The 576,716-nt window shown below is 41.2% G+C and overlaps 2 protein-coding genes, 1 non-coding gene and 1 pseudogene across 8 annotated transcripts; 3 read left to right on the top strand and 1 right to left on the bottom strand.

The window, feature by feature from the left end:
* Nucleotides 1-121,719: 121,719 nt before the first annotated feature.
* On the top strand, nt 121,720-121,850 carry LOC119624962 (small nucleolar RNA SNORA20). The gene has a single exon (XR_005241122.1). It is a non-coding gene; the product is annotated as a small nucleolar RNA SNORA20 (small nucleolar RNA).
* A 16,205-nt stretch (nt 121,851-138,055) lies between these two features.
* On the bottom strand, nt 138,056-138,695 carry LOC103237018 (small ribosomal subunit protein uS7-like). Its single transcript, XM_038000355.2, has one exon. It carries the CDS (start codon nt 138,693-138,695, stop codon nt 138,084-138,086), a length of 612 nt encoding a protein of 203 aa, XP_037856283.1. The 3' UTR covers nt 138,056-138,083.
* Nucleotides 138,696-172,367: 33,672 nt separating this feature from the next.
* LOC103237017 (large ribosomal subunit protein uL13 pseudogene) lies at nt 172,368-172,971 on the top strand (annotated as a pseudogene).
* An 88,950-nt stretch (nt 172,972-261,921) lies between these two features.
* On the top strand, nt 261,922-502,137 carry TPD52 (tumor protein D52). 6 transcript variants are annotated; one of them, XM_038000357.2, is made up of 9 exons: nt 313,249-313,273; nt 366,728-366,843; nt 377,979-378,127; nt 379,795-379,896; nt 380,973-380,999; nt 387,172-387,213; nt 388,726-388,774; nt 422,447-422,628; nt 501,710-502,137. In XM_038000357.2, exons 1-9 carry the CDS (start codon nt 313,264-313,266, stop codon nt 501,876-501,878), a joined length of 846 nt encoding a protein of 281 aa, XP_037856285.1. In that variant the 5' UTR covers nt 313,249-313,263; the 3' UTR covers nt 501,879-502,137. The 6 variants fall into 6 exon arrangements, with proteins under 6 accessions (XP_007999142.2, XP_007999144.2, XP_037856288.1 ...); XM_008000951.3 differs by lacking the exons at nt 313,249-313,273; nt 422,447-422,628; nt 501,710-502,137 and adding exons at nt 261,922-262,242; nt 393,090-394,714; XM_038000360.2 differs by lacking the exons at nt 313,249-313,273; nt 380,973-380,999; nt 387,172-387,213 and adding an exon at nt 262,082-262,242.
* The last annotated feature ends 74,579 nt before the right edge of the window (nt 502,138-576,716 follow it).

The following is a 576,716-nucleotide window of genomic DNA, read 5'->3' as shown; positions in this document are numbered from 1 at the left end:
GCAACATTGGCCTCCCGAGTTCAAGTGATTCTTCTGCCTCAGCCTCCTGAGTAGCTGGGACTACAGGCACACACCACCACGCCCAGCTGATTTTTGTATTTTTAGTAGAGATAGGGTTTCACCATATTGGCCAGGATGGTCTCGATCTCTTTCGTGATCTGCCTGCCTCGGCCTCCCAAATTATTGAGATTACAGGCGTGAGCCACCACACCCAGCCTGGCTTTTTCTTAACTAGGCCTTTGCACATGCTGATCCTTCTCTTTAGAATGCTACTCCCCCACCTCTTTCTGTGCTAGCTGCTTCTTAGACCGTAGATCTTAGTCTAAAACTTACTTTTCTGGAAGGGCCTCATTTGAATACCTGTTTCTTTTTCTCCTATTTTATTCTAACATTTTCCAGATTTTTTTTTATTCACAAGAGTCACCCCATTTGTTATTACCTGTTTGATTATTGTCTGTCTCTCCTATTAGACTATTCATACCTTGAGGACAGGAACTACCTCTAGCTTGTTCACTACTGAGTTCCCAGTACCTGCACAGGACCTGGCACATACTGGGTTCTCAATAGATATTTGTTGAATGAATGTATTAGTATGCAGATTGTAATATTATATAATGACATCAGTTCTGTGGATTAAGTATTGTTTTAAATATATTTATGTTTTATTAATCTCAAATATCTATATACATTTAAAAAATATACAGCATCTTTTTTTTTGTTGTTTTTTGAGACAGAGTCTTGCTCTATTGCCCAGGCTGGAATGCAGTGGTGTGATCTTGGCTCACTGCAACCTTTGCCTCCCAGGTTCAAGAGATTCTCCTGCCTCAGCCTCCCAAGTAGCTGGGACTACAGGTATGCACCACCACACCTGGATAATTTTTATGTTTTTTAGTAGAGACAGGATTTCACCGTGTTGGCCAGGCTGGCCTTGAACTCCTGGCCTCAACTGATCCTCCTGCCTTGACCTCCCAAAGTGCTGGGATTACAGGTGTGAGCCACCACACCCAGCCCAAGGATCTCTTTAAAATTAATGAGAGAATGAGTGAGGCCAGGCACAGTGGCTCATGGGCTCTCAGCACTTTGGGAGCCCAAGGTGGGCAGATCACTTGAGGTCAGGAGTTCGAGACCAGCCTGGCCAACATGGTGACACCCAGTTTTTACTAAAAATACAAAAATTAGCCAGACGTGGTAGTGCATGCCTGTAATCCCAGCTACTTGGGAGGCTGAGGCAGGAGAATTACTTGAACCCAGGGGGGCAGAGGTTGCAGTGAGCTAAGATTGCACCACTGCACTGCAGCCTGGGTAACAGAGCAAAACTCTGTCTCAACAACAGAAGAGATCCTTGGTAAAAGCAAAAAAGAAATACTGAGACTGTTTTTAAAAACATCAAGGAAAACAACAACAACAACATAAAGTATAGGCTGGGCGTGGTGGCTCACACCTATAATCCCAGCGCTTTGGGAGGCCAAGGTGGGCAGATCACCTGAGTTTGAGACCTCCCTGACCAACATGAGAAACCCCATCTCTACTGAAAGTACAAAATTAGCTGGGCGTGGTGGCGCATGCCTGTAATCCCAGCTACTTGGGAGGCTGAGGCAGGAGAATTGTTTGAACCCAGGAAGCGGAGGTTGTGGTGAGCTGAGATCAAGCCATTGCACTCCAGAACTGGGCAACAAGAGCAAAACTCGGTCTCGGAACAAACACAAAAACAAAAAACATGAAGTGTAAATCTTCTTCTTTCAAAATTTCAGCAAAGTTACTGGGTTCTAGTTAACTGAGGTTTTTCAAACACTTAGTAATCACTGAAGTCCAGCCTTTGCTTTTTGCTGATTTAATTTTATTATGCAAATTCCAATTTAATTTTTGTTCTTGAGGAAGGGTGGATCTTGCTCTGTTGCCCAGGCTAGAGGGTAGTGGCACAATTATAGCTCACTGTAACCTTAATCTCCTGGGTTCAAATGACCCTCCCACCTCAGCTTCCAGAGTAGCTGGGACTACAGGCACACCAATACCTGACTCATTGAACTTTTATTTAACTCCTACTAGATGCTATGGAGGCAAAGATGAGCTCCCTTTAGTAGTCCATGGCCCACTGGGAAATATCCATAAACAGTTATAATTCATTGTAACTCAGGGAGGAAGTTAAACTCTAAGTCTACCTCACCCAACTTGAGGACATCAGAGACAGTTTCTTACAGGAAGTGGCCTATGAACTGAAACTTGTAGATTGCATAGGACTAAGCTGAGAGAAGTGGAAAAGGCACAGTATGCAGAAAGACATGGAAACAAGGAACATTCCATTGTGTTCCAGGAATTACAAGCAACTCAGTGCTCCTGGAGCGTAAACTTTGGGAAGGGAGTGGCAGCTGTTGACGCTTTGAGGTAGGCAGGACCAGATGCAGGAAAGGGAGCTTGTACCTTATTAGGGCACTTGGACTTTGCACCTCCAGCCATGGGGATCCACCAGAGTGTTTTGTGGAAATTGTTAATAGTTAAGCTCTAAGAACATGTGAATTGAAAAATTTTATGCAAATTACATTCCATTTTTACACTACTAGCAGTTGGAAGAGATAGATCATAAACAAAAACTTCAAAGGATTTACAATCCGGCACTCTTTTAATTGTATTTATGCCAAACACTTTCCACATCAAAATGGATGTTTAAAATGAATAAATTTGATACTGTGAAGTAGCCCATCTTTAGTCCTGATGTTTATTAAATAGAAAGACTCAAAATCATCCAATTATTCTTGGAAAATGTACATGAATGTGTGGTATTTGGAACTCTATTTTAGAACCCAAATGTCATAGACATCTGGACACAAAAATTATGCAAGAGAGACCTTTAGAAATGTGTTACTAATTATTGACTCTCTCCTGCAACAGCATAACTGAGCCTTTGTTACAGGCACTGTGTAGACTGGCTTTTTTCACATGTGATGGTTGATTTTCATAAGATAGTTTTCATAACCAGAATCACAAAGCACTTCATAGAGTTAAGAAGGCTAATAAGACTCACAAATAAATGAATTATATTAGCTGTGATGAATGGACAAAACAACAGCTTAAAATTATCTAGGGAAAGAAGAGAAATATGATCAAGCTAGCTAAAGAATTAGGGAAAGAATTCAGAGCAACTAGCTAACTAGCTGTAATGGAGTGGCTGTGTGAAGTTATAGAATTAGAACTGGCTTATAGTACTTGTCTTTTCACTTGCCAAATATGTCATTTAACCTCTCTGTGCTCTCATTTTTATTATCTATAACACAAAGGTCAGACTTAATAGTCTTTGAGGCCTTCTTTAAATTCTAAAATTTAGGTTATAGGAGTTTAAAATATCAAGAAATCAACTCCTATTTAGTAACTGCTATATGTACCAGGAAAAATTCCAAGCGATAGTGTCTAAGAACAAGGGAAGATCCCTTTTCTCATTGAGCTGAAATTCTAGTGGGAATGGAGGACAGAGAGATAGCTATAAATAGATAAAATAATTGTAGTTAGAAATACATGCTACAAAGGAAATAAGACAGGATAGTATTCTAGAGAAGGACTGGGTGGTCTAGGGGATGACATGACATAGGTAGGTAGAGAACTCTGAGACCTGAAGAGCAGGGTCCAGATTTGGGAAAGATGGGAGTCAGGCACTCCTGTTGAAGATTTCAAGTGCCAAAGAACTGGGCGGGGGACAAATTGGACTTCCTTGAGGAACACAGAGAAGCCAGTGATGCTGAAATACAGAAATGAGGGGGAAGAACAACCAGAAAAGAGGTAAGCTAAGTTATGCAGAGCCTCATAGGCTGTGGTAAAAAGTTTGAATTTTATTTTAAGTGCAGTAGTCAGCACTTAATGGAATTTAAGCTGAAAAGTGACACCATCTGATTTATTTTAAAATATCTCTTTGGCTCTGTGTTAAGATTTGATTGCAGATGGCAGACTGGAAATAGAGACCAGTTTCAGAAGCTATTGTAAAATGTCAATTAAGAGATTATAGTAGGCGGGGCGCAGTGGTTCACGCATGTAATCCCAGCACTTTGGGAGGCTGAGGCAGGCGGATAACCTGGGGTCAGGAGTTCAAGACCAGCCTGGCCAACATGGCAAAACCTGTCTCTACTAAAAATACAAACATTAGCCCAGCATGGTGGTGGGCGTCTGTAATCTCAGCTACTTGGGAGGAGGCAGGAGAATAACTTGAGCTCGGGAAGCAGAGGTTGCAGTGAGCTGAGATGGTGCCACTGCACTCCAGCCTGGGTGACAGAGTAAGACTCTCTTTCAAAAAAAGAAAAAAGATAATAGTAACTAGCACCAAGATGGTGTAAGTGAAGAGAAAAAGCCTAAAACAAGGTATTACTTATTGTTCTGAATCCTTGTATTTAAATATCTCCTGTGTTAATGTGGTATTTTAGAAACTGACTCAACTCACAAATCTGGTAACCGTGATAGAAATTTAATGAGAAATTAAGGAGGTCAGTTAGGAAAAGAGTAATGCCAAATAAATGCAACTTGCTCTGATAAGTTTTGTGCTGAATTGGGTGCCCTGCATATTTGAAGATTTTCATTTGAAGTTTCAAATAATTTCAGGAGAAATAGTATATTTGGAAAGATAAATCAAGCAACTTTAGAATAGGTTGATAACTAGCAAGGATTCTCCATAGACATTGCTGTCCAGTTCTATTTTCAAAATATGTGAATTTATTCAACAATGTATTTTGTGAAGATTAGATATTTTCAGTAGATAGACTCTGTACTTGGAACAAGTCCTCTAAACCAATTTTGGGCAATTAAACAACTGAAACTATCCTTAGAAAATATAAAATATATCTATTTCTACTGCTTTTGTATTAAATATTTACAGTGATACAAAAAATATACTGGCCAATAACAGTAGAAAATCAAGACATGCACCCAATTTGGAGAGAGCTAAGGAATAAAGGATATTATTATAACTAATGTAAAGATATTAGCATGTGATGTCAATATATTTAATAGAGACATGAGCACTTCCTAAGTTTAAATAATTTCACTTGTATACTATTTATTTAAAATTCAAGCATCATAAACCCAGCACATTGGGAGGTGGATCATGTGAGCCCAGGAGTTCGAGACCAGCCTGGGCAACATTGTGAAATCATGTCTTTACAAAAAATACAAAAATTAGCTGGGCATGGTGGCACACACCTGTAGTCCCAGCTACTCAGGAGGATGAGGTGGGAGGATCACCTGAGCCCAGGAAGGTAGAAGCTGCAGTGAGCCAGGATCATGCCACTACACCCCAGCCTTGGCTACAGAGAAAGACCCTGTCTCAAAAATTGGCCTTTGAGCCCCTATGCTCAGGCCCATTCCCACACTGTGGAGTGTACTCTCATTTTCAATATCACTTCGTCCCTTCCCTGGTTCATTTGCGCGTTTTGTCCAGTTCTTTGTTCAAGATGCCAAGAACCTGGACACCCTCCACCGTTAACATATTTTTGAGAGCCAACCAGGAGGAAGAGCAGGGTCACCAGGGCTGCTCAAGGAGAGAGAACCCAGAAACTTGGCATGCCAGCACAAGGAGACCATCAAGCTTCAGATGATCGTGCAACAAAGGTTCCACCCAGTTCCAGGTGAAGACACCACCACTGGCCATCAGGAAGCTACCCTGCCTCCACTAGTTGGAGTAGGACGAGAGTTCCATGATTCCCAATAGTTAGGGACTACACCCGGAGCCAGCATGAAGCAGTTACAGAAAAAAGACCATCGGTCCTTCTGCCTCCCATAAAGATTTATGGGGATCACATCTCTCAGAGGGGAGATGAGGCAGTAAAATAGGGTGTGGAGGCAGGGAACATAAGGCCAATTCATACTTTAGCTATGACAGGAAATATCCTCTCCACAGGGCATGTACGGGGTAAATGACTTTGTAACTTTACTTCATCCTCTTCATTTACATAGGGCGTACCCCAAGTAGCAGGTATATAAACTCACAAAAACTCTGTAACAGGGCCTTTGAGCCCCTATGCTCAGGCCTGTTCCCACATTGTGGAGTATATGTTCATTTTTGATAAATCCCTTCATCCTTTCAAAAAAAAGAAAAAGAAAGAAAAAGCCAAAACATGAACTTATGTTGGAGGCATGGTAAATTAGAAAAAAAAAAAAAAACAACTTCAAGAACAATTTCCCCATAAAACTAATATAACCACTCAGGCCAGCCCACAAGTATCTGTTTAACCATTACATAGTCAAATAACAGTGAGTGATACCATTAGTTATAAGTTTACAGGAAGACTAAGGGTCCCCCTTATGTAAGAAGGTGAAGAAGAAAAATATTTCCACACTTTCTGTGTATACAGGCATAATCCTGGAAAATTATTTTGCAATATAATAATTGTAGGACTCTGCCATCTCCCTTTCTGCAACTCATTGCCCTGAAAGTCCTGTGTTCTCCCAGGTTACTTAGGCTCCTACCGGTTGACTGAACCCAATTTAGTCTACTTCTCCAATTGCTCTTTACCCTCAGATTACCTGCCTCTTCTCCCTGTGAAAAAGTATTGTTTTCTTCAGTGTCATTAAAAAGTTAGGAAAGCAATCTGATTAAACAACACATTAATCTATTAATGGCTAGCAGATAAGTAAACTTTTGAATTATGTACATCTTTAAAAATCCACAACTGCCTATTAACCTAAATGAATCCTAATTAGTGTAAATTTAGGCAATGTAATAAAAATGAAAGATAATGGAGCTGTATTATTTTTCTTATTTTCTTTACTTCCAGATCCCCAGATTCTATCATGTACACATCCTTTATGGATTTTACCCCAGTTAATCTTTGTCACAGTTCTGCAGCTAAATAGTACTCTCGGTTTCAGAAGAAATTGAAATATATCTCCTCTTCTCAGGCAGTTTTGATTAAAATCCCTTACTTCTGGTGAGCTTGTTCTCCAAGCAGGGCTAGGAACCAATCCTTCACCTCATGTGAAAGTCACCTTCTCTCTGCCACTCAAAGAGCCCTTGACATCTTTCATGTTGTCTATAAAGTTTTCTCAAGCCATTAAGAAAACAGCATTTTTTTTTTCTATTCCATGAACACTGTACCACAGAAAGAGAGAAGTAATTGTTGACATGATGTCACTCTGTCTGAACCTGGAATGCCTGTGTGTGTCCTTCCTACTCAGTGAGACAGGAGGGAGAAAGACCAGAGTTATTGACCCTTTTTATACCAACTCTATCACTAACTTGAACAACTCTTGAACTTTCTGTGTCTCTGTCCAGAACCGGAAGGGGTGGGGTGTGTGTGTGTGTGTGTGTGTATGTGTAGAGGTACAAGAGGTGTATAATACCTGCCTCCTCATCTTTACAGAATTGAGGCCCAGGTCAATAAGATGATATATCTGAAAATGCTTTGACTAAATACAAAGTGCTGTAATTGTAAAACACAACCTTTTGTTGAGCTCTCACTATGTGTGGGCACTGTGCTCAATGCTTTACAGGATTTGCATCATTTAATCACCTCAATAAGCACTAGAGTGAGGATTATTAACCCACTTGTACAGATGAGGAAACGGAGGCTTAGATCATAAATGCCCAAGGTCCATAGGGCATGGTCCCCTAACTAATGGCACGGGGAGCCAACCACAGAGCTGGAAGATGAGCCCAGGCCTATCTGGCCCCCTTGCCACTTTCTTCACCATTGGAGTATACTGCTCCCTGTTCTGCACATGGAAGTCAGTGCAATCTGCCTCATCTATTTTTATTAACCCTCAAACTACTTATCCCTAATATAAACATCCCAAATCTAATTTACTAATTTTATAGTGATATTCTACTTATTTATTTATTATTTTTGAGATGGAATCTCGCTCTGTTACCCAGGCTGGAGTGCAGTGGCACAATCTTGGCTCACTGCAACCTCCGCCTCCCCGGTTCAAGCGATTCTCCTGCCTCAGCCTCTCCAGTAGCTGGGACTACAGGCGCCCGCCACCACACCCAACTAATTTTTGTATTTTTAGTAGAGACAGGGTTTCACCATGTTGGTCAGGCTGGTATCGAACTCCTGACCTCGGGCGATCCACCTACCTCGGCCTCCCAAAGTGCTAGGATTACAGGCGTCGGCCCCTGTGCCCCTCCTATTCTACTTATTTTGCTGTTCATATGTTACATATCAGTGTACTTTGTAAAATTGTAAACTTTTTGACAATAAGGCCTACTTCCTTACTATGTCGTCTGTATGGTCCCCTGCACAGAAGTACAGTCTTCCTGAGTATTTTATGACAAGGAGAAAGAATCAGGAATCCAGGCGTCGGGGTTGAGTAAATCTATTGAGGTGCCCACAAGGCCAGGTGCAGTGGCTCACACCTGTAATCCCAGCACTTTGGGAGGCTGAGGCAGGTGGATCATTTGAGGTCAGGAGTGCAAAACCAGCCTGGCCAACATGGTGAAACCCCTTCTTTATTAAAAATACAAAAACTAGCCGGGCATGGTGCCGGGCACCTGTAGTCCCAGCTACTCAGGAGGCAGAGGCAGGAAAATCGCTTGAACCCAGGAGGCAGAGGTTGCAGTGAGCCGAGATCACGCCACTGCACTCCAGCCTGGGCGACAGAGTGAGACTGTCTAAAAAAAAAAAGAAATAAATAAAAGAGTTCACAAAACAAATGATCCTCACAGGAGCAACTGAGAGTTTTATTTAATTCTTCTAAGTGGCCAGCTATAATATAGTTAAGCACCAGAATATGCTGATATTATGTAAAGATGATTTTAAAAGTTGTATGTGGGTAGAAAAAAGTTGTGAGTCATACACTGAAAGAGGCTTAGCATTTTTTTTTTGTATTATATAAATAATTAGAATCACATTTGAAATGTGCCCCAAACTCAGCAGCCAGAATTTTAAAACTTTAAAAAATACATGGAATAATTTCTTTCTTTTGGGGAGCTGAAATTGGTTTATATGTGTATAGTAGGTCAAGACCAAGTTTTTTTTTTTACTATTCCGGTATACAGTTGTGAGAGATAATACACAAGTTATGCTCTTCAAGGTCATGAATAATTATAGTCAACCTTGGCAAAAAAACCAGGCATCTTGTGAGTAGAAAAAAAAAAAAAAGACCAGGCGTGGTGGCTCACGCCTATAATCCCAGGACTTTGGGAGGCTGAGGTGGGTGGATCACGAGGTCAAGAGATTGAGACCATCCTGGCCAACATGGTGAAACCCTGTCTCTACTAAAAATACCAAAAAAAAATTAGCCAGGCATGGTGGCAGGCGCCTGTAATCCCAGCTACTTGGGAGGCTGAGGCAGGAGAATCCCTTGAACCCGGGAGGCGGAGGTCGCAGGGAGCCGAGATCGCACCATTGCACTTCAGCCTGGGCAAAACTAGCGAAACTCTGTCTCAAAAAAACAAAAACGAAAACAAAAAACAACAAAAAGGAAGTCACCTCTTGAACAACACAGACAATGCCTGTATATACATTCTCTCCTGAGCCTCTGCAACCATGGAAAATCGTTGCAGGAAATTGCAGGAAGATGATTTGAACAGAGCTCTTTTTCTAGCCTCTGGCAAGGAGTAATTCTTCTATTCCGTATAACCTTATGAGGGTCACCTCCCATCTTCAGCTTTTTTTTTTCTTTTTGAGACAGAGTCTTGCTCAGGCTGGAGTGTAGCAGCCTGATCTCAGCTCAATGCAGCCTCTGCCTCCTGGGTTCAAGTGATCCTTCTACTTCAGCCTCCCGAGTAGCTGGGATTACAGGTGCCCACCACCATGCCTGGCTAATTTTGTATTTTTAGTAGAGATGGGGTTTTGCCATGTTGGCCAGGCTGGTCTTGGACTCCTGGCCTCAAATGATCCACTCCTCTCGGCCTCCCAGGGTGCTGGAATTACAGTCGTGAGCCACCGCACCCAGCCCCATCTTCAGTTTTTGAGTGGAGGCAGAAGTGTTTTGAAGAGTCAGTATGAGAAAGATTCAGTTCATCATGTCTAATTTTTCCTCTTCCTTTAAAAAAAATATCTTGGGACAGCAGTAGTTGTCAAGACCGTCATGTTAAGTATAGTCAGTATCTAGGGAACTACTGTTAGGTACTCCCAGAATGTTATTCTCTAAGAAGAAAGCCAGAAAGGATAAAAATATTGAAGATGGGACCTGTCTTCTGCAGATGAGACAGACCATAATTGAATGCTGAGAAAACTGCAACCATCCGAATTTTATCACTATGACTGCCTTATTGCCTGGTCTACCGGTAAGGTGATGGAGAAGAAGTGAAAATCATAACTAGGATACCAAGGACAGGACAGGACAAAAAGGCCAAGTTGCAAAAGTGGTTAGGAAAGTCAAGAGTGAAAGGGGGTGAGTTCTGAGGTCACTGTTTATTATGCACTGTCTGAATTTAAAAAAAAAAAAGAAAAAGTTAGCAGAAGGCCAGAACCTAGGCAATGGAAATGACAAAATCCATCTCTCCTAGAAATAAATTTAGTAATGCTCCTGCATTGTCCAGGAGAAAGAGTCATTCACTCTACCAGACAAAGTGCATCCAGGCCCTGGAGAATCAGTGTGCTCTGTTACAGTGAGGACAGGAATAGTTCACCTTGCTTTTCTCTGGATTGGAAAAAATGTCTCATAAGACTAGTATTTTCTCTCTTTTTTTTTTGAGATGGAGTCTCGCTCTGTCACCCAGGCTGGAGTGCAGTGGCAAGACTTCAGCTCACTGCAAGCTCCACCTCCCGGGTTCACGCCATTCTCCTGCCTCAGCCTCCCAAGTAGCTGGGACTACAGGCACCTGCCACCACGACCAGCTAATTTTTTGTATTTTCAGTAGAGACAGGATTTCACGGTGTTAGCCAGGATGACTTCGATCTCCTGACCTTGTGATCCATCTGCCTCAGCCTCCCAAAGTGCTGGGATTACAGGTGTGAGCCACTGCACTGGGCCAAGACTTGTAGTTTCTATAGAAGAAGCAGGCAGGATTGAAATAAAATAAAATTAAATGTAAAAAGACTAGTAATTTCCCTTTGCTCCAAGTCCACACTCAGCACGTAACCCTCTGATTTCTTTATTTTTTATTTATTTATTTATTTATTTTGAGATGGAGTCTCGCTCTTTTGCCCAGGCTGGAGTGCAGTGGCGTGATCTCGGCTCACTGCAAACTCAGCCTCCTGGGTTCACACCATTCTCCTGCCCCAGCCTCCCGAGTAGCTGGGACTACAGGCGCCCACCACCACGCCTGGCTAATTTTTTTGTATTTTTAGTACAGATGGGGGTTTCACGTGTTAGCCAGGATGGTCTCGATCTCCTGACCTCATGATCCACCTGCCTCAGCCTCCCAGAGTGCTGGGATTACAGGCATGAGCCACTGCACGCGGCCAACCCTCTGATTTCTGACTTACCTCTTGCTTAGGCATGAGTGGACAGGAATAGAAAGATCTTTGCATGGGTCTTTATCTTTTATTGTTAGTTAATATACTGGCATTTTGTTTTATACCTTGAACTTTTATACTTTGAATTTTGATTTTTGTTTGTTTGAGTTTTGTTTGTTTTTTGAGACAGAGTCTCACTCTGTCGCCCAGACTGGAGTGCAGTGACACAATCTCGGCTCACTGCAACCTCTCAGGTTCAAGCAATTCTCATGCCTCAGCCTCCCGAGTAGCTGGGATTACAGGCATGCACCACCATGGACTGGCTAATTTTTGTGTTTTTAGAAGAGAGAGGGTTTCGCCATGTTGGCCAGGCTGGTCTCAAACTCCTGGCCTCAAGTGATCTACCCATCTCATCCTCCCAGAGTGCTGGGATTACAGGCATGAGCCACTGCACCTGGCCTGTTTGTTTGTTTGTTTGTTTGTTTGTTTGTTTTGATACAGGGTCTCACCCTGTTACCCAGACTGGAGTGCAGTGGTGCAATCATGGTTCACTGCAGCCTCTACCTTTTGGACACAAGAAATCCTCCCACCTCAGCTTCATAAGTAGCTGGGACTATAGGCATGCGCCACCACATTGGCTAATTTTTCTTTTAGTTTTTTGAAGAGAGAGAGTCTCACCCTGGCTGATCTCAAACTCCTGATCTCTAGCAATACCCTCGTCTTGGCCTTCCAAAGTGCTGGGATTACAGGCGTGAGTCACTGTGCCCACGCTATACTTTGACTTTTGAGGTTAGTGGTTATGCCTAATAATGTAGTCAGTTCAAGTGTATCTTCAAAATCAAAATTCTTAGATGCAACTAGACATACCAGGGTTAGACACCCTAAAACATGTAATTAGAACAGAATACGGCAAAATTAGGTGCTCAGCTGGCTTTTCTTTATGATTCCTTTATGTCGTACAGATATAATTTCAGGAATAGGAAGATTTTTGTGGTAGTTAAAACAATTTTTTCTCTTACTCTGTAACTAAAGACAAGAATGAGCAACTGCTACAGGTGACAGGTGGTAAAGCTGTGTCATTCAACTTCAAGTATCTGGCTCTTCAGAACATTTGCATGAGAGGCAAAACTTTTCCAGTTGTATCAGGTCTGATATCATTTAACATACTATGTGGTATTGATGAATGCAATTATTTCTTAAATTATGTGTACCTATTTCACTTCAGGCTTTGTGTGGAACTGTCTGGAAATTCACACTAAACAAGACATATAAATAAATAGCTAAAATAATTATGTGATGGGCGGGGCGTGGTGGCTCACGTCTATAATCCCAGCCCTTAGGCTAAGGTGGGCGGATCACTTGAGGTCAGAAGTGCAAAACCAGCCTGGCCAACATGGTGAAACCCTGTCTCTACTAAAAATACAAAAATTAGCCGGGTGTGGTGGCTGAGGTAGGAGAATCACTTGAACCCAAGAGGCGGAGTTTGCAGTGAGCCAAGATTGCGCCACTGCACTCCAGCCCGGGGGAAAGAGCAAGACTCCATCTCAAGAAAAAAAAATTGTTAAAATAATAATAATTATGTGATGGATTATGAGATTACGTACAAGGCACAGGGATGGCAAGGGATGGAGAAATTCCTGGTCATGGAACCAGGAAGACTCCCTAGAGGAGGTGGCCTTTGAGCTCGATGTTGAGGAAAATATAATGTATTTCCCTCTTGGCATAGGAGGAGAAAGGGAATTCCAGGCAGAGGAAATGGCTGGAAAGCAAAGCCTAGAAGGTATGAAACAGATTGGCTTGTACAGCAAATTGCTAGAATATTGATTGAGCAACAAGACGAGGTAGGAGGTATGCCTGCTAATGACTTAATCGGGTGGGTGTTGGAGACATTTAAAATAGGGAAGCGATATGATATTAAGAAAAGTTTTTGTAGTTGGCATGACAATGAAGCAAAAGGGAGCAAGAGAAAGGAAGTCCAATTAAAAGTCTAGGTCCTAAATTCAGGCAGTTGTAATGAGAATGGAAAGGATAAAACAGGTTTGAGAATGGTTTGGCAGCTAGAATCAGTAGGGCTTGGTGACAGATTGTGTTTGGGGGCGAGAGAGGGAGGAACTAGCATAACTCCCAAATTACTTGCTTTGGAACATAGGGATCTTTTATTAAATCTTTCTGTAAACCATTATACATTATTCATTATGAGATTAAAGATGTGCCTGCGTTGTGAATCATCATTAGCTTCCGACTAAGGGAATCCCTAGATTAGAAATCAACTCCTACCCACTTCCAACCCTGCTCTTCCTGACCATTTTGTGCCTTTCACCGGAAGCTGTGAGATCTGACTTCAGGCGAAAAAAAATGTAACTAAAACAGACCTATTGTCCTAGAAAAAAGAAATATGAAAGCCAAAAGATACAATTAAACACATTTGGAATGCTCGGAACGAGGTGTCCATGGCTTTATGACAGACTGTAGCTGCACTGTATGTGTGCAGCTTTGCCTGGTTTTCATTAAGCAAAGAAACTGGCTTTCAATAAGCCAAAATGTGAAAAGTTATTTAGTTACAGGGTAACGAGGAACTTGTGCTTGAAAATTTAGATGTGTATTAGTAAAATTACATCTTGGCCTTTTCAACTGGATAAAAATAATGAAGCAAATATATATTATCATAAATAGATACTGCATTATCGGATTACGGGTGTTTGAGGGTTAAAAGTTTATGCAACTAGTTGTTCCTTGAATTTTGCCCAGGGTTTCATTATTGCTTCTGGGCAGCCTTTAGGAGAGCATTCTAGCGTAGCAGTTAGAAATCTTTGCTCTGGAGTTCAAACACTTATGTCTTTGGGCATGCCATCAATTGTCCCTGTTATTTTGTCACTCACACACACATGAAATTAATATCAGCATGCTCTTTGAGTGGAATGCAATTCCAACACAGAAATACTAGATAGATAGGACTTGACTTCAAGAAATAGATAATTAAGTGGTTTTCAAACATTATAGTGCATTCTAGTCATCTGGAGGGCTTGTTAAGCCACAGATTGCTGGGCCCAAAGGCAGAATTTCTCATTTAGTAGAAGATCTGCAGTGAAGCCTAAGAATTTGCATTTCCGACAAATCCCAGATGATTGTCTGGGGCCTGTGCTTTGAGGAAGACAAATCTAATTGGAAAGGAATTAATTTAAGTGAAGAAGGTGGAGGGTGGGGTGGGTGGAGAAGCACTTAGAAAACAGGTGTACATGGTTTGCTGTTGATTGTTTTAATGAGAGGGAGTCTTGCTATGTTGCCCAGGCTGGTTTTGAACACCTGAGCTCAATAAATCCTCCTGCCTGAGCCTCTTGGTAGCTGGGACTACAGGTGCTCTCTGCCATGCCCTATTACTGATTTTGTTTAGGAACCTGAACCACACACAATAAGAACTCCAGTGATTGATGAGCCATTCACTTAACTGAGAATAAACTTTATTACTAGGATGACGTTAAGTTTCTACCATCTTAGGAATATATCTCCATAATTCCAGTGTGCATTTGTCCCACTCAGGGAAACAAATATATTCCAACTGACTTTTTCCACAATGTCAGGGTTTCATGCTTAACCTGAACCAAACCAAACCATGAACCATTTAATTGGGATACACCAGGCTGATTGGTTATGCTCCAAAACTAAACTGCATCTAAAATATCCTTTCCCTGAAGTGTGAACCAAATGAAAGATTTTTTTATTTGTTTATTTAAAAAAAAAATAGTGAACTCGTTAAAGTTAGAAACATTTTGGTTTCTTGAACTATTGAAAAGCAAAATTATATTCCCTGACATACTGATTCATTAAAAAATAAATGACTCTCAAGTTACCATTATACTAAGTAACAAGTGGTTGACTGAAATACTAAAATATGCAGTCCCTAAAAGAGTCAGAGTTCCAGCAAGAAAGAGTATTCCCCTCATAGGGCTCAAACTAAGATACTTTAATGAAGGAACTACTTACCCAGCTATGGTAAGGGACTTAAGGGAACTAGAGAGGGGTGTTTAGGTACCAAGAAACTAGCAACAGCAGGAAGTGTTTACCACCCTGGGCATAAAGAGGCAAAAGAAGGATGTAGTGTTTACTGAGTCCAATTAGAAGAGGACCTATGTTTCCAGGCTGTCTGACAAGAGGTCTAGTCTTAGGGATCTCTCTCTCCCTCCTCAAACACACACATTAGAATAGAGTTGCTAGCTCAGGGAGCAAAGGGAGAGACATAGCTCTGCCTCTCTACCCTGCTAACTTCTAATCTCCTGTTGGTGCCTTCCTCTGTCTGAATCCAGCTGAAAGTCAGGTGTCAAGGAAGCCCAAGTGATCCATTTGCAGGAGTCAGCTTCCTGGCAGAGAACGGCCAGTGGTGGAAGGCAAATGGAGACTGACAGCTCAATCCTCTTTTACTAAATTAATGCTAGGCATTATGGGAAGTATTAGCAAGTGAGTTAATGTATATAAAATTCTTGGAAAATTCCCTGGCACATAGGAAGCATTATATCCTAACCATTAGCTATTATTATTGCTACTATAATTAGCCCTATTTTACAGATAAGAAAACTAAGTTTCATAGACTTGAAGCAACTTCTCCTTGGTTAACAATTAGTAACAGAACCCACACTCAAATCCAGATTTTTAGATGCCAATTTTGTACAACTTATATTAATGTTTACTATAGCACCATATAAGATTAGGCATTGCATACATATTTAATTTTATGATTTATGGTAGAATAAAACATCTTTACTCTTGATTTAACTAAAGAAATCTGTAACCAAATTGACACTTTTTGAAATACATAGAAATAAAATAAGTGAAACTATTATTTCAAAGGCCAGTAATATTAATAGTCATGGTAATGCTGGTGTTAGTAGTGGTAGTAGTAATAACAGCTGTTGCAATTCTTGAATGTTTATTATATGTCCATCACTGTGCTATTTTTTTTTTTTTTTTTTTTTTTTTTTTTTTTTTTTTGAGACAGAGTCTCGCTCTGTCGCCCGGGCTAGAGTGCAGTGGCCGGATCTCAGCTCACTGCAAGCTCCGCCTCCCGGGTTTACGCCATTCTCCTGCCTCAGCCTCCCGAATAGCTGGGACTACAGGCGCCCGCCACCTCGCCCGGCTAGTTTTTTGTATTTTTTTTAGTAGAGACGGGGTTTCACTGTGTTAGCCAGGATGGTCTCGATCTCCTGACCTCGTGATCCACCCGCCTCGGCCTCCCAGAGTGCTGGGATTACAGGTTTGAGCCACCGCGCCCGGCCCACTGTGCTATTTTTTTTTTTTTTTTTTTTTGAGACGGAGTCTCGCTGTATCGCCCAGGCTGGAGTGCAGTGGCCGGATCTCAGCTCACTGCAAGCTCCGCCTCCCGGGTTTTTACGCCATTCTCCTGCCTCAGCCTCCCGAGTAGCCGGGACCACAGGCGCCCGCCACCTCGCCCGGCTAGTTTTTTGTATTTTTTAGTAGAGACGGGGTTTCACCGTGTTAGCCAGGATGGTCTCGAACTCCTGACCTCGTGATCCGCCCGTCTCGGCCTCCCAAAGTGCTGGGATTACAGGCTTGAGCCACCGCGCCCGGCCCACTGTGCTATTTTTTTTTTTTTTTTTTTTTTTTTTTGAGACGGAGTCTTGCTCTGTCGCCCGGGCTGGAGTGCAGTGGCCGGATCTCAGCTCACTGCAAGCTCCGCCTCCCGGGTTTACGCCATTCTCCTGCCTCAGCCTCCCGAGTAGCGGGGACTACAGGCGCCCGCCACCTCGCCCGGCTAGTTTTTTGTGTTTTTAGTAGAGACGGGGTTTCACTGTGTTAGCCAGGATGGTCTCGATCTCCTGACCTCGTGATCCGCCCGTCTCGGCCTCCCAAAGTGCTGGGATTACAGGCTTGAGCCACCGCGCCCGGCCACTGTGCTATTTTTAAGGCATTGTAATAACATAACCACTGATCCATGGCACCCTTTTTTTTTTTTTTTTTTTTTTTTTTTTGAGGCGGAGTCTTGCTCTGTCGCCCAGGCTGGAGTGCAGTGGCACTATCTCAGCTCACTGCAAGCTCCGCCTCCTGGGTTCACGCCATTCTCCTGCCTCAGCCTCCCGAGTAGCTGGGACTACAGGCGCCTGCCACCACGCCCGGCTAATTTTTTTTATATTTTTAGTAGAGATGGGGTTTCACCGTGTTAGCCAGGATGGTCTCGATGTCCTGACCTCGTGATTCACCCACCTCGGCCTCCCAAAGTGCTGGGATTACAGGCTTGAGCCACCGCGCCCGGCCGGCACCCATTTTTTATTTCCTGTTCATTCTTTTAATTTTTTTAAACTTAGAAATAATTCACTTGGATGATTTTCCTGGCCCTTGTTTGACTACTTAAGGTTTTATAAAATAATTTAAAATGTGAGGTATATATTATCTTCTTTAAAAACTCCCAGATAACATTATTTTTTCCCTATAATTATTGGATAATTTATTCTTCCCATTATATTGTCATGATACAAAATTAGCCCTAAGGCAAGAGGCATGAATTAGCCATGCATTCCAAATTTGATTACATGAAATAAGACATTTTGAATATAAACATAGTTTGCTTCTTATTTGTGTCAGGTCAGCTTTTTTTGGCAATAGATTTTAAACAGTGAGATAGCCTTTTACCCTTAGGTCTTTGCATTTTAGGTTTTTAGAGTTTCAGTACAAAGAGGCTGTCATCAGTAAGCGAGACATCATATGTACATTTCCAGTCAGCTAAAGAAACAAACAAGAAATGCTTTTCCTGTGGGGCTGATTTCCATCCTGTCACACTATCTGTCAACTCTTTTCTGATGATTGGAGCAATTATCAGACAAGGGCACTGGAACCAATGGCTCATCACAATTGAGTTTCTTTCTTGGCAGTCAAGTTACAGAGTTGTCATTAAGAAAGTCAGTGAAGCAATAGCATTATAGAGGCAGTGCTACACTGAAAACCAACCACATGAAAGAAAAAAATCCTACACGTACACCATTTGCTTTGCTTTCTACTTTATTGTCTAGTTATTGCATAGGGTGACCCATAAGAAACCACTAATTACAGTAGAGGTTGAACCATATAAAATTGCCAGTATTTGACCAATAATTGACCAGTTTGACCTATGAAAATGGGAGTTTCATGTGGTTCATCCTAATAATTCTGATTCTGATTTAAGCAGTCCATGGAGCAGGAACATTTTATTTACAGATCATTTTACAACCACTCCCCCACCCACCATTGGTAAACATATTGCTTTTGCACATTCTAAGATGACAGTCACTTCTGAATTTTTTCCTCTTGTTGAGGATTTCGATTACATTTTAACATCCAGAAATGTGTGTTGGCCGGGTGTGGTGGCTCACGCCTGTAATCCCAGCACTTTGGGAGGCCAAGGCAGGCAGATCACTTGAGGTCAGGAGTTTGAGACCAGCCTGGCCAAGATGGTGAAACCCCATCTCTACTAAAAATACAAAAATTAACTGGGTGTGGTGGTGCATGCCTGTAGTCCCACCTCCTCGAGAGGCTGAGGCATGAGAATTGCTTTAACCTGGGAGGCAGAGGTTGCACTGAGTGAGTATAGTACAGTGTGTACTATAGTATAGTATCTGTATATATCTGATTTTAAAGAAGGAACAAACAGAAAAGGAAGGGATTGTTTATGCATTTGTATAAACCACATATTAGAAAATGTCATAGTTATGATTTTTTTCTTTGTGAGACTGGGAAATGATTTCTCACACATAGATATCTGTTTTGTGGTGAGTTTGAGGAACAGACTTATGCAATTAAGATGAAAACATCATATTTAAAACATGAAGAGTTTTCAGAATAAGATATTCATTTTATAATTATGCTAGTCTACCCAAATTCTCACTTATTATTTAATATCTATATGTAAATTCTTAAAATTTGACATGTTCTTTAAAACTTCTATAAGTAATTTTCTCTTTGATGTTATTATAGCTGCTCTTAAATACAGAGAAAATGTGTGAAATACAGAGCAGTTGAGTGCTGCATCAGGCAGATGAGTCAGCAGCTATGGCCCAGCTGTATACGTGGTCCACAGGTGTCCTTTGCCTTGGGTAGACTTCACAGGCAGAATTTTTTTTTTTTTCCTGAGATGGAGTCTTGCTCTGTTGCCCAGGCTGGAGCGCAGTGGCACAATCTTGGCTCACTGTAACCTCTGCCTCCCCGGTTCAAGCGATTCTCCTGGCTCAGCCTCCTAAGTAGCTGGGATTATAGGTGCCTGCCATCACCTACCGGCTAATTTTTGTATTTTTAGTAGAGATGGGGTTTCACCATGTTTGCCAGGTTGGTCTTGAACTCCTGACCTCAGGTGATCCGCCTGCCTTGGCCTCCCAAAGTGCTGGTATTATAGGCATGAGCCACTGCGCCCGGTCTACAGGCAGAATTTTTTAAAGGGGCTCATGCAAACTTTACAAATCTGTTTCTTCTGCAGCTCCTTTGCAGTAACCACATCTACAAAACACACCCTAAATACTAGAAGCTGGCTGGGCGCAGTGGCTCATGCCTGTAATCCCAGCACTTTGGGAAGCTGAGGCTGGTGGGGTGGATCGCTTGAGCCAAGGAGTTCAAGACCAGCCTGGGCAACATAGCAAGACCCCCGTCTCTACAAAAGTGCAAAAAATTAACCGAGTCTTAGCAACTCGGGAGGCTGAAGTGAGAGGATCTCTTGAGCCTGAGAAGTTGAGGCTGCAGTGAGCTGAGATTGTGCCACTGCACTCCAGCCTGAGTGATGGAGTAAGACTCTGTCTCAAAAAAAAAAAAAAAAAAAAAAAAAAAAAATCCTAGAAGCTTTAATGACCAGAGTATAGGAAGTTTGGTGATTTCCTCAGCAGTATGACGCTAAGTCAGAGACCAAGGTTTAACAGGTGCAGGTTTATGACGCAGATTTGATTCATCAGGCCAGCCGTCTCGAGCAGCACATTTTTAACACGCTCCTGGGGGATCACATGCTGCTGCTCTGCGGACCACACTTTAGCAAGGAACTCGATAGTTCCACTTTCATGACCTACTAGCATCTTACAGACAACAAAACCCAATCCAGTCTTACCATCTTCCTTCCCAAACCAGTCTTCCTCTTGACTTCTCATTAATTTTTGCCACTATTCCTTCTCCACCTAACCACAAAGCAACGAGAGGCTCCTAATCTCTCCCACACTCACATCCAAATCACCGATGAAGTTCTGCTGACTGTCCCCCATGTTTCACATCACTGTTTTTTGTTTGTTTGTTTTTGAGACAGGGTCTCTCTCTCTTGCTGCCCACGCTGGAGTGTATTAGCATGATTACAGCTTACTGCAGCCTTGACTTTAGGGGCTCAAATGGTCCTCCCACCTCAGCCTGCTGAATGGCTGGGACTACAGGCAGGTATTACCACTCCTGGCTAATTTTTTTAAATTAAATTTTTATTTTTTAATTTTTTTTTTAGAGACAGAGTCTCCTATGTTGCCCAGGCTGGTCTTGAATTCCTGGGATCACAAGATCCTCCTGCCTTGACCTCCCAAAGTACTGGGAGCACCTGGCCTGAGACACGGTGCCTGCTCAATTTTTTTTTTTTTTTCTGTAGAGACAGGGGTCTCACTATGTTGCCCAGGCTGTCAAATCATTTTCATTCCATTGATGCTAACAGGACCTAGGCCTCAATGACCTCTTATTACTGACTGTCCTTCCAGCTCTCCCAGTCTCTGCTCTGCCTACTCCAAATCTATGCACTATTGCCATTCTAGAGCAGTGCTTATTTATGTGGATAGTCCACTGAAACAGCACATGGAATAGAGTCTAGAGTCCTTGACCTGGAACTCCAGGTCCCATGCTCCCACCCTGGTTTTCCATTCTTTTCTCTTAACGTTCTCATGTGTAAACCTTGTGGATTACTTGCCATGACCTGAGTACCTTTTTTTTTTTTTTTCAGACAGAGTCTTGTTCTGTTGCCCAGGCTGGAGTGCAGTGGCACAGTCTCAGCTCACTGCGACCTCCACCTCCCAGGCCTCAACCTCCCAAATCACTGGGACTTACAGGCGCGCATCACCACGCCCAACTAATTTTTGTATTTTTAGTAGAGATGGGGCTTCACCATGCTGACCAGACTGGTCTCAAACCCCTGACCTCAAGTGATTCGCCTGCCTCCCAAAGTATTGGGATTTCAGGCATGAGCCACCGAACCCAGCTGCTGAATACCTTTGATGCTTTCAATTGTCCTCAAAGATCCCAAGTTCCTATGTCACTTAAAGTGTCATATGAGCGCTACAAAGTGTCATAAACATCCAAAAGAGCCTGGGATGAACAGCTTCATGACATAAGTGGCATTTCTCTGGACCTGTAGGGTAATAAGGATTTCTTTTTTTTTTTTTTTTTTTTTGAGATGGAGTCTCGCTCTGTCGCCCAGGCTGGAGTGCAGTGGCCGGATCTCAGCTCACTGCAAGCTCCGCCTCCCGGGTTTTCGCCATTCTCCTGCCTCAGCCTCCCGAGTAGCTGGGACTACAGGCGCCGTCCACCTCGCCCAGCTATTTTTTTTGTATTTTTTAGTAAAGACGGATTTTCACTGTGTTAGCCAGGATGGTCTCGATCTCCTCACCTCGTGATCCGCCCGTCTCGGCCTCCCAAAGTGCTGGGATTACAGGCTTGAGCCACTGCGCCCGGCCGGGTAATAAGGATTTCTACAGAGATTATTAATTATTTCTACATCTCTGTATCATTGAACTTGTTTAAAGGCATTCATCATTTAGTAAAAAAAAAAAATTCCAATAAATTAAACATATTAATAAATACATTAACAACAACAAGAAAAGACAATCTTTTGGGCCTCTGTTTTCATTGCACAATCCACAACCAAACAAATGCCAATACCATTGTAATTTTTTATTTTTATTTTTTTTTTTTTTGAGACAGAGCCTCACTCTGTTGCCCATGCTGGAGTGCAGTGACCTGATTTCAGCTCACTGTAATCTCCTGGATTCAAGAGATTCTTGTGCTTCAGCCTCCTGAGTATCTGGGATTACAGGCATCTACCACCATGCCCAGCTAATTTTTGTATGTTTTGTAGAGACAGGATTTTGCTATATTGTCCAGGCTGGTCTCGAACTCCTGAGCTCAAGGGATCCACCTGCCTTGGCCTCCTAAAGTGCTGGGATTACAGGTGTAAGCTACCACACCCAGCCTGTAATTGTTTTTTCTTATGTCTCTTCTACACTAAGCTCATCGCCAAGAGGGAATATGTGTTGTTCAACTTGCATGTCCAGCATTTAATGTAATTAGTGGTACAAGGAAGGCTTTCAACCAAGGGAATCTAGGGAGTTTGGAGTCCATGAATCCTGCTTTCTCACTTCCTTCCTTTCTTGCTTGCTCACTTGCTTTGTTTTTTGCTTAGAAACGGGGTCTCACTCTGTCTCCCAGGCTGGAGTGCAGTGCTACAATCATAGCCCCTTGCAACCTCAAACTTCTGGGCTCAAGCGATCCTCTCACTTCAGCCTCCGGAACTACAGGAGCTTGCCACATCACCTGGCTCATTTAAAAAAAAATTTTTTTTGTAGAGATTGAGGGGGTCTCACTATGTTGCCCAGGCTGATCTGGAATTCCTGGTCAAGCGATCTTTCTGCCCAGGCCTCCCAAAGTGCTGGGACTATAGGCCACCACGCCCAGCCAATCCTGCTTTCAATAAATTTTTTTCCTGTTGTTACATTTTTATTATTTTAGTAAGAGAAAAAAATAAGGAAGTCCTGTTGACTCACTCATGAGTTTAATAACTATGACCTTTCACGTTGTGCTCTCTGAGTATGGGGATGCCCAGTATCACACATCTGATAGATCTGCTTTTGGGAAGATAATTTCTTTCAGGCCACATGCTGTAGGGGCACCTGACTTTTCTGGAGTTTGTAGAAATTTCAGATACCCCGGGATCATTCTTTGACAACACAACCTCCACTAACAATTATTCTAGTGAAGCCAGCAGTTTTCAAACTCTGTGTCCGTATTTTTTATTTGTTTGTTTGACACGTAGTCTCACTCTGTCACCCAGGCTGGAGTGCAGTGGCAAGATCTCAGCTTACTGCAAGCTCCGCCTCCCAGGTTCATGCCATTCTCCTGCCTCAGCCTCCCGAGTAGCTGGGACTACAGGCGCCCATCACCACACCCGGCTAATTTTTTGTATTTTTAGTAGAGATGGGGTTTCACCGTGTTAGCCAGGATGGTCTTGATCTCTTGACCTCATGATCCACCCGCCTCAGCCTCCCAAAGTGCTGGGATTACAGGCGTGAGCCACAGTGCCTGGCCCTGTGTGTCTGTATTTTGAAATAAAAACATTGCCTTAGCTAGGTATAGTGGCTCACACCTGTAATCTCACCACTTTGGGAGGCAGAGGCGGGAGGATCACTTGAATCCAGGAATTCGAGGCCAGCCTGGTCAACATGGCAAGACATTGTCTCTACAAAAAGTAAAAGAAATTAGCCAGGCATGGTGGTGTACGCCTCCAGCTACTTGGGAGGCTGAGGTGGAAGAATTGTCGAGCCTAAGAGGTCAAGGCTGCAGTGAGCCATGATCACGTCACTGCACTCTATCCTGGGTGACAGAGGACAAAATGAGACCCTGTCTCAAAAAAAAAAAAAAAAAAAAAAAAAAAAGACGAACCAAAAAAGAAAACATTGCCTTATAAAACTATGATTCTCTATATCTCTCAAAATGCATTCAAGATGGGCATGGTGGCTCACACCTGTAATCCTAGCACTTTGGAAGGCCAAGGTGGGAAGATTGTATGAGGCCAGTAGTTCGAGAGCAGCCTGGGCAACATAGCAAGACCCTTATCTCTATATTTTTTTAAATAAAAATGTAGACTTGGCGCAGTGGCTCACATCTGTAATCCCAGCACTTTGGGAGGCTGAGGTGGGTGGATCACCTGAGGTCAGGAGTTCGAGACCAGCCTGGCCAATATGGTGAAACCCTGTATCTACTAAAAATACAAAAAATTAGCTGGGTGTCATGGCATGCACCTGTAGTCCTAGCTACTCAGGAGGCTGAGGCATGAGAATCACTTGAACCTGGGAGGCGGAGGTTGCAGTGAGCTGAGATCATGCCATTGCACTCCAGCCTGGGTGGCAGAGTGAGACTCTGTCTCAAAAAAAAAAAAAAAAAAAAAAAAAAGGAAAAAAAGAAAAATTGTAAAAATCTGTTTCAAATAATATTTTCTTCCAACTACAAACTTCCCTACAAAAATCACAGACTTTGAATTAAGTTTATATACTTTTTTATGTTCTTCAAGGGTACATTCCTTATAGTTTTACAAAAGGAAACATGGTATTAGACATGTTTTATAGTTTCATGTAATTTTGAAATATATACATACATACTTTGAAATGTATACATAGTACACCATGAATTGCTATTTTAGTGTGACTAGGAGTGGCTGAAAAGGGCATTGTTGGACCACTATTCCAGTCTATACAACTCCCTATCTGAACTTGGTTCCCCCACCCCAGTTACTCTGTTGCCACCCTGTTTGTTGCACTCATAGCCCTTATACCAAACTTTACTATCTTGCTTTTATCTTTGTTTATTGTTTGTCTAGGCAGCCTCCCAGATGATGGGTTTTCATCTGTGTAGACTCTTGTAAATGCTAATACTAATTGTAAAGACCATTCCATTTCCCACTAGGTCTTCAGATTCTAGGTCTGCAAAAAGTCATATGACAAGGTAACTACTCCACATGGTAGCTTCCAACAAGCTTATCACACCAGCTCCAGAGAACTAAGCTTACTGGGACACCCAGCCCGCTCCTCCTCTCAGCTGCCAGTTTACCCCACCTCTTTCCTTTCTACTGCCCTCGAGCTAAGTCAGCCTTGTCATTCCTGAGTGCCTTCGTTCACTTCATTCCCTCTAGATTGTTTTCCCTCAAATCCGTGCCCAGGCTGGGTGGAGTAATGGTTTAAATCCTAACGCTCTGTATCTTGGTTACAACCGCTTAAAACCTCAATTTCTTTTTTTTTTTCAAACATCAATTTCTTCATCTGTAAAATGTAGATACTAAATAAAAGTACCACTCTAGTGAGCATCTCATAGTAGGTCTTCAGTAAATGGCAGTCATCATTGTTGGTTTTGTTATTATTTTCCTTCTTTCACGCTTCACCTTTTTGGCTTGTCTCCAATAATTGTTTATTAACAATTTTTTAAAATAACTGTTCAAAATTATGTTGCATTTGTAAGTTTTGCATCTTGAGCTAGGTTTAACCTCTTTGAAGGCAAATGTTCTACTGTTACTATTTCCGTACTCCACTAAATGTGCCTTGTGTCTAAAGCAGTGATTTTTTTTTTTTTTTTTTTTTTTTTTTTGAGGCGGAGTCTTCACTCTGTCGCCCAGGCTGGAGTGCAGTGGCACCATCTCGGCTCACTGCAAGCTCCGCCTCCCGGGTTCGCGCCATTCTCCTGCCTCAGCCTCCGGAGTAGCTGGGACTACAGGCGCCTGCCACCGCACCCGGCTAATTTTTTGTATTTTAGTAGAGACGGGGTTTCACCATGTTAGCCAGGATGGTCTCGATCTCCTGACCTCGTGATCCGCCCGTCTCGGCCTCCCAAAGTGCAGGGATTACAGGTGTGAGCCACCGCGCCCGGCCAAGCAGTGAGTGTTAACACTACGATTAATCCATATCACTTGAAGTGGTTCCTTGAGGAAGGATAAAATATTTCTCTTGCTCTCTGTGTCTGTGGTTATTCTGCTTTTGCTGTCTGTATAATGAAACATAAAGTGCTTCATCTGGATTTGAGACCTTCTAGTTTTCTGCAGTAAATATAGGAAAGCGAGAAGACTTTTACATAGCTGTTCTCTGTAAGACTTTTTTCCAATTTTTAATTGTATAACTATTATTAACTTCAAATTGTGCTTAGAGTTTCCAGACGTTAATGACATGTTGCCACTAAGTATGCTGTTAATGCATGCAGATGACAGTGAGGTGACCCTGAGACTGGAAACAAGATGACTTTCAGACAACTAAACTAGGAACAGTGAATCTGTAGGGTTGTGTGATAGGATTAACCCACCCTAAAAGATGATCTGTGAATATGAAGTTGAGGGGATTAGGGAATAGTCAGATTTCGTTGAAGGGCAATTAAGGTGGAGTCTTGAAAGCTGTTGCTTAATCTATTATATTATACTCTAACAAAGAAAGAATTATGTTAACTAAGAACTGGCAGATGGTAAGTAATGGAATCTTAAAGAAAGAAAAAGCCAGTAAGTAAGATTTTGGGCAGAGTTGGTCACACACGGGAACTATAGACACACTTTGAAGCTGGGTGTGAACAACTCTGAAATTTACATGTTCTGCCTGAGCTAACCAAGACCATCTCATCTCTCTTGGCTCTCTGAGCAACCCAAGAAACATGTTGAAGATTAATGCAACCTCCTAGCACTTCAATACCCACAGAGAACTACTCTCTAGAAAATTACCACCTCCACTGGAAGTCTGCACTTTTATTTAATCTTCAGTGCTTTGCAGGGGCATATCCAGGGTCTCTACAGCCTGAAAATTTTTTTACAATTAGGGAGATTGTCTTTAAGGAAAGAACACAAGCTAGGGGGGGTGGCTCACGCCTATAATCCTAGCACTTTGGGAGACCAAGGTGGGTGGATCGCTTGAGCCCAGGAGTTCCAGACCAGCTTGGACAACATGGCGATACCCTGTCTTTACAAAAAAATTTAAGAAGTTAGCCGGGTGTGTTGGCATAGGCCTATAGTCCCAGCTACTGGGGAGGCTGAGATGGAAGAATTGCTTGAGCCCCAGGAGATAGAGGCTACAGTAAGCCATGATGGCACCACTGCACTCCAACCTGGACGACAGTGCGAGACCCTGTCTCAAAAAAAAAAAAGAAAAGAAAAGAAAAGAAAAGAAAATACAAACTGGCAAATATAAATTGCTCCCAGGGCATTGGAAAGGACCAGCGCAAGTGAATGGGTTTGAAGCGTAAGCTCTGCTGGCATCATGGTGAAGGCTTTGAAGTTGGGGTTGGTGTCAATTGCCTGTCAGCCCCAGGTGCCCCGCCCTACAGGGCCCAGGGCCACAACCAGGGAGACTTCAGCAGAGGCTTTGTCACACTTCCCCACAGCACTCACATCTTCACAATACAAATGCAACAAAACAGTCAAATTCCAAACTGCTCCTTAAGATAGTTTTGGCACTTTAACTTTTATGACCCTTTCTACCTATATTACCATCATCCTGTTAAAAAATACAGAAACTCTCTCCCATTTGTTAGCACTTCGCAGATTCAGTCTAGCTTTCTGAACTCCAAATACACTGCACCATTAGTTAAAGCACAGAAAGAAAAAGCTGTAAAGTTATGGCTGTGCCCAAAACAAAATGTAAAATGACTATGGGTCAGAAAGAGGAGAAGACTTAGAGCAATGGACACAATGAAGATGCAGCCTGACATACTTCAGGTCTGGGAGAAGGCAGGCTCTGGCCAGAGCGTGATTTTTGTGGGATAACGAGGAAGGAAGATGCCCCATCTGATGCAGTGGAAGACCCACAGCTTAAAGCTAGAGCCTGGGATAGGGATCCACTGTTCCTGAGAGAAGGCTCCCAAAATCTGTAACCTGGGGCCATGGTTTGTATTAAAATGTATTCCTAGAAAGAGCTCACACATACCCCAGAGACTAGGAATTGAGCCATGCTCTGCCCTCATCCAATGACAAGATCTAGAATATCCCTTCCTCCAGCTGCCTATAGAAGTTCTGGTTTTGGGTTAGGGAGCCCAGTCAGGCAATTACTAAAATATTACCTACACTGACCAGCACAGTAGCCACTAGCCTTATGTGGCTACATACATTCAAATTTACATTCATTAAAATTAAAATTTAAAATTAAGTTTCTCAGTCTCACTAGCTATCTTCCAGGTACTCCATAGCCACATGTGGCTAGTGCTACTGTACTGGATAGTGCAGATACAAAATATTTCCATCACTGCAGAAAGTTCTGTTGGAAAGAGCTGACCTAAACAGAAAAAGCAGAGTATAGGGAGAGAGAGAAGGAGGAAAGGAGGAGACAAAGAAATGTTCCACTCCAGATTTGCCTGCAAATAAAAATTCTAAATACTAGCACAGTGGCTGTCACCTGTAATTGCAGCAACTCGGGAGACTGAAATGACAGGATTGCCTGAGGTCAGGAGTTTAAGACTAGTCTGGGCAACATAGCAAGACCTTGTCTCTCAAAACTTTCTTAAAATTAGGTGGGCATGGTGGCTCACCCTTGTAGGCAAAGCTACTCATACGTGGGAGGCGGAGGCAGGAGGATGACTTGAGCAAGGAATTTGGAGGCTGCAGTGAGCTATGATCACACCACTTTAATCCAAACTGAGCAACAGAGAGGAGACCCCGTCTCTAAAAATAAAAAAAAAATTCTGAACACAAAGAAAATACTGGCCAGGCGCGGTGGCTCATGCCTGTAATCCCAGCACTTTGGGAGGCCCAGACAGGTGGATCGCGAGGTCAGGAGATCGAGACCATCCTGGCTAATACGGTGAAACCCTGTCTCTACTAAAAATACAAAAAAATTAGCCGGGCGTGGTGGCGGGTGCCTGTAGTCCCAGCTGAGGCAGGAGAATGGCGTGAACCCGAGAGGTGGAGCTTGCAGTGAGCCGAGATCTTGCCACTGCACTCCAGCCTGGGTGACAGAGCGAGACTCCATCCCAAAAAATAAATAAATAAATAAATAGAACATTCAGATATAGTAAGTGCTCAATAAATATTTTTTAGATAAATTGACAAAGCCAACTATATGAACAGCCCAAATGCACTTCTAATGAAATAAAAGTAATTAGAACAGTCTAAGAAATATTTCTAAATGTGAATGCTAAGAATTCTCAATGATAACATCCATAAAAAGAGCAAGAACTGAGAAAGTGAAACCAACTAGAATAGAAGCAAAAACATGTTGATCTGATAAAGACCCAAACAGAAAACCTAACAATGAAAAATAAAATCAACAACTTACAAAACTCAACAGATGAGCTGTGGTGCTCAGACCCACTACGGAGAACATAACTGACAGGCCAGCCGCTGCCCCTCGAGATCCCAATTGTGTTCCCATCTCACATGGCACTAACACAGGCCAGTCCTGGAAGACTTGAGATGCCTTTAATGAAAGACTTTGGCTTGAGGATTCTCCACCAGTCTGGCCAAAACTTTCTTGTAACTGAGCTGTGGTCAGAGACTTAGATCATCATCCTGAGGCTGGGCACTAGCTAAAGAAGACTCCACAGTATTTTATAGAAATGGGTATAGGAATAATGATAAAACCATGAGTGAGATCAGTGTTGCCTTCTGGAACTCCATCACAGGCCTTGCAAATCATGTGATCAGAAGAGTTAATGATCGTGATGACTTAACTTCAAACCTACTGAGTACTTTTTTGTTTGTCTTATTTTTATTCAACCTATTTTCTTGAGCTAGGGCTATTGAGTAAGCTGTGTGACAGGCCCTGTAGTAACCTTCAAAATACAAAGATGAAGGCCCTCATGGTTCTCAGCTGGAACATGGAAGGGGTCACATGAGGAGCAAATCTCTTCTGTCTAATGGAGAAGTGGGGCAGAGAGTATGACGCAGACTGTCTCTTAGGAAGACTTCACAAAGAAAAGGTGTGTGCATTTGGAGTGAAATAAGGCTACTTAAGATTCTACCAAATGTTTAGAAAGATGTGATATTTATTGTCATCCCTTAGGATCCACAGGGGATTGGTACCAGGATCCCTTGCAGACACCAAAATCCAAGGGTGATCAGGTGCCTTAATCAGCCCGATGGGATGTGAAAAGTCAGTCCTCCATATCTGCAAGTTTCACGTCCTACAAATAGTATATTTTCTTTTTGTTTTCGTTTTTGAGACGTAGTCTCACTCTCGCTGTCACCCAGGCTGGAGTACAGTGGCACAATCTCGGCTTACTGCAACCTCCACCTCCCAGGTTCAAGTGATTGTCCTGCCTCAGCCTCCTGAGTAGCTGGGACTACAGGCATGTGCCACCATGCCTGGCTAATTTTTGTGTTTTTAATAGAAACGGGGTTTCACCATGTTGGCCAGGCTGGTCTCGAACTTCTGACCTCAGGTGATCCACCTGCTTTGGCCTCCCAAAGTGCTGGGATTACAGGCATGTAATCCCAGCCACCGCACCCAGCCTTCTTTTTGTTGTTGTTGTTGTTGTTGCTTTAAAGAGACGGGGTCTCACTGTGTTGCCATGCCCAGCCTTCTTTTTCTTTTTGTTATTTTTTTTTTTTAAGAGATGGGGTCTCACTGTGTTGCCCAGACTGGTCTGAAACTCCTAGACTCAAGCAATCCTCCTGCCTCAGCCTCCCAAAGTGCTGAGTTTACAGGGGTGAGCCACTGCTCCCAGCCAAATACTGTATTCCCCATCTGCGATTGGTGGAACCTGAGGATACGGAGGGCTAAATGATTTTGTTTATGTGGACAAAGAGACCAAAGAAGAAGAGGAAAGTGAGGAAGAGGAGGCAGGGAGGGGAAGAGCAGGAGGAAGAGGCGGCAGCCCTCAGTAAGGTACCTAAATGGTAAAAAGGTTTCATCCACATATATGCTACAAAGTAAATCTTTTTAAAAGTACATTTATCAATAGATAAAGAAGTAGACAAAATGGTGAGTTATCATGAAACAAATAGAAGGGTCTCTTTTTTTTTTTTTTTTTTTTTTTCAGAGCTTTATCTTGCATTTTCAGGTGCCCAGTATGATTTCGTGTTTTATTTTTATTTTCATTTTTAGTTCTAGTCATTCTCCCCCAGGATTCTCATTCCTGGTAGTTCCATCACCTCCCACACCATCCCGAATGTGATATTCCATCCCACTCTGAATCTGGATACTTGACTCATTTCTGAACTTTCATTTTAGTTGCAAATCTCCCAAAACTATAAGTTAGCTGTCAGCTGTTGGAGGTTGATTTGGGGGCACCTGTGAAACTTGCCTCCTGATTTCATAAGGACTTGGTTATCTTGTAGCTGGTGTCTTCTGTGCCTGATCACTTGGGAATACGGGAGAGGTAACTGGGAAAGGGCCACTTGGATCCTCCGGTAGTTGAACCATCCTTCGCATTTCACCAGGCACTTCTGGACCTCCTCATCTCCCTCCTCTGGCCTGGTAAAGGAAAGCCACAATGTCAGTTACAAAGGGCCAGATGTCTAGTACTTCCCTGGAAATTCAAGTCACTGTGAACCGGTGACATGAAAACAGTCACAATCTATAATATTTTACAGCTACACAGCATGGTTCTCTTCATTCTTAGTGCCTTTCTTTCTTTTTTTGAGACAGGGTCTCACGCTGTTGTCCAGGTTGGAGTGCAGTGGTGTGGTTATGGCTTACTGGAACCTCTTTCTCTGGGCTCAAGAGATCCTCCCACCTCAGCCTCCCAAGTAGCTGCGACCACAGGCATGTGCCACCACACCCAGCTAATTTTTGTATTTTTTTGGTAGAGACAAGGTTTCACCATGTTGCCCAGGCTGGTCTTGAACTCCTGGACTCAAGCAATCAGTCCGCCTCAGCCTACCAAAATGCTAGGCTTACAGGCATGAGCCACCAAGCCTAGCCCATCCTTAGTGATTTTAATATAATAAATGTAGGTAGATGTTGTATCTTCTGTATGTTATCATTTATCTATTTTTCACATTTGTGTTAGAATTATTCTTTACTTTCTTTGAATTGTCTCCTATCTTTTAGGGTAGGACTTTGTTTAGTTCTTAAATCATTGTTTGTGATTCTGAAGGCCTTTCTAGGGAGAAGTCATTTGATCTCACCTAGAGAAAAACACTGTCCCAATCACATGGAAACAACAGTCGAGGAGGCCCTTGATACTGAGAGATTTAACATCTCTACCAAGAGTGCCTCCAAGGTCTGTGTAGAAAGTGCATCATGCGGAAAGAATGAGATTTAATCTCAGACATGGGTGGAAAGGAGAAGCATGGATGTGAAGAGGGTGTGGCATGCATGCGATGGTGCATTTCCAGGGTTCCTGGGGAAGTGGGAAGCAAACCCGCCCAACCGTCTTCCTTATCCCCCTTGTCATTCAAGGTAACAATGAAGGGCAGGGTCCAGGTCGTTGCCTTGACCTGGAATGGAATCTGCCGCCAGATTCCATTTACAAGAACCAGATTCCATTTACAAGAAGTAGGAAGAGAGAGGAAGGGCAGTGAAGGTGAGACCCCACAAGACTTTGGAGCCCAGAATCCACTCGTACTTTGACTTTGTTCTTGTGTTTTTTTTGTTTTGTTGTGTTGTTTTGTTTTTTGGTTTTTGTTTTTGTGTTTTTTTAAGACAGAGTCTCGCTCTATCGCCCAGGCTGGAGTGCAGTGGCGCGATCTCGGCTCACTGCAAGCTCTGCCTCCTGGATTCACACCATTCTCCTGCCTCAGCCTCCGGAGTAGCTGGGACTACAGGCGCCCGCCACCACGCTCTGCTAATTTTTTTTTTTTTTTTTTTTTGTATTTTTAGTAGAGACGGGGATTCATCTGTTAGCTAGGATGGTCTCGATCTCCTGACCTCGTGAGCCACCCTTCTGGGCCTCCCAAAGTGCTGGGATTACAGGCGTGAGCCACCGCGGCCAGCTTGTTCTTGTTTTTGTATCACTGTGGCTAAAGGAAGAGGAATGTTGATGAATGTTTCATTATATGGCATTGATGCTGATATTTTTATTATATATTATCATGGTTCTTGCAAATTTGGGCTTTTGGGAAGCTCTCTGGGAAAATTCTTTTCAAGTGTCAAAGGTCTAGACTCTAGAGCTCGAATCAACCCCATTTCTCTTCCTCTCCATCGTGATTCTCCCCTCAGCCCCCATGGTCTCAGTCATCATTTGGTATCTCCATGGCAGCCGCCTCTTCGCTGGTATCCCGGCTTTCAGTCTAACTTCCCCCACGCTCGACTCCCATTCTCTTCAGAGATTTTTTTTCTTCTTTTTTTCTTTTTGTTCATTTTTCTTGTGTTTCTTTTATATATTTTTTAGCATACTTGTTAATACCATTTCCTCAAATCCCTTTTTACCAGTTTTTTTAATTTAAAATTTGAAAATTTGAGATATAGATTTACATGCAGTTGTAAGAAATAATAAAGAGCCTATTCACAATTTTATCCAGTTTCGCCCAATAATAACATCTTGTGAAATTGTGGTATGTTATCACAATCAGGATATCAACCTTGGGGTGGGTGTGGTGGTCAGTCCTGTAATCCCACCACTTTGTTGGGCCAAGAAGGGAGGATCGCTTGAGCCTAGGAGTTTGAGACCACCCTGGGCAACATAGCAAGATCCTGTCTCTACAGATTTTTTTTTTTTATATCATTAAAAACATATATATATGGGTTGGGCACAGTGACTCACGCCTGTAATCCCAACACTTTGGGAGGCCAAGGTGGGTGGATCACATGAGGTCAGGAGTTCAAGACCAGCCTGGCCAACATGGTGAAATCCCGTCTCTACTAAAAATACAAAAACTGGCCGGGTGCAGTGGCTCACGCCTGTAATCTCAGCACTTTGGGAGGCCGAGATGGGCGGATTGCCTGAGCTCAGGAGTTCGTGACCAGACTGGGCCACACAGTGATTGCAGCATGTGCCTGTAGTCCCAATTACTCAGAGGCCGAGGCAGGAAAATCACTTGAACCCAGGAGGCAGAGGTTGCAGTGAGCCGAGATCACACCACTGCACTCCAGCCTGGGTGACAGAGAGAGACTCTGTCTCCAAAACAAAACAAAACAAAAAATAACAATAACAACAACAACAAATATATATGGAATGCTTCATGAATGTACGTGTCATTCTTGCACAAGGCCACGTATGGTTCCAATTTTAGTATATGTGCTGCCAAAGTGAACACCAATTTTTTTTTTTTTTTTTTTTTAAGTAGCCCAGTTAGGTGACATGTGCCTGCGGTTTCAGCTACTCTGGAGGCTGAGGTGGGAGCATCACTTGAGCCCAGGAGTTTGAGGCTGCAGTGAGCTGTGATTGTGCCACTGCACTCTAGCCTGAATGGCAGAGTGAAATCCCGTCTCTCTCTCTTTCTCTCTCACTCTGTCTCTCTATGTATGATCTCTACATTGATATACTCTACTGACCTTTTTCAAATTTCCCCAGTTTTACTTATATTTATTTGTGTGCATGTGTATGTATGCTATAAATTTTATGCGTGTTCACCACCACAGTCAAGGTGCAGAGAGTTACATTACAGGGTTTTCTTTTAATGCCTTTGTATAACCACACCCATTCCCACCCTAACTATGGGTAACCACTAATCTGCTCTTTCCTTCTAAATTTTTTTTCATTTCAAGATTATATAGCTGGGCGTGGTGGCTCATGCCATAATCCCAGCACTTTGGGAGGCTGAGGCAGGCGGATCGCCTGAGGTCAGGAGTTCAAGACCAACCTGGCCAACATGGCGAAACCCTGTCTCTACTAAAAACAGAGAAATCAGCCGGGCGTGGTGGCAGGCTCCTCTAATCCCAGCTACTCGGGCATGGTGGCAGGCTCCTCTAATACCAGCTTCTTGGAAGGCTGAGGCAGGAGAGTTACTTAAACCCAGGTGGTGAAGGTTGAAGTGAGCCAAGATCGAGCTACTGCACTCCAGCCTGGGAGCAAGACTCCCGTCTCTCTCTCTCTCTCTCTCTCTCTCTATATATATATATACACACACACATATATATATATGGAATCATATAGTATGTAACCTTTGGGAATTGGCTCTCCACCTCCCAGATTCATTCAAGGTTTTGTATGAACTATCAATAGTTATTCCTTTCATGGTTGAGTAGTATTCCGTACTATATACCGTGTTAAATACTCATCAATGTATGAGTGATCCAGTTTCTCTGCATCCTTCTTGACAGCACTTGGCATTGTCATTATTTTTTACTTTACATATCCTAATAGATGTGTAGTGATATCTCACTCTGGTTTAAATTGCATCTCACTCTGGTTTAAATTGCATTTCCCTGATGGTTAATGATTTTGAACATCTTTTCACGTGTGTTTATTTGTCATCTGTATACCCTCTTCAGCACAATGTCTTTTCATGTCTTTTGTTCACTTTCTGCTTTGTTTGTTTGTTTGTTTTTCCTGAGATGGAGTTTCGCTCTTGTTGCCCAGGCTGGAGTGCAGTGGTGTGATCTCAGCTCACCAAAACCTCTGCCTCCCGGGTTCAAGCAATTCTCCTGCCCCGGCCTCCCCAGTAGCTGGGATTACAGGTGCCTGCAACCTCGCCCAGGCTAATTTTTTGTGTTTTTAGTAACGACGGGGTTTCACCATGTTGGTAGGCTGGTCTCGAACTCCTGACCTTAGGTGATCTGCCTACCTCAGCCTCCCAAAGTGCTGGGATTACAGGTGTGAGCCACCACATCCGGCTTTTGTTCATTTTTCTTTTTTCTTTTTTTTTCTTTTATTTTCTCTTCTTTTCTTTTCTTCTCTTTTTTCTTTTCTTTTCTTTTGAGATGGAGTTTTGCTCTTGTTGCCCAGGCTGGAGTGCAGTGGTGCAATCTCAGCTCACCACAACCTCCGCCTCCCGGGTTCAAGTGATTCTCCCACCTCAGCCTCCCGAGCAGCTGGGACCACAGGCGTACCCCACCATGCTGAGATAACATTAGGGATTATTATTATTGTTATTTTTTGAGACGGAGTTTTGCTCTCGTTGCCCAGGCTGGAGTGCAATGGCGCAATCTCGGCTCACCACAACCTCCGCCTCCCGGATTCAAGTGATTCTCCCACCTCAGCCTCCTGAGTAGCTGGGATTACAGTCATGTGCCACCATGCCTAGCTAATTTTGTATTTTTAGTAGAGATGGGGGTTTCTCCATGTTGTTCAGGCTGGTCTTGAACTCCCTACCTCAGGTGATCCGCCCACCTCAGCCTCCCAAAGTGCTGGGATTACAGGCGTGAGCCTCAGATATGTATGTCTTTATAGCAATGTGAGAACAGACTAATACACCATCTCAGACTACCCCATCTACATAGGCTCTACTGTTATTGTCTACATCAGCACCCAGCCTTTACCAATTAACTGCTGATTCATATTCCAGCCTTTTTGTTTTTTACTGTTTAGTATTTAATTCCCCACCAGATTCTAAATTCTGCAAGGACAAGGACTTGGCCTCATCCCTTCATGCCATCACCCAATGCTTATTTCAGGGCTTAGCAGATAGTATGCCCTCAGTAAATATTTGCTGAGAAAACTAACTAATGAGGACATTTTAAGAAAACTTTCTCCCTGCATACAGTATTTTCTGAGGAATTTCAAGAAGATAAAAGTTTCATTTGGGATCACTGCTTTGGACAAAATTCTTTTTGGGTAAACTTTTCCTATCCAGACCATCTTTAGTTTATTTATTTTCTCTCCATAATGTAAACCAGAAAGGAGATTTCAATAAAATTGTGCTATAGAAGAAAAGTATAGGCAGCAAACTTGTGCTTATGTAGTCTGCTCTCACGGAATTCCTCCAACTTCCCCGGCATCAAAGATACCGTTCCTCTACTTGAGAACCTTTCGGTCCAGTAAGGGGGCGTGTGGGCGAACAGGCACCTAAATCCACCGTGGTAAAACATCGTGGGAAGGACCCCTGATGGTTCCTTTCTTAAAAGGAGGCAACACTTTGGCTGAGTCTCAAAGGATACAGTGAAGTCAGCCAGGCAGAAACATGAAGGAATGGGACTGAAGCCCTGGGTACCCCATGGAAGAAGAGCAGGACCTGCGGCTGCAAGGCAGTAGGCTCTGGATTCTGTGGGCCTTGAGTGTCACACCACAGAGGGAGCTCTGAAGGGTCAGGGAAGCTTTGTGACCAGATCGTATTCTGGAATGATTGCACCAGCCTCACTGTAGACCATGGACAGGAGAACTGAGAGAGAAAGCAGAGGCAGTTACAGAGAAAGGCCTGGATCCAGGCAGTATCGGGGGGCAGTTTTGTTTTTTTTGTTTTTTGAGACGGAGTCTCACTCTGTCACCCAGGCTGGAGTGCGATGGCGTGATCTTGGCTCACTGCAACCTCTGCCTCCCAGGTTCAAGCGATTCTCCTGCCTCAGCCTTCTGAATAGCTGGGATTACAGGTGCCCGCCACCACGCCCGGCTAAGGAGGGGGCAGTTTTGACTGATATAAGGTAACTTGTATCAACGGCATTTGTTGACCAAATGGTCAGTGGGATGGACAAGGGGGCTGGAGCCCAGGAAAAGAGAGGGAAGACATTTGGTTTAGCTCTCTTGATTCTTGGGTGGTGTTGCCCACCTATAAAGAAAATTCAGGAAGAGGAGCCACTTTGTGTGAAAGATGTTTAATATCAGGTACCTATGGGTCAGGAATTCCAATAAAAATATATCTACATCTGGAATTCAGATTGCGTATCATTTTAGAAATCATTTTCCCACTGGCCAGGCACAGTGGCTCACGCCTGTAATCCCAGCACTTTGGAAGCTGAGGCAGGTGAATCATGAGGTCAGGAGTTCAAAACCAGCCTGGCCAACATGGTGAAATCGTGTCTCTATTCAAAATACAAAAAAATTATCTGGGCCTGGTGGCGAGCACCTGTAATCTCAGCTACTGGGGAGGCTGAGGCAGAGAATTGCTTGAACCCGGGAGGCGGAGGTTGCAGTGAGCCGAGATCCTGCCACTGCACTCTAGCCTGGGTAACAGAGTGAGACTCCATCTCAAAAAAAAAAAAATTATTTTCCCTATGCAAATAACTTTTAGATGAGGTAATTTTACCCCCAGAAAATTGAAGACATTGAGATGCCCAAGATAATTTTCGCTGCAGGCTCATGTTGGAAATCATGATCATCAGGAGACCCTTTGCATCCTTGATCCAGTGCTATGGACTGTGGAACATACCTAAACTATGAACTATGAGATCCTGACACAAGACTACTTTTCAGTGGAAACAGAGAACTGGAATAAACTACAGAATTCTGCTTCTTGGGCAACTGGAGGTGACCTCAGTGCAACTCCCTCATTTTACTCTTGCCAGAAAAGTTCATTCACTTGTCCAAGATAACACATTTAGATAGTTTTTTTTTTTTTTTTTTTTTGAGACAGAGTTTCACTCTTGTTGCCTGTACTGGAGTATAATGGTGCGATCTTGGCTCACTGCAACCTCTGCCTCCAGGGTTCAAGTGATTCTCCTGCCTTAGCCTCCTGAGTAGCTGGGATTACAGGTGCCCACCACCATGTCTAGCTAATTCTTGTATTTTTAGTAGAGATGGGGTTTCACCATGTTGACCAGGCTGGTCTTGAACTCCTGACCTCAGGTAATCCACTTGCCTCAGCCTCCCAAAGTGCTGGGATTACGGGTGCGAGTCACCTTGCTTGGCCTAGACAGAAATTTAAACCTCTAAGCATTTTTGTCTTTCCAACAAAGAGAAAGTGAGCATGCGTTTTGAAAGTCTGAGTGTAATGGAGTGTAATGCTGGGGTCTGTGTGGGGTGAGGGTAAATGTTCTGTGTATCCTCTTGAGCAATTCCATCACCTTCTCCCGTGAGCCTGGTGCATAGAACCTGGTAGCTGGTATTGTAACCTGGAGCATGATAATTCACTGGCATTAACATAACTCACAGTTTTACTGGGCAAACCACTTGTGAAGAGTGCCCCACCACAGGATACAGGTCAGCTGCTGTTTGACATTCACAAGAAAGAGGAATACCCGAGGGTTCACTGAATCCTGGAGCAGCATGGCAAGCCTACAGCTCACTAGGAACGTGCAGCTGCTCCCAGGCCAGCCGCACATGGAACTGTGAGGAGGGAGGCTGTTCTTTCTGGCAAAGAATATGCTATGTCTTGCAAAGGCTAAGAGGCAGGGATGCAAACAGCAACTGGACTTTTCAATAGTTCCACGCAGCTGAGAAGGATAATGAACACATAGAATCCAAAATTATCTCTGTAGGCTGCATTTAATATGTTAGAATAAAACAAGGATAATCCAGGCAAGGTGGTGTGCACCTATAGTCCCAGCTACTCAGGAGGCTGAGGCGGGAGGATCACTCCAGCCCACGAGCTCAAGGATGTAGTGTGTTATGATTATGCCTGTTAATAGCCTCTGCACTACAGCCTGGGCAACAAAACAAGACTCCATCTCAAATAAAAAAAGAAAGAAAAAAAAAGAATCGAATAAGGATAAATAATTAATAAAAACCCACCACAGTTGTGCATGGTGGCTCACGCCTGTGATCCGAGCACTTTGGGAGGCTAAGGCAGGAGGATCACTTGAGCCCAGGAGTTCAAGACCGGCCTGGGCAATACAATACAACAAGACCCTGTCTCCAAAAAAAGAAAAAAAAAAACCCACCATAACAATAACAACAGCAAAAGAAACTCACAAACAAACTGCGCAAGTACAGATGAGAATATGTGGTAACTAGAAGCATATGTAAAACAGCCCTAGGAGTTCTGATTATCTCGGTATGAGTCAGCCATGTATGATGAGGGTGCTGAGAAAGCTAATAGGGATTTAAGCTTCATTGAAAATACTCTGCTGATCAGTATTAGGGAGGTGGCAGTTCCTTATTGCTTTGTGTTGATAAAAGTATAAAAGTAAGATTCTATGTTTCAATTACATGTGTGGCTAACATTTACTAAATGTTTAATATATGTCAGGTGATGGCCTATACACTTCACATGCTCCCACTTAATCCATACAACAAGCCTCGGGTCGTGTCCTGTTAGTGCCTCACTTTTATACCCAAGGACACTGTCACTCAATGGAGCAGTACATGCCAGTCCAGGGGCCGACTTGGGTCTGTCTGACCAAACTCTTAGCTGGGAATGGGATTCTCAAAAGATAACTATTGAAAAACTGGTGACCTGGCCAGGTGCAGTGGCGCATGCCTGTAATGCCATCACTTTGGGAGGCCAAGGCAGGAAGATCACCTGAGGTCAGGAGTTCGAGACCAGCCTGATCAACATGGAGAAACCCCATCTCTGCTAAAAATACAAAAATAGCCAGATGTGGTGGTGGGCACCTGTAATCCCAGCTACTCGGGAGGCTGAGGCAGGAGAATTGTTTGAACCCGGGAGGCAGAGGTTGTGGTGAGCAGAAATCGTGCCATGGCACTCCAGCCTGGGCAATAAGAGCAAAACTCCGTCTCAAAAACAAAAAAAAAGAAAGAAAAACTGATGACCTGAATAATTCAGGAGGCTGGGTTAGGAGGATCTAGAAAACCTAACATACAAGGAATACTGGAAGAACAAAAACTGTTCAATAAAGAAAAGAGAAAAATACTTGAGTCCCCTGAAGTCACAGAGAAAAGGAATGAGACTATGCAGCATGGCTGCGGAGGGTTGAACAGAACCAGCTGATTAAAGGAACAGGGAGGTAGAGATGAGAATACTTAAGGACGAATTTGCTGTATAAAACAATAATGGAAGGCCAGGTGTGATGACTCATGCCTGTAATTCCAGTACTTTGGGAGGCCCAGGTGGGCAGATCACCTGAGGTCAGGAGCTAGCGACCAGCCTGGCCAGCATAGTGAAACCCTGTCTCTACTAAAAATACAAAAAAAAAAAAAAAAAAAGATTATCCAGGCATGGTGGTGCATGCCTATAATCCCAGCTACTTGGGAGGCTGAGGCAGGAGAATTGCTTCAAACTGGGAGGTGAAGGTTGCAGTGAGCCAAGATCGCACCACTGCACTCCAGTCTGGGTGACAGAGCAAGACTCCCTCTCAAAATAAATAAATAAATAAATAAATAAATAAATAAATAAATAAATAAGAAATAAATAAATAAATAAAATAATAATGAGGCTAGGCACAGTAGCTCACACCTGTAACCCAAGCAATTTGGGAGTCTAAGGCAGGAGGACCACTTGAGCCCAGGTGTTCAAGACCAGCCTGGGCAACATGAAAAGACTCCATTTCTACAAAACAATTTAAAATTAGCTAGGATTGAGGTTGGGCCAGTACATGCCAATCCAGGGGCAGAGCTTGGTCTGTTAGCCAGGCATGATGGTGTGTACCTTGGGAGGCTGAGGCAGGAAGATTGCTTGAGCCTAGGAGTTCAAGGCTGCAATGAGTTATGATTGCATCACTGAACTCCGGCCTGGATGACAGAGCGAGACCTTGTCTCTAAAACAAAAACAAACAAACAAACTAACGATAATTGAAGCCCAAAAATGGAACTGGCTGCCTTTGGAGGCACGGGGTTCCCACCTCAGCAAGGATTTCAGCTGAGAAGAAATGAGGCCCATGGACCCTCAGTGCAGAAGCAGATGTGGGTCTGGAATTATTCTTATTTTCTGCCCTCACAGAGCATCATTTTTTAAACAACAAAAATATATATACAGGACAATATTCCGTAATTTAGCACTTTTTGTAGTGAAGAGAAAGCTCAGGTTGGGTCTTAAACAGCTGGAAGTACTGAGAGTAGTTCTCTGCAGTGATGGCAGAGAAAATGTGGAGAAACAAGAACAGTAATTTCTTTTCTTCTTTTTTTTTTTTTTTGAGATGGACTTTCACTCTTTCGCCCAGGCTGGAATGCAGTGGCGGGATCTCGGCTCACTGCAACCTCTGCCTTCTGTTTTCAAGTGATTCTCCTGCCTCAGCCTCCCGAGTAGGTGGGATTACAGGCACGTGCAACCATGCCCAGCTAATTTTTGTAGAGACGCGAGGTTTCACTATATTGGCCAAGCTGGCCTACAAACTCCTAACCTCATGATCCACCTGCCTTGGCCTCCCAAAGTGCTGGCATTACAGGCGTGAGCCACCATGCCTGGTCTGAGAAACAAAAATGTAGTATCTTTACAGAGGAAATCAGGAAGTTAGCAGCATCTGAGATTTATAGCATTTAATGAAGATCTTGTACCTCTATTGTTGCCTTGATAAAAAATATAATAAATTGGCTGGGCACAGATCACAAGGTCAGGAGTTCGAGATCAGCCTGACCAACATGGCGAAACCCCATCTCTACTAAAAATACAAAAATTAGCCGGGCGTGGTGGCACGTGCCTGTAATCCCAGCTACTTGGGAGGCTGAGGCAGGAGAATCACTTGAACCCGGGAGGCGGAGGTTGCAGTGAGCTGAGATTGCGCCACTGCACTCCAGCCTGGGAGAATGAGTGAGACTCCATCTCAAAAAATATATATATATAATTTATTTATGACATTGTAAAATAGTGTTTAAAAGCAAAGTTAAACAAGAGACTTCGGCATCTTTTAAAAAGATTTAGCAGAGCCTTCATCTAATGATATATTAGGATAATATATAATATTACACAGATTCTACAACCTGCCTTTGGTTCTCTTTACCTTACTAATCCCAGAGCAAACAAAAGCCTCATGGCTAATAGTATTTCCACCTTTCAGCAAACCTTCCTGAAAGAACCGATATTGATAAGAGTAGCAATTAGCCATTTTACTGCCTAGTATATATTAACAAAAGTAAATTAGCAATTTTTTTTTTTTTTTGAGATGGAGTTTCGCTCTTGTTGTCCAGGCCAGAGTGTAATGGCGCCATCTTGGCTCACCACAACCTCGGCATCCAGAGTTCAAGTGATTCTCCTGCCTCAGCCTTCCGAGTAGCTGGGATTACAGGCATGCGCCCCCATGCCTAGATAATTTTGTAATTTTAGTTGGTCAGGCTGGTCTTGAACTCCCTACCTCAGGTGATCCGCCTGCCTTGGCCTCCCATAAGTGTTGGGATTACAGGCATGAGCCACCGCGCCCGGCCTAAATTAGCAATTAAAACCTCAAATTATTCATTGTTAGATTGGCAAGTATTCTTTTTTGGTAGTTTTTTTTTTTTCTCTCCCTCTCCTAGAAGTCTAGAGGCAGAAAGATTGTGTATTATGACTATCAATTTAAACTGATAACTAAATTAAGCAATAATGAATGCTCTTTCATATATGTTTATTTGGAAGTAAGAACAATTCTGTTCGTCATAAAGTTTTTGGTAATTCCAAGTTTGGTCTCAAAATAAAGATAACTCCATAGTCAAATTTGAGAAGAGTATGAGTGTGGTTCATAACAAATCATATTAAAATTTTTCTAAGAACAGCTGGGTGCGGAGACCCACGCCTGTAATCCCAGCACTCTGGGAGGCCAAGGTGGGTGGATTGCTTCAGTCCAGGAGTTTGAGACCAGCCTGAGTAACATAGTGAAACCCCATCTCTTCTAAAGATACAAAAAAATAGCTGGGCATGGTGGTGTGTGCCTGTAATCCCACCTACTCGGGAGGCTGAGGTGGGAAAATCACCTGAGCCTGGGGGGGTCAAAGCTGCAATGAGCCATGATTGTGCCATGGTGTTGTTTTGTTGTTGTTGTTGTTGTTGTTGTTGTTTTGTTTTGTTTTGTTTTTTGAGATGGAGTCTCACCCTGTCACCCTGTCACACAGGCTGGAGTGCAGTGGCGTGATCTCGGCTCACCTCTGCTACCTGGGCTCAAGCGATTCTCCTGCCTCAGGCTCCCAAGTAGCTGCAATTACAGGTGTGTGCCACCACACCCAGCTAATTTTTGTATTTTTAGTAGAGATGGGGTTTCACCATGTTGGCCAGGGTGGTCTCAAACTCCTGACCTCAAGTGATTCACCCACCTTGGCCTCCCAAAGTGCTGGGATTACAGGCATGAGCCACCATGCCTGGCATCAAAAAAACAAAACAAAACAAAACAAAACATTTTTTTTCTAAGAGAATGAAATGTCGTATTTGACTTCATGAAGAGTTGTTTTTATAAACTATACCCCTTCCCCATCTATTTAGTCAACTATGATGATTTTAAAGACAGATCCACAAATTCCTCAAAACTCCTCTCTTCAAGATGTGGAGCTAATTCCTCTCCCCTTGAGTGTGGGCTGTATTTAGGGAGTTTTTCATAGAGTATAGAATTTGATGGCCGGGCGCGGTGGCTCAAGCCTGTAATCCCAGCACTTTGGGAGGCCGAGACGGGCGGATCACGAGGTCAGAAGATCGAGACCATCCTGGCTAACACAGTGAAACCCCGTCTCTACTAAAAAATACAAAAAACTAGCCGGGCGAGGTGGCGGGCGCCTGTAGTCTCAGCTACTCGGGAGGCTGAGGCAGGAGAATGGCGTAAACCCGGGAGGTGGAGCTTGCAGTGAGCTGAGATCCGGCCACTGCACTCCAGCCTGGGGGACAGAGCGAGACTCTGTCTCAAAAAAAAAAAAAAAAAGAGAATAGAATTTGACAGAAGTGATGGATTGTCACTCCTGTGATCAGGTTTTTACAAGACTGTGGCATGCCTCATTGTTCTCTCTCTCTCTTTCTCTCTGGGGGAAACTGTGTCATTAGCAGCCCTATTGAGAGACCCACATGGTAAGAGGCTAAAGCCTTCTGCCAGCAGCCTGTGCTTAGAAGGGAAAGTTCCAGCCCCAGGCAAGTTTTCCCAATACTGTAGCCTCAGCCAATAACTTCACATGTCCTTAAAACATGTGAATTAAAACAAACAATTAAAACATGTGAATTAAAACAAACAAAACAAACAAATGTGGTGTGGTGGCTCATGTTTGTAATCCCAGCACTTTGGGAGGCCGGGGTGGGTGGATCACCTGAGGTCACGAGCTTGAGACCCACCTGGCCAACATAGTGAAACCCCATCCCTACTAAAATACAAAAATTAGCCAGGTGCGGTGGTGGGCGCCTGTAATCCCAGTTACTCTGTCGTCTAGGCTGGAGTGCAGAGGCTGAGGCAGGAGAATTGCTTGAGTCCAGGAGGCAGAGGTTGCAGTGAGCCAAGATCGTGCTATTGCACTCCAGCCTGGGTGAAAAGAGCGAGAGACTCCATCTCAAAAAACAAACAAACAAACAAACACAAAACTCTGCAAATATTGACTACGCTATACTGTGTGGTAACAACAGGAAGTCTTGTAATGAATCACAGTCATCCCCCCTTGTCTGAGGTACTGCTTTCAGCAATCAATTGCTGCCCCAAAATATTAAATGGAAAATCCCAGAAATGAGCAATTGGTAAGTTTTCAATTGCACACCATTGTGAGTACTGTGATAAGATCTCGTGCTGTCCTGCTTCATCCCACCTGGAACGTGAACCCTCTGCTTGTCTAGCGTATTCACGCTGTCTACACTCCCTGCCTGTGAGCCACTTAGTAGCCCCCCAGGTTATCAGATGGACCGTCACAGTATCACAGTGCTTGTGTTCAAGTAACCCTTATTTTATTTTATAATGGCCCCAATGTGCAGAAGTAGTGAGGCTTGCATATTGTTGTAATTATTCTATTTTATTATTAGTTTTAGTTGTTAATCTCATACTGTGCTTAATTTATAAATTAAACTTTATCATAGGAATATAAATATAGGAAAAAACATAGTATATATAGGATTCATTTCTATTCATTGTCTCAGGCATCCACTGGGTGTCTCAGGACATATCCCCCGTAGACAAGGGGGACTGTAGTACTAGAATGACAGAAATTTCAGAACTAGAAGAAACCTGAGTTCATGCCTTTCATTTTACAGAAAGGGGAGCCCAGAGCTTGACCTGCCTGAGACTGCACAGCTTGTTGACAGAGCCAACACTAGAATTTTACTCACTGGATTCTCAGGTCACTACTTTTTAATAAAAATATCACAGAAAACCTGTCAGCCAAACTAGTTGAGAATGACAGTTGGGTAATAGGCTGACAGCTAAGAAATGTTCCAACTTAAAGAGAACTCGGCTGCGCATCATGGCTCACAGCTTTAATCCCAGCACTTTGGGAGGCGTAGGTGGGAGGATTGCTTGAGACCAGGGGTTCGAGACCAGCCTGGGCAACATAACAAGACCCTGTCTCTATTCAATATAAAAATAGTTTTATTTTATTTCATTTTATTTTTGAGACAGAGTCTCACTCTGTCACCCAGGGTGGAGTGCAGTGGTGCGATCTCAGCTCACTGCAACCTCTGCCACCCAGGTTCCAGCGATTCTTCTGCCTCGGGAGGCAGGCAGAATTACAGGGACCTGCCACCGCGCCCAGCTAATTTTTTGTGTTTTTAGAAGAGGCGGGTTTCACCATATTGGTCAGGCTGGTCTTGAACTCCTGACTCCATGATCCACCCGCCTCAGCTTCCCAAAGTGCTGGGCTTACAGGGGTGAGCCACCATGCCCAACTCAATATAAAAAATACTTTTAAAAAAGAGAACTTGGACCAGGCGCAGTGGCTCACGCCTGTAATCCCAGTACTTTGGGAGGCCGAGGCAGGCGGATCACTTGATTTCAGGAGTTCAAGACCAGCCTGGGCAACATGGCAAAACCCCACCTCTACAGAAAATACAAAAATTAGCCAGGCACGGTGGTGTGCGCCTGTGGCCCCAGCTACTCAGGAGGCTGAGGTGGGAGGATCGCCTGAGCCTGTGAGGCGGAAGTTGCAGTGAGCTGAGTTCTCACCACTGAACTCCAACCTGGGTGACAGTGAGACCCCATCTCAGAAAAAAAGAAAACAAAAGAACTCAACTCTCTTCTCCAAAGATAGGTGACATCAGGAAAGTTGTGAGGCACAAAAGAGTTTCAGTTGCCAATTTCTCAATTTATAAAGTAGAAAAAAGTTTAATTTTGTAAAATATGTGTTTGCCATTCCACCCCATGGGCTGACCTCCTTTGGAGTCAGGACCCCTGCCTGCCCTTCCAGCGTGAGTCCCTCACAAACTCCTACTCATGGGTGGCATGTAGCCTGGACACCACAGAGACAGCCTATAAAGGACCTGTTCTGGGCACCTGCTGGAGAGTATCTAATCAAAGTACTTCTTGGGCTTGTGCACCCCAAGGCGAGTGCACAGAACACAATGCGAATTGGATAAAGTTTATCTTTGGGTGCCCACTTTCTTTTTAGGTGGACAGCATTCACGGGGTCAGATTAAGTGTACAGCGGTGATTAGAGACCATCACTGGCCTCATGGAGCTAGTCCACCGTTCCGTGGAGGACACAGACTAGCTACGGGACAGTCTTGGCACAGCGATGGAGGAAGCACAGGGTGCAGTGCTAAACGCAGGGAATTCTAAACCAGACTGGGGTTAGAGGAAGCTTCCCGGAGGTGCTTACATGCCCCATCCTTGTGTAGACAAATTCCCACTCTTAATGTCTCTTTTTTTTTTTTTCTTTTGAGACAGGGTCTCATTCCCGTTGCCCATTCTGGAGTGCTGTGGTCTGATCTTGGCTCACTGCATCCTGGACAGCTGGGTTCAAGTGATCCTCCCACCTCAGCCTTCCAAGTAGCTGGGACTACAGGCATGCACCGCCATGCCCGGCTAATTTTTGTATTTTTTGTAGAGACAGGGTTTCGCTATGTTGCCCAGGCTGGTCTCCAACTCCTGGGCTCAAGCAACCTTCCCACCTCAGCCTCCCAAAGTGCTGGGATTATAGGGGTAAGCCATCGTGCCCCGCCCCCACTCTTAATTTCTGACCCAGGCTTATCCTTTAATTCCAAATCCCAAACCAATTGCCTTCCTGGAGATGTCACTCTCATGTCTCACAAGCATATCAATATTAACACGTCCAAAAAGGGTCTTTTGGTTTTAAGCCTACGCTTCTTCCAGGTTTTCCTTCTCAAGAAATAGCCTGTTTGGGATTTTCGGCCAGAAACTGAAAGTCAGCCTTTATTCCTCCCTTTCCAGAACACCCACACTCGAATCATCAAGGAGTCACACCAGTTCCACCCCTAAAGTGCACCCAGATCATTTCAGCAACATTCCCTTCACCGCCGCTACTCTTGTCTGTGCCGCCTCTTGTGGTTAGACCCCTGCAGTCTCCTCCTAACTGGTTTCCTTGCTTCTGTTCTCAGTTCCCCCATTCCCCTCAAACCCAGAGCAGCCAGGGATATCAGTTTAAATGACAGTGGAGTCCCATTTCTTTTAGGATAGAATCCAAATTTCATCCCAAGGGCTAGGGCTGCAAACCTCAGCCGGTGCCACTTTTCCTCTCTGTTCATCTCCCCTCAGCCACACAGACTTTTCTCAGGTTCTTGATTGTGCCCCAGTTAGGGCCTTTAGAATGGTTTTTCACCCAATTTCCCTTTACCTAAAGGAGCCCAGTGGTCACAGCCTCCAGCCACAGCTTCTCTCTGTCTCAGTTCCCTGCTTATTTCCTTCAGACCATTTAGAGCAACTTGTAAACAACTGTATTTGTTGACTCGTTTTTCCTTCTGTCTCCCCTACTAGAGAGGTAAGCAGGATGCGCAAAGGCCATCCATGTTGAAGAGAAGGGGCTGGACCCCAAGAGAAATGCACAGCTAGTGAAATGTTTTAAGCAAAGGAAAAAAGGGGGAAGGAAATTATACATGCACTGTCTCTGTGGCAGAACAGTTTCAAGTGCAAAGAATTTGGGGAGCTATGAGAGAAGAGCCCCATCAGGAGGCTGTTGCAGTAGCATCAGCTGTGAATGGCAGTGGTGTGAAGGATGGTGGGGTGTTGGCAAGAGAGAGAGGTGGATGGATTTGAGAGATATTTAGTACATTTCATCAGCAGACTTCGTGATTTTATGTGAGGAGAGAGGAAAAAGGAGAAATCTGGATGATAACCCAGGTTTCTGGCTTGGCCAACTGATTGGATGGATGATGTTGCATTTGCTGCCCTAAGGACACAGGACAACGAGCACACTTGAGGCCAGGTGCAAAGTGTGCTTAGGACATATTATGTTTGCTGATTGCATGTGTGAAGATGGCCATTTGAGAGTTGGAATCCTCCCAGATAGGTTCAGCCTGCAGATATAGATACTTTTTCTATACATATCCCAAAAATAATATAAACTAATAATATTTTAAAATGTATTTTATTTTATTTTTTGAGATGGAGTTTTGCTCTTCTTGCCCAGGCTGGAGTGTAATGGCGCAATCTCGGTTCACTGCAACCTCCGCCACCACACCCAGCTGATTTTTGTATTTTTAGTAGAGATAGGGTTTCACCATGTTGGCCAGGCTGGTCTCGAACTCCTGACCTCAGGTTATCCGCCCGCCTCGGCCTCCCAAAGTGCTGGAATTATAGGCATGAGCCACTGCGCCCGGCCTTATTTATTTATTTTTGAAGCTTGAGTTTAATTGCCATGCCACTTGGGAGGAGATGGAGTTATTACTCAAATAAATCTCCACCTTTCACCTTGTAAAACATCATCCTGTATTTTACATGAAAAACTACAAGCCTACCTCATTATCTAATGATTATTAATTGCTTTTAAAGTTGATTTCAGCTCATATAAAATTATGTCCGGTGAGGACTGATTTAATTCAATTATATTTTTCCGATAATTTTTTAAACTTAATCCCCAATGTGATAGTACTGATACTTTTTTTTTATATATAAAACTTTACTTGAGATTAGAACTATAAGCATTGTAACTACATTTACACAGACTTCCACATAAGGCTAAATCACCAAGTCACCCCTAAGTAAAGGGATATTCGGATGAGCTGCCGTTGCTGCACATGCAAACTTTGTAACAGCTGAGAAACAATACAGGGCAAAAACTGCACTATTAAAAAGATTAGACACCTGTTTAACTGCAAAGCGTTCAGAGGCTTCTTTCTAATGGGTTTGTGGTACTAAATGATTGGGGGAAGATGACAGGCACTAGCGGTTCCTACAATGTCCCCAAACAGAATATTCTGCACCAAAGCAAATAAACTGTACAAACATTTGTGGAGGCAACAGATGCCATTTATTCTAAGGAAAGCTTCCCATTTTGAAGCTTTATGCTATTGAAACACTCTGTGAGTTATTATGTAATGTTCTTCTCAGTCCCTTCCTCACTCCTTGTGATATTCTGCCCCTTATCCCTGTTTTCTGTTTTAGATGTTCTTGTTCTGGATATAGACTATCCTTTCCTTTTCCTGGGCATAAAATAAAAATAAAATAAATAGCAGAAGGGAGTTTATGTTTTACTGAGAAAATGTAACAGATTTGGGAAGTAATTTTGATGTTAACTTTGTCTCTAGTATTTTTCTAATATTTGTAAAAATGTGAAAGTTTATGTATATGACTGCCACAAAGCAGTGAAATTCTTCTCCATTTGTTCAGGCAAGAAGAGTGGTTATCCAGTAAGTGGCAGCAAACAACTTATAGATTCATCTTTTCTGATTTTCTAACTCTCAGATTCTTGTGAATGAAGCAGAATCATTGATTGAGCAACTGGAAATGAATGCAAAAGTAGAAGATGCACATTGTGAATCTCCTAAGAAGCAAATATGAATCCATTCCTTCCTCCTCTCCAAGAAATTTCTCAGGGCAATGGAGTCTACTGATGCATGAGCACTCAAAAGACACCATAAGGCATTTTCTGCATGACTTAATTCTTTTTTGGACACACAGCAGATTTTGATGACTTACTATGATCATTTTAAATTCAGAACACTGCATCGCCAGCATTTAGGAATTGCACTAAAGGAAAGTGAGAAGTGAAAAATGCGAAATGATTGTCATGGTCACCACACATCCAAGATTTTCTGGGACAGTCCCAATTTCAAAGATTTTACCTTGTTATTCCTTTAATTGTACTCTTTCTTATTAGACCAACTAGTCAGGTTTGGAAAAATTGTTTTTAAAGGGCCACTGTTAGGTGTGTGTTAATATTTTACAAAACCAAAGAAAGTCTTTTTAGAATATTACACGAATATTCTATTCATTCTTTTCTTTTCTTTTTTAGAGATGAGGTCTTGCTCTGTCACCCGGGCTGAAGTACAGTGGTCCCATCATAGCTCACTGTAGCCTCAAACTACTGGGCTCAAGCTTACCTCCCACCTTGGCCTCCCAAAGTGCTGGGATTATAGGAGTGAGGCACCATGCCTGGCCCACATGAATGTTTTCTAAATTATCCTAGGAAAAGTAAATTCCTTTATTACAAATTATGGGAAAATACCTGAACAGTGTAGTTCTTGGCATGATATTGATGATTGTAATTTTCATATTATTGTAATTTTAATTTTATTCATTTTCATATTATTGTAATGGTACTTGTTTGCTGGAATTTTATAATTGCCAATTACGTGATCACAACATGCAGATACACCAAAATATTTTTGTTTCTTCTTCTTGAGTAGCTGGGATTATAGGTGCATGCCACCAGCCAGGCTAATTTTTTTTGTATATTTAGTGGAGACGGGGTTTCACTACGTTGGCCAGGCTGGTCTCGAACTCCTGACCTCAGATGATCCACTTGCTTCGGCCTCCCAAAGTGCTGAGATTACAGACATGAGCCACTGCGCCCGGCCACCCTTAAACATTTTTATGACAATTGTCATGTGAAGTTCTTACATTGCTGAAAATTGCTTTGGGTTAAAAGTGAACCTTCAGGCCAGGTGCGGTGGCTCACACCTGTAATTCCAGCACATTGGGAGGTCGAGGCAGGGGGATCACTCGAGGTCAGGAGTTTGAGACCAGCCTGGCCAACATGGGGAAACCCTGTCTCTACTAAAAATACAAAAATTAGCCAGGCGTGGTGACTCACACCTGTAATCCCAGCTACTTGGGAGGCTGAGGCAGGAGAATTGCTTGACCCTGGAGGTGACCATTGCAGTGAGCCAAGATAGAGCCACTACCCTCCAGCCTGGGTGAGAGAATGGGACTTCATCTCAAAAAAAAAAAAAAACCCTTTAGATGGCCTCTCTAGAAGTGGAAATCATGGAAAATTTTGAAAAATTCCAAAATGCTTTTAAATTAATTTTGAAAATAAGCAGTTTAACATTGGGAAATGCTACTTCTTTCTGTATATTAAACTTGCTAAAGAATTTAGAGCTTGTTAAGCATATTCTGCATTGACAAGCAATATTTTTAATGTTTTGCCTGTCAATGCAGAATGTTTTTGTTTATATCATTCTGAGGATCATCCATGTGGTGTTTTTCATTTACCGTTCAACACTAATTAATATTTATTTGTCATTAAGCACTTTACATCATTGTTTGTCTAGTACCTGGCAATTTAACTCACTTTCCTATTTGTTCTGTGCAAAATGATTTGCACAAAACTTCTCAATTCCATTCTTCCTTTCCCTGCCCTAAGGGCTAAGGGCTTATTACTATGCAGTAAGTTGAAGAGGTCAAAGCTGTCAGCTGATGGATTGAAGTGTTTTCCCCTTATCAAAACCTTTCCTGCCCTTCCAACGCAGGGGCAAGATTCAGAGACATTTGGGGTAGATTATCTGAAGTTTTGTCCTCATTTAGCTGGACCAAAATATAGTAGAAAGACCAGGGGCTTCATAATCACACAAACAAAGGTTTGAATTCTCATCCTGTTGTATATGGACCTTATTCCAAACCACTCTAAGACTCAATTTCAACATCTCTAATAAGGGGACAATACTAACTAAGCTCATACCATTTTTTGAAGATTAATATATCTAAAGCACCCAGATTTAGTACCTTGCTCATACTAGGCTCTGAATAAAGTTACCTAATTTGGGTAAATAGTAAATTAAGTATAGGAAGAGCAACACAAAAGAGAATTTAGAAGTAAATTAACAAGGCATCTTTTGTGTTTAGGTAGTATGGTGCAGTGGAAAAAGGATGAGGGCCAATCTGCCTTCATCAGGCTTCCCAACCAACTGAACGTTTCCCTAATCTGTGAAAATGAGCATAATCCTGCCACTTCATGGAGTGATCATGATATAGTTAGGCTCATCATGTGAGATCTTACTTTCCCTTTTCTTACTTCCCCTTTAATACTCTTTCAAAGGACATTCTCTGCCCACTCCTTTTTGGACAGAGACTGACCAACAATTATTTTATTTTATTTATTTATTTATTTATTGAGATGGAATCTCACACTGTCGCCCAGGTGGAGTGCGGTGGCGCGATCTCAGCTCACTGCAAGCTCTGCCTCCCGGGTTCGCGCCATTCGCCTGCCTCAGCCTCTCAAGTAGCTGGGATTACAGGCACCCGCCACCATGCCCAGCTACTTTTTTTGTATTTTTAGTAGAGACGGGATTTCACTGTGTTAGCCAGGATGGTCTCGATCTCCTGACCTCATGATTCACCCGCCTCGGCCTCCCAAAATGCTGGGATTACAAGCGTGAGCCACCGTGCCCGACCAAAAATTTAATATCCACTCTCATAATGTTTGAAGAATAAGAGGGGAAACATGAGGTGATTTTGGTTCTTGTTTGCATTTCTGATGGAAGATGGATGAATCTATTGATGATAACATGTCTCTATTATCTGTGGGTCTAAGCTTCTAGGCAAGTAAACTGAGGACTGCCCACACCAACTCAATACAAAAATCCAGCTGCTCTGATTTGCTGATTGTAGCTCATTCATTTATTTACATTGATTAACTGCCTACTGGTATAGACATTGGACTGGATGCTGGTCATGCAACTGTGAATAGAACAGTCCTTGTTATAGAAAGTTATAGAAGACAAATTATTACAGAGTTGTGATAGTATAATCCATTTATTTATTTGAGAAATATTTGTTCACTATTTATTGGGTGCCAGGCACTGTGATAATGTGTTAGATACAGCAGGGAAAAAGAGCTAGTCTCCAACCACAAAGAGTTTATAGTCTCTTGGGAGAGACAGACAATTACCTAAGTAGTAACAATACAGGGTTGTAATAGGGGAAGTATGGAGATCTATGAGTTTTTAAAGAAAGGGGACTTTAGCACACGATCAAGAACCTTTTGTAAAGGAAGTGATGTGTAAGCTAAGATCTGAAGGACAGGTAGCAGTTAACCAGTGAGACAAAAAAGGATGGGGGAAGGAAAATTTCAAGTAGAGGCAATAGTGTGTGGAGAGGCCCAGGAACAATGCAGAGTTTAGCACATCTGAGGAACTGACAAAATTCTGTTGTGGCTGTACAGAGAATGTGAAAAGGGTGTTGATATACAGGTACTAGGAGAGCACAAAAGATGCACTTAACTGTGCCCATGGATGTCAGGGAAGGATGCCTAGAAGGGAAGAAATTAGAATTGAGGCTAAGCATGAATTCACCAGGTGAACAAAGGGAGGTGAAGGTATTTCTGACAAAGGGAAGGAATGCATAAAATCCTAGGGAGAGAATGAGACCGGCACATTCTGGAAATGAAGCTCACAGCTGTAGTTTGCATGAAGGGATGAATAGTAGGACAGTGATGGGAAAAAACAGACAGGGTCACATCATTAGGGGCTTTGTTAGAATGAATTGCGACATTACGCTGTTAACTAGGATAGGGATCTAGAGGAGAATTTTAAGGAGAGAGACTCATGGGAAGTAACTGAGCATCTAGGTGTAAGGAGGATGGATAGCAGGGTGGGCCCGACAGGATGCAAGAAGACACCCTGGGAGAACATTGCCCTCATCCAGGTAAAATATAATGATGGTGTGAGGAGATGGGGAAAGCATTCATGAATAGTGATGTAATTGACAGGTCTAGATCATCAATTCCATGAAGAAGTGATGAGCAGGCAGGATCAAGGATGACTCTTCATTCTTTTGGCTCTGATTGTGACTCCACTAAAGAAATAATTATGGAAGAAAGAATCAATTTTGGAGAAAAGATAGAAGCTGCAATAAAGGAGATGGTGAATTGAGGTTATCTATAGGACACCCACATGGGACAGTCTGCAGTCAGGGGGCTGGCTGTTAGTCTGGAACTCAGGAGAGCAGTCTAGGGTGAAGATGTAGATTTAAGAGGCAAGTGTACAGCTGGGCGTGGTGCCTCACGCCTGTAATCCCAGCACTTTGGGAGGCCAAGGTGGGTGGGTCACCTGAGGTCAGGAGTTCGAGACTAGCCTAACCAATATGGTGAAACCCAGTCTCTGCCAAAAGTACCAAAATTAGCTGGTGTGGTGGCATGTGCCTGTAGTTACAGCTACTCAGGAGGCTGAGACAGGAGAATTGCTTGAACCCGGGAGGTGGAGGCTGCAGCGAGCCAAGACCACATCACTGCACTCTGGCCTGTGCGACAGAGCAAGACTCCGTCTCAAAAAAAAGAGGGAAGAGTAGTAAGTGATAATAAGTGAAAGGATAAGATTGATTGAATCCCAGTAGAGTAAGAAAATTAAAGTCATTTCTTGGCTGGGCACGGTGGCTCACACCTATAATCCCAACACTTTGGGAGGCTGAGGCAGGAGGATCACTTGAAGCCAGGAGTTGAGACCAGCATGGCCAACATAGCAAGACCTCATTTTTATTTTTTTAAAGTCATTTCTCACTTACCTATACTGTCTGATTTTCTTCTTTTCCTACGAGTGTGTAAGATTACTGTGTAAATATTTAAGGACATTATTTCCAAAGCTTGTACACAGTAGGAGGAATATCTGTTGATCTGACAACAAAGAGAAGGATAGTGGGGCTGTAGGTAAGTTTGTAGGCAAGAAGATGAAAAGCAGACAAAAGGTTTTTCAAATGTTCATGTTTAATTAATGCTCTCAATTTCTTTTTTCAGCAAAATGGTTGAGGATAGCTGCTGATCCAAAGGGGGCAGGGATTGAAGAATGTGACAGAAATGTAGAATAGCTTACTGAAAGAGGCAACAGAGAGGGAGTTGTCTAAAGATAAGTTTTAAAAGATTGAAATGAAGCTTATATTCCTTTTTGTAAAATGGTGCTATATGCAGGAGTGTTCCTAAGCGGTCAATGGAACAAAGTGTTTGAAATCTGGGCTGTGTGTAATATTTCTGGACAATATAATCATATTATGATGATAACATGTTTTTAATGCTCAGTATAATGCATGTGCCTTTTTTTTTTTTTTTTTTTTTAAATGAGACAGAGTCTTACTACGTAGCTCAGGCTGGTCTCCAACTCCTGGGCTCAGATGATCCTCCCACCTCTGTCTCCCAAGTAGCTGGCATTATAGGCACATGCATTTGGCATATGTGCCTTATTTATTTATTTATTTATTTATTTATTTATTTATTTATTTAGAGATGGAGTTTTGCTCTTGTTGCTCAGGCTGGAGGGCAATGGCGTGATCTCAGCTCACTGCAACCTCCGCCTCCCGGGTGCAAGTGATTCTCCTGAATCACCCTCCCAAGTAACTGGGATTACAGACATGCACCACGACGCCCAGCTAATTTTGTATTTTTAGTAGAGACAGGGTTTCAGTATGTTGGTCAGGCTGGTCTCAAATTCCTGACTTCAGGTGATCCACCCACCTTGGCCTCCCAAAGTACTGAGATTACAGGCATGAGCCACTGCGCCCGGCTTATATGTGCCTTTTAAATCTCAGGCACAGCATTTATAAAAGTACCATGCAACACGCCCTGCAAGTTAACATTTGTTATATCACCAAAGAGGACCACTTGTCTGTAACTAGACAATAATTATGTGACCTCCAGTGTCAAGATGTGCTTAGAGCTCTAAGAGACCCACAAGTTTGCAAATTTAATAATGTGAGACTCCTCCAGATGGCCATCACAAACTTGTAAGGGCACATGTATTTGCAAAATTAATTTTTAGGTCAGAGGGAGAGAAGATAGGCCTAAAGTGTTGACATGGCAAGAATTTACTGTATCTGTTTTGAGGGCAGCATCTAACCCAGTTAGTGGCTCCTCTAATAATTAGTTGTATTCCTGGGAGAATCTGAAAATCCCGATGAGTGTGTATGGCTGCTTCCAATCCAGAGAAGTTGGTTTGCTAGTGAGGGGATTTATTGGATTTAAAATGTTTTTCTTTCTGTGATTTTTCTGACCCAGAAATATGCTTTTTATTTCAGCAGCTCTCTTAAAAGAACTGAATAAATGACCGTTCCCAAACAATCACTATTAACTATAAATCAAAATGTTATGTTTCCTCAGTTATGCTATGATTCTTCAGTTTGTTTTCCTTCTGTCACAAATGAAGTATAATCCACCACCAGAATGATGATTAAAGGCATTCTACCAAAAATATTTACTCCATTCTGCGGCAAACACTTGTCTTCTCTAACTTAAGTTGAACAGCCCTTATTTAACTCAATGTTACTATGCCCTACCTGAAAGAGAGGCATCTGGAATTTATTCTCTTATTTTCTTTCTAATTATAGCTTAATTTATCAACCACACATTTTAAGATGGTTATTCCTGGTAGGTTTCTCTATTACAAAACATACTAGAGTTATTTATTTCAAAATAATGTTCTTATTCTTTTGAGGGGTGGATATCACAGTGGTCTCTCTGTGCTTTTTTCTGTGTGTATTCAATTGAATAATCTCAAAAGTTCTCTGTTATCTAAAATCATCTCCCTATCCCCAACATCCACTGACCTCAATCAAAAACCTCATCTTCTCAGTGACACTCTCTCTCCTACATGACAGACCACTGGTCATGACCTTTGGAACTGGAAAGAACCTTGGAGATTGTCTAGTCATGGTTGTCAACTTTACAGCAACGTAAGACTCTCCTTGAATGCCCGTTTTAAAAGCAGATTCAGGGACTTCAGCCTGAGCGATTCTGATTTAATAGTTCAGGAGTAGAGGCTAGATACATACATATTTTAAAAGTACCCACAAGTAATTCTTAGCAGCCAGATGGCACATGGGAAACCCCTGAATTACTCTAAAGTCTTCCTTCTATAGGTAAGGAGACAGAGGGGAGAAGGTGTTACTTGCTCATGGTCATTGGAGATCTAGTTAATGTAATTGTCATCAGCACATTTCCACAGCTGTTCTTGGCATCCCTCCACTTATATTCTAAAAGAAGAGGAGTCAGCACATGGCTGCCTTCTTATGAAAAGCTGCTGCCCTTGCCCTAGGGGTGGGAGTGAGGCTTGGAAATTTGTGAAACAATGCTTGTGAAAAAAAATGCTGGGTGTGGTGGTTCACGCCTGTAATCCCAGAACTTTGGGAGGTTGAGGCGGGCGGATCATGAGGTCAGCAGTTCAAGACCATACTGGCCAACATGGTGAAACCCTATCTCTCCTAAAAATACAAAAAATATATATTATGTATTATATATATTATATATGTATTTATATATTATATAATATATTATATTTATTTATATATTATATTATATATATTTATATATATTATATATATATATTAGCCAGCATGGTGGTAGGCACCTGGAATTCCAGCTACTCTGGAGGCTGAAGCAGGAGAATTGCTTGAACCCAGAAGGTAGAGGTTGCAGTGAGCCAAGATCACACCACTGCCCTCCAGCCTGGGCAACAGAGTGAGACTCTATCTTAAAAAAAAAAAAAGGCCGGGCGCGGTGGCTCAAGCCTGTAATCCCAGCACTTTGGGAGGCCGAGACGGGCAGATCACGAGGTCAGGAGATCGAGACCATCCTGGCTAACACGGTGAAACCCCGTCTCTACTAAAAAAAAATACAAAAAACTGGCCGGGCGAGGTGGCGGGCGCCTGTAGTCCCAGCTACACGGGAGGCTGAGGCAGGAGAATGGCGTGAACCCGGGAGGCAGAGCTTGCAGTGAGCCGAGATCTGGCCACTGCACTCCAGGCTGGGCGACAGAGCCAGACTCCGTCACAAAAAAAAAAAAAAAAAGGCTCTACAAGCCATTGCTCTACAAAGTTGAGTAATCAAGTGTTGGCATCATCAAAAGCAACAACCTTAGAAGTATATATAATGTTTTCATATGGTCCTCTATCAATATTGGCGGACAGAAAGTAGACAATGAATGAATAAATGAGTATATGGTAAATAAATGAATGAGTCAGTAAGTCCTGCCCAAATCAGGAGAGAAGAGGCCGAGACAGTGTCGTGACTGTCTCAGGGCAGGCACCTGAGAAAGTCCCCATGTGGGTGGTCTCTAATGGCCAAGGCCTTCTTCAGGCAGCAGGAGGAGGAAGAATTCACCTTTAGAAGAAGAAAAACTTCCATGGTGAGTGAGTACAGTTTTAGTGGTTTCTTCTCACACCATGTAATTAGGTGAAAAGTGCTTGCAGCTTTTAGTAGTTTAGGCTCAATACTGGGTTATAATTTGCTTGTTCAGAAAAGAGTTTCTCTTCCTTTTCTTTGTCTTTTTGTTTTGTTTTGTTTTTCTTACCCTCATTTGAATTTGAGAGGTACCAGCGTGGGAGGTTTTCACTCTGCCTTTAACTGCTTGATTTCTGCTGATGAAGAGGTTACTTCAGTTTGTTTGGCTTCTTGATCTATGATATTATTCATCTGTAGTTTTGCTTCTAGTCAAAATGGAAAGCAACTGTAGCTTGTCATCCTTTAATGCCGGGAGCTGACAGGAAGCTGGGTTTTATTTGTTTTCCTCTTTGAAGTGATACAGCTGAGTGAGCAGACGTAAGAGTTTCATTTTAACCAGAAATTTTGCTTAACCTCCTAGAAACAGCTACTTCATTGAGGACCTGTGGCCCAGTGGACTTGTCTTCTGCAGAATTATCAGAGGAAAAGATGGAACGGTAATGAGGGATTCCAGAAAATTTTGGAAGAAACACAACATAACTCCAGAAATTCAACTTGGTCCCATACATACAAAACACAGCAGGCCTAACCAAAACATGCCCTGTGAGACATATGGGGCCTGTGGGCTCCCTCATATTTTTCATTCTAATTTAGATTCTCTACAACTATCAATGAAAGAGCGAACACCGGCAAAAATAAAGTACCCTCTCGGAGACTTTGTGAAGACTTTTGCAGGTGACATCACGTCCATCAAACGCCAGAAACTCAACATCTATGAGAACCACGTGGGAGACAGTGACCAAGCAGGACAGAGGGGGCTGCCACAAAATGAAAAGGGTAGGCCATAGCTTACCGCAATCTGTGTTTTTTATATAAAATCTTCATTTTTAATGCTGATTCCATTTTTTTTCTAAGACTCGCAGATTATAACTGAAACTACATCTCTGAAGCCAAAGCCTTTTCATTCTGAAGTCTGGAGTCTAATCCACTCCATAAATAAATGAAATTCTGGGTTTCCTGGTTGATTTTCACATCCTACAGGATACATGTATGAAAACACTTTTGATATAGGGATTCTAATCTTTTATTCAGATTTCTGTAAAGCCAGGTTATAAGAAATAAAAGAGATCTCTTGGGATAAAATGGGGAAAGAGGAAAAGTGCAAGTTGTCATTTGTGTGCTATACTAAGCTTAAAGAAGGACGGCAAAATTTCTATTGATGATGTTGACATAAAAAAAAATGAATGCTAGGAAGGGTGACTTCTTCCTTCGTATTAAGCATCTCAAGAGGCTTTCTAAAATGCACACCTATAGCACCATCCCACTTCTTGCCCTTCAATAGCTCCCTAATGCTTTTAGAACTAAGTTCAGCCTCTTTAGCATGGTGTACCAGGCCCTTTGTGTACTAGCACTGCTGTCCCCACTCACCTTTCCAGCCTCATCTGTGGTGCTCTTATTTTCTCTTATCTAATTGAGTTAATACTCACATATAATAAAATGCACAAATCTTCAGTATATAATTCAATGAGCTTTTTAAATGTGTGACCAACCTTCCAGTGGAGATACAGAACCTCGCATCAGCCACAGTTTCCCATGAGTCCCCTTCTAGTTGAGGCCCACTCCACATGCTCTAACTTCCATTTCCATAGATTAGTTTTGCCTGTTCTTGAACTTCATATAGATGAAATCATATACTGTGCACCCCTTTGTACCTGGCTTTCATGTTATCCTGTGTATCAATAGTTCAGTTTTTTAATTGCTGAATAGTATCATGTTGTGTATATGTCACCATTTGTTTAAAGATTTAAGCTTGTTTTCATGTTTGGCTATTACAAATAAAGCTGCTGGCTGCTGGGTGTGGTGGCTCACACCTGAATAATCCCAGCACTCTGGGAGGCTGAGGATCACCTGAAGTTGGGAGTTCGAGACCAGCCTGACCAACATGGAGAAACCCTGTCTCTACTAAAAAATACAAAACTAGCCAGGCGTGGTGGCATGTGCCTGTAATCCCAGCTACTCGGGAGGCTGAGCCAGGAGAATTGCTTGAACCCAGGAGGCAGAGGTTGTGGTGAGCCGAGATCATGCCAGTACACTCCAGCTTGGGCAACAAGAGCAAAACTCCATCTCAAAAAAAATAAAATAAAATAAATTAAGCTGCTGACATTCTTATACAAGTCTTTTAGTCCATATTTGTTTCTATTTCCCTTGGGTAAATACCTAGGAACTGAATTTCTAGTGTAAAAAAATTTGCCAAATAGTTTACTTTGCCAAGTATTTGTACCATTTTACACCCATGAGCAATGTCTTTCTAAGAGTTCCAGTTATTCTACAACTTCGTCAGCATTTAGTGTTGTCACTTTAGTTATTCTTTTTTTTTTTTTTTTTTTTTTTTTTGAGACAGAGTCTTGCTCTGTCACCCAGGCTGGAGTGCAATGGCATAATCTCGGCTCACTGCAAACTCCGCCTCCCGGGTTCAAGTGATTCTCCTGCCTCAGCCTCCCCAGTGGCTGGGACTACAGGCATGCACCACCACACCTGGGTAATTTTTGTATTTTTAGTAGAGACAGGGTTTCACCATGTTGACCAAGCTGGTCTTGAACTCCTGACCTCAGGTGATCCACCCGCCTCGGCCTCCCAAACTACTGGGATTACAGGCATGAACCACAGTGCCCAGCTGTCAGCTTAGTTATTCCAATAGGTGAGAAATGAAATCTCATTGTTTTTTCATTTTTCATCTCCCTGATGACTAATGATGTTTGTTGACCATGTTTTCATGTGCTTATTGACCATTTGTGTCTTCTTTTGTGAAGTTCTTATTCAAATCTTGCTCATTTATGTATTGGGTTGCTGATCTTTTGATTATCTGTAATTCTTTATCATGTTCCGGATACAAGATTGGACAGTTTTTAATTGGTTGCCTTTTCATTTACTTAATGGTTTATTCCAATGAAAAATGTTTTAAAGTTTTAAATTTTGATAATGTTGGGAGGCCAAGGCAGGAGAATTGCTTGAGGCCAGGAGTTTGAGACCAGCTTGGGCAACATAGTGAGACCCCATCTCTACCAAAAGAAAATTAAAATGCCTGTAATCCTAGCACTTTAGGATGCTCAGATGGGTGAATTGCTTGAGCCCAGGAGTTTGAGACCAACCTGGGCAACATGACGAAACCCTGTCTCTTCAGAAAATACAAAAATTAGCCAGTCATGGTGGTACACACCTGTAGTCCCAGCTACTCGGGAGGCTGAGGTGGGAGGACCACCTGAACCTGGGGAGGTCGAGACTATAGTGAGCTGTGATCACACCACTGCACTCCAGCCTGGGGGACAGTGAGACTCTGTCTCAATAAATAAATAAATAAATAAATAAATAAATATAAATAAAAATGAATTTTCATAATATTAATCAATTTTTCTTTGATATTTAGTACTTCTTTTGTACCTGTCTAAGAAATTTGCCCACCCAAGTTTGTAAAAATATTCTCCTATATTTTCTTCTGCAAACTTTAAAATTTTAGCTTTTATATTTAGGTCTAGGATCCATCTTGAATTATTTTTAGTGCATGGTGTGACATAAGAACCAGGGTCCAATTTTTCCACACATATATTCAGTCACTCCAGCACCATTTGTTGAAAAGATTTTTCTTTTCCCATTCAATAGCTTTGGCACATCTATAAAAATCAATTGACTATGTATGTTTGGGTCTATTTCTAGACTCCATTCTGTTCCATTGATCTGCATATCTATCCTTGCCTATGCCAGTGTCACACTGTCTTAACTACTGTAGCCTTGTATTAAATCTTGAAATACAATTGTGCAAGCCCTCTAACTTAGCATTTCATTTTCAAGTTTTGGTCACTTTACTTCTTTTGCATTTCTACTTAAATTTTAGAGCAAATTTGTCAATTTATTCACTAAATCCTATTGGGATTATGATTGAGATTACATAGATTCTGTGGATCAGTTTGGGGATAATTGACATTTTTAACCATATTGAGTCATTCAATTCAAAAACAAAGTTTATTTTTTCATTTATTTAGATCTTTATCATCTCTCATTAATGTTTTGTAGTTTTCAGTATACAGGTCTTGTCCATAGTTTATTACGTTTCTCTTTAAATATGTAATATACTTTAATACCATTTTATAATTTAATGCTTTTATACATTTGATGTTGTTATAAATTACATTAAAAAATTTTTCAATTTCCAGTTGTCCAAACTAGTGTATAGAAACACAATTTATTTTTGCATATTGGTCTTATTTCCTGCAAACTCGCTAAAATTATTCCTTAGTTTTAATAGCTTTTGGTAAATTCCTTAGGCTAATCAGTGTGTGTGATCATATTATCTATGAATTAATAGCTTTTGGTAAATTCCTTAGGATAATCTGTGTATGTGTGATCATATTATCTGAACAAAGAGAGTTTTATTCCTTCCTTTTCAATATGTATTTATTTTATTTCTTTTTCTTGTATTATTGCACTTGCTAGGACATAATATTGAATAGAAGTGGTGAAACTGAACACCCTTGCCTTATTCCTAATCTTAGGGGGAAATAATTCAGTTTTTTAAAATATTAAATATGATAAGAGTTAAGGATGTCCTTTATCAGATTAAGAAAATTCCCTTCTGTTCGTAGTTTGCTGAGAATTTTTACCTTAAATAGATGCTGAATTTTGTATCATTTTTCTTTTTCTTTTTCTTTTTCTTTTTTTTTTTTGTTGAGACAGAGTTGCCTAGTCTGGAGTGCAGTGGCTGGATCTCTGCTCACTGCAACCTCCACCTCCCAGGTTCAAGCAATTCTCCTGCCTCAGCCTCCCAAGTAACTGCGATTACAGGCGCACGCCACCATGCCTGGCTAATTTTTGTATTTTCAGTAGAGATGGAGTTTCACCATGTTGGCCAAGCTGGTCAGAAACTCCTGGCCTTAACTGAGCCACCTACCTCGGCTTCCCAAAGTGCTGGAATTACAGATGTGAGCCACCACGCCCAGCTAGTTTTTCTTTTTTATTCTGTTAATATAGTAGACTATATTGACTTTCAAATGCAATTTTAATCTTAAATTTCTGTAGCAAACCCTACTTGGTCATAATGTCTTATCTTTTTTTATATATTTCAAAATTAGATTTACTATTATTTTGTTAAGAATTTTTACATCTAGGTTCACAGGGACTATAGGTTTATCGTTTTCTTTTCTTGTAAATTCCATGGCTTTGCAGAGTAATGTTGACCTCATAAATTGAGTTGGTAAATGATTCCTCACCCACTATTTTTCTGAGAGTTCATGTGAACGGAGATAATTTTTCCCAAAATGATTGATAAAATTAACCAGAAACCACTGGGGCCTTGAGTTTGTTTTGCTTATTTAAATTTTTATTGCAATAAAATTCATGTGGGGAGGTTTTTAATAATAAATTACATTTCTTTGATAAATATGTGTGTGTGTGTGTGTGTGTGTGTGTGTATATATTTTTTGAGACAGAATCTTGCTCTGTTGCCCAGGCTGGAGTGCCCTGGCACAATCTCTGCTCAATGCAGCTCTGCCTCCCGGGTTCACGCCATCCTCCTGCCTCAGCCTCCCGAGTAGCTGGGACTACAGGCATCTGCCACCACGCCCGGCTAATTTTTTGTATTTTTAATAGAGACGGGGTTTCACCATGTTAGCCAGGATGGTCTTGATCTCCTGACCTCGTGATCCGCCCGCCTCAGCCTCCCAAAGAACTGGGATTACAGGCATGAACCACTGTGCCCTGCCAAATATAGAGATATTATTATTTTTTTCATTTTTTCTGTGTCAGACTTCCTAAATTGTGTCTTTCAATGAATGTGTCCTTTCATCTAAACTGTTGATTTATTGGAACTGCAGTGATATTTCTTCCTGTATATCTGACATTGGCAATTTGTATTCTCTCTTTTTTTTCTCACTCAATCTTTCTAGGTATTTATGAATTTTATTAATCTTTTCAAAGAACAAACTTTTGGGTTCTTTTAATTTTTAAAATTTTTGCTTACTATTTATTTGGTTTCTGCTTTTATATTATTTCCTTTTTTCTACCTATCTTTCTTTTGTTTTCCTTGTTTCTTAAGGTGGAAACTCAGATCTATTACTTAAAGATTTTCTTCAAATACAAGCATTTCAAGCTACGCTTTTTTTTTTTTTTTTTTTCCTCCTAAGCAGAGTTTTACTCTCACCCAGGCTGGAGTACAGTGGTGCAATCTTGACTCACTGCAATCTCTACCTCTCAGGTTCGAGTGATTTTCTTGCCTCAGCTTCTGGAGTAGCTGGGATTACAGACACTCATCACCATGCCCAGCTAATTTTTTTGTATTTTTAGTAGAGACAGGGTTTCACCATGTTGGCCAGGCTGGTCTCAAACTCCCAACCTCAAGCGATCCGCTTGCCTCAGCCTCCCAAAGTGCTGAGATTAAAAGCCTATGAGCATCACGCCCGGCTCAAGCTACACATTTGGTTTTAAACACTACTTTAACTATGTAACACCAACTTTGTTATCTTGTGTTTTTATTATCATCCCACTCAGAATAGTTTCTAATATTCTTTGTGATTTTTTTTTTTTTTTTTTTTTTTGGTCAAGCGCTGTGACTTATGCCTGTAATCCCAGCACTTTGGGAGGCCAAGGTGGCAGATCAATAGAGATCAGGAGTTCAAGATCAGCCTGGCCAACATGGTGAAACCCCGTCTCTACTAAAAAATACAAAAATTAGCCAGGTGTGCTGGTGGGCGTCTGTAATCCCAGCTACTTGGGAGGCTGAGGCAGGATAATCACCTGAACCTGAGAGGCAGAGGTGGTAGTAAGCCAAAATCCACCATGGCACTCCAGCCTGTGTGACAGAGTCAAAAAGAAAGTGTGCTAGGGACCGGGTGCGGTGGCTCACGCCTGTAATCCTAACACTCCTGGAGGCCATGGTGGGCAGATCACCTGAGGTCAGGAGTTTGAGACAAGCCTGGCCAACATGGTGGAACCCTGTCTCTACAAAAATATAAAAATTAGCCACATGTGGTGGCACATGCCTGTAATCCCAGCTACTTGGGAGGCTGAGGCAAGAGAATCACTTGAGCCCGGGAGGCAGAGGTTGCAGTGAGTTGAGATGACACCACTGCACTCCAGCCAGGGCAACAGAGCAAGACTCTGTTTCAAAAAAAAAAAAAAAAACAGAAAGCATGCTGTTTAATTTCTCCATATTTGGAACTTTCCTGGATTTCTCATTGTTATTGATTTTTAATTAAACTTTTTTTATTAGAAAACATATCACGATGTATTGTAATTTTTTAAAATTAATTGAGACTTTTTCATGGCCCAGCATGTGACCTATTTTGGTTCGTTCTCTACCTACCCTTGGAGAAAAATGTATTCTATAGCTATTGTATGTGTTGGCCTGTTCTTGTTAATTTGATTAAGAAGATTAATAGTATTGTTAAGATTTTCTATATCTTTACTAATTTTCACCCAGCCAGTAGTGCAGTGGCACGATATCGGCTCACTGCAATCTTCGCCTCCTGGATTCAAGCAATTCTCAAGTCTCAGCTTCCCAAGTAACTGGGATTACAGGTGCAAGCCACCATGCCCAGCTAATTTTTATATTTTTAGTAGAGATAGAGTTTCACCATGTTGGCCAGGCTGGTCTTGAACTCCTGGCCTCAAATGATCCTCCTGCCTCAGCCTCCCACAGTGGTGGAATTACAGACGTAAGCCACTGCACTCGGGCTCTTTACTAATATATTTGTTTATTGTTCTATCAATTGTGAGAGGGTGGTGGTAAAATCTCCAACTATCGCTGTTTAACTGTATCTTCCTTTATGTATACTAAAAGTGTGTTATTAGGTGATACATAATTATTATTGTTAAAATGTGTTATTAGGTGATACATTTTATTGTTATGTCTTTCTCATAAATTGACTTTTTTTCATTTTGATATGACCTTTTTAATTTCTAGTGTTACTCTTTGTTTTTCAGTCTACTATATTGATAATCTTGTGGTTATAAAGATAACCACACCAACTTTCTTATGCTTACAGTTTGATGGAATACTTATTTTCATCCTTTTACTTTCAACCTATCTATGTCTTTAAAGTGCATCTTTCTTTTTTTTTTTTTTTTTTGAGATGGAGTCTGGCTCTGTTGCCCAGGCTGGACTGCAGTGGCACGATCTCGGCTCACTGCAAGCTCTGCCTCCTGGGTTCACACCATTCTCCTGCCTCAGCCTCCCGAGTAGCTGGGACTCCAGGCGCCCGCCACCACACCCTGCTAATTTTTTTTATTATTTTTTATTTTTTTAATTTTTAGTAGAGACGGGGTTTCACCGGGTTAGCCAGGATGGTCTTGATCTCCTGACCTCGTGATCTTCCTGCCTCAGCCTCCCAAAGTGCTGGGATTGCAAGCATGAGCCACTGCGCCTGGCCCCTAAAGTGCATCTTTTATAAACAGCATATGGTTGGCTCTTTGGTTTTTAATACAGTCTATATATATCTTTCTATTATTAGACTATTCCATCCGTTTACAAAAATGTTATTGTTGATAAGGTTGAGTTTAGGTTTACAGTTTTGCCATTTAGTTTCTATTTATTCCATTTGATTTTGTTTCCCTGTTTCTCCTTTTCTGTCTTCTTGTGTGTTAATTGGTTAATTTTTAGCATTTCATTTCTCTATTGGCTTAATTATGTCTGTTCATTTTTTAGTTGTTGGATTACACGGTGCATCCTTACTTTATTAGAGTCTACGTTGAGTTAAAATTGTACTACTTCATGTAAAATATACGTTCCTTGAAACAGTATAGTAAGCTTTCAAGCTCATCTTTGCACTAATTTGCATCTCTATATGTTATTAATCTATATATGTTATGAACACGAAATAGCATTATAACTTTTGCTTTAAGCAATCATGTCTTGAAGAAATTGAGAGAGGAAAAAAAATGACCTTTTAATTCACCCACATAATTACCATTTTTAGTGCTCCTAATTTCTTTCTGAGATCCAAATTTCCTTCTGATAACATTTTTCTCCAGCTTGAAGAGCTTCCTTAAGCATTCTTTTGTAACACTAGTCTGAATTTGAGTGGTATTTATACATAGATTGGGGGGAACTCCTTCCTCTGTGTCTCCCTCATTTCTGAGATAAAATTGATAATTTCCAGCCACTCTAGCAGCTCTGAACCCTGTCCTCTGACACCTCAAGCCAATTAAGCTGGCCTTTTGGTTGAATTGCTGTCATGCAGACTGGGAAGTGTCAGTGAAAAAGCCACATAAACATGAGTCTCACATAGTATGATTCCATCTTTCAGTGGTCTAACTCCTTTCAGTGTCAGCCCACTTTTAGTTGCTGTCCAGTGCCTTCAAATAGTTGGCTTTTATATTTTGTTGAGAGTTTATAAATGTTATTTGTGGTAGGGCTAGTTTAATGCAAGCTGCTCTGCCATTAGAGGAACCAGAATTTACCTTCCACTTCTTACTCTCATAAAGGTTGGCAAACTTTTCCTGTAAAGGACCAGATAGTAAATATTTTAGGCTTTGCAGGCCAAAAGGCAAAATTGAAAATATTATGTGGATATTTATATAAGGAGAGAGAAAACACATTTACACACAATTTTTATTGATCATTGGGTTTTTGTCTTATTGATTTCTGACAAGATCCTTATATATTATGGAGATTAGCTCTTTGTATGTGATACAAGTTGCGAATATTTTTTCCACCTTGTCATTTATCTTTTGACTTTGTGTATGTCTTTTTTGTGCCATGCAGACCTTTAAAATTTTTGTTATGAAGTCAAATGGTCTGGTTTTTTTCTCTTATGACTTGTAGAGATTGAGTTATATGTAGCAAAATGATAGGGATATTCTTAGGCATTTATATATATTATTTGATGGTTTTATTTGTATAATTTCAGCTAGGAATAATTTAACAAGATAAAATTATTACCATCCCATCAAGTGTTTTAAATGTATACAGTTAGCCTGAGTCAATCTATGCCTATCTAAGAAAAGAAATTTATCCATGTTTATTAGTTTTATGGGTTCTTTAAAAAAAAAAATTAAAATCTTTGCTTTTGTGTTTTCACAAACCCCGTGGATGATTCTTGCATACATCAAAATTAAAAACCACTTATTGACCAGGCGGGGTGGCTCACGCCCGTAATCCCAACACTTTGGGAGGCCGAGGCTTACAGATCGTTTGAGAGAGGAGTTCGAGACCAGCCTCACCAACATGGTCAAGCCCCATCTCTACTAAAAATACAAAAATTAGCCAGCCGTGGTGGTTCATGGCTGTAATCTCAGCTACTTGGGAGGCTGAGGCAAGAGAATCACTTGAACCCAGGAGACAGAGGTTGCAGTGAGCAGAGATCACATCACTGCACTCCAGCCTGGGCGATGGAGCAAGACTCTGTCTCAAAACAAAACAAAACAAAAAAAGAAAACCACTTATTCACCAGATCATCTCTTATCTCTCTCCCCATCTCATGACAGAAAGTCCCATTAAGCCTCAAAGATCCACTATTAGCACCTCTGTGGTCTTTGTATTTTCCTGTAAGAAGACCTGGTGCAGCATTAGGAAAAGTCCCATTCTTAGGGTTTTTACTGGCAATGTCACTTAGACAAGGGATGTCATTTGTCTGGGGAACTGGATTAAGACAGTATAACTGGATATGTTTGAAACGCATCTTCATACTTACGATCTTGTGAGGTTATCTGACATATAAGAACTTTAGTTCCTCTTCTGTACAATGATATTATGATACAAAGTGCATAGTAGAGTGCCCGACACACGTGAGCAGGCAATAAATGGCTGTTGGTGTGAGCAATGTGGGCCAGCAGTCGTGAAGCTGTCTTCCATCCCACACTGTAGCAGGAGAGGAGATAAACGCAGTTGGAAATAACAGGTGGCATCAGTGGAAAGGAAACAGGCTGGCCAATCCCTAGGGCTCAGAGAAGAAAGGAAAGAGGCTTTTGGGAGCTGGCTGAAGCCCCGGAATGTCCTCCGGGTTTTGTACTGGCAAGAGGCCCAGGCCTCCCGCCGTTGCTCACCTACCAACTCCCTGGAATTTTAGAATTCAGGCACAAGATGATTTATATGGTTGCTTGAGAGAGGTGAATAATGAAGGGAGAAAGTGCCCATAAAAGGACCAATTTAGTACAACTTCTGGTTTTTCTTTCTTTGCTGGCAGGACTCTGCCAAGACCTCCATCCAAACTTGGCTGGCGGTTCCTTTGCACTGTGAACCAGAGCTGTCCGGCGGGCGAGGTCACAGCCGGTTATTATCCCCTCCCACACTGCTTATCAAGCTTGGCCATTTTCTCCTCCAGTGTGAATGCTTGGGGCTCTTCGCTATGCAATGAAAATAAACAGCAATGTAAATGGTCTCCTGGCTATGTGATCCACACCAATACGGAAAACCTGCTTTACAAGCTTCCACTGAAACTTCTGGTAGAATAAGCAACTGATAATTCTACACCAAATGTCTGGCATTTAGCCAGAACCAACAACTGTTCCCTTTTTTGCAAGCCACATTCTGGTGACCATGGAGAGCCACAATAGATATTTTGATTCTAGAGTATTTTCTAAAGGAAGGTGAAATCACAGTGCCATTATGCAAACGAACCATAGGTTTAGGATGAGGGGAAAATTAGCTTAAAGACTTTATCTCACTTCTAAAATCTTAGATTAAAATTTTTTTTTAACTTGAAAGAAATTGGTCGACTGCCAACAAAAAATTCTTTAAAAAAAAAAAAGAGCTCACCAAATTATTACTGTTTTTTCAAATTGCTGGTACACATTGCTGTTTGATTAGGGTTGCCAGATTTAGCAACTAAAAATACAGGATAGTCAGTTAAATTTGAATTTCCAATAAACAGTGAATAAATTTTTAGTATAATTATGTCCCAAATCTTGCATGTCCAAAATATTACAAGGTGGTATATTTATAATAAAAAAAATTCATTGTTTGTTGGAAATTCAAATTTAAGTAGGTGTTGTGTATTTTATCTGGCTGCCTTAATTTAGATGCGTTTCACTATGATGCCAGGAAATATGAGAAGGGCAGATTAACATTTTGACATTTTGATGAGATAGTTAAACCTCTTTGCTGGATGAAAAGAGAATCTACAACCTTTTCTTTTTGCCATTTGCCCTCTAGTAAAATTAATTTTATATTTTCTACCCAGCTTCGGAGTTACAGTCTTCATTATTCTTTGAAAATATATGTGAGTGAAAGAATTAGTGAATACTACATGTCAAGGATTTTTCCAGCCACTTTAAATTTAATTTTATTTTTTGAGGCCCAGTCTTACTCTGTCGCCCAGGCTGGAGTGCAGTGGCACGATCATTGTAACCTCCACCTCCTGGTTCATGCCATTCTCCTGCCTCAGCTTCCGGAGTAGTGGGGACTACAGGTGAGCACCACCAAGCCCAACTGATTTTTATAAAAGGTATTTTAGATATTATATTTCTTAATAATCATTTTCCTGTATAATTTTAGTTTGAAAGTGCTCAGATGATAAAATTATTATTATCTCAATAGATCTTGGAAATATATAAAAAGTGACTAAGTCAATTTATATTAATAAAAAGTTACTGAACCCAAGATGAGTCAGATACTGTATTAAACCACAGCGCTAAGGAAGGATAATATTTATTCATTTGTTTTAGGAAAAAATAATCTTCATCTCAAGCAATAATGCCCTTATTAGCAGTGAAACATATTAATTAAAGCTTAAGGAGAAAAGAATAAATGGATATTAACAAATTTGCTATTCTTTCTTGTGTATATAATTGTTTATTAAACAAATATTTTAAAATTATTTTTTGTTGACAAAAGTGTTTACATATTTATCATGTACACATGATGTTTCGAAATATGTATACATGGCAGAATGACTAAACCAAGCTAAATAACATATGCATAATTCCACACACTTATCATGTTTTGTGGTGAGAATACTAAAAATCTACTCCGTTAGATTTTCACTCAACAAACATTCATTGAATGGATACAGGTACTAGGCAAAGAGGCTGAGGCTACAGCCTGAACTCATGTTATTTTTGTTTTTCTTTGGGTTTTTTTGAGACAGAGTCTCACTCTGTTGCCCAGGCTAGAGTGCAATGGCATGATCTCGGCTCACTGCAACTTCTGCCTCCAGGGTTCAAGCAATTCTCCTGCCTCAGCCTTCCCAGTAGCTGGGATTACAGGCATGCACCACTATATCCAGCTAATTTTTGTATTTTAGTAGAGATGGGGTTTCACCAGGTTGGCCAGGCTGGTCTCGAACTCCTGACCTCAAGTGATCTGCCTCCCTCAGCCTCCCAAAGTGCTGCGATTACAGGCGTGAGCCACTGTGCCCGGCCATGAACTCATGTTGAGTAGGGTCCAGTGGGAGAGACACTTGCTATCACAGAGGATGAGTATGATCTTGATTGCAAATGTTCTCTTAGGGCACGAGCCCAATTATGCAGTCCAAAAAGAATCCCCACAGGCACTCAACAGCATGAGAATGCCTCAAAGTCTCTGTACACTCTGCATATGGATTCAGAGGACTCTACCTGGACAATCTGGAAATCCGAAAGGATTATAATGGGAAGCAAGTAAATGGAATTCTGTATCAGTTGGAGTAAACATAATTTAGAGGAATTGCCTTAGTGAGTGGTGCCGGACTGCAATGTAGGGCCATATTGTACCAATTGGCCTGACAATATCATTGGTAGTTGGTAGGTGAGGTCTACTTGAGTATAATTTCAATTCTATTTTGCGAGTAGTCTATCATAGGCAGACAGGATACTCTATGGTGATAGGTATAATGTGATTGGTTTTCTCCATGAATAAATTTTATGAACATTCTTGTGAAAACTGCATTAGTTTGATATAGCATGCTTGACAAGAAACCACATTTTCGAAAGATGCAAATCTCAAATGTTTATTTGTGGTGAATACACACACACAAGCACACCCTTGCAGATAACCACAAATCTTTTCAAAGGTTCAATGCAGCTGGGACTAGCTCACACCTGCAATTGCTTAATACAATGCAGTGGGGTCTTAAACTCAGCATTGACCTAATAACAGTGACTGGCATTCATCTTCTTAAGGTCAGCATTCTGTGGGTGCTGGAGATACTGAGTAAGACTGAAACCAGGCATGCGGCAGAAGAGAAATCATTGACACTATCCTCCATGTCATTTAAATTTTAAAAATCTTTTAAACTTTAGATAATTGAGTTAAAGTGTTTGGAGGCATCGTTTATTCAGATCTCACAATTACTTGATTTTTCCTCTTTTCACACTTTCTCTTTAAAGACAAAATCTAAGAGTATGAGAATTTTATTATGGAGGACATTTCACATTTTAATCAGCCAGGGTGTCCACATGGTTAACTCTCCAATGAATTTACACATAATATTCAGTACCAATTCCCTCAGTTTTCTTCCATTTCAACTGGAGAGAGGGACACCTGGGACAAATTCCATGGAATATCTGGGTTGTCTCATGCGCACCCCCAATATATTTAGAAAGAGGAAGCATGGTTAAGTGAACAGTCTTGAAGACAAGAAGTCACCAAAGGCCAGCATATAGAGCAGGCAATTCACATGCGGGAGGAAGAATTCCTACTAGTTCTGCTTTGATGATCAAGGAGGGTGAGATGAATTATAAACTTGGGGGCCAGTCCTTTGTATCCACCAGGGACCTTCCATCTTTCTTAAACGTCTACAATGAATTCTACCCTAATTTGCTATACTTTTTTTTCTTTTCTTTTCTTTTTTTTTTTTTTTTTTTTTTTTGTGAGACAGAGTTTCTCTCTTGTTGCCCAGCCTGGAGTGCAATGGCGCGATCTCGGCTCACTGCAACGTCTGCCTCCCAGGTTCAAGTGATTCTCCTACCTCAGCCTCTCAAGTAGCTGGGATTACAGGCATGTACCACCACACCTGACTAATTTTGTGTTTTTAGTAGAGATGGGGTTTCTCTGTGTTGGTCAGGCTGGTCTCGAACCCCAGACTTCAGGTGATCTGCCTGCCTCGGCCTCCCAAAGTACTGGGACTACAGGCATGAGCCACTGTGCCCAGCCTAATTTACTATACTTTAACTCAGTTGTCCAGTTCGTGTAGAATGAGCTCAAACCTTAATATTTATTTCATCAATCTGGTTTTATTATAATTGAAGCCAAATATAACATAATAGATTTTATTACCATTCAATATTTTCACAGTCATCAACTTAAGGATAATTAGGAGCAAAATAATTACCAGACGTCCTACCACAGAGGAATTTGCTCTTTTCAGTCATCTATACAGAGCTTCAATTTAATTTTTTTACAAAGTAATTAATCTAGTTTGCAATTTTTTCTGTCCCTTTTTAATTTAACTCAACAAACATTTATGGAGAGCCTGCTTTGTGCTAGGCACTGTGTGGCAGCAGTGTTCAAATACGTAAATTAGACTTACAGCCTGAGAATTCTGTGGCTTGCACCTGGCCCGTGTTCCTCATCTTACAGATGATGAAACTTCTTGATAAATTAGAAATTTCATACATAGAGAGGGAGTTACGATCAGGTTACCTATCCCAAATTACAACTTATCATTTACTCTCTTTCCTCTGTTTCAAAGTGCTATGCGTACTTATTTAATTATTTATTTATTAGAATTGGTCTCACTCTATTGCCCGGGCTGGACTGCAGTGGTGCAATGTCGGCTCACTACAGCCTCAGCCTCTCCAGCTCAAGTAGTCCTCCCACTTCAGCCTCTCCAGTAACTGAAACTACAAGTGTGCACCACCATGTCCAGGTAATTTTTTTAATGATTTGCATGTTATATTAATGGTTTTAAATTTTTAAATGTAATTTTATTTATATTTTGTAGAGTCAGGGTTTCACCATGTTGCCCAGACTGGTCTCAAACTCCTGGGCTCAAGAAATCCATTTCAACCTCCTAAAGTGCTAGGATTACAGATGTGAGTTATCACAGCTAGCCTTATTTACTTTTTAATAATAAAGATGAGATCTCACTATGTTGTCCAGGCTAGTTGCAAACTCCTGGCCTCCAACAATCCTTTTGCCTCAGCCTCGCAACGTGCTGGGACTACAGGCATGAGCCACTGTGCTGGGAGCCACTGTGCTGGGGGCCACTGTGTGGCCTTTGAATGGCAGTCTGACTTCATTCCAAAAGGAATGGGAAAGGCTATCAAAGGGCTTTTCTTTAAAGGTATTTGCAGATGAGTTTCTCCTGCCACTCAGTCGTCTCTAGGTCAGTCATCTCTGGGCTGCCCTATCCTCCTACCTCTTTTTTTTTTTTTTTTTTTTTTGAGATAAGGTCTCACTCTGTAGCCCAGGCCAGAGTGCAGTGGCGTGATCATGGTTCACCCCAGCCTTAACCTCCCAGGCTCAGGTGATCCTCATACCTCAGCCTCCCATGTAGCTGGGAGCACAGGTGTGTGCCACCACACCCAGCTAATTTTTGTATTTTTAGTAGAAATGGGATTTTGACACGTTACCCAGGCTGGTCTCAAACTCTAGGGCTCACGAGACCCACCTACCTCAGCCTTCCAAAATGCTGGGATTATAGGCATGAGCCACCATGTCTGCCACCCCCAACCTCCTTTTTTACCAACCCCTTGTGGCTCAGCCTACAGGATTGCAGGTGTTTTTACTGTTGAAAAATAGTTGAACTCCAGTGGTTTTAAAGCGACAAGTAAAGCAACATTCACAATTGCTAAGACATTCAATTCTAGGTATATATTCCACAGCCAATTTCTTTTTCCCCATGAGAGTTCGTAATTGCATCATGGGATACAATGAGAGCCAGGGAATTTTTGTCAATTTGAGCCTACTGAGAAACAGGTGAATATACAGTTGTGCTTTTAAATCATGTAGATAGAAGTTTGGAAGGACAGAGATCTTCACATTGTAAGCAATTGGCTGATTTTTGAGCTTATTGGCAAGTTTAATTTTTTTTCTTTGAGCTTTTGCTTATTTCGCTTTCTTCTTTCTCTTTCTTTCTTTCTTTCTTTCTTTCTTTCTTTCTTTCTTTCTTTCTTTCTTTTCTGTCTCTCTCTCTCTTTCTTTCTGTCTCTCTCTTTCTTTTGTCTTTTTTTTCTTCTTTCTCTTTTTTTTTTTTTTTTTTTTTTGAGACAGAGTTTCACTCTTGTTGCCCAGGCTGGAATGCAATGGCATGATCTTGGCTCACTGCAACCTCCACCCCCCGAGTTCAAGCGATTCTCCTGCTTCAGCCTCCTGAGTAGCTGGGATTACAGGCATATGCCACCACACCCGGCTAATTTTTTGTAGTTTTAGTAGAGGCGGGGTTTCACCATATTGACCAGGCTGGTCTCAAACTCCTGACCTCAGGTGATCTGCCCACCTCGGCCTCCCAAAAGTGCTGGGATTACGGGCGTTAGCCACCATGCCTGGCCAAGCTTTTGCTTATTTCTATGATTATTTTCAATTTTTCAATGAATACATTAATCAGAAGCAAATGTTTAAGTCTTTTTTTGTTTTTTTTAAATTCTGTTGCCCAGGTTGAAGTGCAGTGACACAATCTTGGTTCACTGTAGCTCAAGCAATCCACCCACCTCAGCCTCCCAAGTTGCTGGGACTACAGGCCTGTGCCACCATGCCTGGCTAATTTTTGTATTTTTTGTAGGGGTTGGATTTCACCATGTTGCCTTGGCTGGTCTCGAGATCCTGGGCTCAACCATCCATCCACCACAGCCTTCCAAAGTGCTGGGACTACAGGCATGAGCCACTCACAGCACCTAGCCCTTAAATCATGTTTCTTAATCTCTTAAGTGCACACAGATGTGGGTACAATAATAAATATGTCCTTTGTGCAGTGTTTAGCACAAAGACAAAAACAACCTAAATGGCTACCAAAAAAGTCAGTGGAATACTGACTATGTCTCAAACTTATGGCTGTTGATAAGGATTGGTTCAATCTATTAGAAGACTATGAGCCTGTAACAACAGATGTGGTGTGTCTGCACACATTTCATGGGGAAATGTCCATGATGAGTGTTTACAAACTTGATGTATACTATGAACCTATCTGCATTAGAAAGCACTTAATGTATATATGTATTAAAATAACATATATACTCTTGTATATGCTCTTAAAACAGTTTTGTTTTATCCTGAAGGTGGGATTATAAGTGCAATAGGCCAGGCGCAGTGGCTCACGCCTGTAATCCCAGCACTTTGGGAGGCTGAGGTGGAAGGATCATGAGTCAGGATGTTGAGACCAGCCTGACCAACATGGTGAAACCCCGTCTCTACTAAAAATACAAAAATTAGCCGGGTGTGGTGGCAGGCACCTGTAGTCCCAGCTACTCAGGAGGCTGAGGCAGGAGAATCACTTGAGCCCGGGGAACAGATGTTGCGGTGAGCCAAGATCGCGCCACTGCACTCCAGCCTGGGCAACAGAGCGAGACTCCATCTCAAAAAAAAAAAAAAAAAAAAAGTGCAATATAGCTTTCCTACTTATGTACTCTATAGTTTGTTAGGGCTTCATTAGCAAAACACCACTGACTGGTTAGGTAGCTTAAACAACATACATTTATTTCTCACAATTCTGGAGTCTAGAAATCCAAGATTAAGACATCAGCAGATTTGGATTTTTCAAAGTCCTTTCTCCTTGGCTTGCCAATTCTCCCTCTGTGTCCTCGCAAGGTCATCCCTCTTTCTCTGTGTTATCTGTGTCCTAATCTCCTCTTGTTGTAAGGACACCATTCAGATTGGATTAGGGTCCCCCCATGTGACCTCATTTTAATTTAATCACCTCTTTGAAGACCTTATCTCTAAGACAGTCACATTCTGAGGTCCTGGGTTTAGGATTTCAACTAGCAAATTTGAAGGACACAATTTCTCTCATGACATAGAGCTTGGTATTTTCTTAATTTTTTTTTGTGAACATTTATTAGTTTTATAACCAGCAAACAACAATACTTACTCAACTGGAGAATCATTCTTCAAATAAGTAAATATTGTATGTCTGTCTTCCAGGAGGAAATGGTACCTGGATGATGGCTTTTTTTTTTTTTTTTTTTTTTTTTTTGAGACAGAGTCTCACTCTGTCACCCTGGCTGGAGTGCAATGGCACTATTTCGGCTCACTCCAACCTCTGCCTCCCAGGTTCAAGCGATTCTCCTGCCTCAGCCTTCCAAGTAGCTGGGATTACAGGCTCCCGCCACCATACCTAGCTAATATTTTGTATTTTTAGTAGAGACGGCATTCCAACATGTTGGCCAGGCTGGTCTCAACTCCTGACCTCAGGTGATCCACCCGCCTCAGCCTCCCAAAGTGCTGGGATTATAAGCGTGATCAACCAGGCGATGGCTCTTATCTGTGCTAGTATTTGCCTATGGTTCAGCTTATGATTTTATTTATTTAATTTTATAATTATTACTATTATACATGTTCTTTACATATAGATTCTTAAAGATTCATTTTTCCTAAATATTACATTCCAACATGACTATTGAAAGTGAATACAGATGAAATGGCATTGGCTAAATGGCCTTAGGAAAAGGGTATGACTTTCTTACCCTTGAGCTCATGACATCGTTAGGAGGGTGATAAACTCACACCTATGATAAATTAAATTTGACTAAATCTGTTTTGTTTTGTTTTTGTTCTAGTAAAGACAGGGTTTTGCCGTGTTGCCCAGACTGGTCTCGAACACATGAGCTCAAACTATCCTCCTGCCTTGGCTTCCCAGGGCTGGGATTACAGGACTCAGTCACCACAATTGGCCTGAATCTATTTTAATGCCATTGATGAATATGAAAAAGTAGGTAAAATATTTGATTGTTAGACCTATAAACTGTAATCTTTCCTGAGTTTTATTATTGATGCAACCTATATCCATTGGATAAATAGGAAAACTATTTCAGTGAACAGAGAAAGAAAAGCATATTTTCTTTTAAAATATTGGACAAATCTACTGTAATAGATTTTGAATACTAAATTTTTCAGCATATAATCTCAATCTTTTATCCCATAATATTTATGGATATGTTTATACAAATTCAGCCCGATATAGTGAATGGGAAAAGAACAAGTTACAGATATCATTCTCAACAAACTTGGAATCTAGTTGAGGACGAATAGTTAACAAAAATAAAACTAACACAAGGCGTAAAGAACTAATTGCAAATTATGACTGGTGTAGTAGGTCTGAGGAAACATAAATCAATGTGGATTGAAATAACCTGGGTTCATATTGGGAGGGAGGTGTGACTACATCCAGGCTTGAGAAGAGGCAATAAACTGACAGAGGGATGAAGGTAGAACATCCCAGAAAAGATGAGAACATGGGGACGAGGGAAGGACAAGGAAAATGCCATGATGCACTTTGAGAACAACTAGTGAATCCACCTGATGGGACTGAAAGCATCTGAGAGTAAAATGTGGAAAACAAAGCTAAAGAAATGGTTAGTGCTACTAGATTATAGAGAATCATGACAGCCTGGGAGATAAGGTTGCAACTGATCCAACTGCAATTGGTAATTGGAGGTAATTGGAGCCATTTTTTATTTAGAAGTAGGGGAAAGATAATGCTATAGTTGGATGCCAGGCGGTGGTGCATGCCTGTAATTCCAGCACTTTGGGAGGCCAAGGCAGGTGCATCACTTCAGCTCAGGAGTTCGAGACCAGCATGGGCAACATGTTGGCCAGGCATCGTGGTGCTCGCCTATAATTCCAGCTACTCCAGAGGCTGAGGTGGAAGAATGGCTTGAGCTTGGGAGGTTGAGGCTGGAGTGAGTCTTGATCATGCCACTGCACTCTAAGCCTGGGAGACGGAGTGAGGCCCTATCTCAAAAAAACAAAACAAAACAAAAACCAGACAGGCAGGCAGGGGGGCTCAGGCCTGTAATCCCAGCACTTTGGGAGGCCAAGGCAGATGGATCACCTGAGGTCAGGAGTTTGAGACCAGCCTGACCAACATGGTGAAACCCCATCTCTACTAAAAATACAAAAACTTAGTTGAGTGTGGTGGTGGGTGCCTGTAATCCTAGCTACTCAGGAGGCTGAGGCAGGAGAATTGCTTGAACCTGGGAGGTGAAGGTTGCAGTAACCTGAGATCTTGCCACTGCACTCCAGCCTGGGCAACAGAGTGACACTCCATCTCAAAACAAACAAACAAACAAAAAACCAAAAAACCCTAAAACCTCACCTAAAAATAATTTCTTGCTCTGACTTCAGAGGATGTCCAGGTCCCTAATGGTAAGAGCTCTGATTACATAAGGAGTCTCCGCTACTTATGTATGAGTTATGAGAACTCTAGCTACTCATTCAGGGAGTCAATTTTATGAGAGGACGTGGATACCACCTTAGTCCCCATCCCAAACGACCCTTCACCCTCCTAGAGAGCATGGCACCTCTGTCAGCACCATGGGTAGTAATGTGGGTAACTCCTAGTATAGGAAGACAATTCCTCATGCCAGAGAAGAGCTCCAGTCAGCGAGAGCTTCTCTTCATCTAACTCGGCCATTCTCAACCCTAGTCACACCTTAGAATCACTTGAGGAACATGTAAAAATATACCACTGACTAGGCTCCACCCTATTTAACTCAAAGGATAAATGCTTGAGGGGATGGATACCCTATTCTCCAAGATGTGCTTATTTCACATTGCATGCCTGTATCAAAATATCTCATGTACCCCCATGAATATATACCCTTACTATGTACCCACAAAAACGTTTTACATTTTTAAAATAAAATAAATTTTAAAATTTTAAAAATCAGGATCTCTGGGAGTTTGGCCCAAGAGTCTAAGCAATCAAGGTCTTTCATGCCTATATTTCTACCTAGGAAAAGAAAACAGAACCAACGTAGTAACTTTGAGCTGATACGGAATCAAAAAGACCCCAGTGTTCAGAACACTGGCACAGTAACTACTGCCTGGAAGCTTTCTTTGGTACCCCATCAGAGTTGCCTGTACTGGCACCATGACTCTTATTGATTATTATATCCATGAATGACACTAGCCTATGTGACCTTGAGTTCTACAACTATAATTTTTGCTAATTTGCTTGCCACTGCTAATGGCTAGACAACCACACACGTGCGCGTGTGTGCGCGCGCGCACACACACACATTTTCACTCTCTTTCTCTCTTTCAACTGAGTTTTAAAGGAAACTATTGAATTAAACACTATTGGGTTTGTTTTTCCCTAATATGAACGTTTCTTTTGGATCTTATGTGTTTTGCGTATAATTATATTTTGTCATGTCTGTTTCAGCCCAGAATCATTGCTCCATGGAGACCATTGTTCTATTCTACTGGCTCCAAAATGAGTTTAACCAGTCTGGACACTTAGATGTTGTCATCACTTTCTCACCTTTAACATCATCAATATTAGTAACACTGTCACAGGATACTGGGAAAGTAGAAAATAAAACATCCAGGCCCAGTGGTGTACGCCTGTAATCCCAACAGTTTGGGAGGCTGAGGCAGGTTGATTTCTTGAGCCCAGGAGTTCAAGACCAGTCTGGACAACATGGCAAAACCCTGTCTCTACAAAAAAATAAAAAATAAATAGTCTGGTGTAGTGGCATGCACCTGTACTCTCAAATACTCAAGAAGCTGAGGTGGGAAGATCGTTTGAGCCCAGAAGAACAAGGCTTCAGTGAGCCATGTTCACACCACTGCACTCCAGCCTGGGTAACACAATGAGACCCTGTCTCATAAAAATAAATAAATAAAATTAAATACATCTTTATAGAACTCATTTAAATTCTCAACCCTTTTAAAACAAGTTCTTAATTATTTTACCCATTGGAATCTTAATGTCAACTAATTCTCCTTATGAAATTACAGACTGTGAATACAGGTTTTTCTATGCAAAAAAAGCCCAAAAAACAAAAAAACAATGCTGGGCACGGTGGCTCATGCCTGTAATCACAGCACTTTGGGAGGCCAAGGCGGGTGGATCACCTGAGGTCAGGAGTTTGAGACCAGCCTGGCCAACACGGTGAAAACTCGTCTCTACAAAAAATACAAAAATTAGCTGGGTGGGTGACAGGTGCCTGTAATCCCAGCTACTAGCAGGGGCTGAGGCAGGAGAATCGCTTGAACTCTGGAGGTGGAGGTTGCAGTGAGATGAGAGCACACTACTGCACTCCAGCCTGGGCAACAGAGCGAGACTCTGTTTCAAAAAAATAAAAAGTCTCTTATTCTCTATAGACCTCAATTTCCTCAACTTTGCAATGAAGGGGTTGGACAAGACAATCAAGCCTCTCTAGTTATTTTAATTTTTATGACTCATTCTTTTTTTTTTTTTTTTTTTTGAGACAGAGTTTTGCTCTTGTTGCACAGGCTGGAATGCAATGGCATCATCTTTGTTCACCGCAAACTCTGTCTCCTGGGTTCAAGCAATTCTTCTGCCTCAACCTCCCAAGTAGCTGGGACTATAGGCATGCACCACCACACCCGGCTAATTTTGTATTCTTAGTAGAGACAGGGTTTGTCCATGTTGGTCAGGCTGGTCTCGAACTCCTGACCTCAAGTGATCTGTCCTCCTCGGCTCCCAAAGTGCTGGGATTACAGGCATGAGCCACTGTGCCTGGCCATTTTTTGACTCATTCTTACAACTTGTTTATTCCCTAATCCTAAAAAACCAACCCTAAATAATACATATTTGGTAATTTTTTTTAGCAAAACATTTACCCATGAGACATGATTTTTTTTAAATGAATGTTAAAGAAGTGTTGCCTATTTCTAATAAAGTCTAAAAAGCTTGTTTCAAGTCCAAATTCACTTATGAAAAAGTTATGTAACCTTGTGCAGGGTGCCAAGGGTCTCAGCCTCTATATTTGCTATTGTTGAAACTACTACCATTTATCTCAAAACATGTTTTAAAATTGAATTACTTATGAATAAAATGATAAAATGTCTGGAATGTGTTTCAAAATAGCCTGGGGGTTAGAGAGGGTGAGAATAACTTGAATAGAAGAAACAAGACAGTCTATTGCTGAAAATTGCTGAAGTTGGGGTTTTATTATACTATTAAGTGGATGTAAGGATAAAGTAAGATGAAATGGGCCAGGCACTGTGGCTCATGCCCGTAACCTCAAAACTTTTGGAGGTTGCAGTGAGCCGAGATGGTGCCACTGTCCTCCAGCCTGGGCACAAGAGTGAAACTTCATCTCAAAAAAGAAAGATGAAATGATCAAAACCTTCAAAAAGTTTTTAGTTTTTATTTTTAAATATATATTAGTAAATACATATTATTAATAAATATATATATTAAAATACATATATATGTTTGAGACAGGGTCTCACTCTGTTGCCTAGGCTGGAGTGCAGTGGTGCGATCACAGCTCACTGTAGCCTCAACCTCCCAGGCTTAAGGAATTCTCCTATCTCAGCCTCCTTAGTAGCTGGGACCACAGGCAAACGCCACCACACCTGGATAATTTTTAAAATTTTTTGTAGAGAAGGGGTCTCCCAGTGTTGCCCAGGTTGGTCTCCAACTCATGGGTTCAAGCAATCCTCCCACCTCGGTCTCCCAAATTGCTGGGATTACAGGCATGAACCACCATGCCTGGCCTGAAAATTTTCTTTAAAAAACTAAAAAGTATCTAAGAAAGTAAGGTCTTTTTAGCAAATCTTGATTGACATGTGGGTGAGCTAATATACACATTTTCATTTTCCATGACTTCCTGAAATTAAGAACTAGATAAATAAGGTGATTTGTTTTGATGCAAATTCTAAATTGAACTACCATTTAACCCAGCAGTCTCATCACTGGCTGTATACCCAAAGGAACATAAGTCATTCTGACAAAAAGATACACGCATTCATATGCTCATTGCCTTGCTATGTGTAATAGCAAAAACATGGAATCAATCCAGTTGCCCATTAATGGTAGAATGGATAAAGAAAATGTAGTACATATACCCCATGGAATACTACACAGCCATAAAAAAGAATGAAATCATATCCTTTGCAGCAACATGGATGCAGTTGGAGGCCATAATCCAAGGTAAATTAATTCAGGAACAGAAAACCAAATACCATATGTTATCACTTGTAAGTGGGAGCTAAACAGGCCAGGTGTGGTGGCTCATGCCTGTAATCCCAGTACTTTGGGATGTCGAGGCAGCTGGATCATCTGAGGTCAGGAATTCGAGACCTGACCAACATGGTGAAACCCCATCTCTACTAAAAATACAAAAATTAGCTGGGTGTGGTGGCGCATGTTTGCTAATTCCAGCTACTCAGGAGGCTGAGGAAGGAGAATTACTGGAACCCGGGAGGTGGAGGTTGCAGTGAGCTGAGATCTTGCCATTGCACTCCAGCCCTGGGCGACAGAGCAAAACTCCGTCTCAAAATAAATGAAAAATAAATAAATACACTTCCTGTTAATTATATGAATATTGAAAACTAAATATTCTGATTTAAAAGTAGCTTTTATAAAATTTCAGAGTAGTAGACATTATTTGCTTTCCTACATGTGTAAATAAGAAATCTTTCACAATTAAATGGAAATATTAGTATATTGGCCGGGTGCGGTGGCTCACGCCTGTAATCCCAGCACTTTGGGAGGCTGAGGCGGGTGGATCACGAGGTCAAGAGATCGAGACCATCCTGGCCAACATAGTGAAACCCCGTCTCTACTAGAAATACAAAAATTAGCTGAGTGTGGTGTTGCGTGCCTGTGGTCCCAGCTACTCAGTAGGCTGAGGCAGGAGAATCGCTCGAACCCGGCAGACAGATGCTGCAGTGAACCGAGATCTCCGCACTGCACTCCAGCCTGTCAATAGAGCAAGATTCTGCCTCAAAAAAAAAAAAAGAAAGAAATATCAGTGTATCATAGCAAAAAAAAGGTAGTACATACATGGAAAGGCAAAGGCATTGTTCTGTATTCAAGTTTTCCAGTTTGATTTCCATTACAATGTTTTCTACAACTTGTAAGAACTACACACAAAAGTAAAAAGATGAAGTAAGCCTCTTATACATTGAGGAAAGTATTTAAAACTTAATACTCAGATATCCCCATGTCTAGATTCTGCTTTAGAAGCTCTTCCATGATTATGATGAAGATGACATATATCTGAACCATATAACGAACAGCAGTTTTCTTGGTCTTCTGAGTAGGCAATGATGTTCGTTCCTGTTATTACAAAACAATCATGACTAAGTTTTGCCAACAATATTTCTTCAGTGTGGATTTACATGAGGCACCACTCTACAGTAAGAGCAGCTATGATGCCATTCAAAATGGCCATGCTATGGCCCATATGGAAAGAATGTCCAGTCAGTTTCTTGAACCTGGCAGGTGAACAACGAGCAGGAGGAAACATTCCTGGTTCAAAAGAATCGAAGTAAGTCACTGTCCAAGAAAAGCTGCAACTGGAGAATCCAGCAGTTAGGGGTATTAGAAGCAAAGTCTAGACCAGTCATAATAGCCCAGTGTCTGCATCATTTTCATTTTTCAAATTCTCAGCATGCAACTCTGTAAATGCAAAGAGGGCTACAACTTCCCACCATACCTCCTTTCCCTTAATTTACAGTTTCTAACATGTACTCACCTGAGTCATCTAATTTAATCTTCATAAACAGATCTTTAACAGAAAAGGCGGATATTTGCAATCCTGTTTTTCAGATGAGAAAACTGAAACTGATGTTTCACTACGCCAGAATAATTTCTGAATTCCTCCATGTTTATCATGTTTACCAAGATCTTGAAAGAGATAAGAGTTGGTTTTTTTGTTTGTTTGTTTGTTTGTTTTTTTGAGACAGAGCCCTGCTCTGTCACCCAGGCTGGAGTGCAGTGGCATGATCTCGGCTCACTGCAACCTCCATCTCCTGGGTTCAAGCGATTCTCCTGCCTGCTTCAGCCTCCCAAAGTAGCTGGGATTACAGGCACGTGCCACCAGGCCCGGCTAATTTTTTGTATTTTTAGTAGAGACGGCGTTTCACCATGTTGGTCAGGCTGGTCTCGAACTCCTGACCTCGTGATCCGCCCACCTCAGCCTCCCAAAGTGCTGGGATTACAGGCATGAGTCACTGCACCCGGCCTGAGATAAGAGGGTTTTTTTTGTTTTTGTTTTTCAGTTTTAATCTAGAAGTTTGGAATCATTAATCTGATTTTAAAGTGGATTATTACATATTTTGTCCACACCTATGGCAGTTGTAAATTACATTATGATTATGTTTAAGAAATGTTCCATAAAACCCCATAGGCTTTCCTTACTACTGGGGAAGTAGGTCTGAATCCAAGCCAAACCGGAAAATCATGTTACGACCATACCAACTTGTCTGAAATCTAACTTGAGAAACGGTTAATTGTAAGTATCTCCAATGGAATTTTGTCCTGAAAAAAAAATGAAAGAATGGGCATAAACATCAGGCCACACCTTTTTAGGAAGGCATTCTGTAGCCAGTAAAGAGAACAGGGAGAGTCCTGAGGGCCAGGGAGTTTCCAGGGTGATGACCGACCCACATCCTCTTCCTCTTCCCACAAAATAAAAGTGGGGATTTCTTCCATTGCTGAACAGTCCTTAGGATTTCCCCAGGTTCCATAAGAAAGATACCAAAGTGGGGATCCCCACTCTTGGGGACTCCTAAAGCTTCTTTTAAGGGGGGGGTTCTCAACCCTGACTACCTTTGAGAAACACTGGGAGATTTTACAAAAATACTGATCCCTGGGCTCCACCCCAGATCAATTAAATCTGCCTGGCTGGAGATAACCAGTGGGGCCTAGGCTTCGGTAGTTTGAGAATCTTCTGGGTGATGCTAATGTACAGTAGAGGCTGAGGACCACTGCTTTAGGCTATCTGGTAATAATCACAAAGGCCTCTGCATTCCACTTCCATGATCACTTAGAAAACCTGGGGAGGGCCAGGCGCGGTGGCTTATGTCTGTAATCCCGACACTTCGGGAGGCCGAGGTGGGCAGATCACTTGAGCTCAGGAGTTGGAGACCAGCCTGGCCAACAAAACCCCATCTCTATAAAAAATGCAAAAATTACCTGGGCGTGGTGGCACGTGCCTGTAGACCCAGCTACTCTACTCAGGAGGCTGAGGTAGGAGAATTGCTTGACTCTGGGAGGCGGAGGTTGCAGTGAGCTAAGATTGCGCCACTGCACTCCAGCCTGGGTGACAGAACCAGACCGTGTCTAAAAAACAAACAAACAAACAACTGGGGAGTGTGAAGATTTGCAGTTTGGCACCCTTCCGCCTTTCCTGCCTTTCCACATGGCCCTCCCCACTCCCTCCTTGCCCACTTCACATACTCAGTGCTCTTCTCTTCCATTTGGTTCTGCCTCCCTCCTGTATCTCCTCTCTTGTAAATATCAGTGCACAGGAAACAGGAACCTATTCACATTAAAGTATATAAAACTCTCAGGGCACAGTGGCCCACGCCTGTAATCCTAGCACAAGAGGATTGCTTGAGGCCAGGAGCAGCCTGGGTAACACAGCAAGACCCCATGGTTGCAAAAAATACAAAAATTAGCCAGGCATGGTGGCGCATACCTGCAATTCCATCTATTCAGGAGCTGAGGTGAGATGACCACTTGAGCCCAGGAGGTTGAGGCTACGGGGAGCCATGATTGCACCACTGCACTCCAGCCTGGGCAATAGAGTAAGACTATGTCTTAAAATATATGTATAAACTGATAACCTAAAGTGACCACCCTCACAAGATCATGAACTCATCTTTATTGTAGAATAAAACCATGCTTTAATTCACCAAGGGCAACATGCTTCAGCAGAACCCCGTATCCACCACCAGCACCATGCCCATGCTTAGGAAATGTAGCACATGTTTGGGCCAGAAGAAGCTTCCTCTGCCCCACTGGTCATAACTCTGAGAGCTTCACTAGACACACCTGTGCCCCGGTCCAGTGTCCCCAGGAACAGCCTCTTGCAAATCCCAAAAGAAGCAGAGAAACAGAAGGAAGCACACGTTGACACCAATAGGCATTCTGTGCAATTGGAAGTATGTTCAGAAAGCAGAATAGTTCTGTTATGTCAAGAACCAGCTTTCCTATCTCTGAAGAAGGAATAGTATGCCCTAAGGAAAGATGGAGAGAGAGAGCATATAATTCAGGGGTAAGGAAGCAAATAAACATTTGCTAAATTCTACTTAACTATATGACAAATCATCAAAACCAAACTGTATGTATCTTGTGTGGTTTGAATAGAAGCCAATAGATCAGTGAGAGTGCAAAGGGTGAGTCATTTCATGCTTTCAGGATGTTTCACTGGAGAATGAGCTCTGCTGCCCCAGCAGTGCAGGTTTCAAATCATTCAAACAGCAGAAGCCCCTAAGTCACCACAACCTAGTTGCATCTAACTCGGGTTATACTGTGTTTACATCCTCCAGGAAAGTCACCACAGAATACATCATGAGACTTTTGTGCATACAGCTTAGTGATTATCGGAAGGAACCAAAAGCCGCCCTTTTTGAGTGGCTGGTTTAACATATGTATACTAAAGGCCACTGATGTTTGAGCTCAGATTGCTTATTACATATTTAGTCTGGCAAATTCTAAACGTGACAAGCTAACTCAGTTATAAACCAACGTACAAATAACATGGGAGGAATAGTTATCCTACGAACTTGCCTGAAAGCTCTCTGAGCCAGAAATTACAAAATTTATATTAATATAGATGTTACCAGAGAAGGTGAGTGGAGAAGAAAGACGGCAGGTAAATCTCAATTCTGTCCCAAGACATAGCACATGACCGATGAGTGGCTGTCATGGTCAAGGATGAGAAGAAAACAAACAAGCAATTGTTACAAATACATTAAACTTACAAAACCTCTTCCAGACCTGACTTTGTGAAACAGAAGCAGCATCAGCCAAGAAACATTTTTCGATGGTCTTTTGTGGTCAAAATAATTTGAGGTTATTCTATTCTTACAAGTTTGGAAGAAATCTGCTGACATATGGCTGTCACAAATGACCAACACCCCCACATTTTTGTTAGGAAAACATACTGCCAACTGTGAAATGTGTGGCTCATTACTATTTGGGAGATGCTCCTGTAATAATTTAATAATAATCATAGCAATAGTTCTAACTTCTGACTATTTTATAAATACTATTCACCATATCCTGTTGGCTAACTTGGCACTGGCAGCTTCGAATTTATGATAATAATAATAATTGCATCTAAAATTCATTAAACCCTATCCATTCGCTCAGGATTGGGACACAGGCTTTGTGTCATAAACTCATCATTGTTTCCATTTTGCCTAAGAAGAAAGAGGCTCAGAGAGGTTAAGGGACTTTCCCAATCAAGGCTGCTATGCAAAGGCTGCAGATTTCGGTCCCAGGTCTGTCTGTTTTGCATGTCTTTACCACTATGCTATATTGTCTTTCTACAGAAACACATCAGCAAATGAAGAAAATATAGATTATTTAAGCTGTAAGTTGGAAAATGTGGACATAACCAGTTGGGTTCTATTCATTTCCTCTAGCATTTTGTTGCATTTTTCATTTTGTGGGAGACAAAATAATATAAATGAAATATATGTTATGTTATAAGAGAAAATCTTCACAACGTTGAGGTAAGCAAAGATATTTTAGGACACAGAAAGTTAAAGTTCTAATAATAAAAGAAAAAATTGATAAGTTGGACTTCCTCGAAAATTTTTAAATGTATGTTTTTCAAAAGATGCCATTAAGCAAATGAAAAGCAACCTATATACCGGGGGGACATATATGTAATACAAATATCTGATGAAGGACTTATGTCCAGAATATACAAAGAACTCTTACAACTCAACAGAAAAACAATAATGCAGTTAAAGATTAATGGAGAGATTTGAACTGATATTTTATGAACAAAGATATATAAATGACTTGTAAGCACATGAAAAGACTGTTAATATCTTTCGTCATTGGAAAAGGCAAATTAAAACCACAATGAGATACCACCACACACCCACTAGAATGGCTAAAAACCCTAAAGACTCATCCAAAAAGCTCCTGGAACTGGTAAATGAATTCAGCCAAGTTTTAGGATACAAAATTAATGTACACAAATCAGTAGCCCTGCCACACACCAACAACAACCAAGCTAAGAATCAAGTCAATAATTTAACCCCTGCTACAATAGCTACAAATAATTAGGAACATACTTAGCCAAGGAGGTGAAAGACCTCTACAAGTAAAACTACAAAACACTGCTGAAAGGAATCATAGATGACATAAACAAAGGAAACACATCCCATGCTCATGGATGGGTAGAATCAATATTGTGAAAATGACCATACTGCCAAAAGTGGTCTACAAATTCAATGCAATTCTCATCAAAATAGTACCATCATTCTTCACAGAACTAGAAAAAACAATCCTAAAATTCACATGGAACCAAAAAAGAGCCTGCATAGCCAAAGCAGGACTAAGCAGAAAGAACAAATCTGGGGGCATTACATTAACCAACTTCAAACTCTACTATAAGGCCATAGTCACTCAAAAAGCATGGTACTGGTATAAAAACAAGCATACAGACCAATGGACCAGAATAGAGAAGCCAGAAATAAAGTCAAATACTTACAGTCAACTGATTTTGGACAAAGCAAACAAAAACATAAAGTGGGGAAAGGATACCCTATTCAACAAATGGTGCTGGGATAATTGGTTAGCCACACATAGGAGAATGAAACTGGATCCTCATCTCTCACCTTCTACAAAAATCAACTCAAGATGGATCAAAGACTTAAATCTAAGACCTGAAACCATAAAAATTCTAGGAGTTAACATGGGAAAAACCCTTCTAGACATTGGCTTAGGCAAAGACTTCATGACCAAGAACCCAAAGCAAACACAACAAAAACAAAGATAAATAGATGGGACTTAATTAAACTAAAAAGCTTCTGCACAGCAAAAGAAGTAATCAGCAGAGTAAACAGACAACCCACAGAGTGGGAGAAAATCTTCACAATCTATACATCCGACAAAGGACTAATATCCAGAATCTACAAGGAACTCAAACAATCAGCAAGAAAAAAAAAACTCATCAAAAAGCGGGCTAAGGACATGAATAGAATATTCTCAGAAGAAGATATGCAAAAGGCCAACAAACATATGAAAAAATGCTCAACATCACTAATTATCAGGGAAATGCAAATCAAAGCCACAATGTGATACCACCTAATTCCTGCAAATACAGCCATAATCAAAAAAATAAAAAAATATATATGTTGCCATGGATGTGGTGAAAAGGGAGCACTTTTACACTGCTGGTAGGAATGTAAACTGCTGGTAGGAATGTAAACTAGTACAACCACTGTGGAAAACAGCCTGGAGATGCCTTAAAGAGCTTAAAAGTAGAACTACCATTTGATCCAGCAATCCCACTTCTGGGTGTCTACCCAGAGGAAAAGAAGTCATTATACAAAAAGATACTTGCACACACATGTTTATTGCAGCACAATTGGCAATTGCAAAAATATGAACCCGGCACAAATGCTCATCAATCAACATGTGGATAAAGAAAATATGGTAAATAAATACCACGGAATACTACTCAGCCATAAAAAAGGAACGAAATAATGGCATTTGCAGCAATATAAATGGAATTGGAGACCATTATTCTAAGTGAAGTAACTCAGGAATGGAAAACCAAACATTGTATGTTCTCACTCATAAGTGGGAGTTAAGCTATGAGGATGCAAAGGCATAAGAATGATACAATGGGGCCGGGCACAGTGGCTCATGCCTGTAATCCCAGCACTTTGGGAGGAATAGGCGGGTGGATCACTTGAGGTCAGGAGTTCGAGACCAGCCTGGCCAACGTGGTGAAACCCCATCTCTACTAAAAATATAAAAATTAGCTGGGCATGGTGGCAGATGCCTGTAATCCCAGCTACTCAGGAGGCTGAGGCAGGAGAATCACATGAACCAGGGAGATGGAGGTTGCAGTGGGCCAAGATCATGCCACTGCACTCCAGCCTGGACCACAGAGTGAGACTTGGTCTCAAAAAAAAAAAAAAAAAAAAAGTGATACAATGGACTTTGGGGACGCAGGGGAAATAGTGGGAGCGGGGTGAGGGATAAAAGACTACATACTGGGTACAGTGTACACTGCTTGGGTGATGGGTGCACCAAAGTCACAGAAATCATCACTAAATAACTTATCTATGTAACCAAATACCACCTGTTTCCCAAAACCTATTAAAAAAAAAAAACTAAACTAAAAATGTCAGTGATATGGAAGTTGTAGAGCAACTAGAAACCGCACACATTGCTACAGGGAATGTAAAATGGTACAACCACTATGGAAAACAGTTGGCAGTTTCTTATGAAATGAAATGCTACCCTGTGGCCCAGCAATTCTAGGTATTTACCCAAGACAAATGAAAAAATATCCATATCCACGCAATTATTTGTACACAAATGTTTTATTCATATTTATTCAGCTTTATTCATGAGTCCCAACTTGGAAACTACCCAAATGGCCATTGACTGGTGAATTAATAAACAAGTTTTATACATCCTTAAAATGGAATACTACTCAGAAAGTTAAAAGGAGTGAAATACAACATCAAGGATGAATCACAAACATTATGCTGAATGAGACACCAGATACAAAAGAGTACATATGTAATAATTCCATTTATATGAAATTCTAGGAAAGGAAAGTTCATTGTGATCTGCATCATCTATTTTTCTTTTCTGCTAGATCATTCCCATTAACAGAAAACATGTCCTTTCTCTCACTCCCACTCCCATTGTTAAAAATCAGATCAGTTGTTGCCTGGAGCCAGGAATGGGGAGATAATTTATTGCAAAGAAAGGGACAAGAGGAAACTTTTTGACAGAATGGGAAATGTTCTATGCTTTGATTGTGGTAGCAGTTACATGTGTATACATTTGTCAAACTCATCAAAATGCACACTTAAAGTGGGTATATTGAGTTATATATAAACTACACCTCAACAAAGGTGATAAAATGTATATTTTATGTACGTATTAAGAGGTAGTAAATGGCTTAGAGAAAAGCAAAGCAAGGAAGAAGGATAGGGAGTGCATGGGAATGAGTTGTTGGTGTCATTTTTAAACAGGTAGAAGCAAGGAGCCCAATTAAAAGGTTACTACAATAACCCAGAAGAGAGATGACGATGAGTTAGACACACCATAATAACGGCAGAGGAAATAAGTGAACAGTGGTCAGACTGCAACATAGCAAGACCCCATCTCAAATTAAAAAACATAAAAAAGTGGTAGTGGGGAGTAAAGCATGAGTCCAAGGCTCATTAAGTAAGCCTGTACCACTGGGAGGATAGCATTGAAATGGGGGGTAGACTTCAGGGAGAGGTGAGGTTTAGAGAATAAAATCAGAAATTCGTTTGGGGACATGCTAAGTTTGAGATGTATGTTAGACATCCAAGTAGAAATGTCGTGTAGACAGAAATCTACATCTGAGGGAAGAGTCCTGGACTGAAAATTGAAGTTTGGAAGTCATTAGGATATAAATGATTTTTAAAGCCATAAGACTGGATGAATTCACCAAAAGAGTAGAGAGAGGCCGGGCGCGGTGGCTCAAGCCTGTAATCCCAGCACTTTGGGAGGCCGAGACGGGCAGATCACGAGGTCAGGAGATCGAGACCATCCTGGCTAACACGGTGAAACCCCGTCTCTACTAAAAAATACAAAAAACTAGCTGGGCGAGGTGGCGGGCGCCTGTAGTCCCAGCTACTCGGGAGGCTGAGGTAGGAGAATGGTGTAAACCCGGGAGGCGGAGCTTGCAGTGAGCTGAGATCCGGCCACTGCACTCCATCCTGGGCGACAGAGCAAGACTCCGTCTCAAAAAAAAAAAAAAAAAAAAAGAGTAGAGAGAATAAAGAAAAGCATTCCAGGGACTGAGGCCCTAGTATTCCAATGTCAAAAAGCCAGAAAGACGAAGAACCAGCACAGGGACTCAGAAGAAGGGAGCAGTTAGCTAGGAGGAAAGCCAGAGTGTGCAATTTCCTAGAAGCCATGTTGCGGAGGTCGGGTGGCAGGGGGAGCATTTTTAAGGAGGGAGTGAAGAGCTGTACTAAATGCTGCTGATGGATCGATCAAGTAAATTGAGGACTGAGGACTGACCCTTGGATTTGGCAACCTGATGGTCAATGGTAACCCTCACAAGAGCAATTTTGACAACCAATGGGACAAAAGCCTGACTAGTTAAACTGAGAATGTGAGGACAGTAATTGGAGAGAGCAGCATAGAAAACTTCTAAAAGGAGTTCTAAAAGGAGAGGTGAAATGGTACGAGAGCCATAGGGAGAAGGGGAGATAGAGAAAGGATTCGGGAGTCACAGAAAAAATCAAAAGGGTTGATGCCGATGGCAATGATCCAGTGGTAGGAAAAAATGGACAATTCTGGGAGAGAAGGGATGACTTCTGGAACACTGTTTTTGGCAATGCAAGAGAGGACAGGAGTGAGTAGCAGGTAGACCATCCTATGAGAAACAAGACAGAAAAGGACCTTCAATTTGGGCAAGGTGGCTCATGCCTGTAATCCCAACACTTTGGGAGGCTGAGGCAGGAGGATCGCTTGAGGCCAGGAGTTCAAGACAAGCCCGGGTGACTAAGTGAGATCATGTTTCTACAAAAAGTATTTTTAAAAAGTAGCCGGGTGTAGTGGCACATGCCTATAGTCCCAGCTAGTCTGAGATGGGAGGATTGCTTGAGCTAGGAGTTTGAGGCTGCAGTGAGCTGTGATTGCACCACTGCACTCCAGCCTGGGCAACAGAGTGAGACCCTGTCTCTAAAACAAAAAGAGCAGGGACCTCTAATCAAACTTCCCAATGACATATATGTTGTGATTCTCTGAGTGCTCCCAATGCAGCTCTGACTCGATATCTTCCATACGTGAACCATTTGTAGATAAAGAAAAACCTTTCCTTGCACAGCTGAATGTGAGAGGACTGTTTGCTCTGACCTCCCACCTCATTGTGACCCCAGATCTTCATGCCACAAACCCTATTGCCAACATTCTTCTCCAGTTTATGGGATGTAAATTTTCCTTACAAGTAGCAAATACATTTCTTTTTCTCCTAATTTTGACATTTTCACATTTGATGGATGCCGAATTATTCTCCCAGATAGTTTCTGGCAGGATGAAACCAAGCGAGCTTATTTTAGCTCCCTCTCTTGTTTTTCCTGTGGCATTTTCACTTATGCCAACCCAGCTAAGGAATGAGGCATGGTGGTGAGTAGCTGCTGTGGAACCAGTAGCTGTGCTCCTAATCCAGGGGGAGGGTCAGGGAGCAGTCCTGTGGAGTCCACAAAAACCACAAAGTTAAAAAAAATTGTAAACAAAGCCACTAAAAAAACAACAAGGGTTACATAAAGGGTTGCCAGCCAGTTAGATCATCTGAGTTGGACGAAAAAAATGTTTGAGCCAAAAAGCCCAAGGACTCATATTTTAGGATGAAGCCCCAATTCCTATGCCTTATCAGTTTAATCACTATAGTTATGCCTTGACTGCTAGGAACATAAATATTTTGAAAGTCTTTGTCATTTTTATTATTTTAAGAATGTGTTTCTAGCTTCCCAGTGATAGAATTGAGTTTCATACTGCTATAATTACCTTCACATCTCGGTTACTCTGCATGAAAAAAAATGGTTATGTGAAGTCATTCAAAAACCTTTGATAACAGAATGTGCTAGGCATTGTGCTAGCTAGTGAGAGCTTTAAAATGATGAAGACATGGTATTTGCTTTTAAGGATCTCACTGTTGGGTTGGGGAGACAAACAAAAAGAGAATTGCGCCAGGCACGGTGGCTCACGCCTATAATCCCAGCACTTTGGGAGGCCGAGGTGGGTGGATCACCTGAGGTCAGGAGTTCCAGACCAGCCTGGCCAACATGGTGAAACTCCATCTCTACTGAAAATACAAAATTAGTCGGGCATGGTGGCACATGCCTGTAATCCCAGCCACTTGGGAGGCCGAGGAAGGAGAATCACTTGAACTTGGGAGGTGGAGGTTGCAGTGAGCCGAGATTGCACCATTGCACTCCAGTCTGGGCAACAAGAGTAAAACTCTGCCTCAAAAAACAAAAAACAAACAAACAAAAACAAAACAACAACAAAAGAAGAATTGCAATGTAATGTGGTAAACGCAATGGAAGTGAGTGGACAGGTTGTCAGAAGAGGACAAAAGAGGAACCTTGCCCCATCTGGGGAAGCTGTGAAGGCTGAGGAGCTGCTAAAAATGTCACAGATAATGGGAACACCAGAAACCAAGCAGATGACAAAGAGGTGAATGGGGAACCATAGCTGCTTGACATTACTGCACCATAGAGTGGGAACCCAGGATTGGTAAGCCTTGAGACTGGAGAGAGAGACAAACACCAGCGAACACCAATAATGAGCAGCCTCAAATGCCTTAAGAAAGCAGCAATGAGCTTTGGCAGGGAGTCAAATCTTTAGATTTATTTCTGGTGAAGGAACCTGAAGGGCATGTGTAAGTTAGGTCCTCTCAGGAGCAGACCCTGAACCAAGGATTTGTGTCAGTCATTTTTAAAGGAAATGATCCTGGAAGAAACTAGTAAGAAAGTGGGAGAAACAGACCAGGGAAAGGGGAAAGGGAAGAAGTCAAGCAAGGGAGCAGTTTCGAGAGAAGTCCTAGACTCATTCTGATTCTGTGAGAAACTCTGGAGTGAAAATTACACCTCAAAGTTTGTCCACCTAAGGCAAGTGGCTGGGCTTTTGTATCTGCACACCAGTCAGTTGTCACCATCCGGCCATCCTGGAGTTGACTCTTGGCAGGTTTTCTTGTCCCTATGGGCTAGGCAGTTCCATTGCAAAGGACAATCCTCTTTCAATGACAGGTAACAGCAAAGATGCAAGAGCTGGGGGCGGACAGACAGACAGCTGGTGACAGAAATGGAAAGAATTTGGGCAAGGTACCAACAGTATTCACAGGGGAGACTAAATTAGAGTAAAGTGGGACTTTTTAATACTATTTTAAAAATAAGGAATATGGCTGGACGTAGTGGCTCATGCCTGTAATCCCAGCACTTTGGAAGACAAAGGCGGGTGCTTCACCTGAGGTTAGGAGTTCAAGACCAGCCTGGCCAAGATGATGAAACCCTGTCTCTACTAAAAATACAAAAATTAGCCAGGCATGATGGCAGGCACCTGTAATCCCAGCTACTTGGGAGGCTGAGGTAGGAGAATCGCTTGAACCCGGGAGGTGGAGGTTACAGTAAACTGAGACAGAGGGAGACTCCATCTTGATAAATAAATAAATAAATAAAATAAGGAATATGTGCAACAGACAGCTGTAACCTCTACCCTACCCCCAGATCTTTTCCCTTCTCTGACTGCCATTTCCCTTCTGAATGAGTAGTGACAGAGTTCCTGTCTTTGGGCTCACCTGATAAATAAAGGACAAGGTAGTCATCATGAAAAAGGTGAGGATAACTAGAATACACATTTACTGGTCATGAAAAACAAAGATTATTTTATTTTTCTTTAATAGAACCATAGCTTACAAAAAGATTCCTTTAAAACTGAGAAAAGCTTATTTCCACTACCAATATTTCCAAGTAAAAGAGTACATATAAAAATGTCACTTACGTGGATTGAGATGGGAAACTAGTTAGGAGGATATTGAGTATCCAGGTGAGGTAGGCTGATGAACTGAACTAGGAAAGAGGTGGTAGGAATGAAGAGTGCAAAGGATTCAAGAAATATCTAGCATCTTGGCCAGGCGCAGTGGCTCACACCTGTAATCCCAGCACTTTGGGAGGCTGAGGCGGGCGGATCACCTGAGGTCAGGAGTTGGAGATGAGCCTGGCCAACACGACGAAACCCTGTCTCTACTAAAAATACAAAAATTAGCTGGGTATGGTGGTGGCTGCCTGTAATCCCAGCTACTTGGGAGGCTAAGGCAGGAGAATCGCTTGAACCCGGGAGGTGGAGGTTGCAGTGAGCAGAGATCGCGCCATTGCACTCCAGCCTAGGCAACGGAAGGAGACTCTGTCTGAAAAAAAAAAAAAAAAGAAAAAGAAAAAAGAAAAAGATATCTACCATCTTAAAGAGGCAGGACTGATTACTGATTAAATGTTAGGGGTGAGTCAAGGAAGATACTCTTGTTTCTAGCCTGGGTGTCAGAGTAGATGGAAATATTAAATGAGACAGGAAAATATAAGAAAAAGAATGAGTTTGGGGGTGGGGAGAGGATGATGATCTCATAGTATCTTATTCTCATACATTTTGGTATTTTCAGATTGAGACTCAAAACCATCTATATCCACACAATTGGCTGTGAACCTTAATATGGCTTCACTCTTCAACTGCCTACATTAATATAATTTGGCTCTTCCAAGAAAGTTGCCCATGAAAATGTGGCAGATAGCTTTATTGTTACAAGAACTCCAAAATCTATCCGAACTGCAGGCTACTCAACTAACCCTCAGTAAATATCCCCTTCAGATAGATATTTTATAAATGACTATTTACTCTTCACGATTGACTTTGAAGCTCCTTCCTTGCTGTGTTCCCCAATCCTAAACTATTTTTTAAAATCCTAAACTATTACGTCATAAGTTTTTGCCTAATCCCAATTAGACCTCCACATTGAACAACCCACCTATTACCAGTCCCCCCAAAAACCATAAATATGCCACCTTTGTCCTCTACCCTCTCAGACGCTGTTAAGACACTGTTAGGGTCATGATCAGTTTTACTGCAATAAGCAAGAGTCATTCTGCTTTCATTAGAATAGTGTTACATAAAATTCTGCTTTATCAACAGGCCATTTTTGTGGTATTCTGAGGGAGGAAGGATTTGACAGGATCCAAGATCATTTACGATTACTTTCTACTGAGCAGAAGTTTAAGCTGATTGTACTTTTTACACATTTTCTCTTTTCTTTCCTTCCTTTTTTTCCTCTTTCTTTTGCCAACTATTATTGATTTTTCCTAATTGTATTTATTTTTTAAATTGACAATAATTATACATATTTATGAGGTACATAGTGGTGTTTTGATACATATAACGTACAGTGGTCAGATCCAATTCAAACTTTTTTTTTTTTTTTGGACACAGGGTTTGTGGCTCTGTCGCCCAGGCTGGAGGGCAGTGGCATGATTTCAGCTCACTGTAACCTCCATCTCCTGGGCTCAAGCCATCCTCCCACTTCAGACATGCAAGTAGTTGGGACTAAGGCGTGTGCTACCAAACCTGCTTATTTCTTGTATTTTTTGTAGAGATGGGGTTTTGCCATGTTGTGCAGTCTGGACTCAAGCTTCTGAGCTCACACAATCCACCCACTTCGACCTCCTTAAAGTGCTGGTATTACAGACGTGAGCCACCGCGCCCGGCCCACATTTTCTATTAATGAGTTTTCTTAGCTCTTCATGTACATGCAACTGGAAACAAATATTACTTTTCTGGGCCACTCTCCTTTCTCACACAAGTAGACTCTAAAAGGCTTTATTTTCAACTATTTGACCTTTTAAAGATTTAGAAACATAATTGTAAAAGACTCGATAATATTTCCAAAGGTTTCTCCCTGAAGAGTAAACCTGGGCTATTTTGGACATAGTGTGTACTATCATTTAAGTTTAAAGAATAAAATATTCTGTGAAAACTCTCAAAGTGTGGAGAGATATGTGTGAAGGTCTTGCTATCATACAGGATCATCAGATATGCCTTTAGGAAAGACAGTTGGGAAAGCACTGCCTTTGGGTGGAGTATAGAACCTTATGACTTTTATTTTACAGATAATGTCCATATCTCCAGAATAAGGATGCTCTGGACTAGCTGACTTGCCACAGATAATAATTACATGTCTTCAGAGCTTCTGTCCCTTAAATCTTGGATGGTGTAGACAATATCTAAAGAAATAAGTCTCCTTCAGCAAGGATTTATAGCTCTGTCAATCCACAGAGATGCCTGATTCAGCTTTTAGCTTCATGTTGGTTTCAAGTCATTATCAGAGATAAAAATTAAAATTGATTCTAGATCAATGGTTCTCAATGGAGGCAGGCAATTTTGTCCCTTTAGGGGTGTTTGACAATACTTCCAGAACTTTGGGTTGTCACAACTGGGGGGTTGGAACACAGTGTACTACTAGTATCTAGTGATAGAGATGTGAGATGCTGCTAAGCATTGGATAATGCACCAGAGTGTTAGTCTCAACAAACAATTATTGGTCCAAAATGTCAAATGTAACAAGGTTATAAAACACTGATTTTGATAGTTTTGTTGCAGCTGGAAAATAGTGCAGGCATCTCAAAGTACTCAAGTGACATATATTTATTTTTATGTATTTTTAGTAGAGACAGGATTTCGCCATGTTGGCCAGGCTGGTCTCGAACTCCTGACCTCAGGTGATCAGCCTGCCTCGGCCTCCCAAAGTGCTAGGATTACAGGCGTGAGCCACTGCGCTCGGCCCTGGTCTGCCATTTTCAATCTTCTCCCTGGAGTGTTTCAGTGAACTTAGGGGAACTGGATGATCCCTGTCCATTTCCTGTTTTTCAACTGCCAATACAAGGTGGCCCCCACTGTGGAAATCTTTGGAAAACAAGTCCAGAACTCTAGTGAGTAGACAATCAGGATAAATACTGAAAAAGAGAATATGCCAAACTTTATAATATTTAGATGAGTAAGATGGCGTGGTGGGCAGAATAATGAGCTAACAATAATGTCCACATTCTAATTCCTGGAACCTGTGAATATGCTACATTACATGGCAAAGGGAATCAGGGTAACAGATGGAATTTAGGTTGCTAATTAGCTGATCTTGTGTTGGGGAGATTAGCCTGGATTATCCAGGTGGGCCCAATGTAATCACAAGTGTGATTACACGGTACTTAAATGTGGAAGAGGGAGTCAGAAGAATCAGTGAGTGATGGGCGAAAGACTAGAGCAGCCATTGCTGACTTTCAAGATGGTGGAAGAGACTGTGAGTCAAGCAATGCCAGCCGTCTCTACAGGTTGGAAAATAAAATGGATACTGTCCTAGAGGCTCCAGATGGAATGTAGCCCTGCCAAAATTTTTATCTTAGCTCACTGAGCCCCATTTCGGAGCTCTGACCTCCACAACTGTAAGAAAATAAATGTATGTTGTTTTAAGCCACTAAGTTTGTGGTAATTTGTTACAGCAGCACTAAGAAATGAATAAAGATGGAGACTTCTCTGTTGCCGAGACAAATCAAGTGACACTTTTATGTAGCAACTTAGTAAAATTGCTACTTGCTGTATAATTTTTTATAAAGTTCCTTCCTGATCAGAGTCTTCTCACAAGTAGTTCTGAGGACAAGGAGGAAGAAAATTGGAAACACTTTTAAGATAACTAAACATAGGCAGGGATCCCATCAAGCCTTTAATGACAGAAGAAAAACTAGGTAAGATGGCCTTATTTGCCAGGTGTTGTCTCTTGAGATTCTCAAATACCTTACAATTGGAAAAGGAACAGGAATAAAAAAACCTCTAAAACACTTGTGCTTCCCCAGCAGGCAAACTACTTCATTTGAACAAGGCCATAAGAACCAGGGAGAGGTGTATGAGGACAGGAATAAGATGAAGAGGTGGGGCCGAGTGTGGTGGCTCACACTCATAATCTCAGCACTTTGGGAGGCTGAGGCAGGAGACCTGCTTGAGTCTAGGAGTTCTAGACCAGCCTAGGCAATATAGTGAGACTCTGTCTCTTAAAAAAAAAAAAAAAAAAAAAAACCCTAAAACTTAGCCAAGCATGGTGGTGAATGCCTATAGTCCCAGCTACTCTGGAGACTGAGGTGGGAAGATCCTGGGAGGCAGTGAGCCGTGATCGTGCCACTGCACTCCAGCCTGGGCCACAGAGGGAGACCCTATTTCAAAAAAAGAAAAAAAAAATTAAAAGGTGAACCAGCTGGCAATTATTTAGATATAACAAAAATGTTACTGAGCATTAAAACATCACTGGAAGTGTGAAGAGAAAAAATTGTATTTACCAGACACGAGCCACTGTGTCCGGGTCACTGACTTCTCCCTCATAGAAGATATGGTTAGAGAACTATTCTGCTGAGCAACTTGAGGTAGGGACCTTTTTTCTTTTTTTTTTTGAGACGGAGTCTCGCTCTGTCGCCCAGGCTGGAGTGCAGTGGCCGGATCTCAGCTCACTGCAAGCTCCGCCTCCCGGGTTTACGCCATTCTCCTGCCTCAGCCTCCCGAGTAGCTGAGACTACAGGCGCCCGCCACCTCGCGCGGCTAGTTTTTTGTATTTTTTAGTAGAGACGGGGTTTCACCGGGTTAGCCAGGCTGGTCTCGATCTCTTGACCTCGTGATCCACCCATCTCGGCCTCCCAAAGTGCTGGGATTACAGGGTTGAGCCACCGCGCCCGGCCGAGGTAGGGACCTTTTAAGAAAAATCGGTATCACTGAATCCAGGGTAATGTTTTCATGGATATGCAAGCTTGGGGCCATAGCCGGACTACCTAAACAATAAGGGTGAGATTCAGTATACCGTCTAGTGGTCCACCTTTCTACCATTTTCTTACTTACTATTCCCCAAAGCAAATAGTAAGTAGATATTTGTAGAGTATGCCTTTCAAAGGGTTCTAACCTGTTATCCTATCTCAGCTTGGTCATAGTGTTTGTGGTGTGTGTGTAATGAGATTCATCTACAGCAGGGGTATCCAATCTTTTGGCTTCCCTGGGCCACATTAGAAGAAAAAGAATTGTTTCGGGCCACACATAAAATACAATAACACTAACAATAGCTGATGAGCTTAAAAAATGCAAAAAAAAAAAAAGATCTCATTCTGTTTTAAGAAAGTTTACAAATTTGTGTTGGGCCACATTCAAAGCTGTCCTTGGCCACATGCGGCCTATGGGCTGTGGGTTGGACAAGTGTGATCTACAGTGATGTCCAAGGTCATGTTTCTACACTATCCCGATGTTTTGAAGTAATCTCTGACTTTTGGGAGCCTAAGGATATTATCTCCTTAGTTTTATTGTAACCAAGTTCTCAGAAGTGACAAGTTGGTTGACATGGCCAGAATTGTGGCCAGATTTCTGGCACTTTAAGTTGCCAGATATGGTTCTGAATCTCTTATCACTCTAGTGTTTACATAGTATAGTAAAACAACTTATGGAAAATATAAACAGAGTAGCTCAAACAAACAAAAAAAAATCTACACTAATTTTGGTGGGGCTTTATTATAATGTGTATATTTTATGAGTTTGGTGTAGAGACATTGAAATTAGAACATAGTATTTTAGATTTAAATATGGCACACACCTGTGGTTTTAGCTACTCAGGAGGCTAAGGTAGGAGAATTGCCTGAGCCCAAGAGTTCGAGGTTCCAATAAGCTATGATTGCCCACTGCACTCCAGCCTGGGTGACAGAGCAAAACTCTGTCTTTAAAAATAAATGTATAGCTGGATGAGGTGGCTCACACCTGTAATCCCAGAACTTTGGGAGGCCGAGCCAGGTGGATCACCTGAGGTCAGGAGTTCGAGAGCAGCCTGGCCAAAATGATGAAATCCCATCTCTACTAAAAATACAAAATATTAGCCAGGTGTGGTGACGCACACCTGTAATCCCAGCTACTCGGGAGGCTGAGACAGGAGAACCGCTTGAACCCAGGAGGCGGGGGTTGCAGTGAGCCAAGATCGTGTCACTGCACTCCAGCCTGGGAAACAAGAGAGAAACGCCATCCCAATAAATAAATAAATTAATTAATTAACAAAAAATTTAAAAATAAAAAGTAAAATGAGAAGACATTGAATTAGTAAAATGTATGCTATTCAGTTTTTTTTGGTGCTTGAATGGGATTTCGAAAGATAATATACATGAGATTACATCCCAAGAGACCATTTTAACCCCTTTAAAGTACTGAAAATAATAGAGAAACAAAGCTAAGCTTTAATTATTCAACTTATCTTAATTATTCAAGTTTATCTTAAAAGATAATGCTTTTCAGTTATATAACATAAATCAACAGAGTTCGAAATGCAGGTGTTTACATTTAGATAAGGCTAACTGGTATAAATTCAAATTCTCCTTCCGGTTTCTCTAAGAAAAATGTATTACACAAGGTAGGTGAAGATCAATAAGGAATAAAATTTTTCAAAGATTCAGTTTCCTTCCCACCAATGGCAGCTCCAGGGGGTTGTTTGGTGGGACTTTAGTTCCTTACAGTTGCCCCTTCCCCAAAGCCATGTACCAAAACCAAACAAACCTGCAGGTCAAAGATGTGCTTGCTTGGCCAACGCAGCTACAAGACAAGCTCTCTAGTCCAGTTAACTCCATTGCTGTCCCTAATCCCTAACTTTATAGAAATTCAGGAGTCCACACTGCTTCTTCCTCAAGGACACAGCAAGGGGGATTTCAAAGGCAGAGCCTATTCTTGCAACACCTCATTAACACCTTGTTATGAAGAATCATCTCTTTGACCTTGATATTTTTTTCCAGAAGAGTAAATTATTTATTTCCACCTATATCCACATATGCTGCCCAGAAGCCACCCATTTATCTGACATGTTTTATTAAGGATACCAGATGTTCCTGCATAAGTTTTAGGTATCACACTTTCTGACAACAGAGTGTCTAGAGGAAAAACAGACCTTCAAGTAAATGTACACAGAGACTTTGTATGCCTCCCTGAATTAAATTTATTTTCAGAGCTATTAGCATACAGAGGCTGACAATTGCCCAGATCTACCTCCTAAAATCTAATTACCATTAATTTATTGACATACCTTCCTCGCCACCTCCCCACCTCCCCACTCCCCTCCTCCCTGCAAACCCTGGCATTACTGAAAGAAAAAACCTGGGGTTTTACTGTCTCTGTATCTGATAAGTCAGGCTTTTGGATGATAGGTTACTTTGGTTACCGGATGTCTACACAGGCCAAGGTAATTAGTCATTAGCATTTATGTGCTGCTAATTACCACTAGTGAGAAGTGCCTGGGAAACGCCAACACAGAGTGTTACAGCAATTTGTTTTGTGGGTTGGAGAGGTGGTTTGATTCCATGTCCTATTATATCCTCAGTATATACTAGGCTAAGTGGCGTTGTAGATTTGAAGTGGCATTTAACTTTCAGCAGAGGATATCCTTCCTCTCACTTGGACATTTTCGTGCTAAAACAGCCCACTCGTCAAAACTCTTAGCTATTGTGGTGACAGATGTTAACATGATACACAGCTAGGTAGAAAGCTGGCATCTGACGACTTTGAGCTGCACGGGCACACATGTCGATGTGCCGTAAAATGCAGACACTCCCCCTCACAATCTGGATAAACACTTCTTGCTGAGCCTTTACTGTATCAATTTGGAACAGATGGGTTGCTGCTTTTCTGATGTATTATGACAAGCAGCAGCAACTACTAATCATAGCGCCAAGAACTGTTGGTGTCTAATGCTGTTCTTTTTCTATGTCACCTATTAAGTCATTGTTCTGCTCCTCAACAGAGATTTAAAAAGAAGAAGAAAAAAGATTAGTTGACCATCCTTAGGGAGAGTAGAGAGTCTTTGGACCCAAGAGTTTTTCTCCTTTTGAGAGCTGGGTCTGCATCTTGCCGTCTGTACTGAATTCTGTAAATTTTCCTAGGCCTCAAACTCTGAAACCAGGTATCTGGGCAGTGTCTTAAGGAGGCAGGCATGGGGAGAAGAGCTGGTTTAACGGGTGCCCAATAGGATATGAAGCCCCCATCAGTACAATCAGCCTTATAATATCCTTCACTCTTTTTTTTTTTTTTTTTTGAGACAGAGTCTCACTCTGTCTCCCAGGCTGGAGTGCAGTGGCCCGATCTCAGCTCACTACAACAACCTCCGCCTCCCAGGTTCAAGTGATTCTCCTGCCTCAGCCTCCCGAATAGCTGGGACTACTGGTGTCCACCACCACTCCCGGCTAATTTTTGTATTTTTTTTACTAGAGAAGGGGTTTCACCATATTGGCCAGGCTGGTCTTGAACTCCTGACCTTGTGATCTGCCCGCCTCGGCCTCCCAAAGTGCTGGGATTACAGGCGTGAGCCACGGCGCCCGGCCAATATCCTTCAGTCTTATCACATGGAACTATGGTTGGTCTCCTCTCTGCCCACGCTGCCACCCCAAGGCTCTGCAGATCCAATTTAGCCTGATTTTATTTACACAAAAACTTCAGGGGGTAAATGAGGGAAGATCTCTCTTGTGAATTCCCCTTTGCCCAACCCCGTGTGACTGTCCTGGGTCATGCATGCCATGCGGACATCCCTGGCACCTTGAATCAAGCATATCAAATGGCTGGAGAGTTTCATCATCTGACTGGGCAGCAGATGGTGGTTTCAGGAACCAGGGTGCCAGAAAAAGGGATCAAAGTGAGCTTAAAATGTCCCAGTGAACTTCCAAAAGAAACGCTGCCTTTCCTTTTCACAAAGTCCACTTTCATAGCTGGGGGCCTGCCTTCGCCCCCAGGCTCACTGTGGCGGCTCATGGCGCTGTCCAGATTTGTTTACTTTAGAAAGAGAGTGTAAAATTACTTCATTCCTTTAGTGACAGTTACACTCCTTACAAGCTGGCTGATATATACTGAATTCACTGAATGTGAAACGGGCCTCTGTGGGTCAGTGGGGCAAAGGAAAACCGCAGAGTGATTTATTGCCCTGAACACTCTATTCACAGATAACAGAAAGGAGGGTGCTTGTTCCAGACCCAGGAGGGGTGGCCTTCTGTCTCACGACTAGGTAGTGCAAAACCAAGATGACTTAACCACTCCTTCTATGACATTTATATTTCTTGTTAATACCTATGAAGCAAATTTCCATCTGGAATTTAAAAATTGTGTCCTGTCAAAAGATGCAAAATATGAGTGTAGTGGTCAGTGATGTGGAATTTGGAGTCAAACATTCATACCCTGGCCGACTCTGTCATTTGCTTTCTGTGTGACCACGGAAAAATGACTTAGATGTGGCTTCCTCCTCCATAAAGTTAGCATAACAATAGTATCCATTTCGCAGGGTTATTGTCAGGATCAAATGAAATATTGCTTGCAGCTCATACACACAATCTATCTGTAAGTTTGCTAGCTTGCTGGCCTCATTAACTTTGCGGAGAAAAATAACACAAAACAGGAAGGGGAAACTATGAACGATAAGTCTCACTTCTTGAGTTCCTACTCTGTCCAACACTTTACATTTAATCTTAGAAGAGCCTTGTGAAGTAGCATCGCTCACCACCCCATTTTACAAAGGAAGTAACAGAAGATTTCGAGAGGTGAGAAGTAACTTACTCCTGTCACATAGTTACTGAGTGGCAGGTAAGGATTTTAAACCTAGTTTTGAATCCAGTGTCTTCACCACTGTTTGTTGTACTGTCTAAAAACATAATATGGGGCCAGGCCCAGTGGCTCACTCCTGTAATCTCAGCACTTTGGGAAGCTGAGGGAGGTGGATCACCTGAGGTCAGCAGTTCAAGACCAGCCTGGCCAACATGGTGAAACCCCGACTCTACTAAAAATACAAAAATTAGGCTGGGTGTAGTGGCTCACGCCTGTAATCCCAACACTTTGGGAGGCCGAGGCAGGTGGATCACCTGAGGTCAGCAGTTCAAGATCAGCCTGACCATGGAGAAACCCTGTCTGTACTAAAAATACAAAATTAGCTGGGCATGGTGGTGCATGCCTGTAATCCCAGCTACTTGAGAGGCTAAGGCAGGAGAATCGCTTGAATCTGGGAGGTGGAGGTTGCGGTGAGCCGAGATTGCACAATTGCACTGCAGCCTGGGCAACTAGAGTGAAACTCTGTCTCAAAAAAAAAAAATACAAAACTTAGCCGGCACCTGTAATCCCAGCTTAAAAAGAAAGAGAAACGAAGGAAGGAAGGAAGGAAGGAAGGAAGGAAGGAAGGAAGGAAGGAAGGAAGGAAGGAAGGAAGGAAGGAAGGAGGGAGGGAGGGAGGGAGGGAGGGAGGGAGGGAGGGAGGGAGGGAAGGAAGGAAGGAAGGAAGGAAGGAGGGAGGTAAGGAAGGAGGGAGGGGAAGGAGAAAAGGAAGGAAGGAAGGAAGGAAGGAGGGAGGGAAGGAGAGAAGGAAGGAAGGAAAGAAGGAAGGAAGGAAGGAAGGAAGGAAGGAAGGAAGGAAGGAAGGAAGGATAATATGGTTCAAAATTGCCCAGCGTGACACTATGAAGGCCCCGTCTCTGATTGCCGAAAGAAAGCGAACAGTAGTGTGATGTGGAGTCCAAGCCCTCCTGGTAGATGCTGCTTTTATTTATTTATTTTTAAGCTATCTCCCACAGGAAGGAAGGATAGATGCTGCTTTTTTTTTTTTTTTTGAGACGGAGTCTTGCTCTGTCGCCCAGGCTGGAGTGCAGTGGCCGGATCTCAGCTCACTGCAAGCTCCACCTCCCGGGTTTACGCCATTCTCCTGCCTCAGCCTCCCGAGTAGCTGGGACTACAGGCGCCCGCCACCTCGCCCGGCTAGTTTTTTGTATTTTTTAGTAGAGACGGGGTTTCACCCTGTTAGCCAGGATGGTCTTGATCTCCTGACCTCATGATCCGCCCGTCTCGGCCTCCCAAAGTGCTGGGATTACAGGCTTGAGCCACCGCGCCCGGCCTAGATGCTTCTTAATACATGGTGCTTGGCCTGTTCTGTTGTGGGGCTCTTAATGAGCTAAGAAATGAAAAGGGGGAAAGGAGAATTTCCTGAAATTACTTGGGAATTTATACCTAAAGCATGGATATGCCTCAAGCCATAAGGAAATCCAAATAAAGAAAATTATTTTATGCCAAATGCTGAGATCAGTGTCTAACATGGACTAAATGCTGCACAAACGACAAATATTGTTATGATTTATATTAATAGAGCACAGGGTATGGGGAAGAGCCAGTGAAAGCAGAAAGGCGTTATGCACACTTTCCTTTGAAGATTTTTCCCTAAAGTCAATATATTATCTTGAGAATTTAATAAATTCAACCTAACCCAAAAGGGGACTTAGAATTCCTTTGCATTTCTACCTATAGGGTGAAATCTGACATTTACTACCACTTTATTAATTTCAGTTTGCAGGGACTTTTATCTGTGGATTTTACCTAGAAGCAGGCCACACTGTCCCCAGATAATGCCTTGGGATGGCCTGCTGGAACAAAGAATTACATAGTAAGGATTATACCAGAGAAATTAGTCTTTTTCCCTCAGTCAGTTACCTTTTTTTTTAATCCTTCAATAAATGATGTAACTATTAATATTTATCACCCAGGTTAGAGGGCAGTGGCACCATCATGGCTCGCTGCAACCTCAACCCACCAACCTCAAGCGACTCTCCCAACTCAGCCTCCCAAGTAGCTGGGACTACAGACACATGCCATCACGCCCAGCTAATTTTCTTGTATTTTTGTAGAGACAGGAAAATCAGAGCCATGTTGCCCAGGCTGGTCTCTAACTCCTGGACTCAAGCCACCCGCCCACCACAGCCTCCCACAGTGTTAGGATGATAGGTGTGAGCCACCATGCCTGGCTAGTGTAACTATCTAGTAAAGCAAACAGGTATAACTATTAAATAATATTAGTAAGGCCATTGTTTAAACAAATATAGAACTCTATTCTCAATTTCTCATATAATAAGAATTCAGATTAATTTAAACTTGGTTTCTTTTCCAGGCTTAAATCAAACACTTCTTTTTCCTCACCATAAATTTTTGCTTTTTTTGTTTAAGTATAATCGCTAGCTCAGGGCTATGTTGTTGGTTTTTTTCTTTTAGAGATGGAGTCTTGCTTTGTTCCTTAGGCTGGAGTATAGTGGTATGGTCATAGCTCACTGTAGCCTCGACTCCTGGGCTCAAAAGATCCTCCCGCCTTAGCCTCCCGAGTAGCTGGGACTAGGGGCACACATCACCATGACCAGCTAATTTTTACCTTTAAATATTAACAAGTCAGCAATTTTATTCTGATAAATAGCCAGTACGACTAAGTAGCCCAGAAAATAGTCCTACAACAGCTTCCTTAAAGGAGGAAAAGGAAATGTTTGATAGTCAGACAATAATTGTTTTATGGTCAAAGATTCACGTTTTACTCTGAGTACAAACTTTTTCAATTTCACAAATAAAAAGTCTTCCAAGAAAATCCATAAACTTCAGAGGCAACATAGTTAAAAATCCTTGACTTTGCTTCCCCCACTTCACCCCCTCAAGACAGAGTCTTGCTCTGTCGCCCAGGCTGGAGTACAGTGGTATGATTTCGGTTCACTGCAACCTCCACCTCCCAGGTTCATGCAATTCTCCTGTCTCAGCCTCTCAAGTAGCTGGGATTACAGGTGCGTGCCACCACACCTGGCTAATTTTTTTTTTTTTTTTTTTTGGTATTTTTAGTAGAGATGGTGTTTCACTATGTTAGCCAGGCTGGTCTCGAACTCCTGACCTCATGATCCGCCTGCCTCGGCCTCCCAAAGTGCTGGGATTATAGGTGTGCGCCACTGCACCCGGCCTTACTAGTCTTTTAAGACAGCCACCTGTTCACACTTAAGCAAAAGACACGAAGTAGCTTTGTAAGTGCTCTCTGTTCTTAGAATACCTGAGAGCAGGCCAGGCGCGGTGGCTCACGCCTATAATCCCAGCACTTGGGGAAGGCCGAGGCCGGTGGATCATGAGGTCAGGAGATGGAGACCATCCTGGCCAACATAGTGAAACCTCATCTGTACTAAAAATACAAAAATTAGCCAGACACGGTGGTGCATGCCTGTAATCCCAGCTACTCAGGAGGCGGAGGCAGGATAATCCCTTGAACCAGGGAGCTAGAGGTTGCAGTGAACCGAGATGGCGCCACAGCACTCTAGCCTGGCGACAGAGCAAGACTCCTTCTCAAAAAAACAAACAAACAAAAGAATACCCAAGAGCAGTTTTGTCTTTCCCAAGGTCACCTCTGGTCTTCTAGTTTTCCTGACTCCTCATTCCATTTAGAAAGAGGAGAAAGGGAAAGCAGTTTAAAAACAAAAACTAGGCCGGGCGCGGTGGCTTAAGCCTATAATCCCAGCACTTTGGGAGGCCGAGACGGGTGGATCACAAGGTCAGGAGATCAAGACCATCCTGGCTAACATGGTGAAACCCCGTCTCTACTAAAAAATACAAAAAAACTAGCCGGGTAAGGTGGCGGGCGCCTATAGTCCCAGCTACTCGGGAGGCTGAGGCAGGAGAATGGCGTAAACCCAAGAGGCAGAGCTTGCAGTAAGCCAAGATCCGACCACTGCACTCCAGCCTGGGGGACAGAGCGAGACTCCGTCTCAAAAACAAAATAAAAATAAAAATAAAAAAATAAAAATAAATACACAAGTAGCTTCTCTATGATGAAAGCAGGTCATATATTTTCTTTCTTTCTTTCTTTCTTTCTTTCTTTCTTTCTTTCTTTCTTTCTTTCTTTCGAGCCAGGGTCTTGCTCTGTGGCCCAGGCTGGAGTGCAGTGGCACAATCACTGCTCATTGCAGCTTCAACCTCCAGGGCTCAAGCAATCCTCCCACTTCAGCCTCCTGAGTAGCTGGAACTACAGGCATGCACCACCACTCTTGGCTAATTTTTAAATGTTTTTGTACAGGCGGGGTCTCACTATGTTTCCCATGCTGGTCTTGAATTCCTGGGCTCAAGCTGTATACTCCCAAAGTGCTGGGATTACAGGTATAAGCCACCATGCCATCTTTTTATTATTTATTTATTTATTTATTTATTTATTTATTTATTTTTCAGACAGAGTTTCACTCTTGTTGCTCAGGCTGGAGTGCAATGGCACAATCTTGGCTCACTGCAATCACCACCTCCCGGGTTCAAGCGATTCTCCTGCCTCAGCCTCCCAAGTAACTGAGACTACAGGTATGCACCACACCCAGCTAATTTTGTACTTTTAGTAGAGATGAGGTTTCACCATGTTGGTCAGGCTGTTCTCAAACTCCTGACCTCAGATGATCCACCCACTTCGGCCTCCCAAACTGCTGAAAATACAGGCGTGAGCCACTGTGCCTGGTCCCCATGTTTTATTTTCTAATGAAATGTCTTTCCACCTCACTGTAGGTAGCCTTCTACTTTTATATACAATATATTTCTGTAAATGTGTTTGAAGATCAAATGTGTAAAAATGGAAAATTAGATTAACATGTTATAGTAGGCTGAGTAATAAATTGCCCCCCAAAAAAGATGTCCACATCTTAATGCTCAGAATCTGAATATGTTATCTTACACTGCCTGGGAAATTTTGCAGGTGTGATTCAATTAAGGCTTTGGAGGTTGGGAGATTATTCTGGATTATCCAGATGTGCCCAGTGTAATCACAAAGGTCCCTATAAGGAAAGAGTAGAGTCCCAGAGAAAACGCAAGGACGGAAGCAGAGGTCTGAGAGGAGAAAACATGGTACACTGCTGACTTCGAAGACTGAGAAAGGGGCCATAAGACAAGAAAAGTTGGTGGCCACTAGAAGCCAGAAAAGGCAAGAAAACAGATTCTTCCTTGAGCCTCCGGAAGGAACGCAGCCCAACAGACCTATTTCAGACTTCTGACCTCCAGAGCTATAAGCTAATACATCTGTCATATTTTAGCCATTCAGTTCATGGTAACTTGTTGTGGCAGCAATAGGCAACTAATACTTATGTTTATGGGGGCCTAGGATCCCAGAGGAATAGTATATGTTATAACATTTCTTTTTTTTTTTTTTCTGAGATGGAGTCTCGCTCTGGAGTCACCCAGGCTGGAGTGCAGTGCCTAGATCTCAGCTCACTGCAAGCTCTGCCTCCCGGGTTTACGCCATTCTCCTGCCTCAGCCTCCCGAGTAGCTGGGACTACAGGCGCCCACCACCTCGCCCGGCTAGTTTTTTATATTTTTTAATAGAGACGAGGTTTCACCGTGTTAGCCAGGATGGGCTCGATCTCCTGACCTTGTGATCCGCCTGTCTCGGGCTCCCAAAGTGCTGGGATTATAGGCTTGAGCCACCGCGCCCGGCCTATAACATTTCTTAATCAAAATTTTCTCTGTTGCTGCTTTTTTTGGGAGCTGAAAGGTCCTGAACAGGTAAGAATCTTCACAGGTACCCAGATCCCAGGAAGCAGGAAGGCTGGGAGTGTGTCATTAAAGGAACCGAGTTAGGCTGCCTGCCTGTCACCCCAGGGCTTCAGGAAGTTAAGCTAGGTATTGCCAAACCCACCCCCAGTTCTGCTTCTCTCACGCCCACTGCCTTTCACCTACCCTGTTTAGACCACAGGCAATTCTGATTGTCAACCTGCCTCGTGCGGGTACCCTGGAGTGTGGACGTCAAAGGAGTTTGTCTTTCTCTGTCCCCACGCCAAGGGGTGCTCTGGCCTGAGATCCCCCATTGCACATAGCTGCCAGCAGAGCTACACCTGGTTAATTGCCCAGCAAACTGCCTTTGCTCCACGCCCACCTTTGAGGACTCTAAGGAGGGGACAGAAGGGAAGGCAGGACTATGGGGTGATACCAGCCCTGCATGTGTTCCTTGTATGAGTCAGCAAGCTTGAGGGCCCCAGCACACCAGAGGCTTGGAGACCGGGGCAGCACGCAAAATGCTGGTGGGCACAGGAGGCACAGGTAGGAACAGAGCACTGCCCTTCAAAGGTTTATAAACAAAGATACATACTTGTTTCCATCCAGGTGCGGTGGCCCACAACTGTAATCCCAGCACTTTGGGAGGCCAAGGTGGGCAGATCACCTGAGGTCAGGAGTTCGAGACCAGCTAGGCCAACATGGTGAAACCCCATCTCTAATAAAAATACAAAACTTATTCTGATGTGGTGGTGGGCGCCTGTAGTCCCAGCAACTCGGGAGGCTGAGGCAGGAGAATTGCTTGAGCCGAGGTCACTCCGCTGCACTGCAGCCTGGGTGATGGAGTGAGACTCTGTCTCAAAAAAACAAAACAAAACAAAAAACAGATACATACTTGTTTCCATGCTCACCCTGAATTTCTGCTCAAAAAGTAATAAAAAGTGATCTAAACAACCAGCCCAGAATGCCTGGAGAACAAAGGCAGAATTCAGTTGATGGGGTTTGGAGTTGCCCCAGTCGGCTTCATAGCTAACCAATTTACTAAGTATGGCCTGAACACTTTAAATATAAAGATAAATTTGACAGCATTTTGTAAAGATGTGGTGTCGGGGCGTAGGCTGAATGATCTCTACCGTGAACTGGCTCAAACCCTAATCAAACCCTTTTTTCCCTAAATTTAATAATCCAGAAAGTCAGTTTCCTAATTAAAGTCGTACTCTATTGGCATAAAGTTTTCATTTATTTTGTGGTTGCTGACACTGGTATTAAATAGTTAATCCCTTTGTACTGAGCAGAGTGCTTTTGTTACATATTTTAGGCTCCTTATATTTTATTCTAAGAAACTCGGGTTTTTTTCCCAGTTGAGAAAAATGAGAATTTCAAATATTGAGAAAAAACCTGGTTTTAGGAAAGGCAGAAGATAATAGGAAGAGCCCTGATTTTCTCATGGGAAGACCCCAGTTCTTCTCCCAGCTCTGCAGCTTCTTACACAGACACTGCTCAAACCAGTTAATCTTTCTTTTTTTTTTTTTTTTTTTTTTTTTTTTTTTTTGAGACGGAGTCTGGCTCTGTCGCCCAGGCTAGAGTGCAGTGGCCGGATCTCAGCTCACTGCAAGCTCCGCCTCCCGAGTTCATGCCATTCTCCTGCCTCAGCCTCCCGAGTAGCTGGGACTACAGGCGCCCGCCACCTCGCCCGGCTAGTTTTTTTGTAGTTTTAGTAGAGACGGGGTTTCACCGTGTTAGCCAGGATGGTCTCGATCTTCTGACCTCGTGATCCGCCCGTCTCGGCCTCCCAAAGTGCTGGGATTACAGGCTTGAGCCACCGCGCCCGGCCTAATCTTTCTAAGATCCTGTTTCCCCATCTATAAAGTGAAATAATCAGAGCCCTACCTTTTTTGGAATAAGTAAGGAGTACATGAAATATTCCGTATGACATGCTCAGCATAATGCCTGCCACACAAAAGTGTTCAATTAGTACTTAATTATTGTTATTATATTTTTATCACTATTTGTATTTAACTATCTTACTGAGTTATTTGGAAACCAAATGAGGTCATTGCCTCCAAACATTTATTAGAGTTATTGCTATGTGCTAAGCGTTACAATAGGTGCAGGAGAATACAAACGTGAACGCCTGCAAGGAACTTACACAGAACTTACAAGGAAGTTACACAGAAAGGCACTAATTTGATAAAAATACAACTCTATAGCTCTAAATACAGGTATAAATGTAAAATACAATTCCATAGCTCTACAGCAATAAGGAACTAATATCAACCTACCAGCAGTTCATCAAGCATAATTTGATTAACTACAGTAGGCGTCTTCCTAGGCTGCCTCATGGAGGAGATCTTATGAAAAATTGGAAGGCCGTGCTAATATAGTTTGTGTGAATATGGTCTTTAAGAGTTATTACGGCCAGGCTGGGCACTGTGGCTCAAGCCTGTAATCCTAGCACTTTGGGAGGCCGAGGCAGGCAGATCACTTAAGGCCAGGAGTTCGAGACCAGCCTGGCCAACATAGTGAAGCCTCATCTCTATTAAAAATACAAAAAATTAGCCAGGTGTGGTGGCAGTTGTCTGTAATTCCAGCTATATGAGAGGCTGAGGCAGGAGAATCGCTTGAATATGGGAGGCAGAGGTTGCAGTGAGCCGAAATCTTGCAACTGCACTGCAGCCTGGGCAACAGCACAACACTCTGTCTCCAAAAAAACCAAAAATAAGTTTTTTATGGCCAGCCTGGGCACCATGGCTCACGCCTGTAATCCCAACACTTTGTGAGGCCGAGGCTGGGAGATCACTTGAGGCCAGGAGTTTGAGACCAGCCTGGTCAACATGGCGAGACCCCTGTCTTTACTAAAAAATACAAAAATTAGCTGAGTGTGGTGGCGGGTACCTGTAGTCCCAGCTACTCGGGACTGTAGCTGTAGTCCCCGCTACTCAGCTGAGGCAGGAGAATTGCCTGAACCTGGGAGGCAGAGGTTGCAGATCATGCCACTGCCCTCCAGCCTGGGCAACAGAGTGAGACCCTGTCTCAATAAATAAATAAACATAAAACCACATAGATAATTAGCTAATTATTAGGAATCACAGGAAAAATCAACAGAAATACAAACCATGACATGTTTATACACACATTTATAACCTAGTTAGCAAAATAATATTTCAGCACATGGGCAGTCCATGAGGAAATTTTTTAAAATATTTAAGCACATGAAACAACTAGACAACATTTCAAGAGAGTGTATAATTGGTGTGGTTTGTGTGTGGCATCAGAAGAGGGAGGTTATCAATGGGAAGAGATCCACTGATCACCCTGGGTGCTTGGTTCTAAAATGACAGCAAAGCATATAAAGTGAGAATCATGATGCATAACTATGACTGATGATGAGTCATTTACTGTGGCCCTCCTAAAAATCCCCAAGCAAGCAAACTTGAAAACCTTCATTTAACCCTGCCTTCCATTCAAGCATTCATCCTACTTCTCTCCTTTAAAAAAAATAATAATAATAATAATAACATTGGGAGGTCACAGTGGCTCATGCTGTAATCCCAGCACTTTGGGAGGCCGAGGTGGGCAGATCACCTGAGGTCAGGAGTTCGAGACGAGGCTGGCCAGCCTGGTGAAACCCTGTCTTTACTAGAAATACAAAAATTAGCCAGGCATGGTTTTGGGCGCCTGTAATCCCAGCTACTCAGGAGGCTGAGGCAGGAGAATCACTTGAACCCAGGAGGTGGAGGTTGCAATGAGCTGAGACTTCACCATTGCATTCTAGCCTGGGTGACAAGAGCAAAACTCTGCCTCAAAAAATAATAATAATAATAATTTTTTACTATAGGTGAGCGCCACTATGCCCAGCTTTACCTACTTATCTTTTTTAACTAAGAGACTTTTCTTATAAAATAATGCATGCCCATTATATAAAATTCAGAAAACTCAGAAAAGTATCAAGAATAAAATATTGATAATTTAATATTATAGACATAAGTGCTACTAATATTTTGTCTTTTTTCTAGAGTTTTTTTTTTTTTTTTTTTGAGATGGAGTCTCGCTCTGTCACCCAGGCTTCTCTGCCTCCCGGGTTCACGCCGTTCTCCTCCCAAGTAGTTGGGACAACAGGTGCCTGCCACAACGCCCGGCTAATTTTTTTTTTTTTTGTGTGTGTGTGTGTTTTTAGTAGAGACGGGGTTTCACCATATTAGCCAGGATGGTCTGGATCTCCTGACCTTGTGATCCGCCCACCTTGGCCTCCCAAAGTGCTGGGATTACAGTCGTGAGCCACCGCGCCTGGCCTTTTCTAGAGATTTCTAAAAAATTTACAACTTCCACATAGGTAACTGATAATGCCAACTGATATTTTACCCTGAACTTTAAGATTTAGAAAAGGTTGGCTTGAGCTTCCCCATATTTCACTGGGGTTGCAATTCATTCTCTAAGATTTCTTCAAATCCCCAGGGGTTTACAATCTCCTGGTCATTTCTGACCCTCGGTTCTGATTCCACTGAATTTAACTGTGTCTCATCTTTGCAAGTTGCTTTTTTCTCAACCAATCCAAAGGCAGAAGACCATTCTTTTTGCTTGGTGTTCCTCCCTTGAAACTGCTACAGAAGACATTTCTGTATTTAGCAGATCTTACTGAATGTCTGGGAAAATGGGGGTGGTTTTTATATTGAATATATGAGGCGTGAATATTAATATTCCTTTCCTAAAATATTTTGATTACTTCACCAAAAAGAGTTTCTTACCACTGCTCTCTACAGGATCCAGCCTTCTAACTTTACTGTTATTTAGAATTGGTCTGTCAAGTCACCACAAGAGTGAACTGGGATTTTGATTAGTTGTAGTAAACATTTAAATTAATTTGAGTCATTTTTTTGTTTTAATAGTTTTTTTTTAAAACTTACATCTTTGGGGTACTTTGTTGGTAGAGGATAATATGGTTTACAAAGAGTCAATGTTTTGCTTATTTGTTGTGTTTATTTTCAATAATTATACCTTTCTCTTGTACTTAGGCATTGAATTACAAGTTTCAAATCAATGTAAAATAATAGCAGTGATAATGGGCATCTTTGTCTTACATCCAAAATTTTTGTATAACAGCCGTCTCCATATCCTAATGCTACTTTTGGACTATCTTTAATTGGATGTCTTCCTCTGCCTTCCAACTAGAAATATATATCTTAAATTGCTATTGGATGCAATTGACAGCTCTTCCTTTCTTTGAACTGTCTCCTCCCTGGGCTTCCATGATGCCACATGGCCACAATTTTATCCTTTTCTCTCTCCATTCACACATCCAACTGTTTTCTTTTCTTTTCTCTCTCTCCTCCTTTCCTTCTTTCTTCCTTCCATTTCTTCCTTCTTTTATTCTGTTTATTGAACACATCTTCAACAAACATGCTTCCTCTTTTCTTTTCTCTAAGCCTTTACATTAAGGTACAGCTCTTTCTCATATCTACTGTATATACCTTTCCAGCTCTTGCCTTCTTGCCTATATTTAAATATTGTCTGCAACTCTGACTACTCTGTGAACAGCTCTGCTTGGACATTCCATAGGAAATGCTAATTCATGAGTCCAAAATTAAACTCTCCATTGTTCCTCAAGTCAACTCATCTTCCAATTTCTCATTTCCCGCCCCCAAAAAATATTGCATCTTAGCATCACTATTGACTTATTTTGTCTTCTTCTATGCTCATTCCTAACTCTACGCCTTGGTGCATGCTGCTGTGCCCGGCCTAGAATACCTTTTTGCTCCCTTCTATTTGTCCGAATTTTACTCATCCTAAAAGGTAAGTTCAGGCTGGGCGCAGTGGCTCACCCCTGTAATCCCAGCACTTTGGGAAGCCAAGGCGGGCGGATTACGAGGTCAGGAGCTCGAGACCAGCCTGACCAACATGGTGAAACACCGTCTCTACTAAATATACAAAAATTAGCCAGACATGGCAGTGCGTGCCTGTAGTCCCAGCTACTCAGGAGGCTGAGGCAGGAAAATTGCTTGAACTTGGGAGGCGGAGCTTGCAGTGAGCCGAGATCGCACCACTGCACTCCAGCCTGGGTGACAGGGCAAGACTCCATCTCAAAAAAAACACAAAAAAACTAGGTAGGTTCTTCCCTCCTCTGTGTGGCTGTTCATGACCCCTCCAGCCTGCATGCTTCTCCTCCTTTCTGCATTACCCCAGCACTGGCCTGTGTCAATTGCCATGACCAGGGACACACCTAGGAAGAGATGCAGGCTGAATTTGAAGCTAACTCTGTTTGGCTCCAGAACCTGTGCCCTCAGCTTCCAGGCCTTGTCCAGCTCCCCTGACATATTCACTGCTTCCCATCCTTATGCCCAAAGAGGACTCAGGATAGGAGCCAAGTGCAGGTCCCTTGCAGTATTCTCCTTTCTGAACACCTTTAGAAGAACCACCACATTCAAAGAAATCATAGGGACTGGCTACGGTGACATCAAGGGCAATGCATGACCAGATAAATTCCTCTGGCAGTCATGAAAAAAGATGGAGCCAAAACCACCGGAGAAGAAGCTGTGATACAAGAGGCAGCACATGACGGAAGACAATCCTCTGGCAGCGAGGCCTGAGAGCTGTCTGCGTGAGCCAGGAAAAAGTTCCTGTCATGGTCAGAATCTAGTGTAACTAACTGTAAAATATGACCCAATGAAGAGGTGTGTCAGCAACAGACAGAGGCCTCCTTCATGCTGCCCTTGGAGCAATGAACAAAGCGATAAAATTACACTCCAGTGCAAGGGTGAAAATAATAACTACTTCATAACCTTGTTTTATTTATTTATTTAGACGGAGTCTTGCTCTGTCGCCCAGGCTGGAGTGCAATAGAGATTAGCAGCTGGAAAGTTGAAGAGTTATACAAATATAACTTATAAAGCTGAGAAGGAGTACAAACTGTGGGTGAGAGTTCACAGAAGTTCTTTAACTAAGTGATGTTTAAGATAAAACCTAAAAAATAATTTATCTGGCCAGGTACGGTGGCTCATTCCTGTAATCTCAGCACTTTGGGAGGCTGAGGCAGGTGAATCACTTGAGGTCAGGAGTTCAAGACCACCCTGGCCAACATGGTGAAACCCCATCCCTACTAAAAATACAAAAATTAGGCCAGGCGCGGTGGCTCAAACCTGTAATCCCAACACTTTGGGAGGCTGAGGCGGGTGGACCACCTGAGGCTGGGAGATCGAGTCCAGCCTGGCCAACATGATGAAACGCTGTCTCTACTAATAATACAAAAATTAGTTGGGCATGGTGGTGCATGCTTGTAATCCCAGCTACTCGGGAGACTGAGGCACAAGAATCGCTTGCACCCAGGAGGTGGAGGTTGTGGTGAGCCGAGATTGCACTCCAGCCTGGGCAACAAGAACGAAACTCTGTCTCAAAAAAAAAAAAAAAAATTAACTGGACACAGTGGTGTGTGCTTGTAGTCCCAGCTACTTAGACAGCTGAGGCAGAAGACTCGCTTAAACCCAGGAGGCGGAGGTTGCAGTGAACCAAGACTGTACCACTGCACTCCAGCCTGAGTGACGGAATGAGACTCTGTCTCAAAAAAATAAAAGAATAACTTATCTATGTTCAAGCTGGTTAGGTTAAGCTAATATATTCCAGGTAAAATTCCAAGATAGAAGAAGAGTGGCTTCTTATTGGAAAGAACGGAGAGGACAATTTCTGGAACAGAAAGAATGGGATATGGAATGAGATATGTTAAACCTCAACAACTAGGCAGAGGGAGGATCACAAAGCATCTCATCAGTCTTAGGGATTTGGGCTTTTATCGTAGAGGCAACAAGAAACCTTTCAAGAGTATAAGGAGAGATCGGGGGTGGTGGCTCACGCCTGTAACCCCAGCACTTCTGGAGGCCAAGACAAGTGGATCACTGAGGTCAGGAGTTCTAGACTAGCCTGGCCAACATGGTAAAACCCCGTCTCTACCAAAAATACAAAAATTAGCTGGGTGTGGTAGTGAGCAACTGTAATCCCAGCTACTTGGGAGGCTGAGGCATGAGAATCACTTGAACCCAGGAGGTAGAGGTTGCAGTGAGCCGAGATCATGCCACTGCACTCCAGCCTGGGCCACAAGAGCAAAACTCCATCTCAAAAAAAAAAAAAGAGTGTAAGGAGAGAATCAATGCAATCAAATGTGCTTTAATGGGAGGGTAAGAAGTTTTCACAGCAGTCTGCTTGACAGATGATGGTAACTTGCACTTGGTGTGGTGACGATGATACAGGGAGGCAAATGGGTTGAAGATGTATTTAGAAGATAGAATAGAAAAGACTTGGTGATTAATTAATGGGGAGGGGGCACCGTAAGGAAAAGGAAGTCATCAAGTAGTCAAGGAAAGGTCAACAATGACTCCTAGGTTTCTGGCTTGAGCAGCTGAGGGGATGGTGATGCCCTTTACTACAATGGAGGACAGGCTGGGCGCGGTGGCTCACGCCTGTAATCCCAGCACTTTGGGAGGCCAAGACGGGCAGATCACATGAGGTCGGGAGTTCGAGGCCAGCCTGGCCAACATGGTGAAACCCCGGCTCTACTAAAAATACAAAAATTAGCCTGGCGTGGTGGCGGGCACTTGTAATCCCAGCTACTCGGGAGTCTGAGGCAGGAGAATCACTTGAGCCCAAGAGGCAGAGGTTGCAGTGAGCCGAGATTGCGCCACTACACTCCAGCCTGGGCAACAGAGTAAGACTCCGTCTCAAAAAATAAATAAATAAAACAAAATAAAATGGAGGACACTGAAGAAAATAAGAATTTGGGGATAGGAAGTCACTGAAGAAAGTAAGAATTTCCATTTTAGACAATATCGCGCTTCTTCCCATTTATTTGCTGCCATAGCCTCATAATGATACAAGCAGTTACATGCATGGGATAAAATAATATTGGGACATTGTAAATTGAAATGAAGTCACCCTTTTCATCTTTTCTGCATGGACAAGACACTGTTTTTGGTTAAAAAAAAAGAAAAGAAAAAAGAAAAAAAGAAAAGAAACAAACAAACAAAAAGAAAATTCTGAGCTTTGCATGCCTATTATGACACATGACGTGAACATGTCCGGTTGACCACCGGACAGACAGTGATGAAGTTCTAAGAAAAGTCTTTGCTGGAGTAATCAATTTAAGAATCACCAGCATGAAGATGGTAATGGGAGTCTCAAGAGTAAATGGGATCGCCTGAGAAGAATTTGCAGAGTGACAAGAACAGAGGAACTCAAGATGCAGCCCTTAGGAATCCCAGCATGTAATAAACAGTACGAGAGGAGACTGAGGAGATAAACCACAGTAGACAGGTCACCAGGAGGACCCACCACAAAACCAGGGACAGAAGAGAGGTCATGAAGGGATGATCGGTTGTGTCAAACATTACTAAGACATCGAGATTTAAATCTGGATTGAAGTGTACGTTAGATTTACTAGCATGGAAATCTTTTTAAATCTTAATATGAATATAGTACTCAAATAACTAAGGCAAAGTTCTCTCAGGTAGCCTCTTGATCCCAGTCCACTTGTTTTGGGAACCAGGCTATGCTTGCTTCCTGGAGTGGAATTAAAAGTCAGTATGGGTAGCACTTTGGGAAGCCGAGGCAGGCGGATCACCTGAAGTTGGGAGTTCAAGACCAGCCTGACCAGCATGGAGAAACCCCGTTTATACTAAAAATACAAAATTGGGCGGGTGTGGTGGTGCAAGCCTGTAATCCCAGCTACTTGGGAGCCTGAGGCAGGAGAATTGCTTGAACCTGGGAGGCGGAGGTTGTGGTGAGCCGAGATCATGCCATTACGCTCCAGCCTGGGCAACAATAGTGAACTCCATCTAAAAAAAAAAAAAAAAAAAAAAAATCAGTATGGGTGCTATGACCACAAAAAATCTACCCACAGGAAAAAGGCATGTGAGGGGAAATGGAGCATGTGAACAATTTGTATAGAGGCATTACAGGCAGATTTTATATATTATTTTCTTTTATTATATATTTTTTATACTTTTTAAATTTTGAGGATTTGGAAACTCTTTTCTTCTTTTTTTGAGATAGCATCTTGCACTGTTGCCCAGGCTGTAGTACAGTGGCACAATGACTGTTCACTACAGCCTCAATCTTACAGGCACAACTGATCCTTCCACCACAGCCTCCCAAGTAGCTAGGACCACAGGTGTGCACCACCATGCCCGACTAATTTTTTTTTTCTTTTTTCTTTTGTAGAGATAACATTTTCCTGTGTTGCCCAGGCTAGTCTCAAACTCCTGGGCTCAAGTGATCCTCCCATCTCAGCCTCCCAAAGTGCTGACATTACAGACATAAGCCACTGCACATAGCCAGAGTTTCTTTAAAAGTATGTAAAAATGTTTATGGATTATACTTTGGTGGGGGAAAACAATATTCTCAGGAAACAGAAATATGGAGGCTGAATTGGAAAGTGAAGGATGCAAAGGTTGACAAAATACGACATTAGGAATAGAGTTCTTTGGACAGGACACATTTGGCCACAAGGGATAGAAAGAGTCAAGGCTGTGCTAGACGGTGACCAGGGGAAGTTGCGAAAGTGTTTAATGTTGATGCAAAAAGCTGGCAGAGACGGCAAGACTGGAGTCACACAGAGTGCAGAAGACACAGTGAGCACAAAGTTCAGAACCCAGAATGGAGACACGCCCCCTTCATCGGTCCAGGGCGAAGGGAAGGCAGTTCAGGTGCAGCAATTTGGGGGCCGGAAGTTGACAGTGGCTCAGACAATCACTAGTTTATGAAGTTGAAGGCAAGATCCCTAGCAAGAATAAGAGGGCATAGCAGGTAGTCAAGGAATAAAGAGGGTGGAGAAGTGTAGGAATATGTTTCTTCTTTTTTTTTTTTTTTTTGAGGCAGCTTCTCATTGTGTCACCCAGGCTGGAATGCAATGGCACAATCTCGACTCACTGCAACCTCTGCCTCCCAGGTTCAAGTCATCCTCCCACCTCAACTTCTTGAGTACCTGGGACTACAGGCACATGCCGCCATGCCAGGCTAATTTTTGTATTTTTTTGTAGGGAGAGGGTCTCACTGTCCTATCCAGGATGGTCTCAAACTCCTGGACTCAAGCTATCCACCCAACTCAGCCTCCCTAAGTGTTGGGATTACAGGCGTGAGCCACTGCACGCGGCCTGGAATATGTTTCAAATAACTTTTTATTAATAAACATGGTTGGATTCTGAGGAGCTGTAGTTTTTACTATTCATACACTTTGCAATTAAGTAACACATATTCAGGAGCCTTAACATGGTTTACGTTAGACACTAGAGATCAATTAAGAAATTGTCCCAAAGGATTATAAATCATGCTGCTATAAAGACACATGCACACGTATGTTTATTGCGGCACTATTCACAATAGCAAAGACTTGGAATCAACCCAAATGTCCATCAGTGACAGACTGGATTAAGAAAATGTGGCACATATACACCATGGAATACTATGCAGCCATAAAAAAGGATGAGTTTGTGTCCTTTGTAGGGACATGGATGCAGCTGGAAACCATCATTCTCAGGAAACTATTGCAAGAACAGAAAACCAAACACCGCATGTTCTCACTCATAGATGGGAACTGAACAATGAGATCACTTGGACTCGGGAAGGGGAACATCACACACCGGGGCCTATCATGGGGAGGGGGGAAGGGGGAGGGATTGCATTGGGAGTTATACCTGATGTAAATGACGAGTTGATGGGTGCTGACGAATTGATGGGTGCAGCACACCAACATGGCACAAGTATACATATGTAACAAACCTGCACGTTATGCACATGTACCCTAGAACTTAAAGTATAATTTAAAAAAAAAAGAAATTGTATCAGTATTAGGAGAGAATTAATGATTGTAATGAAATACATAAAACATTAATTACTGTTATGATAACTTTTGATTCATATATAATTAAGTTTTTAATACTTAAAATTATATTTTTTAAACTTCACATAAAACTGTCACAATTTTATGTTGGACCTATACTAAAAATGCTCTTTTTATCAAGAAAATTTCGGTGGGTTTTGCTTCCTGTCTTTTTGCAGTATTTGATTAACTTTTCTTCCATTTTCTGATCCACCTAATACAATAAACATTTTTGTGTATCCATTCCTTAAAATATAGACATTTTCTACACCTTCTATCCTTCTGAATAAACTACTATTAAAACAATAGTACTTTCTCCTCCCAACACACTAATTTTCTCTTTGTTTAACAATAACAACTAATAATGTGCATTGTCTTCACTTTTTCAAAGTGCATTCACAGACATGATCCTATTTATCACCATAACAACACTATAACTTATGTATTATGGTCATAATTTCATACGTAAAGAAACCAAGATTACTTCCTTAAAATCACCTGACTAGGAAAAAGCAAAGCTTGAAACCATAAAAAAGAACAAGATCATGTCCTTTGTAGGGACATGGATGGAGCTGAAGGCCATTATCCTTAGCAAACTAACACAGGAACAGAGAACCAAATACAGTATGTTCTCACTTATAAGTGGGAGCTAAATGATGAGAACACGTGGACACATAGAGGGGAACAACACACACGGGGGCCTTTTGGAGGATGAAGTGGGAAAGGAGGGAGAGGCTCAGGAAAAATAACTAATGGGTACTAGGTTTAACACTTGGGTGATGAAATAATCTGTGCAACAAACCCCCATGACACAAGTTTACCTATGCAACAAGCCTGCACTTGTACCCCTGACCTTAAAATAAAAGTTAAAAAAAAAAAAAGCTATGATTTAAATCCAAATCTTCTGATTCTTCAACTCAAATGCATTTATTTCCACTATCCCAGTGTTTCCTAGGTGGCCTATGAAGAAATATATTTTATTTAAATTGTTACAGATTTTAGTGTAACTTTACATAAATCATTTAAATAATATGGTGATCAGTTTAACTACAGTCATATATCCCGTAATTATGGGGATATGTTCTGAGAAATGTGCCTTTAAGCAATTTTGCCATTGTGTGAGCATCATAGAATGTACTTACACAAACCTAGATAGTATAGGCTATTACACACCTCGGCTGTATGGTATAGCCCAGGGGTCCCCAACCCCTGTATCGCAGACAGGTACTGGCCCATGGCCTGTTAGGAACTGGACCACACAGCAGGGAGTGAGCAGTGAGTGAGCACGTGAGGCTTCATCTGTCTTTGCGGCCTCTCCCCATTGCTTGCATTACCTCCTGAGCTCCAGCTCCTGTCAGATCAGCAGCAGCATTGGATTCTCATAGGTGTGCAAACCCTCTTGTGAACTGTGCATGCGAGGGATCTAGGTTGTGCACTCCTTAAGAGCCTGATGATCTGAGGTGGAACAGTTTCATCCCAAAACCATCCCCTTACCCCACCCCATCTGTGGAAAAATTGTCTCCTGTGAAACTGGTCCCTGGTGCCAAAAATGTTAGGGCTGCTGGTATACCATACAGCTTCTAAACTACAAACCTATACAGCATGTTACTGTACTGACTGTAGGCAATTGTCACATGATGGTAAGTACTTGTGTATCTAAACTTATCTAAACATGAAAAAGGTACAATAAAAATACAGTATGGGCTGGGCGCAGTGGCTCACACCTGTAATCTCAGCACTTTGGGAAGCTGAGGCAGGTGGATCACCTGAAGTCAGGAGTTCAAGACTGACCTGGCCAACATGGTCAGGTCATCTCTACTAAAAATACAAAAATCAGCAGGGCCTGGTGGTGCACGCCTGTGATCCCAGCCATTCAGGAGGCTGAAGCAGAAGAACTGCTTGAACCCGGGAGGTGAAGGTTGCAGTGAGCCGAGATTGTGCCACTGCACTCCAGCCTGAGTGACAGAGCAAGATTCCATCTCAAAAAACAAAAACAAACAAACAAACAAACAAAAAACACAGTATAAAAGATAAAAAATGGTAGACTTGTATAGGGCACTTACTATGAATGGAGCTTGAAGGACTGGAAGTTTCTCTGGGTGAGTCAGTGAGTGAATGGTGAGTGACTGTGAAGGCCTAGGACATTACTGTACACTCTTGTGGACTGTATAAACACTGTACATTTAGGCTACACTAAATTTATAAAAATATATTTTCTTTCTTCAGTAAAAAGTTAACCTTAGCTTACTGAAGCTTTTTACTTTATACACTTTTTAATTTTTTAACTTTTTTATTCTTTTATAATAACTCTTAGCTTCAAACACATCGTACAGCTATACAAAAATATTTTCTTTATATTCTTATTCTATAAGCTTCTTTCTATTTTTAAAGTGTTTTTACTTTGTAAATTTTTTGTTAAAAATGAAGGCACAAACATACCTACTGGCCTAGGCCTACACAGGGTCAGGATCATCAATATCACTGTCTTCCACCTCCACATCCTGTCCCACTGGAAAATGTTCAGGGGCAGTATCATGCATGGAGCTGTCATCTCCTAGGATAACAATGCTTTATTCAGGAATACCTCTGAAGACCTGCCTGAGGCCCTTTTACAATTAACTTTCTAAAGATATATGTAGGAGAACTACCTCTAAAACAATTATTTAAAGTATAGGCCAGGCATGGTGGCTCATGACTGTAATCCCAGCAATTTAGAAGGCCAAGGTGGGAGGACTGCTTGAGACCAGGACTTCGAGATCAGTCTGGGCAACATAACAAGACCCCATCTCTAAAAAAAATTTTTTTTTAATTAGCTATAGTCCCAGCTGCTTGGGCGGCTGAGGTGGGAAGCTTGCTTGAACCTTTAAGCAGTGAGTTCAAGGTTGCAGTGAGCATGCTTGTGACACTGCACTCCAGCCTGAGTAACAGGACAAGACCGTGTCTCTTAAAAATAAAAAAAATTATATACATATACATATATATATGTGTGTGTGTGTGTATATATATATAATTTAACACTGAAGCTAAAAAAATAAAAAATAAATTTAAAGAAAATTTAGGCCAGGTGTGGTGGCTCATGCCTGTAATCCCAGCACTTGGGAGGTCAAGGCAGGTGGATCTCCTAAGGTCAGAAGTTTGAGACCAGCCTGGCTAACAGGGTGAAACCCCATCTCTACTAAAAATACAAAAATTAGCTGGGTATGGTGGTGTGCACCTGTAGTCCCAGCTATTCTGGAGGCTGAGGCAGGAGAATAGCTTGAACCCAGGAGTCGGAGGTTGCAGTGAGCCAAGATCACGCCATTGCACTCCAGCCTTGGCAACAAGAGCGAAACTCCATCTCAAAAAAACAAAAAAAGCTCTATTATCTTATGGGACCACCATCATATATGTGATCCATCATTGATGAAAACATCATTATGTGTCATGTGGCTATAAAAGTAATAAGTAAATAATAATAGAGATGATACGTAGATTTGGCAAAATTCATGAATTTAGATATGTATGAATGACATTTTCATACCCTTCATAATCAAATCTTCATATTCACTGAAAGATGGGCAAAAACCAGGGGCAATTGTCCCATTTTAAGATAAAGAACAAGGCAATGGATGGCTGTGACATTAGCTAGGCTAAGTCTTCCTTTAACAAAATTTGATATTTAAATCCAACTCCCTCCCTCCCTAAAAGAAAAAGGTGGGGGGAGGAATTATATTACTATATGAAATAAACTTTCAGTGGCTGGGAACGGTGGCTCACACCGGTAATCCCAGAACTTTGGGAGACTGAGATGGGAGGATTGCTTGAGCCCAGAAGTTCAAGACCAGCCTGGGCAACATGGCAAAACCCATGTCTCTACCAAAAATACAAAAACTAGCCAGTCTCATAACTCGGTCAACACATTTTAAAATGACCCAAAAGATCATTTCTTTAATTTCACTTGTTAATTTTTATCTATTTAAAATGTTATCGATTTTTAAATTTTATTTGCTCTCAGACAAATCTTAAACTCTAGAAATTGATTTTCTAAATCTATAAAGTAAAGGCCAGGTGCAGTGGCTCACACCTGTAATCCAGCTACTTGGGAGGCTGAGGCACGAGAATCACTTGAACCTGGGAGGTCGAGGCAGCAGTGAGCCAAGATTGCACCACTGCACTCCAGCCTGGGTGACACAGCAAGACTCTGTCCAAAAAGAAAAAAGAAAAAAAAGGAAATCTATAAAATAAAAAGTTTGAACTTTGTCATCCCCAATGTCCTCTTCATTTCTAAAAACAGATACTTTTATTCTTCAAGATGCTAATAATATTTATATGTATGTCAGTGATATATAGATTGCATAAATTAGATATATTGTTAAGGACCTAATGCTAAGATCAAGAATTGTTTCCAATTGTTCTTTTTTTTCTTTTGAGACAGGGTCTCATTCCATCACCCAGGCTGGAGTGCAGTGGCACGATCACAGCTCACTGCAGCCTCGACTTCCCAGGTTTAGGTGATCCTCCCAATTCAGCCTCCCAAGTAGCGGGACCATCGGTGTTCACCACCACACCCAGCTAATTTTTTTGTATTATTTTGTAGACATGGGATTTTGCCATGTTGCCCAAGCTGGTCTTGAACTCCTAGACTCAAGTAATCTGCCTGCCTCAGCCTCCCAAATGTTCCCAATTGTTCTAATTCAGCACAAGCATTTCAATTTGTAGTCTTTGTTCTAAAAGAAACTGGCTTAATCGACATATTTCAAATAATAGGAAGGGAGCAATTATTAATGTATAGCACTTTAAATGATAACCGAGAAAATCAACATACATTTCTGGAGCAACTATTCTAGCAGGATATTCTTGGGGGGATACAAAGAGATAGTCTTGTGTTTAATAAACTCAAGGACAATTGGAGAAACAAGACCAAACCCATGAAAATGTAAATTGCTGATCTAAGTGTAGAGTTGGAAAGGAAGGCCCTTTGATCTCATCTAGTCACAGATTGACAGAATGTTAGATCTGAAAAGGACCTAGGGGAGGGATCTATCCCATCCCTTCGCAGTACCACTCCTAATTTGTGGGTGAGCAGACCAAGAGCCAGAAGGAAGAGATCGTTTGTCAGACAGTGAGTTAATGACAGAGCAGGGATTAGAACTCTGTTCGAGAGGCCAGGCGTGGTGGCTCAAGCCTGTAATCTCAGCACTTTGGGAGGCCCAGACGGGCGAATCACGAGGTCAGGAAATCGAGGCTATCCTGGCGAACACGGTGAAACCCCGTCTCTACTAAAAAATACAAAAAACTAGCCGGGCGAGGTGGCGGGCGCCTGTAGTCCCAGCTATTGGGGAGGCTGAGGCAAGAGAATGGCGTAGACCCGGGAGGCGGAGCTTGCAGTAAACTGAGTCCGGCCACTGCACTCCAGCCTGGGCGACAGAGCGAGACTACATCTCAAAAAAACAAAACAAAACAAAAAAAAAACTCTGTTCGAGAGCCCCAGTAGGTGAGTTAATTGGAGTGGAGAATTCAGGTTAAAGAATAGCAGCAGATGTGGGACATGGTTATGGAGACCTTTCTGCATCATACCTGAGCACTGGGAAGCTACAGAAGGTCTTTACGGTACTGCAGGTACACAATTAAGATTAAATAAGGCCAGGCGTGATGACTCCTGCTCATGCCTGTAATCCCAGGACTTTGGGAGGCTGAAGTGGGCAGATCACCTGAGGTCAGGAGTTTGAGACCAACCTGACCAACATGGAGAAACCCCGTCTCTACTAAAAATACAAAAATTAGTCGGGCATGGCAGCGCTGCCTGTAGTTTCAGCTACGCGGGAGGCTGAGGTAGGAGAATCACTTGAACCCAGGAGGCAGAGGCTGCAGTGAGCCGAGGTCGCACCACTGCACTCCAGCCTGGGCCACAAAGCCAGACTCTGTCTTAAATAAATAAATAAATAAAAATTAAATTATTTGTTTATAAGGTTTTATTAAAAATTGAGTTTAACATTAAAAGTACACTAATACAAAGGAAAATTTTTTGTTTTCTATTTTGAACAAGACTGTCATGCAATATTGAGAGATAGTGAAAGATTTTTGTTTGCCTTTTGAGTAAATGGAAAGAAAAAAGGGAAAAGCGGGGAGAAAGAAGAGACAGATTCAGCTGGCCTCATGGTGTCTTTCTTGGGTTTTGTTTGAAAAGCTGGGTCCCCTCTCTATCAGAGTAAAGGTTTTTCCCTTTTGAAATGTTTTGAGTTATCATTTTGGCTAAATGAATGACCTGTGATCCCATTTTGGGAAAAGTGCGTGAAATCTTTGATATTTGACAAACTTTCCAAAAATCAAAATTTCAAATTCTAAATTCAGCCCTATTGTACTCATTAAGCTTTTAGATACTAAGTCCCCTGAAGTCCAAAGAGACATTTGGCTTATTTGGTGTGTTAAAATTATATAAAGGAAGGATCGAAGATGGCAGAGTGAGGCATGCCGCTGTAAACCAGCCTCCAGGCTGGAGGCAGGCCAGCCCCCCGCGAGGCCTCGTGCATCTGTTGGACCATGCCCAGAGAAGAAAAAAAGAGATGGGCCAGGGGAAAGGAATTAAAGCAACATTCTTTCTCCCTCCCTTTCAGAGGGGAGTGATCATCTACACTTATAAAGCAAAGGTCTTAAGTTCCTTAATCACAGGAAGAATATTTTCCTTGACCTTTAGGTGCTTTTATATTCATCTCAAAAACAAAATTCTGATCTCAGGACTTGGCGAACCACTGCTGAAACTTCACTTCTACACAGAGGCTTCCCTTACCGGAACCCCAGACCAGCTGAGCGATTATAAGGTGTTTGCAAAGCAGACAGCTCTATGGCAAGATGACGATGTTCATTCCCAGCACAAAGGAGAGTACAGGAATGCAGCAGGTGAGCAGCATCCCCTTTCTTCCCAAACTACACCTTCCAGTATGGCTTTAGTATTTCGCTTTTTGTTACAATTTCGATAAGGAAGGTCAAACTAAGTATAAAGGACTATTGAACATCACACCAGTTCATCACCCCTAGTTCATTGGTACAAATTATCAAGAGTTGTCTATATTTAAAAAACCATACAACCATCAAAAAAATTATATACGAAGCACTGTCAAGTAGAAAATGGTGTTTGACTTTCTTTTTTTTCTTTTTTTTTTAGACCAAGACTCACTCTGTCTGTTGCCCAGGCTGGAGTGAAGAGGCACGATTTCAGCTCACTGAAACCTCCACCTCCCGGGTTCAAGCAATTTTTCTGCCTCAATCACCCAAGTAGCTGGGATGACAGGCACCCACCACCAAGCCCAGCTAATTTTTGTATTTTTAGTAGCGACAGGGTTTCACCTTGTTGACCACAGGCTGGTCTTGAACTCCGGAGCTCAGGTGATCCTCCCACCTTGGCCTCCCAAAGTGCTGGGATTACAGGCATGAGCCACTGTGTCCAGCCTGTTTGGTTTTCTTTAGGCTGTATTTGTATGAACACGTTATTGGTGTGTGTTCCAGAATTGGGCAAAACTCCTTTAATTCCGATATGACTTAGTGTATGTCATCAGTAATAATTATAATTGTAATGGTAAATGTCATATGTCACAAAAATAATCAAACTTCCTTGTCAATTGTGTTCTTAACCATGGCCATTCTGAGACTTACGTTATCACCAATTATTTTACTTTGATACAGTGAGCACGATTTCGGCTCACTGAAACCTCAACTTCCCGGGTTCGAGTGATTCTTGTGCCTCAGCCCCCCGAGTAGTTGGGATTACAGTTGTGTGCCACCATGCCCAGCAAATTTTTGTACTTTTAGTAGAGACGAGGTTTCACCATGTTGGCCAGGCTAGTCTCGAACTCCTGACCTCAGGTGATCCACCTGCCTTGGCCTCCCAAACTGCTGGGATTACAGGCGTGAGCCACCGTGCCCAGCCTGATACTTTTTAAAAACGTGGTTTTATAATCAGCTATAGGACTTTGACAGGCGCTTTTGAATGCAAATTTTTGGCCTTGTTTTTGTTTTTGTTTGAGACAGGGTCTCACTCTGTCGCCCAGCATGGAGTGCAGTGGTGCGATCTTGACTCGCTGCAGCCTCAACCCCCCAGGCTCAAGCAATCCTCCCACCAGTCCCCTGAGTAACTGGAACTACAGGCACATGCCACCATGCCTGGCTAATTTTTTGTGGGTTTTTGGTTTTTTTGTAGAGAAAGGATTTTGCCCTGCTGCCCAGGCTGGTCTTAAACTCCTGAGCTCAAGTAATCCTCCAGTCTCAGCCTCCCAAACTGCTGGGATTGCAGGCATGTGCCATTGTGCCCAGACACAGGTTCTTGAAAACTTTGGAAATTGTGTTATTGGAATAGAAAAACAAAAACAAAAACAAAATTTCCAGGAATCTCATGGAAAGTTGATATGTTCATGAGTATCAAGCAGAACAGAAGTTAATTGCATGGACTGAACTAATAGGAGACTGAAATAATTGATTTTTTTTTTTTTTTTTTTTTTTTTTTGGAGACAAAGTCTAGCTCTGTCGCCCAGGCTGGAGTGCAGTGGTGCAATCTCGGCTCACTGGAACCTCCATCTCCCAGGTTCAAGCAATTCTCCTGCTTCAGCCTCCCGAGTAGCTGGGATTATAGGCGCCTGCCGCCAGGCCCAGCTAATTTTTGTATTTTTAGTAGAAACAGGGTTTCACTGTGTTGGACAAGCTAGTCTTGAACTCTTGACTTGGTGATCCGCCTGTCTTGGCCTCCTAAAGTGCTAGGATTATAAGCATGAGCCACCATGCCTGGCAGTAATCTACTTTTATACCTGTTCCTCGATACTCAGTTAGTTAATACCTGTTATTAGATACCCAACCCACCGATTATTTGTGTTTCATTTTTCAAAGTCACAAAAACTTTCATTTTGTGCTATTTACAGCTTTTAATAATTTTTTTCTTTCACTTTGATGCACAGGCTAGAGCGCCAAATAGCCTGGACTGCAGGTGCCCACCACCGCACCAGCTAATTCTTGTGTTTTTAGTAAAGACAGGGTTTCACCATGTTGGCCAGGCTGGTTTCAAACTCCTGACCTCAGGTGATCCACCCAGCTCAGCCTCCCAAAGTACTGGGATTACAGGCATGAGGCACCGTGCCTGGCCAGCTGTTAACTATTGAGTAAAATTTACTCCTGTGAGCAAAATTTAGAGTGTATTTCTCTCCACGGAATCTCTCCAGAATTTGGAAACTGAGTATTCTTAACTTATAGCAACACAGTTATTTGCATAAGTTCAGTAAGAATCAGTTTTCCTTATTGAGCAGAGTCCCATGAGGGGAAAAAAAGAATCAATTTTCTTTTGTAACAGGACACAATTGGAGACTATGGCTATTTCACCAAGGTGTTGACTAGAAAAACATGTTTTCGGACTGTTTTGAGGAACTGAAGTTGACCTATAGAGATGGTAAAAGCCTTTTTGGAAAACTGGCCTTGTACTATGTTTTGTACTGGATTTCTGACCTGTGATAAATAAAAAATGTCACTTTCTGACAGGCCCAGGAAGCCCAAGCTATTCTGAGACCTTGAGGAGAGGAATACACTCAATTCATACAGGTATCTGCAGGCAGAAATAAATCCTTAGCTGGCTCAAGAGGTTTTTAAAAAGTCTAATTTGGGATTTCTTATTAAAGAGTTCCTGCAAAGCCAATTTTTTAAAAAAGTGCCTATATGGCAAATAATTATTCCTTTTGTACTTTATACAAATAATTAGGCCAAGTATAGTAAGACTGAAATTTGTTTTGCAAATAAATTGGTCCTATTATGATTTGTCTTTAATTAAACATGGAGAACTAGGAGAGAAAAAATATGTTTTAGGAAAAACTACACTTTGTTACTAGATTTCAGCCTTGTTCATTGATTTTGAGTGTCTGCTGATGACTCCACATCTAATTAGTTATCAGGATCATTCACCCGGATCCCTTAAGACTTCAGGTCAAGCTGGGCACAGTGGCTCACTCCTGTAGTCTCAGCATTTTGGGAAGCCAAGGCAGGAGGATTGCTTGGGCCTAGGAGTTCAAGACAAGCCTAGGCAACATAGTGAGACCCCTGTCTCTACAAAAAAACTGAAGATTTAGCCAGGCTTGGCGTGCATCTGTAGTCCCAGCTATTCAGGAGGCTGAAGATCCCTTGAGCCCAGGAAGCCAAGGCTGCAGTGAGCCATGATTGTGCCAGTGCGTTCCCACCTGAGCAACAGAGTGAGCCTTAGCTCAAAAAAAACAAAGAAGAAGAAAAAGACTTCTAGCTAGTTCTACAGGGACTCCTGAAGCTAGGACTTTCACTCCTTATGTTAGGGCTCATTATTTGTCTTACAGTCACTAAAGCTGTGGATAACAGCACTAATGTTTTTGTTATGCGTACCTTGGGACCCAAACCAGGCAGGTACCCATGAATACATATAGACAACTGCAAGATGGTTTCACACCTCCTACCCTGGGGCAACTCCTACCCCAACTAAACCCACTGCGCACTGTCATACAGGAAGAAGTTAGAGCAGTCATCAGCATTTTCCCATCTCTGCAGCTCACACCTCAGGACTGAGGTGTGCTGTAGCCCAATGGGTGATTTGAAATCACCTTTGCAAAATTACGTCAGTAATAGAAATCTGACATAGTTGTCTCCATCTTGCTTCTGACCTCCACGCTGTCTTTGGTCATTCCTGGGCAAAGGCCAAGCTGACTTTGGAAGGAATTTAGTTTATAGTTTACTTGAAAGCAAGGATAATAATAGTCCCTCCCTAAAACTAACCCACTCTTTCTTTGCTCAGGGACTGAAGACTGCCTTTCTAAGACTAATGAAAGGTCATAAGGATAAGGTTATGGGAGGAACCTGATCTCTGCTAAGATGTGGGCATAGTTTCCTTTTCTCTTCTTCTCTTCTTTTTTTTTTTTTTTTTAAATAAAGATGAGGTCTCACTATATTGCCCAGACTGGTCTCAAACTACTGGGCTCAAGCAATCTTCCTGCCTTGGCCTCCCAAAGTGCTGGGATTTCAACTATGAGACCCAAACCCAGCCAAGGCATGATTTCTATACTTCCTTACTGCTCAGGGGTCATGTGGCCAGAGGTCACAAGATTTGTGACTTTCCCAATTGTTCCTATAGATAACATCACTATTGTAGAACCTAAGATCGGTTTTTTTTTTTGAGATGTTTTTCAGAATGACCCCACCTGGACTCATGACTCATGACTCATGACTCAACTGGTCCTGTGGCCCCTCCCAAAGGTAGACTCATTGCGTGAGGATAGGTTTCCACATCCCTGTGATTTTATCCTCAACCAATTAGCAGCACCTATTCCTTAGCCCCCTACTCACCAAGTTGTCCATAAAAACCCTAACCTCTGAGCCTTCAGGGAGACTGATATAAATGATCACTCCAGTTCTCCCGCATGAGCTAGCCTCACATCGAACTCTTTCTCTACAGCAGAAGAAAGAAAGAAATTATTTCATGAAATACAGCTATTAACAATTAAATTAGGCCCCTCTCTATGCACTAATGTGGAACAGCAGCATATCTTATTTAAAATGCACACACAAAAGCCAACATTATGTAAGATATGCTACCAGGTGGGTTTTGAAAAAGGATGTGTGTTTATATGTAAATGCATAGAATGTCTCTGGACAGATAAACAAAAAATTGGTCACTGTGTTTGCCTCCAGGGAAGAGAATTGGATGACTGAGGTCATGAGGGTAGGAGTTAGGCATATTTTTCATTATATATTCTCTTGAACATCTTATGTTTGGGACTTTTCGCATACATTACTTATACAAAACCTTTTTTTTTTTTTTTTTTTTTTTTTTTTTTGTAGAGACAAGGTTTTGATATGTTACCCAGGCTAGTCTTGAACTCCTGGGCTCAAGTGATCCTCTTGCCTTGGCCACCCAAAGTGCTGAGATTACAGGCATGAGCCACCATGCACAGATGATAATCATTATTTTAAGATTTTTTCTAGTCATATTTTTAAGATTTTTTCTAGTTTGGAAAGCTGTTTTTTAAAAAAATATATAAACGTGTGTTACAGATAGAGCTTCTTGATAAAGCAATCATCTGACTATAAAGTGATAAGTTCAAGGTTAATTATACAATTACTGCCTCACTGATATCCAAAAAAACATTAGAAAGGGTGTGACATCCTGACATTAAAAGTTGATTTATTTCCTCCTGTGCTTTGCTCTCCAAGTAATGTTGGGAATTATGACTACAGTTATTGAAAATATGCCAGATACTGTCACACACAACTTGGAGGGAATCTAAACTAGCCATACCCTCCCACAGCTGGCTGAGGACTCAGTATTTGCTATAAGCAACAGCGGCAAATAAAATCAATCCTTTTTTTTTTTTTCTTAGATGGAATCTCACTCTGTCGCCCAGGCTGGAGGGCAGTGGCACAATCTCAGCTCACTGCAACCTCCCGCTCCCAGATTCAAGCAATTGTCTGCCTCAGCCTCCCGAGTAGCTGGAATTACAGGCACCTGCCACCGTGCCTGGCTAATTTTTAAATTTTTTTTAGTAGAGACGGGGTTTCACTATCTTGGCCAGGCTGGTCTTGAACTCCTGACTTTATGATCCACCTGCCTCGGCCTCCCAAAGTGTTGGGATTACAGGTGTGAGCCACCGCTCTGGTCAATCAATCCCATTTTAAAAATGCAATTCATGAGATATTTGCAGAAAAGGAAATTTGACAGTATGTTGGAATCTTTCTATAATGGAATTGGAAGAGAAGAGCAATAAATACCATTTGATCAGGCTTAGCCTTTCCTAGTTGTCAGTTTCTAGAACAGGATTCAACCCGTAGCTCATCTGAGTCCGTTTAACAAACTCTGTTGCAACATCATTACACAGAATCTACAAACACGAACTTCTATTCCTCTAGAGAAAGAGGAATTTTCAGCTGATTTTTTGATTATGAAGGAACCATCTGCTTCATCTGTAATATTCCAGAGCTTTTGTGAATGCATCCTCAGCCTCATGGTTGCTTCTTTTAGCTACGTTTATATTTTTTAGAAAGTAACAAGGTATTTACCCAGCGGTTGATCTGTAATTCACTCTTCAAGCCCTTTTGGGATAGCAGAAGGAACAGCAGTGAACTGCTCTGCAAAGCCTGCCCCATGACTTGCCAGTTTGAAATTTTTCCTGGCCTGCTTTTTAAACCTAAGTCAAACTCTGATGCTATCATAAGAGCCTGGGATGCAAATTTCAACTTGGCTCCATCTTCAGTCTAGCTACCTTTTCTTTCTTTCTTTCTTTTTTTTTTTTTTTTTTTTTTTGTGAGGCCGTCCCAAAAGGCAGAAGGCAGACAGGTTTATTGGGCAGCAACAGGGAAAATCAGCGGTTGGACTTGGCCACACACTCCAGCTCGTCCTTCTTCTTGATGGCATAGGAGTTGGAGGAGCCCTTGGCAGCATTGATGAGCTCATCTGCCAGGCACTCGGCAATGGTCTTGATGTTCCGGAAGGCAGCCTCAAGAGCGCCTTTGCACCGCGGCCAGATGACCTGATTCACACGGCGTAATGGGGACACGTCCACAGCCTGTCGTCTCACGGTCCTGGCTCGCCCAATGCATGTGCAGTCCTCCCGGGGACCACTGTTGATGATGGCGTTCACCAGGACCTGCAGAGGGTTGTCGCCTGTGAGCAGCTGGATGATCTCGAAGGCGTGCTTGACGATGCGCACGATCACGACCTTCTTGCGTTTGTTGCGGCCGTGCATCATCATGGAGTAAGTGAGGCGCTCTATGGGGCACTGAGCTTTGCGGAAGCGTTTGGTGGCATACTGCTCTGCACTGTGAGGCAGGTACTTGGCATACTTCTCCTTCACTGCAGTGTAATCCTGCAAGGAAGTGTCATAGATCTGCGCATCATTGGAGCTCCACTTCCCAAAGAGCTTGATGCCAGGGCTCTCTGCTACCACTGATGCTGCTGTCTTCCACTCGGTCATCCTGAGGGCACAGCCTGAGCATCTCTGTGGCTCGGCATGCACCACATGCCGCCCTGGCACAGACAGGAAGAGCCTGTCTAGCTATTAATACGTTCAATCATAGTAGTGGTTCAGAACCACCTAAGGAACTTCGGGGAAAATTCAGGTACGTGGGTCTTCCCTAATTTCGTGAGATATGAGGAGCCATGAGCAGATCAATGACGTGGAGAAAGTGGAAGAATAGTGATGTGAAGTACAGGTTGAGACTGACCAGTTGGAGAGAGGCCAGTTCATTCATGGCCCCTGGGCAGGTGCAGATATTGATCTTCCATCTGAGAGCAAGGGGAAGCCACTGGAGTCTGGGAGGGAGAGGAAAGACCACTCAGATCTGTGCTCGCTTTTAAATCAACCTGGTCACTGTGTGGGGACTTGATTGGAGGGGGATAAAAGTGGATGGGGGTAGCCCAGTTGGAAAGATTTTGTAATAATCCAGGCAGTTTGGTCTAGGAAAGCAGTGGTAGAGTAAAAGAGGAGTGGACAGATTGGAGGGCCATTTAGGAAGTGAAACCAGTTGAGAGATGTTGTTAATTGATTGGATAAAGATGTGAGGGGAAAAGGAGGTATCGAAAATAATTCTGAGGATTCTGACAAAGGCAGAAATTTAAACATCTGACTAGCCCTTCCTGGGTGATTTCTGGCGCTGGCTGAACTTGCCCTGCGACTTGGATGACAGCCATTCCTGGCAGTGTGTCATGAATCAGTGGTTTACCAGCATGATGTGTCCCAAAGGGGTGGCTGCTCACATCACCACAGCCTGAATCCCCAAGAATAATACAGTCATGGAACACTTCATGCCTCTTATTAGTGAGCAAATACAGTTTATAATTGTTAGCAGGGCATCTTATTTAGAAGCTCAATTACCACATGAAGTTTTATAGAAATAAAATTGACAAGGGCAAGTATTTATTTATAGAAATATTTTGCCAATGCTTAAAAAAATAAAAGCTACTGGCTGGGCACAGTGACTCACGTTCATAATCCCAGCACTTTGGGAGGCCGAGGCGGATCACGAGGTCAGGAGATCGAGACCATCCTGGCTAACACGGTGAAACCCTGTCTCTACTAAAAATACAAAAAATTAGCCAGGCATTGTGGCGGGCACCTGTATTCCCAGCCACTCAGGAGACTGAGGCAGGAGAATGGCATGAACCCGGGAGGCGGAGCTTGCAGTGAGCCCAGATCACGCCACTGCACTCCAGCCTGGGCGATGGAGACTCCATCTCAAAAAAATGAAAAAATAAGTAAATAAATAAATAACAGCTGCTTAGAAGTGCATCCTGGCTGGGTGCGGTCGCTCACGCTTGTAATCCCAGCATTTTGGGAGGCCAAGGCAGATGGATCACGAGGTCAGGAGTTCAAGACCAGCCTGGTCAAGATGGTGAAACCCCATCTCTACTAAAAAAAATACAAAAATTAGCTGGGTGTGGTGGCGGATATCTGTAATCCCAACTACTTGGGAGGCTGAGACAGAGAACTGCTTGAACCCAGGAGGCTGAGGTTGCAGTGAGCCGAGATCACACCACTACATTCCAGCCTGGATGACAGGGCATGACTCTATCTCAAAAAAAAAAAGTTTAGTTCAGTTATTTTACCATATACAGTGCAAATATATATATACAGTGAGTGTAGGTTTATGTGCTTGGGTAAAGGGTGTGTGCACCACAGACTTTTTAAATTTCTTTAAATAGAGACAGAGTCTTGCTATATTGCCTAGGCTGGTCTTGCTATGTTGCCCAGGTTGGTCTTGAACTCCTGACCCCAAGCAATCCTCCCACCTCAGCCTCCCAAAGTGCTGAGATTACAGGCATGAGCCATGGCACCCAGGCAGGTGCAGGCAATTTTGAGAATCTAATTGCTTTTTCCATGTTTTTCCTTCTTAATCCCTTAAAAGCAACACAATATCACTAGGATGTATACAGTTAAGAAAATGGTTCCGACCCAGTGTGGAGGCTCATGCCTGCAATCCCAGCACTTTGGGAGACTGAGGTGGGCGGATCATCTGGGGTCGGAAGTTTGAAACCAGCCTAACCAACATGGTGAAACCCCGTCTCTACTAAATATACAAAAATTAGCCGGGCGTGGTGGTGCATGCCTGTAATCCCAGCTACTTGGGAGGCTGAGGCAAGAGAATCACTTGAACCTGGGAGGCAGAGGTTGCAGTGAGCTGAGATTGCGCCACTGTACTCCAGCCTGGGCAACAAGAAACTCTGTCTCAAAAAAAAAAAAAAAAAGAAAATGGTTCTATCTTTACAAAATAAGTATTGTCATTTTTTTCTTTTTTCTTTTTTTTTGAAACTATGAATATAAGTGTGACTTTTAATGTGCAAATCTACACTCAATGCTCAGTTGATCCTATGTAGACTGGTACAGGATCTTCACTCTCTTGTTTACATGACTGATAAAAAAATTTCTGAGAAAGTCAAGCAGTTCGGTTGGTGATCTCTCAGTAGCAATCAATTGACAGGTCCAAACTCCAGAGGCTCTCCTCTGAACCAGCACCTTGGTCTCAGCAGGTGTTGGATAAATGTACATATGCCCTCTCTTCCAAGCCAGCACTCCTGAAACGAATGTTCCTTTTCAGAGGAGGCCATTGGAAAGAACTTGACAAAGAATTTGAGTCTTCCATCTTTCCTCCTCTTCTTCTCTTCTTGTTGAAATGGCCTTACCAGCAAACTGCTGCTAACGAGGTGGTTTATCTGGTTTTATTGCCCTTAATTTTATTACCTGCCCAATATAATCTTGGCAGGAACTCCCCTGCTTAGAGGCATGGTAAAGCTTTATGTCTAGGAAAGCCCCACCTAAGGAGTGTTTTTGCTTTCTTGGGTGTAGGCTCTAGGCCAGGCCTGCAGGCTGAGGTGCTGGCCCCGCTAACAACCTAATTTAGAAGCTCTAAACCATTCTATAATATTTTCTGGCCCAGGCAGAGGTATACACAATCCAAAGAACCAAGATTAAATGAATAACCAGAGGAAAGAGGCAAAGATCAAAGATCTGTTTCTCCACCTCCCAAGGTCATGAGAATCTCTACCCCAGGTTTTACTTGCCTTAGCGTCCACCCACTAAGAAGCCTGTGTGTGGGGAGAGACGTCAGTCATCTGGAGCCTTAGCTGAGGACTGAGCTCCAGCTAGAGCCCCTCACAAAAGTGAAGTCCAGCAATCGGGCTGAGAGTGGTGAGGTGGGAGGAGAAACAAGCAGGTGGGAAATGGAGGAAGTGGGGTTTAGTTTTCAGTGAGGAAGGGCAGAGCATTCCTTTGTCCTTCATCTGGTACTGGGCCCAATCTTGCTATTTCAGTTCTCTGAGGAAATCTCTCTCTTTTCCCCTCGCCCCTCCCCTGCAACCCTAGCTCACTGCATTTCTAGGAAGCAGGTTTGTCCCTTGCGACCCCAAGCCCTTTCTCACTGCCCACATCCACCAATCATGATCTCAGATACAGATGTCACTACCAGTTCAAAAGCCTGACGTTCCCACACCCACTGCCTTCTAAAACATTCTTCCTGATACCTTTTGTGTAAATGCCTGTAATAAAACACTTTTGGTGCTATGCCTTCTATGTTGGGGCCTGACTCGTGCAGCTCTTTCTCAACTACTCTTGGAAGATGTGCTTTCTCTTCCTTCTTTCCTCCCCCACCCTCACTTTCTGCTGCTGGTTTGACCACAGCTGGTTGCAGGCCAAGAAAATGTGGGTGGGCAGGTGCCAGGCCCCGGCTGCTGGAAGCCGCGGGAGGCCAGGGTGCGGAGTGTGGGGGCTGCAAGGGAAGGAGGGTGTAGCCCATAAACCTTCTCCAAGAGTTTGAGAGTATTTTGGTGGTGGTGGTGGTGGTGGTGTTTAATTGTGTGTTGAGAAAATGTAAAAATACTCATTCTGAGTAAGAACAAGATATGTTCCTTTTGGACTGCTCTCCAATATACATTATGAAGTGAAAATGCTCTGTGATAACGATTGGCAGTGTCTAATTCTTTGTGCTGTTTGTTTTCTTTTTTCTTTTTTTTTTGAGTTCTGGGATACATGTGCTGAACATGCAGGTTTATTACACAGGTATACGTGTGCGATGATAGTTTGCTGTACCTATCAACCTGTCATCTAGGTTTTAAGCCCCGCATGCATTAGGTATTTGTCCTAATGCTCTCCCTCCCCTTTCCCCCAATCCCTCGACAGGCCCCCGTGTGTGATGTTCCCCTCCCTGTGTCCACGTGTTCTCATTGTTCAATTCCCACTTATGAGTGAGAACATGCGGTGTTTGGCTTTCGGTTCCTGTGTTAGTTTGCTGAGAATGATAGTTTCCAGCTTCATCCATGTCCCTGCAAAGGACATGAAAGTGCTGTTTGTTTTCTAAGGATATGCGTGTATATATATATATACACACACACACACACACACACACTTTTATATGCATAAGACTTTTCTAGGAGGAGAAACAGAATTTTTTACAGTGATTGCCCCTAAGAATGAGTTGGGTGTGTGCTGTGGGTGGGGGAATTTGTGCTTTTTATGGTATATGCTTCTGTACTGTTTATTTTTTACTCTATCACATGTAGTGCCTTTATAATAAACAAGTCTAAAGATTTTAAAAAGAAATATTAATTCCCTGTCTTTCAGTGATTTACTCAGAATCATTAATAAGGTACTAAGAGGGAGGTGAGGCTGAATAATACAGTATAATTCCATCTTACCTTGTAGGTTAAACAACGTATAACAATACCATCCTGAATATTTATTACGCAAAATAGTAGTTGCCCTTGCTTTGTGTACTTTATTTAATACTTGTCAAAATCAAATAAGGTAGCTACTTTACAATCTTCATCTTACAAATCAGAAAACAGGCTTAGAGGAAGTCACATACCATTCACAAGGTCACACAGCTAGTTAATGAGGGGTTTGGGAACTGAGCACTTCATAAGGGCAGAGAACACATTGACCTCCTCCACCACTAAATCTCCAAGTCTTAGCAAAACCTCTAACACTTGGCAAGGGACACAAACATACTTGTTGAATAAATGAATAATAAGTATATTATTAAACATATACATATGCCCCTAACTACTATATTAAATTCAAAAACTGTACTTGGGCTGGTGCAGTGGCACACACCTGTAGTCCCTGCTACTCAAGAGGCTGAGGCAGGAGAATCACTTAAGCCCAGGATTTCAAGGCTGCAGTGAGCTATCATTGCATCAGCGCACTCCAGCCTGGGCAACAAATGATACCCCATCAAAAAAAAAAAAAAAAAAATTAGGCTGGGCGCGATGGCTCACGCCTGTAATCCCAGCACTTTGGGAGGCCATGGCAGGTGGATCACCTGAGGTCAGGAGTTCGAGACAAGCCTCCTAACATGGTGAAACCCCATCTCTACTAAAAATACAGACACTAGCCAGGCGTGGTGGCAGGTGCCTGTAATCCCAGCTACCTGGGGAGCCGAGACAGAAGAATCACTTGAACCCAGGAGGCGGAAGTTACAGTGAGCCGAGATGGTGCCATCACACTTCAGCCTGGGGGACAAGAGTGAGACTTCGTCTCAAAACAAAAAACAACAAAAAAAAAAATTAAAAATTTTAAAAAATGAAAAAAAGAAAGATAAAATAGTAAGTTATACTTAGGGCAGCCAAAAAGCACTTTCTCAGCAAGAGGTCCTGAATCTCAGTGGCACGAAAAAAGACCCAAAACCCAAGGTAAGCTTCACCTATTGGTTTCTGCTCTAAAACCTCAGCTTCATACTCCCCACTCACCTACAGGAGTGACTTTGTTCTACCAACCGACTTACTACCCTAGCACTTTATTCATTCATCAGATATACAGTGAGCATCTCCTAGGTACCTGACATTGAGGGTACTGCAGTGGTAAACATAGACAAGGTTACATTTTTTTTTTTTTTTTTAAGACAGAGTCTCGCTGTGTCACCCAGGCTGGAATGCAGTGGCGCGATCTCAGCTCACTGCAAGCTCCGCCCCTGGGTTCACGCCATTCTCCTGCCTCAGCCTCCCGAGTAGCTGGGGCTATAGGCACCCGCCACCACGCCCGGCTAATTTGTTTGTATTTTTAGTAGAGACGGGGTGTCACCGTGGTCTCGATCTCCTGACCTCGTAATCCACTCGCCTCGGCCTCCCAAAGAGCTGGGATTACAGGCGACAAGGTTACATTTTTTAACATTTTTCCTCTAGTTTTTGTCCAAATGGGAAAGACAATAAATAAATAAATAAATAAATAAATAAATAAATAAATAAGAAAACTATCAGGTTGTATTAGTACTTTAAAAAAACTAGGCTGGGTGCAGTGGCTCACACCTGTAATCCCAGCACTTTGGGATGCCAAGGCAGGCGGATCACCTGTGGTCAGGAGTTCAAGACCAGCCTAGCCAAATGGTGAAACTCCATCTCTACTGAAAAAACTACAAAAAAATTAGACGTGGTGGTGGGTCCCTATAATCCCAGCTACTCGGGAGGTTGAGGCAGGGGAATCGCTTGAACCCGAGAGGCGGAGGTTGCAGTGAGCTGAGAATGTACCATTGCACTACAGCCTGGGCAACAAGAGTGAAGCTCCATCTCAAAAAAAAAAAAACAACTATTTAAAATAGATGTCTTGTAGGGCATTGGTAAGGGGTTGTAGCCCCAGATGCTGGTATTAGTACTTCAAAACAAAACAAAAAAAAACAAGAACAAAAAAAAAAAATGGTGCCACAAATACCAATTATTTTTATGAAAAAAAGTAATTTTTTTTTTTTTTTTTTTTTTTTTTTTGAGGCAAAGTCTCACTTTCTTGCCCAGGCTGGAGTGCAGTGGTGCAATCTCAGCTTACTGCAGGTTCAAGTGATTCTCCTGCCTCAACCTCCCAAGTAGCTGGGATTACAGGTGCCCACCACCACACTTGGCCAGTTTTTGTGTTTTTAGTAGAGATGGGGTTTCACCGTGTTGGTCAGGCTGGTCTGGCACTTCTGACCTCAGGTGATCCACCAGCCTCGACCTCCCAAAGTACTGGGATTACAGGCATGACCCACCACTTGAACCCAGGAAGCAGAGGTTGCAGTGAGCCAAGATCACACCATTGCACTCCAGCCTGGGCAACAAGAGTGAAACTCTGTCTCAAAAAAAAAAAAAAAATTTCCTTTTAAATAAGTTATTGGATGCAAAAAGACTGATTCAGACCTTTACCTCACATCATAACCAAAAAGTTAACTCAAAATAAATCAGAGGCCTAAATGTAAGAGCTAAAAATAAACAACTTTTAGAAGAAAATATAGGAGAAAAATCTTTGTGAACTTGTGTTGGGCAGAAATTTTTGAGATACAACACCAAAAGCATAACCCTTAAAGAAAATAAAAAAACTGATAAATTGGACTTCATCAAAATTTCAAACTTGTGCTATAAAAGACATCATTAAGAAAGGGAAAAAAGGCCAAGTACAGTGGCTCACACCTGTAATCCCAGCACTTTGGGAGGCTAAGGCAGAAGAATCAGTTGAGCTCAGGAGTTTAAACCAGCCTGGACAACAAGGTGAGACCCTGTCTCTACAAAAAAATCAAAACGATAAAGATGAACTTTTTAGAAGGTAAAAAGACAAGCCATAGGCTGTGAGAGAATATTTTCAAATCATATATATGATCAAGAACCTGTATCCATAGTATATATAGAACTCTTACAGTTCAATAAGAGAAACATCCAATTAAAACGGACAAAATCCTTCTCCACTCCCACTGTTCCATTTGACTAGCCTAAAAAAAATAGGCAAAAGATTTGCATATACATTTTGCTGAATTACATAAATAGCTAATAAGCACATTAAAAAGATGCTTAACATTATTAATCTTTAGGGAAATTCACATTAAAACCATGTAAGATACTATTCACAACCACTAGAATGGCTATAATTTCAAAGTCATGCAGTAACATAAATTGACAAGAATATGGAGAAAGACACATACATTGTTGTGCCTTCATATATTTTAAGTGGTAAGATAAAATGATGCAGCCACTTTGGAAAACAAGGCAGTTTCTTAAAATGTTAAACATAAGTTTACTGCATTATCTGGCAATTCCATTCCCAGGTATCTAATGAAGGAAAATGGAAACATGATCACACAAAGACTTGAATGAACACCAATGTTCACAGCGGCATTATTCATAAGAACTGAAAAAGTGGGAACAATCCCATCAGCTGATAAATAAACAAAAAGCATATATCCACACATCAAAATACTGTTTCACAATAAAAGAATGAAATAGTGATACTTGCAACAATATAAATTAACCTCAACACCATTTATAATTGAAAGAAGCCAGTCACAAAAGACCACATAATGATGTGAGTTCATTTATATGAAATGCCCAGAATAGTCAAAATTATGGAGACAGAAAGGAAGTCAGTGGTCTCCTGGGGTTTGGAATAGGAACAAGGATTAACTGCAAATGATTAAGAGAGATCTTCTTGGGGTGAAGGCAAAGTTCTAAAACTGGATTATGGACACAGAGGAAAGACCAGTGAAGATACAGGGAGAAGACAGCCACGAGCCAACGAGAGAGGCCTCGGAAGAAACCAACCCTTCTGACACCTTGGTCTCAGACTTTCTGGCCTCCAGAATGTGAAGAAATAAATTTCAGTTGTTTAAGCCAAAAATTAAAAATAAAATTTAAAACCGGATTATGGTGATGGTTGTACAACTGGGTAAATTATTGAATTGTGTATTTAAAACTGGTGAAAGTTACAGTATGTTATTGTACCTCACTAAAGTCATTAAGAAAAAAGGAGGCTGGGCACAATGGCTCATACCTGTAATCCCAGCGCTTTGGGAGGCTGAGGTGGGAGGACAGCTTGAGCCCAGGAGTTCAAAACCAGCCTGGGCAGCATGGTGAAACCCCGTTTCTACAAAAATTAGCCAGGTGTGGTGGCTAGAACCTGTAGTCCCAGCTACTTGGGAGGTTGAGGAGGGAGGATCACTTGAGCCCAGGAAGCTGAGGCTGCAGTGAGCTGTGTTTGCACCACTGTACTCCAGCCTGGGTGACAGAGTGACCCTGTCTCAAAATAAGAAAAGAAACAAGAGAAAAAAGAAAAGAGAAAAAAGAAAGGAAAGAAAAAGAAAAGACGTTTGGGGGCTTTTGGCTTGATGTCTGATCTGCTTTTTCTATCGTCCTCCCCAGTGTATTTGGGTCAGCTTCCCCCCTGGTTTGAGTTTCTCCATCCCTGCCTCTGCCTCATCCTTCCACACACAGACCAGCTCTCTCCCCATGGTTTACTTTGTCCTTTGTTTTCCAGGCCCACCACCTTTTCTAGTCTGCCTCCTGGACTCTTCATTTCTTCCTGGACCTTCTTCCTAAGAGCAGAAATAGAGATAAAGATTCTCATTAGTTCCCTTTGGAGCCTGTGCAGCTGCCCAGGCCAGTGGAAGGTGTTGGAATCTGACTTCAGCACATTCCAGTCAACCCGAACCCTGTTAGGGAAGAATGAGCCCTTGCTCAATTAGGGGGAGTGTTTTATGGCCTGTTATTGTTACTCTTACATTGTCAGACTTTTGGAGGAAACAGAGGATCAATTATTTACAAAGTTGTGATGAAACTTCCACTAAAATACTTTCACACCTAAGGGGAAAGACCTATATATAAGCAAAGCTTTCACGGAATTTTTTAAAAATCATCTTCTATTTTAATTGTCATTTCTCTCAAACATTCTAATATTGGAGGGAAGAAAAGCTGTGTGAGAGGGAATTATTGGAACTTTTTAAAGAGTACTTAAATGGTATTTGATTATTTTTATCATTTTTTCTAGCTACAAATAGAAACATAAATGAAGAATACATTTATTTTAGTCTGATTTTTTTTAGCAGCCTATGGAAGGACTTTCATGAACAATCATAAATTTCCTTCAGTTTCAGAGCCCCTGCGTGAAAAGAACATTCCAGTCAGAGAGATTATAAGTGTTGGTAGTAATTACTTGAAACCCTGAGTCATTAGGCGCTATTAATTGTCTGAAATATAACCAGAAGAAAAATAAACATCAGAGAGGAAATCTAGCATGACTACAATTAACTTCAATTACAATCCTTCCATTCTATAGGAAAATCTCAGTGTTTCAAAATTGATTTCATTAACTTTTAAGTAACTTTTTAGTCATCTTTTGAGTAACTTTTTAGTTTAACCAGCTAGCAATCTTTGTTCTTTATTTAACTGGATGTGAGTCCAAAACTCCTTTTACCAGTGTTTTCAGATACCTTTTTTTTTAAAGTCAATGGTGTTTATGCAGTTAACCTTTAATGGGAAGCCACTCACGCAGAACACCTGCACAGGAACCAGCAACTCCAAATATCACTCCCAGGCAGAGCGCTGCGAAATGAGAGCCCACCACCAGGACCTCCCGTCTCATCTCAAAAACTTCTGAGTTTTCATCTGCTTGATGAACCTCTTCATCTCTTCGGATCACCTTGAACTCCACACACCCATACCCCAGGTCCTCAGTTCTTCCTGCACAAGGTAAACACACACATCCCTTTGTTTTGGATTCTGTCCAAATTTGAGACAATGGTAGTGATCACATTCCTCCTCTCCTCCATGCCACCACCCCACATCAACTAGAGTCCTGTGGGTCCCATCTCTGACACATCTCTCATCCCTGCTCTTTGTTTCTTCCTCTCTGCCGCTGCCCTATTTCCGGCAGTTGCTTCTTAAGCAGTCGTTGGCTTTACTTCCATCCACTGGACACGCTGCAAGATGGGGTCACCTTCACTGCACTGCTCAGACCATTTCACTCCCTGCCTTAAAATCTTCATGGAAGTTCTTTTGCCACTTGGTAAACAGGGTAAACCCCTGACATCCAAGATCTTCTTCAGAAGGGCGATGGACACAACCTGTTATGTTCTAGGGTTACCTTACATTAATCTACAGTATCTTTATAGTCCAATCAAGGTAGACCACATTCCATTTCCCAAGCAAGCCCCTGTGCATTTCTACATCCTGACTCTGCCTCTCCTACTCTGTCAACCACGTATATCTGCCAGCATTTACCTGCTTTGAATACCCTCCCCCAGGAAGCATTCCAGAGGAGTCTTTCTTGAGCAGGAAGTATATTCTAACCTCTCCTTTGTTCTTTTAGCAATGCGCAATGGACTTAAAACTCCCTTAGGCAATAGCATAATTTTCTATCTTTAAAGTTGTACCTTTTCTTCCTACAGAGACTGAAACCTCAAGAAGGGCAAACAACATGTTTTCTTCCTCTTTTGACATTACAGGCAATAACATATGGTGAAATGTGTGTTTTAGTGCCAGCAGGTTTGAATCCTCACTCTGCTACTTACTTGCTGAGTTACCTTGAGGAAACGACTTAACCTCTCTGAGCCTGTTTTTCTCATCTGTAAAATGGGAATACTATTAGCATTAGCCTTTAGAGGGAATTAAATTATTTAAGCTCCTTGAATAATATACATTAAAGGTATGCCCTTCAAAAGGCACTTGTGGCCAAGAGCAGTGGCTCACATCTATAATTCCAGTACCCTGGGCTCAAGTGAGGAGGAGGGCTCAAGAGACCCTCACACTTCAGCCTCCCAAGTAGCTGAGACTACAGCTGCACACCACCACACCTGGTTTTTTTTTTTTTTTTTTTGAGATGGGGTCTCACTCTGTCACCCAGACTGGAGTGCAGTGGCGTGATCTTGGCTCACTGCAACCCCTGCCTCCCAGGCTCAAGAGATTCTCCGACCTCAGTCTCCTGAGTAGCTGAGACTGCAGGCATGTGCCACCATGCCTGGCTAATTTTTGTATTTGTAGTAGAGACAGGGTTTGCCATGTTGCTCAGGCTGGCCTCGAACTCCTGAGATCAAGTGATCCGTCTGCCTCGGCATCCCAAAGTGTTAGGATTACATATGTGAGCCACCTTGCCTGGCCAAAAAAAAATTTTTTTTTTTTGTAGAGATGGGGCCTCACTATGTAGCCCAGGCTTATCTTAAACTCCTATCCTCAAGCAGTCTTCCTGCCTCGGCTTCCCAAATGCTGGGATCACAAGTGTGAGCCACCAAAGCTTGCTTTGTTTCATATTTTTAATAAGTGGGCCTCATGGTCATTGACTTGCAGCCATTGAAGTAACACCTGCCACAAAATTGACTGCAGTAGATGACATATATAGATATATGTGTCCTTTTTCCTGTACTCACTCAGTTTTCCTTTTGAAACAGTCAGGATTTGACCAGAACGAAGGGGAGAAATGAGACCAAAAAGGAAGTGTGGGTTAAGCTGCTCTTCAACTTTACAACACAGAAGAATCACCTCCAACCCTTTTCACCATGCCGAAGACCCAACAATGAGCATTAGAAATATTTGAGAAGTTCAGGGGTATGAAGCTGAAAAAAAAAAAAATAAGTTGGCCGGGCGCGGTGGCTCACGCCTGTAATCCCAGCACTTTGGAAGGCTGAGGCAGGCAGATCACGAGGTCAGGAGATCGAGACCAACCTGGCTAACATGGTGAAACCCCATTTCTACTAAAAATACAAAAAATTAGCCATGCATGGTGGCGGGCTCCTGCAGTCCCAGCTACGCAGGAGGCTGAGGCAGGAGAATGGCGTGAACTCGGGAGGCAGAGCTTGCAGTGAGCTGAGATCGCCACCGCACTCCAGCCTGGGCGACAGAGTGAGACTCCGTCTCAAAAAAAATAAACAAACAAACAAACAAACAAACAGTTCAGTAGAGTAGTGGGAATAACAGCCTATATGTGATAGCTGAAATTATGGTACCTCTCCAAAATGATTAAGGAAAAAGAAGCCCATAAACAATAGAGAATAGAAGGGATCTATCACCAAATTAGTAGAAGTAATAAAGAATTTCCAAAGCCAGGAGCAGTGGCTCACATCTCTAATCCCAGCACTTTGGGAAGCCGAGGCGGGCGGACTATGAGGTCGGGAGTTCGAGACCAGCCTGACCAACATGGTGAAACTGTCTCTACTAGAGATACAAAAAATTACCCAGACACTGGCGTGGTGGCATGCACCTGTAATCCCAACTACTCAGGAGGCTGAGGCAGGAGAATCGCTTGAGCCCGGGAGGCGGAGGTTGCAGTGAACTGAGATCACGCCATTGCACTCCAGCCTGGGTGACAGGGCGAGACTCCATCTCAAAAAAAAAAAAAAAAAAAAGAATTTCCAGATAATAATGCTAAAAATGCAGATCCAGAAATTCAGATTCAGAAAATGTGACATGCAGCCCAGAAATCCACACTTTTCACAATGTGCCTGAACATGATGTAGATCCATTTTAAGAAATAATAGTACATCTTTGTCTTGTTGTTTTGTTTGAGATGGAGTCTCGCTCTGTTGCCCAGGCTGGAGTGCAGTGGTGCAATCTCGGCTCACTGCAGCCTCCGTCTCCCAGGTTCAAGCAATTCTTCTGCCTCAGCCTCCCGAGTAGCTGGGACAATAGGCGTGCGCTGCCACACCCGGCTAACTTTTGTATTTTTAGTAGAGATGGGGTTTCACCATGTTGGCCAGGATGGTCTTGACCTCTTGACCTCATGATCCGCCTGCCTCGGCCTCCCAAAGTGCTGGGATTACAGGTGTGAGCCACCACATCCAGCCCCTGTATATCTTGTTTTATAAGCAAGCAAAACCCCAAAGAATGAAATGCTCAACTGAAGGTCTTTTGATATTCAGTTTCTCTTTTATGTTTCTAATAATGACCTTATTACATGAGAGGCAAGAAATTATCCTCTATTCCCTATTGTCTAACGACGGAGCTAACGCTAGAAGAAAGTCATGTTAATTAAATTAAACATCAGGATAATTTTAACTTATCCTTCCTTCATCACATCTGCACAATTCAAAACACAGCTCCAGGACAGGTGCAATGGCTCACGCCTATAATCCCAGCACTTTGGGAGGCCAAGGCGGGTGGATCACTTGAGGTCAGGAGTTGGAGACCAGCCTGGCCAACATGGTGAAACCCCATCTCTACTAAAAATACAAAAATTAACCAGGCTGGTGGTGTGCACCTACAATCCCAACTACTTGGGAGGCTGAGGCAGGAGAATTGTTTGAGCCTAGGAGACTGAGGTTGCAGTGAGCCAAGATCATGCCACTACAGTCCAGCCTGGCCAGCAGAGCAAGACTCCATCTCAAAAAAAGAAGTGTACCCTAATTCAGTTATTTTACCATACACAGTGTAAACATACATATACAGTGAGTGTAGGTTTATGTGCTTGGGTAAATCACAGACTTTTTTTTTTTTTTTTTAATAGAGACAGGTCTTGCTATGCTACCCAGGCTAATCTTGAACTGTTGACCCCAATCAATCCTCCCACTTCAGCCTCCCAAAATGCTGAGATTGCAGGCATGAGCCATGGCACCCAGGCAGGTGCAGGCAAGATTGTGCCACTGCAGTCTAGCCTGGCCAGCAGAGCCAGACTCCATCTCTAAAAAAACAAAACCAAAAACAAAACCAAGGCCAGGTGCGGCGGCTCACGCCTATAATCCCAGAACTTTGGGAGGCCTAGGCAGTCAGATCACCTGAGGTCGGGAGTTCGAGACCAGCCTGACGAACATGGAGAAACCCAGTCAACAACAACAAAAAAAATTAGCCAGTCATGGTAGCTAATGGGGCTGAGGCAGGAGAATCGCTTGCACCCAGGAGGCGGAGGTTGTGGTGAACTGACATTGCGCCACTGCACTCCAGCCTCAGCAACAACTCCTTTGAGAAGGAGTTTCACTCCTTCTCAAAACAAAGAAACAAACAAAAAACATAGGTCTTTGAGTGAAAGAGTTACAGGACAAGGCTTGTGTTTTAGAAAATTACCCGCAGACAGGTAAGTCAATTAAGAAGCAATTATAATAGTCCAAGACATGGATAATGAAGGTCGGAGCTAGGATTGATTGTGACACTGACAATGAAGTAAGGGGTTAAATTCAAGACTTTCAGAGGGAGAGATTACAAGATATCTAAGAGAAAGGACACAGGAGGAGAGGTGGAGGGAATGGAAATTTACAAGACTTAGTTTGGGTGGTTGTGTATGTGGGGATCTTATTAGCCATGCTAGCAAACAGGAGAGGAGAGCTCAGTTTGAGGTATGGGAATGAGGGTAGTAGAAATAATGACCTATTCTACTTGGAGAACTGTGAAATATCCAGCTGGAGTGTTTGCGAGCAGTTGAGGATACAGACCAGGAGGTCAGAAGCAAAGCTGAAGCTGCATGTGGAGATAACAGTCAATAAGAGTTGAAATTATCGGGGAAAAATAGATGTCCAAGGGGTGGCTAGGGTAAAAGAAATCAGTGAAAGAGATCAAAAGCGTCTATCACCAAAGTAGCAGAAGAGGTAAAAGAGGATGGTACACTTGGAATCATGGAGATGCAGTCATCCCTTCATATCTGTGACAGTTGGTTCCAGGACCCCTGCAGATAGCAACATCCACAGGTGCTCAAATGGTGTTAGGGACAGGCACAGTGGCTCACGCCTGTAATCCCAGCACTTTGGGAGGCTGAGGCGGGAGTGTCACTTGAGCCTAGGAGTTTGAGACCAGCTTGGGCAAAATAGCAAGACCTTGGCTCTACTAAAAAGCAAAAAAATTAGCTGGGCACTAGGGAGGCTGAGGTGAGAGGATTAGCTTGAGTCCAGGAGGTCAAGGCTGCAGTGAGTTATGATTGCGCCACTGCACTCCAGCCCAGGCAACAGAGGGAGACTCTGTCTCAAAAAAGAATAAAAAATAATTTTTAAAATAATGTAGTATTTATATATAACTGGCCCGTAGTCTCTTGTATACTTTAAATCTTCTCTAGATTACTTATCATACCTAATGAAATGTAAATGCTACGTAAGTAGTTACACTAGATTGGTTTTTAAATTTGTGTAATTTTTATTGTTGTACTGGTATTTTTTTATTGTTTGTTTCTTAATACTTTTGTTCCAGGATTGGTTAAATTCCTGGATGCAGAATGCTCAGATAAGGAGAATTGACTGGACTGCAGTTTACAAAAAACGTAAGTCTCAAAAAGTGAAAGGGGTGGCTCCCCTTAGTGCCAGCCCTGAGAGCAGTCCCGGCCTTTGGTGATGGCCTCCTTCTGACATCTGCACAGACAGTGAGAAGTAGAGCTGCAGGCTGAAGCTTCAAAGTAATGGATGAAGCCCTAAAATTAATTAAAGGTGCTAGCTGTGGGCTTTGAAAAAAGTTATGTGAAAACCTGTCATCTTAAGATAGGGGGTGTAAAGATCTTCATGATAAAATGTCTGTAAATGGTTATCTCTCAGTGATGCCAAATGGGACCAGGATAGCCCTGCCTCTGCTGCTCACTGTTAAGGCCTATAAAATAATCTTGGCCGGGCGTGGTGGCTCACGCCTGTAATCCCAGCACTTCAGGAGGCCAAGGCGGGCAGATCACTGGCGGTCAGGAGTTCGAGACCAGCCTGATCAACATGCCGAAACTCCGTCTCTACCAAAAATACAAGAATTAGCCGGGCACGATGGCAGGCGCCTGTAATCCCAGCTACTCGGGAGGCTGAGGCAAGAGAACTGCTTGAACCTGGGAGGTGGAGGTTGCAGTGAGTAGAGATCGTTCCACTGCACTCCAGCCTGGGCGACAGAGCAAGACTCTGTCTTAAAAAAAAAAAAAAAACAAAAAAAAAACTCCTCAAAAGAGGGGGAAAAAGACGAGAGGTCGTGTGTGAAGCCTCATTGATCTCATCTGTCTCCTATTTAAACACCATCCAGATGTAGATGGCTTCCTAGTCTGTATCTGTCATCCAGATCCTTCCTCCAAATTTGACTCAGTCACTCATCAATCTCAACAGAACGTGTAGACAGCCCTTCTACGTGCAGACACTGTGCTGAGAAGACAACACTCCCCAAGATCAGCGGCCTGAACTCCAGGAGCTCCAACACAGAGCTGTACAGACACATACCAGAAAGTTCTACGGGAGATGATACACGGGAGAGGCTCCTCACCCACCCCCAGGCTTGGGGGGTAAAGGAAAGCTTCCTAGAGTAGTGACATCTTAGCGAGACATGAATGAGGAAGAAGGTTAAACAGAAAACAGGGGGAAGGTAGATGTTTTCAAGCCTGGAGGTGAGAGAAGGCCATGTGTTCAGTGAACTGAGGGGTTAGTGCAAGTGAGAGGAATGACGATGGGTGAGTCTAGGATGTGGGCAGAAGGTAGATGATAGCAGGCTTTGAAAGTCATATTAAAAATAAAAACTGAAAAATGAAAAAAGAATGGTATTATTTATACAATCATAAGTATAATAGCAAACACACACATGGCAATTACTATGTTCACTTGGTATGTTTTAAGTTTTCAATCTGCATTAACTGTTACAAGAATCCTATGAGGTAAGTACTGTTAGAATCCTATTTATCTGATAGTTATAGAGATATATTGACAGGTTTCGAACTGGTAATTGGCCGCTACAACCTCCTCCTCTCTGGCTCCTGGCCTCCTCCAGGCTTGTTTCTCTCCTTTAAATCTACCTCTCCCCAAAATGCAAACACACAGCAGCTTATCTCAGTTGATTGTTCACAGAAAACAATAAAATAAAAAAATTTTAAAGTTAATAAAGGAAAAAATATTTTAAAAAATAATTATCATAAAATGCAAACACAGCACATAAGGCCTCAGCTTTAAACATGGCAAGGCCTCTTGTAGCTAGTGAGCGTGTTTTGGGTCAAGTCACTCTCCTCATTACCCATGGCTCGCTTTCATGGCAAGGACACACGTCCAGGAGAGGGGTCTGCAGTGACAAGTGTGGCCAGGCTCTGCCCTCAGCCCTTTGCATGAACTGACTCAATTCCTGCAATAATCATACATTACACAGTTTCAGAAACTGAGGAACGAGGATGTTAGGTAACCTATCAAAAGACACAAAGTTGTGAACAGATGGACACCCTGGCTCCCGATGTGCATCCCTAGCCTGGGGAGGGAACAGAAAGGCATGTCCACTGAGGTTTGGGAGAAAATAAAATGAAACCAAACTTCACTGAAGCTTTGAGATGATTCTGCTGAGAAGTACCACCATCTCCCCTCACACAGTGGAATCGTCACAAATGTGCAAACCTAGATCCTCCACGTGGCTCTTGCCTGCCCCTCCAGGACTGCTCCACACTCTCCCTGACACATGGTAGTGGTGGCCCCGCAGTTTTGCTACCCTGTCTTCTGCTGTCAGCTTCTGCCTGCCCGCACGTTGTGATGTGGCCTTCCCTTTTTCAGTTTCTCCTCTAGGTTTCTGAGGGCAGAAGTCATGTTCCTTCCTCATCCACCCACTGCCTTGCCCAGTATCTAGGTCAAGGTGGCACCAGCCCCTGCAATCCCACATAGATAATGCTGAATATAGGCCATCAGGTTGGGCCTGCTGTTTCTAACTTACCTTGAATTTTCCCCCGGTCTATTCAATTTTACATTGTCATATAATATTGTGACTCTGGGTGTTTTGGTTTGGTTTGGTTTTGAGATGGAGTCTCACTGTGTCACCTAGGCTGGAGTGCAGTGGCATAATCTCAGCTCACTGAAACTTTCACCTCCCGGGTTCAAACGATTCTTCTGCCTCAGCCTCCTGAGTAGCTGGAATTACAGGTGTGTGCCACCACACCCGGCTAATTTTTTGTATTTTTAGTAGAGACGGGGTTTCACCATATTGGCCAGGCTGGTCTCAAACTCCTGACCTCAAGTGATTTGCACGCCTCGGCCTCCCAAAGTGCTGGGATTACAGGCATGAGCCACCATGCCTGGCTTTGCTTTTTCTTGAAACTCACAGAGAAAAGGTCTAAATCAGTTCCATTCGCTCATTCAACAAGTATTTATTCAACTCCTTCTATACAGTAGACATGGTGCTAGGTGCTGGAACAAATTTGTAGTATATCCCAGAAAAAGAGGCAGTGTAAATTTTAAAAACATATATGGGCTGGGCACAGTGACTCACGTCTGTAACCTCAGCAGTTTGGGAGGCCAAGGCAGGTGGATCGCTTGAGCCCAGGAGTTCCAGACCAGCCTGGCCAACATGGCGAAACCCTGTCTCTACTAAAAATGCAAAAATTATCCAGGTGTGATAGCACGTGCCTGTAGTCCCAACTCATGCCCAAGCTGAGGCATGAGAATTGCTTGAACCCAGGAAACAGAGGTTGCAGTGAGTTGAGATAATGCCACTGTACTCCATCCTGGGCAACAGAACTAGACTTGGCCTCAAAAAATAAACAAACAAACAAATGAAAATTAAATAAATTAAATAAACAAACAAACATAAGTTTTAAAAGGACATATATATCATATATGTATATGATGTCTTATATGTATAATATGATATCATATATGTATATGATGTCTTATATGTGTAGTATATGATATCCTATATGTATATGATGTCTTATATGTGTAATATATGATATCCTATATGTATATGATGTCATATGTGTGTAATATATATCTTATATGTATAATATATGATATCATATATGTATGATATGTATTTTTAAACTTGTTTTTATTTTATAATATATATTATATATTATAGATATATATTTATAATATATAATATATGTATAGTTATATATGTATAATATATGTATATATGATATATATGTATAAATGTATATATATGATATATATAGATTGCATAGACTACCTTAAAAGATGGCCCCTAGCCAGACATGGTGGCTCACGTCTGTAATCCCAACACTCTGGGAGGCTCAGGCGGGCAGATCACCTGAGGTCGGGAGTTCAAGACCAGCCTGACCAACATGAAGAAACTCCGTCTCTACTAAAAATACAAAATTAGCCGGGCGTGGTGGCACATACCTGTAATCCCAGCTACTAGGGAGGCTGAGGCAGGAGAAGTGCTTGAACCCAGGAGGCAGAGGTTGCAGTGAGCTGAGATCGCACCATTGCACTCCAGCCTGGGCAACAAGAGTGAAACTCTGTCTCAAAAAAAAAAAAAAAAGGAAGAAGATGGTCCCTTCCATTTGCCACATTAAGATAAGAACACAAAGAAACCCAGCTCGTGCTCCCCTGCCACTTTCCACAGCCCCCGGGGTGCCACACTTTGTTCACTGCATCACACTTCTCTGTCTATTGGTCTGTCTTCACCTCCAGGCCAAGTTCCCAGAAGGCTCCTTATATCCTAAAGTCTAATGTGATATCTGTGGAGTGGAAATGAATTTGAGTGCTTTTCAATAATACATCTCTTATGAGATCCAAGTTCTAATGTGCGTTAATAATGGGCCAGGCTGGGCACGGTGACTCATGCCTGTAATACCAGCACGTTGGGAGGCCAAGGTGGGAGGATCCCTTGAGTCTGGGAGTTTGAGACCAGCCCTGGCAACACAGACACCATTTCAATTAAAAAAAAAAAAAAAAGGAAGAAAAGAAATTATGGGGCCAAATATCCTCCCAAAGCCTTCCCACACATGATCTCAATCCTCACAAGTAAATGAGGCAGGTATTATTACCATCACCACTTTTCAAATGAGGAAACTGAGGCTTAAAGAGGTTGTAACTTATCCTAAGACACTCTTGAATGTGGAACAGCATATTCCTTAGGTTCAGCCATTGGTCTTTTTTTAAGTCTTAGTTTAGGTATAATGTAAAACTCCCTAATCCTATTAAACTGCCCGTATCTCTGTGTCTGTCTCTGGCATGTAGTATGTGCTTGTTTGGAAAAAAGATTCCAGGCGCGTTTTCATTAGAATTGCTATTCCGGGAAACACACACACACACACACACACACACACACACACACACACACAAAGAATTGTTATTTCCAACAGAAGTCAGGAATATAACAGTAGTTTTAAAAGGGAGGTGTGTGGGTACTATGATGGATGGGGCCGGGGGAAGTGTTTTTCAAAGCAAAATCAAATTTCTCCCTTACTTTTGGAGGCAGATAAATTTTTGAAGAATTTAAATATCAGCAAGAGAGAAAGCTTTTGTTATGTGAGCAGTTTTGTTTGTCCTCTCCCTTTAAAGAAAGAAACCCCATTCCCTCCCACCCCCCCAAGACTGGATTTAGATAAGCCTAGAGCCAAAACCACCCTGTGGATTGCAGAACAATTGGCCTTCAGGTGGGGCTTGATGAAAGGCTTTTGCACTCTCAGGGGTCACCTGAGTGCAGTTTTGCGGAGCCTCCCTCTGTTCTCCCTGGGGGGGGATTTTCTCCCCTCTCCCCACCCTCATTTATCTATGTAAAGGTGCTGCAAGAGTGTTTGCTGACTCCCCAGCCTTCCTTCAGTCCCCACCCCTCCTGACCTCACCCGGGGCACCCAGATGAGTCCCCGCTGGGCCTGTTACTGATACGCTGAGCACAAAGGCAGGGCGGGGTGGGGTGACGCTCCGAGCCCCTTCGGGGAAATCCCAGGTGTCCCTCACCACATACCTGCCTTTCTGGATCCCCTTCTCTAGAAATAAGGAAGCACAGCCTTGGCTGCCTCTGACTTTGTTCCCTGGTCTCCCCCTACCCCGACCCGGCCCCAGTTTCTCCCTGTTCTCTGCGCCACCAAGGACCAAAGTATGCCTGCCACAACATTTCCATACCTGACTTTAGAGATACTCAAAATAAAGTTGAAGCAAACCTTAATTTACTAAAGGTCCAATATTTTCCAAAGACAAGCATCAGTTACTTTATTAGTATTAACTTGAAATATAATAGCATATATATATATATATATTTGTTTATATTTGTTAATTCACCAAACTCTTTTATTGAGCATCTATTATATGCCTGCCTGATTGGTGTTAGGCATTGATAAAAGTCAAATAAGAGGAGGCTTCTTTCTCAAGGAGCAGGAAGTCCCTTGGGGAAAACAAACAAGTCATACATAGACATCTTCAGTGCAAAGTTAGTGGCGCCATGGCTACTTGGTGCAGGGGATGAAGGCATCCAGGGACAGGCTTCCAAGGTCCACTTGCCCAGGCTCTTGCATTTGTCACTTGTCCCCTACCTAAGACAAAGACAGCAAACACTGACTTTCCCTTCAGGCTTCCCTCTTCACCTGTTTTCTCCTGGGACATTCCTTGTTCCACTCACTCGTCCACACTTTCATTTGGCAAATGTTCTCTGAGCCCTGGCCGCATGTTAAGACCCTGTTGGAGGCAGTGGGGAAAGAGTAGTGAACAAGATCCTGCCCTGCTGACATCCTCATGGAGGGGAGTCAGAGAGGAAATATGCACACAAGTAAACATAAAATAATTTCAGATCATAGTCAGAGATAATAATAATAAAAGAGCCACAGCCATAGCCCGGAGGTCACAGTGGATACTTTCCTCAGAAAGCCTTGGAATGCCAGAAAAGACTCCAATGCAAAGGTCTAAGAAGAAGGTGTCAGGCTGAAAAACCAGGCTGGGGCAAGGCCTGAAGATGGAAATGAACTTGGATGCTTAAGGGACAGACGAAGGTCAGTGAGCGGGAAGCATTTGATCCCAGGGGGAGCAACCCTGCAGGGGACGAGGCGGCAGACAGGAGGGGCCAGTCCATGCTGAGCCTTGTGGTGACAAGAGGCATGGAATTGTTTTATAAACAAATGAATGTACCAGGCCCTGGTCTAAGTACTTTGTACATGTTCAAGCATATGACCCTGAGCAACCATGTGAGGCAGTCATTCTTTTTTTTTTTTTTTTTTTTTTTTTTGAGATGGAGTTTCACTCTTGTTGCCCAGGTGCGATCTCGGCTCACTGCAACCTAGAAGCAGGCATTCTTGTATATTTGCGGGAGGAGGAATCTAGGCCTACATTGATGGTGTAGCTTGTCCAAGGTGGTTCTGGGGATAGTGTCAGGATGTGAAATGCGGCATCCTGTGTCAGAATATTCCAGGTCTATGGAGAAGGTCAAAGAACCAGATATTGAGTGCTGTGTTTAAATAGAAAAGAACAGCCTGGGCAAGATAAGGAGATCCCATCTCCATCAAGAATTTTAAAAATTAGGCTGGATGCGGTGGCTCACGCCTGTAATCCCAGCCAAAGAGAGTAGATCACCTGAGGTCAGGAGCTCGAGACCAGCCTAGCCAATGTGCTGAAACCTGTCTCTACTGAAAATACAATTAGCCGGACGTGGTGGTGGGCGCCTGTAATTCCAGCTCCTCGGTAGGCAGAGGCAGGAGAATCACTTGAACCCGGGAAGTGGAGGTTGCAGTGAGCCAAGATCGTGCCATCGCACTCCATCCTGGGCGACAAGAGCAAAACTGTGTCTCAAATAAATAAATAAATAAATAAAAATTAGCTGAGTGTGGTGGAGCGCACTTGTATTTGGGAACTTCTCAGGAGGCTGAGGAGGGAGGATTGCTTGAGCCCAGGAGTGGGGAGGATTACTTGAGCCCGGGAGGCGGAAGCTGCAATAAGCCACGGTTGTGCCACTGTACCCTCGCCTGGGTGACAGAGTGAGACCCCGTCTCAAAATTTAAAATAAAAAAAGAAGAAAAGAAAAACAACTACTCTCCACCCCCCATCCCCTGCCCTTTTTTTTTTTTCACCAATGAGAGTTTTTCAACTCCTCAAAACGTGTATTGTCCAAAAGTCAAAGAAATCTTTAAACTCATTCACATAATCTTTCAACAGTGTTTTTGAGAGGCAAAGTTTTGAAGCAACTTGCTGGGGGCCCAGGGCACGCGCTCCACGAGCTGTGTTTTGTTTTGTCTTCAATACCCCCAGTTAAATGCACATAAGACTAGAAACCTTTCTTTGTCCTACTCTAGGCCTTTTGCAAAGGTAACTTCAGGGCCTAATATCTCCTTTGAAATCCTGAGGAACTCCAGAGTAATTAATCAGTATTCATGGTTCTCCTGTAGAACCTGGGCTTTTTCTGAAGGAGGAGCGAATCCCCAATCCACGTGCTAGCCCAGTGCTTCTCAAACTTTAATATGCACAGGAATAACCTGGGGGTCTTGTTTAAAATGCACATCCTGCCCAGTTGTCTGCTTTTCTTTCTGCTTTTCTTTCTTTCTTTCTCTCTCTCTTTCTCTCTTTCTTTCCTTTCTTTCTCTCTCTCTTTCTCTCTCTCTCTTCCCTCCCTCCGTCCCTCCCTCTCTCTCTCTCTTTCTTTCTTTCATTCTTTCTTTCTTTCTTTCAAGAGGGTCTCGCTCTGTCACCCAGGCTCGAGTGCAGAGGCATGATCACAGTTCACTGCAGCCTCGACCTTCTGGACTTAAGGGATTCTGCCACCTGTGCCTCGCAAGTAGCTGGGACTACAGGCGCATGCCACCACGCCCAGCTAGTGTGTGTGTGTGTATGTGTGTGTGCGTGTTTGAGACGGAGTTTCACTCTTGTCACCCAGGCTGCAGTGCAGTGGCACGATCTTGGCTCACTGCAACCTCCGCCTCCTGGGTTCAAGCATTTCTCCTGTCTCAGCCTCCTGAGTAGCTGGGGTTACAGGGATGCACCACCAGGCCCAGCTAATTTTTGTATTTTTAGTAGAGACAGAGTTTCACCATGTTGGCCAGGCTGGCCTCGAACTCCTGACCTCTGGGGATCCACCCGCCTTGGCCTCCCAAAGTACTGGGATTACAGGTGTGAGCCACCACGCCTAGTTGAATGTTTGCTTTCATCTATATTTGGCTTGTGATACAGGAATATTAAGTATTTTGAATTTATAAGCTACGAAGTTTCTCAGTATAAATCAAGTCTCAGAGTAGATACAAGTTTATTTGTTACATTATTTTATGCACTCGGAATTTTAAAAAATAAAAAAATTGATAATATCCCCTCTCTACCTACCCCCATGCCAGTCAGTTGTTAACTGTGCATCAAGTTATCCTTCCCCATTCCCACAGCATCTGTGCTAATGAGTTACGCACAGTGTCATCACCTCTGCTGTACACTAATGCAATACCTTCCAAACTGATTTAACTTCATCTTTTCTTTTCTTTTTTTTTTTTTTTTTTTGAGACGGAGTCTCGCTGTGCCGCCCAGGCTGGAGTGCAGTGGCCAGATCTCAGCTCACTGCAAGCTCCGCCTCCCAGGTTTAAGCCATTCTCCTGCCTCAGCCTCCCAAGTAGCTGGTACTACAGGCGCCTGCCACCTCGCTCGGCCAGTTTTTTGTACTTTTTAGTAGAGACGGGGTCTCATCGTGTTAACCAGGATGGTCTGGATCTCCTGACCTCGTGATCCGCCCGTCTCAGCCTCCCAAAGTGCTGGGATTACAGGCTTGAGCCACCGCGCCCGGCTAACTTCATCTTTTCTTTTCCACCTCAGATAAAGCACAACTTTAGGTCAGGCGCAGTCGCTCACACCTGTAATCCCAGCACTTTGGGCCGAGGTGGGCAGATCACCTGAGGTCAGGAGTTCGAGACCAGTCTGGTCAACATGGTGAAACCCCATCTCCACTGAAAATGAAAATTAGCTGGGCATGATGGCACACACCTGTAGTCCCAGTTACTCGGGAGGCTGAGGCATGAGAATGGCTTGAACCCGAGACGTGGAAGTTGCAGTGAGCTGAGACCCTACTACTGCATTCCGGCCTGAGTGACAGAGATCCTGCCTCCAGAAGGAAAAAAAAAAGCACAACTTTGATCACACCATGCCTCTGCTCAGGAGGCTTCAGCAGCTCCTCCACCGTCCAAAGAAAACCCAAACTCTGATGTCAGGCACTGATGGTCTTTTTCCTGAACCCTCCTAGGTTTCTGGTTTGGTGCAAATTACTTAATCTCTCTGAGCTTCAATTATTTGTTTAAAAACTATAGATGATAGTACCAACCTCTCAGATGTGTTGTAAGGATTAGGCCAGGTGCAGTGCCTCACGTCTGTGATCTCTGCACTTTGTGGGGCCAAGGTGGAAGGATTGCTTGAGCCCAGAAGTTAGAGACCAGCTGGGGCAGCGTGGTGAGACCCCGTCTCTGCAAAAAATACAAAAAATTAGCCAAGCGTGGTGGCATGCGCTTGTAGTCTCAGCTACTTGGGAGGCTGAGGCTGGAGGATTGCCTAGGTCCAGGAGACTGAGGCTGCAGTGAGCCGTGATTGTGCCTCTGCACTCTAGCCTGGGAGACAGTGAGACCCTGTTTCAAAAACAAACAACAAATAAATACATTTCAGTGAATACAAGCCCAGGTGACATATCAGCTTTTTCCTAATCATTTCCATTTTTCCCCAATCTACCTCAGCTGCTAGTCTTTTTTTTTTTTTTTTTTTTTTTACACAACTCTTGTCTTATTTTGTGGTTTTTTGTGAATAAATAGTACCCTCTTAAAATGATATTGAGGCCAGGCGCACTGGCTCACACCTGTAATCCCAGCACTTTGGGAGGCCAAGGCAGGCGGATCACTTAAGCTCAGCAGTTCAAGACCAGCCTGACCAACAAGGTAAAACCCCCTCTGTACTAAAACTACAAAAATTAGTTGGGCATTGTGGTGTGCACCTGTAATCCCACCTACTGGGGAGGCTGAGGCAGGAGAACCACTTGAATCTAGAGGCAGAGGTTGCAGTGAGCTGAGATCGCACCACTGCACTCTAGCCTGGGCAACAGAGCGAGACTCCACCTCAAAAAATAGGTGATATTACATATGTGCAGTGTGAACTTATGTGGATTATAAGGAATAAATCAGAAGAGGGAGAGAAAGAATAAAGGAAGCACTTTGTTACTCATTATTCAAGGTAATGAATGACAATGATGCTCCCAAGCAATGAGGCAAACAAGTCACTCCATGTTATGATCTGAATGACGACAAGTGAATTTAGAGATCATAGAGCCAGATAAGTGCATAGCACCTCCAAGGAATTAAAAAAATTGAGGATCCTAGAAAACCAATATAGAGTTAGTAGCCTCTTCTTTGATCATAAATGCAATCATATGGTATGCCCATATATACTAGATTTGGAGGTGATTTAAGTATTTTCAGGGATCATTGTGACTTGACACAATTTTTACCTTCAAAACCTAATCACTACCAACCTCATAAAACTAAACACTAAACTATAAGCCCTTTGAGGAAAAATCTGGGCTTTATGCACCTTGGCATAGTCATGGCATAAAGATGGGGAATAACTTAGAAATCAGAGTATATTCTGATGATAATCAGTCAAGTAATTTTTTTGGCTATATATAAAAACTGACTGAATTAACACATATTGTCAAAAATTCAGCCAGGTGCACTGGCTCATGCCTGAAATCTCAACACTTCGGGAGGCTGAGGCGGGAAGATCACTTGAGCCCAGGAATTTGATACCAACTTGTGCAACATGGTAAGAACCTGTCTCTACAGAAAATACAAAAATTAGCTGGGCATGATGGCACCAGCCTTGAGTGCCCGCTAATCAGGAGGCTGTGGTGGAAGGATCGCCTGAACCCTGGAGGTGGAGGCTGCAGGTACCTGTGATTGTGCCACTGCACTCCAGCCTGGGTAACATATTGAGACCCCATCTCTAAATAAATAAACGAACCAAACATTTTTTTAAAAAAAGAAGGAAAATATCTAGCTATAATTATGCTAGATTTTGCCAAGCACTGACATTTTTGACACAGTTTCAGAACTAAATGGAACTATATGTTACCTAAATTATGTAAGCTATTCATGTTGTTAAAAATAAAGATGAGAAAGAAAGAGGAAAAAAGAAAAGGTATATACTTAAGCAAAAAGAAGAAAAGATAAATATGACCCAATTACCCAAAGATACCAATTACTAACATTTTTTATTTATAATTGTTCATTTTTTTTTCAGTGTGTGTCTATCTGCTTAATGTACATTTTTAAATCACACTGATGGTTATAAAAATGAATCATAGAATCTTAACACTGAGTGACTGTAGCCCAAGCCCCTCATTTGACAGTTGTGGAATCTGCAAGACTCTTTCCTGAGGGTGGAACACAGCTGGACTATAATTATAGCATCTTTGAAAATATGAGGCCTTCGGGTCACAGAAGTAACTTCATGTTCTTGCTTGTTCAAATCACAGTGGCACAGACTCTGGATACTTATTATGTTCTAGAACAAAAAAATGGGCAACAGAGGGTTAAAAAATACAAAAAAAAGGTGAAATTAGATTTTTGAAGGTTAAAATCAGAATGTTCTTATAAGATTGATCATTAAGTCACTTAGTCATGCTAGAAAAGTGCTTTTGACGGAGTCAGAAAAACTATGCTGCAATTTACAAACTGCTGTTTATAAGACATGTGACTTTGGTCACTTCTCTGTGCCTATTTCCTCATCTGTAACATGGGAATTATCATTGTTCATTTGTATTTTCATTAAATCAAATGAAACACAGACTGTGAAAGTATCTGTTAACTGTGGGTGTTGTGCAAAGTGAGGTGTTGTTCAAAGCAAGAAAGAAGAATACTGAATGCATAGACTAACGTCTAACAAATCATGCATTTCGTGTTTCCCCTTAGGCTTCAATGTTCTTCCCTATCTTGGTGTCTCTTCCAATTTGATGTTTCGTGTGTGTTTTCAGATCACCATGTGTCTATCTCCTTCATACAACTATCAGACTTTTTTTTTTTTTTCTGAGATAGAGTTTCGCTCTTGTTGCCCAGGATAGAGTGCAACGGCGCAATCTCATCTCACCGCAACCTCCACCTCCCAGGCTCAAGCGATTCTCCTGCCTTAGCCTCCCGAGTAGCTGGGATTACAGGCATGTGCCACCACTCCCAGTCAATTTTGTAATTTTGGTAGAGACAGGGTTTCTCCATGTTAGTCAGGCTGGTCTTGAACTCTCAACCTCAGGTGATCTGCCCGCCTCAGCCTCCCAAAGTGCTGGGATTACAGGCGTGAGCCACCATGCTGGCCACAACTATCACATTCTTATTGTCATTCTTGATTTCTATTTCCGTCTCCCCCACTAGATAGCACACTCTTAATGATGGAAATTGGGTCTTTTTTGAGGGATGCTTGAGGGCCTCCCCTTTCCTTGTTCCTGCTCTCTATCAGCGTTCCCCAAGACAAGATTCCTCCAACCCCTCAGCCAGGATTTGCCAACCACCGTGTCCCTAACCTCAAATCTCCTCCCCACCAGGAAACATTTTTAGAAGTGCCATTAACCCTCTTGTTTTTATATCCCCAGCATGGGAAACAATGCCTAGCAGCCGAACTGCAGTCAGTGAAAGTTGGCTGAAGGATGAATGAATGAGACAACTGAATTATCATATCTGTCTTCAAGAATGCTCTCTTTCTGCCAATCAAGGCCTCCTCTGTGTAAATCTCTGACATCCGACGGTTTGACAATTTTGGTTTGATTATTCAAGGAGGGCCATGACTTGTATTAACTTGTGATTTTGCTGAAGAAAGAATGTGAATGAACACAGGGCCAGGCCTGGGGTCTGGGCCCTCTTAGCCGTGTTAGGCTCCCCAGCCTCCAGCTCCTCCATGTGGCTTTGTCATTGCTGACTCTGTCACATGCTCAGTGAAGCCAGAAATCCAGACCTTTTGACTCCGAAGTTCAAGTTCGTTTTTTTCCTTCTCTCTCTCTCTTATTTATTTATTTATTTATTTATTTATTTTTTTGAGACCGAGTCTTGCTCTGTCGCCCAGGCTGGAGTTCAGTGGCGCAATCTCGGCTCACCGCAATCTCTGCCTCTCAGGTTCAAGGGATTCTCCTGCCTCAGCCTCCAAGTAGCTTGGATTATAGGCATGTGCCACTACACCAGGCTACTTTTGTATTTTTAGTAGACGGGGGTTTCTCCATGTTGGTCAGGCTGGTCTCAAACTCCCAACCTCAGGGGACTTGCCACCTCGGCCTCCCAAAGTGCTAGGATTACAGGTGTGAGCCACTGAGCCCAGCCAATTTTTTTTTTTTTTTGAGACGCGGTCTCACTATGTTGCCCAGGATGATCTTGAACTCCTTCCTAGGCTCAAGCAATCCTCCTGGCTCAGCCTTCCAAAGTGTTGGGATTACAGGCATAAGCCAGCATGCCCGGCCCCTTTCTTACAGGGTCTCACTCTGTTGCCAGGCTAGAGTGCAGTAGTGTGATCTTGGCTCATGCAGCCTCGGCCTCCCACACTCAAGTTAGCCTCCTACCTCAGTCTCTTGAGTAGTTGGGACTACAGGTGAGTGCTACCACGCCTGGCTAATTTTTTTTTTTTTTTTTTTTTTTTTTTTAGATGGAGTCTTGCTCTGTCACCCAGGCTGGAATGTAATGGTGTGATCTCAGCTCACTGCAACCTCCAACTACCAGGTTCAAGCAATTTTCCTGCCTCATCCTCCCAAGTAGCTAGGACTACAGGTGTGTGCCACCATGCCCGGCTGATTTTTGTGTTTTTAGTAGAGATGGGGTTTCACCATATTGACCAGGCTGGTCTTGAACTCCTGACCTCGTGATCCACCTGCCTCAGCCTCCCAAAGTGCTGGGATTACAGGCGTGAGCCACCTCACCTGGCCTGTTTTTGTATATTTTGTAGAGACAGGGTTTTGCCACATTGCCCAGGCTGGTCTCAAACTCCTGGGCTCAAGCAATTTGCCCACTTCGGCCTCTCAAAGTGCTGGGACTAGAGGTGTGAGTCACCACGCCCAGCCCCAAGTTCTTTCTTTTATAGCTCTCAAAAATATTAGAATGTTCTCTCTTCTTTTTTTTTTTTTTCTTCTTTTTCTTTTTCTTTTTTTCTGAGATGGAGTTTCACTCTTGTTGCCCAGGCTGGAGTGCAATGGCACAATCTCGGCTCACCGCAGCCTCTGCCTCCCGGGTTCAAGCTATTTTCCTGCCTTTGCCTCCCGAGTAGCTGGGATTATAAGCATGTACCACCATGCCCGACTAATTTTGTATTTTTAGTAGAGATGAGGTTTCTCCATGTTGGTCAGGCTCCTCTCAAACTCCTGACCTCAGGTGATCTGCTCGCCTCTGCCTCCCAAAGTGCTGGGATTACAGGCGTGAGCCACCGTGCCCGGCCCTCTCCTCTTTTTAAAGATTCTTTTTTTTTTTTTTTTTTTTTTTTTTTTTTGGGACGGAGTCTCTCTCTGTTGCCCAGGCTGGAGTGCAGTGGCGCGATCTCGGCTCACTGCAAGCTCTGCCTCCCGGGTTCTCGCCATTCTCCTGCCTCAGCCTCCAGAGTAGCTGGGACCACAGGCACCCGCCACAACACCCGGCTAATTTTTTGTATTTTTAGTAGAGACAGGGTTTCAGCATGTTAGCCAGGATGGTCTCGATCTCCTGACCTCGTGATCCGCCAGCCTCGGCCTCCCAAAGTGCTGGGATTACAGGCGTGAGCCACCGCGCCCAGCCAGCTTAAGATTCTTTAGTATTATTATTATTTTAATTTATTTGGAGTGACAGGGTCTATGTTGCCCTGGCTGGTCTCGAACTCCTGGGCTCAAGCGATCCTCTCATCTTGACCTTCATAGTGCTGGGATTACAGGTGTGAGCCACTATGCCTGGCCAAGGTTAGAATTTTCTTTCTTTTTTTTTTTTTTTGAGACGGAGTCTTGCTTTGTCGCCCAGGCTGGAGTGCAGTGACCGGATCTCAGCTCACTGCAAGCTCCGCCTCCCGAGTTCATGCCATTCTCCTGCCTCAGCCTCCCGAGTAGCTGGGACTACAGGCGCCCGCCACCTCGCCCGGCTAGTTTTTTTGTAGTTTTAGTAGAGACGGGGTTTCACCGTGTTAGCCAGGATGGTCTCGATCTTCTGACCTCGTGATCCGCCCGTCTCGGCCTCCCAAAGTGCTGGGATTACAGGCTTGAGCCACCGCGCCCGGCCAAGGTTAGAATTTTCAAAGCATTTTGTTATCTCATTTGATTTCCACAACAACTCAATGTGGATACAATTAGTATTTGTCCTTTACAGATTTGCAAAGAGGCTCAGAGAGTTTAACTTACTTGCTGAAGGTCACTCAGCTGATAAGCAACAAAGAGGACCCTAGAAGTCAAGATCCCTGAGTCTACATAAATGCTGTCTTCTTTTTTATCATAATACAATCATTTTGGACAAGAAACCACCCAATGCATTTATTAAATATATAAAGGAAAATAAAAGATAGCATTCTTTTAAGAAAAAAAGACATTTTAAAAAAAAGAAGGCTGATTCAGTAGCTCACACCTGTAATCCCAGCAATTTGGCAGGCTGAGGTGGGAGGATCACTTGAGCACGGGAGTTCAAGGCCAACCTGGGCAACATAGTGAGACCCTGTCTTTCCAAATAAATTAAAATAATAATAATACTAAAGAAAAAAAAAGTTCCCAGAAGGAGGGGCAAAGAGGGCATTGGGGTCAATCATATGTGTAAAATGTGGTCTACACTGAAACTTTTTAGAGATTCAGTAAATATTAGTTGATGATAGTACTTTTTGATAGCAGCTATTATATATATTGTGTGTATTCTTATGGAGTCTAACATATGGTTTCCACAGTAGGGTTCAGTAAATTTGGGTGTACCAGGAGGAGACCATTAGCTAAATTTATCAGATTATGTTCCTGCCATGGCAGGTAATTGAGAATTGGGTGTGTTAGTAAAGGCATGATGAGGGCTGGGCATGGTGGCCCATGGCTGTAATACCAGCCCTTTGGGAAACCGAGGCAGGAGGATCACTTGAGGCCAGGATGTTGAGACCAGTTAGAGCAACATAACGAGATTCTGTATCTACAAAAAAAAAAAAAAAAAAAAAAAAAGTTTTAATTAGCTGGGCATGGTGGTACACACCTGTAGTCCTAGCTATTCTGGAGGCTGAGGCTGGAGTATTGAGCAGAGGAGTTCAAGACTGCAGTGGGGCTGTGATCACCCCACTGCACTCCAGCCTGGGCAACAGAGCTAGATCCTGTCTCTAAAAAAGAAATTTAAAAAAAAATGTTAGGGATATGATTTGCTGAGTGATGCGGAGAGCCAAAAGAATGGGATGCAATTCCCTGGAAGCACAACTGCTACCTGTGGGAATCATCCTGGGAACTCCCCTATTATCTGGAGATGCCAAAGGGTGGCAGTGTCCAAACTGAGGGAGCACCCAGGTGCAGGGAGACAGAATGGGCGAATGGCAAACACTCGAGCCTCCAATGCTAGGGCCCTGGCTCTGCTCCCATGCTTTCTAAGATCTCTCACATAGCTGGGCATGGAGTCATGCCCATAATCCCAGCTACTCGGGAGGCTAAAGAAGGAGGTTCACTTGAGTCCAGGACTTCAACACCAGCCTGAACAACGTGTGTGTGTGTGTGTGTGTGTATTATTTTATTTATTTATTTATTTATTTTTGAGACGGAGTTTCATTCTTGTTGCCCAGGCTGGAGTGCAATGGCACGATCTCGGCTCACCGCAACCTCCGCCTCCCGGATTCAAGCGATTCTCCTCCCTCAGCCTCCCAAGTAGCTGGGATTACAGGCATGTGCCACCATGCCCGACTCATTTTTTTTTTCTTTTCTTTTTTACAGGCGCCTGCCACCATGCCCGGCAAGTGTTTGTATTTTTAGTAGAGACGGGGTTTCACCATGTTGGCCAGGCTGGTCTCAAACTCCTGACCTCAGGCGATCCTCCCACCTCAGCTTCCCAAAGTGCTGGGATTACAGGCGTGAGCCACCGCACCCGGCCTAATTTTGTATTATTAGTAGAGAAGGGATTTCACCATGTCAGCCAGACTGGTCTCGAAATCCTGACCTCAGGTAATCCACCTACCTTGGCCTCCCAAAGTGCTGGGATTACGGGCATGAGCCACCGGGCCCGGCCCTTAATACTATTTTTAAGTGACAACACATGTCATAGAAGTATTAACTATTGTTACTAGTACCAGTGCCTGTGCCTGTGACACTTTCCTTATCCGCTAATGATTAGAAAAATAAAAAGATGTGCTTTCCCAGGCGGTTGCCGAAGATGGCGGAGGTGCAGGTCCTGGTCCTCGATGGTCGAGGCCATCTCCTGGGCCGCCTGGTAGCCATCGTGGTTAAGGAGGTAATGCTGGGCTGGAAGGTGGTGGTCGTACGCTGCGAGGGCATCAACATTTCTGGCAATGTCTACGGAAACAAGTTGAAGTACTTGGCTTTCCTCCGCAAGCGGAGGAACACCAACCCTTCGCGCGGCCCCTACCACCTCCGGGCCCCAAGCTGCATCTTCTGGCGGACGTGCAAGGCATGCTGCCCCACAAGACCAGGGAGGCCAGGCCTCTCTGGACCACCTCCAGGTGTTTGACAGCATCCCACCGCCCTACGACAAGAAAAAGTGGATGGTGGTTCCTGCTGCTGTCAAGGTCGTGCGTCTGAAGCCTACAAGAAAGTTTCCCTGTCTGGGCGCCTGGCGCATGAGATTGGCTGGAAGTACCAGGCAGTGACAGCTACCTTGGAGAAGAGGAAGGAAAAGGCCTAGATCCACTACCGGAAAAGAAACAAGTCATGAGGCTACGGAAACAGGCCAAGAAGAACGTGGAGAAGAAAATTGACAAATAGCAGAAGTCCGCAAGACCCATGGACTCCTGGTCTGAGCCCAATAAAGAATGCTAAATTCCAAAAAAAAAAGAAAGAAATAAATAAAGAAAAAGATATGGCTGGGCTCAAAGCCTCCAACCCCTGGGCTCAAGTGATCCATCCCAGCCTCTGAAAGTATTGGGATTACAGGTTTGAGTCACCATGCCCAGCCATTATAAAACTTTTAAACCTAGTTTTTAAAATGTTTTAATTTTTAAGTTTTTTTTGAGATTAGGTTTAAAAGTTTTATAAGTGGTGTGATCACAGCTTACTGCAGCCTCGACCTTCTGGGCTCAAGAGATCCTCTAACTTAAGCCTCCTGAGTCACTGGAACCACAGGCAGGCACCACCACACACAGCTACTTTTAACATTTTTTTGTGGAGATGGGTTTTACTAAGTCTCCAGGCGTTCTCGAACTCATGGACTCAAGCAGTCCTCCTGCGTTGGCTCCCCAAAGTGTTGAGATTACAGGCATGAGCCACCATGCCCAGTCTAAAATTCATTTTAACTAATAAAAAGGTTTTAGTGGGGAAAAAGTCAGTAATATAGCTGAGCATGGTGGTCTGCATGCCTGTGGTCTCAACTACTTGAAGGCTGAGGTGGACCAGGAGATCAAAGCTGCACCACTGTACTCCAGCCTGGGCAATAGAAAAAGACTCCATGTCAAAAACAAAACAAACAAACAAACAAAAAGTCAGTGAGATACCACTATATATCAACAAGAATGGATATAAATTAAAAAGACTGACAATACCAAGTGTTGACAAAGATGTAGAGCCACTAGAACTTTTATTCATTGCTAGTGGGAATGCAAAAGGGGACAGCCACTTGTACGACAGTTGGAGTACCTTATAGTTAAACATACATTTAGCATATGGCCCAGTAATCCTTCTCCTAGGTAATTATCCAAGTGAAATGAAAATATATGTCCACATAAACGTTCATACAGTAATATTCGTAATAGTTAAAAACTAGAAACAATCCACATGTTCATTAAGAGAAGGGTATAGAAACAAACTGTGCTCTATTTACAAAACTAAATATTATGCAGCAATAAAAAGAAGTAAACTCTGACACATGCAACAACACAAAGGAATCTCAAAAAACATGCTGAGTGAAAGAAGCATAACACCAAAAAGCCCATGCCATGTGATTCTATTTTTGTGAAGTTCTAGAACTTGACAAACTGATGGTGGATATATTTGAAATACTGTTTGCTTCTGCAGTGATGGGAAGGAGAAAAAAAAGTCCAGGAGATTGAGGTAAAAAATTCCATGAAGATAGTTGGGCATAGTGGCGAGTACCTGTAATCCTAGCACTTTGAGAGGCTGAGGTGGATGAATCACTAGAGCCCAGGAGTTCCAGACCAGCCTGGGTAACATAGGCAGACCCAATCTCTGTAACAATTAAAATAAAAAAATCAACCTTGTGTGGTGGTTCATGCCTGAGGTGGGAGGATCCCTTGAGTCCAGGAGTTTGAGGCTGCAGTGAGCCATGATCATGCCACTGCACTCCAGCCTGGGTGACAGAGCAAGACCCTGTCTCAAAAAACAAAACAAAAAGAATAAAAATAAACAAAAAATTATACAAATATTTTATAGGCTTATTTAAGGGAAGAAGAAAATGTTTTCAGAAGAGAAAAAAATTCTATGAAGAAGTAAACTGTTCCCCACTTCTCTTACCTAGTTCTCAAATAGCTTTGTTTGTTATTCAGTTTCTTCAAGTAGCTCTTGTTCCCATCTCAGCAAATTTTACCTAATTTTCTGGCATTTTGATCTCAGAGAGTTGACAGTTTGACAAATGAGCTGAAGAATCCATCAGAGAAACACAGTGTAGAATAATATATCTTGCTAGCCTTCCAGATGTGTCCTAGGGGACAGAAATCAACTGGTCACTTTTAGAGAAGAGTACTAATAAACTAGATTTATAACTAATAACACAGACCAATCTCAAGGAGATCTCAAAAGTTAAAATACAACACATAGGTCATGCGTGGTGGCTCAAGCCTGTAATCCCAGCACTTGGGGAGCTAGATTCCGTCAAAAAAAAAAAAAAAAAAAAAAAAAAAAAAGGTCAGGCTTCAAGACCAGCATCAGTTTCCAACCAAATCTACTACCAGGGTCAGCATTCACTGATACGATTTCAGATTAGATTAGGGTTCATAATGAAATATGTGACTTGGATAGTCCCCTAAACTTCTCTTAATTTTTTTCCCCCAGGACACATACCACATTTCAATACACCATGTAATTGACTTATTTAATGTGCCTATTGTGTGTCTCCCTGCTCCAGAATTCAGCTCCAGAAGAGCAGAGATCTGGGTCACTGTATTCACTGACGCGCACTAAGGGCCCAAAAATGATGCCTGTTGACATAGATGGTCAATAACTAGTTGTTAAATAAATCAGTGAACTTCTGCCATCGAATAATTCCTATCTGCCAAATAATAATCCTATAAGATAAGAAGAGCTACCAGGGTTTACTGCATGCCAGTCCCTGGGCTGAGCACTACATACATTATCTTATTTAAACTTGCAATTTGGGAGACTGAGGTGGGTGGATTACTTGAGGTCAGGAGTTTGAGACCAGCCTGGTCAACATGGTGGAAGCCTGTCTATCCTAGAAAAAAAAAAAAAAAAAATTAGCCAGGTATGGTGGCAGGCGCCTGTAATCCCAGCTATTTGGGAGGCTGAGGCAGGAGAATTGCTTGAACATGGAAGGTGGAGGTTGCAGTGAGCCAGGATTGCACCACTGCACTCCAGCCCTGGGAAACAAAGTGAGACTCAAACAATAAAAATAATAAAAAAACAGAAATAAAAAATAAACTTTCAACAGCCCCATAACCTAGCTATCAGACCCACTTTGCAAACAGGAGGCTTAGAAAGGCTAAGCAAACTGTTTAAGATTGCACAGCTGCTAGGAAGCAAAGTGGGAATTTGAATTTGGACTCTGCAAAGCTCCTAAGCCTGCGCTTAAACACTGTCTCACGTGACCACTAGCTAGGAGGGCTACATGTACAACACCGGAAAAGAAAAGAACAGATTTCTCTGCACTTCAATTAGAACTGGTGGCTTCTCAGCACCCAGTAACTTCATCAGCCCCTAAAGGTTTCTCTTGTTTGTTTGTTTGTTTGTTTGTTTGTTTGTTTGAAGATGTCTCACTCTGTCACCCAGACTGGAGGGCAGTGGCATGATCACAGCTCACTGCAGTCTCAACCTCCGAGCTCAGATGATCCTCCCACCTCAGCCTCCTGAGTAGCTGGTACTACCAAGTGCATGCCACCACACCCAGCTAATTTTTTATTTTTTGTAGAGATGAGGTCTCACTATGTTGCTCAGGCTGGTCTTGAACTCCTGGACATCAGCGATCCTCCCACCTTGGCCTCCCAAAGTGCTGTGATTACAGGCATGAGCCACTGCTCCAAGTCTCACACTCACTTCTGGAAGTTGAGGTGCAATCATGAGCTTGGATTTGTGGTTTAGGGATAAAAGCTTGAGCTTTGAAATCTTACAGTTGTGGGTTCAAACGTTATTTCTCTGCTTGCTACCTGTGTGACCTTCAAAAGTTATTTACTCCTTCTGGGCTTAGATTTTTCACTAGTACAGTGGAAATACTGATGCCCCCCTCATGAAAGTTGAGAAGTTAAAGAAAATATTTGCAATAGTTATGAAGGCCCCTTCTCCTTCACATGGTCACATAAAAGAAAAACCAAGGTCAGGTGTGGTGGCTCATCCCTGTAATCCCAGCACTTTGGGAGGCTGAGGCACGCAGATCACTTGAGACCAGGAGTTTGAGACCAGCTTGGTCAACATGGTGAAACCCCATCTCTGCTAAAAATACAAAAATTAGCTGAGTGTGGCGGTGTGTGCCTGTAATCCCAGCTACTTGGAAGGCTGAGGCAGGAGAATCACTTGAACCCAGGAGGCAGAGGTTTCAGTGAGCCAAGATCGTGCCACTTCACTCCAACCTGGGTGACAGAGCGAGACTCTATCTCCAAAAAAAAAAAAGATAGGCCGGGCGCGGTGGCTCAAGCCTGTAATCCCAGCACTTTGGGAGGCCGAGACGGGCGGATCACGAGGTCAGAAGATCGAGACCATCCTGGCTAACACGGTGAAACCCCGTCTCTACTAAAACTACAAAAAAACTAGCCGGGCGAGGTGGCAGGCGCCTGTAGTCCCAGCTACTCGGGAGGCTGAGGCAGGAGAATGGCATGAACTCGGGAGGCGGAGCTTGCAGTGAGCTGAGATCCGGTCACTGCACTCCAGCCTGGGCGACAGAGCAAGACTCTGTCTCAAAAAAAAAAAAAAAAAAAAAGATAAACCGAGCATGTTTTTTTCCTGTTAGAAAACAAATGGGAAAAGAGAAAAAAGAGGAGGTGTTTCAGATCTCCAAGGTACCTTTTCTCATCTTGTTTGAGTTTTGTTAGAGGAGGATTGGGAGCAGGTCAAGGAGAAAAAAACTGGGAGAGTTTCTCTTCAAGACTCCTCTTCCCTGCTCATGTTCCTCACATCTGCCTAACTGTGAATTTCTGCTGGGAGCAGCAGAGAGGGAGTGAGAGGACAGGAGGGGGAAGGGGAAGGCTCAGAGAGTCCTCCAAATTTGTGGTTGCTACAAAGCAACCAGAATGGTTTGTCTCTTTCTTATTGATCTTGATAGAGACAGGAGGCAGAGAAATTCTAGGCAGACGGGGCAGGTCCCCAGCAAAACCCCACCTTTGAGCCAAAAAGCCCGAAACCTGAAGCCCAAAGTGAGAACTTCCATCTCTGTTTGCCCACTCTCTTCCGATTGGTTCTTTCTGAATAATGTCCTTTTACCAATCATATGTTGCCTTTTCCAAAACTACCTATAGCCCACCCCACCCCCCATCCTGTGCCTGTTAAGACCCCAGACTCAGTCGTAGAGGGGGAGAAGTGGCTTGACACTAGAGAGGTGACTTGACTTCAGGGAAGAGCTGGCTGGAGATGGCTGGACTTCAGGGGATTACCTGCCTATTACACCCCCTCTCCAGCTCCCCTCTCCACTGAAAGCCGTTTCCATCGATAAATAAAATTCTCCACCTCCACCATCCTTCAAGTGTCCACGCGACCTTATTCTTTCTGGATGCAGACAAGAGTTTGAGGCCCACCAAGAGGGGGTATGAAAAAAAGGCTGTCATCCGGGCCTTCTTTTCCTGCTGGCAGAGGGCAGCCATCCCACACGGACTCAGTGAGGCAAGGGGCTCACTGAGCTGATAACACACTGCTGTCCACAGACAGCGAAGCTAAGAGGGCATCGTAACATGTCCTCTGGAGCATTGGGGGTCACAGGCACCCCCACCTGGGCAACACCACAGGGCCTGCACAGAACCTGTTCCTGCAGGCGCCCAAGGTGGCCACGGTCCTGTTGAAAGTCTGATGAGGGGGTCGAGAAAAATCCTGCATCAACTCATAGAGTTATTTATGTATTCTGGATGATAATTCTTTTATCTGTCATAAGCATGCAAATATCTCTCTACAGTTTGTGGCTTGTCTTCTAATATTTTTCTTGGTGTTATTTCTTGTTAAGTTGTATAATTATTTGTTGCTTTAAAAGGCAAGTAAAGCACAATGTTAGAATTTCTTTCCTTTTTTTCTTTTTTTTTTTTTTTTGAGACAGTCTCGCTCTGTAACCCACGCTGGAGTGTAGTGGTGCGATCTCGGATCACTGCAACTTCCACCCCCTGGGTTCAAGCGATTCTCCTGCGTCAGCATCCCGAGTAGTTGGGATTATAGTTGCATGCCACCACATCTGTCTAATGCTTTTGTATTTTCAGTAGAGACAGGGTTTCACCTTGTTGGCCAGGCTGGACTCGAACTCCTGACCTCAAGTGATCTGTCCATCTTGACCGCCCAAAGTGCTGGGATTATAGGTATAAGCCACCATGCCCAGCCTCTTTTCTTTCTTTCTTTTCTTCTTCTTCTTTTTTTTTTTTCTTTGAGACAGGGTTTCCATCTTGTCACCCAGGCTAGAGTGCAGTGGCATGACTTTGGCTCACTGCAACTTCTGTCTCTTGCCATAGCCTCCCAAGTAGCTGGGACTACTGGCATGCACCACTGCACCTAGCTAATTTTTGTGTTTTCATAGAGACGGGGTTTCACTGTGTTGCCCAGGTCAGTCTTGAACTCCTAAGCTCATGTGATCTGCTCACCTCAGCCTCCCAAAGTGCTGGAATTACAGGCGTGAGCCACCACACTCAGCCAGCATTTGTTTTCCAAAACTAAGTAAATGGATATTTAACTGGCAAATGAGTTGTTCTGCTGTTAATTATTCTTTTATATATTTTGTGCTATTTCATAAAACAAAAAGAAAAAACACCGAAGAAAGGTTTGATCCTCTTTCCCCTTATCTCAGGCCCCAGAGCACAGCTACCCACGAAAACCCCCTTCTCTTAAACCTTCTTTAGTGAAGGCTATTGAACACAGGAGAAGAAAGCTGCATCTAAAAATGACTTGGAATTCTGGGGACATTCTTGGCTGAGACACCCAATCACAGGAACAGCCCCAGGCCTGGTTGTGAAAGAGGCTACTTGTCTCTGGGCGCCTCCATTCCTGAACCCCTACCCTGTCCTTTCAACATCTTCTCCCCCAGGCACCTGGCAGTCTCATGGGACTCCCAAAGTCACCTCCCCCAGCACCAGACACACAATAAACCCACAAAGGGAAGAGACTTACTGGAAGTAGGCTCAATCCAGTAAGAATTTACCTTTTTTTTTTTTTTTAAGGATTTACATTTTGCAAGTATTTAGGGAGTGGGCTCCTGCAGGAGGGGTCTTTCTAAATAAAGCCTTCAGAGAATGGCCGGGAGACCCCTCAGGAGGTCCTAACACTTCAAGACCCCATCTTGTTCAACATCAGAGCCCCAGTGGCAAGCCAGTGCTTGGTAGGCACCAAATATGTGTTAAATGAATTAAATGACTTGTTTTGTTCTGTGCCAGGCGGTGTGTGAGTCATTGGGAATATGTCAGTAAAGAAAACAGACACAAATTCCTCTCCTCTGGGAACTGTTTCCCATCTACGTATGGGGGTGGGAGAAGGAGGATGAGGGTGCTGAGGACTGTCAACAAAATAAGTACATTTCTATTATATTGATATTATACAGTAAGTACTTTGGGAAAAAAAGAAAGAAAGAGAGTGAGAAAAGGAGGGAGGGAGGGAGGAAGGAAGGAAGGAAGAGAGGCAGGGAGGGAGGGAGGGAAGACAGAACGGAATTTGCAAGTGAAGGAGTGGAGGAGTGAACTTCGAGGCTACATAGGGAACAGGGACAAGGCGATGAATTCCCCTCACCCTTCAACATTTCTTGTCATTTCAAGACTGAATCTCTCAAGTTCTAAGAATACATTATGTGAAACCCGTCTCTACAAGAAATACAAAATTTACCTGATTATGGTGGTGTGCGCCTGTAGTCCCAGCTACTCGGGAGACTGAGGTGGGAGGATTACCTGAGCCCAGGGAGGTCAAGGCTGCAGTGAGCTGTGATTGTGCCACTGTACTCCAGCCTGGACAACAGAGTGAGACCCTGTCTCAAAAAAAAAAAAAAAAAAAAACATGCTGTTTCTCGCCTCAGTAGTTCGCATATACTGTTCCCTTTGCCTGATATTTATCTCCTGTCTTTTCCACCTGGCCAAACCCTACGTGTCCTTCAAGATCCATTTCAGATGCCACCCTCTCAGCGCCTGGAGGGAGAGGTAAATTGTTACTACCTTTGTACTCCCATAATACTTTGTTGACTTCTTACTAGAAGCTCTCAGTACCTCTCCTGAGTCACATGTGTTTGTAGAACTCTTACAACAAAGGGTAAGCTATTACTACCATCACAGCTTTTAGACATATGAGAAAACAGGTTGTAACAAGTTAAGTAACTTGTCTCAGGTCATCGGCTGGATTTGGAAGGCTGGACTTTAAGGTCAACAACCCAGGCTCCAAAACAGAGCTCTTCCTATGATTCCAGGAGCGCCACCTGGCATTGGGTGATTTACATTTAAATTAGAATTTTCTGCTGCATTGTGATCAACTTGAGGATAGACACCATTTCTATTTTGTTGGGGGGAGGGGTTGTCTGTGAGGAGTTCTGGATAAATATTTGTTTAGTGAATAAAGGGATGAATTAGTCACCAACAGTTCAGGCATTCACGTGGAATTTATTTTTGAGCCTGAGCCTTCCTGTGCTCCCTAAATCTTGCCTCACAACTGACTACTTGCTACACCTGACCTCACCCGAACCAAATAATGCTGGGAAAAGGGACGATTTTGGCATTTGGCTGCTTTCTTTCCACTTAGGGCACTCTTAACTAAATTGCTTTGCAGACTGCTGGGGGAGGGTACAGGGTCAAGAGTGGAGTGACTTGGTGAAGGGGTGGTAGGGCCAGCAGCACCTGGGGCGAGAGGCCACTGCGGGGTGGAGCCCAGGGGCTTAGCCATTCTCTCCTCTGCCTCCTCAGTGTCCGTGTTCCTCTCCCAAATAGTAGGCAAACCTCAGATGCCAGGTCTCCGAGCAGGGCAAAAAAAGACTAGTTTCCCCAGTCTTTCTGAAAAGGTAGAGAATCTTGTTTTCTATTGGTCTCTAAGCTAATAAACGAGACATTGTATTAATCACTCAGGTACAGGAGAACTGGAAAAGAAGATGTACTGAGGGTGACCAAGAATGAGGGAAGAGAAGGCCTTGAAGAAGGCAGCTTTCTTTTTTCTTTTCTTTCTTTCTTTCTTTTTTTTAGACAGAATTTCACTCTGTTGCTTAGGCTGGAGTGCAGTGGCACAATCTCAGCCCAATGCAACCTCTACTTCCCAGGTTCAAGCGATTCTCCTGCCTCAGCCTCCCGAGTAGCTGGGACTACAGGCACGCACCACCATGCCCGGCTAATTTTTTTGTATTTTTAGTAGAGGTGGGGTTTCACCATGTTGGTCAGGCTGGACTTGAACTCCTGAACTAAAGTGATCCACCCACCTCGGCGTCCAAAAATGTTGGGATTACAGGCATGAGCCACCACATCCAGCTGAAGAAGGCAGCTTTCTTAGGGATGACTTATTGCTGTGCCTCATAGGGGCGACTTATTCCTGTACCTCGCAGGTAGCCTGAAATACATGTTGAGTGAACTAGCTGGATGTTTGGGAGGGAAATCTTTATGCTTCTGGTGGTTGGAGATAGGTGCTTTCCTTCCATATCAGGGTGAAGAAACATTTATGTTGCCTACTTTAGTTTCTCTTTTTTCTTCTTCTTTTTTTTTTTTTTTTTTTGAGATGAAGTTTCGCTCTGTCACCCAGGCTGGAATGCAGTGGTGCAATCTTGGCTCACTGCAGCCTCCGCCCCCCGGGTTCAAGTGATTCTTCTGCCTCAGTCTCCTGGGTAGCTGGGACTACAGGCATGCGCCACTGTGCCCGGCTAATTTTTTGTATTTTTAGTAGAGACAGGGTTTCACCATGTTAGCTAGGATGGTCTGGATCTCCTGACCTCGTGATCTGCCCACCTTGGCCGTCCAAAGTGCTGGGATTACAGGCGTGAACCACTGCACCTGGTCTGCCTACTTTAGTTTGTAAAGAGCTTTCCAGGCTGGGTGTGGTGGCTCACACCTGTAATCCCAGCATTTTGGGAGGGTGAGGCAGGCGAATCATTTGAGGTCAGAAGTTCGAGACCAGCCTGGCCAATGTGGTGAAAACCTGTCTCTATTAAAAATGCAAAAATTAGCTGGGCTTGGTGGCACACGCCTGTAGTCCCAGCTACCTGGGAGGTTGAGGCAGGGGAATCACTTGAAACCGGGAGGCAGAGGTTGCAGTGAGCCGAGATCACACCACTGCACCCCATCCTGGGCCCACACCAACCTCCAAAAGTGCTGGGTTTACAGGCATGAGCCACCGCACCCAGCTTGGAAAACTCTTTAGAAACTAAAATAGGCAACATAAATGTTTCCTCACCCTGATATGGAAGAAAAACATCATCTCCACATTTTGAGACTCTGTCTCAAGAAAAGAGCTTTCTATATGTAGCATCTCAAGATTAAACTCAGGATTGCTAATGTTACTGATCCACTTCTTTGATTGATTCATCCTACAGTATTGAGAGTTCAGGATGTGCCAGATACATGAAATGAGCCTCTTATGCCAAGAGGCTTTGGGCCCAAGTCTAGAAGGGGAGATGCCACAGGCAAGTGTGGAACAAGATACAGAAGCTATGACCATTGTCTGTCAGGAAATAGGGGGGAAAGGCTCCAAAGACAGATTCTATTTGAGCAAAGTCTTGGATATTTTAGTTGCTTTTTATGGGGGCAGTTGAGTCAGAGCAGAATTGTAGCTCTATTTTAACTGAATTATCTTATTGTTCAAACATGAAAGCAATGCTGTATGTTTTAAAGGGAGGTAGAAGGACAGAGATAAAAGCCCCGAAGAATTCCATTTCCAAAGAGTCTCCTGGATAGATAAGATCTCAGCTCGGTGGAGAGGTGGGGAGAAGGGAGGGCATGGGACCCCACACCCCAGCCACTCTGTCCAGCCTAGAACGCCCAAATCCCAAACTCTAATTACACCGTCACATCGAATTCTTCCTTGTCTTTTAAAAATGTAAAACACTGGCCAAAGTCATGCAGCAGGCCCTGCTGCCTCTCTGTAAAATGAAAGTGTCGCACTGCGTGTTCTCTGCAGAGTTGAATCTAGTGCTCTCATTTTACAGCTCCCAGCCATATCAACCATTTTCATCTCAACGGTATGTTATCTTGAGAGTTGAGGGTTTGTGATCGGAGAATAGGGAGTCAGGGTAGGGTGGGGATGAGTGTGGGGGAGGTTGAGAATGAGGGAACAGTGTGGGGTGGGGTGGGGTGGAGAAGGAAAAGCACCTGAAAGGGGAACTTCTCCCCCACCCTCATTCTTCCCCTCTATGGAGGACACTTCCTTTCCTCCTCTAGCATCCACTGTTTCTTCACTGGAGATGAGGATAAATCCCTGCATCATCAAGGTCTTAGTTTAATGCTTTGACCCCACTAGGAGTCACAGTCTTCATGCATGAAGCCCTCCACGGGGCCAGGCACTCTGCTACCAAACACAATGCTTGGGGAGAGTTTGGAAGCAAACGACACCATAAAAGAATAAATAAGTGGAGTGAAGACAATTAACTTTTGTTTAGAGTCTCGCAATTTACAAAGAGGTGAATTACTTCATTCCACGCTCAGCACAGCCGTTTGAGTTGGGCAGTGTTATTCTCCACGCTTTATGGATGGGGAAAGCAAGGCCGTGTAGTTAAAACACTTTCCCAAGATTACTTGCCTAGTGATTACTAGACATAAACAGCAGGACACAAATAGTAAGGAAGAAAAAGGGAGAGTGGAGAACCCACTCCTTTTGGGACAGGCAGTTCTATGGAGTCAGTGACACCCACTCATTCCGATCTGAAAAATGGGTAACGCCACCCCAAATGTAAGATACAATCATGTGTAGTGTCTCCTGATCCGCACCTTCCTTCCTCTAAAGATTTGAAAACGAAGTAAGGATAATATATTTTCTGATCAGAACCCCTGTTTTTCTGCTCAAAATCAACTCTGTAAGAACCAAACCTGTTTGGAGCTTTCAGCACTAGCAGTTTTTGCCAGTACAGACAATAGCTACTTTAAAAAGCAGCTCCCCCTGTCCCTTGGAGGGAGGGTGGGGTGGCCAGTGACTCAGCAGACACCTGGGGGTGAGGAGAGCACCACAGTGTGGCCAGGGTGTTTGTCTGAGGTTCCAACCCCCTTCCACCCCTGGGGCCCTGCACCTTCAGGGCCCTTCAGCTGTGGCCTCGGGCCCTAGCTCCAAAGGGGCTTCCACAGAGACCTTGGGCTTGGACAGAAGCCTAACTGTAAAAATAGAACAATTAAAAATAGAAAAACAAACATAAACACTACTGCCCACTGTGTCTCTTTGTTAAAAACATGAGCGTGCTCCAAAGGGTCTCTATTAGAATTTCTTGTTCAAAGAATTTTTGGTGTTCATATCCTCCCACCTATAGGGAAGGTGAGTTCAAGGTGACTTCCCAGAGCCCAACACACTGCCTGCTGCTCAGCAGGTATTTACTGACGGACTGGCTCTCCCAACCCCAACTGCCCACAGCTAAGGCAAAAAAAAAAAATAGCAGTGGGGGGAAATGAAGCAAGCCCACAACCCTGCTGGTGAGTGCTTCTCTGGTGGATGCAGGTGAGTGTCTCACAGATTCCTCAAGGCTGCCACAGGACATCAACTCTTCGCTTGATGTTTAAGTGAAGCTTCCGAGGCTGAGAGTAGGTGAGCTGTGGAGTCTGAGCAGCTGGAGGGCAGGCTCCTGAGGGTAGTCACCACGTAGCCAACCCAACAGTAACCTGGCTTTGCCGTTTCCCTACAGAAAGTCATTTAGCCTTCTTCCATTCAGTTTCTTCATCTGTAAAACATGAGGCGAGATGCCCATCTCAATGGCCGGTTAAAGGCTTCAATCAGACAACATGTGTGGAGGTCTCTTGGGAACTGGAAGGAGACTATGACTGCGTTCCCAGGACAGGGACTGGTCTTATTCATGTTTGTCTGCCCAGAATATACAGAGGAACACAAGAAGCACTCAATGAATAAATAATTAAAGGACGGCGAGGGGTGATTAACAGATTCTGGGTGGTCCAAAGGCTGGGAGAATGTTTCAAGATAAATGGAGTAGACTAGGAGGGGGTGCTTCAATGAACAGAAGGAGGGTGTTAGAAGTATCCCCAACAAACGTGGGGGCATCTTGGGAGTACTGAAGGCCAAAGAATATGGATCATCTGAGTGTCTCAAAGAGTCTTGTTAGCACTTGGAGCATCTTCAAGTACAGTTGCCTGGTGAAGAGGGATTTCAGTGGAACTTCAGGGGAATGGGTCTAAGCTGGATAGATTACACAGAAGAAAGAACCTAAGTTGAAAACATAAAAACGCACACAGGGTTGGGCATAGTGGCTTAAGCCATGGTGGCTTAATTCCAGCACTTTGGGGCGCCAAGGTGGGAGGATCTCTTGAGCCCAGGAGTTCAAAACCAGCCTGGGCAACACGGTGAGACCCCATCTCCACAAAAAATTTAAAAAAGAACTGGGCATGGTGGTGTGCACCAGTAGTTCCAGCTGCTTGGGAGGCTGAGGTGGGAGGATCCCTTGAGCCCAGGAGTTTGAGGTTGCAGTGGGCAGTGATCATGTCACTGCACTCCAGCCTGGGTGACAGATCAAGGCCCTGTCTCAAAGCAAAAACAAGACAGAAACACACACACACACACACACACGTACACATACACGCACAAATACTGACATATGACATTCCATACAGCTCTCACTGTAAACTGATGACCGTGTGCAACCTGAGAATGCTGTTTGTCCAGAGACCTTATCGTGGCAGTGACTTTGGCCTGCCTTGTGGGGTACCAGGCCCAGCCCCTCTACTTGTGACCCTCAACCCAGAGCTTGAGAAGACCCTTTCTGAAAGCCCATCCAGTTCTCAGTTTAAGCCCAGCCTTTTCCAGAACACAATCATAGGAGTAACCAAGCTTCATTCTGGAAGGCTCTTTCCTTCCCTGCACCTTCTCACTGGTGGAACTGTCACTGATGAGAGTGTGTGTGTGCCATTTCCAGAGGAGATGGGAATGAAGATACATTGAAACCCACTCTCCTGAGGCCTCCAAGCTCTACTCAGACCCTCTGGGTGGCCTTTTTCCCTTTATTCCGGTTCAGGCAGTCCTCTGCTCAGGTGCAAATAATTCTCTCTCTCTCTCTCTCTCTCTCTCTCTCTCTCAGTTAGCAAAATTTGAGCACACCTGGAACCTGATAGGAAGTGACCAGTAAAAAGGGAAATATGTGATTTATTTATTTATTTAGAGACGAGTCTCACTCTGTCTCCCAGGCTGGAGTACAGCGGCGCGATCTCGGTTCACTGCAACCTCCACCTCCTGCCTCAGCCTCCCCAGTAGCTGGGATCACAGATGCCCACCACCACGCCCGGCTAATTTTTTGTATTTTTAGTAGAGACAGGGTTTCACCTTGTTGGCTAGGCTGGTCTCGAACTCCTGACCTCAGGTAATCCACCCACCTCAGCCTCCCCAGTGCTGGGATTACAGGCATGAGCCACTGTGCCTGGCCAAAAGATGTTATTGATAATTGCAATATTTCATCAAACCCAACATGTCATCAGTTTTTTGTTTTTTGTTTTTTGTTTTTTGTTTTTTTTTTTGAGACGCAGTCTTGCTCTGTCGCCCAGGCTAGAGTGCAGTGGTGTGATCTCAGCTCACTGCCAGCCCCGCCTCCTGGGTTCACGCCATTCTCCTGCCTCAGCCTCCCGAGTGGCTGGGACTGCAGACACCCGCCACCTCGCCCGGTTAATTTTTTGTATTTTTAGTAGAGATGGGGTTTCACTGTGTTAGCCAGGATGGCCTTGATCTCCTGAACTCGTGATCCGCCCGCCTCGGCCTCCCAAAGTGCTGGGGCTACAGGTGTGAGCCACCGCACCCCGCCTTCAGTTTTAAGATGAATAACTATTTTGTATATCACTGAGGGAGAAAAAATGTTACCAAATTATGACATCCCATTCTGATTTCAGAGATGTTAAAATGGGGGAAAATATGCAATAAGTTTATATCCAATATAAAAAACACTGCTATGTCCATTTGAAAAATTAAGCAAGTCATTATCAAAGTATTAGATAGCTAGTATTTAATAGATCCTAATTTAATATTACTGTGTTATAAATAATAATTCATTTAATCCTTGAAACAATCTTATAAGTACTGTTATCTTTGTTTCATTATTTATTTATTTATTCCTGTAGAGTCAGCAATAAGCACTATTAATATTATCATTCCCTTTCTACAGATGAGGAATTGTGGCTCTCAGAGGTTAAGAAATTTGCCAAAGTCAATGAGTAGCAGATCCAAGCTTCAAACCTTGGTTCCCGTTTCTAAGACTACCCTTCCCCAAAACAAGTCTGTTCTTACCACTAAGAGAGGTATTGGAAGAAAAGAAAAATATCTGAGGTGATGGGTACCCCAATTACTCTCATTTGATCTTCACATATTATATACGTGTGCATTATATACATTAAAATATCACACGTACCTCCAGAATATATGTAACTATTATATCAGTAAACAGGCCAGGCGCGGTGGCTCATGCCTGTAGTCCTGGCACTTTGGGAGGCCAAGGCGGGTGGATCACAAGGTCAGGAGTTTGAGACCAGCCTAGCTAGCATGGTGAAACCCCGTCTCTACTAAGAATACAAAAAAATTAGCCAGGTATGGTGGTGCACACCTGTAGTCCCAGCTACTCGGGAGGCTGAGGCAGGAGAATTGCTTGAACCCAGCAGGTTGAGGTTGCGGTGAGCTGAGATCATGCCACTGCACTCCAGCCTGGGTGACAGAGCGAGATTTTGTCTCAAAAACAAAAACATAAACATAAACAAAGGAAAACTACATGACAAAAAGATACATGCTGGCCACAGGAAATGTTTAGCAAATAAATGAATAAGTGGATGAATGAAGGAAATCATCAAAATTGACTTCAAGCACAGAAATTTGAATGTCTCCCTTCTGTTCCTCATTCATCTTAGGAAAAGGGTCAACATATCTTCTATAAGTTCAAGGTAGTGGAACATTGGTCAAATTCTAAAAGAGGTAAGAAAATGAGAGTAGGGAGTGGGATCTGGTGTATGGGAGGTAAAGAAATGTTACAAAATAATCAGCGTGACAATGTTGTAGCTGTTGCTCTGCTATTCACCTAACTATAGTCTAATGATTTATCAGGTATGACATCTGGGCTGTGAAGAATGACAGTGTTCTGGGAGAGACTGCCACCTATTGAATGACCATCACCACAACTGGAGAATTTTATCCAGGATAACACAAGAGGGCAAAACAGCTTCAGAAATGGACCCATGATGAGAAAGCCAATGACCTTGAGCCTAAAGCTGAATTCTTATCCAGGCCATGCAGATGATAATAGCTCAGAAAGCCTTCTTCGTAAGATGTTGAATAATCTAGAAAAGGTCTTCCTGGCCTGAACAAAGAGGATGCTGTTGAATTCCATTACCTGTGCCATGTTGCAGTCCAGGTCATTTCCATACTACACTGCTACAACCAAAGCAGAGATAAGCCGAAACCTTTCAGGGGGGAAAAAACCCAGCAATCCCTGAGCCCCTATTATGTGCTTGACAAATGCATTCGCTTCACCTTTATTCATTCCATAAATATTTACTGAGCAGTTACAATGTACAACCACTGTCCCACTTAATGGGGGAACAACACCAAACAAAGGCAGCAGTCCAGGTTCCTGCTGTCAAGGAGCTTACGGTGGGGAAGGAGGAGGAAGCAACAGAAAATAAACAAGCACTTAGGTCATTTCAGACAGTAATAAATGCCATGAAAAAAATAAAACTGGAGGCCGGGCGTAGTGACTCACGCCTGTAATCCCAGCACTTTGGGAGGCCGAGGTGGGTGGATCATGAAGTCAGGAGTTCGAGACCAGCCTGACCAACATGGTGAAACCCCATCTCTACTAAAAATCCAAAAATTAGGCCGGGCACGGTGGCTCAAGCCTGTAATCCCAGCACTTTGGGAGGCCGAGGTGGGTGGATCATGAAGTCAGGAGTTCGAGACCAGCCTGACCAACATGGTGAAACCCCATCTCTACTAAAAATCCAAAAATTAGGCCAGGCACGGTGGCTCAAGCCTGTAATCCCAGCACTTTGGGAGGCCGAGACGGGCGGATCGCGAGGTCAGGAGATCGAGACCATCCTGGCTAACACGGTGAAACCCCGTCTCTACTAAAAAATACAAAAAACTAGCCGGGTGAGGTGGCGGGCGCCTGTAGTCCCAGCTACTCGGGAGGCTGAGGCAGGAGAATGGCGTGAACCCAGGAGGCGGAGCTTGCAGTGAGCCGAGATCTGGCCACTGCACTCCAGCCTGGGTGACAGAGCAAGACTCCGTCTCAAAAAAAAAAAAAAAGAAAAAAAAAATCCAAAAATTAGCTGGGTGTGGTGGCACGCACCTGTAATCCCAGCTACTCAGGAGGCTGAGGCAGGAAAATTACTTGAACCCAGGAAGCGGAGGTTGCAGTGAGCCGAGATGCTGCCATTGCACTCCAGCCTGGGCAACAGAGCGAGATTCCGTCTTTAAAAAAAAATAAAAAGGAAAAGGAAAAAAAGAAAAGAAAACTGGAAAATGGGATAAAAGTGGTCATATAATTTAAACCTACGAATGTTTTCAAGAGCTAACATTATTCCTGGGCCAGGTGCAGTGGCTCACGCCTGTAATCCCAGCACTTTGGGAGGCTAAGATGGGCAGATCATTTGAGGACAGGAGTTCGAGACCAGCCTGGTCAACATGGTAAAACCCCATCTCTACTGAAAAATCCAAAAATTAGCCGGGTGTGGTAATGCATGCCCATGGTCCCAGCTACTTGGGAGGCTGAGGCAGAAGAATCACTTGAACCCAGGAAGTAGAGGTTGCTGTGAGCCAAGATCTCACCACCACACTCTAGCCAGGGTGACAGAGTGAGATATCATCTCAAAAATACATACATACATACATACATACATACATACATACATAATAAAATTAATGAAATAAAAATAAAAATATTATTATTCCCATTTTACAGCCTCTGAGAGGTATTTAGCCCAAAGTCAGTTGAAGTGAACTGTGCCCAAGTGAGTGAATAATCCAGATAGCAAGGATTTAATTATCTGCCTTTTGGAACCCAAAACCTGTCTCTCGACACCATATAAGGCTGCCCAGGAAGAATAATATGGATAATCATTGCAGGATGTCTTGATTGGCATGCCATGTCAATGATCATCTCTATTTTGTTGTGAGATTATTGACAATACCCAAATCCCTCTAGCAGGGCATATTGATGAAAGGATACCTGTGTAGGTATTTACATGGATTTGCAGAATCTGATGGTCCTTGATCTTTAAGAGTACCCTTAAGAGGGAAAAAACAAACAAAGACCCTTCAGCTCCTGCCATGTGCAGGAGTATTTTTGGCAGTCTTCTACTGTTCTTATACATTTGAGACATTTAAAAAGTTATTTTGTTGGCCAAATCTCATCATGTTAGAGAATATGTGGACTTCCTTGTGCTTTCGCAGTAAACTGTCATTTCTACGGAGATGGGAAGAGGAGCTTTGGAGAATCCTTCGTGCGTGGTTCCTGCCAAGTCATCTGCAGGATGGGGAATATTGGATTACCTCTATAGAGGAAGAGGCTACCCTTTGTGTTTGAGGTCGGGAGGATGTTGCCATCTCTGAATGGCTAAGGCAGGGTCTTCACATTGTCAGAGCCCCTCGGACAGCCCTTGGACAGCCTGTTGCTTACTTACTCCCCTAGGAAGCCGGAAGGGACATGTGTTTCCTTACCTCCTACTGCTTTCCTCCTCCAGGGACAGGCACAGGTTCTTAGGCTGCTAGTGAGCAGAGTGGCTGGAACCACTTCAATTCCAATTAAGTCTTGAAAACTTTACAGTAGTTCCCAACTACCAAAGATGACTATACATCCTACAAATGGGTTTAAATCAGAAGGGGATTGCTCAGTTTGACAAGCCCAGCTGCCAGCTGACTTAAAAAGCTGGCTCTTCTCAAGACTCAGAGTTAACAAGTAGGAAATATGTTGGTAACACACAGGCCTTGAGTGCATTGATGCATTATGAACAGCAGAGTGACCAGTACAGACCCAGCTAATGCCTCTGAATTCCCACCTCCCATTTGTTACTTCTGCCAGCTACGTTCCTTCTGAAAAGCAAGACATTCTTTAATATGCTTTTGTTGAATTTGAAAATGGTGACAGGCATTTTGAAGAAATAACCTGTCAGAAAATATATAATAACCAAAGCAGTCTCTAAAGTGCTTTTTAAAAAGCATGACAGACTGATAATGCCAATACCTCACTCTGTTAGCCTTCCCTGGATCATGAAGGGGTATGTTATCTATTTGTGTCATGCTGTTATCCTTGAGGAAACAGATCCATAAAATATTACTAAGGCAAAGTTGAGTTACAGCCTGACTAAACACGGGGCTCCCCTGATAAGATCTTTCCTGTGCAAAGCTCAGTGGATTGTGCTTTTGCACAATTTCCCCTTCTCTGACCATATAAATCTTCAACCCCAGAACCGAGTGTTCCCTCTTGTTTTTACATAACCTGTCTAATTTCTCTATCACAGGGTTTTGCATCAGATACAGTAAGCAGTCTTGTAATGTCCATGCACACTTTTTTTTTTTTTTTTTTTTTTTTAAATCTGAAGTCTCACTCTGTTGCCCAGGTTGAAGTGCAGTTGTGTGATCTCAGCTCACTGCAACCTCTGCCTCCCAGGTTCAGGCAATTCTCCTGCCTCACCCTCCTGAGCAGCTGGGATTATGGGAATCTGCCACCACACCCTGCTAATTTTTGTATTTTTAGTAGAGATGGGGTTTCACCATGTTGACCAGGCTGATCTTGAACTCCTGAACTCTAGTGATCCACCTGCCTCAGCCTCCCAAAGTGCTGGGATTACAGGTGTGAGCCATCGAGCCCAGCATGCACACTTTCTTACAAGGTTCTCCAACTGTCCTGACACTCATAATGTTTCCAAATGACTATAGCTTTTCTTCCCCCTCATATTGTTAGCATTGTTCTTTTTCTTGAGATGGAGTCTTGCACCCAGGCTGGAGTGCAGTGGTACAGTCTAAGCTCACTGTAGCCTCCGCCTCCTGGGTTCAAGTGATTCTCCTGCCTCAGACTACAGAGTAGCTGGGACTACAGGCGTGCACCACTGAACCTGGCTAATTTTTGTATTTTTAGTAGAGATGAGGTATCACCATGTTAGCCAGGCTGGTCTCAAACTCCTGACTTCAGGTGATCTGCCCACCTCAGCCTCCCAAAGTGCTGGGGTTACAGGTGTGAACCACCACACGAGCATTGTTCTTTAAATGTGGATCTCTTAATAACTTGGCAGCCGTTTATTTCAACATTTTTTTTTTTTTTTTGAGACAGGGTCTCACTCTGTTGCTCAGGCTGGGGTGCAGTGTCACAATCGGCTTGAGCCTTCCAGATTCAAGTGATCCTCCCACCTCAACCTCTGGGGTAGCTGGGACCACCCCACTATGAGGGTTAATTTTTGTATATTTTGTAGAGAAGGGGTTTTGCCATGTTGCCCAGTCAGGTCTTGAACTCTTGGACTCAAGCAATCTGGCTGCCTTGGCCTCCCAAAGTGCTGGGATTACAGGTGTGACCCACCTCGCCCTGCCCTTAACATTAATATATTGATTATGACAGTGATGATAAGCTTTCCCTGAGACATTTCATTTATTAGCCAGCATTTTGTGGAGAGCTTTCTTCTTAGTGGCAGGCAGTACTAAGCCGGTAGTAGTTCAAACACGTGCGGTAAGTAGACCAGGTGAATAGCACTGGGGAAGGCACCATCTGAGGAAAGCCTTGGAGGCATGCCAGGTCAGGAGGAAGGCAAGCACTGTTTTGCATTTCAAGCAGAGGGAACCATTTGAGGAAGGTATTGGAGGCATGTCAATTTAGAAGAAATGCAAGCAGTGTAATTTGGTGTTGCAGGAGTGAAAGGTACATTGGTGGAATGGTGGGAAGTGATCTGGAAGACCTGGGACATAGTACATCAATAGGACAGCAGAATGCCGCTGTGCCTTTTATTTTATCTATTTATTTTTGAGACAGGGTCTCACTGTGTTGCCCAGGCTGGAGTGCAGTGGTTCTAACATGACTCACTGCAACCTCTGCCTCCCAGGTTCCAGTGATTCTCTTACCTCAGCCCCCAAGTAGCTGGGACTACAGGTGCCTGCCACCATGCCCGGCTAATTTTTGTATTTTTTGGTAGAGGCAGGGTTTCACCATGTTGGACAGGCTGGTCTCAAACTTCCGGCCTAAAGTCATCTGCTCACCTCACCCTCCCAAAGTGCTGGGATTACAGGCGTGAGCCACCATGCCTGACCAAATTTTTAAAATTTTTTGTAGAGACAGGGTGTCACCCTGTTGCCCAGGCTGGTCTCAAACTCCTGTGCTCAAACAATCCTCCCACTTTGGCCTTCCAAAGTGTTGGGATTACAGGTGTCAGCCACCAGACCCAAGTCCCCCTCCCTTTTATTACTAATCAAAAGTTCTATTAGGTTGCTCACTTACCCTGGAATTTTAGACCACACACATACACACCTCTTTTTACTTTTATTAAAACATAATATGCCCTGTCATCAGTAGAAATGGGATTATGGCACATGGGAAAACTGGTATTTATATCTGGTACCTTTTCTGCAGACTTTATGTATTCATGTATTCATAAACTATGTATATCTTCACTTACACACTGTGGTTTAGAAGATCCTTTTTAAAATCATCTTTCTGGGCAGGCGCGGTGGCTCACGCCTGTAATCGCCAGCACTTTGGGAGGCTGAGGCAGGTGGATCACCTGAGGTCCAGAGTTCAAGACCAGCCTGGTCAACATGGTGAAACCTTGTTTCTATTAAAAATACAAAAATTAGTGGGTGTGGTGGTGCACGCCTGTAATCCCAGTTACTGGGGTGGCTGAGGCAGGAGAATCACTTGAACCCAGGAGGTAGAGGTTGTGGTAAGCCAAGATTGTGCCACTGCCAGCCTTGGAGACAGTAAGACTCCATCTCAAAAAAAAAAAAAATTTCTTTCCATCTTAAGTAGTAAAATATCTAGACCATAGGAATATGTATGTATATATCTGAGTTGATGCTTATATTCAGTATAAGCAGTTATATGGATTTGGCGAAATTCTGATAAATTTTTGAAAAATTAGATGTGCAATGAAATTGGCATTTAATTTGGTGTGAGAGACACCAAAATATAATAGTTTGCAAAAGTTGTTCATTGTTCAAATTCCCAGTATGAAAAGCTGAGTTTATGTGCCAGCCCCTTGCACAGCGGTGGTTTTTTAAATAATTCTCCTCAAACTGATGCCGTTGGCTCTCCATCTGTCAACACATTACCATCTGAATTTCTTTTCTTTTTTTTTTTTATTGAGATGGAGTCTCGCTCTGTTGCCCAGGCTGGAGTGCAGTGGTGCAATCTCGGCTCACTGCAAGCTCCTTCTCCTGGGTTCACGCCATTCTCCTGCCTCAGCCTCCCGAGTAGCTGGGACTACAGGTGCCCTCCACCACGCCCAGGTAATTTTTTTGTATTTTTAGTAGGAGACAGGGTTTCACTGTGTTAGCCAAGATAATCTCAATCTCCTGACCTCATGATCCGCCCGCCTTGGCCTCCCAAAGTGCTGGGATTACAGGCGTGAGCCACCGCGCCCGGCCTTTTTTTTTTTAAGACAGAGTCTTGCTCTGTCACCCAGGTTGGAGTGCAACGGCTAGATCTCAGCTCACTGCAACCTCCACCTCCTGGATTCAAGTGATTTTTCTGCCTCAGCCTCCCAAGTAGCTGGGATTACAGGCGCGTGGCACCGTGCCCAGCTAATTTTTGTATTTTTTAGTAGAGACGGGGTTTCACCATGTTGGCCAGACTGGTCTCGAACTCCTGACCTTGTGATCTGCCTACCTCGGCCTCCCAAAGTGCTGGGATTACAGGTGTGAGCCACCACGCCTGACCTACCATCTGAATTTCCATAGGGAAGGCATATTTTTAAAATCTTGTCTTTGCTCTTGCATTTCACTGTGATTTTAAAACTGTATTTCTACTGAAGTGATGTTAATTTCAACTCAGGCAAATACTTGTCCCCAGCTTGTTAAAAATGGAGACACTTCTACTAGTTTCTTTCTTATCATAAATTATGAGGTGACACAGACGGGTGAAATCAGATCAGTGTGACCCAAGATAGCCAGGGAAAGAACCAAATCGTTTTTAAATGGAATAGAAAACAAGTTGGGAATCTTAATTTCAAGGCTGTAGGAGTAAGGAATGCAGCACAAAAATTCAATGAAAATAATTTAGATCATAAAGTCTGGTTGGAAGTAGGCAGAAAACTAGATATAAATGAGTGATTCTTATAGGCACAGCTAAAGGTTATAATATTTTACAGTCCAGAAAAAAGGTAGCCAGGGAGCTAAAAGAAGATGCTTTCTATGCAGATTTGGAGAGAGAGCACATTACTTTATCATCAGTCATAGTATCTCTGTCTCTTAATGACTAGTATTTTGGTGGAAATTCACAGGCAAGCAAAGCTGACAAAGAGTTTGGGGTCCTGAATTATAAATAAAGATAGCAGGTACCAAATCCAAATATGTATAGTGCCAGTACATGAAAAAAATCAAAATATAATTTGAAGAATTCCAAGTTCCAAAAGAAAGGGCTACATAATATACATGTGTATATTATATATATACACACATATATATTTATATTTATTTTAGAGATGGGATCTTGCTATGTTGTCCAGGCTGACCCTGAACTTCTGAATTCTAGGGATCCTCCCGCCTCAGCCTCCCAAGTAGGTGGGGCTACAGTTACCTGCCACCGTGCCTGTCCAGAAATATATGTTTTCTTTCTTTTTTTTTTTTTTAATTCTTTTTTTTGAGACGGAGTCTCGCTCTGTCACCCAGGCTGGAGTGCAGTGGCCGGATCTCGGCTCGCAGCAAGCTCCGCCTCCCGGGTTCACGCCATTCTCCTGCCTTAGCCTCCCGAGTAGCTGGGACTACAGACGCCCGCCACCTCGCCGGCTAGTTTTTTGTATTTTTTAGTAGAGACGGGGTTTCACCGTGTTAGCCAGGATGGTCTCGATCTCCTGACCTCGTGATCCGCCCATCTCGGCCTCCCAAAGTGCTGGGATTACAGGCTTGAGCCACCGCGCCCGGCAGAAATATATGTTTTCTAAGAAGAAAATAGAAAATTACAACAGGCACAGGAAAATAGAAAATTAAAAAAAAATCTGTAATTGAAAAAGCAGAGAAATTTTGGGGAAAAGCTAATCATTAAAATCAAAAGAGTAATTTTTATATATACATATTAAAATTTAACCATTTCAGGGCCCAGCTTGGTGGCTCACGCCTATAAACCTAGCACTTTGGGAGGCCAAGGTAGGCAGATCACCTGAGGTCAGGAGTTCGAGACCAGCCTGGCCAACACGGCAAAATCCTGTCTTTACTAAAAATACAAAATTAGCCGGGTGAGGTGGCAGGCACTTGTAATCCCAGCTACTCGGGAGGCTGAGGCAGGGGAATCGCTTGAGCCTGGGAGGCAGAGGTTGCAGTGAGCAGAGATGGCGCCACTGCACTCCAGCCTGGGCGACTCTGTCTCAAGAAAAAAAAAAAGAATGATTTTCAGAAATCAAATCTAAGTCCTGTCAAGTGTTTTCAGGTTGTTGGAAAGAATATACAGGTATAAGACAACTTTATTCACCAAGAATGGGTTACAGTCTCTGTTTTTCTTTCTTTCCAGCCAAGTCCCTATGCCCACTACCCTCACAGTAAGTGTGATCCTTGGAAAGGATCCTGCAATCTTGTGGAGATTTTCTTTTTTCTTTTTTTAAGACGGAGTCTCACTGTCGCTGAGGCTGGATCAAAGTGGTGAGATCTTGGTTCATTGCAACCTCTACTTCCCAGGTTCAAGCGATTCTAGTGCCTCAGCTGGGATTACAGGCATGTGCCACCACACTCAGTTAATTTTTGTATTTTTAGTAGAAGCAGGTTTTCACCATGTTGGCTAGACTGGTCTCTAACTCCTGACCTCAAGTGATCTGCCCACTTCAGCCTCCCAAAATGCTGGGATTAAAGGCATGAACCACTGCGCCTGGCCAAGATTTGTTGTTTAATGTTGACTTTTGATCAGGCACAGTAGCTCATGACTGTAATACCAGCACTTTGGGACGGTCAGGTGGTAGGATTGCTTGAGGCCGGGAGTTAGAGACTAGCCTGGGCAACATAGTGAGACCCCATCTCAAGAAATATTTTTAAAAACTAGCGAGGCCTGGTGGTACACATCTGTGGTCCCAGCTGCTCAGGAGGCTGTGATGGGGAGGATCGCTTGAGCCTGGGAGGATGAGGCTGCAGTGGGCCATGATCGTGCCACTGCATTCCAGCCTGGGCAACAAGAGCGAGACCCTGTCTCAAAACAAACAAGCAAACAAACAAAAAGCAACTTGATTTTTAATACCAGATTATTTCTTTTTCTCTCCAGTGTTCTGCTGCTTTTCCTCCCTACGCCTGACTGAAGCCTTCCTTGAATCACAATATTCTTGTCATTGAGACTCTCTCTCAGCCTGCAACCGTGGTGGAAGAAAAAAGGGAAGAGAACCCAAAGGCAATTGAGACATCTCCTTGTCGGTCTCTCCAACGAACGGTGGCTAGAGACTCTCTATATTCCCTGACTCTCAATCTTGGGCGGAGGACGGAGCCCAGAACAGAGCCCTGTGAAGCACAGGGGCTGGCTGAAGGAAGAGGCGGATGCGCGGGGCCGCAGGGCGGCGCCTGGGAGCCTGGCAGCACCCGGAGCGGGAGCGCGGAGTGCTGGAGGGCGGCGCTGCGGAGCACGCCTCTGTGGCTGCAACCAAAAGGGAGGTGGACTGTGTTCAACTTTGACAGAAGGCAAAGACTGCAAAGAGAAAGCCTGATAGAACCACAACCCTGATACTGTCTCGACCTGGGCACAGTTAATAATCAGGGCAGGTTAATAGGTAGCCACCCGAACACGGATAGATTTGATGCCGAATGTTGAAAGACTGCGAAGAAGCCTCCTGGGGACAGTGACCAAACTCTCCTTTGAGGGCAAATTTCTATTCTCTTGGGAAAATACAGCCTTGCAATCCAGGGACATTTTTGGAAGGCAGCTTGGTGATCCTTTGCTGTTACAGATTAGGTTTGCCTCATGAGAGTATCACCCCCACCACGACATCTCAAAGCAGCTTATCAAAGAATTCCCTCCAATGCCTCCAGCTCTTTCTCTAAAAGCAGTTCTGGTAAATACAGTTTTCATTTTCTCATTATGTTTGCAGTGCCATTTCAGTGTCCTACCCACTAACTGAGCTCTGACAAAGAGGAACGAGAAGGTGTAAACTCAGAGCTGCCTCCTAGGATGACCGGAACTGTGCCTCACACAGGACACGCAGCCCTGGTGGGCTCCCAGCCCCGCGGGCTCGCAGCTGCTCAGCAGCCTGTGCACCCCTGGGGCTGTGGGCACCTAAAGAAGAGAGCCTAGGCTCCAGATGGAAGCTTGCTGGTCAAAAAAGTCTAAAGTGGCCAGCGCGGTGGCTCATGCTGTAATCTCAGAACTTTGGGAGACCGAGGTGGGCAGACCACCTGAGGTCAGGAGACCAGCCTGGCCAACATGGCGAAACCCCATCTCTATTAAAAATACAAAAATTAGCCAGGCATGGTGGCGCCGCCTGTAGTCCCTGCTACTCAGGAAGCTGGGGAGGAGAATCTTGTGAACCCTGGAGGTGGAGGTTGCAGTGAGCTGAGATCGTGCCATTGCACTCCAGCCTGGGCGACAGAGTGAGGCTCTGTCTCAAAAAAAAAAAAAAAAAAAAAAGGTAAAAGTGCGACACTCTTTCCAGAGCTGGGATCACCTAAATTTGCAGATTAAGATCTGAAAACTTGAAAATATAAAATAGTGACCCATACTCTCTCATTTTCCTGAGACCTTCTGATCTCCAATGGAAGGCTGGGGAAAGGAGAGCTACAGAGGAGGAAAACCACTTCTTACGTGTGTGGAGTAAGTGTGCCCTTCCACTGCTCCTGAAAATAGGGACAGGTGCTCACTGAAGTTTGCTACTGCATGTGTAGGCAAATCCGTTACAGTTTTCTCAAACAATTCTTGGCATGGGAATTGCTTCCTTGGGAGAAAACCATCTGGTGGATTGAAAATCAGAAGATTCAGGCTCAGGTTTCACTTTTGTCATTGGTTTTGATGTGGTCAAATCATTCTTCTTTCTGGGTTTGTTTCCCTGTGCTTAAATACATTTGCTAACATTTTAAAAATCATTTAGTATGTATCTGAAATAGCGCTGGGGAAGCCTTTACATGTATTATCACAATGTGACAATACATTAAAATTGGTAATATTCTCATTTTAAAGAATGTCAACTAGAATTTGCCCAAGATCACACAGCAGATACTTACTTTTCTAAGTCAGAATTAAAGGCCAAGATTTACTCCTCTTTTTTTTTTTTTTAAATGTGCATAGTGTCCACTACAATAAGCCACTGCCTTTTGACACGGGGCTAATAACACATACCTGGTTAGGTACAGGGCCACCTTAGACACTGCACAATTCTGTGGCTTGCAGATGTGCAGTGTCAACTTGGTTAGTTGTACACAGGGCCTTGGTTAGGTCCACCCACAGTGTCCTATACATATTGGTTATTACACTGATTATGTTATATTGTAATGTAATATTTTATATTTACATATATGTTATCCACACATCCTGCTTCCTTTGCTTGGAGTATAAATGATGTCATTCCACATGGTGTCCCATCTTCCTTGATGGGCTTCTTCACCCTTGACAGAGGCCACTTCCCTGCTATGAACGTGAGTGCCAGAAATGCACATGTATATCCAAAGGGGTAGCCCCAGATACGCTTACCTCACTTACAGAGGCTGGAACTGAGGCTGGAAGAGTCTACACCCCTTGTGCTGGATGCCTCCAGAGTCCCACAGCTGACACCATGGTTACTGAAACCAGAGCTCTGATGCAGCTACTGAAATCTGGCAAAATGGGATGATGCTCAGGCTAAGCTTCCCGCTCCATCGCAGCCGCCACCACTTGTGCACCGTAGAGCAACCTCTCCTTGAGATGGGAGGATGGGCTGCTACTCCCCTCAGGGTCTCAATCAGCTGTGTTAGCCAGGGATCCCAGTGTGGTGGCATTTCCAACGCAGCTGGGGGATGGGCAGGGGAGGGCACAAGTTCCATCAACTGCTGTGGATCCAGAACCCCCATCCCTCTTCTAACTCCAAGCCCTGGGTGCAGAGGCCACAGTACTAGTCTCATCTCCAACTTCTGCCAGGCTCATTTCTCCCATCCAATGAAGCGTAACAAATTTAAAGTACAAAGGTGAGGGGTCGCGTTCTTGGTGCTATTCTTCCCCAGCTAAAATGTCTTCTTGTTGTTTTCACCTCCCCACTCCCCTGCGCTGTGAACTGGCTGAGGGCTCCTCTTCACATTGGTCACGGTTTTGCCACAATGCATGGCCCACAGTAAGCACTGGAACATTCACAAATGAACATCATTTCCCGTCTTGATTCTCTGTGTTCTATTTATTTATTTATTTTGAGACGGAGTCTCACTCTGTTGTCCAGGCTGGAGTGCAGGGGCACCATCTCAGCTCACTGCAGCCTCTGCCTCCTGTGTTCAAGCGATTCTCCCACCTCAGCCTCCCAAGAAGCTGGAATTACTGATGCCCACCACCACACCCAGATAATTTTTGTATTTTTAGTAGAGACAGCGTTTTACCATGTTGCCCAGGCTGGTCTCGAGCTCTTGACCTCAGGTAATCCGCCCACCTCAGCCTCCCCAACTGTTGGGATTACAGGCATGAGCCAACACACTCAGCTATTTATTTATTTATTTATTTATTTATTTATTTATTTACTGAGACAGAGTCTGGCTCTGTTGCCCAGGCTGGAGTGCAGTGGCACAATTATAGCTCCCTGCAGCCTCGACCTTCTGGGCTCAAGTGATCCATCCTCCTGCTACCTCAGTCTCCCAAGTAGCTAGTACTGTAGCCACATACCACCACACCCAGCTAATTTTTAAATTTTTTGTAGAGAAGGGGTCTCAATTTGTTACCCAGTCTGGTCTCAAACTCCCAGGCTCAAGTGATCCTGCTGTCTTGGCTTCCCAAAATGTTGTGATGTACAAGCATGAGCTACTGTGCCCAGCCTATTTTTCTCTATTTTCAAAAGCCTATAATTTCCTTTTTGATCTAACACCTTTTGGCCATGTTTCTAGAAAAGAGAAGCTGTAGACCACAGGTGTCATTAGGATTGGGGTGGCCAGCCTGTGGTTCCAGGTGCCAGGATTGCAGGTACGTTCTGGGCAGATTTTGGAATGAGTAAGTAGAAAAACAAATTGCTAGGCTGGGCACCATGGCTCTCACCTGTAATCCCAGCACTTCAGGAGGCCAAGGCAGGCAGATTGCTTGAGCCCAGGAGTTCGGGACCAGCTTGGGCAACATGGCGAAACTCTGCTCTCCTCTTCTTCCTCCCCCTACTCTCCCTCTTTTCCCTTTTCTCCTTGTTCCTCCTCCCTCTCCCCCTCCCTCTCCTTCTCCTTCTGCTACTGCAGAGCAGACAGAGGGGCCTGTTAATTTGTACTCTGCCTCAGCCTTCTGTGGGTTAATACAGTCACCTTTACACCCTGGTTCAGTCCAGGATAGTTTCCATTTATGCTATTCTGTCAAGACGGTGTTTTGGTTTTGTTTAAAGATTTTGAGAAAGCAAGTAAATACCTAAGTACTGAAGAAACGTAATAGATGAAAAGCAGATTGCATGGCAATGTGGTAGCATTGCACTAAGCACCCGTCTAGGCCAGCCCACTTCCCTGATCCTTTTACCCAGGCTTCCTGAAGGTGCTGTGGACACTCAGCTGGAGACACGAGATATGCTCGGAAGGAGCTGGTCTAGGTTCTGGCTGGGCATGCCACAGTTATGCCCTTGGAAATTTAATAACTATGAGGCTATGTGTTGTTACAAGTCAAAGATGTTGAATCAATACTAAAAGAAATGAGCATGCAGAGAAAGAAAGAACTCCTGTGGGCTGGAGGGGACAGAGAAGGCCTCTCCAGGAGAGGGGACTTGATGAGGACTTGAAGGGATTTGAATAGTTGCTGTGAGTTATGTGAGAGAAAGTGTAGGGATGAGAATCAACCAGTGAATAAATAGTGACTGAGGGCTCGTTTTGGGGAGGGTACACATTTTAGGGAGGGTACCCAGAATGTTCTGAAGACAATGAGCTGACAGGTTGTTAGGTATGGAGGGCTCATGGGAGAAATGGTTGGAAAGGTAGATTAAGGCCAGTTTGCGAGATCCTTGAATACCATGCAAAAATGTTTGCAAGTTATCCCGTGAACTAGAGATTTCCACAAGTTGACTGGGCACGGTGGCTCACACCTGTAATCCCCACACGTTGGGAGGCCAGGCTGGGTGGATAATCTGAGGTCAGGAGTTCAGGACCAGCCTGGTCAACATGGTGAAACCTTGTCTTTACTAAAAATACAAAAATTAACTTGGCGTGGTGGCAGCAGGTGCCTGTAATTCCAGCTACTCAGGAGGCATGACAATTGCTTGAACCTGGGAGGCAGAGGTTGCAGTGAGCTAAGATAGCACCATTGAACTCCAGCCCGGGTGACAAGAGCAAAACTCCGTCTCAAAAAAAAAAAAAAAAAAAAAAGGAGATGTCCACAGGTGTGCTGCCACTGGGATGTGCCCCAACAGGTTATCAGTGAGAGGAGGTAGTGAGATCAGGGAGGTGGGGGTGCCCGGCCATCGCAGGCCAGGGGCCTGTCCTCAGCAGGCCCCTTTGTTCATCCCAGTGTCCATAGAAATATGTCCATAGTCTATGTTTGCTTTGACTTGGAAATATTGGCTATCACTGCTCTGTAGACAATGACTTGCTGAAAATGTTTGTACACTTAAGTGACATTTCGAGTTACAATTTTGCTTTTCTTCCCAACAGGCTTATAAACTCCTCCAGGACAGGAGCTCTGTCTTACCTCTTCTGTTTTTGCCACTTTGCTGTGTGGAGAGTCGATGCTCAGGAAGTATTGGTACTTGATTATTTAATTAATTGGATATTATGGCTTTGAAAAAACAAAACCTCACAAATCATATAATAGGGATGACTAGGATGACTGGGCCAGGTGCTGTGGCTCACATCTGTAATCCCAGCCCTTTGGAAGGCCAAGACCAGCAGATTGCTTGAGCCCAGGAGTTCAAGACCAGCCTCGGCAACATAGGGAGACCCCGCCTCTACAAAAAACAGCCAAGTGTGGTGGTCTGCACCTGTAGTTCCAGCTGCAGGACTGACGCAGAGGTGGGAGGATCACTTGAGCCCAGGAGACAGAGGTTGCAGTGAGCCGAGATCACGCCACTGCACTCCAACCTGGGCAACAGAGTGAGACCCTGTCTCAAAAAACAACGACGACAAACAAACAAAAAACAAACAAATAGCGATTACTACTCTGCCTGCTTCTAGGAAGGCTTAGAAATAATAAAATTCCAAGTGGGAGTGACTTTGGGTAGTGGGCTAGAAAAATATGCTTCGAAGGAATCTGAAACACTTATGCTGGTGGCCACGTTTAGAACTGTCAAGAAAAAAAGAGATCAGACCTGGGCTCTTGGTCTTGAGGAATCAAGGCTGAATCATTTGTTAAAAACCTCCTCATCATAACCCTAGTAAGACTGTATTTAGCGGCCATCAGGATAACACAATTTTTTTCTCTGTTAATCTTTCTTTTTTTTTTTTTTTTTTCCTTGAGACAGAGTCTTGCTCTGCCACCCAGGCTGGAGCTCAGTGGCGCAATCTTGGCTCATTGCAACCTCCACCTCCCAGGTTCAAGTGATTCTTGTGTCTCAGCCTCCCAAATAGCTGGGATTACAGAAGTGCACCACCACACATGGCTAATTTTTTTATTTTTAGTAGAGACAAGGTTTCACCATGTTAGCCAGGCTGGTCTTGAACTCCTGACCTCAGGTGATCCACTTGCCTTGGCTTCCAAAAGCGCTGGGATTACAGGTGTGAGCCACTGTGCCCAGCATGTTAATCTTTATTCTTAGTTGGGGGTGGGATATGAAGCTTTCTTACCATATGAACCAGTAATTCCATCCCTAGATATCTACTGAAGAGAAGTGAAAACGTAAGTCTACACAAAAACTTGCAAATTAACACTTATAGCGTCACTACTTATAATAGCCAAAAAGTGGAAACAACCCAAATGTCCACCAACTGGCAAATGGATAAGTAAAATATGGCATATTCATACAATGGAATATTATTCAGCAATGAAAAGGAATGAAATACTCATATACGCTACAACTTTAAATCATTGTCAGTGAAACAAGCCATTCACAAAAGGCCACATATTATATGATTCAATTTATACGAAATGTCTAGAATAGTCAAATTTATAAACAGCAAATAGATTAATGGTTGTTTAGGGATGGGCAAGAGGTAGGAGGATGGGAAGTGGATACTAATCAGTATGCAATTTCCTTTTTTTTTTTTTGAGGCAGTTTAATTCTGTCGCCCAGGCTGGAATACAGTGATGCTGCCAGGGCTCACTGCAGCCTTGACCTCTTGAGATCAAGTAATTCTTCCACCTCAGCTTCCCCAGTAGCTGGGACTACATGTGCACACCACCACACCTAGCTAACTGATTTTTTATTTTATGTAGAAACAGGGTCTTACTATACTATGTTGCCCAGGCTGGTCTCGAACTCCAGGTTCAAGCAGTCCTCCCACTTCAGCCTCCCAAAGCGCTTGGATGACAGGCATGAGCCACTGTGCCCGGCTCAGAATTTCATTTTGGGGTGATGAAAATGCTCTAAAATTAGATTACAGTGATGGTTGCGCACCTCTGTGAATATACTCAAAAGCTTTGAAAACAAAAGTTGAGGTGCTACAAACTAGAGGTTCTAATCACAGTCACAGAACAGTTGCCCATGCTTAGTGGCAAGAGGCTGTATCCCGAGGACTTTTGTGTTTCCAGATTTCTCCAAAGGAGAAGTACGGTTTGGCAGGTGGAATGAGGGTCAGGTAGAAAAGGCTGACGATGAAACTAACCTTAAGGAGGGGGAGGACAAAGGGTGAAGACCAGGTCAGTGTGGAGAAAGGGAGGTTGTAGGTTGTTAGTGCTTCAGGGGAAAACAGCAACGAGCTTTTCTCTCCTCTCTGGGGATCCTGGTCAGCTTCACAATGGTGGCGCAGAAATCAGTCTCAGTCCCTCCTAGCATGGACCGCTCCTTGACGGTGACCCTCTGTCCTCTAAAGGCAGATGCAAGCTACGTTTGTGTGGTAAGTGAACTCAGTTGTGTGAATTCTGATTTTGTAGCTTTATGGATTGGATTTAGTAGCACCGACTGGCTGTTGAACAGTAGAGGGCACTGTTAGCCTGTAAAGTCTGGGTTGAGCCTCGCAGGAAGAAGGAAGTAGTTGCGTTATAGTCAGCCTTGCATGAGATTCTAATGCAATTAGATTAGTGTAACATACTTTGGATTTTAGAACACAATTGCCACATTCTTGAAGTCATAGTTTGGCATACATACCACCGCATTAAATAAAACTGAACTCCAGCAGCACTGTTTATTCCTAGGAGGATGATTTATTTAGATAGCCTGGACATTCTTTGATCCAAGTATTAAATAAATGCCTACTATGCACACGGTATTATGTACTTTGACATGGCTTAAAACCATACATTCAAGAATAGTGCTTCAAGCTGCTATTGAGAGCTTTTAAAAATGAAAACTTGTTATCCATATGCACATTCATCCCTTGAACTCAGAATGCAGTAGAATTCTATTCAAGGATACAGTATCGTCAGGAAACATCTGATAGAGAAGGAGGGAAACTTATTGGCTTTTTAATCTAGTTTCCCTGCCAACTCAACTGTGTGAAAATATAATCATAGTTAAATTTAGTCAGCGCACACTGTGTGCCAGGCACTGTTTTACGTGCCTTACAACCTAGATACAGAGGTGTGGTCTGTGGAGCAGCGGAGTCAGCAGCCCCAGGAGCTTGTTAGAAATGGAGACTCTCGGGGACATCCCAGAATCTGCATTTAAAAGAGATCTGTGTACACATTAAATTTTCCGAACCATTCCTCTCTCCTATGTATTATCTTATTTAATCCGCATAACAGAGGCACTATTATTATCTCAATTTTAAAGTGGGAAACTGAGGCAGAGAGAAGTTCAGTAAGTTGCCCAGTGCAAAGCTGGGAATCTTTACTCGGGCAAAATAGCTTCCATGCCCTGCTATTAGGTTGATGTCATTGCTTTTACTGCTTTTATTTACTTTATTTGTTTTTTTTTGATGGAGTTTCGCTCTTGTCATCCAGGCTAGAGTGCAAATGGCATGATCTTGGCTCACCACAACCTCCGCCTCCCGGGTTCAAGTGATTCTCCTGCCTCACACTCCCGAGTAGCTGGGATTACAGGCATGTGCCACCATGCCCAGCTAATTTTGTATTTTTAGTAGAGACGGGGTTTCTCCATGTTGGTCAAGCTGGTCTCAAACTCCCAACCTCAGGTGATCCGCCCATCTTGGCCTCCCAAAGTGCTGAGATTACAGGCGTGAGCCACTGCACCCGACCTGATGTCACTGCTTTTAAGGCAAAAACCGTAATCACTTTTGCACCAACCCAGTATTATTCCTTTCACTTCTTTTTTTTTTTTTTTTTTTTTTTGAGATGGAGTCTCACTCTGTCGCCAGGCTATAGTGCAGGGGTGCGATCTCAGCTCACTGCAACCTCTGCCTCCCGGGCTCAAGGGATTCTCCTGCCTTGGGCTCCCGAGTAGCTGGGACTATAGGCGTGTGCCACTTCGCCCAGCTAATTTTTGTATTTTTAGTAGAGATGGGGTTTCACCATGTTGGCCAGGATGGTCTCGATCTTTTGACCTCGTGATCCGCCTGCCTCAGTCTCCCAAAGTGCTGGGATTACAGACGTGAACTACCGTGCCCGTTCCCTCACTTTTCCTTGTATTTATATTTTCTCTCTGCTTTCAGATGCATAGAATTGACATAATAAATGTGTCTATCTTACTATCATATTGGTTAGTCACTGTTTATTATTTATTTATTTATTATGATCATTTTTTGAGATGGATTCTCCCTCTGTTGCCCAGGCTGGAGTGCAGTGGTTCTATCTCGGGTCACAGCAACCGCTGCCTCCCGGATTCAAGTGATTCTCCTGCCTCAGCCTCCTGAGTAGCTGGGATTACAGGCACATGCCACCATGCCCCTGGCTAATTTTTGTATTTTTAGTAGAGAGAGATTTTCACTACGTTGGCCAGGCTGGTCTTGAACTCCTGACCTCAAGTAATCCACCCACCTCGGCCTCCCAAAGTGTTGAGATTACAGGCGTGAGCCACCATACCCAGCTTATTTTTTATTTTAATTTTTTGACAGGGTCTCACTTTGTTGCCCAGGCTGGAGTGCAGTGGTGTGAACATGGCTCACTGCAGCCTCAACCTCCTGGTCTCAAGGGATTCTCCCTCCTTGGCCTTCTGAATAGCTGGGACCACAGGCATGCACCATCACCCCAGCTTTTTTTTTTTTTTTTTTGAGATGGAGTCTCACTCTGTCGCCCAGGCTGGAGTGTAGTGGCATGATCTTGGCTCACTGCAAGCTCCACCTCCCGGGTTCACGCCATTCTCCTGCCTCAGCCTCCCCAATAGCTAGAACTACAGGCGCCCGCCACCACGCCCGGCTAGTTTTTTTTTTTTTTTTTTTGTATTTTTAGTAGAGACGAGGTTTCACTGTGTTAGCCAGGATGGTCTCGATCTCCTGACCTCGTGATCTGCCTGCCTCGGCCTCCCTAAGTGGTGGAATTACAGGAATAAGCCACCGCGCCTGGCCCACTCCAGCTATTTTTAAAGTTTTTTTAAAGACAGAGTCTCTCTGTGTTGCCCAGCCTGGTCTGGAACTCCTGGCCTCAGGCAATCCTCCTGCCTTGGCCTCCCAAAGTGTTGGGATTACCGGTTTGGGCCGCTGCAGCCAGCTTCCTGTTTGTATTTAAATGCAGCTGAAATCCTTAAAGTGAAAGTACTGTTTATGCGTAAGTAATACAAAGTAAAATCTAAGCAATTTTTCCTTGGGAGTACTTTCCTTACCACAAGTACCTTTATCACAATTATGTTTTCATGTCTACCTTAAACACACCAGGCAGACTCCTACCCCTGGGCCTCTGCATTTGCCCCACATAGCTGTATGCCCAGCTCTCTCACTTCCTTCAAGTCTTTGTTTAAATAATACATTATCTGGAAGCCTTCCTTGACTACCTACTTGAAAATGGAACTGTTTCTAAGAAGATTCAGAAAGGAGATAAGTGCTTCCCAAAACTGAAGCAAAAACGGTGGTTTCTGTTTTTGTTTTCGTTTGAGACAGGGTCTCATTCTGTTGCCGAGGCTGGAGCTCAGAGGTGCAGTCATGGCTCACTGCAGCCTTGACCTCCTGGTCTTCATCGATTCTCCCATCTCAGCTCCCCAAGTAGCTGGACTACAGGCATGCACCACACGCCTGGCTAATTTTTGTGTTTTTTTGTAGAGATGGGGTTTTGCCATGTTGCCCAGGCTGGTCTCGAACTCCGGGACTCAAGTAATCCACCTGCCTCAGCCTCCCAAAGTGCTGGGATTACAGGCGTGAGCCACCACATCTGGCCACAAAGAAGGTTTTAAAAGCCAAGAGGCCATGCAGAAAGAAGTCCATGGTTAAAAGAAGAAAAGATCCACACATTTCCCACCTTTGAGTGACCCAGAACGCTGACTTTGAAGGCAGGCGATGTACTTTCAGAAGTGTTCTCCAGAAAGAAGAACAACCATTGTGCCACTATAAGTTTGCCCCTGATTTCCCAGTGGGTTATAAGGAAGGTGGAAGTCACCAGCACTTGGTGCCTACTGCGGTTGTCAGGACAGATCTGGCAAGATGTGAAGAAGCTCTGGGACCCTGACACGGCCAAGGTCAACTTGCTTGGGAGAGAAGAAGGCATACTTTAGACTAGACCTACCATGATGCTTTAAGTGGTGCCAACAAAACTGGGATCATGTAAGTGGATTCCATCTTACTACGTCTAAATATATTGAGGTTTTCCACCATCCAAGAAAAGAAATGACAACCGTGTCCTTCCCAACACAACACACACACAGACACTTTATCCTCCTTCCACTTTTTCTCAATTGCATTTTTTACCATCCAATATATATATTTATTTGGTGATTGTTTATTTTTTCTATGAGAATGTAAATTCCCATAAGGACGGGGATTTTTGTCGATTTTGCTCACTGTGCACCCCTCTCCACCTCCAGCTCTTAGAAAATTCCCTGGCACAATACAGATGTGCTATGATATTTGCTGAACGAAAAAATGAATTGTTCTTACCTGACTGTAAACTTCTTAAGATGTTAGGCTGTGTTTTACTCAATTTGATATCTCAAAAACTTAGCAGTGTAATTGAAAAGAGCACCTTTTTGGTTTATTGAAAATGGAATTTTCTTATTCAGACCATACATATGAAAGTTTAAATTGTATATGTTGTTGATGTCACTGGTGTCTTCCTTCTGTTGTTCAGAAATGATCAGATCAAAAATTTGTACACTGTACCACAGTTCATAAGAGAAGCCCACTCTAGCTATAATAAAGGATAATTACATGTTATACATTTCATGTATAAAGCTTTAGAGAATTTCATACTTGATTGGGAATTTTTATTTGATATATACAGATTGTATTTTACTATTTTTTTAATTTTTTGTAGAGATGGGGTCTTTCCATGTTACCCAGGCTAGTCTTGAACTCCTGGGCTCAAGTGATCTGCCTGTCTCAGCCTCCCAAAGTGCTGGGATTATGGGCCTGCGCCACCATGCCCGGCCACATACACATTTTAGTAGCTCATAAAGGTATCACTTTTTACTTAATACTATTGAGTTGCTTTTTTTTTTTTTTTTTTTTTTTTTTTGAGACAGAGTCTTGCTCTGTCACCCAGGCTGCTGGAGTGCAGTGGTGCGATCTCGGGTCACTGCAACCTCTGCCTCCTGGGTTCAAACAATTCTCCTGTCTCAGCCTCCTGGGTACCTGGGACTACAGGCATGTGCCACCACACCCAGCTAATTTTTGTATTTGTCGTAGAGATGATGTTTCACCATATTGGTCAGGCTGGTCTGAAACTCCTGATCTCAGGTGGTCCACCAGCCTAGGCCTCCCAAAATGTTGGAATTACAGGCGTAAGCCACTGCACCTGGCCTTCGAGTTGCTTTAAGAAAGCTCTCTATAGGTCAGAGTTGTAAAAGCTACTTTTTTTTTTTTCCCCTTTTTTTTTTTTTTTTTTTTTTTTTAGCGACGGAGTCTTGCTCTTTTGCCTGGGCTGGAGTGCAGTAGCATGATCTCAGCTCGCTGTAACCTCCATTTCCCGGGTTCAAGCGATTCTCCTGCCTCATCCTCCCGAGTAGCTGGGATTACAGGTATGCACCACCATGCCTGGCTAATTTTTGTATTTTTAATAGAGACAGGGTTTCCCCATGTTGGCCAGGCTGGTCTCAAACTCCTGACCTCAAGTGATCCACCTGCCTCGGCCTCCCAAAGTGCTGGGACTACTTTGGGAGGTGTGAGCCAGTCCTCACACCTGGGACTGGTGTGATTTGATGATGCCCAGTCAAAAGCTATCATTTGATGTAGCAGTTGCTAAGGTAACCTTAATGATCAATTAAGCATGTGAAATTATGAAACTCATCCATGTGTAAATTTTCAATCCAGGGGTTCAGAAACAGACATATCATTATTTTCATGTTTTAAAATGAAACTTAAATTTTAGACACACGGAGGGGTCAAAGATGTCCAAGTCCCATTTATTACTAGAATGTCTGATTTTCATTTGAGGTCTTGTTGAAAATACTCTTCTTTCACCGGAGGCGGTGGCTCACGCCTGTAATCCCAGCACTTTAGGGGGCCAAGGTGGGTGGATCCCCTGAGGTTGGGAGTTCAAAACCAGCCTGACCAACATGGAGAAACCCCGTCTCTACTAAAAATACAAAATTAGCTGGGCGTGGTGGCGCATGCCTGTAATCCCAGCTACTTGGGAGGCTGAGGCGGGAGAATCACTTGAACCTGGGAGGCAGAGTTTGCAGTGAGCCGAGATCATACCATTGCACTCCAGTCTGGGCAACAAGAGCGAAACTCTGTCTCAAAAAAAAAAAAAAAAAAAAAAAAGAGAGAAAAGAAAAGAAAATACTTTTCTTTCTGCCTTTTAAGTGTCGAATCAATAAAGAAGACATCAAAGTCTGTCAGAGACAAATCATCCATCCTGTGATTTGCAAAACTGAATTGTAGATAATAGCTTGAATATTGGGCCATAATCTGGTCTACTCCAAGTGTAGATCGTGGGATGACTTACCTACGGGAGAATCTGCATACTCACTTACCCAGAATCACCCCTTCGAGTGCACTGATATGCTTTGAGCCCCCCATCATCTTCTGGGGAGAATCAAAGTGGAGGAAAAAAGAGGGGAATGCTCTCTCCCTATTACTTTTTTTTTTGGTAGAGATGGAGTCTCGCTATATTGCCCACACTGTTTTTGTTGTTGTTGTTGTTGCTGTTTGTTTGTTTGTTTTTGAGACAGAGTCTTGCTCTGTCTTCCAGGCTGGAGTGCAGTGGCACAATCTTACTCACCGCAATCTCTGCTTCCCGGGTTCAAGTGATTCTCCTGCCTCAGCCTCCCAAGTAGCTGGGACTACAGGCCCCTACCACAACACCTGGCTAACTTTTGTATTTTCAGTAGAGACAGGGTTTTACCACATTGGCTAGGTTGGTCTTGAACTCCTGACCTCAAGTAATTCACCTGCCTCCCAAAGAGCTGGGATTACAGGCGTAAGCCACTGTGCCCGACCCCAGGCTAGTTTTGAACTCCTGGCCTCAAGCAATCCTCCCAACTTGGCCTCCCAAAGTGCTGAGATTAGAAGTGTGAGCCACTGTGCCCAGCCCCCTCTACATTTCTAAAAGTAAAGGTATTAAAATTGAATATATGTTAATGTACCATATAAGCAGAAAAATACACAAATCATAAATAAGTTTGATACATTTTACAAAATAAGCATACCCATATAACCAGCACCCAGATTTAAAAAAGGAGAAGACAATATCTAATATCCCAGAAGTCCCACTTATGCCAATTAATTCACAAGCAATTTAATTGAATGCTAAAACAAAGTTCATTTTTTTTTAAAGGAGTATAACAAAACCCAGCATATAACAATGCAAATTGAGAATATCTAGGAACCAATAAAAATTATTATTCATGGAAAGCAGAATATATAACACATAACCAGTAGATAAATCAATGGAAAGAGACCCAGAAATGATAATGAAGATGGAATTACCTTTAAAACAACTATTATTACATGTTCAAGAACGTAAAGAAAACATTAACAAAACGATGACAGAAATTGAAGATATTTTAAAATAGAATTTGTAGACATTAAAATACACTATGTAATAATAACAGTATACTGGATGAAATGAGTAGACACAGCAGAGAAAAAATTTTTTGCATGAACTGAATGCATGACAACAGAAACCATCCAAAATGAAACGTGGCAGCTGGGCACAGCGGCCCATGCCTGTAATCGCAGCACTTTGGGAGGCCAAGGTGGGTGGATCACTTGAGGCCAGAAGTTCAAGACTAGAGTGGCCAATATGGTGAAACTCCATCTCTACTAAAAATACAAAAATTAGCCAGGCGTGGTGGTGGGCACCTGTAATCCTAGCTACTAAGGAAGGTGAGGCAGGAGAATCACTTGAACTCAGGAAGTGGAGGTTACAGTGAGCTGAGATCGTACCACTGCACTCCAGCCCCGGGTGACAGAGCAAGACTCCTTCTCAAAAAAAGAAAAAAAAAAAAAAAGAAAGAAACATGGCCAAAAAAGAGACTGACCAAAAAAGACCAAAAAACAAAAACAAACCAACAAGCAAAAAAACCAAAACCAGCTTCAGGGATCTATGAGACAATAGCAAACTGCCTAACATACATATAATTAGAGGTCCAGAAAAATAACGAGAAAAGGGAACAAAATATTATTTGAAAAACAATGCCTGACATTTCCTAAATTTAATGAAACCATACAGATTAAAAAATCCTGACAAACTCCAAGCAGAAGAAATATAAAGAAAATGGCACTGATGTACATGTTAATCAGATTTCTGAAAACCAGTGATAAAGACAAAGTCCTAAAGCAACCAGAATTGAGGGAAGGGTGGAACAAGATTTTATATAGAAGAACAGAGATAAGAATGAATGACAGAAAACGTCTCTTATTTTTTGAGACAGTCTCGCTCTTCACCCAGGCTGGAGTGCAATGGTGCTATGTTGGCTGACTGTAACCTCCGTCTTCTGGGTTCAAGCAATTCTCCTGCCTCAGCCTTCTGAATAACTGGGATTACAGGCATGAGCTACCATGCCCAGCTAATTTTTGTATTTTTATTAGAGATGGGGTTTCACCTTGATAACCAGGCTGGTCTTGAACTCCTGACCTCAGGTGATCCACTGCCTCAACCTCCCAAAGTACTGGGATTACAGGCATGAGCCACCATGCCCAGCCTGACAGAAAACTTCTTGATGAAGCCGCAGCTGGGTTCAGTGGTTTACATCTGTAATCACAGCACTTTGGAAGCCAAAGCAGGAAGATCACTTGAGGCCAGCCTGGGCAACGTAATGAGACCTCATCTCTTTTTAAAAAAAAAGAAGGTGGGATAAAAATGTGTTTAGATTCGAAATAATCTGAGATGCTTTATTGATATTAATATTAGACTAACTCTATAAAAATGTTACAAAGACGTTTTCAGGTGAAAAGGAAAATGATACCAAGGTGAAATGAGAATTGACACAAAGGAATACAGTAAATATTGGAAAAAAAATATTTTGCTGAATATAAATGTTTTTTTCTCATGTTTAGTATTCTTTAAAAGATAATTTTAAAATATAAATTAGTGACAAGGTATTGTGAAGCTCATAACATATGGAGAAATAAAATATATAACAATCACCATAAAAAATGATAGGAACAAGGATGTGGGAGGATACTCATGTACAATTCTATTTTTTTTTTTTTTTAAGTTGGAGTTTCACTCTGTCACTCAGCCTGGAGTGCAATGGTGTGATCTTGGCTCACTGCAACCTCCACCTCCAGGGTTCAACCTATTCTCCTCCCTCAGCCTCCCAAGTAGCTGGGATTATTGGTGTGCACCACCACGCCTGGCAAATTTTTTTTTTTTTTTTTTTTGAGATGGAGTTTCGCTCTTGTTGCCCAGGCTGAAGTGCAATGGCACAATCTTGGCTCAACGCAACCTCTGCCTCCTGGGTTCGAGCAATTCTCCTGCTTCAACCTCCCGAGTAGCTGGGATTACAGGCATGCGCCACGATGCCCAGCTAATTTTGTATTTTTAGTAAAGATGGAGTTTATTCATGTTGGTCAGGCTGGTCTTGAACTCCCAACCTCAGGTGATCCACCTGCCTTGGCCTCCCAAAGTGCTGGGATTACAGTCATGAGCCACCGCAATCTGTCTAATTTTTTTTATTTTTAGTAGAGGTGGGGTTTCACCATGTTGGCCAGGCTGGTCTTGAACTCCTGACCTCAGGTGATCTGCCTTCCTGGGCCTCCTAAAGTGCTGGGATTACAGTCATGAGTCACTACTCCTGGCATTACAATTCTTTTGTTGTTGTTGTTGTTTTTGTTTTTGTTTTTAGGTGGAATTTCACTCTTGTTGCCCAGGCTAGAGAGCAATGGTGCAAAATTGGCTCACTGCAACCTCTACCTCCTGGGCTCAAGTGATCCTCCCACCTAGCCTCCTGAGTAGCTGGGACTACAGGCATGCACTACCATGCCCAGCTAATATTTTGTATTTTTTTGTAGAGATGGGGTTTTGTCATATTGTCCAGGCTGGTCTTAAACTCCTGGGCTCAAGCAATCTGTCCACCTTGGCCTCCCAAAGTGCTGAGATTACAGGCGTGAGTCACTGCTCTAGCGGAAATAAGCTTTCTTTTTAAAAATTTTCTTAATTTTTTTTTTTTTTTTTTTGAGACAGAGTCTTGCTCTGTCCCCCAGGCTGGAGTGCAGTGGCAAGATCTTGGCTCACTGCAAGCTCCGCCTCCCGGGTTCATGCCATTCTCCTGCCTCAGAGTAGCTGGGACTACAGGTGCCCACCACCATGCCCAGCTAATTTTTTGTGTATTTTTAGTAGAGACGGGGTTTCACCTTGTTAACCAGGATGGGTCTCAATCTCCTGACCGCATGATCCGCCTGCCTCTGCCTCCCAAAGTGCTGGGATTACAGGCGTGAGCCACCGCGCCTGGCCTAAAAATTTTCTTAATTTTTTAAATGGCTAATTTATTTATTTAATTTTTGAGACAGAGTCTCGTTCTGTCACCCAGGCTGGAGTGCAGTGGTGCGATCTCAGCTCACTGCAACCCCCACCTCCAGGATTCAAGTGATTCTTGTGCCTCAGCCACCCCAGTAGCTGGGATTACAGGCGCACATAACCACACCCAGCTAATTTTTGTATTTTCAGTAGAGATAAGGTTTCACCATGTTGGCCAGGCTGATCTCAAACTCCTGACCTCAGGTGATCTGCCCACCTTGGCCTCCCAAAGTGCTGGGACTACAAGCGTGAGCCACCACGCCAGGCCTGAAATAAGCTTTCAAACAAGAAATATTACAGAAATAAAAGGAAGATTTCATAATTATAAAATTCAATTCCCCAAGAAGATTTTAAAATCTTAAATGTGTATGTACCCAATAACAAAACTTTGAAAAACACAGAGCAAAAACTGTTAGAACTTAAAGGAGAAATGGAGAAAAACACATTTAGAGTTAGAAATTTCAACACTCAATTTTCAGTAATCAATAAAGTGGGCCAGGAGTGGGGTCTCATGCCTGTAATCTCAACACTTTGGGAGGCTGAGGCAGGTGGATCGCTTGAGCCCAAGATTTTGAGACCAGCCTGGGCAACATGAACAAACCTGTCTCTACTAAAAATACATAAAATTTCGCCAGGCGTGGTGGTACATGCCCATAGTCCCAGCTACCCAGGAGGCTGAGGTGGGAGGACTGCCTGAGCCTGGAAGGTTGAGGCTGCAGTAAGTCCTGATTGTGCCACTACACTCGAGCGTGGGCAACAGGGTGAAACCCTGTCTTGAAAAGAACAAAAACAGGCTGGGTGTGGTTACTCACACCTGTAATCCCAGCATTTTGGGAGGCTGAGGTGGGTAGATCATGAAGTCAGGAATTCGAGACCAGCCTGGCCAATATGGTGAAACCCCATCTCTATTAAAAATACAAAAATTAGCCGGGTGTGGTGGTGCACACCTTTAATCCCAGCTACTCAGGAGGCTGAGTTAGGATAATTGCTTGAACCCAGGAGGTGGAGGTTGCAGTGAGCCGAGATCACGCCACTGCACTCCAGTCTGGGGGACAAGAGTGAAACTCCGTTTAAAAAAAAAAAAAAAAATGAACAAAAACAAAAATAAACGAACAAAAAAGAAAGTGGATGAAAAATCAGAAAGCATGTAGAAGATGTCAAAAACTCTGTCAAGGCCGGGCGCAGTGACTCATGCCTGTAATCTCAGCACTTTGGGAGGCTGAGGCAGGTGGATCATGAGGTCAGGAGTTCGAGACCAGCCTGGCCAACATGGTGAAACCCCATCTCTACTAAAGACACAAAAAATTAGCCAGGCGTGGTGGCGGGTGCCTGTAACCCCAGCTACTTGGGAGGCTGAGGCAGGAGAATCGCTTGAACCCGGGAGGCGGAGGTTGCGGTGAGCCAAGATCACTCCATTGCACTCCAGCCTGGGTGACAGGGCGAGACTCCTCTCAAAAACAAAGAAACAAACAAACAAAAACAAAACCTCTGTCAATCACTCAGTTTGCATTTATAGAATATTTCACCTAACAATAGCATAATACGTATTCTTTTCATGTTTACGTAAGATATTCACCAGGATACAATATATTTTCAGCCATAAAACAAGTATCAATAAATTAAAAGAATTGAAATTATAGTGATTTCAGATCAAAAGGTAATTGTATTTAAAGAAACTAAAAAAAATTATCCAGAAAACCCCCAAATACTTAGAAGTTAAGCAACACCTTTTTAAATATCCCAAAAAGAGGCCAGGCACGGTGCTTCACGCCTGTAATCCCAGCATTTTGGGAGGCCGAGGTGGTTGGATCACTTGAGGTCAGGAGTTCAAGACCAGCCTGACCAATATGGTGAAACGGCTGTCTCTACTAATACAAAAATTAGCCAGGTGTCATGGCAGCCACGTGTAATCCCAGCTGCTCAGGAGGCTGCAGCATGAGAATCACTTGAACCTACAAGGTGGAGGTTGCAGTGAGCCAAGATTGCACTACTGCACTCCAGCCTGGGTGACTAGCAAGACTGTCTCAAAAAAAAAAAAAAAAACCACCAAAGAAGAAATCATAAGGGAAATTAGGAAATATTTTAAGCTGAACGAAAATGAAAATACAACGTATCAAAATTTGTGACATAAAGCTAATGCAGTGATTAGAGGTAAATTATTACTTTCCTCCTCTACAGATTTCCCTGTTGTCGACATTTCACATAAATGAAATCATATATGCGGTCTTTTGTGACTAGCCTCTCAGCATTTAGCAGAATGTTTTCAAGGATCATTCATACTGTAGCATGTATTAGTGCTTCATTTCTTTTTATGGCTGTTATTGTTTGAATGTAGCAAAGGGCTCCATCCTCATGAATTGATTAATGATAATTACAAAAGGACTTATGCCTGCAAGTGCTATCTCTTGCCCTCTCATGCTCTCTTGCCCTTCTGCCTTTTGCCAGGGGATGACACAGCACAAAGGCCCTTGCCAGATGTGAGCCCCTTGATACTGGATGTCCCAGTCTTCAGAACTGTGAGAAATGAATTTATTTTCTTTGTAAATTGCTCAATCTGTGGTATTCTGTTTAGCAACACAAAGCAAACTAAGACAATGTCCAAACAATATTCCATTGTATGAACATATCCAAAGTGGTTTATCCATGTATTAGTTGATGAACAATTTGGGTTGTTCCACCCTTTGGCTATTATGAATATTGATGCTATAAACATTCATGTACAAGTTTTTGTGTGGACATATATTTTCATTTCTCTAGGAGTGGAATTTGTGGATCATATGGTAACTCTATGTTAAAGTTTTTTTGTTTTTTATTTTTGAGACTGAGTCTTGCTCTGTTGCCCAGGCTGGAGTGCAATGGCACAATCTCGGCTCACTGCAAACTCCACCTCCCAAGTTCAAGCGATTCTCCTGCCTCAGCCTCCCGAGTAGCTGGGATTACAGGCATGTGCCACCACGTCTGGCTGATTTTTGTATTTTTAGTAGACAGGGTTTCACCATGTTGACCAGGCTAGTCTCGAACTTCTGACCTCAGGTGATCCGCCCACCTCAGCCTCCCAAAGTGCTGGGATTACAGGCATGAGCCACTACGCCTGGCCTATGTTAAACTTTTTGAGGAACTACTAGATTATTTTCCAAAGTGGTGTCACCACTTTACATTCTCACCAGGAATATATGAGGGTTCTGATTCCTCCATATCCTCACCAACACTTGTTATTATTAATCTTTTTGATTATAGCCTTCCTGGTGTGTGTGTAATTGTATTTCATTGTGGTTTTGATTTGCATTCCCTAATGTCTAATGACATCAAACATCTTTTCATGTGTTTATTGGCCATTTTTGACATCTTCTTTGGAAAAATGTCTGTTGAGATCTTTTGCATTTGTAAATTATCCAACCCATTCGTAAACTGTGTTGTCTTTTTATTATTGCTATATGAATAAAAAAAAAAAGTTCTGCTGGTTGTGGTGGCTCACACCTGTAAACCCAGCACTTTGGGAGGCCGAGGTTGGAAGATCACTTGAAGTCAGGAGTTTGAGAACAGCCTGGCCAACATGGTGAAACACTGTCTCTACTGAAAACACAAAAAAATTAGCCGGGTGCGGTGGCACATGCCAGTAATCCTAGCTACTTGGGAGGCTGAGGCATGAGAATCACTTGAACCTTGGAGGTAGAGCTTGCAGTGAGCTGAGATCGCACCACTGCACTCCAGCCTGGGTGACAGAGCAAGACTCTGTCTCAAAAAAAAAAAAAAAAAAAAAAGTTCTACAAGTCCCTTATTAGATATATGATTTGCAAAAATATTCTCCTGTTCTCCGAGTCTTCACTTTCTTGATAGTGTTTTCTGAGCACAAAAGATTTCCATTTTGATGAAGTCCTATTTATCTATTTTTTTCTTTTGTTGCTTATGTTTTTGGTGTCATATCTGAGAAAACATTGCCAAATCCAAGGTTGTGAAGATTTAGCCATATGTTTTCTTGTAAGAGTTTTATAGTTTTGGCTTTTTTACTTTTTATTATTTATTTATTTATTAAACTTTTATTTTAGGTTCGGGAGTACATGTGAAGGTTTGTTACATAGGTGAATTCGTGTCATGGGGGTTTGTTGTATGGATTATTTCATCACCCAGGTGTTAAGCCCAGGACCCAATAGTTATCTTTTCTGCTCCTTTCTCTCCTCCCACCCTCCACCCTTGAGTAGACCCCAGTGTCTATTGTTTCCTTCTTTGTGTTTATGGGTTCTCATCATTTAGCTCCCACTTATAAGTGAGAACATGAGTTAATTGCTTTTTAGTTCCTGTGTTAGTTTGCTAAGGATAACAGCCTCCAGCTCCATCCATGTTCTTGCAAAAGACATGATCTGTTCTTTTTCTTTTTCTTTTTTTTTTTATCGAGATGGAGTCTCCCTCTGTCGACCAAGTTGGAGTGCAGTGGTGCAATCTTGGCTCACTGCAACCTCCATCTCCCCAGTTCAAGTGATTCTCCTGCCTCAGCGTCCCGAGTAGCTGGGGCTACAGGTGTGTGCCACCATACCAGGCTAACTTTTTTTTTTTTTTTTTTTGAGACAGAATCTTGCTCGGTCGCCCAGGCTGGAGGGCAATGGCAGGATCTTGGCTCACTGCAATCTCCGCCTCCTGGGTTCAAGCCATTATCCTGCCTCAGTCTCCCAGGTAACTGGGACTACAGGTGCGCCACCATGCCCAGCTAATTTTTTTTTTTTTTTTTTGTATTTTTAGTAGATATGGGGCTTCACCATGCTAGCCAGGCTGATCTCGAACTCCTGACCTCAAGTGATCTGCCCACCTCGGCCTCCCAAAGTGTTGGGATTACAGGTGTGAGCCACCTCTCCTGGCCCATCTCATTCTATTTTATGGCTGCATATTTTTTATTATTTTTTAAATTTTTATTTATTTATTTATTTTTGGGATGGAATCTTGCTCTGTCGCCCAGGCTGGAGTGCAGTGGTGCAGTCTTGGCTCACTGCAAGCTGCACTTCCCGGGTTCATGCCATTCTCCTGCCTCAGACTCAGGCATCCACCACCACGCCCAGCTAATTTTTTGTATTTTTAGTAGAGATGGGGTTTTACCGTGTTAGCCAGGATGGTCTCGATCTCCTGACCTTGTGATCTGCCTACTTTGGCCTCCCAAAGTGCTGGGATTACAGGCATGAGCCACTGTGCCCAGCCTATTTTTAAAATTTTTATTAGAGACAAGGTCTCGCTTTGTTGACCAGGCTGGTTTCAAACCCCTGGCCTCAAGGGATCCTCCTGCCTCAGCCTTCCATACTGCTGGGATTGATTACAGGTGTGAGCCACTGTGCCCAGCCAATTTTAGCTTTTACATTTAGGTCTTTGATCCATTTTAAGTTAATTTTTATATACCATGTGACATGGGAGTACAACTTCATTCTTTTGCATCTGGATATCTAGTTGTTCCAAACCCATTTGTTAAAAAAAATTCTTTCCCCCATTGTATAGTCTTTGCACTGTTGTTAAAAAGTCAGTTGAGCACAGATTCATGGGTTTATTTCCAGAGTGTCAACTGTATTCCACTGAACTATATGTCCAGCCGTAGGATAAATGCACCTGATAGTCATAACAAGCACAACTTTTCAATGAGCCTGTATAGCAGATGCACCTGAATGTGTGTTCTGAGCTAGGGAATTCAGGAATAGCCAACCTGGAGGTTTGTTCCTTCTCTGTGAGTAACATCTGCATCTCCAGCCAGTCCCGTGGAACACGGGCCATACAGGGGCTTGAGGCCCAGAGTTATGGGTTAAATGAAGGTTGCCAAGTGGTGATTGTTAAGGGTAGGGTATTGAGTGCAAATGTGTATAAATTACAAAGTGCTTTTTGCAAGTGGTTGTGGTTTTCTTGCCCAACCCACTGCCACTGGATTCTCTCCCCCGTATGTAATCCCTCTAATAAAACACCATGTCTCATTTGCTGGCTCTGGGACTCTCTTTGGCCTTTTGAACCTGGTGCCTTTCCAACTGAGGTTAATAGGGGTTCACCACAATATCATCCATATGTCAGTACCACACTGTCTTGATTATTGTTGCTTTGTAGTAGGTTTTAAAATTGAAGTGTGGGTCTTCCAACTTGGTTCTTCTTTTTCAAGATTGTTTCATTATTTTTAATTCAAAGCATTTTTTTAACCTTCTTTATACCAGGAAATATATGAAGGGAACAAGACATGAATGGTCAGTCAGGAAGGAGATGCACTTAAAAAAATTAACAATGTGGTGGAGATTCTGATAGGGGAACTGTCGATGTTTATAACAACATCACAAGGGGATTTAGCCAAATCTGGGAATTGTAAAACTATGACTGTAGAGACAAGACTGAGAGCTGCTGGGCGCAGTGACTCACGACTGTAATCCCAGCACTTGGGGAGGCTGAGGTGGGAAGATCACTTGAGGTCAAGAATTTGAGACCATCCTGGCCAATATGGTGAAACCCTGTCTCTACTAACAATACAAAAATTAGCTAGGCGTAGTGGTGCCTGTAATTCCAGATACTTGGGAAGTGGAAGCAGGAGAATCATTTGAATTCAGGAGGCAGAGGTTGCAGTGAGCTGAGATCATGCCACTCCATCTCAAAAACAAACAAACAAACAACAACAACAACAAAAGGCTGAGAGCTGGGAGAAGGAATAATATAACCAATATAATAATATAACCAAAAGAAGAGGAGAATATACCACACACCACATTCCAAGTAGGGGGAATAGCTTTCTTGAATCATGGAGGTGAGGTATGGCTGTAACAAGGGAGAACAGGGTTCAGAAAAGCTTTAGCAGAGAATGCAAGATGAGAGTGGTAAAAGTTCAGTCTGAAGAAGGAAAAGCAGAGACCTGCTTTTTTTTTTTTTTTTTGAGACAGAGTCTTGCTCTGTCGCCCAGGCTGGAGCGCAGTGGTGCCATCTTGGCTCACTGCAACCTCCACCTCCAGGAGTCAAGCAATTTTCCTGCCTCAGCCTCTGAGTAGCTGGGATTAGAGGTGTGTGCCACCATGCCCGGCTAATATTTGTATTTTTAGTAGATGCGGGGTTTCACCATGTTAGTCAGGCTGGTCTCGAGCTCCTGACCTCGTGACCCACCTGCCTTAGCCTCCCAAAATGCTGGGATGACAGGTGTGATCCACTGCGCCCAGTCAAGAGACCTGCTTTTTATCACAAGGATGATGAAGAGTCATTTTCAACATTTAAAGAATGATAGGGAGACATAATCATTTTACATTTAGAAGGCTCGCTCTGGCTGTAGAGTGGAAAATGGCTAGAAAGGCGGAATCCTGAAGGAAAGGACACAATTAGGGGTCTTTTGAAGGAAAAGATGATGCAACTTGAACTGTGATGGTGGCAGGAGCATAGAGAGGAGTGGAAAGACTGTGAGACACTTCCTAGGGAGTGTTTACAGGACTTGATTATTCCCCAGAGGTGAGAGGGAAGGGAGAGAGGAATGGAAGCTGGCCCCTAACTTGTCATAATATGAAACTTTGAGCATGTTGTAGCTTTTGAATAAATGTAAGCCCCAGATTAACAAAATTAAAATGGGAAAGTGGAATCTTTTCTATTTTCCAAAAATCTCCCAGGAAACAAAATTATGCCTGTAACTTGTGCGGTCTTTAGCTATTGTGTTTTTTTTTTTTTTTTTTTTTAAAAAAAACACTTTGAGTGATCCTTATAAATACACAAATGCTGGTGCAAACAGGGAACATGAAAACCAAGTGAGAGGTTGTGACTGCAGGCACTCCAAGGCAACACAGATGGTGTTCCTGACAATAGAACAGTTTCTCTCCATCTACTGTCGTCTCCCACCTAGACTACTAGGACAGCTTCCCAAGCAGTCTTCCAACTTTCAGTTTTGTCTTTTCCAATCGCCCCCTCCATCACTGCAGTGCAACCACAATAGTTTTTCAAAAAGGCACATCTCAGACTGTCATCCTCTTTACATAAAACTCTCCAATTGCTTCCTATTGCCATCAGGACAAAGTTTAGACCCTCAACATAGTTGTTTCTGCATAATCTGGCATCTGCCTGCCTGCTTGATCTCTTGCTACTTTCTACCTTACATGGTGCTCCAGCCACACTGAACTGTCCTCAGTTCTTCTAACAATTGGCGCTCGCTCTCTCACCTCTTAGTTCTATTTTACTTCATCTTTCTTTGCCTACTATTATGCCTACTTGTGTTTCAGGTGCTGCCTTAGACATCACTTCCTCTGGAAAGCTTCTCTGACCTTTCTGATCTGGGTTAGGGACCTCCTTTTGTGTAGCATGCGTGTATGCCTTGTGTCAATCAATTTGATGGGGTCCAGCTTTCTTGTGGTCTGGTTTGGTCTAGGGGTAGATTTTAGACTTTCAGAAAGAGTGAATGGACTGTGTTTCTGTAACCGAGTATCCCCATTTTTCTACGAGATAATTTAATCATTTTATTATTTTCTCTTCTCTTCCTTTTCCCCCTGTTCTCTGTATCCTACGTAGCCCGTTAGAAATGCAAATATAACCTTTCACCTCCTCTCACCAGACATTCCCTACAGGGCAGGGTCATCTAACTGTGCGCTCTAAGAGGGATCTCTCCTGGAGAGCTGACAATCAGTTTGCAAAGTAAAGCATGCCCCTAGGGAACTCTCATCTCCAGGGGGTCACCTTGGAAGTCACACCCAGCCCACTTGGCCACTTTTACAAGTTGCTTCTGCCAGGAAGGCGCCAACTCAACTGCCTAGTAGATAACTGCCTGGAAGCAGGGGCATCCCGCTCTTGCTCATTTCCTCCCCTCCCTTATAAAAACGTCCACTCTCTACTCTAAAGGTGAAGTGGCGCATTTAAAGGCAGGACACTTTATGCCCCTTTCCCCAAGCTAGCTTGGGAATAAAATCACTTTTTGGAACAGACTTCACTCGTGTTAATTGAACTCTATATGTGGCAAGTAACTAACCTGCTTTTCAGTTACATGTTCTTCAAATAGCCCTGGAGGGTTATGGATTCTCTTATGTGTTGGGTGATACAAAGCTGCTATCTAGCAACTGGCCAGTTATGTGCTCCACAGTGATTCTAGTTTGCCAAGAGATGAGTAGTCTGAAGACAGAGTTACGTACTTTGGTGATGGCTAAGGAAATGAACAGGGAATCAGATCTTATGAGAAGGCCGACCCATGTCCACTGGAGGGAGCAATGGACAAGCAATCTCCAGAGCTCCCATATGAAGTTCTACTCCATATTTTCAGCCTGGGATTTTTTTTTTTTTCCATAGCCTGTGACATAGAAGGCAAACCTGGACAATCTTCTTCTCCTCCTCCTCCTCCTTCTTCCTCTTCTTCTTCCTCTTGCTCTTCTTCTTTTTCTTCTTCTTTCTTCTTCTTCTTCTTCTTTTTTTTTTTTTTTTTTTTTTTGAGACAGAATCACACACTCTGTTGCCCAGGCTGGAGTGCAGTGGTGTGATCTCGACTCACCATAACCTCCACCTCCAGGGCTCAAGCAATTCTCGTGCCTCAGTCTCCTGAGTAGCTGGGATTACAGTGAGATTACAGGCACACACCACCACAGCAGGCTAATTTTTTTTTTTTTTTTTTTTAATAGAGATGGGGTTTCACCATGTTGGCCAGGCTGGTCTCAAAGTCCTGACCTCAAGTGATCCACCTGCCTCAGCCTCCCAAAGTGCTGGGATTACAGGTGTGAGCTACCACACCTGGCCTAGCCCAGACAATTTTTTTTTTTTTTTTTTTTTTTTTTTTGAGACAGAGTTTTGCTCTTGTTGCCCAGGCTGGAGTGCAATGGCGTGATCTTGGCTCACTGCAACCTCTGCCTCCCAGGTTCAAGCGATTCTCCTGCCTCAGCCTCCCGAGTAGCTGGGATTACAGGCATGCACCACCACACCCAGCTAATTTTGTATTTTTAGTAGAGACAGGGTTTCTCCATGTTGGTCAGGCTGATCTCAAACTCCTGACCTCAGGTGATCCACCCACCTCAGCCTTGGGATTACAGGTATGAGCCACTGTGCCTGGCCTTTTTTTTTTTTTTTTAAGACGCAGTTTTGCTCTTGTCACTCAAGCTGTAGTGCAATGGTGCGATCTCGGCTGACTGCAACCTCCACCTCCCAGGTTCAAGCAATTCTCCTTACTCAGCCTCCCCAGTAGATGGGATTACAGGTGCCTGCCACCATGCCCGGCTAATTTTTGTATTTTTAGTAGAGACGGGGTTTCACTGTGTTGACCAGGTTGGTCTCCAGCTCCTGGCCTCAGGTGATCTGCCCACCTCGGCCTTCCAAAGTGCTGGGATTGCACACATGAGCCATTACTCCTGGCCCCTGGACAATTTTTAAAGCAGCTATATCCAAACTTCCTTGTGAACAACAAATGGTTTTTAGTAAATCATTCATAAAATAACCCACATCGAATAGCTCTACTTCCTGCCATTTTCTTTCAACACAAAATTTCTGCAAAGTAAACTCCAAGGTAGATAAATGAGGAAAACTGTTACGTAAAATGGTTATTTATTTATTTATTTATGTCCTGTTAATTTTTTTGTAGAGATGGGGCTTCGCCATATTGCCCAGGCTAATCTCAAACTTCTGGACTCAAGTGATCCACCTGCCTCAGCCTCCTAAAGTGCTGGAATTACAGGCGTGATTCACTGAGCCCGGCCTTGAAATGGTTATTTATACACCAGTAAAAAGTCAGCCAATTGCTTATCAAAAGCAATAAACATGGAGAAAATTGAAAGGAAGAGCAATTGAGCTCTAATGCTTCTTTCTGGTAATAATTACCCAGCGGGCCAATTATCTCTCCGAGCCACTGCCATTTGGAGAAAGTATTGGTAATGAAAGAACACCTACCCTTCTGATCTCTTTAGAAGATAAGCATACATCACTCAGACACATATCAACCAACACATAGCTGGTTTAAAAAATAAATGAGGAGAAAGGAAAGGAGGAAGAAAACACATTTCTTCTATAACTTGCTGGAAACCCTTAGGATCTCCTCAAAGAGTTCACCCCTTTGATCCCAAATCTCATAATAATAGTGCTGTTCAGGTTCTGTACAAACCTCAAGGAATGGTGCCCCCACTTGAGCCCAGGCAGTGTAACCTAAACAGATTCCCAAACCCAAAGTCAAAAGCCCAGGCCAAGAAAATGCAAACCTCAAAAATTCCAATAAACTGTGTTCTCCCTGTGATAGCAAAGGGAGATATAACAATGCCTGTGATGGAAGAAACACATTTGAGAAAGTCCTGCTGCTTCCTCGCTTCCTTGTAAACACATGCGCACACACACACACACTCACTCACTCTCTTTCTAAGGGGCAATGTTTTGAAGACAAGTCTGGACTGGGCTGGGCAAAGAGCTGGAGAGTAGAACAAGATCCTGGAGGAGTGACTCACCATGAGGATAGGACACAGGGCTGGTGGACTGGCTTCTGAACTTCCACATAGAGGGGAAAACAGATTGTTGGTTCAAGGTCTTAGAGAGGGGCCTCTTGGAACAAATACATTTGCCTGGCAAGCTTGAGCGCAGGGAAAAGATTTTTCTTTTTCTGTGCATCTGAAAGCCAGTTTGATGAGAATCTTTTTTTGGTTTTTGAGACAGAGTTTCACTCTGTTGCCCCGGCTGGAGTGCAATGGCGCGATCTTGGTTCACTGCAGCCTCTGCCTCCCAGGTTCAAGCGATTCTCCTGCCTCAGCCTCCCGAGTAGCTGGGATTATAGGCACGCGCCACCACACTCAGCTAATATTTTGTATGTTTAGTAGAGATGGGGTTTCATCATTTTGGCCAGGCTGGTCTCTAACTTCTGACCTCAAATCATCCACCCGCCTCAGCCTCCTAAAGTGCTGGGATTACAGGTGTGAGCCACCATGCCTGGCCTTTCAATGAAGAGAATCTTTAACAGACTGTGACATGGAGAAGGACTACTGTGGCCTGCAGAGAAGTTGGTATAAATAGCATTAGCCACATTGACAGTAGGACAGGGGTATGAGCCACATGGCTTGAGGCCACCTCAGCAGGCAGCTACACCAAGCCTCCTGCTTAAATATTAATAGTACCAACAATAGCACAGTGATTCCAGAGCAATGAGCTGCTGGGGCAGCTGTTGTGATATAGCCCTGTTCAGGGGTACTTGCCTGAGTTCCAGCCCCACCGAGAAGGCAAGCTACTTCCACGACATTGTTGGGACACATTAGAAGGACTTTCCAACTTATTTCCATATGTGTCAGGGAGAAACAATGTGCTGAAGGATGATTCTCAAAGGCGGAACTTCACAAACTATTAAACGTCTTGGCACATATTAAATAGCACATTTAGATAAACTGAAGATTCTGCTCATAGCCAGAGATAGCCATCTTGGGAGCTCAGGCTGGTCCAAGCTCCATTTGATTACCCGAGGGCTGAGGGATTCAATGTTGAGAGCAGGGCAACCCATGTGGGCACATCAGTTAGAAAGCTGTGCTTAATGAACCCAGTACATTCTTTGTGGGGAGACGAATATAAAAAAAATCAAGGACATTTTCAGCAAAGCATAGATTCTAAAATTTGTTTTACATTTTTTTTTTCTGGAAACTCTATTTACCTTGGAGGTAATTTTTTTTTTTAAAAAGAGATGAGTAAACATTTTTTACAGATCAGTCTTAGCCATGTCCCTGTATCTCAAGAACTTTCCAGAGTGGAGCCATGGCTTAAGGTTAGAAAGTGAGAGGGGGCCTCTCCTCCCTAAAACCTGCCCTTCTAGACCATTCTCAGTAGTTAGATGGAGAGTCTGTCAAATGGAAAGACCCACTCAGCGTGAGAACAATGGGCCCATCAAATATCCTTTAAGGGATGACCTTCACTGTAGCCAGCTTCTCCCAAGCCTCCAAGGTAAGGAAAGAGAGCTGGAAGTATTAGCATCTAAGAGAATCCTGTGATTCTGCAAGTCAAGGAGGAGAATCATTCACAAAAGACTAGAAATAACTGGTTTAGAAGTGGTGCCAAGAAGAACTTGGGTGCTAAACTTCTACTGCTCCCTGTCCTTTCAGAGCCTCTGAGAAGGTTCAATGCCACCTGCTTCGTGACCAGTGTCAAATCTGGGCCATTACAGTCCCTGAACAGACCCTCCTCCCTGCTATCGCCACCCTCTGTCTTGTGGCCTGATATTGACATTTTTGCCTAAAATCCAACCGGAGTCCTTGGACTTTCTGACAAGCAAAATTTTAATATAAATACTAGATAGTATAACTTGTCAATAACCAATAGTTTTCAAGCAGATGAAGCATGCTGTCCTCACCGTGGAACTTATGGTCCTGAAGAGGCTTTACCTCTGAGTTGCAAAATCTCCTTAGAGGAAATTCTGAAAGAGCCTTGTAACTGCCCTGGGACATCTGTTTTCACAGGAGGCCAAGGGAGCAGGTGCATGAGCAGCTGAGAGGCGATTTCTTGTTTATAATGTAAACCCTCCATGGTTCACACTCCTCCAGACCCAGATTCTGGCTGAATAGCAAAAAGATGAGTCATCAAAGAGGGATAAAGGAAAAACAAAGGGGAAATGAAGCAATATAATAGAGCAAAGAGAGATAAAATCAATACAACCAAAAATATCTAAAATGGGACCCATAGGAGCCTAAAAAGATAACAGATTAGGATGGCTAGAATCAATATTTCCCAATTCAACTTTAAGAATTACAAAATGAGATATGTTGGAAGGCAAGTTTCCAATGTCTAATAAAATTTAGAACACTCATACATTTTGACCAAGAAGTATACTTCTTAGAATTTATTAATATATACCCATGTAAGAGACACAGAGGTATATTATTAATAAGATGAATGTACAGCTAGGCATGGTGGCTGAGGCAGGAGGATCACTTGAGTCCAGGAGTTTTGAGACCAGCCTAGGCAACACGACAAAACCCCCATCTCTACAAAAAAATACAGAGGTTGTTTGTTTGTTTGTTTGTTTTTGTAGAGATGGAAGTCTTACTATGTTGCCCAGGCTGTTCTGGTTTAGAAGTGGTGCCAAGAAGAACTTGGGTGCTAAACTTCTACTGTTTCCCCTCCCTTCAGAGCCTCTGAGAAGGTTCAACGCCACCTGCTTCCTGACCAGTGTCAAATCCAGGCCATTACAGTCCCTGAACAGTCCCAGGGACTGTTATGATATCCATTTAGTTTCCTTCAATCAGTTTTTGTTTCTCAGACTTTCTTTGTTTCTTATTAATCTGCCATTTTTATGCCAGGCACAGTGGCTCATGCCTGTAATCCCAGCACTTTGGGAGGCCGAGGCAGATGTATCACCTGAGGTCACAAGTTCAAGAGCAGCCTGGCCAACATGGTAAAACCCCATCTCTACTAAAAACACAAAAATTAGCCAGGTATGGTGGTGCTACTTGGGAGGCTGAGACAAGAGAATCGCTTGAACCGGGAGGCGGAGGTTGCAGTGAGCTGAGATCGTGCCAATGCACTCTAGCCTGGGTGACAGAGCAAGACTCTGTCTCAAAAAACAAAAAACAGAAACAAACAAACACAAACACTTGTCATTTTTAAAGAGTACAGGCTACTAACCATTTAATTGTCCCTTAGTTTGGGTAAGTCTGATGTTTCTTCAAGATGTATGCTTTTTTATTGCAAGGAATACCATAGAAGTAATGATGTGGTTTTCTCATTACATTACATCAGGGGCACAGGACTTGTGCTTCATTATTGATGACAACTTTTTTTTTTTTTTTGAGACAGGGTCTTACTCTGTTGCCCAGGCTGGAGTACAGTGGTACAATCATGTCTCACTGCACCCTCAACCTCCCTGGGCTCACCTGACCCTCCCATGTCAGCCTCCCAAGTAGCTGGGACTACAGGCACACACCACCACACCTGGATAATTTTTGTATTTTTTGCAGAGATGAGGTTTCTCCATGTTGCCCAGACTGGCCTCAAACTCCTGGTCTCAAGCAATCTGCCTGCCTTGGCCTCCAAAAGTGCTAGGATTACAGGCATAAGCCACCATATCTAGCCCTGATGATAATATTCATCACTTGGTTAATGTGTTCACCAAGTTTCTTCACTATAAAATTAATTAATGAGTACATTGTGTTCACTGATTAATAGTTAATTAGTACTTCGTAGTAACATACCTTAATACTTTTACTATAAGGTAGAGCATTCTCCCTATTTATTCATTCATTTTAAAATTTATATCACTGTATGTTCACATACACTTATTTTACTCTGAGGTTCAATCTGTAACACTTTTTTTTTTTTTTGAGATGGTGTCTCGCACTGTCACCTAGGCTGGAGTGCAGTGGCACAATCTCGGCTCACTGCAACCTCTGCCTCCTGGGTTCAAGCAATTCTCCTGCCTCAGCCTCCTGAGTATCTGGGATTACAGGTGCATACCACCACGCCCAGCTAATTTTTTGTATTTTTAGTAGAGACGGGGTTTCACTATGTTGGCCAGGCTGGTCTCGAACTCCTGACCTTGTGATCTGCCCACCTCAGCCTCTCACAGTGCTGGGATTACAGGTGCAAGCCACTGTGCCTGGCCTCAATCTGTAACTATTATTACAAATAGTTAAATATTGTCCAAATTGTCCCAGATTTGGCCAGTGGAAGTTTCTTCAAATTGACTCCTATGTCCTTTTGACATGTACCCTCAAATCTTTTTGTTTTCCTTTTAGACACAGGGTCTTGCTATGTTGCCCAGGCTGGAATGCAGTGGTTATTCACAGATACCATGCCACTACTAATCAGCAAGGAAATTTTGATCTGGTCTATTTCTAGTCTGAGCCAGTCCACCCCTTCTTATGTAACCTGGTTACATACATTCTTATGTAACCTGGCTCCCAAGAGATCACCATATTGATGTCAAACTTAGCACAGTCACCTGATTGGCGTAGTGCACTACAACTCAGAACTCCTGGACTCAGTCATCCTCCTGCCTTAGTCTCCTGAGTAGTTGGAACTACAGGCACACACCACCACACCCGGCACCCTTCAGTCTTTGAGCTCTTCCTTACTTTCTGGCAAAACAAGATATGCCCAGCTCATCTTGTGTTTTCCCTGTCACAGCCATAGAGAGCCATTTTTCCAAGGAACACTGGTTCTTTTTATGTGACAATGGTATTTAGAAACCAAGATCTGGATGGTAGGTGTGTTCACTACTACCAGTGTGTCATTCCATCTAGGAACCCTTTAAGAGGAGCCTGAGTGACAATCGGTTTTACTGTTACATTTCTTCATTTTGCTCAGTGACACCTCCAAGATTGCTCTCTATGCCAGATAGCTTCTATTTGCCCCACCATATCCAGTTTCCAGCCTTCTCTGTGTTGCTGTCTGCCCAGGAGCCTGAATAGTATGGACCATAATGATCAGTTGCCAAGTCCACTGTCATTCTGATTGGATTCAGCCAGTTCAGAGTCTCAGTAACAAAAAAAGAAGAAAGAAGAGAGGAAAGTTGGGGTATTTATCGCCTTGCCTCCTTCCCCACCAGGTATCTTTGAATTGGCTGTGTCCCTCGACTGGAAGCCCTCATTTTTCTCAGGACCTCTAACTCTGCAATGTTCTCTTCTCCCTGTTCCTGGTAACTGCTCCCCAAACCCTACTTCAGGTAATAGTCTCCACGATTCTCCTGAATTCAAACCTTTGTAAATAAACCCTCCTCAAATGATCTGAGTTAAAATGGCCATCTGTTTCTATCGGGATGCAGACACCCTCTGGGTAAAAACATGAATGCTCCAAAGTTGCTTTCCCTGTTTCCCAAGATATGTGGTGGCCAATGATTAAAAAAAAACAAGACTTCTTGTGAAGCTGCAACTCTGGTATGAAAGCCTTCCTTTTTCAGGGCAAGGGTTGGCAAACTTTTTCTGTAAGGTTGCCAGACAGTAAATGGTTTGGGCTTTGAGAGCTATATAGTCTCTGTTGCAGCTTCTCTACTCTGCCATTGTAGTGCAAAAGCAATTACAGAAAACAGGTAAACAAATGGGCTTGCTCCTGACATACAAGGACCACTCCTAAGTTGTTCTAATTCACTAAAATGTTTGTTGTAGGATTTTGTTAGATATTGTTTATACAATCAAGGAGCATATAATTTGTAAGCTTCATTTTACAGTTTGGGAAACTGAAAATTATTGAGGTCAATGGTTTGCCCTATGTCTTATAACCATGCAGTGGAAGTAGCAGTAATACTCAGATACTAAATTATTTGTTCCCATTACCATGAATAATTTATTTGAACAAGGTATTGTGAAGGTAATATTATTCTGGAGAACAGTTGATAGAATAGAGATTTTTGAGGCTAAGAGGGTCTAAGGGTTTGTTGGAAATAATACCATCTATTGGTAGGCTTAGTTCTAGACAGGATGTACCATTATATGGTTGTGTATATTATAACAGTATGACCAGAGGAAAGAGTGTGACATTTTGATTGTCTCCCTAACTAGGTTCTTTGCTATCACAGAGCTACTAAATCAAATAATTCTGAAGGCTGCTCTACCTTTAAACTTTCCAGTTCTAGTTATAATTAAATAGTTTGACTGGGCTTTCTGTCTTGCTACTGAAAGCATTCTAATAGACAGCCAGAGCTTCCTGCTGTTTATTGATCAAGAAGACAAAAGAAAATATTCCGCAACCAGACGCCATTGAGTACATAATACCATAGATATAGGCTTATTTTATCCTGATTTTTCTTTCTGAAATGCTATAAACTTTTCAGCTTAAAAGCTTACAGCAGAAGTGAAAGTGTTTGTTTTGCATATTCAGAAAAACACATTAAATAGTTTTAGTTACTCAGATATTATTTAACTTATACTTGAGCATATGTGTTGCATGAAAACAATTCATAACTTAGAGAGAAAGCAGGATATATAAAATTATGTTGAAATATCTTTAAATGAATTTTATAGTCTCCCATCAATTTGTCAATCTAGGCAGTCATGAACTATTTACTGAATGTCCTCTAAGTGCAAGCTAGAACCAGTGGAATTAGAGCAGGCAAAGTGTGCAACCAAACACAGCAAGAAGCAGTGGAGCTCCAGTATGGTCATTTTATGACCATTTTATCACCTTCTTTTGAAAAAACTAGTATCTATTGGTGAAATGCTAACTTGTTATTTATAAAATGAATTTGGGAAGGGGATGGTTGACAGTTGTCAAAGTCTATTTTGTGCTGCTATAACAGGGTAATTTATAAAGAACAGACATTTATTCTTATAGTTCTGGAGGCTGGAAAGTCCAAAATCAAGGCATTTGGTCTGGTGGGGGCCTTCTTACTATATCCTCACACAGAGGACAGAAGGGCAAGCTAGCCACAAGCTGCGTGAAGCCTCTTTTTAAACGACCTTAAATCCATTAAAGATGGAGCAGCTCTTATGGCCTAATCACCTCCTAGAGGTCCCACTTCTTAATATTATCACATTGGCAACACCTAAATTTTGGAGGCCACCTATTCAAACTGTAGCAATGGTCTCCCTTCCCCTTCCCCACCCCCTTTCTCCCCTCCCCTCCCTTCCCCTTCCTTCCCCTTCCTTCCCCTTCCCTGTTCTTTCTTTTTTTTTTTTCTGTCCATAAATGTTCTTCCACCACGTGGCTGCACTGGAGTCTCTGAGCCTACTGATGCTCAAAAGGCTGCCTGATTTACGAATCATTCATCAAACCACAGCAATGGATTTTCATTTGTTTGCAAGCAAAGTAATGGCAAATCTTTTTTTTGAGATGGAGTCTCACTCTGTCGCTCAGGCTGGAGTGCAGTGGCGTGATCTCAGCTCACTTCAAGCTCCGCCTCCCAGGCTCACGCCATTCTCCTGACTCAGCTTCCTGAGTCAGGAGAGCTGTAGCTACTACAGGCTCATGCTGCCACGCCCGGCTAAGTTTTTTGTAGTTTTAGTAGAGACGGGGTTTCACCGTGTTAGCCAGGATGATCTCGATCTCCTGACCTTGCGATCCGCCCGCCTCGGCCTCCCAAAAGTGCTGGGATTACAGGCTTGAGCCACCGTGCCCGGCCATAATGGCAATTCTACAGTGAAAATACTCTTGCAATTCCAATAAGAAAAAAGTGGAGGCAGGGGCGGGGACGGAGGAAGTATTCCAAATGTTTTCAATGCTTTTCCTAGTCTGTTAAGTTTCTTTGTTTTGTTGGAATGCCTAAGTCAATGAATTCAGTATTGATTTATTTCAAAGCCTTGAAGTCTTGAAGCCTTGAGAGAGAATGAAAAGAAGGAAAGATTTTCCTCGACTGTGTTAAGCCTTGAGGCATGGAAACTGTAGTCATGAAAAGCACATCAGAGACATCTTTGTTCCTTGTTAAAACCTGTGGAAAATAACTCTATGGCTGATGTTGAAAGGTATATTACTGATTAGTGAGAAGATTTATCATTTAAGCAGGATTTCTTAATCCCACCAAAGTAAACTAGACTATATCATGACTATGCTGCAGCTCCCCTGCTTCTTGCTGTGTTCAGGTTACACACTTTGCCTGCTCCAATTCCACTGGTTCTAGCTTGTGCTTAGTGGACATTCAATCAACAGTTCATGACTGACTACCCAGACAAATTAATGGAAGACTGTATCATTCATTTGAGGATCTTTTCAATTTAATTTTTACTTTTACATTTCCCATCAGGCATGTTAAGTATTTTAGTTCTGTTTTTTTTTTTCTTTTTTTTTCCATTATAAAAAAGTAAGTGGTATAGTAAAAAGGCGTGAGTTCAAAGAGTGTTTTGATGCAGGGTATGGTGGCTCTTGCCTGTAATCCCAGAACTTTGGGAGGCCAAGACAGAAGGATTGCTTAAGGCCAGGAGTTTGAAACTAGCCTAGATAACGTAGCAAAACTCCTGCTCTATGAAAAAAAAAATTTTTTTTAATTGGCTGGGCATGGTGGCATGCACCTGTAGTCCTAGCTACTCAGCAGGCTGAGGTAGGAGGATCCCTTGAGCCCAGGAGTTCTAGGTTATAGTGAGCTAGGATAATCCCACAGCACTCCAGTTTAGGCAACAGAGCAAGACTTACAAGAAACAAAAGAGGCCAGGCGTGGTAGCTCACACCTGTAATCCCAGCACTTTGAGAAGCCAAGGTGGGCGGATCACGAGGTCAAGAGATCCAGACCATCCTCACTAACATGGTGAAACCCTGTCTCTACTAAAAATATAGAAATTAGCTGGGCGTGGTGGCATGCACCTGTAGTGACAGCCGCTTGGGGGGCTGAGGCAGGAGAATCGCTTGAACCTGGGAGGCGGAGGTTGCTGTGAGCCGAGATTGTGCCACTGCACTCCAGCCTGGCGACAGAGCGAGATTCCATCTCAAAAAAAAGAAGAGTGTTTTGATGCTGCTCTCATTTAACACTTTACTTGATATAATACATACCTCGCCAACATAAAAGTTATGGCAGTAGGTGATAAAAAGTGTAACATTTATTGAGTTCTTACTGTATGCCAGGCAACAAGCTGTATTCTTTGCTTGAAAATGTAAAATTCAAGCCTGGCCAACGTGGTAAAACCCTATCTCAATTAAAAATACAAAAAAACTAGCCAGATGTGGTGGCACATGCCTATAATCCCAGCTACTTGGGAGGCTGAGGCATGAGAATTATTTGAACCTGGGAGGCGGAGGTTGCAGTGAGCTGAGATCACACCACTGCACTCCAGCCTGGGTGACAGGGTAAGACTGTCTCAAAAAAAAAAAAAAAAAAGAAATTTAAAAATTCATACCTACAACAACTTTCTAAGTAGGTAATATTATTTTCCTTGTTTTATAGATAAGAACACTATATAGGTTATATTGCCTGTGAAGCTATCTAAAATATATGCATTTACACAGAAGGACATTAATAAGGAAAATAAAGACATTAGGACAAGTGTAGTGGCTCATGCCTGTAATTCTAGTACTTTTGGCAGCTGAAGCGAGAGGACTGCTTGAGCTCAGGAGTCGCAGACAAGCTTGGGCAACATGGCAAAACCCTGTCTCTACGAAATACAAAAATTAGCTGGGTGTGGTGGTGCATGCGTGTAGTCCCAGCTACTCAGAAGGCTGAGGTAGGAGAATTGCTTGATCTCAGAGGCAGAGGTTGCAGTTAGCCAGGATTATGCCACTGTACTCTAGCCTGGGTGACAGAGTGAGACCTGATTAAAAAAAAAAGTGTCACACTGAAGGTTTTTCCTCTGTTGTGGAGCAGGTAAATCCCTCACACCGCACATCAACTCTCAGTGGATTCCTCCTGAATGTCCAAGGCATTGTTTAATCAGCTCAATGGACTAGGTCAATATTTAGATTTTAAAGCTCTCATTCCTGACCAAATGTCCACAAACAGAATAGCAAAAATGTTTTATAAAATTTCTCCTATATGATTTGTATTGATTAGCAAATTTCCATCACTTAATCATTTTTGACAGTAAAAGAAATCTTCAGGAAATGTCTAACAGACATTTTATTTTCAGCAGTGAAGCATTTAGGAAAAATAACATTTTGTTCATTACTCATCGTGTCGATGGTGCATAAGAGAAGAGTGTTTCACAAACCAGTGTGTGCACTACCCAGTCGCTGGTGCAGACACAAATAAAGATAAATCTTCTCAAAGGAAATTAAGTGAAGCCAGCGGGCCATTAGCTAATACTCTTGCAACACTTTATCCTAGTCATATAGAGGAAGGATTGAAAGATGGACCTTTAAGATCGGGCAAGATACGCAAGATAATCATCCAAAGTAAAGCTATTTGTTATATTACTCCTCTATTTTTCTGTAGATAATATATTACATCTATTGAAATATATGAAGAGCTAAGCAAAAATTGTACCAGACATAAATTCCTTAATTGAATTATGAATATAGAATTGCAGTGTGGGATGTATATAAACAGGAACATCATGTTGGAGTTAAAAGCAGGACATTAATTATTTTTCAAGCCATAAACATGAAGGGGCTCGAGAAGGAAAGCCACAGAGAGAGACTGAAGCTTCGAATCAACCAGATGAACAAATAATGGCCTCAGTATTTGAACTGCACAACAGATGGAGGACTTTCTTTTTCACACGTGGCCTTCCCTGACCCCTTCCTGCTCCGAGATATGGCATTTTTCCAAGGTGGAATCTTCCTAACTTGGCACTACCAGCAAAAACAGGGCAGCCAGCTGACATTGACAGGGACCTGCAGGGTTTCTAAGGGCTTACTTTCTCTCCCTGACATAAGGTTCTGTTGTTGGTTGTTTCCCTGAATGATGTGTCCTTTTTTTTTTTTTTTTTTTGAGAGAGAGAGTCTCGCTCTGTCACCCAGGCTGGAGTGTGTTGGCACAGTCTCGGCTTACCACAACCTCCACCTGCCAGGTTCAAGAGATTCTCCTGCTTCAGCCTCCCAAGTAGCTGGGATTACAGGCACCCACCACCACCCTGGCTAATTTTTGTATTTTTAGTAGAGACGGGGGTTTTCATCATGTTGGCCAGGCTGATCTCGACCTCCTGGCCTCAAGTGATCCGCCCACCTCGACCTCCCAAAGTGCTGGGATTACAGGTGTGAGCCACCGAGCCCGGTGACACGTGCTTTTAGAGTTCCAGGCCAAAGGGCATATTTTCTTCCATGTCTGCATATATTTCATCCACTTTCAACTGCAAGTACAGCTTGAACTTTGTTCACATGTCCCTCTCTACTCCAGTGCTGGTGAAATGTTTTCACCAATTTCTAGTGAGAAAAATTAGAGGTATTTGCTTGAGCAGAATTTGTCATTGTTTCTTATATTCCTATAAGGAGGCTTAAACTCCACGCTTTAAATATTTAAAGCAAGAAATCAATCTCCATCAGTATTTTCACTGAAGTAATAATAGTAAATAAGATATAGTAACCGAAGTAAGTTATTAACCCCATTGCAAAAGACACACAAAACAGTTCAAAATTAATAAATGTGTTAACTATCCTTCCCAGTTGGGGCAGCAGTCCTGTCTGGTCTTTATTCCGACACATAAAGTTTTGCATTTTTATGCCGGTTTGTCTTAGAAATTCCCTCAGGGATTAAGAATTGGGTCTTTGTTTAATTATCTGTAACAACCGGTATAATGCCAAGTAGGTACAAAATTTGTCTTGAAGGTGATCGGTCTGACAATAGATAATAAGTATGGCTGCTGGAGCTTGAGACAATGTACAAAATAAATCTATGTCTGATCTGTATTTATCAGATGTGGTCACCACCATCAGTGTACTAACCATACCCAAAACAAAGCACATCTGTTCATACAAATTGGCAGTGTGTGCTTCTGGGCCCAAGGCTCATGTAGTAAAGGATAGAGGCTGCCATCTGGGCTCAAGACCCAGAACTTGGATTCTCGTTTACGAAGTGCAACACTTGAGTGTTCATGCACCATGTGCAAGCCTCAGTTCCCCTCATATGTTGAATAGGCACGTGTGCTAGACAGAATGATGACATGCACCCCCTTCCCAAAGCCATGGACATCTTAGCAGGGAAGTGGAGGCAGGTCATCATTCTGTCTGGCACACGTGCCTATTTAACATACAGGATTCCCAAAGCCTGTACATAGTTACTTCACATGGCAAGATATTTTGCAGTTTTAATTAAGGACTTTAGACATTATTAAGAATTAAAGATTTTAAGATGGGGGGCTTATCCTGGATTATCTGAGAGGGTTTAGTGTAATCACAAGGGTTCTTATAATACAGCAAACAGAGAGGCAGGAGAGTGACAGGAAATGCAATGATGGAAGCTCAGGTCAGAGCGATACTCTGGCTTATGGGGGGCCTATAAGCCAAGGGAGGTGAGCATTCTCTAGAAGCTAGATCAGGCAAGGAAACAGTCTCTCCTACAGCCTCCAGGAGGGCCATACCATACCCTGCAGACCCATTTTAGCCTTCTGATCTCCAGACCTTCGAAAGAATATATTTGCGGTGCTTTCAGTCACTAACTGTGTGGTGATTTGTTACAGCAGCAATCGGAAATGAATACAGGTCATTAATAATTCCTTGCGGGGTTACGTATAGATTAAATGAAAACAGCCATTTAAGACTTCATACTGGGTTGGGCGTAGTGGCTCATGTCTGTAATCCCAGCACTCTGGGAGGCCAAGGCCGGTGGATCACCTGAGGTCAGGAGTTTGAGACCTGCCTGGCCAACATGGTGAAACCCTGTCTCTACCAAAAATACAAAAAATAGCTGGGTGTGGTGGCACACGCCTGTAATCCTAGCAACTTGAGAGGCTGAGGCAGGAGAATTGCTTGACCCTGGGAGGTGGAGGTTGCAGTAAGCTGAGACTGTGCTACTGTACCCCAGCCTGGAACAGAGCAAGACTCCGTCTAGAAAAAAAAAAAAAAAAGAAAGACTTCATACTGAGCTGGTGAGTGCCTATAATCCCAGATATTCAGGAGGCTGGGGCAGGAGGATTGCTGGAGTCAAGGTGTTCAAGACCACTATGGGTAATATAGTCCCTGTCTCATGAAAAATAACAACAACAACAAAATAAAACACGGTGCCTAACACACAGAAAGTGTGGAATAAATGCCATTATCAGTTAATGGAGCTTTTGGCTCTACTGACATAAAACATAACTGTTTTCTGTCTCATCTCTAATTTATATGTGGTAATCTCAAATAGCAGAAAAGCAACTGTTTCTCTTGACTGCTTTATCACCATAAAGCTGTGTCAAAAACAAAATGAGGGCAGGCACGATGGCTCACGCCTGTGATCCTCGCACTATGGGAGACTGGGCAGGTGGATCACCTGAGGTCAGGAGTTTGAGACCAGCCTGGCCAACATGGTGAAACCCTATCTCTACTAAAAATACAAAATTTAGCCGGGCGTGGTGGTGGGAGCCTGTAATCCCAGCTATTTGGGAGGTTGAGACAGGAGAATCCTTTCAACCCAGGTGGTGGAGGTTGCAGTGAGCCGAGATCAATCTGCTGCACTCCAGCCTGGGCAACAAAGAGCGAAACTCCATCTCAACAACAAAAAAAAAAAAAAAAAAAAAGAGGCACAGGGTTACATAAACCATCACCCAAAACCCCACAGAGCTCTTCCAAAAATGTAAGGAAAAAAGATAAAGTATCTGAGAGCAGAGGGTGGACCTGGAATTCATTGAGCTACACACTTTACACAATGGAATGCCTGCAACAAGCCTGTGAGGTAGGATTCCCTAAACCCAGAGAGCTTAAGTAACCTGCCCACCATCACACAGCTAGTGAAATATAAAGTCCACATTCAAATTCCTGTCTGCCTGAATTAAAAGCTCATGATTTTTCTGGAATTCCTTTAGACTTTATAATAGAAAATGAAGCATAACTTCTATCTTGAAACACCTGTGTTTTGTTTTTTTTTTTTAAAGACATGTTAATATATCTTTAAAAAATGTTTTTTAAAGAGTCAGGGTCTTGCTCTGTTGCTCAGTCTGGAGTGTGGTGGCTTGATCATAGCTCACTGCACCATCAAACTCCTGGTCTCAAGCAAACTTCCCACCTCAGTCTCCCAAGCAGCTGGGGCCATAGGCCCATGCCACTGCACCAGCTAATTTAAAAAATATATATATTTTCTTTGCAGAGACAGGGTCTCACTAGGTTGCCCAGGCTGAACTCAAACTGTTGGGGCTCAAGCGATCCTCCTGCTTCAGCCTCCCAAAGCAGTCTTAATGTTCTTTTACTATCATTTTGTGCAGAATTGTGTCCCAAGTTCATCATACAGTGATATGGTGACTGATATGCTATTTGCAGGGTGAATAAGAGTAGCAGTGGTAGTAGTAATAGTAATTCATTTCTTACTATAAAACATTTTTACAGTTTTAAAATAATTTTTAAAACACATATCCTGATCTTTTCAGGAGTCTTATGACTCCTGACAGGCAAGTTGCACTATTCTTTACTGCTGATAAGAACTCTGAAGTTTGGGCCAGCACTGTGGCTCACACCTATAATCCCAGCACTTTCGGAGGCTGAGATGGGAGGCTCACTCAAACCCAGGAATTTGAGACCAGCCGGGACAACATGATGAGACACCATCTCCTTAAAAAATAAAAAAAATTAGCCAGCCATGGTGGTTTGCGCCTGTAGTCCCAGCTACTCGGAGAATTAGGTAGTAGGATCACTTTTAAGCCCAGGAGGTTCAGACTGTCGTGAACTGTGTTCATGCCGCTGCACTCTAGTGTGGGTGACGGAGGAAAACCCTGTCTCAAGAAACAAACAAACAAACTCTGAGGTTCACAGACTGCCTTGCCCAAGGCTCATATCCAAATGACATGCCAGAAACACATCCCCGGCTTCAAAATTTTATACCACACCCATTACACTGGTCTTGGGGAACGTCTACTCCTTATGGTATGGAAACTGATTTGCAAACTATTTCCAGCAGAGCGCCCCAGCTGTGGTCAGTTGGCAAGTACACATTTAGGCAAACGAACCCAGCCGCAGTGGGCTGAGTCCTGGGGTCAAAACTGTATCTTCTCATGCTGAACATTAGGCTTCTTCCCCAGAGGGAACTGGAGATTGCTTCCAAGGGGTTGAGAGTTAAGTTTTTCTGAAAGTCATTATGGGTTTGGTTTTGTTTTTCATTTTTTCCCATACCTCCCTCTTCACAGAAAAGTCATTGTGTTTTATAGCCTGCTTAAAACTCTGTGTTCTCTGTAATAGCTGTAAAGTCCTCACTTAATTATAGTAGGCTCTTCTATTATTTTTTAGTTGCAATGGTGTAAAAGAAAATAAGCTCTGTTTCCCTTTGAAGTTCTTTTGTGCAAACATAGTAGTTTCTCCTCTCTCCAAGTTTGGTAGCTTGGACTCATTTGTTTCCAGGTATTTTTCTTTATACAATATAAATGTATTCCCACAGCCTTGAGCTAATTACACTGTAGCCAATTCCCTTCCTTTGTCATTATTTACCAGTCCCCTATCTTTTTTCTAGGACATATATATAATTAGTCAAATAAGCACACTTAGTACTTCCCTCGCTTTTCATGTAAGTTCACGTTTTCTTATATGTGGATAAACTGTTTAGAGAACTGGTTTTGCATTCACTTGTGTATGATTGCAGGTGTTACTGTTGTGCCCCACCAATGCTTCTTGTATGTTTAAATCTCCGTTGTTGTTGTTTTTATTGTTGTTTTTAACTATTTGAAATTCATAACTCACTGAATTTTGTGTCTGGTTTTATTTTGAAAAAAATAGTCATATTTCTAATTTTTTCTTTCCCACCTATTTGTATGCTGAGCTTTCATTAATGCAAACCATCTGATTTCTGAGCATTTTATGGATAGAAACTTTGATTATATTAGTGATTAAAATTGTAGAACCCGAAATAAATGTTTTTTTTTTTTACTACGCATACACACATTTTAGCTACTCACAGTGATAATACACCATTAGTGAAGTATGTTAAAAGTATGCTACTTACAATATTCATTCCAGACAGACTTTTTTTTTTCACATTTTACCATCTCTGAAATTGATATATGTCTTAAAATCAGTGTGGCAAGAACACATGATTTAATTAACTGCTTCTTCTTTCTTGGCAGTATGGCCTAAAAGAATGCCAAATTTTCAATTTGGTAGCATCTCAGATTTGATTAGATACAATATGTACCAAGACTACTATTGTACATGTTCTACAAAGTCTCTCATTTAGTCCTCTAAAAAATCCCATGACATAGACACAATTATTCTTCACATTTCACAGAAGAAGAAAATAGATGATGGAAGTTGCTGTGATCATTTATCAGCTACACCATCCTCTTGTAGCATGCTGATAATTACTAGCTCTCGTGGGGGTGGAGGAAGCCCTGATTTGTAGCATTTGTTAATTTCCATGGTGTAAATACTCTCACTATGGCCGATCTCAAGATATCAAGATGAAGTCGCTGAACATAGCATTGGGAAGATATGCATGCAGTTCACTGATGTTAAGCAGATATGAGCTGACTCCAGCATATCATACATGTTATGTGTTTTTCCTGGGTTATCTCTCACAAATCCCTGTCTTTAGTGCCACTTATATGCCAGACATGGCAATATCCAACTCTCTATTGGTCATCTCCACTGGGATGCCCTACTTGTTCCTCCAATTCAATGGATAAATCGTACCTTTCTTTCTACCGACATTCTCCCTGAGAATCATAATTGAATGCAGGAAAAGGAAATCTAGAATTGTAATAATATGATGCCTAAGAGCTGTGAAGGGTGTGAGATTTTATTCTACTTGCAAGCTAACAAATTAGACTGCCTATTTTATGGATATTGTCACAACATTCCAGAACCAAAGGACTATTACTCATAGAAAAAGCGGTAGCTCTAGTATTGACTTTTTTCGGTAGCCTGAATCTCAATTCCTACCAGGTGATACAAACAGGGCCTGCATATAAGACGGTAACAGGAGAGGAAACCCAAGTTCAAGGCACCTGAATCTTTTTTTGTTTTTAATTTTTGAAATGCGGTCTCACTCTGTTGCCCATGCTGGAGTGCAGTGGTGCAATCATGGCTCACTGCAGCCTCCACCACCAGGACTCAGGTGATCTTCCCACCTCAGCCTCCTGAGTAGCTGAGATCACAGGTACACACCACTATGTCCAGCTCATTTTTAAATTATTTGTTGAGACAAGGTTTTGCCATGTTGCCTAGACTGGTCTCAAACTGCTGGCCTCATGTGATCCTCCTGCCTTGGCTTCCCAAAGTGCTCAGATTATAGGCAGGTGCCAGTGTACCTGGCCCTGGCTGAATTCGCAAAGGAACCATTCTTTTTTCTTTCTTTTTTTTTTTTTTTTTGAGACAGAGTCTTGCTCTGTCACCCAGGCTGGAGTGCAGTGGCACGATCTTGGCTCACTGCAATCTCTACCACCTGGACTTAAGTGATCTTCCCACTTCAGCCTCTTAAGTAGCTTACAGGTGTGCACCACCATGCACAGCTAATTTTTGTATTTTTCTTAGAGATGGGGTTTCACCATGTTGGCCAGGCTGTTCTTGAACTCCTGGCCTCAAGTGATCTGCCTGCTTTGGCCTCCCAAAAGTACTGGGATTACAGGCGTGAGCCACCATGCCCAGCCTGAATGAACCATTCTTGACTGAACTCTTTCCATTTGAGCAACTAAGCTCATTGGGCTCTTCTCACCTTGTTAGTCTTTGAGTTGATGTTGACCTGGGCACATACGACCTCAGGGTTACCTGAGCTGTATCAAATTATACAAATGTTGATCAGAAACTCAGATGCTAAATCCTGGACAGAAAAAGCCAGTTGAACTTATCCAGCAAGGTACTGAGGATTCTTCTTTCACAGTAAACCAGAAGGTCAAAAAATGGCCCCGAAATTTGGGCAAAGTCTCCTAATAGCCTTGCCTGAAATGCTTCCCATAAGAATTGATTGGATGGCCTGGCGCAGTGGCTCACACCTGTAATCCCAGAGCTTTGAGAGGGAGGCTGATGTAGGTGGAGTGCTTGAGCCCAGGTGGGCAATATAGTGAGACCTCATCACTACAAAAAATACAAAAACGAGTCAGGTATGGTTGTGCATGCCTGTAGTCACAGCTACTCAGGAAGCTAAGGTGGAAGGTTTACTTGAGCCCAGGAGGTGGAGGCTGAAGTGAGCCTAGATCATGCCACTGCACTCCAGGCTAGGTGACAAAGGGAAACCTCATCTCCAAAAAAAAAAAAAAAAAATTAATTGGACCATAACTCAAACATGCAGAGAATATGTATATTTGGGATAACGTAAAAAATATTTTTCAATAACATTTGAGAGCTAAAGAATGTGCAAATGTAACAGTAGCATGAGCAATCTAGACATACCCTTGGGATTTTAACTCCATGGGAACCTTCAAAACCCATTGCTTACTGCAGCCTCATCCTTGACCTGGTCACAGAAGTTTATCTCACTTATTTTAGTGCAATAGCTGTCACTGCAAAACTTGTCAATACTTCTCCTGAACTAGTTCTAGGCTCCCTATTTGACCTCGTGTTTCCTCCTGCAATACAGACATTACTACTGAGAACATATAACAATTTCATCCAGACAACGAAGTGTTCTCACTGAAGAAATAAGTGTGTGAAATAATGCATATGTTAAATATCTTACATATATCAAAACTTCACGTTGTACATCATAAATATATTTAAGTTTTACTTGTGAATTTAAAAATAATAATAAAAAAATAAAATAAAACTCAGCAGACAACTTTTGCACTTGGTAGAGCTGGTCAACTAGGTACCAGAAGTACCTAATTGACCAACTAGGTACCAGAAGTACCTAATTGACCAACTAGGTTTGAGCATGCTTTGGAAACAAAACATCTCGGATGGAACCCCCATCAAAAATGAAGAACAAATTAAGGAACTTTAGGTGCACCCCTACTATCTGGAAAGGGAGCTACTGTAAAGGTTGAGGCCCATGCAGAAAGAGACTTTGTAAGCTAAAGAAATGCTCCAGCAGCATTTCCTAATAAGAAGCCTTAATCAAGGTTATGATCCCAAGTAAACCCTCAAAAGATAAATCTCTGGAGAGATTCAAAGAGGCCATTACAAAATACCAATTTGTAGTTTCTTGTTTTAGAGAGGAAGAATAGAAAAAAATCTGGTTACACCCTTCACACACATAATCTCTAATCCTTCCAACCAGGCTGGTGGCCTCAGATGATTTCAAATGAACATTAGCTACATTTCTCCATGAAATTACTCCTTTTGGTACAGAAAAATTGGTTACTATCTCAAATCAACATTGATGGGGAAAATTTTTAAAGATGGCTGAGGTTATTTGCAGGTCATGTGTCACCTGTCAACAACATAATTTTAGAAAAATTGTAAGGGTAGGGCATAGCCAGGAATCAAAACTTCAAGGGCCCTTTGAGTGTCTTCCTGCATCTATTTCATTCTCTCCATGGAATTTTCATATATTTTAGTTATTTTGAGTCTATTTTCAGGATGGGTTGAAGAAGTTCTATTCTAAAGAGTTACAGCCCTTGTTGTTGCTAAGGAAAAAAAAAAGCCCACTTGAGTTTAACCTGAGGTAAACCAAATTTTACATCAAGTGACTGAGACACACGTTTTAGAGGAAGCATTGTATAAGAACCTCGTAAGGCATTACCTCTTACTCAAAAACTAAACTCCTCCTGCCACCCACAATCGTGTTCTCTTGTTCTGAGTTAAGCAATTGGGGTTCCTGGTTTTGAAGCATTTTACAGCTAACATTAATTGGCCTTGTTTTTGTCATAGTGGTCATCATACTGATCTACTGTATTGTCGTCAGAGTCTTAAAGGTATCCGTTCAGTCACTTTCTTGCTGGACGATCACAATGATGATATAAGAAGTCAAGATCTCTTAATTAGCTATGGAGACAATTGGACAGTCTCCAAGAAGTAAAGATCTGGATCTCCAACGTTTTGTGAGCTGGGAAACTTCTCAAAAGTGAGAGACCAAAACGGGACTGAGAGATTGAATAAATAAATATACAATGATCTGTCTGGGCACAGTGGCTCACGCCTGTAATACCAGCAGTTTGGGAGGCCAAGGTGGGTAGATCACTTGAGGCCAGGAGTTCGAGACCAGCCTGGCCAATATAATGAAACCTTGTCTCTACTAAAAGTACAAAAAATTAGCCAGGCGTGGTGGCGCAAGTCTGTAAACCAGCTACTCATGAGGCTGAGGCATGAGAATCACTTGAACCAGGGAGGTGGAGGTTGCAGTGAGTTAAGAATGCACCACTGCACTCCAGCCTGGGCGACAGAGTGAGACTCTATCTAAAAAAAAAAAAAAAGATATAGATAATGATCAGATATCTATGATGAAGAACTCTGGCCCACAACCAGTTCAGGAAGCCAAATCACAAGCTCTGCAGCAATTAGCATGGAACTGTCAAGACTGGGTCAATGACTGCCAGTTTCTCTTTTTTTTGTCCTCACGTCTAATTCAGGACCAATCGGATAAAGTCAAATAGACTGACCGTATCACTCATGTGATTAAAACCCTTCACCTGTGACTACACACAACTTTCAAGGTTTAAATCATACTTCTTAGCACATCTTGTAAGTTTCTACTATATTCATCAGCATTTTTTTTCTTTTTTCTTTTTTTTTTGAGACAGGGTCCTGCTCTGTCATGCAGGCTGGAGTTCAGTCACACGATCACAGCTCACTATAGCCTCAACCTCCTGGGCTCAAGTGATCCTTCCACGTCAGCCTCCCAAGTAGGGATCACAGGCACGTACCACCACACTAATTTTTTAATTTTTTGTAGAGGTGGGGTCTCCCTATGTTTCCCAAGCTGGTCTCAAATTCCTGGGCTCAAGTGATCCTCCCACCTCAGTCTCCCAAACTGTTGGGATTATGAGTGTGAGCCACCAGGCTTAGCCATCAGTATTCTTTTGATTACAAGTGGTAGACACTCAACTTAAGGTAGCTTAAGTTAAAAAGGGAATTACCAGTTCACCTAACTGGGAAGAACAGAAGTGAACTAGCATTCAGGCATAAGTGGGTCTAGATGAAGCTAACACGATTTGACCATAGTTCAAGGTGGGGAGAAGCAGCTAATGTGATCTTCCAGATGAGATCCTTTGGGCCAGTTCAATGTAGTGTTGTTATGGTTTCCATTGATGATGTATCATCGGTGTTGATGTTTCACATGGTTGTGCTGAGAATGGTCACAAAGTTCAGAGGGTCTAAGATTTGAATTTTACAGTTGCATGCTGGTTCAAGGACAGGATTGATATTTAGAGGCAACTCATATTTTCAGGTCTTAGGAAAGTTGTTAGCAAAGGTTGGGGAGTCTGGATGTGGGGGAAGCGGAGGGAGGAGCCTATGGACGGGCAGAAGGAAAGAGATCAGAAGGATAAGGCAGAATAGGAAGCGATGGATATGGGGAAGTAGCTGAGAACAAGCAGTGGCAAGGCTTTACTAGGGAAATGAGTCTAGTTTGTTCTTGCTTAAGTTTGTCAAATTCCTCATTAGCTTTGACCAAATAGTTTTTTAGTGAACCAATTATTGAATCCAAATTTCATTCAGAGGCCTCTGCATACCAATAAAAAAGTAGTGCCCATTGGACATGAGAAAGCTTATTTCCTTTCTTTTCTAAGGTCCCTCTCAAATGAACAATATTACTAAAGTCAAATGTTTCCCCAGAGTGGCCATTGAAGGACCTTGGTGAAATAGGGCATTTAGAAAGAAGTCACAAGAATTAGGGTTATAATGAGAGTTCCAGTAAGAAGTTTTTCCTGGAAGAGGAGAAGACCCAGACTTACACAACCCCTGGCGAGGGGGCAACAATTACTTAAAAGTAATGGTTTTGCACTTTGTGTCTCAGGCCCCAACCTGACAATGGGCCACCTCTGAACGCAGACCTCACAATCCGTGCCCCCTAGTATGCAGAAAAACAGACGGAAAAACAGCATTCTCTCTGGAGCAAAGCCAAGCTCCTGGGAGAAAAAATCAAGACAAAGACAGAAGTGACTTATTCAGTTTTATTGGTAATCCACAACAAAATTTGTCTGAATAGCTACCATTTTGGTGAGAACCACAAATTCCCCAGTCTGTGAGGATGATTCAAAAAAATTGGCTAATAGGGCCTATGCCTGGGCTATACCTTTTGATTCTCCTTTGGTGTCAAACAATGCTTTTAGACCGCGTAATGCAAATTGAAAGTACAAGCAAGAGCAAAAAGAATGAAAATAAATGGAACTGATTAGGGGCCATGCACAGTGGCTCACACCTGTAATTCCAGCACTTTGGGAGGCTGAGGCAGGTGGATCACGAGGTCAGGAGTTCAAGACCAGCCTGGCCAGCATGGTGAAACCCCCGTCTCTACCAAAAATACAAAAATTAGCCAGGCGTGGTGGTGTGCACCTATAATCCCAGCTACTTGGGAGGCTGAGGCAGGAGAATCACTTGAACATGGGAGGCAGAGGTCGCAGTGAGCTGAGATTGTGCCACTGCACTCCAACCTGGGTAACAGAGCAAGACTCCATCTTGAAAAAAAGAAAAAAAAAAAAAAAAGAAATGGAACTGATTCCACAAAGGATGCCAAACAAATGGGGATGAATTAATAACCTGGGTACCAAACAGAATAAATGGCCAAAGAACTCAATGTAAAAGAGCAGAATGTAAGCCTGGTGCTGATTTACCATGTCATCATTGACTCAAAGGCCACAAGCAGCAAGACACAAGGGGTCTTCCTGAAGCCACACCTGACTGAAGGCTGGGGTCTGCAGCAGCAGGCAGTGCAGCCCATGAACCTCCAGGGAAAATGTAGAAATAAACAAAGATGCCCAAATGAGAACAATCAGAGGCTCTTTATTCAGAGCCTGCTCTATCCAGGGAGTCAGCCACCATCATTTGTGTTTGGCAGAGACTCAAAGGCAGCCAGGAGAAGGGGAAGATTTATAATGAAAAAACAAAACAAAAAACCACCAAAAGCTTCCAGTATGATTTGATTAGGGGTTGTTGGCATGGGGAAGCTGGGGGCAGGCCAATTAGCAGTGGGCATCTCCTATGATTAGTCTGGGGAGCATATTTGGCTTCCTCTGGTTGGTCCTGAGTTGGAAGTAGGCGAAAAATAGGAAACCTGACAGTTATGGGCAAAGTCCTAACTATTCGGGCTGATTGCTGCATAGGCTGTGGTTTGGCTTTCTGGACTGGTTGACACAGGTTGTGGGACAGGGTTCTACGGTGATATATAGTCTGGCCATTGTCTGGAATTCCTGCTTCAGCCTCCCAAAATGCTGGAATTATAGGTGTGAGCCATCGCACCTAGCCTCCAATGTCCATTTGTATATTCAGTTTCTTTTTCTTTTTCTTTTTTGAGATGGAATCATGCTCTGTCGCCTAGGCTAGAGTGCAGTGGCGCCATCTCGGCTCGCTGCAACCTCTGCCTCCTGGGTTCAAGTGATTCTCCCGCCTCAGCCTCCTGAGTAGCTAGGATTACAGGCATCCACCACCATGCCCAGCTAATTTTTGTATTTTTAGTAGAGATGGGGTTTCACCATGTTGGCCAGGCTGGTCTCAAACTCCTGACTTCAGGTGATCCACCCACCTTGGCCTCCCAAAGTGCTGGGATTACAGGCATAAGCCACCATGCCCGGCCTCAGTTTATTAATAGTAATCTGACGCCCCTTAAACTCCACTGGGCCAGGCATTGTGGCTCATGCCTGTAATCCCAGCACTTTGGGAGACTGAGGAGGGAGGTCAGGAGTTCAAGACCTAGGTGACACAGCAAGACCTTGTCTCTACAGAAAATTTAAAATTTAGCCAGATGTGGTGGCACATGCTTGTAGTTCTAGTTACTTGGGAGGCAGAGGCAGGAGGATCACTCAAATCTGGGAGTTCGAGGCTACAGTGAACTATGATTGCGCCACTGCACTCCAACCTGAGTGATAGAGTGAAACCCTCTCTCAAAATAAATAAATTAAAATTTAAAACCTCATTGTCTACACGGAAGTCCGCTCCACCTATTGAGAAAATGTCCCTTCCCGGGCTGCCTGAAACATGACCAAAGTCAGTTCAAAATAGTCTGGCTGTTTCCTATACCACATAGTAATTCTGAGGACTCAAGTTTGTTTGTCTCTTCATCAGTAACTATAAGCCCTGGGCACTTACTAATCCTCTTTGGACTCAACTCCTATTCCAAGAAAACGGACATAACAATAAAGTTATTTCCTTGAAGGCAAAGGACCAAACCAGATGTTCACTTGCAGGAGTTTCTGCCTCAAGTCACATGACTATTCCATAATTTTTTGATTCTAAGTCTGTCTCTTGGGATGGGCACCAGGCTGCTGGGTTATATAGGAAATGCTCACATGTGCTTGTTTCTTTCTCCTGACTTAAGCTGTGACAATGCATTAATTCACCCTCAGAGCCATTTTGTGGTGTAGTGAGAAGAACTCTAAACTTGAAGGGAGATCTCTGGTGAGTTACAGTTCTGACATTTAAGAGGTATTTGATTTTCAGTAGGTTTCCTTATATTCTTTGTGTTGCAGTGTCCTCGTTTGCAAGATGTCATTCTGTCGCCCCAAGGTTGTGAAGAGAGTCAGAATGTTAGTAGGTATCCTCACATTGATCTTTGGCTTCATTAAAATTCCAGTATTGAATGTAATGAAGTGTGAATTGGAGAAAATAATTCAACTTTTTTCCAGTGCAGAATTTAAAACCTTAAAGGAAATGTAGAGAACCCGAGGAAATATTTTTCAGGCAGTTCATCCATAGGCCAGCAAGTGGGATTTCCTAAGTCCCCTGACTAATGGGGAGAGCTCAGCTGGTTTATTGGTAGAGACTGGAGGGAGAATATTTCTATCCTGTGTCAGCAGGAGTAGCTCTCTGGTAGGTCATTTCACATCTGCATCTAGTCATTTACTTCATACACCTCCTCCTTCTTTGGCGGTTTCCCTTGAGGGGAAGCAAGACAGAACATAATTGAGGGAAGGAGAGATTCTCTTTAATGACGCACCATTTTTGTTTTGATGTTTTCATAAAGAAAAAGCACTTATAGTATTGTGCATCTTGGGCTTTAGGAATAAGTCCATGAAATGACTTCAGTATTTTTCTTTTCTTTTTTTAGGGCTGGAGAAAAAGAGTTGGGCTTAAGCTACACCATGAGCAAAGCTTCCTTTGGAGCTGCTTTGAAAAGATTTTGGTGACAGTGCCATAGTATATCATTACAGGGTCATTTGGAGTACATTTTTGGCTCTCTGAGGAGGCTCTGGGGTCAACGTCCTAATATCTGGGGAGTGGAAAATTTTTCTCCTTATTCTTAAAACTCCAATTTCATTGGAAGGTAGGTTTAGTCTTTACCTTCCTGGTTGACACTCTTCAGTTCTGTTCTGATCATATGGATGATTTATGATACAGGTCGAAAAGCCCAAGAAGGTTCTAGAATATATGATTGGCGAGGACACTGAGTGGTGCCATCCACATTTTCCCTTCAGGACTGGGAATGTTGGCAGCTGATGACCCTCAGGGAAGTTCCTTGGTGAGAACTGCCCTCAAAATTGAAAAGCCACCTTGCCCAAGATCATTTCCTGAGGGCAGCCCACTTCCTAGGGTGGATCAGCATAGGGATATAAAGGCAGGGCCGTTTGCTTCAATTTGGGACAACTCTGAAGAGACATTGTGGCTCCAGAGCTTCTGAAGGAATGGGATGAGGCCTCTGTTGTGACTGCATCGCACACAGTCCATTCTTCCTTCATTGAATCCTTCCGGTTTCTCTTCCCAACAGGTTGGATCCCAGGGTGCTCACCAATCCACTCCCAGCACTCAAATCTCCATCTCACAAGCTATGTGACAGGGACCCTGACTGCAACAACGGTCAAAACATTTTGGCCAGGCGTGGTGGCTCATGCCTGTAATCCTAGCACTTTGGGAGGCTGAGGTAGATGGATCACTTGAGGTGATTGCACTCCAGCCTGGCGTGATCTTTTTTTAAATTTTGACTGCATCTCACAATTAAAAAATTAATACATAAATAAATTTTAAAAAAGAACATTTTGCATGGGAGAACCATATTACTCTACCTTTCTCATGCCCCTACTCAGAATCAAACTTCTCTCTCATTTTTATTTTTATTTTTTAAGACAGGGTCTCCACCTGTCACCCAGGCTGGAGTGCAGTGGTACAATTGGGGTTCACTGCAGCCTCAATCTCCTGGGCTCAAGTGATCCGCCCTCCTCAGCCTCCTGAGCAGCTGGCATCACAGGTGTGCACCACTGTGCCTGGCCCAAACTTCTCTTAAATTCATTTTCCTTATGGAACAACAACAACAAAAACTTTTGAGAGAAATATAGGAGTTACATTCCACCAAGAGAGCTGCCTTCAGAAAATATCAATTGTTAGGCAATTTTACAGTATTCAGTGTCTTCTTCAAACTTAAAAAAATTATATAAATTATTTTTAAAATATAGAGATGGGGTCTATGTTATCCAGGCTGGTCACATCTTCTTTAAACTTGTTTGACATTTTTTCTGACCCTCTCGAACGGTTAACTGTTATTTATAATAATTAATTGGAAGCGAATAAAGGGCAAGTATTGGATAACTCTTTTGTGTTGTGTTGGTAACATATATACAAGATAATATTTACCACTTTAACCATTTAAACTGTATAGCCCAGTGGCATTTAGTACATTCACAGAACTCCAGAACTCTTTCATCAACCCAACTGAAACTCTGTACCTATTTCTTTTCTTTTCTTTCTGTCTTTTTTTTTTTTTTTTTTTGGAGACAGGGTCTTACTCTGTTGCCCAGGCTGGTGTGCAGTGGTGCAATCACGGTTCACTGCAGCCTTGACCTGCTGGGGCTCAAGCAATCCTCTCACCTCAATCCCACAAGTACCTGGGACTGCAGGCATGCGCCACCACACCCAGTTACTTTTTCTGGTTTTTGTATACATAGGGTTTCACCATGTTGCCCAGACTGGTTTCAGACTCCTGGGTTCAAGTGATCCACTCGCCTTGGCCTCCCAAAGTGTTGGGATTATGGGCATGAGCCACCGTGCCCAGCCAGTACCTATTAAACAATGTAGATTACTTTTAATATGATAAACTCAGTGTTAAAAAATATATCAAGAACAAACTAAAGAGGATAATAAAAATAATCTGAGCCTACCATCAAGAAGTAACTATTATTAACATTTGTCAATGTCTTGCCAGATATCTTTCTGTGCATGAGATCGAATATGCAAATATATTTTTTCCAAAAATGTGATCACAATCTGCTTTGCTTTCTCATCACAAAAAATGTTTTGTCCATCTTCCTACGCACCATAGATTTTCAGAGCTGAAAGGAAAATTGGGAATAGTGTCAGTAGGGGTCCTTATATTTCACTGGAAATGTGTGGGGCTTGAGAGCTCTCTTCACAGAATGAACACAGAGATTTCACGGCTACTTCAAGGATTCAGGGAAATAGCAAATAGCTTCTCTCTAAAAAAAAGTTTGTGCTACCTAGTATATTCATGCAACCTAATTTGTTTTTTTTAAACTTATTGTCTCACTAATTTATCTTTGTCTTTTTATTTTTACTTTCCAGTTTTTAGTTTTTTATAGTTGTACATATTTTAAAGAGACAAACAAGGATTTTTGCAAAAAAACAAAAACAAAACAGAAAAAACCAGCAGTCCACCCTCTTACCCTTTGCATTTTCCTCCCTGAAGGCAACCACTTTCAAATAAAATTCATTTAGGTTTTTGTCTGTTTGTTTGTTTGCTTGGGCTCTGTTGCCCAGGTTGGAGTGCGGTGGCGCAACCTCTGCCTCCCTGGTTTAAGCCATTTTCCTGCCTCAGCCTCCTGAGGAGCTGGGATTACAGGCACCCGCCACCATACCTGGCTAATTTTTGTATTTTTAATAGGAATTGGGTTTCATTATGTTGGCCAGGCTGGTCTTGAATTCCTGACCTCAAGTGATCTGCCCGCCTTGGCCTCCCAAAGTGCTGGGATTACAGGCATGAGCCACCACATCTGGCTTAGTTTTTTTTTTTTTTAAACTTGCATATATTGATAATTCCAGTTTTCAGCATTATCCACCAGTTTTCTAGTGAAGAGATTGTCAAATTTCCTTCTCCTGAGAAGCCACTTTAGTCTTCTTTGCAGAATAGGGGAGGGGATGGGACCCAACTTCTTCTTTCAACCAACCCTCTTGTTTTGAGCCTCACTTTCTTTCTACATCCACAGATACCTGATGCAAGTCCTGAGCTTTTTGGAAGTGCTGCACTGAAAATTAAGTTCTTCTTGGCTTTCCCCACTGCCAGTCCAGCATTTGGCCTTCTCAGATTCACAAGACCAATTATCATTACATAGACACTTACTTTCTCTTTGTCCTTGTGAGTTTATCTCTTTACTGTAATTTTAGCAGCATAGGGAGGAAGTAAGAATGAATCTATGTTGAGAATTTACAAGAACCTCTTAATTTTTTACTTCAGAAGGGTGAGCTTTATGGTACATGAGTTATATCTCAATAAAATCATTTTAAAAATAAATAAGGCTGGGTGCTGTGGTTCATGCCTGTAGTCCCAGCTACTCAGGAGGTTGAAATGGGAGGATTACATGAGCCCAGGAGGTTGGGGCTGCAGTGAGCTATCATCCTGCCACTGTATTTCAGCCTGAGCAACAGGTGAGACTATATCTCAATCAATCAATCAATCAATCAATAAAAATGTGTCTGATGTGCCATCTTTATCCCCTAAAGTATGACTCCATATTTTAAAGATGAGGACAGTGAACCAGAGAAGCTGAAGTGAGAGGCTGAAGGTAGTGATTTTTTTTTCTTTCCTTTTCTTTCCTTTTTTTTTTTTTTGAGGCAGAGTGTTGCTCTGTTGCCCATGCCGAGTGCAGTGGTGCAATCTTGACTCACCGTAGCTTCAACCTCTTGAGCTCAAGCAATTCTTCTGCCTCAGCCTCCTGTAGCTGAGACTACAGGCACATACCACCATGCTTGGCTAATTTTTGACTTTTTGGTAGAAACAAGGAGGTCTTATTACGTTGCTCAGGCTGGTCTCAAACTCCTGGACTCAGGCAATCCTCCCGCCTCAGCCTCCCAAAGTGCTGGGATTACAGGCCTGAGCCACCACACTCAGCTAGTGATGTTTTTGTTTTGTTTTTGTTTTTGAGAGAGAGTCTCACTCTGTCGCCCAGGCTGGAGTGCAGTGGTGCCATTTCTGCTCACTGCAACCTCCGCCTCCTGAGTTCAAGCTGTTCTTGTGCCTCAGCCTCCCAAGTAGCTAGGATGACAGGCATGTGCCACTACCACTCCTGGCTAATTTTTGTATTTTAGTCGCCGTGTTGGCCAGCCTGTTCTTGAACTCCTGACCCCCAATGATCCTCCCTCCTTGGCCTCCCAAAGTGCTGGGATTATAGATGTGAGACACTGCACCTGGCCAGATAGTTTTAAGTGATGGTTTAGATAAATCCACCCCAGAGTTTTTAGTTGTTTCTGGCCTTGCCGAGTTACATTTTGGTGACAGTGGCACAGAATTTGGCTCTTCAATCCAAGACCCTGGGCACTTGCCATTCTGGCCTACACCATTTCTGCCAGAGAACCATTGGCATTCTGGAAAACTAGCTATCTTTGCAGGGGTGAAATGGTTTGCAGGACACTGAGTTGAACACTGGTGTAAAAATTTAGAAATATTGTTAATCATTTAATTGTTAAATATACATATCTCTTATGCATTTTATACCCTATGGTAATCTTAGAGAGAGATGAAAATATTAGAACGGTGATGGTGGAGACTCCAAGAGAAAAGGGACAATGGCTCTCCCAGCACTCCTTTCCCTACCCAGTTCCCATATGTAATTTGATAAATATACAGAATCCAGAGTGACTTAAAAACATACAAGAAAGATTAAGTAGTCTATGGCTTTTCTTAACATAGCCAAAATCAATAGTGCGAGATCGTTTCCTGCTAATGTTTAGGTATTTACGTGTCCAACCTCCATTAGTGTTAAGTATTCTTTCCTGCCAGTACCTGTTTCTACACATTTTTACAAGTTGTTTATTTTATATTCACAGTCAGTCTCTTACATGGCTAAGGGGATACAATAAGATGGTTATTCAATTATCTTAAGCAAAAAAATGTTCATTACCTGACATTACATCAATTTTTTTCCAAAACTTGTTCTTAATTTCTTGGGCCTCCTAACCTTCATCCCTTTGTTTACTACCATGATTCAAGCAGGAAGAGTCTGTCTTTCTCCTGGATGATGATACAATTTTCAAAATTGTGGTATCATATGCCTTCATTTGTTTGAACAGTCAGAGAGCCAGAACTACCCTTTGACATAGGTAGGGTAGTCAGATTTAGCAAACAGAAATATAAGACACCTTGCTAAGAATTTAAGATAAATAATACATTATATTTTATTTAAATATACATTTCAGTATGTTGCAAATATTGTAAGGTATACTTTTTTGGGTTTTTTTTTTTGAGATGAAGTCTTGCTCTGTCACTCAGGCTGGAGTGCAGTGGTGCAATCTTGGCTCACTGCAACCTCCACCTCTCGAGTTCAAGTGATTCACCTGCCTCAGCCTCCTGAGTAGCTGCGATTATAGGCATGTGCCACCATACCCAACTAATTTTTTGTATTTTTAGTAGAGACAGGGTTTCATCACGTTGGCCAGGCTGGTCTCGAACTACTGACCTCAAGTGATCCACCCACTTTGGCTTCCTAAAGCGCTGGGATTACAAGCGTGAGCCACCACTCCTGGCCAGGGATATACTTACACTAAAAAAATTACTTGTCATTTATCTGAAATTCAAATTGAACTGGGTGTCCTTTTATCTTATCTGGCAACCCTAGACCCAGGCTACCTGAAGCCCCTCCACTGGGCGCCCTGGGCCCCATAGAGACTTCCCACTTTTGTTCTCCTTGATGAGCAGTCCCTAGCATCAAATATCTATCCCCTCTTTATCGACTGTGCATCTGGTAGCTATAACTACAAAATCTCTTGCCGAAACTGGCCAACAACTGTTGTCAAGGCCGTCGGCTTTTCTCCCAGGACAGTCTTTTTTAGTGCAACCCTAGAATGAAGGTATGGCCAAGGCTCGGCTGATGGGAAAGGGTGGATAGAGATGGGATAGGTCCTAAGGCATCCAAGCACAAGGGAGTGGGCTGGCCCAGTGCAGGACAGAGTCAAAGTGAAAGGACAAAGCCAGAAGAGAAAGCCAGGGCCTCCATTTGTATCCTCGCCCCAGTCCCCACAAATGTGAGGGGTAGGACTACAGAAAGTATTCCACTTGCCACACATTCTGTGTGATTTCTGCTGGCTATCGGTCAAGGAAGGTACATACAATGAAGGCAGAGTATAGAGTTTTTCCACTTACATAACTCGGTTTCTATCTATCCTTTTCAATACCTTCATTTGCTTCAATGCATTTGTTTTTTTGGGGAGAGTTTACAATTTCTTGTAGAAATTTCACCAACCAATGAGTATTTTGAAAAGAGAAACTTAAAAAAAAAATCCGGGCCGGGCGCGGTGGCTCAAGCCTGTAATCCCAGCACTTTGGGAGGCCGAGACGGGCGGATCACGACGTCAGGAGATCAAGACCATCCTGGCTAACACAGTGAAACCCTGTCTCTACTAAAAAATACAAAAATATAGCCAGGCGAGGTGGCGGGCGCCTGTAGTCCCAGCTACTCAGGAGGCTGAGGCAGGAGAATGGCGTGAACCCGGGAGGCGGAGCTTGCAGTGAGCTGAGATCCGGCCACTGCACTCCAGCCTGGGCGACAGAGCGAGACTCCGTCTCAAAAAAAAAAAAAAAAAAAAAAAAAAAAAAAAAAAAATCCATGTTCCCATCAACAATAATAACACCACAAAGTAAATCTAGTGTTTCTTTCCTGTACTGAGCCTTTTAAATGTGGTGCAGCTCAATGCACCCAGGTGCTCTGTTTAAGTGCTAGTCATTCTCCAGAAATTCCTCAGAGTGCTAAAACATAAGACCTGCTCATTTCAGAAGTAACACAGCATAAATTGTAAGCGCAGATTCTGTCAGAAGAAAACAAATGAAGTAGTAGAAAGACACAAGAGAAAAGCAGGCTTTTGTAGAAATATCATGTAGTAGGAAGACGCAAGAGAAAAGCAGGCCTTTGTGGAAATACCATGTACTAGGATATTTATAGTATGAACAGTGCTCATTTAACTTCAAAGAGAAAATTAAGTTAATCTATCTCTAAGGCTCAGGATTGCATGTATCCACCTACGTGGGTGCATGCCAGAGTGCATTTTTTATACGGCACATTCTATCATTTGGGATTGCATTTGGCTCCATCTAACAGAAAGCCAACTATAGTGGCCTTACAGAGTCAGGCATTTATTTTTTTTCCTGTAAGAAGCAGGTCTCTGATGCCGTGGATTCTTGGGTTCTTTCCGCCATCCTTGGCTTGTGAATTTCTTCCTCGTGTTTGCAAAATGGCTATTGCCCCTCTAGGCAGGAATGGGAAGGGTGAAGGGCCAAGTAATGCTGCCAAGTCTGTCTTCTTTTTAAATGTTTTCTTGGAGATTCCAAGTAGTACAGTTTGCTCACATCTCATCGGATATTAATGAGAGAGACCCACCCCTAGCTGCAAGGCTGTTTCAAGTGCCCAGTGTTTCAGCTGGGCACATTGCCACTCCAAACAATATTTAGGTTCTCTTAGGAAGGAAAACAGGAAAGCTGTTTATCAGGTGGGCTATTAGCCATCTCTGCTGCATGTGAACTACTCTGTAAACTCTTCAAAAGACAAGACTTTTTTTCCTTTCAGCATGCATAACAAGTTCATCACTATACAGTAAGTTAAACAGATACAAACAGAATAAATATTTTAATGGACACTCATGTTCAAGTGCTATTTATTTGTCCACAAATTAGTACATTGACAGATTGTCTCTCCAGATGTTTATCTCTATACAATAGATCTCAGTATCAGCTAGTCAAAAATTCTTTACCACATACAGAATTTTCTGCTGGTGCCAAAATTTACCTTAATGTTACATTAAAAAAATTTGTAAAGAATCATATTGCACCTTTTTGGGCTCAAGCAATCCTCCTACCTTGGCCTCCTGGGTTTACAGGCAAACGCCACCATGCCTGCTTTAAAATTACAATATTTATGAATTGCATGGTAGAATTAAAGGATGCAGAGATGACCAAAATCCAAAATAATCTTTGCCCACCTGGAACTTGTTTTTTTTTTTTTTTTTGAGACAGGGTCTTGCCCTGTCGCCCAGGCTGGAGTGCAGTGGCGCGATCTCAGTTCATTGCAATCTCTGCCTCCTGGGTTCAAGCAATTCTCCTCTTGGCCTCCTGAGTAGCTGGGATCACAGGCGTGTGCCACAATGGCCAGCTACTTTTTGTATTTTTAGTAGACACAAGGTTTCACCATGTTGGCCAAGCTGGTCTCAAACTCCTGAGCTCAAGTGATCCACCCGCCTTGGCCTCCCAGAGTGCTGGGATTATAGGCGTGAGCCACCGCGCCAGGCCTGTTTTTTGATTTTTTTTATTAGGCCATTTTGAGGACTTTACCACCTGGAGCTTGTAACCTAATAGGACTGTGAAACATACACTGGCAGTATCCTGGCACCAGCGCTGGGGTGAGTGTCACAGGAGAGGAGCCAAGTGCAGTGAGAGTAGAAGGACTCAAAGAGAAGAGATTACATCTGGTTGAGTGAAACAGTAAACCTCACCAGAGGACACTGGAAGATGCAGGCTAGAGAGAGCTACACTTTACATACAGCGCCACAGTATAGAGATATTAATAGCATGGAGTCACTTCAGGTAACTATAAGTAATTTAAAAACATCTGAATAGCTGCTGCTTTGTTGTCTGCGGAGTGCTACACAATGCTTCGGGCTCAACGTCAAGCAATACAGAAAAGAAGCCCAGTTCATTTGCAGCCTCAGATGACTTATGAAATTGAGACACCATCTGAAGACCACGACCCATACAATCAAAGTGACTTCATGGAAGAGGAGTAACTGCAGAACCCTGTGAAAACAGATTGTTAAGGCTAATAATGAAAAGAACTGGATTGTTACAGGAACTTCAAACTGATCAACGGACACGACGCCTCAACACGCATTTTCCAAAGATCTCTGCTGATAATTCTGACCTTCGGTTAATCTAATTAATTTCATTTAATTTAATTCATTTGAGTGTTGTCCTCAGTCCTGCACTCAAAACAGGTTTTTATTATATGGAAATCTTCCTAGCTTGTCACCTAAAAAATCCGCATTCTATGGAAAGGACTATATAATTTTTCAAGAGATTCTTTGCAATTTTTACCTATGCTTGTTTATGACCTAGTTAGAGAAGACATCATACGGCATTATTTAGGTAATAAAATACAGAGAAAAAAGAGCCACTGGCATTTCTAAATAACGTTCCTGTGTTTTCTACTATAAGTATAGGAAAGTAGGTGTTCGCAGATGCAGAGAAAGGGCAGCTCCAAGGCCTCGGAGGAAACTTTTGATTTTATAAATAACTTGATGGTGGAAGGCAAACGCCATCCCGGTTCCCAAGCAGGCTCCACGCAGCCTCCATGGCCGAGTCCATCTCCTCGCCGTCCTCTTCCCTCCTCCAGGCCGACTTCCAGCCGGTGCGGGAATAGGGGCGCGCCCGGCCCTCCTCGCGCTGCGCCGCCCGCGCCGACGTGGCGGAGCGCACAGGTCGGCCGGGTCAGGTGGTTGGGTGACGCCCCGGGAAAGCGCTCCCGGCCGAGGGCGGGCGGCGCCGCCGCGCCCGACGCCTCTGGGGGTGGGGACTTCGCGGGAGTCGCCGGCGGAGGCAAGGAGGAGCTCGGCGCGGCGCGGCGCGGCGCGGGGCGGCGCGGCGGGCGATCCGAGCTGGGACGGGCTGCAGGCGGCAGGGGTGCAGAGGACGCGAGGCGGCGGGCTGGAGACATGGACCGCGGCGAGCAAGGTGAGGGCGCGGACCCCGCAGGCTTGGTCTCCGGCTTGGGCTCGGCGCCGGGCTGCGCGCGGCCCGGCGCCCGAGCAGGTGCCGAGCCTCCTGGGCCGGCGCCGCAAGTTGCATCTCCCGGATCTGGATCTGGCATCCTGGGGCCCTGGAAGGAGCGGCTCTGGCGGGGGCAGATGGGGCTGCGTGTGTGAGTGAGTGTGAGTGTGCATGTGCTCAGTGTGAGTGTGCGTGTGTGGGGGAGAGGGAGGGAAGGTTCTGGGAGGTGGCGAAGGGGCTAGCGTCAGGGGCTGGCGGCAGTGATGCGCTTTGGGTGGAAAGCCGTGTGAACGGAGCACGGCACGGCCAGCTCTTGTAAGTGACTGGAACCAGGAACAGAGGAGAGTGGGTCGTTCTCGTCCCTCCAGGTGGGAAACCCCTCTCTTCCTCATAAATGAAGACTTTGCGCCTTCTTCTAAGTTCAGGTGGTTAGGATTTTTGGTGGCGTTTGAGCCCATGGAGGGTTTGGAAGGCAAATATTTATCATACTAGGAACCCCCAAATTGTGGAGTGGTGTCCGTGGGTTTGAGGGAAGAGAGCTTTTCGTAGGAAGGGTGAAATCCCACAACACAAAACCTTCAGTCTAATTTACCATAGCATTGGGTGCACTTGTTTCTGAAAACAACTCAAGTGAAATTGCCCCCAAATAGAGCAGTAATAGGGCATGGTTTTCAGATTTAAATATTGTTTCATCCTAGAGATCTCTGCTGATCATAAGCCACTGACTGTACGCAGATGTGTGTGGCACGATTTTAAAAAGATACATAAATGCTGAAGAAAGAAAACAAGGTAGGTAATCTTGGGAAGTGAGGACAGGAATCACTCCTGTTTTGAGCCCTGACACAAGTTTTCATGTATTGCTTGTTTTCCTCCAGTATGTGCCGTCATGTGTGCATTTTTATGTAAATCAAACCATATTCCAAATATACTATCTTGTACTTTATTTGTTTGAGACTCCATTTTTTTTTTGAGTCTCTTCCTGTGGCCCACGCTGGAGTGCAGTGGCGCGATCTCAGCTCACTGCAACCTCCGCCTCCTGGGTTCAAGCGATTCTCCTGCCTCAACCTCCCAAGTAGCTGGGATTACAGACATGCGCCACCACAGCCCGGCTAATTCTATATTTTTAGTAGAAACGGAGGTTTCTCCATGTTGGCCAGGCTGGTCTCGAAGTTCTGACCTAAGGTGATCCACCCGCCTCGCCCTCCCAACGTGCTGGGATTACAGGTGTGAGCCACTGGGCCAAGCCTGTACTTTACTTTCAATTACTTGTAAGATAGAATCTTTGGAGTCTTTCAACGCTTTCCTCGCTCCCCTTCAGATTAATTTCACACTTAACACAAGTGCTTATAGACATTATAATATGCTTTATATGTATTATCTATGTGTATACATACATTATACAGGTAATGTATAATATATATATACACATACACATTATTATCTAAATTTTAAGCTTCTTGAGGTTAGAAACATATTTCATCTTTGTCCTTAGTTGGGTAACATGATGACTTGCACATAGCAGACATGCAAATGTTTGAGTCAGAAAGCTTGTCACATGTCTTGTATATATTGTTAGCCGGCTTAGAGGCCACCATGTAAGTCAGCATTATGTCTGTCTGGCTTTCAATGGGGGCGACGCAGGACGGGGGAGACATGAAGACAAACGTGTCCACTGGTGTTTGTATACTAATCTGTTACTAATCTGTTTTACACTGTTGTTTAACATAATGATGTTTTTAGAATAACTGTTTGGTACTTGTCAAAGTAAATTAAATGGCTGTGTTTTACTTACGTGAGTGGAGTAACTAGTTTTAATGGTGTTTGTGTTCTAGCTTGGGTGGTAAGAATGACAGTCATTGGTAGCACTGCAGTATTCCAACTTGGTAATACATTTTATGTAGTTTTTATAGGACTAGTTTAAGTGTCTCATTCTAAGACATATTTTTTTCATATCTTTAGCTTGTAAGATGAGTCTTTTCCTGTCTATATTTTCCCCATATTTTCTTTGGTTGGGGTGGAGGACTCTGCTCAGAATGAAAGAAGAGGCACTGCTTTGGGAGGGTCAGTTCATTTACTCCGAAGCTTTGCTGTGTTAGAACTACATGGCCAAGGCTGGGTGGGGTGGCTTATACCTGTAATCCCAGCACTTTGGGAAACTGAGGCAGGCAGATCACTTGAGGCCAGGAGTTTGACACCAGCCTGGACAAAAAGGTGGAACCCTGTCTCTACTAAAAATACAAAAATTATCTGGGTGTGGTGGCACCGGCCTGTAGTCCCAGCTATTCAGGAGGCTGAGGCGGGAGAATCACTTGAACCCAGGAGGCAGAGGTTGCAGTGGGCCTGGATCAAACCACTGCACTCCAGCCTGGGCGACAGAGCGAGACTCTGTCTCAAAAAAAAAAAAAAAAAACAAAAAACAAACCCACCTAGCCATTCCTTACTTTGCTTCCATCTGCCTACCTGCCTTTTCATCTTTATGTTACCAGTGCACACAGTAGGTGCTCAGAAATGTGTGTTGACTGCCTAAGATGAGCGAGCAGGCCCCAGCCATGGTAACCTCTGTGTCCCTCCAAATCCGTCTCTTGTTTCCTGCTTTCTCTTGTTCTGTTTTCCCTCTGTATTCTCAAGAAGCAGAACTTAGCCAGAGAAAGTTGCTGATAAGGCGGTGCCGGGCTTGGAGGGTAAGTTTACATGGAAGATACTTGAACTAGTAGGGTGGACTCAGCCTTAAATGAATCTGGAGCAAGACTGCTGCCTTAAACTGGAAAAGGCAGAACCTGGGATTTTAAACCTAATGTTCACTAGCAAACTGTGTTGGCTGAAATAAGGTTTATCATACTCTGTGATTATCTTCTGAATTGTGATTTTTGGCAACGTGTTTAAAACCAAAGCAGAAAATTTTGGGATTTGTTGAACTTTTAATAGTTTGTAATGTACATGGAGTTTTCTTATATTTGTCCCTCAAAAAATCCCTAATGAAACTCTAGATGCAAAATTAAATGCCCTCCCTCTTGTCTTACATGCATTTCTCTTGAAATTGCCTCTTTCAACCTTCTTAGGTGAAGTTATCAAAAAATCTGTTCTTGCTACTGATTGTACTTAACAGAGCTGTAAAGTTTTAAAATAAACACAGAGTTTTCCTTATGTTTTCAACCATGAGTATTCTAATGCTCTGTAGTATCAGGCCCAGATTCTGCTGTTTTTCTACTTTCTCTCATACGTAGGACTTGAATACAATACTCTGCGTATAGTGAGAGTTCAGTGAACATCAAATGATTTAAAATACGATACATTTCATAATGCGTCTCAAGAGTTTCCAAGCATTGAGCTCAGTGCAGCACGTTTACTGTGTAGTGTTTCCTACTCTGATAGAGCAGTGCTGCTAACTAGAGCATACATTGTGTAGAAAACCCTCCTGACTACTTTTTATGGAGCTGAATAAATATGCATACTTGAGCGCTCTCATGTTAGTCATAACCTTTAGTTTAGCACTATTGTGTAGAAGTGACAGTCATCTAGCCCACTACACATTATACTAGTTTGAATTAAAAAAAAACAAAAAACTTTATAATTTTAAGGGGAAGAGGAGTGGTTCCTGGGGCCAAAAAACTAGGGAGAGAGGAAAGGCTTCAAAAAAAGAATAACACAGTAATATGTCACTATCATGTTAACATTGTAATTGTGCCGTAGAAATAAATAACAGAAAAGTGGGGTATCCTTTATTTAAAAGTAAAGCAAATGTAGAGAATAATGCATAACAATTTTGAGGGTCTACTCGCAAGTCTCTGGGTGTGACCCACCCAGGCTGTTAATTTATTTGGTCAACAGTTTCTCGATTTCCATATGGTGCTGATGTCTTTGTTAGCTCTTCTTCACTTCCTGCATTTATTTTTATGTGGCAGCCTGCCTAGTCCCTAGGGGAAAAGCTGAGTGGTAGGAGGGGTTGTGATCTTTTAGCAAGATTTCAACAGAATAATGTATGCATGTAATAAAAACAAATACACTCACAGTGCAAAACCAAACAGAACACCCAAATCCCTGGAACTTCTGTGCTACTGAGTCTTTTGTTGTAGGCTAAGATTATTTTCCTTTTGGGGTTAATTATTTCTGCTTTAATTATTGACTGTTGTGAAATCTCTCTTCTGAGACATTCCCAAATTTTATTTAAACTAGTGGGTACCAGCTGTACTGAAACCGTAATTGTAGCCATGTATTTTTATTAGAAAAATGTTGCCAACAGATTAAGGAATTTTAATATTTAGTGGAAGTTTTAAAAAAGTTAGAATATAAAAATGCCTTTTGGAACCTAAGAATAGTTGTCTATTTTAGAAAAATCAGAAATATTGATGGAGAAAAAAGAAAATTACCCATAATCCTGTGCTGAGAACGAGAAATCATAGTTAGCATATTAATTTATACCTGCTCATGTATCTATGCTTTAAACAAATCACAATTTTTTTTTTTTTTTTTTTTTTTTGACGGAGGCTTGCTCTGTCGCCCAGCCTGGAGTGCAGTGGCGTGATCTTGGCTCACTGCAACCTCTGCTTCCTGGGTTCAAGCAGTTCTCCTGTCTCAGCCTCCCAAGTAGCTGGGACTACAGGCGCAAGCCACGACACCTAGCTAATTTTTTTGTAATTTTAGTAGAGATGGGGTTTCCTCATATTGGTCAGGCTGGTTTCAAATTCCTGACCTCAGGTGATCTGCCCTCGTTGGCCTCTCAAAGTGCTGGGATTACAGGTGTGAGTCACTGCGCCTGGCCAACAAATCACAACTTTCTTACCGAATATTGCATTTTATAACTTGCCCTTTAAAAAAAACCCTAAGTGTATTTAAAAAATACACTTTAACAAGCAGACATGGTGGCTCATTCCTGTAATCCCAGCACTTTGGGAGGCCAGGGCGGGCGGATCACCTGAGGTCGGGAGTTTGAGATCAGCCTGACCAACATGGAGAAACCCCGTCTCTACTAAAAATACAAAATTAGCCAGACGTGGTGGTGTATCGCATGCCTGTAATCCCAGCTACTAGGGAGGCTGAGGTAGGAGAATCGCTTGAACCCAGGAGGCGGAGATTGCGGCGAGCCAAGATCATGCCATTGCACTCCAATCTGGGCAACAAGAGTGAAACTCTGTCTCAAAAAAAAAAAAAAACTTTAACATCATTTTGTCTAGTGTAATCAGGTAATTAATACACATAATACAAAATTCAAAAGGACTAAAAGTTTGTAAATTATTAATAAATCTCCCTCCCATTTCTGTCTCCCAGGACATTTCTCTTGGGTAACAACCATTTTCTACCATTTTCTTCTCTATCCATTCAGAGATTCTGTGTATGTATGTATGCATACACATGTATAAAGCATATGTATAAAGCATTGATAGGTATTTGAGTGTGTGATAGAAACTAGCACATAAATTGTTTAGCACCTTTCTTCACTTAAATATGGTATAGGTTTTAGAAATCATTCAACATAAGGTTATATAGTGCAGCTCCAATTTTTTTTTTTAAATGGAGTCTCTCTCTGTTGTCCAGGCTGGAGTGCAATGGCACCAATTTGGCTCACTGCAACCTCCACCTCCTGGGTTCAAGTGATTCTCCTGCCTCAGCCACCTGAGTAACTGTGACTACAGGCATGCACCCCCATACCATAATTTTTCTATTTTTGTAGAGGTGGGGTTTCATCATGTTGTCCAGGCTGATCTTGAACTCCTGGCCTCAAGTAATCCACCTGCCACAGCCTCCCAAAGTGTCTGGATTACAGATGCGAGCTATTGCGCCTGGCCTGGAGCAGCTCCATTTTTAATGGCCATTTGTAGTATGTATCTATAGATGTAACATTTTATATACTGTTATAGATAATTAACTTTTTCCCTGTTGATGGGCATTTACATTTTGCCTTGTAGGGGAGGAAAAATTTCTCCCTACCCTTTTAGGGTTTCTGGTGAGGCCTAGGAATTAAACCAACATGAGATAGATTAACAGGAGAAAAGCATGCAAATTTTATTTAGTGCTTTTTACATATTACATACCTTTACCCTCACAAGAGGAATGAAGACTCAAGGAAGTGGCTTGGCCTGATTGATTATATACTAGGTCAAAAAAAGAGTGGCAGTTGTGGAAAAGTAACTAGGAAGGTAAGGTTTAGTTTAGAAGGTTTCTTCATGCAGATTTCTTTGGGCTTGGATTTCCTGTGGTAAGAATGTTTCTTTCCTCCTCACAGAGGGAGGGCATCTTTCATACGGGAGCTTCATCTTCTGCTTTCAGGAAAAAGAGAAGAGGTTTGGGTGGCCTTCTTACACCTGCTGTTTTTCAAGTGCCTTTAGCCCAAAATAATCAGCATGTTAAAGTGGAATGTTTTGGGATGTCGTGTTCTGAACTCCTTCACTCTTATATTTTGCTGTTAAAACAAAGCTGCAGCAAATGTATGTGTATGCAAGTCATTCCACAAAAATGCCAGGGTGTCTGTAGGAAGAATTCTTAGAAGAATGTGGCTGTTCAATTTTGATAGTGCCAAATTCTGCTCCATAGAAGTGTTGCCAGTTATACTTCCACCAGCATGTGTAAGCGTTTTCTTTCCCATGCCTTGTGGCCAGGATGTTGCCACACTTTTCCACTGTTGCTTGCTTTATAGGGGACAAATGATTTCTCAGTATATGTTTACCTCTTTTGATCTGTTTACAATCTACATTGCATTTTCTGTGAAATATCTGTCCATATCTTTTGCCAGTTTTTCTATTGTGTTTTATAGAATGTAGCCCCTGTTTATGAGATGAATTAATTTTTTTTGGTAGCTTTCCATTCCTTTTTTGACTTTATAGTGATTTTTTTTAACCAAGAAGAAATACTAATAGCTCTTTTTTTTTTTTTTTTTTTTTTTTTTGAGACAGTATCTCCTTCTGCCACCCAGGCTGGAGTGCTGGAGTGCTGGAGTGCTGGAGTGCCGTGGCATGATCTCTGCTCACTGCAACCTCTGCCTCCCAGGCTCGAGCAGTTCTCCTCATTCAGCCTCCCAAATAGCTGGGATTACAGGTGCGTGCCAGCATGCCTGGCTAATTTTTGTATTTTTTAGTAGAGATGGGGTTTTGCCATGTTGGCCAGGCTGGTCTTGAACTCCTGGCCTCAAGTGATCTACCTGCCTTGGCCTCCCAAATTGCTGGGATTGCAGGAGTGGGCCACCATGCCCAGTCTAACTAATGGCTCTTTTCATTTATGGATGCTAGCTTTTGAATCATTTTTAGAATTGCCTTCCTCTCTTTGAGTTTATGTTGTTATGGTTTTATTTTTTACATTTAAATCTTTCCTCAATCTGGAGTTTGTTTTGATAATAAGATGTGAGGTATAAATCTTAACACCTCCGCCTCCAATTGGCCACCCGAATGCCTAACACCATTAATTGACTAATGGCTTCTTCCTCTATTGATTTGAAATACCACTGTTGTCATGGACTAAGTACTTACATTCTTTTCTTTTCTCTTTATCTGTATGTTCATTACCAGCAGCTAAACCTAGTTTGTTATCATAAAATGTAAAAATGTCTGGAAGGGCTGGTTTGCTTTGATTACTCTATTTTTTTTTCTGTCATTTTTTTTTTTCTAGGTATTCTTGCCAGACTTTATTTCCCAATGAACATTAGAATCAACTTATCCAGGTGAAAATTCAACAAAAATCATGCTGGCAGATTTTTTTCTCCTTCTCTCTCCTCTCCACTTTCCCCTTTCTGTCTGTCTGTCTGTCTGTCTCTCTTTCTCTCTCTTAGTTAGAATTTGGTCTGTTTCTTTATTCAATACCCCAATATATGTTCATTAGGGTTATACTGTATATACTACACATACAGTTTTGTTTTGGATATTATTTGATAATAAGAATTTTACCACATCATTAAAAAAGTTTCCCCAAACTATAATTTTTGATGATTGCACTCTTCCACTATTCAAATGTTTATTTAACTCTTTCTCTCCTGGAGTAGGGTTACATTCCATTTTAGCTATGATACTGCTTTAAGAGAAATTGTTTTAAGATAAATTTCCATAGACAGGTCAAAGGATGTGAATATATTTAAGCCTTTTGATGCCTGTTACTGAATCTCATTCTGGAAAACATAACTATCATTGCCCTTTTTTTCTTGTGGTAAAAAAATACATAATAAAATTTACCATTTTAATCATTTTTAAATGTACAGTACGATAGTGTTAACTGTGTGTACCTCTTTGTGCAACAGATCTCTGAAACTTTTTCATTTTTCAAAGTGGAAACTCTGTACTTATTGAACAACAGCTTCCCAACTTCCCCATTCCTCCATCCCCTACCCCTGGTAACAATCATAGAAACTATGATTTTATGAGTTTGACCACTTTAGATACCTCATATAAGTGGAATCATGCTTATTTTACTTAGCATGATGTCGGTGCTCATGCATATGTAGCATGTGACCCAATTTCCTTCTTCAGGCTGAATAATATTCCATTGTATATATGTACTACATTTTCTTTATTATGTATCTGTCAATGGAAAGTAAGGTTGCTTCCACATCTTGGCTATTGTGAATAATGCTATAATGAGCATGAGTGTGCAAATATCTCTTTGAGAGCCTGTGTTCACTTCTTTTAGATATATACCTAGAGATGGGATTGCTGGATTATACGGTAATTCTGTTTTAATTTTTTCGGAACCTCCATACTGTTTTCCATCATGGCTTTACCAATTTGCGTGTGCACCAACAGTGCACAAGGATTCCAGTTTCTCTCCATCTTTGCCAACACTTGTTATTTCCCTTTTTTTGTTTTGTTTTGTTTTGTTGTGTTGTGTTTTGAGACACAGTCTCATTCTGTCACCCAGGCTGGAGTGCAGTGGCTTAATCATAGCTTACCATAACCTTGAACTCCTGGGCTCAAGTGATCCTCCTGCCTCAGACTCCCAAAGTGCTGGACTTACAGGTGTTGAGCCACTATGCAAGGCTGTTTTGCCTGTTTTTGATAAGATTAGTTGTTGAGTTGTAGGACTTTTTTATATATATGTTCTGGATATTAACCCTTTATTGGATGCTTGGTTTGCAGATATTTTCTCTTATTACATAAATTGCCTTTTTTTGTCTTTTTTTTTCTTTTCTCTTTTTAAGAGGCAGAGTCTTTCTCTGTTGTCAAGGCTGGAGCGCAGTGATGCAATTCTAGCTCACTGTAGCCTTGAACTCCTGGGCTCAAGGAGTCCTTCTGCTTCAGTTTCTCTAGTCATTTCCTTAAAATAAAATTATAGAGCTTATAGGCTTTAATTTGTCTGTTTCCTAGAGAGGGTATAGATGTTATTAGCCATTTGTATTTCCGTCTTGAGATTGTTACTTATCTACTTTTTGCAATTGGGATCTTAGTGTGTCTTGCCTTCTCATTGTTCTCTGCCACCTTCCCTCCGTGGCAAATATTTACTTTTTCTATTTTGCTTATCATTTTGGTTATGGTGGATCTTTTAATGTTATTTTTATTAACAAAATACAGTATTAGGAGCAAATATTTTCCAGGTGACATTTTGGGGGTAATTTGCATGGCTTTGTGTGGCTTTCGGTACTTCTTTCTTTGTATCTTTTCTCTTTAGACACTTGTAATTGGTACTAAAAATAGTGATTTCAGACAGGCTATTAATTTACATGCCTTGGCTCATAAGCATGGTGTGTTTCATGTTACAGCTATACACATGTAAATGTCAGTTTTAAAAATTATAGAAGGCCGGACTCAGTGGCTCACGCTTGTAATCCCAGCACTTTGGGAGGCTGAGGTGGCCGGATCACTTGAGTTCAGGAGTTTGAGACCAGCCTGGCCAACATAGCAAAACCCCATCTCTACAAAAAATATAAAATTAGCTGGGCATAGTGGCGCACGTCTGTAGTCCCAGCTACTCAAGAGGCTGAGGCAGCAGAATCGCTTGAACCCGGGAGGTGGAGGTTCCGGTGAGCTGAGATCGCACCACTGCACTCCAGCCTGGGTGACGGAGCAAGACTCTGTCTTAAAAAAAATATATATATATATATGTGTGTGTGTGTGTGTGTGTGTGTGTGTGTATATATATATATAAAATGTGTTCTTGATAAAGTTTTGGATTGGGAACTTATTAACAGGATGAAATTTCACCCATTGTATCCTTAGTTTATTTGGAGGCATTGTGGTGTGGAAAAGGAGCTTATGGTCCAATCAGGAGGGTTTAAGAAATAAAGATGGTAGTTTATCCAACCCACTAGAATCTGTACTTGGCTAGAAATAGTGTCACTAGAACAGGGACTGCCTTACATTGCATTCCCAGCATGCAGTTCAAGTATGTAGTAGGTACTCCATATTTCTCATATTGCACATATATCAATCAAAGACTTCTAGCATTAATAGAGTCAGATGGGTTTGGATAGAAAAGACTAAGAATTAGAGAAGGAACATGGTTTGGCAGGGAGATAGGAATATGTTCTAAATACGCGTATAGTCTTACATATAATCACTGAAAATCTGATCTGTAAATAGAAGCAACATTGGTACTTTGCTCCTGAGGTGTGTATGTAAGAATGTGTGTGTATACATAGGTAGAAGAGACAGTGTTGGTTAAATTTTTATTCTTGAAAGGATATTGGGTGTAGTGCTCAATAAATACTTAAACACGTTTTCAATACTGTTCTATTGAAGTTAGTTGTTTACTTCTTTTATTTATTTATTTATTTTTTTGAGACAGAGTCTTACTCTCTTGCCTAGACTGGAGTGCAGTGGTGTGATCTAGGCTCACTGCAACATCTGCCTCCTGGGCTCAAGTGGTTTTTGTGCCTCAGCCTCCCAAGTAGCTGGCACTATAGGCGTATGCCACCACGCCTGGCTTTTAAAAAATATTTTTAGTAGAGATGGGGTTTTGACATGTTGCCCAGGCTGGTCTCGAACTCCTGAGCTCAGTCAATCCACCCGCCTTGGCCTCCCAAAGTGCTAGAATTACAGGCGTGAGCCACCGCCCGTGCCCAGCCAGTTATTTACTTCTAATGTGTTTTGAGCCTAGGAGACATGATGGTCTCAGCACATTTTAGTAGTAGTTTTTAAAAAACACATTTGAGAAAGGCAAGGAGTATGTTCACAGTAGTGGAAAGTGCTTGCTACTAGTAAACCAGAACAAAAATTCTATAAAGAGGGAAAAATGCAAACATTTTGACTGCCTGAGACATTTAGCAAAGGGATGATCAGTCTTCCATTTCAGTATGGAAGTTGGAATATTCCGTGTGGAAGTTGGAATATTCCGTGTGAAAGTTGGAATATTCTGTATGGAAGTTGAATATTCCATATGGAATATTATTTTATTAGAACCCAGAATGATAATGATGATGATGTTACCACACGGCCTTTCAGAACTCTTACTGATTTTCTACATATTATCTCATTTCAGTCTTTCAATGCTGCAGGGAGGTAGGACTGGTACATTTTCATTTTATATAGGAGGAAACATAATCTGAATGGTCACGACTTCCCCAGATGTACTCTGCTGGATGTGGAGAGCCCTACAAAAGCTTCATCCCAAATCTGTTGTCTTTAAGAAAATAATCTGGAGTCCAAGAAAAATTTACACTGCATTTTTTTTTGTTGTTGTTGTTGAGATCGGATCTTGCTCTTGTCTCCCAGGCTGGGGTGCAGTGGTGCAGTCATGGCTCACTGCAGCCCTGACCTCATGGGCTCAAGCAATTTTCCGACCTAAGCCTCCTGAATAGCTGGGGCCACAGGCGCACACCACCATGCCTGGCTAATTTTTTTATTGTTAGTAAAGGCAAGATCTTACTATGTTGCCCAGACTGGTCTTTAACCCCTGGGCTCAAGTGATCCTCCTCCCTCGGCCTACCAAAATGCTGGGATTATAGGTGTGAGCCACTGCCTGGCCTAAACCACAATTTCTAATTAGTTTATAGGGCTAGGAACATCTCATGCTTTTTAAAGAAATGTTTTCTTTCCAAATAATTGAAACAAAATTGGAATCTGAAGTGACAGAGCTTCAGCTTTGCATTACAATTATTTAAGTTTTCCAGCTGAGGTTTTACTGGGTCATTTTTAGTAATACAACTACTGTGGTTACCAGCAACAACATTTATTGTTTTCTATATGCCAGGTTCTGTCTAAATGCTTTTCATGTTTCATTTTTGAAAAATTTCACAACATACCCTGTGAGCAGGTGCTAATAGTGTCCCTGCATTACAAATGAAACAGGGCATGAAGGGACAGAGTAATAACTTTTTCAGGGGCACACAGCTTGGCACAGACAGATCTGGGATTTTGATCTGTGATGTCTGGCTAGATCCTTACATGACCTTACTCAGCCTATACCTATACTACATAAAAGTTGCAGACAATCTTCTTTTTCCTTGCAAAAGTGTTGTTCAAAAGCACAGTACAGCTGTGGTAGGAGCCATGGAAAGGAGCACCAACCAGTGTATCTGTATCAGAGTCTGGCCTGTGTGTCTGATCTTATGCATCAGAATTAATTGTAAGTTAGTTCAGAATACTGAACCTGAAGTCGTATCAAGGTTCAAAATTGGGCTTCATCATTTTCTGGTTGTGAGACACTGGATAAGTCACTAAACTTCTCTAAGGCTGATATCTCACATATGCGTGAAAATTAGGTACAATCTGTTACTAGTACTGGTGCTCAATAGATACTGATTTTTGAAACTGAATATTAGAGATTTCTGTAAAATGCTAACTCAGTGGTTCCCAGTTTAAATGAAACATTTTATTTCTTTAGAGACAAGTGAGATATTGGACGTAGTGCTAAATAAGTACTTCATAAACACATTTTTGATGCTGTTCTATTGAAGTTAGTTATTTCCTTCTTTTTTTTTTGAGACAGAGTTTCACTCTGTTGCCCAGCCTGGAGTGCAGTGGTGCGATCTAGGCTCTGAGCCTGCTCTCAGGCTCGTAGGTCATTCTGGAGAAACAAACATACAACTAGGCTGCTGTAGTAGAGTGGATGTTGTGAGAGGTTTATAACCCTGGCTGAGGAGGAAGTGAGCAGCCCTGGCTGGGGTCTTCAGAAAAGAATTCCTAAAGTAGGTGACCTTTGAACTTGGACTTGAAAGCTGCTATTGACTGAATGTTTGCATCTCCCCCACCCCCATTATCCACCACTCCAGCAGTGGTAGATAATGCTGAAAGATTTGGGTTCCAGGGATGGGGGTTGGGGGTGGAGTTGAGGAGAATTGGGGTTGAAAAGGAGTGGGGTGGGGTGGGGTGGAGGAGAATGGGAGGGCCGGTACAATGCATTCTAGGCTTGTGGGAAGAGGGGAATGGTAAAGGGAAGGCAACCGGAAAGGGAGACTGCTCTTTGAAGAAGTCATGGGTGTTTTAAAGGGAAATTTGGATTAAGTGATGGGAATTTGCTTGGCTATTCCCAAGCAAATATTCCCAAGCAAATAGTCTATAGATATTAAATTTGACTGTTGTTTTTAGTTCCTCAGTAGAGAGGATGAGTAGTTTGGCATTTGTGTGTGTTTGTAAAATGAGAGCAGAAACCAGAGGCAAGGGAGAATAACTGGATTTGCTATGCCTGTGGATGCCACTGGTTTTAGTTAAGATGCTTTTAATGCAAAATGTATTTTAATAGTGATATCGTAGAGTTTGACCTTCAGGAAGCTCAAGTCTGTAAGCAATAATTCACTTTAATGTGTAAGAGCCTTGCAGAGAATAAGAACATATTAAATATTTGTAGAATGAAAGTATTATATTTTCCCTGGGTGGTATTATAGCCAGAAAAGCAGTTTAGTCTAGAGGTAACATTTGAGTGAAATTGTAGTAACGCTGTGATTTTAGAATTTTAACCAGTGATTTCTAAGGGCCAACCTGAAGTTGTGAGTGCTTGTTTTCATCATGGGGTGTCTTGACTATGGGACTGATTTGTGCAGCTTCTGGATTTGTTAACTATTCTCGCTCAGGTTCTCTTGAGAAATGATTTTCATTCCTCGACCTGAGAGTCGGTCAGTGCTTTTCTTCAGGTCACTGTTGAGGGGGAAACCTATTGGCCAAGCCTGCCTCTCCTGGTGACTTTATAGTGGATTGACACTGCTGATTGTGTCAGGGATTCAGTGAAAATCCTGACTGATGGTAAAGAGGACATGGCACATTTCTCTTGGTTTAGGGTTTTATTTTTCCCAGCATTACCATCCTTTCCTAAACTTATTTCCTTTTGTTTTTTAGCCTTCAAGAGGGGCCTCTGGTTCCAGGAGCCCAGTCTTCCGCTTGGTTGGGCTCTGGCTGGTGGGGCTGTGGTCACTGCAGATGACATTCTCTTGACTGGATTATTAAGTTCATGATGATGACTATAGATATTAAATTTGAAAAGTAGTGAAGTCTGATGAAGCAACCAGCTTTTCAAAGGCACTTTGTGAATTCCCTCCAATCCAAAGTGGAACAGGAACCTCAAATCACTGGTTAGACTTGGTATTATTAAATAATCAGCTCCGTTTTGGCAAAGGACAATCTCCCTTTCCAGTTGCCTTCCCTTTAGTATTCCCTCCTTCCCGCAGGCCTGGAATCCATTGTACCAGCCCTCCCATTCTCCTCCACCCCACTTCTCTTCAACCCAACCCCAATTCTCTTCTACTCTACCCCAATCCACGGAGCCCAAATCTCTCAGCATTATCCACCACTGCTCCTTATCACCAAATCCCATATCTACTCTTCTCTCTCAACCTGCTTGGCATCCCCACAGCCTTTGAAAGTCTAACACTCCATTTCTTAATTCACACCTTCCTTTCCCCCCTGAGATGTTCACATTCCATGCTCATTTCTCCATATTTCTCCTATTCTTTTTCCTGGGCCATCTAAACAGCTTAATAGCTTCAAGTATCACATGTCCTCAGGTCTCCTAAACCTTGATATCCTGCCCAACTCTTTCTCTCAGAAATCCATATGTCACTCCTGAATCTACCCACATCGACATCCCACAAGGACTTGGTGATGGTTTTAAAACATGTTCACACATTCATTGATATTCCTCCCTCCAAAAGGTGTTCTGATTCCCCTCTCCTTGAATATGGTCTGGCCTTTTCTATTTGTATTTCTAACTAATTCAGTGAGATGGAAGTGACTGTAATAAATGCTGTTGTTTAAAACCACTAAGTTCTGGGGTGGCTTGTTATGTAGCGTTGGATAACTGGAGCAGACCTTAAACACGATGTTCCCCCCCCCCAACAAATGCATCATCTCCATCCCTTCATGTGCTCTTCTTTCTATATTTTCTTTTCTTTCTTTTTTTTTTTTTTTTTGAGACAGAGTTTTGCTCTTGTAGTCCAGGCCGGAGTGCAATGGCACGATCTTGGCTTACCACAACCTCCGCCTCCTGGGTTCAAGCTATTCTCCTGCCTCAGCCTTTCTAGTCACTGGGATTACAGACTTGTGCCACCATGCCTGGCTAAGTTTGTATTTTTAGTAGAGATAGAGTTTCTCCATGTTGGTCAGGCTGGTCTCGAACTCCCGACCTCAAGTGATCTGCTCGCCTCGGCCTCTCAAAGTGCTGAGATTACAGGCGTGAGCCACCACGCCTGGCCCTTTCCATATTTTTTATCTCAAACTTCTCCATTCAATCTGAGATCTTCTGTACTCTTCCTTTTCCTCAGATGCCTTGAGTCCCCCTCCACTGCTCAACATCTGACTATTCCAACCTGAGCCTTGCAGATATGCGGCACCCACACCCCGTGATAACCATTACGTGGTTTGAGGTTTCATAAATGCCTTTTTGCCCTCTCATACATCTGCATTCTTGCACATGCTGAATCTTGTTTGTAAATTTCTTTCCTTACCATTCTCTTTATTCTCTCACCACTTCAAATCACTGGAATAGGGAGGCCCAAGGAGAGGGAGAGAGATGGAGGAACGGCCAGTCAGTGGAGCAGTCAGAACACACACAACATTTATTGATTACATTTACTGTTTTATACAAGTATGGTTTATGGCGCACCAAAACAATTACAGTAGTAACATCAGGCCTGGAGCAGTTGTTTATGCCTGTAATCCCAGCTACTTGGGAGGCTGAGGCAGGAGGATCGCTTGGGCCAGGAAGTGGAGGTGTCAGTGAGCAGAGACTCCACCACTGCACTCCAGCCTGGGTGACAGAGCGAAACCCTGTCTCAAAAAAACAAAAAGCAAACAAAGAAACCCAACCAACCAACCAAAACAACCCCCCAAAACAATTACAATAGTAGCCTCAAAGGTTTCTCGTCACAGATCATCATATACATAATTTATGTATGATTTATGTCTTGTATTACATTTTGTTCTGCAGGAATAATAGAAAAAAAAACCCTGAAATGGATTCCCTACTTTGTTTATTAGTTAATTTCATTGCTACTTCAAAGCTAATTTAGGTGTGTGTTTTTTTTTTTTTTTGGTGTGTATGTCATGATTTAAAACACAGAAGAAACATTTTGAATTATTAATTGAGAATTTAAAAAATCATACTTCATTAGTTCAGCTATTTGGGTTTCTCTGTATGAATTTTGGGCCTAGGAGAAACATATAGAAGCTGCAGCAACTTTCCTTTTTCTTGATTCAAAGGTGTCATAATTTAAAAACTTACTAGAAGATGAAGAGGACATTTGATTTTTCGTTCTCACTTAAAGGGAGAGGGAAGTAAGCGGTGAGTCAATTGCAGTTCAAATCTGGTGCCATGCCGGGACATAGAGTTCTGTCATATTGTCACGTCCACCTTGGGCGTTGCGCACATTGGTCACCAGCGAGGGTTCGACTCCTGAGAGCCTCACCTGTGTCTAGAGCTCACGGAGGCTGCGGGCTGGGCCTGCCTCTTCCACAGGAGTCCTGGGAGCCCTCCTGATACTCCCCATGGGGGACGACAGGGCCCCTTGCTTCTCTGTCTCTCTTGCTTCTCCTGACCAGGTTGCCTACCCACCCAGTCACCCTTTAGCTTTTGACGATAATGTTATTTTTTAGAATTTTAAAGGTGAGTTCATTTTCCCACCAACACTCCTATTTCATAGCCTTATTTTGTGCAGTGAACACAAGAAGATGTGGTTGTGCCCTTCACAATGGGGCAGGTTCTGCTCATTCTTTTTGTAGAGATTGGAAAAGGTGAGTGAAAGGATGCAGAGGGAGAGATGGGGATGGTTTGGGCCTTTCTGCTATTGAAGAGTTTGAAATTTTTAGTTCTTTTCAACCAGTTCTATGTGGAAAGAAAGGTATTTTATTTGCTAGTGATACTAACATTGAAGGAGTGTTTCCTAGGGCCTGACTCCCGCCAAACAACTATGGGCAGCAAATGCCCTGTTTGTCCCTCACATCAGCCCTGGGCAGATGTATTTTCTCTTTTCCTGTTTTACTGATGAGGGAGCTTAAAGTTTAGGGAGATTAAGGAACTCCCCAAGATCATAGAGTTTATCGCCAAGTTTTACTGCCTCTCTATAGTATAGAGAAATCTTACCTTAAATGAATTGGTTACAGATGTAAATTTGCCAAAATGGAGGTAATTTATTTAATAATACCAAGTCTCAAATGTTGGGGGTTTTAGCTTTGAATTATTGAATTAACCTCTAGTAGAATGTTATGATGCCAGTGTAGCCAAAAAAGAAAAGAGAAAAAGTCTTGCTGTTGTTGATTTTTAAAAGCGCCTGGGACCTAAGAGGGCAGAAGGCAACGATGAGATGTGGAAAGTGCCGGAAAGGAAGCATTCTGCTCACTCCTGTCCAGCCTTCTTGAGGGATCATTGCTTCCTTTGAGGAAATAGTTTTTCCTACCAAGGCACGACACTCTGCTTATTCCAAGGGAAGCCAATGGACAGCCCACCGTGCAGGCCCCGTGTCTTGGAATCATCTGTCACGCCATTAACCTCCTTCAGTTCCTGGAACATTGCAGTCAAAGCAGCTGTACTTAATGTAGTTCGAATTTTCCTATGCTTGAAGTAATTCTTTACCATTTTTTGTGTCAGTTGTACATAACCTTAGTGGAGACACCTGTGAAAGCATAGAAGTAAGACATTTGTTTGTAATAAAATCCTAGTAACCTCAGCACTCTCCTCCCATATTTGTTAGTGCCTAAGAGTCTTCTTTAATATACATATAAATTCTGGGTCAAATGTGCTGTCAGAAACTTAAACACATTCTAATGAAGGTAATTACTAATTTTATTCACAAATGTTTTTGTGTACACTCCCTTTCTCCCCTCCCCTGCACACACCCCATCAAGTTGATATTCAGGTTCTTAATCACAAGCATTTACTTGCCACATAGGCTGTCTTTGGCAGGCCTATCAGTTTCCTCAATTTGAAGGAAACCTGAGACCTGCTTGTGCCTGACATCTTTTTTTTTTTTTTTTTTTTTTGAGTCTCACACTTTCACCCAGGCTAGAGTGAAGTGGCACAATCTTGGCTACTACAACATCTGCCCCCCCAGATTCAAGCGATTCTCTTGCCTCAGCCTCCCAAGTAGCTGGGATTACAGGCTTGTGCCACCACGCCCTGCTAATTTTTGTATTTTTAGTAGAGACGGGGTTTCACTGTGTTGACCAGGCTGGGTCTCGAACTCCTGACCTCAGGTGATCTACCTGCCTCGGCCTCCCAAAGTGCTAGGATTACAGGCGTGAGCCACTGCTCCTGGCCGCCTGACATCTTTCATGTGAGAGATCTTTAGAGCTAGATGCACCAGTTACTCTTTTGGATATTAAATGGTAGTGGGTGTTTTTTTTGTTGTTGGGAATAAGTGTTGAGGAGGAAGGAAGTTTTCACCACAGCATTTCACACCTCCTTTGGTGCTGCTGTTCCAGTTTGCTTCTGCCCATGTGATTCTGTTGGTTACTATCAAGGGTTGGCCTGGCTTCTTCATCCTCCTGCTGAGGATATGGCTGGCCTCTCTTCCCGGTCAGCTCTCTGCCTCTGGGTAGGAAAAGGTATTCAAGATTCACCTCTTGCTCTTGGGATAGGGGGCATGAAAGGCAGGTCTGATCTTCTCCCATTCTCGAGCTGAGCTGTTATTGGCTATTTAGAAAAGTCTGTTCTAGGAGGTGCGTCTAAAGACTGGTGTTACCTTTCTAGCGTTTCAGTATTCTATTTTTGACCTGATAGAGAGGTGCAGGGCTCTTGTTTATATTGAAAGCTGCTTACAAGGAAGTACTTGGGTCTCTTCTGACAAAAATCAACATAAGTGCAATTAACATCTGTTGTCTTGCTTTTAACTTAATTTGCTTTCTGTTTCATTTAGCGATGGATATGTTACAAAGTGACCTTGTAATTATATCTTGCACCTGTCAAAAGACAAAATTACAGCAAATTTAGTTATAGATGTAATTGGCATTTATTCATTATTTTGGAAGTGGGCAGCCTCCATTCTATAAAAGAGACTGAGAGCGTCCACTGGGCAATGTAAGAACTGTGCCTTTTATAAAGGAACAAGGAAACAGAACAATAGAAAAAAAAAGCTGATTGGTTAACAAGAAGTTACTTCAGGTTACTTCTTTGTTAGGGTTAAAGCAGGGGAGACTTTCTTATTATGCTGATTCCGGTAGTTTGGAATCTCCTGTTTCCAGAAAAAACTGATCTTTTTTTGAGAATCTACTACTTCTTTAAAGTTTCAGTATGATTATGTGGCAGTTAGCATGAGTAACTCACTTTGGTGGGGTCTGGCTCTTGGGGCTTAGTGCAGGAGCTTAGTCCAAAAACGGTGGCCTCCCATAATTTTTGTTAAATGTACTTTAAAAATCACTTTGGCTGTTTCTTCAAGTTTTAAGCCTATTCTTTTCAGAGGTAAAATATACTTTTGTTGTTTCTCTTTCCCATTGTAAGAGTCTGTTCTCTCGCTGATAATAAAGACATACCTGAGACTGGGTAATATATAAAGGCAAGAGGTTTAATTGACTTAAATTCCACATGGCTGGGGAGGCCTCACAATCATGGCAGAAGGTGAATGAGCAGCTAAGTCGTGTCTTACATGGTGACAGGCAAGAGAGAGCATATGCAGGGGAACTCCCCTTTATAAAACCATCAGATCTCATGAGACTTATTCACTATCACGAGAACAGCACGGGAAAGACTTGCCCCCATGATTCAGTTACCTCCCACCAGGTCCCTCCCATGACACCTGGGAATTATGGGAGCTACAATTCAAGATGAGATTTGGGTGGGGACATAGCCAAGCCATACCTTTTTTCCCCTGGCCCCTCCCAAATCTCATGTCCTCACATTGCAAAGCCAATAATGCCTTCCCAACAGTCCCCCAAAGTCTTAATTCATTTCATCATTAACTCACAAGTTCACAGTCTAAAGTCTCATCTGAGACAAGGCAAGTTCTTTCCACCTATGAGCCTGTAAAATCAAAAGCCCGTAAAATCCTAGATACAATGGGGGTACAGGCACTGGGAAAATACAGCCATTCTAAATGGGATAAATTGGCCAATATGGAGGGGCTGCAGGCTCCATGCAAGTCCGAAATCCAGTGGGGCAGTCAGATCTTAAAGCTACAGAATGATCTCCATGTCTCACATCCAGGTCATGGTGATGCAAGAGGTGGGTTCCCATGGTCTTGGGCAGCTCCACCCCTGTGGCTTTGCAGGTACAGCTTTCCTCCCAGTTGCTTTCACAGGCTGGTGTTGAGTGTCTGTGGCTTTTGCAGGTACGCAGTGCAAACCGTTAGTGGATCTACCATTTTGGGATCTGGAGGATGATGGCCCTCTTCTCATAGCTCCACTAGGCAGTGTCCCAGTGGGGACTCTGGTAGGGTCTCCAACCCCACATTTCCCTTCTACACTGCCCTAGCAGAGGTTCTCCATGACAGCCCTGCCTCTGCAGCTAACTTCTGCCTGGACATCCAGGCGTTTCCATACATCTTCTGAAATCTAGGCGGAGGTTCCCAAATTGCAATTCTCGACTTCTGCGTACCTATAGGCTCGACGTACCTATAGGAAGCTGCCAAGGCTTGGGGCTTGCATCCTCTGAAGCCACGGTTGGAGCTGTACTTTGGCCCCTTTTAGCCATGACTGGAGAAGCTGGGACACAGGGCATCAAGTCCCTAGGCTGCACATAGTGGGAGTGCCCTGAACCTGCCCCGGGAAACCATTTCTCCCTCCTAGGCCTCCAGGCCTGTGATGGGAGGAGCTGCTCTGAAGGTCTCTTGACATTCCCAGGAGACATTTTCCCCATTGTCTTTACATTTGTCTAATGTTTGTCTCCTCATTACTTATATAAATTTCTGCAGCCGACTTGACTTTCTTTCCAGAAAATGGGTTTTTCTTTTCTGTTGCGAATTTCTCAAACTTTTATACTCTGCTGCTTCTTGAATGCTTTGCCACTTAGAAAGTTCTTCTGCCAGATACTCCAAATCATCTCTCTCAAGTTCAAAGTTCTACCATTATCTCTAGGTCAGGGGCAAAAAGTCACCAGTCTTTTTGCTAAAGCACAGCAAGAGTCAACTTTGCTCCAGTTCTCAACAAGTTCCTCACCTCCATCTGAAACCACGTCAGCCTGGACTTTATTGTCCATATCACTATCAGCATTTTGATTAAAGGCATTCAACAAACTTTCCCACATTTTCCTATCTTCTTCTGAGCCCTCCGAACTGTTCCAACCTCTGCCTGTTACCCAATTCCAAAGTTACTTCCACATTTTTGGGTATCTTTACAAGCAGCACCCCACTATACCAGTGCCAATTTATTATTTATCAGTCTGTTCTCACACTGCTAATGAGGAGACATACTGGAAAGTGGGTAGTTTATAAAAGAAAGAGGCTTAATTGACTCATAGTTCCACATGGCTGGGGAGGCCTCACAATCATGGTGGAAGGCGAATGAGAAGCAAAGTCATGTCTTACATGGCAACAGGCAAGGAGAGCATGTGCAGGGGAACGGCCCTTTATAAAACCTTTGTAAAACCATCAGATCTCATGAGACTATCACAAGAACAGCATTGGAAAGACCCACCCCCATGATTTAATTACCTCCCTCTGGGTCCCTCCCACAACACATGGGAATTACGGGAGCTGCAATTCAAGATGAAATTTGGATGAGGACACAGCCAAACTCTATCACCTATGTAGTGGCAAACCTTTTTTTTGTTTGGTTTTGTTTTAATAATTGGATATTTCTTTTATATGAGACTGTAACAACACTTTTTGCTTCATCTTCTCTGTGTAAATAACTTAAGCTTCTTAATGGATACAGCTAAAAATTTGGCCTTGTTAAAGGAGGAAAAAAATAGGCTGAACAGTAGGAGGTGAGCAGCACTGTGTTTGCTTTTAGGTTAAAAAAAGAAATGATTTTTCTCTATACAATGGAGAAACATGGCCCAGAAAGTGGAATGGCATACAGCTGTTTCTTTGTAGTTCTTCAGTCTTCGAGCATAGACATTGCTTGTATCAAAATATAAGTGGGTTATGATGACCTCCCAGAATCGAAGAGAATAAAGCTTGAAATTGGAGTAACTGATGTTCCCCAAACCCCAGAGTGAGAATGTGCTTTTATTTTGCATTTTCTCTTCAGCAAAATCTGGAGAGTGCTTATTACAGAGAGCAAAACTTTTACTTGATCTTTTATCAGAATGTTAAAGAATATCTAGGCTGTTTTAGATACTGGCTTTAAAACTGTTGTATGATATTTGTCGAGGGTGATGCCACACAGTGTTGACATCAAATCCACTAAAATCTCACTTAAAAACAATTTAGAGCAGGGCGTGGTAGCTCACACCTGTATTCCCAGTACTTTGGGAGACCGAGGTGGGCAGATCATGAGGTCAAGAGATCGAGACCATCCTGGCCAACATGGTGAAACCCCGTCTCTACTAAAAATACAGAAATTAGCTGAGCATGGTGGCGCTTGCCTATAGTCCCAGCTACTTGGGAGGCTGAGGCAGGAGAATCGTTTGAACCCGGGAGGCAGAGGTTGCAGTGAGCAGAGATTGCACCACTGCACTCCAGCCTGGTGACAGACCGAGACTCTGTCTCAAAAAAAAAAAAAAAAAAAAAAAAAAAAAAAAATTTAGGGCCAGGTGCAGTGGCTCTTGCATGTAATCCCAGCATTTTGGGAGGCCAAGGCAGGAGGATCGCTTGATCCCAGGCGTTTAAGACCAGCCTGGGCCACACAGGGAGATTCTGTTTGTATACACACACATGCGCGTGCACACACACACAAAGTTAGCCAGGAGTGGTGGTGCACTTGTAATCCCAGTTACTTGGGAGGCTGAGGCAGAGGATCGCTTGAGCCTGGGAGGTTGAGGCTTCAGTGAGCTGTGATTGTGCCACTGTTTTCCAGCCTGGGTGACAAAATGAGACCCTGTCTCAAAAAAAAAACTTAGAAGTGAAAATTTGTAAGTTTTAATAAAATGCTACTTACTTTTTAGCTCTGGTTTGGAACATGACTTAATAGATAGCAATAGTAGGGAGATTAATACGGTTACCTCTTATGGCAATCTCTCAACTGAAAATTAAGTGTAGTTATCTTATTTTTAGATTTATAGATTTCTGTAAACCTTATTTTAAAGGGAGTTCCTGACTACTCTTGTGGCGTTTATTTTATCTTTACAAGCATTGGCAGTAATGGTTGATTTCACTTCTGATTATGAAGTTAATAGGAAATAAAAGTACCAGGGGTGTGGGGGTGGGGGTGTGTGTGTGTGTGTGCGCGCGTGTGCTTGTGCATTTTCCAGGCCCCACTATCTTGAAGAGGCTTGATTAGGGATTAGAATGGTAGTGGCTAGAGGGCCTCACTAAGGTTTGTTCCATAGGTGGCAGAGCTACCTTTTTTGTCGCCTTTGCCCTGCTGCCTGGCTCAACAACCCCCGCAAATGTAAGGATGATGGTGGCGGCTGGGAGCTGGGGTAGCCGCTGCCACATGTAGTGCTAAAGAATCAACAAAACAGGACAACAGAGACTATGTAAATAGTTTAGCTTTCCCAAACAAGGTCTTCATTGTTCTTTCTTTTTCATCCTTTGGTGGCTAGCTGTCCTGCCTACTAGTGTTGACTGTTTGTCATGTTCTCTCTCCACCGGAGTCACCCGTAAGACCAGCCGAACTCTGTTGAGAGTTTTGGAGTAAAATTCTGACTGGACGTGTTTTTTTGTGCTTTTTGTGATCGGCAGTGTTTCAGCAGCTCTTAGGGAACCTCATTCTCCCATTCCATCAGCGAGGTCTCCCTTATCTTTGCTGAGATGCATGGTTAACCATTTTCCCAGGCTCCTCCCTAGCACCTGCAGTATCTTAAAAATGGACTTTTAACTTCCAGGAGCCATACATGAACACAAGAGTATGGATAAAGATAGGCAAGAGTATAGATAAGGAGAATTGTGCAGGGACCTCATCTAGTGCAAGTTTGGCCAACCTTTTCTTAGTGATTTTTATGCCTGCCCATGTAGGCCAGTGGTTCTCAAGCTTGTTAAAACAAGACCTCACACCCTTAGAGGGCTTGTTAAAACAGACTGCTGACCCCACCCACAGAGTTCTGGTTCAGTAGGTCTGTGGTGAGGCCTGAGAATTTGCATTTTTGGCAAGTTCATAGGTGATGCTGATACTGCTGGTTCAGGGACCACATTTGGGAACGCTGTATAGCATGGGATTTTTTGTGTGCCTTTTGAAAAATCAAATGCTGTCACACTTGTGTTTCTGTATTTTTCATCAGCTCCGTGTCATGGAGCACTTTCTGTGCTAGTACATATTGATGACTTCATTATTTTTAACTTCTACATAGTGTACCCGTGTATAAATGTGCCTTAATTCTATTAATGGATACTTGGTTCTTTCCAGTATTTTTTGTTAACTATTATAAATAAATCCTGCATTGAACATCTTTGTTTATTCCTCCTTTATGCAGCTATGTTTGTCTAGGGTAATATGGAGAAGTGAAATTGCTGAACATGTGCACTTTTTGTTCTATTTTTGTTTTAGTAGATAATAGGACCATCATTCTGTGATGCTCACCACATTAATGCCCAGCCTTAGGTAGTTTGTTTTATTCTCTGCCTAAGCTCAGGCTAACCCACAGTTGCTAGGAAAATCATAAATGTGCTTACTAGACCCTTTATAAATTGAACCTGAAATGGGCTTTGGGCTGCTAGCCAGTTTTTCTAAGTCTTTTGTAGACTACCTAAAAGCAAGGATAGTCAACTGTTTTTTTCCCCTACCAGCACACCTGGTAAATAAGAATTGCCCTTAGCAACAATGGCTCACTTAGATGAACTTCCAGGGGCTATGCGTCCAAGTATATATTTTTGCACGACTTCAGTGCTAGACTTTTCCAATCTGGATGTTCTTACCTCATGTTAGATTCCATGTATGTATAGCCAAATACAGCATTCTTTGTCCCCTCTGCCTTCTAAACCAGTTTGTCCTGTTTCTGTTCTGGGCAGTGATATGTGTTAGGTGAGTTGGCCTATAGGCAGGGCAAATGGGTGTTACGTCCTAGCATTACCCTTTTACATTTTTTGGAATTCATAAATTAAAATTGGTTGGGGGAGAGCTTATAATGAGTTGTCTACTCCTTGTTTTGCCAAGTTATTAAAATCAACTAACAAAAAGCCACCATGTTTTTTATAGATACAAGATTTTTAACACTCCTTGTCCCCCTCCAAAAAATCAGGAAAAACATTATCTCAGAATAAAGGGCATTACTTTTAAATTTAGTTTCAGGAACATTGTGGGTTTTTTTCCCTCCTCCTTTTGTCTCAGACAAGTGAAAATGCTGCTGTTGTCTAGAGTTGCCCTCGGTTGTAGAGAAACTAAGTCATTTCTTGAAGAGAAGATTTGATGTCTATATTACATTTTCCTAATTAGTTCCCTTTTAGTTTGTCATACTCTGATGATGTTCCTATCTAATAGTAACTTCTGGAGCATGAAGTGGGCCTGGAATGTGCAGTACTCCTGAAAGAAGAAAAATTCTTAGGATTCTTACAGTCACCCATTCCCATTCCCATAGCACCTGCTATGTGCCCAGCACTGAGCTGAGTCCTGGATACAGAGAAGTGGGGGAAGGTGTTCTTGCATTTCGGCTGCTGCTTCATAGTCCAGCTTCTTCAGTAGCACATAGGCAACTTTCCCATGAAAATGTGTTCGACCTTTTGTGGGGCAGCTGCCGTGCCAGCTCAAAGATCACTTGCCATCAAAATCTTTACATAGATTCATCACTTCTGGACACATGCTGGGATTAAACAAGATTACTGTTTTATCTTTGAGCCTCCTGGGAGAATCTGCTTTTCACTTAACTGTTCATGCAGGGCAGAGTAAAGCAAAGAAATCCTTTGTCTTGTAAGGAAACTTTGATATCTGTTACCTACTTCTGTGCTTTTGCTTTGGGATGTGAAAATACTCTACTAAATGGCAACAAAATTTGCACCAATTTTTAACACCAGTGCTTCCCAGATAAAGAGTGACCCTCCAGGAGTTCTTCAGCTGAGCCTGAGTTAGTTGCTCATTTTGAACCTCATGTGGTGTGTAGAAATGAATTAAAAAATAACCCACAGAGTAACTCATTATAGTCTTAATCCTTTCCACACAACCAGAATATAAGGGCTTATTAGACTTTAAATAGATACTATGCTTATTAGATTTTTTTTTTTTTTTTGCTTGTTATAACTTACTGGACAAGGCGCTACAGGAAATGACATGACCTACAAATTTAGAGAATCCTTAAGTTTGGTCAAAATGCACACCGAATGCCATGTAAAAAATGTACACAAGAGGCCATGTGAAGGAGACAGTCCCCCACCTGCCTGCTGCAGAGAACTGGTTGTGGTCTCCCTTTCCGGGTGACTCTGATAGAAAAGGTGTTTTTGAAGGAGGGATGGGTGGCTGTGAGTTGTGTGTGCCTCCCAGGAACTTGCCCTGGAAGACCACTGTTCAGAATCCTAATAAATATTTAATGTAAGAGGAGGCATCTATCTGGTATCTTTCATAGCGCTGAAGGGTGTGCTGCAGTTGCTATGGAGAGGCGGGTGCTGGCTCAGCTGTGTGACAAAGACAGGCCCTTCAGGAACAGGAGCAGGAGCGAAAGGTCATTTAACCTCAGCTGGAAGTCCCTAGTTGGTGCTGATGAGTATTGATTAGTTTCTTTATGGGCTCTCCCATATTCCAATATGTATCACATTTTTAATTGTTCAGTGTTTTTTCAGGCACTGTTTTATTTTATCAGAATTTGGCTTCTAATTGCAAAATCCTAGCCTTGTATGTTGGTAATATAAGATGTAATTTATGTACTAATTGGAATATTATGATATTCTTCGTAGTAGGAAAAAGAATAAAATATTATGATATATGTAATATTACAAAATATTATACAAATTTTTCCTGACAGAGATTACTTTCATTTGAAGAAGATGAAAGCTCTGGTTGATTCTGATTATACCTTCAACATTTTTAGAAGCTGATTACAAAATTTGTCATATAAAATTAAAATTTTGATTGTATAAGAGGTATCCTTTGGGGGAAAAAATTTAAATTTTAGAGTATTTTACTATGGATTTCACCTTACATATTCATCAACAAACGAACTAATATGATTTTTGTGATTGTTTAAAATGTTAATTTTTATGTTTCATGAATGTTACAAGAACATAAGTGGCATTTTTCTGAAAAGTATTTTGCATATTTGTCTGCTTTGATATTTAATATGGTGGAATGTACTAAAATCTTAATAAATGTTTAGCTTCCTGTTGCAATGGAACTATCAAATCATTAGTAAGTTTTTCATTGTTTCTACTTTCTTAGTTCCCTGAGTTAGGGTTATGTGATACTAAGTTCTGGAAATGATAATTTTTGGTTGATCAGTTGGTCGCTTTTAAAATGATGAACATTTTGTTAAATGATGAAGCTTAAAAAAAGAAAGAAGTGAATCCATGGCTCCTGCACGTGAGGAAGGTGTAGACAGGTGGCGGATGCTAGCATGTGAGTGAGCTACAGTAAGCTCTTCGTATAGAGGGTGGCGCTGTGTATAATTAGCTCACAGTGGGTGGCTTCCTGCCAAGTTTTAATGAGTTTTGGTCAAAGAGAAATGTATGTCCCAAAGGAGCAAAACTTTTAATTGGGGTTATACATACGTCTATCAGTGAAGTGGAGGATTGTGTTTTTAACCCTGGACCTTCATTTGGGATTTGTAGCAGTAAAGGCAAATAGAGACGACTTGGCTTTGGGTCCTTATGTTAGGGTTTAGGCCTTCTCATTCTGGATACAACTTCTCGAAGCCTGGCTCCAGAGAGGGAAAAGAAGTGAGTGATACGACAAGCATTGTTCTTGGTGGTATATACAAACTCCTAGATTGATCATATTTCATCTTTTCAGCAGCTGCCTTAATAATTTATAGTAATTTTCAGATGGGAGATGTGGGAGTCCATGAAGTAGGTACTTTCCTCCTAGTTCATAGTGGAGTCAAGATCCAGACCCCATCTGTTTGATTCCCAAGTTCATGCTTTGTGACCATGGTCACCAGGTGCTTGAAGACATGGCAGCTGACTTGGAGGGTGGTGCTCTGTTGATTGGTGAACTACCTACCTTTACCTCACTTCCCCTGAGTGCGTACACCCTTGCGTGCACATAAGGATATACATGAATGACTGTGCACGGTTCTAGCTCTTGCTGGATTCTGGGCACAACAGTCAGCAGTGTCATCAAGTTAAAGTTTCTATAGATTATTCCTCCTTCCCTATTCTCTTTTAATGGGACTGTAAGGGAGAGTGTAGGGTTAGGAAGGGAAGGTTGAGTTCTGCCCAGGATCAGTCTAATTGTGCTTTGCTTTGTGACAGTGTCTCGCTCCGTTGCCCAGGATGGAGTGCAGTGACATGATCTCCGCTCACTGCAACCTCCAGCTCCTGGATTCAAGCAATTCTTGTGCCTCAGCCTCCTGAGTAGCTGGGACTATAGTCATGCGGCACCACACCTGGCTCATTTTTGTACTTCAGGCTGGTCTCGAACTCCTGGCCTCCCAAAGTGCTGGGATTATAGGCTTGAGCCACTGTCGCTGGCCTGATTGTACTTTTTGTCTTCCCCTTTTTACTGACCCGCTTTATTTTCCAGATGTGGTCCTTGACTAGAGACAGGCTCTTCACAGTTAAGCCTTTATTACTGTGGACCAGCCCAAACTTAACTTAATGTCTGACAGGCTCACTTCCCAGTTTTTCCTCTACACAGGTGTGGGGTGGATGAGCATCCCTCATATGACTAGGCTAACTGCTCTCCGTGAGAAGATATAGACCTGATTTTTGCCTTAGGGAGCTCACAGTTAGTACGGCATGCAGGCATGTGAGCGTTAATTGCAACACATGACAGAATAACATCACTGTTAGAGACTGACCCATGCCATTTAAGAGAAAGAAGTGATGCTGGTGAGAGATTCCAAAGCATTTTCATAAAAGACAAGCCACTTTCCTTGGAGCTCAACTTTTTAGAATTTTGATAGATAGGCCTAGGGAAGAACATTCCAGATAAAGATGGTGTGACTATTGTCTTATTATCTATTGCTACATATCCCGAAACTTAGCAGCTTAATAAAAAAATTATTTATTTATTTTTATTTATTTATTTTTTTGAGATGAAGTCTCACCCTGTCACCCAGGCTGGAGTGCAGTGGCGTGATCTCAGCTCACTGCAACCTCTGCCTCCTGGGTTCAAGTGATTCTCCTGCCTCAGCTTCCTGAGTAGCTGGGACAACAGGCGCGTACCACCACGCCCAGCTAAGTTTTGTATTTTTAGTAGAGATGGGATTTTACCATGTTGACCAGGATCTCCTGACCTTGTGTTCCACCCGCCTCAGCTTCTCAAAGTGCTGGGATTACAGGCGTGAGCCACCGCGCCCAGCCACATTTATTATCTCACAGTTTCTGCAGGTCAGGAATCTGGGGCTGGCCAGCAAAGTGATTCTGGCTCTGGGTCTTCCATGAGGTCGCAGTAGAGCTGTTGGCTGGGGCATGAGTCATCTCAGGGCTAGAGGATCTGCTTTCAAGCTCACTTGGGTGGTCATTGACAGCAGGTGCCGGTTCCTCACCCCAGGGACCTCTCCATAAGGCTGCTCACAACATGGCTTCCCTCAGAGCAAATGATGCAAGAGAAAGAGAACCCAAGAGCTGTATTATTCTATTGGTCACACAGACCAACCCTAGTGCCATGTGGAAGAGGCCTACACAGATATGTGAATACCAGTGATATTGGGGGTCATACAGATGACCCACTGTGTAATGAGCAAGGAAAGGTACAGGGCATCTGTAGCTGAAATTTAGGGGATTAGGAGTGATGTCTGGGAGGTGATGCTGATATGTCGTGAGTTGTGTGGAGTATAAATGTGATGTGGAATTAACCTTCAAACAGCTTAGTCTAGTAGCGGAGTTACATTTTGTATGTAACTGTGGAAAGTGACACATGCACAGAGGCACAGATGATCCATGTGTTGCTAACACTGGGTGGTGTGGTGTGTCCATGCCTCATAATGTCTAGATTGCCATGATTGATATTCTTACACACACGCACACACACACACACACACACGAGTTGTATTGCGCTTGAAAATGCTCTTCCTGGTCTGTTCTTCCTGCCAGTATGACAGAACTTCCTGAGATTGTTGATTTTAGGGTTAAATCAAATCTGAGGTGACCCACTTGTTAGCTTGGTAGTGTAGACCTCCCCATCGTTTTCCTGTTGCTGAGCGGTGCAGGAGTGGAAGCTGGTGGAATAGTTTGCTAGAGTGCAGGGCAGCTAACCCTTTTATTTACATCATATTGTTTAGAATTTGTTACCACGTGCAACCAATTCATATAAAAATAGATTACATGTGGGAGTTATATTTGTGTGTGGTGTGCATCCAAGTCAGTGTTAATTTTAAGTGAGTGTCCTGCACTCTGGGTGTTTTTAGTAGCTACAAGGAAGCCTTAACTGTTGTTACCTACAATGGATTACTTTTCAAAAGTTGTTTAATCTCTTTCAGGTCATTAATGGCTTGGAGGAGACTAATAAGCACAACCATTAAATACTACTTTATGTCTGAAAAAAGAGTTCATGTTCCTGCAGAAAGAGAGCTGCTTTCTTTAGTTAACAAGGTGGAGCTGGTGTTCCCAGTGGTTCCGGTTCTAATAAGACTTGATGAGTCAGAAATGATGTTATTCTGGAGACAACTGTGGAGTAATTAGAATTTTACCTAATTTTAATTAAAAGATTCTAACTCTAACCTACCTTCCCAGGCATTTGGGGAAGGCGCAGGTAGGGCTCCTTGTCAGTGAGGCTCCACTACTCACTTCAGGGGGTGACCTCAGGAGAACCCAGGACTTGGGCCTTAGTGAGGTCTCACGTTCTCACCAGTAAACAAAGAGAAAGCATTTATACAGGCATCGAACCAGCGTCTGTGTGTCACAGCTGGACTGGTGCTGAAAAAATCACCAGGGCCTTAGCCTAAAACAAAGGCTGCTTTATTGTGTTGAGAGCATAAATAGGCTTCTTTTCTTTTTTCAGTCAGATATGAAATTAGAGTTCCTTACTGCTAACATGGAGCCTGCTGGACTGAGCTGTTTTGCTGACTTCTGCCAGATAATCAGAAGAGCCGGGTGGGGTCCCCTGGCTGGGTGACTGGGAGTCAGGCATCCCCCCTTGAACATCAGGCTCCCCATTTCTAACTGTCTTGTATTCCTGTCAAGACAGTTAGGAGGATTGAAAAATGCCATTGTATTTTATTTGATTTTGATAATAACACTTAACACGAGATCTGTCCTCTTAACAAATTTTTAAGTGTATAATGCAGTATTGTTACCTGTAGTGTTCCAGTGCATTGGGAGGCGCTATCCAAATGCAACCCCTGCCCCGCCCTCCCCCCACCCCTTCCCCCACCCCTCCCCCCCAATTTATTGCTACTTGTTATTTTCATGGTTGTGCTGAATTTTTCCCCAAGGCAAATCTTTACCTCTGCCCTTGATGTTGCATTTGCCCCAGAGTGGGTAATTATTAACTCTATTAATCTGGACCCTATGCTGTACAGTCTTTGGATAACTTGGGCACTTTATAATTTTAAATGTTTTAAGTTTGCAAGTCTGAAACTCTGAAAAATTTTTTTTTTCAGAAAAATACGAGCCTAGACTGCTGATGGGTGTGGGTTTCTTTTTGGAGTAACGAAAATGAGATTGTGGTGACGTTTGCACAACTCTGGGAATATACTAAAAATTGGTGAATCAGACTCTTTATTAAAAAATAGTGAATATTATAGTATGTGAATTATTTCTCAAGCTGCTATTAGAAGCAAAACACTGTCCTTATTGTTACTATAAAAATACTCTTATTTTCTCCCCTCCCTGCCAGTGTCTTAGGCAGAGCAGCCATTCAGTAAATACAGGTGACTGAGTGTTGAATAATATAGTTGAAATAATCCAAATGGCACAAATAGATGAGAGTGGAAGTGGGGGCTGCAGTGTCAGTTGTAGAAATCTAGCGGGACGGAGGCTCGTGGGGTGGCCGAGACGGTGTCTTCTTTGTCAGTGGAGGCACTGGAGGAAGAAGACCCCACTAGCAGGAGAGGCTCTGGGTGGGAGGAGCTGCCATGATCCTGGAAACAGGTCACCTGGTTGGTTCATGTTTGAAAGTTGAGAATACTAATATTTTATGGTCCAAATTCTGGTTACCTTGGCCTTGTAAATCAGGAAGCCGTCTGATGACAGGGTGAGCCTAAGGTGAGGAGGGGAGGATGCTGTGAGCCACAAGTTCTCAGTGTTCAGAGAGCCTGTGTCCTTAAGTGGCAAGGTGAAGAGCTCAATTAGGAACCAAAGCCAAAAATGAGCTGAGGCAAGATGGTAGAACCCAGGCCTGGATCTGAGCAGTTGTCAAAAGTCTGGTTATAACATTTGAGAGTGTGGTGTTCAGCTACCTTTTTGAATTCCATTTTAGTTTTTTATTTGCATTTTTTTTTCTTTTTGATAAATCTTTATGAGGACTACATTTTCAACTCCCTAGATGCATATAGTTCTGTACTCAGAATGTATCTAATGTCTTTCCAGATTTGTAATCGCAAACCATAAGCCACTTTGAGTTGTGTTCCAGCACCTGCCGCAGCAGACGACTAAATCATACGAACCCCATTTTCCTCCTAAGAGGGCGTTCAAATTCTCTTCCTCTTGGATTTTATGAAATCAGATTTCAGATGGAAGATTCTGCCACTTGGCATCTTATTGTCGAAGACAGGCACCTTTTAACATAGACTTCTACTGAGAAATAATTAGAGACAGGGTCTCATGGCCGGGTGCGGTGGCTCATGCCTGTAATCCCAGCACTTTGGGAGGCCGAGGCAGGCGGATCACCTAAGGTCAGGAGTTCGCAACCAGCTTGACCAACATGGAGAAACCCCGTCTCTACTAAAAATACAAAATTAGCCAGGCGTGGTGTCGCATGCCTGTAATCCCAGCTACTTGGGAGGCTGAGGCAGGAGAATCGCTTGAACCTGGGAGGCGAGGTTGCAGTGAACCAAGATCGTGCCATTGCAGTCCAGCCTGGGCAACAAGAGTGAAACTCTGTCTCAAAAAAAAAAAAAAAAAGATAGAGACAGGGTCTCGTGGTCTCATTCTGTCGCTCAGGCTAGAGTACAGTAGCACAATCATGACTCACTGCAGTATTGAACTCTTGGGCTCAAGTGGTCCTCTCGCCTCGGCTTCCCAAAGTGCTGGAATTACAGGTGTGAGCCACCCTACCTTGCTGAAATACTTAAATTCTGAAGGACCAAACTATCCCCTTCTCAAAGAACAATATGAACTAGCACCATTATAAACTTGATTCTGCTATAAGAGTCCTACTCCTGAGGGCTTCTACCTACCTTATTTTCATACTTATGAAAAATAATGCATGTTCAAAGCAAACGAATCCAAACAGTATACAATTAAACTCCCTTACCCTAGACCCATTTCTCCCAGAGCAGCTGTTATGATCAGCCTCTGGGTCCTTCCAGAAATGTCTAGGCAGGTAATGTATACAATCACTTTAAAATTTCAAGTGGGAACACGTCATACACATTATTCTGTACTTTGCTTGTTTTAACTGACATGTATCTTGGATATTAAAAAAAATTAACATAGTTTCCATTTTTTTTAAAAAAAAGCTTTATTGATATATAATTTGCCATAAATAATCACCATATAGTTTACCTTAAAATTCGCTTGTTTTAAATGTACAATTCAGTGATTTACAGTAAACTTACAGAGTTGTGCAGTGATTACCACAATCTAATTTTAGAGTATTTTCATCATCCTGTGCCTATTTACAGCCACTCCACATCCGTGCCCCCAGGCAAGCACTAATCTATTTTGTTTCTATAGATTGATTTTATTACTCTTTTTAATAGCAACCTGTGGTCTGTTTTGGAAAAGTACAAAAATGTATTTAATTGGACTTTATCCAAGCACATTTAGCTTTTGCTGATGTTTTATTTTGCTGCCTGCCTACTTTTAAAAAAATTGGAAAAGATTGAAACTTTGCCTTTGAGCCATACTTGTTAAGAGTGATAAGGGAGTTATATTAGCTGAAGTTGTTTGTGGATTTTGCAGTCATTACCTGTGGAACTAGAAGAATTTTGGGGCCTGGATAATTATTTACATTGGAATAGAAACTGCCTGAGGTGTTTCTTGATTAGATGGAAGCCCCAGCATTTAGTGTGCATTTTATGGATGTGGGTGAAGTGGAACTAAGTATTTACACATGATTGGGGTGAAGGGGGATTTATTATTTCAATTTTTTGCTTTTGTCTCTACCTAGGAGGATTTTAGGAGCTACTGAGTGTTCAGAAATATGTCTTAGGATATATTCTCCAAACTGTTTCTTGGGACCTGTTACTGGGTTGTGGATTTTGACCAGCTGTTTTTTTAAGAAGAACAAAGTAGTAGAACAGTATGAGACAAAATGCCCTTCATGTTCTAATGGTGAGCATTGTTTTCTTAAATGTCAGCTTTTGTTTAAATGTGTGTGTGAATGTGTTCATTATGTAGTAATTATCAGAAATGTTTGAAAACCAGTGCCTTAAGAGTAAGAGTATATTCAGGCTTCCTCTTTGTCAGAGCTCTTAACTCTCCTGGGGGCAGGTGGGCTGGGGCAGGTAGGGTGAGAAGACTCGGTAGTTCACTGAGATAGAACTTTGTTGTTGAGGTTGGCTTGAGAAGTGAGCCAGTTGTCTTGGGAAGTAGGAGGTGAAAATGAAACTCCCTGTGTAACCACTTTTCTCTATCAAAAATAATAAATTATTTCAAATGTTCTAAACAAGGAGGCTTTGGATAGAATTTAGGTAGCTTGTTAGCTCTTCAATTCTGGCAACAACCATGTGTACATCTAGACTAGGGAGAAGTTTACAATTAAATTCACTGGGTCTTGTGGTTGAAAGTAACCTGAAGGGATATCTATGCAAGTTTCCATCCTGTGCGTGCATCCCTTCTGCAATACCTCTGCCCGACAGTTCGGCATCTGCACTTGCATACGTCTCCTGGAAGAGAATTCATGAACTCTCTAGGGATCCCAGTTCTTCGTCAGCCTTCTTCATGTTGAAACCCTCAGGCTTGATACGTCTCAGGGTTTGGATTGGCATTAGTTATCTATTGCTGTGTAACAAATTACCTCATCATTTAGGGGCTTAAGGCAACAAATATTTATTGTCTCAGGAACAAGTCAGGAGTTTTGGAGCAGCTCATCTGGATGATGTGGCTCAGGGCCTCTCATGAGACTGTGGTCAAGTTGACAGTTGGGGCTGTCGTCATTTGGAGGCTGAATGGACTGAAGGATCTACTTTCAACATGGCTCCTGCATACACTTGTTGGCAAGAGGCCTCAGTTCCTACTGTGTGAACCTCCACTTGGAGCTGCCTGAGTCTCTTCATGACACACTCTCTCTCGGATCAGAAAGGAGATGTTGGTAATGCCAAAGATACTCCTTTGCTCCCTTCACAAGTGGGCACAGATATGGTCCTTTTGCCACCAGCTCTAGAAAGAAACATGCAGAGATGTTTGAAGGCAAGAAGACAGTGGCCTGCATGACTTGGAGCCTTTCTCAATTGTAAGTCAGAGATAATAATTGATGTCATGCCTAGCTCAGAGGATTATTGTGTGACTCAAATGAGATGATCAGCGTTAAGGACACTGGAAACTTTAAGTACTATACAAATGTTTTCTTATTGGGCAAACCATTTTCCTCTTGTAAAGGTGAGCCCAGGGACTTGTCTCTCCCCCATCTCCATACTGTCATTTCTGATCTTTGAATGATTGCAGTGCCCCTCATAGGGTTGGATAAGGACCAAGGCAGAGAATATGTAGATAATGCAGCACAGTGCCTGGCACATAGTAAGTATTCAGTTAACGGCTACAATGACTGGTTTTGAAATAGATATATGGTTTTGAAATAGATATGCCAGGCACTAAAGAAAATTAATTGGTAAATGAAATAACTGCTGCCGCTAAGCTGTGGCCATGGACTAGAATCACTGTGTCTACCATGTCACTGACTCTGCAGAATACTGTATATGGAAAAATGGTTTTTATTATTTGTTATTTTCTATATTTGGATGACATTTCTAATCTGAATTTCAACCATGACTTCTAGTCCTCTGTATCTTCTTAATCTGACTTGCTACAACATAAACTTCATCCTTTAAAAAAAAGTGACCCTCTTATTCTTCCTTGGGATATTTTGACTATCGTCCCCCTCCTTGCCCAGCTTCCCTCAAATGTGCCAACAATTTTTTTCCTTCCTTCCTTCCTTCCTTCCTTCCTTCCATTTTCTCTCTTTCTTTCTTTTCTTTTTTCTTTCTTTCTTTCTCTCTCTCTCTCTCTTTCTCTTCTTTCTTTCTTTCTTTCTTTCTTTCTTTCTTTCTTTCTTTCTTTCTTTCTTTCTTTCTTTCTTTCTTTCCTCTCTTTCTTTCTTTCTTTTCTCTCTTTCTTTCTTTCTTTCTCTCTCTTTCCCTCCCTCCCTTCCTTCCTTCCTTCCTTCCTTCCTTCCTTCCTTCCTTCCTTCCTTCCTTCCTTCCTTCCTTCCTTCCTTTCTTCCTTTCTTTCTTCCTTTCTTTCTTTTCTTTTTTTCTTTCTTTCTTTCTTTCTCTCTCTCTCTCTTTCTGTCTGTCTTTTCTTTTCTTTTCTTTCTTCTTTTCTTTCTTTCCCATTAAGTTCCTGGACTCTTGAACTTGATGAAATCGAGAAAGTTTCTGCAGGGACTCCATTTGGAATTGAGGAGCAGGTGTGGTCTAGACCTAAGGTCCAGTGGTGGGAGGAATGGAAAGAAGAAACGGAGCCAAAGGAAACTGAGGAAGGATTGATGGTTCTCTTGCTAAATGAGTGGATGGGTCAAAGAAATAAAATGTATGTAATTGGTTTTAAGCCTGGACAACTGGAGAAAGTGGTGGTGGTGGTAATAAGAGACCCGGAGGAACACAAAGAGGAAAGAATATCTGGTTTTGGAGGGAAGAAGGAAAATTCAGTTTTGATTCTGAATTTGAGGGGAGTTGGCATCCACCAGACAGCTAAACATGGAATATGACCCATGGGTGGCAGTAGCAGTCCTTGCTGCTATTCCTAGAACCTCTCAGAGGGTCAGTCACAGGGTGTCACTGTTAGCCTAAGTGGTATCCTAAGAAAATGTCTGGAGGGTCGAGGAAGAGGGCCTATAATTACTGAGTAAAGATAAAGGGAACAAATATTATTGGACTGGTGCTTTTGAATGTCATATTTATTCTTAGTAACAGCTATATGAGTTATATGTCGGTACCTAGTTTTACAAATGCAGGAAAAAAGGACCAGAGTGACCAGGTGAGCTATCCAAGGTTATGTAGCTAAGAGGTGTTGGAGCCAGGATTTGAACTCTACACTCAGTTTTCATCAATGAACAAATTTTCCTTTTACATCAGCATCAGAAAGCATTATGGCTGGCTGAATTGATAGAGAACTAGCAAGTATGGACTCAAAAGTGGCATGGGGACCCCTTAGTAACTAATTACTAAGGGTAATTAATCTCCAGGTAACCTTTTGCCTCTTCCTTTCTTCCAGGCATTGGAAGAATGTCCTCATGTGGTACAGTGTCAGGCAGGAGACCCGTGTTTCTTTCTCCGCATCAGTAGTGGGCGGCACAGAACAACAAAAAGAAGTCTGGTTTTAGGTCCTGGGCTTCCAAACCTTCAAGGTCCATCAGCTCCCCTTCCCTCTTGGCACCTCTCCTGTCCTCACCCTGGTATATTGTAAACCCAAGAAGTACTATTCTCTGGGTCCACCTGCCCATAGGATCCTGAATCTTCACACACACAATAGCAGTCACAAGTTTAACAACCAATTCTGGAACATTTACTGTATACTGAATGATTTGCAAATATAGAAAAGTTAATTTTCACAGCAAGTGAATGAAATAGAATTTTGGCTGGGCATGGTGGCTCACACCTGTAATCCTAGTCCTTTGGAAGGCTGAGGCGGATGGATCACTTGAACCCAAGAGTTCGGGACCAGCCTGGACAACATAGGAAAACCACGTCTCTACCAAAAAATAAAAAAATTAGCTGGGACTACAGGTCCTGGTATATTGTAAACCCAAGAAGTGCTGTTCTCTGGGGTCACCAGCCTATTGTATTGTGTAGGCATGGAGGAGGGAGGATTGGTATACAGATAAATTTGCCCATAGGATCCCGAATCCTCATACAAACAATAACAATCACAATTTTAACAACACAACTTTAACAGGTGTTTCCTGTAGTCCCAGCTATTTGAGAGGCTGAGGTGGGAGGACTGCATGAGCCTAGGAGATTGAGACTGCAGTGAACCAAGACCACACCATGGCACTCCATCCTAGGCAATAGAGTGAGATCCTGTCTCAAAAAAAAAAAAAAAAGAAAGAAAAATAGATTTTTATTATCCCATTCTCATTGATGAGGAACTTCAGGTTTAGTGAGTTGAGATTTCACCATTTCATACATCTAATCAGTAGGAGAGTTGGGTTTGCATCCCTAGTTCTTCTGACTCGACAGCTGCATTCTTAACTAGGATGCTGAATTGCATCCTAGATGTGTTATAGGATTGCAGTAACTAGATGTCTTCATAGAAAATCCATCTCCAAACCAAAACCTTTTCCACCCACATCTATTAATAGTTTTATGCCATTCAGTATAGATGGCTGCCACATGGAGCAGCTGTAAAGGGATGTGTGGCTGTGACCAGCCACTGAGTATCTTAAAGTATGTGAGCTCATAGGTATTCTTGTAGGGTATCCCCTAAATGTGGCCAAATTTCAACAATGTTGGAATGGAATGAAGGGTAGAGAAAGTGAACTGTTTAGTAGTGGCCCAGGACGCTTGCCATAAAAGCTGCCAGGCATAACTAGTTCCACCTATAACTGGGAAATTCAGCTGGAGTCTTGCCAAGACGGGACTGGAAGACTTACTGATCTTTTAAAGACACCTGGATACAGTTGCTACCGGATTAGCACTTAAAAGGGAGTCAGTGTTCCTCAGAGTACCAATTAATATTTGAGGGTATATAATATGCTAGGTATTTTCCTTTGAGATATGTATACTGTGATTAATAAGGCAGATTTATTAGAAGAATAGTTTATTAATTCCTAGAAGTATAACAGGCAGATGGAATCATTGGGCTGACTGGTCAGCTTGTTTCCCTTCAAGTAGCTGAGCCATTCTGGATATTTCAAAGAGTTGTCTTTGCTGATTTTTTTCTCCTGATCTCAACACCAGCCTTTCTTCTTGGCTCTCCTCTCTATTCTGACTACACTGGCTCTTTAGGTCACCTTCCTCAGGACCAAAGCTTTAAATACCATTCAGTCACTGACTCCTAAAACTGAACCTCTACCCCTCACCCCACCCATACTTTAACAATTTCCAGAAGACACTGTGTATAGGTGGCAAGGAAGAATAACCCTATGCACTTGAGAAAGGTCTGGGTAAATTACATTCTTCCGAGATTGCTTTCTTCAATTTTTTTTAAAAGCATTTGGGTTAAATGATAATTTCGTTTGAATGGTGAACATAGTTTAAATACGTTAAATGATTCCCCTTTTTGTTAACAGAGCCCTGAAATAAGGTATTTCATTTCCCAGCCTTTAGTTGATATTGTAGTGCATCGAAGACTCTTACTGAACAGAAAATGCCAGAATTTATATTCCTGGTGAGTTGGATTAAGGGTGAACTCTAATCTTGAAAGCAGGCAAGGTTGGCCACCAAACAGTCCAGCTGGTAGCTCTGCATCTTAATATCTAAGTCACACCGCAAAATGTTACTTTAAGCTCTACACTTATGAAATACTTTTTTTAGTATCTTGCTTGTGATTTATTAACTCTGTCATGTCCATCTCAATTTAAGATCCAATTTAACTAAAAATTCCTACTGTGGGCGAGAAGAGTGCTCTGGGTGGAGGGCACAGCATATGAAATGTCCTGAGGGTTAAGTAGCTCTTTGGAAAACTGCTCATAAGCCAGATGGTTAGCATGTAGAATATGATGGGACCGGTATGCAGAAACCAGAGGGCTAAAAAATCTGCTACATTCAGGAGTAAACTTGGTCCTAAGAGCAATGTGTCCTTAAAACCACTGAAGGATTTTAAGCCGTGTAATGACATGATTTGGGTTTTGTTTGCAACCAGACATTGCAAAGTAAGTTAGAAGTTTTTAATGGTGGTTTCATCAAGCCTGAAATACTGACTTCTGTGATTTTGTCTGCGTCGTTCCCTTTTTCATCCTTTCCACCCCATATGTATTTCAGACTTGCAAAACTTTCCCTCCCCCTCCTCCTCATCTCAGTAGATGCTGTTGTCTCCTCTCTGTGGGCAGTCTGAGCCAATTTGGTGTGACCTCTGGGGCTTCTTGTCACTTTCCTTCTTCAGAATATAAAACTCGTGACCTGACTGACCTCTTATCCAGGATGATCATTCAGAAATAAAGGAGAGTGGCCAGGAGCGGTGGCTTATGCCTGTAATCCCAGCACTTGGGGAGGCTGAGGCTGGTGGATCACGAGGTCAGGAGATCGAGACCATCCTGGCTAACACGGTGAAACCCTGTCTCTACTAAAAAATACAAAAAACTAGCCGGGCGAGGTGGCGGGCGCCTGTAGTCCCAGCTACTCGGGAGGCTGAGGCAGGAGAATGGCGGGAACCCGGGAGGCGGAGCTTGCAGTGAGCCGAGATCCGGCCACTGCACCCCAGCCTGGGCGACAGAGCGAGACTCCGCCTCAAAAAAAAAAAAAAAAAAAAAAAAAAATACAAAAATTAGCTGGGTGTGGTGGCGTGTGCCTGTAGTCCCAGCTAATCAGGAGTCTGAGGCAGGAGAATCCTGCTTGAATGTGGGAGGTGGAGGTTGCAGTGAGCCGAGATCATGCCACTGCACTCCAGCCTGGGTGACAGAGGGAGACTCCATCTCAAAAAACAAAAACAAAAACAAAAACAACACAAAAGAAATGAGAGGATTTGAGAGAAGTGTGGCAAGGATGCCACTGTTCTCCTTTCTAATTGCTAAAGTCAGTGAAATCAGCTAAACAAACTGTGGAACATACATTGTGATTCTTTAGGGAAATATAAAACAAAAACATTCAGGAAGAATACCAGGGCAAAGAAAAGTGATGAGCACTTAGCTGTGGCTCAGCTGACAAATTCCAGTGCTGACATTGCTATCTGGCCAGCATTCTACGTCCCATGTAGAAGGATCTGTTGTTCGTTTCAATGTCTTAGCAGATTTGTAATGCTTGTATGGGAATTTTAAATGTAAATTTCATGAGCATACAACTTTTAATATAATCATGCTGTTAATATAAATTGTTATATAAATTATATGCCTGTGTAAATATACTGTTTTATAATTAAACATTTGTTCAATACTTTGTGACTGGTTGTGATTTTTAAAATAAGAGCAATCATTTTTTAAAAATTTTAAACAGTTTATGTTCTGAGGCAAGCAGATAAGAATAGTGAGGAACAACCAATAATTTTTTTACTATTAATAAATTCATGTATATCTAATATACAGAAGATGAGAACTAGGAAGTATCAAGCTTGAATCTTGCTTATCCACCAGATTCTTCAGTATAAGTGAACAACTGTGTCAACCAAAATTTACCTTCAAGTTAGAAAACATTCAAGCAAACTTGAAAGGCTTAAGGTTTTTAAAAAATCCTGTAATTTATATTTTTGTAAATAGTTGAAATGTAACATTACAGAGAATGAAATCATTCTGGTACTAATCTAGTATTTCTTCCTGAAAAAAAAAAAAATCCAGATGCAAAAATGATCGAGATTTGAAATTTAGAAAACATGAAAGAAATGAAGAAGTGAATTATATAAAAATTACTATAAATTTTGATGGAAATGGTAATACTGTCTGATACAGTATTACCATCTTAATATCTAATATTACCAGTATTAGTATCTTATATGTTTTTATTTTTTAACATTTAAATTTATTTTATTTTATTTTATTTTATTTGAGACAGGGTCTTGCTCAGTTGCCCAGGCTGGAGTGCAGCGGTGTGATAATAGCTCACAGCAGCCTTGACCTCCTGGGCTCAAGCAGTCTTCCCACCTCAGCCTCCTGAGTAGCTGGAAAGTGTGGGTGTACACCACCATGCCCAGCATTTTTTTTTTTTTTTTAATGTAGAGACAGGGTCTCCCTATGTTGCTCAGGCTAGGGGTCTTGACCTCCTGGGCTCAAGCAGTCTTCCCACCTTAGCCTCCTGAGTAGCTAGGAAGTATGGGTGTACACCACCATACCCAGCATTTTTTTTTTTTAACGTAGAGACAGGGTCTCCCTGTGTTGCTCAGGCTAGGGGTCTTGACCTCCTGAGCTCAAGCAGTCTTCCCACCTCGGCCTCCCAAAGTGCTGGGATTATAGGCAGGAGCCACTGCTCTCGGCCAATGATAAATAATTATCTGTTCATTCAAGATAGATAGAAAAATAGAATGTACTTGAAATTTTTAGTAAAATATCTTACTTATTAAAGAAAGTGTTTACCATTATGAGGTGATATGTTGTTTTCCTTCTATGAATAAAAGTAAAAATCAGAATAAAAATATACAAAAATAAATTTTAAAAATATACAAAATGAACAAATTTCGAGTGAGACAATAAAGATTGAAATGGACATTATGAGATAATTGTTTCTTTTGTTTACTTAGTAATGTGATAAGACAGTCTATAGTATGTGGACAGCTGGAAATTTAAGATAACCTTTGACATTTTCAGCAGCTATCTAATTTTCATTAGCCCCTTTTTAGTAAATGTAAAAAAAAAAAAAAAAAAAAAAAGAAATACAAACCAAAACCAAGTAGCACAGAAGAGTACAAAGTGAAAAACAAAACCATTCCTACATACCTCTCTGATTTTTGAGTCCTATTTTTGTGAGATAACCACTATAATTAGTATTTACCTTTATATTTTTTATTATTTATCTCCATATGTGTGTGTGTGTGTGTGTGTGTGTGTGTTTATTTAGAAATCACAAATGGGACCTGTATTTGTCAGGTTCTAGATTGCAGGATGATTCCTGTAAAAATCTCAAAATTTCTGTTTCTTTGCATAATAAAATTTGAACTCTCACTGCCTTATTGGTCTGATTTGCAGTGTCTTTATTTGGGTTTTTCTTTTTGGCAGTGCTCCATTAAATGGAAACTCCGGAACCCAGGATCCGTCCACATGGTGGCTTTACTCCCACCTGTTTGTATGTGAAAAACATAATTCGAATTATAGAATTAGGGAAAAAGAACCAAGAACGCTGTAGCCAGGCTGCTATCTTTACCTTTTGAGTTTGTAAGTAATTAGATTTGTGAAGATATGAACTTCCTGTCAATTTTTTGTCATTCTGTCAGTTTCACTCTATAGTTAACATTCATGCATTTATAAAATGATTGTCAAATTATCAAAATATACATGAATGTGAATGAAGTGAAGTTATAATACACAGGAGGATGATAACCCATCAAAAATATTCAGGCCATCAGTTTGGATGTGAGAGCTGGAGAGTGTTGAAATGTTTCACGTTGTATCAAAAGATTCTTTACATTTATAGTTAATTGATGACTCAATTGGTTGTTTGACAGTGGTTTCTAAACCTGAATTTCTTTTGTATAAAATTTCTTTTAACATGGTATCTTTCTCTTCTTTTTTTGTTGAGACAGCATCTTGCTCTGTTGCCCAGGATCTAGAATACAGTGGCTTGATCTCAGCTCCCTGCAGCCTTGGCCTCCTAAACTCAAGCGATCCTTCCACCTCAGCCTTCTGAGTAACTGGGACCACAGGTGTGTGCCACCATGCCTGGCTGTTTAAAAATTTGTTTGTAGAGAAAAATTTGTTTCTGTAGTTGCTCAGGCTGGGCTCAAGCCATCCTCTCACCTCAGCCTCCAAGTATTAGGTTAAAGGTGTGAGCCATGGTGCCTGGCCTAATATGCGGTGGCTCATGCCTGTAATCCCAGCACATGGGGAGGCCGAGGCGGGGGGATCACTTGATGTCAGGGGATCACTTGATGTCAGGAGTTCGAGACCAGCCAGGTCAACATGGTGAAACCCCACCTTTACCAAAAAATACAAAAATTAGCTAGGCATGGTGGTATATGCCTGTAGTCTCAGCTACTTGGGAGCCTGAGGTGAGAGAATTACTTGAACCCAGGAGGTGAAGGTTGCAGTGAGCCGAGATTGCACCACTGCCTTCCAGCCTGGGTGACAGAGTGAGACCCTGTCTCAAATAAATAAATAAATAAATAAATAAATAAATAAATAAATAAATATTGTAAACTTTTATCTTCAAAAGGAAAAGCGATGTTTACTGTTTCAGAGAGAAATGAGTAATTAAAATCCATTTGGGATGAACAGATAATGTTTGCAAAAAAAAAAACCCAAAAACCTCAATGAGTATTTCAAAATGAAAAGAAAAATAAAAAAGCAAAAATGTTTTTCCCTGTGAAAGAAAAGAATAAAACCAGAATAAGTTATAGAATTTGAGATCGTATATTTTCCCCTTGCTTTCTCAAAATAGTATATAATTCATAATCTTATGCTTGGATACAAATTTATGCTTAGTTTTTCAGAAATTAAGTGGAGCAAAAATCAAAATAAATGAAACAAAATACAGGTATTAAATAAAGCAAAGATCAAATATGCAGGTGAATTTTACAGACTCCATAAATCTGAATGTGGACATTTATACAGACTGCAGTTTCTCTGTGATTGTGTCACCATATCGAGGCTGGCTTCTTATTTCCCTGAGTGAACATACACCCCTTGCTGTGAGCATTCAGGAGAGCCTGTTGAGAGTGCTCACGTCCTCCTCACATACTCCTCACATACTCACTTAGACCATGTGTGATGATTCTGGGGTGGGATTTCATAATCAAAGTGTTAGAGCCTACAGCTGTCAGTGGTTTTGTGTACAACTTTGTTGCGTTACCTTAGAGACTGACAAGGTTTAATAGTTTATCTCTAAAAATTGTATTCTTAGGTAGCTGAATTGTCGTATCTCCTATTTAAATTTTAATCACTTAGGAGTCTTTAGGACCTTAAACTAAAATTGGATGTGATGTTGACACTATTGGGATGACATAATGGATATTCATGATTTATAAAAATACTGTATTTTATTGATTCTATAATCAGGACACATCCTGTAGTCAGTGGCATCTTAGGTTGAACGAACGGCAGTAGTCTTGTTTTTGTTGTTTTTTTAATCGAAAGGCCAAATTAATTGTGAAAAATGTTAACTTAAAATGTCTCAGAACTTTGGCTTGCTTCTTAATTGCCACTGGAAAAAGAAGTATCGGTATCATCTCCAGCTGTGCAAGGCTTGCATGTTTGTTCGTTTGTTTTTTAATGGAACAGTGTCTCTCTGTCATTCAGGCTGGAGTGCAGTGGCAGGATCATAGCTCCCTGTAACCTCAAACGTGCACCACACCTGGCTAACTTTAGTTTTTGTAGAGAGGGGGTCTTGTTATTAATATGTTGGTTAGGCTAGTCTCTCCAACGCCTGACCTCAAGCAGTCCTTCCACCTCGACCTCCCAAAGTGCTGGGATTACGGCGTGAGCCACTGTGCAGGGCTGAGGCTTGCATCTTCATATCTGTTGAACTCTGTGGTCCTTCATGCTCTTGCTCCTTGGCTCCCTCTCTCTTAAATCTCCACTCTTCTCATCTTGATAGACCATTACCTCTGAATCCAGTGGTTTCTTAACTCACTTGCACGTTAGAATCATCAGGGAAGCTTTAAAAAATGAAACCAGTGCTGACTTTGGGTGATAATGATGTGCCAGTGTAGGTTTATCGATTGTAACAAACATTACTGTGGCGTGGGATGTCAATATGAGTGAGGGAGGTTGTGCATATATGGGGACAGGGGCTGTATGGGAACTCTGTACTTTCTGCTCAATTTTGCTAAGAACCTAAAATACTTTTAAAAAGAAAGTGGTTTTTGTTTGTTTGTTTGTTTTAATGGTCAAATGGTCCTGGGATCAGAATATGTGCTAAGCATGGCAAAAAAGATGATCAACATCATTTATATAGCACTATTCTTAAAAAAAAAATTCTCTCTCCTAGAGTGGTAAGTTATTTTTATGCTAGTGAAATTTATGTAAACATACTGCTAGCATATATCATCTAATTTAAGACACTATCAATTGTAAACCACACCAGTAAGATAGAAAATTGCTAATTAAACTATGCCATACTGCGTGTGTGTATGTATGTGTAAACGTATGTATACACACTACTGATGCCTGGGCCCAGACTAAGACCATTGCCTTTAGTCTATGAAACATGCCAGGCCAGGCGGGGTGGCTCACATCTGTAATCCTAGCACTTTGGGAGGCCGAGGAGGGTGCACTGCTTGAGCCCAGGAATTTTGAGACTAGCTTGGGCACCATAGCAAAACCGCATCTCTAATCTCTACAAAAAAATACAAATATTAGCCAGACATGGTGGTATGCACTAGTAGTCTCAGCTATTTGGGAAACTGAGGTGGGAGGATCACTTGAGCCCGGGAGGTCGAGACTGCAGTGAGCAAAGATTGTGCCATTGCACTCCTGCCTGGGTGCAGAGTGAGACCCTGACTAAAAAAAAAAAGAGAGAGAGAAACATGCTGATTCCCCTTCTTTGGCTACAGGTCCCTCTCTAGTATTGCCTGACATGTTGCCTCCCTTTTTCCTGCACAGTTCTCCAAAGAGGGATCTGTTCTCAGTCTTCCCTTTCTTACCTTTTAGTCATGTTCAGCTCAGGTAATTAGGCTTTACCTTTGTGAGTTTCCTGACATGCTGTTGCTGATAATCACCAGTAACCACCTGCTTGCCATTGACTTTTCCTTCCTTACTAGACATTCTGTTGTACTGGATGCTGTTGTCCATTCCTTTTCTTGAAACTATTTCCAAATCTTTCCAGAAGTTGAACTCTCCCAGTGTTTCTCATACATCTTTCACCAGTACCAAGAATGTAGAACCAAGACTATATTCTTGGTTCATCCTTTATGACAGTTTCCCTGCCTCCCTGTGTACCCTCCTTCAGACGGCTTATACATTTTCAAGTTTTCAACTACAATTCTATGCTCATGATTTATAAACCTGTTCTTTGGTTATTCCTGCCAGCATCAGAATCTTATTTCCAACTGCCCATGCAGCACATCTACTTGGATATCCCATAAACTTGACCAAAATGGAATTATTATTAGTATTTCTTTTCATAGAGATGACATCTTAACTATGTTCAGGCTTGTCTGTGACTCCTGGGCTCAAGCAGTCCTTCTGCCTTGGCCTCCCAACTGTTGGCATTACAGGCACAAGCCATTGTGCCCAGCTGGAATTTATTTTTCTTTAAACCTACGTTCTCTTTCTTGGTCGGAGGCACCATCGCCCACCTTGTCTTGAGAGTCATTTTTCCCTTTTTTCCAGCCTCTACATATACTCATTTAATAAGACCTACACATTTTATTTGAATATTTCTCAGCATTTACATTCCCCTCTAAGCCACCAGTGTCCTAGCTCAGGACCTCATCCTCACGTACATTCCTCAGAGCCCTCCCACCTCTACTTTTGGCCCTTTGAAATTGGTCCTCCACAGTCACCGGAGAGACTCATGTAAGATGCAGACCTGAATTGTCACCTCTCTACCTTAACATCACCAGCACTTACCTCCCTTCGTCCCACTCCCACTGTCCTTGTCTTGATCAGCTGGGGCCTTTCTGCACAGAGGACCTCAGTGGTGCTCCTGAGCATGCTCACTGTTCCGGCTTTCTTCCTACTCCTATGCCCCACTGCTGACCTGCTTCTGCGATGGCATGCCCTTGCTGGCCTAGAGGCAGACGTCAGAATTCTCAGCCTGGCAGTGAAGGTCCCCCAAACTATTGTCTGTGGAACTGCCATGTCCTTGTTCATTACCATGCATTCAGCCTGAATGCTGCTTCTGATTGAACACCTTCTTCCCTCTGTGCACTCCAACTGTCACCGGATGGTGCCGTGCAGTTCCAGGCTCTTGGTGTCCTTAACCAAGAATTGGACGTGACACACACAAGTAGCAAAGCAAGCAGCCAAAGTTTATTGAGCACCGTATTACACTCAGAGAGAGGAGAGTGGACTGATCTCTGTGAAATGAGATCAGCATCAGTTTGGTGTGCTTTGGGTATTTGTATGTGTTTTTTTCCTCTTATCTTCCCAAGACTGTCTAATCTTTAGCCAGACTCTGCCGTTTAATTGATAGGTGGACTGCTTACTTTGGCCCTTGTGTGCTTGTGTGTTGCCTCCATCCCATAATATGTAGTTCATATGCATGAGCTTTAATGAGCTGATTATCATACGGGGTCATGTTAAGGATACTTTTTCTCTCTCATGTGCATGCCCATCTCTGAGGAGCCAGCCATGGGGTCTCTACTCACTTTTTAATCTTATTTTTGTTTTGGCTGCTCAGCTTCTGTCTCTTATCTTGTTTCTTACTCACCTACCCATGCAACTTGCTTCTGCTCTCTGCTTTTACTCATTCTGCCCTTTATCTAACTTCCAGTTCCCTCTGCTATTTTCCTGCGTCACAGCTTGGTTTATCTTATTTTCTGTTTTGTTTTGAGATGCAATCTGTCACCGTAGAGAAAGCCCTTATGTGGTAAGACCTGATTTCCTTGTTCTCTTGAGAGAACTTTTGTGAGATTTTAGCTAAATTAAATAATTTGATTTGTATCTTTCTCATCTATAAAATGACAATAATGATAAAATGTCATTGCACAGGAGTTTTTTTTTTTTTCTTTTTGAAGGCTTAAGCAAAGCAAAGGGGAAGTAGAAATAAAAATGTAAAGTGGAAATAATGATAAACATAATTTCTTTATTAATTACATAATTATAATTTTTGAAAAACCCTTTTACTGTGTCTTATTACTGCTAGCCATAGGAACTCAGCTTGAAATCAATGGAAAAAACCTTCTGAATGAATAAAGAAAGGGATAAAGCCAGACTGGAGCCCTGGTTTGTAAACCAGGCTACCTGTGGATGAAAGGAGATAAAAGGGGACCATCTGATGCAGGTTTTGCGTCGTGAAGGCCACTTGGTTAGGCCTGGGCTTGGATTGTTTTGGAATTAATTCCAGGCATTCGCCCTAAGAATGTAATCACACTAGGAATTCCTTGTAACAGATGTACAGAGTTTAGTGGGAGATAATTGTATTAGATTTTCCACGTGGCTCCTGAGGTTTCAGGGGATTAGTTTGGATGGTCTGTTTGGGTTTGACTACTTTTACACAATGTATTTGTTAGTTTGCAGTACGGTATTCATGAGGATTAATGGCTGCATTAAGTAAGAGTAACCCTAAAACTCTCTGAGAGCTCGTTATAAAAACATTCAGTCAAAATCCTATCTCCGTGGCAATAATCTTTTAATTGAATTGAATAATGTGGCCTCTTATCCTGCATGGAGGAGGGTCGTGTCACTTTCATGTTCACTGGGGGCTCCTGTCACATCTTCCCTTTGCTGGGGCTGTGAAAGGGAGGCAGTTTTGCTGTGTTCACCTTAAATAACCCTTAGTGTTAACATGATTATTTGTTCTTGGTGGAAAATTGACGTCTTGATAATGATCTTGGATATGTTCACAAATTTCTGTGATAGAGGAAGGGAAAACCAACATAAATAAGTTTGTATTTCAGAGCTGATTTTTTCTTTTTCCTTTTTTTTTTTTTGAGACAGAGTCTCACTCTGTGGCCCAGGCTGGAGTGCACTGGTGTGATCTCAGCTCACTGCAACCTCTGTTTCCCTGGAGGCTATCTTCCTGCCTCAGCCTCCCAAGCAGCTGGGACTACAGGCGCATGCCACCATGCTCAGCTAATTTTTTGGATTTTTAGTAGAGATGGGGTTTTGCCATGTTGGCCAGGCTGGTCTCAAACTCCTGGCCTCAGGTGATCTGCCCGCTTCAGCCTCCCAAAGTGTTGGGATTATAGGCCTGAACTACCCCGTCCAGCCTGATTTTTTGTTTTAAATGCCAAATGCATATTATCTCTATACTATAAGACATAAGGCAACTGAAGAAAGCCTGCTTAGTGTAAAATATTTATCTTAGATTTTTTTTAGCTGAAATGATTTTAGTAACATTCTGTTTATATTGCTAACTGAAGAAGGTCAAAGGACAGTGTTGATAAAAATGCAAGCCATTTCAAAGATTAAAGCAGCACTTCACTTCTATGCATATATTGTTTCAGTCCCATCGATAGCTTTTACAGGATCAACCTGTCATTCAATCCATCCATTCTTTTCTTTTCTTTTTTTTTCGAGACACAGTCTTGCTCTGTCGCCCAGGCTAGAGTGCAGTAGCAGCTTACTGGAACCTCTGTCTCCTGGATTCAAGTGATTCTCCTGCCTCACCCTCCTGAGTAGCTGGGATTACAGACGTGGACCACCATGCCCAGCTAATTTGTGCATTTTTAGTAGAGACAAGGTTTCACCATGTTGGCTAGGCTGGTCTTGAACTCCTGACCTCAGGTGATCCACCCGCCTTGACCTCCCACAGTGTTGGGATTACAGGCATGAGCCGCTGCGCCCAGCCTATTATTTTTTTAAAAATATTAATTTAATTCCAATTTTGTTGTGCTGAGAGACCATCTATTGAGTCTTTATTATATACATGGTGCAAGGTATGTAAACCTCTGTCTGTTGTAAATATTTTTTCTCAGGCCTTCACTTGTCTTTTAACTTGTGCTATTCTATCATAACAGAGTTTAAATAGTATGTAGTCAAATTTGTCAGTCTTTTAGTAGCTTTTGAGTTTTTTATCCCAGAAAGATCCCGTCAGTACCCAAATTATTAATGTCCTGTAGTTTTTCTAACATTTTAATTGTGTATTTTTCTAATGTTTTTGCTATAGCTTTTTATTTCATCTAGAATTTCTGGCTTGAGTTAGGGAAAGATTATCTTTTCTCCACTAAAATAAAATGTAACTATTTTCATATATTAAATTCCTTTATATTTGTGGATCTATTTCTGGATGTGTTTCAAATGTTTTGTTTATTCTTATGCCAGTACTGTGTGGTTTTAAAGCCCATATATTTTCTTTCACATGGTGTGAAACAAATTTTACATGAACAGCAAGGTATAAAGTAAAAAATTAAAATACCTTTTTCTTGAATTCATTCACCATATTTTCCCTTCCCAAAGTAAACTACTGTTAAATTTCTTGACTTTTTTTCCCCAGAAAACTGTCGATGTCCTAGCACGTACACAAAACCATGGGTAGAAGTTTACAATGGGATAATATACACATTATTCTTTGCTTTGCTTTTTTAAAAATAACAGCTTTAAGATATAATTCTGATAACCATACAACTCATTCAGTCTATAATTCATTGGTTTTTAGTATATCCAGATACTTGTACAACCTTTACCACAATTTTAGAATATCAACCCAAAAGGATACCCTTACCCATTAGCAGTCACTCCTCATTCCTCTCCCCACCTCCTCCCAGCCCTAGGCAATTACTAATCTACTTTCTGTCTATAAATTTGCCTATTTTGGATATTTCATATAACTGGGTTTATACATATGTGGTCTTTTGTGTCTGGCTTCTTTCACTTGACATGATGTTTTCAGGGTTCACCAATGGAGTAGCATCTGTCAGTACTTAATTTCCTTAGTGCTGAATAATATTCCCTTATGTACATATATCATATTTTATTTATTCAGTCATCAGTTGATGGACATTTGGGTTGTTTTTACTTTTTAGCTACTTTGAATACTTGTGTATATTTGCATGGTTTTTTGTACAGACAAATTGTTTTCTTTTGTCTTAGATATTTACCTAGGAGTGTAATTATGGAGTAATATGGTAATTCTGTATTTAACCTTTTGAGGAAATGCTAGACTGTTTTCTAAAGTGACTGCACTGTTTTACATACCTGTCAGGAGTGTAAGAAGATTGTCGTTTCTCTGGATTGTCACCAACACTTATTGTCCTTTTGATTATAACCATTCTAGTGGGTGTGAAGCGTGAAGTGGTTTTGATTTGCGTCTCCCTGATGTCTAATGATGTTGGCCATCACTCTGTGTGCTAATTGACCATGTGTATATCTTCTTTGGAGAAATGATTTATTCAGATCCTTTGCACACTTTAAAATTTGGTTGTCTTTTTGTTATTGAATGGCAAGAGTTCTTTTTATTTTCTAGATACAACTCCATCATCAGATAGATGATTTTACAGTATTTCCTCACATTCTGTGGGTTGTCTTTTCACTTTGTTGATGGTGTGCTTGAAGCATAAAAAATTTTAATGTTGATGATATCCAATTTATCTATCTCTTTTTGTACTTTTGGTGTCCTAAGAAACCATTGCATGATCCAATGTAGATTTAAATCTATGTTTTCCTCTAAGAGTTTTATAGTTTAAACCCTTACATTTAGGTCTTTGATTCTAAGTGTATGGTTTGAGGTAGGGGTCCAATTTTATTCTTTTGCATGTGGTTCTCCATTTTCCCCAGCACCATTTAATGAAAAGACTATTTTTCCGTGTTAGACTGTCTTGGCACCTTGTCAAAAATCAATTAACCTTAACTGTGAATGTCTATTTCCGAACTCTCAATTCTATTCCATTGACCTGTATGTCTGTTCTTATATCTATAACACATTATCTTGATTACTGTAGTGTTGCAGTGAAGTTTGAAATTAGAAGGCTTGAGTCCAGGCCAGGCAGGGTGGCTCATCCCTGACCCACCTTTGGGAGGTCAAGGTGGGCGGATCACGAGGTCAGGAGATCGAGACCATCCTGGCTAGCATGATGAAACCCTGTCTCTATTAAAAATACAAAAAATTCGCTGGGAGTGGTGGCATACACCCGTAGTCCCAGCTACTCGGGAGACTGAGGCAGGAGAATCGCTTGAACCCGGCAGGTGGAGGTTGCAGTGAGCCAAGATTGCGCCACTGTACTCCAGCCTGGGCAACAGAGCAAGACTCTGTCTAAAAAAAAAAAAAAAAAAAAAGCGTGAGTCCTCTAAGTTGTTCTCTCTTTCAAGATTGTTTTGGCTATTCTGGGTCCCTTGAATTTCCATGTGAATTTTAGGATCAGCTTGTCAATTTTTGTCAAGAAGTCAGCTGGGATTTTGATAGGCATTACATTGAATCTGTAAATTGATTGAGAGGTATTGCCATCTCCACAATATTAAGTCTTCAGACCCATGAATATGGGATGTCTTCCCATTTTTTTAGACTTACCATTTATTTAAATGTATTTAATTTCTTTCATCCATATTTTGTGGTTTTCAAAGTATAAATTCTCTTACTAAATGTATTCTTTTCAATGCTGTTGTAAATACAATTTTGTCTTAATTTCATTTTTAGGTTATTCATTGAAATTGTATAGATATGTGATAAGTTTTGTGAGTTGATCTTATAAGCCTGCAAACTTGCTGAACTCATTTATGAGTTCTAATAGTTTTTTAGTGGATTCCTTATTGTTCTATACATGAGATTATGTTACTGCAAATAGAGATTGTTTTACTTTTTCATTTCCAAAACGGATGCCTTTTAGTCCTTTTTCTGTGTCCTGGCTAGAACCTCCAGTATAATGTTATATAGAAGTGGTAAGAACAAATACCCTTTCTGTTCCTGGTCTTAGGGGGAAAACATTCGGTGTTTGTTAACTAAGATGTTAGCTGCAGTTTTCCATAGATGCCCTTTATCAAACTGAGGAAGTTCCTTTACATTCCTAGTTTGTTGAGTGTTTTGATCATAAAGGGTGATGAATCTTGTCAAATGCTTTTTTGGTGTCTCTTGCATCTATTTTGATGATCGTATGTTTTTAGTCCTTTATCTATTGGTATGATTACATTGATTGATTTTTGAATGTTAAAACAAAGTTACATTACTGGGATAAATTCTGCTTTTTCATACTAAATAAACTTTTTTTTTTTTTTTTTTTTTTAACATTCCTAGATAATGGTTTGCTAGTATTATGTTGAGGACTTTTGTGTCTGTATTTATTATTGTTTCGTTTTCTTGTGATATCTTTGTCTGGTTTTGTTAGCAGGGCAATACTGGCCTCAGACTGAGCTGCATAGCATTTCCTCCTCTTCTATTTTATTCTGAAAGTATTTGTGAATAATTGGTATTCATTCTTCTTTGAATATTTGGTAGAATTCACCAGTGAAGCCATCCGGGACTAGGCTTTTGCATGTGGGTGGTTTTTAAATATCTTTGCTTGTTAGAGGTCTTTTCAGATTTTCTGTTTATTCTTCGGTCAGTTTCAGGATTTTGTGTCTTTCTAGGAATTTGTCATTTCATCTAAGCTAACTAATCTGTTGGCATACAGTTGGTCATAGTATTACTTTATAATCCTTTTTATTCTGTATGGGTGGCTTTAATGATTGCTCTTTTAATTCAGGATTTTAGTTCTACCTTGCTTTTTAATGCTTTATATTTTAGAGATCTTTATGTAAAAATTGAGTTCATTTTTTAGTGACCACATAGTATTCCATAACTAACCTATATATGGTCATTAATATTATGAATAATGCCACAGTTAATATCTTTTGATATATTGTAGGGTACTTTTGGTGATAGTGTGCTTCTGAGGGTAAATTCTTAGCAGTTGATTTGTTAGGTGAAAGGGATGTAATTTTCAATATTAGTAGATATTGACAAATTATCCTTTGTAGAGTTAGGGCTATTTACATTTATTTTTCTATACTATGATATCCTTTACTTTTTTGTCTTTTATTGGGTTATTTATTTTAACAAATTTTTGTTATAGTAAGAAGAAATTAGCCTTTGTCATGTGTCTTCCAAGTATTTTTTTGTTTTTAGTTTCTTTTGACCTTGTTGAACACTTTTTGCCATACGGAATTTTTAAAGTTTTGTGTGGTCAGATTTATCCTCCATTTCCGTTCTGGCTTCTGGACCGGTGTCACTGCCGTGTATCACACAGTATTACTGCCATATAAATAGACTCTCTTAGGCTTTAAGAAACAAGTGAATTTTATTGAATTCATAGAGAATAAGAAAAGTAGGACTAGCCACACAGTCAAGTTTATCTTTTGGGGACACAACAGTCTTTCAGGAGTTAGTCTGTAGGGTCTGCTTTCTGCAGGGAGCTTGACTGAAAATCTAGTAGTTGACTGTTTAGAGACGACATTCCATTCCTCTCTTGCCTCCCTTCCTTCTCTGTAGGTGACATTCTACTGTTATTATCCTGCTGCCTTTTCGGCCACTTGTATGACTCTTGATCTTTCTTGTTTATCGAAGCCTTGTGGTTTCTGCTCTCTTGGTCTGCTTTTTGTCATCTCTCTGTAGGTCATTGTGGCTTCTGTGTCCATTGGTAAGTACTGACTTGTGGTGTCTCCATTTTATGACTTCTGTTCGGAGGAGAGATCAGATCGGTCTGTCAGGTCACTGTTTTTTGTTCATTGTAGACCACTGCGGATGGGTGGAGACTTTCTGCCAAGCCTCTCTTCACTGCAGATTGGCTGCTCTTTGCACTAACCAGTCAACCTGGGCTTCAAAAGTGGGGCCAAGTGGTAGAATGTAGGGCAGGCCTCTGTGCTTAAAAAAGTTAAAAAGCTTAAAAAGGTGCATGTGGCAGAAATTTTCAAAAAAACAAAAGGAGCACTATAAGCAACAGGCACCTTCCTTTGTTTAACTTGTAAAATGTGCAACACAATAAGCAGCTATTCTTGCTGTACAGATGTATCTCAAATCCCAGACCATCAGCGGCCTCAGTTAGCTAGGGTCAGTCAGTGGAGGGGTACGACTCAGACATGATTAACCACAACGCATGGAAGCAAGGAAGATGGCACTTGGCAGAAACTAAGCCTTAGGAGTGGAGCCTGTCAGGCCTCTGAATTCAGGGATGTGTTTGAAACAGACACCATTTCAGAGGTCTTGGAGGCTAGTTTCTCATTCACAATAGGCATCACGTTGACAGATAAAGATATTGTGATATAGGCAAGGCAGCCAGAAAGGGCTACCTGAACAGAGGCACAGGGGCAGGAAAGCGGGAAGTGAGGAAATGTCGACTCTTGGACTTCTGAGTCTGACTTAGGAAAAATTAAGGATGGAAAGGTCAGTTAGGGCCTAATTTTGGAGTGTCCAGATTCCCTGAGAGGATGCTTGGATTTTATTTGATTAGTAGTGGGGAGCTCTTGAAAGTTTTGAGCTGGACAATGACATTAATTAACTAATTAATTCAACAAATATTTATGTGTGTCAGACACTGTTATAGGCATTTGGGGGTGTATCAATGAGCGAAATAAACCAGAAAAAAATTCCTGCTTTTAGAACTTACGTTTTAGTTGAGGAGGCAGTCAATATTACTATGTGTAATAAGTATATCATATAGTATGCTAGGTAATATATTCTGTTCAAAAATTTTAAAAAGTAGGATAATAGGGAATGGGTGTATAGGTGGAGGTTTAGGGGAAAAGGCAGAGTTGCGATTTTATTTTATTTTATGTTTTGAGATGGAGTCTCACTCTGTTGCCCAGGCTGGAGTGCAGTGGCATGATCTTGATTCACTGCAGCCTCCACCTCCTGGGTTCAAGCAATTCTCCCACCTCAGCCTGCTGAGTAGCTACAGGTATATACCACCACGCCCGGCTAATTTTTGTATTTTTGATAGAGACGGGGTTTTACCATGTTGGTCAGGCTGGTCTTGAACTCCTGACCTCGAGTGATCTGCCAGCTTCAACTTCCCAAAGTGCTGGGATCACAGGTGTGAGCCACCATGCCTGGCCTGTGATTTTATATATACCTTTTATTTTTAGTTAACACATAATTGTATATATTTATTAGATACAGAATGACACATTGATATGGGGATACAATGTGTAATGATCAAATCAGGGTAATTAGTATATTCATCACCTCAGACATTTATCATTTCTTTGTGTTGTGAACATTTAGCGTCTTCTCTTTTAGCTTTTTGAGGATATAGAATAAGTTATGGTTTTTACTCTCTACTTCCATGAGGACCTATTTTTTTTTTTTTTTAGCTTCCACATATGAATGAGAGCAGGTACTTTCTGTGTCTGACTTGTTTTGCTTATCATAATGTCTTCCAGGCTCATCCATGTTGCTGTGAATGACAGGATTTCGTTCTTTTTTATGGCAGCATAGTATTTCATTGTGTGTATATGCCACATTTTATTCATCTCTTCATCTTTTGATGGATGTTTAGGTTTATTTCATATCTTAGTTATTGTGAATAGTGCCACAGTAAACATGAGGATTCAGGTATCATTTTGAAATACTGATTTCTATTCCTTTGGATAAATAGTAGTAGGGTTGCTGGATCATATGGTCATTCTCTTTTTAGTTTTTTGAGAAACCTCCACATTGTTTTCCATTGTTACTGTACTAATTTACATTCTCACAAACAGTGTACATGAATTCCCTTTTCTCTGCATCATTGCCAGCACTTTTTTTTTTCTTTTTGATAATAGCCATTCTAACTGGGGTGAGATGATATTTCATTTCATAGATGTGATTTTAAATAGGTGGTCAAGGTAGGCGTTAATGAGAAGGTGCCAGAAGATAGAACCTGCTGCAGGTTGAGCATCCCTAATCTGAAAATTTGACATCTGAAATGCTCCAAAATTTAAAAGGTTTTGAGAGCTGACACCGCAAGTGGAGACTTCCACACCTGACCTCATGTGACAGGTTGCAGTCAAAACTTGGTTTCATGCCCAAAATTATTAAATGTAGTGTATAAGTTTACCTTCAGGCTATATGTATAAGGTGTATATGAAATATAAATGAATTTTGTGTTTAGACTTGGGTCCCATCCCCAATAAATCTCATTAGGTATTTGCAGATATTTCAAATCTGAAAAAATTGGAAATCTGAAATACTTCTGGCCCCGAGCATTTCAGATAAGGGATACTCAACCTGTAGTTCATTAGGGAGAATATTACAGAAAGCCAGGTCAAATGTTGTTGAATGGTGGTGGGGGGATGCTGATGAAGTCTGGAGGCAAGAAAACCACTGAAGATTTGTATGAACTGATAAGTCGCTTCAGTGTTGGAAGTGAAATTTTTTTCCATTTGGTTTATATTTTCTGCCTTAGTGAAGAAGTCCAGCAGTTAACTAGCCCAATAAGCTCTACACTGTTTTTTTAGACTTGCGAGATATGATTTCTAAACTATTGGTATTCTTTACTCCCAAGAGTCTAGTGTTTCTTTATTTATGGACTACCTATATCAGAATCACTTGGGGGTACTAGTTAAACATATAGATGCCTGGGCCCTGCCCCAGATCTTGGAGGAAGAGCAGGATAGTGGCCAAGAACACAGGCTCAAGGTAATCAGCCTGGATTCAAATCCTGGAGCTGCCCTTACTTGACTGGGTGGTCTTGAGCAAGATGCTCACTTACCTTTTCTGTGCCTCAGTTTCCTCATCTGTAAAATGGGAATAATGATAATATCTACTTCATAGAACTATTTTGAGGATCAAGTAGATCAATTTATGTGAAGTGCCAGAGCGCTGCTTGTCACCTGGTAAACACTTAGTGTTAGATACAATTGTTTGTATTCAATCATAATCTCTGAAGGTGAGGCAAGTAATCTTCAAATTCAGCAGTCACCCTGGGTGGTTTGTTTGTCCTTGTGCTGTGGGAAAAACTGTTATTACTTCTGGAGCTATGGTGAATTCCATGAGTGGACCACACATGAAGTATGGTGACTTAGTTAGAACATGGGCCAATTAATGTTTTAATTTCATACATACAGTGGTTTCTTTAGCAACAAATGCCACTGCTTACTGTACATATTGCATGTTAAGCATATTCTGTTGCCATTCACAACAACTCTATGATGTAAGTAAATATTAGTCAGATTTTACAGATGAGAAAACTGATGCTTACACTGATGAAAACTTTCCCTAAGTGACAGCCTGAGAGCTGTGCAGTTGTCATTGATCCTTGGCTCCGCCTGACCCCAGAGTACTTGCTCCTTCTTCAACTTCTTCTAGTTATTCAACCTTTTTATCTTGCAAACATATATATTTTACAGTCAGATGCATTTGTACAAATTCTTTACCACTACTGGATAAAAACCTCACTGGGCATGATTTATTAATGGTAAGCTAGTCTCTTCATTCTATATGATCGAGATCTTAAAAAAACTTTGTCTTTATAAGTGTAGAGATATAGGAAAAACCAAAGTTCTTTTCCCATTCTCACATAGTCACTCGGTACAGCACAAAATGCTTCTGTTACCAGTGCATGGGGGTTTTTCCCTGCACACCAACCAAACAATTCTGCAGCAGACACCAGCTCTGGTGTCTCCTCTAATTCAATTTAATTCTGACTCTATCTATCTAGAGGTAGTGTCAGATCCCACTGCTTGAGAGCTCAGTCCCATAAGACTGTCCCCCACTTCAGATGCCATTCACAAGTCAGGGCCTCCAGAATATGGAATTTCTGACTGATCAGTGATTAAAGAAAAACTTAAGCACTTTTAAATTTTACACCATTTATTTTTATGTTTTGTTACATTTTTTAGAGACAGGGTCTTGCTCTGTAGCCCAGGCTGGAGTGCAGTGATGATATCATGGCTCACTGCAGCCTGGAACTTTTGGGCTCAAGTGATACTCCCACCTCAGCCTCCCAAGTTGTTGAGGTTACATGTGCACAGCACAATGCCTTGCTAATTTTTTTATTTTTATTTTTTGTAGAGACAAGGTCTCACTATGTTGCCCAGGCTAATCTTGAACTCTTGGCCTCAAGTGATCCTCCCACCTCACCCTCCCAAAGGGTTGGAATTACAGGCCGGAGCCCCCTCACCCAGCCTAAACAGCTTGAACATTTAGCAGTTGATGGATAGGGTAGCACCAGACCACAGGGGAGTGTCACTCCTCCAGGAGGGGCAAGAGGGGAAGCTTTGTTAAAGTATTTGCAGAAGCAAGACAAAGAAACCAATTTTGATTGGTTAGAGTGGAAAGTTCCTAGTTAGAGATTAGTTGGTGGTTTCCGATTGGTGCAGTTTCTGGTTTTAATTTACTATTTACATTGGGCTTTGGTTTGTTCACTTGGGGATTTAAAGTGACAAGAGCTACCCTACCCCAGTCTAATGGCCTCTCAATTGGATTTTTTTTAAAGTTTCCTCCTTTTGGTCAGCCTCTCGTTTATAAACTTGGATGTAAGTGTCACTCTCTGTCACCATCATGGCTAGGTTGTCTTTGTCTCAGTGTGGAACTCATAAATCATGACAACAGGCTCAATGAAAAACAATTCCTTTTGTTGTTAATCTCATTTTTTTTCTGTAATCACAATGAGACAATCTGGTATGCTCTTGATGTTTTTGAATACACATTTAAGACCCTTGAGAGAATATAGTGCACCAGGAAGATTATAATGATGACTTCCAGGAGGATAATACTGAGAGACTTAGCTTCTTAGTTAAGGTCCCCATGAACCAAACCAACTAATATTTCTGTGGAAACAAAAGAAAAACAAAGGTTAATGATAAGAACAAACCATAAATTCAGTCTCTGAGTCCAGAGGGTGATTAGTCAGGAAGATTTCTAGATTTGAGCTCTAAGCATATTTTCCTGGTGTGAAGTTTGAATGCCTCTAGTTATGGCAGTGGGCATTTTGGTGAACTCCCTGAGTGGTCCACACATCAGGCATGAGGGTTGTCCTCTGAAATTTTATCAAGTGTACATCTCCAGCTTGCAGGGTTTCAGGAACAGAGCAGTTCTTGTTTAGGGTGGTTCCAAGTCAGAAAAGTGGGAGAAAATTGGATGGAGGAACCTGGAAGAATTGGGGATTCAGTGCAAACTACAGGTAGATAATAAAACTTGAAAACAATTAATAGGGCTGCAGTCTAATAACAGGTGTACTACTGTTTCTTTCCAAAACATAATTTTCTCTCTACAATCATCCTTGTTGCTACCAAAGATAAATAGGCCAGGCGCGGTGGCTCACGCCTGTAATCCCAGCACTTTGGGAGGCCGAGTCGGATGGATCACCTGAGGTCAGGAGTTCGAGACCAGCCTCACCAACATGGTGAAACCCCGTCTCTACTAAAAATACAAAAATTAGCCAGGCGTGGTGACAGGTACCTGTAATCCCAGCTACTTGGCAGGCTGAGGCAGGAGAATAGCTTGAACCTGGGAGGCAGAGGTTGCAGTCAGCCGAGATCGCGCCATTGCACTCCAGCTTGGGGGACAAGAGCGAGACCTCATCTCCAAAAAAAAAAAAAAAAAAGAAATAATAACAATAATCAGTGTAAGACAAATTTGATTGCATAATAAATTTTATCTCATCAGACTTGGCCTGATTATGTAAGCGCAGTAAGAATAGTGATTGACCACATAGGCTCTTTTTAAAGTTTGCTTTGCTGGAACTTTTGATAGAGAATCAGATTGGACTTTTAAAAAAACCTCTTCAACCTAGGAAGCCAAACCAAGGCAAATTTTAGACTTCGCCTGCAGCACCTATATATTTGGGTGAATTCTTCTCTTCTCGTAAGGTCCCCCAAATATCTTGAGGTTCCTGGGTCTGCTGGGAACTGATAGCTTTTACTCACTGTGAGACTGGGAACCCTTGATGCCAGGCATTCTATGCACACTCTCAAATATGACCCTTGGTAATATAACCAGTGTTTCCAAATGTATCCTGTTACAAAGAGAACAGATTATTTTTGAACTTATGCAAATAGTTGTATTGCTGTAAAAAAATCTTCACAAGTAGCTTTCCAAGTTCCCGAAGATCAGGTAGAGAGAAAAAGTAAATACTTCAATCTTGATTCACAAAAGTATACTTTTCCAAATTGCTGCAGGCTGTAGATAGCTTAAAAGGTAAAATGTTTCTTAAAACTTTAAAATAAAGAGCCAGCAAAACTTTCACATATAAAGTCATAAAAACATTATTTTCATCAGTTATTCAGTCCTATGTAATTAATTCTCATTCTGCATGATCTTGGGATAGCAGTTTCACAAACTCACCAGTTTCTTTATTAGAGTTCTGAGAATTCTTACCCAGTTTCATGGCATGATCTTAATTTAAAGTTATCCGAAACCTGTATACCCAGAGTACTTGTCAGAGTCCTTTCTGTGAATGTCTTTGAAGAAGAAGCAATTTTGGACTGTAGCTGATTGCAAATGCTTTTAGAGAAAAATCAAAGCAGTAACTGTCTATGGATGACAAGACTTAAGATGGCCGTCGTTAAATTCTAATGAGATTTCATTATAATAATGATGCAATTGACAAAAAAATCTGGTTTTCTGTGGCATACAACATTTTAACATAATAATCAAAATTATGACTGTAGACATTTTATAAAACACAATTTCAAAAAGTTTTAAACTTTTATTCCATTTATATTTAATTCACTCCTTCTTAAACAAATATGCTGGAATTGCTCATGAAAAATGTCATGAGATATTGTACAGAGTTAGCCATTGAAAGAGTTCAGGAAATGCCACCCCAAAATATACTGCTTTGGAATATTGATTGCTTTGAGCTGAAAGCATTTGAAAAATAACAAATGCTGGGAGAGGCTTTTTGGGACTCCCTTGTCTGCCTAAAGACAGATCCTCCAAAGAAATTCAGCTATCATCCATCCCTTCTTCCACGCTGTCATCTTAACGTTATTTAATTTTTCTTGACAAATCAGGCAGGTATCACAGTTCTTGACTCCCATGACTGGTGTGCATCAAGATCAAGTAATTCATTTTTACTGCGCATTTTCCTCTTAGGTTGGATTTATGGTTTTATGATCTTAAACATCTAGCAGAGCCAACACCAATCAGTCTGTCTAACCAGCAACCCAGGAAAAACTTGACAATTCTGAGAAACTCCCATTTTATTTTACCGACAATTTTAAAACTAGCTTTATTTACCACAGACTTATATAAATCATGTGAACTTATTAAAAAAAAAACCACACATTTGGTTCAGTTTCTTTATTTCTGAGAGTTTTAGAAATAATTTACATGCATGTTCATTTATTCCCCAAGCCAATTTGAAAAGATCTCCATTAAAAGATTTTATAAATTGGTTTAGTAATACCATCTGAAAATATCACACACATGTATATATATGGACACACACATACATACAAAGACAGACAGACAGAAGGAGATAAACTTCTGGTTTGAGTCCCTTATTAAAAGTAGTCCAAAGGTCCTTCTTGGTTGTTGGTTGTTCCACAGTTGCTATAATTACAAGGCCATTAATTTGGAAGCCTTTTGTTTGTCATCTTGCTCTGAGGTCCTCAGCTAACTGACTTAACGCTGTAGCTTCCTTATCCTTTCCCCCTCTCTCTAGTTGGGTGATGTGGGGAGACTCCATTTACAAAAGGACAGCTAGGGTGAGCTGAATTGATGGAATGCCTGGAATGCTGTAGGAAAAACAAAAGGTCCAAGTGGGCTTTGAAATTAGTAACAGATTTATTTTTCTTCTGTCTGCAGGTCTGGTTGATTGGTTGATCAGTTAGTGCAGGTGGGAAACACTTTAGGAATGGCTTTCAAAAGATTATTTACGGCTGGGCGCGGTGGCTCATGCCTGTCATCCCAGCACTTTGGGAGACCGAGGCGGGTGGTCACGAGGTCAGGAGACCGAGACCATCCTGGCTAACACGGTGAAACCCCATCTCTTCTAAAAATACAAAAAATTAGCCGGGCATGGTGGCGGGCGCCTGTAGTCCCAGCTACTTGGGAGGCTGAGGCAGGAGAATTGCTTCAACATGGGAAGCAGAGGCCGCAGTAAGTCGAGATCACGCCACTGCACTCCAGCCTGGGCAACAACAGAGCAAGACTCTGTCTCAAAATAACAACAACAACAACAACAAAAGCCTACTATTTGATAGCACAACAGGGTGACTATAGTCAGTAATAACTTAATTGTACATTTAAAAATAACTAAGAATATAATTGGATTGTTTATAACACAAAGGATAAATGCTTGAGGGGATGGACACCCATTCTCCATGATGTGATTATTATATATCGCATGCCTGTATCAAAACATCTCATGTACCCCATAAATATATATACCTACTTTGTACCCACAAAAATTAGAAAAATCCAAAAACCCACAAAAAAATGGGAAAAAAACCCCATGTTTAACTAGGTTGCCAAGTTCAGAGCAAAACTCATTCATGAATAGGGCAGACAAAGCATTTTCTCTGCCAGGCAGCGATACCTTTTATTATTGCTCCGAGTTAAGATTTTGATCAAGATATAAGGGTACATGGCGAAACCCTGTCTCTACTAAAAATACAGAAGTTAGCTGGCCGTGGTGGTGAGCACCTGTAATCCCAGCTACTTGGGAGGCTGAAGCAGGGGAATCGCTTGAATCCAGGAGGCAGAGGTTGTAGTGAGCCAAGATTGCACCACTGCACTCCAGTCTGGGTGATGGAGCGAGACACCATCTCAAAAAAAAAAAAAAAAGACATAAGGGTAGTTAAAATGCAGACCTGGAATGGGTGTGGTGGCTCACAGTTGTGACCGCAGCATTTTGGGAGGCTGAGGGGGGAGGATTGCTTGAGTGCAGAAGGTTTGTAGCAGGACGAGCTGCAGACAAAATCCCCTCAGACACTGAGTTAAAGAAGGAAGGGCTTTTATTTGGCCGGAATGCCGGGAGCATAGGCGAGACTCACGTCTCAAAAACTGAGCTCCCCGAGTGAGCAATTTCTGCCCCTCTTAAGGGCTTACAACTCTAAGAGGGTCTGCGTGAGCAATTGAGCAAGCAGGGGGTACATGACTGGGGGCTGCATGACCGGTAATTAGAATGGAACAGAATAGGACAGGGATTTTCACAGTACTTTTCCATACAATGTCTGTAATCTATAGATAACATAAGCGATTAGGTCAGGGGTCAGGGGATTAGGTCAGGGGTCAGGGGTCGATCTTTAACTACCAGGCCCAGGGTATGGTGGCAGACTGTCTGCCCGTGGCTTTCATTTCTGCCTTTTAGTTTTTACTTCTTGTTTCTTTGAAGGCAGAAATTGGGCATAAGACAAAATGAGGGGTGGTCTCCTCCCTTAGGTTGAGGCTACGGTGAGCTGTGTTCGTGCCTCTGCACTCCAGTCTAGGTGACAGAGGGAGACCCTATCACAAAAAGAAATGAATTAAGTAAAACATTTTCTTTTTAAAAATTTTTCTTATTTTTTATTTTTTTGAGACAATGTCTTACTCTGTTGCCCAGGCTGGAGTACAATGGCACAATCTCAGCTCACTGCAGCCTCTGCCTCCCAGGTTCAAGTGATTCTCGTATGTCAGCTACCCAAGTAGCTGGGATTACAGGTGTGTGCCATCACGCCTGGCTAATTTTTGTATTTTTAGTAGAGATGGCGTTTCATCATGTTGCCCAGGCTGGTGGCGAACTCCTGAGCTGAAGTGATATGCCTCCCTCGGCCTTTCAAAATGCTGGGATTACAGGTGTGAGTCACCATGCCCAGCCTAAAAATTTTCTATTAAAAACAAGCAGACCTGGTTAATCTGAGAACCTAACTATAAATACTCATTTAGTTCTCTTTCCTTCTTCTTTCCTTTGGGGTATGCAGGTAAACAAGCAAAAGAAAAAAAAAATAAGCAGACTCAGAGTAGACAAGAGAGCTTAGAAACCTCCACATGCCAGTAAAATATACTTCTCATTGCTGTTTTATTATTATTATTTTTAATAGAGATGGGGTCTTGCTGTGTTCCCCAGGATGATCTCAAACTCCTGACCTCAAGCAGTCATTCTACCTCAGCCTCCCAGAGTGCTGAAATTACAATTGTGAACTTGGCCTTTCCCACTGTTTCTGAGATGTTTGAGATCGTGTGTGTGTGTGTGTGTGTGTGTGTGTGTGTGTGTATGTAGGTGAACAATTTTGTTTAGGTAAAAACTTCCCGTTTGTAGTCACTAAAATTCTAAATTGCTTTTGGTGAGATTTGCCCATTCTTCTAGAAGAGCTTAGGTTCTGAGATGCTGTTATGAGAAGTACTTGAGACTATAACATCCTTCTCCCCACACCCCCAAACTGGGAAGGAGCTCAGAGACCAAAGAATAACTTGGACAAATCTAGCTTGATGACTAGATGAGTTTGTTAGGACTTAACCTACAGGACACTCCTGGATGGTGGCTGGACAGCTCTGAAGAGCCACACCACCTCCCATCTCTAAGCTGCTTTTAAGCTAATTTTCTGGCCCTTTGTCTATTTTGTGTGGTTTTCCTTGATATGTCCCCAGCTATGCCCCAGCATGTTTAGGTTCTCAGGGACACCTGGTCCTTGGCTGGGCGCAGTGGCCTTGGCTCACTGCCTAGCTTTCAGGGTTCAAGCAATACACATATACTCTTAAGTAACCTGGTGGGGGACCAGTCACACTATAGCTGGAGTCCCAGACTCCGGATTTAAATAAACTCATTATTTCCAGTCTTCCTGGAACCTTTCCTAGTGGAGGTCTTTTACTTAACCCAGTTTGGTTTTTGTCTGACCTAGTTGGACACCTGAAACCTCCCTGCAAGACCCAGTCTTGTTTCTGCTGTGACTTCCAAACCTAGTCTGGAGCAGAAATGTTAAAATGAACTTGGAGAACTTGACGTCAGTGTTAGAACTCATGTATCTGAGACTACCTTCTGATGATAACCTCCAAATGTGCAGGGAGTAGTAGTTAGCACAAGGGGCTCTGTGGGGAACTATATCTGTTTGCTTGTTGCTCCCAGAGATCATTATCATGTGGTGTCCATTGGATCCCACTTCTGATATCAGATCTCATAAAAGAAAAACCTAAGCACATTTACATTTTCAACAGATTAGTTGAGCATTCAGCAGTTTGTGAGTGGAGTAGCATCAGACCACAAGGGGCTAGCACTCTGCCCAGACGGGAAAGAGGGGAAACTTTTATAAAGTATTTGCAGAAGCAACACAGTGAAACCAATTTTGATTGGTTAGAGTGGAAAGTTTCTAGTCAGAGGTTATTTGGTGATTTCTGATTGGTGCAGTTTCTAGTTTCAGTTTACTGTTTACACTGGACCTTGGTTTGTTCACACAGGAATTTAAAGTGATAGAGCTAGTCAGACTCAATTATAATTTTTTTTTAAACATTGCCTGTAAATTGGGGTTTCCACGAATCCCTCCTTGGGTTTCATCAATTTGCTAGAGAGTGGTTCACAGAACTCAGGGAAACACTTTATTGATGTTTACCCATTTATTAAAAAGGATATGCCAGAGGATAAATACGCATGGTTTGATGGAAGAGGTGCGTAGGGCGAGGTGTGGGAGAAGGGGCATGGAGCTTCCGTGTCCCCTTTGAGCATGCCGTTCTCCAGGAAATTCCATGAATTCTGCCATCTGGAAGCTCCCAGAACTGTTTTTTGTTGTTGTTGTTGTTGTTGTTTGTTTGTGGAAACTGTATTACGTAGTCATGGTTGATAAATCATTGGCTGTTGGTTTATTGACTCAACTATAAGCCCCTCTCCCCTCCCAACAAGGTGGGAGTGGGACTGAAATTTCCAGCCCTCTAATCACATGGTTGGTTCCCCTGGCCACCAGCCCCCATCTTGAGGCTATCTAGGAACCCCCAGCTACTAGTCATCTCATTAATATACAAAGACAGTCTGATTACTCTGGAGATTCCAAAGATTTTAGGAGCTCTGTGTCAGGAAATGGGGACAAAGACCAAATATATATTTTTCAATGTCACAACACAATATTCTAAAAGGCCTTTTCTATTTGTGAGGTATTTTTCTGCTACTCTCTGTAGCCAGCCTCCAGCATGGTTTGCAATGATCTGGTCTTCACACTCGTGTAGTTCCTTCCCACGTGTTACCAGGTTTAGTCTGTGTGACCAGTAGAATATAGCAGAAACAATATGTCACTTCTAAGATAAAGGACTGTGGCTTCCATCTAGGGGTCTCTTTCTGTCTCAACCGCTTTCCTGGAAAACTAGCTGACATGTAATGAGCAGGTCCATAAAGAGGCCAACATTGGGAAGAGAAAAAGCCTCCTTAGTAGCTATGTGAGTGAGCTTGAAAGTGCGTGAGCTTGGAAGCAAACCTTTGAAGATTGCAACCCTGCCTGAGGGCTTCCTGCAACCCCAGGGGAAATCTGGAGCCAGAACCACTCAGCTAAACTGCTCCCTTGTGCCTGACCTTCAGAAGCTGTGAGATGGTAAATGTTAGATGTTTTAAGCTGCTGAGTTTTATAGTAATTTGTTTTAGATAACTAGGACATGCTGCAATTCCTATTGTGAGTCGAGTTGTACCACTTCATTCCCAATACCCTGGAGCCCCTCAGTCTCAGTGCGTGCACACAGGCTTACTTGTATGCGCTTTCTTTCTCTGTCTTCCTTCCTTCTTCTCTGTTTTTCTTTCTCTTTGCCTCTCTCTCTCTCTCACACACAATTTCACTTGGATGCTGACATGGTTTGGATGTTCGTCCCCTCCAAATCTTATGTTGGAATGTGATCCTCGGTGTTGGAAGTATGGCCTCACGGGAGGTGTTTGGGTCATTGCATGGGGATCCTTCATGAATAACTTTGCGCCCTCCCCTTGGTAATGATTGAGTTCTCACCCGGTTGGTTCACATGAGAGCTGTTTGCTTCAAAGAACCTGGTCCCTCTCTTGTTTATTCTCTCACCATGTGATGCGCCTGCCTTCCCTTTGCCTTCCGCTATGAGTGGAAGCTCCCTGCGACCCTCACGAAACAGATGCTGGTGCTGTGCTTCTGTACAGCCTGCAGAACCATGAGCCAAATAAACCTATTTTCTTTATAAATTACCCAGTCTCAGTTATTGCTTTTTAGTAATGCAAACAGACTAACACAGTTGCTTACTTCTTTTTTTCTTTTCTTTTTTTTGTGAGATGGGAGTCTCGCTCTGTCGCCCAGGCTGGACTGTAGTGGTGCTGTCTCAGCTCACTGCAACTTACACCTCCCGGGTTCCAGTGATTCTCCTGCTTCAGTCTCCTGGGTAGCTGGGATTATAGGGGCATGCCACCATACCTAGCTAATTTTTCTATTTTTAGTAGAGACAGGGTTTCACCATGTTGGCCAGGCTGGTCTTGAACTCCTAACCTCAGGCTATCCGCCCGCCTCAGCCTCCCAAAGTGCTGGGATTACAGGTGTAAGCTACCATGCCCGGCTTTAATTTGTTATTATGTTTATCTGTTACCTACATTATTTCTCTTCCCATACATCTTTTCTTCTCTTTTAAATATGTTGTTGTCTGGGTCCCTGCTGCTAAGATGTTCAATAGTAAATATCTCACTGTAACACTTGGTATGGCAACACTCTAAGCTCAGGAATGATGTAATGGTTAAATGTATGTGTGGACTTGACTGTGCCATGGGGTGCCCATACATTTGGTCAAATATTTTGGGTGTGTCTGGGCTGTTTTTGGATGAAATCAACATTTGAATTTGTAGACTGAGTAAAGCAGATTGACTTCTCCGAATGTGGATGGCCTCATCCTATCGTTGAAGGCCTCACTAGAACAAAATGGCTGGGAAAGAGGGAACTTCTCTCTGCCTGTCTTCCAGCTGGGACATTGGTCTTCTCCTGCATTTGGACCCAGACTCGAACTAGAACCTAATGCCACAGTTTCTTCTGGGTCTCCAGCTTACTAACTGCAGGTCTTGGGACCTCTTAACCTCCATAATTGTGAGATGAGAACCCTGACTGTACAAATGACCTAATAAGCATTGGCTAGCTAGGTGACTGGAAAGAGTTGACTTAGTAATTTCTGAGATGCTAGCTGCTGAAAAGTCCTTTATCCAGCAGCCGGTATGAACCTGGTTTCAGGTACGGTTTTTCAGTGAGGCAGATTCTAGTTTCTGTTCCGAAATCAATTGGTTTTTAGAGAGAAATGCTGAAGGTGCTGTTGCCTTTTTGCTTCTCTTCATCTGCTTGTTCATAAGCAACAGAGCACAATCTGTAAAGGGGAGTATGAATAGTGTTTCTGTTTTTGTTTAAGAAATTGCCAGAGAAAATAATTAGGGCTTGGATCAGCTTATTTAAAGCAGTCATCTTCACACTAAGATATTACTTTGGCTTATTTCAGAGCCTGTTTCTGTGTGTCACTTTGCCCCCTTCTGCAATTTGTGCCCTTTGATTTTCAGTTCTTAAAATTTGGAGGCCAGATTTCCCCAGAGGATTATCTTTCTAAATCAGATCCTCTTTATCAAGAATCTAAATTTAAAATTGCACGTTTTGATAAACATGCAGGTTAAATGTTTAGAACACGACTTAGGGAAGATGCTGGGGCCCACGCCTGCCTTCTTAGAAATCCATAGAACGGAACTAGGGCTGCCAGTATTTATTGTATCATTGGGCTGTAAGAGGTTTGTCATCTTGGTAGGCTGTTTTCACCAAATTTTTGCTAAGAAAAGAGACTTTAAGAATTAAGTGTAGGCCTTAAACTTGTCCTACTTTTGCATTCAATAGGTATCTGTTTCTGTTTAGTTTAAAAAAGATGTTAGACCAGCTGGGCGCGATGGCTCATGCCTGTAATCCCAGCACTTTGGAAGGCCAAGTCGGGTAGACCACTTGTTGTTAGGAGTTCAAGACCAGCCTGGCTAACCTGGTAAAACCCCATCTCTACTAAAAATACAAAAAATTAGCTGGGGTGGTGTCACACTCTTGTAGTCTCAGCTACTCAGGAGGCTGAGGCAGGAGAATTGCTTGAACCTGGGAGACAGAGGTTGCAGTGAGCTGAGATCACACCACTGTACTTCAGCCTGGGCAACAGAGCAAGACTCCATCTCAAAAAAAAAAAAAAAAAGATATTAGACCACCATCCAGTTTTGTGAACCTTCCTCACCTGTGGTGGAAGGTTCTTTGCAATGATAGTACCCTTCCATCATTTGCAGCATCTCTAGCTTGGCCAGATATTCAAACCATTATGGTTTTTTTTTTTTTTTATAGATGCCAAGAATTTAGCTACAGTTGGTCAGGCGATTGTCTACTTTGCATTAATAATGGCATTTGATATTATAATAAGGCCATTATTTCCTTTATTATGAGCTTAGCCTTTCCATTGGAACTGCGGGAATACCTTGGGAGATGTTGTGGATTTGCTTCCAGACCTCCATAATTAAAGCAAATATAGCAATAAAGCGACTCATACACATTTTTTGGTTTCTCAGTGCCTGTAAGAGTTATGTTTACACTATACTGTAGTCTTTTAAATGCAGAATAGGCATTATGTTTAAAAACTTGTGTACATACTCCCCCAAACAAAAACCAAAAAAAAAAATTGTGTACATACCTCAGTTTAAAAATACTTTATTGCCAGAAAATGCTAGTGGCCGGTGAGTCTTCAGTGAGTCCTAATGTTTTTTGCTGCTGGAGGGTCTTGCCTCAATGAGAATGGCTGCTGACGGATCAGGGAGGTAGCTGTTGAAGGTTGAGGTGGCTGTGGCAATTGATAGACTCTTCCTTTCACAAAAAAAAGTTCTCTGTAGCATGCAATGCTGTTTGATAGCATTTTATCCATGGTAGAACTTTCAAAACTGGAGTCAAAACTCTCAAACCCTGCTGCTGCTTTATCAACTAAGTTTGTGGAATATTCTAAATTCGTTGTTGTTACTTCAACAGTGTTTACGGCATCTTCACCAGGAGTAGATTTCATCTTTCCTTATCTTTAAGAAGCAACTCCTCATCCCTTCAAGTGTTATGAGATTGCAGCGATTCAATCACATTTCCAGGCTCCACTTGTAATTCTGTAATAGTTCCCTTGCTATTTCTACCACATCTGTAGTTATTTCCTCCACTGAAGTCTTAAGCCTCTCAGAGTAATCCATGAGGGCTGGAATCAACCTCTTCCAAACTCCTTTTGTACTATGTTTTAACCTTGTCCCATGAAACATGAACTTTCTTAATGGCATCTAGAACAGTGAATCCTTTCCAGATGGTTTTTAATTTAGTTTGCCCAGACCCACCAGAGCAATCTCTGGCAGATTGGCCACAGTAGCCTTACAAAATGGATTTCTTAAATAACAAGACTTGAAAATAGGAATTATTCATGGATCCATAGTATGCAGAATGGATGTATTAGCAGGCATGAAAACAACATTGATCTCCTTGTTCATTCTCCATTGGAGCTCTTGAATGACCAGGTACATTGTAAATGAGCAGTAATATTTGGAAAAAGAATCCTTTTTTCTGAGCAGTAGCTCTCAACAGTGGGCTGAAAATATTCAGGAAACCGTATTATAAACAGGTGGGCCATCATCCAGGCATTGTTACTCCATTTCTAGAGCACAGGCAGAGCAGATTTATTTAGCATCATTCTTAAGGGCTTTAGGACTTTTGAAATGGTAATGAACATTGGCTTCAACTTAAGGTCACTGGCTACATTAGCTCCTAAGAAGAGAGTCAGCCTGTCCATTGAAGCATTGAAGTCGGGCATTGACTTCTCTTCTCTAACTGTGCAAGTTCTAGAGGGCATTTTCTTCCAATAAAAGGCTGTTTCATTTAAATAGACAATCTGTTGTTTAGTATAGCTACTGTATTAGTTTGTTCTTGTATTACTATAAAGAGCTACCTGAGACTGGGTAATTTATAAAGAAAAGGTTTAATTGGCTCACAGTTTCACAGGCCGTACAGGAAGTATGGCTGGGGAGGCCTCAACAAACTTACAATCATGGTGGAAGGCAAAGGGGAAGCAGGGATGTCTTAGATGAGTGGAACAGGAGGAAGAGAGCAAAGCAGGGAGGTGTTACACGCTTTTAAACAATCAGATGTCTTGAGAACTCACTATTATGAGAATAGCAAGGGAGAAATCTGCCCCCATGATCTAATCACCTCCCAGCGGGCCCCTCCTCCAACAAGGGGATTACAATTTGACATGAGATTTGGGTGGGGACACAGATCTAAACCATATCAGCTACCTTCATAAATTATCTTAGCTAGATCTTCTAGATAGCTTGCTGCAGCTTCCCCATCAGTACTTGCTGCTTCACCTTATACATTTATGTTATGGAGATGGCTTCTTTCCTTAATCCTCATGAACCAACCTCTGCTAGCTTCAGACTTCTTATGCAGCTTCCTCACCTTTCTTAGCCTTCATGTAATTGAAGAGAGGTAAGACCTTGCCCTGGATTAGGCTTTTGCTTAAGAGAGTGTTGTAGCTGGTTTGAACTTCTATCCAGAGCATTCAGACTTTGTCCATGTCAGCAATAAGGCTGTTTTTGCCCTCTTATCATTCGTGTGTTCACTGGAGTAGCACTTGTAATTTCCTTCAAGAACTTCTTCCTTGCATTCAAAACCTGGCTGTTTGGTGCAAGCGGTCTGGTTTTTGGCCTATGGAAGCTATTGACATGCCCTTCTTGCTAAGCTTAATCATTTCTAGCTTTTGAGTTAAGTGAAAGATGTGCTACTCTTCCTGTCATTTGAACACCTAGAGGCCATCGTAGGGATATCAATTGGCCTAATTTCCATATTGTTGTGTCTCATCAAATAGGGAGGCCAGAGGAGAGGGAGAGAGATGAGAGAATGACCAGTTTGTATAACAGTCAGAATGCAAACATTTATCGATTGAGTTTGCCATCTTGTATGGGTGTGGTTTGTGGCATCCCAAAACAATTACAATAGTAACATCAGAGGTCACTGATCACAGATGACCATAACAGATATAATAATAATGAAAAAGTCTGAAATAATGAGAGAATTAGCAAAATGTGACGCAGAGACACGAAGTGAGAATGTGCTACTGGAATAATGGCACTAATAGATAGACTTTCTGGACACAGTGTTGCCATAAACTTTCAGTTTGTAAAAAAACATACTGTGAAGTCCAATGAAGTGGAGTGCAGTAAAACAGGAGTATGCCTATACATGTAAACATGCTTTCTTTGATGGTACGTCAGATACTTAGGAAGCCTTGACCTAGTCTGAGCAGATGAGTTTCAGAGCTTGGGTATTTTACCCCAGGCAGACTAGGAAAAGTGTGTGTGTGTGTGTGTGTGTGTGTTTAACTGATAGTCTTTATTTATTTTGAGACAAGTTCTTGCTCTTGTCACTCAGGCTGGAGTACATTGGCACAATCACGGCTCACTGCATCCTTGATCACCTGGGCTCAAGCAATCTTCCCACTTCAGCCTCTTCAGTAGCTGGGACTGCAGGTGCACACCACCATGCCCAACTAATTTTTGTATTTTTTGTAGAGACGGGTTTTTGTCATGTTACCCGGGCTGGCCTCAAATTCCTGAGCTCAAGCAATATGCCTGCTTTGGCGTCCCAAAGTGTTGGGCTTAGAGGTGTGAGCCACTGTGCCTGGCCAATAGTATGTATGTGTGTATCTATGTATGTATGTATTTTTTTAGAGATGGAGTCTTGCTCTGTCACCAGGCTGGTGATCTCAGCTTACTGAAACCTCCGCCTCCTGGGTTCAAGCGATTCTCCTGCCTCAGCCTCCTGAGTAGCCGAGATTACAGGCGTGAGCCACTACACCTAGCTAATTTTTGTATTTTTAGTAGAGACGGACGGAGTTTCACCATGTTGGCCGGGATGGTCTTGATCTTTTGACCTCGTGATCCTCCCACCTTGACCTCCCAAAGTGCTTGGATTACAGGCATGAGCCACCACACCCAGCCTAGTCTTTATATTTTAGAGCAGTTTTAGGTTTATAGAAAATTGAACAAATAGTGCAGAGTTCCTTCACGCCCCTAGTTTCCCTTATTAACACCTGGAATTCGTATGGTACATTTGTTACATTTGGTTAATACTGATTCATTATTATTAACTAAAGTCTATAGTTTTTATTAGTGTTGTCCAGTTCAATGGATTTTGGTAAATGCATAATATGTAGCCACCATTGAAGTATCATATAGAATACTTTCAGTGCCCTAAAAATCACCACTCCCCAACGTAGTCATTCCTGCTTGCCTTCCCCTCAGCCCCTGGCAACCATTGATCTTTTTACTGTCTCCATAATTTTATCTTTTCCAGAGTGTCACATAGTTGAGATCTTACAGTATTTAGGCTTTTCAGATTGGCTTTTGTCAGTAATGTGCATTTAAAGTTCCTTTGTGTTTTTTCATGCTTGCTAGTTCATTTCTTTTTAGTGCTGAATAATATTCCACTGTCTGGATGTACCACAGTTTATTATCCTTTCACCTACTGAAGGACATCTTGGTTGTTTCTTGTTTTTGGGGATCATGAATAAAGCCACTATAACCATTCGCTACAGGGTTTTGTGTGATCATAAGTTTTCACCTCATTTGGGTAAGTACCTAGGAGTGCAATTGAAGGATCTTCAATAGGCTTTTGACCAGGTGATATATTCTTGGTCCCAGTGTCTCTCCTCCTGCTGACAATTACCCTCCTTATTGTGACAACCTAACCAGGCCTGCCTCTCCCAGGGCTTCCTCTTCTTCACTTAGAGCATTTTCTGAACAAATCTGGACACAAAGGTCCTGCTTATGTTTTCAGGGAAGAGTGTTTAAAATACTTCTTAATCATGGTTCCAACTTACTTCAACTCTTATAATTATGTGATCATTGTTTTTTTTTAAATTGTGGTAGAATATGTGTATATAAGATGCGATTTGTGATTTTAACCATTTTTAAGTATACAATTCAGTTGTATTCATTATATTCACATCATTGTGCAACCATCGCCACTATATGTTTCCAAAACTCTTACCTGGGGATATGATCATTTCAAAAGAGGAATTTGAAGAAATACAACTGAAGCTATATTTGGCAAAATGTTTCCATCGGTAATTCCCAAAATCTCAGTGGCTATTGGCAACAATCTTTATGTCTGCCTCATGTTATATGTAATATATATATCATTTTCTTTTGTCTAGAACTTAGTCACATGGCCACATCTCACTGCAAAGGAGCCTGGGAAGTGTAGTCTAGCTACATGCATAGGAATAAGAACAAATTGGCTTGGTGATTTGTTAGCATTCCTGGCCATATTAAGTAAGATTATTAAATCATACACATTGTTAACTTGATCTTTCAGAGATGACATGACAGTAATTGTATGGTTTCATAGATCCGGCTGTGTTTCAGGGGAGCATTTTTCCATCCCATGCTCTCTTTCCATCTAAAATTTAATTATCTTATCTTTTTAACATGAGAGAGCTTCCTGGAATAAATAAAATTATATGCCTATTTTGACAAATACCTGTTTGATAGTGATGTTTTATAAAACTCTGAGAAAAGTCAACAAGGCGCCTTCACAGTAATTAATACAGCAGTTATTATGGTCAGATGTTCAAAAAAAATCTCATGTTTTCAGTCTTGTGCCAAAAGGCAAAGAAGCAGTCTTGAAACTTTCCAGACTCTGATTTGGTTTCAAGATAATGGGCTACTACTACTGGGTTTACATGTAGCATTGGTCTTCTGCTGTTGTCTTTATAAAGGAAAGTATGTGAAATTTGGAATTGGAAATGGCATTTCTTAACCAGAGTAGCAGGTTCAGATGGTGATGCTATAAATTTTGGCACAGGACTCTGTTTCTTAATAAAATTTAATGAAAAATTGACAAGATTTGTGCAGTGTATTTTGTTTTTAATGGTTGACCCACTGAATGCATCTAATTAGCTCATTACAGTTTAAAAGCAAGTTTAGCTGCCTAAATGTATGACTTGGTGTTTTGAGCTTGTTTGTTAGACCTCAGCTTGCTGATGATAGAAGTTCGTGGTCCAATATTAATTTTAAATAAGTGCCTACTGTTCTCTAGAAACTCTCATTCCCTTAAGGAAAAGTGTTTCATGTGATCCTCTCATTGCCGGGAATAGCTGTGTAAGCATTGTGGAAGTTTTTCCACATTAAAATGTAGTCCACCAGTTCATTTATTCCCTTTAGGGTTCTGACAGTCGCTTGTGTTTATGCACCCCTGTAGAGCTGTCTTTAAACTCACTCAGCAAACTGGAAACATTTAGCTTGGACGAACCTCTTTACCTTCCAGTAATCTCACCATAGAGACCACTGCACTCTCAAATACATTGTTAATACTTTTAGTAAGAATGGCCTGCTTTCATTCTCTTATTACTGAGCCATTATTCTGGACTCTGTTTATTATTATAATTCCAGACTCGAAGTAATTATCCCATTGAAAAGACCAAGCATGTGTACACCCTGTTGTGACACAGCCAGTTTTGTCCTGTCTGAACTTGCCTGCTTTGTGAACTGTTAAAATCTCAGAAAAATAAAAATAAAAAGCAAAATCTTTTATTTTTATCATTTAATTTTTTATAGTTTTTATTATGTTTTAAAATTGAGACTATATATATATATATATAAAATTTACCATCTTTACCATTTGAAATGTGTACTTCCTTGGTAATAAATATATTCTTTATTCCCCCTTCCACCTTTATTGCATCGTTTATTCCCACCCCCACCCCTGCTCACCTCCTCCTCTTCCCAGCCTCTGGCAGTAACTTAGTTTAAAGTGTGAGTGACAGTCTCACCTCTTATAATTATGTGATCATTTTTTTAAATTGTGGTAGAATGTGTGTAACATGGAGTTTGTGATTTTACTCTGTCTTCATGAGATCTACACATTTTAGCTCCACATGAGTGAGAACATGTGACAGTTGTCTTTCTGTTCCTAGCTTATTTCATTTAACATAATGACCTCCCGGTGCCATCCATGTTGCTGCAAATGACAAGATTCATTTTTTTATGGCCAAGTGGAAATCCATTGTGTATATATACCAAAATTTTCTTTATTCATCTATTAATGAATACTTAGGTTGATTCCATATCGTTGTTACTGTGAATAGTGCTTCAATAAACATGCATGTGCAAATATCCTTGACATCTGATTTCTTCACATTTGGGTAAATAGCCAGTAGTAGGATTGCTGGATCTATTAATATGTCAATTCTGTTTTTAATTGTTTTGAGAAATCTCCATACTGTTTTTCATAGCGGGTATGCTGGGAAGATGTGTCAGTGGGTGGGGGGAGGATAAAAAGAGGTTAGTTAATGATTACAAACACACCTTGGAAGGAATGAGTTCTAATGTTTGATAGCAGTGTAGGATGACCATAGTTAACAACAGTGTATTGTATATTTCAAAATAGCTAGAAGAGAGGACTTGGAATAATCCCAATACAGAAATGATGAATACTCGAGGTGATAGATGCCCCAAACCCCCAATTTGATCATTACACAGTGTAAGCATGTGATAGAGTATCATATTTGTACCCCCGTATACATGTACAAATATTTGTATCAATAAGAAATATATACAAAAAGCCAAACCTTTTTAGCTACAAAAGCTGTCTCTTAGTTTCAAATATATATAGTTAGAAAGTGCTTGGGTCCTGTAGCATAAGTATTCAGAGTTTACTCAAGCTTTCATCCTCAGGCAAACCTAGCAGCTGTTATCTAAAGCCAGACTTGCAGCATTGAAAATCACCTGGAGCTTGTCCAGAAGGCAAGAGTCTTAGGCTCCACCCCAGACTTTCTAACTCAGAATCTGTAGTTCCACAGGCACCCCTGGTGGCTCTGGTACATATTAAAGTTTCAGAAGCACTGGCTGGAGATCTTTTACCTGAGTCTGTAATCATGGAGTCACCAATCAGTATGTGGAGTGACCATAACACTTCAACTCAAACTCTCTTTCTAAAATGAAAAATCTGTCTATTGCAGCTAATTAGGTAACATGACAATTATCAAGCTCTCTTTCCACTATTTTCTGGTGTTCTCATGATCTGACAATGACAGTGGCAGGAACATGTCCTGAGATGACTGAAATGAAAATAGTAAGGCTCTTTTGTATATTTTAGAATCCAGTCTCTGACTCCTTGTGATAGAGAATTCAGGCATTCTAGAGACTTCTTAACAGATTCTGACTTTCCCAGGTACAGGCTTATCCAGACGACACGTTTGGAGATAGGTTCAGAGAGAGAATGACATCTTATCCTTATGATATGTCACTCTTGCTCTTTAATAGTTGAAAGAAACACTGTGTAAAGAACAAAAACCTTCTGTCCTGACTTCTGACATTAACTCAATTTCAGTTACTTTGAGAGGTAGAAGAACCTTCTAAGTGGAATGTTAGGGGTTCCTAACAAGTGAGAATTTCTTTGCAAGTCAACGGGCCAAATAAATGATTTCTTTAAAAATACAAATCCATTTGTCAGAGTATTTGCATTTAGTTCCAAATAATTTGTATACATGTGCTAGGTTATACCTTTTTATTCTAGAGAAGAGGCTCCAAAGAGGATAGTTTTTTTTTCTTATAATACTATGCTATAATAGTCTTTTTTCTCTCATTGGGATGGAAAATAAGGGAGAAAAGAAGTGGCATTCCCATAGGGATTATTTCCTAAATTTCTAATGCAAAGTTTCTAATCTGAAAACTGCTACGTATTTGTAAAAGAATGCCAACATGATTTAATCTAGTTTCATTCAGTTTAGGAGCTGAAGTGCCCCTGGGTAAGGGACAGCATCCCTGAGCCTGCCTTTGCCCTTGGTGTGCCCCACCCCTCCCCATCCCCACTGTGCTTCCTCTTCTGCTTGTCTTCTTTGTTCTTAAACACACACATTCAAAAACTTTATTTATTTTTTTTTAAGAGACGACACCATCGTAGCTCACTCTAGCCTTGAACTCCTGGGCTGAAGTGATCCCTTCTGACCCAGTCTCCTGAGTAACTGGGGCTACAGGTGTGTGCCACTGCGCCTGGCTAATTTTTATTTTTATTTTTTTTTTGTAGACACAGGGCCTCGCTTTGTTGCCCAGGCTGGTCTTGAACTCCTGGCCTCAAGCTATCCTCCTGCCTCGGCCTCCCAGAGTTCCAGGATTATAGGTGTGAACCACCATGCCTGGCCTAAAATACTTGTTAAAACTTCTTTTCATTCACTTCTTCCCTTTCCTTTCCTCCACTGCCCACCACTTCTGCTTATCTGACTTCTACCATCACTCTCACCAAAACTTCCCTGCAAGATCACCAGACTTCCCTGTGACTCTTCTTATGTCTCTTTAGCATTCGATCTTATCCACTTTCTCTCCTCCCTTGATTCCCATAACATTGGTCACTCAAGGTTTTCTTCCAGATGTTTTGCTTCTTGAGAGCAATGGAGTTGGAATCCTAAGTTTTACCACTTACTAGCTCTGTGCCTAGGGCGAGACACTTAACTTTGATGTGCCTCAGTTTTGTTGTAAGATGAGGGTAGGGAAAAACCTCCCCCATAAAGTTGATGCAAAGTGCATGGAAGAATGTGTGGCACATAGTAAGGGTTTCTTAGGGATGAGTCATCATTATTGTCATCATTAAAGGTCATTTCTTGCCCTTTTTAGGCTCTTTGGCCTGCATGCTGATTGTAGGTGATCACTAAATTTCCCCCTCCTTTTCCTAGGGCCTCTCTTCTCTTCAGATTTTTCTTTGACGATCTCTGGGTTTCCCCCATTTTATGTCTTAGCCCCTAACTTTTCCCCTGAGGGTAAGAGTTTACTTTCTAACCTCAAGCTGGCCATTTACACCAGAAGTCTCTTGAGCTCTATAAACCAAAGCTGCCAAAATGCAGCTCATTCTCTTATCACCTAAAGTCTCTTCTCTGTCTTCCTCAGTCCTGCCTCCTTTTGCCACCATCGTCATTAATGCTGTCACTGTCCTTTACAACTCCTGCTGTGGCATCACAGCATGGGCTTCTCATTGCTGGTCACCCAAGTCCTCCAGCTGATCTCTAGCATCTGTTGATTGTCTGTTCGTGGTGTCATGCAGTGTGTCTTTGCTGTGCTGTTCCTGATTCTGTTCCATGCAGGGCACATGCCTTTTGTATTAGCTGGTTTGGGCCGCCATAACAATACCATAGAATAGGTGGTTTGAACAATGGAAATTTGTATTACCACAATTCTGGAGGCTGAAAGTCCAAGATCAAGGTGCCGGCAGGGTAGATAGGTTTCTGGTGTGGGTTTGCTTCCTGGTTGGCAGTCAGCTGCCTTCTGGCTATGTCCTCCCTGGACTTCTTTCTGTGCATGCGCGAGTATCCCTCGTGTCTCTTCTTACTAGGACAGCAGCCCTGTTGGATTAGGGCCTCACCCTAGGACCCTGTTTAACCTTAATTACCTCCTTAACGACCCCATCTCCAAATACAGCCATATTGGGAGTTAGGGCTTCAACACGTGAAGCTGGGGAGACACAATTCAGTCCAGAACACCCTTGACGCTGTTGCTGGGTAACCGTCCTGACTTCCCCTCTCCCCTCGGCAGTCCAGCTTCAGACAGGGGTGAGAATGATCTTGCTGACCCACAGCTTTGGCCTCTCCTTCCCATTCGTAATTACTAGACTTGGCTCCCCACGGCCTAGATGCAGCGAGAGGAAAATGACCGCTGTAGGGTGGCTTCCTTCATTTCTAAGTTCCTTATGCTCACTCCTCTGGAAACCGGAGATAACATGACTAACCTTGTGTTATTGAAGGTTTAAATAAATTCTAATGAAGAATTGTTGTTTTAATCTGATGAAAACCAAGTACCTACTCTCCAGCCTCTATTCGAGGTCCTCCATCACCTTGTTACTCTTAAGTGTGATCCCATGTGGTTCCGGGTCCAGCCGCCTACCATCACCAGGATGCAGACTCTGCATCACAGCGAGATCCCCAGGGCCCTTAGATGGGAGGGATTGGCTTATCCTTACTTCCTGGCTCTAAGCGACAGCTGCAGGATGGAGAGGACAGGGCCTTGGAGGCCTGTACCTGGCTTCTTTACTTCTAAACTGCAGCTCCTTTACTTGCGAGCTCTATGCCCAAAGACAGGTTTATAGAAATTGTCCTTGTCTTGTTTCCCCTCTGAAAAATAGGGAGAGGCAGAGGTTTCCCTCACAGAGGTTTCGAGGATTAGTTGAGAAATTTTGTAAGTAAAAGAGCATCGACCCTTGTGATTTTAAATTGAATTTCATACTTAAAATCAAGTACTTTTTATTTGGAGTCAAGGTTTGTTTATTGTGGCACAGTGTCGGGGAGTGAAGGGATGTGGGGCGTTCATTAACCTCTCAGCCTCTTTGTCCTCTCACCCTGTGGGACAGGATCCTGCCTGGTCACCCTCTGGGAAGATGTGCCCAGCAAGGGATGTGATGGGGAGACTTCTTTTCTGTAGAGGGTAAACCAACTGCTGCTTCAGTGGAAGGTGGAGAACGCCCTTCCAGCTCTCAGAAGGGGCTGGGAACCGGGATGTGCCTGTGTGTCTGTGGCTGGAGCCCAGCACCGTTAGGCCCTGGCCCCGTGATTGCTGTGAGAGTTGGTTGCTGCACCCTTTCTCCACAGCGTCCTCAGGGCTGCTGAATCTAAGGCAGAGGAGTTCTTGTTTTGTTTTTGTTTTTGTTTTTAAGCGCTTTTCAAATTTACAGAAGGATTGCAAGAATAAGAATAGTGTAAAGAATACCTGTTCCAGTATTAGTTTGCTGAAGATAATGGCTTCCAGTTCTATCCATGTCCCTACAAAGGACATGATTTTGTTCCTTTTTATGGCTGCATAGTATTCCATGGTGTATATGTGCCAACAATATGGGTGCCGAGGAGGGAGAGCATAAGAAAGAATAGCTAATAAATGCTGGGCTTAAAGACCTAGGTGATGGGTTGATCTGTGCAGCAAACCACCATGGCACACATTTACTTATGTTACAAACCTGCACATCCTGCACATGTACCCTGGAACTTAAAAGTTGATGGGGGGAAAAAAGTAAAAGAACACCTGCATTCTCTACTCAGAGTTACTATTAACGTTTAGCTCCATCTGGTTGACTAGTCTGTCTGTGTGTGGATGTCTGTACACATGCATAGTCTTATTTTCTGAGCAATTTGAGAGGAAGTTGCATACATCATGGCCTCTGCCCCTAAATACTTCAGTATGTATTGCCTAAGAAAGGCAGTATTCTCAGCACAGTTGTCACTGTCAGTAAATTTGATTTTTTTTTTTTTTTTTTTTTGAGACAGAGTCTCACTCTTGTTGCCCAGGCTGGGGTGCAGTGGCATGATCTCAGCTCACTGCAATCTCTGCCTCCTGGGTTCAAGCAATTCTTGTGCCTCAGTCTCCTGAGTAGCTAGGACTGCAGGCACGTGCCACCACAACCAGTTAATTTTTGTATTTTTAGTAGAGACGGGGTTTCACCATATTGGCCAGGCTGGTCTCCAACTCTTGACCTCAGGTGATCCGCCTGCCTTGGCCTCCCAAAGTGCCGGGATTACAGGTGTGAGCCACCAAGCCCGGCCAGTAAATTTGAAATTGATACAAGACTTTCATTTAATCTGAGGTCATATTCCATTTTTTTCAATGGACCTAGTAATGTCAGTCTCCTTTAATGTGGATTTTCACAGCCTTTATTCTTTCTGACATTGATATTTTTGAAGAATGCAGCCCCTCCTCTTTTAAAAACTAGAACCTTCTGGCGGTGCTCGGTGGCTCACACCTGTAATCCCAGCACTTTGGGAGGCTGAAGCGGGCGGATCACGAGGTCAGAAGATCCAGACCATACTGGCCAATATGGTGAAACTCCATCTCTACTGAAAATACAAAAATCAGCTGGGTGTGGTGGTGTGTGCCTGTAGTCCCAGCTACTCAGAAGGCTGAGGTAGGAGAATTGCTTGAAATGGGAAGACGGAGGTTGTAGTGAGCCGAGATCGTGCCACTGCACTCCAGCCTGGCAACAGAGCGAGAGTCTGTCTCAAAAAACAAAACAAAACCAACAACAACAACAACAAAAAACTCCAACAAAAACTAGAACCTTCCTTGTTTTGGATTTGTCTGATGTCTCCTCATGATTAGATTCAGGTTCTGCATTCCAAGTCTGAACACTATGTAGGTATTCAGAGTGGTCCATTTGCCTCTCACTGGGGGATGGCCATCTCTATCCTTCAGTCAGGGTGGGGCTTTTCTCCACTGTACTGTTACTACACTTGATCTTAGCCAAAAGGCCAAGGAGTGATCTCCACTGTATTGTTACTATGTTTTTCCTTCTGGCAGCTAGTTAAATATCATTTTATCTTTAAATATCATTTAAATATCATTATCTTCCTCAAAATTTCTCCCTAGCTTTAGCATCCAGCGATGATTTTTGTTTGAATCTTTACAGGGATGGTCAGGGTGGCATTCTTACGTAGTTGTTCCTTCTATTTATTACTTTCATGGACTCTTGGAGTCCTGTTTTTTTCGGTGGTTTATAATCCGTGACTGTCCCTAATTTTTTTGGTGGCTTGATTGTCCCATATTCGACTAGTTGGAGTCCCTTCAGGCCAGCTGCTGTGTCACCATGACACGTCTGCATTCTCCAAGTATCCACGGCCTGCCTCTCCTGGTGGACAGCTACGTTGTCTCCCTTTGACATGCCCTCCAAGTGAATATTGTATTTCATAGCTTTTAAATCAGACTGTCCTTTATATGTCTTTCAAGTTTGTGGAGAATTTACACTGACATATTTGAGTGGTGAGTTAACAGGCAGACAAAAACTTAATTTTCTTTGTAGTGATTTGTACCTACTACCATTTCCATTTGCAATGACGTGAGTCGCCTCTGGTTATTACCCTGCAGTACACACTTTACTGGCTGCACCGAGTTGACTTCTGAACTGCCCTTGGGCTCCCTCTGCTGGCGCTGCAGTACGTGAGCACTTTTCTGGGGTCTTGGAATGGATTTCTCCTTCTGCCCATTTTCTTTCTTTTGGTTTGTTGGTTTCTCTCTCATAAATTATTACACAAACATGGATCATACCATACAACCTGCTTTCAAACGTGATTTGTTTGCTAACTGTATCAAGAATATCTTTCCATATAAAACATATAAATATTTTTATATAATTATGTCAGTGTTTCTATATTTTTCTATTACATGAATGTTCTTTTTAGCATTTAAATTATCCATTTTTAGTAGGCATTTGTATTGCTTGTTTCCATTTCCGGTAGCATCTAAAATGAACGTCCCTTGCGTGTATATCATTCACATGTGACTTAATAAGTAGAGCTTGCTAAATGGGTAGGAACTTACAGGAAAAGGGGGAACTCTAGTTTGAGAAAATTGTCTAGGCTAAGTTTAGGATGTGTTCAACAAACAGGAAAGTCAAGTTTGGCTAAAACATGGTTGAGTAATAGTGGGAAATATGGTCAGAAAGTAGGTATGCTAGGACTCTTTCTATTGAAATGATGAAATCCAACTCCAACCGCAAGTGGAGCAGAATAAAATTGTGTTTATTTAATAACTGGAGAGCCCAGGGTAGCTGGAGGCAGGGGCTTAGATGCTGCTGCCCCATCCCTTCCCTGTCTGTTTCTCCTTCTGTCCTTTCCCAGTCTGAGCACTGAGTCTCTTGCCCATTGGCCTTGGGAGGGAAGGAGCTGCCAGCCCCTCCAAACTGGCACCCAACAGCTCAGGTTACAGAGAGAGTCACTTTCTTCCATTACTCACAGAGTAAACATCAGGGAAGGTCACTGATTGACACTGTCTGGGTCAGATGTCTATCCTTAGGCCAGTCCCTGTGAACAAGGGGATGGGGTGTCTGTGTGGACCAGATCTGAAGCACAGGCCCTTGCCTAGGGCCAGGGAACAGGTGGGAACTATGGACTCTCTCCCCACCGAGAACCCCAGGGAGCAGGTGAGGTGAAATTCCTCTAGGGAAAGAGGGGCAAAATGATAAGACAGCAGATGTCTACCACACTGCTGTGGGGCCTGGTCCCCCCCAGAAGGAAAAACATAGTAATAATACAGTGGGTCTCACCCTCCACGTGGGTCTCGAGTAGGGGGTGGATGAGGGAAAGGTTGGAAGGCCTTTGGTACCGGTTGGTAGAGAGCTCTCGGTGCTTTCTCCATATGGAGTGAGAGTGCTTGGATGTGATTCCTCCAAAGTCAGGCCTAGGAGACTCAGCATGCCTAATCTAGAGGTAAGAACATTGGGAGAAAAGCCAGTGAGTTCAGTCTTGTGCATACTGACTTTGAAATACTTTCGGAATAGCCAGGTGGAATTATCCACAGGACAGGACCAAATCTTACCTGATTCTTCCCCAGGCCAACTAGTCCAGAGCAGGAAATAAAAAGAGTTGCCCTGATACCAAGGTGTATTAGTCCATTCTCACGCTGCTATGGGGAAATATCTGAGACTGAGTAATTTGTACAGGAAAAGGATTTAATTGACTCATAGTTCTACATGGCTGGGGAGGCTTCAGGACATTTACAGTCATGGCAGAAGGTACCTCTTCACAGGGCAGCGGGAGAATGAGTGCCCAGCGAAGGGGGGGAGAAGCTCCTTATAAAACCATCTGTTCTCCTTATAAAGATCTCCTAATAAAACCATCAGAGAACTATCTCTTTCACTATCAGGAGAATAACGTGGAGGAACCGCCCCCATGATTCAATTAACTCCACCTGATCCCGCCCTTGACATGTGGGGGTTATTACAATTTAAGGTGAGATTTGGGTGGGGACACAGAGCCAAAACCATATCACAAGGCTTTCTCCCCCTTGCTGGGATTGTACCCGTAGCCTCTTTCTGAGTCTGCTCTCTTCTAGCCTCTTTCTGCCTGCAGTGCATCCTTACACCATTTCCAGAGTCATGTTTATAAAACTTATACTCTCCGTATAACTCATAAATCCTCAGTTGTTTTTTTTGAATAGTATATTAAGTATAAAATTTGTCAAAGTCTTTAATGGTCTGCCCCCAAGCTACATTTCCATGTTGTATTTCCTTCAGTTCCCTTCTACTTTGTATTTGACTGTTGAGTCAACTGAATTTTTGCCATCCCATTAACCCATCCCATGCTTTTCCCACCTCTAGATTTCACTTTTCTTATAGGCTAGAATGTCTTGACTGGGATCTGACGGGAGATAATGAGAACAAAAGCTGGTTCAAAGAGCCAGGGTGTTGCATAAAAGTCCTAAGATTGTATCTAAGCAGGTAAAATAAAAATTTTAGATAATTACTTAAATTTGAAATACTCACATTTATTAATAAGGCATGTAATGTCTACATGAGCCATCATTTGTTTTTTTAATTCTACATTGATTAGGAGCCAAACCTTCAGGGCAGGTATCCGGTAGAGCACCCTGGAGAGGCACAGATGCGTGGGAGGGGGCTCTTCACATGCTGTGTGCTGCTGCTGGGAGAAGAGGGGGTCAGAGACTGGGAGGCTTCTAAGAAGAGGTGGCATTTCTGCCTCAGTGTTGAAGGATGAATAACTTCGACAGGCTGGAAAAAGGTGACATTTCAGGTAGAGCGTGTCGCATGGATGTAAATACCAAAGGTCAAGGACATGGGCTTGAGTGATGGTGAGAAGAATGGAGGTGACTGTGACTTGCATTCTATTCGTGTCACTATTAATTACCTTTGAATGCCTTTGGCTCTAGGTGGTAGAACAAGTAAAGTAATGGAGAAATACTTTTTCTACCAGTATTTGGTGACCAAATGCAGAATTATGGAGAGGGCCAGGGACCTCATGAACCACACTCTTTCTAGTCTGGGGACATAGCTCCAATGCCTTTCCTGACCCAGTAAGAGGCCATGGATTTCAAGAAGCCAGACAATCCATTCTTTCAAATAATGATAAAAAAGAAACCATTTATTTTATTTTTAAGTATAGAATGAAACATTTACAGTTGCCCAAATTTTGGTACCTTTTAGGAGAAAAATAGAGATTCTTTTGTTGTTAAAAATAAACTTAAAAAAAATAAAGACTTACCATAGGCCGGACGTGGTGGCTCACACCTGTAATCCCAGAACTTTGGGAGGCCGAGGTGGGCAAATAACCTGAGGTCAGGAGTTTGAGACCAGCCTGGCCAATGTGGCGAAACCCCATCTCTACTAAAAATACAAAAATTAGCCAGTAGTGGTGGGTGGTGGGTGCCTATAATCCCAACTGCTTGGGAGGCTGAGGCAGGAGAATCGTTTGAACGCAGAAGGTGGAGGTTGCAGTGAGCCAAGATTGTGCCATTGCACTCCAGCCTGGGCATGAGCGAAATTCTGTATCGAGAACAAAACAAAAAAAGATCTACCATAAATGGAGTACAACATGAGACTAACAAAAATAACAAATAAAGAAATCATCCAGCATATATTCTGTATGTAAAAAAAAAAATCACAAGATGAATACAGACCATCTTGGTGCATTTTATACACTAGACACATATTGATATTTTTAATGCTTAAAATATATTAGGTTTCATACTTCCTTCCAATCTGAGGAGAGTGTATCTGAGCTCTTTTTTAGATTTGAAAACCGCCCTTTAGATTAGATGAGAACACCGCTTTTTTTTTTTTGTTATGCAGTAACAGACCATTGCCCACCTGAAGGTGAGTCACCTTTATTTTTATTTTCTCCTTAGTAGAACCAGCAGGAGCTGCAGTTGCTGTTGCTTGAGCCAAGGCCGTAGTCAGCATAGAAAGGTTCTGCTAAGAGACTGTGTTAAAGGAAATAAATTTGGTGACTTAGTTTTGTTTTACAAGCTAGCTGTGGCCCAGGCCTTCTACAGGGTGGGCACGCTGGTTTATTGCAGCTCTGCAGAGCCATGGCCTTAGACAAACAAAGAAGGTGTGGGAATATCCGGGAGCTTTCCATTCAAAATGGATTCTTCTCCTTTCAGTGCATGTAACTGAAGCACCAGCTTTCTTAAAAAAAAAAAAAAAAAAAAAAGGGGAGAAAAGAAAAGTCAGTCTGAAGTTTTCGTGACACTCAGCCAGACTCCATGTTAGATAAAGTAATCATGGAAATACAGCTTTATTTTTGTACCAAGTTGTGCTTAGAAAGCTGATTGCTAAACCAGGAAGCTTGGCTTTCAGAATTTTACTGTAATCCAGGGTGGAAAAAAAGTATCACCCAGATGGCATTTGTGGGAGATTACTGACTGGTAATCCCTCCTTGTCCTAGAAGATTAAGTCTGCCCTGGTGTAGTCATGGTCAGCTGATTTTTTTTTTTTTTTTTAATAAATTGTAGTTTCTTGTTGTAAGTCAGCCCATGTCCAATGTTTGCCTGAACTGTTTGTACATCTGGGCCATATTGCAGAACCCTGCCCTTCTTTGTTGACTGAGGAAAGCTCGCTCCCTGCCCAGGTTTTTCATTGTTGATCAAAATTAACACCAGGTGGTGAACAGAGCCCCTCCTAAGGTTGCTCAGGATAAATCATTTATTAAATAGGTCTGCTTGTCAGGAGGGGTGTGAAGGCTCCCAGAAGGAAATGCTGGCGCCTGGGCCCGGAAGCCAGGGCCTCTAACTCCTGGGGTTGATTTCTTCAGTGAAGTTGCACCCTACAAAGGGAATATGGCCAAAGCAGCACTCAACTGAAGGATGATATCAGGCGATTAGAAAGCAATGCGTTCTGCGTTTGTCTGGAATGGATTGTAGAGAGATGGACTTAGGTGAGGACTACCAGTCCCCGTTTGATTTTGAAGCAGGAGTCAACAAAAGCTATCTCTACTTGTCTCCTAGTGGAAATTCATCTCCACCCGGATCACCTACTCTTCAGAAATTTGGTAACTACTAATTTTGTAAAGCTAAGTTTGCTTGGAATAAAACCTAGACATAACTTGGGGTTTGCCTGGCTTTAAAATTATTAGTGTAAAGATGTACCAGGAGGGTGCTGGATTGTAACTAGCTAATAAGCTATTCTAGATTCAAATATTAAATCTCATTAAATATTTAGAATATGTTTATACTTAGAAGTTAGATTTTAAAGTTAGTACTATTTATACGATCAGTAGACCTCTCCATTTATAGATATTCCAAGCTCACTTTGAGTTTGTTGAGCTGGTAAATAACAAAAAAGGAGGAATCTGGAGTCCTTGGTTTCTAGTTGCTTAGGTAATTTACGACAACTTTCTTAATTTTTCTCTTTAGTTAAATGATGGTTAAGCACCGACTCGGTTCAAGGTCTTGCTGATAACTGTCCTGGGTTTTGTTATGGAATATTGAGAGCAACTTATAGAAATTGCTAGGCAAGATTTTTTTTTTTTTTTAAAGAAAAACTTGAAATTGCCGTACCTTTAGAAGCAGTTACTCGTTCATACCTGCCAGTATGAGATTGCTTTGAAGGCCAGCAGCACCATCAGGGAGGCTCTTCCTTTGTCGGCACAAGGCAGCAAAATGCCGGAGGCAGCTTGGCCATCCTCCCAGCTGAGTCCCTCGTATCATAGCCAATGCTGGGAACTGGTTAAATGACCTTCTCTGTAATTTGCCAAATAATCAGGTTTTTCCAGAAGAAGTTAATTTTTTCCTTATTAATGAAGAACAGGTCACATTTTGTTCGTTTTAAGCTGAAAAAATGGGTAACTTAGAAAAAAACATGGTAAAGGTGACAGCACGAAACTTAGCTTTAAGTATTTTGGTTTGTGTATTTGCTGACGGTAGGGACTGTGTGAAGCAACATTCCTCTCTTGGTTGCAACTGGTAGCCATCTTTCCCCAAAAGTGGCTGGGATTTCCAGGAACAGGAAAATGTGGAGTATGACAAAGAAGGGGTAGAGCTGGTCTGTAGAAGTTGGGGGCAGGAGGCAGCAGCTTGATGTCTGCTGGGGGATTCTGATTGCCAGGAAACTTTCTCCAGTGCTGACCTTGGCTTGCCCAAGTGGCCCCCCTCAGACCTCTGTAATAAAGGGGCCTGGGCTCCCCCTTTGCCCAGCCCCCTTCTAATTTATAAATCTTATGTATAAGTTAATAGCGGGCCACATAGAATGGGGAAGTGAGAGCTCAATAATGGACCAAAACCCAAGTGACTTGCGGGGAAGGGAGGAAACCTTTGAGAAGCTGGGGCTGTGGTTTTATGACTTCAGGTGGACCTTGATCAGTGTGCAAGCAGCCAGATTCCCAGGAAGATTGACACTGCTTGCTTCTTTTAGTTCCCTTCTACCCTTCTTGTCTCTTTGTTTCACCTCCTTCCATTTTCCAAGTTACAGTCATGACTGCCTTGGGATGTTTTCTGTCAAAACCAGGGCAGTTGTAGGGTTGAGTGTGCCTCTAGGCAAATTCTGAAGGATTATCTTTGCAGTTCCTGTTAGCTGTTCGAAGGAGCATGGGGTTGTGAGATTTAAAAAGTTATTAAAAAGCAAATGAATAACAATAATGAAAAACAAACTCATGTAGCTAGGTTTGGTAGTTTGCATTAATTGAAAGAAAAGAGGGTGAACAAGCATTAAAACAAGCAGAAACCACCCTCAGCAGTCATCTGTAAGAACACAGTGATTCTAAAATGTCCAAATAAAAGTGGAGGCCTGGAAGAGGGATTACTCTTCTGTGTGCCCATGAGCCCTCAAGGCATAAGAAGCCTGCACACCTGTCTGAACATCAAACATGGTTGGTCGATGGAATGAATAATGTGTCCTCCATGTGTTTGCAGTCTTTGTATTTCTATGTAGAAGCTCTTAGGATCAATACATTATGAACCCATTAAAAGTTCTTGTGGTTTTTGGCCACTGTGTATTTTCTTAATCGGCAGACAAGTAATACAGACAAGAAGGACTGATATAAAGAAGGATGCTACTCAGAGAGGTTGGGAATACTGATCTGAAAAGACTGTGTTCTCTGGTATTTATCCAGAATGCCATCATGGGGCAAATGGGAAAGTAATGAGATTTTATCTATCGGCAGGATGTTCCTAAGAAGTCATTAAAGCGGAGATTAGGATGAAGACAGTGGCTGGAACAAAATGAGGCCTTTTATTAGGGAGTTTTAAACTCCTTTGACGCAACCAACCCATATTCAGAAATGCCTTATACCTCCTTACCCGCAATCCTCATAAATATAAGAATCTATCAATAACCGAAGCAAAATGTTATGAACCAGAACTTCTCTTTACTATGTGTGATGTACTCTGACATTTTATACTATTGTATGCCATTTCTTCTTTTTAAAGTGCTCATCTGGTTCTGCTACTGGATTTTACAACCCATAGTGTGAAAACACTGATTTATAATAGTTTCAGAATCTGGAACAGAAGCTCTGTTCATCTTTTTTGTTCACTGCTGTTTCCCCAAGCACCAAGAATAGTACTTGACATTATGGCTCAAAAACTGTTTGCGGAATGCATGAATGAATGAATGAATGATACTGGTGAGGAGTAGTTCACACTCCAGTTCATTTTACTGGATGTGAAGATTGAGGCTGAGAGGCGTATGTGATGTTCTCAAATCACAAAGTTTAGTTAGGCTAAGATACGACTAGCACTAATCTCTTAATTCTTAAGCTAGTGGTTTGTTTTTTTTTGTTTTGTTTTTTTAGACCGCAATGTCTCAGCCTCTCTAGTAACGGATATTATAGAACAGATTAACCATTTAAGGCTTAAATTCTCCTTTGGTCAAGTGTTTTACTGTGGGAGTAATTTGTTAACACTTTATATGCCACTGGGATCTCAACATTCTATTCCATCTTTGGGCTGAACATTATAGGACCAGGGTCTCACAGCTGGGGTCTTTTGTTGCATTATCTCTTCTATTCTGTCAACACCCATAAGGATAATATCCCAAAGGTTATTTACATAGCATCTAGCTTCCTCTTAAGATTTTTTTTTTTTTTTTTTGAGACGGAATCTTGCTCTGTCGCCCAGGCTGAAGTGCAGTGGCGCAGCCTTGGCTCACTGCAACCTTTGCTTCCTGGGTTCAAGCGATTCTTCTGCCTCAGACTCCCAAATAGCTGGGACAATAGGCGCACGTCACCACGCCGGCTAATTTTTGTATTTTTAGTAGAGATGGGGTTTCACCATATTGGCGAGGCTGGTCTTGAACTCCTGACCTCATGATCTGCCCGCCTCGGCCTCCCAAAGTGCTGGGATTACAGGCGTGAGCCACCAGGCTGGGCCAGAATTTTCTTTTTTAAAAAAAAACTTTTGGCTGGGTACAGTGGCTCATACCTGTAATCCCAGCATTTTGGGAGGCCGAGGCGGGCAGATCACTTGAGCTCAGGAGTTTGTGACCAGCCTGGGCATCATGGTGAAACCTCATCTGTACCAAAAATAAAAGAATTAGCCAGTCATGGTGGCACACGTCTGTGGTCCCAGCTACTTGCAGTGAGCTAAGATCACACCACTGTACTCCAGCCTGGGCAACAGAATGAGACTCCATCTCAAAACACAAACAAACAAACAAAAAACTCTTTTATTTTAGATTCAGGAGTGCATGTACAGGCTTCTTATATAGGTAAACATGACATGTGTCATAGGGGTTTGATGTACAGATTGTTTCATCATCCAGATACTAAGCCTGATACACAGTAGTGATTTTTCTTTTTTTTTGCTCCTCTTCCTCCTCCCAGCCTCCACCCTCTGGTAGGCCCCAGTGTCATTTGTTCCCCTCTTTGTGTCCATATGTTCTCATCATTTTGCCCCCACTTATAAGTGAGAAGGTGCCCTGTTTGGTTTTCTATTCCTGTGTTAGTTTGCTAAGGATAACAGCTTCCAGCTCCATCCATGTTCTTGCAAAGGATAGGATCTTGTTCTTTTTTATGGCTGCATAGTATTCCATGGCATATATGTACCACATTTTCTTTATCCAGTCTATAATTGATGGGCATTTAGGCTGATTCTGTGCTTTGCTATTGTGAATAGTGCTGCAATGAACTAACGCATACATGTGTCTTTGTGATAGAATGGTTTATATTCCTTTGGGTATATACTCAGTAATGGGATTGCTGGGGAGAATTTTCTAATGTACAGGAAGATGCAGCCTTGGCTTATGGCACCTTTCATTCTTTCTAGTGACTTAAGGAAATATGAGGAATGGAAAAATCTGACATTTTAGTTTAATGCGATCATATTTGGAACTCTAGAAAGACTGAAAAATCAAACTGAAATTCCTTAGCTCATAGTTCTTCTTTTCATTCTGTTTTACCCTTTTTGATTTTCACTCTGTGTTATTCTCACTTCTTTTTACTGGAAGGAACAAGTAAAGCGTTTGAAAATACTAATGTGTTTTACCTTGAGGATTGTTTCTTCTTTGTCCACTCTTTCTGTGAAGTAACGCTTTTGGGAGGTGACCTTTTCTCTTGTGTGGGGACATTGACCGCTGTTCAGGGTCCTGCTTTGAGAGCTGAGTCCCAGGAGCACTTTGCATCTGATGTGGCTCCCAAGCGCTCCTTTCCCTTTTTGTCTTAGTGCAGCCCCTCCCCTCCTGCTCTGTTTCTTTTCCTCTTTAATAACCCAGACATTGGCCGGGCGCGGTGGCTCACGCCTATAATCCTAGCACTTTGGGAGGCCGAGGCGGGTGGATCACGAGGTCAGGAGATCGAGACCATCCTGGCCAACATGGTGAACCCTGTCTCTACTAAAATACAAAAAATTAATCGGGCGTGGTGGCAGGCACCTGTAGTCCCAGCTACTCGGGAGGGTGAGGCAGGGGAGTTGCTTGAACCCGGGAAGCGGAGCTTGCAGTGAGCCAAAATCACGCCGCTGCCTTCCAGCCTGGGCGACAGAGCGAGACTCCATTTCAAAAAACAAAAAACAAAAAAAATAAATAACCCAGATATTGTCCCCTTATGCTTGTGAGGAGCTTGGGACTTCCCTTAGATGGAGTGGATCAAGTTTTCTCAGCCTTTTTCTTCCCGGCTGCCTTGACTACAATTACCCAACTCATTTTTCCCCTAAGGTTTTAGTGTTCTCATCGTGGGCACTCATGGGAAAATTCCAGCCTTGAGAATCTTAAGTTGTCACGGCCTAAGCCGCTGCATCCCTCTCTTCTGAAGGCACTCCGTGGCAGACAGCAGGTACTGGCTGTTGTGTCCTCTTAGGTGCTCCCTTGCCTTAAGTCTGTAATTCTCAACCACAGTTTTGCCCCACTGTGGGCATTTGACCATGTTTGTAGATACTCTTTTGGTTGTTACAACTGGCTGTGGGTGTGGGGCTGCTACTGACATCCAGTGAGTGGGCCTGAGATGCTACACAGGAAGATGCCCATGACGCCCATGGTGCCGTGGCTGAGAAGCGCTGCCTTAATTGGATGCTCAGTGTTTTGGGTCTCCTGAAGACAAGCTCTATGGTGTGGGGACCTGCAAATATTCCTCCCACTTCTGGGATTTTATTACATCCAGAAACAACAAGGCACAGAGAATGGGAACCCCAGGCACAGACTTTCGTGGGGAAGAAACATCTTGTGATCTTTTTGGGTGTTACCGCTAAAGAGACTTTGAATTATATGTTTAAATCTCTTTTTATGCCTCTAGGTTTAAAAAGGGGGGATGCGTATTTCCTCTTGTTTGTGCTTAAATAAAACAGTCGTAGAGACTGAAGTTTCTTATCGCGACTCTGGTCTTAAGTTACTGGTGCTGCTTTGAAGACTTGGTAGGAAAGGCGTGCAGCTTTATTTTCCAGAGACGCTTCCAGGGCTCAAGTATATGTTAACAGATTCTTTCTTGGGTAGGCAGTGTTAACATTCAGGCTAAATAGCAGATACCTTAGACTCCATTTTGGCATTTTTTTCCCTCCTAGTTGAATTTTTTCGGGGGCAGCTGACATATTCTTTCTGTGATATCATTTGTGTCCCACCTATATAACCATGGTGCATTTGCCTGCACACTCTTTTCCTGTAATGTGAAGGTAGGTGACCTGCTCCCAAAAGTGACAATCTTTGGACAGATTATGTATGGAAGTCATATTTCTTTAGGAAAGTGACATTTCACTCTGCTTTAAATAGAAAAACCTTTCTAGGTAAAAACAGTGAAGTGAGAATGCAATATATGCAATAAAAAGCTCGAGATAAAAGGAGAGAGAATGAAGGGAGACTGGGTTCTTATCTTTCCCTCTAACTTGACTGTATACCTTCCTATAATGCACTTATTCACAGTGTTGACAAGCATCTGCGGTGCGCTAGACACTGTGCATCGGAGACCCTGCTAGGACTAAAGACACAGGATTGGAGCATGAAGCCCAAGTATTGCCCAGCTGCAGTCTGTGTTCTATACAATAGACTGGACCGTAGGTTCTTATTCCCAGAGCCAAGGACTGTTTTTCAGCCAAGGTCACGGGGTCCAGGGGAGATCCCCCAAGAGTAGGAGACACTTTTGACTTATTGAAGCGAGTGGGAACTGGAAATAGGGATGGGGTTTCAGGCAGAGAAAATAGTATGTGCAAAGACACACAAAAAGGAGTGTGTTTTAGAGATAGCAGAGATGGTTGTACAACATTGTGAGTATAATTGACGTCACCGAATCACACACTTAAAAATGGTTAAAGATGATACATTTTTGTTGTATATTCTAACATAATAAAAAATTAAATGGGCCAAAAAGTATGGGAGGTACATTTAAACATTTTTTTTTTGAGTTAATACCTTTCTTTCTTTCCTTCTTTCTTTCTGTATTTCTGTCTTTCTGTCTTTCTCACTCTCGCTCTGTTGCCCAGGCTGGAGTGCAGTGGTGTGATCTTGGCTCACTGCAGCCTCTACCTCCCGGGTTCAAGTGATTCTTGTGCCTCAGCCTCCCTAGTAGATGGGATTACAAACGTGTGCCACCACACCTGGCCAATTTTTGTATTTTTTAGTAGAGTCAGGGTTTCACCATGTTGGCCAGGCTGGTCTCGAACTCCTGGCCTCAAGTGATCCACCTGCCTCGGCCTCCCAAAGTGCAGGGATTATAGGCATGAGCCACCATCCTTGCCAAATTATAGATATGTGTGTGTGTGTGTGTGTGTGTGTGTGTGTGTGTGTGTATCACCAGGCTGGAGTGCAGTGGCGCGATCTCAGCTCACTGCAACTTCTACCTCCCAGGTTGAAGAGATTCTTGTGCCTCAGCCTCACGAGTAATTGGGACTACAGGTGCGCGCCACCATGCCCAGCTAATCTTTGTATTTTTAGTAGAGACAGAGACAGGGTTTCACCTTGTTGGCCAGGATGGTCTTGATCTCTTGACCTTGTGATCCACCTGCCTGGGTCTCCCGAAGTGCTGGGATTACAGGCATGAGCCACTGCGCCTGGCCTACATATGCACTCTAGAAAGCTCTTTGTTGGGGTGGGTTGAGGAGTATTTGCAGATGTCAGAGACTGGCAAGGAGCTTAGGGGCAGGAATCTAAGCAACACATAGTGACAGCCCAAACTAGGCAGGAGGGCAGGATTGGAGGCAGGGAGTGAAGTGGATGTCCAGAGAGTGAGATGGAGCCATGACATCTCAGAGAGGTAGGAAGAGAAAAAGCAGGAGGGAGGAGAGGAATGGAGATTTCAGACTGAAGTTCAATGTCAGATGGCCTTGGTGTGGCCAGATGAGGGTAGTGACCCAGAACTGTCCTTAGTGGAAGGAGGTGGAAGGGGCAGCAACAGGGTTGCAGGGGGTTGAGGAGTAATGGGCAGTGAGGAAGTAAGACCTGAGAGCCAAGACTCAGGGAAGATGAGAGGAGAGAGAAGCAATTCCCAGGACAAGGTGTAGGGCTTGGAATCCGGGAGAAACAGCAAATCCTTATGTGTACCCATTGTTTGCAGGTAAGGGGCTTGGGGCTGTTTGAAGATAAATGTGATTAAAGAAGATCAACCAACTAGTAAATGGCTGAATCAGTGTGTATGCCCCTTTCCATCGGAATTATTCTCCTGGGGCTGCGGTAGCCATTCTAGGTGGCTTATCACCCAGTTCTGGAGGTTAGAAGTCTGAAATGAAGGCGTTGGCAGGGTCTTGCTGCCTCTGAAACGTGCAGGGCAATGAATCCTTCTTGCCGCCTCCTCACTTCTGATGGTTGCTTGCACACCTTGGTGTTCCTGGTTCTGTTGTGATGTCACCACAATCTCTGTGTGTTCTCTGTGCTTTGCGCTGTGTATCTTCACATAATCTCTTCCCTGAGTCTCTGTGTTCAAATTTCCTTCTTATAAGGACATGAACCATTGGATTAGAGTTCACTAATCCAGTGTGACCTCATCTTAATTTGATTACATCTCCAGAGATCCTGTTTCCAAATGAAGACACATTCATTGTTGTCATGGGTTAGGAAATTGAAGACATCTTTAAAGGCAGCAGAGTTCAACTCACAACACCATCTAATTTCAAAGCTCATCTTGTCTTTTTGTATTCTTTTAAAAATCTGTCCTCAGTTTTCTCATCTTTATATAATGAAGCATTTGACTTAAACCAGGAGTCCCCAACCCCCAGTTGGTGGACTGGTACCTATCTGTGGCCTGTTAGGAACCGGTGAGTGACAGGTGAGTGAGCATTACCGCCTGGGCTCTGCCTCCTGTCAGATCAGTGGTGGCATTAGATTCTCATAGGAGCGTGAACCCTATTGTGAATCGCACGTGCAAGGGATCTAGGTTGCACACTCCTTATGAGAATCTAATGCCTGATGATCTGAGGTGGAACAGTTTCCTCCCAAATCCGTCCACCCACAACCCCCGTGGAAAAATTGTCTTCCATGAAACCAGTCCCTGGTGCAAAAAGCATTGGGGACTGCTGACTTAAACGATTCAGAATTCTTTCAGATCTAAAATTGTATGACAGTGGCCAAAAAGCTTTTAATCAATAATCATAGAAAGTCTTGAAGCACTTGGTCATAATTGGAATAAAAGTCAAAGATGAAGAACTAGAGGGAAGAGAACCATTTAAGTGGGTGCTCCAAAAGGGGGGTTGGGGCTGCACCCAAGCAGAGAGAGGTGCTCCTCAAACTCTTATTTATGGCTTATGTGTAGGTTCTACATTTTTAGTGAAAACGCTTTTGCTGCTTTCCCCAGTTGAAATTTGTGGAAGTTGTGGCAAATGGGTGGTTATGCATGGGAAAGTAAAGAGAGAGTTACTCTAATTAAATCTTTAATGAATAATTCAGTTCAGATGCAATATTAGCATTGGCTCTGTTCTAGGCACTGTGAGTTCTGAGACGGAAAGATAAGAAAGTGACATCAGGACTTTATAGTCTAGAACTAGAGACGTGTTCAGGACTAAGCTCTTTGCTGTTCTTGGTCACTCTGCCCTGCCTTTCCCTGCTCTGACCACACTTGCACACACACATTTCCACTTTGTCTTCTGCATATTATTCACAAAGACTCTGAAGTCTTGAAGTGTTGTATTTCATTAAATCTAAGACACCACAGATTGTAAGATGTTACTATTATTTTGTGTTTCATTAAGTATAAAATATGCTGATAGTTAAACTAAAAAAACCCTGCTTTATCATCACTTAAATTGTTTTAAAATCTTTTTTAAAAAATTGTTTTTAGTAGAGATGGGGTTTCACCACGTTGTGCAGGCTGGTCTCGAACTCCTGGACTCAAGTGATCTACCCATCTCTGCCTCCCAAAGTGCTGGGATTACAGGTGTGTGTGAGCCACCCTGCCCAGCCCCCTAAAATTTTTTATTTAAATTTTTGTCATTGTTGTTTTGAGACAGGGTCTTGCTCTTGCTCTGCTGCCCAGGCTGGAGTGCATTGGCACGATCACAGCTCATTCAGCTTCAACCTCCTAGGCCCAAGCGATCCTCCTGCCGCAGCCTTCTGAGTAGCTGGGACTACAGGTGCAGGCCATTATACCCAGCTAATGGCTTTTGAGTTTTTGTAGATACAGGATCTCACTTTGTTGCCTAGGCTGGTCTCGAACTCCTAGGCTCAAGTGATCCTCCCACCTTGGCCTCCCAAAGTGCTGGCATTATGGGTATGAGCCACTGTGCCTGGCCAAAAATTTTACGTTTATTGAAGTTCTTTTTTAGATTTATTCAGACATTTACACTGATCATAACACTCCTGTGCATATTTTCTAAAATAAAAATGAACATTTCCTAAAATGTCTTCACACCTATAATTTAACTTATTTGAACTGCTTTTCAACTTGGAGTAATCTATGTCTATTCTATTGATTTATTTTCCTCACATAAAATGTCTGTGGTGCAGCCTTTCGTAAGAGACATCTGTAACTGGACCTGGCATTTTTGAAGCCACTTTGCAAATTTTGAGGCATGTTTGCTGGTGATAACCATGTCACAATGACTGGCTGATTAATTGTACAGTGCATCTCAAAGATGTAAAATGTAAAAAGTATCTTCAGATTAATGGGATGTGTCTCTGCTTGTCTTATCCATCCTCATCCCGGAGACACTAGAAATCTCACTTGGGAATCAGAGATACGTCACCCTGCCAGTGGGCTCCAGAACCTTCCTAGGGCAGGCCACCTTCTACCTAGCTTGCTGGAAGGACTTTTCCAAAGACAAATCGAGACTTGTCACTCCCCTACCTAAAGCTCTTTAGGGATGCCATGGATGGAACTGAAGACAGGCTGACAATCTGTTTGCATAGCTAGATGAAGAGAATTAAGGCAATGGCTAAAATGTTAATAACCTGATGGAAGAAATGATCACTCATTTTCAGTCATTTGGGTTTGATAATGTTATCTGTGACTTTCAAACCAGGGATCCCCACAAGTTCCTAGACCCTCAGGAAAGAAAAAAGTTTCTATGGAGAAAGACTAGGTCCTGTTTCGTTGTCCTGCCATGATCATTGATATTTCTCTAAGAAAAGATGTTCGTGAAGGAGCTGAGTCAAGAGACAGAAAGACCTAAGTATTAATCCTGCCTCTGTAACTCTGGGCAAATTATATAGCCTTAGAGGACTGCAGTTTCCTAGTAGAAAAAAATACTCCTCTCAGGTGGTGGTTATGGGGTGTTTTTATTTTTATAAGATAACATGTAGACTTCCCCTCACGGTGACTGGTGTAGTAAATGTGAGTAGATATTAATTGTATTTTCCCCACCATATTTGTCTTTTAAAAGCAGCTTTCCATCAGATTCTGAGGGAAAAAAACGTTAAAATTAATGAACGAATAAGTTTCAGATTATGGTTTTCAATAATCTATACTTTTAAATGTTGTTATTTTCCACCTTTCATGCTGTGAATGAGAAATTGATCTTTTCTCCCAAAAGCCAGACTCTATTTTCGTATTAAATACTGTACTATTACTGAACATACAAGAAACAGGATCATATCTAGATGAAAATACAAGGCAAAATTTGGATTCCCAGGTTTGGGGAAACTTTAGTTGGAATTAATGAAGACTGCTTTTGATCTAGTCTGCCAGATTCCTTCTCTTTTTAGGGTCTTATTATTGCTTCTAGATACCTTTCAGGTCTTACTGTAAGCCTCCTACTTTTGTCTTTGTTTTCAGATCAGTGATTTGAAGCATTTGTTTTTACATCAGACCGTCTAGGTTTAAAATCTGACATCTACCGAACATTTAAGTGTGTTAACCTGGGCAAGTCGCTGAATGTCTGTAAGCTCCAGGTTCCTGATTTGGAAATGGTGACGGGGACCCCTACCTCACAGAAGTGTTGCACATAGGTATTTAAAACACTTAATTTGGACTTGTCTGTAAATGGAATGCACTCTGTCATGGTGGCTGTGGTTAATAATTTTCTCAAGGCATGACTGTGATGTTTTGCTGGTGATTTTGGTACCTACCATTCTGTTCTTCCTTGGTGTTCTTTAATTGCTAATTTTTTTTTCCAGACTGCACCTTTTAATTTTAATGATGATGATTTGCTGCCACCTACAGGCTAATGTGGAAAGAGCAGAACATGTCATTACCAACTTTCTTAGATGCTGAATATAAAATCTCAAGGTCATCCTGGCAGACTTGAAGCCAACTGGACAACCCGTCATCCTCTTTTCTGAGAGATTTATTTTCCTTGATACCCTAGCCACATATTTGAATAGAACCAGAATCCCCTTGGATTCTTTTTGAAATGGGCAGTATACATAAAGCATTGTTAGCAATCAGATACTGTATTTTTCCCCTTCTTTGAGTAGATTTGCAAAAGAGTGTGTATCAAAAAAACATGAAAGAGTCTTTGCTATTTAAGTAATGGTTTGGTACCTGAGTTTTGCTTGTTTTGTTTTGGAGATCTGTTCTAGTTGGAGAACTTGGGAGTTCTGTACAAAACATTAAAAATAAAATAATGTGTAACACGTAGCTCTGTTATGGTTCTTACTGTGTCGCCTTATATGATTGTTACTTGAATGTCTGACTCCCAGTTTCTATCTCATACAACTTTCTTCACATAATCTAACATAGAGGATAGATTTGCAAGCACACACAGATGCTGGGAAATGGTTTCTGACAGTACATAGGACAGCACCTTGTTCACGGTGTGATTTGGCTGGAGTTGGAGTAAGAGGTGCCAATGCCAGCTAGCAGGAGACGGGTCCAGTAAGGGCTGTGTGCCAACCTCAGGGGTCACACTTTGCTTTGAAAACAGTAAGGAACCACCAAAGGATTTTAAGCTGAAGAGTGACACAATCAGATTTCTATTATAGAAATATTATTTGGGCAGTCTGTTCACAGATATTTTAGAGGAAGACCTGTGGAAGCAATTATGCATTGAGCTTTTCTGCCTGCTGATTGTACCTATTAAGTATTTTATATGCAGTCAAGAGCTTACTCATATTTTTTGCCAGTCTGATTTGTGGTTTTTGAATTATTTGTATTAGTTTTATGGCTCTCACAGTTCTGTACATACTTTCCAAGTAGGCACTATTTTGGTGCCGCCATGCTGATGATAACTATAATTATTATAATTATTAATTCTGGCCTCATCTTAGCCTGTGGGTAATCAGTGAAGTACAACAGACCCTGTACCAAGTGCCTTTGTAACTTGTGCACCGTATACATAAGCATCATCTCATTGATTCACGTAATTCTCTAATGTTTGCTGTGACGCTGGCTGCTTGTTCCACAGTGTGGCTATTCTCCTTCCTTTTTCTTCTGCGTCTGCTCCCTGGCGCCTTGTGTTGGGCAGGATGCCACATTGCTGCTGTGACTGAACTGGCACTTCTCAGAAATGGTCCTGGGGGGTAGCAGGGAACAACTGCAGTGGCTGTGATGCTCACTGGCAGGAAGAGCAGGCAGAGGAGTAAACCTTCCCCTGGTTTCTTTGCAAAAAAAAAAAAATAATAATAATAATAAATAAAAATCCGTTGCCAGAGGAGACTTTGCAATCCCAAACCTGTAAACTGAACTGAAGCCTGAAGCCTAGGGTAAGGCAACTACGGCCAGGAAGGGGGTGACAAAAAGCTTAGTCGTCAAATAATGTGCGAATACAATATTTTAAAAAATTAATGTAAAAGAAAATCATGAATAAAATATCGCAATTTTAAATAAAGACGGGATTAGCAATAGTGCTGTTCATGCAGAGCCATTTTGGAGTTTGAGACACAAGAAAGTATCAGCAATACTGATCCTGCAATTTAAAATTTTGGCATTTTGTTCTTCATGGGTTCTTTGAATTTGATTTAAAAAAAATATTCCATTAAGATATTTATATTGAGTGTTTTAGTGGCCTCTTCAATTTTGCACCCGAGGTTGGGGTGCCTTTCTGGCCTCATCTTAGCCTGTGGGTAAGGGTTGGGCAGGAAAAGAGGGGAGATCTGAGGGGCACCTGCCTGCTGGTTACTCTCCAGTCATTCTTCCTGACAGGCTCTGTTCCAAGGGGACTGGGTGCGGCGTGATTGGTCTTCAGTAGTGTGGAATGTCTCTGTGTGGCTGTTGGTCGTGTCTCTGAACATATAGCTTAGTATTCTTTTATAAGGGCATCTGAATTTTTTATATATATATATGAGATATATATGATATATATATGGTATATGATATATATATGAGATATATATTATTATTGTTTTTAAGCTATAAGAAGTGGCAGTGGCTCACACCTATAATCCAAGAACTTTGGGAGGCTGAGGCAGGAGCATGGCTTGAAGCCCGGAGTTCAAGGCCAGCCTAGGCAACATAGCGACGCCCTGTCTCTACCTCCTAAAACAAACAAACAACAACAAAAAGAAAACCTACAAAAAGATGTTTTCTGCCTCCACTAATGGAAAGAAACAGAATAAAATTTACTTAGGACACTTAGTTCTTTCAGTGGTTACTCCTTTACTGAGTTTGTGAAATGTTGACTTTGATTACCACAGCAAGCTGAAGAGATGTGCAAACTCCTGCCCTGGGTTAGTGGGAAGGCGCTAAAATCTTTCATCTAATTTATACTGGTTTAGTTGTACAGCAGTTTAAAGCCTCGGCAAGATCTCATTTTGGGCCCTTCACTCTTCTGCCATAACTATATAGTGACTGAGACTATGAACAGAAGCTAAGAGAATGCTATATTTTCTAAATTCGTGTTTTGGCAGAGTCTACTTGGTCGTTTCTGGTGGTTAGCTCAGATTTTTTTGTCCTTTGCTGAGAGAGCCAGGTCATTTGAATGTCCAGAGATGAGATGTGTGGATCTACTCTAATTGGCTTTATTCTGGCTGGGACAGTGGAGGAGCTTAAAGAAGGATTTTACTTAGATTTTGTACTTTAAACAATTGTTTAAATCCCCAACCAGGTCTGCTGAGAACAGAGCCAGTCCCTGAGGAAGGAGAAGATGTTGCTGCCACCATCAGTGCCACAGAGACCCTCTCAGAAGAGGAGCGGGAAGAGCTAAGAAGAGAACTTGCAAAGGTAAAGAACCATTCCTTTTGTAACTTTTATTTTTGCACTTAAAATGTACTGTCATTTGTGATTCTAAAGTACATGGTGATATGTTTATAGTTAGTTCCAGGGGAGAGAAAGTACATGTGTTTACTTCTCCAGCAGGTCTTGAGTAGGGGAGAGGAGATAGAAGAGGGTGACGTCGGTTCATTTTTATATGAGAAAAATGTATATATGGGTAAAATAGATGTGAAAAGTAGGGTGTGAAACAGGAAATGAATGAGAGGAGTACTAGTGAATTCTTCTAAGGGACTTCACCAAGGTCTGATACACTTGCTCTTCAGTGCATCAATGACTTTGTTCTACCCTTGGCTGTGTTGCAGAGATGGGCACTTTCGAACTTCCTTCCACCTTTCCTTCCTTCCAGTTCCCTCCTTCCCTCCCCTCCCTTCCCTCCCCTCCCCTGCCTGCCTTCCCTCCCCTCCCTCCCTTCCTTCCCCTCCCTCCCTTCAGTCCTTCTTTCCCTTCCCCTTCTCTCCCCTCCCTCCCTCCCTCCCTCCCTCCCTCCCTTCCTTCCTTCCTTCCTTCCTTCCTTCCTTCCTTCCTTCCTTCCTTCCTCCCTCCCTCCCTCCCTCCCTCCCTCCCTCCCTCTCTCCCTCTCTCCCTCTCTCCCTCTTTCCCTCTTTCCCTCTCCCTCTTCCCTCCCCCTCTTCCCTCCCTTCTTTCTTTTTTCTTTCCTAACTTCTTCCATGAAATTCATTTAACATAAAAATTAACCATTTTATTCTATTTTATTTTTTGAGACAGAATCTTGCTCTATTGCTCAGGCTGGAGTGCAGTGGCACAATCTTGGCTCATTGCAACCTCTGCCTCCTGGGTTCAAGCAATTCTCCTGCCTCAGCATCCTGAGTAGCTGGAATTACAGGCGTGTGCCACCGTGCCCAGCTAAGTTTTATATTTTTAGTAGAGATGAGTTTCGCCATGTTGGCCAGGCTGGTTTCGAACTCCTGACCTTAAGTGATCCACCTGCCTTGGTCTCCCAAAGTGCTGGGATTACAGGGAAAAAATTAACCATTTTAAAGAGTAGAATTCAGTAACATGTAACATTCACAGTGTTGTGCAGCTGTCAACCCTTTCAAGTTCCACACATTTTCTTTACCTCCAAGGAGATCCCTGTAGTCATTAAGCGTTCGTTCCTGGCTCCCCTCCTTCAGCCCCTGGCAATACTTAATTTGCTTTGTGACTCTATGGATTTAACTATCTTTTGGTTATTTCATATAAATGGAATCACACAATATGTAACCTTATGTATCTGGGTTCTTTCCCTTCATGTTTTTGAGCTTTATTCATGGTGTAGCACATGTCTGCTTCATTCTGTTTAATGGCTGAATAATATTCCATTGTATATATCTACTGTATTTTCTTTATCCATTCATCCGTTCATAGGCATTTGGGTGATTTTCACCTTTGACTATGGTGGGTAGTGAATTAGGAACCTTTTATGAACAAATACTTGCTTGAGTACCTAATTTCAGTTCTTTTGCATATATGCCTAGATATGGAATCGTTTCATCACGTGGTAGTTCCATGTTTAATGTTTTAAAAAAATTTTTAACTCTTTTTTTAAGAGACAAGGTCTCACTGTGTTGTGTGGGTTGGTGGATTGTGCAGTGGCATGATTATAACTCACCATAATGTTGAACTCCTGGGCCAGGCAATCCTCCTGCCTCAGCCTCCTGAGTAGCTGGGACTGCAGGTACACACCATTATGCCTGGCAGAGTTTTTAATTTTTATTTTTCATAGAGATGAGATTTTGCTATGTTGCCCAAGCTGGTTTCAAACTCCTGGCCTCAAGTGATCTTCCTACCTGGGCCTCCCAAAGTGTTGGGATTACAGGTGTAAGCCATCATTCCTGGCCCATGTTTCAAGTTTTTCGGGGAACCACCAAACTGTTTTCACAATATTGACACCATTTAATATTCCCATTAGCAATTTCTCCACATCCCTGGCAATTTGTTATTTTCTGTGTTTTTGATTATGGTCATCCTAGTGGGTGTGAAGTGATATCTCATTGTGGTTTTGATTTGTGCTTTTGCTGTTACATCTAAGAATTCATTTCTGAATCCCAGATCATGAAGATTTACCCCTATGTTTTCCTCTAAGACTTTTATAGTGTTAGCTCTTAAGATTTAAGCCCTTGATCCATTTTGAGTTAATTAGTGTATGTGGTTTTGGTAGGGATCCAACTTTATTCTTTTGCACGTGGCTAGTTTTCCCCAGTGAATGCTTGTGGCATCCTTGTTTAAAAAAAAAGAAATTCAGTTTACCATAGATGTATGGGTTTATTTCTGGACTCTGAATTTAGTTACGTTCATGTATGTGTCTTTTCTTTTGACAGTATCACACTATTTTGATTACTATAGCTTTGTAGTAAGTTTTGAAATTGAGAAGTATGAGTTCTTTACCTTTTTCTTCTTTTTAAAAATTGTTATTCCTTGCAATTCCGTATGAATTTCAGAATCTGCTTTTCCACCCACACAAAAATGCTATTAGCATTTTGATAGGACTTGCATTCAATTTATAGATTGACTTGGTGAGTATTGCCATTTTAACAATATTAAGTCTTCCAGTCCGTGAACATGAAATGTCTTTCCATTTATTTGGTTCTTAATTTATTTTAGCAATGTACAAAACATTTTTCTGTGTACGAGTCTTATACTTCCTTAGTTATATTTATTCCTAAGTGTTTTATTATTTTGATGTGATTGTAAATGGATTTTTAAAAAAATTTTCTTTTCAGGTTGTTTATTGCTATTATATAGGAATATAACTGAATATTGTATCTTGATCTTATATTTTGCAGCTTTATTGAATTTATGAGCTCAAATATATTTAAAAATTTTTTTTTTGAGACAGGGTATCACTCTGTCACCCAGGCTAGAGTGCAGTGATATGATCATGGCTCAGTGTGACCTTGACTTTCCAGCTCAAGTGATCCTCCTGCCTCAGTCTCCTGAGTAGCTAGGAATACAGGCACTTGCCACCATCCGCCTGGTTAATTTTTTTATTTTTCAGTAGAGATGGGGTCTTGCTACATTTCTGGACTCAAGTGATCCTCCTGCCATGGCCTCTCAAAGTGCTGGGATTACAGGCATGAGGCACCACACCCACTCTTGAATAGATTTTTTTGTGGATTCCTTTTTTTTTTTTTGAGACAGTTTCGCTCTTGTTGCCCAGGCTGGAGTGCAGTGGCACGATCTCGGCTCACCACAACCTCCGCCTCCCGGGTTCAAGCGATTCTCCTGCCTCAGCCTCCCAAGTAGCTGGGATTACAGGAATGTGCCACCATGCCCGGCTAATTTTGTATTTTTAGTAGAGATGAGGTTTCTCCATGTTGGTCAGGCTGGTTGCGAACTCCCGACCTCAGGTGATCTGCCCGCCTCAGCCTCCCAAAGTGCTGGGATTACAGGCATGAGCCACTGTGCGTGGCCTTTTTTGTGATTCTTTAGGACTTTCTATATATGAAATCATGTCATCTGTGATTAAACACAGTTTTACTTTTCCTTTCCAATTTGCATGCCTTTGATTTATTTTTCCTGTCTAACTGCTTTGGCTAAACCTCTTCAGTGCAATATTGTGTAAAAATGGTAAAAATGGGTATCCCTGTCTTTTTCTCTTAGGGGAAAAGCTTTCAGCCTTTGACCATAAGTATGACATTAGCTGTCATTTTTTCACAAATGGACTTGCGTTGAGGAAGTTCTCTTTTATTCCTAGTTTGTTTGTTTGTTTGTTTTCCAGGAAAGAGTATTGGATTTTTATGAAATGCTTTGTCTTCACATATTGAAATGATTGTATTTTTTTCCTTTTATTATATTAATGTGGTATATGACACTGATTGATTTTCGTGTGTTGAATAATTGTTGCATTCCTAGGATATATTCCACTTGGTCATGTTTTATAATCCTTTTGATATGCTTCTGGATATTCATAAGAGATACAGGCTGCCATTTTCTTGTGATGTCTTTCCCTGGCTTTGGTAAATAGTGTAATGCTGGCTTCTTACGATGAGTTGAAAAATATTCTACCATCTTCTGTTTTTTAGAAGAGTTTGAAAAGGTTTGTCCATTCTTTAAGTGTTTGGTAGAATTAACCATTGAAGCTATCTACTTTTAGACTTTTCTTTGGGAGATTTTTGATACTGGTTCAATCTCTTTACCTGTTCAGATTTTCTCTATTTTGTTGGGTCAGTTTGATCATTTATATATTTCTATGAATTTGTCCATTTACTCTAGACTATCTAGTACGTTGGTGTACAATTGCTTATAGTTTTCTTTTATAATCCTTTCTGTTTCTGTAAAGTTAGTATTAATGTCCCCACCTTCATTTGATTCTAGTTATTTATGTCTTCTCTCTTTTTTTCTGTCAGTCTAGCTATAGGTTTGTCAAGTTTGCTCATCTTTTTCTTCTGTTCCCTTCCGTTCCTTTTTTGAAATGGAGCCTTGCTCTGTTGCCGAGGCGGCTGGAGTGCAGTAGCAGCAATCTTGGCACACTGCAGCCTCTGACTCCAGGGTTCAAGCAATTCTTGTGTCTCAGCCTCCCCGGTATCTGGGACTGCAGGCGTGCACCATCACGCCCGACTGATTTTTGTATTTTTAGTAGAGACGAGGTTTCACCATGTTGGCCAGGCTGGTCTCGAACTTCTTTTTTCTGTTTCGAGATGGAGCCTCACTCTGTTGCCCAGGCTGGAGTGCAATGGTGCAATCTCGGCTCACTGCAGCCTCTGACTCCCAGGTTCAAGCCATTCTCCTGCCTCAGCCTCCCGAAGAGCTGGGATTACAGGCATGCACCACCACTCCCAGCTAATTTTTGTATTTTTAATGGAGACGGGGTTTCAGTATGTTGGTCAGACTGGTCTCCAACTCCTCCCCTCAGGTGATCTGACCTCCTTGACCTCTCAAAGTGCTGGGATTACCGGCATGAGCCACTGACCCTGGCCTTCTTTTTCTTTTCTTTTTTTTTCTTTTTTTAACCCTTAATGCATTGTTGATCTTTTTGAAGAATGAACTTTTGCTTTTATTCATTCTCTCTATTGTTTCCTTTTGTCTGTTTTGTTTATCTTTACTCTAATATCTAATCTCTTCCTTATTATTCCCTTCCTTCTCTTAGCTTTGGGTGTAGCTTACTATTTTTTAAATTCTTCTGTAATTCCTTAAGGTGTAGAATTAGGTTATTGAGTTTTTTTTTTTAATGTAGGCATTTACAGCTATACATTTCTTACTGACAGTGCTTCAATTGCATCCCATAAGTTTTAATATGTTGTTTTTGTTTTCCTTCATTTCAAGGTGTTTTCTAATTTCTTTTGTGACTTCTTTTTTGGCCCATTGGTGGTTTAAAAGTGTGTGGTTTGATTTTTACATAGTTGTGAATTTTCTGGTTTTCCTTTTGTTTTTGATTTCCAGTTTCATGGTGGTGGTTGGAGAAGGTGCTTTGTATGACTTTAAGTTTATAGAGACTTGTTTTGTTGCCTAACATATACTCTGTCCTGGAGAATGTTCCATGTGCATTTGAGAAGAGTGTATTTTCTATTTTGGGGTGAGTTGTTCTGTACATATATGTGTTAGGTCTAGTTGATGTATGGTATTGTTCAAGTCTATCTCTTTGATCTTCTGTTTGTTTGTACTACTCATTTTTTTACCCAAAGTTTTATAAAGAGTAGGATAGAATGGATAAGGCAGATGGGTGATAAGCTGTTTTTTTTTTTTTTTTTTTTTTGAGACAGAGTTTCACTTTGTTGTTGCCCAGGCTGGAGTGTGGTGGCGTGATCTTGGCTCACTGCAACCTCTGCCTCCCAGGCTCAAGTGATTCTCCTGCCTCAGCCTCCTGAGTAGCTGGGACTATAGGCGCGTGCCACCATGCCCAGCTAATTTTTGTATTTTTAGTAGAGATGGGGTTTTGTCATGTAGGCCAGGCTGGTCTCGAACTTCTGACCTCGGGCGATCCCTCTGCCTTGGCCTCCCAAAGTGCTGGGATTACAGGCATGGGCTGCCATGCCTGGCCATATATTTTTATATTTGTAGAGGGCATCAGAATACAAATAACCTTTTCCCATTGAACTGATTTTCAAAAACATTTTTATGCCAATATACTCTTCTGCAACCTCATTTTAAATTGCTTCATAGTCCATTTTGAATTTCCGCAAGCTCATTTTTAATTTATATTATTTATAAACATTTGGATTGTTTCCATTTTTTGCTATTATGAATAATAGTTTGATGTAAATACCTTCATGTAAGGCTTTATGCACTTCTTTAATTAGTGCTTTAGGATAAAGTCCTGGAAGTAGCATTATGCCTGGGTCTAATGGTTTTTAAGAGTATATAGCAACATGGCCAAAATGCTATCCAGAATATTTCTTACAATGTTTTGAAAGAGCATTTTTTTTTTTTCAAATCCTTGGCAGTTCTCAGTATTGTTTTATTATCAACAAAATAAAAATAATAGTGATAGCACCTAATGTCTACAGACTACGGGCTGTGTGGGAGGTGTTAAGCTGAGCTCTTTACATGGATTATTTCATTAATTATTACAACAGTCTTATGGGGCAGGTGTTATTATCATGATTGATGGAAGAGGAAACATAGTCTTTATTTAACAAACGAAGTTAACAGCTGTATGATTTGTAAATATTTTCTCCCATTCTGTGGATTTTCCTTTTAATTTTCTTTATAGTCCCCTTTAAAACATTTTTAAACTTAAATTTCTTATTAAAAAATTTTAGATTCAAGGGGTACATGTGCGGATTTGTTACATGTTAATGCCTCATGATGTTGAGGTTTGGGCTTCTAATGATCCTGTTGCCCAAGTAGTGAACATAGTTTTTCAACTCTTTCCCCCAACTCTACCTCTCCACCTCTGGAATCCCCAGTGTTTAGTGTTCACATCTTTGTGTCCGTGTGTACCTAATATTTAGCTCCCACTTATAAGTCAGAACATGTGGTATTTGGTTTTCCATTTCTGTGTTAACCTGATTAGGAAGATGGCCTCTAACTGTATCCATGTTGCAGCAAAGGACATGATTTTGTACTTTTTAGAAGGGGCTGCATAGTATTCCATGATGTATATGTACCACATTGGACAATGGGCACCTGGGTTGATTTCATGTCTTTGCTATTGTGAATAGTGATGCAACAAACATATGAGTGCAGGTGTCTTTTTGGTAGAACAATTTCTATACCCAGTAATGGGATTGCTGCCAGGGATCCCATTCCCAATGGGAATGGTAGCTCTGTATTAAGTTATTTGAGAAGTATCCAAATTGCGTTCCACAGTGGCTGAACTTTAGGACTGTTATGAATAATGCCGCTGTAAGCAATTGTATACAGCTTTTTGTATGGATGTATTTTTTTTTTTTTAATTGTTGTTTGTTTGTTTTTTGAGACAGTCTTGCTCTGTTGCCCAGGCTGGAGTGTAGTAGCATGATCTCAGCTCACTGCAACCTCTGCCTCACGGGTTCAAGTGATTCTCCTGCATCAGCCTCCTGAGTAGCTGGGATTATAGGTGCACCACCACCATGCCTGGCTAATTTTTGTGTTTTAGTAGTATGGGGTTTCACCATGTTAGCCATGCTGGTCTAAAACCCCTGACCTCAAGTGATCTGTCCACCTTGGCCTCCCAAAGTGCTGGGATTACAGCCGTGAGCCATTGCACCCAGGCTGGATGTGTTTTCCATTCTCTTGGTTATATATACCTAGGAGTGGAGTTGCTGGGTCATATGGTAGCTCTATGTTTAACTTTTTGAGGAACTCTTAAACTGCATTGCTACCAAACTTCATTTTACATTCTCACCAGCTATGTCTGAGGGTTCCAATTTCTCCACATCCTTGCCAACACTTATTAATGTCTGTTTTTTTTTTTTAATATAACCATCCTAATGGGTATGAAGTTGTATCTCCTTGTGGTTTTGATTTGCGTTTCTCAAATTACTAATGAATGGTGTTAAGCATCTTTTCATGTGCTTATTGGTCATTTGTATGTCTTGGGAGAAATGTCTATTTAAGTCCTTTGCCCATTTTCCAATTGGGTTGTCTTTTTATTGAGTTGTAAGTTTCTTTATATGTTGTGGATACTAGACTGTTATTAGATATGTAATTTGCCAATATTTTTCCCATTCTGTTGGTTGCCTTTTACTTTCACAATAGCGTCGTTTGAAGCACAACCTCTCGCCATCCTCCCTTTCCCAACCTCTAACACTCACAATTTTACTCTCTACTTAGATGGGTTCAAATTTGTTTCTTGGCTTCCACATGTGAGTAAGAACATGTAGTATTTATCTTTCTGTGCCTACTTTATTCTGCTTAACGTATTATTCTCTAGGCTCATCCATGTTGCTTCAAATGACAGGATTTCATTCTTTTTTATGGCAGAAGTGTATTCCATTGTGTATACTACATTTTCTTTATCCATTCACCTGTTGATGGACACTTGGGTATTGTAAATAGTGCTGCAATAAACATGGGAGTGAAGGTATCCCCTTGATATACTGATTTCCTTTCCTTTGGATAAAATATCCAGTAGTGGAATTGCTGGATTATATGGTATTTCTATTTTTAGTTTTTCTGAGAAACCTCCATACTGTTTTTCATAGTGGCTATACTAATTTATATTCCCACCAACAGTGTATAAGAGTTTCCTTTTCTCTGGATCCTTGCCAGCATCTGTTATTTTTTGGTTTTTTGATAACAGGCATAATAATAGGTGTGAGATGATATCTCATTTTGATTTTGATTTGCATTTCCCTGATGATTAGTGATGTTGAACTTTTTAAATATATTCGTTGGCCATTTGTATGTCTCTTCTGAGAAATGTCTATTTAGATCCTTTGCCCACTTTTTAAATGGAATTGCTTGTTTGTTTTGCTGTTGAATTGAGCTCCTTATATATTTTGGATATTAGTCCCTTGTCAGATGAATAGTTTGCAAAAATTTTCTCCCATTCTACAGGTTATCTCTTCACTCTGTTGATGATTTCCTTTAACTTAGTCCCATTTGTCTATTTTTGTTTTTGTTGCCTGTGTTTCTGAGGTCTTAGCTGTAAAATCTTTGTTTAGACCAATGCCCTGAAGTGTTTCTCCTATGTTTTCTTCTAGTAGTTTTATGGTTTTGGGTCCTTAGTCCATTTTGAGTTGATCTTTGCATATAGTGATAGACACATCAGAGATTCTTAATCATGCTCTTTATGCTTTCAAGGTCACTCTATTTTACATGTATATGTTGAATTAAGAAATTGCAGCCGTGATGTGCTGGGCTAGATGTGTTAGCAGCACAAGCTACCCAGCAAAGGTGGGGAATATACTGTGTTGTGCATTGTTCAGAAAGATTTACAGTGGTTTGTCTTTGCAGCTTTCATTAGAGGAAGTAAGTACCTCAGAGAAGGCTAAGGGGTGGGAAACTTACCATTTAAGTCTATTCTTAGATGTGTCTGAAGATTTGGAGTTTGAAGTAGGGACAGAGGAATTGGGAAGCTTAAGAGAGTGTACATGAGAATTCAGCCGGTAAACTGAGACGTGCGTTCAGAAAACCTAGATAGAAATTCTGGTTCCTACATTATTTGTTTGATGACTTTGGGCAAATCATTTAATTTACTTAATTTTGAACCTTATTCTTTCCTTTTTTTGTCCTTTTCTTCTCATATTCCACTTTGTCAATTGTATATCTTAAAATGTGACTTACAAAACTGGGTCCAGTACTTGTGACTCTGACAAGCACAGGGGATTATTTATTTGTTCTGAGGGACCTCCGTTCCAGTTAATCTTGTCTGAGTGATGTTGTGGGTTCTTCTTTTTTTTTTTTTTTTTTCTTTCTTGGCAGCTACATCACATTTGATTTATCCTTTTCTCCGTTGCACTGATTTTCTTTGTTTCGTGTTCTCTAAAGATTTAATCATCTGTGAAAACATTTGACTGACTCTATGTTATTTTTAAAGGGGCATGCTGTCTTTGAAATCACAGAAATACCGTGCAGGTCAGGGCTGAGAGTATGGCTTTGCAACAAGCCAGGAGAACGCATTTCTCTGAGGGTCTTGAATGTTAATGGATATACTTTAGGGGGCTAGTTTTTCAATTTCCTGGGACCTAAAGTCTCTTCCACATGGTGTCTCTTTTTCTCTGAAATAGACTGTCTGCCCTTTTCCCTGTTTCTGAAATAGAGTCCACCCTCTTCTCTGTTTTCCTGGATTAGCATTTTGTTCTATTCTGTCCGTTTTTTCCTTTTCTTCATAGCTTCTGCTTACAGTTTTAGCTTCCTCAGTCATATTTAAGCTCTCCATACCTTTCATAATCTCACTGTGGCCTACCTATTACCTCAAGGCTTCTTCAAGTCTTTTCAGCTTCTACTCATAATGTCATCTTACTTCTCAAACTAGATTCCTGAGTGAGAGCGATTGAATAGTTGAACACCTCTTTTCAAACCGGGCTCATCCACTGGCTCTTGATGGGTGGCTCTTAGTGGGTCAGGGCCCACCTCTAACCACCTAGCCAAGTCTGGGCAGTCAGCATCAAGGGGTTCACATGAAACCACCGCAGGGCTCTCAAGAGGAGGCAGTTTGGTTTATTATGGCCATGACTTTGCCAGACACGGGGACGGAGTATATGTATCCAGTATATATACTCATCAAATATGCAAGGAGGTTGGATTTGGGTTTGGCTTGGTTATGTGTGTTTTGGTAGGGGATGGAGATTATTTTGATTTAGTATACAAATACAAGTTTTGTAGGCATTCAAATAGAAATGTCTAGGCTGGAAAGGCAGATCTACAGGTCGGGAGAGTGGATGTTAGAGTACTTTATCAAGTATTATGTGTGTAGAAATTTGAGTCCTAAACCTACATGAGATAGCTGAGTAAGGAAGTATAGGGAGAGAGGAGAAGGCCCAAAACAACTTAAGATGGGATTGTAAAGAGCTCCCATGGAGGAGGAGAGAGAAGCTCTACAGGAGAGATCAGCAAGTAACCAGTTTACTCAACAACATTGTACGTTGTTTTTAGAGAGAAAGATAAACGATTCAAAAAAAAATGTTTAATGACTGGAATTTTCGATATAGTTCTGTGCTAATAATTTTAACTTACTGAATGACTTTTGCTATATTCCTACCCTAACCCCTTCCTCATAGGTAGAAGAAGAAATCCAGACTCTGTCTCAAGTGTTAGCAGCAAAAGAGAAGCATCTAGCAGAGATCAAGCGGAAACTTGGAATCAATTCTCTACAGGAACTAAAACAGAACATTGCCAAAGGGTGGCAAGACGTGACAGCAACATCTGCGTATGTTCCCTTGATCATACACTGTCCTTGGGAATGTAAAGGACACTTTTGTCTGGGGAGGGGAAGGACAAGAGGATGAGGATGCTTCAGCAGCTTTTCTTTGGACGACATGGCACACTTTTTTTTCCTGATTTTCAAGTATACCTGCCTTTTTTGTAACTTAGATTTTTCCAGACCATTTATTCTAAGGAATAGAAAGAAAGCTAGCCAGTTGGAGAAATAAAATTCAAGTTCCATAAGTGTTATGTATTGACTTGCCACAAATAGGTAGGTACATTGTGTCCTTTAGTCCTCAGAATAACCCAGTAAGAATGGGTGGCAAGATAACCCTGGATAAGGAAACAGGCTCAGACAAATTAAGTTTTCAGGTCACAGACCTCTCAAAGTGTGGAGTGGGGATTCAAACTCAGGTCTGGAGTCAGTCTTTATTATTATTATTAATTTATTTTTTTAACCTTGCTCTGTGTGTATCATAAGAGTCTCAGGTCATAGTCTCAGATATATGCTCTTGGCAGAGGTCAATCCCTTAAGCTTTTTGTCTTTTTGACCACACATACTATGATATAGCATTATCATAATGCAGTTTTGTTTCCCGGCACAAGGAGGAGCAAGCTTCTAGCAGCAGAATCCGAACTGCTCTGTCTTCTGTATTAAGAGCCATCTACAGAGCTGGTGAGCGTAGAAGTTGTTTTACAATTTAACTCTCAGAAGTGAGGCCAACTGTATTTAACATGACAGTACTTGAGTCCCCAGTCTTTTGGTGCATTTTCTACCCATCTAAGTTGGCAGTGGGAAAACATGCAGGACTTTTTTTTCGACAGTATTACCATAAACCATGTTTTTTATTGGTATTTGATCTTGACAGGGTAAGTAAAAATGCCTGAGCATTCTTTCCCATAATGTGGAAATTGTTTTGGTAGGTATGATATTATTTTATTTGTTTTTTGTTGTTGTTGTCGTCGTTTTTTTGTTTTTGCTTTTCCCTTCTCTAATCTCCAGGTAGCTGGGAAGGAGGTGGCAAATTATACCTTTGTGTGATAGCAGATACCAAACTAGAATAATTTGAAGCATTGCATATTTTACATACTTTATTGAAAGTACATGAAGTCCTTATTTGGTAGCTCTAAAGACATGCAAAAATTTTTAAAAAGTATGCCCATAAAATGTATTTGGATAATAAAATACAAATGGGTCCTACTTATGCCAACTACTAATTGCTTCCGGCCCTTTTTTAGGAAATCAAGTTGACAAAGGCATCTGAAGAATTTGATTTCATTTTTGTTTTGTTTAGATTATGTGAAATAATCCAAAATTTGTTTAGATTTTGGAAAAGAACAAGAGGAGTTCTTTCAGGCCCTTGCTTATTTTCATCTTTGTTTTATGATTATTTTTAGCCCTTACCTTGACTTCTTTGGCCCTGCCTTTATAGGCCTCTGTCTTTCTGGTTGGACTAGGGCACTGCAGAAGATTGTGCCTGAGCTGAGGGTTGAACATACGAAGATGTGGTGATGCTGCCCTGCTGGTTATGAAGGATTTTAAAAGTTCTGAAAAATGTTTTCTCTTTTTGAGAGTTCTCCAGCAGGTGGTGACCACTGCACTTGAAACAATTGATACTAGAAAAGATCAGCTGACCCTTCTTTGCTCTGTGTGTTTATAATTTAATATAGTTACAAGAAGACATCTGAAACCTTGTCCCAGGCTGGACAGAAGGCCTCAGCTGCTTTTTCGTCTGTTGGCTCAGTCATTACCAAAAAGCTGGAAGACGTAAAGTATGTCCTTGTTTTTCCTTGCTCATTAAGTAGCTGACACAGATTAAAATGTTACTGTTGTTGCATCTGTTTCCTGACCTTGGCTGTAGTTGATGCTAGCTACTCCTGTTAGAGTGAGGGAGGGCACTCCTTCAAACCCGTACCTGGAAGGCTCACCTAAGGTCTTCTAGGCCTAGCATTCTGACATCAAATGATCATCTGATGATCATTTAAGGTTGTTGAAAAGTTCTGGTTGTGAACTTCTGTGTCTTTTTAGTTCTTCATGATCATGCAGGGTAAGTATGTCTTTGGTTGCAAATTTGTGATTGTGGGCAGAGCCTGGTGTGTTACTAGGGATGACAACAGGAGCATTGAAGTGCACGCTTCGATTCAAACTTGGCTTCACGTTCTGTATGTGACATTTTATACCATGGTGTGATTACAACATGCTCATTTGTGCACTGATTTATTCTAACCGGTAAGCTGTAACTATGTTCATGCTTGGGCCAAAATCTTGATTTTGAGTTGTTGCTTTTGTTTTTTGTTTTTGTTTTTTTTTGCATTTGTACTTTAGATTAGTCTGCAGAGTTTTCCTTGTCATTTTGATAAAACCACTTCACAGTGCTTTTGTGTCCCCCCTTCACTCATGTGGATTAGGATAGTGATGAAAATGACAAATGTGGTTTAAGTCAGCTGTGCTTCTGTTGGCATGCAAGATTTGTGTTTTTTAAAAAATGCTCAGATTGCATGGCTCTGTGTTTTGCATTTGTGGGGAAAGTGTATCTTACAACCAGAATTTCTTGGTTGACTAGGTTTGGTCAATTTATGTGTTATACTTTATACAAAATAACTAAATTCCTCCCTCATTATATTTGGACTGTCATCGTCTAAGCATAATGTAATAAATAGAGCTTTCTTGAATTCTCTTGACAATTATGTATATATCTATTAGGTGTTCATTTTCTCTATGCTGACTGAATTGTGTAGCAGTTTAGAGCCCAGAGAAAACATTATACGTTTTAAAACTTAGATTATTTAATTGTTTTAGATTTATCAGAACTTCTTTCTTTTTTAATGCTTACTCTGGCTTCTTACAGATTGCAAGCCTTTTCACATTCCTTTAGGTAAGGAGAGTTTGACCCGTCACTGCAGTCTAGCAGTTGTATAAGAAAAGTGTGCTGAGATTAGATTACTATGCTGTGTTGGATGATCGTGTTTGTCCAGTACATAATTTTCTTGCATTTGGAGTATCTTTTTCTCTAGTGCATTCCTAATTTCAAGGGAGGATTTCTTGTATACCATGGGTAATTGATAAATTAAAAGAAGTATTTGACACTGTGGTTCAACGGATATGGAAATGATTTTGACATTTCTTTTTTACTTTTTTCTTTAGTAAAAAGAAGCAGCTTTACCGTGGCATGCAAAATCCCTCCCTTTTAATGTCTGACTTTGTTTGTTTTTGATGCTTTTGTTTCTTCGGTACTTTTGTAAGGATGTTGGAATTCTTCACCTGGGTTTCATTATGCAATTGTAATAGACTGCATATGTACTGCCTCCTGATGTTAGTCTTCCATCTTCTATTGGTTACTCTACTTTTTTTTTTTTTTTTTTTAATTGTGGTAAAATATACATAAGGTAAAATCTACCATTACTCTGTACTTTTTAATACTTGTTTTACTAGCTTATAGTTTTTACGATTTTATTATTTCTTTACACTTGTTATATCCTCTGTGTACACAAGGCAACTTCATGGTTTGAAAATGGAAAAAGTATATTAAGCTAAAAAAAAGCACATTAAAAAGATGTTAGCTCAAACCATGACTTATAGAAAGAGACTTTGTGATGTTGAGCAAACCTCTGTCTTTCCCAGGCAGACTCTATGATTATCTAATTAGTTGTTGGAGGAATCTCAGGTGGAGGAAAGTCTTTAGAGTATAAGCAGGAAGGATAATATAGTAGTCTTCATCTCTGTTCCTATTGATGCAGATTGTTTTCTTAAGCAATCACTCATGTAGTCTAGCTACCTGCCTTTTAAAGTAAGCAAACAGGTACTTATAGCTTCTGTCTCAGTGACACTTAGCCCTGGAAGTCAGAGTAAATTATAGGGATATATAAACTCTAAATGTTGAACTATTTAAAGCTAAAATTATGCTTAAAAAATCAAGTAACCAATGATAGGTGATTGTGTATTGTTGGCATTCAGTTAAAAAGTGCTCTAAGTAACTGAGTACATCACCCATTCTGCTGACATTAGAGTGTCTACTGTGGACAGGTCCCATGGGCATAACAGTAAAGAAGACATGGCTTTTATTAGAATCAAGCTTAAAATCTTACAGTGGAGTAGGGGAAAAGTTGGGACTTGGGATAAGTTAGAATGGAAGACCCTCATCAGTACTGGTTATAAAATGTTAGATGTGATGCAAACATCAATATAAGATATAAAAGTAAGGGCTATTGAGGACGATGTTTCTTCAGTACATACCACTAGACTTTTCTATACCTTTAAAGAATACCTTTCTATACCTTAAAGCCATACCTAGATATGGCTCAGTGTGTGCTGTCTTATTAATTCATCAGCAACAAATGATGTTTTGCAACTCTTTTCTAGCTCATTTTACGTCACTTTGTCCATTTTATTTAAAAAATATTGAGATTATGCTGTACCATTTTCAGTCTTGTTTTTAATAAATATTAAGTTTTTATGAATATTTAATTGCCCATCAGCATGTGGGGGTTAAAGTAAGGCTTTTGATTAAAATTTGGAAATGAGAGAAATGAGATTATCTTTTGAAAGTTAAACTTTGTAATTCTTACAAATCAAAGGCTAGGTAAAGGCATTTAAAAAAATAATTCCAAGGCCAAGAAGTGATTGTGTTCTGATTTAATGTGTTCACATCCATAAAAAAACCTTACATCTTTTAGATTATGTGAGTCACAGAGGCAAATATTGGCCACATTCCCTCAAGAACTATCCAAGGAAAGAGAGCTTAGGCTGTAGATTTTGAGTGTTACAATCCCAGCAGTAAGTCCTTTTCTCCCACAGAGATGGATGCAGTAGGCTCCTTTTGCTAAGTGCTATGAAATAGTTGATTAATCCTTAATCCCACTCACTGTTTGTTTTAGGTCCATTTTACCTGGCAAACTTATGCCAGTGATTTTACTCCCTAATGTAATTACGGATATAGAAGGAGAAAATGCACCAGTTTTGCCAACCTGAATGTATTAGACTCAGCAACAGTTTTTATTTTACATAGTTGATAAATCAGCACTTGGGATTTAGATATTTGCCTTATGCCTTGGTTGGGGGGAGGGAGATGTATAAGGAAACAGAGAGAGCAAGCTGCTTTTGATGTCCTGAGAATGAGGGGCGGTGGTGGTAGCGAGGCCAAGGAGGATGTGGTCATGAGTGCTGTCCTGGGAGGCCCTCTCGGGCAGCCTGCTTTTCCCTCAGGTGGTATGATTATATTTCCCCTCCCATTTGCATATTTTCTATGCCTATATGAAAGTATTGACTCATGCCATTAGCATTTTGAGGGAAGCTTTAAAAGAACTTTCTCATTTCAGTCAGTGCCAGGGTTAAACATGAAATTTGGGTGTTATTAAAAGTATACTGTAATATTCAGTAGACACATTTGTCTAATATTTTTGGTATATTTAAGAGGACGTGCTAATTAATTTTGCCTTTATTTCCAAAGAAAATTTCTCCTTTTTAAATGTGTGTTTCTTCATGTACCCCTGTAGATATTTATTTGTTTTGGGCTCATTAAAGTCTTGCTAGACAATTCCCTTTTGCTGAAAATTTCCACCACTTAATGGGAAGAGAAATGATCTCTTTCCTTGTGTCAGAAAAAGAATGTCTTTTGATTAGAATTTGAAACACTTTAATGAACTTTTCTGTGTTTCATGCTCATATTCCCAATTTTAGTTATCAAAATTGTTTATTCATTTATTCATTCATTCTTTCACTCAGAAGTGTTTATTGAGTGCTAACTATGTGCCAGGCATTGCTGTAGACTATAGGGGTAGAGCTGAAAACCAAAATAATGCTGAAATTTGAAAGCTTGAAGGTGATATGCTTATATTTCCCCTCCTGTTTGCATATTTTCTATGCATATGTAAAAGTATAATATACAGTAGATGTTAATTCATGTTTCAATTAAAGTCACGTGTTATAATAACAACATTTATAAGCCCAGTAAGACAATAGTACCTCAGAAGTAGGTGCTATTGTTGTTTTGATATTTTAGATGAGGAAACTGAGCCATAGAGAGATTAAGGACTTCCCCAAGGTTGCCCAGCAGGTGTAAGTGGCTGATCACCAGGACTGGAACCAAGCACGCCTAGTCCCGGAGCCTGCACTGTCCTCCTGGGCCTTCCCAGAGTAATGGTGGTTTAAGACAATGCCCCTCTGGGCACTGTCCAGCACTTTGAACAATAGCTGCTGTGACCACAACATCAAGAGATTGTGTGAGGGCGAAGTGGAATAATATTACGTCGATAGCTGTGAAAAGCATACGTGGTACATAGTAAGCATTCCAACGTGTTAGCCATTAATTCTTCCTTCTCCTCCTTCCTGTGCTGTGACTTCCTTCCTTCTCCTCCCTCTGCCCCCTCCCCTGTTATTATTATTAAGGATGAAAGGATCTGATAACTGTTAGAAACAAGGAATTAAAAAAAAAATCAATTCAGCTGTTTTTTAAACAATGACTTTTCAAATAGAGTAAATGCAGTATGAGATTGAAAAGTACTTACTGAGAATCAGATTATCCTGATTTTTTTTTTCAGTGTTTTCAGGAGCCTAGGTTTGCATTCCTAGTTTGATTACAGATTAATGTATTTGAGGGTTACAAATAAGACAGAACATTTTTAATAAAATGTGCCTTATAGATGGTAACTGATTCTTACAACCTATCTATTAGAGATGATTCTGGTCCTGCAGCAACAGGACATTTTGCTTTTGAAGGTTTCCATATTACATTTAAGCTTGAATGAAACTGAAAATGATGAGCAAGTTGAAGCTTTGTGTAACTTGCCATAGAGAAGCCAGAAATGAAAGAAGAGCCACCCTATAGTTACATTACGACTAGTTATTAACAAAATTGAATTTCATCTAACTGTGGGTTATGGGGAGGATCCAGCAACTAGATAGAATTGAAGCTGATGTGTGCTCCTTTTCTTCCTACTAAAATAGCTACTGTAAAAGCAGACAGACCTTGTCTTTGACTCTATTAACTGATTTTATTCTGTATATTTATCTTTAAGGTGATATAATGCATACAGAAAAGTGCTCAATACCAAATTCACTTTAGTGATTTTTTCACAAAATAAACACTTAGTCTAACCACTTCTTTGCCTTTCCTTATATATTACCACTGAAACATATTTAGTAGGTATGTGCTGGGTAAAGTGGTATAGAGCCCGACCAATCCACTGCTGGAGGAAGGGTTCTTAGGGACAGTGACTAGAATTAGCTGTGAAATTCTGAAATGTGCACTTGTCCACCTGTTTCCTCATTTTGTTGATACTATTAAATTCAATGTGTGGGTCCCCTGGACAAGGAATTTATCACATATTTGGCCATTACTCACCTTCTTTTTCAGCGATTTCTGCCAAGATGAATGTCCTAATGAAAAGTTTTGATTATTAGGAACAGAAAGCTGTGTAACTTTTAGCTTACCTAAAAAGAAGAATGTGTTGCACAAATACAAAGTTTTTTTTGTAATTCAAGAAGAGAAAAGGAAGCAAGGCCAGGCTCCACCCAAAGCAGCTCCATCAACTGGGAAATTGAAATAGCTTCTGTTATAGAAACCAAGAAACCTATTCCTCTCCTGTCCTGCCCGATTCCCTGCATGATCACCTCTCCTGATCTCATTTGCTCTACCTCTCTCTGTACTTGTATTCGATTCTTTCTTTGGGAACTGGTTTCCTCTGCATTCTGTCAGCTTTCACCTGGTTCCGCCAGATCTTCAACATCTAAGTGTCCAGAAGCTTAGTGTCCTAATTACAATATGCTAGGATAAGAGTCTTAATTGTCTTCACTCCTTCATTTTTCATACATTCCAAATAGTTTATAGGCCACTGGGAGGTTAGCGGTGGTGGGTGGGGCTTCACTGATCCACTTATCATATCAGTTATGGTAGAAGGTGGTTTGTGGCAATGTGACTATTCCAGGCAGCTTCAGCAGAAGGGTCTGAGGAAGAACAGGTGGTACTTAGAGTTCTGGTGTTGTAAATTTAGAGACTGGGACCAACAGTCTTTGATAGATTCAGGTAGGAAATTTATCAAATTCCTCCCAGAATAGATTATTATAGTCTTATACCATAGGTATTGACCACCATTGTAGGATAGAGAGAATGCTGAGTTACATGTATCTTTTCCTGTTATGTAAGACATTGAGTACAGAGATGCTTAAATATTTCATTGATAATCTTGATTACACTGATTCCCAGCATGTTTGACATATATCCATATATCACAATCATTCTCCATGTTATCAGATATTAATGCAAAGTTAGATTTGAGGAGCTACATTGAAGACATATTATCATTTCTAACAAATGAGTCTTTAAGAAAAGGAAATCATAAGCACACAAAATATTTAAATATAACTGAGAATTAATACCTTGAACCTACACACTTTACCCAAAGGAAAGTTTATTTACCAAAGTCATGCCAGTGGTCAAACTACTATAAGCATAGTAACAATATTAGCAGAATACAGTCATTTTACGAGCCTAGGAATGAAGGCACTCTCATCTCGTGAGGTGGCCTCTATGGGAGATGGCTAAGAGTTGATAACCTTGAACCTGAGTGGTCAGTGAACTGCATTGTCCTTGAGTGGGCAGTTACCCCTTGACTTACTAGGGGTCCTTCCCTGTCCTTGCTTGTATGTATATGTGTGTGTGTGTGTGTGTGCGCATGCTTCATTTTTGAGGGGAGGCGATAAACATTGAATTAGAAGACCCAAGTTCTATTCTTGATTCTGCTGTGACCTAGGGTAACTCATTTAACTCCTATATGCCTTACAGCTCTAAGTGAAAGCACTTTAGTTTTCAAAGTGCTATAAAATGCAAGGTGGTATTGTTAGCTCTAGTAACTCCTGGGAATTAATTGGCTCCTGAATAAAAGTAAATTTTGTTGGAATAACTTTGATCCCCTCCACCTCAAAAAGTAGGTAATTCTTCATGGCGCCAAAAGAATAAAGCTCCTGGGAAGCTAAGTTTTGTCAGCTTTTAATAATGTTGAAGCACCACTATACTAACCTTATTTCTATCTCTTTTTAATGCTGCCTCTTAGTATACGTTCCATTCAGCATTCAATTAGCATGCCTGCTATGAGGTAAAGTATATTTTTATGAAATGTAGTTGGTCTTATGCTTTATTTTTCTTTAATTAGATGTTTAACTTGAACTGTTCTGAATTAGGGAACTAGAATTCCCCTTGAAACAAGCTGTGTGTTTAACACTCTATCAGTTTTCAGCTACACGTCCTCTAATGTTGGGATGGGTGCAAGAGATCCGTTAAATGTTTTGATTTTGTTTTTTAAAAGTTATTTCTATTTTATTTTGTAAAACCTTTGTTTCCTATCTGAAATCTGTTTACTTCACAAAGTGAGCACTGCTTGTTAACAAACCTCCTCTTGTCCCGCCACCTCCGTCTGCATTTGCTTTAGTTACACTCTCCTTTTGTACATCCTTCCCATTTTCACTTCCCTTGTCCCACTGTGACATTTGAAGCCAACTATGATTTAATTCTAGTATCTGCTTTCATTAGCACTTGCAAGTGATATTACCTCACCTAACCTCTCTAGAGAGGTAGAGGATTTTTAACAATCTGTGCTTGGCTTAAACTTCAGTGTCCATCAGAATCACTTGGAATGCTTGTGAAACCCCTGCTTGCTGGGCCCCACCTCTAGAGCCTCTGATCCTGTAGAGTTGGGGTGGGACCTGAAAATTGGCATTGTGCATGACTTCCCGATAGCTGCAGCAGCAGCTGGTCTGGGGCCCACACTTTGAGAGCTGTTAGCTTAACTGTCCTGCCATCACCACCGTGGGAAGGAGGAAACCTCTTTTCCCTTCTTTGCATTTTTCATCTTGGTAGTAGGAAGGATATTCAAGGTCAGTTGGATAGGATAACAGCATTGGAAACCCTCTGTCCAAAGCGCCTTTGTGAGAGACAAAGGCGCTGTGATCCTCCTTAATTAATATGGATAGATGTGAATGTAACATGGATGAATGAATGTCCTGTGGGCTCAGTGTGCTCTCCTCATCCTTTGGGACAGCGTTGTGAAGTAGGCAAAGCCGTTTCTATGCTTCTCCCCCTTCTTTTTGGTCCTTACTTTCCCTGTCTATTATGCTGCTCCCTGATATTGAACCTCATAAGCTTGTCCCACTTGGGTGATGTGTGTTCATGTAGAAATTCTGCCAGGGAAGATGTGAATCAAAATGGGGATTTTAGAGCATAGTACCTTAACCAAAATTAAACTGATCTAATGGTGGCATTTTCTTGTACCATGACAAGTTGGTTGGGGAAGTGACAGAATTGCTATTTTACCTGGCTTCGTTCCCTCTCCTCACACACGTACTTGACCATATCTATATTACTTATGTCTGAGACTGGCCCTATTCATGGAATTAAATGCATACTCTTAAAAAGATGAGATCAGAAATTGAGAATCTTACATTATAAATACTTGTATGTACCTGCACATATATGATACAGATAATTGTATCTGTTCTTTTGCCAGTAAGGAATAATGTTGGAGAGGAATATAATCAATGATATTTTCAAACTAGTTGGATTTTTTTTTCAGTATTTGTATTTACTATTTGTTTTTCTTTTCTCTCCATAGAAACTCCCCAACTTTTAAATCATTTGAAGAAAAGGTCGAAAACTTAAAGGCAAGTAGAGAGATGAACAGGGTCTTTTTGATACATTGCCTGGTGTCTTAATTAACTTTGGTGCGGGAAAATCATTGACATTAATATTTCTTTCTAAAAATATCTAAAGAATATAAAGAACTTTACTCCTTATGTTACTAGTGGATATTTAAAGTGTTATGTACTCAGTATCTTTTTAGTGTATGCTGTAGCATGGCAGCATGCCACTACTGAAAGGAAATGGACAATTTACAAAGCAATGGCACTTTAGAAACTTGTGCTGCTTTTTGCTTTATTCATTTCAAGTACCTTTGTAGGTGGACAAAATTTAATATAACTTTCTTGTCAACAATTAACAAGAATATAGGAAGCACAAGAAAGAAAACAAAAAATTGGTCCTACCGCTCAGACAGTGATAATATGTATGTACTGTTACGCTGTTATGCTTTAAAAAAAGAAGTAGCCATACATCATAATCATTTTCCTGTATCAGTTAGTATTCTCTTTCAATGTTATGTGCAATGGCTGCTTGTATATTACTTTTTTTTTTTTTTTTTTTTTTTGAGAGGGAGTCTCGCTCTGTTACCCAGGGTGGAGTGCAGTGGTGTGATCTCGGCTTACTGCAACCTCCACCTCCTGGGTTCAAGCGTTTTCCTGCCTCAGCCTCCTGAGTAGCTGGGACTACAGGCATGTGCCACCACACCAGGCTAATTTTTTGTATTTTTAGTAGAGACGGGGTTTCACTGTGTTAGCCAGGATGGTCTCGATCTCCTGACATCATGATCCACCCACCTCGGCCTCCCAAAGTGCTGGAATTACAGGCGTGAGCCACCGTGCCTGGCCTATATTACCTTATAATAGATATTATTTGTTCAGTCCTCAGTTGTTGGACATTTTTATTATTATAATGATGCCATGATGATCATTTATGATTTACTGTTTTTATTTTTTGATTTCTTTGATTTCAGTGGAGGTGAACATTTGCCTATAATAATGAGCTTTATTGATTTGTAAATTATATTATCTTTGAGATTATATGAAATCATCAACTCTTAGGATCACAAGCAACCTCAAAAGTTGTCTAGTTCCCATCTACTCCTCGACCCTCTCTACAGAGTTTGTATAAAACCCATGTTTTCATTACTTCCTAACTCTGATAATTATATGGGATATATTTTAAGGATTAAAACTAGTATCTTAAATGTTTTTATATCAGTCAGTTTAAAAACTAATATTCAGTTTAGTCTTTGAGAACTTTGAGTCACGAAATGCATCTTTAAAAGCAGGGTACATTTATTGAAATAAAACACTCTACAGTGATCTGGATCTTTTTTTTATTTAATTTTTTTATTGTACTTTAAGTTCTGGGATACGTGTGCAGAACGTGCAGGTTCGATACATAGGTATACAAGTGCCATGGTGGTTTGCTGCACCTATCAACCCATCATCTACATTAGGTATTTCTCCTAATGCTATGACCCCCTACCACCCCACCCCCTCAGATCGTTTTTTTCTTGTACATACAAACATTAGTACACACCTTTTCTGTTTGTATGCAGACATATGAATGTTTTTTCCGAAGAGGAGTTACACTGTACACCCACAGTCCTACAACTTATTCATTCAGCCCTCACTAGCAGGATGCTTTGTGAGCCATAAATGCAGGGACCTGTTCTTTTTGGTCACTGATACTTCTCAAAGGCTTAGAACAGTTCTTGGCATGTCGCTCAATATGCATCTGATGAGTAAAAATATATGTAAGAGTCATTCTTCTATGTCATTTCAAGAGACCTGCTTTATTTTTCTTAGTGCCAAATCATATATTTGAAAGCAAACTGTAGTTGCAGGAAGTCAAGGATTACTAAAAATCAGTTCTCAATATTGTTAGGACTGTTATAGCCTCTCCTTGAAATCTGCCCCAAGTGTTAATTTTTGAAATGGCAAATTTGAAAACCAGGAATCTTATGTGTTTTTGACATTGGACATGAGGAAAAACTTCCAGGTCATTCACTATATACTCTCCTGAATATATTTAGATTCTATAAATTGTAATGAAATCTGCTTTAAAATATGACTAGGCACCATTCAGATTAAAAAATGTAATTTAAAAACATACAGTGTGTTGGCTGGATGCAGTGGCTCACACCTGTAATTCCAGCACTTTATGAGGCCAAGGCAGGCAGATCACTTGAGTCCAGGAATTTGAGACCAGCCCGGGAAACATGGCAAAACCCTGTCTCTGCCAAAAACGATAGAAAAATTAGCTGATGTGGTGGCATACACCTGTAGTCCCACCTACTTGGGAGGCTGAGGTAGGAAGATCACTTGAGCCTGGGAGGCAGAGGTTGCAGTGAGCTGTCATTATGCCACTGCACTCCAGCCTGGGTGACAGAGCCAGACCCTGTCTCAAAAAAAAAAAAAAAAAAAGCATAGTGTATTAAACAGATATCCTAGGTATCCCAAGGAAGCTATAAAATTATATGCTGGGGATATACTTTTGTTAAATTACATTTATATTTAATTAAACATGAGGTCCATTTAGATTTTGGGCTGATTCATTCATCTGTGATTACTGAGCATTTGCCATGTGCCAGGCAATGAGTATTAGGCACCAGAGTTACCACAGTGAGCAAGAGAGACATGGACTCCTTCTGCAAGATGTCTAGACAATTAAATGGCCAGTGAAACTAAAGTGAGGTAAGGGTTCTGACATGAAAAGTTGAGAGTGCGATGAGGACAAATAGCATAAAGTTCACCTGGCTTGGTGGAAGGGAAGGTCAGAGAAGACCTCTTAGAGGGTTCAGTAATGTAAATAGAGGAATTTAGGTTGAAGGGAATGTTTGAAGTTTGGGAGCCCTTTTGAGGACCACCAAGAACTTCACTGTGCTGTAGGATATCGAGCAGGAGGTGAAGCTAGAGAGAGGGATAGGCCACATTGCAGAGATTGAACTTGGGGCAATGGGAAGCCATTGAAGGGTTTTAAACAACCCAAGTGGTGCATTCTTCTGTGAATGTTAGAAAGATCACTGGCTGCCCTGCACATCAAAGGGGAGAACAATTGGAGACAGGCAGAGTAGTTGGAAGGATGGAGTTGTACTTCAAGCCAAAGATGATGGAGAGTGGAGAGTGAACTAAGTTAGTGCAGTGGGACCAAGTCTAGAGCTATTTAGAAGTGAGAAATGACAGGAAAAAAAAGATTGATTGGATGTAGACCAAGTTGGATAAGAATCAAGGACAACTCCAGGTGTCAGGCTGGGGCAGCTAGGTAGGTGCTACTGCAATATAAAGTCTTAAAAAAGAATAGAGAAGGGGCTAGTTGTGGGGGGAAGGAGTTCAGTTTTAGACATGTTAAACTGCAAGGAGATTTGATGAACACACATTATTCACATTTCCCAAACAATTTTGGATGGCAGACCAAAAAGAATGAGAGTGAAAATAAGGGGTCTCTGACCACTCAATTAAGATTGAGCTAAGAGCAAGGTCAAGTTCAAACCCACTATGAGCTTCTTGTATCCATGGTTACTGACTGTTGTCTTAATGTTAGCTGTCCTATTGGACAGTGTAACAGTGAGAGCGCATATACAGATTAGCATTGAAAAGGATGAAGTGACCTGTAAGGGTTTTGAAAAAGTATTATACAAATGCAAGGCAGATATATTGAAATAAATGCTTATTGGCAAAATTTCAGGCCAGATAGATTGTAGTAGTGCTTCACAAACTATAATGTGCACATGAACGACTCTGGGATCTTGTTCAAGTGTTGATTTCAATTCTGTAGCTAGAGCTGGGTGGGGCAGAAAGGGTATCTGAGACCCTGCATTTCTAATAAGCTCCGAGGTAATGTTGACTCTGTGGTCCTTGAACCACACTTTAAGTAGTAAAGAGTTCGAAAGCTTATACTGTAACTGAGAAAAAGAAAATAAGTATTTCTTTCCCATGTTGTATTCAATATTTCTTGACTGAGTGTAGCTAAGTGAGCAATTCGGTGCAATACAAAATGTTACACAAGTGTAAAGACAGGTCACTAGGTACTTTAGAATAGTAGGCCTTACAAAGTTCTCTAGATACACTTCCCTGTGAAGAACAAGGAGCAGGGGGAAAAGAGAAGGGGTAGAGTTTAGCAATCTGAGTATTTCAGCAAGGGAGAATGCATGAGTTTTACTGTAAAACCACACTGAACATTACAACAATACTAAATTCCATACATACATAATAATCACTGAGCTATAAGGTTTCTGATGTATTTGTTCTTGAAAGTAAATTAGAGTTACTTTATGCAGAATCAGCTAGTTTTATGTTTCATAATGTCTTTCCCTTTTTTGAACTTTTTTTAAAGTCTAAAGTAGGGGGAACCAAGCCTGCTGGTGGTGATTTTGGAGAAGTCTTGAATTCGGCTGCAAATGCTAGTGCCACCACCACGGAGCCTCTTCCAGAACAGACACAGGAGAGCCTGTGAGATTCCTACCTTTGTTCTGCTACCCACTGCCAGATGCTGCAAGCGAGGTCCAAGCACATCTTGTCAACATGCATTGCCATGAATTTCTACCAGATGTGCTTTTATTTAGCTTTACATATTCCTTTGACCAAATAGTTTGTGGGTTAAACAAATGAAAATATCTTCAACTCTATTCCTGGGAAACACCCTTTAGTGTGCATTTATGTTCCTTTATTTAGGAAACACCGTCATAAAAACACCTATAGTACCTGGGGACATTCACTAGAATGATCTAAGAAGCTACAGATTGTCATAGTTGTTTTCTTACTTTACAAAATTGCTCCAGATCTGGAATGCCAGTTTGACCTTTGTCTTTATTTCCTTTTTTTCCCCCTCTTTGAATCTCTGTATATTTGATTCTTAACTAAAATTGTTCTCTTAAATAATCTGAATCCTGGTAATTAAAAGTTTGGGTATATTTTCTTTACCTCCAAGGGAAGAACTACCAGCTACAAAAAATATTTTGGAATAAGCACTGTTTTGGTATAAGGTACATATTTTGGTTGAAGACACCAGACTGAAGTAAACAGCTGTGCATCCAATTTATTATAGTTTTGTAAGTAACAATATGTAATCAAACTTCCTGGTGACTTGAGTGGAACCTCCTACATCCTTATTTATCACCGTTTATGACAGTAAACATTTCAGTGTATTGTTTATTATACCACTTATATCAACTTATTTTTCACCAGGTTAAAATTTTAATTTCTACAAAATAACATTCTGAATCAAGCATACTGTATGATCAGTAGGCTGAACTATGAACACTGTCATCAATGTTCAGTTCAAAAGCCTGAAAGTTTAGATCTAGAAGCTTGTGAAAATGACAATATCAATCACATTAGGGGAACCATTGTTGTCTTCATTTAATCCATTTAGCACTATTTAAAATAAGCACACCAAGTTATATGACTAATATAACTTGAAAATTTTTTATACTGAGGGGTTGGTGATAACTCTTGAGGATGTAATGCATTAATAAAAATCAACTCATCATTTTCTACTTGTTTTCAATGTGTTGGAAATTGTAAAATGATACTGTAGAACCTGTCCCCTAATTTGAAAACTGACTGTCAGGGCTGAGTGAACCAAAGTCTCTAGACATATTTGCATAAAGGCCAAGGTATTCTAATAACTACTTACTGAACACTACCACCTTTTCCTTATACTGTATATGTTTATGGCCTACAATGTTGTATTTGTTATTTATTAAGTTGTGATTGTTTTATTGTTTATGCCAAATGTTAATTGCCAAGCTTGGAGTGACTAAAGCATTTTTTAAAAGCATGGCTAGATTTACTTCAGTATAAATTATCTTATGAAAACCAAATTTTAAAAGCCACAAGTGTTGTTATAAAATAACATGCTGCCATTCTTGATTGCTAGAGCTTTTGTTAGTACTTTGGATGCAATTAAAACTATGTGCTATCACATGTGAAAAGCTTAATAAATTCTGTCTATCAGTAGTATAGGTCTCAATATTTATTATGAGACCAGTGGTCTGGAAACAGCTTGTTGTATTACAGAATCAACTGGAGTCTATACTAAAAAAAAAAAAAAAAAAAGATTTTTTTTTTTTTTTTTTTTTTTAACCATCCTTAAATTATTGCTTAATGGTATCATATTAACATATACTAAATAAGGGCTTTAAGGAACAGGCTGTTGAAGCATTGTCTCAGAGGAGTGGATCTGCAGAAGTTTGTCTTTCTATAGAAATACTGTGCTTACTCAACATAACTGTTAAATTATTTTTTCTACCAGCTAGTCTGCTTTTTAAAATTCAAACAAATTCCTTTGATCACATTGTTTCTTGAGCATCCAGCCCTGCTACTAACTTTTCAACAAGGCAAAATGGAGTAAAGTGGCAATTTCTTTAGTTGAGTGAAATACCCTCAAGTCTCTTTTCTGCCCAAAAAGGGAAAAGTGATAGAAATCGGGGTGGGAAGTGGGGTGAGTGGATGAAGGTGGGTATTGGGGATGGCTGTGAAAGAAAATGTTGGAGAATCACTTTTCTGGGCATCTACCTATACTTAATCTAAAAAACAAAAAATTAATCTACTGTAAAGTACTCTGCCCCTTAAAGGAAGTATTAAGAGGATGGATTTAGAAAAAAACATGAATTTAGAAATATTCAAAATCGTTTTTGTGGCAGATTCAATATTATGAATTCACAGATATTTAAGGAATGAGAAACAGCAATTAGTAGAAATGCCAGAAAGAGTTTCTGGTTCCTCTTGTGTTTGACACTAAAAAAATAGCAAGAGTGTGAAATCTCAGATACTTATGAAATCTCACAGATGTAAGGACTCAAGTGGAGAAATATCCCCCTCTTAAAAAAAGAAATGTCAATTTATGGAGTTTGTGGGAAATAGAGCAAGAATTCTTATGCTTATGAGAGCCAAGTAATCAGTGGAAGAGTAGAGCTCAAAACTGGATTATCACCTTAGCAACTTAGAATAACTTGAAATAGAAAAAAACACATTTAATTTGGACTGTTTCTGCATCTGTTAAGATATACAGAGTCTATTTTTTGTATAGTATTGGAAAATAAGAATTCTATAATTTGGGTATGGGTTCTTTTGTATACATTACTTGCCCATTGAGGAAAGGGGCAAGTCCATTATGCAACTTCTCTCCAAACCCTTCATGTTCTGGATATGATACTTAAAAAGAGCCATGAGCAGCTACATTCTGGCTATCAGAAGGCATTTATTAAATGACTGCTTGCTGCATATGTGCCCAAAGAGATACCTTTAGTAAACATAGTAATTAGTAGAAATGCCAGAAAGAGTTCCTGGTTCCTCTTGTGTTTGACACTAAGAAAATAGCAAGAGATCCTACATAAGGTCATTTGTCAGAATGATGTTTTTGTTTGTTTAGAGTTGGCTGACCTCCAACTCCTGGGGTCAAGGATCCTCCTGCCTTAGCTTCCCAAATAGCTAGGACTATAGGCATGCACCCAGCCATGTGTTTTCTTCATAGCTCTTAAAGCCCAGATGAAAAAAAATCACATTTTTGCCCATAGTGCAGAAACATTTGGCCATTGGTTAGTCCTTATTTTCAGGAACTGTCCTGTTTTCATTGGATTAGAGAGACCTTGTGTGGGCCACAGTTAATATAAACCATTATCACTTTTAAGTAAACCCGCACACCTCAGATTTCATAATTTCCTTATTGTTCTGACTCAAAATGAACCAAGGGGCTTTTCACTTTTCGTTTGTAAGTTCTCAGAGGGTAGGGTCTGCATGTGCTATCACCTGGTGGGATTTTGTACTTAAATAAATGCTATCTGGCAACTGAAATTCTTGCCAGCTCTCATGTAATTTTGATGTTATTTACTGAGGTTGGTTGGTAGTTTGATTATTTTATTAATTTGGTGGTTTTTCTATCATATAGAAAAGACCAAATACAGTTTTGTTTGAATATTTGTAAATGGATGTGATCTTTCACTTTACCACTCTCCAGCATGCTTTAAAGTTTCTCCTTGGGTTCTAGAATTCTCTGTTCTTATTTTCCATTTTGACTATTTTTCAGTATTAGAATTCTTCCAGCTCCTAAATGCTATTGTCTATCTGTTGTCATCTTGTACACGATCCCCTTAATGATCTTATCCATTTCTATGGGTGAAATGACTATTTTTAGAGTGATACTAATAGCTTCCCAACCTGTATCTCCAGACATGTTGATGGTGGTGGCCCTCCTTGAGCAGCTGCTGTGAGGATACCAGCTGCAGCAAGGGAAGCATGGCTGGGGGCTGCATGCTCCGCAGAGCTGGCAGGGGCCGGCAGTAGGTGATCCCAGCAGGAGCCCTACCTTACCATGTTGGCAGGGCAGGAGCTTGTGCTCCTGCGTGCAGCTGCAGCTGCCCAGCCGCAGCTCCAGATCCAGGCATCCCTGTGCTTTTGGGGGCCTGGGAAGTCCCCTGCCCCTGCAGGCCTGGAAGTGCTTGCTCTGGTTTGGAGCAAAGTTGTGGCTGAGCTTGGGTGCTGTCACAACCTGGCCAGGTGTGTGCATCCTCAGGGTGGCACTGACATGCCAGGTCCCTGCTACCTCGGCCCCTTCCTGACTTTGGGCGCCAATGAGCATAGGAGGGTGGCCAGGGGGCTGAGGGTGGCTTGGTGTGGACAGCCTGGGTGCTGTGGATGGCATACTGATGATGGCAGGAGGCAGGTTCCTAGGTGGGAAGGGGTGGGTCCCTGTTGAAACCCCACCTTCAAGCCAAGGACAGCCTGAAGCCTGGGGGCCAGGCTGCCAGTTTTAGGTAGAGCCCACAACCCAGACCGAGAACTCTATTAATGCATTTTGGCCAATTGGATGGTGCTTTTTCCAGGCCCACTCTTCCTCCATTCTGAGCACATAAAAACCCCAGACTCAGCCAAACTCGATACTCATCAGGACAACCTGCCTGCAGAAGGGACCACTTGGGGTCTCCTGAGTGCTGTTCTGTCACTCAATAAAGCTCCTCTCTGCCTTGCTCACCCTACAGTTGTCCATGTAACCTTATTCTTCCTGGACGCAGGACAAGAACTCAGGACCTGCTGAACAGTGGGAACGAAAGGAGCTGTAACATGTTCCTGGCTGGCTTGCCAAGCTGTAGGTGGTGACATGCTCCCAGACTGCAGAAGAGAAGAGTGGTGACCCTTCTGGGGACCCAGACCTTGAGATTCCCTGAGCTAGAGAATGCTATAACATTATAGCCTTCCTGCCTTTCACCGGCACCAGACAGCTGCCCCACATGACAGGAGGCAGCAGCAGAGCCAGGCCAACTGAGGAGCCATCGGCTGGAGTGGGGTGGTGGGACTGAAAGAGCTGTAACATAAACAAGCAGAAATAACTCCCCCTTCCCCCACCATCAGTCACCACACTGCAGGCAACAAGAAGAGTGGGAGCCCACACCTCGCAGCTCCTCAAGCCAGGGCTGTGACATGCTCTAACACCCTCCTTTGGGACTCTGAGGTTCCTGGCAACTCCGAGCTTTTGGGTTTTACCATGTTTCCCTTGGCCAGACACTGGTGCCTGCAGCAGAAGCTGGTTGTGGTCCATCTGGTCCAGCTGCAGCCTTGCACAGAGCCGGTGCCTGCAGCTGCTCACCCTGCTGTAGCAGCCAGTGTGCCTGGCTAGGTGCAGTGGCTGGAACCTGCACTCACTTTCTCACACACCCCTCACCAGCCCATGCCTGGCTTGCCCTTGGCAGGTATGGGATCCGGGCCAGCAGCACAAGATGAACACAGCTTGCCAGGCAGAGTGGGCAGAATAAGCCCAGCAGACACGAGCAAAACTCCAGCAGAGGTGCTGCAGGCCATGGAAGTTTCCAGCTGGCGAAGCAACATCCTAAGAACCCTGTGACACTATCCTTCTAGGTTTGCACACATGTTTGAGGCATGAATTTCTAATAAACTCATGGTCACCTCCACCTAGCCATCAATAGCTACTATTCATTAAGTGCCCAGGCATTTTACACTCATCACCTTTTACTCTTTACTCAGGCATGTGGCAATGTCACCATTTTATAGATAAGACCATAGCCAGTAGCTGTAAAGTATTAGGCTTAAACTTAGCAGTAGACTGCAACTATTTTCTGTTCACTTTCCTTGGCTGTTTTGAGATGGAGTCTCACTGTGTTGCCCAGGCTGGCCCTATACTTCTGGGCTCAAGTGATGTTCCTGCCTCAGCTTCCTGAGCAGCTGAGACTAAAGGTGTGCAGTGCTGCCTAGCTAGGCCTGTATATTTAATAAAGCAAGGAGTGGTTAGAGCAGGATCAGAATCCTTAAGATGCCGTATGTCAAAACATCACTATTACAGAGGATGCTACTCTTGGCACTTGTATAGGCAAGGAGAAAGTGTGCAGACATCCCCCTGTTGACTTGCTCAGTTCTTTACAGTCCCTCTCATTTGATGCTTCTGATCCTCTACCAAAGACAGAACTAAAGCCAAATTTGAAGTCATTTGATGCAAACTTAAGTTTGTTGTTGTTGTTTTTTTCCCCTGTCACCCAGGCTGGAGAGCAGTGGTGTGATCTTGGCTCACTGCAACCTCCACCTCCTGGGTTCAAGTGATTCTCCTGCCTCAGCTTCCCGAGTAGATGGGATTACAGCCATGCATCACCACACCCAGCTAATTTTTGTATTTTCAGTAGAGACGGGGTTTCACCATGCTGACCGGGCTGATCTCGAACTCCTGACCTCAGGTCATCTGCCCTCCTTTGCCTCCCAAAATGCAGGGATTACAGGTGTGAGCCACTATGCCCAGCGTGTGTTAGAGACTTGAGTTTTGCACTTTTCGCCCATGCTGGAGTGTGGTGGCAGGAACATAGCTCACTGCAGCCTCAAACTCCTGGGCTCAAGTGATCCTCCTCCATCAGCCTCCCTAGTAGCTGGGACTACAGGCATGCACCACTGCCCCAGGCTAATTTTTCTATTTTTTGGTAGAGACCGGTTCTTGCTATGGCCTAGGCTGGTCTCGGACTCCTAACCTCAAGCAATCCTCCCTCCTCAGCTTCACAAAGTGCTGGGATTACAAGTGTGAGCCACCCTGCCCAGTCAGACTGAGGGTTCTTGAAGGCTACTGGCCATGCTCTTTACAATTTACCACACTCTCTCTGAAAAAAAGTGGTAGTAGCACCATCCGTAGAAAATAATTCTAAACTGTTTTAGGCAAGAGTCCATTAATAGTCTTGGGAGATAAACAGTTTTAAGTACCAAGAGGAACTCACCTGGAGAATTTATTGTAGGTCCCTTAATGAATTTGTAAGGACTACCATATAGATAGCTAGTAATAATTTTATGTGATTCATACAATTGTGCACCATTCTGAGATCAGTGTACTTCGTGTTCTTACACTATCTATACCATTAGCATCAGAAAAGCTTAAAATCCATAGTCAAGGCATTCTTAAAATAGGGTCTGTGATCATAAAAATAAGTACTTGCAAATGAACTGGAAAGGTGTGTGCCACCAAAATAAAACTAACTGTGGATTAAACTGCTGGGTCGAAGATAGACGGACAGCTAATTAATGAACACTTCCTCAAGAATGATGTTAGGCTCAGTTTTGAACAGGGTGCGTAAATTTTGGGAATTAACACTGCGGGAGAAAAGGGAAAAAATCCAGAGTGAGGATGGGGGGCCTATGGTGGTGCAATACTTAGGGATATTCCAAAACTTCTGAACTCCTAAGTTAGATAATAGGTATCTGGAGGTGTCAAAACGTTTCAGAAAAACTACTGTTTCCGTAGCGTGAGTGGACCGGCCGCAGAAGTGGCAAAGGACAAATTTGGATGCAGGGTTTCGCAAATGTTGAGTGAGCCCTAATCTGTGCCCGGTGCTTGGGACCCTACAGCAAAGTTCCTCATTTCAAAGTTTAAAAAGTTGGGAGTAGACACTAAATATTAAATATTTAATATGTGCATATTAGAAAGTGCTACATGGTACTAAGAAAAACACAGGTGCCAGAGAGTCTGCATTTGGGCTTCCACTTCTAAATAGGGTAATCAAGGAGACCCTCATACTTGAGTGAAGACCCCAAACTCGAGTGCCGGCGGCCATGTAGGGGGGACCGCCGGGCTGGAGAACGAAGGTCACGTTAGCCGAATTTACAGTACAATGTGGACCAACGGATGCCCAGGAAGGCGAAATTCCTGAAACTTAAACGTACTTCTAACGCAAAACTTACCGGGCCCCTTTCCAACTATTTAGCCCACCAATTTTAGCTCAAGTCTTTCCCGCTCCACGCCACTCCCAAAAGAAAGGCAGGCTCCACCCCGTTGGCCTTCAGCGCTCTATGGCCGATGGGCGGACCTCATATCGCTCCGCCCCATGACCCGCGCGATTGCGGCGGGGAGGTCAAAGGTCAGAGGTAAAGAAGTCATGGCGGCGCTGTGTCGGACCCGTGCTGTGGCAGCCGAGAGCCATTTTCTGCGAGTGTTTCTCTTCTCCAGGCCCTTTCGGGGCGTAGGCACTGAGGGTGGATCCGACAGTGGGAGTTCCACTGCCACGGAGCCTAAGACGCGCCTAGGCGGTTTCGCGAGCGCGTTGGAGCGGCAGTCGGAGCTTCTGCAGAAGGTGGAGCCCACGCGGGTGAGAGGGAGTCGCGGGAACTACGCCAACGACGCGGTGGGCGAGGCCTGGAGTAGGGGCGGAGCCTGGCGTAGGAAAGGGAGCCGAGGGCCAAGGCCCGGTTTTCCGGAGTTGCGGTGGATTGTGGCTCAGCCCTCGGCCCCTAGAATCCGTGCTTGGTGTTTTACTTCCTTTCGTTGTCCTTTTGTGTGGCATTTGCGTACTAGACCGGGTTGTGTCCACACTGCGCGTGTTTTGCTGGGGTTGAATGCTGGTGGGAGGGTAACCAGCGGGGAGCCCTGCTAGGTAGGCGATCTAGGGCGATTTCTGGGACGCTGAGGAGAATGGGACTCACACGGAGAGGCTGTGCTCTGCTGGGTCTTATTCTAAACAGTACCTCTAGCATGGAGCTTGCTGTCTGGATAAACATCTGTTAATTTAATGACTGGGTGATGAATCACTTTCTGAACTTGGGCAAGTGATTGAACTTGTCAGCGCTTCACCTCTCTTTTGTAAATGTCTTCTTTTTTAAAAAAGTAAAATCTCCATTTGTCTCAGTCAGTACTTTTGTAAAATACCATAAAGTTATAGATAAATGAAACGGAAGAAATAAAATTACAAGCCTAAGTTTTTAATAATTAAACTCAGCAGACATGAAATTGGATTATGTACAAATAAACCCAATTTCTGTATTTTTCTTCCTGGGAAGTAGTACCAAACAGTTCACAAGACTGGCAGTGTCCTGGGTTATAGGGTCATTTTAGTAGCAATTACTGATGTCAAAATTTTTCTGAAATCCAAGGACTAGAAGAAGCCTGGTATATTAGTTTATTTTTTCTGTTGTAACAAATTACTACAAATTGAGTGGCATAAAACACCAGAAATGTGTTGTTCTTAGGGCTGTGAGAAGTCAGATGGGGTCGCATTGATCTAAAATCAAGGTGTTGGTGATGTTGTGTCCTTTTCTGTAGCTTCTGGGCGAATCTCTTCCTTGCCTGTTAACGTCTCTTCTACCTCTGTCTTCTACTTTTTTGTTTTTTGGGTTGTTTTGTTGGTTTTTGAGACAGGGTCTCGCTCTGTCACCTACGCTGGAGTGTGGTGTCATGATCTCAGCTCACCGAAGACTAAACCCCCTGGGCTCAAGTGATCCTCCTGCTTCATAGCTGGGACTACAGGTGTGCACCACCACTCCCGGCTAATTTTTGCATTTTTTTTTTTTTTGTAGAGATGGGGTTTTGCCATGTTGCCCAGGCCGGTCTTTAATTCCTGGGCTCAAGTGATCCTCCTTCCTTGGCCTCCCAAAGTGCTGGGATTACAGATATGAGCCACCTGGCCTGGCGCCCCCCCCCCCCTTCTCCGCCCGCCATCTTCTACTTTTGAGATCACTGTGATTAGGTTGGCCTCCCCAGATAATCCAAAATAATCTATTTTAAGATCAGCTGATTAGCAATCTTAATTCACCTGCAAAGTTAATTCTCCTTTGCCACGGAAGGTAACATATTCACAAATTCTAGAGATTAGGATGTGGATGTCTTTGTAGGAGGACAGGGCATTATTCTTTCTACCATATATGGAAAAGTCATAAAATACTAGCAGAATAGCGATGACTGACCTGAAGCCATCTAAGGGATGGATTTTAGATCTATCCTTAAGGTAAGGCCATAAGAGTTAAGTGCAGTAAGGTTGAAAACAAAGTTCAGTGCTCCTTTCCAAATATTTGTATAGGAAAGGAATTTCTCTATTTCTTACCTAACATTTCTCACTCACACTTCACTCCATTCACACCACATTCTAAGCCCCTTTGGAAATCCCCATAAAATAATTCTTAATTGCTGAGTTAATTGTGGTAAGAGTGAAAATTGTAGCATCACATGTGTAGTCAGTTAAGTGTTTGATACTCAAAATGTAATGTTTGTTTAATGAAGGATACAACCAAGGTGTTTTAGAGTCCCCAGAATTCCTTTTCCTTTCCTTTCCTTTCCAAGGCAGTTCAATTTTTTCAGGAGGAGGCTGGGGTGTTTCCTGGCAGTCCCAGCACATCCGTTAGATTTTTCTCAGTCCAGCTCAGGCTCAGCAAGATCCCTGCGTGGTTGTTCTCCGTTTAACACAGTTTAGAAAACATAATTCTGCTAGATAATGGGTAAAGGTGTTTGGTTTTGATGTACAGTTCACCAGTTTCTTATTCACAAGTCTTTGACATCTTGATTTAATGGAAATAAAATTCCCCGGGGAGGAGGCTATCAGGAGGCTGTGTTGTAGTCTCCATTCAGCAAGTTCCTAGCTTTGAAGCATTTCAAGTTACGTGGACCCCTTTACTGCTTCTTTTTTGTTGTTGTTGTTGTTGTTGTTGTTGTTGTTTTCTGAGTCGGAGTCTCGCTCTGTCTCCCAGGCTGGAGTGCAGTGGTGCGATCTTGGCTCACTGCAAGCTCTGCCTCCGAGGTTCATGCCATTCACCTGCCTCAGCCTCCCGAGTAGCTGGGACTACAGGCACCTGCCACTACACCCGGCTAATTTTTTTTTTTTTTCGTGTTTTTAGTAGAGACGGGGTTTCACCGTGTTCGCCAGGATGGTCTCGATCTCCTGACCTCGTGATCCACCTGCCTTGGCCTCCCAAAGTGCTGGGATTACAGGCGTGAGCTGCCGCGCCCGGCCTACTGCTTCTTAATTGATACCACTGACTTAAGTTGCCCTCTTGTTCAGGTCATTACACACACTGTGGACCAAAGTTATCTTCCTAAATTTGGGCTCTGTAATCAGACTTAATGAGGTTATTTATTTATTGCTGTCCTTGAGAATCTTCTAAATCTCCATTCATACTGCCTGCAAGATTAAATATACAATGGTACATCTCTCTACTATGGCTTTAGAGGCCTACCACCATTCAAGACCCTGCTTAGGCTCAGTTCAGGCTGCCAGGTTCTGCCATCTTTCAACTGAGTGACTTTGGGCAACTTACTTAGCCTATCTACGTTTGCTGTCTTATCTCAAAGTGGAGATAATGCTCCAACTGGAGTTTCTGGGAAGTTTATGTGAAATAATACATTTAACGTGCTTTCAGTATGTTGACTGGTACCGAGTAAGCTTTATTCAGTGCATTTTAGCTTTTATGTGGCCCCAGCCATTTCTTCTCCAGCCTTCTGCCTTCCTGAGAATAGTTTCACAGAGATGTTTCCACAGTTGCACAGTTCTTTGAAGTCCCATTGTTTTCTTAAACAATAATAAACTTTAATTTATCAAACCATGTAGATTCATCTCTTGTAACAGATGTACTGCTCTGGTGGGGGATGTTGATGGTGGGGGAAGCTATGCGTGTGTCAGCACAGGAGGGGTATGGGGATGTGTCTATACTGTACTCTCCATTTTCCTGTAAACCTAAAGTGCTCTAAAAAAATAATTTTTTTTGTTAGTGAATGAATATAAAATGCTATTTAAAAACATAAGGTGGTATATGCTCTAACTAGAGGTTGAGCTGTGTCAAAGAGACAATAAAATCAAGTTTTTTTCGTGGCAAAAAGCCCAAAGCCAGACAAAAATATAAACACCAGAAAACAACCATGCACATGCCATTCTATTTAATCCCAAATGTAAGGACATTGGTCATCATTAATGATCATTAATGATGTGGTGCCAAAGTAACACGCGACACATCAGAATAAAATTTTTCTAAGTTTTCCCAGTAGAATATGTTTCAGGAGGTCAGATACCTTGTCTTTCTTATTCTGTTGTATTCCCAGTGCCTAGCACAGTCCTTGACCCATAGTGGGCATTCGGTAAGTATTTGCCAAATGTGTGAATGAATGAATAGTACATGTAGTGCACATTTGAACTTCAGTTACACCTGGCCTGTCTTTGAATTGTAATATGTGTGACTGTTCACAAACAATTGTACAAGAATAGTACAGCCTTGAGCATGTCAGTTGAATGTGCCTATCCAGAATAATTGAGTAAAAATAATTTTAAGAGTAGTAAGAAATTGAAAATACCTCATTAGTTTTAGTTTTAGTGTTTATTGGAAGTTTTCAATGTTTTTCTAACATATTTATGGTAAGGAATTTGAGGAGTTGTTGGGTGTTGGTAGGAATTCAACTTGTGAAAAAACTAACTTTACCTCTTTTGAAGTTAGTGGACCTATTTAATTGAAGAGTTTCCTGAGATTACAAGATGAATAAATGCCAATTGTGTATTCAGGATTTTTGAAAAGTATTGTTTACAAATTTTATAAAAGTAATATTTGGTTACTTTAGAAAGAAATTTTAAATAGCCCTGAAGGTTATTATGTGAAATGTAAAAGTCCCTTTTTCTTACTTTCTCAAAGCTGGAGAGTGTATTTTTTATGCCTAGCTACAGAGTTTTATATTACACACATATAAGTATAAGCTAAGTATTACTATATATTTAAAAACATTAATTGGTTCATAGTATGAATACCGTTTTAAACTATATTACAGTTAAAGAGTGTAAATTCTGCAGTGACGCAATATCGGTTTAAATCCTGGTTCCTTTACCATTTACTAGCTGTGTTGCCTTGGAAAATTACTTAGTATCTGTGTATCTCCTTTTCCCCCTATGTCATGAGATTTTTATGAGATTAAATGAATTCATTATTTAAAACACTTAACACAAGTGCCTGATACTTAATAAGCACTTAGTATGTTTTAGTTGCTGCTGCTGAAAATTGCAGTTTTTACCTAAGTAAGACTATTTTTCCTTATCATTACATAATATTTGCTTGGTACTCCATGGTGTGGATGTAGCATAATTTATTTAAGCAGGAAAGCCTTCATTATTGAACTTTTAGGTTGTTTCTGTTTGTTTTTGTTTTCTGACACAGTGTTACAGTGAACATTTGCATTTTTTGCATACTTATGAGAGTGTATTTGTAGGCTATATGTTGGGTAAAAGTGTACACACAATTTGAGTTACAGCCTGTTTGTACTGAACTCCCACTTACAGTACGTGACAATGTCTGTTTCCTCAGCCCCTTATCTACACATGGGGTGTAATAGGTGGATTTTCTTGATATTCGCCAATTAAAATATAGAAATTGGGAACTGGGATTATCATCCTTCATTCCTGATTTCAGTTTTTGATTTTTATCATTATAACTCCATGTTGACAATTTTTGACTTTATAATAAGTGCTGTCAATTTGAACTCATAAAATGCACTTAAAATAACAAAATACTACATTTGCACTGTATATATTGGGATTGTATGTAAGATTTCATTTGTAAAATGGTTTCTGCTTAAAATATTCTTTTTGAAGTTGAATTTTGCAGTTCTCTAAACAAATCATTATTTCTTTACCCTTTATCCTGGAATTAGCTTCCCTGCCTGCAAATTCTGTTGTAAAAATCTCCTCTCTTAGACCTTTGTGATCTCACCAAACAGATGAAGCTGTTTTTGAATGTTCTGGAGTTTTGTGTTTTACTACCTTTATGGTATACCCACAGCTCTCATTATAGTAAAGTGATTTCCAAACCTGTTTTGTCCTGTTTTCTAGCTGTAGTTCCTGAAGAACAGGGGCCATTTTCAGTCCACCCTCTTGATCCTTTGCATAATGCTTTATACTTAATAGGGATCGAATGTATATTTGCTGATTTAAGTTGGAATGAAATTTAAACAGTTTGATGGCTGAATAATTACAAATGAAAAATAACATCTCAGATGGCCTATTATTAGACTTAAAAATATGTATATGATGAAAGTCCAAGTTGTACCTATTGATTTAGTTCTTATAGTCGTTAAAAGTGTAGACTTACTTATATGTGGACCTCAGAAATAGTGACGTTCAGTAAGAGCCCATGCACATTATCCTTACAGAGAACTTTCCCCTGCAGCCAGGAATGTAATAAAGGGCAATGCATCATGAAGTTCTTATCCTATTACACATTGAGATTACTAGTTAAAGGGAACCAAAGTTAAATGGCATTAAGTGTAATGCCACTGTCTGTATGGAGGTTGTAGGTTCCATACTCATCCCATGCTCACTTACCTACTTTTCTTTTACTTTGCTTCATTAGCTTTAATATTGGTTTATGCATCTTTCCCTTCAACTAATTTTGTTTTGTTTTTAGAGTAGCAACCAGATCTTTTTTTTTTTTTTTTTTTTTTCCCAGACAGGGTCTTGCTCTGTTGCTGAGGCTAGGGTACAGTGGTGCAAACTTGGCTCACTGCAACCTCTGTCCCCCGGCTCAGGTGATTCTCCCACCTCAGCCTCCTGAGAAGCTGGAACCATAGGTGTGCATCACCATGCCTGGCTGATTTTTGTTTTTTGTTGTAGAGATGGGGTTTTGCCATATTGTCCAGGCTGCTGTCACACTTCTGGGCTCAAGCAATTTGTCTGCCCTTGCCTCCCAAAATGCTGGTATTACAGGCGTGAGCTACCACACCTGGCCGTCCCATTCATTTTTATAACCATTTAAGTCAGGTACCATTTTCCCTCCATTTTTAAAACCTTAATCCTTCTTATGTCACTTAGACAATATAAATTTGTAGAATCTGTTAAGGCCATTGGGAGCTGTGCTATGGCATATAACTCATCTCATAGCCACAAGGTGGCAGTAGTTGAGCAAAGAATTGGTTTTTCTGCTTTGTGACTCTTACTCCTTCTTAGCAGTAGAGGGTGGCATGCCACTTTTCAGAACGTTGGAAAAAATGTTTTTCAGAGAGTTTTGGGGCGGCACAGTAAAAATTTTACTCAAATTTTGAATTTATTTAAAATACTGATGTTACATGACAGTTTATAGTTTTACCTTATTTTAGCAATATACTAGATTTCATGCAAATATTTTTAAATGTAACTTTTTACTTTTTTGTGAATATTTTTATTAGTATTTTTTATTTCAGAATACTGGAATATTCCAGAAGACAGAATATTTAAAATCAGATGTCCAATCCTTTCAGAATACTGGAAAAATGAAAATATATAGATTTAAAGGGCTTATTTCAATATAATGGGGAAATTAATTTATTTTTCTTATAATTTTTAAGTCCACTAAATTCATATACTGTCATAGTAAAATTATATAGTTTTACTTAACCCTTTGTTTTCTTACCAGTTTTACTGACAACTTTAAAAATTATACCAGTGTTTTAAAAACTATTTGATATGTAAAGGAATGACAGAAAATGTTTCTGGTTTCAACCGTGGTGCCAACCTGTTTTTACATTATAGAATTCTAGGAGAATTACCTCTGAGTAATAAAAATCTTTTGAAATGTTGTATATCTCACATTTTTGAAACATGTTTAGAGGAAATGACCAGTTAATATAAAAACAATGAAATAATGAAGAAGTAGATAGAATTATCTGGGGAAAGTAGGTTTTTGTTAACACCTGTAACATGCTTATAAGCAGTACTATACATTTCCTAAAAGAAAAGATATATATGTTCTGTCTGTATTTTGTTTTTGTGTGGTCATATGATCTGATCATACACAATTGGACTCATGACTTCCCAAGCCAATCTTAGTTTTTTCACTATTTGGAGATCGTAACTCTAATTTTTACTCAGAAATTTCACTTCCATCTTTTAATGTGTCTAAGTTTGCTTCTAAGGCTGCTCTTAAATTGTTCTCTTTTGATCACATTAATTTTTATAACCTGATTATGGCCCTTAAGTTTTTATCTGTTGGCATTAAATAACAGGAAATAAGAGCAATTAAGCACATTCAAGTGGAGCCTGGTTTGTTGGGATTTGGGAATAAAACTAAATAGTCTTGATTCTGTTTGGGTTTTGCCTACTTTTTTAAAGCTTTGGGGATTCCATTGTTGACAACTGCCAGGAAATGAATGGTGGACTCAGTCTAGGGGTTGGCAACTGAACAAGCTGCCTGACCTCTGGCCAGCTACCCAAATTGAGATGATTGGGTTCTCTCAAGGGAGATAAATGCACACTGAGAACTGGGTGTCACTGGGACACAGAGTATTTATCCCAAAGAAATGAAATGTTCATAGCAGCTTTATTTGTAATAGCCCAAAACTGAAAGCAGCCTGGATGTCCTTCAACCGTTGAGTGGTTAAACAAACTGTGGTATATCCTTACCGTGGAATACTACTTAGCAGTAAAAAGTAATGAGTGATTGATACACAAAATAATTTGAATGACGCAAGGGAATTATGCTGAGTGAAAAAAAAAAGCCAGTTCCAAAAAGTTATATGTGGTATGATTTCATTTATATGACATTTTTGAAATGACAGAATTATAGAGATGGAGAACAGATTAGTGCTTACTAAGAGCTAGAAAGGAGGGAGGTAGAAGGGATATGTGGAGTTACAAAAGGACAACATAAGGAATCCTTGTGGTGATGGACTTGTTCTGCATTTTGACTGTGATGGCCAGTACAGAACCTTTACATGTAATAAAATTGCATTGATGATTACATGTACACCTGGTGAAATCTGAATATTGGTGGATTGTGTCAATGTCAATTTCCTAGTTGTGATATCATACTATAGTCTTCTAAAATGTTAACCATTGGGAGCACTGGGTAAGGGTACAGGGGCTGTCTATGTATTCTTGGTTACAACTGCATGTGAATCTACAATGATTTTTAAATAGAAAGCTAATTTTTTTTAAAGGGAGCATTTCACTGTTCTGTTGGGCCCAGCACTGGTAAGACCATTGAATTCCATAAACATGAGACGATTATCCCACATTATTTCCTGTAAGGTAATTTTTTGTTGTTAGAAGTAATGCAGTGTAGAATACCAGAAAAATCCAAAAATAGTTAGAAGTAAAGTTCCACATGCGTACGTGCATACCTTAGCCTTTAGTTAGACAACTTCTGTCTTACCAGAAACCTTAAAAGCATCCCTTGGTCCAAGTCTATGCATCTGTCAGCATCTGGCTCACAGCTCTACTCAGAAAATGAGAGCGAGACTGACTATCCAGTCTCCTTTTGTAACTATTTTTCCCTATCTAGCATAATGATTCTCCTGCTCCCACGATATACCACTATTACAGAGATTTCTAAACTTTTTTGATCATGTCCCTTCTTTAATAAATTTTTGAGCACATGTTCCAGTATTTACTTAAAAATACATTTGTGACTGGGTGCAGTGGCTCACCCCTGTAATCCCAGCACTTTGGGAGGCCGAGGTGGGTGGATCATGAGGTCAAGAGATCGAGACCATCCTGACTAACATGGTGAAACCCCGTCTCTACTAAAAATACAAAAATTAGCCAGGCATGGTGGCTCATGCCTGTAATTCCAGCTACTTGGGAAGCTGAGGTAGGAGAATCGCTTGAACCTAGGAGGTGGAGGTTGCAGTGAGCCAAGATTGCGCCACTGAACTCCAGTCTGGCGACAGAGTGAGACCCCATCTCAAAAAAAGAAGTGTGTGTGTGTGTGTGTGTGTGTGTGTGTGTGTACATATATATGTATATGTACTGTAGTTTTCTTTATGTACATTTTAAAGCATTCACACATAAATATATTTTGAAGGTGAAGTAAAAAAAAAAATAGAAATTCCAGTGTTTTCTTCTTTTGTCCTATGGGTTATGAGAGAGATTACTATTCTTTCTTACAACCTGACCTTTTTCCTTCAGGCCTGGTCTGTAAATATGTATCATTGGAACATATTTGAACACAGGAAAAAAAATTTTCCTGTGTCTTTTTATGAATAATCTCCCCTTTAACCTTCTCTACAAGTACTTCTTGCGGGCTTTCTTGGTTTCCCTTGATAACACTGCTTCCCTTCTGGTCTTCCCTAGTATAGATTGCAATGGGTCTCAAGACTAGGAGAAGAAAATGACTCATCTTGGTTCTCGTTTCTCAGTACCATTTCAGACTACTGTTCTATCAAATACTTTTAAAAGGCTCCTTGATAGAAATCTTTTTGATTCTTTCAATTTTTCAACAGCATCTGGCTCACAGCTTTTCTCTTTTCTTCACACTTACCATCTTCATTGACCAGCATTTACATTTGTAAACCAAAAATAAAATTCTAAAGCCCCTCAGCCATTTGAATGGACCCTCCTGTCAGCCAAGGGCATTCCAAAGTTAACCTGAAAAACTAGTTCAGGCCATGATGGGAAGGGGGAGCCAGACATGCCTCATTATACCTCCCTCTTTTCAGAATTAGTGATAGAAATGACTCTTTAAGTCTAGTAAGAAAATTTACAGTCTGTTTTTTCTGAAGCCTGCTACCTGGAGGCTTCATCTGCATGATAAAACCATGGTCTTCACAATGGCTTATGGTCACCCAGACATTCCTTTCTATTGGTAATAACTCTTTCAACCAATTGCCAATCAGAAAATCTTTAAATCTGTCTATGACCTGGAAGTCACCCTCGCAACCTGCTTCTAGTTCTCCTGCCTCTCTGGACTGAACTAGTATAAGCAATGTACATCTTACATGTATTGATTGATGTCTCATGTCTCCCTAAAATGTATAAAACCAAGCTATGTCTTGACTTCCTTGGGCACGTGTCTCAGGACCTCCTGAGGCTGTGTCATGGGCATGTCCTTAACCTTGGCAAAATAAACTTTCCAAATTGATTTAGACCTGTTTCATACTCTTGGTTGACACATTAATGACTACCAATACTTTGGCCACATAGTTTTTTGTATATTAACTTTATATTGTGTAACCTTGCTGTAATTACTTATTCCAGGAGGTATTTTTCTTGTTGATTCTTTTTGATTTTCTACATGGATCATCATGCTATCCATAATAAAGCACAGTTTTATTTCTTCCTTCCCAATTTGTATACTTTTATTTTTTCTTCTTTTCTTATTGCATTAGCTAGGACTTCCAGTACAATGTTGAAAAGCAGTGATGAGAGGGGACATCCCTGCATTCTTCCTGTGCTTAGTAGGAAAAGTTTCAAGTTTCTTACCATTACATATGTAGATTTTTTGTAGATACACTTTATGAAGTTGAAGCTTTCCTCTAGTTTTGTGAGAGTTACTATTATGAATGGGTATTGGATTTTGTCAAATGCTTTTCCATTTGACAAAATGAAATATGACCATGTGATTTTTCTTCTTTAGCCAGTTGATGTGACGGATTACATTTTTTTCCTATTTTTAATTTTTGTGGGTACATAGTAGGTGTACATACTTAGGGGGCACACAAGATACTTTGATACAGGCATATAACATGTAATAATCACATCATAGTAAATAGAGTATCCATTCCCTCAAGCATTTATTCCTTGTGTTACAATCAAATTATACTCTTTTAGTTATTTTTAAATATACAATTAAATAATTATTGCTTATCGCCCTGTTGTGGTCTCAAACACTAGGTCTTATTCATTCTTTCTAACTACTTTTTGTACCCATTAACCATTCCCACCCGCTTGTATACTGTAAGTATCCTATAGCACATATAAGGGAGTGGGGATGGTTAATAGGTACAAATCCACATTACTCTTCCCAGCCTCTGGGTAACCGTCCTTCTACTCTCTGTTTCCATGAGTTCAATTGTTTTAATTTTTAACTCACACAGATAAGAACATGTGAAGTTTGTCTGTCTGTGCCTGGCTTATTTCACGTAACATAATGACCTCTGGTTCTATCCATGTTGTTACAAGTGACTTTTTTTTCTTGTTTGGGACTGAATGGTAGTACTGCATTGTGTATATGTGCCACATTTTCTTTATCCATTCATCTGTTGTTGGGCACTTAGGTTGTTTTCAAATTTTGGCTGTTGTGAACAGTGCTACCGCAAACATGGGAAGTGTCTCTTCAGTATACTGATTTCCTTTCTTTAAGGTATAAAACCAGCAGTGGGATTGCTGGATCACATGGTGGCTCTATTTTTAGTTTTGTTTTTTGTTTTTTGTGGAACCTCTAAACTGTTCTTCAAGAGTGGTTGTACTAATTTACATTCCCACTAACAATATATGATGGTTCCCTTTTCTCCACATCCTCGTCAGCATTTATTACTGCTGGTCTTTTGGATAAAAGCCATTTTTAACTGGGGTGAGATGATATCTCATTGTAGGTTTGATTTGCATTTCTCTGATGATCAGTGATGTTGAGCACTTTTTTATATGCCTGTTTGCCATTTGTATGTCTTCTTTCGAGAAATGTCCATTCAGATTATTTGCCTTTTTTTTTTTTTTTTTTTTTTTTTTGAGACGGAGTCTTGCTCTGCCTCCCAGGCTGGAGTGCATTAGCGTGATCTCGGCTCACTGCAGGCTCTGCCTCCCGGGTTCACACCTTTTTCCCACCTCAGCCTCCGCAGTAGCTGGGACTACAGGCGCCCGCCACCATTCCCGGCTAATTTTGTTTTTGTATTTTTAGTAGAGATGGGATTTCACCATGTTAGCCAGGATGGTCTTGATCTCCTGACCTCATGATCTGCCCGCCTTGGCCTCCCAAAGTGGTGGGATTATAGGTGTGAGATTATTTGCCTATTTTAAAGTTGGATTATTAGAATTTTTTTCCTATAGAGTTGTTTGAGCTCCATATATATCCTGGTTATTAATCCTTTGTCTACATTTTGATTTTTGAATGTTAAACCTGGCATAAATCTCAGTCATTTGTGGTATATAATTTTTATATGTTGTTGGATATGATTTGCTAATATTCTGTTGAGGATTTTTGCATCTACTTGCATGAGAAATATTGGTCTGTAGTTTTCTTGTAATGTCTTTGTGTGGTTTTGATATTAAGATATTGCTGTCCTCATAAGTTCCACTCCTATCTTCTGAAAGAGATTGTAGAGAATTGGTTTGATTTCTTCTTTAAATGTTTGGTAGAATTCACCAGTGAACCATGTGGACCTGGGACTTTCTGTTTTGGAAGTATATTAACTACTGATTTAATGTCTTTAATAGACATAGGCCTATTCAAATTATCTTTCTCTCTTTACTTGATTTTTGGCAGACTTTGTCTTTCAAGGAATTAATCCATTTAATCTAGGTTATCAAATCTGTGGGTATAGAGTTGTTTGTAGTATTTCTTTAATGTCCATGGGATATGTAGTGATGTCCTGTCTTTCATTTCCATTATTAGTAATTTGTGTCCTCCCTTTTTGTTTTTCTTAGCCTGGCTAGAAGCTTACCTCAGAGAACCAGCTTTTGCTTTCATTGATTCTGTTGATTTCCTGCTTTCAGTTTCATTGCTTTCTGTGCTAATTTTTATTTTAGATAAGTTGTGTTTTCATTTTCATTTAGTTCAAAGTATTTTACAATTTCTCTTGAGATTTCTTTGACTTGTGTTATTTAGAAGTATATTTGTTTACTCTAAGTATTTTGGGATTTTCGAGCTATCTTTCTATTCCTGATTTCTAATTAAATTCCATTGTGGTCTGAAAGCAGACATTGCATGATTTCTATTCCTTTAAATTTGTTGAGGTGTGTTTTATGGTCCAGAATGTGGTCTGTTTTGGTGACTGTTTCATGTGGCATGAGAAGAATATATATTCTGCTGTGGCTGGATGAAATTGTCTACAGATGTCCGTCATATCCAGTTGATTTACGATGTTGTTGAGTTCAGCTGTATCCTGAGTGATTTTCTTCCTGCTGGATCTGTCCTTTTCTGATAGAGGGGCATTAGTCTCCAACTGTAATGATTCATCTATTTTTCCTTGCAGTTTTGTCAGTTTTTGCCTCATGGTTTTTGACTATTCTTAGGCATGTACACATTAAGGATTGTTATGACTTCTTCAGATAATTAACCCCTTTATTATTAGGAAATTGTTTAACATGAACAAACTGTTACTTGTTAGATCAATTAATAATTAAAAACTTAAAGTTTTAATTTTACCTTCACATATTCCTTCTCTGTGTTCTGCCTTTCTTTATGTAATGTAGGTCTGAGTTTTTGACTTTTATAATTTTCTTCTTTCTAAAGAATTTCTTTAAACATTTCTCGCAAGGCAGGTCTACTCGCAACAAATTCCCTCAATTTTTATTGGTCTGAGAAAGTCTTTAATTCTTCATTTTTGAAGGATAACTTCTCAGGGTATAGAATTCTAGCTTGGTATCTTTTTTGTTTCCTCTTAACACTTTAGATATCTCACTGTTTTCTTGCTTGCATGATTTATGAGGAGAAACTGGATATAATTTTTATCTTTTCTCCTCTATAAGTAAACTGTTTCCCCCCCAGGCCTCTTTTAGAATTTTTTCTTCATCTTTGATTTTTCTGTAGTTTGAAAATGATACTATATACCTAGATGTAGTGTTTTTGGTGTTTATTCTGGTTGATGTCCTCTGAGCTTCCTGGGTCTGTGGTTTGGTGTCCGTTATTAATTTGGAGGAAAGTCTTAGTCATTATTGTTTCAAACATTTCTGCTGTATTTGTCTTTCCTCTCCTTCTGGAATTCCCATTAGTTTACACCTTTTGTAGTTGTCCCAAAGTTCTTGAATACTCTGTTATACTTTTCCCTCAATCTGTTTTCTCTTTGCTTTTCATTTTGGCAGTTTTTATTGAGGTATCTTCAGGTCACGGATTTTTTTTCCTCAGCTGTGTCATCTACCTGTAAGCACATCAAAGGCATTCTTCATTTTTGTTACAGGGCTTTCGATCTCTAGCATTTCTTTTTGATTCTTATTTAGAATTTCCATCTTTCTGTGTACATTGCCTGTCTGTTCTTACGTCCTGTCTGTTTTATCCATTAGAGCCCTTAGTGTCTTAATCATAGTTGTATAAGATGCCTGGACTGATAATTTCAGTATCCCTGCTGTATCTGAGTCTGGTTCTGATGCTTGCTCTGTCTCTTCAAACTATGTTTTTTGCCTTTTTGTATATCTTGTAATTTCTTCTTGACATCAGGACATGATGTATTGAGTAAAAGGAATGGCTGTCAGTTGGCCTTTAGTAATGTAGTGATAGGGTATGTGGGGAGGGAGTGTTCTACAGTCTTCTATAAGTGGGTCTCAGTCTTCTTGTGAGTCTCTGCCTCCGGACTGTGAACTTCACATTTGCTTCTCAGTGTTTCCCTCTCTTTTGGTGGGACAAGATGACTACAGCCAGCTAGAGTTGGTTATTTCCCTTCCCCCAGGACACTTAGGCTCTGACAAAACCCCAGCAGTTTAGGCTCTGGTTGAAGAGTTTCTCTTGAGGACACACCTCATATGCATGATAGTTATACATATGCTTAATGTATATTAAAAAGACAACACATGTTTGATGAATAAATTGTTGAATAGGAGAAAGTGCTCTGATGTATTTCAAAATAGTTCTGTTCCCCACTGCTGTCTGAAGTACAAGGGCATTTTTCTCCTGTATTCACTGTGAGAACTAGGTTCAGCTCCTGCAGATAAAACTCCCAAAAGTGTGGGAGTCCCCAGTAACTGGGTCTCTCTGGAGTTTTTAACTTTCAGACTTGTCCACACTGAGCCTCCACCAATTCAGCAGTTACAACTCGGGTTTCCCTACCTTGGCACCGGTTCCCACAGAGGTTTGTTCTTGGAGGCTTCTTCTTTTCAGTAGTTCTCTGCATTCACTTGTCTCTCCATGTTTGGGAACAGCAGTTTTCCCTGTGACCCCCACCTCTCTGATGGATCTAAGAAGAGCTGTTGATATTTCAGTCATGACAATCAAACACATCTCCAGACATTGCCAAATATTCCCTGGGGTGGGGATGTGGGGGGGGCAAAATCATCCTGGTTGAGAAATACTAGATTAGTCAATAAAACTTGATAGTGGTGACTGAGTCTATAAGAAATTAATTTTAAAAAAAGCTAAAGTTTTTGACAGGGGGCTGTTTACCTTCAGGCAGTGTTTGAGTGCTTTGTATATGGCTACATATTTATTCCTTACAACAATCTTGTAAAATAGATATAATTACAAACCCCGTTTTATAAGATGAGTAAACAGCAGCACAGAGATTCTGAGTGCATAGGCCTTTCCCCAGAGCTGGTAAGTGGTAGACCCAAGGCTCGAGCCGTGTGGCCAGACTTCACCGACTTCCTTTGGGAGCCCTCGTATTTGAGTCATCACAAATTATTCATATGCTTGCAGCACAGCTGTCATTTGGATTCTTTTCTTTGCTGCTTCTATAGGTTATAGAAACAGTGTAAGTTACTGCTGCATAACAAACCATCCCAAACTTGGCTCTCCTCTATAGAATTTATTCGATTTTTTTTAAGAGAAGAAAAAATATATTTATTTTTGCCAGGATAATACATACCTATTACCAGATATTATGCACTTGAGGAATTTTGTGCTTGACAGAAGATTGACTGCCCTACCTCTGTTGTTTTCAGTTATTCTTATTTTCAGCTTGTCTTCTCACTGCAGCCTGGCATGACTGAGCTCCATACCTTTATGGAATTCTTCAGGATAGAATAGCTTTTTTTTTTTCACAGCTTCTTCTTGCATTTCACTTTGCTTCATTAATTACCACTCTTCCACATGCTTCCTATCCACTAGAAAGTATGTTTATATACTTTTGTTCTCCATCTGTTCTCTTTAATATTGAGGGTTTATAATTTTTACAATTTTTAAATTTATTTTTTTACCATCATTTAATGGGATTTCAGGAGGGAGAGAGATAAATATAAGTACCATATCACTTTGAGTCACTAATACATTTATTTCAATAAAAGAACTTTGTTGTGAGCATAACATTTATTGGTTAGTGTTAAAGAAACAAAAGTTATCATAGCACAGTTAATAGAAGTGAGTCATTTTTGGAGATGCATGTTGAAATTTTTTTCTTGCTAACCAGTATGAAGTAGTTAAAGTATATATACCATTTCATTACCTTTGTTGTTATTGTTTTTTTTCTTTTTCTTTTTTCTTTTTTTCTTTTGAGACAGAGTCTCACTTTTGTTGCCCAGGGTGGAGTGCAATGGTGCAATCTCAGCTCACCGCAACTTCCATCTCCCGGGTTCAAGCGATTCTCCTGCCTCGGCCTCCCGAGTAGCTAGGATTACAGGCATAGCGCCACCTCGCCAGGCTAATTTTGTATTTTTAGTAGAGACAGGGTTTCCCCGTGTTGGTCAGGTTGGTCTCGAATTCCGGACCTCAGGTGATCCACCTACCTCAGCCTCCCAAAGTGCTGGGATTACAGGGTGAGCCACTGTGCCCAGCTGTTGTTATTGTTTACATTAAAGGAGGTGACTGGGTCAAATGGGAGAAATGTCTCCCATTTCTAATGTGTGTTACTTTATAAAATCCTTTTTATATTTTAGAATATTTAAGAATTCCTACTACTTTATAGAGTTGGAAGAAAGTTTATAGTTATCCAGTCCTTTAATTTATAAATGAGAAAACAGATCTAGAGAAGTTAAATGACTTATTCAGGATTTTTTTTAGCTGTTTATTGTCTGAGTTGGTCATAGAAGTCAGGTTTCATAAGTATTTGTTATTCTTCTGTACTGTCTCCTTTTAAGTTTGCTATGATGTTTGTATCTATTTTCTGTCTTCGCCAGCAAGTTTTATTTAAGAACCACTGTTCAGCATCCCATGTAGCTTTGAATAGCATGTATGGTACTCATGTATAACATGAGGTAGTTGGATTAGTTGATGTCTCATATTTCTTTTACCACTAGTTTCCCGATTCCAAGCTGTATATTAAATGGTCCTCATATGCATGATAGTTATATATATGCTTAATGTATATTAAAAACACAACATATGTTTGATGAATAAATGAATGAATGATTGAATAAATGAAAGTGATACTGTTCCATATGTCTGTAATTCCTTTACCTTCCTCCTTTCTACCTTGACGGTCCTGTTCAACTTTCAGGCTTCCAAGGAGAAAATAGTACAGCAGAATAGCAGGAGATCTGATCTCTGTGACCAATTCTTAAAGGAAATAGTCAACTCCAAGTTAGTACCTATGACAGCTCAGTTAGTGGGCTTTATTGTAACATTTTCCAGGGTTAGGCACTGAGCTCCATGATACATACCCAGCGGTGACAGTATGCTTCCAGTCTCTGCAGTCTATGTCAGCATGAGAGGAGCTATCAATGTTAGTTTAGAGACTTTAAAACAGGACTCCCTGTAGTCAACATGGATTGTGGGAGTTGCTACATTTACTGTTTTTAGAAGTCATTTGACAAGTAAATGAGTACATTTTGGTATAAGCCCAAGAATTCAGAGATGGTTCTAGACTATGATTTTTGAAGCAAGGATTTGTCTGATTGTTAAATGTAGCTTCCCAAAGTCAATGATGCAATATCAAAAATCAAATGAAATAATGAGCTACAATTTAAAAGCAAATTCAGGTGTTAATCCAGGGTTCTTATGCTTGTGAGTGAAAATTATTTTTCACTCACTGAAAACACACTGACTTCCTTGCAAAATATAATAAAGTAAAGGCAAAAAATAATGGAAGAGAAATGTTCTACTTCCACTTGATTTTAAAGTTACCTTTAAAAAATAACTATATAAAGTTTATAATGTAATAAATATTTAACTATAGACTTACTAAAAATCTCAAGAGAATCTTTTTAAACAGTTGAGAGCACTCAATAATTTTCTAAAACCAAGGGGAAAATACCTACTAATCTTAGCTCAAATGTCTCTTTACAATTGATAAAGGACATTGTGTTATTTTAGGAACAGGTCCTAGTGATGGCTGAATTATCTCCAGTAAAAGTTTAACTACCGGATCTACTACTACTGCATCTTTGTGTCATCTAGTTGTTTTTTTTTTTTTTTTTGAGACAGAGTCTCACTCTGTTCCCCAGGCTAGAGTGCAGTGGTGCCATCTTGGCTCATTGCAACCTCCATCTCCTGGGTTCAAGCGATTTTCCTGCCTCAGGTTCCTGAGTAGCTGGGATTACAGGCACATGCCACCATGCCCGACTGATTTTTGTACTTTAGTAGAGACGGAGTTTCACCATGTTGGCCATGCTGGTCTTGAACTCCTGACCTCAAGTGATCCACTCACCTTGGCCTCCCACAGTGCTGGGATTACAGGTGTGAGCCACTATGCCTAGCCCCTGTCATCTAGTTTTAATTGAACTATGGCTTCAATTGAGTCAGCCAAAAGGAAAGAAGAAGAAGAAGAAGAGAGAAACTCTGGTAGATATCAGCCATAAAAGTGGAGTAATGGGAAAGCAGATCATAGGGAAAGTGGGCAGGACCTGCCCTGGTTACAAGCAGAGACCACCAAGTTGATACTGTTTGCTCTTCTCTTGAGCACTGCTATTCTCCGCTGCTTTGGTGGCAGCTGCTATGGATGGAATAGTGGCTCCCAGCAAAGGATTATGTAGCTGCTCTTGTCAAGAATGGCTTACTTAGAATTACTCTTTTACGCTACCTCTATAAGGGCAAGTCAGCTGTGTCTGTGTTACCTCTGTAGGATTTGTTTTATCTTTGGCTCTGCAAGAAAGAACTATTTTTTCAAAGTGCTTGTTTAAGGACCTTTAATGTTGTATTTTGTGGATTTATAAAACTAGTGTGATTGCTCATGGCATACATTCCTGGTTACCCTTTCAGCTGTAGTTGTTCTCTAGGCCTATTGACTTGTCTTTAGTTTAGATTGACCCTTTTGTGCTAAGGATTTTTTCCCAGTGTGTTTCAGTTCACCAAACAAATTCATCATCATACCCTCCCTCTAGCACCTAAGGGACTTGGCATAAGCCAAATGTCTTGACTTTCTTTTTCCTGAAGCAGATATCATAAACTTGTGGTTCATGGGCCAAATTCAACACCTGGATGTGTTTTGCCAGGTTGGTAAAATGGACAACTTTTTCCGCCTGCATATAATACGTATTTAAAAATTGGAAAATTTACATTAATATGTGGATTTCTGGCTTTTCTTGGAAAATTAAAACATTAAAAATTAAAACATGGGGACTTGAATTGCAGCTGGAGCTGAGTAGTATCTGTACCTTTTAAACTTGGGCACATATCCTGATTATCAAGTCCTCACCTGGCCTGGCGTTTGAGTTTGTAATCTTTCAAGTAGTACATGCATGGAACTTAAGTCACAAATATAGTTGTGTAGCTTTAAAAATAAATGCACTTTACTATTGAACTTTTAGTAAGTAGTTCTCCCCTGAATAACAAATGTAAAACTCATTCCAAATACAGCATGTAAGTCGTCAGCTCACATTGTTAATATTCTTCCATGATTTGCTCTCACAGATAGAAACTTAGCTCTTCCTTTAGTTTGTACCAAATTGCACACACCACTCTACACAAAAATGAGTAGAAGGCACAAATCTGTGTTTACGGATTTGGAAAAATGTGTTTGGAAAAAATTTTTGTAAGAAAAAAAGAATAGTCATACCTCAAGTGAATTTAATATGTAAAAAGATTCCTAGAAAGTGAATAGCACAAAACAAACTATTTTTCTTTTGGAATTTACTTTAGGAAAAACAAAAGTATTAACAAATTCAAGTTTTTTTAAAAGAATTGTGTATCAGGAAATCATGTTCAGACTGATCATTGTGATGAAAGGCTCTTAATTGTTTTTATCATAATGTATATTTAAATTTGTTTTAAAAGAATAGTCAGTTTCACTAAACTTGACTTAGAAGGCATTTTTTTACAGATGGTCAGTGCTAGGAATAAAGTCAATTGCTTCTTGGATGCCCTCCTCATGTGCTCATACTCTGACTACTAACCACCCCACCTCCCCCATTCTCAGAGGCTTGATATACAGACACTCTTCTACTCTCCTTACCCTGCCTGGGCTCTTGAGACCTCACCCTGGACTATCACATCTCTGTCATCCTCTGCCAAGTGTAGATGTCTAATTTCTTTCTTTTTTCTTTCCTTTTTTTTTTTGAGACAGAGTTTCACTCTTGTTGCCCAGGCTGGAGTGCATTGGTGCAATCTTGGCTTACTGTATATAACCTCTGCCTCCCGGGTTCAAGTGATTCTCCTGCCTCGGCCTCCTGAGTAGCTGGGATTACAGGCATGCACCACAATGCCTAGCTAATTTTGTATTTTTAGTAGAGACAGGGTTTCTCCATGTTGGTCAGGCTGGTCTCGAACTCCAGACCTCAGGTGATCCACCCGCCTCAGCCTCCCAAAGTGCTGGGATAACAGGCGTGAGCCACTGTACTCAACCTCGATGCCTACTTTCTTTAACTCCTCTTCAGGAAGGAAAGGATGGAAGAGGAAGTTGAAGAGCATAACCGGCATTTTAAAGCAAAATTCCACAAACATTTTAAAATTATTGCTACAACAATTGACTTTAATAATATTTCTTTAAGACTTTATTATACCTTCATGTCGAGTTATATGTATATAAATATCTCTTTTCATATTTAGGGCTCTCCAAAAAATGTGGAATCCTTCGCATCTATGCTGAGACGTTCTCCTCTTATACAGATGGGACCTGCAAAGGATAAACTGGTCATTGGACGGATCTTTCATATTGTGGAGAATGATCTTTACATAGATTTTGGTGGAAAGTTTCATTGTGTATGTAGAAGACCCGAAGTGGATGGAGAGTAAGTAGAATCATTTCCAAGTACCTTAAGAGTATTCATTAAAGTCAAGACAGCTCAAAAGTATTGTTGAATGAAACGTAATTTTTGAAAAGACAGAAAACATATTTATTTGTCTTGATAATGCAGAAGAAAAGTCTGAAGTGCTTTAAAAATACTTGTTGGTCATGGTAGGCCAGACTCATGTCTTCTCAAAGCAGTGAAAGCAGTTGCTGGGAAGACTTGAATGTTCATCCTGATAATAAGCCATTCCACACCATAAACTTAAAACCAACTTTGTAATAATGCATGTTGCTTAGGCCATTTTGCTTGGAACCCTTTTTTTGTCCCTTCTCTGTTCCATGGTCTCTTTCCACTTCTCCTTTCTTTTTTTCCTTTCTTTTCTTATTATTTTGCATCTATTTTTAGGATTATTTTTCCTAATAAATAGAGTTCATTCTGTTGTAGTTTATGTAGGTAAAGATATTTATGAATACAAAAAGGCACTGGAGAAGGCACTAAGGTGGGAGATCTAGGAGTGGAATATCGAGAGTCAAGGAGAGGTTGAACTAAGATTCTGAGATGGGAAACCAATAGTAAACAAGATAGAAGTGATTTTTTTCCCCATCAATTTCTGATGTGCATTTTTTAGTTTTCACTATGTTTGATATCAGGATGCATATTACAGTTGACAGTATATTAAATTAACTGGCAGTGTTTTTTTTTTTCTTAATCATATATAAAACAATAGTGAATCTAGTAATCAATGGTATTTTAGATAGGATGAATTACAGTGTTTAAGAAGTTTTTGGCATATAAAAATTGGTCATATTGTGGAAATGAAAGGCGAAGAGTCTACTCTAGACCTAGGAGAGCAATTATGAGAATTATTTGCTTTTCTCCTGAGAGCTGGCTATCTAAAGATGGCGTTGATAATTGGTCTTACCCAATTTAGAGACATAAACTTGTTCTACCTGAATATGAATAGGGCCTGACAAACTTAACAGAATACACATTTCCTCAGATTAGTGATATATGAGTAAATATTTAACAACTAGCTGATTAAAAAAAAAAGCCCCAATTTCTATAATATAAAATACTCCCAACATGGCCAATGTCAAGTCACCAACATGATGTCACTGAATGCAGAGTTGGGAAGATGTGTGCACAGGGTTTCTCACAAACTGATATTAGCTGGCTGCAGCACACCTCTAGCTTAGATAACCAGAGGCTGAACAGTGTTTTAACAAGATGAGTGGTATAAACCAGGTGTCAGCTGAAAGACTGTGCTCCCTGGCATGAGAGGAATGGCTCGAGCATGACTTGAATTGGTATATCAAATATCATACAAGCTTAGTTCAAAAGTAGGGAGACCCAAAGAAATTTCTAAGTAGGGTGTGTCTGTCAATCCAGATTTTAATACTGTAATCGGTATCTGTTATGTAAACGGCTACAAAAGGAATTCAATTATTGTGTCTAAAAATTTAGAAAAGTGATTGGCATATGGTAAACAAATGCTACTATTGTTATTGTTATTTTCATTGCATTGTTATTACTAAAATCCTGGTGACCTAATGATGACATCCCTCAAGAATTCCTTTTGAGGAGGGTTTATGAAGGAGGCAAGTAAGAAGATATGTGATAAAAAGTTACCCTTTAAGAGAGATATCCTCAGCTCTTAGGTACTATACTATCAGCAGAAGCTGTAGCAGATCATTTTTTCATTAGTAGAAAATATATAGTAATTATAAAATAAAGTACTGTTTTATTTTACACAAAGAAATCCTTAGTCCCCTCCTTACAACTGATCAGCTACCATGGATGCTGTCCAGTTGCAGTGCCTATCTTATTCTTACAAGCTGACCTAATGTGCAACCAGAGAATCAGGTATTGACTTTCTAAAAAGATCTATGTTATGACAACTCTGCTAAGCTATTTCTCAGCAGATATTCAACTGCTTAGTCAAGTTTATTATAAATTACAAATACCAGTCATATACTTTTTTTTACATGTGAGGATGGAATTCTGTTAATCATATGTCTTTCATGGATATTTATTTCTTTGTGGATATTCTTTTGTCTGCACTGTTCTTTTTTCTCATTGAATTAAAAATTTAAAACATCACTTTTGTGATTATGTCATATTCTTGAACATAATATATTCAGAATGCCGTAGAGATCTAGAATTAAGTTGCCCAAGCTGGACTTGAACTCCTGGGCTCAAGCAATCCTCCCACCTCAGCCTCCTGAGTAGCAGGGACTTACAGGCATGTACCACCATGCTTGGCTTTTAAGTCACAGATTTTTAAGTATCAGATTTGCGATTAGTTTTCTAATGAGTAGTATAGTCTGACTTAAATTTGTTTTATGTGTAGTGTAGCTTTAAATGGTTAAATACTAGCATCTATTACAACATTTATTAAATCTTAATTTTTAATTTAAAACTAAGTATATACCACATATGCACACATTCTATTATATAAATTATTTTCTTGAAACCTCCATCTCTGTTCTCCCCCCAATGAAGCAGTCATAAAAGCTTTTTGAGGGGAGAGGGGGTGGCTCAGTAATTTTGCAAGTAAATTCTCTAATCTTTGGAGCAGTGAGTATATTAGAGTCTTTTTAAATGTATTTAGGAGAGTTATATGCCTACATCTCTTTGTTCTGTAGCTATCTGTAGTAATTTCTCTATTCCTGCTTCCATGAAACCATCTGCTTAGTATCCAGTTACTCTTACCAGAAGTACCCATTTAAACTTCAAAGGAGTCACAAAATAAATACATTCATGAATGAGGATCATCAAGAGGGAAGAGTCAAAGTACTATAGGAGTTGATTTGTTCATTCATTCATCCATTCACTCATTCATTCAACAAATACTTACTAGACCTCTTCAATTAGCCAGGTACTGTTGTAAAGACTGGTAAACCAGACAGACTAGTTCTCTGCTCTCTTGAAGTGCATATGCAAATGGAGGAGGGAGGCATAGATAGTAAACAAGTACATGAATCAATTTAAAATATTGGTAATTACATAAGTAAAAATGGATAATACAGTGACAAAGTGCCTGGTGAGTGGAAGATAACAGTAGTCAAAAAAGGCCTTCTAGTTCTAGTGCTTGACTTCTAGTTCTAGTGCTGTAAGTCTGAAATGCCACCAAAGTGCCTTTAAAAAAAAAGATAAGAGTCAAGTCTTCAGCTGTCTCTGAAGCTCTCTTCAGCTTCCTCTTTGGTCCTACAGACTGGTAATGTTATTTCTAACTGTGCCCAATCTTCAGCCAAGGTTTAACATCAGTAGTTTGATTGCTTGTTTTCTCTACCTACATATCCTATGTACATACCTTTATGGCTATGTAGATAACAACTCCAGCTCTTTATCTACATACATTGTTTTTTGAGAGAAACCTTTTAACGTATCAAATTTCATGTTCTCCAGTTTTTAATCTATCATGAAATGAAGGTTTATACTCTTCACAGAATATTTGTTAGATCTTCATTTGAGGATTTAATAAATAGATCTTCATGTAGAAATGCCTAGGTTCTTTCTAAAACCCTTCTCTAGGTTTCTTATAGGGATCTGTCACTTATGCTTTGAAAATATTGTTGAGAATTGTCAGGTCAGCATAATTACTGTTTTGGTTACTTATTACTCCTACTTATATCTAAAACAAAATTTGTGGGTAGGAACCGACTTTATTCAAATGTTTGCCTGTTGTCTTCATCACTGAACAAGGAAGTAATGAGATCCAGCTCAGTTGTTTCTGGTCTTTCCCTTTTTGGACCTGTGTTTAGATTATATGACTAGGTAGAACAGCTTATTGGGCTGGACACATGTTCTCTACAGTCATGCTCTCAGGCCTCTGACTGAACAGAGTCTAGGAGGCTGAATCTCCATAATGACAGAGCTTCCTGCTTTGGTACATTTTAAATTGTTATCAATAAGAGAAATACATAATCTGTTCATCATTCATTGGCCTTCCTTTTTTTTTGAGACGGAGTCTTGCTCTGTCACCAGGCTGGAATGCAGTGGTGCAATCTTGGCTCATTGCAAACTCTGCCTCCTGGGTTCAAGCGATTCTCCCACCTCAGCCTCCTGAGTAGCTGGGACTACAGGCATGCACCACCATGCCCAGCTAATTTTTGTATTTTTAGTAGAGACGGGGTTTCACCACGTTGGCCAGGATGGTTTCGATCTCTTGACCTTGTGATTCACCTGCCTCGGCCTCCCAAAATGCTGGGATTACAGGTGTGAGCCACTGCACCCAGCCCAGCCTTCCTTTTTTTTGATCCTTTTAGATAACTATTTTCTTTTCTTCATTCAGACTTTTGTGTAGTTGAGTAATGCTACTTTAGGACAGTTTAAAGATTAATTAAATACAGTGAAAAATAACTAATTGAAATATCCAGTTTAGCCAAATGTTTTAATTTTTTATTGTTTCTTTTAATAAGTTTGGCATTTCAGACTTACAACAACTAATAGGGATCAGAAAATATTTTGATTAATGAATATTCTAATTAGCTAAATGATAGCCTTTTAATTTCTATAACTTTTGTTTTAATGTTCATTTTTGATTATAGTTTAAAGGAACAGTTTTTAGTCTGTACCAAAAAGCCCTAGAGTTTTGCTGAAAAGTTTAAGATATTGCTACTGGGGATAAAGGGGCAATTGGGCCCTACTTTCAGAGTGGCCCTACATTTATCTGTTTTATGTATTACAGCTCTGGGACAATTTTGTTTAATGTGTGTGGTGAGTATTTCTACTGTAAATAAGAAAAGTTTGAAAAACACTTGGAAAGGAAGAAACTAATTTTAGGAAGACATGACCTAAATAGTAACATTCAGAATCTAAGCTATAGTACTTAAGCATGAACAATAGTAATTTGATCTACTTAGAGTAAGTTGCAGAATAGGCATAAGTATATTTAAAGATTTTGAGACATGCATGGGACCTTATAGTGCCAGCCTCAAAAGTTATTCTATTTTTCTTTTAAATCAGCTTATGACTTGAAGTCAGAAATCACAGATGACAAATCAGAATGACTAAGAATGGCATTAACTTCTTTGAAAGTTATCATTTAATTAACTGATTTGTCAAATCAGTTGACATCATCGTTTTCTTTTGTAAAGCCCACTGACAGATACCAACACCACATGGAACATTAGAAATTAGTAGTCCTGTACTATACCTAGGCACTTTTGTTTCTTCCAGTTGAGGTACATGTTTAGCAAAAGCTTAGTTGTGCTTCTTTTCTTTTTTTTTTTTTTTTGAGACAGAGTCTTGCTCCATCACCCAGCCTGGAGTGCAGTGGCATGATCTCGGCTCACTGCAACTTCTGCCTCCCAGGTTCAAGCAATTCTTGTGCCTGAGCCTCCTGAGTAGCTGGAATTACAGGCGTGTGCCACCACGCTCTGCTAATTTTTGTATTTTTAGTGGAGACAGGGTTTTGCCGTGTTGGCCAGGCTGGTCTCGAACTCCTGACCTCAAGTGATCCGCCCGCCTCGGCCTCCCAAAGTGCTGGGATTACAGGCGTGAGCCACCATGCCCGGCCTAGTTGTACTCGTTTCAAAACGTGTTTATATTAAGAAATTTACTTGAATATTGTACAAATTAATAAAATTTGAATACAGAAAGGGTTTTTGTTCTTATGAATGCTAACTTTAATGTTTTAGAAAGACTCCACAAAGGAAAACTTTGGTTTTTTGTTTTTATTACCCCTGTCCCTGCTGCTTGAATCAGAAAGGAGTTTTTTTTTTTTAAGAAATTGCTATTGAATTAGATTGTGCAAGAAAACTGTAGATTGAAACAAAAATTATAAAAACGTGAAAGGTATTGCTTTCCAATTGTCTTTCTGTTCTTGTTCTACTTTCACATGGCTGGCCCTGTCAGTCGCAGACCTTGCAGTGTGGGTATTCTTACGTAAGGAAGAGCAGAGCTTCAGTGAATGGACCCCATACTAAGAGAGAACACCTTGGCCCCATATTAGAATATTTGCATTAATCTGCTTTAAGTTAATATTTTTGCTGTGTACATGTATACTTTTTCTATGAGTCTTTAACCTAATTTTCCATGAAACTTTCTATGAGTCAGAGGGCTTGTATAGTGATTTAAAAATACAGAGCAATTTTCCCATCATGGGAATTTGTATACCCTTGTTTTTAGACATTTTTTCTTCTGTCATATTAATGCAGCTCACAATTTCACAGACTTGATTGTTTCCTTTCTATATTCCATCTGATTTCCTTCTGATAATCATAACAACTTTTTAAAAACCTACACTGGCATTTTATGTATATTGTCTCATTTCTTCTTCACAACAAACATATAGAAAGTATATATTATCCCCATTTCCCAAATGAAGAAAATGAGTCTCTGAGCATAAATAATGTGCTGCAGTCACGCAACTAGTAATTAACAAAGCAGGGATTCAAACCTAGGGCTGTGTATGTCCAAATTTGCCTTTCACCCTGCTGTGCTGCACTCTAAATCATACAATATATAGTAACTCAAGCATCATAAAGACTTCCTAAAACATTCTTACATATGAAGCAATTTCATGTCAGGGACCCTGAAGGCAGTGTGGCAGTGAAGCTCTGTGGAGGTCTGTTAAAAAATGATAGGTAGTCTATTATATCTTTGGTTATGGTGTCCATCGTTGCTATGTTATGAATGTTTGTGTCCCCGCAGAATTCATTTGTTGAAACATAATTACCAGTGTGATGTAGTTAGGAGGTTGGACTATTGGGAGGTACTTAGGTCAGGAGGATTCTGCCCTCATGAATGGGATTAGTAAACTGGCTAGTTAATCCATGATCCAGGTCCAGGTCTTCATGACACTAAATCTGCTTGTTCCTTGATCCTGGACTTCCAGCCTCTAGAACTGTGAGAAAGAAGTTTCTACTGTTTATAAGGTACCCTCATTTATGGTGTTTTGTTATTCAGATCGAACAGACTAAGAAATAGTATGGTGAGTCTGAATACTGTAATCCCCAATAAGCTAATAACTAGCAGGTCTAGGCTTTGTTTTGTGATGGATCTGTATCATAATTATGGTAAGACCTCTAGTCACAGGACCTGATTAATATCAATATGCCTCATGTTATTTGGGAATGATATGTTTCAAAAAAGTTTATTGTGTAAATAATAGAAAATTGGCTATTTATACCTTATATACTTAATGTTTAATTGTTTATTTGTTCTTTTAATAAAATGTATTATATACTTTCTTTGAACCTTGTTAGACCTAAAGCAGTTGAGCCTTTTTTTGTTTTTGCTTTTGATGACCCAGGGTCACAATTACAAACATTAATTTTTGTGTTGTATCATAATAAAAATATGCAGAATTATGCTCCATAACCATATAACCCCCCAGATCTGCAGTTTTGTGTTATCTCTCCTTTACTGCTGTTATGCCCTTATCTGCTTTTTATAGCTTTCTCAGACCTCCTAATTTTCCTCTTCCAGTATGCCATACTTGGGAGATCAGTCATCAAATTTGTTGTGCTTAAAATAAGAACAACTAGGGTTTGAGTAAGGACCTAGCAGCCTCTTCTGTAAGTAAAGTATGGGTACTTTAGTGTATGGGCTTCAACATGTATTCTGACAGCTCCTAAACTCCTTCTGTATAGGTCTCACTGGGCTGTGTAGCTACTTGATGTCACCAGATAACTAACTTCCTGATAAGTGAAGTGTAGCTGGGTTGGAGTTTTGCCTGTGTTGACTGTCTGTTCACTGATGCCCTTGATAAGGATTGTCACATATCAGAACAGTGTTTGTTGAACCAATCAAGGTGCCGAGTGTTTTGGACATGAGCATTTATCATGGTTGAGACTTTAACACCTCCAGTAGGGGCAGTAGCAAAAATAAGGTGAAATTATTCAATCTGAAATCCTGCTTGAGATGGTACCAATTATTATAGTGAATTTGCAAATAAATGAGTAAATTTCTTAAAACTCCTATTAAGCCCAAAGAATTGCTTTATAGCATTGATTAGTTTGGATGACTTAGAATGCACTGGTAAAACATTTTATCAATCTCAAGAAATAAGCTACTTATTTTATTAATTTTATTTTTAAATGATCTGGGCATGATAAGATTTTTCACTGAGTCACCAAACCTTTAATGAGCTATTAAAGTGCTATTATGTGCTACCTGTGTATTTAAGGCTAGTGACATACAGACTAATGACAATCCCTGCTTCCAGGGAGTTGATCCGGTCAGGGGGATAGAGAAGTAAACTGATAAATATAACATCATGTAAGTTCTGTTTACTGTCTTCTACAGGAATGGAGAAGGAATTGATGGTTCAATCTGCTTGTGTCAGAGAAGGCTTCCTAGAGGAACTAACAATAGAACTGGGTTGCAAAGGATGGGTAGGAGATACTACGTGCAGAAAATGAGAGTGTTTCTGGGTGAGGGAGCAGCACTTGCCCAAGTTTTAAATGAGAGAGAGCCTGCCTTTTCTGGGAATTCAAGTGATTTAGTTGGTTTAAGTTTAGGAGGAGTGATGGGAGATTGGGGAGATGACCAGGAGCCAGATTTTCAAGGAATTTACATATTGTCCTAAAAAATTGGGATTTTATTCTGAAGGTAGCAAAGAATCATTAAAATATTGTAACAAGCAACGTGGGTCAACTTTGTGTTTCAGTGAGATCATTCTGGCAGAGGTGTGGAACATATTTCGGAAGAAAGATGTGAGAGGGAGGTTAGTAAGGAAGCCGCCAGAAAAAGATGAGAATGTGAATTAAATCTTAGGGTGGGGAAAGGAGACACGTTTAGCAATTTAGGAAGTAGAAGAGACAGGTCTTGGTGACTGAATAGTTGTGGTTTGTGTGTGGGAGAGAAAAGTTTTGAATAATGTTTCATTTTGGACATGAATGACTAGGTAGATAGTTGGGTTGTATGGGGGAGGTGGAGAAGGGGAATGTGTTATATTGATATGATTGCCTGCTTTAAAAACAAAAATTAAAATGCCCAGATTTAGATCAGTTTTATTCTCCTACTTCCGTTCAAGGTCATAATACTTGTGATTAGTGTTAGTCAGGAACATTTCTTTTTTTATAATATAGTATCTTATATATGTATATAAAATCCCTGTGGTTAAACTATGCTGTTGCTTTGGTCAAAGAGCCAAATTCTCCAAATCTTTTCATTTCATCAAGTTGTATTTTAGTTTTGATTTTTCAAGAACTGTAAACATGTCTGTAAAATCCTCAAGTCCAGTTTTGTAAGTAAAGTTCATTTACTAATGTGTTAATGAGGATTCTGTCTTTTAAAGCATTATCTCTGTGCTGACTCTCTATCATAACACACAAGATTGACAGCTCTGAAAATCGAAGGGTTTCAAAACAAGCATGATTGGCAGCTCTAAGGTAACTAGCACATGCACTGAATATTATTTGTACCTTTGTTTGACACTAAGGTGGAATAAACAAGCTAATTTCCTCATCTTTGTTTCTATTTCAGGTTGTGTGATGTATAGGGTCAGATAAAGAGTGGATGTTTCAAAAACTAAAGTTTTCAAGGTGTATTGGTGGGGAAAAGAGAAAATAAGAATTTGAATTAAGTGGGTCATTTTATTGCAGACGACATGGAACATATTAAAAAAGTATGCATGTTTTATATAGGTTGGTGGTTTAAAATCATCTAGTTTTTCTTTAACAGATCTCTTAAGTCCTTTTTAGGATAGGAGAGCATCTGTTGTATTTAGCTTTTTAATAGGAAACCTTAAAATATGTTCAAATATGATCAAATTATAAAATATGATCTTAGGGATGTTCTGAGTTCATGAAACTCATGTAATTCAGACTGAATAGCATTAGAGGGGTTTTTTCTTGTTTGGATACATGCCATAACAAAATTCTTTTGGATTGATTTGTTCTATTGGATTGATTGTTCTGTTGAATTCTGTTTTAACTGATGTGCAAAATGGATTTGCTTTATGTAGCATATTCTCATTCCAGAGATTGTCTAAATTTACTTCTCTAGGAAGTTTGCCTCATATGCCTTCTCAGGACTGTAAAGGTCAAAAGTGAATCTGGAAACTGCTTTGGTGATTGCCTGTTAAGGAATGCAAGCAATTAAGTGTTCTCACAAAAGCTTCGAAGGTAATATCTTAACAGGACAGAGAGGAGAAAGAATCAGGTCTGCACTCCTACAATTGGTTCAGGCTGTAGTTGTATTGACCTACAAGTGAATTTTTTAAGAATTAAAAACTATTTTAAAAGAAGATCTGAGTTCTCTTTTTGTTTGTAGAATTTTGTCTTAATTTAGATTGCTACTTGATAACATCTAGAGACTCATAGGGACTTAGAATTTCAGCACATATTTTGTGATTTGTAATTCATTATAAGAACAATAATAGCTAACATTTGTTGAGTACTCTATGCTAGGTACTTTGTTAAGAGGTTTGCATGCATTGTTTTCTTTAACCTTGTTATTACTCTAAGGTACTGTTAGAATTCTCATTTAAAAACACTGAAGAAACTAAGGTTTATAGAGATATTTTAAATAACTTAGCCAGGGATAGCAGCTAGTAAGTATGCAGATGTGAGGTAAAGTAGCTTCTCTATATTATTAACCACTGCTTTATGCTACTTACTGAAATTACACTTTCAGGGTATGTGTTTATGTGTGTGTGTGAGATGTGTTAATTTTATCAGCAAATATTTATTGAGTACCTTAATCATAGTGTGCTTAATGCAGGTTTTAAAAACTGTATGACATCTTCATCTTTAGGAGGAAAGATATATACGTATAGCACAGTAACACAGAGGAATATGTGAATAAATGACTAAATGAATGATGTGGTCAATCATCTGGCTTCTTCAAAGGAGAAGCCAGAGAAATGAAAGTTGAGATCGTTTCATAGACAAAAAAGTGCCTCTCAAAGAGATGAAACTTTAGTTAGAATACTGAAGGATAGAGGGGGAGTGTTGGGATGAATAATGAAAGGACACCTCTGGGGAAAATGGCATGAGGAGTGGCACAGAATTGAGAATAAGCTTTGTGTGACTGTTATCTATGTCTGTGTAACAAATTACTTCATAACTTAGTGGCTTAAAACAATAAACATGTATTATCTCACATAATTGCTGTGGGGCAGGAATCCAGGAATGCCTTAGCTAGATGATTCTGGCTCACGGTCTCACATGAAGTTCAGTCAAGATATTGGCCGGGGTTGTAATCATCTAAAGACTTGACTGGGGCTGGAGGATTTGCTTCCAAGGTAGCTCACTCCTATGTCTGGCAAGTTAGTGCTGGCTATTGGCAGGAGTCCTTGGTTCCTTGGCATGTGAATCTCACCATTGATGGGCTGCATGAGTGCCCTCACAACATAGCAGCTTCCCCCATAGTAAGTGATCAGAGAGAGAGAGAGAGCAAGGAGGAAGTGGTGATAACTTTTATGACCTAGTCACACATTATCACTTCTGCCATATTCTGTTGGTTAAAAGTGAGTCACAAAGCCCAGCCTATACTCAAGAGAAAGGGAATTGGGCTTTGCCCTTTAGAGGGAGGTGTACAGAATTTGTGTATGCATTTTATGTATTTTCTGTGTGTGAACAAAGCTTAACTTTTAATACAAAAATGTAACTATAAAAGCATAAAATATATGAGCAAGATTTAAGAAAATGGAAACATCTTTCTCTCTTTGCTCTGTTTTCAATGTTAAAAATATTTTCATCACTAATATATTATTAGACACTACTTAAACCTAGATTTTTCTGTATACTTCCAAGGTAACCTTTATTTTTTTCTTTCCTACTGTGATTCTAGGTATCTAAAATTCTTGTCTCCTTACTTATCCATACATTGAGTCAACTGCTAGCAACTCTGAGCTAGTTCAGTAAACATTTATCAAGTGACTACTGTTTGCTAGGCCCGGTGCCAGCTTTGGCTTTAAAAGTCCACACTGCTTCTCTTTGTCTCTATGAATTCAAATCTGGCAAAAGCTCTTTTTTAAGCTGCTGACACTCCGTTTTCTTAGTTATTTCTATCTCATGCAAGAGAGCCTTGCTAATTTCAGACAAATTTCAAATTATTTTTTATTTTGGTTAATTGAATTACAGTCTATCCAGCCACCTAGTCCAAAAAGCTGAGTCAGAATAGGCTCATTTCTTTTCATTACAACCCTCCTCCTCATCCACTCAGTCACCAGCTTTCCTCTTAATTATCACTGAAATCTGTCCTTTCCTCTGTCTCTACCATTAGGGCTTTTCTTCAGCCATGGATATCTTGTACCTTGTACCTGAATTTGCCACAGTTTCTTTCTTTTCTTTTCTTTTTTTTTGAGACGGAGTCTTGCTCTGTCGCCAGGCTGGAGTGTAATGGCATGATCTTGGCTCGCTGCAACCTCCACCTCCCAGCTTCAAGCGATTCTACTGCCTCAGCCTCCCAAGTAGCTGGGACTACAGGCACGTGCCACCATGCCCAGCTAATTTTGTATTTTTTTAAGAAGAGATGGAGTTTCACCATGTTGGCCAGGATGGTCTCAATCTTCTGACCTCGTGATCTGCCTGCCTCAGCCTCCCAGAGTGCTGGGATTACAGGCGTGAGCCACTGCACCTGGCTCACAGTGACTTTCTCCTAATCATTGTCTTTGTTTCCATTCTCTTTCCTCCTCTATTCTATTCTTTTTCTTTTTCTGTGTATGCATTTGAAGTGACCACAGTGGTCAAGATTCCATGACATGGAAGTTTTAGGGAGTGGTGAAATATTTGCTTTGCTGGATAGGCTAGGATCCTTATAGATAAGTCTGAATTTCAGGGTGAAAAGTTATGACGGTAGTGTTTGGGGATTGGCATTTGTATCTGCTGACATTAGTAGTGATGTGTGAGATGGAGTGGACGCTACAAGACCAGTTCTGAGACTATTGTAATCCAGGCAGTAGGTGATTAGAGGCTGGACTAGAGTGGAAAGAGATGGGAACAGAAAACTAGAAGAGCCTGTTCAGAGAAAGACTGATAGGACTTGGTAACTCATGCTAAAGGTTTCTAGCCCAGATGACTAGAAAAATATAGGTCACAGCAGTAGGGAAGTGGGGCAGAGAACTGTTCAAAGGGCAGGAGTTCTGTTTTAGACATGTTGTGGTTATTCTGTCTTTATTTATTTATTTTTAAACAGGGTCTCACTCTGTCACCCAGGCTGGAATGCAGTGGTGCAATCTCAGCTCACTGCAACATCCACCTCCTGGGCTCAAGTGATTCTTGTGCTTCAGCCTCCTGAGTAGCCAGGACTACAGGTGTCTGCCACCATGCCTGGCTAATTTTATTTGTGTGTATTTTTGGTAGAGATGGAGTTTTACCACGTTGCCCAAGCTAGTCTTGAATTCTTGAGCTCAGGTGATCCACCCGCCTCGGCCTCCCAAATTGCTGCGATTACAGGTGTGAGCCACTGTGCCTGGTCATGTTGTGATTTTTCTGTTGGCATTTGGTGACATGGGATTGGAAATATGAGAAATTAGGCTGTGGAATAACAGTAGACCTGGAATTATTAATAGCAACTTCATATTAGGCTCTGAGTGCCTTTATCAGCAAAAACAAAACAAAACAAAATATAAAGGCAACAACATCACTGCAGATTTATGTTTGTACCACACTGAGAGTGCCTGCCTTGAAGAAATGTTGCAGTGTTCATGTTCAGGCATCCTATTACAGAAAAAAAGCTAAATTTCTAAAAGTGAAATGCAAATTAAAAATAACAGGATCCTTTTAGAAAAATAGTGTAACCATGCCAGGTATATTCTTATTATTCAACTTCAGGACTCTAAAATTCTTTCATTCATTTCTCGTAGATTTCTTATTACTTTTCCTACTTCACTCTTAGGCATCTGTTCTTTGCTTCTATGTCCTTAGAAGATAACCTTATCTCCTTTCTTGAAATCAAGTTTGTACCTTAGTTTAAACCATATAAAGTTGCAGTTTCTAACGTCAAAATAGTTGAGTGTCTGACATTTCAGTTGATTCAAGCTAATACTCCCTGGATTTCCTATTCCTTACCTTAAATTTTTTCTGTATCGTTTTTTCTAAATAGTTTGATAAGATTGGAAACATTTTAGCATGTTTCCCCTTAAAGCTGTTGTACTTTTCCCTTTCCCAAATTACCGTTCATTCATTAGGTCAACCCACCAGGCTGTGCCCTCACCATTATACTTGTTGAAAGCACCCTCTTAAATTCATCAGGGACATCTGGTTATCTGCGCAATAGCTTTTGCTTAACTGCTTTGTATTATTCAATAATATTGGCTATTCCCTTCTCAAATTCTCACATACCTTTATTTTCTTGATTCTCCTTCCACTTCTCTGTTCTTTTTCGATATTCTTCTAGGAAGTGCTTTATACAATTTTAGAGCGTAAAAATGGCAGGAAGGAGATGACAGTAGTTTTTGGCATGTGCAAGGAAGTCAAGTAAGACAAGTAACAGGAAGAACATAGAGTGGAGGACAAGAGGTCTAGGTTCTAACCCTACATCTCTCAGTGTGTACAGTAGAAATTCATTTACCCGGGTGTCTGATGAACAGAATTATTCAAAAAGCGTTATTTTGGAGCTCCCTGTTTTAAAAATCAGAGCATTATAATAATTAAAGAATACTTTTATGTGTCTATAAATGACATTTGTGTTTTTTATGTCTCTGTATCCATTTTTATTTTATTGAATATATTAGGAATTATTTAGGTTCAAAATTGTCCTGTACTTGAAAACATGATGCTTTGTTCTTACCTTGTTTTAATTTTTAATAAAATATTTTTCCATAAATATATTACAGTTAGGTTTATTTTTTTTTTTTTTGAGATGGAGTCTCACTCAGTCACCCAGGCTGGAGTGTAGTGGCACGATCTTGACTCACCGCAACCTCTGCCTCCCGGGTTCAAGTGATTCTCCTGTCTCAGCTTCCTGAGTAGCTGGGATTACAGGCATCCGCCACCATGCCCGGCTAATTTTTGTACTTTTAGTAGAGATGGAGTTTCACTATGTTGGCCAGGCTGGTCTTGAATTCTGACCTCAAGTGATCCACCTGCCTCGGCCTCTCACAGTGCTGGGATTACAGGCATGAGCCACCACGCCCGGCTCAGAACCTTAACTTTGGACCTAAAATAGAATACTCTGTGTTCCTTTAGAAAAATGCAAATTAGATATCACATAAGTATAATTAAATCCTTAATTAGAACTGATTGAGCATATTATAATATTCATGTGGATTTTATGCTATTGCCTGTCATTTTTTAATTTATTAAGCAAACCAATCCTTCCTTGATGTATTTTCCTTGAAAGCATTTCTTTTATATCTACTTATAAAAATGGTAGTATCAACTCTTTGTTATGCTATACCTCTTTCGGTGTGGAAGATATGATTTGAAGTTACTTGGCTTCCAAAATATATTGCTGTAAATGTACGTATTTTGAGACTCAGCATTTTTGCTAGAGTTAATCTTACCTCAAAACTTCTATTTTACTCGCCATTCTGTTTCAACTTTTATTTTACATTTTTTTTATTTACTAGAATGATACCTCAAATTAGTTTGAAAGTTAACAGCTGAACACAAACTCTTTAAATTTCAAAATCTATTTGAGAAACTAAGTATCTTTCCTAACTGCAATTGCAAATATTTTAGTTTGCCTGTTTCCTGAATGTAATTTATTTAGAAACTTTAATTTTGAATTTAGCTTGTTTTTTAAATACTATGTCTTCAGCATGTTTTTGTTTTTGTTTTTTTAAGACAGGATCTCGCTGTGTTGCCCAGGCTGGAGTACAGTGGTGCGATCACAGCTCACCACAACTTCCACCTCCTGGGTTCAAGCAGTTCACCCACCTCAGCCCTACAAGTAGCTGGGACTACAGGTGCTTGCCACTATGCCCAACTAATTTTTGTATTTTTTGTTGAGACGGAGTTTCACCATGTTGCCCAGGCTGGTCTTGAACTCCTGAACTCAAACATTCTGCCAGCTTCAGCCTCCCAAAGTGCTGGGTTTATAGGCATAAGCCACTGCACCCGACCCAGCATGAATTTTTAAAGCTCTTTGTTTCATTTATTTCACTGAAGAGAACATCTGAAGTTTGAAGCAAAGCATTCCAAAAGTAAAGTTTAGCGTATATTGATTTGTGATATGAATTCTATGCCTATTATTAGTAGTAATGGTAGTGATGATGACGATGGTGTTGATGACTGGTAGCAGCAGCAGCATCTTCCTAATGTTTTGAATTATTATGAAGTTTTCTCTCCAAAGGAATCTTAAGTTACTTTAAGAAAATAAACATGTGCTGCATATTTTGGAGAAAATAATTTTTAAATGTCTGGCATAGTGCCTTGCAGAGTATAAGTTCACAATAAATACTCATTGCTTACTTTTTTGATGGACAAGAGTCATCAAGGCATTTACCTATCGGTAGAGTGTTTCAATTATTGGTTGAATACACTGTTCTTAGTTCCTTTGGTGTTATAAAGGGACGAAGTTAACCTCCAGTGACGAGGCTGTAGTATTCCTGTTTCAGTGAAATGAGAGCCATTTCAGTTTTAAGAAAAATAAAATCAGTGTTGAATTAAATGAGAATTTATTATTTTCTGGATGTGAAAACTATAGGGCATTTTCTACCTGTTCTTGTCTTCCTAGTTGGCTATGTTATCATAATCATTATAGCCAACATTTATTAGCTGTTAAGTCTTAACTGTATTCAGTCACTTTTCTAAGCATAATACTAGTTAAGATCATGGCCTTGAAAAGATTTCTGGATTTGAATCCTGGCTATACTCCTAACTAATTGTGTGATCTTAAGCAAGTTGCTTAACTTTGGAGCCTTAATTTTCTTGTCTTTAAAGTGGTTGAAGATAGTACTTACCCCCAAAGTACTATGAAAGTACTGGTTGGTGTGAGAATTAAAGATGTCATCATTATCACAACAGCTGGCATTACTGAACCTTTTCTATGTGTCAAACAGATACTATGCTTTACGTACGTCTTACTAGCATCACCCTTATTTACTAGATGAGGAGGGTGATTCTCAGAATTTGTGACTTTCCAAATCATTTAGACTTGTGTCCATTGCAAATAGCAGAAAACTTGTCTACTTGTGGCTTAAAAAGTTAGAGACTTTTTTTTTTTTTTTTTTTTTGCGTGAGAATCCTGAATGTTGGTGGCTACTGGGGTTGTTTTAGAAGCTTCTTGAGTATGTCTGCTGATTCTACAGACCACATGTCTGTGTTTAAGGGAGGAAGAGAATGGGAAGAAAGAGAACGGGGAAGGCAAGTAGTTTTCATAAGATTAGTTAAAAAGCAGACCTGGAATGGGTGCAGTGGCTAACACCTGTAATCCCAGCATTTTGGGAGGCTGAGGCAGGAGGATTGCTCGAGTCTGGAAGGTTGAGGCTGGAGTGAGCTGTGTTCGTGCCACTGCACTCCAGCCTGGGTAACAGAGTGAGACCCTGTTTCACAAAAAGAAATAAATAAGTAAAAAATTTTCTTTTAAAATTTGTTTTTAATTTTTTTGTCCCTTTTACCAGGAAAACAAAAGCTGCCAGACTTCAGTTTTCATTTAATTGTCAGACTGAATGCAACATATCTAGCCTCTCCCTAACTGCAGGAAAGGCTTTGAAAACTAGCATTTAACTTTTTCACTGTGACTGCTTCAGGGGAGAAGGGGACTGGGAATAACTCCTGTGCCACCTAGCCAGTAGGTTCTGCTGCTGTGCTGAGCTCCAACCACTATTAAGTGGCAAAGCTGGAATTCTAACTCAGATGTCTCTTCCTCCAAAGGCTAATTCTCCAATTCTACCTCTCAGAATAAAGGCTCCCATATTATAAAGATTTTGAATGAACATTATCCAGCATCTACAGATAGGTACACAGTTTTTTTCTAGAAATTTTTCCCTTTTCAAGATAAAAATTATTTACCTTTTCAGGCTGGCTGTATTTTGAAAGTATAGGTTATGTGTTCCTATCTTCAACTAAAAATATAAAGCAACATAAAAATTAGTGACTGAATGTATTTTATATTAGAAATGACTACTAAGATATGTTTGTTTCAGGGAATTTCTGATAACATTTTTCAAGTTTCAATAGTGAAAAAAAGCATAATACATAATTAAAGTAATATGTTCTTGCCTCTTTCCGTTCTGATTACTATGTTTTAACTCATGTAAAATGAGTTTGTTCTATGCTCATTTCCTAAGGGGTGGTTATCCACTGATTTCATTTTCTGGAAAATAAAATTATGTCACAATTCTTGGAAACTGCATATTTATTTATTTATTTTGTTTTGTTTTTGTAGAGATGGGGGTGGAGTAAACACTGGGTAAAATTAAGGTCATAATCCAAATTCTCTATTCAGTTGTCAAATACATAACTGTAACTTACTCTTATATCCTGTCTTTTTTCAAGCACAAATATAGTAATGCTCTAAGTTAGGAAACATTATCCACAGTTTTTAGACAAGGAAACTGAGACCTAGGGAAGGTATGAATTATATGCAAAATCAGTGAGCTAGTACACAGTAGAGTTTTGGATTGAAGCCTGATCCGATCCACAATGCATGGTGAAGATGAAGTCCTGACCAGTCTGTCACTTAGAACAGATTCTTAGCTTCCTAATTCTTTTAAACTGCTTTGATTACATGTTTATCAGGGAAAAAAAATACAGCTGTCAGTTTCTAAAAATTTTGACAAGGCCGAGCACAGTGACTCAAGCCTGTAATCCCAGCACTTTGGGAGGCCGAGATGGGCGGATCATGAGGTCAGGAGATCGAGACCATCCTGGCTAACAAGCGAAACCCTGTCTCTACTAAAAAATACAAAAAACTAGCCAGGCGAGGTGGCGGGCGCCTTTAGTCCCAGCTACTCGGGAGGCTGAGGCACGAGAATGGCATAAACCCGGAAGGCGGAACTTGCAGTGAGCTGAGATCCAGCCACTGCACTCCAGCCTGGGCGACAGAGTGAGACTCCGTCTCAAAAAAATTAAAAAAAAAAATAAATAAATATTTTAACATCTTTTTGTTGCAATAATCTTTTGTAAAAGAATTAAAAAACATTAGGCCGGGCGCGGTGGCTCAAGCCTGTAATCCCAGCACTTTGGGAGGCCGAGACGGGCGGATCACGAGGTCAGGAGATCGAGACCATCCTGGTTAACACAGTGAAACCCCGTCTCTACTAAAAAAATACAAAAAAACTAGCCGGGCGAGGTGGCGGGCGCCTGTAGTCCCAGCTACTCGGGAGGCTGAGGCAGGAGAATGGCGGGAACCCGGGAGGCGGAGCTTGCAGTGAGCCGAGATCTGGCCACTGCACCCCAGCCTGGGCGACAGAGCGAGACTCCGCCTCAAAAAAAAAAAAAAAAAGAATTAAAAAACATTAAGTATAAGCCTAGTTTACCTTAGCCCACACTTTGCAATTTCTGTTTCACCCTATTACTTTACTGTTAAGTATTATCAAGTAATATTTAGTTAAGTTCAGTTAAATTCAGCCACACCATTGTCAACCATAAACTGTCAGTCTCTAATAAATAGATGGACTGTTCTTATATTGATTTTCCTAATCTGAATTCCAAAGCATGTCTTTTTAACTAATTACATTATGATGTGATTATCTACATTTTTTTTTATATTTATTTTTTTAAATTGGATAATTAACCAAGAAAATAGTTCTAGTTGCATTTTTGTAAGAAAAAGGAAAATAGGAAAAAGAAGTATTTATACATCATAAATACCAAATATTGTGTTCTTTTACATTAAAATTCTATTTATGCAAGTGTTTCTTCCTATATTTTTTTTTTATGTATTATTACTATTATTATTTGACACAGTCTCACTCTGTCACCCAGGCTGTAGTATGGTGCCACAATCTTGGCTCACCACAGCCTCTGCCTCCGCCTCCTGGGTTCCTCCAAGAGGAAGGAAGCAGTCCTCCCACCTCAGCCCCCCAGGTCTCTGGAACTATAGGCATCCGCCACCACACCCGGCTAATTTTTGTATTTTTTGTAGAGATGGGATTTCGTCATGTTGGCCAGGTAGGTCTTGAACTCCTGGTCTCAAGTGATCTGCCTGCCTCAACCTCCTAAAGTGCTGGGATTGCAGGCGACAGCCACTGCGCTTGGCCTATATTCTTTTGTTTATTATAAAAATAGTTTATTGACCAAATGAAACTTAATTAATTCTATTGGTCTCTTCATTTTAAATTAAAGCTTTAAATCATTTGTTTGTTCTATATGTTGATCACTGAGCTGTCAAAGCTAATATTCTTCAATGATCAAGCCAAATTAGTGCAATTGGATTTTTGTCGATATTTCTGTTATTATTATTTTTTGGTTTCAATTTGTAAAACTAATGCATTTTCATAAAGAAGCTGTAGGAAATTCTCTAAGTATTTAAATTTTAAAATTTACTCATTTAAGTGAGTTTTTAATTTAATTTAATTTAAAATATGGTTTTAATCATACTCTGTATAATTTTGAATATTGAACTTCTCACTGAAGTTTATTGTGTAGCATTTTTTCATTATGAAGGATGCATTATATATCATTGAATATATTCTAATTTCTTCAGGCATTCCTGTTTATTAGGCAGGTTGTTACTACTTTTTCACTCTTACAAATGACACAGTCTGGAATATCTCTGTGGGTAAGACTTCTAGGATTATTTCCTGAGGAAAAATTAAGTGGAATAAGTATTCTTAAAGGTTATTAATATTTTTCAGGTTTATGTAAACAGATTACACATTAAGATTGTTTATCTTTTTGTTTGAAAAATATTTTTAAAGTAATTTAAGCTGATTGCAAAATACAAATTCAAATAAAGGAAAAAAATAATTATCACCAAGTGAAACATTTTCTTTTTGTTTTTCTTTTCTTTTCCTTTTTTTTTGAGGCAGAGTCTCACTCTATTGCCTAGACTGGAGTGCAGTGGTGCGATCTCAGCTCATTGCAACCATCACCTCCCTGGTTGAAGCAATCCTCTCACCTCAGCCTCCCATGTGCCTGGGACTACAGGCACACGCCACCATGCCCAGCTAATTTTTCGCCATGTTGCCCAGGCTGGTCTTGAACTCTTGGACTCAAGAGATCCGTCTATCTTGGCCTCCCAACGTGCTGGGATTACAGGCTTGAGCCACGGAACTCAGCCAGCATTTATATATATATATGTTTAAAAAAAGGTTCTTAATAGGGCCAGGTGCGGTGGCTCACGCCTGTAATCCCAGCACTTTGGGAGGCCGAGGTGGGCGGATCACCTGAGGTCAGGAGTTCGAGACCAGCCTGATCAACATGGAGAAACCCCGTCTCTACTAAAACTACAAAATTAACTGGGCTTAGTGGCGCATGCCTGTAATCCCAGCTACTCTGGAGGCTGAGACAGGAGAATCACTTGAACCCAGGAGGTCGAGGCTGTGGTGAGCTGAGATCACGCCACTGCACCCCAGCCTGGAAAACAAGAGCAAAACTCTGTCTCAAAAAAAAAGGTTCTTAACAACAACAAAAATTTGCCAGTATTTTTGCATACTGCCTCATAAGTAGGTCTTCCCCCACCTTCCCAAATAAACATATATCAGGGCCAGCTAATTGTGTCATAAAATTGTTAAAGACTGCATAGCATTTTATTACTACAATTTCTTTAACTAATTCTCTGTTAATATATATTGATGTTGTTTTCAGTTTTTATTATTTTTATCTGTATATAAATTTTGGGATAACTGATTGTTTCCTTATAATAAATTATTTAGAGTGGAGGAACTGGATAGGTTGTACATTCTTTAAAGATTTATACACATTCTCAAATTTCCAAAGTAACTGCCTCTCTCCAATACTAGGTATTATTTTTTTCATCTTGCCAGTCTAATAAGCAAAAGTTATTACATCATTGGTTTAATTTGCATTTTTGATGACTAGTAATGGTGAATGTTTGGCCATTTATTTAATTCTTAAATGAATTTTGTATTCCAGAGTCATTGGCCTGTTCTGGTTGCTCATTAGTCTTTTGTATTTTTCACTTTCTTATTGGTTTATATTCTTTGTTGTAACTGTCAAAAACAGTTTACTCCAGTTGGTTGTTGATTACTTTGCTATACAAAATGTTTCCATTATGTAATTCATTTGCCTTCTTTTTCCTTTTATAGTTTCTAGTTTAGGTATCATACTTACAAAGGCTATTACCTTTGTAAAAATAGTGGTCTGTGTTTCTCTCTAGTATTTTATAGTTGTATATTTCAATGTTAATTAAGTAATTATCTTTTCCAAGGCAGGATCTTGCTCTGTTGCTCAGGCTGGAGTGCAGTGGCATGACCATGGCTCACTGCAGCCTCAACCTCCCAGGCTCGAGTGATTCTCCCACCTCCGCCCTCCAAGTAACTGCGACTACAGGTGCATGCCACCACACCTGGCTAATTTTTGTACATTTTTCTGTAGAGATGGGGGGGATCTCACTATGTTGCCCAGGCTGGTGTTGAAATCCTGGGCTCAGCCAGTCCTCTTGTCTTGACCTCCCAAAGTGCTGGGATTACACGTGTGAGCTACCGTGCCCAGCCTTATGTATTTGAAATTACTTGAAATTTATTTTGGAATTAAGTCAGGACTCCTACTGCCCTCCATAATAATAATAAAAAATGTAGTATTTATGAACTAATAGTCATGTATTGAGCTTTTATTACCTTATTTTGTTGACTATAAGACAAACTTTTTTTTGTATTTTAGCCTGCCCTACCTCTTTGAAATTACTATTGGCCAGGTGACACTTAGGATGTAGTTTGTCATTGCCTGCCCATATCTGAAGTTAGTCATGATTGTTTATATTATCATCATATCTGAAGTTAGTCATAGTTGTTTATATTATCATCATTTCTTATGAGCTTTAGCCTTGAAAAACTGCACATCATAATCTATTGGGCCATTTTCAGCTTTTTTTAAAAACATGAAATAGAATAGAAAATATTAAACTGTACCAAAATAGCAAGACTAATGCTTTTGGGAAACATTTCATTTGTTTATATGTATATCTATAGAAAGATGTCTATGAGGGTGCTAGTTTTGATGTAAACTGTTCTTTCTTTGGTGTACTGTCAAAAAGTTCATCAGCCACCATTGTCTGGAGATTGTAACAGTAAAGCTAAAGACAATTCTGGAAGATTTTAACTACTATTGAAAAGAAAGGACAAATTGGCTAGTGCTGAAAATGTGATAAAAATTCAGATTTCTAGGCCAGGTGCAGTGGCTTATGCCTGTAATCCTAACACTTTGGGAGGCTGAAGTGGGAGGATCATTTGAGGTCAGGAGTTTCAGATTAACCTGGGCAACATAGCAAGACCCTTATCTCTAAAAAATAATAGAATAAGTTTAGATTTCTATGCACCACCTACTTGTATCTTAGACTCTTCACTTTCTCTTTCTGTTTTTGTTTTTTTTTGTTTGTTTGTTTATTAATTTATTCCTGGCCATTTTCTGTGAGAACTCTTTTTCTTTCTGTTTCTATTCACACTTTCCTCTTGCCCACTTGTCTATCTGCTGCTGTTCCAAAGTTCTAGAGTCTCTGATTGGCAGAAACACCCATGGGAGTTGCTGATACTTGGCCAAATTTCCTTTTAATCTCAACTTTACACTTACTAGTTGCCCCAGCCTTCCTTTATAGAAAGCACACCCTAGCTGGGCGTGGTGTTGCAGGCCTGTAGTTGTAGCTACTCGGGAGACTGAGGTGGGAAGATCTATTGAGGCCAGGAATTTGAGGCTATAATGTGCTGGCTGCTAAATTTCATTATTTATTTATTTAGAGATGGGGGTGTGTCTTCATAAATTGCCCAGGCTGGACTCAAGGGATTCTCCCACCTCAGCCTCCTGAGTAGCTAGGACTTCAGGCACACACCACTGCTCCTGGCTGAGGGTATGGTATGATATGATCAAACCTGTAAATAGCTACTGCATTCCAGTGTGTGCAACACAGTGAGATCCCAACTCTAAACATTTATATGTGTATATATATGTATACACACACACACACTCAGTGTATATATATACACTGAATGTATATATATGAAGCTTACCCAGTAAATGGAGGCAGAACCCCCTGACATCCAGAATGTACAGTTGACTGCATTGTGTATAAAGTTGTTGTTGCCCAAATTGCTTACCATAAGCGCATTTGGACGATATCTCTTTGTTGTCTTTGCTGTATGGTTATAGTGGCTAGCTTTTATTTTCTGTTCCAAACCAATATACTGCATTTACTTTGCCCTGTTGAATACCTGTCAATTTTGTATCTTAAAAATACTTGTTTTCCTTCCAATGACTGAAAGTATGTAAAAATCACCTGGCAATAGATTTTAATTTGGTTTTTGAGAACATTCGATCAATTTGTCCTTTTTAATTTATATATAAGATCTCCCAATATTTTGAATGTTTGACATTTATCTATAGCCCTTGTGTGATATTTTGATATGATTTCAACAATAAAGGAAATACTATACTGTAATCCTTTGTAAAATAGCAATTTAAAGCTATCTTTCTCTGTTTCGAACTCTGAATCCGAGTTTCATGTAGTGATAGTATGTGGTTTTTAAAAAACATGTATGTCAATACTTGGATTTTTTTCTTCAGTTATCTATTAACAGAAACTAAGGAATTTGTGATCTGATTGTTTTGATTTTAAAAGCAGAAACTTTTTGACGAGTGTGAATGTAAAATGGTGCAGTCATTTTCAAAGACAGTTTTGCAGTTCCCTAAGTGGTTAAACAGAATTCCTATATGATCTAGCAATTCTATTCCTACATATATACCTAAGAGAAATGAAATCAGATGTCAACTGAAAAACTTGTGCACAGATGTTCATAGCAGCATTAGTCACGATAGCCAAAAGGTGGAAACAATCCAAGTGTCCATCGGCTGCTGAATGGATAAACAAAACGTGGTGTAGATATCCTCAGTACCTGTGCGAGGATTAGTTCCAGGACCCCCACAGATACCAAAATCCATGGTTGCTCAAGTTCCTTTAATGAAATGGCATAATGCTTGGGTATAACTTACACACATTCTCCTGTATACTTGAAATCATTTCTAGATTACTGATAATACCTAAGATAAATTCTATGCAGATAATTTTTAATTTATATTTTGTTATATTTTTATTGCCTTTTTTTCCTGAATACTTTCTATTCATGGTTGACTGAATCTGCAGATGTAGAAATTGCAGATGTGGAACTTACCTGTACGGAAATTGCAGATGGTGGAACTTGCCATACAGTGGAATATTATTCAGCCATAAAAAGTAATGGGGCTGGGCACAGTGGCTCACGCCTGTAATCCCAGCACTTTGGGAGACTGAGGCAGGCAGATCGCCTGAGGCAGGAGTTCAAAACCCACCTGGCCAACATAGTGAAACCCTGTCTCTACTAAAAGTACAAAAATTAGCCAGATATGGTGGCGTGGCACCCGCCTGTAGTCCAGTTGCTTGGGAGGCTGAGGCAGGAAGATTGCTTGAACCCATGAGGCAGAGGTTTCAGTGAGCCGAGATCGCACCACTGCACTCCAACCTGGGTGACAGAGTAAGACTTCATCTCAAACAAAAACAACAACAACAACAACAAAAAAAAGTAAGTACTAAGACATGGTACAACATGTCTGAGTCTTGAAAATGTTATGCTCGGTGAAAGAGGCTGGTCACAAAGGACTACATATTTTATGATTCCTTGATATGAAATGTGCAGAATAGCAAGTATGTAGAGACAGAAGATAGATTAGTGGTAACCTAGGGATGGGAAGATGGGAGGCTGTGGGTGGGGTAGGGGGACATTTAAGGGAGTGATAGCTAAGGGAGTTTCTTTTGGGGGTGATATAAATGTTAAAAAATTGTGGTGATGAATGTACAGCTGTTTTTAGTGACTATACCAAAAGCCATTGAATTATTTATTTAAGTTGGTGAATTGTAGCACATGAATTATATTTTAATTAAAAAAACTTTTCTGTGTAAGAAAGATAGTTTGATAAGGGACTCAAGAGGCTCAGTTCTTCTGTTTGGTGAACTTGAGCAAGTCATGCACCCTTTTTAGTCCTCAGTCCCCATTATCTGGTTGGTCTTAAAGAGCCTTCCCAACTCTAAAATCCATTATTTAAATTTTGGGGAAATGATCTGATTACAGCTGTCAACAAATATGCATTTAGACACACTGATTGCTCTTATTCAATGATTTCCCAAATTTGCTGGCGTGCTGATTTAGTAGTACAAATCCTGCCGCCCTACTCTCCCTTCTCATGACTTCTAAAGGAAAGTCCATTGTTTGTTTATATTAAAGGCGGCATTTTTCCAAAGTTACTATACAGTGCAATTCACCTAATTTCTTAGCCCAAACAATACATGTGGTGCCACTGAGTCTACTGTCAAATAGCTTTAGTTATTTCTTTATAAAACATGCTAAGAGTAACCCTTGTTACTGCAATGTTAGAGCATCTCAGCAAATAACCACAGACTTTATTTATAGCAGTGTATGTTTTGGATTTATAACATTTTATCTCTTTGAGACCTAGTATATTATTTGCTTGGTTACTTTATAATTGTGATAGTTTCATGCCACCCACTGTAGGTTGTTCTGCAGTGGTTATTCCAACCACAAATTAAGGAGTTATTTTTCTGTGGTTCAGTAGTGCACAAGGATTATATTGCAAAAGTTGCTGGAGCCCAAGTTCTATAAACAGTTTTTTGGAAGAAGTCTTTGTCTAACAGACTGACTAGATTGTTGGTATTCAAAACAGGAGAGGACAGAATTTAGATGAGCAAAACATAACTTCTTGATGATAAAATTGTTGAATATTGTCCTTATAAAGTGTCAGGTAAGGAATTCACCAAGTACTCTCTGTGTTGGTATATGGCAGCAGCCTTTTCAGTAGGACAGAATTGCTCAAATAGCTAGAGAATTTTCTGTATCTCGAGCAGTGATTTTTTAAAAAAAATACTTCTTGGGGTCTTGGGCCACTGGAGAATACAGTATAGGCATGCAGTATTAAGGAGTTCACAGATTTCCCCCAATATACCCATTAACCTTTAGGTATCCATGAATATATGCAAAAAACCCATGATCTGGAGGTCTGATGATATGGAAGCAAAATAGATTTAATCTTCTGGAGTCACTAATGGTGATAATTTGCAGGTGGAGTCGTATGCTCCTTATGTCAGTATATAAGGTATACAAAGTATTGTGGAACTTGTTGGAATATCGATGTTGTTCACATGGTCAGTACTGTAGGAATGGCATCACACTTGAATGACTCTTTTGTTTACTGCCATATTCAAGCATGTATAATATTAGTTGCTCAATAAATATTTGAGTGAATGAATGGGTCCAAGGAGAAATGTGTTCTGCAGAAGAGCTGACTCCTGTTACCAGATTTCACTATATTTTGTTTCAATTGCTAATACTTACAAAGCAAAATAAGAAAAATGGAAAATTATGGAAGATGCTCACTTTGTTCTGAGCACCAATTTAGTTTTCCTATTTACTTCTTACCTTACTTTAACCATAATGTGTTTTCCTTTATTATTTTTAATTTATTTTTTTATTTTAGAAATTTAAATTTATAGTGGGGTTTTGCCATCTTGCCCAGGCTGGTCTCAGACTCCTGGGCTCAAGCAATCCTCCTGCCTCGGCCTGTGTTTTGTTTTGTTACAGATGACCAGGTTTTTCTGTTACCCCATTTTTTCCATTTCAGATATGACTTTAGTAATAAAAGGCAGGATTTCTAAAAAGTTTTTATTCTATTTCTAGTCATTTTAAAAGTCTACAGGATTTCTTGAAATATATTTTTGGCTAACATTTTGGTTTTATAAGTAATGGGAATTTTGTTCTGTGAGATTTCTTTCTAGATTTTTCAGTTCTTTATACAGTTTTAATAGCCCAGAGCTATGTTTAATGTTTTCTTTCTTCATTGAAATTCAAATAGTTGTCTAAGATTTCCAAATTGTTTCTTCCTATCAAGTGAATGACTTAAAAAGATAACCTAAGACCTTCTCCCTTAAATGACTTTTTTTCTTAAATAGGTTTAGTACATTATCCTCAGTCATCTTTTGAGGAGATGAAAATAAGTTATGTCAATTTTTTTTTTCTTCATTTATGGTACCACAACTAACAAGGGAAATTCTTAAATTGACTGGCTTAATATAATAGACTTGTTCATCGTCTAAGGGACAGGAATAACTCTTAAACAGGAAGCTAATACTTAAGGATCATTTGCTAGAGTCTGAGCAACTGCTTTTTGTACATTAACTCATTAACCCTTAGAAGTATGTTGGACACACACTGTTGTTATTCCCATTTTCAATGAAGTCAACTAAGACCACAGAGACCAATTAACTTGTCCAAGTACACATGTTACTCACTGACTCATTAGAAATTATCAGAGCCTAGATTCAAACATTTGCAGTCTAGTTGCAGAGCCTGTGTTCTTAATGGCCACACTATACTGTCTCTTCAACTCTATAATCAAGAGGGAATGAATAAATGCTAGAGGCAGTCAAGGAAGTCTTCACAGAGTAGGTGACAATTGAACTGATTCTTTTTTTTTTTTTTGAGACGGAGTCACACTTTGTCCCAGAATGAGTAGAAGTTCCCTAAGGTGAGAGAGGAGAAGAAGGCAGATATATAGATGCCTGACAGCCTGACAGCCTGACAGTCTGAATGTGTTGTGAGAAAGGGAAAGTTGCAGGGGCTGAGACTAGAAAATGGTTGGAATCAGATTATGAATTGACTTGTGTTCTATTCAGGGAGTCTGGACTTTATACTATAAAACAGTGGCTCCGTAACACAGATACAAAGATTGATCCTAGAATCAAATGGGAAGTTTGTTAAAAAGACAAATTTCTAAGCCCCATTCTAGGAGATTCTGATTGAGAAAATCTAGGATAAGGGCCAGGAATCTATGTGGTGCACTTATGTTTGGGACCTCTGCTGTAGCCTGTGAGGAGCTTATTAGAGACTTATAAGCAATGATGTGACAAGGACAGGATTTTGCTTTAAAGTGGAAATTATGGAAATTGAAGCGAGTACAAAATATATTGGAGATTTGGAGGCAGGGCAGTCAATTAGGAGGCTATTGCAAAAATTTAGAAAAGAGATATAATAAGACAAATTAAGACTGTGGTATTGTTGATGAAGTGGAGGGAACTGATTGAAAAGGTATTTCAGAGTAAGAATTGATAAGTAAATAAGCAGGAAGGAGATAGGGAAGAGATAAAGGGTTATGCTAGAATTTATAGGTTGAGCAAATGGGTGGATAATCATGCATTATTTTGCCATACTCACTTTTGATTATTTAAATCTGTACATTCAAGGTAATGTAAATAGTATGTATCAGTTATATGATATATACACATATATTAATAGTATGTATATGTATACTGGTAGTATGTATCACTTGTATACTTGACAGCTTCTGTTCAGATGTGACCCGTCAGCTTCTTGGGGCAGTGCTGGCCACATGTCTCTTTGCTGTACAGTCTTTGCTACTTGAGGAAATCTACCCTCCACGCCTTTGTCCAGTGCCAAATAGTATCACTTCCCCTACCCAAAGCCCCAGGCAATGCCATCCATCTTGATTATTCAACTTGACACCTGCCTTTTTTTTTTTTTTTTCTTTTTCTTTTTTGAGATGGAGTCTCGCTCTGTCACCCAGGCTGGAGTGCAGTGGCCCGCTCTCTGCTCACTGCAAGCTCCGCCTCCCGGGTTCGCGCAATTCTCCTGCCTCAGCCTCCCGAGCAGCTGGGACTACAGGCGCCCGCCACCTCGCCCGGCTTATTTTTTTGTATTTTTAGTAGAGACGGGGTTTCACCATGTTAGCCAGGATGGTCTCGATCTCCTGACCTCGTGATCCGCCCGTCTCGGCCTCCCAAAGTGCTGGGATTACAGGCTTGAGCCACCGCGCCCGGCGACACCTGCTTAACAGGCATAGAGTGGTGTTAGGATTCCATCAGAAACCACGTTGCACACACATAGCACATGTTGCTTGCTGATACTGACACCTATGCCATTTCTTGCTCACAACACCTTTTACTACCCCTTGCTACTCAAGCAGTGGTCAGTGGGAAACTATGTGGCTTTTTCCGCCTAGCCACAGCTGATTAGATGAGAACAGACACCTGAACCAAGCTGGAACCAATCCAAGTTCCCAGGAATTGGGAATTGGGATCAAGGGAAAGAGAATTAGTCTCTTAACACGTCTGGGGCTTTAACTTGTAAATTTCAGGACTTTGAGTAGCCATATTGTATGCCATGCAGACTAGGGAACAGAGAAAGCTGATCCAAAGAAAGAAGAAGCATGCAGCCATGTGGAGAGAAAAGAGCTGAGGAGAGTGAGTGAGTGAATGAATGTCATTGTGTTTCTTTTAACTTCTCAGTTTCTAGGAGCCAAGAGTCAATATCCATACACTAATACTTCCTGCTCTCATTCTCTTTCTTGCCTGTTGTCAATAGATATGCTACTAGGATATGTTGTTAGCCATACTAGGCCTACAATTTTTGAAGTGTTTGACCTTAGATAGGAACCAGTCGAATCAAGATTGCTTTTAAATGCCTGTATGCAGTTATTCAACAGTTTAAAAAATGATATGTGAATTAGGGTCAAAGAATCATAAATACTTTTAGGATGGAAAATTTTAAGATGTCAAACTAATTCAAACAATTTATACCTTGGAATAGCCCAGCCAGAGAAGATTACTCGTAAGTATAAAGTGAGATAGAACAGGTTTATTATCATGAAAAAATACGTTGCATACATGATTATGAACTGTGCTAATTGAGTATTCTATGAATGACAAAAGCACTAAAGCCAGACAAACTACAGGCAATTAAATAATTCACAAGAATTAAAGTGCTTTTTTAGATGATATCATGCTGTTTATATAGTTCATGTGAACAACTGTCCTAATTTTTCACGTACTTTTTCATACCATTTTCTAGATTCCATTATTTTTTGACTGATGAGTTACATAGAAATATATTTTAAATTTTCAAAGAAATGAGAATTATTGATTTCTAGCATAATTGTATTGAGAGCAGAGAAAGTGACTCCAGTTTTTTAAATTTGTTAAAACTTACTTTTTTTTGACCAGTATTTGGTCAGTTTGTGTAAATGTACCATTTATAAAATCGTTACAATAGTGGATTTGTCTTTTCTGCTAGTAATTATTTTAACTTTTGCTTTTGTGTATTTTGAGGCTGTTTTACTACTTTCTTACAAGTTTAGAATTTTCATATTCTAGGCAACTTTATTCTGCTTTTTATTATATATTGACCCTTTATATATGTATAATAATGTTAAAACAAGCTCAAGTTCTGCAAAACCCAGCTTCAGTTTTCTGTTTATTTTTTGATTTGTAACTCTCTTCTTTTTTCTGCCTTTCTGTAATCATTCTATAATGATTCCTAAACTACTGACTCAATAATAGAATTAAAGAAAATGTTTTTGGTGTTTTAACCATTATGTTTCTTTCTTTTTAGGAGAACCTTTGGTCAGTTTAGTCATTCTAACATACTGCTAGATATGGAAGTCTGTTACCTTTTTTTTAAAATCAGGATCATTCATGAATACTTATATATGTTCACAAGCTCAGACTTTTAAGAATAAAATTAGAGCCATATGAAATGAACTTTTAAAGAAGTACAAAATTTTACTTAATCATCCAACATTGTTCTTGCTTGGTATTGATATTTAATTGACCAATACTATGGAAGATTTAAGCATAGAGAGGCGTTCTGAAAGTTATTGAAACAATGGACATTTTTTTTCTTCCTGTTATCACTTATATGCTTAAAGCATCTACTCTCAAAGCAGTTATTTTTTCATTAAATAACTTCTTTGCATTCTCAGAATCATTGCAGATATAATTAACATGTAAGATAAAATTCATAAGCATGAAACTAATTATAGCTGTGTAGTGACGAGGATTTACGAAAGCAATTAAACAAAGCATTTTACTTTTTGACTCCTACTAAACTAGATGTAGTCAGCAACAGCCTATTCTTCAAAAAGGATAAAAGGACATACCTTAAGCATATCATAATTCCTAATATATTATCATTTATGAGACTACTGTGGATATATGGTTTGATTCTATGCCAGATCTTCTAAGACAGTGACTTCTTTCCTTTGCTAAGCATAAGAGTAAGGATAGTACTACTTAGCAAGTTGTGGTAGATGCTTTCACTGGAATATTAACGAGACAGTATAGTGTTATATTTATGACAAGATCTGAAGTCAAATGGCCTGGGTTTGCTTATTTAACAGTGTCATCTTAAGTGAGTTATTTAATACTGGCATTCAATTTCCTTCCTGTAAAAATAATAGTACTTTAGAGAAATCACTTAGAAGAATATTTGGCCCCTAAAATAGTGAGCAGTTAATGTTTGCTATTGTCTTTTCTGCCTAAGAATAATTAGGCTGTACATTGATATAAATTTGGGAAAAATTTCAAATTATTTACATTTTAAAAAATGTTTATATATTTGTGTGTTTATATATGGCTATGTCACATATATAGCATCCATAAAGCTTGAATTCATCTACTTACTAGAGACCGCTGAAAACAGCCTCTGGGTAAATAGGATATCCTCATAGACTCAAGAATAGTGATCTTGATCATCTGGCAAGAATATTCTTATGGAGTCATGAATATGGCAGTTCCTTCACTGTAGGACTGGTGATGGTTCTGATGTTATTAATAGTTGTAGAACCATGGCAGTGGTCATGGTAGCAATAGGGGCGAACACTCATAGGTAATGTTTATTGAATGCTCACATGATGCTAGGTCTTCTAGGCACCTCCCATGTATTCACTTATTTTACCTTCACAGCATCCAATCAAGTAAGTGCTATTACTATCTCAGTAATTTTTTTTAAAATAAAGAAATGGTCCAGCATTTCATTTTTGCAGATGAGAAAAATCAAGACACTGGAGGGGTTATGTAAGATCATACAGCTAGTAATTGGTGGAACCAGAATTTGAACACAGTCTAATTCCAAAACACATATGCTTAAATACAGATGTGATTCTGCCAAGATGTTTCTGGCTTAGAGAAATGGTATTTCATTTAGCAATTGAGCTTGTACTTTGCTCTAACTAGGTTTTTTTGGCCAGTATCAAGCAAACCATTTTAAGCCAGTGGAAGTATCTGTCTGTTTATAGTCTCCACTGAATTGTGTTAGAATTTTATTTTGTCCGTAGCTTGGGCTCTTTCTTGTTATACCCCACTACTTTGAGAAGTGGACATATAGAGAGATGTGTATGTGCTTGAGACAATATGATATTAATATACATGCAACAAGCAAAGCCACTGCCCGCCCTTGCTGATGCTTCAGACTCCAGACTTGGATATTGCCTCACCTGCTTTCTGGCCCTACTCCAGCAATCTCTGTTGAGTAATGGCTTACATTACTTAAGTTCCCTACTTTAAGCCAATCCTGATTTCTCTTTGTGCCCAACACAAGCCTCTGAAAAAGATTGTATAAGTGGCCATAAGAAAAATATGACAGAAAAGAGAAAAACAAAAGAACAATAATTCAGTCAGTAACTCTATTAATATCAAACTAATGGTGACTTTTCTATTTTACCTGTTTTGTGTTTTAACTCAGAAATTACTTCACTCCTGTAAGCTTGGTAGGAGAGTTTCATCTAGTGACTTTCAGTTCTCACTTGACCTGTCATGTGCATATGGATACAACTGCTGGCCACAGGGACGAGTGTGGAGCATTCTTCCGCCTTCACTTCCTAGGCTCTTTAGCCCCCATTGAGCTGTGAACAGTGGCTGAGGACAAAAGCTGTATACACTGTACAAACAGAGCACCAAAGCAGCAGTACACTGAGTCATTCTTCGCTCTGTGTGAGAACTGAGGGGGACTCTATTCATTTCCTTTGTGCTGGTGTCTGTCAACAGTGCTGTTTGAGGCAAGGCCTATTGTACTGGCCAGTGTTTCTTATTGACCTGAGTCTGTGCCTGCTATGTTCCCAGGGTCGAAGTTGCGAATGAGAGAATGTTTGGAAAGGGGGTAATCATAGGCTAAATGCATTTTGCTGCATTGTCATCTAACCTATTAAATCTAAACTGTGGTCTATGTTAATGCAAACAGGTAATTATATAGTCACAGCTGCAGCTATTGACATCTGGTTACCGCCCCCATGGAAAAAAATATGTGGTTTTTTTTGTTGCTTTTTTTTTTTTTTTGGTCCTGTGTCTAGATTCGTGTAAGGTGGACTTTAATGATTTTTAACAGAGAATAGATAGTAGGCTAAGAAGACTAAAAGATCAACAAGATGGATACTTTAAAATAGCCTCTGCCACAGATGTTTGCGTGTATTTTTCTTTGATGATACAGTGCCTTTCCTTGACTCCAGCATGAATAATCTTGATTCAGTTTTAGATTTTAAGTAGTGTAAGGTAAAGATAATTTTATGTTTCTATCCTGTACAATCGCATCATCATACTAAGCTATTTTGAAAGGGCTGCCCCTCATCACGTAATTTTGCTTGCTTGCCTATGGGTTTTATCCATTGTGTTTCATTGCTGTGCTCTTCCAGTGCAGGACAGTGTTTCCAAGAGGTCTGTGTTCCCCAGGCATGGCAAGTACATCAGAGTGAATTGAGGCTTATGGCTATCAATTATGTTAATAAGGCCTATCCTTTCTAGTTTCTGTCAGTGGTCTAAGGAGCAAACGTTATGAATAAATTAGTCCTAGTACATCACATTCTCAATGTCCTGTGGAGAAGAATCACTTTTATATTAGTAAAAGAAAACATGTTTAGAATTGTGTTCCAACTAACCGTGAAAATCCCTTTACCATTTGAGCACCCTACCTTCATATTTTCATTTACCGCCACAATTCATTATTTCACAGTATTTATTGAAAACTTAGTAGATTCTGTGCTAGGTATTAGGGTATAATTTTAAAATAAAAATCTATTGGATTACTTTTTCTAATTCCTGCTGTCACTAGTGGTATTATGAAGTATATCAGGAGTGGAACTGTTGTAGTATGTAGAGGAAAAGTTGTAAGACCTTGTAACGTAAAGGTTTTCCTAATTTTTTGATACTTTCTGTCTCTTGAGTGTTTGGAGGTGTTGTCTTTCTAAGTGGATGATTACAAATCCCATTGGGACCTTGATGAGAAAGCACTCAGGATGCCCACTGGCCTGAATTATTATGCCCTTTGAGCCAGAGTCTCGTAAGCAGGTCTTAGCTCATGCCCCCTTGCCTTGTGCTTCTCAGAGTAAGCTTGGGTGGTTGCACTGGGCTCCTGTAGCTTGTAGTGGTTATTCAAAGCATGGTCATTCAGGATCACCTCTTGTATCCTCGGTACTAGAAATACAACGATGAATTATATAAAATTGCTACCCTCTGGGAACTCAGGTGACCCCCCTCCTTTTTTTTTAACCATCATCACTACAAGCACAATTTTGAAAAGATGGCACAGTGATTGAGTTTAATACACAAAATAAGATAAAAAATTAAGTATTAAATATGTTCTACCTTAGAAAATGTGGGCCAATAATGAAGAAATATTCCTTCCACTTAAAATATAATATTTAACATTAATGTTCCTAAGTAAACTTGACATCTTCTACATGGAACAGTATGTGGAATTAAAATAATATTTACTCAAATGGCATGCTGGTCAGTATTTTAATCCTTAGAAATGAAAATTATTTTCAAACTCAAAGTGAAATCATTTTGCATAAATAATATTCTTTCATTTTTCAGTGCTGCTGTTTCACATACAGAATTATTTTGACAGATACTAAGTGTAATCACTTCAAAAGGCTTTTCATATTTGTAAGAAATAACAAACCATATGCCATCTTGCAGAAGCCCTGATTTGGAAAGAACGTGGCTCTTGGCCAGCAATTAATTAAGCCACTTTTTTGTTTTGGCCATATTGTGGTGGTGCATCGGTGTGAAATATTCTGTCTTCACCAAATAAAAATATTCCTGTGTATCCATGATAATTTTAAGAAAATTTTTCAATTTTGGTGTTATTTTTCCTATAAAGTAATAGGAGTTGTAAGTGCAGGTAATTGAAGCATGAGAAGAATGGAGAAAAGTTATTGGGATAAAATGAATTTGGTACTTGGACAGCTGAAAAATGATTCCTATCACTTTGGTCCATAGAAAACTGCATCAATATTAACAGGAAGTTGGAAGCTGAACATCTGTAGCAGGTCTCTTGTTAGACAAAAGAGAAAGAGAAAAGATTACTTAATTATGTATTGTGTATACTGGGATATCCTATTGTTAAAAAGGGAAAATAATTAGCCTGACTAATCAATTTCCTGCATTTCTCCTGAATTCCAATTTAGATATTCTTAAATTATCTTCAAGTGGAGATCTCTGATATCAGATTATGTGGGCTCAATTAGGTTACTCAGTGTTCCTCTCATCGTTCAGCTTCACTTGCCTCTCATTAGAGTAGAATTAACTTTTTATTCAGGATATAGTAGTTAAACAGAGTTATGGGCCTTGGGTCTAAAGATTGAAATCAGGGAAGGCTGGCCTCAACAGAGAGCTTCCTTTCACCCATTTTGACCATTGTCACTGCTTCCCCTCATTCATCCTCATTGCTGTTGATCTTAGCAAGAAACCCAGAGACACTATTGCCTTGCTTACAAATAAGGTTTTATGTTTGATCTTTTCATTTTGTAAAAGATAAAGCACCTAAATCTTAAAAGGGTGCTTTCTTTTTTTAATGAACAGCAGCGGCTCTGGGAATTTCAAAAGCTCTATAATGTTTTGTTCCTATGGTAAAAAGGATTCACAACAGACATTGTGATCTAAATACTTGTTTTCTTTTTCTTTTAATGGAAAATTATTTCCCTAAGATTAAGCATAATTAAAATGTAGAATTCTTTTACACTTTTCTCTCAATCCTAACTAATAAAACCAAGCCACACATATATTTTGGAGGGTTTCCTGAATGCTAGCCTTCACAGTTGAGCTTCTCCTTCTTTACAGTAAGTACATGCACTGGTGGTAAGTACTAGCCTGCGGGTACCTGGATGCACCCACCCACATTCACGCTGCTATACATCGAGAGACTCTGGTATACATATCTTTGGGAAAAGTGAAAGCATATCGAAGTGCTTTGCAAATAATTGTAGATGGGTGCAGAGAGGGTTAACCATCCAGCGTTCTCAGTGACTTAATTAGGCTCTGGCACAGAGCCAGGATCAGTAGAAAATGGGTCTGCCTGGGACAACTGTAGAAACCAGTGGGTTTTAGCTTCTTGGCAAGGTCTACAGCCTGCAGCAGCATTCTATGCTTGTGCCTACCTGTTGTGGGAAAGTGAGGGGCTGTCCAGACAAGGGACAAAGCAGCCAGGCATTTTCCCATCTAGCTTTCCTATTTGTCTCTTTAAAAAGGAAGCAAGAGTACCTGTCATGGCAGGACTTCTATAGTGATTCACTCCACAGTGCTTTGCTCTGTTCAAGGAAAGGCCAGCTTAAACCCATCAAGGAAAGCCCTGTGGTCTCTCTGAGACTGCACCATGTGGAAAGCAATCACCCCTGTAAAACAGGATGTTGTCAGGATTTGAGGTTTGGGAATAATCCGTGGGAGATTTGGCAGTGTTGAGATGTTTAAATCAATGTTTAGCCTCTGTGCTTTTTCAAGAAGAGAAAGTACATAGTTTTATTGTTGCTTTCTTGATAAAATTAATATTGGCTTATAGGATTTTGAGTCTTTGAAATAAAGCATTGTTGTGTTATTTTTTAAAACATATATACTGGTTTTATGAAGTATACAACTCTTAAAAGTCTAGGATTATAATCTAATATTTTCTACTTGTCTTATTAGCTAAAATAAATAGATTTGCTATTTGGATGGTTGATAACTCAGTTTTTTAGGACTAAAATTTCTATGGTAACCTTTCTTTCATACCCAAAACCCATATTGTAAATGAGCTTAAATTTCTATTTGCTGAAAAGTTTTTCTGTGTAAAATTATATTTCAGATAAGGGAAACCATTTTGTGTTAGAAACCTCCTTGTCCCCCTTTTATTTAAAGTTGTACCGTTCAATCTTTCAGAATGAAATCTAACTTTTGAAAACTATGTGTATACAACAGATATATAACAAAATCTTGTAGTTCTTAGAAAAAGCTTCATTACAGTCTTTTTATTTAGAAAAACCAATTTTCCTATAGCTATTAAAAATAGACTACCTCCCTGGGAATAACAATTTGAATTTTTTTTCCATATTTTATAGCTTTTGTATAATAAAGATCTCCAGCTCTCAGCTTGTGAGACCTGTTCTTTGAACATTACTTAATACAGCCCTATTTCTGTGCTGTAAGAATATTAATAACAGTATTTTGGAGCTGATTTACTGCCATTATTAAAGTTGGTAAGCAATAGAACGTCATTAGTTCAGTAATCTTTACTGCAGTTAAAATAACATAATTCCTGTACAGTCTAGTGCTTTCAAGTTCACACTATGAAAGAGGGACGGATTTCACTTTGAAATCTGTTATGTAGCTTTGGTTGAATATATATAGTGTATGCTGTGGTTGTCTATACCACTCATTTATTTTGGTACTCATTTATACATCTTGCATTGTTTCTTTAACTCATATAGTCTCCAAAACTAGATTGTAACCCCATGTCTATCTTTAAGGCAGTGTTGGTACAAGACTCACAGTATATTCTTACTAAACTCAAGTTATATAATTTGCTTAATTTAAGTGAATTGAGTAAATCCAAACTAATTTTTATATACTTGGGGGTTAAATGTGAAACATTTCTCACAAGAGAAGAAAAACTCACCCTGGCACTCATACCAGCACAATCCAGTGTTTGTTGTGTTGAGCACACATCACATTTGTTAATATTTTAGCTGTTTTAAGAGAATAGAATATCAGGGCAGTGGTCATTCGCTAAATTGCTAAATCACTTTGTGCTGATATATGCCTATCAGCAAAGGCTCAGGACGTCCCTTTTTACATTAAAGAAAAACTCAGCAAAATCTTTTAGTGACTCTCTTTCTTAATAAATGCCTTTTAAAAAATTGTTAGTGTGCCAAATAAAATCAGCAATAAAAATTACTTTTAAAATAGCTTTGAGTTCTTCTGAATCTGAACATTTTCTCCTTCACTCAGGAGTCCCATTTCATATTATGCTGTTTGGAGGAGATTTTCACAAGTGATGATAACGTGGTTTTTCTTCCAGCTCTGACTTTGGAAAACATTGTAAAAGATAAAGAAGTTGTAATACAGCATGGATGAACCCTGAAAACATTATGCCAATTGAAAGAAGCCATTCACAAAAGATCATATATTATATGATTCCGTTTATATTAAATGTTCAGAATAGACAAATCCACAGAGACAGAAAGTAGATTAGTCATCCCCAGGGTCTAGAATAGGGGAGGTGAGAGACTGCTAATAAGTGCAGGGTTTCTTTTTTGGGGTGATGAAAATGTTCTAAAATTAGGTTGTGGTAAAAGCTGTACAGCTCTGAGAATATATTCAAAGTCACTGAATTATACACTTTGGGTAGATTTTATGATATGTGAATTATATCTCAGTAAAACTGTTAAAGAAGTTTTAGTATACCACTTTAGTAAATATGGTACATGTAGACTAAATCATTAGCCTAGCTTCATTTTAATAGGATGTAGTAATATCCACACTGTAATATGTGAATCTGTACAGCTCTAAAAGATGACTGTTTAAGACATTTATGTCTTCTTCCACCACGTGATCAGCAGAGTTAAAGTACACTTGCTCAGCAAAGATATGTGGATTTTCTGGTGTATACTGAGTACTGTCTCATATGTTGTTTAGTTTGTTTGTTTGTTGTTGCTGTTGTTTTTGAGACAAGGTCTTCCTTTGTCTCCCAGACTGTAATGCAGTGGCACAATCACGGCTCACTATATCCTTGACGTTCTTGGCTCAAGTGATCCCCTGCCCTCAGCCTCCGAAATATCTGGGACTACAGGCACTTACCACCATGCCTGGCTAATTTTTTTTTTTTTTTGTAGAAATAGGGTCTCACTGTGTTGCTCAAGCTGGTATGGAACTTATGGCCTCCAGTAGTGAACCATCCCCCTCTTGGTCTCCCAAAGTGCTGGGATGACAGGTATTAGCTACCACGCATGGCTCTGGTCTTATGTATTAAACATACAGAGATGACCAGATTATAATTCCTGCCCTCCAGAGTCTTGCTATTAGTAGACAGACAAAAACAAAAGTATGCCCAAAAATGTGGCAGTATGCTACACGATGTCATAAAGGTCTGACCTTTTTTTTTTAAAATAGCAGACCAGACTTTGGGGCATGGGGAAAGAAAGTGCTGTGTTCTACCCCAAGATGTTATGGAAGATTCTTAAGAATGGGACTTTTAGTCTAAGAAAAAAGAGAATGTGGCAGGGAGACAAGGGCCTTCTAGGCAAAGAGAGTGAATAGCTTATATGAAGGCAAAGGGGCAAGGGGAGAACAAACAAAACAAGCATAGACTGTTGAAGAACTGCAAGTGACTCAGGTGACTCCTGAGCTCAGAATTCATGCGGCAGGAGCAGCAGCAGAAGATGACTCTAGAAAACCGGACTAGGAAGGCGCCAAGAAAGGCCTTGTAGGCATTACTAAATTCGTTAATGGACAGTGCTGAGAGAACTGTTCATGTGTTAATTAATCTCATTAATTTATAGTCACCCAGTGTAGGTGCAGAAAAGGAGTTAAGAAATATTCATGCAGCCAAAAAAAGAATGAGATAATGTCTTTTGTGGTAACATGAATGGAACTGGAGGCCATTATCCTTAGCAAACTAACACAGGAACAGAAAACCAAATACTGCATGTTCTCACTTATAAGTGGGAGCTAAATGATAAGAATTTATGAACACAAAGAAGGAAACAACAGACACTGGGGTCTACTTGAGGGTAGAGGGTGGGAGGAGGGAGAGGAGCAGAAAAATAACCACTGGGTCCTGGGCTTAATACCCGGATGATGAAATAATACGTACAACACACCTCGGTGGCATATGTTTGCCTACGTAACAAACCTTCATGTGTACCCCTGAACCTAAAATAATAGTTAAAAAAGTATTTAAATGGCATTTTGTAGTCTTTGGTATCTTTAAATTACTAAATATTTGTACTTTCTTGAGTAAAAGGCAAAATAGTAACAGTATAGCTTGTTTTTAAAGTATAAGAAATATATTCAAAGTTAGCATTCTACCAGATGAAACATTTTATAATGACATATTTAATTTTGATACAAAATATTTTAAATACAAACTCAAAAAGGAGTATTTCATATAGTATTAACTTGTCTTAGGAACAACTCTGCAATTGTAAGATAAAATGAGCAGCAATAAAATGTAATACACCTGGATTTAAGAGGCTAACTATTCATAACAGCAAAAGTCAACAAAAGGTTGTTTCAAAGGCAATCAGGCATCAAGAAAATTTTAAAAAATAAAAATAAAAAAATATTCAGTCCAGCCTTTCAGTTTTTAGATGAGGAAACTAAGGTCCAGAGAACTTGACCAAAAGCCTAGAACTCTTGGGTCTCATTCCAACAGTTTTGGTCCTATATCGCTTGCCTTTGGAAAATCAGAGGCTAAAGAGTTTAGTAGCACTCAATAAATGTTAGCTATTCTTAGTTTTCAGAAACATTTTTAATACTGTCCAGTGATAACTAAGAAGTACTAAAAAATTGTCATCCTTACTCGTAGAATGTCAGCTTTACACATAGAACAAATGTTTCTTTCGACCAAAACCTTTGTTTTGAAATTTGATTAGAACTGTAGATTTATAAACTATTTGTTTTTGTTTTAAGCCTCTAAATTTGGAGTAGTTTCTTACATAGCACTACATAACTGGCACAGATTTTATGAAGTACCTGGAAGTGGAATACTGCCATAAAAATAACCTAAAACATGTGACACTGGCCTCCATCCAGGTAGTAGATGGAAGCTGGAAGAATCTTGAGACTGTTAGCAGAGGCCTAAAGGGTATTGAGGAGACTGTCAGCACAGGCTTTAATGTTATTGGAAGCCGAGGGAAAGGATATGCTTGTTATATAGTGGAAGAAAGTTTGGCAACATCCTCAACTACAATAATATGGAAAATAGAAAATGTACCTCATGAACCAGAGGATCTAGCTTAGGAAATATCCACATAGAAGTCAAAGGTGCTATGAATACCTGGCTTCTTCTACCTGCCTAAATAAAATGAGAAGAGAGACAGGCAAAAATTCTAGAAGTTAAATATAAATCAGTCTGGACTTGCTAGGTTCAGCATTAAATTTATTTTCTCGTTCTCAACCTGGAATCATCACTCCACATGGCAGATAGTTTCTAAAACTGGGCAATGTCTTGTGAGCAAAGGTAAAATCCAAGGGTGCAGTCAGGAAAACTTGGTCTATAGAAAGGCAAGACTTCAGAATGACTTAAAGCAGTACCTTACAGACTCTTTTAAACAGACAAAAAGATCTTAAGGGTGTGCCTCACAGATATTCTACAGATATTCTTTCATTAAATAGGCATTAAATGGAGCTTCCAATATTCTTTTTTTTTTTTTTTTTTTTTTTTTTTTTTTTTTAAAAAAAAGACAGAGTCTTGCTGTGTCGCCAAGGCTGGAGTGCAGTGGTACAATCTCAGCTCACTGCAACCTCTGCCTCCTGGGTTCAAGCGATTCTCCTGCCTCAGCCTCTCGGGTAGCTGGGACTACGGTGCACACCTCTGCACCCAGCTAAGCTTCCAATAGTCTTAAAGGCATTATTCCACTGCATGTTTCAAGATAGAGAAGAGGGAGAAGGGTTTATTTCAGCAAGATTTGTGGGTGTGGCTTTGGTTTAATGAAATGAACTCTGCTATGATTTATAAAAAGCCTACAAAATTTTCAAAAGAATTGTAGTGGAGGAAACACTGCCAGCTGGACTAAAGGGTACAGAGATACTCTTAAAATGAAGAAGTATTTGAACCCTGGATTCCTATGGAGAGAAGCAAGCTGAGAAAACTAACACTTGCAAATGCAGACTACATTTGAAGGAAAAGGAAGGGTAGTTCAGAGGATAGAACCAAGAACCAAGAGGGCAGAGAAAAGCCCCAGGGTATCTTTCTCAGACGAAAGCCCTAACCAAGCAACTGGTAACATTGGCTAGATTTCAGAATCATTGCAGAAAACAGTCTGTTACGTGCCTCATGTTTCCCCCTTTTTGGAACAGAGTTTCCATGAGTGTGTATATGTGCATATATAGATATAGCCATATCTATTATGTAAAATTGCTGGTCATAGGATATGCGTATGCTTAGAAGATAATGCCAAACCATTTTCCAAAGAGGCTATATTTTTTATTTTTTAATTTTTATCTTTTAATTTTTAATTTTTTTTTAGAGGTGAGGTCTCACTATTTATTGCCCAGATTGGAGTCTTAACTCCTGGGCTCAAGGGATCCTCCTGCCTCAGCCTCCCAAGGAGCTGAGAATACAGGTGCATGTGGTGTGCCTGGCTTCGGGGATATAGTAGTTATATTCCTACCCAGGAATGAATACGAGTTCCAATTACGTCACACAGTTGTTACTGTCAGTCTTTAAAAAAATATAGCCATTCTGGTAGGGCATTATTTTATTGCAGTTTTAATTTGTATTTCCTTGAGGTTGAGAACTTTTTATGTTTATTGTCTATTTTGAAATCCCTTTTTAGTGTATATGCATACATACAGAAACATGTAATTACCCATTTTTCTGTAGGATTTTCTGTTTTTTTAAAAAAAGGTTAACTTGTAGCATTTCTTGATATATTTTTTTTGGATAGCAACCCTTTCTTGGCTACTTACATATTTTCCCACCCTATGGCTTGCCGTTTCACTCTTTTTATGGAAGCTTGATGAACAGAAGTAGTAATTCAGTATATCCATCTTTTCATTTACATAATACTTTTTGTGTCCAGTTTAAGAAGGCTTCACATACCCCAAAGTGTAGAATATGGTCTTAATATATATTTTAGAAGTTTTGTGTTTAACCATTTATATTCAAATCTAAAATCCACCTGAAATTGATTTTAGTATATGGGATGAGGTAGAAGTCAAATTTCATTTTTTTCATACGATTATCCAGTTAGCCTAGCACAATTTATTAAAAAGACTATCCTTCTTTTAGTGTTTTGCAGTGCTACCTTTTCCAGAAATTAAACGCCTATAAATGGCTGTTTCTTATCTCTATTTTTGTACCATGTCTTTGAACTAATATATTATCTTAAATATTATTGTTTTATTGGTTGAAACTTACTTTATTTGCCTAGAATGTAGACAGCATAGACAAATGTTTCATGTACATTTGAAAAATAAATGTGTATTTTTCTTTTTTTGGAGGCGGAGTCTCGCTCTGTCATCCAGGCTGGAGTGCGGTGGCAAGATCTTGGCTCACTGCAGGCTCCACCTCCTGGGTTCACGCCATTGTCCTGCCTCAGCCTCCTGAGTAGCTGGGACTACAGGCACCCGCCACCACGCCCAGCTAATTTTTTTGTATTTGTAGTAGAGACGGAGTTTCACTGTGTTAGCCAGGCTGGTCTCGATCTTCTGACCTTGTGATCCGCCTGCCTCGGCCTCCCAAAGTGCTGGGATTACAGGGGTGAGCCACTGCGCCCGGCCATAAATGTGTATTTTTCACATGTTGTATGTAGTGTCTTGTGTATGCCAGTAGGTTCAATATTGTTAATTGCGGTGTTCAGATCTTTAAGTCCTCAAAAATGATTAGTTTTTGTTGCTCGTTATGTTAGTTACTGATAAAATTTGCCACTATGATTGTATATTTGGCCATTTCTCATTTTAGTTCTATCAGGTTTTGATGTACATATTTAGGATTGTATTATTATGTGCCTAAGAATTTAGAATGATTTTTCTTCCTGGTGGAATTGATCCATTTGTCATTATGAAATGTTCCTTTTGTTCATACCCTGAAGCTTTAACTCTTATTAATATGGCTACACCAGCTTTATTTTAGTGTTCATATAGTATATCTTTGCCTGTCCTTTTACTTTTAACCTTTCTGTGTCTTATATTTATTTAAAGTGTGACTCTTGCAAACAGCATTTAGTAGGGCTTTATCTATCCAGTCTGCCAATCTTTGACTTTTAATTGCTTAGTTCCTTTATATTTCATGTAATTAGTGATATATTTGTATTTAAATCAGTCATCTTACTCTTGTTTTTTTCCCCCTATCTTTTCTATTTTTAAATGGAAATACAGAAAGACTCAACAAAGAAAGGAGACAAATTTCCAGCAACCTAGAACATTTGTTTAATCAGAGGGCTCCGTTCTTGAAGGCTTTGATATAATTAAGGTTTTGTTGTATGTATCTTCATATTGTATTTTCAAGAAAGAAAAATACACACACACACTATATAACATATATTCCACCTGGAATTGATTTTAGTAAATGGCAGGCGGTAGAAGTCAAATTTCTTTTTGTTTCATATGATTATCCAGTTAGCCTAGCACAATTTATGAAGAAGACTATGTATAGCACACGCGCATGTGTGTGTGTGTACTTTGGTATACTTTTGCACACGCATGTGTGTGTGTGTACTTTTGTATACTTTTAGGTGCTGTATTTATATATACTGTACTTTAATTAGAATCAAATGTAGCAAAGGATACCAAGCAAACAGGAAAGGACCTTCTTCTGTGGAAATCTCCAGCCAGGGAAAATCCGGCTGAGTTGTGACAGTAAGGAAAGGAAAGCTGCCAGTCATGAAAGGTTAAAACCTTGATCACAGTTTCAGGTAATGAATTCTGTCCCCAAGAGACTACGGAGTTTGTGTGCTCCTGAACCTCTTGTAGTGCCTGGAATCAGTCTGTAGCCATGACAGATACCCAGCATAGATTGGAGAATTTAGGATTTCCGCTTGCAAAATAGAAAAGTTGGTGTTACCATCTGTATCAGTCTGTTCTCCAAAGAAACAGAACCAGTAAGAACTACAGCTGTAGCTATAGATGATTTATTTTAAGGCACTGGCTTACCTAATTGTGGGGACTGTCAAGTCCGAAATGTTCAGGGCAGGCTGAAAACTCAAGCAGAAGTCGATACTGCAGTCGTGAGGCGTAATTTCTTTTCCAGAAAGCCTCAGTTTTTGTTCTTAAGGCCTTTAACTGATTAGATGAGGCCCACTCACATTATTGAGGGTAATTGTAGATGTTAACACCATCTTCAAAATAATTTCACAGCAACACCTAGATTCATATCTAATTAAATAACTGGGTCCTGTAGCCCAAGTTGATGCATAAAACTAACCATCACATTATCTGTAGCATCAAATAATATAGAAGAAGCAAAGCCACAGAGAGATGTTTTTAATAGCAGTGCTGCCTCTGTGAGTTAACAGAAATGATCCCTGCAGGGGAGATAGCAGCAAAACCTGGGAAAGAGTTCCATGGAGCAGCCACTCCAGGTCAGGCATTGTGGGGGGGGGTGTGTAATTATAGCAGGAAGAATTAATAAGCACACAAATTCCTTTCTTTTTCACAATGAATTTCCCATCTTTGTCCCCCGTGTGTAAAAGAAAAGGATCAGAGAAACAATTAGCAGTGTTACCACTAGGGAGATGTGACTCAGTCTAATACTGTTGCTCAAATGACCACCCCAAAATTAAAGGAAGTATTAGCATGTTTCTATTGTGCCTCTCTATGTCAATGATCTTTATTTCTGTCTCTATCATTCTTTTTCTCTTTATATGTATGATTTGCTTTCTCTCCCTCAACCATTCTTTTGTGTTTATTTCTTTCCTCAAATGTTCTAAAAGAAAATTTAAATGTTACTTTTGTGTTGTATAAATGAGATAAAAAACTATTAATATTTAACTTCCTAGAAAAAGGGCAGGTGTAGCATTGTAACTGTATTCTATAACTATGATTATCACTGTATACACCCATACAAACACATTCAGCTCCAAATTCTGAAGAGTTTCTGGTAGACCCCTCTGCCTTTGTCAGCCATTTACTAATGAAGTTAAAAACTCACTGTCCTCTGCAGCAACAGTGAGAACTGTACACACCATTGTGTCATGGAATACGCAACTGGAGTGGCATTGTATTTTTTAAAAAAGAGAGAAAACGGCTGCAGCCTGCTGAGCTCAAGCAGCTGCTGCTTGATGTCTTCCACTGTGAGAGCACCTTTCTGACAGGTTCTCAGGCTCAACTCTGAGGTCAGAGCAGGATTAGGACAGGAACCCACTTTGCACTGACAGCTGCTCTGTTAGTCAATGCACTGACTTCAGCTCCATGGCTTCTCAAGAATGTTTAATTAATTTTCTCACTACTGAAAGTTATCTCTAAAAATGTTATAGTCTTGTGCTTTAACGGGTTTTGTTTTTTGCAAGAGATTATGATTTTCCCAAAATCAGATGAAATTTGTGTACTTTACCTGCTTTTGGATGCTTTACATAACGTGAAGTTATGAAATTGTAAATGTTACTATCCAGTCTTCTCATTATTATTATTATCTGGGAATAGACAGTTTCCTTTGCAGAACTAGGTAGCTCTCAAGAGAGGCCCAGTCAGCATATTGAACAGCTGGCTTCCTGTAGTAGAGAAGCTACCCATGGGAAATAAGGAACTGTTGATGGTGTGGGACTCTTTCCTGTGATAAGGAAGGATCCTGATGCAGGGGAGTAGGTAGTAAACAGGGATGTCTGCTGGTGTGCTTTTTCTGATTGCTCTTTTGCTACGTGGAGAGGAGGTTCCAGCCCATTTGAGGGGCACAGGTTTTGACAACAGAATGCTCTCTTAAGAAGAACATCGCTACCTCTTCATGAGAACTATTTACAGCATTCCCTTGCCAAATAGAGTGTGGCAACATTTCTACTCTTGGTGTATTTTTATGTTTGTTCTTACTCTTCACTTATGTGATTTTCAGCTAATGATGATGTACTTAATTTTGGAAGGTTAGGGTAGGGAGAAAGAGAAAGTAGGCCCATTAAAAACTTAATTTTCTTTCTAATATTCCTTGTTAAATCTGTCATGATAGTACATCTCAATCGATATGAACAAAATTGTTTCTATCTACCTGTATCAAGGAAACAACTGAAAATATCCTAACAAATTTTGGAAGGGAGTGTTTTAAAATGATTTGATTTAAAATATGGGCTATGTAAAACATGAAATCTACTTGGAGGAAGGGGGATTCAAGACATCTTAAAGGAATGGACATTCTTTTCGAAAGTTGATAATAGGTTCTGTGAGATATTACTCCTATTAATAGTGTGCCGTCATGTAAAAGTGTGCCGTCATATGTAATGAAGATGCTTTCAGTTGCAATTGACAGAAAACTCTACCTTAGCTGTTTTAAACAATAAGAAACTTACCAACTCAGCTAACAAAGAACCCAGAGGTAAGACAGTTGTGATTGTGTTGTGATAAAAACTCTGGATCCTCCTTTTTGTAATTTTTTATTCCAGTCTGGCCTTTTTCACTGTATAGGTTTTGTCCTCAGGCTTGATCCCATCATGGTTGTGAGATGGCAGTAACAATGCTAGGCATCATATCCAAAATTAATTTACAGGTACAGGAAAGGGGACATCTCTTTCGTATGTCTCTTTTAAGAGTAAGAAAATTATTGTAGAAGTTTCTCTGCATTCTTTCATATACTGGTGGCCAGAATTACATCACATGCTGAGTTGTGAAGCAGTCATTAATGAGGGTGAGATCACATGATTGATTCAGACTTATCAAGATCTGCCAGGGCTGGCTGCATAATTCCCAGGACCCAGTACAAAATGAAGACTCAGGGCCCAAGGTAGGGGTGGGGAAGTTAATTTTCCTTTCTCATGGACCCACCATCTCAACCCACAGTGGAGGACAACCCAGGGGATTGCTGCGTGTGCCAGGATGCACAGAAGCACCTAGATGATAGATGGACAAGAGGCTCCCACTGGTTTGCCCTTATAACACATCATGGCACCATCAGTTTGGGGACAGAATGGCCATCTCCTCACTTTGCAGTGAGATTCTACAGAGTAATGCCCATCCCCTAACCTGGTGGCTGAGAAACTGTCCTTGAGGGATCAGGACCATGTGTGAGTGTAGACTAACAAGCCCTGGGTGCATGCGCCATTGTCCCATCCTACTTCACTTACAAACTCAGATGCAAGGATAAAATTATTAAGAGTTTCGAGTCAGTGACCACAGATTAATAAACCCAAAGCACTGGGCCCTTTTGTGCATGAGGCCCCATGTGACTGCACTGGTCACATATTTACTCTTTCCCTGGGATTAGGACTGCAGCCAGCCTCTCCTGAAAAATATCAGGGTGGCTATCTGAATAAAATGGGACATGCCAGGAAGAAGGAAATTGAGGTGGGAAGAGTAGTAGATATTAGATTGGGAATCAACAACATCTGCTATAGATACCATGACCAGAGAAAATACAGTGGTTTGGAATATGAGTCCTAAAGTGAAAGCTACAGGGCATGTGCTCTGACTTCACATTGACTGACTTCACATCTGACTCCAGGGTGAATAGCAGCAGAAATTTATTCATTTGATATTGGTTAAGACTTGTCCTGAACAACATCTTAAAGCTCAGCTGGTGTGATGTAAAGTAAAGCTCTCAAACTCAAAGTTTTACTTCAGATGGCAAAAAACATTTATTCATTAAATTACCTATATTGATAAAGATGCTTTTAGAAAGTTATGGAATTATTTTTATTTCTAGTCATATATCTGAAGGTATTTCATAGTTGTGCTTGTGTGTATGTATGTGTGTGTGTTTGTGTTACAGTTTAAAATCTTACTGTATTACCTACATCATTGAAAGAATCATCGTGCAGCCTTTCTCAACAAAGGCTCATCTAGAGAATTATACCCTAATATCCTAAAGTATATTTAATGAATTAATAAATATTTAATGAATTAACTTACTCATTCCTGGGAGAATTGAGAATAGAGTCATTCAAATCATTTTCTGTGGGGTTAAATTCTTTGGCTGAACCCCAGTTGAGAAAGGCTGCTAGAGAATGCATTGAAGACCAAAGACTTGGTTACTGTTTATGCCAAACTTCTTACAGATTACCACCGCCAAAAAAACAAAAGAAAGAAAAAATTAGTTAAGCATTTGCTTTATTGATATGCAAGAGAATACTTTTGACCTTTAAAGAATATTTTGTTTTACTAGTTAAACAATTTAGAAATTCCCTGCAAATTAAATCTAGAAACTAGGGGGAAAGCTAGGGTTTTTTGTTTGTTTGGGAGCTTTTTGTTTTTATTTTTATATTTTCATGTGTTTTTCTTTACTTTTTCTGAATATGACCTGAAATGTAGCTTAGTGATTTTTCTAACTAACAATGCAACACAAATATTATTCATAATATACTTCTTCTAGGGAGGAAAAGTTTATTTAAAGTAACGAAAACCTTTTTAGTTGTCCTCTTGGAGTTGAGGAAAGGGATATAGATGAAATACAGAAACACTACTCAAATTTTATAATCACATCCAATATTTTATTTTTAGTTGGTGATTTCATTAATTGAGCCTCCCTTTGTCCTGTTTCAGAGACTTGGTGTTCATTGACAAATCATTGTTCATCAACAAACTGACTCTAAAAAAAGTTAATTTTTTCTGTCATATGAGGAAAACAACAATTATGAACTCATGTAGATATACCAGGAACTGTAATGTACATATTAATTATACTACATAATATCTGATTATAGGAGATATCTGGAAAGGTAGAATGCAAGTTCTTGTAGTTTGATTGAATGCTGGAAGCAAAAACAGGGCCCTAAAATTTTGCTTAATGGGAATGATCCTGTCACCCACCATTATATTTTATTAAATACTAGGCTTTGCCCAAAAGCGGATTAGTTTTTTTTTTTTTTTTTTTTTTTTTTAGAGACAGAGTCTCACTTTGTCACCCAGGCTGGAGTGCAGTGGCGTGATCACGGCTCACTGCAACCTCTGCCGCATGGGTTCAAGCGATTCTCCTGCTTTAGCCTCCCAAGTAGCTGGGATTACAGGCGCCTGCCACAGCGCCTGGCTAATTTTTTGTATTTTTCGTAGAGAGGGGGTTTCACCATCTTGTCAGGCTGGTCTTGAACTCCTGACCTTGTGATCCATCCCCATTGGCCTCCCAAAGTATTGGGATTATAGGTGTGAGCCACAGCGCCAAGCCACAGATTAGTTTTAAAAGCAGAAGATCTGTGAAAGAGACTGAGCTACACCGAATCATTAATGTAAATTTTTTACTCTATGAATAATTGTCAATCAGGAGTAAACACAAGCCATCCCACTCAATTCCCCACTCTTTACTGACTCATAATGATAATGGAAAGTAAATATCAGGAATCAGTATCAAAGGTGTCACAAGAAAAGAGAGCTGTAGACCAACACATATTGTAAACATAGATGCAGAAGTCTTTAACAAAATGGTAACAATCAACAAACAGTTTTTGAAAAACGTGTAATACATCATGACCAAAGTACAGTTTATCCTGGCAATGTAAGTTTGGTTTAACTTGTGAAAAAAAAAACTCAATGAAATTCATCATATTAATATAAAAAAAAAGAAAATCCATATGATCAAGAAAGCAGAAAAAGCGTTCCACAAAATTCAATGCTCATTCATGAGAAACAATTCAGCAAACTAGGAATAAAAGAGAACTTCCTTAAGCTGATTGAGGTCATTTAAAAAAAACACCTTAAAATTAACGTCAAACTCAGCTGTAAAAGGCTTGATATTTTCTAAAATCAGAAATAAGGCATGGATGTCCATTCTTTTTAACTTTTTACTTACATTATACTGGATGTCATAGCTAGCTAGAGTTGTAAGGCAAGAAAAAGTAATAAAAGATACATAGATTAGAAAGGAAGAAGTGAAACAGTTTATTTGCAGATGGCAAATAAACTTATTAGAACTAAAAGTATATTTAACAGAGTTTAGGGATACACAGTATAAAAAACAATTATTTATCTACATACCAAGCATAAACTATTAAAACGTGAAAAATTTGGCTGGGTGCAGTGGCTCACACTTGTAATCCCAGCACTTTGGGAGGCCAAGGTGGGTGGATTGCTTCAGGTCAAGTTCAAGACCAGCCTGGCCAACATGGCAAAACCCTGTCTCTAGTAAAAATACAAAAAATTAGCCAGGTGTTGGGATGCACACCTGTAGTGCTAGCTACTCAGGAAGCTGAGGCAGCAGATTCCCCTGAACCCGGGAGGTGGAGGTTGCAGTGAGTCAGGATTGCGCCACTGCACTCCAGCCTGGGTAACAGAGTGAGACTCTGTCTCAAAAAAAAAAAAAAAAAAAAAGAAAAAATTTAAAACTATATATAATAGCATAAAATTACTTAATATATTTAACAAAAGATAGGTAAGACCTCTGTGCTGAAAACTACAAAATTACTACAACAGGAAGTTAAACAAAAGCTAAATAAGTGGAGAGATGACTTTAGAAGGAATCAATATTGTTAAGATGTCAGCTTTCTCCATATTAGTCTATAGCTTTAACATAATCTCAGTCAAAAATCCTAGTAGGTTTAAAAAAAATAATTGGTAAGTTGATTTTAAATTTCATACGAAAAGGTAAAAGACCTAAAATATCCAAAACAATATTGTTTCTTACGTGATTTCAATACATATTGTAAAATTGTAATAATACAGTATGGTATTGGCATATGGAAAGATGCCAATATAGATCAGGGTTTTACAGGACTTTTTGGTTGGTTTCCATGAAGCTCTTGCACATATTTTATGTTTATTTTAAGGTGTTTTATCTTTTCATTGTTGTTGTTATTGCCAATGTTGTCTGTATTTTACTGCATCTTTATACTAATTTTTGCTCGCGTATATGAAGACTGTTGGATTTTTGTGGGTTAGTTTTGTATCCAGTCACTTTATGACATTTATGGTTTGTTACTTTGATTATTTTGGATTTTTCAAGGAAACAATAATCTGTAAACAATGAAAAACATACCTCTTTCCAATTTGTATTTGCTTCTTATATCTTATGTTTTCTAAATATAGTGGCTACGGTGTTACTTTTTATTATTATAAGACTACCAAGTTACTGATTTTCTTTTTTGTCTGTTAAGCTGATTTTTAATACTTAGGGAACATTCTGATATCTTAATTTGCAATGATTCTTTATAAAATACGAACGCTTGTTATTTTAGTTAGAAAAATAATCATTTTGCAAACCTAGAATTAATGGCTTGCTGAGGTGCGTTTTTTTTCCCCATACTGAAAAGGTTAGAAAAATTTAGAAATTACTTTAGAAAATTTACTTTAGAAAATTCAGAAATCACACAGGAGTGAAAAGAACAAAATCCTACCACTCAGAGATAATCATTGTACATATAATGGTTTATTTGTTGCATTCCAGAGATTTTTTTTTTTTTTCCCAAGTAAGGTATCTTGAACAGAGAATATATGTTTTAATATGTAGTGGGTGATGTTTTTAATAGCTAGCTCTAATTTTGGTAAATTGGTTCTTTTTCTATAAGATTTTAAACCTCAGAGTGAACATTAAATTGGATTCCAGTTAAATAAATCGTACTATTTTGGCTAGGAGTGTTGTTTGTACTTTCATTAGTACATACAAGAAAAAAGCATGTGTTACAGCATCTATTTCTTCTTTACTTCAAGTATACACTTATTAATAGTGATTTAAGAGTGCTGATTTTCAGATGGATCATTTTTGGAAGGATGAGATGAGCTCAGAAGAGAGATAACAGATTATTGCCATAGTCACGATGTGACATTTTGATTATTTAGCTTTGGGCAGTGGTATTGGGGATGTAAAGGAAGGAATGGATTTGTGAAATATTTAGAAAATAGCCATGGAATTGGTATTTTATATGGGCATTGAGATCACGGAGTATTTTTAGGTTTACATCTTAAGGACCTTGCATAAGCAAAAATTGGTCTTGAAACTGTTAGCTTTTTTGGATTGGTCCCTAACACAAATTTGATTTTAGTGGTTTCTAGGATTTCTCAGTAGTCCCTTTCTTTACAGTATGTACCTTGTAGGCTTGTTGAGAGGACTTAATGGGTTAATATCTAGAATAACAACTTAAAATAGTATTTGGCACATATTAAATGCTCAGTAAATATTAGTTGTTTTTATCCTAATTTGCACAGGATTACTTGAATGGACTTGCTTACCCTTTTATTTTCTCATAACTTTTTAGATTATACATTTTCTTATGCAGTTTTGAAAATTTTGAAGTAATTCATTATGTTAACAGTTAATGAGGTTTTACATTTATGCAAATAAATATTACTTAATTTCTGTAACATATCTGCCACATATTGTTTTTATTGTGGTAAAATACATATAACATAAAACCATTTCTGCCATTTTAAATTCAGTATTTAAATTTAGTATTTTCAAAATGTTTTGCAACCATCACCACTGTCCAGTTTTAGAACATTTTCATTACCCCAAAAGGAAACTCTGTACCCATGATACAGCTTATGTTGCATATGGTTTGCTATGGGGGTCTGATCTCTTTTTTCTGGATGTAAAGCCAGTTTTCCTAATGTGATTTATTGAATATATCTTCTTTTTTTCCACAAATGTAAAATGCTGTCTCTATCATCTGGTGCCTCTGTGTACTGAGGTTTGTTGCAGGGCTGTTTATTCTTGTCAGTTCTATTGCCCAGGGATTTTAGGAAGTAAATTTATATTTATAAATATACTGCCTTGTGGTGCATCCCTTTGGTTGTTCTCTCTGTATAGTTATTATATATGCATATTTTCCCTAATAAATTATAACAGATATCCAAAGGCTTTTCATGACTAGGTTGCCAGGACTTTTCCAAAATTACATACTGGCTTTATTGAAACTTAGGTTTTATGTATTGCATGTAAAGTTATATGTTCCTATGTAGATCATTCTAACTTGATATTTTAAAATGCCTCGATAGTAATAGTCATATGTTCAATTTGAAGTTTTGTGTTTAGAAAAATTATAGCTTTAGGCTGGGTGTGGTGGCTCATGCCTGTAATCCCAGCACTTTGGGAGGTGGGCAGATTGCTTCAGTTCAGGAGTTCGAGACCAGCCTGGACAACATGGCGAGATCCCGTCTCTACTAAAAATACAAAAAAATAGCTGGGCGTGGTGGTGCATACCTGTGGTCCCAGCTACTCAGGAAGCTGAGATGGGAAGATTGCTTGAGCTGGGGGTGGAGGGGGTAGAGGTTGCAGTGAGATGAGATTGTGCCACTGCACTCCAGCCTGTGTGACAGAATGAGACCTTGTCTCAAAAAAAAAAAAAAAACAACAGCTTATAGCTTAAAATAGAATTATTCTTAAGTGTTCAATGCATGCATATCTTACTACTACGTCATTGACTTAAGCCAGTGTGGCTGTGCCCTACTCTTAGGTTCGTTTTGGTAGATAGTGATAGCCTCCAAAGAAATTTGAAAAAGATAAGGACTAGCTATTTCTTACAACCTCATTATTAGGGTCTCATGAAAGCAAATCTCAGACCAAATTTTGCTGCACATATAGACATACCATATAGAAATGTATTAACTAAATCTTAATAAGCAAGCACAGATAGTTCTTATAACCTGAGGATAGCCCATCCTTTAGTCCTAAGAGAGGCTCTGACCACCACCTTGCAGGAAAGGGGTCACATAAAGGAGAATTCTGCTTCCTTTGTAGCCAGCAATAGGCAAACAGAGTCTTCCACATATCACAGTGGGATATTGGAATATTCAGCTTAAAGGAAGGCATCATCCATACGGAAAAAACATCCATGCTCCACTGGATTCTGAAAGGATGAGTCAAATCTTTAAAATACTTTTTAACCAGATCATATTTCTTAAATGCTTTTTATTTCACAAATGGAACCCCATTTTTAATATTCATTATTGTAGTTATAGCCCACTATTTTCACCAATGAAATTTTTTCTGATATTCAATATGATGATTATCAAGGGGTCAGTTATCTGCTGAAATACAAATAGTAATGGCACTTATAGTGGCCAAATCTGGAATGTGGATTTTTATTATGGCTAAAATGGAGTTTTCCCTATATTGTGTCTTTGTTTTTTTTGCTCACATCATACTATCACACTGGTATATTTTAAGTATTTCAGAGTAAATTGCAGGCTTCTTGATCATTGAGCATAGTCAGTTTTTTTGGTTGATGTAAAAACATTTCCTAAAAGAGAAATATTAATATCAACTCTGCTTATAAACTCTATTTAGACTTTGAATTCATATTGAATGTATGCAGAGGGGGAGGGGCATTTTATTGAAACAAACACTCTTGCTTGCAATTGTTAGTTCCATCAAATTACTATCCTCTTCAAATTCAGTTGTATCCTGGTATGAAGTCTCAGATTATCTGAAGTAAAAACACATTAAAACGTTATAACCGTATTTAATATAAAAACATTATAACAGTGCTCATGTTAGAAAATCAGTTGCTATTTGTGACTTGAATTTTGGAGCCCAAATCTCCAAGATTCTTTATTGCTTAATTTACTGAAACTAGAAATCATGATTGTTTACATAGGAGTAAAGTTTTGCTTCTCTGTGTAGAATGCTGAGGAATCTAAAGCTGAAAGTATCAAAAAAAATGCAATATTTTGTGATGAAAACAATTTGGAAATATAATGTATTACTGTTAGAAATTAGTTGTATTCATTCTTTGGCTCTTGTAGCTATTGTCACATAGCATACTCTGAAGTATGACAGGCAAGCAGCTGCCTTCATAGCCATTGCCAGTACTAAAGATTTTTCTAGGCTTTTAGCACTCTTCTTTCATCTGTAAGGACAGGCAAGGCAGCTGTCTTTATATATTGGTGTAGGATTGGCATGGTTTGCTAATGCAGCTGCTGGACTGACTTCACAGCTGGGGGAAGAGCTCTTGGTATTAACAACAAAACAGAAGTATGAAAAGGCAGTGGGGCGGGGGGGTCTTTTAATCTTAGATCCTGACCACTTGGAGTGAAATACAATGATTGATTCCTCCTAAACGTATAGATAATTAATGGAAGGATATTGAAGTAGTTTTGACTGAGTTTGCTTCAACCTTTTTTTAAATTTATTTTTTATTTTTTAGAATTTCCCCTTCTTGGGGCCGGCCACATATTCAAAATTTCTTTTATCTGTAGACAACATGAATTTTTTTCTTAGCTAAGTTGTAATAACCTGTTAGATAATTTTAAAATATTTAATTTTTATTTAGTATTTAAAAAGGCAATCTCAAGACCAGTTTAGTTAACTTTAAATGATAAAAGTGCACCAATAGTAGTCTCCCATTTCCTAGAGATCAACTGTGATCAAGTCAATGAAAACATTGGTATTCATAAGAACTGTTGGGTAAATTCACACTGACCCATAACAACTCTGACTCCAGACTTCTGGAATTGGTCTTCTCAGCTTTATTTATAGAAATGTCATGAAAGAAGCTAGTTTTATGGAATCACATGGATACAAATATTGCCTGAAGTTGGGTCATTTAGTCAGAAATTTGGGGATAACATTCTGAGATTTTGAGACTCATCTTCAAAATCCCAGAGATGTCATCATGGCTTCATTTTGAACATAGTTCTGGAAACAGCCATCTTGAGGTAGCTATAAAGCACTGTTTTATGCTCATGGCAATTTTTGAATCTCATGAAATTGTGACTTTATTTTCACCCCAAAGTACTGGGCTGCTTCCAAATTTATCACTCCCTTGAATGCAGCCTGGATCAGCAGTGGAGAGTCAGTGCAGTCCTGGTTGCCATCTACTATTCCACTTTCCTCTTGGACTAAAATATTGCAGTGAACCTGCTTGAGCAAGTCAGAAGTGTTCTTTTTTTACCCTGCAGTTTTAACTTTATTGTGTTCAGTTGTCTTGTCCCCTCAGTAAGAGACTTTGCATGCCACTAGGGGATCTAAGTTGAATCTCAGATCTCCAGGCGCCTTATCTTATTTAGCTTCCTTAACCTCATCAACAAATTCACTTGCCATCTTACTACATTAAGTTAAATGCACATACTGTGCTTTACCTTTCACAGCAACTGGTCACAGTAATCAGTAGTATAAGCATGAACATAAAAAAAAATTTGTTTTTCATCTTAATCCTTTTCTCCCTAATTTAAAATATTTGTCACAAGTTCTTACGATGGATAATGCAGTGGAAAATATACATACCTACCTTCTTTTTAGATCTAAATAAATTATTGAAACAGTTTTCTCTTTCATTACAACTGCTTTGTCTTTGGGAGTGAATTAAACTTTTCAGCATTTAAAACTGAACTTCTCAAATTCATTTCCAGCTCATTAGTTCATGCTAGCTAATTTGACTAAAAAACAATTGAGCATAAAATCTTGGAAGAACTCTATTTCATTATAAGCAGCATGTTGATTAAGGAGGACTAGGGGCAGGAAATTTGACTATGTGACTTCTCAGAGACCTCTGAGAATATAATTTTTATACTATGTTTTGTTCTGTAGATATCTTTCTTATCAATAATTATTTAAGTAGGGGAAATGAGCTGAAGATCTCTGTCTGGCTTTAAGATTGTACAACACAAAATGTTATATACAGAGAATATTGAAAATAATATAGTTACATCTTTTTGCCATTTGGAACACTTTCTTCAGTTGGTGATCTGGAAGAATAGCAGGAGACTGAACAATGAATGGATCAAGATGTTGTAATACCACATTTGGAATCAAGGAAGGTCTAGAAGATTTGAGGATTTTCATATATCCTTTCAAGTGATTAAGATTACGTCTCACCTTTTCTTAAAGACAGATCTTTCCTAGAATTGAGACTGGAATCTCACTAATCTGATTTAAAATTTTAACTTTATTTATGTATTTATGTTTAATTTTATGTAGAAACAGGGTCTTGCTAGGTTGCCCAGGCTGGTTTCAAACTCCTGGCCTCAAGTGATCCTCCTGCCCGGGGCTCCCAGGTGCTTTTATTTTTAAGCATAGGCTTATATCACAAGTTTGTCTATTGGTGGGAAAAAGGGATTATAATCATTTTTAAATGATGGCTTCCTTTTAGATGTTTCAATACCTAGGTCCAAAAACTAATGAAACAAAAATCAGTGTTGCATGCTTCATTGCTTTTTCATCTGTGAGAAAACTGTTTTAACAGTGCTTTCTACCCCAGGGGTACTATAGATTGCTTGTTCTATCAATACTTTTCTTCATTTCTTTTGTCTAGTACAATACACCTCCTTGTCCCCTTTTTCAGGAGTGGTGGTAGAATTTCACCCAGCATTTAAAATGTAGATGATGCATTGTTTGGAAAAGTTGGCTTTGAAAAAAGTAGTTTAAATCTAAGTGAATTATCACCTAGGTTGTGTGTGTATCTAGACAGCAACCGGATACTGTGGGAAAGCTACAAGCCACCTTTGGAGATGGTGAAAAGAGAAAGATTCTGCTGTATAGTTTCTCTTGCTATGCAATAAAGGCAGAACTTCTTAATCATTTCTTCTTTCTAGATTTGGAATTTATACCCCAGCCTGTAAGACTAATGTCAGAAACAAATTTGGTAAGAGAAACTTTTAAAAATCATTTCCTACCAGCCCTCACCACACTTCATTTCCTGGAACAGTTCACTTCACTCACAAATGCATTATGAAAAATGTTTAATGAATTTTAAATGAAAGGACCAGATGATATGTACAATAATGCCTCATTTATCTAGGATAAGAATCCTATAACAGCTCTCCAGAACAGAGCAGAGAACCTGAAAATAAGATGGAGTTCTAAAAGCAGTGGCCATGAAACCTGTTTTAAAACCTGATATCTTCTTACCAGAGATTTTTGCTTAATATGCAATTCATTAATCTTACCCCTAGTATAAGTAATCAGAATATCTGGGGATGAGGCCCAGAAATCAGCTTTCAACACATCCCCTGGGTACTTCAAATGTGAAAAATGAAGAAACATTGCTTCTAGCCCTCATAAAGAGCTTCATCAGCCTTTCCTGACATACATACATACATACATAAATACATTTATTTATTTATTTATTTATTTATTTATTTATTTATTTATTTATTTTGAGACGGAGTCTCACTCTGTCACCCAGGCTGGAGTGCAATGGCGTGATCTCAGCTCACTGCGTGCTCCACCTCCCAGGTTCATGCCATTCTCCTGCCTCAGCCTCCTGAGTAGCTGGGACTACAGGTGCCCGCCACCACGCCCAGCTAATTTTTTGTATTTTTAGTAGAGACGGGGTTTCACCGTGTTAGCCAGGATGGTCTCGATCTCCTGACCTTGTGATCCGCCTGCCTCAGCCTCCCAAAGTGCTGGGATTACAGGTGTGAACCACCACGCCTGGCTGACATATATTTCTTAATAAGCTTATTTGGCTTCTCAGCTAAGAGGAGATTAGAAGTAGTTTTCTTCTAAAAACCATATCGGAAATTGAGGCAAGTACCTGGGAGACAAGTACATTGTGGAAAGAGGCCAGAAAACTAAAAATTACACTCTTTAAAAGAAAGTTATATTTTGGAATATTTAATAGTAGATTTTTCTTAATGGATGATTGAGACCAGGCTGATTAGTTTTTTTTTTTTTTTTTTCAATCACAACGTGGCTTGTGCAGTAAATTTTAAAATGTAGTTATGTTCATAATGACCTTAGAAAGGCAAGGAAGTATGTATGTTATAGGCAACACTAACTGGGTGTATTTTCTGCTTTAGAACCACTATGCCAGAAAAGGATTAAATAATGGGCTGATTGATGGCTTAGAAAATGTTTGATTGCATTACTGCACCATGATGAGACTTAAAGAATCAGTGTGCTCCTTGGCAAGCAATGACTTTATCAGAGGAGTGTTGGTCCTGCTTTCAAATGAGTAAGAATGTGATGTGACCACTAGAGATGTTTTTTCAATGTGAGCAAAATCATTCTAAAGGGAAGGATGAAAATCATTAGTGAAAGTTGGGTAAGGTAACTAAACCCAGTCTTAAGGAGTTTGGAGAGACGCCCTGATCTTTCAGTAGGTATCTCTGAAAACATGATTGCTAGTGCATGTTGATAGAAACTAGAAGCGAGGCCGGGCGCGGTGGCTCAAGCCTGTAATCCCAGCACTTTGGGAGGCCGAGATGGGTGGATCACGAGGTCAGGAGATCGAGACCATCCTGGCTAACACGGTGAAACCCCATCTCTACTAAAAATACAAAAAAATTAGCCGGGCGTGGTGGCAGGTGCCTGTAGTCCCAGCTACTCGGGAGGCTGAGGCAGGAGAATGGTGTGAACCCAGGAGGCGGAGCTTGCAGTGAGCCGAGATAGTGCCATTGCACTCCAGCCTGGGCGACAGAGCAAGACTCCGCCTCAAAAAAAAAAAAAAAAAAAAAAAAAAAAAGAAACTAGAAGCGAAGCTGTCACCAGACTTCCATAGCCAGCTCAGCACATCCAAGGAATCCCCCATCTGTAGATTTTATGTTAAATGTTTGATTTTACTTAATAAATATTTGTAAATTTATGTAAAGATTCTATGTTTCTTTTTCATTTATTTGTTCAATCAAATCAGGGCTCCCTCAACAGAGAAGTCATTTATATCACTGAACCTATAGTCCAACTTCTCTAGAAAGCAATTTGGTCTGTATATTTGACAGTCTATGGTACCTTTTTGACAGACCTGCAACAGAAGTTTCCATTATGTATAGATGCTCTTCTGTGGAACACTTGGTTTGGCTCTAACCTCTCTAAACAGATGCCCTTTGCCTGTGTCTTTGAGGGAAGGGAAAACACTGGCAACAGTAAGGGGTTTTTTTGTTTTGTTTTGTTTTGTTTAATCTGGTGGCATTCCCTACTAAAACTTCAACCATAAGGTATCTCAATTTTATTTTTTTTACCAAAAAGAATGAGCTTTAAAACCTTAATTTTAACATTCAGTTTTTCTACTTTTCTTGATTTAATAGCATGGTTTGAAAAAAAAAAAAAAAAAAAAAGCACAGCCCACAATCAGAGAGAACAGGTGTGAATCCTGCCTCTACTATTTACTAGCTTTATGGCTTTGGGAAAGCTTTTCACTTGGAATATGCTGATAGTAATGCTTCTTCTAAAGTTGTTTGTGTGAGAAGAAATGAAATAACATGTAAAGTGCAAAACACGATGTGTGGCAAATAGGAGCGTGCCCCCACCTATGTCTTTTTAATATAGCACTCAGATTTCACTTGATAGGTGATCGCTTCCCCAAAGTATGTTTATTCAGCAATTGAATCAGAAGGAATCTGTGCATCCTTCAGAAGTTTCCTTATTTGTTGACAGGTCTTCACATACTGAGTTTACTCTTCTGCCTTAAGTTTTATTTATGAACAATAGTTGTAGACCAGCGAGCACACACACTTCCACCCAAAAAAGATGAATTACTTAGCTTCTAGGAAAATACTTCTTTAAAAATATAACATGAACTCTGATTGTGTACAGTGAGGAGGAATCCAGATCAGAAACCAGTATACTTTTTATTGCTTTTTCAGTGAACCTTCTTAAATACCATGTAACAAGCTGGTGTCACTTAATAGAGTACAGCCCTATGTCTCTCATTTATTTAACAGCTGCTTTACAAACATATACAAAGTAAAGTATCAGGGAATACCTTTTCATTCTTTAAAAAGAAAACCAGAAAAGTGATTTCCTTACCAATCCAGTTTGATACAGTGTAAGGTAGTATCACACTATGAAAGATAAAAAGAAAGTCTGCATTGTTTTTGATTTAAAAAATAAAAACTTCATTATTTTCTATTCCACTTCTACTGGTAACTACACACATAAAAAGCACACACAATTTGTTTATTTGTGTTTATATTGTTTCGACCTACTGAAAATTAGAGGTGTATTTCGTATGATGTGTTTTTTCAGGCATTGAAAATCAGTATCACTAAGCTATAGCTATATCTTCATGAAACTTTTTGAGCTGTAATTTTGTGGTTGCCTACTACAACTTAAAGTGATACATCTAAGATTTTTCTCCCCCCAGTCCCTCAAATTATTGTATTGACTACATCTTCCTATTTGTTTCTTATTACAGTTTTTTTGGTAAAATTTTACATGATTTTCGAGGGAACAAGTTTTGAAAACCTAGGAAAACATTAATGTAACTTTTGAGAAGAAATGAGTTATGCTTTCCTTCCTCAATGATAATAAATTCCTGTCTGTTCTAAGAGGCAATAATGCAGGGTTTTTTCTCATTATAAAACTAAGAGCTTGTGGCCGGGTGAGGTGGCTCACTCCTGTAATCTCAGCACTTTGGGAAGCCAAGGCGAGAGGATCACTTGAGGTCAGGAGTTTGAGACCAGGGTGGCTAACATGGTGAAACCCCGTCTCTACTGAAAATACAAAAATTAGCGGGGCATGGTGGCAGGTGCCTGTAATCCCAGCTACTTAGGAGGCTGAGGTGGGAGAATCGCTTGAACCCGGGAGGCAGAGGTTGCAGTTAACTGGGATAGCACCACTGAACTCCAGCCTGGGCAACAGGGTGAGACTCCTGTCTCAAAAAGAAAAACAACAACAACAACAACAAAAAACAGAAGAGGTTGTTGATTAAAAAATAGAGAAATATGTTATCACACCATCATGAGATAGTACTATTAATGTTTTTCTTTTCTCTAAGCAAGCACAGATTTTTTAAAAGGTGGGTTGCCATCATATGTTGTATTTTGTAACCTAATATTTTTGTTTATTAACTATATAGTGAACATTTTGTTACATATTAAACATCTTTTGGTTGTATAGTATTCCTTATAGGGACATCATAATTTATTTAACCAATCCCCTATAGTTGGATATTTAGGTTGTTCTAAATTGTTTCTGTTTTAAATAAAGTACAGTAAACATTCTTATGCCCATCTCTTTTTACTTGTATTGGATAAAATCCAATGAGTAGAATTTCTGAATTTCTGGACAAATTGGTATAAAACATTCATATTACTAAATCATTCACTTTTAGAAAGGTAGTGCTAATTTAAAATCTCAACTAGCCCATTTCTTTGCAAACGTGGGTAGGTTTTTAGTTTATTAATTTTTAATTTTTTTTTTGAGACAAGATCTTACTCTGTCACCCAGGCTGGAATGCAGTGGCACAATCATAGCTCACTGTATGAACTCGAACTCCTGGGCTCAAAGTATCCTCCCACCTCAGCTCCCGAGTAGCTGGAACTGCAGGAGCATGCCGTCATGCCTGGCTAATTTGTAAATTTTTTGTGTTGCCCAGGCTGATCTCAAACTCCTGGCCTCAAGCAGTCCTCCCACCTTGATCTCCTAAAGTGCTTGAATTATAGGCATGAACCATCACACCTGGCCCCTCTGTTTTTTTATATTAATCATATTAATAGCAAAAGTATCTAGACAATTTGCATTTTTGTGATTGTCAGTGAACTAGAGGATTTTTTTTTTTTCTTTTGTCTAGGGAGCCGATTAATGTTGAATGTTTATAAGTCATTCTTCTCTGGTGAATTCCTAGTAATCTCTTTGTCCATTTGTCTCTTATGCCTCAATTTATTTTACTTCTTTAAGCAAAATTATTACTTTGAGTAAACATAACAGAAAAGTCTTTCTTGGTATAAAATACAAAAATGTAATATTTGTATAGAAATACTGGCTTACATTGTAAATATTCTACAGGGAACATTTAGTTTATAACTTCTTTACTCTCAAGAATTATATTGCCATTTAGTGTTTTGTTTGGATTTATCACTCTACAAATATAAATGACATTCTAGAATATTCTCAGAATTGGATAGCTCCTTTTTATTAATATTCCTTTAGGAGTCTTCATCTTTAAAGTCAACCCTCTTCAGCTAATCAGAAATCTAAGCTTATATGAAATCTGAAAATAAACTTTACTTTGTTTTCAGGGTTTGGCCTTAAAGTAATGGTGGATGGCAGATGTAGTTGTTTGACTGTTGTGTTAAACAAACAAACAAATAAAAGGGAAGAGGAAGAGAATGAAAGACCATTTCCTTACCAAGCAATCACACAGTTTATTGTCTAGGAAATAAAAAAGAAGAAGAAGAAAGAAAGGAAAAGAAAGAAAAAAAGAAAAGAGCCAGTTTTGTGTACTGTTGAGCACACAGATGTTCCTCTTGGCAGCCATACAGTACTAGTCAGGATTGGGGTTTCTGCAGACGTAGAATGTGAGGCTTCTTTGTTGGAGACAAAGTGTTGCCTGTGGTGGGAATTGCTGCAGTGATGGGAAAGTATCGTAATGTATTGTTGGATTACTGTGATTTTCAATAGAGACAGTACATTAAAGTAGCTTTGTGGGCAATGGATTGTTTCAGCCAAGCCTGGCTAATAACACACTCATTTTGGCAAAGTCTATTTAAAAGGTAGAGCTGGCATAGTTTTGTGGTCATGAAGCCTGTCCCATACTTGGGCATTAGAATTACTTTTGCAAGCACTAGTTTTTAACAACCAATTTATTTAATGTAATTCAACAAAAGAGTTTGTGACTGTAAAGTTAAAACTGTAACCACTTTTCAAATGGAACCATTTTTTTTTAATAATTGCTAAACTAGTGTTTTTTGGAATTGTTATAGAAATATTTTAATCAGGTTGTTTCTTAACCCTCTTGTTCATTTAAGATAAAGTTTTGTTACAAACTAGAAAGTGCTGATTTACATGCTTCATATTTTAGCAGTCTGTGTATATTTGGAGTGCTTTTTTGTTTAAATATAAATACTATGTTGTGAGATGTTTAACATCTAATCACCAGAAAGCAAAGGTGAGTATTCTTTAATTGGCTTGCCAGTATTATCTGTCCTTGTCTTCCATATAGTTTACTTGAAGTAGAACAATTAGCTGTGTTGTACTGGATGTTAACCTACATGTTAACTGTATTTTAAGGTTAAAATGTAAACTTTAAGGATTGAAATTGAATGTTTTTTAGTTTATCCCTCCCTTCTCCCTTTTATGTTATATAATATTGAATGAATTTTTATGGCCTTTTACTTGCTTACATAAAATTCAAACAGGAAGGGAAAGGAGACTATAAAAATTAGTAAAGGGTGGAAACCTTAAGATCAACCCTAATTAGATGGGGTTGCTGAATTAGAGATTGAACTAATATGTTCATGAAGCTTTAGACTTTGTAAGAACCATAGATATCTAGTCAACCATCTCTTTTGACAAAGTGAGATGCAGAAAAATTAACCAATAATAACCTGGTTACGAGGAATTGAAACCAGATTACACTGCTGCTAATTCTCACAGCTAAACATTCTCTTTTATTTCCTTCAATCTTATCAAATTAAACCAACGTTCATTTACTGATATACTCTGTCAAAGGATTCATCAGATATTCACCATGGAAAAACTTAGTTTCTAGTTAGTAAACAAGAAATTTAATCATTAAAAGGTGTTGATAACAAAAGATTTCAATTATAGTTTCAGGCAACAACGGGAGTCCAGTCTCAGAGCATTACTTCTTTAGTGGCCAAATGAACTGTGCAAACAATGATCATTCTTGAAACTCAGTGAAAGAATAAATATCTTTAGACTAGGATAGTCAGAGGAACACCTTTTTCACAGTTTGTATTTTGGGGTGGGTCTGAATATTCTTGTCTGCCTCACTGGTGACTTCCAGCTTATTCTACAAAACTTAACATAAATTTCAGCTCTTTTCCCAAGAGTTCCTTGATACTTCTTTCCTATTAGAATTTCTTTACATTTACCTATACCACTAGTGTATTTCATTTCATTATGGTTGTCTTTCCTGCTAGACTCTAACCTCCTTAAGGTCACTGATTTCTTTTTCATCTCCTGAGTATCTCCTTGGCAAATAATGTGTGACTAGTACATGTTTCAAATAAATTGAACATTTGTGTGCAAATAGGCATTCATATGGTAATAACACCTTGTTATGTACAGAATTTTATCCCCCAAAATTTATATGTTGAAGCCCAAGTTTCCAATGTGACTGTATTTGGAGATTGAACCTGTAAGGAAGTAATAAAGGTTAAGTGGGGGCCCTAATCCAGTGAGATTGGTGGCCTCATAAAAGGAGGAAGAAACATGAAAGAACACTCCGAATGTGCATGCAGTGAGAGACGGCCACATGAGGTCACAGCCTCTGCAAGCCAGGAAGACAGCCTTCACCAGAAATTGAATTGGCCCGAGCCTTGATCTTGGACTTTCAGCCTCCATAACTGTGAGAAAATAAATTTCTGTTGTTTAAGCCACCCAATCTGTGGTATTTTGTTATAGCAGCCCAAGCAGACTAATATACACATATATAAACAAGCAAATGTAGGAGTACACATTGTTGTAGAAAATAAAAAAGGTTTGCTTCCCCAGATCCCACTGCACATCTTTGAAAACATTGTCAACTGCTTTCTGCCTTCATAAGAATACAATCCTGCCAATTCAGTTTACCCACCCAGACCACCTTACAGCCAGACCTCCAACAATTCTGACAGGAAGGAGTGGTTCTGTTCCTGAATGAACTGTTTGTTAAACCGAGAAGAATGCGGGCAGTATAGCAAAGCTTGACTCTACCATGGTCCTGAGTGAATTCTGACCAAGACAGACAGCTTTATCAGTGGTGTTAGATCTGGCTGCCGGGAGTGTGGCATGCCAGCACAGCCTCTTTCTCTTGCTGCGGTGCCTTTGTCCGCAGATAAGTTTTCTGATTAGCACTTCACCCTCCCTGCCCAGTGTCTTTCCATCCTTGTCCCCTAGAGTTCATTCTTACACAGAGCAGCCAGAGTGATCTTCAAAACAGAAATTTGATCATTCACTTCCCCTCCATAGGCTTTCCAGAGCACCTAAAAGAAACCTCAAACCGTTTACTTTGGTGTGTGAAGCCTTACATGGCCTGCTTCCTGCCTTCCTGTCTGACCTCCGAGTCCTGCCAGTACTTTCTAGCCACACTGGCCTTTTGGTTTTGAATGTGCCAACTTGACCCTACCTTTGAGCCTTTGAACCAACGGTGCTGCTGCCTGAAAAGCTCTGCCCCCATCTTTGCACAGCTGGCTCCTTTTCTTGTCATTAAACGTCCCCTCTTCAGAGATGCCTTCCTTCACCACCCAGTCTACTGTTGTTTCCTAGTCCTCTCTAACATACCACTTTATTTTTATTTTCTGTACAACACTTAGTCCTATTTGATTCGGTTGTTTTTTGGTTTGTTGTCTTTCTCTTCCTAGCAGAGTGTAAGCTCTAAGAGTACTGGAACCCTTTCTTTCTTCTATACTTACTGGTTATTGCAGCATCTAGAGCAGTATCTTCCACAGATGGGCCTCTAAAAAACATTTTTGAGTGAATGAATGAACCAGTGAACAAACAGGTAGGCTGGAGCCCCAGGGCCAGGGCAAGTACTCCTGCAGGGCCCATCTTTCTCAAGGCTCATATTCTTTTCCCATATCCTCAGTCACTTGGGCCCTGCTGTCAACAGGAAGGCCTTCTACAGTCTAGAGACACACCTTCTCAAAAGTCCAGATGCTGTTGCTTATCCAGTAGATTAGAAGCCTTTAGCTAATTGATACTCACCAAACTTAAGCTTAATTCGTTGAACACATCTTTAATTCGTTGAACACATCTTTGAAAATTTCCCTGTCAACTGTTGTCTACTCCCAACATAGACAATCCTCCTGCTAGCCAATTAGCTCCAGTAAACCTTAACAGCCAGACCTACTTGATGACAGAGAGTAACTAGTTCTGTACCTGAATTATTTCTTTGTTAAATCAAGGCCTATCCTGACTGGACTTTCATTGAGGATTTACTAAGTCTTTTATGTGCATTATTTCCTACAATCTTCCCAGCCATCCTATGAGGTAGGAACTATGGTGATTCCTATTTTACAGTAATGATTGAGGAGTTGAATATCTTGCCTAGGGTTACATAATGATCATAGAGTTGTTCACCTACAAGGAGTGTTCTTAAACACTGTCCGTTTGTTATCCTAGTTTTAATTAGTTCCCACCAGTAGACCGGCTTTCTTTACCCATTAATATGGCATGATACAGGCTCTCTGTACAGAATTCTGCTTTTTCTTCATCTTTTCTTAGAAAGTTAGAAAGCTCCAAGATTTTGAGATCTTTTTCTGTGTTGTAACCACTGATCTAGGAAGTCCAAATGGGCAAGGACAACTAGATGCAGATAACCTCTATAAAATATAATTTGATAGGGGAAATTAATGCTTATCAAAGTTAGAGTTCCTATTAGGAACTACTAATTCCTTCTTAGTGGTGAAGACAAAAATAAGTCATTATTCTACCCTGTTTTGTCTTACTTTAAAGGCATACGAATTATTCAAAGATATATTATTCAAAATATGCCTAACATTTTTTTGAATTTTATTATTTGAATGTTTTTTCCCAGAGAGTAAAAAGTTTAAAATAATGTCATTATCTAATCTCAAGGAAATTTTCTCAACGTCCTGTTTCCATCAAAATAAAAACAAAAGCAAACAACAAAGCTCCTATTTACAATTTAAATCATAAAGAGATGCTTTGATATTTTTTATTTAGAAATTCTGAAGTACGTACTTTTTTTTGCAGAATTTTATTCCAAAGATATTTGACAATTGATGATATTTAGAATAAGATATTAGCATTTAGAACAAAGTCACCCTAGAGATACTAATCTGCACAGAAGCAATTTCTTTTCTCAGATTAGAAGCAAAAATATCAACTTGCATCCTGGTCACTGTGTAGTCACACTCCTGTTTTGACAGGAATGACCCAGAGATCAGGGAATACTTGGAACATTCTAAGTAACACATTGTCAACACCTATGCTGCCCCTCAAGATTTAAAATAAGTGAATGCAGCTTTGAGATTGGAAGCCAAGTTAAGGAGCACATATGACAGGTGGTGGAATGCAGACTTGTCCGAAGACGTCAGACCCCTAGTTTGCAAAACAAGTTGCAGATGTGTTATATAGCATTTGAAAGTGCATATTTACTAAAATCTTCTACAAACATATAGAATGCTTAGTACATATAGTGTAGTGCAGTGCTACAAAGTGGAAGTTCAAAAGTACAACACTGACAGAGATTAAAGAGTAGCATGGAAACAGAAAACGGTAGCTCCATGTGTCCTCATATAGGAGAAAAGGGTGATTTAGGACTTGCCTACCTAGGGAAGTGATTAATATCCTAAAATAACCTGTGTCGCCTGGTTAATTAAGTGGTCCTCCTATCTGAAACACAACTTAGCTCACCATCTATCCAGGAAATCATGTCCAGAAAAATCTTTAGCTTCAGATTTGAGTCAGAGAAAGAAGCTAATTATGCATAATGGATATTGTTATCTGGAAATAAGTCAGGGCACCTATGGATGTGGTAAGTCAGTAAGAGTGTTGTACTTCATGGTCTTTCAGAGTTAAATGATGATAGGTAGACTGAAAGATAATCAGATGTTAAATTTGTTACTGTACACATGACCTACCTCCTGACTGGCTGACTGGCTGCTCTTTTTTTAATCTGGTTTCCAGCTTTCATGCTTTCTGGTGTTGGAGAACTATTAGGCTTTCTGGGTCACAGAATCATAAATTTTAGAAATGGAAGGATCTTAAAAGTCATCTAATTCAACCCTTACCGAATTCAAACTCCATCATTACTACAAAGGTCATCCATTTTGAAAATTCCCTGTGATTTCCACCATTAATACACACTAAAAAACAACCTGTTCCCTTTCCAGCCAGCTCTGTTAGAAGTTCTTTCTCATATTAAACTGCTATGAATCTGCCATCTTAAAGCTTCTACCCGTTTGTCTTATTTCTGCTTTTGTGGGGGCGGGGGCATACAATATGTAGTCACATAAAATAAGTACTGTCACCTTTTTAATATTAAACCCTTGCAAATTCAGACAGGTTTGGGGTCTTCTTGCTATTTTTTTCCAATATGCTAAATGCCTTCCTTCCCTTCAATTCCTCCTTCAACATAATACAGTATTCTTTCACTGTCCTCCTCTTGATAGGTTCCGATTATCAATGACCCTCTAATTGTGTTGCACAGAGCAGGTCACAGTAGTCTAAATATGGTCAGAAAAGTGAAAGGAGATTGAGATTATTATGCAGTTTATAGAATAGAATATGTACTTCTAATTCAGCCTAAAATTACATTAGCTTATTGGGGGAGCAAAACTACATTGTTGATTCTTATTGAGTTTGTGATGATCTAAAACCATCTTCTCACATTAAGTGACTTTAAAGTGCTTACTTTTCTATACTTATGTAGTTGATTTTTATTTTTAATTTAACAGAGTTTTCTAGGCTGCAGTGCCCTCAGTTTTTAATAAAGAGCATGAACTGTAGTTTTTTTTGTTTTGTTTTTTGTTTGTTTGTTTGTTTGTGAGACGGAGTCTCGCTTTGTTGCTCAGGCTGGAGTGCAGTGTGGCACAATCTCGGCAAACTGCAGTCTCCACCTCCTGGATTCAAGCGATTCTCCTGTTTCAGCTTCTCAAGTAGCTGGGGCTACAGGCATGCGCCACCACGCCCAGCTAATTTTTGTATTTTTAGTAGAGACAGGGTTTCACCATCTGTTGGCCAGGCTGGTCTTAAACTTCTGACCTCAGGTGATCCACCCACCTCGGCCTCCCAAAGTGCTGGGATTACAGGTGTGAGCCACCACGCCTGGCCTGTAGTGTTTAATTAATGTACTCAGGCTGGGCATGGTGGCTTATCCCTGTAATCCCAGCACTTTGGGAGGCCGAGGCGGGTGGATCACTTGCGGCCAGGAGTTCAAGACCAGCCTGGGCAACATGGTGAAACCTCATCTCTACTAAAAATGCAAAAAATTAGTCAAGTGTGGTGGCAGGCACCTATAATCCCAGCTACTTGGGAGGCTGAGGCACGAGAATTTCTTGAACCCAGGAGGTGGAGGTTGCAGTGAACTGAGATTGTGCCACAGTATTCCAGTCTGAGTGACAGAGACTGTGTCTCAAAAAAAAAAAAGTCCTCCAAATTGGGGGTGCAAAGGGCAAATATCAAACAGGACCTGTGGTCAAGTCAGGAGCTCTATTCTAAGCCCTGAAAGTCTCTTTTTGTTTTTAATTTAATTTAATTTTAGACAGGGTCTCACTCCGTTGCCCAGGCTGGAGTGCAGTAGTATGATTATGGCTCACCGCAGACTTGAACTCCTGGGCTCAAGATCTCCTCCTGCCTCAGCCTCCCCAGTAGCTGGAACTACAGGCACTCACCACCACATCTGGCTAATTTTTAATTTTTTTTTTTTTTTTTTTTGTAGAGAAAGGGGCTCGCTACGTTGACTAGGTTGATTTCAAACTCTTGGACTCAAGCTATCCTCCTGCCTCAGCCTCCCAAAGTGCTACCATTATAGGTGTGAACCACCATGCCCAGCCGAGAGTCTTTCTCAAATCAACTTAACATAAGTCTGGTCAGCATGGGATAGTAGTCTTTGTGCTCCACCCTTTCCCCTTCTGCTTTCCTTCCTGTTCCCTCTCCCCTCATTGACCCTGGTTCTTGTCCTACAGAAGAGGCTAATTAAAGCACTCTGGATTGCATGGAATCTGCAGCATGGGTCTGATTCTTTCATGAAAGATTTTTTCCTCTCTCTGACCATTGCCAGCCCACATACTCTACTGCAATAATAGTCTTTTAAGTGTTTGGCCTTCCAAAAGGGATCCATGAAGTCTCATCTCTTGTTGAAAAGACAAAGAAATCACAACAGACCTAAAGTAGTTCTTCCCACCAAGGGAATGAGTGGAATATGACTTTTCCCTCCATCTTTGCCTCCTGGGGTTGAGAGGAGAGGAGAGGGGATAGTCTCTCTAATTCTTGTTGGTATCCTTTTACTTCATGTAGGTGTTGAACAAGTGTTTGTTGAAAATTCCACAGTACTTATTTAATAAGTAACTAATTCAGAGAGACAGAAACAAGATTAAACCAAACTTGAAAATGGGTGGTACAACAAATTTAAAAGTTTTCTGTTCTCTTAATGTAGTCAAAAGTACAGGGGATTAGGAATCTGGAGACAGGGGTTTTACCATGGGAGGACATTGTTAAGGACATTTTAGGGATGAGGAAATCAGGAAATAACATTTGCCATCAAGCAGTTGTCAAGCCAAAACTTGACTCTTGTGTATGGAGCAAGTGCTTATGTTCTTGAGCATTGTGCTAGTGATTTTGAAAATCTTACGTCTTTTGGTCATGAAAGTACAACCTTAATGACAGTAAACCTTACATAGCCAAGCTAAAATGATTCAGCCTTTTGTTTAGATGAAAATATCTTTTAATCTCTTTAGTTTTCATAATGGAAAAACAATTTTGGCCTGTCATATCTGATATTTAAAACACGTAGTTCTAACTTTGACCTTCTACATAATGTCTAAACTGCATGCACTTGTTAAGGAAATTAAGGCTTGAATTAAGCAAGATTCAGCCTGGCCCAAAACTACCACAAACCATTTGGAGAATAGCTGCTGAACACGTTAATCAGTGATTTTGTTGAACAGTCGGGAGACCAGACTCATATGGGAAGTGTTTTCCCAAATGTGCGTGAATCTCCAGCTCTACCCTGTTGATTTTGCTGGAGCAGGTCTGGGTTGGACCCCAGGCCATCAGTATTTTCTTTTTAAGAAAAAAAACTTTAAAAATCTTCCACAGATATTCTGTGATAGCTCCCAGCTCAGGCTACCCACAGATATACCAAGTCTGTCACTGTAAACTACAGAGTAATCTTTAGACCTTACTATCCCCTCCCTCTGCCCCAAATCCCCAAACTCAAAGAATGCCTTCAATGAGTTTTGCTCTCCTGTCATTTATTTTGTATATGTTGAAGGTTGCTACCAGACTTGTCCACTTGAATAGTATTCTAGTATCTTTAGTAAAACCATATTGAAGTATAAATAAGTATTGATGCAGTGAATTATGTCAGCTCCTATTTATTTTATATTTATTATGTGCCATGTACTTTTCATACCTTAATGCTTTAAGTCTCTTGTCAGACTTGCAAGGTGTTGCATATTGCAGATGAGTAAACAGCTCAGAAAAGGCAGATGTATCGTACTTGGTCACAGTCAAACCTCTGTGCTACACTGAAAAAACTTGTTTCAGTCAATAAATGTGTATATTTTCCTCTCACTTAAAATGAAAATTGCATATTCCAAAACATCCCTTTTTGCTTAAAAGCCATAATACTACTGCCAAGTTTGATCCCAATTTTAGTCATCAGCATGTTTCAGGTACCTGAAAGCATTTACTCCTTCTGTTTCTTTGGATTTTTTTTTTTTTTTTGCCCTTTCCATATGTATGTATTCGTATTTGACTAGCAAAAAGTATTTAGTTTTTTAATAAAAATAGATTTGATATGATGATTGTTATGGTTGTTAGGTGACAGGGTTTTCCTTTTCCTCATTTCTTTCTTTCTTTTCTTGCTTTCCCTTCTTTCTTCTCTTTTCTCTTTCTTTCCCCCTCCCCTCCCCTCTTCCCCTCCCCTCTCCTCTTCTCTCCTTTCTCTACAGGATCTTGCTCTGTCACCCTGGCCTGAGTGTAGTGGTGTAATCTTGGCTTACTGTAGCCTCAACCAACCAGGCTCAAGCAATCCTCCCACCTTAGCCTTCCGAGTAGCTGGGACCACAGATGCATGCCACCACGCCTGGCTAATTTCTGTATTTTTTGTAGAGATGGGATTTTGCCATGTTGCCCAGACTGGTCTTGAACTTTGAACTCAAGCAGTCCTCCTGCCTCAGTCTCCCAAAGTGCTGGGATTACAGGCGTGAGCCACCATGGCTGGCCTTCCCTCATTTCTTGACACATCTTCTTTTGTAACTTGAGAAAAAATTATAACTGTCATTATTGATACCATTTATAATGTATTATATGCATATTCCACACTATTAAAAAATGAAATCATTTACTAGACTTTTTAAATTCTCCATTTTCACATTTTATAAAATAAATCAATTCTTGAACAAGAGACAAAACTTCTGTTTGTGGTGGCACAGAATACTAGCAGGGCAAGGTTAAAAAGAACTTGAAAAATATATATTCATATTAGAATTTTAGAACAAGATTAAAATCTTTATCCAGGATAATTGCAGTTTGAGGAAATGTGTTTTGGTATATTATGAATAGTATCTTTTGCTCATTGCTGTGAGAGTATGTAGATTTCCAGCGGGCCAGTTATACATACTGTTTATTTGGCCTAATGGTAGGCACACTCTAGATAGTATTTGTAAGTGATAATCATTAGGTTTTTTTTTTTTTTTTTTTTTTTTCTCCAAAGGCCTTTTGGGAATAATTCAGGTAGCAAAAATTATGATTATAATAATTTTTATATCTTAATTTGTATCTTCTAATGGCCTGGGATAATAAATTAGGACTTAAGATGTGTGCTGTATTTGAAATTTTAATGATGACTAGAAATATTGGAGAGTAGAAGAACTTTTTGAACACCCTGTCATGTTTATTTTGTTAATCTTGGCTTCTGTGCTTGATGGTGTACAGTACAGATAGTACAGTGATGAACAAAATTAAAACACATAGCAGTACTAAAGCACACATAGTTTAAATAGCCACTTATTCAATAGATTGTCTAGAAATCAGGGGTTATGTAATATTACATGCTTATGATCATCTAGGGAATAAAAACAACAAATGACAGACTCTTTATAGGCATCTTACAGATTGAATGGAAAGAAGCAATAGACTAGACAGGTCAAGGGAACATGGCAGATGGTACTTTGAAAAAGTGGGGCAAACCTGAAATAAACCAAGTAGTCTGCGTATAAAGATTAATTTGTTAATTGAATGTTCAAGATTATTACAATGTTTTATATAAGCTAATAAAAAGGCTTAAAAGTTTGCATTTTGTGTATATAATCAATGTTGCATGTAATATCACTTTACATTATATCAATTTCCAAATAGTTAGAATTGTATAAAGTAGAATAAAATCATCCAACTGCAAAAGATCTAAGGTCTTTTCTGACCCTGTGCTTTTTAACAATGATGAAATTGAAGCCCAGACAGTTTATTTAAAGAAGAAAATACATACACATTCCTACTTACACACGTACACACAGGTACATGGCTACTGACTTCACGTATAGATTGGTATGACTATGAGCATTTGTATGAATTAGAAAAAGAAACAAATTGATGTTAATTGAACCTTTAGAAATGTTTTTCTTCCTCTTGAAAAAAGAGAAAATGGAAACTTTTCTTCTGTAGTCTTAAAACTCTAATTAAGGAATTGTGAGAAAGCCAGAAAAATATCTGAATGATTTTAACTTAGTAGGATGAAAACATAGATGGTTAATGATTTCAAAAGAACTATTTTAAAACTCGTGAGAATTATGATTACAGCAAGACAGCTAATTTGACTAGCAATGTCAGAATTCCTCACAGTATTCTCTTTGGATACCGAGGTTCAATCCAAGCTTTGTATTTGTTGGCTTTGTATTACTTAATATTATTATTTATATCAAAGAACTAGTGAGAGAGATTCTCTCTATTTTAAGTCTGTGAGAACCATCAGTAGCATGCACTGACAGATGTTAAAGAAGGTCTGTGGAAAGAATGTCAGAAACCTCTCCAAAGAAAAGTCTTTAAAACATGCCCTTAATACAGAAATGCAAAACCAGATTTAATTGCCCTTTTCCTATACAGCTCAGACATGCAGGCTCGTTTACTGCAGCATATGGCCTGAGAAAGTGCACAGTGGAAGAGAGCAGTCTTGGTAAAGGCTGAGATTGAATCCATTTAGGCTGGAGTTCACAAAGATCAGTCAGAAGCAAGCACTTGAAGTTAAAAGAAACACACTAAGCAGTAAAAACACAGGCTATTTTCATTTTGAATGTGCTCAGTGGAGACATCCTATTTGCCTTTCAAGACAGCAGTATTCTTTGGTTTTAATAGGAAATACAAAATTTCTGAAAAACTGCTGCCCGGGGGGCTTTTTCCCCAATTTAAAAAAAGATGTAAAAACATCACATTGCACGAGGCAGTATTGTTTTTAATGATAATTTATTTGAAAGTAGCCATTTTTCTAATGGAGAATAATTAAAATAATGAGTTGAATGGCAGCAATATAGCTTATATTTTACTTCATAGGAAAGACATGAGACTATACGAAGTGATAAATTTTTACCACTCCTAAAGGGATTATGTTTACAGTTCTTTCAAGAGGTCATAGGTAATTGAAAACTTAAGGAGGAGCAGAAGAATCTGTGAATCGTTTTACACCACTGTGTGGCATTAGGCCAGTAGCTTTACTTCCGTGTACCATAATTTTTCTGTCTGTAACATGGAGGATGTCTCTAGTTTTTTAAAACAAAGACACAAAATATTACCTATGATGTCAAACACACATATATACATATATGCATATAAACATAGAGAAGGACTAGAAAATGTGACTGACTTCATCATTTTCCAGATTTTACAAAAGGACCTTTATTTCTAAAATCAGAAAAAGTAAGTTCTCAAAAAAAGCTGAATAGCCTAAATGTTTACTTGATGGACCATATATAAATTTCTTCAGAATACCCAATAATTATGTGGAGACTCTTCATATGTAGTCTACCAAAATTATTTTCCAGTGACTTTTTTGAGAACTTTGTTTCTTCATTTTCTGTTTATATAAAGTTATTTTAATTTTAAAATTAAATTAGAATATATAAAGTATATATTTATATTGTTGAAGATTTGTGGTTTTTAATCAGCAGTACTTCCATCTTGCTATTCTATAATGTTGATGTTTAACTTTTAAAATAATTGATTGAGGAAGAAAGGCAAATGGATATCAGTTTTCATTTGGTATTATAAAATACTTGAATCTTTTATTTACTAAACTGAGTCATCATGTGTTATGACTGGCATTATATTTTCTTTCATAATTTATTTTTTAACTAATAAAAATTGTACATATTTGGCTGGGCACGGTGGCTCACACCTGTAATCCCAGCACTTTGGGAGGCCGATGCAGGTGGATCACGAGGTCAGGAGATCGAGACCATCCTGGCTAACACGGTGAAACCCTGTCTCTACTAAAAATACAAAAAATTAGCGGGGCGTGGTGGCAGGCGCCTGTAGTCCCAGCTACTCGGAAGTCTGAGGCAGGAGAATGCGTGAACCTGGGAGGCGGAGCTTGCAGTGAGTGGAGATCATGCCACAGCACTCCAGCCTGGGTGACGAGCGAGACTCCATCTCAAAAAAAAAAATTATACATATTTATTGGGTATAACATGCTGTTTTGAAATATGTATACATTGTGGGATAGCCAAATTGAGCTAATTAACAAATGCATTACCTCATGTACTTAAATCATTTTTGGTGATGAGAACATAAAATATACTCAGCAATTTCCAAGTCTACAACACACCATGATGTACAATAGATCTCTTGAACTTACTCCTCCTATCTAACTGAAATTTTGTATCCTTTGACCTGGTAACCACAGGAGCTGTAGTTATCTCTACTACAAGATGTGAAACTTTTTTAGATTTCACATATAAGTGAGAGATCATGTGGGGTTTGTCATGCTGTGCCTGGTTTATAAAGTCCTCCAGGTTCATCCAACTGGCATTACATATTAATAACAATGCAACCAATCCCAAATACTGAGTTCTTTACACTTAGACATTTTTCCATTTTGCTTTTGTAAAATTTTACTTTAAAATAAAGTTTTAATTCTAGAAGGAAAATGTATCTGAAACTTCTTTTCCCCTTGATACTCTCTGACTTTAATTGACAAAGCAGACACCAGTTTTAAGAACTGTCTGGCTTGAATTTCCGTTTACTGTGGGTTTAAAAATCTTTAAAGGTGACTTTTAAGATGAAAATTCTAGAGCTGGCAGTGGCTCACATGTGTTATCCCCAAAATTTAGGAGGTCAAAGTGGGAGGGTCACTTGAGGCCAGGAGTTTGAGACCAGCCTGGGCAACATAGAGAGACCCTGACTCTGAAATTAGCTGGCCGTGGTGGTGCATGCTTGTAGTCTTAGCTGCTTGGGAGGTTGAGGCAGGAGAGTCGCTTGAGCCCAGAAGTTTGAAGTTACAGTAAGCTCTGATTGCGCCGCTCTACTCCGGCCTGGGTAACAGAATGAGACCCTGTCTTTTTTTTTTTTCCAAAACAAAAAAGTTTGGGGGTGGGGGGCAGGATTTCTGATACAATCAAATCACCAGTGTTAATTTCATCTTGAGCTAACAGAAATTAAAATTGGAATTTGGTTGTTGTCGTTAAACTAGTTGTTCGTGTTATGATAATCAGAATTAATGGATTTTTTTTTTTTTTTTTTTTTTTTTTTACTATTTAGGAAATACCAGAAAGGAACCAGGGTCCGGTTGCGGCTATTAGATCTTGAGCTTACATCTAGGTTCCTGGGAGCAACAACAGATACAACTATACTAGAGGCTAATGCAGTTCTCTTAGGAATCCAGGAGAGTAAAGACTCAAGATCTAAAGAAGAACATCATGAAAAATAAATGAACTTTGCTTAGTGGATTCATTCCTTTGCTGAAGTCAGGTATTCATCAAGAATGCAGTTAGACTAATTGTGAATAAATGATTGAATTAAGATATAATAAATAAAAGCTATAATTATAGATAGCTCTTGTTAGAATTTTCTTTAGCAATATTCCTGCCCCTTACCCCTTGTTTTGCCCTTAATGTCTTTTCGTTTGATGGGGATAGTATACACTGTACTGAGAAATTGTCATTCAATAAATATGTTTTGAGTGCTGTCTATGTGTATGGTACTAGTTTAAACAGCAGTAAACAAATTAGACAAAATTGCCTGCCTTGTGGCCCTTACATTCCACTGGGGAAAACAGGCAATAAATAAGTAAAATATATAGTATGTTAGACAGTGATACATGGCTAAGGAGAAAAAGGAAGCAAGGAATGGGGTTACAAGGTGTCTAAGTGATAGGTTGCTAGCTACATGGGTCTCTGAGGAAGAATTTTCCAGCAGAAGGAGTGACTAGTGCAAAGGCCCTGAGACACTACTGCACCTATCCAGATTAAGGACCAGGGAGGAAGCCACTGTAGGAGCACAAAAAAAGTAGGAGATGAACAGAGAGGTGAGGTAGGCTCTGTAGGTCCTCGTATGCACTCTGGCATTTATTTACTGATTGAGATGGCAGGTCATTGGAGGATTCTGAGCAGAAGAAGGATATAATCTGACATTTTAGCAGGATCTCTTTGAGTAAGTTAGCTGCGTAGACCTAAGTTGAACAAGGACAGCCACAGCAAGACCCGTAAGGAGACTTATCCAGGCAAGAGATGATGGCAGCTTGGACCAAGGTAGTAGCAGTGGAATTGGTGAGAAGTTCTTGAAATCTGGATATATTTTGAAGATGGAGCCCGTGGGATTTCCTAACACATTGGATATGGAATATATGAGAAAGGAAGGAGTGAGGATGACAACAAGGTTTTTGGCCTGCACAGTTGGAAGACTTTAATTGCCTTTAACTGAGGTAGGTAAAGAGCAGGTTTGAGGGAACTATTCTGAACTCAATTTTGGACATGTTAAATTTGAGATGCATATTAGCCATCTAACTGGGGATGTTCTGAAGGCAGTTGGATATATGGCTCTGGAGTTCACGGGAGAGCCCTGGATGAAAGAAAGAGACTTGCAAATCATAAACATACTTGCAAGTCATAATCATACTTCACAAATGATGTAGGTCAAGAATTCAGGCAGGGTTCTTGACCTGGCCTAGGCAGTTTTGTTTCTCATGGTATCAGTTGAAGTCACCTGGCTGGCCGCTCTAGTAGTGTCCAAGACAGCTTCACTCACGTGTCCAGTACTTTGGCAGGGGTGCTTGAAAGGTTAGGTTCAGCTGGAACAGTCAACCAGAGCACCTACACGTGGCCTCTCCAGCATGGCAGTCTCAGGGTAGTAAGATGGCTCTCATGAGGCTGGCTTTCCCCAGAGGGAGCATTCCACAAGAACCAGGCTGACACTATCTGACCGAGCGTAGGAAATCACACGGCTTCACTTCTACCCAGTTGGTTATAAAAAAAGTTATAAGGTCCGGATTCAAGGGGAAGGAATAAGACTCCACCTCTTAATGGAGGTGTGACAGTGTCACAGTATAGAAGGTCAGTGGATTAATGATACTGTGGCAAAAGAGCCTGCCACACCACCCCTTCCCAAGGTCACACCCAGTAGCCAGTAGCCTCTGCAAAGTCTCAAATCTAAATTTTAACCCCTCCACTCACTATCCTTCCTGCTCCCTTAATTTTATGTACCCAATTGAGCACTTTTTCAAAAATCTTTGAGATTGCAATCCCCATTGACTCCCAATTTTTTCACTCATCATCTTATGTTCTCACTATCCCCTTCATCCAGCTTTCGAGTCTGGGGTGCATCGCTATGATGACTCCCTTGCAAACAAAACACTGTTGAGTCTCCTCCCTTCCTCCATTTTTCACCTGGCATAACTTCAACCCTGATTAAATGTCTACCTGCTTCATTCCTGCACCTGAGCTGTTCAGCATTACAGAAGACAACCTTACAATTATATTGATTGGTATCACTTTAAATCTGGAATTTCAGGTTAAGATGTCAGGTTAATACATCTAATTTTATTCCCTCCAAAGCCTCACTAAAATTACAACAAAGGGAGATGGATGGATGAATAGGAAGATAGATGATAGAGACACATAAATACCCACAGCAAAAAAAAAGTCAAGTGTGAGAAAAACAGGAAAAGAACAAAATTTTGCAATCTGAAAATAGATGGATGAATAGACATTTACATAGAAGAACAGAGATAGACACATTCTTAGCTGTCAGCACAGAAAGCTGAGAACCAACCTGATTTACTGCAGAATCCTCAGAATATTCAGGAACTGGCAGAACCAGGTACTTCTAAGAGTGACGTGGGGTTAGGGAAGGTCAGAATAAAGAGGTTTGGGGGTCAGCCATGGTGGCTTGCGCCTGTAATCCCATCACTTTGGGTGGCCAAGGTGGGCACATCACCCGAGGTCAGGAGTTCAAGACCAGCCTGGCCAACATGGTGAAACCCCGTCTCAACTAAAAATACAAAAAGGCCAGGCCTGGTTGTGTGCACCTGTAATCCCAGCTATTCGGGAAGCTGAGGTAGGAGAATCGCTTGAACCCAGGAGGCGGAGGTTGCAGTGAGCCAAGATCACACCATTGCACTCTAGCCTGGGCAACAAGAGCGAAACTCCATCTCAAGGGAAAAAAAAAATTTTTTTTGCATAAAAGCTAAAAAATAACCTAGATTCCTTTCCCCATTCCACTTAAATGATGCGGCAGCCCACTTCCACCCAAAGTGGCTGTCTCTCTCCCTTTCCAGCATGATTCTGGCAATTTCGTATTTGGACTTTGCTATCTGCCTTCCTCTGTAGAAACAGTTGGGGGTGGGGCAGTAAAGGAGTGGGTCAAATGCACATACACAAATGCACTAAACCAGATATTTCACTGCTCTGAAGACTAGAAGCCAAGGAGAGTATCGATTGAGTAATATTTTTTTTTGGGAGGGGGGATGGAGTCTTGCTCTGTCACCCAGGCTGGAGTGCAGTGGTACAATCTCAACTCACTGCAACCTCGGGTTCAAGCAGTTCTCCTGCCTCAGCTCCTGAGTAGCTGGGATTATAGGCGCGTGCCACCATACCCAGCTAATTTTGTATATTTTTAGTAGAGACGGGGAATCGCTGTGTTAGCCAGGATGGTCTCGATCTCCTGACCTTGTGATCTACCCCCCTCGGCCTCCCATAGTGCTAGGATTATAGGCGTGAGCCACTGCACCCGGCCCGATTAAGTAATACCTTAAGAACAGTGGTCAGGAAAGAAGACAGTCTATACCTTCTGATGTTTCAGATCTGCAACAAGACCCTATATTCCTATTTTCAAAGTCACCACCAGAAAATTCTTCCTCATCTCTTATGACACCAATCTAAGGCTTCTTTTTAATCTAAACTCAAGTTCCCAGGTGTACTGGGTTGAAGAGTTCCCCCACCCCCCAACCTTCTCCCATATTCATGTCCATCTGGAACCTGTGAATGTGACCTTTATTTGGAATAGGGACTTTGCAGGTGTAGTCAAGTTAAGATGAGGTCATGCTGGATTGAAGTGGGTCATACTGAATGCAGTATGACTGGTGTCCTTAGAAGGGGAGGCAAGCTTGGACACCGACACACAGGGAGAATGCCATGTGGCTTGCGAGGGAGAGATGGTAAGTTCTGCTGCCACAAGCTAAGGATTGCCAGCAGGCACCAGAAGCTCAGAGAGCTGCATGGAACAGGTTCTCCCTCTGAATACTTTAAGAAGGAATCAGTACACCGACACCTTGACTGCAGACTGCCGGCCTCTTGAACTGTGAGAATATGACTTTTTGTTGTTTTAAGCCTTAAGCCACCCAATATGTAGTATGTTAGGAAAGCCCTAGAAAACTAATTACACCAGGCATCTCTAAGACATACAATGTCTAGTCAGGGATTGATTTCCCAGCCTGACTCAGAGAACAGCTGTCCATCTCTCCTGATGCTTTGACTCCGTGATTGCCATTTGCAGCCCATATTGTATCTCCAGTTTCCTGTGCTCCTTTCTTTTTTCGTTTACTTTTATATTTTGGTCCAGCACTGACCTCTTTTACAGCCTGAATGAAAACATCAATGGGGCCTCCAGCTATATTCAACCTAGTGAAACCAGCTCCCCAAACCCCAGTCACCTAGTTCAAGTCAGCCAGGTTGAGATAGCCTAGAGAACCAGTTTTCAGGGAACAGTCTTCATTCTTTTAATATTATTAAAGTAGGGCAAATATTTGAATAAAGTCAATACCTTTTTTCTAAGTCAACATGCCAAACAAACAAAACTTAACCATAGTGCTTCTCTGTCAGCTCAGGCCCTCCAGGAGACAGACACCAAGACAGAACTAGACGTGCAATTCTGGGAGAAATGCCAGTGAAGGATAAAGGGGAGAGGGAGCAGGAGTAGACAGGAGAGCCTCAAGCTGTGATGACAATCTGACAGCTGTAAAGGGAGGTTGGGTAGGAAGAGTGTCCAGACTGCGGTGCAGCTCTGTGAAATTCTCAGCCAGGCTAATGGGAGTGTCAGAGCAAAGATTGCCCATTAGAAGAGTTCCACAGTAGGCAAGAATGGCCCATCTCTACTACTCCCACCAAGCTCAGTCATTGGAGAGGTCCGGGAAGTGTCAACTCAGCATGACACTGCTGGATTCTGAACGTTCAGCAGCTGGAGGCTGTCTGCAAACTACATTCCTTGAATCAGGCTCGCTCTTTCTCTTTCTTCTTTTTTTGAAACGGCATCTTGCTGTGTTGCCCAGGCTAGAGTACAGTGGCACGATCTCGGCTCACTGCAACCTCCATCCCCAGGGTTCAAGCAATTCTCCTGCCTCAGCCTCCTGAGTAGGTGGGATTACAGGCACCCACAATCATACCTGGCTCATTTTTTGTATTTTTAATAGAGACGGGGTTTCACCATATTGGCCAGGCTGGTCTCGAACTCCCGACCTCAGGTGATTACCTGCCTCGGCATCCCAAAGTGCTGGGATTACAGGAATTAGGCTCTCTTAAAGGGAGATCTAAGAGTGTATTCCTAGGGTTACTGCAATTTTGAAACACAAAAGTACTGACTTACGAGGACTATTGCCATTCTGATTTGTCTCTTGGTTTTCTGAACAAGAATAGAAGCTGGAAATAAGTGGATTTTCTTCAATCATAACAGGTTTATCATGTCTTTGTAGCAGCCTAATTTTCTTTGAAATATAGACATGTCATAAGAATTTCTCAGCCCTTCCCAACTTCATTTTTATTTGGCATAAGATTTCATTATTAAATATGGTCAACACTTTACCCATTATGGTGGAGAAGTACAGTGGTGTAGATTATCCTAATTATTTGTGGTTAGCTTTAGAATATATTTTTTCTATAAAGCAATTTTTTTGTGATAAAATATACCACATAGGATAACAAAATTGATAAGCCTATAGATGGCTAAAAAGAAGAAAAAATAAAATTTACCATTTTAGCCATATTGTAAATGTACAATTCAGTGGCTTGAAGTGCATTCACATTATGCGACTATCATCACTATCCATCACCAGAACTTTTCAATCATCCCAAACTGAAACTCTGTATCCATTAGACAAGAACTCTTCATTTCTTCCCAGCCCCTAGTAACCACTATCCTACTTTGTGTGTCTATGAGTTTGACTATTTTAAGTACCCCATGTAAGTGGACTCATACAGTATTTGTTCTTTTGTGTCTGGTTTATTCCATTTAGCATAACGTTTTCAAGATTCATAAGGTGGTAGCATGTATCAGAATTTTACTCCTTTTTAAGGTGAATAATATTTCATTGTGTGTATATATAGTCATTTGTTTATCTAGTCATCTAGAACATTGGGTTGTTTCCATCTTTTGCTATTATGTATCATGCCACTGCAAACACTAGGGTACTACAATATACTTTTGAACTTACAATTGAATGCATCTATCTTGCTTGAGACATGCAAAAATTTTTTTTTATCCCATAATAAATAATGGGCTAATTCTGGATAAGCTGCTTAATTATCCAGCATCCTCATTCTGCCTTTCCTGTACTCCTTCCAGGTGCTTGATGAAATACACAACCACCCTCAGTGCCTGCCAAACAGGACTGGCCTCTCTGTACTTACTTATTTACCCCTTACCCATGCAAATACTCTGTTTCCGTGGTGCTCTAAAAACTAGAGATTTTAGAAATCCTCTTGGCCAGGAACTTAAAATATTTTTAGGCATAGGAACCCTTCTTCATATAAAATTTATATAGTGAGATAGGTTGAATAATTGAACTCAGTTCTTTCCTCAAATGTAGTGATACTGTATATCCATATTCTCCACATGATCTCATGATGGCAAAATACTTTTCTGCGCCTTGACTTTGGCCTTGGCCATATGACTTGCTTTGGTCAATAGGATTTTAGTGTCTGTGATGTGAACAGAGAAGATGCTTTTGAGTGTGGCCTTGCTTTTTGGCATAGACCCTCAGACTAGAATAAGCCAAATGGACTCCCAGCCTGAAGCAGAGCCACCTTCAGGTCTGTAGACCACAGGGTGCAATAAGTGCTTATTGTTGTAAACTACTGACATTTTTGTGGCTGTTTGTTAAGCAGCAATACCTGACCAATACAGAAATTAATACCTAGAAGTGGCATTGGTTCTGGGATTGGGTGGTTCCAATGTTCAACTGAAATTGTTCCAATGTTCTCTTCACAAAGGAGCAAGAAGTATCATGGAACAGGAAGGGTCTCTGAGAAAATAGAACCAAGAGCGATGGGGAAAAATGGACTTGAGAGCTATACTCATGAAGCAGAATGGAGATCTAGTAAGGAACATTCTTGCCTTGGGGTAGAGGGACCCCACTCTGTTCATAAGATGGACTCCCACAACACTTACCTAATGGGATTTTAGAATTGTTGGGCCAATGATTATGATGTGCCTTCAGTCTTTTTTTTTCCTTTTTTTTTTTTTTCCTTTTTTTTTTGAGACAGGGTCTCACTCTGTTGCCCAGGCTGAAGTGCAGTTGCACAATCTCAGCTCACTGCAACCTCCACCTCCCGGGTTCAAGTGATTCTCGTGCCTCAGCCTCCTGAGTAGCTGGGACTACAGGTGCACACCATCATGTCCAGCTAATTTTTTTTTTTTTTTTTTTTTTGAGAGCTAGGGTTTTGCCATGTTGTCCAGGCTAGTCACAAATGCCTGAACTCAAGCAATCTGCCCCTACTCAGCTTCCCAAAGTGTTAAGATTACACCCAGCCCAGTCTTTACTTTTTCAAATGGGAGTATTTATTGCGGTTATCCTGTCCCTGTTCCACCATTGTACATTAGATGTACTAATTGTCTACTACTAATTAATTATCTGTTGCTAAGTAACATCCCCAAAATTTAGTCACTTAAAACAACAGAACACATATTTATTATCTCATAATTTCTGTGGGTCAGAATTCCAGGCACAGCTGAACTGGATTCTCTGATTCAGGGTCTGTCATAGGCTTTGTTCAAGTTGTCAGCCAGGGCTTGGGGTTCATCTGAAGGTTTGACTGGGGAAGGATCCACTCCCAAGCTCACTTACATAATTGCCAGGATTCAGTTCCTTGATGGCTGTTAGACTGAGGCTTCAATTCCTTGCTGGCTATTGGCCAGAAGTCACCTTCAGTTCCTTACCTTGTGAGCCTCCTTAGCATGGTACCTTGCTTTATCAGAGCCAGCAAAAGAGACAGAGTCTGCTAGCAAGATGGAAGTCACTCTTATGTAACATATTCACAGAAGTGACATCCCCTTAATGCTGCCACATTCTAGAAGCAAGTTACTCATAGGAAGAAGATAACACAAGGCCACAAATACCAGTGGGCAGGAACCATTGGGACCATCCTAGAAGCTGCCTACCATGGGTATGCAGGAGGTAGATAATTTCTATCCAGCTTATAGGTATTTGGATCTAAGTAGCAGCATTTGGATTTATAGATCACAAGATCATAGGTTTTTGGCAGATGCCATGGTTGGATGAGGCTTTGGGATCGGGGAAAGATGTCACAAGATGGGGATGGGGGAGTTTTGCATGTGGGAGGGATATAAATAGTTGTAACCAAGAAAATAATTGTAGGCCAGGCATAGTGACTCACACCTGTAATCCCAGCACTTTGGGAGGCCGAGATGGAAGGATTGCTTGAGCCCAGGAGTTCAAGACCGGCCTAGGCAACATAGAGCCTATCTCTACAAAAAGTGAAAAAAAAAAAAAAAAAAATTAGCCAGCATGATAGCACATGCATATGGTTCCAGCTTCTCAGGAGGTTGAGGCAGGAGTTTTGCTTCAGCCCAGGATGTTGAGGTTGAAGTGAGCCGTGATCATACCACTACACCCCAGATTGGGCAACAGAGTGAGACCCTGTCTCAAGAAAAAGAAAATAATTGTAAGAGATTGAATTATCCATCCCAATTCTTCATCCCCCTGTAGTAATATCCTTTCTATGGTCTCATAGTAGATAGGATATAGTAACCTCGCCATTATGGTACTCATTATTTCGATAGTTGATATAAGTTAGAGATATAAATAAGTTCAGGAAAGATTTAGATGAATCTCTGAATGGTAAATTCAGATTTCAGTATTAAAGGAAACCAGGGAGTTTGAAATACATCCCAAAACTTCTGAGGTCAACATTAATGGAGTACTATGAAACTCTGAAACCACAGACTGGTTAGACCATTGGGCTGACCCAGTATTGCATTTCTTATATTCATATCATTTGGTTTTTAAAAATAAATACACATTTTAGTATAAATTCCTAAGGGAAACATGTATTTTATTTGAAAAGACTATAACTTTTTTCATGTTTCTTTAAAACTAATTACAAAGAACTCAGAGATGCTCTGAGCCAAAGGAGGAAGGAAAGGAAAATTCTACAAAAGAATGTGTCTTATTTTAAGTTCTTATACCTGCACTCTACATGTGGAAGATGGAAAACAAGATTTTGAACATAGGTTCTCAGCTTCCAGGTAAAAAATTGTATGAACCCCAAAATTGTCCTGTGAACAGATGAAATCTTTAGAAACCAAAAAGTGGCTCAGATTACTACCATTTTCTTCACAAAATTGCCTGTCTGAAAAAACAATCCAACTGTTTTACCATACTCTATAAGTCTCAAATCATTATGGTTTGGGAAAAATGCACATGAGACTGTGATAGCAATAATTACTTCAAATGAATGAATAAAAGAAAGCAAGATACTGTGTTTTTTTCTAGGCAACACTTAAGTGCAGAATCTTTCATTTTAGATGCAGTAAATACCACAGAAGCCAGTAGATAAAGATGATGTCTCAACTCTCAAAACCATACCAAAAGGAGTGGGAATTCCACTCAGGCAGGCAGCTGAGACAAGGATTGTGGGTAAAATGCTACCATCTTTCTTGGTGGGAAATAATACTATGTCTGAGCTATGTTGCTGCATAACTGTCTTTTAGACATATTTAGCAATGCCTAATATACTAGTAAATTTTTAAAATAGTGCCACAAAAGGGATGACAATTTAAGGTAATCCTCTCTAATTTTGTCTAAAAAAAAATCTGGTCCATTAGTCATTTCAATCTTTGTTAACACCTCTCTTTTTCCCACTCAGCCTCTGGTGTGGGTATTAACAAAATCTGAATGGACTAATGCACCAGAAAAAGTCCTGGAAAATCTACCAAGGGCATAGTATTATCAGCCTCCATGTAGTCTAAGGTACATGTCACTTGATAAGTGTGGATGCGAGGACTAGAAAAACTAGAAAAGACATTATTCCACAAAGAGCAAGAAAAAGAATGATTATAAAGTTGGATCCTCTGGTAAGCCAGAGATTAAAGTCTTACTGATATGAGGTGAATTAGCATTAACATGGCTGTCTCCTAAATGATTCTCTAAGATTGCCTCGAGAGGTAGGAAGTTGGTCACAGCTGTTTGCAGTGTGAACTGGATGACCACTTGAGAAGAGGTGGTAAGGTGCAGGAAGACGCAGCAAAAGTTCCATGGTTATTAAAGGAAAATGGACATAGAATTCACCTGTAACTAAGAACTCTAGATAATGAGATCAGGCTTGCTCATCCATACAAGACCCCTGGATGTGTTTTGGCTTTGTTCCTTTCCTCCTGCCCCAAGACAGAGACCAGCTTCCGCTTTCACCAGGCTGCTCCCTCAGCATATCCAGGCAGCTCCAAGTCAAGGCCCAGGAAAGTGAGGCCAAGAGGAAACAAGGCGTTCTCTCACCCACCTCTGTAAGGGCCTGTTTGTCAAGTTTAGTTTTTATTCTAGTGCCGTCTTCCTCCATATGAAAGATAGGGACTTTTCACAGAAGTGTGGCCCTTTCCTGGGGCCTGAACAGGACATGCCTGTTGGAATGAAACACTACAGTCTTCACATGTATTAAAGAAAGACAGAGACATGGGGTCATTTTCTTATACTCTACCAACACCACGACTCACTCATAGGGTCCTGCCTCTCTGTACCCTCCACCACAGAAGCTCTGCAGTCAGTTTTTACTTAGCATTAGTGAATGTGTCAAGTCGCCACGTACCTTCCTGCTATTTCTGCTGCTGTCACCTTCCTCCCTATCATCTCTCCATCTATGTAAATTCTACACAAAAAGCTTTCCCTAGAGTAGGCCAGATTCAGTGTTTTAAAATAATTGTGGGAATATATGGAAAAGATAACCTACTATTTTCTCTAATGAAACATGGTTGATAGTTATTAGAGAAAGTTTTTCAAAGAGTATTTTCTTGGTCAAAGGCACTGTAAATTCCTGATTAATCAGGGAGATTTCAGTTCCTAGGGAATAGTCTACACAACCAAATGTTGCCTATAAAACCCTAAAATGCATTACTTAGTCTCCTGGCCCCAAAACATTTCCTGCTTTTTAAAACAGAGAATACTGACAGGATTTAAAGTTTTCCTTGATGACTCAGGGCCACCATTATGAAAAACAATTTTGTAATGATGTGATTTCCCAGGGATTATTAAGGTGGGTAGAGCTGCTAGCTTCTACCAAGTGGTCCCAGACCATTTGTGCTCTTTGAATTTTTTAACTGGTTACCTACAACTTCCCTTACTATCAGCTGATAGTTTTTACTTATGCTAATGTACCTACTTCTAGTAATTTCCTGCTTGTCTAACAAGTTGCTCCTGATCTAACTGAGGGAGCTTTATGCCTATGTACAAAATGACCATCAATAACTATCCTTCTTTAGTTCTTCTGTTTGCATTAAATATTTTTCCATCTCTGTTCTCTAAATTTGTAACCTTTATTGGTATCAGTGCGCTTTTCCGCTTCTAATTTATAAGCTTGTTTTACAGTAGTCTGGAAGAGGCTTTGAGGCCAATTTTGTAAAACTGTGGAACAATGCATGAATTTTGGATATCTGTTTTCTGTTTCACAGCCTTTGTCCCTTATTTTCAGAACCACAGCTGTGTCTCATGTCAAAGGTTGTTAATTTTATTTCATTCTATCATTTACAATTAAAGGCTCTAGAAAAGAAGATAAAACTAATAAGAAAATTGATATTTTTTAAAGCAACTTTAAAGACTGTCCTGATACAATCTCCTAGACCTTAAGTATCTAAGTAAGTAAGTGGGTAAATGGATATGAATTAATCAATTACCTCTGCTTTGAAACCAATTCATGTACTTTGTAGATTAATCTCCTGGGGAGTTAATGTATTCGTTCTTAATAAACTGTAGAAGTGTCAACGATGGGCAATTGAGTTTTACCCATTTTTGTATCTTCTTTTGTGCCAGTACGGTGTCAAAAACATAGAGAATACTCATCAATATTTGTTGAATGTATTTAGTTGATTCAGTGGCTATCATTTTACAAGATCTTCTGTCAACAGAGAAAGAGAAAACCCCGCAAACTCTGATCCCCAAGGAACGAAGCAGACATTTTTAGCAATGAGATTGATACAGATAATCTCCTGGATTTTTTTCCTTTTCACTCCTCCTCTTCCACAGTCCCCTTCACCTCACCCCCTCGTCTCTGCCACCCCACAACTCCACAAGCTTTCTGCCTAAATGATGTTTCATCACATTTTGTTTTAGAGACTTAATAGAAATAAAAAGATCATGCTACATGAACAGATTTTGCATATCCAGATTTTAAGTATTCATCTGAGTCTGGTTCATCTCTCCTGGTAATTTTCTAGAAAAGAGCTGGTTGCTGGGCCCATGTCTCCATGTCTAGCATTTTGCTGGCCTGTGGGGCAGGGACAGGGGAAGTGACTGTGTATGACTTTAAAGGATGTCTCATTATTTTGTGTTAACTGGGCTCTCTTACTTCCCTGTTGGCACAAACCTTGAAGTGTTCACTATATTCATTGCAACCAAAGAAGAATCCCTTGAGTCTAAAGGCTGTGGAAAGTTTGAGGAAACTGAAGAGGGGAGGGCCCAGAATTCTATTCTTTTTGAGCCTTCTGGTTCTTTCATGAATTGTATGCAAGTCTGTAAGACTTGCAATGCCCATTGCTTTCCTGCCTCTGAGTATTTTTCCTTCCATCACTTCTAGATATTGTTTACCCAAGTGTTGACAGGCAGCTTTTTTTTCTCAAGGGTACTGGAAAGATGGTTACATTGAAGCTAAGCATTTGGCTGTCTGTTCAATACCACAAAAAGCACACAAGGAATGCCTCTTAATCAAATTTGTCCTCACAAAGAGATAATCTCTGCTCCTTGGTTTGAGAACCACTCATATGCCCCATTGTCATAGCAAATGATGGCTTGTTAAACTTTTCTATGTGTATATATACAAAACAGTGTCACTCAAACATGGTGAGTATCACACTGTCCACACAGTAAAACCTTTATCAGTTCCATCTGTGTTTCTTCTAGACCAAGTGCCGCAGATTAAACTGTAATATGACTGGCGAAATAGTTCTACTATTTACCTAAAGAAGAAGACACAAGCAATGCAAGCTATGAAAGAAGCTCAGCTAGACTCAAAGTTCTACCAGGCCTCTTTTTTTTTTTTTTTTTTTTTTTGAGAGAGAGAGTCTTGCTCTTTGTCGTCCAAGCGAGAGTGCAGTGGCATGATCTTGGCTCACTGCAACCTCTGCCTCCCGGGTTCAGTGAGTAGCTGGGACTACAGGCGCGTGCCACCACACCTGGCTAATTTTTGTATTTTTAGTAGAGATGGAGTTTCACCATGTTGGCTAGGATGGTCTCGATCTCCTGACCTTGTGATCCACCCACCTCGACCTCCCAAAGTGCTGGGATTACAGGCGTGAGCCACCGCGCCGGCCAGGGGCAGGCTTCTTATACATACTTTTGCGGGGAAGTTGTAGCAAGTTACTTGTTTACTTACCTACCAGGACTTCAGAAAAGAGAGGCAGTATCGTTCTGTGCTGTGTTAATTCCAAGTCATAGTTGAAACAGCAACAACAATAGAAGCATTTTTGAGAGCTCGTGGACCGTTTGCTGGCACTGATAAAAGGTGTATGCTGCATCCTACTCATTTTTCTGACCTCAACTTCAGCTTTATGAGCCTGACTCCTCAGGAGGTAGATTGAGTAGGCCACAGCACACCTTGTTCTTGTGGACTTGAAAGTGGCTTTAAGGTCGTAACTTCTGGATGGGTATTCTGGCCCCATCGAATCTTTAAATGCTTTTTTCCCAGGAAGAATAGCGTTAAAAATGTTTCTGTTTCTGGCAAAGGCAGTATCTCCTCTCTGGATTTAAACCTATTTCCCTTATAGTGACACAGAAAGTACAAAAGCATACAATTCTCTGCCTTAGGTTTGTTAACTGTATGTCTCTGATATTTTCTAGTTAATTCTTTATGATGGATTACCTCTGGTGAATAATTTATCAGTAACCTTTCAAAAATGATTTTCTAAAAGGCACTGAAAAGTATTATCCATTTTTAAAAATGTTATTTTCTCACAGTACTTTTAGGATGTTTTGGTGTATAAAAACCAGGAAAAAATAGATAAATAATATTTTTCCCTCTTAGAGTGGTACCTCTCAAATAATGAGTAAGTGATTAGTAAGATAATTTTTATCCCCCCGCCATGTAGTCTACTTTTAATTTTATTTAGTGACTTAAACTCTTAATTTATTTAGAATTTGTCCTAATTTCAGTAAAAAAATGAAGCAGCTTGTAAAATTACTACCTTGAATTAAATAAATGCTGGGTCAGAGTTTTATTTATTCACTAGAATTCCTTCTACCTGGCTCCTTTGGGACTCAAGTAATCTGGATACATAAACATCCAAATATTCCAGAACCCCCATCTCTAGCTGACCAGCTATTATTATAGCCTCACAGTGTGTAGCCTATACCTGGAAGTGCAGCTTCCAGTTGACCTCTATCTCCCGTCTCTCTTACCCCACTTCCTGCCTCCACATCTTTCAAACCCCAGATAGTGTGGATAAACAAGACTTCCTCATAGGCAGGAGTCATTAATGGGCATTTCCATCATAGTAGTCTTTAAAGGAAAGAAGTAGAATAGACAACAAACAGTAATTTTCTACGACGGCATTATATTTTCAAATTTTCTTATAACTTGAACTTCTTTCCAGTTTTTCCTGGTCTTCTCATTTGAGTTGGTGCATGTTTATATTCTCAGAATGGATTGTCATCTTGCCTTCAGTTTTGTATAGAACCTTGGAGGAGAATGGTGCCTTTCTGAAATGCCAAATACCCTGGTGTTGTATTGTCACAAACAGAACATTTACTTGGGAGCAAAGTATTACCACAGTTAAATGCGCTCCAGATGCCTGCTTTGCCACGAGAGTATAAACAGATGTTTTCCAATCTGTATTTACTTTTGCAAACTGCAAGCCTTAAGAAATATTATATAAGCAAGCATTAAGAGATTCTCACCTTTAACTGTGGTCGATCAGTATTTTTGCTCTGTTTAGAGTTACTAAGAGGGATTACAACTTGGCCTGTCACCCCTGGAAACACTATTGATTGGCTGGACAGCCTGGAAGTTTGCCCAGACTGCTTTGTGGAGCCTGCCATTCCTGGACACATTCCTTGTTCCCCAGAGGCTTATAAGAAGAAAAAAAATAAAAAATAAGAAACAAATAGAAAGGCTTAAACATTTCAATTAGCAGAATCCACTATGGACATCATCCTTGATCATGTCTAGAGTCTATCAATCCCTTGAACAAGAGCATCCCACTTGAACTTTCCAGGGGCTTCTTGAAAGTCAATGTGGACATAACATTCCAGCTGGCACTTTTCTCCTCTCAGGATCAGGACAGGCGTGAACACAACTAACACAGCCCCTGACCTCATAGGACTTACAGTTCAGTGGGAAAATATATTATATACATACCCTCAAAAAGAAATAGGTATGTATAAAATGCGGTAAGTTTCAGAAAAAAAGTGTTCTGTCTGCCTGAGAATTTAACTGAGTTACTTGATTTAGACTGGAAGATTCAGAGAAAGCCTTTGCAAGGAGGTGTTTGGCAAATTGGGGATGGGGTAGGGAGAGCGGATAGCATCTATAGCATCTAGAGAGAGGGCCTGTCAGACATGAAGACCCAAAGGTGTGTGAGAGCATGTCCAGTTAAAGGGACTGGAAAAAACAATAAACAGAAAAACACCAATGTGTAGAAGCGTCAGGATTATCACATGGCTATTATTTTTTCAGAAGATCAATAATGATGATGTTTATAAATTTGACAAATTTGAAACCACATCTTTGAAGATAATGAACAAATTTTAAATTTAACAATTAATGCAAAAAAATTGTCACTTGGTTAGAAATGATCTAAAAATATTTCTTTCCGGGCATGGTGGCTCACGCCTGTAATCCCAATACTTTGGGAGGCCAAGGTGGGTGGATCACCTGAGGTCAGGAGTTCGAGACCAGCCTAGCCAACATGGTGAAACCCAGTCTCTACTAAAAATAAAAAAATTAGCCAGATGTGGTGGTGCATGCCTGTAACCCCAGCTACCGGGGAGGCTGAGGCAGGAGAATCATTTGAATCCGGGAGGTGAAGGTTGCAGGGAGCCAAGATTGCACCACTGCACTCCAGCCTGGGCGACACAGCGAGACTCTGTCTCAAGAAAAAGTAAAAATAAATAAAAATATTTCTGTGGGTTTTATCAATCGGGCATTGAGTTCAGCTGCATGTAACAGAAAATCCAGCAGCAATGGGTCGTGTCACAGCGGGGTTTTTTTTTTCGCCCAAGTACAGAACTAACCAGTGGCTGGTTGTTTAGTGGTTCAAGATCCCTTTGACTCTCTGGGCCTTTTGGGTGAGTGTAGCAAAAAGCATTTCCACCCATAGAGTAGGCTAAAAAACCCTGGGTTGCAAAAACAACGAATTGCCCATTCAATATCCAACCTCCCCTTTTCCCTTATTTATAGAACCCAATTTGGATAATCAGCTTTAAAAAAAAAAAACTCCCCACAGTGGCTCATGCCTGTAATCCCAGAGCTTTTGGAGGCCAAGGCCAGAGGATCATTTGAGCCCAAGCATTTGAGGTTGCAGTGAGCTGTGATGCCACCACTGCATTCCAGCATGGGCAACAGAACAAAACCCTGTCTCTAAAACTGCACTCCAGCATGGGCAACAGAACGAACCCCTGTCTCTAAAATTTATTATTTGTTTATTTATTTTTGAGAGAGTCTTGCTCTGTTGCCTAGGCTGGAGTGCAGTGGTGGAATCTTGGCTCACTGCAACCTCCGCCTCCTGGGTTCAAGTGATTCCTGTGCCTCAGCCTCCCAAGTAGCTGGGATTACTGCAGGCATGTGCCACCTCGCCCAGCTAATTTCTGTGGTTTTCAGTGGAGATGGGATTTTGCCATGTTGGATAGGCTAGTCTGGAACTCCTGGCCTCAAGTAATCCACCCGCCTCGGCCTCCCAAAGTACTGGGATTACAGGCGTGAGCCACCATGCGTGACCTGTCTCTAATTTTTTTTTTTTTAAATTTTAATAACAAGTACATTTTAACAACCTCCCCATCTTCTCTGACAACCTGGAATGACCATGTGACACTGTTCTGGCCAATAAAATATACGTGAAGTCTGCTGGCTGGCAAGTTCTAGGGTTTTCTGTTCTGATACACACATTACTCCTATGTTTTGTGTCCTGCCCTTGCCTGGAAAGTTGGGGACAGTGACTGGAGTCAGAGTAGTCATGCTGCAGTCATGACTTTGAGGCATGTGTTCATCATCCTCTAAGGCTCTGAAAGTCTGGAGGAGTCAGTTGCATTGTTAACTGGACTTAAATCAAAACGAATCTTGTCCTTGTGATGAATGTGTTCAATTAATGTTCATGTCGTGGAAGTTGTATGATTCAAAACAAAGTCACTTGTGTCAAACTGGCCACTGGGGTCAGAGAAGGCCATGAAGGGAGGGCTCTCACATATGATTTGTCTGACAAAAGGAACTATCACAAGAAATTTTTTCAAACTGCAGCTAGCAGCACAAGGAGAGATAGCCACTTACATAAGAACATTTGCATGTTTTAAAAACTGTCTCACTAAGCCCAGTCAAAAACTATAAGGGTGGCTCACGCCTGTTATCCCAGCACTTTGGGAGGCCAAGGCGGGTGGATCATCTGAGGTTAGGAGTTCGAGACCAGCCTGGCCAATATGACGAAACCCCATCTCTACTAAAAATACAAAAAAAAAATTAGCTGGGCATGGTGGCATGTGCCTGTGATCCCAGCTACTTGGGAGGCTGATGCAGGAGAATCACTTGAACCCAGGAGACAGAGGTTGCAGTGAGCCGAGATTGCACCACTGCACTCCAGCTTGGGCAACAGAGTGAGACTCTGTCTCAAAAAGAACCCCAAACAAACAAACAAACAAACAAACAAAAAAACCTACAAGTGCCTAACCATAACTCCAAGGTTACAAGTCCTACCTAGCAACTACTGACATTCACCAATCAGAACTCACCAGCGCTTGTAAGACACATACAGTGCCAATAAGCTTTCTTTCAAAACAACTTGTGTAAATCTCCTTTTTCCCCAGTGGACCCTAATCGTTTCCTTTGCTTTCTGGACATTTCAGAGGCCACCATGATCTGCATGTATGTATGTCCCAGACTGCAATCTTACTTCTTGTCTATTATTCCCAAATAAAACCTTTATACTTAGAGATTCATTTCTCTATATTTTTCAGGTTGACAATGTTTTACACAGGTTTGTTTGCTTTAGGGTAATGTTCTGTTCCATAAAGCTGGAGCATCTGACCTGTTCTCTTCCCCTGTTGAAAGGCAGACAGTCATGTGTTGGCTTCTGCAGCCTGCCTGTTATAGCTTTGGAGTAAAAGAAAACCAAGAAATAAACTTCCTGAATGATTTAATCAATCCAAGATGTAGGCCATTTTCAGATCATTTATTGTACTTGTAATGTTAGAATTCTAGATCAGCTTAGCACCTCAGTATTTTCTGAGATCTTTGTTTAATTGCAAATCCTGGGTTCAACTTGAGGAACCAAGGAAATGGTTGGGTCTGAGTGGTGGGAAGCATGAAAGAGACATAGTTGGAACAGGCATCTGGAATACCATGACTCATATCCTTTAAATTTTTTAAAAATTTTTTGAGACTAGATCTGGCTCTATTACCCGGGCTGGAATGATGCAGTGGTGCAATCTCAGTTCACTACAACCTCCACCTCCCGGGCTCAAGCTATCCTCCTACCCCAGCCTCCCAAGTAGCTGGGACTATAGGTGCATACCACCATGCCCAGCTAAGTTTTGTATTTTTTGTAGAGACTGGGTTTTGCCATGTTACCCAGTCTGGTCTTGAACTTGTGGGCTCAAGTCATCCTCCCACCTTGGCCTCCCAAAGTGCTGGGATTACAGGTGTGAGCCACTGCGTTCAGCATGACTCACGTCTTTGTGGACTCATATATTATTTCAGCCATGTCAGGGTTGACAGTTCTGTGCAGGTTTTGGTACATTTTGTGCTATGTGACCCTTGCACACATAACCTATGTGGTAGCCAGCCCACATGATGGCCTCAATTGTCTCCACTTCCTGGCATTCCCATTCTCGTGTAGTCCCTTCCCACATTTCACTGGGGTTGGTCTATATGACCAATAGCATAAATACTATTGGTGAGGTCAAAAGACATGTGGCTTCTGCCTTGCTCTCTCTTGGACCATCGATTCTTTGAGAAGCTAGCTGCCACAGAGTAAGGACACTTGAACAGCCCTATGGGAAGGCCTTTGTGACAGTAAATAAGGCCTACTGCCAACAGCCAGCGAGGAAGCTGCCGTGTGTGGGCTCTCTTAGAAGCAGATCCCCCAGCCGTAGTCAAGCCCTCAGGTGATGGAATCTTGGGTTGATGTCCTGACTGCAACATCATGAGGGACCCTGAGCCAGAGTTTCTCAGCTGCTCCGACATCCAGGTTCACAGAAACTGTGGAGGAATCATTGTGATTTGAAGCCACCAAATTTTGGGGTGATATTTTTCTGTAGCAATGGATAACTAATACATCATATATTTTTGTTTTCTATACTGGGTCACCACAGATACTAGGAGGGTTGGCTTTGCCCAAGCATATGCATAGATCGGGAAGTTAAAACTCCTGGGAATAACCTTTGACCCATGGGAAGGGAACTGATGAATCCATGGACCTGCTTCCTATCTTTCAAGAGAACAGTTCAAGAAGGCATTAAACAGGCTTCTCAGGTGGTCTCGGCAGAATCAAACCCTTGTTTCCTGTAGTAGTGTGTTTCCCTGCCTTGCCATCTCACTCTCCCTGCTCTCTCTCTCTTCTGCCCTAGGACCACCTCCAAAGTTATCTATCTGCACAAAAGCGCTGGCATCAGGCTCTTCCTTCAGGGAAAACCAAGCTAAGGCAATAAGAGTGTGACGAAATGCCTGCAGGAAGGAAGAAAGGAGAACATGAACATTGGACTTAATGGATGAGAGCAGCAGGCTGAGCCAAGCTTAAGTGGAATATATAAATAAGAAGTTCATTTTATTGGAGGACTTCTGTAGTGTTTTTAAAAACAAAACATATTTATTTATTTATTTATTTTATTATACTTTAAGTTCTGAGGTACATGTGCAGAACATGCAGGTTTGTTACATAGGTATATGCGTGCCATGGTGGTTTGCTGCACCCATCAACCTGTCATCTATATTAGGTATTTATCCTAATGCTATCACTCCCCTATCCCCCCACCCACCTGCAGGCCCTGGTGTGTGATATTCCCCTCCGTGTGTCCATGTGTTCTCATCGTTCAGCTCCCACTTATGAGTGAGAACATGGAGTGTTTGGTTTTCTGTGCCTGTGTTAGTTTGCTAAGAATGATGGTTTCCAGCTTTATCCATGTCCCTGCAAAAGACATGAACTCATCCTTTTTTATGGATGCACAGTATTCCATGGTGGATATGTGCCACATTTTCTTTATCCAGTCTATCATTGATGGACATTTGGGTTGGTTCCAAATCTTTGCAATTGTGAACAGTGCTGCAATAAACATATGTGTGCATATGTCTTTATAGTAGAATGATTTATAATCCTTTGGGTATATACCCAGTAACGGGATCGCTGGGTCAAATGGTATTTCTGGTTCTAGATCCTTGGGGAATCACCACACTGTCTTCCACAATGGTTGAACTAACTTATACTCCCACCAACAGTGTAAAAGCGTTCCTTTTTCTATTGGAGGACTTCCTTAGCAGTGTGATGACAAATTATCTTTTCATTTCTTTCTCTTTTAAATAAAACGTGAGTGTTTTACATACTGTTAGCTTTGAAAATTTTCTAATTAGACATTTACATGTCAGGACCCTTATAAGCCCTTTCTCCTGGCATTAATGAGGTATAAAATAGCTTCTGAGAAAAAAGGTAAATTGTGCATATTGCATTCCTCCATTCTCAAAAAGAGAAAGCTCATTCTCCATAGGCATGATTGCCAAGTTCAGGCACAGTTGAGAAGTTGCCGAAGGCTTTGGGGTCTGCAAAGAGAGTGTCTCTACCTGCCAGCCTGCCAGCTGGTCAGCTAGAACAGTGAGGGCTCGCTGGAGAAATATTTTCTTAAGGAGAAGGAATCCAAACTTCTTTCACTGTGTTGGGGCATCATTGTTGATCTCTGCCCACATAAAATAGTCTCATACAAGGAATATTTTAGGAGGAACAGGGAAAAGAGTTGTTTCAATTTTGTACCAGCCATGGAGCTCCAGGAGAGTGGGAGACAGAGGCAGCCCTTTTAACAGGTGTTTTGTTTTTTTGTGTCTGTGTGTCTCTTTTTGATGAAAGGAATTGTCATTATACACTAGATTTTCTTTTTCTTAGTTCAAATAGTTATCTTGCATTAGCCTAATTATATTAACCATTTGAAGTCTGAAGTCTTAAGGTTATGTTACCTTAAAGTCAGGTGATATCAAAAATTAAGGGAGCTTTGATGGCTGGTTCCTTTGGCTCTGATGCCATTCTTTACCTGCCTGAGAGATGGTTGACAAGGGGAAAGCAGAGAGCTTCAGTCCAAGTCCAAGTTCAAGTTCATTTCCAACAGACTGAAACCTAGGCTTACGTAGCATCCAGTTACCTTTTGTAGCCTCTAGACCTCCTTACGAGTTCAAATTCAGAGATACGGTGAAGATAAAACCTATTCTGGTCATAGGCACAGTTTTACAATAAATCTGGGCTTCAACCTGAGAAATACAAATAAGGGAAAATCAAGTGGGAACTGGGCAGAAATGTGAAACACAACAGAGGATGGTAGACACTGGAATCACAGGAGCTGGAAACCTAGTGAAGGGCTGTAGGTCATTCATTCAACATTTAGAATACCTACTCGGTGCCCTGCACAGTGCTAAATGTGTGAAGATGATGATGGCACAGACCCTACCCTCAAGGAGCTCCACTCAATGAGAAATAGGACTTTGTTTTTTAGAAAATAAATGAGATTCCTAGCCGGTGTCATTTTTGACATTTTTGCAGTGACATATTTGCAAAGACCCCTCTTAAAGTCAGAGATTGATGTAATCGTGACAGTGACCATGATTCCTAGTCCAACCTCTTCTTCTAAAATAACTTTCAAGATAATGTAATTGAAAGCTTTTTGGAAAATGCCTGACAAATGACAAGTATCTGGCAAACCAACTGCATATAATAACTCAAGGTCCCTGTTACAGTTTGGATATTTGTTCCCTCCAAAGCTCATCTTAAAATGTGATCCCCAATGTTAGAGGTAATGCCTGGTAGGAAGTGTTTGGGTCAGAGGGGCGGATCCCTCATGAATGGCTTGGTGACCTCCCCATGGTAATGAGTGACTTCTTGTTCTATTAGTTCACACAAGAGCCGGTTGTTTAAAAGAGCCTGGCAGCTCTCTTGCTTCCACTTCGCCACATGACACACCTGCTCCACCTTCACTTTCTGCCATGAGTAAAAGCTTCCTGAGGCCTCACTAGCAGCAGATGCTGGTGCCACGCTTCCTGTACAGCCTGCAGAATCATGAGTGAAAATAAATCTCTTTTCTTTTTAAATTACCCAGCTTTAGGTATTCTTTTAGATCAGTGCAAAAAAATGACTAATACAATCCCTGATTCCAACTCAGTTCTTTTCCCTCACGACACCAAAGCCTATTTTCCTGGGACTTGCTCTCTTCTCCACATCACACAGTCTTTCCTCACGACCCCCACTTTTCCTTGATCTGGCTGAGGGTAGGGGTGAAAGGGCTGTACTGGAGCTTGCCTGTGAACTGAGCCCCATTGAGAAGTGATCCTTTTGACCAAAGTATCAAAGCAATCCAGCTGCGGATTAAGAAACAGAAGGCTCTGCAGCTTTGGTTTAAGAGTCAGGTCATAGAGTTCTTTGAAAAGCTTGAGCTCTTGCAGGAAAAAAAAGGTGTGAGGCAAGTTCCAAAATGTACATATATTGCATTTTGATAGAGGAGGCAGCAATATAAAGTACAGCAACAGATTCTTTAGCAAATACAACAGGGCATATTTATCTTAAGGAGTGTTGTCTTCTTCAGTGCAAGTTACCATAGTAGACAAAACACTTTTTCCTACTCTGCTGCTATTGCTCAAAGCAATTTCCTTTTGGAATTGCCTTCAAAGTTGGCAGGGTATTCTTTTGCATATTCTCAGGAGAAAGCACTTTATCCCTTGAGAGAGGATTTAATTTTTTGTTAAAGAGTCAGAAGCCACTTAAAGCCCAATATGATGAAAAAAGCTAGTGATCAAGCTGAATGGTGTTTGTGACTGTAAAGTAACGAGGCTGATGTGGGTGCATGGGCTTACGCTGTTTCTGAGACAATTTCAGCAAAAGCACCCTAAATGTCTTTTGTACTAAGTTGTGTTACTTTGCCAGGGCTGCCATAACAAAGTACCACAGACTGGGTGGCTTTAACAACAGAGATTTATTTTCTCACAGTTTTGGGGGCATGAAGTCCAAGATCAAGTTGTCGGCAGGTTTGGTGTCTCCGGAGGCCTCTCTCCTTGGCTTGCAGATGGCCATCTTCCCGCTGTGTCTTCACATGGCCTTTTCTCTGCGTGTATCCCTGGTGTCTCTTTGTGTGCCCAAATTTCCTCTTCTTATAAGGACTCTAGTCACATTGTATTATGACCCACCTAAAGGGCTTGTTTTAGTTCAATCACCTATTTAAAGAGCACCGTCTCCAAATACAGTCACATTCTGAGGTTCTGGGGGTAAAGAATTCAACATTCTGAGGTTCTGGGGGCTAGGAATTTTAGGGGAACACAATTCCCCTAAAAAGCCCATGACACAAGTCATCACTGAGTAAGTATAACTTCTGAAGTGCCCTATTCTGAAGGACAGCATCATTTTTATGTGTAAGTACTGGTGTGCTTTTTAAAAATAATTACTTCCATTGATGGATAAATGGATAAACAAAATGTGTATGTACATATAATGGAATATGATGCAACCTTTAACAGGAAAGAAATTCTGACATGTTACCACATGGATGAACCTTGAAAACATGATGTCAAGTGAAATAAGCCAGACCCAGAAGGATACCTATTGTATGATTCCACTTATATAAGGTAGAATAGTTAATCACATACAGAAAGAAAGTGGAACAGTGGTTCCCAAAGGCTAGGGGTAGGATAGGGAGTTAATGTTTAATGGGTAGAATTTCCATATGGTAGGATGAAAAAGTCTGGTGAGGGATGGTGGTGATGGGTGTACAACAATGTGAATGTACTTAATGCCACTGAACTGTACATGTAGACCGATTAAAATTATAAATGTTATAATGTTATATATATTTTACCATAATAAAAAAATTTAAGTAATCACTCTGTAGTTGTTGGTCAAGAAATAAAGTGTAAGTTTTTCCAGCAGATATGGCTTAATATGCCCTATTGAATTAATATGGCCTGTTTCTATTGAAACAAAAGATAAATGTAGAAACCCAGTGGTATAGATAGCCCAGGAACCCAGGGGCATAGATAGCCCAGGAAAGTTGAATTGTTATAATTTAGGATGCAGTGTCTTAATTATTTCTGAGCAAAAGTTGTCTCAGTCACAAATAATAACAGCAGCTAAGTAACCTTAATTTTTGACTTAATAGTGTGGTGATGGTCCACATGAGTTTTCCTAACCAAGAATGGGCCATGTCTGCAGGTCAGGGTAGGAGGTGGCTGCCGGTGCCTAGGACCTAATCTATTTAAACCACAAAACAAATTAAGTCTGATTCCTGATTTCCTTTCTATACCTCTTCTCTGTCTGCTGAAATCTTATTTCCTCTTCCCACTGAGCACTAAGTGCCTTCAGTACTGAAGTTTTGAAGCTCTAATCCTCTTGCCATCAATTCGCCATCCCAGCCCCAGGCCCACCATCCAGGAGGCCAGGCACAATTAATCGGAATTATCCCTACTTTCACCTCTTACTCCATCCCATCAAACCTTCCAGTGGTCTAATCACAGGCTTTCAGAAGGGGTGTGGATCATGAAAAGAAATACTATTTACTATAAAACATTTAGTGATTTGCAAAAGAATAAACTGTGGGAAAATGTATTGATTCTGTCTCTCACTTAAGAGGAAAGCAAATTCATACTAAGATGTTCATGACTGAAGGATTTGCTGATAGGTGGCAATTCTTTAGGCCAGTACTATGGCTGTCACTTCTTGTTGTGCTTGGCTACTCTGAGTAAAGTGCATCATTTTTCTTTTGCAAGACTGAAGTGCGAGAGGAATTTTATTAGAACTTGGCAGTCCCCGTTCCCAGCTCTTTACCACAATCAACCAACCCTACACAGATGTCACTAGAAAGCTACATTGCTTCTGTTAGCCATATGCTTGACCAAGATAAGCCTTCTCAATAGGATTATTCTTTTTTCATATATGGAGAAACATAATCAGATTCCTGATTAATCTGGCTTCCCTGGACTTGCTTTTGAAATAATGGAAAACCATACCAAAATGGCATTCCACTGATGTTAGCTTGAACCAAAGCTGTTCTATTCAATAAATGATTCTAACCTTGTAAAAATATTTGTGTAAGTTGCTTCCAGTTACAAGGGAATCTTTCTCAAATATAATTCTCTATAAAATGACTCTTCATTAGCTTTCCTGAAAGAAATCTAGTTTTTGAAGTGTCACAAGGCATTGTGATACAATTCCATCTTGAAGATGGTCTCATGGGATTAGACCCTGAAGATGCCAGCGAGCTTCACTTTATAGTATATGCAAAATAATGAATATCAAGCCACGTATCCTAAATTGTAAAACCATTCTTAGGGCAGCAACAAGGACATCACTTTGGTTCTCTCTTACCCCATTTCCATTAATATCAATGCATTAACCAATATCTAATTGTTGCTGTTGAAGCTGTCACATCTTTGGATTCTGGAACCGGGTTGAATTTTTAGGATTTCCTGTATTAGGAGTTTCACATTAAGTCCAAGGAGTGAGGAATGACAGCGTGCGTCTCACCATGGTGAGCATATGACTTTCTCTGATGCTGGTTAAAGTATCAAGCCTGTGAGGAAATCCCTCAGAGGTAAAAGCGAAGGCCGGGTCCCTCCAGCAAGAATGCGAATGCCGCTTCTGCAAACTGAGTTTCTAAACTAGTATCTAATAAAAAGTAGAATGCCTTCTCAGGTCCCATTGCCCCCCTGCCTTTCTGCTGCTTTTTATCACACCATATTGATCCAACTCCGGCTAGCCCGAGACTGAGGAGCTCTTCAGATCATGGAGTCAGACACATCTGCCACGTATACGAACTGTGAGATTCAGGCAGATTTCTGAACCTCCCTCAGCTTGTTTGATTACCCATAAAAGAGACCGTTGTGAAGAGTAAACAAGATAATAATAAAATCCCATGGAAAGTACCAAGGGCTGTTACCTCGTGCTTTTTATTAGGTAGCACAGAGCGTCTTCCCAGGCCCTCCACTCGGGATGTGAGTTGAGAGTCACCCAGGTCTACACGCAGCCCCGTTCCGAGGCCATCACACAGATCAGGAAGTGAGCACTCAGCAATTAACTGACCCTATTAGGGAGGAATAAGTGATGCCGAGAGCGGCAAGGGCCTTCATGTCTTCCTCAAGAGCTCAAGCTCCCTCTCTGAGGGAGAATAAAGGCCATCATCTTTCAGGGGTTCCTTCAGGGATAATTTGGGAAGTGTTTGGCAATTTACTGATCCCTAAACTGGGAGAAGTAGTCCAGACCAGAGCAGAATTGGGTTGGTCAAAGTGCTTCTGCTCAGATGGTTTCAGATGAGAGAACTTTAGAGGATGCTGTTGCTGTCTAATTGAATGGGGAAGCAGAGGGAATCCCCTTGGACTCACACATTAAATAAAAGGGAGAATCTAATGATTAACAAGAAGGATTTAGTTATTTTGGAGGTCTGATTTGGAAGACTGTTTGGGATTCTCCTCCATGGTTTCCTGTTCACCTCTGGGTTTCAGAGATGTAGAACCAAATCAGGAGACCGCAGGAGCCTCTGGTATGGGGCAGCGGCCCTTGGGGCGCTCCGGCAGGGGGTCGGAGGCCGCGGGCGCCCCGGGAGGGGACGGGAGGCCACAGGCGCCCCGGCAGGGGGTCGGAGGCCGCGGACGCCCCAGGAGGGGAAGGGAGGCCACAGGCGCCACGGGAGGCGAAAGGAGGTCGCCAGCAGCCTGCAGGCCGCGCAGGGCCTGGGGCTGTGAAAGAGCAGCGGCTGCCGGCCGGCCCCGCGCCCCGGCTCGCAGCCGCCGCCGCCCCACACACGCGGGATCACAGGGGAGCTGACGTTTCATTTATCGACTGAGCGACTCTGAAAAAGGCCCCTGTGCCCAATTACCGCGGCGCGCCGTCTGCTCGGCGGCGGGCTGAGTCGGAAGGCGCGGGCGCCCAGCGCTAGGGGTGGAGCGGGGAGGCGGCCTTCGAGTGAGCTGTGGCGAGCGGGATTCCTGTGTGAAAAACCAGCCGCCACCAAGCCTGCGGCGTCACCTCCTCACCCCTGGCGGCCTGGGAAAGCGGCGGTCGCGCGGGGCCCGCCCTCCGAACGCCCCCGAGGCCGAGCCGCCGAAGGGCGCTGGTCTTCCCGGGCCCGAGGTTCAAGCGTCCGTCATTTCTCAGGACCTTTTCCTCTCTTATTTTCTTTTTCTTTCTTTCTTTCCTTTCATTTTTTTTTTTTTAAAGGAATGTGCCGGTGGCATTTGAGAGCACAAAAAAAAAAAAAAAAAAAAAAAAAAAAAATTAACAAATGGGGCTTGGTTTTCTTTCTCGCCCGTCCCGGACTCGCCACGAAGCCGTCCCCAGAGGCGGCGCTGCCCCCTCGGCAACCTTCCAGGGGTGCCTCGGGCCGCTTTGGCTTCCTGACGGGGGCCCCGGGCCGCCCCCTCCGCCTGTGGCCAGAGTGCATCTTCTCCAGTTTTATAAAGCCAGTCTTTGAATCTCTAGCTTTATCGATTTGTACTCAAAGATTTTCGTATCGATAAGGAAAAGCTCCTTTCCGCCACTCACGGCACGTAGGCGGGAGGCCCCAATCAGTGATCAGTTAACCTGTTTACCAGACACCTGACAGGAAGGTGGCGCGGTGGAGTGCAAAGGACAATGGCCCATGCGTCAGGAGCCCGGGGTCATGTTTCCAGCTTTTGCGAGGACTTCACCACCTCTGCCCGCCATGCCTCACTTTCTCCTAGGAGAGAGGCTGGATAAAGGCGCTTTGAGAAAGCTCCATTGAGGATTAGTGAGATAGTATCTGTGTAGAGCTCTGCGGTTCTGGAAGGAAAATGCTGTGTAAACAGAACTGGCTGAAATCAGCGCCCTGCTCACCGCTATTAATCTTGACTTCCCTTCCTTGTCTGTTTTGGCATCACTGTATAACCCGATATGTATAAGCGTGTGCCTGCGTGTACGCGTGTGTGTTTGGGGAGGTGGGGTGGGATTTGGGTTCAGAATAAAAACCAATCCCTTAAAAACTATTAAAGCCAGGTACATTCCAGGCTGGGAAACCCCTAAAGCTTGACACATGAAAGCACTGTCTTCTTTCAACTCTGTATTTCACATTTTTCTATCTGTGCTACATTAACTTTCAGAAGTTTTCTCTGAATAATCAAAAGAAGCAAAATGAAATTCAAGAGGTTTTGTTGTTGTTGTTGTTGTTTGCTTTTTTGCTTTTGTGCCTGCTTGCCCACATCCACATGTCTATCTTTGAAAAATTGTAAGGGACTTGAGCAAAATTTAATGTAAGAAATAAATAATTGCAGTGAGTGAAACTCACAGAACACTACCTTATGCCTTGTGGACAACAGGAAGTTAACCAATTCTCCCTGGCCAATGCTGAAAGTTTAGTGTGGAGCTGGGTACAATGAAACCCTCTGATCCAGATAGTACTCCACTCAGCCTGGGAGAGTCACAGAAGGGCATTTAGAAGTTTGCCTGCTTTCAGCCATCCTCCCACTCCTGTAACCTGGGGTCCTCCCCGCCCACCTACAGCCCAAAATCTCTCATATCAGAATGGCCAAGGGTAAGGTAGAAACATCTGGGCTGATAATGCCTTTAGCATACTACCCTGCAGAGGCCTATGTGGCTCATGCTTGCATTAAAACAAAAAATACAGCCTGATGAATCTGTTAATTGTAGATACTGCTTCACTTCTAACAAAAAACTTTGTGTTCTAAAGATTTAGTTTAAAAGAGCTGTTGATTTGTATGCAGGATTTTACTCTCCTCAAGATGAAGTATATCAATTTAATGCTTTTTTTTTTTTTTTTTTTTTTTTTTTTTGAGACGCAGTCTTGCTCTGTCACTCAGGCTTGGAGTACGGGGGCCTGATCTAGGCTCACTGCAAGCTCTGCCTCCCGGGTTCATGCCATTCTCCTGCCTCAGCCTCTGCAGTAGCTGGGACCACAGGCACCCACCACCACGCCCGGCTAATTTTTTGTATTTTTAGTAGAGACAGGATTTCACTGTGTTATCTAGGATGGTTTTGATCTCCTGACCTCATGATCTGCCTGCCTCAGCCTCCCAAAGTACTGGGATTACAGGCATGAGCCACCGCACCCAGCCAACTTAATGCCTTTTATGTATCAGGTGGAATTATAGACACCTGACAAGAAACATCCATCTATCTCCTTTCATTTTGTTACGTATTCTCAAGGGGCCACATGATTGGCAGTAACTTTCATTTTTAAAAATTCTAAACTGGGTTTAGATCATCAAATCCCAGGTGGTAGAAAAAGGTATCGTGAGGCATCCAGTCCATTAAGGCAACTGAAAAAGCTCTGCCTTCTCTTTCTATAAGGCTTCCCTCAGTCCTTCCATTTATGAAAAATCATTTAGAGACATCACTAAACATACTATCGTTATAACATTTGATTTACCAAAAAACTACTCAATTAAAATTTCAGTTAAGTGTAAGTCCTGTAGATCATGATGAGTTTACTGAATTGATCAGAGAAGTTAAAAGACTAAACTTCTGTATCTGGTTCTACCCCTGGTGTTGCTAGCCTTCAATAAGTCACTTCACTTGTCCGCTGCCATTAATAAAAACAGGAAAACAGGACTGGTCATAAAACTGCCTGGGAAGTGATGAGAACTAAATACTTTTTGTGTGTGTGTTTTTTTAAAATAAGGAAATGCTCTGGTGAGGTAACACTTGACTCAAACAATGACTCCAGCGTTAACTCTCAGACACACAACTATCAAATTAGAAAGCATTTTTTAAAAAAGGCTTATACGGCCATGCACTGAAGGTCATATACCTTGTTATTAGGAGATTCCCACAGACATCCACTCAGGGCCTAGTTGCTTTTTCTTGAAGCACAATCCTAATAGTATTGGTTTGTTGTTGTTTTTTTTAATCCACCTCACAATAGACCATTAGAATGGAAAAGATAGAATACTGACTGTAACTGAGAACCTGAAGAGAGTTTCAGACTTCAGAAAAGAAGTGCCAAGTAATTTAAAAAACAATTAGGTTCATATGGAGTCGTTGCATGTGTGAGCAAACTTCCCTTTCCAAGCCAGGCACAGTGGCTCATGCCTGTAATTGTAGCACTTTGGGAGGCTGAGGTGGGCAGATCACTTGAGCTCAGGAGTTCCAGACCAACCTAAGCAACACAGCAAAACCCTGTCTCTACTAAAAATATGAAAATTTCCCAGCTACTCCGGAGGCTGAGGCATGAGAATCTCTTGAGCCTGGGAGTGCAGTGGTTGCAGTGAGCCAAGATTGCACCACTGCACTCCAGCCTGGGCAACAGAGCGATACTCTGTCTCAAAACAACAGCAATAACAACAACAAACCTTTCCTTTTCAGCACAAAAGGCCATTAATATTCTCCATATAAATGATAATAATTATGAACTTTAATATTGAAGACAAGTTGAAATTACACTTATTGCACTGTTTAGAAAGGTAGGCAAGTATAAGGATTATAAGGATTTTGATTTAAAATAGAAGATTTTAGCATGTAAGGAGATAAGCTTTAGTTAGTTGTGAAATAGATAAGTAGAATTCTTCATTCCTCAAGAATGTTAGGTAAATGAAGCATTTTAGTGGAAAAATTAACAGCAGCTTAGTTTTATGTGCTATTCCAATGGATGCGCTCCAGTTAAACCTCGGACTATAATGGGTAGTTGGTTCAGTGCTGATTGCAGGAAAGATTATCATTCAGTTTACATCCTCTTTCCCTTGGATTTTCCATCCAAGAAGAGTTGAGGCCTGGTTTTGCTTAGTCGTGAAATCCCAATCCAGAGGAGGCTGGCTAAAGACCATTAGGCATGTTAGATTTGGGTCAAATTCTCTGTGTATGTCATTAAGCATTGGGAAGCAGTTTGATAAAATTACAGAAAATATCTGGGAAAGGCAAATTCAGAGTTGACCACAAGGATTACATGGAAACTTATACTAGAGGTGCACAGGGCACGTCAGACCACTGTTGGTCATGGTCCAACAAATATGAACAAAAGAATATCTGGGTTTCTCTAGAGAACACGAAAATAAAGAAACAAGATCAAAAGAACTTGGTTATTCCTGAACCATACAAAGAGGAAAAGAATTTATGTGAATGGAAATAGAGCATCAGAAATGAAATTTCAAGATTAAGATTTCATTTGTCTTAGCTAAGTTGCAAGGATAACTGGTAGATGTTTCCAAAATTGATTCTAGTATTTGAATTTGCAAAATCCTGGAAATTTCTAAAATCTGAGCTCCAATTAAAAAATTTTAAAAGCTCATCTCTTTCCCTGGAGTAATAATTATAAAGCTACATTAATAGATTTGGCAGTGCCAAGACTTTCCTTGCTTTAAGAAAGGATGATGCATATCACAATATATAATCACTTGAAAAAAAAGAATTGTGTGCTTTCCCTTTATTATTTCATGTCTATTTCAAAACACACTCAAAATATCTCCTCTTTTCAGTAACTATGGTTGAGTCTATTTCTCTACATTTCTATTTAGGGGTATCACATTTTTTGAGCACTAGCCCTGTTCTAGGTGCTTACCTAAGTTATCTCAGTTAATATTCACAACAATCCAATGAGGAAGGCATTTATTATCTTCTTTTTCCAGACAAGAAAGCTAAAAACTTAAAGAGATAAGGTAACTTGCCTTTGGACACACAAGTAATGAAACTGATGGAATTAGTCTTCAAGCCCAGTCTGTGTTCTGTATTTTTCTAAAGCAGGTGCCCCTCCCATATGACTTCCCAAAGGAATGAGATTCCATTTGCTGAACTGGCTTATTTGTTCCAAGGTCTGAATGCACAGAAATCTCTAGGCATCTACAAATTTATGGAATATGTTTTGAGAATTTGAGTATCAGTGACATGTCAGAAATTTGGAATTCTTTTTACCCCCTTTTCAGTAGAGATTCAAACTTTTCAAAGTATCAATCTAGAAATTGAGTCAGGGGTCTGCGTATCATTTATTAAATGTCTTAAAATGCATTTAGAGCTGCCTGATGAACATAAGTACAAGCTAAGAAGTTTGAGTGTGTTCTTTCTGCAACTCAAAGAGAAGAAGGCATAGTCCTGTGTAATTGGACTAGAGGCTGGTATTGTGTTCTGACATAGAAAAAGGATTTGGAGTCTTTTGTAGCTGTGTACTTTCTACTTCTTTGTTTAGAGGTTTCAGCAATTCTGAGAGGTACAATAGGATAATAACACAAAGATGAGGTATGTGAAAAAGAAAATTAGGAAGCACTTAACCCATGGTATCAAATTTTCCTTTTTTTTTTTTCCAAAAAAGAAAATCTACATTTCCCATGATTTCTTTCCAGATAATACTGTTTGTTCCTCAAATGAGCTACCTAAAGGACTACTATTTGCTTCCCACCTCTCTCTCTTCCCAATGTGTGGTGGGGCTGGACTTGGGGGCAGTCAGACAAAAGCTCAAAATTTTTATTTAATATAATTTTCATATTTAAAAAATGTTCATGATGTGAAGACCTCAAGAGTCAGGCATAAATACATGAAAAAATACATTTTAAAAGGCCTCATTTGAAATCAGAGAATTTTTGGTTTCGCTGACTTTAGAGTTCAAGGTTTCCATGTATTCTGTGAAGAATCTAGCCAAAGATCATTGCATTGGTTTCTATCTTTCTAAACAAAAGTGAACAGTGTCTTCATTGCCAGGATAAGAGAAGTACATATCTTGGTGTTCAAGTCTGCATCTTGCAGTTGGGCATGCCAGAACTGCCTGGCTCTGGGAAATATTAGTGAAGAGATCAAGTAATGCCCCCTCTCCATTCCTCTCAAATTTTTTTTACCAAAAGCAAAAGAGAGAAGGTGTGATTCCAATATAAAGCCCATAAGCCCAACAGACAATTTTAGTAGCCAGTTCTGAGGTGACTTCCTAGAAAAATGTAGCGATTGCACAGCCAGTTATAGAAGCTGTTGGCTTAGTGCAGAAGGAACCCACAAGAGGGGCCCTAGCAGAGCTCCTGAATGTTACCTTTGGAGAATATAATGTAGAAAATGATTCAAAACATGCAAGCATGTTTTCACTGCTCATTTTCCCTGCATCTTAAAGTTGGAGTACCTGGGAACCAGTCCTTCACACATATTATCTTCTCTTATCTACACTCACTCTTTAAGTGCTTTGGATTTGTAGCCTGAACTTTTCCAGAATTCAAGACACACACACACACACACACACACACACCCCTTTACTTAACATCTGCTCCATTAGAATGTCCAGAGAGCGTTGCAAAACTTAGTATCTCCTAAAATAAACTTCTGATCCCCTTCACCTCCCACTTTCCACAGCCTTCTGTCCCAACTCTGGCCAGTTGCTTAGGCCAAACATTTTGGAAATCATCCTTGGCCCCTCTCTTTCATGTATACCCCATTTCTGATAAATCCTTTGGATCTACCTTTAACATGGATCCAGCATCCAACTCTTTCTCACCATCTCTACTTCCATTACCTTAGCTCAACCCCTCATCATCTCTAACCTGAATTACTGCAGTAGCTTGCGAAGCAGTCTCCTTGTTTGTAACTCTGTTCCCTGATAGACTTTCTCAAAACAGAAGCCAGAGTGATCATTTAAAAACCAAAGCCAAATTGTGTCATTCATGGGATCAAAATGCTCCATCTCACTCAGGATGAACACCAAAGTCCCTAGAATGGCCGAAAAGGCTTTGCCCAATCTGCCCTTTATTCCACCCCCTTAGCTCCTAAACCTCACTCCTATTATTTTCTCCAGCAATCTCTCCTTCCAGCCATACTGGCCTCATTTTTCCTGAAATCCCCTTAGCCCACTGCCCTCAGGGCCTTTGCCTTCACTAGGTCTGCTGCCTGGAATGATCCCACCCCCTTCCACTTAGCCTGGCTCCTTCATTTCCTCAAATGCCACTTTCTCAAGGGGTCCTACTGAGACCACTGAAAAGTTGCAACCCTTTCTCATAATCCCCATCCCCTTGCCTGTTTTAGTTATCTCCATAGCATTTATGACCTATTATATTATATCATATTCTTGTTTACTTTGCTTATTTTCTATATCTACCTCACCCCTGGAATGTAAGTTCCATGAGGGCAAGTTTTTTTCCCCCCACTACTTTTTAAAATTCACTGCAGTATCTCCAGGGTTTAGAATAGTGCTTGGTACATAGTGATGCCTAACAAATATTTGTGGAATGGATGAATATTTTAGGACAAATAAATTCTGATAGTTGGGGACTATACCAGCCCTTCATGACAGATCTGTAATTGTTCTTAATGGCCTTCTTCAAAGTCAAACAGGTTACTCAAAAAGACCTGTGAGACTAAATTTGTTATGATAGTAGAGAGTCCTCTAGAAAAACAATGATTACATTTTGCCAGAGTCTGACACTAAAACATCTTATGGAAACCATGGTCATCAGCCACTCAGAAAATATTTAATAGACATCTACTAGGTGCTTTGGTGCATAGAGAAAAGAATGTAAGGAGATTGCCCTTCAAGGAGTTTATTTTTGAGTAGGATTGTAAATATCTGTAATACTCTATGAGAGATATGCACAAAAAAAGAGTCATAAGAACATTTAGCTCTCAGAGTGCATGGAGACAATATTTTCAATAGCAGTGGTCAAAAATTCCAATTATAGAGACCAGGCGCAGTGGCTCACGCCTGTAATCCCAGCACTTTGTGGGGCTGAGGCAGGCAGATCACCTGAGGTTGGGAGTTCGAGATCTGCCCAACCAACATAGAGAAACACCGTCTCTACAAAAAATTCAAAAAAATTAGCCGGGTGTGCTGGTGCACACCTGTAATCCTGGCTACTTGGGAGGCTGAGGTAGGAGAATCACTTGAATCCAGGAGGTGGAGGTTGCAGTGAGCCCAGATCACGCCATTGCACTCCAGCCTGGGCAACAAGAGTGAAACTCTGTCTCAAAAAAAAAAAAAAAAAAAAAAAAAAAAAAAAGAATTTCAATTATAGGTGTGCAGTTCACACTGGTAATACCAGCACTTTGGGAAGCTAAGGCAGGTGGATTGCTTCAGCCCAGAGTTTGAGATCAGCCTGAGCACCATAGTGAGACCCCCATCTCTAAAATAGAAAGAAAGAAAGAGAGAGAGAGAGAGAGAGAGAGAGAGAAAAGAAAGAAAGAAAGAAAGAAAGAAAGAAAGAAAGAAAGAAAGAAAGAAAGAAAGAAAGAAAGAAAGAAAGAAGGAAAGAAAGAAGGAAAGAAAAAGAAAGAAAGAAAGAAAGAAAGAAAGAACGAAAAAGAAAGAGAGAGAAAGAAAGAGAGAGAGAGAAAGAGGGAGGGAGGGAAGGATGTAAGGAAGGAGAAAGAAAGAGAAAGAGAAGAGAAAGCAAGAAAGAAAGAGGAAAGAAATGTCCCAGCTACTAGGGAGGGTGACATAGGAGAACTGCTTGAGCCCGGGAAGTTGAGGCTGCAGTGAGCCACAGTTGCGCCACTGCACTCCAGCCTGGACAACAAAACAAGACCCTATCTCATTAAAAAAAAAAAAAGATACTTGAGATAGGCCTTGAAGTGTGGTTAGGATTGGTCAGGGGGAGACAGATACTGAGACACAAAGAAGCTATTAGCTGAATTTGTGGAAGTTTATCATCCTTAGAGGGTTTTTCTTTGGTAGGGGAGGAAGTAGTTTGCTTTATTTCAGCTATTTTTGCTTTATCCTAAGTGCAATTCGGCTAAAGGGGGGTTATCTCTTCTGAAGAGAAAGCTTTCTAGTAAGCGGAGTAGGGTTACTTTTCAGTAGCAGTAACACTAAGTATAAAATAACACATTCAGAAATTCAATTCCACAAATACATATGCCATGCCTAATTCGTATATGCTCTATAGAGAGGATTGCTGGGAGAAGATGGAGAATGAGGAATGCACCAGAAGTCACAGGATTGTACTGTTTGCATTTAGCAAAAGGAAGTGAAGACCTTCTGCAGAGTGGTAAGAGTGCGAGACAGACAGAAAGCAATCAAATGGTGAGTGAACAGTGTGGAAGGAGAGGCAAGGAGGACAGACAGATATTCCCAGAACTATGAGCATGATGGGAGAAAAGGGGTTTCAGGCAAACTGGTAGCCAGAGTTAGCTGGGTTCATTGGAAGCATTTATTTCTATACAAAATACATTTTTATAATATAATTTTTTTATATGTTGTATATAATATCACAGAGACAGAGAGAGAGGGAAGAGGGCAGGGGAAGTGGGAATGAAAAATGCAGTATCTTACAGGATCCGCTGTTAGAGATTTCCTACCTTCCTCTGTAGTTAGTAAACATCACTGCTAAGGCCAGAGAGGAGGTCAGAGCAATGACAAAATATGTCAGAAGCTACAACTCGATAAGAATGGTTTTTGTCATTTCCTGGGGAATGAGCATCAGAGTCTTCTAAGATTGGAAGAGGTATTAGAGACCACTTAGTCGGATCCCTTTCTCACAAGTAAGGAAACTGAGGCCACAGGTAAAGTAACTTTTCCAAAGTCAGATCGCGTATTCATGAGAGTAGACGCCTGGCCTCTCTAGTGGCCCACTGTTGTCTCCACTGTGCTATTCCACAAAATCTGTAAGTCTCACTTTTTTTTTTTTTTTTTTTTGAGACAGTCTCACTCTGTTACCCAGGCTGGAGTGCAGTGGCATGATCCCTGCTCACTGCAACTCCCGCCTCCTGGGTTCAAGCGATTCTCGTGCCTCAGCCAACCAAGTAGTTGGGATTACAGGCATGTACCACCATGCCCGGCTAATTTTTGTGTGTGTGTTTTTAGTAGGAACGGGGTTTCGCCACGTTGGCCAGGCTGGTCTCAAACTCCTGATCTCAAGTGATCCACCCTCCTCAGCCTCCCAAAATGCTGGGATTACGAGCATGAGCCACCGTGCCCTGACTCACTTCTTACTTTTCAAAACCATGCTAACTTTGCATTCTTCTTCATAACATATACATTTTTGCTTTAGTATGAAAACAATATTAGTACTACTTTAACCAGAAAAACTGATGTTCATGAAGGTTTCACATAATTGCAACACATTGTTTGCTTTAGGCTGCAGTTTGCGGCTCATGTAGCTCTATACCAAGACAGTGCTTCCTGTTCTGCAACTAGAATTGTTTCTTTGTGGTCCAGGAATGTAGGTTCTCCATGATAATAAAGAATTTTCCTCTCCTTGCTGAAATTTCAGTTTTCATTAAGCCCTTACCTTGCCCTTATGGGAGGAGAGCCTCCTATTCTCCATATAGGACAATCTGTTCTGAACATTTACTTGTCCATTCAACAAGTACTTACTGAGTGCCTACTATGTGACAGACACTGTACTGTGGTAAACAAGACAGCTCCATGGGCCCTGACCCTATTAAGAGAGACGGAATAAACTATAAGCAGACATTCCTGCCTTTTATTTGTTTTTGAGACAGAGTCTCGCTGTGTCACCAGGCTGGAGTGCAGTAGTGTGACCTCGGCTCACTGCAACCTCCGCCTCCCAGGTTCAAGCGATTCTTCTGCCTCAGCCTCCCGAGTAGTTGGGACTATAGGCGGGTGCCACCACGCCTGTCTAATTTTTGCATTATTGGTAGAGATGGGGTTTCCCCATATTGGCCAGGCTGGTCTCGAACTCCTGACCTCAAGCAGTCCACCCGCCTCGGCCTCCCGAAGTGCTAGGATTACAGGTGTGAGACACTGCGCCCAACCACATTCCTGCCTTTTTAAACATTAAAAAAAAAAAACTTTTATTTTAAGTTCAGGGGAACTTGTGCACGCTGTGCTGGTTTGTTACATAGGGGTAAATGTGTGCCATGGGGATTTGTTGTATAGATTATTTTATCACCTGGGTATTATGCCTTTCCTACCTTTTCATCTCACCCTTCGTAAACTCTGCATGATGAAAATAACAATAAATTATCTGTCTAGGAAATTCAGTTGGAAAGCAAAAGATGACTCAAAAAACAAGACCCTCAACAGCAGCTTATTAATCTGGATGTAATTTTGACTCTGCCAAGATACTGAAGGCTAAACTGAACATTCTACTCCATTCCATCCCATTTTTGGAAAGATGAGGTGAGTCACTTGTACAAAGTCACTTGACCAATTAGTGCCCGAACTAAGACTAGAAAACAGGTCATTAGATTCCTCTCTACAATCTGCCCTAGGAATTCTATGGCCAAGTGTTGGTTTGGGGCACCCAAAGGACCCTGCACGAACTTCCTGCAGCCTTAAGCAGGGGGTTGAGGGATGTGCCGATTTCTTAGGTGGGGCTGGCGAAGTGTCTACCATCTGACTTCATGCAGCAGGAAAACGTCCTCCTTAGAACTAGAATCCGAGCTGCTGCTTCTTTCGAATTTTGAATCCCTGCCTTGTCCTCGTAAAGAAAACAGAAGTCAGTGGTGTGTCTCTTCTATGCTGTGTTAGGTGTAAGCCCATCACCAAGAATAAAAAGCTACAGTAGGTGAAGTGGGATTAAGACAGCCCAGGCAAATCCGGAGGTTGGGCACTTGCAATGGGGAACAGAGAAGCAGAAGGGCAAATGCACTGCCATCGCTGTGATAGCTGCCTAATGCTTCATCTATAGGCTTATCTTTCTGTCTCACCACGGAAGATCAGTGTCTCCCAGCACAGCGTACAGCCTGTGCCCAGACACTCAAAGGTCAGTTATTGTTGAAGATTATATAAAAAGGATTGTTGGAAGCTCAAAATAAATAAATAAATAAATAAAATCACAAAGTTCTGTTTGTTCCTGTTGTCTGAGTGAGATATCAGCTAGGGAAAGACGGAAGGAAATACTAAAACCCTGTCAGATAGCACACGAGTACACGTGTATGAGCCAAAACCGCCTGATCTTTTCATTACCACGGACCATGCTACTGAGAGTGTTGCTGCCTGAGAGGGCTGTGTTCTCACTGTGTGGTGAGGGCTCAACTGATGGGAGATTTTCACACTGGCCCTTATGCACTTCCTGGCTGGAGAAGGAGGTTCTCTTCTGTTTCTGTTTTAGTCATCAGCATCCTGTCCACTCAGTAGCCCTTTGGTGACTCTGCTTCTCCCTCCATTCCCATATCATGTCCGTGATCTGGTCCTGTCTGTCCTTCTCCCTAAAGCTCTCCAAATCCATCTTCTCTCCATCTCCAATGCTACATCAAGCCACATTCACCTTCATTCTCAATTTCTGCAATATTCTAACTAGTCTTCCAGCATCTGATCTTGACGACTGCACCCCACCCCTTTCCACCCAACAATCCACTCTCCACTCTACAAGCAGAGTGTCTTTTTAAAGTGCAAACCTAATCTGTTTAAAACCATCAGTGGCTGGCCAGGTGCAGTGGCTCACACCTGTAATCTTAGCACTTTGGGGGCCCAAGGCATGCAGCTTGCTTGAGCTCAGGAGTTTGAGACCAGCCTGAGCAACATAGTGAGACCCCGTCTCAAAAAAAAAAAAAAAAAATTAAAAAAACCAATTGCATTTCCAAACGCCTTAACATGACTTACAAAGTGCTGCCTGAGGTCAGGTCTACCCATCTCTCTATCCTCACCCTGCTGTGTTATTCCCCTTTTTGTGCTGTGCCACCCACTCTGCCATCCTCCCAGTTTCTCAAATGCCCCATTTTCTACTGCTTCAGGGCCTTCAGCATATACTTCTCTCTACTTGGAAGGCTCCTGCCACCACCTAGCCTAGGTAATTCCTTAATATCCTTTAATTCTTCAGAGAGAATTTCTCTGATCCCTCTGGCTAGGTCTCATATGCTCTCTTAGCATTGAAACTTTTTATTTCTAGTATTTATCAAGTTTATTAAATAATTGGCATTTGCTTAATATCTGTCACTTCTAATATATGCTTACAGTGAGGGGATGTACTGATCTGTCAACAGCATCAAGGGCAAGTCACTTGGCACATGGTAGCACCCAGACTTGGTGAAATGGGGAGAAAGACATCTTTCACTGGGCCACCAATAGTCTGTGTATTTTTTTATTTTTTTATTTTTTTGAGACAGGATCTCTCTCTCTGTTGCCCAGGTTGTTGTGCAGTGGCACCATCACGGCATACTGCAGCCTCCATCTTCCAGGCTCAAGCGATCCTCCTGCCTCAACATCCATAGTAGATGGGACTAGAGGCATTCCCACCATGCCTAGCTGTCTTATTTTTATTTTTTGTAGAGATGAGGTCTTGCTATGTTGCCCAGGTTGGTCTCAAACTCTTTTTTTTTCTTTTTGAGACAAGGTCTGGCTCTGTCACCCAGGCCAGAGTTCCATCTCAGCTTACTGCAACCTCTACCTCTGCCTCCAGGCTCAAGCGATCCTCCCACTTCAGCCTCCTCAGTAGCTGGGACCACGGGCACATGCCACCACACCTGGCTCATTGTTTTTTTTTTTTTTTTGTATTTTTAGTAGAGACAGGGTTTTGCCATGTTTCCCAGGCTGGTCTCAGACTCCTGGGCTCAAGGGATCCATCTACCTTAGTCTCACAAAGCGCTGGGATTACAGGTGTGAGCTATTGCACCTGGCCTCTATTTCTTTTTTAATAATCAAGTTGCTCAAATGAGTTGTCCACTGCTACTTTCTTTATACTTTCTCATTCGTGTACTCATTGCAGAATTGTTTCTTACTTCTCCACTTCCATAACTAATAATAAAAATACAAAGAAGATTCACAGTGACCTCAACATAGCTAAATTCAATGAACATGTGTATGTGGTATGTGTTGTATATGATATGTAAGGGTACATGCTGGGTAATCAAACAGGTTTGACATCATTTCTGCCTTCCTGGAGCCCAGAGACAGGGGAGCTAATGAGTGTCTACAATACAGGAAATCATTGCTTTATGGAAGTACACATAAAGTGTGATGAAATCACACTGCTCCTCCAGGCAGTCTGCTAGAGGAGATGACAATTATTTCTCTAGAAAGTCAGCTGAACTCTTCAGCTAAGAATTGCAGGAAGAAAAGGAGACTGACAAAGTGAAAAATGTTGAGTGCTATAAGAGAGAAGAGCACAGGTACAGTGAGAAAGGGAAGCAAGAGAACTTCCAAGGGGCGTGGAAAAGAGAGGTGCTCAGGGGATTCGTGAACGAGGTGATACTTGATCTAGATGCTGAAACATGAGTAGGATGTGGATGTTTTGGAAGTCAGATGGCTAAAAAGCTGGAAGGATTCCTTCTCTAAAAGACTGCAATATGGAAAGCAAGAAGGAAATTTCATCTCCAAGTGGGAAGGCCCCACTGATTTTAAGGAATTAGGGGTGAAATGGCAATAGCACCTGTGCAAACACTGAGTGATGTTTCCAGAGGATTGTCAATTAGGTTATTTTCTACCTTTAATCACGTGTACTGTGTTTTTACTGAATGGGAAGCACAGAAGCAAAAGCGTAGGCGGAACTGTAAGTGTTAGTTCTTCCCTTGCAGGCTATCTCCACCTGCTCTGTGCTACTTAATCTGTTCTAAACGAGGGAGGAACAATGTAACTGAACGGGACTTTTTCCCTCTCTAGTTTCTATGAGTTAAACTAAAAAAAAAAAAACCAAAAAAAAAAAACCGAGCCATTTTGTATACTCTTTTCCTGCTCTACTCCTTAAACTCCCCTCTCTACTCCTCTTTGGGTCCGCTGGCAGAAAGAAAGGGAACAATATTCCATTTGTGAGTGAAAAGAGGACACACGATAGAATGGTTTAGAAATGGAAACAATGCCCCACATAAAGGACTTGTTCTTGGCTTCTCCCTCCATGCACCCCACTGAGTTTTTCTGAACTGTGTCAGGACACTTCCCTCCATCCATTGTCCCAGGGAGCCAGGAATGGTTTCTGTTGACTGATTTTTAAGTTTCGGCCAATGTCACTATCAATTGGAACATCACAAATTAAAAAGCATGATGGCTCTAGGATACAGACACTGAAAGCGAACATAAAAATAAAACAGAGAGAAAAAAAATAATTTGGATTTTTGCTTTCTGGCTTCAGGATCAAGAATGTGAGTGTTGGGGAGGGTTGCTGTTTTATGAGTCATATTGTGGTGGCTCTAGGATCAGTAATGAAAACATTACGGAGTGATGAGTGAGGCCTAATCCCTGGGGGCACAGTGCAGAGAGGACAGGGGCCTGCCTTGGGCTGGCAGCAGCAGATACACAAGACAAAACAATAAACAGTGAAGGTGAATGAGGCAAGGAGGAAGAACTTAGTAACCCAGGGCTCTTTTGCTAGAGGAGAACAGCCCCTTTCACAGCCGCCTGCTAGCTCCACTGGAAGTGGTAGGAAGGCAGGCCAAAAGAGGTCCTTTATGCATTAAAAGCCTCATCCCAATTACAAAGTTTACAGGCTTCACGGGAGACATTTTGTTGTGTGTCATGCCACATGCTGTTTGAACAAATGAGACTCCACAAATACCTTATAATTTAGTTTCCCTAATAATCTTAATGGGGCAATATCTATTATCCTCAACTCTATTGTAAACTTTTTGAGGGCAGAGATGGAGTCACCTGGTCTTGTGTGTGCATATGTTCTATTAAGGCATAATTAACATATATTACCACTTACAGATCTTTCGTGCTCAATTTGATGAGTTTTTTTTTTTTTTTTTTTTTTTTTTTTTTTTTGAGACAGAGTCTTGCTCTGCTGCCCAGGCCCAGAGTGCAGTGGCACGATCTTGGCACACTGCAACCTCTGCCTCCCTCCTGGGTTCCGGTGATTCGCTTGCTTCAGCCTCCCAAGTAGCTGGGATTACAGGTGCATGCCACCATGACTGGGTAATTTTTGTATTTTTAGTAGAGGTGGGGGTTTCCCCTTGTTGGCCAGGTTGGTCTCGAACTCCTGACCAGCCTTCGACCTCCCAAAGTGCTGGGATTATTGGCATGAGCCACTGTACCCGGCCACTCAATTTGATGACAATTATATTGCACCCAGTCACTCAATTTTTGACAATTGTATACATTAATGTGACCACGATCCAAAACAAGATATAGAACATTTCCATTATTCCAGAAGGTTCCCTTGTGCTCCTTTTTAGCCTTCCACATTTCCTATCCCCAACAAAACAACTGGCTTTCTGAATTCTATCACTGTAGACTGGTTTTGCCTGTTCTTGGATTTCATACAAATGGAATTGGATGGTATGTAGTCTTCTCCTTAACATGATGTTTTTGAGATTCAGCCACATTGGTATGTGTATCAGTAATTTGCTCTTTTGTGAGTAATATTCCATCATATGAATGTGTCACAATTTATCCATTCTTCTGTTTATCTCCTGGTGATAGACATTTTGATTGATTAATATTTGTCTACTATAAATAAGGTTCTCTGGAGTGGGGCATATGTTTTCATTTCAACATCTAAGAGTGAAATTGCTAGTTCATAGTATCAGTGTAAGTCTACCAACATAAGAAAATTCCAAACAGTTCTCCAAAGTGGTTGTAACATTTTGCATTCCTACTAGAATGTATGAGAGTTTCAAGTATTCTACATCTTTGACCACAGGTAGTGTTGTCAGTCTTTTATGGTTTAGCCATTCTAGGGGGTGTGAAATGGTGTATCATGGAGGTTTTAATTTGCAACTCCCTGATAATATTGCTGTGCACTTTTACATCTGCTTTCTTGGTCAATCATATTTCCTTTTTTTTTTTTTTCTTTTTGAGATGGAGTCTCGCTCTGTGTCCTAGGCTGGAGTGCAGAGGCATGATCTCAGCTCACTGCAAGTTCCTACTCCAGGGTTCACACCATTCTCCTGCCTCAGCCTCCCAAGTAGCTGGGACTACAGGTGCCCGCCACCACGCCCGGCTAATTTTTTTTTTAATGCTTTCAGTAGAGACGGGGTTTCACTGTGTTAGCCAGGATGGTCTCCATCTCCTGACCTTGTGATCCGCCCTCCTTGGCCTCCCAAAGTGCTGGGATTACAGATGTGAGCCACCGTGCCCGGCCGGTCAATAATATTTCTTATTTTGTGAAGTGTCTATTCAAGTCTTTTGTCCATTTTTTAAAGTATTGTTTGCCTTTTTATTGGTAATGTGTAGGACTTTATTATATATTCTGGATTTTTTTATTGTTGGTTTTGTTTTTTAAAATGAGACAGGGTCTCTTTATGTTGCCCAGGTTGGTGTTGAACTCCTGCCCTCAAGCAATCTTCCTGCCTTGGCCTCCCAAAAAGCTGGGATTAGAGGTGTGAGCCACTGTGCTCATTATATATTCTAGATATAATTTTAAAATTGGGTTTATGTATGCAATTACCTTTCCTACTCTGTGGTTTGTCTGTTCATTTTCTTAATAGTGCTTTTTAATGAACAAATTTTTTACATTTATATACATATATGTATATTTTTTGAGATGGCATCTCCCTCTGTCACCCAGGCTGGAATACAGTGGAGCCATCATTGCTCTCTGCAGTCTCGAACTCCTGGGCTCAAGTAATCCTCCCACCTCAGCCTCCTGAGTAGCTGGGGCTACAGATGTGCACCATCACATTCTGCTAATTTTTAAATATTTTGTAGAGATGGGGTTTTGCTATGTTGCCAAGGCTGGTCTGGAATTCCTGCCTCAAGCCATCCTCCCACCTTGGCCTCCCAAAGTGCTGGTATTATAGGGATGAGCCACCATATCTGGCCATAAGCCACTGTGCCCGGCCATTCAATTTTTAATTTTACTGCAGTCTGGCATTTTTTTTTTTTTTTGGTTAGTGTTTTTTGTATCTAGTCTATAAAACTTTTGTCTACCTCAAGGTTGTAAAGATATTCTATGTTTTCTTCTGGATGCTTCACAGTTCTTGGATGTATATTTAGGTGTATGATCCATCTTGAATTAATTTTTGTATACGGAATAAAAGAGGGATCACAATTTATGTTTCCTCATACTGATTTTCATCTGTTCCAACAAATATTTCTTGAAAATACTTTTCTTTTTGGATTATTGCTGAACTATTGTGTTTCATTGATCTATTTGCATAGCTCGATGTTATTATTGTGTGTATGTTTCAAAATTCAGAATGGCAACTCTTTACACTGCTTGCTCCCCAACCCAAGCATATGGTCATTAATAGTGTATTATATTTGCTTAGGACTTGATATTTTTCAAAGTCTGTAGTTGACTGACAGTAATATGTTAGTAGTATTAATTAAATGCCTGTCGTGTACCAGTATTGCTCTCTGTTCCTCCTTTACATTACTCATTTAATACTTATTAGCCCTTTCACATAGGTATTCTCTTTATTTTATTGATGAAGAAACAAAGGCACACAGTAATTAAATAACACCTAAGATCACACAGTCAGTCAGTCCTAGAGGTGCAATTCCAAACCAGCTCTAATGGGCTAAGAGTTTCTACCCCTCCCTCTGCTATGGGGACAATGTGGTAATGTAATCTACTTTAAGCCAAAACGTGCTCCTTGGACAATTTAGATGGTATACTGTTTTAAGGTAAAATCTTAACTGTATATTTACTTACACGGCTAGTGTTTGTGCTGTGGTTGTTATCAGTATATTGATAGAAACCGTTGAATCTGAAGGAAAAAAAAGTGAAAACAAAACAAGACACATTTGATGCTGTGGGAAGAAAGTATTAGAGGTGAAATCTAATCGTTCATGACATAGAAGGCATAAACAAAGCAGCAAACTGAGGAATTGGGGGAACTGGGGAAAAGTGGGCACTATGTGCATTCTCACGGATCTGGCTCTTCCTTGGTTCAGGGCGTCTAATAAAATGAATACATGCTCAGAATGCTGCCCCCCTGCCTTTCTTTCTTGGGTCCATAAATGACTCCAGTAAGGTGGGAGGTAGGCTCTCCATTGTTTTTTCTTGGAGCCACTGACTTTTAAGTTTTAATAAAAAAGAAAAAATAGAGCACAAAGCCATTTTCAAGAGAAGCCTTATGTTGCTTCTGAAAACATTACAATGTAATCAAGAGTTTGCCTCCTTGAGTTCTTTGTAAGTTTGGTTGCCCAGAGAAACAGCCTGGCGGGCTTCAGGGTCATCACTGTGAACAAACAGCAGCTCCAGTGGGATGGCTCACACCTCTTAATCACTTCCAGCGCCAAGAGCGCAGGAGTCAAGTGCACGGGAAGAAAAGAGCCAACCTGGTCAAACCAGTCTGACTTTTAAAATGAACCTGAATCATATGTTTCTGTTCACTTTGAAAATAGCTCTGGACTATTATTTAAATGCCACCTTACACTGAGGCAAGTCTTCTGAACTACCAGATGTTTAAAAAAAAAAAAAAAAAAAAGATCAGATTCTGGTTCTGAATTTTTTTCAGCAGCAATCACAGGAGTTGAATTTTCATTCGTCTGGTCATTCATTCATTCATTCATTCATTCATTTATTCATCTATTTATCACTCAACAGGCATTCATTGTGCTAAATTCCTTGTGCTAAATTCTGCTTGGTGAATATTTGCAATCTTCGTATTATTGTTCAAGTGATTGCCTGTTTTTTGAGAAACAACAAACAGAAAGAAGATTATGGAGGCCAGGCGTGGTGGCTCATGCCTGTAATCCCAGCACTTTGGGAGGCCAAGGAAGGTGGATCACCTGAGGTCAGGAGTTCAAGACCAGCCTGGCCAACATGGTGAAACCCTGTTGCTACTAAAAATACAAAAAATTAGCCAGACATGGTGGCAGATGCCTGTAAACCCAGCTATGAGGCAGGAGAATTGTTTTAATCCAGGAGGCGGAAGTTGCAGTGAGCCGAGATCGTACCACTGCACTCCAGCCTGGGCGACAGAGACTCTGTCTAAAAAAAAAAAAAAGATTATGACTTTGCATAGAATTCAGTTGGGGGATGGAGAGGAGACAGACAGGTCAGGATATTTTAACTGTAAAATATATAGGGCTGGGCACGGTGGCTCACACCTGTAATCCCAACACTTTGGGAGGCTGAGGCGAGTGGATTGCTTGAGCTCAGGAGTTTGAAACCAGCTTGAGCAACATGCCAAAACTCCATCTCTACAAAAACACACCAAAAATTAGCTGGGTGTGGTGGCACATGTCTGCAGTCCCAGCTACTTGGAGGCTGAGATGGGAGGGTGGCTTGAGCCCAGCAGGCAGAGCTTGCAGTGAGCCAAGATCATAAGATCATGCCACTGCACTTCAGCCTCGATGACACAGCCAGACTCTGTCTCCAAAAAAAAAAAAAAAGAAAGAAAAAAGTGTGTGTGTGTGTATAAATATACACATACATATATGGCAGAATATAATTATTCTTATGGTTCTGTTTCAATAGTACATTACCTTGGAATATTAGTCCCTAGGTTTTTATGATATATTTGCTTTTACAACTCATCAGTATTTTTTCACTGCGTAGATCAGTACCTTTTGGGTGGTTTTGAGTACATTATAATATTGTAGTTTACTTTTTGTGATGTACTGAGTATTTGAGGGTACTGCAAGGTGAATATTTGCAGATACTTCATTTTTTAGTTTAAATGTTAATAATATCCCCAGTTTCACAAGCTGAATATGAATGTAAGACTCACTGATAAACAGATCTGACTTTTTTTGGAGGGGGATGGGCAGGAGCGGTATTAAAACTTTCTGCAAAGTTTCTCCTAAGTTTCACCAAATAACAGAAAGCTGTGTCTGTTGGTCAGCATTACTGGTTTGTGGAAGTTGGGTCAGCATTACTGGTTTGTGGAAGTGGCTTTACCCTCTCATATTTGCTCAGTCATTTTTCCAAAATACTTTTAGGTTTCTAGTTAAAGTACTGTTGCCATGCCAGGCCCTTGAATTATGGCAGATATCTGAGGCCAGGACCAGGGACTGCCAAGGCTAGGCTGGGAATGGAACAATAGGACAGCCCGACCCGGGAGCTGGCAGGACCGGGGAGTGCTTAGAAACTAGTGGTTAAAGATCGAGTCTAGGGAACAGTCGAGAGTCACGCAAATGTTAGAGGTGCCCTTGGCCTCATGAGTGGTCAGGAGGAGCTGGCTGCAAGGAGCCTTTGAAATGGTGCCGAGTTCTTCCTCTGCCAGAAAGCCTTTCTTCTGCGCTCACTGTGGCAAAGGCTACTCTCAGGTGTGCTGAGCAGGGGAGCAGTGTGGGGGGATGGCCATCGAGTTAACTTCTAGAGAGGGGATATGTGTGGGCTGCACAGGATTCTGGGGACTGACCTAGGAGGGACAGCAGTACAAGTCCTCTTACTCCTGGTCCTGTGCTCCTTTTAATATACCACGCTGCTGCTGCCTCTGATCTGGAAAGCTTTTTTGATACAATGGCGGCTCCTCGTCCTCTTCCATCTCTAAGGAGATTAGTTAGTTACAAGGCAGGAAGTTGAATAGCGTCAGGCTTTAATCTCCTGGTTATTCTGAGGCTGTTTGATGTTAGCTCTTCCTTCAGACCAGGGCTTTGAAAGGGCTTATTTTTTTCTGTGACAGAGAAATGACCAGGACACAGCCATATATTAAATTCCAAGGGCCCTCACATCTGTTTGCTTTGTGTATTCTATGTAAAAATATACATGATTTTTAGAGAACGCTGCTTTCTTTTTTCTCTCTCTCTTTAATGCATCTGTTTCTTGCTCCTGTTCTCGCTTAGCTCATTTTTATTCCATTAGGTTGTAGCTGGGCTGATTCTCTGAGTGTGCCTTCTCAGCCTGTGGGGTGAATACAGGATTAAGAACACAGACAGAGCCTGACAGCCACGTTAATTGTTTACTTACTTACTATTTAACACATAATATCAGGCTTGTTTCTCTGTTTCCTAGCAGCTGGAGTGAGATATCCTCCTGCTCCACCGTAAAAGCTTCTGCTGCAGCCTAAGTTGACATATCCAGCCTGAATTTTAGATTCTTATAAAACAAGTTCAAATTTAATGTTTTGAAGAGCATCCAACTAGAGTAATAAAATACTATTTAGAACGAGTTTTTAGGGGATCTCTTTTACTAAAAAGAGAACAAACTTCATAATTGCCATATCAAGAACTTCACAACACTGAAAACTTCATGTTTTTACTCGTTTTACAAATTCTATAATCAGTTTTATGTTACTTGTTTGTTTAGTAAGTGCTTGTTTTTAAACCATAATACAAAAGTGAAAGCCACTTCTGTTTCTATACACATTACATAAATGTTGATTGTAAGTATCATTGTGTCGTTAGTTCCTATGTGGAATACGGGTTACAGTACGTGGGCTGCACCCATCACCAATCGATATTTCCTTTACTAATAGGTATAATGATCTTTTTGTGAACAATCATACATTCCTGCATAATTAATTGAATCTTTGTGTTGTCCAAGAAGGACAAACCCAGCTTTAGGACCTTAGCTTGGCTGAGCAGAAACAGTACAATGTTTTACTCAGGGGTTTCCAAGTTTGAATGTGGTATCATTTTTTCAAGAGATAGCGGGCTTGTAGTTCTGGGTTTGATCACCTCTGTCGTGTGATATTTTCCTTGGATTTTCAGAGCACTCCAATCATTGTTCAATGGAAGATTCAAAAGAAGCCCTGTGACTCTGGGGCTCAAATCTGAATAAGACAGTTTCGAAGGAGAAGGAAGAAAAGTTAGATAAAAATGAGAATTCAGAGGTGGAGAAGTAAGGTGAGAGTCTGGGGCAACATGCCTGCCTGGCATGTTCTAGAGAACCCAGCAAGTCCCATCACAAAAACCTCCAATTAAGCCTCAAAGCACAACAAATTTCCCTGTTATCCAGAGAGAATATTATATCTTTCTAAAGAGGCAGCATATGGGAGCTGCTGGGAAGGCTTTTCAGTGCAATTAAAAGGCAGATAGATCAGAGAACGCAGGGCTCCTGAAGCTGTCTGATCTCTTGCCTATGATTTGTCTCAAGTGCAATTGACAGCCCCAACTAGCAATTACAATGCAGAGACTGGTATAGCTGGAGACTGGTCCAACAGGGAGGGAAGGCTTGACCATTTACATGCAGTTAATTATTAAGGGCTGTCAGATGTCAGAATGGGAATTGGTAATATTGTGGTTAAACGCCCACCACATGTCTAATTTGAGTTGTGCCCACTACCTCCAGCACCAGTTCAAATTAAGTCTACATTAATGTCTGATGACTCACAGCTGTGCAGCATGCAACTCCGTGTACTCCAGGGGTGGGAGGGGGAATTTGCATACCAGTTAGTGCCAGATAGTGATTATGAAAGATGTGCATTTCTCTTTGTTGGAATAAGTACCATATAAGCCAAAGCAATAGTTACTGTTTTAAAACCATCTTCATGCTTAAGAAAATGTTGATCTGTACTTAGCTTCTTGGTGCAATGAATTTAGCTTAAGAAAGGCAATTCCAGGTGAAACAATTTTCATGTTGTCAATGGGTGCCAAATAGGCCCCAAAGAGATCAGAATATGGTCAAATGAGAATTGAAAGAAAACCTGTCTTTATAATAATTCTCTATTAAGCTTGATGAGAGTTTATGTTTTGGGCTGCCAAAAATACTCTTTTTGTTTTTTTTGGATGACAATGATTTTGAATGTAGTGCTCCAAGTGGGCCCCTGGAGCTGTGGCCATGGTGCCCACCTGTCTAGCATTTGGTGAAGGGAGTTTTCTGGGGGTCTTCCACCATGCCAATGATCTCACAGCAGGGTTCTACCCATCCAGACAGGCAGAGAGCAGGTGTCACTCGGCTCAGAGGTGCACTCCGATGGTGGCCAGGGACTTCGGAAGCTTTGAGAGCGATGGCCGATTTCCAGCAATCCAGAGGGCTGTATGGGGAACCCCTCATGCAGAAATATTTTGGGGTCCTGGGCAAACATATGGTTTTGTGATATGTGGTAAGCAGAGGGGAATGGAAATTGGTGGTGGGAGCCAGGTGGGCATATTGGCATTCCATGCTCTTGGCCATTCCATGGGCTGGCTTGCAAGAAACTCCATGCTTAGAAGGAAGATGGTGTTAGGCACTATTTATTATGAAAAAACTAAGCACTTCTGAGAAGACGAAAACAGGAACCCTTTGTTTATAAAACAGATGGTATGGACTGTCCTTTAATCAGAAATCATACCATTTTGCCCTTTATAAACAAATCGATAGGAAATCATTTCAAAAACCAAGTCAAAGCTTAAAAAATCATATTCATTCTTGGCACTAGAGGTCTTTTGTTTTCTTTTACTTAGCTAAAAATAAAGATATATTTAATGACAGACAGATGAAGGAAAAATAGGACTTTGATAAGGCTTAAGCATTTTCAATGATGACCACAGAAGCATGTAGAAAACACAAGAGGATGTGAATGTGTCACACGCTTGGGTTTCATGCTAAACAGACAGCAGGAGCTATGGAATGGAGATCTCACTTGGGGCCAAGAGACTATCTGTTTCCACTGAAGTTCCTAAAAAAACCCTTTGTGGGGAGGTGGCCTCCAAGCGGGTGCAGAGGGCCAAGTACAGGCCTCAGCCTGGTCACTCTGGTTAGTGTTCTCTTTCTGTCCTCCAAGTGGGTGATTAGAAAGCCCAAACATAATGATCTGTTATGGACAGAGATCACAGTGCCTGAGGTTTCCAGAAGCTGCTGCTGACATGGTCTTGACAAGAGCACCAGCTCAGGGGTCACTTGAGTTGGAGCTATGGGCTTGGCGCCATGAGAAAACTTCAGTACTGGGGACCATTGGGCATCACACAGAGTGTGAGGTGGCTTTCTTTCATCAGGTGTTTTGTGTGAGCTAGACTACTGCTTCTCTCTGATCATCACTTATTTCGAGTAGAGTTATTTCTTGCTGGTACCCAGAGACTTGGTCATGACTATTGAAACCATAATGCTTCCTAAATAATAACCAGGCATACTGACTGTACAGTAATAATTCTGCCATTCGGGGCCCATCTGAAACCAACAAGTGTGCAGTATGCCTGCAACACTTATATGATAGGACACCTGTTTGCAAACTCATTTTTCTTTTTGGTCTATTCCTCCGATTTCCTGTTTTCAGAAACACCAAATAACCTGCCCTTCTGCTTTGTTAGCAACTTCTCTGTCTTTCAAAACTGTCAGTTTGATGAGTTGTTCTAGATTTAATACCACGCTTCTTAAAGGGCCTGACTTCCTGGGTGGTAGATGCAGTATAAAGACTGGGATAGAAATTACATTTGTGTCCTAATGTCTACTGGGTCCTGTGAAAAATGGTACCCAGGAAAGGATAAATATTTGTCCCAAGTTGATATAAGTTGATAAATTTTACTAAATTAGTAAAGGCAGCCTGCAAGAGCCACAGAACATACCAGTCAGTTTTGCTTTGGTGCTAGATATGGTCCCTTGCCTGGGAGTGGACTAGTTCCCCAGTCCTGAAGAATGAAGTCCACTGAGGTGCTGAGGGGATTGCATTCTCACTTGGGAGGGATGGAGGGAAGCTGCCAAGCTTGGCCCAGCCTTGCCATTTCATCCTTTACCAGTTGGCTGGCCTTGAGCAAGTTATTTAGCTCTTTAGAATCTCAGTAACTTGCTTTGCAAAGTCGGGGAAGTAAGAACACCCTCATAAGTTTGTTATGAGAAACCAGTGACACAGAACACATGGGCATTATCCCAGCACCAGACACATGGCAAGAACTTGACTGATGTGCCTTTCTTTCCTCTGTCTTTTCCTCATTACTTTATATTATGGTTATCTTGATGACAATATCTTTTCTTTTTAGTTATTATACAGAATTTTCTTAACAGTTTCATGCAGATCATTATTTTCAATTATGTATTTCTTACTTTTTTAGCACTTACCAAAAGTGCCACCAATGTAGTTGTTATGTAACTGTTTTATGTTTGTCCTCTCCTTAGTATGTAGTAGCTCTTTGAGGACAGGGCCCATGCCTGCCTAGTTCATTTTGGTATTCTTTGTGCCTCCTATTACCTGGCACAGAGGACACACTCAAAACCTTTGTGGGTAAATAAATCAATTCTTTTTTTTTTTTTTTTTTTTTTTGAGAAGGAGTCTCGCTCTATTGCCCAGGCTGGAGTGCAGTGGCACGATCTCGGCTCACTGCAAGCTCCACCTCCCGGGTTCACATCATTCTCCTGCCTCAGCCTCCCGAGTAGCTGGGACTACAGGCGCCCACCACCACGCCCAGCTAATTTTTCTGCATTTTTAGTAGAGATGGGATTTCACTGTGTTATCCAGGATGGTCTCGATCTCTTGACCTCATGATCTGCCTGCCTTGGCCTCCCAAAGTGCTGGAATTACAGGCGTGACCCACCGCACCCAGCCTAAATAAATCAATTCTTACAAAAACCCAGACTCACATGGGGTAGGGGAGAGAGAATCCCGTTGGAAAGATGGATGCTTGATGGACAAAACAACAACAACAACAACCACAACAACAACAAAGAAAACCAAACAAACCTGTAGCTGTCTAACCTCCCAGGGCTTCTGATATTTGCTCTAATAACCAATAAACCTTGTTGCTTCTCAATTGTACTATGTTTTCTCTGGCATGGTCTTGTCCAATACTTAGGTACCTGAGCTGGGGGTCAGTTTGGATGAAAGGATATTAAGAACAAACAGTGAAAAGTTCATTAAACTACAGGCCTTATAATTTCTGCTTGGAAAACCTTGGGACAAATTAACCATGTGCCTTAATTATCAGCCTCATCTGGGTCATGTCTGCTCTAGGCTTCAAGCCTGCTGAATTCTCTCTCATGTCAGGTTTTGTGTACATGACATTTCCTTTATCTTTATCCTTCATTGACACACACACCCTCCTCTGCCTGCCTAACTCCTGTTTATTCTTCAGAGCTCAGCCCAGGGGCACCTCTCTGTACCACACAAATTTAGGTTAGGTCCAGTTTTAGGTGCCTCCGAATTGTGTATTTCACCCTTTATCTAAAGTGTATCATGCTACATTGTAATTTCCTTACTTGTCTGTGTTCCTCTCCAAACCTTAAATCTCCAAAGAGCAAGACTAGGTTTATTTTGTATGCTCAGGACCTGGAAGACTGCCTGGCATAAAATATTTGGTGCTCAAAAAATTTTGTCAACTGAAAGTATAAGGTAGAAGGAGAAAGTCTCATGTAAATTCATCTCCCTCATTGATAACCACTTTAATTTTTGGTAAGACAGATGAAATCAACAACATAAAGACAATATAACTGTGTGTGTCACATAGACAGTATAGCTATATGAGGATTAGAGAAAATATATTCAAATGATTAAAGACAACAGAGTTTCAATTTTGTTTGCAACGTAAGCCATTTATTTATCTTCCCCACTATGAATTGGTTTTTTGAAAATTAGGTAAATAAAATTGGTCTGATCCCTCTGGAATTTTTTATTGTTTCTACACTGATTATTTGAATTGTATGTGTCTCCATCACTTTGGTTCATTTGCAAAAGGAAATGAGGCCCGCTGTCTTGGATACGTACGTTTTTCTCTGGTCTCCAGCACAGGTGAGCAGCACAGCCCTCATGCATCAGGTCTTAGATAGAGGGTTCTTTAGAAGCCTTTCAGTTGAGTGAAGTATGAGAACTTTCAGGGTTTCCAGGATCTAAGCAACGAGGAACAATTCCCCACTGTTTTCAGCAAGACAAACAGAAAAAAAAGAGGGGAGGGGAGAGAAAACCCTGGTCTCTGATAAATAACCTTTCCATATGAAGTGCACATCAGTCTGACACAAGTAATTAGCTGTCAGGTGCTGGGCTTTGCTGTCAGAGGCCAATTTTCAGATTAGTGTTAATTGCAGCCTTCCCCCCCCGCCACCCCCGGCCTTCGAGGGCCTTTGCTCCCACCCCTCAGCCCTCAGCCCTCAGCAGGCTCCCTTCTCCAGCTTGCTGCCAGTGTGACTGTAGCTTAGAGTAATGGAGCTGGCAGGGTGGAATCAATTACTGGCCAGTGAAGATTTTCCCACAGGTCTGGGCTTGGGAAAGGAGCGCTATTCCTGCTGCCTAGACAGCTGGCCTGACTGTCCACTGGGAAAGGAGCCTACCCAAGGAGAGAGAGGGGCTTGCTAGTGATAAACCACTGACAGCCCATACATTATTGACAGGATTTGGCAGAGAGGGGCTTCTGCTACCTCTGCTTGTCCTGGTTCTCTTTGAGTTTTGTGCCTGCACTGACTACTGCTTTATCCAAACATCTTGCTGCCCACATGAAAGTACACATACAGAAAAACCCAGTTCCCATTTGTTTATGAGCCTCGGTCCAAGAGGAAAGAGAAAAGGAAGTTAGGATGGGGTTATTACAATCTAACAGCAATATTTGGAAATAAATTATTTGTGCAATTTTTCTTTTTCTTTTTTTTTTTTTTTTTTGAGAGGGAGTCTCGCTCTGTCACCAGGCTGGAGTGCAGTGGTGCAATCTTGGCTCACTGCAACCTCCCAGGTTCAAGTGATTCTCCCGCCTCAGCCTCCCGCGTAGCTGGGACTACAGGCGCCCGCCACCACGCCCAGCTAATTTTTGTATTTTTAATGGAGATGGAGTTTCACTATGTTGTCCAGGATGGTCTCGATCTCTTGACCTCGTGACCCACCTGCCTCCGCCTCCCAAAGTGCTGGAATTACAGGCGTGAGCCGCCGCGCCCGGCCCTTATGTAAATTTTTTTTGTCAAGATGAGAGTCGTGCTTTGTATCATTTTGGTTCAGTTGTAGTCATCCCATGTAATTCATGATGGAACCTGTGCTGGTGCCACCTGAGTTTTATGGTCACTTCCAAAGTTTTGAGACATTTTGAACTTTAGTCAGAGGATTCATTTAGAATTGCACTTAAACAATCCTAAACTCAAAGTTTTGAGACATTTTGAACTTTAGTCAGAGGATTCACATAGGATTGCACTTAAAAAATCCCTGGCCAGGCATGGTGGCTCATACCTGTAATCCCAGCATTTTGGGAGGCTGAGGCAGGATGACTGCTTGAGCTCAGGAGTTCAAGATCAGCCTGGGCAACAAGGTGAAATCCCATCTCTACAAAAAATACAAAAATTGTCGGACATGGTGATGCACACCTGTAGTCCCAGCTACTCAGGAGGCTGAGGTGGGAGGATTGTTTGAGCCCTCCCTTAAGCAGGAAGTTGAGTCTGCTGACAATGCACTCCAGCCTGAGTGACAGAGAAAGGCCTTGTCAAGAAAAAAAAAAAAAAAAAATCCCGCCCCTCTAGGTTTCTGCTTAGCGATAATAATAAAATCTACATGAAGATGTTTTGCTTTCAACTTTCCACTATCATTTATGTCTTTATCTGAAATTTTGTGCAAGAATAACCACTTGAATGCAGGCGAACTAAAACCCCACAGTGTTTTAGTAATACCACTGACTATTCAAGAGCAGAGAGTTCATATTAAAGTACCAAAATCCATTACAATAATATAAACATTTCAGAGAAACTTTAGTCTTTGAAAGATGCATTTAACAGTCGAAATTTCCATACAATAGACATTAAAATAAGACCAGAAAAGTACACTGAAAGAATGATATAAAAACTAATGCCACATTATAACAAATTAAAACAGTTATACAAGAAAACCTTTTCTTAATAACCTCTTAATTGATTTTCCTTTTATCATATGTTGTTTTCTTTCAGGAAACTAACATTCAGGTTGAATTTTTTTTTCTTTCTCTGTTTTGTACATAAAATGTTATGGATCTAAGAGAAAGTTTAACTGTGTAATTGGAACAGTCTTTGATTACAATTACTCAGTTCAAAATTAAATAAAAGTGGATAAATAAGCATGGGTCTGGAATGTTAAAAAAAAAAAAAAAAGTGGGCTGTTGCAATAAAACAGGTTCATATCCCTTGAGTGACAAGTTTCAGATGCTAGGCCTAAAAGGTCTCTTGGAAACCTAACAACCGAGATGAGAAATGCAAGTTTGAGATTCTCTTGGCCATACCTTCTGTAATCTAAGAGAAATGATCATGGAGAGTTCCCTTAGCTCTCCCTTGTAAAACGTGATTCCCTGCTCTTTGCCCTGGAGGAAGGCGGGAGGTTGGGGGGCATAGAGGGCGGAATTAGGAATCAAGAATGCTCCCACCTGTTCTGTGCAGAGGAGGGGAGGGCTTACAGGTGACTTCTTTCAAACCACACCTGTGACAATGTTAAATTATTCTAAATCCTGGAATGAGGGGTTTGTGACCAAAGTTCTGTTGTACAATGTCCTGGTTAAACTCTATGGAATCTTGAATCCCTGGTGACTGACATTTAAAATGATGTCATTAGTGTCCTTGCTTTAAAAAAGTCCCTATTAAGTTATTCTGCTTTAGCCCGGCGTGGTGGCCCACACATGTAATCCCACACTCGCACTTTGGGAGGCCAAGGTATGAGAACCGCTTGAGGCCAGGGCTTGAGGCCAGGAGTTCAAGACTAGCCTGAGCAACACAGTGAGACCTCATCTCTACTAAAAATTTTAAAAATTAGCTGGGTGTAGTTGTGCATGCTTGTAGTCCTAGCTGCTCAGGAGGCTGAGGAGGGAGAACCCCTTGAGGTCAGGAGTTTGAAGTTGCAGTGAGCTGTGATTGTTTCCACTGCACTCCAGCCCGGGAGACAGAGAGAGGCCCTGTCTCAAAAAAGCAAACAACAATGACAAAAATCAAAACCAAATTATTGTGTTTTGTATCTAACATGGAATAGCAGTTCTGTGATGTGATTCACTAATCCAATTTCTGTTTTTAGAACATTTGCCAGCTTTGTCGCATGTTTTGTTGGCTGCAAAATATTATTCTCCTTATTTTGAAAAAATACGGAGATATACAGCGAGGCTCAGGACTGTTCTTCTGTGCCATTGTAGTGTCCTAACAAACCTATTAGACCATTTTTACATTCTAAGGTTCCCAGACACTCATCTGCTCCATCAGAGGTCCTGCCACCCACTGGCGCACTGTTTAGGATGGGTCAGGTCTGTCGAGTTACTCATAGGACAACTTTCTGTAAATTTCAAATGATGGAGTGATATTGGGGGACATCTCCATCCCCTTTCTTTCTGAGATCAAGAGCTGTCACTTTCTTCCAGGACTGTTCTTCCATTAAGGAGGAAGGAGAAGTTACCAAATACTCCAGTCTTCTATTAAGATGACATGGTGCTGCACAGAGAGAGGCAAGAAAAAGTTGTTATCAAAAACACTGGGCAATTTTGATTATTGGGAAGCATTTTGAAGCAAAGTTTTTGGATTATATATTTACAGAGGTCATTTATACTTTGGTCATTCAACTCTATAATAAACATACCTATGTAGCAGGAGTATCTTTTTTTTTTTGAGACAGAGTCTCGCTCTGTTGCCCAGGCTGGAGTGCAGTGGCGCGATCTCGGCTCACTGCAAGCTCTGCCTCCTGTGTTCACACCATTCTCCTGCCTCAGCCTCCCGAGTTACTGGGACTACAGGTGCCCACCATCACACTCGGCTAATTTTGTTTTTGTATTTTTAGTAGAGATGGAGTTTACATCGCATTGTCCAGGATAGTCTAGATCTCCTGACCTCGTGATCCACCCACCTCGGCCTCCCAAAGTGCTGGGATTACAGGCTTGAGTCACTGCGCCCGGCTGCAGGAATATATTTTATGAACATTCAGTTAATGCTTTTGAATTCCCTTCTTTGCATCTCCCACCACCTGATAGTTTCCCACCCCTAAGAAGCCAAGTGAGAAGGGCAGATAGGGTGAGCCCTTAATGAGCTTGACTGGGCGCGGTGGCTCGCACCTTTAATCCAGCACTTTGGGAGGCCAAGGCGGGCAGAGCACCTGAGGTCAGGAGTTCGAGACCAGCCTGGCCAACATGGCAAAACCCTGTTTCTATTAAAAATACAAACTACATTAGCTGGGTGTGGTGGCAGGCACCTGTAATCCCAGCTACTCGGGAGTCTGAGGCACGAGAATCACTTGAACCCAGGAGGCAAGTGAGCCAAAATCAATCCACTGCACTCCAGCCTGGGTGACAGAGTGAGAGTGCATCTCAAATAAACAAAAAACAGGCTTTAAAACCAAGAAGAAAGGGAGATTGTTGTAGGTTCTTTTGGCTCTTCATTAGTCCCTCGAGAGTGAGCTTGTCCCATCAGATTATAAAGACTGCCCCATAGTTTAAACTCCTGTCCAAAAGACCGAAGTGTTAAATTCAGAGAAAGGTTGCCTCTTTGAACCAGTGGATTTGGGGAGGAGAAGGAAAGAGGGAGAAAGGGGATAGGAAGAAGAGTGAAGGTAGGTGTTCCTTTCTCCCCTCTGTATGTTTCAGTCTGAAAGGGATAGATAAGTTAGATAAAGTTGGGAATCACCAAGTTCTGGGGTCTCTTTCCCTGCCTCTCATCTGGGACTTGGAAACAATTCACTTTGCTGGGGCCCAGTACCACCATTAAGCATAGTTTAGTCAGTGGGGCAGTGTGGTTAGATGGAGAGAGGGTCCAGGGTGCACCTGGAGCTGCCCCAGGTGAGTCAGTGAGTCCCCAAGGGGCCTGCTGTGGGAGGGTGAGGAGGTCTTAGAGCAATGACCGTGTGAGACTGGGAAGCCAGGTGGAGAATGGGGCAGAAACCTGGTGGAGTCAGCGGCCAACAAAAGCCAAGGGGAGGCGGATTCAGCAGGGAAGAGTCCCTACGCCCTGACTGGCTGCGAAAGAATAGACTGCAAGTTTATCAGCTGCAGGATATTAGCAACGGACACCAGCTGAATACTCAGGAACCACTCAAGCCAATGATTCCCCGGCGGACCTTGGAACAGCCACTGTGCAGCTGGTCTGGCGAACAGCCGGCCAGTCCTGAGGCCCAGTCACCCTGCCTCCACCAGGTCAGGGGGCCGCTCAGTACACAAGCCACCCTTCTGGGCAGGACAGAGGAGAAGGAAGAAGGGAGAGGCTAACCTAACGAACTGGTTAAGTGTATTGCACTGAATTAAAGCTAAGACAGAGATTTAGTTATTGTTTTCTCACTTCCTAGCCACTGGGGCCAAATCAAATCAAATGCAGTGGAAACAATAAACACATTTTCTCTGCATGTCCGAGGAGCAGTGTGAGTGTCTGTGGTCCCTCTATCCCTGCAACTGTTTTCTCAGAAACTTAAATCCTCTAAGCCTGGATCACACACATCTACGTGGATTGGCAAGGTGAGCAAGGCCTCCACTACTCAGGCTTCTGTTTTCTTGTGTGTAAAATGACAGCAGGTGTTAAGATGTTCTCTCATATTTTTTTTTTGCCCACAAAATTCTATAACTAGGAAGAGGAAAACATGCTCCATGGTCCTGGGTGGGATGTGGTAGCGCTTTTCAAATCTTTCCACCAGTTTTCCAGTGGCAGGGAAGAGAGAGATTGTGCCTTCCAGGGTTGTTGTGTATGTGATTTAAAGCATTTCCCTGCAGGCAGGAGATTCATTTATAGTTCTGTATTTTTTGAGATGGAGTCTTGCTCTGTCACCAGGCTGGAGTGCAGTGGCGCAATCGTGGCTCACTGCAACTTCTGCCTCCCGGGTTCAAGCAATTCTCCTGCCTCAGTCTCCCGAGTAGCTGGGACTACAGGCGTGTGCCACTACGCCTGGCTAATTTTTGTACTTTTAGTAGAGACAGGGTTTCACCATGTTGGCCAGGATGGTCTCAATCTCTTGACCTTGTGATCTGCCTGCCTTAGCCTCCCAAAGTGCTGGGATTACAGGCATGAACCTCTGCGCCTGGCCAGTTTTGCGTTTTATTTTAAGAAATTCATATATGCCTTATATTTCATAATATATGTATGTTTGTTTTAATACAAAACTAATGCTGTAAATTACGCACCACTGACTAAAACTGATGCACTGGAAGATATACCACATTTTATCCTACGGCTTCGATTACTTTCTGGTATGCTGCTCTAACCCTGGGCAACACTTGTGAGAAGTCCGGGTTGGGAACGTCATGAGGATTCACCTAGGCTGGCATATTTTTCAATGTAGAAATTCAAGTCCTAGATCTAGTGACCAGAAAGAAGAAACGCTCCCCTCAACCCCTGCCACTTGCCTTCACCTCCTACCTCCTCATGGGGCTTCAGTTTTCTCAGGAGGAAACTGAAGGGTAGGGTAGCCCTTGAAGAAGAACAAGCAGAGATACTGGTCCAGATCTGGTATTTTCATTTTTAGAGACAGGATCTCACTCTGTCACCCAGGCTGGAATGACGTGACACAATCATAGCTCACTGCAGCCACTGACTCCTACAGGCTCAAGTGATCCTCCTGGCTCAGCCTCCAGTGTAGCTAGGACTACATGCGTGTGCCACCACACACAGCTAATTTTTTAACAAATAACTTTTTGTAGAGCTAGGGCTCTCACTGTGTTAGTCAGGCTGGTCTTGAACTCCTGGCCTCAAGTGATCTTCCTCACCTCAGCCTCCCAAAGCATTGAGATTACAGGCATGACTGTGGGATTACACAGTACCTGGCAGTGGTGGAATTTCATCACAACCCTAATCTGCTCCCCTTCCCCACTCCTCCTCTCTCCATAAACCCAGAGGACATGGCCCTGGTCCCTCTGAATAGCTCTGGTCCCTCAAAGGTTTTAAAATATGTGTGTGCTGTCAAAGGAGGCCAGGTTAATGACTTGTGGAAAACCGCTGCCAGTTTTGCCTTTTGCATTTCACCATTTCCAATTTTCTTGCCTTGCTTTTGCTGATTAAATTCTAGTCACTTAAAAAAATATTGAGGATGGAAGGGGGGAGGGGCAGCATTAGGAGATATACCTAATGTAAATGACGAGTTAATGGGTGCAGCACACCAACATGGCACATGTATACATATGTAGCAAACCTGCACATTGTACACATGTACCCTAGAACTTAAAGTATAATAATAAAAACAATTGAGGATGATAGTAAACCAACACAGGAACAGAAAACCAAATACTTCATGTTCTCACTTATAAATGGGAGCTAAATGAGGAGAAGACATGGACACATAGAGGGGAACCACACACACTGGGGCCTGTCAGAGGGTGGAGGGTAAGAGGAGAGAGAGGATCAGGAAAAATAACAAATGGATACTAGGCTTAATACCTGGGCAATGAAATAATCTGTACATCAAATCCCCATGACACAAGTTTTCCTAGGTAACAAACCTGCGTGTGTACTCTTGAACTTAAAATCAAAATTAAAAAAATTTAAAAATCCCTATTTCCACTAAATGTAAATATAAGCATCCAATTTCCTGAAGCAGAATGTGCTATACATATTTGCCTCAAAAAAAAGGAAAATAATAAGGCAAAAAAAAAAAAAAAAAATCAAGGATGAACAAGAATGAATATAACCTTCCAGGATTCTTTTGGGTTGCATCCCTGTCCTGATTAGGGACGCTAGGGAATAAATGAATGTATGTACACGTGTGTACACACGGGCGTTTAAGTGTGCTTGTGCACACACACACATTCACCCTCACATGCCCCAACCACCGCTGTAGTCTCACCCCACAGCAAACATGATGAATTCACATCCTGAGGGGGTGTACCACCAACAAAATCTGACCCGAGGAAACAATTTCAATTCAATCAGAGGCCTCCTGTGGTTGAAGTTTACAAGGAGTGCTGCCAAATCCCACTCTTTGGCGGACAAAGTGTGCAGACATTGGGCCTGTTGGGAGGGTGAGGCGAGTTTCTTACTTTTAAAAGAGGGTCAATCCAAGATGTTTGTATTATTTCAATACTGTTTTTCCTAAGGAGCCAGGGGTTGGTGGGGTGGGGGTGGGAAGTTCTTTCCTTGTTCCTGATATTTTCCAGAGATCAAAATTAAAACACAATGCACTAAGAGTAATCAGCAAGCTTTCAGAAGAATTGCATGTACTTTTGATTTCTATAAAAACCCACACACCACTTCTTTAACCCTTAATTATGTGCAGAGGTGCACAGCTGAGCCGAGAGATTTAGATCTCTGCGCAGATATCAGCTTCCTAAACCTTCTGCATATTTAGCTGGTAATCTGGGGGCCACAAACACCAGGAAGTGCTTTTCCTTTATCTGTTAGCATTTGGTCCTGAAGAATGAACAGAAGTCAATTTGTGCTCTTTGGAAAGTTTCTCTGTGAGACCCACAACATGGACACGGGCTTGTAAGACCTTTAACTAACGATGCATCCTTTTACTCACTCAAAGAGCAAGTAAAACCCGCCTCTGTGATCCCGGCACTGTGCCTAGTACTAGGCACACAGAATGATAACAGAAAAAAGTGCCCTCCGGGAGCTGTCTGTCTAGAAGGGGAGGCACAAGCAGGGAATGAAATGCAGACTGTTAAATGATAGGAGAGGTGGTGTCTTTAGGTTTTCCTGAGTAGCAGGGAGCAGAATGCCACTCAAATGGCTCATATGAGGGCAACAGGAATCGCATGGAACCAGGATCAGTTTTCTTGACAGGTCTCTGGGGAAGTTGAAATGCCATGTCAAAGTGAAAAAGAGGTGTAGGGTCCCAGGCAGTTTTATTTTATTTTATTTTTTGAGACAGAGTCTTGCTTTGTCTAGTAGCCTGGAGTGCAGTGACAAGATCTCGGCTCACTGCAACCTCAACCTCCCAGATTGAATTGATGATCCTGCCTCAGTCTCCTGAGTAGCTGGGATTACAGCCGTGCACCACCACATGTGGCTAATGTTTGTATTTTTAGTGGAGACAGGGTTTCCCCATGTTGACCAGGCTGGTCTTGAACTCTTGGCCTCAGGTGATCTGCCCGCCTCAGCCTCCCAAAGTGTTGGGATTACAGGCGTGAGCGCCTGGACTGGGCAGTTTTAATAACTACGCTTCACTCAGCCACACTGGTTGTTGTGACTCAGCTCCTCTCTGCTTTTCCCACTTCCGCTTCCTAATCTCACTCTACCAGAATATCTTCTCTATGGCATGGCTCTGACTTACTCATCCTGGCTGCTCACTTGTGGCTTCCCCTGACTGCCTTGGGAGATCTGAATACTGTCTTCTCTCTTACATCTTTCAGCTTTTCCCCCTGATACCAAGTATCCAATCTGATGCCCCAAATGAGAGCATCTATAGTATCTATAGTCTCATATATAATCAGCTCATCTCTTTTAGGCAAAGTTTTTGTTCCTGACCACTTAGAGGCTACGAATAGATCAAATCTCCTTGGCTTCTGATGCATGCATGGTCCTGTCTGCTGTGGCCACGGGGTGGGCATCCCGCATTGCAAGTTATGTGTGAGAGGCACACAGGGTGACTCCCCTGAAGGGAATTCTTGGACAGGCCCCTAGAAGAGGGGATTGTGGTCAAAGCAGTCGGTGTGGATATGGACATAAAAACAGAGGGTTATGGGAACACAGAGGAGGGCAACTAACTCAGCCAGGCAGCTCAGAGCAACTTCCAGAGGAGGCTATCCCAACATTGAGCTGGAGGGAGGAGAGGAAGTTGCTCCAGAGTGGGCCCCAGGGCGACGCGGAAGGAGGTGGAATAACGGTAACTCCAACAGAGGAAGCTTTAGTGTGAATGTGTGTGTGTGTGTGTGTGTGTGTGTGTGTGTGTTTGGTGTGGTGCTATTACAGTTGTTTGATTGTTTGGTTTGGTGTTTTTTTTTTTCCTTAGCTTACTGCAACCTCCGCTTCCAGGGTTCAAGCAGTTCTCCTGCCTCAGCCTCCTGAGTAGCTGGGATTACAGGCACCTGCCATCATACCCAGCTAATTTTTGTATTTTTGTGGAGATGCGGTTTCACCATGTTGGGCAGGGTGGTCTTGAACTCTTGACATCAGGTGATCTGCCCACCTCGGCCTCCGAAAGTGCTGGGATTACGGGCATGAACCATCACGCCCAGCCTGTTTGGTTTGGTTTGAACTCGAGCTGAGAATCTCTGCCTTTGCTTTGTAATATTAGTAACCTATTCAAATTTATTATGACTACTGGCATATTTAGATTTATTCCTACCTGTTTTTCTATAATTTCTATTTTAAGCCAATTTGGACATTTCAAATATAGTAAGGAAAAAAATTTTGGACTATACTTTGTCCTTGTCCTTATCTTCATTTTACAATGTGCTGTCTTTTACTAGGAGCAACCCTGGAACCAAACAAAGATTATGAAAGGCCATAAAATGACTCAGGGGGAATGACTGGAGTTTGTGTCCCTGCAGAAAATAGGGCATTATGAAATTAACTTGTAATGGAGGATTGAAAGCTTTGGACATTTGATTTTGAAAGTACACATTGTAAGCTTTTATTTTTTTCAAAGTTATACATACTTGTAGTTTAAAAGTCAACTAGTTCAACGAGGTCTGCTGAGAAAAAGTCTCCAATCTCCCTTGCCTCTTTTCCCCTTCCCCAAATGGAGTCACTCTCCTCTCTCAGTTGACTTTTTCTGTTTGCCTCCCTGACTCTAAATAACATGATCAGAGAGCTACATTTTGATTCTTCCTTCAGTTTTAAGAATTGAATATTGGGCCAGGCGTGGTGTCTCACGCCTGTAATCTCAGCACTTTGGGAGACCAAGGCGGGCAGATCATGAGGTCAGGAGTTCGAGACCAACCTGACCGATATGTTGAAACCCCGTCTCTACCAAAAATACAAAAATGAGCCGGGTATGGTGGCATGCACCTGTAGTCCCAGCTACTTGGGAGGCTGAGGCAGGAGAATAGCTTGAACCTAGGAGGTGGAGGTTGCAGTGAGCTGAGATTGCACCACTGCACTCCAGCCTGGGCAACAGAGCAAGACTCTGTCAAAAAAAAAAATTGAATATTAACTTCCCACTGTGGAAGATGAAGATTTAATGCTCTTTACTGCACCCCACCCAGATAAATTTTCTATTTCCCCATGCCTAACTTTCTCAAAATGGTAATATTGCAATATAATTAATGAACATGTATGCTATTCATAGTAGAGCCATTTAAGCATTTAAGAAAACCATGATTAATTTTCTACACAATTTATTGTTTTCTCTGGTTAACAAGTGTTTTATTTTTCTCCATTGCATGGATTTGTTTCTTTTTCTTTTCATAGATTTAGGAATTCAATCCCAGAATTTCCATCGTTTGTTGAATTGCCTCTCGAGATGTTCATTCTCTCAAGCCCATCTTTTTAAAGAAGTTTCTCCTGGGGCGGGACCTGCTGCTTCTGGGCTGGTGCCCTCTGTGACTGGTGCACAGCGGCCATCTCAGAACCCCATTCCCCCGGATTCCCATCGCCTCTCAATGTTGAGCGTCCTGTTTTCCATCTCCTCTTTTTCATTTTGTTCTCTTGCTTTGCTCCAGAATGCTTTCTATTAGCTTTTTGAGAAAGAGTAAGTGGGAGGTGAATTTTAGTAGCGTGAGTTTGCTTCGGCTTTGTGCTGCCATAACAAAGTACTGCAGACTGAGTGGTTTAACAACACAAACGTATTTTCTTACAGTGCTGGAAGCTAAATGTTCCATATTAGGGTGGCAGCTGATTCAGTTCCCGGTGTAAACTGTCTTCCTGGCTTCTAGACAGTAGCCTTCTTGCTATGTCCTCACAAGGCATTTCTTTGGAACATGTGCCTGGGGAAGGAGAGAGAGATGGAAGAAAGAGATAGAGACAGCGCAGTGGAGCAATCACAGCTTACTGCAACTTCGAACTCCTGGGCTCAAGTGATCCTCCCACTTCAGCCACCCTGGGTAGCTGGGACTACAGGTGTGCTAAACTACGCCCGGCTGAATCTCTTCTTAAAAGAACACAAATCCAACTTCATTTAAACTTAACTCTTCCTTAGAGGCCTTGTCTCCAAATATAGCCACACTGAGGGGTTAGGACTTCAACATATGACTTTTGGGCGGACACAGACATTCAGTTCATAATACATGTGTGTTTTATTTTTAAAGCAAACTTTTATTGTGTTTAATATTTTTTTGTTACTTTGAGAAGGCATGCAGTTCTAGGTAAGCAATAATTTTCTTTTGGAATTTAGAGGTCAGCACTCCATTTATTGTTTTGGGTTGCTTGCCCTGTTGCTATTGAGAAGTTTGAAATCATTCTGATCAGCAATCATTATTACAAGAACTGTTTCTCCCCGTTGCCATTTGTAAAATCTTTGTCCTCGGTCTAAAATTTAACTGTGATATGTTTTCATGTGGCTTTAGTTTCATTCATTGTGCTGGCACTTAGAGGCCTTTCTCAACCAGAAACTCAGATAAATTTTGTTGAACTCTTTCTTTGATTATTTTCTTTCTTTTTCTCTGAAGTTCTTTTACTCTAGAACTTAAATTTTCACATATTGCACCTCCTGGGTTGATCCTTACTTGTCTTCTCTCCCCACTCCCTGCCTTTTCCATCTCTTTTTAGTTTTGTATTATTCTGGGAGATTTCTATAGCTTTAACATCTAAACTTTCTACACAATTTTTAATTTCACATGTTTTAAACTTTTGAATTCAAAGTTTTTTATTTTTTAACTTGGGAAATAAAAATCATATATATTTATGGTATACAACATGATTTTGATGTATGTATGCATTGTGGAATGGCTAAATAGCATCATATTTATTTAATTTCAAAAGGCAAATTTTTGCTATTTGGATGTTTCTTTTTATTGTTATTTTATATCATTTTGCTTCTATTTCTCAGATGTGATTTTTTAAAAGTCTTAGAAGATATTAATCTAAAAGATTTAAAGTCATTCAAAATTTTTTCTTTGGCATGCGCAGTGTTGAGTTCCTCTAAGACACCTTTTCTGTTGGCAGACTCTGAAAGGATCTGGCTCTCGCCTCTCATCCCCATCCCGTTTTGGGTGCACAGACCACCCTTTTAGAGCCACTGGCCTAGCTGCAGTGGCTGCAGTGAGGGCAGTATCAGTGGAATGGGTGGTAGGGGAAGCAAGAGTGCAGTGGGGAGAACTGAATGGGGAAGTGATGAAGATAAGAAGGGCAGGCCTTCCAGGGCACTTATTCATAGCTCACAGAGATCAGCAATTACAATTGGATAATTACTAATTGCAAATTACAGACATTTATAAGAAAGTAGCTCAATTTAGAATCAGGTGTAAACAAAAAGATACAATTTGATATCTGCATGAAATTCAACCATTACTTAACCTTGCCTTTTCTAGCTCTAATTTCATCTCAGATGCAGAAGAAACAATCCTTCCTGGCTCCATCTTTTCTGAGAATCAGTGCATTTTAGGACACATGAGTTCTCTGTCTCTGAATTCAGAGATACAATGTTCCAGGGTCCTTGGTCAACAAAGAGCTGGATTTATGGCTTTTTCCAGCCTTTACTAATACAAAACCTCCTGGAAATAAAAGGGACTCTTGTGCCTTGTGGGCATTTCAGATTTGCTGTGAACATTCTTTACTGACTATGAGTACTTTTCTGTTTCATAAAGGAGAAAGGGCTTTCTGCTTTATGATATGAAAAATTGGAAAGAAAAACTACTTTGCGTTTGGTTTTTACCTATTTTTTTAAAAAACTTTTAAGTTCATGGGTACATGTGCAGAATGTGCAGGTTTGTAACACAGGTAAACGTGTGTCATGGGGGTTTGTTGCACAGATTATTTCATCACCCTGGTATTAAGCCTAGCATCCTTTAGTTGTTTTTCCTGATCCTCTCCCTCCTCCCACCCTCCACTCTCTGGTAGGCCCCAGTGTATGTTGTTCTCCTTTATGTGTCCATGTGGTTCTCATCATTTAGCTCCCACTTATACATGAGAACATACCATATTTGGTTTTCTGTTCCTGCATTAGTTTGCTAAGGATAGCGGCCTCCAGCTCCATCCATGTCCCTGCAAAGGACAGGATCTCCTTTTTTATGACTACATAGTATTCCATGGTGTATATGTACCACATTTTCTTTATCCAGTCTATTATCGATGGGCATTAGGGTTGATTCCACATCTTTGCTATTGTTAATTGTGCTGCAATGAACACATGCATATGTGTGTTTTTACAATAGAATGATTTATATTCCTTTGGGTTATACCCAGTAACAGGATTGATGGGTTGAATGATATTTCGGTCTTTAGGTCTTTGAGAAATCAACAAACTATCTTCCAGAATGGTTGAACTAATTTACACTCCCACCAACAGTGTATACAAATTCTTTTTTCTCTACAACCTCTCCAGCATCTGTTATTTTTTGACTTTTTAACAATAGCCATTCTGAGTGATATGAGACATCATTGTGGTTTTGATTTGCATTTCCCTAATGATCAATGATGTTGAGCTCTTTCTCAAATGTTTGTTGGCCACGTGAATGTCTTCTTTTCAGAAGCGTCTGTTCATGTCCTTTGCCCATTTTTTAATGGGGTTGTTTGTTTGTTTTTCTTCTAAATTTAAGTTCCTTGTAGAGTCTGGATATGAGTTCCTTGTAGAGTATATAACTGGATTTAAGTTCCTTGTAGAGTCTGTCAGATGAATAGATTGCAAAAATTTTCTCCCATTCTATAGGTTGTCTCTTCACTCTGTTGATAGTTTCTTTGGCTGTGCAGAAGCTCTTTAGTTTAATCAGATCCCATTTGTCAATTTTTGCTTTTGTTGCCATTGCTTTTGGCATCTTCATCATGAAATATTTAGCCCATGCCTATGTCCTGAATGGTATTGACTAGATTGTCTTTCAGGGTTTTTATAGTTTTGGGTTTTACATTTAAGTCTTTAATCCATCTTGAATTAATTTTTGTATATGGTATAAGGAAGGGGTCCAGTTTCAATTTTCTACATATGGCTATTCAGTTATCCCAGTTCCATTTATTGAATAGGGAATCCTTTCAACAAGAATTGTTTTTGTCAGGTTTGTTGAAGATCAGATAGTTGTAGGTGTGTGGTCTTATTTCTGGGTTCTGTATTCTGTTTCATTGGTCTATGTGTCTGCTCTTGTGCTAGTACCATGCTGTTTTGGTTACTGTAGCCCTATAGTATAGTTTGAAGTCAGGTGGCATGATGCTGCCAATTTTGTTCTTTTTGGTTAGGATTGCCTTGGCTATTTGGGCTCTTTTTCGGTTCCATATACATTTTAAAATAGTTTTCTCTAATGCTGTGAAGAATGTTAGTGGTAGTTTAACGGGAATAGCATTGAATCTATAAATTGCTTTGGGCAGTATGGCCACTTTAACAATATTGATTCCTCCTATCCGTGAGCATGGAATGTTTTTCCATTTGTTTGTGTCATCTCTGATATCTTTGAGCAGTGGTTTGTAGTTCTCCTTGTAGAGATCTTTCACCACCCTTACAATACAGGTATTGTAAAATACCTGCATTCCTAGGTATTTCATTATTTTTGTGCCAATTGTGAATGAGAATTTGTTTGTGATTTGGGTCTTGGCTTGACTGTTGGTGTATAGAAACACAGTGATTTTTGCACATTGATTTTGTATCCTGACACTTTGCTGAAGTTGCTTATTAGCTTAGAAGGCTTTGAGGCTGAAATGAGGAGGTTTTCTAGATATAGTATCATGTCATCTGCAAACAGGGATAGTTTGACTTCCTCTCTTCCTATTTGAATGCCCTTTATTTCTTTCTCTTGCTTGATTGCCCTAGCCAGAACTTCCAATAATATGTTGAATAGAAGTGGTGACAGAGGGCATCCTTGTCTTGTGTCAGTTTTCAAGGGGAATTCTTCCAGCTTTTGCCCATTCAGTATGATATTGGCTGTGGGTCTGTCATATATGGCTCTTATTATTTTGAGGTATGTTCTTTCAATCCTAGTTTATTGAGAGTTTTTAACATGAAGGGATGTTGAATTTTATTGAAAACCTTTTCTTCATCTATTGAGATAATCATGTGGTTTTTGTCTGTAGTTCTGTTTCTGTGATGAATCACATTTACTTTTCAAACCAACTTTGCATCCCAGGGGTGAAGCCTCCTTAATAGTGGAGGATAAGCTTTTTGATGCACTGCTGGATTTGGTTTGCCAGTGTTTTGCTGAGGATTTTTGCATTGATGTTCATCAAGGATGTTGGCCCGAAGTTTTTGGTGGTGGTGTATCTCTGCCAGTTTTTTGGTATCAGGATGATGCTGGCCTCATGGAATGAGTTAGGGAGGTGTCCCTCCTCCTCAATTTTTTGGAATAGTTTCAGTAGGAATGGTACCAGCTCTTCTTTGCATATCTGGTACAATTCAGCTGTGAATCCATCTGGTCCTGGACTTTTATTTGTTGGTGAGCTATTTATTACTGCTTGAATTTCAGAAGTTGTTATTGGTCTGCTCAGAGATTAAATTTCTTCCTGATTCAGTCTTGGGAGGGTGTATATGCCTAGGAATTTATCCATATTCTTCTAGATTTTCTGGTTTACATGCATAGAGGCATTCCTAATATTCTCTGATGGTTGTCTGTATTTCTGTGGGGTCAGTGGTAATATCCCCCTTATTTCTGATTGCTTTTATTTGAATCTTCTCTCTTTTCTTTTTTTTTATTCTAGCTAGTGGTCTATTTTATTTTATTTTTTTCAAAAATCAGCTCCTGGATTTGTTGATCTTTTTAATGGTGTGTGTGTGTGTGTTTGTGTGTGTGTGTAGTATGTCTCTGTCTCCTTAAGTTCAGCCCTGATTTTAGTTATTTCTTGTCTTCTGCTAGCTTTGGGATTTGTTTGTTGTTGGTTCTCTAGTTCTTTTAGTTGTGATGTTACATTGTTAATTTGAGATCTTTCTAACTTTTTGATGTGGGCATTTAGTGTTATAAATTTCCCTCTTAACACTGCCTTAGCTGTGTCCCAAAGATATTCTGGTGTGTTGTATCTTTGCTGTCATTAGTTTCAAATAACTTATTGATTTCTGCCTTAATTTCATTATTTACTCGAAAGTAATCATGTAGGCTGGGTGCAGTGGCTCATGCCTGTAATCCCAGCACTTTGGGAGGCTGAGGCAAGTGGATCATTTGAGGTCAGGAGTTCAAGACCAGCCTGGTCTACATGGTGAAACCCCATCTTTACTAAAAATATAAAAATTAGCTGGGCATGGTGGCATGCACCTGTAGTCCCAGCTACTTGGGAAGCTGAGGCACAAGAATCACTTTAACCCAGGAGGCGGAGGTTGCAATGAGCTGAGATCATGCTGCTGCACTCTAACCTGAGCAACAGAGCAAGACTCTGTCTCAAAAAAGAAAATGTCCTCTTCTTAGTCTGGTCTCACATTGCTGCATGGAAATACCCAAGATTGGGTAATTTATAAAGAAAAGAGGTTTAATTGACTCAGTTCAGTATAGCTAGGGAGGACTCAGGAAACTTACAATCATGGTGGAAGGGGAAGCAAACACATCCTTCTTCATATGGTGGCAGCAAGGAGAAGTGCCAAGAAAAAGGCGGAAAAGCCTCTTATAAAACTATCAGATCTCGTGATGAACTCACTCATTATCACAAGAACAGCAGCATGGGGGTAACTGCCCCATGATTCAATTACCTCCCACTGGGTCCCTCCCATGACATGTAGGGATTATGGGAACTACAATTCAAGATGAGATTTGGGTGGTGACACAGCCAAACCATATCAGTCAATCAGGAGTAGCTTATTCAGTTTCCATGTAACTGTATGGTTTTGAGTAAATTTCTTAGTCTTGAGTTCTAATTTGATTGTGCTGTGGTCCAAGAGACTATTATTATTTCAGTTCTTTTGCATTTGTGAGGAGGATTTTAATTCCGATTATGTAATTGATTTTAGAGTAAGTGTCATATAGTGAAGAGAAGAATGTGAATTCTGTTGTTTTAGGTGGAGAATTGTGTAGATATCTATCACGTCCATTTGATCCAGAGCTGAGTTCAGGTCTTGAATTTCTTTGTTAATTTTCTGTCTCAGTGATCTGTCTAATATTATCAGTGGGGTGTTAAAGTCTCCCATTATTATTGTGTGGGAGTGTAAGTCTCTTTGAAGGTTTACAAGAACTTGTTTTGTTAATCTGTGTCCTCTTGTGTTGGGTGCATGTATGTTTAGGATAGTTAGCTCTTTTTCGTTGAATTGAACCCTTTACATCATTATATATAATGCCCTTCTTTGTCTTTTTTTGATCTTTGTTGGTTTAATGTCTGTTTTGCCAGACTAGGTTTGCAACCCCTGCTCTTTTCTGTTAAAGTCTGTTTTTGTCAACTAGGATTGCAACTCCTGCTTTTTTCTGTTTTCCGTTTGCTTGGTAAATTTTCTTCCATCCTTTTATTTTGAACCTATGTGTATGATTGCATGTGAGATGGGTTTCTTGAAGACAGCATACCGATGGTTCTTGGTTCTTTATCCAGCTTGCCTTTCTGTGTCTTTTAATTGAAGGCATTTAGCCCATTCACATTTAAGGCTAGTATTGTTATGCGTGGATTTGATACTGTCATCATGATGCTAGCTGGTTATTTTGCAGACTTGTTTATGTGGTTGCTTTATAGTGTCACTGGTCTATGTACTTCAGTGTGTTTTTGTAGTGACTGGTAACAGTTTTTCCTTTCCATATTTAGTGCTTCTTTCCTACAGGAGCTCTTGTAAGGCAAGTCTGATGATAAAGAATTCCCTCAGCACTTGCTTGTCTAAAAAGGATCTTATTTCTCCTTTGCTCATGAAGCTTGGTTTTGGTGGTTATGAAATTCTGGGTTGGAATTTCTTTTCTTTAAAAATGTTGAATATTGGCCCCCCATCTCCTCTAGCTTGTAGGGTTTCCACTGAGAGGTCCACTGTTAGTCTGATAGACTTCCCTTTGTAGGTGACCTGACCTTTCTCTCTGGCTGCCCTTAACATTTTTTCTTTCATTTTGACCTTGAGGATTCTGATGATTATGTGCCTCAGGGATACTCTCCTCATGGAGTATCTTACTGGGGTTCTCTGGATTTCCTGAATTTCAATGTTGGCCTGTGTAGCTAGGTTGGGGAATCCTCATGGATAATATCCTGGAATATGTTTTCCAGATTGGTTCCATTCTCCTCATCTCTTTCAGGTACACCAATCAGTTGTAGATTTGGTCTTTTTACATAGTCCCATATTTCTTGGAAGTTTTTTTCATTCTTTTTCATTCTTTTTTTCTCTATTCTTGTCTGCCTGTCTTATTTCAGAAAGACAGTTTTCAGGCTCTGAGATTCTTTCCTCTACTTGGTCTGTTTTTCTATTAATACTTGCAATTGCATTATGAAATTATTGTAAGGTGTTTTTCAGCCCTATCAGGTGAGTTACATTCTTCTCTATAATGGCTATTTTGTCTGTCAGCTCCTGCTGTTTTATCATGGTTTTTAAATTGGGTTACAGCATGCTCCTTTTGCTCAGTAAAGTTCATTTTTATCCATATTCTGAATTCTATTTTTGTCATTTCAGCCATCTCAGCCTCAGCCCTGTTCTGAACCCTTGCTGGAGAGGTGATGCAGTCATTTGGAGGAGACAGGGCATTCTGGCTTTTTGAGTTTTTAGCATTCTTGCACTGATTCTTTTTCGCCTTTGTGAGTTTATCTACCTTAAATCTTTGAGGTTGTTGACCTTCAGATGGGGCTTTTTTTCTTTTAACAGTCTAGACACTTTTCTATAGGGATGGTGCGGTTTGGTGGGTATTCACTCCAGTCCCCAGTCACCTCAGATTTTCCAGTACCTGGAGGTATCACCAGTGAAGGCTGCAAAATAGCAAAGATGGCAGCCTTCCCCTTCCTCTGGGAGCTCCATCCCAGGGGGTATGGACCTGTTGCCAGCCTGAACACACCTGTAGGAGGTGGCTGGAGACCCTGGTTGGGAGGTCTCACCCATTCAGGAAGAATGGGACTGGGGACTTGCTTAAAGAAGCAGAACTAGCCATGCTTTCGTAGAGCAGGTGTGCTATGCCGGGGTACCACTTCTGTCTCCGGTTGGCTTGGGCTCTCCAAAGGCTGCAGGCTAGAATGTCTAAGTTGCCCAAACAGCA

The sequence above is a fragment of the Chlorocebus sabaeus genome, chromosome 8 (genome assembly GCF_047675955.1).
Source record: "Chlorocebus sabaeus isolate Y175 chromosome 8, mChlSab1.0.hap1, whole genome shotgun sequence".
Lineage (NCBI taxonomy): Eukaryota > Metazoa > Chordata > Mammalia > Primates > Cercopithecidae > Chlorocebus > Chlorocebus sabaeus.
This window is presented reverse-complemented; position numbering and strand designations above follow the sequence as displayed.

What these genes read in the sequence shown, in the direction of transcription:
- TPD52 (XM_038000357.2), top strand. An exon ending in GACGTGACAGCAACATCTGC is followed by an intron (nt 378,128 to 379,794) that starts GTATGTTCCCTT and finishes AATTTAATATAG; the next exon opens with TTACAAGAAGACATCTGAAA. An exon ending in AAAAAGCTGGAAGACGTAAA is followed by an intron (nt 379,897 to 380,972) that starts GTATGTCCTTGT and finishes GGCTTCTTACAG; the next exon opens with ATTGCAAGCCTTTTCACATT.
- LOC103237018 (XM_038000355.2), bottom strand. Translation starts at nt 138,695, where the DNA reads ATGACCGAGTGGAAGACAGCAGCATCAGTGGTAGCAGAGAGCCCTGGC.